Source organism: Harpia harpyja, chromosome 23 (assembly GCF_026419915.1).
Source record: "Harpia harpyja isolate bHarHar1 chromosome 23, bHarHar1 primary haplotype, whole genome shotgun sequence".
Classification (NCBI taxonomy): Eukaryota; Metazoa; Chordata; class Aves; order Accipitriformes; family Accipitridae; genus Harpia; species Harpia harpyja.
This window is the reverse complement of record NC_068962.1, coordinates 16,600,844-17,116,150: the sequence shown is the minus strand read 5'-3', so window position 1 is coordinate 17,116,150 and position 515,307 is coordinate 16,600,844. Positions and strand designations below refer to the sequence as shown.

General features: G+C 41.1%; 5 protein-coding genes across 15 annotated transcripts; 2 read left to right on the top strand and 3 right to left on the bottom strand.

Annotated features, from left to right (window-relative positions):
• Window positions 1-38,181: 38,181 nt before the first annotated feature.
• Window positions 38,182-43,596, bottom strand: LLPH (LLP homolog, long-term synaptic facilitation factor). 2 transcript variants are annotated; one of them, XM_052774410.1, is made up of 3 exons: window positions 43,362-43,596; window positions 42,570-42,753; window positions 38,182-39,142 (listed from the first exon to the last, which is right to left on the bottom strand). In XM_052774410.1, exons 2-3 carry the CDS (start codon window positions 42,748-42,750, stop codon window positions 38,979-38,981), a joined length of 345 nt encoding a protein of 114 aa, XP_052630370.1. In that variant the 5' UTR covers window positions 42,751-42,753; window positions 43,362-43,596; the 3' UTR covers window positions 38,182-38,978. The 2 variants fall into 2 exon arrangements, with proteins under 2 accessions (XP_052630370.1, XP_052630369.1); XM_052774409.1 differs by lacking the exon at window positions 43,362-43,596 and adding an exon at window positions 42,892-43,013.
• Window positions 43,561-51,495, bottom strand: TMBIM4 (transmembrane BAX inhibitor motif containing 4). Its single transcript, XM_052774408.1, has 7 exons — window positions 51,294-51,495; window positions 49,481-49,589; window positions 48,085-48,190; window positions 46,545-46,578; window positions 45,441-45,558; window positions 44,896-44,941; window positions 43,561-44,316 (listed from the first exon to the last, which is right to left on the bottom strand). Exons 1-7 carry the CDS (start codon window positions 51,388-51,390, stop codon window positions 44,110-44,112), a joined length of 717 nt encoding a protein of 238 aa, XP_052630368.1. The 5' UTR covers window positions 51,391-51,495; the 3' UTR covers window positions 43,561-44,109.
• A 42,460-nt stretch (window positions 51,496-93,955) lies between these two features.
• Window positions 93,956-110,025, top strand: HELB (DNA helicase B). Its single transcript, XM_052774407.1, has 13 exons — window positions 93,956-94,170; window positions 95,485-95,859; window positions 98,304-98,530; window positions 99,892-100,764; window positions 101,797-101,968; window positions 102,773-102,914; window positions 103,884-104,014; window positions 105,065-105,149; window positions 106,606-106,665; window positions 107,213-107,417; window positions 108,305-108,430; window positions 108,720-109,163; window positions 109,680-110,025. Exons 1-13 carry the CDS (start codon window positions 93,966-93,968, stop codon window positions 109,779-109,781), a joined length of 3,147 nt encoding a protein of 1,048 aa, XP_052630367.1. The 5' UTR covers window positions 93,956-93,965; the 3' UTR covers window positions 109,782-110,025.
• A 144-nt stretch (window positions 110,026-110,169) lies between these two features.
• On the bottom strand, window positions 110,170-436,779 carry GRIP1 (glutamate receptor interacting protein 1). Of its 10 annotated transcripts, XM_052774405.1 has the most exons (26): window positions 335,967-336,263; window positions 218,992-219,072; window positions 193,315-193,450; window positions 192,226-192,371; window positions 188,700-188,783; window positions 187,756-187,831; window positions 186,225-186,370; window positions 161,800-161,947; window positions 160,026-160,195; window positions 155,805-155,960; window positions 154,947-155,099; window positions 149,655-149,841; window positions 148,723-148,868; window positions 147,032-147,112; window positions 139,313-139,382; window positions 138,907-139,052; window positions 133,247-133,391; window positions 132,055-132,194; window positions 131,692-131,880; window positions 128,081-128,234; window positions 125,603-125,800; window positions 123,099-123,210; window positions 122,909-122,953; window positions 120,200-120,433; window positions 113,033-113,179; window positions 110,170-111,997 (listed from the first exon to the last, which is right to left on the bottom strand). In XM_052774405.1, exons 1-26 carry the CDS (start codon window positions 336,097-336,099, stop codon window positions 111,761-111,763), a joined length of 3,660 nt encoding a protein of 1,219 aa, XP_052630365.1. In that variant the 5' UTR covers window positions 336,100-336,263; the 3' UTR covers window positions 110,170-111,760. The 10 variants fall into 10 exon arrangements, with proteins under 10 accessions (XP_052630365.1, XP_052630357.1, XP_052630366.1 ...); XM_052774397.1 differs by lacking the exon at window positions 122,909-122,953 and having other exon boundaries at window positions 110,171-111,997; window positions 335,967-336,262; XM_052774406.1 differs by lacking the exon at window positions 155,805-155,960 and having other exon boundaries at window positions 110,171-111,997; window positions 154,947-155,102; window positions 335,967-336,262.
• A 45,413-nt stretch (window positions 436,780-482,192) lies between these two features.
• On the top strand, window positions 482,193-512,441 carry CAND1 (cullin associated and neddylation dissociated 1). The gene is made up of 15 exons (XM_052774419.1): window positions 482,193-482,489; window positions 487,206-487,349; window positions 498,016-498,170; window positions 499,991-500,114; window positions 500,532-500,788; window positions 500,869-500,974; window positions 501,484-501,629; window positions 502,698-502,990; window positions 503,681-503,822; window positions 504,443-505,936; window positions 506,712-506,807; window positions 508,555-508,724; window positions 508,822-508,986; window positions 509,214-509,321; window positions 510,402-512,441. The coding sequence occupies exons 1-15, from the start codon at window positions 482,422-482,424 to the stop codon at window positions 510,624-510,626; spliced, it is 3,693 nt and encodes a 1,230-aa protein (XP_052630379.1). The 5' UTR covers window positions 482,193-482,421; the 3' UTR covers window positions 510,627-512,441.
• Window positions 512,442-515,307: the final 2,866 nt, after the last annotated feature.

Here is a 515,307-nt window from a genome sequence, read left to right as displayed (position 1 = left end):
TTGTAAAAAGTGGTTCACTTCTGACATTGATTAAAATTACATTTTACATTAAATTTACATACATTAAAATTACATTTTGCATTATCTTTGCTTTCCCAGATGGTTTAGCAGATTTAAATCCTTAAAGAAGTTAAGCTTCTTGCTAGCAAACATATTGCAACAAGCTTGATCAAATGATAGCTCTGATTCTTCATGCAAGTACCACAGCAAAAATAACATTTCTCCTATATCAGCAATTACAGGCAGAGAAATTGATCCAAATCCCAGAGAAATCACAGAGAGTTTACCCTTGGTTACAGGGGGCTTTGGATTAGGTCCTCATTTTGTATCAAGTCCCAGCCCTGTCCAATGTACGCATCAGAAAAGATGATTATAGCCCATCTCCAGATGAGGTTTCCCATGAAAAGCAGCAATTCAGCCTCCATGATAACAGCAGTGCTGCGTGCTGCTGGAATAACAGGATGCAAAACATCCTCTTGAAAGTGTGCGAGCGCTCCTTCTCTGTTGTGAGCTTGGCTGTGTGTGTTTAAGCTGCTGCTGAGAGCTTCCCTCTAACTTCCATCAAAGGGCACATTGGGTTCTAGTTCAAGGAAATAATCTAAATTGTACCCTTTTTCAGACTAGAAAACCGTAGTTGGTTTTCCTTTGTTTAAATTTAATTACATGATCTGTTGTATTCTGGTCATGAATGGCATTAAAATAATCTATCAGTAATAAGCAAACAAATCAAAAGAGCGCAAGAAAATGAAAAACGGGGCCAAACTGCTAAACTCCAACATGAAATGATAAATAAATCCCTTGTCCTTCGTACCAAGTTTTGCAGATTTCGACAGAAAAGGCATATGGAGATGAGGCTCTGACAGGGAGCTTTGCCCCTCTTCCGACTGGCCTTCACGGTACTGGAAGTTTTTTCTTCCAGCTGCTTGTCAGTATCTGTAGCACAGTGGCTTCCTTAAACTTTCCAAGGGAAGAAGTACTAGACTTGTGCTATTTATCTACCTTTTATTGTGTGTGAAGATAATTTTGAAAGTTCCATAGCTTCTGTGGTTCCCTCCCATTCATGTGATCAATACAAGTTGTATCTAAATCCCAGCAAAGCAGAAGGGGCACTGATGCCCTTCCCAGGTAACAACAGGCCAGATGCTTTGCGGTACCAAATTTCTATTCCCACATTTCCCCGCATGCTCTCACCGTCACGGCTGAGCGTGGCTGCACCCCCCTCCCCCTCCTCATTTCGGTAGTCCGCTGTGAGAGGTCCCAAAAGGGACCTTCAGCTATTCCCAGGACATTGCCTTCACACAACAATTGTTTGCTACCTTCTTCCTCCTCTTCTTCCTCCTTCCTCATCCCCTCTACGCCTGCCCTCTTTTTCCTGCCCCGCTCCCCAAAGCGCTCTTTCTTTGCCCTTTAGCTGCTCCCTTCCTAAATAGCCTTCCCATGACCGTGACAAGGGGAGAAACCAACGTGGCATTTGCCGCCATCGCCACCCGCGCAGGCGCTGCCCGCAGATCCCATCGCAGCCTGCAAGCCCGGGTGCGGTGTCAGTGGGCGCAGTGCCATGACCTGGTGGCATGGGCATGGCTCGGAGACCTCACCAACCGGCGTGGACCCGGCTGCCAAGCCAACCCACCGGCAATAGGGCGCGAGGTTGCCTGTTGGTAAGAAGGCCATGTCATGGTGGTGGGTTCCTGGGTTTCCCAAAATGCATGACCTGAACGAGACTGTGCATATGAAAGAAGCTCAGCTTCAACTCCAGCACTCAGATGGCAATGCAGGTACGGCCACAGGGTGCAGGATGCAACAGAGCATCTCTCTGGGAGAGCTCAGCTCATGTGCTTTGAGAGCGAGCACATCTCTCCGCCCAACCCTACACTTACCAGCATGTCCTCAGGGAGACAGTTTGGCTTTAATATCCCTGTAGAGCACTTGCATGCCAATAGCGTGGCATAAACAACAGTGCTGTTCTCCAGCTGTACAATCCCAGCTCGCGAAATAGCATTAAAATCCCATGCGGAGACAAGGAGCGAGTGCCTTCTCCCACTGACCAGACTCCAGTTGGCCTTGGAGAGTGGGTGGATGCCAAGTCTGTGGGAAGATTAAAAACACAAAGTACCCAGTACCGATATGTTCTTGCCATATACGTAGTGCAGTGGTATGTCACCCGGCCCGGCTGCTCCACGTTATTTATAACTGCCTACGTGGCTGATTCATGTCTCCTGAAAACTTATTGCCACGGCCTTGTTTTGAAAGGAATGCAGTGTCCCACTCCCCCAGCAGCTCCTGCCGGACCTCTCCTTGTCTCATTTATTAATTCATTCCCTGCCAAGAACAGCACGGTGATGTAATAACGAAATGTGCTTTGAAATCAACATGATATAAAGGACTTCTGCAAGGCTTCAGGCCGGCAAAGCACTTAAACACACGCATGACTTTAAGCGTGTGAGCGGTAGTCCCGTTGGTTTCAACAACGCTACACATGTGCTTAAGTGCTTTGCTGGATCGGGGCCCACATTTGACAGACAACTCAGGTTATGCCTTAAACAAAGAACCTCTTTGACACAGGATTTTTCGCAGAAAAACCCGGAGTTACACGTAATCCTTAGAACCGAGCGTAGAGCCGGCGCTGAGCCCACAGGAGCCGATAGCGAGACTCCCATCGGTTTCGGTGAGGTGGGGCTTTTGCTCCGAGACCTGGAGTGGGGGGCATGTTGCAGCTGCTCTGCCCTTCTGACTAAGGAAAAAAAATTACAGCATTAGTTTTTGTCAAAGAATCGCAAATAAAAACCACTGACTTTTATTGGTTGCAGGCCATGTATGTGGTAGCTCTGCAGATTTTAGCTGTGTTATTCTTGCAGGAAAGTCTAAAGAAGTGATTCTCTTGTCTACAAATACAGACCTGTCAAGGTTGAACAGTTATGTTCAATGTCATCATAAGCAAAACTGACGTTTTATTTACTCATTTGTACCACCGGAGTGTCAGCTCAGCAATGATTAAAGCTGTCAGTAGAATCAACAAACAGTGTAAAAACACCGAGCTGCCAGTCCAAGTTTCTGTTTCATTGAACATGTTAGTTTGAGTGAAGCTTTGCCTGAATGTTTTGATGGTTTTGTGGCTTATTTTCACTAATTAATTTGCTTGGCTATTATCCTCTGGAGGCAAACAACATAATTGACAAATAAAATGGCTCTCAGTCAGTCAGTCAGTCAGTCCTCCAGAGGAAATCCTGTGCGACTGGATGTGAACTTCCAGCTGATCTGTAATTTTGACCAGAACCGTTTTTTTATGCTGTTCAGATTTCTGTCAAGGAGTTGAAAGTCACCCATCTAAAGAAGAGATTAATCCGGGTTTAATCTCAGGAAGATAACATGCTTGAAAGAAACGACCTGCAGTGTTTACCTGCAGAGAAAGACGTACATTGCAGAGGCTGTCGGAAGATTTGCCCCCGTCTGTTTATTAAAAAGGAAGAGGAAGGGAAAAGAGGGGAAACAAGGGGAAAAAACCACCCTGGCTTTTCAGACCTCTTCTCAAACCTCAAAGTTTAGCTCAGGTTGGCCTGCAAATTTTATTGCTTTGTTCACACACAAAATTTAGGGCTGGAAGCCCTTAAAAGCAAGGTTCAGAAAAATAATTTGCTCTTGCAGCCAATGAGAGAGAAGATTTTTTCCTCGATTATATGGACATAGAGGGTGATACCACGAAATCCAAGATGCATGAAAAGACAGATATGGGGCAATTGCTCAAAATCGGTTGCCAGTGTGGTGTTCCTAGACAAAGAAATAACATTGCACTCTGGGTACGGTAATAAAATAGCTAGGACTTGCTGTGTGACTAGTTTTAAATCACTTCCATGACAGCTATTGACTTTCCTGATAGAGGAGCCCATCAATAGAACTAAAGCTACACGAGCTTTTTACAGATGAAAAGAAATGTACTCGCTGCAATACATTTCTTGAGAAATTATTCAGGCAAGCATCAAAACAATCAATAAAGCAATCCAATTTGCATGCGGGCAGGCCTGATCCTGCAGGAGAGCACCCGTGCCTGCAGCCACAGCTCCATCGAGCTGCTCCTGGGAGGAAAACAGCGTGCAGGGCTGCGGTGCGGCACCACCGGCATTCGCGCTTCAGTTCCTTCATGCGCTGCCTTGTTGGCAGGACCTGCCCTTTTATCACAACGCTTACATTGGGCCCGGTCAAAAATAGATCATGTAAGTATGTCACTGAATGTCTGATGTTCACAGGCTGGTTTCCACCACGGTAGCAGATAAGATTTCTGTGGCTTCACGTGGTCATGCCGTAACTACCTTATGGCATTCAGAGCCAAAAGTTTATCTAATTCTTCTCAAAAAGTCCAGAAGCCGGGGAGAACTTCATTTCTTTTTAAAAGTCATCTTAATGCTTTTTACCGTATAAAATGCACTTGCAGTCATTACTTGCCATGCTTATAAAGTCTCCCGGAACAAATAAACACTACCTGCAACTCCTAAAACAGAAACCTCTCCTTTTACTTACAGAAATTTACATAAAATTGCCGAAGAAGGTTAAAAGTAAAAAATTATTCCAGGTTTTCCAATTATGCAATGCTGGTTTAATTTTAATTTCTGTCCTGTCTCACTTACTTATATTCTTGGACCACAGAAGTTACAGTAACATTTACAACATGTAAGTGATGTTCTTGTGTTTACAGCTGAGTATGTAAAAGACACCAACGCAGGGTCACCAAAGCTGTTTCCAAAGTAAATTTGGGTAAAGGCTAAGTACAAATTTTTTTTTGTTCAAGTTTCTCTTTTCTATGCAAAGTTTCAACTCTTTTTCTGGGAGAAAAAAAAAAGTTTTCTCCATTTTGTACAGGTAACAAAGATGATTTTTGCTGACCAGCTAAAATCTGATAAGTCAGATAGTAATACATGTTCATGCTGGCTATCTACATGCTAATAAAATGCCAGGGATGAGCAGCCACTGATAACACTTTATTCTCTCATTTAGGGGACACTTCTGTTTGGTTCCAGGAACATCTCTAATTTTAACAAAAAAATGCCTTCTGAAGTCCACTTTCAAAGCATCCTGCTGCAATCTCCCGCCCTCTTCGTTCTGTTTGTGTCACGCTTTCGTGCTGCTGCAGCGCTTCGTGTGCAGCGTGCTCTGCAGGGACGTTGTTCAGCAGCAGTGAAGTCCTCAGCAGATTCCTTTAAGCCTCTAAGTCTTCCCTCTAGAAGAGATGATGAGCATGGGTCTGCGTTCCTCTCAGAAAACAACAGGACCCTATTCATATTCAACAGCCATTTTCCAGCACGTCCCTTTAATATTTGTTGTTGTTATTGCTCTCTAAAAAAAAAAAAAAAGAAAAGAAAAAAAACCTGGAGAAATTATTTAGTCTGGCAAATGCTCTAACAGGGCACGCTTGACTTTACCTTAGGTGACCACCTACTCGGTAGGTATGTAATGAAGCTGAAGTATCAGGGGGACAACATCTGGCAAAGGCTCGTGAATTACAATTTTCTTTTGCAAGTGGAAAACCATATCCTGCACCAAGTCTCAGTGGGGTTTAAATGCTGTCAGAGCATACAAGGTTTGTTTTGATCTGTTATGGAGTAACACACATAGCTTTCAGTTCACACTAATAACATCCCCGTGCCTGGGGTATACACCAATCCAGAGGCTACTAATTAAAGGTTAGAATTAACCAAACACAGTTCCTCTACAAAACATATGAAACTTATTAAAACTTAAAAGTGACGGCTGGTTCTCAATATAAGCAAAGCAAAGAATGCAAGAGTATTGTGGAGGGTTATTTAAGCACATTTTATTTCAGCATATTAAAAATTTCCTGTGTGTGCCAGTTCAGCACATAACATTTTAATGTTTCATGTGAAAACACAGCAAACTTTTAAAGAATCAATTATCGGTCCTGCATATCATAAAATAAATCCCGTTTTCAGTATTACCATAAAGCTTTTTATGTTATTGTGATCTGAAAGAGGTTTTTTTGAAAGTTCACAATTTCAAAAGCAGAGCGGCACAATAGCGTTGCGAGCTACCTTTCCTTTATCTCAGTTACCAGCCGAGCAGTTTGGGACTAACCTCACAAAAAGAGGTACTCGGACAAATGGGTGGGGAGCTGCTATTTCAAGCTTATGGTGCTGTTTCAAGGAGTAAGCGCAACCAGGCACTCCTGTACTAACAGGACTTGATCTACAAGCAGAAAACCCCTTTGAAATAGGGGGAGCGACGTAACCCGCTAACTTTTACCCTCTTTGCTTCCATAAGCCAGCACGAAGGGTATGCTATGAGTGTTATGCAATTTATGTGCCCACTAGATCCTCCTATTTACATTTTAAAAATATACGCTCATTAAACCCTCCAATGTTATCTAGGATCTTTGAAGTAAATGCTTTTGGTGCAGATAGGCTATCTCTGTTGGCAGAGCCTCCTTTCCTCGGAGGCGAGTGTCTTCAACATGTTGCAGCCTGTACCCTCAGCCTGATTATGTCTTCACATGGAGCTTAATGAACTCATTACCCTTAATGCTGTCGTAACAAGATAGCTTGTAAATGTACTTATTTTTAATTAGGTCTATTCAGCTGTGTGAATTGAATTATATAAGACTAATTAATTAATATAATTGAAGACCTCGTAAGGATAGGGCTTCTCAAACTGGCAAAACACACTTTTGTCAAATCCTTCTGTTCCCAGGATTAATTAAGGTAGACCTGGAAATAGCAGCTTCAAAGCTGGTAGGAGAACTTAAAATCTGTTGAGGAATAATAGTTACTGCAAGGGCTTTTTCCTCAACAGTGATTTTTCTCACCACTTCACCTCAGTACAAAGAAAATAAAAGGTAAGACTATAAAATCTGCACTTGTAAGCTGTTTAAAATTGGGTTAGGGTCCTATAGCTTCTAATTAAAAGATAAGAGCTGAAATCACTGAACATAGATGTATGTTATTAAACTGTGCACGTGTTGGTTTACAGCCAACACAAACCTTCCTCCCACAGGCTCCTTTTTTTTTTTTTGGATCAAGCTGAAACATTACAAAGACAACACCACTGCACATTCGTGCAGCTCCAAGCACAACGGGGCTCTACGCTGGGGCCGGGGCTCCCGGCCGCTATGGGAAAACTACTAATCCCCAGTAACAAACGCTCTTAAACACAGTGGTGAGTGTTACACCCCTGTTACCAGAGCTGGCCCCTGAAGCCCACGGCTACGGAGCCCTGAGACAGGGAGATCTTAACCACTGTGTGAGGATAAACAGAGCTTCCTTCTAGCAATTTAGCACAATTTAGGTGGTATTGAATATTTACCATGACATAGGCTGTGAGATTACTAGTCTCTTTTTTACCTAAAGTTAGTTATCCTTGTTATCCTCCTTAAAAACAGGGGGGGTTTAAAGAAAAAAAGCCCTTTTTTGTTTGTTTGTTTGAAAACACAAACCCAATATGAATAGTTGGTGTGTGTTAGTAGGAGAGGAAAGGCGAGAGGTCCATAGCCCCGTCCCTTCCCTCTCCCTCACACTACCAGTTCAGCACAGAGACACCTCGTCACCTGAACTGACACCATCTCATCCTTCGGATCAAGCCTCTGTCTCACCCCGGGTAATAAAATCTGTCAGACAACGGTACGGTCCATGGTCACAAGGGCTGTTGTCCAGAGGTAAACAGGGTCTGCATTGCCAGCCGATTCTCGGAGGACCGCTGATAGGTACCTGCCAGCTGGACCGCAGGCAAACTGTTGTGCGATTGAGGAGCAAGTTTAACCATTTAAAAGAAAGTGGTAACACGAAAAAGCCATTTTGATGTGTGTGTCCTTTAGGCATAAGCAAGGTGTTGAGGTTTTCTACTTCTGGCTTTTGCAAGGACACAGGTAGTATACCTATCATGTACCTATCATCAATTAATATTTATATGTATTATAGCTATTACCTATGACACATTGGTATCACCTATAAGTAGTGGGCTGGAAATGAGTGCAGAGCTTCGATGGAAGAATGAACATACAGTTTCCCAAGTCCATCCCACCTCTGAGACCCATGACTTCTTCAACCAGAAAACAGACACTACTTTAGGTTAGAAATTATCAGGAGCTACCCACAGCCACTGCAGCGTTGGGTACCACAGTGGGCAAAGGCTGGTTCCTGGGTGAACTGCTCCAGCCTGCTCACACCTGACATGTTCTAGCACAATATCACAAAGTATTCGGCGTGGGGCTTCCCTGGGCACCATGTCATAATGGCAGCTTTCAGTGGCTTTTCTGATCAAAGTGCCCCAAAATAACAAGAACACTGTATTGCAGCCCATCAGACTTGTTTTTATGGCATGACATGAGGATGTATCCCATCACATCCTATGGGGCTCGGTAGGAGTGTGCATGGAGATGTTTGAGGGTTCGAGGTTTCCTTTGATACCCTCCATGTGGAGGAAGCTCTTATGGCTAAATAAACTCGCCGAGACTTGGATAGTCTGACACAGTGACAGACTATTCACTAGTGTTCCGTTCTCTATTAAGTTCTGCCATTTTCCCACTTATGATTTATTATTCCTTTTCATATTTAAAACTGTCTTAGTGGGGCTTAGTATAGAATGTAAGGTTTGTTTTCTGTCCTTGGCAAGGAAAAGAGATGTTTATAGCTGTAGTATCAGTTATTATATTGCCACATACTTCAATCCAAGAAATTGATCACTCAGAGATAAACATTGTAATAGGTAAACTGGAGAGCCCAGTCAAGGCCTTTCTAGTAAAGGATCAGTCATCTTTACCTGCAGTGAGTTGCAGGAGGTTCTCTCCATTCGAGCTGTCAGGTACTGGGAAACGAGTAGTGATGTGTATGTTCTTTCTGCACAAAAAAAGAATATTATGCTAAAGCAACTGGCCTCTTCACCTAAAAGAAATACAATTAAAAATTGTTACACAACAACATTCTTAGCCACCATAACACAAAGCACACTACAGGGGAAGGTAACGGTGCCTTGCTCCCTTTCAGTCAACACTGTCTCTCTGCCAAGTATTTCTAAATGTCGCAGGAATGTAGTTCATGTGTTTCACAGATTATGAGCTACTTTTCCCAGTGCCTTGACCACCAGACACAACAGCATCCAAATGCAACACAATGGTAATTCAAACAAGACTGCAGTTCCTATTACATTATAGGTGTAACACTGGAGTGGGAAAAAAGTAGATCTCTGACTCCTGCACCAGTCCAAAAAACGCCCTAATGATTTCTACCATACAGAAGAAAAACCAGAGGAAATAAATCAGTAAGATAAAGAGCAACACAATTAGCAGAGCTGAGCCTCAAATCCCTTTGATGGATATAGCTTATCTTCAGGATGAGCTCTGGATGCCCAGCTGAGCACACAGTCTGTAAGTTGTTTATAATTTTGATTATTTTGCAGATAAGGGTGCCAAAACCTTGTACAAATTGCATCTATAGAAAGGATGCTTCCAGCTGAAGCTGGATCTACAGCATGAGCCTTGTGTTATGTCCTCCAAAAAAGCAAAGAAGGAAGGAAGCAGGCTGCAGACACAGCTTTCCTGAAGACCTGCAGTACTCTGCACCTTCAATGATTCTGGCCACAATCTTGGAAGAGCACATGCACGAAGGCTTACCTTGTTATCACAGATAGTTCCAAAGATGCTCTCTGATCGCTCCCACAATGCAGAAAATAGTCTCATCCAGGATTAGAGACACAAACTTTAAATAGTCAAATTGTACCCCACAGTCACACAACTAACTCATTATCGGAGAGAACATTCTTCGGACAAAAATCCTTAAGACCATTAACATTATTTTCCCTGCCATATCCTTAACCTGATTGTGAACCTTCCGCTCCTAAATATGAATTTCTTGCCTTTCTGTTTTCTGTGAACGGTGCTTCCAACCACACCTTGAACTGCAAATACGTAAAACTGTTTTTGTGAGAAAGCGCTTACCCGAATGTCTCTGGATTTAATGTAAGCTTGCCTGCTTAACCTCTCGGAGGTCAAGATGTTTTGTAATAACTAGATTTCACCACAAAGAGGAGGTCAGGTGGTATGGTGAGGACCTCAGGGTAAAATCTGGAGGAAGCTTGTGTAATGCCCAAGGGACTGGGAGAAAGAGTAGAAAGAAGAGCCCGGGCATTTCTAGGATGAATTCTTAATTTGTCAGCGGGACTCATGTGAGTCTCCGTTTGAAATGGCATTATAATGGCAGCTACCAGGAAGCACTGGAAAATGTTTAAAGAAAGTGAAACGAAAATTATGAAATGGAAAGCGCTCATTTTTCACAGGAAATAGTGACCATTTCAGTCCACCTGAATTGCAGAAGCAACTGATACCATGCAGGAGACGTACCTGCTGACACGCAGGGTTCGGGTACCAGCCCTTGCTTACCCTGACCTGCGTCATGCGCTCCCACCTGCAGCTCACTGCAGTTGCATACCAGAGCAATGTCACTGAAGCCTTCAAGGGCTGCACGGATTTACTCCAAATGAGTCACTGCCCCTAGCTCTTCTTCGGTAACTTTTATTTTTGTTCGTGTCCTCTTCTGGCTGCATTTAACAGATGTTAGGAAGGTCTTTTCCAGCTGATTGTATTTGTCTTGAGAGGTACAACACTGACCATACGCAGCAGAGCCGATGGCACTTTCCACCTGTGGTTACAAACCATGGACGAAGGCGTGAAATTAATCTCCGTTCGAAATCAGCACCTACCCCTCCGGGGTGGCCCAGAGTTCATCCCTGGCTGGGATCTTGGCACACCTCACCGCTCCGCCGTGGAGATAAGGACCTGCTCCCAGGGAGAGTCTTCCTGAAGTGTCCGAGGTGGTGCCGAGCACGCTGTGCAGGGATCTCCTCACCGCGGCTGTCTCTCAAGGAGAAGAACAGGCGTCCCTGTGTCTCCTTTCCCAAAGGACCTTTTGTGCTTGGTGTCCTCAGGCCAGTGCCGGGCTCGGCCGAGTGCATGTGGTGCAGTGGGAATGGTGGAAGAAAGAGGGTGCATCCCAGGCCCTGCTTCCCATGTTGGTTTTGTCTTTAGCTACAGATTGAAATAAATTTTTAAAGAGGCCTGAAAGCAGGGACCAGACCAACAGGTCCCCCCGCCTCCAGTCAAGACCCTTCACTGTAAGATTAGAGAAACAGGCTTTCTTTAGAAGGATCTTCTTCCGTATCCACGAGGTTTGCATATCTCTGTGCAGCTTCAGCAGGTTGCTTTGCTCTAGAATAGCCTGAACCTGGTGGCCAAAGTACTCATCTGGCTACAGAAGCTGAAGTTTCAAGGCCCTTGAACCAAGGAGCACCTGGCGCACACAGCTCCCTCCTTCCTGGGCAAGCCACCAAGCCACTCTGCCAACGGGGACAAACAGCACCAGTGTTTCCAGAGAAACCCACGATTATTACGGTGCTTATGCCTAAAAATGGCTTTCATCTGCTGAATCTCACTTTTGCAGATGTGCCATTTCCCAAGTCCGTGGTCCACAGGTTCCTCGCTGCAGCTCTGGCCTGGGGACCTTCCTCTGTCCCCTGCCTCGTGTGACTGCTGTGGTGTCCACCTCAGGGTCCCCAGGGCTTCCCCTCCACCACATTTTCAGCACGATGCTGAACTGGCAGCGTCTCCGGCCACGGGCTGGAGTTCCCAAACTGGGACCATGCCAGAGAAAATTGGGATCTTGGGTGTTCAGTGGAGCTGGGGAGGAGGGAGAAGGACTTCTTAGCTTGCTGTCACAGATGTAATCTGCACTTCGGGTCCCAGACTCATCCCTTCTGACTTGAGGTGATTAACCGAGGTGCCTAAATTAGGAGCCTGGTCACTTCAGGGTCCCTTGGCAGCCCCTGCAGAGGAAGCGGGAGAAGGCGAGCAGGGGCTCGCGGGTGCTGCTCTCCTCCTGCCGACTGCTGAGGGAGCCACGGGGCTCTGCCTCCGATTTTGGGAGCTGCCACAGCCCCATTTAGGGAGAAGGAGCGTGGCTGTTGGTGCTGGGAACCCCTCTGAGCCTGGCATCGCTGCTCCCAGCCTCCCCCAGCACTTCAGTCCCACAGGCCCTTACCACAGAAATAACCTTTCTTTCTTCAAAAGAGACCCTTCTTGGCATAGCAGATGGCTCAATGTAAGAAAAGTTGGTCAAATCGAATTCCAGCGAGCAAGGGTCTTACCTCTTTGGGGGAGAACGGGACCGTGTTCTCGCCAACGGAAAGGTGCACAAATGGGCTTTTCTGCAACACTCTGCTTCTCTGCAAGAACCCCCAAACTTCCATAACCCAAAACATTCAGATAATTATTCAGGGTTTCCACCAAGGCCCTACAGGGTGGCGGCCCACCACAATTTCATTTTTTTACCCCTACACATTTCCTTCCTGGGAAGCCTCCACCCACCATTAACTTCATCTAAGATAATGCCAAAAGAAACAAAGTTGTCTTTTTTTTTTATATATAAAACATTCAAGCGTCTACCACAGAAACCACCTGATGGCTCAATTTTCACTCTTCCTTAAAAATCCTGTGGATAACTCATGGTAAATACAAAGGCAAAAAAATACTGATTGCTACATACGGCGGATGCAGAACCTGCAGCTTTGCCTTAAACTGGCTGGTTTCTGTCACTACTATTTTCTAAAGAAAACGTCTCAGCACGGAGTAAACAGTTTAAAACAAGGGAGTTTTTGAGGGTGATAGAAATGCTGAGTGGAGGATGAGCCAACTTCACATTCTCTACCAGCTACTGAAAATAAGTGGAGCTTTCTCAGCTCCGGCTTTGTGCGGGAAACGGGTGTAGGTGTCAAATCGAGGGAGGGGAAGTGGTGTAATAGCAGCGAGTGTATTAGTAATATGTACTTAGAAATCATAATAAGGCTGAATCACAAGTTACTCAGCACTTTCCCCATTTATAATCTTGAAAGCTTGTTATGACTAATGCAATAGGCACTGATCTGGCTCAGCATATAACTCTTTAAACAAACACAGACACTGCAGGGCCAAATCACCGCGTGCCAGGGCTTGCACCACCTAATTTGAGATGCCTGTTATGGATACGGGAGTCCAGACCTTGTCCCTGGGTGCTGAGCTCCAGCACGTGGGGGGAGTTAGTGGCCTTTGGAGATGCTCCAGAAAAACCCACACTGAGGAGAAAGAGGGTTTAAGAGGTGTGTGCCACGGCTCCCTCTCCTCTGAGCTCGGAGGCTAACCTCTCTCCTTCAAAAGCAGAGCAAGCCTGCTTTTTTATGCCCTTAATAGCCAGCTGGCAGGGGCAGCTATGTTTCTTTATACAGTAATGCAGTGGCAGGAGTGCTCATCCAGCATGTGGGAGACCCACATTGGATTTCCCTGTCTGCCTGCAGCCACCCAGGCTCCTGCCCCGCTGTGGATGGAGAAGCCATTAGGTAAGATGTATAAAAAGCTGCTGGAGGAGATGCCTGGATTCCTCCATCCCGAGGAGCACAAAGATGTACCAGGTCCTTCTTCCTGGCCAAGTAATTTCTACTTTTGTTACACAACACGGGTTGCCCCAGCAAGGGCAGAGCACATGGAAAACTGATCAGGGGATTAGCCCTGCACGGGGTAACCACAGGAGAGCCAGCACATCGCTCTCCCCATCCTGCTGCCGTTGGGCATTAAAAGAGCTGTTGCTGGGGTAGTGAGCGCCCTGTTTTGTTAGGCACAATATGGCGAGGAGAAATACCTCCTCCACAGGTCCCAGTAGACCTTCGGTCCCAGGCAGACGCCCGCGTGCCCAGGCGTCTCGGAGGAGGAGCCGAGCTACCCCTGCCCGGGGTTTGGAGATGGAAAACAGAAGTGCTTCCAGATTTTCATCCCCTGCAGCATTGGGCAGTGGAGGAGTGGCAGATTCGAAGCTCTCAGCTGTGGAACAGCTTCCCAAATTCTTTCTGATGCCTATTGGAAGTGCTCAGGCTCCTCATGAGCCTGAGCTTTAATGATTTACTGCTGCTTACCTTTCTGTTCGGGAAGAGCAAACTGTTGTGGACAGCTGAGGCTCAAACCTGCTTCTGTTTTGAACTGCAAAGCTGTTCCCACTGTTACACACACACAATTTTTTGAAATTCAAGGAAAGGAAATACACTACCATTAAAAATATAGAAAGTATATTTGATTGCTTTCAGTTGATGCACTTTCTGGAGAAAGGGATTAGTGCTGTACTCTAAACATACTCTTCTCACAGAAAAAAAAGTAGGAATTCTTGTGTTTTGCCACGTGCACATTTAGCGTCTCAGCAGACAAAATCTGAATCTCTTCCCACCTCATTCATTGCTGATACTTCAAACACAGTCTGTATTAGCAGAGCCACTGGCTCTGAAGGTAAGTCCATAAGTAACCATTTGTAGTACATGACTTCAAAGAGGAAGGAAAGATGCTAAAACTGATTTAGGTGTCTAGGAATTTGCATTGTCTCCATCCCTGTAACACCTGAGCACCTCACCGTCAGAAATGTTTTTATTCTCACAACATCCTCGTGTGGTGGGGAAGTGCCATGATCCTCTTTTCTTAACCCAGTTTCCTTAGGAAACTAGGTTTATGCAACCACACTCTCCATCTGCTGTCAGTCTCCTCGCAAACAACTTTTGGCCAATTTCAACCAGATTTAACGGCGTAACCCGTGCCCGGCTGGTCAGAGTCCCCGGCCCCGCTGAGGTGGGTGAGGACCACAGCCCCTCCGCCCCGGGCGCAGGCTGTCCCTCCCGTCCCGCGGCGCCCGCTCAGAGCCGTGGGGACAACTTGGGCAGCAGCTGCCTACGAATCCTGTTTTCTTCTGTAGAAAGTACCTGGGACATGTTGGGAAGGGGTCCCCTCCGCAAGGCTGGTTCCCAGCTCTCGCCAGGAAGGCAGCTGGGATAACGGGGTACGTCCTCTCCGTCTGCACGGCGGGTCAGCGCAGGCTTGCATCGGTGTCCGTAGTAGCAAGAGCCCAACCTTCCTGCCCAGTTTTACTAAAGTAAAGCACCTGAGCGTGGCGTTGCATCCGCATAATGTCAATGCAAAAGGGGTTTGGTGTCAGACCCGGACCTACCGCAGGGCGTACCTGTATCCCAAATAGCATGCGCCCTGGCAGGGAAGATATTTGTAGCAGAATCGGGAACGGAGCCCACTCTTCAGCTTTTCAGATCGGTGCCGTAACTGCAAGCCTGTCCTGTTTCTACCTTTATGCACTGGAAATCAAATAAAAAATCAACAACAGAGAGATTTTCTGTGGGGACATCTTTTGTGTTTTGCTAGTCGTGGATGATATTTAGGTACGGTCGTGTACTTGGTATGTCCAAAAAGAACAGACCACCTGCATAGGCTATTAAAAAAAAAAAAGTCAGACCTTCAAAATGTGCTTTGTTCAGCCCTCATAATTTGCACACTCACAAGGGCAGCCTCTCCACTACCTCTTCCTAATCCTCACAAGTAAAACGGCAGAGAGCATACACACATACAACTATGTGATGGATATTTCTTCTGCCTATTGTATGTTAGAACTCTTCCCATGAAAATGAACAGTCACCACAGTATACGTACATTGAGCAAGTGAGTGAAAGTATTTTGCTTTTTGTCTTTGCAAATGGAGTAAACAAAGTTCAGCAATCTGTGAAAAATTATTATTGAAAATTGGAAAAATTATAATTCTATAATACAATATCCTTATAGTTCTTAACAAGGCTGAAGTTTTCCATTATCTGCTCTGCAAAAGATAAGAAAAGCATAACATCCTTAATGGATTAGAAAGGGTCTTTAGTATTTGTCTGCCTGACTGATGAAGGTTAAGTATTTTTAAAAAGTGTGCTATTCTGACATCAGTCTGACCAAACTACACCTCTGAACTGTACTTAAAAATAAATCCTTTCCTTTTTTTAATCCTACCTAAAATGCAACCAAAATAGACACAACTGATCCACATGGCACTGAAAAACTTGCTTTGTTGCAGTGAATAAGTCTTGCTTAAAGCACATCAGCTCCTCTGCTGCCCTGGTCAACATAAAATATACCCTAGCATATGGGTGTTAAAAAAAAGATCGTTCTGAATCCTCATGAAGCTCCATCTTCATGGTGTGACTATGCATTTTCTGCTAAAGATCATCTGAAGATTAGGTCCCCTCTTTTCTTACTTGAATCCCAACTTACCCTGATAGAAGTGAGAGGAGAATTGGACCCTTTGCAGAAGGAAATTATAGGGCCATAAACTGGGAGAAGACTTAACTGTCTAATTTATATGTACATGGGAAGACACATAATTTCTAAAATCGCTAAGCATTTGCTTAAAAGAAGTGAGTGCTTAAACAGTTTGTGTTTATGGAAAAAAGAACTTCTTACATTTACCCATATCACATACCGTAATTTTCATCTGGTTTAAAGCAATTCACTCATACTTACTTAGAAACTGATTCGCTTTTATTTGGGGGTCTCAGAGAAAGCATCAATTTTTTATTTTATTTTGTATTTTCTTAAGAGCTAAAACGTATTTAAATAGTCAAGAAAGGAAGTGGAGTCTGAACTTGTTAGAACATATTTCCACTTAATGCAAACAAATAATACTTTAAAATATTCCATTTTTTTTCCAGTTGGAACTGACCCATTCTATATTATGTGATGATTCGGTTATAACTCAACAAAACATACTGACAAACTCAGATTTTATTTTGAAATAGAACGGTCTCTACAACACGGTACTTTTAATGGCTTGCTTATAACTTTTTTCCTTCCCTTTCTTTTGCAAATCACTTGAAGTTTCTTAAAATATCTATTTAAAAGCTTCCCTGCACAAAAAGAAAGAGCCCAAAAAGTTTGGATATATCTTTAACATCAGGAAATGCTATGTAGTAAGAACATAATAAGTAATAAAATCAGTGTTGATAGAAAAATAAATATAGCACTTTTGCCTGGGTTAAATGTCAGATGTAAGGAAGTGCTGAACATCCTTACTTCCTACAGAACCACTCATCCTTCCTCTACTGAGGCTGTTTCCAAAAAGGCTGTTATTAAGTCTGGGAAAGGATGTGGCAGCAAAAGATGGTAAAACACTTGAACACATGTGTGTTGTAGACCTTTCTACTACGAGCAACATTTATTTCACAAAGAGAGCAAACGCAATGTCCGATGAAGAAAAGTAACCCACCAGTTTCCATAATTGTAGCGGGTCTTAGGTAATGCTCTATGCAGTGTTTGATTTAAAATGTTAAAATATTAAAAGAAGTTTTCTATAGCATAGTGTTCCTATCAAAGTGAAATGACTCATAAGAATGCTAAATTCAAACCAGATGGGCATACATACTCACTGAAAAAATCAGATATTTAGAGGTCAGCATGGGTCTTCATAAAAATGAAGACCTTGTCTGAGTTACTGAAAAATGAACTTCAGTGATAAAACAGAAAACAAGAGAAAGTATTAGTGATTTTATTTTAATTATACAAGCCACTGTCAATTAGGAGAACTAACATTTACAAAACTTTATATTGCCATTTTAATTTGAAAAAGATGGCTGTGGCAGTCCTTAGACTTCAGACAAACAGCAGCGTGGTATCTCCCGCGCTGGGAGGGAGCGAGGGATGTGGGAGTTCAGAAATGCCACGCTAATATTCTGCAACAATCCCTACGCTTCCCACCGAGGAGTAACCCTGATTACGGATTTGTATGGGACAGAAATCTTTCGCCCCAGCTCAGCGGCATGATGCCAGCCTTCGCTTCCCTTTGAACCAGACCACAGAGGGGGGGAAAACTCTCATTCCTGCTATCATACCAAAAAAGTTCATACCACCCAACATTGCCGCTGCTCTGTTGTTAAACGTGCATGTTGTTTTGTTTTCCTTTCCTCGTTTCATCCATTGCTCTCTACCATTTACAGATTGTCTGGAGCGTGTACTTATTTTAAACTTTTATACCCTACCAGAAGAAAAATATGTGGGCTCAAAATTAATATTGTTTTTGACTTATGGTGAAATTCCAGTAATGTTTAACTTGGATCACTAGACCTGCACATTTTACAGAGAGCAGAAAGGAATACTTTTCGAGCCGAAATGTGTAATGGGAGTTCCCTACTGTTTTGTTGCTGGGATCTTGGACAACAAGAAAAATGATGAGCATATAACTTATTCCTTTTAAAACGTACAGGCTAACTAAGTGGAGAAAATAAGGGTTCTACCCATGCCATAAGCTATAAAGGCATATGTTTGTATCCCTGTTCCCTGATTAATTTGTTAACCGCTACCATTCAACCTCCTAATAAAAAATGATTGTTCAATGTATATTACTGTCAACGATTTTACATTCCAAACCATAATCTCTCGGGGCACAAGTCAGCAAAAGATATGTTGGCTTCCATCATGCAGAAGCCCACACAATGCTGTGGAAACTGATTTTTCTGGGCTTCTGGGGCCTCCCGCGAAAGGGCTGTAATTTTATTTTGCAGAAAAAAATGCCTGTACTTTTGGTCTATGTGTTACTGCCATTAGCAGCATTCTAAGACTAACGGTAAGGGGTGAAACTTGGCCCAGCAGCATCGCTCAGAGCTTTGCTGGTGGGGTCAGAGAAGCGAGCATCGTCTGCAACGTGCAGGGTGATGCTTTGCAGGGCAAGCTCCAGAGCTGTCGTCACACTATCCTGAAGGCTGCATAACGCAAATATTATGCATCTTCCCTTTGGTCGCTCTTTATGATTGATCCTTTGCTTTGCTGTAACTAAAAACACTGCTTGGAGATCAGACCCCTTTACCAGGCATTGCTGCACACATCTAATTAGGGAACTCGCCTTTGAAATGCTTTGGGTCCTAGCAGATCTCTCCAGATCATACACATGACAGTCATGAGTGGGATACCTGCAGTGTTCATTCTTAAAAAATGTTCTAAAATGTTTCACTTCCTAAGACATTGAATACTGTTTGCATTCTCTCACTACAAAATTAAGGGAGACAGTCCTCATCCACCAACACGCACCACTGCTATTACCCATTTATTTCCTAAGGCTTGCTTCATCCTCGTGCTGCTTAGAGTTGAACACTATTAGCCATTTCCTATTAATATTATTACTATGGTTTAGAACAATTATTGTCAAATGCCTTGCCAGCCTCCAGTCCAAAATGTCCTTTTCATGCCCCTCAGGTCCAAACCACTAAAACCTCTCCCTGCCAAAGGGTATAAACTGTCAAAAAGACAACAAAAAAATTCCCCAACTCTGAGCAACCGCGGTGCCAAACAAAACTGTAGGACTCTTGGCATTTCCAAAAAATCGAGCAGTGTGCGTTCATATCACTGTACCCCGTTGCTGACACTTGGTCTAACACGAGAAGTCCACATACATACATAAAAACTACACATGTATGCATACGCATACACACATAATGCACACTTCTGTAACGAGCACTGCTCCTTCAGCATCCTCATGGATAGGCCTAAATATTTCAGCGAAGGCTGGGAGAAAAACACGATGGTCAGGGCCCTAACATTTCTGCTTTCCTGAAACTGCCCAGAGCTTTTGTTAAAAACCACAGGATAACCCAGGGCGGGCATCGATGAAAGTCTCTACACTCTAAAGCTCAGGTGCCTGAAGCCACATGTGATGGTTTGCAAAACCTGGACTTGCCTCTCTCTGAAGGACAAGGAGGCAGGAGTGCAAGTGCAAGGAAGAAGCCGGGTGGGCATGGAAGGGGTAAGGACCCGGTGTAAGGGCCAGGAGAAAAAGGCCACAGCAGTGATGGCTGGGGGAGAAACGCTGAGAACTTCTGGCCAAAGGCAGAACCACGCTCGAGGTGAACCTCAGGGTGAGCCTGCTCGCCAGGTGTGACGGGCAGCTCGCGCAGCACGGTGAGAAGTTTTCAGGGCACACAGTGACCAACAGCTGTGGGAAACTCCGCTGCGTCGTGAAATCCCAAACCAGCCATGGGAAAAGGCTGGAAAAGTGCTCCCTGGTCACCAGGGACTCCTTCCTCCATTTCTGACAGGGCAGCTCCCTGGAGGGCTTTCGGACAAGCGCTGTGAGCTGGAAAGTTAAGGAACATTTTGTACGATTTGGCATACCTGGGCATTGCCAAGGGTATAATGTAATTGTCGTCCTGGATGAGAATCGGAGTACACAAGGCATCTTCTCTGAGGCACCCTGAAAGCCACTGGAGTCAATCAAAGCAAAGCTGACCATAACGACGTTCAAAAGCCTCAGGATGAGGGAAGAGCGTGACAGAGAAGGGGTGGCGAAGCCGGCCCACCACAGCACGCCCTGGCAAGACCGGCAGGAGAGGCCACGCACAGGCCCTGACGGGCCAGAAAACCAAGTCACAACTTCCAAGGAGGTAGACTTTGGTGTCCTCAAAACTCTGGGCAGGTGATGGGAGCAGTTAGAAAGTCGCCAAACTCAGCAGTCAGAAACAGCAAAGGAGTAGAGAGGCGGCTGCGTGCCGGGGGGAGCTGCCGGGGTGCGGCGGGTGAGGGACTCGTCCTTTCTGCTCCCTGAAATGACACAACAAAACAAACGCTGACAAAAGAAAGATGTAACAGCCTGGCAGAAAAAGGAAGGTTGAGGGAGGGAGGAGACGTCAGGAAATCAGTTTGTTTGCAGAAGACTAGCAGGTCAGCTGTGCTGGCAGCATCTTCATAAATATTTCTCTTAATGCTGAAGCAGTTTAGTTTTATAAGCATGGGATCCTCTCATGTGGTTACTGAGCATGAATCAAAGACGTTGTGGCTCAGCACTGCCCTATTTTTTATTGTGCTTTCTTGAACATCCTGGGGTTGCACAGCCCCAGCAAGCACAGCGGGGCTGGAGGCTGGGACCGGTCCCCTCCGCTCGCCCCCGGCGAAGGCGACTCAAGGGTGGGCAGCCCTGGGTCGCAGGAGTCCCCCAGAAAGCGGGATTTGAGGAGGAGCGTGAGGCCCGGCCACCAAGGGGAAGGGGCTGAGGGGGGGGAAAGGGGAAGGAAAAGGTGCTGGGGGGCCACAGAGCCCCGCTGAGCTGCGGCAGCTGGGGCTCAGCACGGGGAGCTGCTGCTGTCCCATCCCTGCCTCCCTGCCCACCCGGCCCGCCGTAGAGGTACAGCCCTCCTGCCTCACACCGCTTGTCCTCCCGGTTCTCCTCACCATCGTCCTCACGTTCCCAAACCTCAGGAGCAGCACTGCAAAAGGGAAGGTAGGCAGAGCCGAAAGCTCGGTGAGGGCAGAGCATCCCCAAAAGACAGCGGGGACAAAGCCTGAGCGAAGAGCGTCGGCTCTGGGACAAGAAGAAAAGAGAGAACATCTGCTCCGTCTGAAATGGAAGGCAAAATAATGAAAGCGGACCATTCATTTTTCTTATGTATCTGGCCGGTTTCACTTTCTAGTTTTCCTGCCACAATTTTTGAGCTATGACTAATTGGAATTTTCCAATCCAAACAAAACAAGCAAACCAAACAAAACAGTCCTGTGGGATTACTGCGACAGGCGAGGAGGAGAGGCAGGCTTGTGAGAAGGAAAGAGCAAGACTGCAAGTGCAACAGTCTTATCTGCTCTTTTGTTAGATGATTTTAAAATAGCTGTGACCCTTTTTTTCTTCTTCTTTCTTTTTTTGGGGTGGCAAATGAGACAAAAAACCTGTTTTGAGCAGGGGCCGTACCTAAGCTTATTTCTCAGTTCTGGTTGATAAAATGCACTAAACAACTGTGGTTCCCCAATTGCTCCAACCAGTGTGCCAGAGCCCTCACCTGCCTCAGGACGTGGCTGGGGAGACATCAGGTTCTCTCTGGAGAGCTCCAGGAGATACAGCCTCCTTCGTGGTGAAACCCCAGCCCTGCTGAAGCCGGTGGTAGGACTCCACTGGATGTCAATCAGCCCAAGGCTTCACCCCGCCAGTCAACTCCTAACATATTTTGTAAAAACAGACTTAGGTAAGGTTCAATAAATGTCTTTGTATGATTTCAGATTGCTTTTTCTCTGTTTTAGGAAAGCGATTTGCTTTCTGAAAAATGCCTGCACAAGTTTCACACCTTTTTGTGTGTGCGTGTGCATCGTCTGTTGTTATTTATAGACTCTACAGACAGAAAAGACTCATTAGGTCACCCAGCACTCCCTTCCAGCCCAGGACTGTTCTCCAGCAAACATTTATTATGGTCTTGTTTAGACGAGTTTCACATGCTTCAAACAACAAGGTTTCTGCCACTTCCCCAGGGAGAGCAGTCAGCAAGTTCATACCACTGACCCACAGGAATCACAGAATGGTTTGGGTCAAAAGGGACCTTAAAGATCATCTAGTTCCAACCCCCTGCCATGGGCAGGGACACCTTCCACTAGACCAGGTTGCTCAAAGCCCCATCCAACCTTGAGCACTGCCAGGGATGCAACTTCTCTGGGCAACCTGTGCCAGTGCCTCACCACCCGCACAGTAAAGAATTTTTTCCTAATATCTAATCTAATCTACCCTCTTTCAGGGTAGGCTGAAAAAGGCAGGCTGCTCTAAGGTCTCCCCGGAGCCTTCTGTTCTCCAGGATGAACAACCCCAACTCTCTCAGCCTGTCTTCATAGGAGAGGTGCTCCAGCCCCCTGATCATCTTTGTGTCCCTCCTCTGGACCTGCTCGAGCAGGTCCATGTCCTTCTTATGCTGAGGGCCCCAGAGCTGAACCCAGTACTGCAGGTGGGGTGTCACAAGAGTGGAGTAGAGGGGCAGAATCACCACCCTTGACCTGCTGGTCACGCTTCTAGGAAGGCTTCTCCTCATTTTCTTCAGCCTATATCTTCCCTCTTCATAGGTTTCTTTCCATTTTACACTCTAATACCTATTTATTGTGAGGTTTTTCCCTCAGTTTTGCTCCCTTGCTCCATGGTGCACAGAGCTTTTAAGACCATGTATGCTGCCAGTGTGGCCCCTAAACCACCCCCTATGTACCCCCCCCCCCATTAATGAGCACCCCTTCCCCCCAGCTGTCCCCATTCTGCTGCTCTCTTCTCCAAGCAATTCTCCAGTTTGTACAATACTTTCTGTTAATCGCTAGCCCGGAGTACAAGAGCGATATTGCAGGTGTGATTGATCGTACAAGGGAAGAATTACTTCCTCCGCTCATCTGTATGCTGCCTCTTGAAACACAAACCCAAACTGCAAAGGGAGCTTTGCTGGCAGAAGGCACAAGAGATCCACATCTCATTTACTGCCAGCTACCTCTACAAAGTGTCTCTTGATGGTCCTGTTTTCTGTACTTCCACAGCCAACTGAATGCACTTCGGAGTATTTCTGTCCCATAGAGTTACTCGGGTTTTTCCAACTCACTGCAGCTTATAACTTTTACATTTTAAAAATAAAAAGCAAGTTGCTTTGTAATTGTTTTCTCTATTCTCTGTAACAAACAGTGAACTGGGAAGCAAATGAGCCTTATATAGGTAAAATACGAGGTATGAGTATAATATATATAATGGCAGGCCCAACGGGGTAACTTCCTCTTTGGAGGAATATTTGGGGTTTGCGCACAGTAAACAAAGCAGGAAGATTCTATTCATAAAGCCATTCCAAGTGTCAGATTATAGAAGTTAGCCTTCTTCTTTTATGTTACGGAAAGTGGTGTCTGCTGTTCTGAGAAAATGAAGTAGAAGTAAGAGTGTCAAGAGTGTAAAGCATTTCTCCATCAAATTAAAATACAGTTACAGACTCAGTGCTGAATAACACCTCAGTTCACATGAAACACGTTGCACATGTGCTCACAAGAAAAACATACAGAAGAAAAACATAAAGAAATAGTTTTCTTTGTCCGTTTCACAATAAAGTGTGCAGAGCTCCGCAGTTCGCTAGTACTATTTGTAAAGGAAAGTAACACAAAGCCAAAGCCGGCAAATTGAAAATACAGGGAAATCAAGACAAAAGCTAGCCCAATAACCACAAATGGAAGGGATCATCTTGTCAATTGAGAAGAAACATGAGGAATATGAATACCAGTTTTTTCCCTAAACCCTGAATGCTGATGGCTACATCGTGCTTTAATTTTCTACCCCTACACATGCCCTGCTCTGCAAACTTCCCGCATACTTTCACTTAATTTCAAAGTGGAGTCCCTCTCTGAAATGACACTGTAAACATTTCATTGTGGGGTCCCATGTTTGACGTCTGTCAGTGATTTTCAAATCAAAACTGCTCAGTTAACAAGTAAAAACCAGATTTCTTTTTGTTTATTTCTCAGCGTTGTAGTCTGCAGTATGAAAAGCAAACTCGGTGCTTTCCAATTCACGTATTACCCACAATAAAGACCGGCGTTTGGGGGGGAACCCACTGATGGAGGAAGAGCTGGATTAGGATCTGGCTGGTTTGCCCTCCTGCTGCGGAGTCGCCAGGGCCGAGAAGGGTAAAACAGTGCCGGGCAGCACGGCCTCCCTGCCGCAAACCTCCGGCAGTCGCTTGCAGTCCCTTTCCATGAGGTTATCATCTCTGGAGCTCTGCTGGCAAAGTGGTGGTTTCAGCACTCGCTAATCCACTTTCATGCAAAATCTACCAGGTTAGCTTAGATGGTTTAAATTGAATTAGCCCTGCTGCTGTTGCCTAAAGTAGATTAGGAGATGCTTATATCATTTCTCCAGCCAGAAGGAGCTAGCAGGGAACAGTCAGAGGAGGGAAGCCTTTTTGGCAGGCACAGAGAGACCTAAAAATCACCACCCTGCAGCCTTAGCCTCTGGCATGCCAGAATGCGGTGCCCACCCGGGTGACCCATCGCCACTTGCCTCCTTATCTGTATAATACCACTGTCCTCCACCTCACCATTTCCAGAGCTGCAGTGAATATTCCAGACTTCAACGACCAGAACAGATTTGGAGAAGGATCAGGATACCAAATCCTGGAGAAAGAAGGACATGTGGACTGTGGCCATCTAGTTAACAGAGCTAAGATGCTGCAGAAGACCCATTGCTCAAATTAGTGATGTTTTCCGTCATAACAATACCACTCTCCAGGCTGCCCAGCTCCCAGCTAATTGGCATCCTGACTTCTCTCCAAGGCAAACAATTATTCCGGGTGGAGAGAGGAAAGGAAGAAGAGGAATCGCAGTGTGGAGGAAAAGGGAGGTACTGGTACAGTGTGCTGGTTTTGGCTGGGATAGAGTTAATTTTCTTCACAGTAGCTGGTATGGGGCTGTGTTTTGGATTTGTGCTGGAAACAGTGTTGGTAATTCAGGGATGTTTTAGTTACTGCTGAGCAGTGCTTGCACAGAGCCAAGGCCTTTTCTGCTTCTCACCCCACCAGCGAGCAGGCTGGGGGGGCACAAGGATTTGGGAGGGGACACAGCCAGGACAGCTGACCCCCACTGACCCAAGGGACATTCCAGACCATAGGACGTCATGCTCAGCATATAAAGCTGGGGGAAGAAGAAGGAAGGGGGGACATTTGGAGTGACGGCGTTTGTCTTCCCAAGTCACCATTAGACATGATGGAGCCCTGCTGTCCTGGAGATGGTTGAACACCTGCCTGCCCGTGGGAAGTGGGGAATGAATTCCTTGGTTTGCTTTGCTTGCGTGGGCGGCTTTTGCTTTACCTATTAAACTGTCTTTAGCTCAGCCTATGAGTTTTCTCACTTTTACCCTTCCAATTCTCTCCCCCGTCCCACCGGCAGGGAGCGAGCGGGCGGCTGGGTGGGGGTTGGCTGCCGGCTGGGGTTAAACCACGACATACGGAAAGAAGGGGCTCAGAAAGCCCTTCTGTGAAGGCATCATACTGAATTTTTGCTAACGGTGTTTGCAAGGCAGAAAGACTCGCGTTAGTCCCAGCTCAGCCACTCAAGCATTTGCTCCCGTGAGCTCAATTTAAACGCATACTTGCATGTCTCACCAAATGAAGTCCCAACCCTGCAAGCACTAGTCACTATACAAAATAAAGTGCATTCCCAAACCCAAACAGGGTCAGGGCTTAGGATGGACTTGGGCTTGTGCTGAAGTACTTTGCTGAACCAGACAATAACGGCACTACGATTCATAGCGTTGGATAATGGGACATTGTGTGATGTGATGCAGAAATTAAAGATGAGAAAGGAATTGAAACACTTACCTCTCTAATAAGGAGTTATGCTACTAGTATTAAGGTAGATGCTTCCACCTAGTGACTTATAGCAGTAGCTTATAGCTTTTCACTTTAGAAGGCTGGACGGCAGCTGCAGCAGAAAACGAAAAATATCATTCATCATCTGTAGTCAAGAAGAGACACAGAAACTTACCTTACAAAGGGGGTCTATACATTCAGGCATCAGCAATACTCAGCGTATCCCTTCCACAGACAATGCTGGCCCAGTGCACGCACTCTGATTCACCTCTGGATAAACGGCCACCCCACTATTTCTGGCTGTGCTACTGTTAATCCTGCCCCCTCCAAGCCAACATATGGCAGAGCAGGAAGGATAACTCCCGGTGAGAGGAGGTGTTTCTGACATCCTAGCAGTAGGGAGGTCACCAGAACGGTGACTCCATCAAAGGTATTGCCAAACTTTTCCTTCAGTTTTAAAATGCGAGAGCTGTAGGTTTTTTGTGTTCTTTAGTAGTGCAAACACACATGTGCTAGGTCTGGCCTGCCAGTGCGTTAGCAGCAGCAGCTTCAGAGCCCGGTACTGTTACCCTTCTCCTCTACACCACCTTCCTCCTCTCAAACTCCTGAGAATTTACACACACCCGCACAAGTGACACATTACTGACTTGAGCCCTTACACCAGCACTCAACAAAAGACATAAACTCCAAAAAAGAGAAGTGCTCCATGTTAAGCTTCAGGATCATGGACTTCAGCGGAGATCCTTAGGCTTTGAGGCTTAATGACTCTTTACAATAAACGGGGAGCAATAAGTGGCTCTGCAAAAGTCAGAGTCTGCTGAACAGGGAGCTGTCTAAAATCAATCTCATCCACTTCAAGATGTGTCCTGAATCTCATCCCTCTCTGGAAGCACCACATCCAGGACTAACAGGAGATGTCTCCTCACCTGGAATCCACAGAGAAGCTCTCTAGAGGGTTGGCTGCTACTTGCATCCTTCCTCCCCAAAAACTTAGTCTTGTCTTTTCAGAGACTGCCAGAGGAGAGAAGCCCCACTAATGCAATAGTTTTGAGGTTAATGCCAGGCACAAATTCTGCTTGCAAGGAGTCAAGCCCTTCCGTCCTGTCACCCTGTGGCTTCAGCTTCCAGGTTGTGGGTTCTACTGGTTGGGAAGGGAGTGTGGGAGGGAAAGAGGAAACTTTGGGAGAGAGACACTGGGTGTGCCTATGGTAAAGGTCTAATCTAAGTAACTCACCCGCAGCTTTCGCCGTAGTTAGTGGACAGAAGTGGGCAGAGGACAACACATTAGTAGATGCAGAAGTAGTCAACAGAAATTAGATTAAATATCCCTTTAAGCTGTCCCTTACTTCCTCCACTGATTGAAAAGGGAGCTAAGGATAACCAGCTCTGATTAAAGCGTCTAACATAAAGAACCTAAAGCTGGAGCAAATGAATGCTGCTCTGATTTCCCAGCTGTGCTTAAGGATGTGCTATCTATCAGTCTGCAAATTGTTTTGGACACGAGCAGAGACACAGTTACTGGCACCAAGTGAGCATCAGAACCCAACAGGAGAAGAATAGAGGAAGCTTTGGGGGCAGCTAGTGGGTCTTTTTGCTTCACAGTTTTGAAGTTAGGGCTCCGGTTTCTGTACGTTTCCTCCTCTGTGTTCCTGGTTTCCACTCAACCTCATTTTTCTTTGGCTCTGGCTTTACTCCCTGTGGTCATTAAGGACTGACCTGCAAGGCAGTGAGCAATCTACCCTGAGCAGATAAGTACCAACCTTATCTTGAAGCCCACGGTTTACCCCTTTGAAGTTAGCAAATATCTGTGTACTCAGCTGACTCGGGACCTAAACCAGCGAATGAGTGGCATTGACAGTAGAACTCAACGACCTCATCTCCCCGGGGCAAGAAATCAAGAGACAGTGACAAAAAAACCACTTGAAAATTGTTTAAAAAAAAGAATAAAAATTAAAGCTCGAAGTTAGCGGTGTGCCCAACAGTATGACAATTTTTAAGAGGAAAACAGATTTAGTCATTTTGGTAGATGGCGTGTAATCTGTACGTTGCATCACTTCTCATGAACTTCTGTAACAAAGTCAATTCCCTTGTTAAAACACTTGGTGCACTCCCATCATTTTAATGTATTCCTATTCTCCTACTGTATAGCTGTAGTCATTGCAATGTTAATGGTTTTGCCAGCATGTTCTCTCTCATTTATGCTTTACTGAGCCGACATATATAGATTAACCTCTCACTAGTTAATGAACTCTGGTAGCTAAGACACTGCTCTAGATCTAGCTGAGGTCGGAAAGGAGGGAAAGCACATTATCATCTGGCAGCTTCTAGCTATTTCATGTAAATGAATTGTTAATTGTACTCCAATAATAAGTGGCAAGGCATCTCAAAACGTAAAAACCCCAAACACATCACCATCAAGCAGAGAGAACGTGGTGAAATTGTACGTCATTAAGATTCTTACTGATAATTTCAGTTACAGCAGGGAGACGTAGGAAACCACCTTCCATAAACTGTGTAGGTAAACAAGGGCTTTGGTCATCACCTCTCCATCACCTTTAAAGGTCATCACCTTTAACGACCCTCTGAGCTACTTACCAGTTGCAAAGCCAAGCAGGACTATGTCGTTCATCCCATCAGAAGCACTTCCAAGTCACTGAGTAAACTCCTGAGGAAAACGTGAAATGCTTCTTCAAAGCTCTTGTTCTCCTATATTTATACCATACTCTGATTTTATCTACAGTCACTGAAATCTCTGTATTTTATTAAAGTGAAATATTTGGATTTGTATCATTTGAACGGTTATGTTAATACTACCTTGTGGGTATGCACACATACATGTATCCATACGTGTATAGGCATACATACGTTAAGTTTTAATTTTTTATGTTATAGTCTATAAAAATATCGTATAATTTATTGAAGTGCAGAAGACCTGTTTTCCCTTCCCTTCTTCTGACAGTTTCTCTCTCCCCCGCATGGTTTATATGAATGATATTTATAATGGAGCTGTTTTGATCTGATAGAGCCTCAGTGAATTTACTGCTGTTTCTGCCCCACTGTAACTGAACCTGACAAGAACCAGAAGAATCCGCAGTTTTATTTTGGGCTTTATAGGTTTTTCCTCACTCCCTTTTCTCATGCCCGGATGGGGTCGGCAGCTGAAGACGACCCGCACATTCTGCAACAGCAGATAGCTGTTAGGCTGCAGGACTTGCAGGATGAGATGAATTGCTCCTTTGATCAAAAACAGGGTCAATTTGCCCTGGCTAATAATTGGTTTGTCAAGAAAAAAAAAAAAGTCTGAACAACGGAATTTTTTCTTTACGAAAGAAATGTAATCTTTCCCTGCATGCAGTTAATAGTTGTAGCATTTACAAATAACATATGCTGCATACAACCATTAGCCTTACTATTTTAAATGTACTGCTGTATTGTCCAAGAATTTATAGGATTTTGAAAATGGATGAGCATTTCCTCTTTGTTGAGACAAGCATATGTTTCTGTTCCTCTTAAGATTTTCTCCCCAACACTGCATATAAAAATGAAATGACTTGCCTAAGTGCTCTGGATGGCTCAGAGGAAAGATAAACGGGATTTAGATTTTGTCCCATTAAGGACGAAAGCTGTTCAGGCACTCGCTTGATAATTAAAATTGTTGCTTTAGGGCAAGCACTTTGTAGCTACAATCAAATATAAAATTACTTTTAATGATTGGTTTTGTGTTTGATTTTTTCCTAAGTGTTTTTACATAATAACACATTTTTGCTGATCTCAAACGCAATTCTATTGCAAAAACAATTGCTACAGAACAAAAAAAATTAACTGAAGGCTTATGTCACATGAGCAATGTGTTCCTTTTCTCAGGTTTTAAGGTAGTCCAAACTCAGCTTCCCTGAAGAGCATGAACGAAACTTCAAGAAACTGCCCTCCCAGTAATTCATACTAGAATCCAATACAAGCTCTTTTTTTAAGAACGTATCCACATTTATTAGCGATCACCAGATGGGATCCCAATGTAACCTCAGGGAAGAAAACTAATGGCTTTCCCATCAAGTCATATTTGGACATGATCCAGTCACTGTTAACATACCCAAATTCATTAGGAGCCACTGAATCCAGAGCCTGTTTAATGCAAAAAGATACTTGGGAAAGATCATTTTGGAAATCATTTGATTTCCTTCCACAGCAAATTCATGTTACATCTAAAAGTGAATGAAAGCTATGGGTCCTCTGTTTCTCATGAAACAATCTCTAAAGATATCAGGGGAGACCAGAAGCTGCATTCGTTGGTTTACATTCTTGTGCTAGGGAGGTTTCTGACAGAAATAAGATCCTAAAATGTAGAGATTGCGAATGAAAGAGAATATTATTATAATAATGTTTACAAAATGGTTTCAAATGTGTTTAGAAGTTTAATTTACGTTTGAAAAAGTTCTGCAAAAACTTTTTAGCACATTTTATTTTCATTTGTTGTTCTTTAATGAAAGCTGGAACTTCAGCTTCTCTATTTTTTTTTTTTTAAGCTTTAACCTTTGTTCCCAGGCAAACCGATAGCAAAATTCCCAGTCACTGAAATCGGCAAGTTTAGATACAACATAAATGTAGTTTATTTGTATAGATTTATGCAAATTAAATCTATATCTAACTTACATCTTTTTCAAGTATGAATCTATTTCTCCAAGTTAAGCAACATTTATTGTCTTGTAACTTAAAAAATATTTTTCAGTTTTAAATATTATTCCATAATTTTTTTCAACTGTATTTCTGTATATTTGGTTTTTAAATTACTGTTTAGACAAAGAAACCTTGTTTTCTGTGTTTTAATTACGGAGTGAATCTTGGGGTTTTTTGAAATGTTTTTTTCTCTTGAATTTTATATTGTTTTATATTATTTTACATTATCTTACTCCTGAAATGCTTAAGTTTATTTTATTTTTCTCAGCTTCAATGATAGTTGCAGGAATGGATGCATTTGTTGTAACAGTGTTTGTTGGTATAAGAACAAAATTTTTTCTATAAATTCCTAAAAATAAAACCACCCTTTTTTTGTGAATGCACAGAAAACAGTTTTTGTAGCTTCAAAACTAATTCTACCCTAATGCAAACAGTTATCCTTTTCGGTGTTTCTGAGGTTACTTCTAAATTTTAAAAAATCCAATTCTTTTTTAACCATGTGAAACTGCTGGTTTAAATTATTGCACATCATTACGTTTGGACAATGAAAACAACACAGGCATTTTTACTTGTCTCTGGTCAACTTCACTTCTGGGTTTCCCTGACACAGGACCTTAGTTGAAATCACCACGTGGAGATTTTAAAATCCAAATAAAACAAGCAAATATAAAACAACCCTCTTTCCACCGAGTTTCTGAAATTTTCATTAAAACATTTCGGTTGACTGAGAAAAGGCTTGTCAAGAACCTTCCTTTTAACAACAAAATACTATATATCAGAAGAGTTCATGGATCCCTTTGTGTCCTTTTCTGGAAAAATGACACGATTAAGGGGAAGAAAAAAAAAAAAAAGAAGAACGAGACTGGGGGAGCATGGGGAACGTTCACATCAAGCAGCCCTTTTGGTGTATTTTTAGAGGATAACTGAAACCAGTAAAGACGTGAAGCGGTTTTGCACATTTAAACGTCACTCCGTACTGGGACAAAATACCTGACAATAACTCCCGCGGTTTTTCTGTCAGCTAGGAAAGCGGTGAACCCAAAAGCGCCAGAAATACCCCCAGCAACCCCCCCCCCCCCCGCTGTCAGCCGCAGCCGGCGGCACCGGCAGCGCCGAGCGCCTGCCCCGGGCGAGGAGCCCCCCCCGCCTGGAAAGCCCCGGGACCGCTCGCCCACGACACGGCCGGCCCGGGCAGCTCCGGGCGGGATCTCACACGGGCCGGGACCTGGGGACACCTTCGACGGCCCCGCCGGCTGCCCCCCGGGGACGGACGGACGGACGGAGACCCCCCCCCCCCCGCTGGTGCCACCTCCCGGGCAGCGGGTCCCCGGGCGGCTCCTGGTGGGATCGCTCCCAGCGCCCTTCCCAAGCATCCCGGGGCGGTGCCCGGCGGGCCGTGCCCGCACCGCCTTTCGGAGGAGGCGGGCTGGAGCCCCGCACCCGCCTCGCCGGCGTCACGGCGGGATTTGAGTCCCTCCTTTAGGAGGCGACGGGATGGCACTGGGCGCTGCAACGGGTAGCCCGGTCCCTCTTACTGGTGAACGCGGGTGACGCTGTTAGGGATGGCGACCGGGGAAACGCATTGCCTGGCACGCTTTTTGCTTCCTCCTCCTCCTCCTCCATCACTGTTACAGGGCAATCGGCACACGCGGAAGCACAGATTCAGTTCCCGCTGCTGGGAGTACTTGTCAAGAGCTTGGTCAGGAGTTAGACAAAATGCTGCTTTTCCATAGTGGGGAGGAGAAAAAAAAAAAAAAAAAAGATTACTTCCTCAAACTCCAATCTCTACAATTAGCAGGGGACAAAATTCTGGAGATGAGCTTTGGTAGCACGCGTTCGGGATGCGCGTTGGCTGTTAGCGTCTCACTGCTTGGCTAAGGAAACAACTGCAAATTTATTTTTTTAAACTTTTATAACAATCTTTCTAAAATGCTGAACGCTTAGAGGGCTTAGCAGATTAGTATTCATTTTACACAGCAAGCAAAATAACAAGAAATCCACACGCAATTTTCTCCAGCAAGGGAGAAAAAGAGAAGGCCTAGTGCTTCACATGCACTTAGTTACCTCTTTAAAAGGGATGGATAAAAACGTAGCTGTCTGTATATAAGCACACCGTACCCTATATTGGAGCAATGGTTCCTAAGGTTATTGCCTCAACAGACCAACCTATAACCTTTCCCATGGATGGTCTTACACCCTGGTCTTGCACTCAAGGAATTAAAGATTTTTTTTCTCTTCAACACAGAAACAGCCAAGGCTACGATGAGCAGTCCAGGCAACTGCTAGTGTATGGAGCACACTTTGGCTGCAGTTGCTCCAGAATAAGCGTGGCGAACCTCGTGTCATTTTCACAAAAACTCAGACAGCCTTAAGAACATTTAGGAGAGAAAAAATAATCAAAGTGTCTGAGGGCACCAGGCTGGGGTTCAGGCGGGTCAGTTCGCAGCTCCACCATCAGCTTCCCACATAACCCGGCGCACTTCGGTCTCCGGCTTCTTTCTTCACGTCCTCTGACAGAACCACCTTCCAGGGGGGTGAAAGAAGTTTAGAAAAAGCGATGTATCGTATCTTACTTACTTATTTCTCACAAGCAATTTAGTTTTAAATACCTTTTACACATATTCTTTATATTAAGTGAACTATCTTGAATTTTGCATTTGGGGTGAGGATATTCAGTAGCAGTAGTGATCGTGATCTAAACCCGAGACTCTGAGCAAGAAGCTGTTGATAGAAACCCCTCCCTCTAATCCTTCATAGAAATCTTTTGTATTCACTTCCGAGAGAAACTGTGGCTCTGATCCGCTCTGCTCTGAGTTCTGTCACATGTCGCAGAAGCAAGATGGACAGCAATTAACTGTAAGGCTTATAGCACCAGCCCGGGAAGCGCAGTCAATAGGCCTAAAAAGTTCTTGTTTCGTACACCGACGCTACAATCCGTCAAAGCCAAAGTCACAGAACGTCTGTTGTCAAAGTAATTTAAAGACTGGAGGTAGCAAGCTGTAGCATGGAATAGCTGTTGCAGCCACACCTTATGAGTTTGTCAGCTTTCAAAAAAGAGACATTATACATGTTTCACATAACAGCAACAGGTATGAGTGGATCAGCTGGACTGAGTTGGATGAGCGGTACTGAGACAACAAATGTGCCTTTGTTTTCTGAAACTGTCCACAAACCCAATTTCTGGTTAAAGGCAAAAGTTTAAAAATGCTGTAAAATCTACATCCAGACTTTAGAAGCCTTGCAAGAAAATTAACTGCAATTGGAGAGAAAAGATGCTAAGTAATAGGTTTATCAAACCAGACTGTAACTCATAACCTTCATAGTCTGCTGAACAGTTGACTAGATTGAAATCAGAGGAAAACAAGTCCCCGACGGTTTGCTCTCAATATACAAGCCCTTCATAAAGCAGTCCTCATGCTACCTTGTGTAGGACCCTTGATACACAACCCTCTGTTACCACACCATGTACTGTTTCTAACATTTCAGACCTTTTATATCAATATATGTGCATCAGAAAAATGAGAGACCTGCGAGAGTGATGTTAAAGTGATTGGGAAGAGGGAGAGGGGGCAGTGCAAAAATCCTCCTCTTCCCATTCTGCCTTCTCTTTTCCTTTGAATACTGTTGCTATCGATAATGGAAAGTTGAAATCAGAACACTGGAGTAGCGTTGGAAGAATAAAAGGACAGTGGGAACGGGGGGCTTGTCACAACTGTGCAGCATTTATTAAACGAAGAAAGTTGTCAGTTCTCTCTCTTTTAGCTCGGTCCCAATGTCTATTTCTCCTGAAGTAGGAAATCAAGAATTGGGCAGTGCAGCTGGAGAAGGGACGGGGGAAAGTTGGAAAAAAAGAGAGCCTCTTCCTGCAGCAGTGAGCTATCAGATGGCTCAGTCCTCCCCTGAAACCTCACCCTTAGATAAGTTAAAATTGACGGCAAAACCCTGGCCTGAAGCGAGCAATTCATAGCTATTGCTCCGGACTCTAATCATCCCCACAACTGCCATAATTCAATTAAGACCATGCCACCCAGAGGAATAGATTGCTTGCACCTCTCAGATTTCTGCAATGCTAAGGCTGTAGCCCTATAATCTCTAATACCAGACAAGTTCACACTACAAATCTGATACAGATCAGACATCCAGCTTCCATCAAATTCACTAGAACCCACGCAACTCTTTAGGCTGCAAGAGGAAAAGGTAGCATAGTAGAAAGACATACAGCATAAAGCCTTTGCACAGATAAAGGAGGGCTCCTTTGGGGTTTGTTTTTTTTTTTAAATTGTGACCATGTATCAGAGGAGCACTTTGCATCATGTGGCCATGACATTCTTCCTCCAGTGCTAGACATCCCCAAGCCAGATTTAGTCTACTCTATAACCACAGTGTCAGCTGCAGATAAAGTCAAAGATACAGCAAACTGAATCTGTAAAAGCTCGCCGCTGACTATATGCACCTGTGGAGCCTATGTTGTCCGAGTGTTACAGCAAAATATAACGGGGACTGTAAGAAAGAACACTGACCTCCATTATTCTTACACCTTCCATCAAGTAACGCTTTCAAACCCACTCTTCAGTGCATTTGCCTGACCTGATCTCCAGAACCTCTCCCCATTTTCAAGACACTGTCCTGCACGGTGGCTGCATTAAGAGCTGCTAGTGCCATAGGAGAGAAGGTGGCACACAAGATCAGCGCTTAAGCAACAGGAGTGTCTCACGCAGCCTGGCCTTCACCGGCTGTTTGTTCCCAGTCTTGCATTGCTTCCTACTGACAACGCTTTTTATACAGTAAGGCTGTAAACCGATCCAGCTGAAGAAAATGGGGGAAAACAGGAATATTTTCAGTGTATCTCTGCTAGATTAGTTCCCCGACTCACTTGACTACGCAATGCAGAAAAGGTGTCCCAGAGCAGGAACGACTTACCAGGAAAGCCCAGGAGCTGCCCTACCACCACCAGTTATTTTAGGCATCTGAAATAACTCACTTTAAAACCAAGCCTGGCATACTGCGTCAAAAAGGGCAGACGTCGTCGTCTTCTCAGGAAACTGCCAACAATCTGCAGGACATTTAGCGATTTGCTAATGCGGTTTCTATACTGTATACACACAGACATTTTATACACATACACATAAATGTTGCAATAAAATGACAGTATTTAATTCTTTCAGTTCTGGCATTTATACTTGTAGTTCAAAACTGCCTACGTTATTTCCCCTACCTTTTGCAGGTCCATGAAATACAGCTACCACAGCACTTTGCAGATAGGTGGCAGAGTTACAGGGGTAGGAAGTTTCAACAAAGCAGTTTCATAATAGCAGCTACACAATTAAAAAAAACCCCAACTCTGACAATGCCATTTCAGTTATACACTTTTAGACTTCTATCAGTTTGTTTAATCAACTGCAACCTTTTCTCCCTCAATCACAACCTAAAAAAATTTTTTAGATAAAGATCAACACATAATGACATAATTAGAATGCTGTTTAAAGGCAGACAGCTTACTTCTTTGAGAATCCCTCTAAGGACTTTTAAAATATATATTTCAGCCCAAACCTAATAGGTTTAAATTCATTTTCTAAAGAAACGCAAATGATTTTTTTTCCATCAACTGATCAAACAGAACGTGTTTCAGATTCAGCAATGTAAATCAAATATTCGATGACAACTAAAAATTTGGTATTCACGTTCAAAAAATGTAGCTGTTCAAAGCAGATCTAAAGCAAACTCCAAATACAAAATTACAATATCCATATATAGCATATGCTCAAACCCTAGAAGGTTAAATTTCCCTGCTGCATCTGCGACTCAACCTCTGAGGTTACATCCGTGCTGCACATTTAGCCAGGTTCCCGCTACATTTAGCCAGGTTCCTGCCTACAAGTGAGCCTTCAGCCTGGATTAGAGATCCCACGCAAGCAGGCTCTCCAAATCCTTCCTGGCCCAAAGAGCTCTGCCTCACTGGAGTGAGCTGCAATGCTGTACACAGAAGTACACTGGCACTAGACTAAGAGCCACCTTCCAGTAAAGACTGGGGTTTATTCCTTTCTTATCCTCTGTTTCAGCTCAAAAACCAAACAGGATGTCTTAAAATATCTGTAGTTTAAGTGAACCTGTTTGACTTTATCCTGGACACCATGAAGGAAATACCTCACACAGCCAGTATTGTTTCAGCTGGTAGGAAGCAACTGCTAAATAAAAGATCAGCGCAGTGCCTGCCGTCTCTCATTTGAGATTCAAATCCTTAATCTGGTCACAAAAGCAGTAGACTAATAAATTTGTGCAACAAAGCTCAGAGCTAGGTCATAAAAGCAGAAATAAGAAAGAGTATTGGGTTGTGCAGATCATTTTCTCTTACAGAGGAAGGAGCAGGGGCAGAATTGGAGCAACTCCAGAGAGAGGAGAGGATAAGGCAAGTACAGTGGTGGCAACCTTGATTAAGATGAGACTCAGAGCATGGCTGCGCACCTAAAGAATGAAAATAAACTGACTCTGAAGCTGTACATTTAAATGGGAGTACGTTGCCGGTTTGATTATCTCTACTCAAGAAAAGCAGCCTCCTTTTCCACCAGCAGCTGCTTGAAAGTAATCTGATTTACAAACAAGCATGTCAGAAATAGCACTGTGCTTACTCTACAGAAAAAAACCCCAAATTGTTAGCACTTAAACCCAAGAAGCTCCCCTCCATGACTCCCCAAGGCAGACATTAAGCAAAATACAGCCTACATCATTAAAACAGTAAAGCAATACAAACTGACTGTTCATTCCATTCCATTTCTGGATAAACATAATTATGAACCTTAAAGAACACTTTCCTCCATATCAATCAATTTTGAAGTGGTACTAATCTGAATGAATTAAGAGAAGCATCTGTTTTTTAGCAGGGGTATTATCAACTTAATGGAATTATTTTTAAAGTACAAAGTTAGAAATGGCATATAACTTGATAAACTTTGATCTATGCATCTTACCAAGTCCCATTAACTGTCAATGTATGTGAAAACAGAAGATGCATCGGTATTTCCTCCAACACCTTTGTAGTTCTTTACCTGAGCAACAGAATACTTTTCCCCTAACAATATTAATAAAAACCCCACTGTATTTTTCCAGAAAAACTAAGTTTTCTACCAGGTTGAGCTCTTCTTAGTGGATTTTAGCACAGTATAAGCTAGCGTAATTACTTTTAAAAGAATAAACCCTACTTCCTATGCCCAAGTTATCACAACAGACACATATCACAATTTGTGGGTAATTACAGAAGGTGGATCCCATCTCAGATGCAGCTGGACAAAGGTTATACTCTGTATCAATGAACGGTACCAACAGGCAACATACTGCAGGACTGGTACTGTAATTATTTCCATCCTTGAAATGAGAGACATTTTAAAAACACAAGCTTTCAGGGCAACTAATTCTTGCATCTGTCATCACATGTTACTGCCGAGTAATATGCAACCAACTGTAGCTAATCACATATAAATGGCATCTGTTATGCAATCGTGCAATATTTTATCCTATGCCCACATTGTAAAGCATGATAGATGAGTACCATTTTAAGAGGAATAAAAGGCTACTGAAAATACATATGGAAAAGTAAATTCTCATTTACTTTACTAAATCTTGGAAAATGTCTTAAATAAAACTATCTTATTTCCAATCTGTGCACTTTCATTCTCTCGTATTAATAATAAAAGAATCAGTTTTACTTTCAGTTATTTAGTTCCTACACTATTTCAGTTACAGACAGCAGTGAAATACCTCTTTGTTCCAACAACTTTCTCTTTGTGAACTGAAGTCAGACTGACGCTTTGCCTTTTTACTTACAGAAGTTTCATGAAGCCTTGGTGTTGATTTCAGTGTATAATCTCTTTTAAGTTACACTTTAAAAGCCTGTTTTCGTTAATTACCAGATGTTAAAAGCCACACAAATCAGCACAGCAAAAGTAATTTTACAGAAGAATTTAAAGGATATGGTGAGTTTACAGAATCCTTTGGTTAAATTTAGTAAAAGATGAGTTACATTGACAAAGACCACAGTACAAAAAACATTTACAGTTTCATTATTTTTAGGATTTCCTTTAGCATTTTCAGCACTCACAATATAAAAAATGACGACCCTCCCCCCTCAAGAAAACAGATAACCACAGACACTTAGTCTATTCAAAGGCACTCAGCTTGTTTTTTGTAATTTTTTTTTTTTTTTTAAAGTTCGGCAGACATCAAATTGATACTGCTTTCATCATTTGCTGGCCTAACAGTCCTTTCAAAAGTTCACACGATGCAACAAATTATACTTGGTGGCCAAACACAAAAATATGATGTACTTATTTGGGATATTTATTTTGTGACTAAAATATTAACCATCTTACAAAATTCTGATTCTACCAGACTAGGCCTTTGGCCAATTTTGATTTTTTTTTTCCCTTAACACGCTGTGCCTTCAGCTTCTTTCTCTGCCTGGAATTCATCCATATTGGGTACTGTCCATGCTGGTCTAGAAGAGTTTTTTTGTTTCGTTTATTATCTATGTCCATTTTGCAGTCATCTGAAAAAGAAAGGTATTTATAGTGAGTAAAATACATGAATCAGCTTCATAGAAGCTATTTTATTACTAGATTCGCAAAAACGATACAAAAATATCCTTACACACAGAAGTATTTGTATGTAGAGAGCTGAAGGCTTTACACACAGAAAGCGCTTTCCAAACCAATACAACTGCAACCCAGGAACTTCAACAGCTGATAGTAAATACACAGAATTTTCCCTAAAGGCCCATGTCTGGGCAAAGCACCTTATTCTTTAGTCTGCCATCTGTTCCAATACTGTGTCTAAAAACATTGTGTGTGGTCTCCATCAAATGCTGCAACCATACAGGAAGCCATAGGCTTACTGAAACATACGCACAATTAAACACTTTTTATGATGTGATGTTTAAGATCTGTTCTAAAAAATTAAATTAAATTGAGTGGAAGATGAAGACAGGTAAAGAGAAGAATAAAGAGAAAAGATGAAATACAATGACTGTACAAAGCATGAGCCACTGATGCTACATTTGCTTCAAAAAGCAAGCACAAGGTCAAGTCTAACATATTTAGAGACAGAAATAGAAGATTAATCTCTAGGATCAGGAAGACTGCCTGTGACATGGGTCACTCCCAAAACCGGCGTCCCCAGCTAGCTAACACCACATGAACCTCATGCCTCGGGGAGACAACAAGGCTACAAGGGGAACACCTTGTTAAGTATAGATTTGAATGGTACTTGCTATTTAATTTCAACCTTGTTTCCAAACCATCCATGTGCACCTCTAAAAGCTTTATCACAAGCTTTTACAGAGAGGAAAAAAGACTTTTTTCTGTTGTGCCTGTCTGCTGTTGAGAGACAAAGTTCATGAGTAAAAAAGCCAACGTGCTGCTTCAATAGTTGAAGCATGCCAATAGTCTACAGCGATCTGCACCACAGAGATGTGCTTAGGGAGCCCTGAAGTTGGGATACAAATACTGGCAGTCAGCAGAGAATCAGCACAGGGGCCTACTGCCTGCTGGCACAACCAAAGGCTGAGCCAGCACGGGACAGGCAGCAAAAAAAGTCCCAGCTCCAGAAGCCTCCTGAGACATCAGAGAAACACAAGATGAGGCCTTCTTAACAGCATTGTTTTCTAAATGCCACAGGAGGAGAGAGGGCCTCCAACACCACCACACAAAAAAAACCCAACACCCCAAGAAAACCAACTCTGCGTAAGCTTCTCCGATTCCTGTCCTATCATATGATTGAGGTTAATCTGTTACATGAATTTTGACTGCAGAAAAGCACAACCACAATAAACGTCAGCTGCACTATTAACTAAACGAAGAAACACTCCTGGACAAAAAATACCAGTTGTTTACACAGCACAATGTTTTTGTCATACTTTGCAATCTCAAGGATGCTGTAGGAATCAGTAACAGGAAGAAATCCACTGAACAGAAGTGGTCCAAGGACATAAAGAAAACCTATCAAAGGGGTTAAAGACAAAGAGAAAAGGACCAAGGGGGAAAAAAAAAAATCTATAAAAGTAGGCAATTGAACCAGACTCAATGGATATGATTACCTTGAAAAATAATGTGCGCGCCCACAAAGTTTTAAAAACAGCTACAAAACCATTTTTGACCAAAGGCTAGCCAGACCTTCCATTATTTTTTTTCTTAACAAAAAAAACTAGGAAGAAAAAAAATTCACAGTGTTCTGTGAAAAATACCTTAAAGTACCACAGGAAAATATCCCTAACAGACCTATATATTTTCTTAGGCTGGAAAATTATTCACCTGTCTATGGAAAGCGCATATTCTGGATGAAGCCTTCAGCTACTTCAGTCCCACATAACATTTTGCAATGTGAACTCCCTTGTGTCCACAAACAGTTAGTGTTGAACAGTCCTCTCAAAGAAGACACCGTTATTTTTGCAAAACTTGTAGTTGTTTTGTGAAATATATATACATACTTAGGTATTTCTGAAGCTGCCATCTCTCTACAAAGGCTGAGTGAAACTGGCCACTTGTAGAAAAGTTGCCAGCAGAGTTGGAAGGGGGTGCAAGAACGACAGATAGCCAGGCATTTCCTTCAGAAACTAGATTTAAGACAATGATGTTTCCTCCAGCTTCAGCATCAATATCAGAAGGCTGCCAATGTCCCAAAACATTCTGGAAATTCAATCCTAACAATCCCATAAAGAACAACTTTTACATCTGGTTTATGGGACAAATCAGAACCACGGATAAAATTACAAATTATACTCCAAGCTTCCCTTAATTGGGCAAGTATTTTTATATTGCATTCCATTTTCAATATAGTTTACAGGCTCTGCTATTCAACTTCACAACACTTCCCTGTCTTTCCTAATTTCTGAAACACTGACAAAACCCGCTGTGCGACTGACAGTGATTACTAGCATTATTCTATAACCCCACTGTGGTGTCTCAAGAGACTTCTGCATGCCACATAAAAAGCTTACATCAGCAATACCGTAACAGCTTAACTGGCATACATTGGAAAAGAAAAAAGGACTATGATTTAGCTTAGACTGCAGTTTTGGAAAGCGAAGGTGTCTTTCTGACTCCTGTCCAATATGTAGCTATTTAAAACCTTTATTTGCATTTTCTGGGTTACTTCCTTTACAGATTACATCCTATTCAAGGAATAGAGAGGAAGATGGCATTATATGTACCCAGGTAACACCACCCAATCCTGTACCATGTGCAGTGCAGCATTAACTAGCACATAAAACCAGGGTCCCTACTGCCCCTACCTTGAGACAGTATGTTTAAAAAGGAAAAAAAAAATCACTGTCTTCTTGATAAAATCTCTATAAAATTACTTTAGATTTAGGTCCAACTTTTATATATTTTGCATCCTCCTTAAACTAGGAGGGAAATTATATCCTATCTCCTGTTTAGCCGCAAATAAAACGCTATGATTGGAAAAACTGCTAAGCGATGAATCCTCGCTCACCTGTCTTCACAAAGAGGTGCCTCTCTACAAGATACTACATACTTTAAGTCAATAAGCTCGTTCCACAAGGGAGCGGATGCAATACAGAAGGTAATGTTGTGAGATGACCAGATTCAGTGATTTAATAGCACCTTTTGGCTTTAAAAGATAAAGATTTGGTTTTCCAAATCACTATTCTCGACCTGGAACAACGCTGCGTCCGATCACGACGGTGAAAGCCTCAGGAACGCTAATAAGGAATACCGCAGGACGTCCCTGCGCCGGGGTGATCGCAACAGGAAAAAAAACCCCGGTACAGTTAAAAAAACACGCTAGAAACGTGACCGGGGGCGGGGGGAGGACAAGAGGGCCGGGCACGCAGGGCAGGGCAGGCCTCAGGCAACCCGGGGCGGGCACCCGGGCCTCCCGCGGGGCCTGGTCGGCCCTGCCGGCCGGGCCCTCCCCGTCCCTCCAGCGCCGCCCAGCGCCGAGCGAGCCCGACTCACCCCCCGGCTGGAGGACCTTCTCGGCGGGCAGCACGGTCGCCACCTCCTTGACCTCCTCCATGACGACGTCCGCCTTGGTTCCCAGGATCTTCTTCAGCCTCTCCAGCTCCTTGGGCGCGTTCTTCTTCCTCTTCTCCGCCCGCATCTTCCTCCTCCACTTGCTCCTCAGGCTCTTCGCCATGTCCTGAGGGGAGGCAAGAGGCAGACGGTGAGGGGGAAGCCGGGGCGGGCGCCCTCAGCTCGGCCGCCGCCCTCACAACGCCCGGGCAGCGCGCGGACGAGGGGGGGGGGGGCTCCCGCCCTCTCCCCCGCCCCAGCTCACCCCAGCCGCGCACGAGGCCCGCCGCCCGCCCTTGCGCTAGGCTGCGTCCGCTCTCCGCGCATGCGCACGCTGACAGGCCAGGCCCCGCCCCGCCCGCAGGTTCTACCGTAACTTTCCGAGCGAGGGCGCAGGCGCGGCGGGCAGGAGCTTGCGCCCTGGGGCTGCAGGGGGGTGTGAAATGACACGGGGGGGGGGGCGGATGGAAAAATAGACACGGATTTCACCACAAGGGGAAAACAAAAAGAGAGCTTTTATTTTGCCCCAGTCCCGCGCTGCCGCTTTGCTAACCTCTCACTGACGGGACGAGCGAGCGGCAACAACTTTCCACTTCGACACCGAACGCGAAGAAAGCAAGCCTTTCCAAAGTCTCTTTTTTTGGTTTGTTTTCTACCCTCTCTGCCCTTCCAGGGTTTCAACAGCTGGGAAAGCAGCCACTGTGGCGGTGCCTCTCCCGGTCAGCAAGCGCTCGCCTGTCCAGCGAGGGTCCGCAGCGTCCGTTCTCGGCGCCCTGGAGTTCTCCAGTCTCAGCTGCAAGAACAGACGAAAGGTTTTCCCGTGTTTATTGACAGACACAATTCACCTTAATATACGCCAGCTGGTAAAACGCCAGAATCCATTTCCGAATGATTTTTCGAAACACTGAAAGATAGGCAATAAATAATACGTAAATAAAGAACACTCCCTTTAATTGTTTTAACGCCCTCCCGGTTTACATAACAATCTGACAGCCCTCCACAAGAACAGAGCATCCCTGTTAGAGACAGCATTCCATTTTGCCAAACAAAAACTAGAAAAAAAATTCAGCTCAGTAAAACATCGCACAATGATCAGCTCAGGCTACCCTTATGCGGTACACACACTTACAATCCCAAAGGAAACATTTCCAGCAGCTACAGAATAGCAGAGAGAGAGGCTCACTCTGGAGCAATCAGAAGTTGGCAAACATTTTAATCATGAATTATGTCAAGTGGAAATTAACTGATTAAAAAAAGTGACTGAAATGATGACAGCATGTTAACTACATAAAATATATATTCTAGAGAAGAACCTTAGCTACATAAAAAAGCCTTTTTTTTTTTTTTCCCCCAAGAAGGGATCAGTATTCATGGAATGAAAAAGTAATAAAGATTCAGTCTCCAGAAGACAGAACTACATAGTCTGCAGATCATTCAAACGCTTAACTTTATATACGCGATAGTCAAACAACACCGCTTTTGACTATTTTTTATTAAATGCCTCCAGTAAACGCAGCAGGTGTAAGAACAGATTGATGATGTCCAAGTAGAGATTGATTGCAGCCAATATATATTCTTCAGGGGATAATTTGTGCATGAGCAAATGCGTGTCATAAATAATAAATCCACAGAACAGAAGAGCTCCAGCAGCAGCAAACACCAACTCCATCGTCTCACTATAGAAAAACAGCTGGAGGCAAATGAAACATGAAAAAAAATTTTGTAAATTTCATTTTCTTTGTAATATTAAAATCTCTCCATAATGATATGCCACACTTAAAACAAGAATACACACTGTCTTTTTACTGTTATGTACAGACAATTACAATATTAGGATGACATTTCAATGTTCTTATTTCATACAGTCCCCAGTCACTCAATCTCCTTAACTGAGTAAAAGTGCCTCCACTTAAGAGAAAGGAAGCTCTCGTCTCCAGAATATTAACAGAAAAATTAGAAAAACAAAATACAATTAAAACCCCAGTCTCCTTCCCATTCTCTCAGTCAAGCAGTTGATCGCAACTGACAAATTTTGTCAATCAACGCAAATACCACTTTTACATTAGCAAGAACACCATCCAACAAAAATCTGAATTGGAAATGAATGGTTAAAAGATCACCAGCATGATCTACAACTGTAATGGATCTGGTTAGGAATTTCCTTTCACTAAGCTATATTGGACCGTCCAAAACCTTTTTCTTATACCAGAAGTTAGTAAAAGATTTATGTTAAAGAATATTTTTTAACCCTGAACACAAGGTATCTTACCCTCAAGAAACCCGAGAAGATTAAAATCCACAAACAAGCGAAGAGGCTGAAAAAAAAAAAAGAAATTAAGCTGTGAGCAACAGTATCTTTTCATTTAGATTTCACTTAAAATCTCTTCCCTTCTTATAAAACCTCTTCACAATATATTTGGTAAGTTAATGTCCATAATTCTTAGATGCCAACTGTTCATTGGTATCAGCAGCAAAACTCAGTTTTATAGCGCTGTCAAAAGTTATGTCCTAACTTTACTTTTTTAAAAATACTTGAAGCAGCTGCCTTCCATCTCAGTGAAAAATCCAGGTAAAGTAGTATTCTAGTGTAATACTACAGTTTTAAGAATAATAATCACAGAAAAGAATTCCTTACTAAGAAAGCAGAACTGCATAAAATTAGTAATTTAATATAAATAACACCCTCGCCATTCCCTTGAAGCAGGTTCTATTGACTTGAATTCCTTATTATACCTGCAAAGCTTGCTTTAAAAAAGGAAGAACTATCTTAACAACAAAAAAAAATTTAAAAAAATCATCAATATGACAACATACCCTGCTCCAAATTTGCTGAAGTCTCTTTTTGACTGCAAGGTATATGCGGTCAGTCCAAGAAATACAGCAGTAGTAAGAATAAAGGCTTGCAACACGATGGACACATCATAGAAACTCACTACAAGCAGAAAAAGTAAACTATCATTTAAAGAACACTACAGTATGTATTTGCTAAGTTATCTTTTGAGGAAACAGAAGTTTAAACTTTCACAGACAGAAAAAAAAAAATCTTAACTGTGAACAATAAAAGCAAATTATGCCTGAACTTGTCTTTGCACATCAAAATCATCATCATAGGACTCACGGACCCTTGCACTAGCTAAGTTTGACAGTTACCTTATAGCTGTAGCTTCTTAAATGGAAATAACAGATCTTCCCCACTCACAATAAAAAACAAAACAAAACAAAGAAAATAAGTATTTTAAGCATAGATATGTGAGATCTTAAGGAAAAAGCTGTCTGAAATTTTCATGATACTGAAACAAGGAAAAAAAATCAGTCCTTGTGAAGTCTCAAAGTTCTGATTAGGGAATAGGAGGGGAAAGAGAAGGGAAATGAATGGAACCTTCTTCTTCCCTCCTTCCTCCTTAATCTTTCTTTTCGCCAAATGCCTTCTTTTTTGCAGGAGATCATAAGCCACAATGAAGAGGTTTCATCTTATGCTGGAAGCTATAGTGCAAGGTCATGCCATGACTTGTCCGCACACCGCCCCATCTCAACCCTGACAGCGAAGTACAGAACTCTCCAAACAAAAATTCTCTTGGAGGAAACTGGGGGGGAAGATAAGGATATTTCACGTGCAGATCAGCTCTGCTGAGAGCTGCCTTATAGGAAAGAACATTGCAAGCTGTACTGGAAGAACATATGGCACAACTCATTTCTCACTTCAGGTTTGTACAGCTTCAGTTCTGGATCAGAATCCAGTTTTCTCCCTTGATTCCCTATTTTTTGCTAAACTCCTATCACTCCCATTAAAATTTTCAAACAAGGCATTTATTATCATTTTAGTCACACCTAGGAATCTCAGATGGCAATTAGTACAACACATCGGATTCCTCTTCCAGTTTCTTTATAGAATCAGATAATAGGATGGCTACCATTTACCTGTAATGGCAACTGTCAGTGCTTCCAGTAGGGTCTACAAGAAGTAAAAACAAAAAATTACAAGGATAAAAGAAAAAAAACCCACAAAACACTTACACAGAGACTTCCCATGCAATGAGTCCCATTCTGCTACATAATTCCAGCATGCGTTACATTAGCTCTCTTCTTAAATCTTTGTATATGAAAACATGTTTAGTTTTCAACAAGAAAATGGCAATCATACTGTCTTACTGTGCTGGAAGTTGTTGTGTTACATAAAAAGAATACAACATAAGCTGAAAATGAATGAGAGAGAGCCTCTATAGAAAATGCCATTTAGGTTTTCTACTCAAAGCACACAGCATTCTTTTCACACTTCTTCCAAATTATTCAAGGGACTATAAAATTAATATCATCTTCATATCTTGTTCAACAGCTAAGTGACTGCACCAACTTCCTTTTCCCACTCATCCTTGTTTTGAAACATCTAACTTAAAATCAAACACGCTATTGATATCTGGGCTGAAGGCCAGTATGGACCCTGAGTTTTTCTAAAAGATAATTTCAAATTAAGTTTCATTACAATAAAACATGAGAAAAGTCTCTATGTCATGAACCAAGAGGTCAGAAATAACAGAACACTTAACCCATATTCTGTTTAAATCAATTTATCACATACAGATTTAAATCCTTCTATTCCTACACAATGTAAAACTGTCATACCACAAACTCCCACACCACATTTGGCCAAACTATTACATCACTCCTTGTTACAGCTGCTCTTGTTGAAAGTTTTTAAACATTTTACTCTCCTGCAAGAGTTCAGAAGTCAGGAAGCATGTAACTGTGTTACCATTTAAATGTCTATTTACTTACACAGCAAAGCTGTCTTCCTGTTGTATCACAAATACAATTTAGGCAACTCCTAAAGCATCAAATTCTAATTGTGCTACTGTGACTTCTTTTCAGAAGACTGATATGCTACATAATCCAAAATATCCAAGAGCAACAGTTAGCCCATACCTACAAATTTGCAGCGTCAGGCAGGAAACTGAAATTTGAGGACAGCTCTGACTGACCTGCTTGCGTTGGAAACATGCTCAGAATTTAGCATCAAGACAACAATAATTAAAGAAATAAACACATACGGCTGGTTGCATTTAGGTCTCTGCTGCAGGTGGTCCACTAAACAAATAAGGTAACAGAAATGCCTCCTCCTTTCCTACCGAGCAGTTCCATAGAAAAATCACTGACACCAACAGAACAATGAGAGCAGATACATATATTTATACACACACACACACAAAAAGCTTGCTCAACCTGATACCAAGTTCTAACACTCTTCCTAAAAAGATGCTGGAAGAAACCCAACGTAGAGGCTATCTAGGAACAATCTGCGTACAGAATCTCCAAAAAAATAACTCAGACCTTCCTAAGTATGTAGGGTATCTTTCAAAGAATACAAGAAAGACAAATTACCCACCACTAGTTTGCTTCAAGGAGTTATCACAATGAAAGACATTCTAGGGACTATTAAAATTGAATTTATATAAATACTTACAAATCCAAAAAGCAGGTATAAGTTAACAGGATGCTGATGTCTGTAGAGGGTCAGTGCCACGATTATAGCCAAAGATCCAAATGCAGATATCAAAAGCAAGGCAGGCCTGTAAAGTTCCATACAAAAAAGTCATCAAAATTAAAGTATCTGGAAGACTACAAAACAGTTTATATAAACCCAAGTTTTTAAGTGATCACCCGGATAAAGATACTACTCTGTATATCCAAAGTAAAAGTAAAGCCAGTTTTACAATAAAACTGCTCTAAAACATACCACCACAGATAATCAGTTTAAAATAGTACAGTCACAAGTTAAGACAGTTTTTTCATACTGAATCTAGACTGCCCAGGAATCCATCACCTGGAGATGAACCCATATGAAAAGGAACATCCAACTGTACTAAACTAACAGTGTTAAAGTATATGTAACATTTTGCCTATTAAGAACTTCACATTCAGGGGACTGTTTTTATACAAGCACCTGAATGCAACAACCATGGGCGCTAACTGCACCAAAGAAAATCAGTACTGACCAGTAAGTACTGCTATAATTAAATCATTCAAGCAGCCCTCCAAGCAAAAACTGGTCCAAAATCAAATACAAAATCACAGCAGTTCTAAGTGAGCAGGATGATTTTAGATTATCAGATTTAAGTAGAAAATTGTAGTTTTACAACCTCTGTTGTATACACTATAGCTTATACAGAAACTTTCACAGTGTTTGATGCTCCTTTTTTTGTTTGGGCTTTGAAGTGAAAGTAAAAGCAAAGTCTGCAAGTGCACTTGGGGGAAAAGAGAAACTGGACTCAGTGCTCTCCTCCCTTCCCCAGTTGTTCTTCTCCCCTGCCTGTTCATCACAGTTTGGATTTTGAGACTTGTTTTTTTTCTCATGAAAATCTGAAAGGCCAAAAGAAGCAAGCCCACAGGAATTTTAGCAGACTAGTTTTCAGGAAAAAAAAGCCAAAAGAAGATGGGGGAGGAAGGGAGAGGAGTAAGACATGATTCAGCTTTTTGGAACAGGTACCTATAAACAACAGCATTCCAAACAGATTCTAAAAGTAGATACTTAGACCATAAACCAAGAAATGTCAATAATTGAGACATTATGCAACTGATGTATACGTTTTCATAGCAAAAATATTAAAATAAGCGCTATTAATAAAGTATTGATTAGAATAAACTTTAATGATAATAATAGAAATAAATTTTAATAATAAATCAAGGACATAAATGTCAGAGAAGAAAAGTTATTTCCTAATCAGGTTACACAATTTCTATTACAGAATCAAAACACGGGGTATAAAAACAATTAGGAATACTGAAGTGTTCCAGAGCAACAAACTACATAAAGTATACTTAACACATGATAAACAGCTCCATTTCATTTTAGTGTTTACCTTTCATGAACGAATGCCTGCACTCCAGTAGAGTACAGAAAAATTGCAGATGTGACTGTGGTCAAAAGAACTTGAATGGAAAGAATGCTGTAGACTTTGCGTAGAAAAGCTAGAATAAGGAAAATAAAAATGAAATCACTTTTGAGTTACACTTACAAAGTTCAACAGTAAATCAGATACAAGTTTTCTATTTGATAAGGAACCATTAGAAACTTTATTCAGTGAAAAAGCACAGAGCAAAGAGGTAAGAAGTCATTTTTCCTTAAAAAGTTGACACAGTATTTCAGCAAAATTTCACTTATTCCCAGGCTTCATTATTTAAACAATAACAATGATGCCAAAAGAAATACAAAAAACATTTGCAAGGAATTTACTTCAGACCATTTTAAAAACTACATACACCTAATCTCACTAAAATTACTAACAGTATACCTTCTGCATCACATTACTGGTATCTAATGGACCTAAATGAAGAAAGATTCACTTGGAAGTTCTGTGGAAGACAGAAACAGCCATAAAAGTTTAAAAAGGAAAAACTTTTACAGTGATACTTATTTGATTGACCTTTTGCCATGTTAAATATCGTTTATCATCATTTGCAACTTGCACTGTACTGAATGGATATCTACAGATACAGACTGCTAGAAAAAAATTTTTAAAAAGCCCCAGAATTAAACTAACAGGCTTCATAATTCTAGAACTATGAAGAGTGGAGTGCATTCAGGACATACTGATATATCACATAGATATTCTCTGTTCTGAATGGAAGGAGACAAAGTCCATTACGCAAAATACTCTGAAATGAAGAATAAGCTTACAGGGAAAATCAATTCAATCTTTAAAGCACAGCCTAAAGAAATTTAAGACAAGTAAAGTTAAATATACTTGTAAACCATAAGGGATTGGGGCCTACTTTCTTGTAAAAAACTGAACAAACCTAGAAGTAGCCTGCTAGCTAGCGTAGCCTTCTCTCCATGTTATTAAATGCATCAGCAATTTTGGTAATGGCAATACCTCTTTCATATTTCCTATGGCACCCTTTATTTTCCAAACAAGATAAAAACTGTATTTTTATAGGAAGCAGTCTCCTGTTTATCAGAAATATGTAATAAAAAATTCACAGCACACATGTGTTTTTATTCCAAGATGTATCCAGTAACACTATAACTACTTCAGCAAGGATTACCGATGAGACACCTTCTACAAGACTACTCAATGCATTTGAGACCTGCGTATTAACAACAGAGCATATTTCATGGCCGCCAACAGGACCTTGTTGCATGCAAACGGTTCAGCGGAACAGACAGTATTTTAACACTTCACAGGAAGAAATTCAAATCCCTCAGCCTCCTGGTTAAACTACTGCAGTTATGGGCACCAATTTCAGCATTTATGCACCTCATGTATCGCGTCTGGGCTTCAAAATGCATCACTCCGGGGAAAACGAAGTCTGAATCTAGATGGGTTTAATGCCTCTGATAAAAAGACCTACCCCCGTATGCTTAAATGACAAAATCTGTCGCCGACCACTGATATGTCCCTTACCCCCGCGGTTTAACCTGCACTAAGTAACGCCCTGGCTCCCCACTCGCGGCCTTTGCCCAGAAGGTTAAAATATCGCGCAGAACTTGAATTTAGCTCAACGCCACCGGCGACGGGGTTAGCAGAGAGGAACCTGTTGGGAGCACTGGGGCCGGACACCCCCTTTGGCGGCCCAGCAAGGGGAGGCCGGGGGGGGGGAAGGCCTCTCCGCAAGGCCTGCGGAGGCCGGGGGAGGCGGCGTGTGGCGGTCTTGCTCATCCCCAGTCCCTACCCATGCGGATATGGACGCTGGCCGAGGCCACGTTGCTGCCATAGTTGAAGTCATCTTCGATGGAGCTCCGCGGGTAGAACTGCTGCTCCGCCGCCATGGCCGCCGCCGCCGCCGCCTCCTCCTCCCCCAGCACCGGCGACAACCGCCCCGCTGCCGGCAGAGACAGTCGCACTCCGCACCGCCGAGCAGGGCCCTCCGTCGAGCGGCCGAGCTCGTCGATCGCGGCCGCCCGCTTCCCCAGGGGGCGCTGTGGGCACGGCCGTGCCCCAGCGCGGGGCGGGGGGGGGGCGGGGCTGTGCGCGGCACCGCCCCGTAACCGGTCCCAGCCGGTCCCAGCCGGTCCCAGCCGGCCCTTCCCGCCCCCGCTGTGCCGGCAGGGTCTGCAGCGGGAGGGAGGCAGGGCTGAGGAGGGCGGCGGTGGCTGTGGTACTGACACCGCCCTGCTCTAGCTTTTGGGTGCGGGTAGGGTTGGGTTCCCCGGGGAAGATCTCTTCGGTGTCCCGCCAGTCGCCCACCCAGGCCTGGCCCACGCGCGGTTGGTGGTGGCTGGAGGAAGCGCCGTGCTTGTGCTTGTCTTAAAACACCATTTCCTCTGCCCATTTTAGGTCTGAAAGGTCTGGAAAGGAAGTTCCAGTGACTGAAAAAACAGCCCCTTTACCGGTTTTCACCTTTGATTCACCTCTAGCTGCTGCGCGGAAGGAGTTCTCCAGCGAGCTGGGGCTGTCCGCAGCTACAGACACGGAGCTGCGTTCAGCAATAACTGATAAAAGAGGCTTTGGGCGCTGACGCTCTCCATCAGCGTATATCCCACTAGGGACGAGACTCGCTTCTATAAACCATTAATGCAAAGTAGAATTTTGTTAAGGCTTTCTCCCAGTTTTGTGTCCTATCCTTCAAAGTAAACTCAGTTTAATTCAGCAGAACACAAAGATGCTCAACATTGCTCAGGCGTCACGTAGCACTTTGTACAGTCAGGCTTTGTACTTGTGGAATTGCTCCCCAAAAGTTACCCAAGATGGTAGCTCGCATTTAGGAATCCACAAAAGCTACGAATTTGGTGGGATACGGGATAGGGAGCGCAATATGTTATTCTTTAACTTGCAAATATTATCTAAAGCATGCCAAGAAACTGAAGTGATAGACACTTTAGAAATGTATATAATAGATTAGACTAAAAGTGCTTTTGAAAATTGGAAAATAGTGGCCTCTGCTGTATTCAGATTCTCGAGGGAGAAGTAAATAAATTATATGATTCTGTAATGAAATAATTTTGAGCACAGTTCTACTGAGTTGACTTAAGATATTACATTTCAGTTGCAGATACAAAAATTATGAACGTGACTTTATATTCTGGGAACTATTTACGGTTTTCCTAATGTCATTTTGCATTTTTAGTTGCTGCAGAGCAGGATCTTTCAGCTTTAATCCTGAATTTGGAGATTTATGCATTGTTTGCATTGCTGAATAGTAACTGTTTTGAAATAATTACACTGTCTGCTTTCTCGCACGTGCCTCTGCAGAAGAACAGCACTGATGTTCTTCCAGAAGAAGCATTTAGGGTTCTGGACAAGCATCCGGTGTTGCCTTCTCCTAATACATGCAGTGCAATTTTCTTTAAAATGCCTCTTAGAGACGGCCTCACTTCCGTGTGAGAAACAGAAAATTTCAGAGCATTGCCGCAGAGTTGACTCCTGCAAATAGTTTGAGCCTAGAGATGATTGAAGGAGAGACATCATAGTAGTCTTCAAATACTTTATAAAAGGCTGTTGCAGTTCTCCGGCTGTGGAGAAAGTATCACATAAGAGGTAGTGTGGCTTAAACTGTGGTGAGGAAGATTCAGGGTGAAAAGTTGAGAACTTTTTAAGAGTAATCAGGGTGTAGCTGTGGAATAGTTAGACGGGGTTTTAGGCACAGGCTGGGAGATAGGGGATTGCAGGAAATGGGCACATGCACTTTTGCACACCCACCTCCTGTGTGGAAGATGTTGGTCTGATGTAAGCCACCAAGAAGCGGTAACGGGCTTATGCAGAAAGGCAAGAGACAAAGCAGCAAATGATTCCATGACGCTACTCACGAGTGCAATCTGCCAGGGTTGCCGCAGATGGGAATGGAAAAATTATTTACATCTGCAATACTGATAAAGCCTGTGATTTTCATGCCAAAAGAGAGCATCATTCTTGTCTTAAGATCTTTTTCTGTTACTTGCAGGCACACACAGAATGCACTGTGCAGTGAGCAGTGCTTGGGAGTGATTGTACTGAACCAAGGTTTAATAACACAGCCTGGCTGAGTGCTTTCAATGTCTTTGCAATTTTCCATTCCTCACTTGGGAAAGTATACCTTATAAAATGCTAAATATGCCTTATAAAAAGCAAAGTATGTTTTACATTGCCTTTCTTTTCTGTATTTGATGTTTCCATAAACATACCTCCATCACACTATTTTTATTTGAAACCGCTGCAGTCCCACAGTGACTTGCTTAGGACTGGCTAGACGCTTCCACTCTGCGTGCGTGCGTGCGTGCAGGGGTGAAAGAGCTTTCTGTTCTCCAGGTTCTGGTTTGGACTCCGGTGTGGGGAAAGGAAGCTCGCTCTCACTAGAGCCCTGGTTAAGGACCACGAACTCCTGTGTGCCTTTTGTCTGCATTATACATAATCGGTGGCTTTGCTGGAAAAAGTCCATCTGGCGCTCGGAGGTACTTGGGAAAGGTACTTGGAGTGTTGCCAGGATTCTGCTTCTTTCCAGAGGTTTGTTTTTAAATCCTTGTGCCAGAGCCCCTTCGTTTGCTGCAGCTTTGAGCAGTGTTCCTGGAGTGACCCCTCTCAGCATCACTTTGATATACATCTGTGTATCTTCATATCATCACGGCCATTGTTGAGGCAGGACTACGTGGTCTCCTCTCCCCAGATTGCAAAGTCCGTGACCTCTGCGTGGCTCCGTACAAATAAATGCACGAGACACGGCTGCTGTAATACTGCTGGAGTGCGGGGTGTGCGGTTCCAGGAGTACACAGTCACACATGGGGCCCCGTGGCTGCCTGCCAGCCTTTCAACAGGGAGGTAACATCCAGGCAACTGGTGTTCGGAACAGCACGGCGCATGCAGTTCAGATGCGAAGCGATGTGGGAAAACAGAGGAGAGAAGTTTGATTATATAGGTGCATCCGCATGGCTGTTAACCATTAATTTATCCCCAGGTGAACTTTGTTCTCTAAATTTCAGAATAGCTGGCTAGTTAAGTTAGAGGGATCACTTTATTGTGTGACCCTGAGGAATCTTAATTTGAAGAAACGTGAGTTACTGTGAAATTATCCTCACCCTCAAAATATGAAGTTTTCCATGAGAAGTGGACACAATCTTGTAACTGCAAAGTTCTTCCAAATTGTATTGCAAAATGTACAGTATGTAGCTGCAAAACTGTCATGATGTTCTTACAGGGCAGGAAAATAACAAAGAAACTGGGGACAGATGTGCCATCTGTTGCTCTAAAATCCCTGATGGTGAATTTTCAAATCCACTGATCAAGGGAAGAGAGTTTATCTTCTTTAGTACTTAGAGTTTCATGAGAAAGGCTCTACCCTTTAGCAAGCAGGTCACCAAGCCAATCTTGCCTTATTCCAGGATGAAGAACTTCTCTCAATGTTCCTTCAGTTTCCTAGAGCCTGCATCTTTGCCTAATGATACTTACATTCTTTTTCCTATTAAATCCCATCTGCATTATATATTTTTTCATTATACCTCACCATATTGTAACTCGATTAGCTCCTTTGTTTTTTTTCCTGTGCATTGTTGATAAGACACACCCGGTTAGTTTTGGGTCTTGGGCTCACTTGAGGTCTCAGTTGCAATAAGAAATGGGCTGTGGCTAGGAATGGAACTGTCTGATGGCACTAGTCCATCAATGTGGGGGGTACGAGCTTACCTGCCAGGGAGCATGGTGTGGAAGTTAACTGCCTGGACCTTTATTTTAAGGATTGCGAACAGCTCTTGAACAGACCTGTTGGTTTGACTGATGCGATTTGGTGAGACATTTTGAATGGGGTCAGGGTGGGTATGTTTCCTTTTGAAAACAGGACTTCAGGATCATTGTATCTCTGCAGTTAATAGAGTAGTGCTGGTAGTTAATAAATTAATTGTAGCATTAAAAGTCTTCTCCCAAGGTGTTTGTCCATTTATGCAAGTCTCATATCTTTCAAGGGTGCAATCTTACTTTGACAAGTTGAGGTATTTTATATTTTAAGGTCAGGATCAAGCTGAAAGCTGTCTTTGCTTATAATCCCACCTTTGTTATTTCAGTAACTGCTAGAGTTTAAAAAAGAGCATTACCATTTTATTCCATGTGTAAGGCTGAATCCTGAGGAAATAATAGAGTGCTACACTGACAGCCCAGTTATAGGTAATTTTTCCTTTTTTATGGAAGAAGGATTTTTTTTCCTTTTTTCTTTTCTCTTTTCTCTTTTCTTTTTTCTTTTCTTTTCTTTTCTTTTCTTTTCTTTTCTTTTCTTTTCTTTTCTTTTCTTTTCTTTTCTTTTCTTTTCTTTTCTTTTCTTTTCTTTTCTTTTCTTTTTGCATGGAGGTAATGTTACAAACTAAACCAATGTAATGGCTGCACTGCCTCATGAAATAGAAGGGGAAGCATTCTTGAATTTGTTTCTCTGAATGAAACATCAAAACATACCCTGGTTTGAGTTTGCTATTACTTTGTTCAGTTTCAATTTAGCAGTAAGAGCTGCTTGAATTTTGGGAGTGCCATATGGAGTCTGTTTATAAAACACTTAACTAGTCTTTCTGTACAAATTCCAGTGTGCTTATATGTCTTCAATGGACAGCCTACATCACCTGTAACGGCTAGTCATTCTGTCATCTAAACCCTGGGTGTACTCATGTAAATTAGTTTATCTAAACATTTGAGCCTATTTTGTCATGAACACTTTAAATTCTGAACCTTTCTTTCTTGGCATTTTGAAAAGTTGAAGTCAAATTTACTTATTTCTGTTTGAATGTCTAGTGCAATCAGATCCTGATAAGAGCTCCTACGTGTAACAACAGTAATAGTCTGTATGCTGTTAAAGGAAAAAAAATCCTGCACTTAAAGTAGCAATGGCTTTGCAGCTGTTGGTCGGGTCTACTCTGTAGAGATTGAAGAGCAGGATTCAGCTCCAGATGAAGACAACTGCATTTAGGTGTCTATAAATAGGTATCTACATGTGTACTAAGTCCCTAAGCAACCATTACAGTCAATGGCAGTAGGGGTGGCATGCAGATGCCTCAACATGAGTGTCTGGTGCCATTTTATGGCCCTCAGGATATCAGTCTCAATTCCATTTGCTCCTCCAGAAAGGCAATGAGCTTCTGTAAATCCTGTTATATCTGCAAAGCCATGCAGATGCCTTGGGTACCCCCAAGGGGCACCGGATGCCAATGCTTAAGCGATGGCACCCTGTGTATATTGGAAGATATATCACGGCTGGGATGGGGACACAGCAAGGGCAGAAAAGGGGGAGGAGGAGCTAGCAAAAAACATGAAGGCATTGGTTATTTCTGTGAAAGAGCAGGCCTGTTGCTGTAGGTTCACCCATAAAACCAAGTCAGCAAACCTCCATTGATGGAGGTGCAGTCCCTGTCTGCTAGGACAGCTTTATCAGTGCAGAAGTACCTACACAGAGTACGGCCCCCTCTGTTCCGGGCACATATTGGTGCTAGGAGAGCTGGGAGGAGAGGAGGGCACAGCTCGCCTTCGGGCACTGCCTGCACCAGGAGTTTGTCTGGAGCGGCTGCGGAAGGCACGAGGCATCCCTGAAGTCACCTCGTCTCTTCACTCCGCTGTCATACACAGGTTGACCCTGATGTGCAGAGGCTACTTGCAACTCCTGCAATGCCCTGAACAGGGTCTGGGGAAAGAAACCTGAGATGTTCAGTGTCTTTCAGCATCTTCAGGCAAAAATACAAAGGGCATCAGGGGGCTTTGGGCCACGAGGTGCTGTTACCCATCGAGCAGCCCTTAGTTTTCCCCCCCTTATTTTCCACAGCTGAATGGCTTTCAAGACACTTGCTGGAGCTTCACAGCATTGAAAAACATGGAGGGAAGGACAAAAGTGGTGTGAGAGGTTTGTTCTGGTGCTGACGGAACAAGACTGTTGGCAGCCTCATGCAGGCTCTTTGGGAAGTGGGTTAGTGGCAAATCCTTTGCTTATTCACAAGGTTAATTATTTAGTTCTGTGAAGCAGGCCAGCATTAAGTGTCAGGATACATGTGCCAGATAGTTACTGCTCGTTTTGCATGAGGCAGAAACAAAGCTTATGGCTCCAGACATGGCAAAGTACTTCCATGTCGCTTCGATGCACCTTTCTGGAACAGCAGTCAGAAAAGAAAAGTAGAGATCCCTAAATACCACACTTGGTCCAGCAAAGGAGAAAGAGTTGAAGACAGGTCTCTCACCTGAGAGTTTCCTAGTGTTAATTAATATTTAAATACCATTTTAAAGAACATTAGTGAGTCTCATGTGATCTTGACATTCTCAGATACTATCAGGAAGAACAGTGGTTTATTAGTCAGCCAGAGGTTTGGATAATCACTATTGAATTTTTAGCTAGATGTTCCTTTTAAAACTTGCTTTTGAGTGATGTGCCTGAGAAATACTATTCTTTGGTGTGTGGTACATTTGTAGAGATTGTGGGCTGCACAATCATCTTTGTTGAATCCAGCATTTTTTCAACACTCTTGTCTGCACCATCCCCATTTGTCCTGTTATTGTTTGGACAATATTGGAAGATATTGTTTGGGCAAACCCTGCCTCCTGTGAAAAACTGCTCAGGTTTTTTTGGAAGTGGAATTAGGGCAACATTTTTCCAATGTTTTTGGGATTGAGATGTATAAACGCCAAGTGTTAATGCTGTGACTTAAAAAGCAGAAGCATCACTTCTGCAGCAACATAGCAGCTCAGCAGTCCCTGTTCATTTGAAAAGAATTACATATTTCACTCCCTGTCCAACAAGGACTGCTATTAGTGGCATTACCTCTACAAAACATGTGTTGTCCAGTTCAGTAAAAAATCCATGGTGCTGCCTTCTCCAGAAGGATGTCTCTACTAAGAGGTGAGTGGGCTAGAGAGCGGATTTACACTCAACAGATCTGTCATCTCTGTGGTGGCTGTCAACCCGCTACCACCTGGGATCAAAATGTCCACGCTGTGGTTAATAACGGCCAACTTTAGGGTACGTGCTGGTTGAGCGGGCCGTAGCATGTAGGTACGTCCTGTCTTGGTCTTGCAAAAAGGTCCTCTGCTAGGACACCAGCTGTGCTTGAGCTCTTTCCCTCCTAAAAGTGAGGCATCTATGTTATGTAAACAAGGGGAAAGTCCATGTTGAGACATACCCTGTATGTCTTTTGCTTTTCGGGAAAGCACAACCATATCAAATTGATAGGCCAAGTACACTAATGTAAGGAAAGATATTTTTGACAGCAGTGTTTGATTCTAAGCCTGTTTCAGACATGGTTGATACTAAACATGCAGAAAAGCAGCCAGAAGTATGTAGTAGTGGTAGTTATGCTAAAAAATTGAGTGATCCTGGTGAATTTCTACTGTAAATCCCTAAACTTGGCCTACTGTCATCTGTGTGAGATCTTACTGACCATTCTGTAAGCATGCATCATGTGGAGCACATCTGCATTGTATTACATTCTAATCTGGCTATTCAATCCTGCTTTCGGTTTTTAGAGATCCTTGCCTGAGAAAAATAGATTTTAAAATTGTTTTAGAAGATGGTTGTCTCTATAGCTTAATGAGTCAGCCATTAAAGTGATTGATTCATTAAATATAATACTTGGTGTTAGACATCTAGTCTAATTAGAAGTCTAGTATCTCTGCTAAAATATTAAACACATTCATTAATACCTGCCAACAAAGTAATTGTAATTGCAAGTGAACCCTTTTAGTGGTGTTTTTTTGATTCCTGGCCAAAAGAAATAGTTGTTCACAACTGTTGTGCAGTTACTTTAAAGCAGTACGTCCGAAGTTAGCAGCCGTGTTTTAGATGCTACCACTTTAACTGAAAATCAGGGGCAGGATTCTGCTTAATCATCTCTGTAACAAGCAGAGAGTGATCTGCCAGCTGGCTTCCGAAGAATCACTTCCAAGGTATTTTCTAAGAACTGGATCTCAGTCTGAAGACCCCTGTGCTCTAGTATATATAGCAGGACTGAAATGTCTGATTTTACACGGCTGTGATGCAAGTCATTCCAGACAAAAATGCCAAAAAAGGCCCCAAACCCAGCACAAGCTCCTCTGGCAAACTAAAAAACAAAACAAAACAAAACAAAACACTTTTTATAAAAAGATTAAATGTCTTCAAAAAAAGTCAGACACAAATAAATGCCCTCTACCATGCCTCTGCGTTCCTTCCTTAAATACTAGCAGACTCTCCGCAAACAAATGACACAGTGTGGACTTTAACTCCCAGGGCTGCCGAGGCAGACTCTGAATTTCCCAGGTCAGTGGAGAGTTTCTGTGCGGAAGGCTTCCTTGCCTAGCACGTGCCCTCCCTGCGTTAGAGCAGGGGGATTGCACCTCCGTGGGTAGGTCTGGGACTGTCTTAGAGTTCAACTGCTGGGGTTTTTTTAAGTGCTTTGCAATACACACGCATACACGGATTATTATGAAGATTCGTGTACTTTTTTGAGGGTGTGGAGTTGGGCCGTATTTGAGATTGCTTGAGCCAGAAGTTCGTCCCAGAAAGGTGGGATTTACAGTCCCACTTAAAAAAGCCTTTGATCGCCAGCATTAAGTAGTCACTTTAGCAGAGTTTGCATGGATTTGGGACTGACTCATGACTTTGCTCTCTCCTAAACTGGTTCCCTTGCTTGATTTATATACAATGATTTGTTTACAACTGCACGTTAGGCTAAGTTAGAAGGAACACGGATGGAAAGTGCAGCAGCTCATCCTGAAGAACTTCAGGAGCAAACATTTCCAAAGATAAATTTTAACAGACAACCATATTTTGGTGTAACTCTGTACTGAATAACTTAATGTGTAGATCATAATCGGTACGAGCTGACCTGCATGGGGGCTGCTGTGTGTGCTCAAGGAGGAGGCGATGGGCACACAGGGGTTGGTGGCAGGGAGAGGGTATTGCCTTTTTGGGTGGCAGCCTGCGTTCCAGCAGCTTAAACAAATTATAAAGTCACAGGTTTAGTTAATGCTTGGCCCAACTATTTCCTTTGTGGATATCGCATTCAAACGTTATTCAGAGCAAAAAATTAGTCTTTCAGTAGTGTTTAGGCTTGGGACAGCATCAGAGAAAATAACTTTTCCTGTGCAGCAGGACCGAAGCTCTGGTACAGGCCAGGTACCAGTGTAAAAGTGTGTGGCTCAAAGTACGTGGCAGGACCAGCTGATTCCCAGCCATGCTGTGGTGCCAACAGTTGGAATATTTCTTTGCCAGTCTCAGAAAAAGATGTTGTGGCTGATATTTCACGTTGGGCTTCTTAGGATTTTTGCCCAGAGATGGAAATGCACACACAAACTCAAAATACTTTGAAAATTGCCGTGTCCACAATCCATGTCCTGTGTGGAGTGGGTGACAGAAGTTAGGTGTTACCTGGATGGTGAATTCTTCCTTAAACTTTCTCCAAAATTATGCTGCTTTTCATGTCCTTATGGAATTTGCACGTTGCTGAGAGGTTGCACTGCTGTGGTTACACTTGGGAAGCACTTAGGAGGCAGCTGAAGGTGTCAGTCCTGTCAGATATTATTTTGGGGGAAGAAATCCCAAGCAGAGCTCCTCCTCCATCTAAAATACACATCTGGAACATTTTCAAATGGATATGATTTTATTGAGGAACTAAGGGGAACAAAAGTTTCTGACCTCATGATGGTTTTCTCTTTCTAACACAAAAAATGGACTACATTTTGCAGTGCTAGAAAATGTTACCTAAACATTCTTTGCATCCTATGTTCCAGGAAGTAGAAGGCATCACATCTAATTTAAGTTTGTGTTAATGGCACTTTAGGGCAATATTAGGGATCATTGTTGTGTCTACTAGGCACTCTAGAAATACAGTACCTGCATAAACCACCCCAAATATTCTGTAGCTTTTTTCAGAGAAATGTGTAGAAGCGGAGCTTCAGGCACGTATGAGTTCTGTTTGGGGACCGGTTGTAGCGGTGGTTATGATGATCTGGCTGCTTGTAGACAAGAGCTTTCCAGAGACCGATTTGCAACATAGGCATTTTTTTAACTCATGTTTTTAATTGGCTGTGCTGTGCTGAATTTTGTAGAGAAATTAATACACTAAGGTAAGCTATGAAATTCTAATGATGCACTGGTAAAAATATATAGAACTCAGTGGTTTCTTTCTCTTTTTCTTTTAGGAAACAAGTAGTGTAGTATGCATCCCTGAATCCAATCATTAAGGTAGAAAATACTTAAATATGCTTTGATTGACAGTTTCTAGGAGCACCGATGTGGGAAAAGATGCTTTTTGTCAGCCCCACATATAATTGTAATTCTCGTTGAAATTCTTTCTGTAAATAGGTTGATGCTGGGAATATAGTTTGAGAAGCTCACATGCTTTCCTGAAATTTATGCTTCCCATGATGGCAATAAATTACAAAGCTCATGTTAAGTGCCTTCGAGTTCTCAGAATACAAAAGTAGATTTTTCCTTCAGACGCTTACTGTCATTCTGCATCTGTGAAGTTTGTTACTTCTACACAGAATAGAAAGCAAATATAAAACAGCTGCATTTTTGTAATTTTATAGATGTTTTAATTCATCAACAATCTAGCAATATATAGATACCATTTATGGTATCATTGATGGTATTTCTAAATACAGACTAACTTTAGCACAGTTTTATTTTGGCTGTGAAAGTGTAGCTTCATCTCTTAGGTTACATCCGCCTAAGCGCTAGATGTGTACCACTGTGTCCGATACCACTATCCTCAAGTAACAAAGGGTAAAGCTTCTACTTTAATTAGTAAAAATTAACACTGGGATTGTGTTTTTCTGTGACAGAAGTGTCTTTTATGTGAAAAGCTCTTGATTAACAAAACTCCAATCAGGTTTCTGGCAATAGAGGAAGTGGGCTTATGTATCAAAATACGTATTGCTTTCAAACGTAAAATGTTTTTAAATTAATAGTTTAAAAATTACATAAATTTTAAATAGCAAAAAAAGAAAAGATTTTACTTTCCTGATAAGTCCATTACCAACTCAGCAACATCACTCTTGTGACACGGATGAAAAAGTAGGCTAATACAAGTCTTTGTGAAATATCATGGATCCACACCCAAAGGACAGAAAATCATCCACCGTACCTCTGGCAACGTAAAAAAATGAACAGCAATAATGCTATTTTGTTTACATTGCTTCATTACTTAGCATTTGGTTCTTTCTAAAAATGCATTACCACTTCATTATTGTTATTTACTTTTGTTGTAAACCTTGTTTTGGTCTTTGGAGAGGTTGAAGAAGCAGAGAGATTGAAGAGCTCCAAAATGCAAAGAATACAAAAGAGCATTAAAGTTTCCCATATGTCTCCAGCTGTGTTCCTGCCTTCAGCATAGGTGTAGATGGTGAGTGCCCAGTGCCTGCCAGCAGTGCTGGTTCTCGATCACGGCATTGCTGCTCTGAACTGTGGTATCTGGAGAGAGTGAAAATCCCCTGCAAAAGAGTCCCACTTTTCTCTCTGTCTTGTAGTCTCAGACACCAGCTTCAATATCCTTGTACCACTCTGTTTTTAATTATTAGTTTTAATTCTGTGGACACAGCAGTGAAAAGAGTGTAATAGTGGTGACAAAAAGGGGAAAAGAACCATGAAGCTGTTATAATTCTATAAATGGTTGATAAATAACGCCCAGCTTTCTATGAAAAACCTTGCACTTCCATATCAACTTCAAACCATCAGAGATACAACAGAAAACTTCAGTGAAAACTTGCTGGTTGGAGAGGAAAAGTTCTCTGAAGTCCACAAAGCAGATACTCAGAATAAAAACTATGCTATTAATTTTTTGAAGCAGGTGTAGGGTAGAAATAATGCCGCTGTATGAAAACAACATTGCTGCCTTACTAAGATCTTGACCAATATTTCCTTATCTTCCCAGCTGAAACAGTCTTAACTTTCGTAGGCAATGTATGTTGCACATGGATAAACGAGGGCTTCCAAAGAATGGGTTGGTGCTGAAGATATTGATGAGATATTCTATTATTTCTGGCAGTGTTTTTGATCCACACTAGCTTTAAGACTATCACCTGTGCCATTTCAAAGATTTCACATGGAAATGTTGGACTGGATCTAACAGCAGGTTATGGCAAAGTAGTCCAAAGTGTTTGAAAAAATACAAATATAAATAACAGAAGTTACTTTAAAATAAGGCTGAATTTTGGGTTAATATTGACAGTTGCATGTTTTAGTAATGTGCACTCCTTCTTGATGTCCAAAACATTCATTTTTTGCACAATTCATTCCATTCAGGATTTGTATGTTTTTTCTAGTTTTCTTTATTTGCCAGTGCTTAAGAGCACAGAAGCCCAGAGACTGACCTTGCGTATAATTCAAAGTATGTTCAGGAGCAGCTTGAACATCTTGGAAACAGTGCATGTTTCAGCTCTACTGTTTCAAACTTCCTGGCCGTGTTGAGGTTTGATTTCAGTATGCTTTAAATAATAATAGTTTTCCTGCAGGTCTGGCTGAAAAGAAACATCATGAGCAGTGCGACATTAAATAATACAGGTTTTCTGAAATTTGGGGTGAGTATCTTTAGTGATAAATATAAATCAGTAAGGGGACTTGAACCTACTCTGTACTGATGGGGGCTGAGATAACTAAGCGGGAATCAGTAGAGATGTGCCCTCATATTCCACCGCGTGTTTGTGCAGTCTTTGGGTGAGGGTAGTGGCCATCCCTTTGAGCTAGCAGGCCAGGCAGGTGGAGCTGTAAGTAATCTGAGTCTTTTAAGGGTTAATTTTATCTATGTTTGTTTTGGTGTAGGTTTTTGAAGGCTGCTGGATGGGTTTAATTTTAAATTAAAAATTTAATTAATTAAAAATTAGAAAATTTTAACTAAATTACTTGAAATTCCACTCCCCGGGATAAAGGTTTAGAATAGAACAAAAGAATAAGGGAAAATTGACTTGCCTTTTGCTGACAAGAATGTTACAAATAACTCATTGGCTAGTGGTATTGAGACATCAGAGGTGATAAAAAGTATTTGCACATGGTTTTATTAAATTTATGTAGATATAGAGATACTGTAATAATTTTGGGGGGTTTTGTTACGTGGTGTTTTGCAGTTTTACAGTGGTGACTGAGAATCCAAGCTCCCTGCCATTGAAGCTGAAGAGGCACAGGCTTTTTGCATGCTTGTTTTCGGGGGGACTTGCTATCAGTCTGATTTCTGTTAAAGATTGTTTATTGAAAATATAATTGCAGAAGAAATGGTACTAATTAGCACATATGTGCTCCCACGAAGTGCAGCTTATTCCCATTCATTATGGACAAGAGTGTGAACTGGATCTCTTACAGCCATCCTGGAAACACTCCCAGTGCAAGAACGCTCCTGGGACCTTGTGCCTATCTGCAAGCGAAGGAAAAGGAAAAGTCATTGGTATCTTCCCTGGCATATGTTTATTCTTACCATTTATTCTGGCAAACACACCACTTCTTGCATGTTCCCCTGTGGCCCAAGTATTGGATGTAAGCGAGGTAAATGACTTTGCATTTTCCCTTTATGATAGAGGAGTTGCATCCCACATTAACAAGTCTTAAGAACATCTGTGCACTGTAACTCACATACTGATTATATGTGTTTCCTGCCTAATATATAGGCAAAACATATGAAGAAACAGTGGAAACTCTTTCATTCAGAAATTGAAGCTTTGCAGTTGTGAGTTGATTTTATGTTTTAGCTTTTCCTTTTCACGTTAACTTCTTGCCAAGCTGCATGTAAACCTCCTTTGTCTAGAAAATGCAACCTTTTCAAGAGTAAAATATTCCAAGCGTTAGCTGAAACCGGTCTTAATAGTGCTATTCTTCTGGCTTCATGCCTATGGAAGTGGTTAATGGTTGGAATTTATGTCACAGAACACATAATAATTTGTTAGAAGAAACTGGATTCAGTCACAGCACAGGCATTTTTCTCTTCCTGTCATTATATTTTCTGAGGACTTACTTATTTCCTGCAATCTCAGCCCATGTGAAGAAGAGAATGATAAAATTTCTGCATAATTTTTCTGAGAATACATTTATACTCCAGATGACCTTTGGAGTAAATTTGAACTATTAGATTTTCCCACATATTTATAGCTTTGGCCGTGCATCTTTGCCAGCAAATCTTACAGGCTTTATCCACCAAACATTTATTTATGGTAAAAAAACAATTTGCGCTTGGAACACTATAGAAAAAGTTCAAAGCCATTACATTCGAAGTTAAGCTTTCCTTTATAGTCTTTTTTTTTCTGTATTGTCATCAGCCAATGTTACATTGAAATTCATAACAGATTTATCTAAGATGACTCTTTACTTCATTTAATGCCTTTCTGTGCTGATATCTATCATCCGTGAAAGTGATTTTCCTGAGACCACACTGGCATATATAAAGTACTGGTCCTAGCGATCAAGGATTCAAAAGCTACCTTATGCCTAGGTTTCTCCATCCAAGCTTGCTTGAACTAGATGGATATTTCTCAGAGAATGAGCTGTTCTGCTTTATATATAGAAAAAATAATGTGGAAATCTTAATCTACAAATAAATACTGGAAATTCCATTTTGTGTCAGACTTTATAAAAATATGTGCTTATACTATAAAAGGTATCCTGTTGTTGACTACATTAAAATATATTCCCAAATAAAAAAATGTTTGCTGGAGAGTACTTTTGGTTTGAGAATTTGGTCTGGATTTGTGTTGGGGCTTTTCTGCTTCCATGTGTGGCTACGCAGTGCTCTGTACATCGTGCCACACCGTGGGACATCAGGGCTCTTACGTTACTCCCACCCTGGACAATATCCACGTAAGCTGGTTCTCAGTAGATATCACCAGATGATGCTCCTGAAGAAACCTGGAGCGTGGAGAAAGGAGGAACACTGGCATGCGGTCGAGCAGAGGCCCCCACGGAGAAATTCCCCGGGGTACCGGGTCCAGCGACAGACCGTGCTGGGCAATACAGCTGTGTTCCTGGTGTGTAGCACGGAGGAAGCGCTGCTCTCCACAGATTTACATTAACTCATGGTTTCCTTGAGCAATGACCGTGAACGTGTGTTAAGGCCCCAATTCACCAGTGCCATTAAGAACTGTTTCTTTTTAAACATACCTTCAAGTCTGGTCTCAAAATATACATTTAAGTGCTTTGCTGAACTGGGGATTAAGTGTAGCACCTGTGTTATTTTATACACTGGGTTTATGCACCGCAGGCATTGGAGAGGGTCAAACAGGAGATCATTTATCCTAATTACTGTGATGTAAGAGGAGCAGCAGGGGGTAGAGAAGCAAAAAATTCTTTAATCCTGCCATGTACAGAACAAAAACATTTTCAGCACCCTTTCAAGACGTATGATGGCGCATAATCTCCCACGTCTCTGTCAATCCTTTTATAACTGCACTGAGAATGGATTTGCCCTGTCAACATTACTTGAGGAACCCTTGTTGCCGATAATTGAAACCTGCAATAGCAATACGTTTTTCCTAACATTAAATGGGCTTCGAAAGCCTCCAGTACAACTCAGTGTAAAACAGTCTTCGTTACTGCTGGTGTTCATACCAACCCAATCTCGTCAGTGTCTGTTTTAAGCATTTGGTTTTTGTAAAGGTAAGAAAAAGAAGGTGTTGAGAGTCTTGGTATTGCAAATACATTTGTACTTCTTCAGCAGTATTGTAATAATTTGTACTGAAAAAGAGTAATATGAACTTAAGCCCCTCTGCAAATGTTGCAAGGTTATTTCTTAATTTTGATGACAAAACTCAGCTGTGTGGCACTGAATGAAGAAAAACAAATTAGACCCTTCAGGTGGAGGGAATGTATAGGAGACTTTATATCAAAGCCCTTCAGTGAATATCCAGCCTATATTCAAAAGCAGAAGGGTAGCAATTATCATATGGTGGGTTTTTTTAAGTTTGCCATTTACTGTTGTGCTTTTTGAAGTGGAATTTTTGTATTACACAGAGCACATATTTAGTTACAGTGCCTCTGTTTTTATCATGACGGTCTCTCACTATCCTGGCAAACTTGTCTGAATATATTAATAGGAATAGCCGAAGTTTTTCAGTATTTGGATACTATCCAGCCCTGCCCCGTTGTATGTGTCAGAATAGCAAGGTATGTCATAGAAATGACATTTTCACACATGCTGTATAGTATGCATACACAGACAGAGCAGCAGGGACCAGCACAGCATGACATGTATTTAGAAAGCAACCGCTCTATGGAGTATAACTGCTTACTTCCATCAAAACTTCTGGGTTTTCAAATCTTTGGGTAATAAATAATTTACTTAGTGTTGCCCAGTTGCCTAGTTTTGTGAAGAGCCCTTACGGGAATAAAAGCCATTAAAGTGACCTAGTTCTGCATCACCGGACCTCCTGTCGGCTCAGCCCGGGGCTGTCAGCCCCTGCTCCAGCCACGGTGTAGGTGACCCCAGCCCCAGCCCCCCACTCGCACACTGATTTTCCAGCTCGGCCTCAGACCTCTCGTGCCACCCCAAAAGCGTCTGGCAGCGGAGCCGGGGGATGCGCCGGCCGCCCCCCAGCCTGCCCCGCTCCCTCGCTGGGTCGGGGGGATGGACCCTGGCCTGCCCACCCCCGTGGGGATCCCCCGTGGGTCCTGGCTCCCTGGCCCCTTGCAGCGACTGTGGGTGCTCAGTCCTTCCCTAAACATCGGGCAGGTGAAACCTTGATCCTCCTCGAATTTGTGTTGAGCTCAGTGACCCCGTGAGCGGGAGTCACGGTGTACCTGCGCAAGAGTCGTCGTAAAACAAGAGGCTGAATTTTGCGGTTTCAACCGTGGTTGGAACTTCATGGCTATTCTCTGTTATATGAATGAAAAAATTGCGCTAGTTCATGATAATCGCTTCTGTCGACTCTGCGTACCGTGAATTCAGAGGGAGGGATTTTACAGGAACTAATACACAAAGATTGGCTTTTTGCATGAGGCCAAGTATTTGGAATTTAAGGTCAAAAAGGAATTTGGTTTTGGAAGTTATGAACAGCTGAAGAGAGAATTTAGAATGGAAGCAACTATTACGTTAGCCACGCACTACTACTAATAAATTCTGAGCGGTGTGGTTAGGCACTAACCCAGTGTATGCTTATTTTAAGCATCTGCTCAGCTTGAAAAAATTTAAGGAATCTCACTGAAAGTGATAGACTTTTTCAGCTTGTTCTTCCATCATGTACATAAATGGGATTGCTTCACTGGAGCTATAATGCACAATAAAATATTAATATAATAAACAGGAAGAATTTGATGCATTAGGAAAATGTAAGCATTGAATTTCCTTTGCCTGATTTTTCATCCTCCCTCCCTTCTTTCTCCTCCTTTTCCCATATGTAAGCTATATATATACATCTCTGTATAATTCCAGTACAAACATACTTTTGGATGACCGTAATCAACCAAAATTATTGGATTTTGCTGTGTCATGTATGAGATCCCATGTGGTACTTCAGATTTGCACTGAAAGTATGGATACAAGTAAGTTCTGGAGATACGTGCCAGAGGAGTTATTAAAGTGGGGCAAACCCTCTGTAAAATTGTGTCTACAGCTGTGGAATGGCAAATATCAACTTTTGTAAACCGATAAACAAATCTTTTTTCTGAATTACCTGATTGTGAGAGGGGATGATCTTAATCTTTTAGCATTATTTGATTTAATGTTAAATATTATGCAATGATTTTACCGTTATAAGGAATTTAAGCAATAAAGAATAAAATCGTTTGCTAAAGAAAGGTAACTATTAAAAAATATTTAATAGTTATAGTTGGTTATTCATGGTTTATCAATATTTTATGATCTCAAAAAATAACGTAACTTTATTTTATACTATTTTAGGATATAATGGAAGTTTTGACAGGCTTTGAAGCAGAGAGAGAGTCCAAAACACTCTGTTGGTGAGAGTCATGGTTCAAAAAGGCATGCTTTGTTCCTAATTTTCTTATTTTTAAGTGTAACTAGGTTATACTTTTTCTCTGGCCAGAAAGACATGATGGTGAACATGGTGGAGAAAAGCAGCTTTGATTCATGCCTTGAAAATAGTTGGTCTAGTATGTCAATGTACATCATGTGCAAAGCTGAGGTCCACAGTGGGAGAAGTTTGTACGAGACAATGACTTTTGTGATTAAAATGGCATTTCACAACGGTAGGAGAAAGCCAAGGACAGGATCAAAGCTGGGCACAAATGACAGCAAGGTCTCTACCAATTAAAATCAGATACCAATAACAGAAGTTGGGAAGATGATCACACGTATATAATGTAATTTTTTGTATTTACTGGTCTTTTCAAAAACCCCATTCATTTTCCCCAACTGCCTCTCTCACATGCTGTATCAGGACTATATGGATTTGGGCACCAGTATTGCTAACGTGCTGTCTGGCACAGACGTCTGTGTGTGGAGTGGGAAGAGCTCCCAGCCATGCTGCAGATACTCCGGAGCGGCGTGTGTGGACCCTGGCCTATGCAAGAACTGTCTTAATATTCTGGTTTTAGAGATTGCCAGCACAGGAATGTGGAATGCCTTCACTTTAGCTGGTTACTTTGCAATCCTTCATTTAAGTTAGGTCAAGGCAGAAGCAGCTAAGAATATTTCTGCATATAAAGTTGAAACGGATCACACAGCTACAAAGACCTGTGAAGACACAACTGGCTTAAGGATCACAGGATCACAAATTCAGGCTGGCAGGGAGCTCCGGAGGTCTCTAGTCCAACCTCCTGCCCAAAGTAGGCTCAGCTGTGAGATCAGACCAGGTTGCTCAGGGCTTTGTCTAGACTGGTTTTGAAAACCTCCAAGGATGGCAACTGCACAACCTCTCTGGGCAACCTTAGCCCTGCCTGCCTCGTCCCTCATGGTGAAAAAAGTCTTCCATATAGCCAGTCTGAACCTCTTCTGTCGGCTTAGGCTCCTTGTCTCTTGTCCCTTCACTGGGCACCGCAGGAAAAAGCCTGCCTCTGTCTCCTTGACAACCTCCTCACAGGACAGCTGCTGTAAGGTCCCCCGAAGTCGTCTCTTTCCCAGGATGGAGAAGCCCTGGTCTCTCAGCCTCTTCTCACGGGGCAAGAGCTCCAGGCTTGACCATCGTGGTGGCCCTCTGCTAAACTTACTGCAGTTCATTGGTACCTCCTTCTTGGATTGGGGGACCCAGGTCTGGGCGCCGTATTCTAGGTACAGGCTAAACCCCATTTGGTTTTAGTTGGATCACTTCTCTGACCTGTCTCAGCCGGAGGCTGCAAAAGCACTGGTGCCAGCCCAAGGCAAGGAGGGGGCCCAGGCCGGTGAGGGCAGACGTGCCCGTGCTGGCAGCAGCGTGCGCTGAGAACAGCTTATCCGGCTCTTGCGCGGTGCTGGAAAAGGCGTCAGCTTGGGGCTGCCCATGAGGACAGTCTCTTCTTCTTGCATTGGCAAGGCTCTTCGGCACTAATGAGCCTCGGGTTCCCTTTTCCATCTGCACCCCAATTCTTGTGTAACCCCTTCCACACAAGGGTTGTATTTCCAGAAGAAAACCTCAGGTGGCAGCAGCATCATAGCTTTTGTAACCGGTCCTGGCCTTCGTGCAATTCTTCCTTGTGCCACCAGTCATTAGACCTTGTTAACGAGAGGCCCTTGTCCTTAACAACATTATTAGCAAATCATCAGCCTATCGAAGAGTGAAAGGGTTTTTTTCCTGGCTGATTCAGTGATGCGCAGATCTCATTTGGAAGTTCTGCATCCGTGTTTTATATATTCATGCAAACGACGCATACTTTTATATATTCATGTAAGATGAATTTGGGTTACTTTGGGTTGGTAATGTGTTTGATCTGAGTTAAACCTCTTAGAGCACTCTCTGAACAATTTTCTATCATCTTCTTTAAGCTAGGTAGTCGTCCACTTTCTGATTTCTTGTGTGTGACCACATGTGACCGAAAAGGAGGGAGGAAGGTATTCAAGGGATCGCTAAAACGGCAGTAGGGAATACAGACGGGAGGAATTTGGGAGTAGAACAAGCAACAAAAAGTTAAAAGGAAACATGGTGAGAGATGTAGGAAATCAGACGGAGAATGCACAATGGAGGGAAAACTCGAGCCTCATTGGAATAATAGTTGTTTCTCACAGCTGCATTTTTGGGGCTCTTGAACACCTGCACTTCACTTGCACTGTTTCAAGATACAGTGTCACAGAGATCAGCTTTGGGATTTCCTGCTATTCTCACTTGCAATGACTGTCTCTCCATCTAATTGGGTTTTTTAGGCACGGGACACTAGAAAATTCTCTCTATACTTTCAGTTTCACTGCCAGTCAGCCACAATCTTTGAAGTCTTTCACATAATTTCCTCTTTCAGGCTCCTGCCATTAAAGTATACCTGTAGAAAACAATAAGCACCAAACCTCTCTGTTCTCTCCTTCCAAAACAGACAAGTGAGCAAAGAACATTCCTCTTGAGCATAACGGTTTTGAAGTCACATTCCTGTGACTGGACAGAAAAACCAGTTTAAGGATCAGCAGAAAAGTTGCAACTGAAAGAGGACTGGCAATGGGCTGTTTCTCCAGCCTGGCCCCAAAAAGACCATGCTTCCTGACACCCACAAGAGCTTGCGACCTTCTTTTACTTGAGTGCAGCATTAGAACAAGATCGTCATGGTCTTACTGGAGTGAAGAATGGACACCAAATGACATCAGCTCCTTCTGCACTGGAAAATAAAGAAAATAGTAAATTTATTCAGTTTTAATGGTACTCTTTGGGTACATCTGCTACATTTGATAGTGATTACAGCAGTGTCTTTGATGCTGCAGTGTCCATCTGTTTATGTCACCTTGGCCTGGTTTAGGCACAGGCGAAGGCGTTATTTGGAGAAGCGCAGGGGTGTAAGGTGGCTGAAGGTCTGAGAAAGGGGCAGTCCCACTCCCTGCTGCTACTTTAACTATGCCTCAGTGCGGCACTAGAAGGGGGAGTAGAGAACTACAGCCCTAGCTGTATCCTCTCTGCCCAGGACGAGGATGAGAAACAGGGGAGTAGTTTGCACCCACATGTACCGTCTCGTGCTGTACGGGATTTGTGATGGGAAGGAACGGATGGTAGACTGCATCCATGGCATTGCTGTTCTAGAGACTGCTGCCGAGTACGGGTAACGCCACTGCTCAGCACTGTTTGCAGAATGCATCCAGGAAGCGGAGAAATTAGGATGGAGCGACGTTGTGTAGTGTTAAGATGCCGGTGGCACCTCAAAGCTGGTGCTTTTTTTCAGTCTGGTGGGTGATCTCAGTATGCTGGTCTCCCACGTCATCATCTGACAAACACGGCGTCTCGGCATGCAGCAGGCGGGTGGGTGAGCGAGGCCAGATGTCTCAGGTGGTGCCCCGAGATGCAAGGGGTGCCGAGGGGGCAAGCCAGCCTAGACACCAGGTTGTGTGCTTTTGCTTACTCTGCAGAATTACAGACACATTCTCACACTCCCTCCAGATCGACGTCATCCCTGAGCAGATCCTCCCTGAGTCCCTGTCGCCCAGATCAGCCAGGCTCTGACCTGGGAGAGGTCCCACAGCAGGGCTACTCAGGCTGTGGCACAGCCGAGCACGGCCACAAAATTGGCTGGGTGTCCTGGACCAGCGCTGCTGAACCTCGGTGCAGAGCGGAGCCGGGGTCTAACTCCCGTGCCATCTGCTGAGCTCATCCTCCTCCAGCAGCCCGGCACTCGCGCCGGAGCCTTCTCGCCTGAACCGCCGCTGGTGGCGTGTAACAAACATTTTCTTTGGGCAAGACGGTAGGCGATTTTGCGTCGCACGTGAAGTAGGTGAGGCTCCAGTTGCTTCAATGCTGGAAAGAATGGGATGAAGAGTAAAAGAACCTCACGGTAGCATAGTGACAGTTTTCTAAAAACTTCAGGGTTATTTCTAAGTAATATACATATAAATAGCCCTTTTAAAATTAGTTATTCACTGGAGATTATTTTATGTCATTTTATAAAGGCACAGCCTAATTAAAATACAATTGCCAGTCTGTTAAATACCTGATTTGCCCATATTTCTTTATGTTTTATTATTATGAGGCACAGTATTTTAAATGGTGAGTTGACTTCAGCACGGGGTTTATATTAATGTATAATTGTTGGTTTTACTTATATTTGTGAGAATTGTGAGATTTCCCTGGACAGCCTAACAGGTATTTTGCATAAACTGATCGTCTGCCATTTTAAGCTTGCATAACTCCTTCCAGTTTCGGAAGAAATAATTGCAAACCTTCTAGGATCACATGCATTCATTACATGTGAATTGGCACTTTTATTTAATTTGTGTCTCTTACAAGGTGGTCTGTGCTGCCGCACGCTGCATCTTGTTCTTGCATATTCTGAGGAAAAGTTTCTCTAGAGCATCGATTAAGTCACTCTAAAATATGAGGCAGCCTACGCAGGCTCGGGGATTTGGAGAGTGGGGAAAGGACTTAACTCCCAATAAGAAAGCTAAACTGGTTAGAAAATAGAAAGGAGAAATATTTGGATGAATCTGGAGTGTACAAAGTGACTAAAATTGGGTTCTCGAAGGGGTTTTTTTCTGTTGCAGTGGGAGGACTACAGAGTCACAAATGGATGTAAAAACAGGAGCCCCAGGAAAATGTTGTTCCCTTGCGATGCGTGATAGGGAAGGCGGGTGAGGAAGCCCAACGTCTCCGGCCTCCTCTGCAGCGGGAAGTTTTAGAGCTGTTTTAGCAATGTGGAAACGGCGTTGGTGCTTAAAATGGAGCAAGCACTGCTATAGACAGGCTCCGGGTGCTTTTACAAGGTGTCACGGAAATCTGTCCAGATCAGGTCCCCACGTCCCAGCAATCAAAATCCACCTGCTCTGCCACTGGGCTCCACCGGCGGGGTGCAGCGCTGGGAACTTCAAATGGAAAAAATCAGAGCAAATTCTTGCTGTCTGCTGCCGAGGGCACGGGCCTTTGAGACACCAAAGGAACTGCCAGGAGCTCGTGTATGACCAGCATATGTTTAAAACAACAGCCACGGTACCAACGCACCTTCAGGCCAGTATGGCCCAAGGAGCCACGTAGACGATTTCAGATACATAATCAGTCTCTCCAACTTCAGCAAGACTTCTCAAATGCTTGATATTTCAAATATGTTTTAAGCGTGGGCCAGTGTCACAAAACTGTGACAGCTTGACATCCCATGCATGACTGATTTGTGACAGAGGTGGCAGAATGGCCAAGTGCTTTAAAAGGTTCTGTTTTTCCATCCCCTCTTCCCTAGAGGAAGGGGAAGCATCTTTCTCCAGAGAGACATGGTTTTATAGTCTGTCTTTTACTAATTACTCAGATGCAGTGATAATCAGTGCACACAAACATACATGCATATTTTTCTTTTTCTATGTCAATGGTTATACTTAATTTTTATACATATACAGAGAAACAGCAAAGTCACAGAAATGCAGCACAGAGGATAAACGAGTCCTACAACAGTCAGGACAGGCTGTGCTCCGGAGCCTGCAATGGGAAGGTGCGCCAGAGCAGAACTTCACGGATTTCAGTGAGATGGTGTCATAACCCGACCACCCTGAGGGGTTGTGTGTTGGTAAAGGTTCAGGCTCTCAGGCAGGTCTGGATCACAACAGTGCCCAGATCCCCCCCCCGGCTGCCTTACTTCTGCCCAACTGTTTGAAGTGGGTACATGTGCAATACCAGACCAATGTCCACAAGACAATGTTTGCAAACAGGAGATAAAAGAAGTACCCATTGAGCTCCAACAGGGAGAGAATTAAACCAATCAAACATTGAAATTGCCAATATATGTATACTTTATTCAGCATCTAAATACTCACTAATGCTTGCTATGTTGGATTTAACAGATCTAACACTATTCAAATAATCATTGATAAAGACAGTTATCGATTCAGTGGTGACAAGAAAAATGATAATACAAATAACACTCACGAGTGCAATTAAGGTGACCGGCAATGTCATACGGTCAAGCGTCCCTGGCTGGGAGGATGTCACCACGTTAGTGAGTTCCTCAACTGGCTCCATCCTAAAGTCAGCTTTTACAGAGTTGCTTTACCTACGTGCAATTACTTGCAGCTGTGATCTGAAAACAAGCCACAAACCGCAGGCCGGCTTTTGTAGAAGTATATCAAGTTCGGTAAAGCAAATCAGTTTCCGTCCTTCAGAGTCAGGTGCCTGCGGAGGCAAGAGGCTCGGGGTTTCCTGTTGGCGATGTTTGCAAAGGAGGGGGGTCGGTCACCTTCGGTCACCACAGATGGCACATACGTTCTTCGCACATGAAGATTTTAAATAGGGTGGGAGAGGATACACTGCAAGGAAAGACATAAGGAACAAAGAAAGACATAAGGAACAAACAAAATAGCGCAAACTTGGTGCAGCACGGAGATCAATGTGTGCTAACACAAGTCTATGTAAAAACACAGTTGAAAGCACAACACATCACATCACATAGGTGCAATTAAAGCTGCCCAGTAACATTGGGTTATAGTTTTGAAGCTGCAGAGGAATATCCTATCCAAAAAATGTGTCATTTAACAGATTTGACAGATATACCAATTCTGTTACCTAAGATGTGAGTCTGGATTTATAATGGAGTAGCATCAAGCTAAAATAATCTTAAATGGATGAAGCTTTCACCAGCTGTAAAAGCAAAGCGAACGCAAGGGCAATACTAACTGTTGGCCAGGACACCGCTGTCCTCGGCACATTATGAATGAAGACTCTCAAAGCCCAGTGCCTCAGTTTACAACCTAAATAACATAAACCAGGTGTTAGAAATCAGTCCGTGACCCACTGAAATTAAGACAAGGTTTGCACTGATTTTGGTGAAGCTGCATATCAGCCAGGGTCCCTCTGCAGTCTAAGAATGATGTTAATAGATCTGAAGACCAGAGGAGGCCACTCTGTTATCTAGTTTTAACTTCTCCATAATGCAAGATTTAGGATTACCTTAAATCCTTTACCTAAAATCCAACCACTGTTGACCTAACGTGTAACTTTTAGACAAGTGTCCATTTCTATTACCTACACTTTTAATGGTAAAGAACTCACTAACTTTCTTAGGAATAGGCCTATTTAACAAAGGTTCCCAGTTTTCATCTTGAGATCCATCAGTAGTTAGTCCATTTAATGCATGACATCATTGGCATCTTTTTAGCTGCTTACTCGAAATGTCATGCTAGGTCATGTCTCATACAGATACCTACATGTATTACATTCATACCACTCCCTTGCCAACAAAATTTATAATCTGTAAAAAAAAGCAAGTTAGAAAGAATTGTGTTTTTTTTTTTCTTAAGTCCACTTTGATTACATCCATAATTATATCTTGCAAATCAAGAGCCAAAAATGGGCTCAGCACTACAGTGACAGAAAGCCAAGCAACCTGCAGATCAGCATTAGTCCTTTGGACTTCAAAGGCCACCTAATAATTACAATATCTCTTGCCAACCACTGATGAAATATAGCAAAATCTACCAAAAGCCCTTTTCAGACCCAAATACCAAAGATCTTTTCTGTCAAATTAAGCTGAGTACAGGAAAAAATTACCAGGCAACCTTTTAACCCTGCCTGTGCAAGGTTGTGATTCAGAAAGCCCTTGGGAAAGTCGGTCACTCTGACTCTCAGAGTGCCAGCAGGGACAATGTGAAGCCCTGGAGGGTTTGCCTAGGACAAATGTTACAGATGATGATATTCGAGAGCAAGGAAAAGGTGAAAAACAACACAAAGGCTGAGATTAGATATTGCATGGGGTCAAAATGAGTCAATAAAAAATGAAGTATATCTTGATAAAACATAAAAGATAATAAAATTTCAAAATTCAGAAGAAGCTTCAAATTAATTGTGTTACATTTGATTCCACATGAGACCATAGAACCAGATTCAGGCAATGAGCTGGCAATTCTGGATATGCTTAAACCACACAATTGAACAGTGCAATGCTTTGTGAACTGTCTGTCAAACTGAGAAATCCAGCATGGTTTCAATCAATGGCAGCTCCAACCTTTTTATCTAGCAGGGGGACTCAATAGAAAGTTCACAGTAGACTTAGGTTTGTGTGTGCCTGAATGTCTGTCTTATAATGCAGTGAAGGTTTAAGAGGACAGTATCATACAAAGTAAAAATATTATAGATTATGTATTATCAAGATAACACTAACAAGATAGAGAAGATTTAATTGCTATATAGAATCACAGAATGGTTTGGGTTGGAAGGGACCTTAAAGATCATCTCGTTCCACCCCCTGCCATGGGCAGGGACACCTTCCACCAGACCAGGTTGCTCAAAGCCCCGTCCAACCTGGCCTTGAACACTGCCAGGGATGGGGCAGCCACAGCTTCTCTGGGCAACCTGTTCCAGTGCCTCACCACCCTCACAGGGAAGAACTTCTTCCTTGCATCTAATCTAAATCTACCCTCTTTCAGTTTAAAACCGTTACCCCTTGTCCTATCACTACATGCCCTTGTAAAAAGTCCCTCCCCATCTTTCCTGTAGGTCCCCTTCAGGTACTGGCAGGCTGCTCTAAGGTCTCCCCGGAGCCTTCTCTTCTCCAGGCTGAACAACCCCCACTCTCTCAGACTGTCTGCATAGGGCAGGAAAATGGTGAAGTGGCGGGATGTCTGAAGATGACAGGGTCTTGGGCTCTGGTTTTTCTTGCATTAGAGAGGGCAGAGGAAGGCAAACAAGGGTGTGTGTGGTAAAAGGGGAGAGAAACACGTGGAGGATGAAGCAGGTGGAAGATGCCTGTTCAGTGAGAGGTTTGGCTTCCTTGGTTGTTTTTTTTTTTTAGCCAAGGATTCTTCTGGCATTGAAACTAGAGTTGACCCAAAGTTTCTGCCAAGGCAATGGCCGAGGGTGGGGAATAGAATGTGAACCACTAGCAATACAGGAGTGAGACTAAGGATTTGACAGCACTTCCAAGATCACAAAACAGACCTCTGTGCCTTATAAGAGTAATGCTATAGGCAGGATTCTGAGCTGGGATGTCAACACTGAACTGAATATTACTGTGGGCAGCGGTGAGGGCTGTAGAAGTCAGGCAGATACTAGGATCTATGGTGCTGTGAGGTGCAGACCTTGCCCATACAACAACATCTTCCCTCCAACAAAGCCCCTCCATGAACACGGTGGTTGGCATCCATCCGTCCTGACAGCCCCAAGGAAGGAGCTGGAGCCAGTTTCTTTCTTGTGGCACCTTACACAGAACAAGACAAACGTGTATGTTTTTATTACTAAGGCACTGGAAGGCAGACATAGCGTTTGCCACATTCCAGGAAGCTGATGGGTATTTAGCTTTGCCCAGTTGAGAAGGATTTCTATGGCTTTGCTCCTTGCCCAGAATGGTGATTGTGCTGGGAGGGATGGAGGGGAATCGTTTCTAGTAACACTGTTCCTGTGTGTATATAAATATTCCCTGGCTGGGGCTGGCTCATCACACAAGATGGCAACCCATGCTTCCCTTCCCCCTGCCCTTCCCTCCCTCCTCACATCTCTACCGGCACAGCAGATTCCAATAATAAACCCATCACTGTGAAAGCCAGGTGTCATCCAAATTCATTTGCTGCAGTGTTTGATCCATCCTCTGCTTCAAGATACAGGTTTCAGAGTATTTTATGAGATGCACTTCACAGCTTTTATCATACAAGATATTCTGCAGCATTTTATGGCTGCATTTTATAAAATTTTATCAAACATTATGTAGAATATTTTAGCAATAAGCCCTTTTTTAGGGGATCAGTTCCAGTACAAGCTTGCATACATATGAAAGTGCACAGAGGAAATGTGAACATCCTCAAAACACTGTTAACACTTAACCTACCAGAAGCTGGGCTATTTATTTTGTGATGGAGCTTGTGCGGTCCACAGGGAAACTAAAATGGGATATAAGGTACAGTGACTGCTTTACTATGGCTATTTAGCTTTACAAAGCAGAGATGCCTCAGTTCATCCACTGTCCTCTGCACTGCGGAGTAGCCCAGGAGGGATCATGGGCTGAATAATGTCACCTTATTCCTCACTGGGCTCCCCTTGGCTTTCCTGAACAAGCAACATCTCTGTTTCCAGGTCTCATCAGCCACTGACACATCCTCCATTTGGCAGACTGACTGTACAGGTGCATCTGCAGCTCTGACTCTTCTCATTGCAATTATTTGTCTTCCCCAGCGCCAGGCAGAGCGCATCACGTGCTGCCAGCCCCCGCACACCTGCAATCCACAGCCACCCCTCCAGCTTTCAGACACCCCCAAAGTACCACAAGAGTTCATTACATCAGAGGTCTGGGCATCAAACAATTCATGTCCCCAACAGTGGGAAGAAATTAAGAAGTGGCACCTGAAAACTGTGGGAATATTTTTTTTTGTCATGGAAATGGAACAAAAATCCCCAGTCGTTATTTGTTAATTTCCTCAGCTTGTATCTAAACCCATGCACAGGTAAGATCCATTTCAGCTTCTCAAGGTCTAGGGAGGGAAGGGCAGGATATCTGAAGACCTCCTTGCAGTCACACAAAACCAAGGCCAGGTGCTGAGGAGCAGGAGCGCTTCTCCAGTCTTTTTGTGATGCTGGTCCTTTCCGAGGTCTGGGTTTCAGGTCTTCGGGTCTGCACTCCCCCGGCTCAGGCAGCTGAGAAAAGCCTTGCCCGAGAAGTGCAGCGGTGCGGGAGTCCCCGCAGACGGACATCTCGGACACAGCACATCTCCGTCTGCCACGGGAGGTCACTTTCTGTACAGCTCTCTGAAAGAGACAGACCAGTCCCATTTAGCAAAGTCACTATGAAATATTCAACTTTGTGTTTAATTTTTTAAGTCTTTTCCCATTTGTTTAATGGAAGCTGAAACGCTGCCACCACTGTCAAGCCCAGGAGCAGTGTTGTCTTGCCAGATCTTTTTGGGTTTACAGAAAATGGCAATATTCATACTTGCATTACAGCAGCAGAAAATAAAATTGAACATGGCATTTACATTTGCAGCATGAAAATTCAGATCACTGAACACAACATGAAAGTTATTTAAGGTCCTAATAATCTATACTTTCACACTGCTGGTGTTGTGTCATGCCAGTTGTTTTGAAGGATGAACTAACTCTCTTTAAACTTCCTGCAAAGGAAAGGAAAAAAATGCTGAAAAATAAAATGAATATACTCCAAAAGAAATCCAAACAAGAAGAAAGCTGAGTAAGAAGAAATATAAGATATCATTTTCCTCCATTAACCAAGATAAAAAACAAACCCCAAAACTTCAGGGCTAGTTTTTGATAATTTATTCCTAAATTGCTTTCTGTCTGTTATTTTTAAAATTTCTGCTTTAGTAACTTTTTTCTCAGGCATCAATAGCTAGTCATTACTTGGTTATGTCAATGAAAACAAGAAAATCCTCAGGTAAAAAATTCTCGTATTGGAAGACAGTAACAAACCAGACCTTCTTCTCTAATAATACTGTAGCAGAGGATCATGAAATATATATAAGAAGCACCTTAAAATAAAAACTGCACTGTATTAAATGTATAGTTTAGGTGGTCATCATGTTTCAAGCAGAGATCTGCTATGCTTACAGAGAATTGAGCAATTGTAAGCTTTGTTCATCTTCACAATCCCTGTAAATTTTGGGAGAAATTGTCTCTGAGCTAGCAGAAGTCTGAGGAAAGCATTTTGAAGAAAACTGTCTCTCATTTATTAATATAACAAAGTGAGTCTGATGGCTTAAATAAAAGAACAACTCTGGCAGCTGCCAAGCTCTTACAACCACTATTTTAAATTAAAGAGGAAGGAAAAACCCTATATATAAGCTCAGTGACAAGCAGGAATCTGTAACACCAAGGATGAGAATGGGGCAGAAGAGGGACGCGCAGATATTGCGAAGGCAGGCAAGCAGGGACATGTCAGTGTTACGGATGAGGTTGAGGAAGTGATACTGTGGTTTTCACAGAAGAACTAAAGCGAATTAGGCCACACAGTCATGCTGGCACATTTAGGCTTCTGTTGTTTACACTGTTCTCTATTTTATATGATTATCTAATCCCAGTTCGGCTTTTTGATTCTGCGCCAGTAGTCCCCGATGTAAAATATAAGTACAGTATACTTCAGGAGCATACCCTGCTAGGTGTGCTGATTAGCTAAGGGTCTTAGGAGAAACAAGAGGGATGGCCATCAAAAATGTCAAAACCTCCAAAATTAACAAGGTAAGTAATTCTGTCCTGAAACTGGGAAGTATTTCAAAGCTATGGGAAGTAAAAAGTGTCGCTCTTATTCAGCAATTCCGAGATGAAAAATACATCTTAATCTTTCAAAAAGATTACATAAAATAATTGCTTTAGACAGCTTTGACGACTCCTCTTGGCACACTTCTACAGTTTCTGGCTTTCCAGACTTTGGTTTTGACTCAGGAGAAACTCAGTCGCAGATGCACAGCTCTGCGAGCTCCTGGCCCCAATCCTGCTCCAGAGACCGGATCACTGAGAGCTCGAGCTGGAGCTAGGCTCCGGCGCCCCGTATTTTGGGCACTGAAACTGAGCCCGGAGGCCTGCCCTTGTTTCACGGCAGGTGCTGCAGCCGGGAATCGCGGCCGAGCCATGCGTGAGGCCAAGAGCCCGAGGAGGTGGCCAGCAAGGAGCACCCAGCAGGGCGCTTCGAGGGCCACGCGTGGTCCAAAACCCTGCCCATCCTGGGAGATGGGCGCACACATCGTCTTGGAGCCTGCGGCTCAGGAGAGAGGCTTGAGGAGCCAATCTGGCGTGAAAGAGCCTTCAGAGATGTCTGCTGAGATCCCAGGACCTCACTGCCCTGGACCAGCCCTCAACATCAGGCTTCAATCTTGCTCCTTTTCTTTTACTTTCCACCTATGAATCTTTGATTTTACTAGGGGATTAGGTATCTAGGAGGGCTGCTGAAGCAGAGCCCCTGGGGAAGCTAGGAGGAAAACCACTCCGGCTCTGGATCCTCATTGGGCTTTAGGCTGTTCAGATCAGGTCCATGTGCAGAGACATGGGAAGCTTTGAAGTAAATAAGCTAGGTACCCAGGGTGTTTCAATAATTCCAGAGTGAGGGAATTACAGAGGGGGTTGGAGTTGTAATTTTGGTTTTATGTGCCTAATCTCTGCCTAAATTCAGGTGCCTTCGAAGATTTTAAATCTGACTCTAATTTGAAATGCGCTGCTACAAGCTCTTTCCTCGCTGTCAGCTGAAAAGCAACGGCTCTGGGAAGTTGTCTGGGGAAAGGTAAATCTTTTCTATCACGCTGAGCTACTGTGGATGCCAAATAGAATGAGGCAGCTTTAAAGGATTTTCCCAAGTCAGCTCAGAAAAAGTGATTATATAGGATTTATGAACCAGCTTCTCATAATTCAATAATGACTCACCATTTCCTGCACTTGCTAGATTGCTTAGCACTGATTTGGATGCTTTGATAGAGCAGCATTGATAAGAAGCTGCGTGATTTAGCTTGAGGTGGTATTTCATTCTCTGAAGATAGTTCACGTCTCTGATATCAGAATGAAGGAAAATAATGCTTGCATAACAGAAGATATAAATATGGTATATTCAAGAAATATTTTTAAACTGCTGTTCTCAGAGCTGTTTCAAATGAATCTGGATTTCTCCCCTAAACTCTGTGACAAGTCAAGAAGAGAGCCAAAATGCCCTGAGCATAGGTAACTGGTCAGAGGGTCTCCATGAGGTAAAAGAATTTAGGAAGGTATCACCTCCAAACTGTTCTGTCTGCTCATCTCATCATGTTTAGCATGACTGCACATCATCTGTGTGATTGCAAAACCAGGCAATTTAGCCTAAACTACTGCTGAAAGCTGCTAAACTAAACTGACTGACTTTGCACAGGTGCAGGTGGGTGCTCGTACAGCTGGGTGTCTGGCTTCACCTGGGTGGAGGCTGGCAGAGCAGGAGAAACAAATGGGCTGTGATAACATCTGGTCCACCTGACCACAGTCTGAAGTCTCAGCTCCAACATTTACTGCCATGGCAACTGGAAAAAAGTGTAGTTCATCAAGAGGTAGAATAGCAATTTAAGCAATATATCAACATATCAAGGTCTTAATGGAAATAATTAAAAAAGGAATCATGATTACTAGGAAAAAAGAAAACCCCTGTTCTGCTCCTGACCGGTACTATGTTGGAGGGTAAACATCCTGAATCCCATTGAGCTGGTCTTGCAACTGCTGAAAAATTCTTTTTCATAAACACCTTCTTCTTTCAGACTTAGTAGCAGTGGAATATGCTGGCACAGCTCAAAATACACACATGAAATTTGAGTTCTGCTGTGAAACGTATTGTGGAAGAATGACCTGGTAAGTTTGCATGCATATTGTTTTTCATTAATTCAATATCAGATTCAATACATGACAAATTCAAAGATTTATTCCAATCAACAGTGTTGAAATCCTAGCTGGGGTCTGAAATTGCTCACTATACCTTAATTTGTAATAATACACAGTCTGAATATAAATGTCTGTCGATATTATTTTAAAGAATTCAGGGGCTCTCCTGTAAGCACTTTTACCTGCGAACAGAACAAGTCAGAACATAGCAAACTCCATTAGTTAGAACCAAAAATACCAGTATGTTACCAAGCAAGTATGCCTCATGGAAACAGCTCTCTTAAAGTAAAAGTAAATATGTGAGAAGAGTTTAAAATTTTAAAATCTATCACATTAATATAAACAAATTTGTGTTATTCTCTGAATAGCTGTTACATGAGCAGACTCATACCCAAGGAGCAGGAAAGTGTAAAATTTTTCCTTTATTTGTTAAAAAGCCTTTGCCAGATGTCATGTCAATATATAATTTTCTGTTTTACATCTTAAAACAAGCTTTTCTGGGACCATATTATTAGTAGTAAATAAGTAATTTTGGATGCAAAGATCTCACTGTGTAGGATATGTGCATCATTACTATTTGGGGCATTATGAACACTGTGTGAGTAGTGCCAATACAGTAAAAGAGAAATCATGATTCACTACTAGCTTCATAAGGTGTGGGATTTACCAGTGGATTCAGTCAGAGTTTTGCCTTTCTCCCTGGAAAGCTGTAGGTGAAAGGAAGCTTGCTTGTAATTACTAATCAAAACTCTAGCCAGGAGCTGGTTCCAAAATGAGCTTAGGTGAGGCAGTGTTGCTTAATAAGAGTGGAAATTTCAAGTGGTTTTTTTCCTTGAAAAACTGCTATGGAATGCCTGCCTGCCTTTGCATTGTTCTAGATTCATTTTCTAATTTTTCCTTCTGCATCCCCAGAAAGAAAGGACCTCTTTTACTTCTCAATGCTCACATCTTCCCCCATTCCTCCATAATTTGGCATCTTCTAAAATTTTTCAGCTTACAGTTCAAGGTAGACCCCAGATTTGCCTGTGTTGCCCCTCATCCCTCCAGCTCTGTGTGCTCTGTCAGGGGTACCCCAGAGCGCCGTGTGACTGGAGATGCTGGGAGGAGACTCCTACACACCATGGCCACAAGTGCAAACTCTTCTATCACTTATGAGAGAAATCTTGGCTAAGTTGCAAATGTTAGCACTCCACGTTAGACTCACCCTTTTACTTTATCTCAGTCTATCTGCCATACATCACATCAAATTTTATGCTTCAGAAGAAATAAAAAGTTCATTGCAAAAACTACACCAACCAAAAACTAGGAAACAGCCCTACAAAAAACAGAGCACACAACTCACTACCTGTTAAGGTCGTTGTGTATCAACAAAAGCAGAGCAAACATGTCAGTAAAGAAAACAGGTTCTGGTTTCAGGGTCACAAAGGAATTGCTACATGTAATCAAGAGTGAAAAATCTTTTAAGTTTTGAAAAATGATCTTATAATTTTATTTCTCAGATATGATAAAGTCCTGGCCTGCAGTGATCGCTAAAGGCCTAACGCATTTCCAAAGGAAAAGGATATTAGCTGCAGCACTATATCAATCCCAAAACACAGCGCATTTCTACCAGTCCATAATGTCTCTGGCATTTTGGTCTGGAAAACTTAATTTTCTCTCTGTGTGAGGACCCCAAAGGGAGCTTTATTCTTTATTTTACTCTCCTATGCTAAAAAAACCCCCCATGGTTCAAGCAATTTGGCTGTCATTGTGCATTCATTTTCCATGAGTATCTTCTGATCCATACTAGATGTGTGACCCAGCAGAGTGTTATGTAAGCATTTTAACTTTTTAAGTTCAGAGCTGCCATATCCTGCTTGTCAGAACTACTTCCATTCTCCAGGTGGTTTATTTAGGATGGAAGCTGGTCACAGAGAAAAGTTCATAGTGTCACTAAATCCCAGTGGATTTAAAATCCTCCTGACCTCTATGCCCACTGCTGCTTGACAGCATCAATCAGCAGGATCTCACCACTCTTCTCAGCTTTTCTATTATTCGCAAGTCCTCTGTATCAGAGTGCCTTTTACACTAAAATAAAAGGCATGGTTTACAGTCTGTTATTATCTATCCAGACCCGGAAGCAGTTGGGATGGATAGGAGGACTGTAAAGTTCTTTCCTGTAATGCTGGGCTCTATTAGTGTCTCTCATCTGCTGCCGCCCCATCCCTTCTCCTCTGTAAATCCTCCTTGGAACCCTTGTTTTTCCAACAGAATACCTATTGGGAATGGCTGTTTGGGGAAAAAAGAGAAGAATGAAAATTAGTGAGAAGTTAATCTTTGTATTCATTAATTTTGTTGTTACAAAAGAAGATGAACAGTTGCATTTAAGCTGTTTTTAGCTGTAATCCTAGCATTTCCATCTGCTTATTATGCTTGTAAGACCACATGAAGAATATTGCATTAAATTCATTACCAGGAAAGTATAGAAAAATTGGAGGAACAGTAACAAAAAAGGCTTAGTGCACAACAGTGATTTATTTATGAAGGAAGATTAATAGCTAAACTCAGGAGCCCAGCTGAAGGGAAATAATTGGAAAGGCTCTCAAAGGACCCTCTGGAAACAGGCTCAAAACTCAGACTGTGAAAGTCCTTACTCATTTTTATTTAGTCCTCGTTAGACCACGACATCAAGAAAAGCTCCAGTTAAAAATTAAACAGGGGGAAAGTGGCTACAAATATTTTCCAGATCTGAGTATCAAGCAAGGCTTTATACAGCTAATGTGAGCAGTGGCCTTTGGTGGCAAACAGCTGGAAAGTAGAACTGTACACAGGTAAATGAATTCTCTTGGGAAGCTTTAGTGGCTACCTCTGAACCAGAAAAGAAAACAGCCAGGATCTGTTCTTTGGTCCTGAAGCTGAGCCGTGAGAAGGGAGAGAACTGCACTCAGGACCTGGGCATCTTCTGGGATGGTGCTTGTTGGCACACACTGAAATGTGCCAGGGTGCCAACAGCTGCATACAGTGTGGACTATGGCACACCTCTGCTTCAGCCCCTGTGCTGGCCCAGGTTAGTTTGCAAATATTGATGTAACTGGGCCCAGAATCACGTCCTGACAGTCACACAGTATCATACTGCTGGCAGTAGGGTGACCTTCTGCTTAAGAAAATAAAAAAAAATACTGTTAAGCACAGAACATAGTAAAGTCTTCAGTCAAATCCTGAGGGAAACATACCGCCTATTTATTCCTGCTATCAGACAAATAATCTTCAAAAGCAAAGATGAGCAAGTATAGATCAGTATTAAAAACATATTTAATAATATCCTTTTGTTTGACAGTCTCAGAATACAGAGAATTTTCCTTTTCTGAGACCCCTTTCTTTTTAATTTTGAGTTTATTAACTAGATCTTTGCTGTTTGGTTCACCAGGAATGTAGAGATTACACCATTACAGAACAACATAGCTCTGTAAGTTATAAACATAAATGAACAGTCTTGGATTCTCTTGCAAAAATGCAGACTTCTGCAATTCATAGACTATTTCTCTTCCAAACCATTAATTATGACAGGATACTGGAGAAAAAAAAAAAGGCAAACCAAAATATTATCACATGGTCATTATAGTTACCCAAATTTTCATTACAAATAGCACTGGAGGATTTCAGGAATTTCATAGGAAGGCTGGTCTTTGATTTTCAGGGTTTTTTTTTGTTGTTGTTTTCCTTAGCCTTTTCATTAATGGAATACATTAGGATAATGTAGTCTTTTTTTTTTTTAATAAGCCACCAAGATATAGACTGTTTTAGAAACAGCACTGCAAAGTATTATCCGCTACAAAACACTGTTAAGGGAGGTTTTATCTGTTCCTGGAGAATTATATAACAGTTCTGGATTTCTCTCCTGAGAAATACAAACCTGTAAGCATGACATGGAGCCTGGTGAATGAATGTAATATATTCAGGCAGAACTCTTTGTATACATACATTTAATTATAAAAATAGTTATATCTTTTTTAAGTCCATAGCAGCAGCCATTCTATCCAGAAAGTTTTTTGTGTTGGGGTTGCTTTTTCCTCCCTCAGACATAGAAAAGAAACTATTAATGCTGGTTTTTTTAATGCTTTGCAACAGTGTTGTTAAGTTAAAGCCACCCTGATCCTACACTATAAGGGGAAATATATGCCAGATGCTGCAAACATTTTGTGCTCTTGGGAAGAAAGAAGAATGAGACCTCTCTTCCTGCTACCAGTTTTTGGGGGAAGTTAGCCTTGCAACACCAAATAAAGTATTTTTGAATTTGCTTTTAAAAATGAATCTTTGAATAGCCTTTGAATAGCAAATAAATGGCCATGAAGAACACTGCCTATAAGAAAGGCAGGTAAGGGCTTGGCAGAGCACATGTAGTATCCATTTTCTTGACAACCTTGAGACTAGAAACATACTGATTTTTAAAAGTAAGCCTAACATTCCTATAATAACAAGTTTCCAAGATCTCATGCAAAAAAAGAAAATTTTCAGCAATGTACCTAATCTCAGCACGCTCACCACAAAAATAACATGCTGATTAACAACTCTTAGGAATACCAGTCCTACTTAATATTCATAGGATCTTGAATCAAGTTTGTCTCTCTTGTGGCTGATCAAGAGATAACGCTATTGTCTGTCAAACATGCTGTACTTAGCATTTTGATGCAGCACAGGCTCATGTCACGTGACATACTGGCAAAGCCCTTTTAGATAGCTTGAGAAAATTTAGGATGGCTGCATTAATACCAAAGAACAAGATAGGTGGCCTTACACTACATACCTCATTAGGTTCTTAAAGTGTTACTAGCCTGGGCACATGAAGAGCGTAAATGTACACAATAAGGGTTTGATTATATCCAATAATAGTTGAGCGTTTGCTATTTGACACAGCAATTCTGCCTTCTATGTTAAATACCATGTGCCTGGAGGGAATGCTGAAACAACTTCTGTCTTATGTTTCTTACAGACAAAAGAATGAGAGGATGCTGAGACACTACACATAGCTATGAAACAAGAACCAGTAGCCAAAGCACAAAAAAAGTAACTGCTGAACTTTTTTTTAAAGGGATTTCATTGTAGAGGGCTACATAAAGGACTATATAGGCTATATAGAGGACTGTAAGCTTTATGACATTACCAAACATGTTTGTTTCTCCTCTACTTTTTAGAAGCCTACTTTTAAGTAGGTTTTTTTGACATCTACTTCAAACCATTTGCTCTGCACACTGCATCAAGGCTTCATCGGTTTTTTTGATAATGAAAACGTTGTGTTGGTTTTTAGATTCTTCTGAAGCCTTTAATAGGGAGCAGTCCTGTGTCAGAACTTTGAATTAAATGCAAAGAACTTGTCTTGCTTCCTAAAGCTCTGACAATGCCAAGCATGTTTTGCAAGCAGAGTTCAACATTACTGCTAATGCTATAGTTTGTATTGGCAGAGCTCCAAGTCAAATCACTCCATCCATCCTGACCAGGGGGATCTATCCTACAACTCTCAACTTTTCAAAAAGCCCGTCTTCTAGACAATGATTAAGGATGCTGCAATATGAAGTTCTTACAACTCTCACCTTTTTTTTTTTTTTTTTTTTTTTTAATGTTTACATATGTCTCAAGCTCTGCTAGTTTGATACTTAGTAAAACCTGTGAGACATATACATATCATTCATGGCATGTTTGACATCTACTGAAATTCATTGTCTGGGGAAAAAAACCATGTCTATGGAATTAGCACCTTCTGCCTTATCTATAGAAATGTCATCCAGCTGTGAAGAGATTTCACGTGAAAAACTCTGGTAAGTAACAGTTTTGATTAATCTGCAGTCAATTTACAGCCCCTTTTCACTAGCCAGCACCCTCCAAAAGCTTCCGTATGTTGGCACCTGTGTATAGGATCCCAAGATCTCCAGAACCACCATCATCTAATGTTAGGTCCTGTTGGTGGTAGCTGACAACTCCTGGGCCTCCTGTCGTCTTCCAGGAAGCTCATTACTAGCAGTAAGGATAGCTCACTGTCGTCTGGGTCCAGCACTTGAATTTAGCATTTCAAAAGGCAGCTAGGCTGGGTTGCTGTTGCCAATCATTTCCCTTCCTCAAAAGTATTGCTGTGGAGATGATTCCTCTATTGCACCCTAAAAGATCAAAGGGAAAAACTGAAACTGTTCCATCTCAAGAGGAATGAGAGTTTAAACCTCTCTCTACTACTCCTGCCTCCTGTTGTGCTAGATACCTCACCTAATTTCACGTTCTGAGGGCTTCCAGTTGATGCTCCTGGATGGCAAACTCGGACTTACTTTTGGAGTTTGGCAGACAGGAATCTCTCGAATCCCAGCAGAGTATCAGGAAGCAATGAATATCCAAATGAATTTGAGACTGGGGGATCCCACCCTGGTCTCAGTCAGATTCAAAGACAAGCTGCTAGTCATCCCTTTAAAGGGGATGTCTGGCATGGGGCAACACTAAGAAATGTAGCAAGTCTTATTTAATTCTGGAGGCTGGCATTAATATAACCCTTCAATGTATAAATTGTACATGCCAGAATGTTCTGAAAATTGTTTTCAGAGTAGGATTTCAAATACCCATTTAAAGGATGGAGATTTATATGTGCATACTTTTTATTAAGTGAAAACTTGCTACTGCATGTCAAGACACAAAGCAGTAAAAGGCAGCGCAAATGATCTCTCCTTGTTCAATGTGACTATTTGCTTTTTAGAGCTTTGCATTTTTTTCCCACTGAATGCAGTGATATTGAGTTCAAATTTATAAACAGATTTTTCCCCACAGATGGAAGAGTAATAACTTCTTTAGTGTCATGTCAGATTATACTCTAAGAGTCATGAATTACCATGGCAGTGATATTATGGTGCATTAGAAGGTAAAATCATAGGGTTGTCAAAGCATGTTTTCCTTTTACTGTACATTCTTGAGTTTTGGGGTGGAATTTGAAGTGAGATGTGATGGAGAAAAAGCCAGTCCCCAAAGCTGATCTAAGATTTCAAAGTATTTTTCAAACTATGATTTAAAACCTTCATGACAGAGTAATTTTTGACTGAATCTCCTGGCCTTGTGTTCATCTGTTTTTTAATGCCGAACAATCTTTTCTTGCACATATGTGTTGTAAATTTCTAAATCTATACAGCTGCTCATTTATTTTTATATTTTTCACTCTTATAATATGACTTTCATGGATGGAATCTTTCTTGTATTAGAGTTAACAATTTTACCATTGACTTCATAAAACTGAAGATTTACTTTAGCTTCTATTCTCTAACTGCATGGGTGGCAGTATTGAGTAAGGGAAGGAAAGAGAACCAAGCAGATGGGAACCTTAAACTTGGCTACACTGTGGAGATGAACAAATCATTTAGTCCCAAATTTTCAAAAGGATCCTCTAATTCTCAGCGCTTGACCACCTAGCTCTAGAAAACCAATCTTACTTTGCCTGAGCAGCAAATAGTCACATTTTTGAAAATCAAGGCTTACCTATTTAAAGCTGGGCACACAGAAAGGCATTCGTAATCAAGATGCATCTAACCCTCAGTATGTGTTCCTCAGTCTTTACAAAATAGAGTATATTTCCTTAACTGAATGACAAAGAGGAATGGAAATTGAAGACACCATACAGGAATTCAGCACGTACAGTAAAGACCGTAGAAAGACAAGGAAATTCCAGAGTCAGGCTTGCGGAATACGGTATTAAATTTGTATTTTCAGAATAGAAGGGGGCACTCAGACATCCTGTTTCACTTACACAAATACACAGTTGAATGTGAAATGTTGTTTCACCACGAAAAAAGTATCTTAAAGCATTGATTCAAATGTATCACCGCATAACACCGTTAAGCACTTCAGTAAGCTAATGCTTTAAATTTTTTAAATTAACATGAATGCCTCTGTCTCCTCTCCTGTCTCCCTTTTATAGGCCATGTGTTTTTCGCCTGCCATGTAACAGAGTTATTTCATTGTCTGTGAATTAAGTGGAGAAAGAATACCATTATTTAAAGTTAACTCACACAAGAACTGAAAACAACTACTTCAAGACTCTATGTTTGGAGGAGACTTGCAGCTGGTTTTAAAAATCGTAAAAGTTGTGTTTACATGTCTCTGTCTTTTTACAGATATTACCTGACACAGTAATGTAGGTATTCCCAGAAATGGAGCAGTGGCAGAGAACCACACCAGGACACAGGGAGAGTCCATGCTCCTGGGTGTGACTGAGCTGAAGGCCCCTCAGTTTTCTAAGGAGGAAGGTGACGAAGAGGGGGCTGTTCTTTGTGGGGTAGTCCTGTGGGTGGAGGGCCTCCTGCATCGTGCATGGGAAGGAGTCATGAAACAATGTGAAAAAGGATGTGGTCTCTTCTACCTTAGACCAAAAGGAAATGTTGTGTATTGCTCTCTTTTATTAGATATCACTTCTTCTAAACATACGTACAAACAACTTCCGCTACTGTTCTGAAGGGTATGCCTATGCTGCTGACAGCTTCTTGGAAGCCGGGCAAACTATCTGCTGCTGTGTCTAGACTGAATATGTTATATTTAGTGTAATATAGGGCATTTCTACACTGTACTTTCGTCTGGAGTGCAAAAACACTCAGTTACTTAATCTCAAATGGAAGAATCCACCAGCCTTTGCACCAGCACCTACTGCTTTTGCCTCTCCTTTAACCTGCGTGCTGGTACTCTGAAGTGGCAGCAAGACATCCATAGTGGCCTCCAGTTTAGTTAGTGTGACATCAGTCCAAAGCAAAACAAAGGAGAAACTGGAAGAAAATAGTTAAAAAATTGAAGAGGGGGCAAATGAAAACACAAGAGTCAGCAAAATGCATTTTCTTTTTTGAAAATAAACCTTATCAAATAAACTTGATTTAATTCTTTGATGAAAACATATACTAGCTGATAGGAGTGAACATGCAGAAATACAAGTATGCGCCATTTTGTAAAAAAACCAGAGCTACATAACAACGTGGCAAATACTAACCTGTTAACTACTGACCAGTGAAAACTAGTTTAAAATAGATCCTAGAAATACTTGTTTTCATCACCAAATAGCAGGCTTTCTGGTGGACTTCAGGAGAGATCAATGCTAACCGTGACACGGCCTGGTATTTTCACCGATGAGCTGCAAGAAAACATGAAACTACCGTTTGATAAAAGTTTCAGAAAAGGCAAAGATCTGCAGCATTGAACAGAATTGAAGACTAAGCAGCTCTGTGAACTGCCTGGTCTACAATACAGGCAAGTACAGGTGGTTTTAAACGAGGACCTCCTGGAAAACGATTTGCCAGTTATACATAGTATTAGATGACTTTGGGGGGCAGCTGGGTGAAATACAACAGGATATATTGGAAATCTTATTTTACGATTTATAGAATCATAGAATCATGTAGGTTGGAAAAGACCTTCAAGATCATTGAGTCCAACCATCAACCGTGCCCACTAAACCATGTTACGGAGTACGCCATCTACATGCTTTTTGAATACCTCCAGGGATGGTGACTCAACCGCTTCCCTGGGCAGCCCATTCCAATGTGTAACAACCCTCTCAGTAAAGAAATTTTCCCTAATATCTAACCTAAATCTCCCTTGCCTCAACTTGAGGCCATTTCCTCTCGTCCTATCTCCAGCCACCTGACAGAAGAGACCAGCACCCACCTCACTACAACCCCCCTTCAGGTAGTTGTAGAGAGGTTTTGATTTGATGGTTTTGTGATCGGGGTCATGTAAAGACACAGAATTATCACCCCGTGTATTAAAAAATGCACCATTTCTGCAGGAGGGTACCGCTGCACGAGTACAAACGATGGCGGGGCGAGAGCCGGGGGTCAGGGCTCAGCCCTGCCCGCCTCCAGCGCCTGCTCCTTCCTCCCCTGAGAGCTCACACCGCCATTACCAATTCCCTGCCCCGCGGTGCAACAGGCGCCAGTTCCGCTCATGACCCCGTACCTCAGCCCAACTCATCTGCCGGGCTCCAGCCGCCCGGCACGGCCTCCTCAGGCCGCCCGGCCGCCGCCGGGAGGAGGAGAAGAGGCCGCGGACACCCGCCCGGCGCCCAGCGGGCGACGCCACCCGAGGACCCGCCGCCCCTGAGGGAGCCGCCTCACCAGCCCGCCGTCCCTCTTCCGCGCCGGGCTGTGGGAGGGGCGGGCGGCGGGCAGGGCGCGGCACCGGCACCGACATGGAGGCGTCCGTCCCGCAGCGGGGGCCGGTGATGGCGTTGCGGGGGGTGCTGCTGCCCCCGCGGCTGGCGCTGCCGCCTCCGCAGCGGGCGGCGGACTCGGATACGGAGGAGGAGGCCGAGGAGGAGCTGTACATGGAGGAGGATACGCTCCTGGAGGATTCCGGGCCGGAGCTGGCGGCCGCGCTGCCCCCGCGTCGAGGCGGTGAGGGCGCGGCGGGAGCGGAGCGGGGCCGGGCGGGCAGCCCCCGGCGTCCTCCCCTGCCCGCCGCCTCCCTCGGAGGCGGGTTTGGGCTGGCAGCGGGGCGCGGGCTGTGCTGGGTGTCGGCGGCGGGCCCGGCCCTGGCGGGCGGCGGGGTGGCGGGGAGGGCGCGCAAACTGCGCGGGCGCTTGTGGAGAGGGAGGCGGCCGTCCCGCCGCCGGCGAGTTGGGTTCTCTGCCGGCCGGCCGGCTCGCCGGGGTCGGGAGGCTCCCGTCCGCCCGCGGGGAATGTTTTCAGGAGGAGATGAAATCGAAACTCCCGCCTTCCCCGCCTGCCGCGTTCCTGGCGAGTGAGGGGAAAACGATGCGCAGCAGGGGATAAGTCTTACGGAGGCGGCGGTAGAAGGGCAGTGTAATTTGCGCTTTTGTGTGGCCGCAGTGTTGCAACAGTAAGAAAACATAAAGTTTTAACAGTCAAGTGAACTAAAACACAAAAAAATGCATTTTTTTTCTTTTGTGAGGTGTAAAAGTGTTGATACTCGGCATTAAAAATCTCTACTTTCTACTCAGAAAAGCAGGTGACGCTGGAGCAACTTCTGCCTAGCAAGAATGTTTTATCCGAAAATTGTTTTAAAAATGGCTAAACTGAGCTAGGTGATAAGGGCAAAATAGGCAAGTTGGATAAATAGAGCCGCTGGTACTCCGGTTTGGTGAGAAGGAGGTCCTGCTAAACGCAGGTGCTCGCTTTCTTCTGGTCGTAGCGTTTAGTCCCCAGTCATGGATTGAGGAACGGTGTATTAATTTTTGTGAGGCGAAGAGGAGGCAAACCAGGTCGTACAAAACGTTAAGAGTTTATTATATTAATTGCTTATAATTTTGGTGGTTTCAGTTGCAGGAAGTATTTGGTATACGAGTGTATCTGAAGAGAACGTAGGCACCGTGATGCAATACTTCATGGCAAAACTGTTTAAAGTTGAATTGCAAACTTGACTTGGCATAAATAGTGTGATATTAAACCGTATGCTAATGTGTTTAATTGGCTTAATATTCATTTGCAAGTTTAATTTTGTAGTTCTGACACTTAGAGAAGCGGTTTTAGTGCCTGTTTCTGAGGTTGGTTTTGCTTTTGTTTTTAAGTACTACTGGAAAGACTGACATCAGGAAGTTTATGAAAAGCCCTGCTTTACTTTTACTGCTGCAACTTATACAAAAGACAGAAATAAGCTTTGAACAAACAAAACTCTTTTAATCAGACCAAACTTTTAATCTTTATGACTATCAGTTAACAATGGTTTTGTTTTTCTTTTTAATGATTCAGTTGTTATACAAGAAGACAACTCTAAAAAGGAGTGTGTAGTAGTTGGGCGTTTTCCATTGGTTGACCCTTGGTGGAGAGTTAATGTTAAAGCTGAAAAAACGGGGTTGATGTACCTTATGCAAGGATATCCATCATACTTTCTGCGGACTGATATAGAAGAAAACAACCGACAAGTTTTTTCGCTCTTTCTTAAGGAATGTGCTGTTCCTGAGGATTTAAGCAAAAAGTTTTTTACTTGGCTTCCTAGGGGGTCTATGCTGAGTTTTAGAAATCTTGAAGAAAAACTAAAACAGTTCCAAGTTTCACACTTACAGACAGGGAAGAATCGAGGAGACACCAGCGCTTATGACATCTTCTACCATGTTTCAAAATCATGTATGTATATCCTGTGCTATTTTGATTGTTTTATAAGCTAATGAGTTCTATCTCAGATACTGTGTTCAAGCCACCATGTCTTCATATGAAGTGTATATTCAAATGAATTTTGAATATGCAAAGCTGCTTCTTTTTTTTTAAATTTGAGGACAGTGGGACAGCTGATCAATTAAAGATAGGCATACAGTTAGAAACACATAAGGACTTTCCTGAATTCTGTAGGCTTACTAAGTAGAATTGTCTGTGCTAGGGATGCAAGGACACTGGTGCTGGCTTCCTATAGTTTATTCAGATATAACAAGGCTTATTAAAAAATGGGTTCAGCACTGCTTAAACGTGGTGGTATGGCTTTTTAGGACAAATACGTGTTCAGAAATAGTATAGCTGCTTCTTTGTAGTGCAGGGGAAGAGCAAATGAGCTCAGCATAGTCCAAATCAGCTGCACTAAACAAGCTAGCTAAGTGTATTCGAATCCTGCCCATCAGCAGATTGGTATGGCTGGGGAGCAGAGTGCGGAAACACTGGCGTGTCCCCACATGGAGATAGTTCAGGATTGCTGAGGATCCTGTTGTGGGCTATGTTGGTGTGACTACGTGAGTGTCAGAGGTTGGATCTGGAGTGTGCTTTTGAAGTAAACATCCCTCTCGTCCTCATTGTGAGGCAGTCTCCAAGAGTGTTGACTGTATTCCTCCTGGATGAAACCCAAAAGTTGTGTCCCAGTTGCACACCTAAGGTACTCTAACTCCTAATGGGCATTCAGTCTGTGGGACCAGTCTACAGCTGGTCTGAAGCAAAACAGTGAAATACAGAAATTCAAGACGTCTGAGATGTGTCTTCAGCACTAGCTCTCTTGTTTTGCTCCGATGACCTGTTTCCATTACACCATGTTCCTGATGTGGACACAGGCAGTCCTGAGTTGGTGCTGTGCAGAGCCACCTGTGGGCTGTGGGGACTCAGTGCTCTGAATGAGAGGAGGTCTTCTAAATTCTGCATAAATCTGTACAGACACTTTGGGTCTACCTACTGTTACGTGCAAGCAAACAAAGTCTTCTGGTACCTGGTTTACTGGGCAGTGTCAGGTCAAAAGGTGGAGGTGACTATTTTGGAGGTCAAATTGTGTCTTAACAGGAGAGTTCAGAGCTTCTGCTAGACTTGAGCTGACTTTACTCCAGATCACATGTATAAGGAGAAGAAAATTTTCACAATTTTATGGACTTTGAGGCTTTTTTGTTTTGTTTTTGTGATGGTAGAAAAGTTCTTAACCCCTGTTGGTGGACTTTAAATCTTTTCATGACCACAGAGGGATGGGAATTGATAGTGGTAGCAACTCAGATCTCGTTCGCTGCGAGGCTTGTCCAGTATGTTCATGAATCTTCAGGTGTGAAGATTGCACAGCGTGCCTAGGTATCCTGGTCACTGTTCTTCTAGTTGGTGGATTTTTCCTAATATCTAACTTAAATTACTTTACTACAAATTAAGTTTTCTTCTTTCTCTGTCGTTGGGCAATAGAAACAACAACCCACCTCCTTGGTGGGTCATGTTGCTACTATTACTATTGACATTTTTTTCTGGTTGTCATTAATTGTTGTGGGCTCGAGCAGTTTGTTCTTCAAGCCTTCATGATATTTTTGTGTGGCAATAGCGTGTGTTGATTCTCCATGTGTAAATTAAGTACTTGCTTTAAAGGGAAAAGGTTTTATCTTTGCCTTTCTGTAGGTAAGACAGTGATGAGAAAAAGTACTTAACTGAGAAAAACTGGTGTTTTATATTTGGAATTACAGAGTTTCCTTAACACTTAATTAAAAATTGCGTCTTCGGTTTTTTTTTTCTGGCCAAGAGGTAAAACTTATAAAAGTCTGACTTTCTTCTGAAATTTGTTTTTTAAAGCAAGGTATAGAGCGAATCAGTTTCATTATCCCCCTTTTGCAGATCCCAAGACTGATACAAACAGGGAAAGTGGTAGGTTAAGTTTGGGGTCATTGAGAAAGCCAGTGGAGAGCACTGTTTTCTTAAGTTCCTCTACTGATCTGATACTACAGATTTAGAAACCTCTCTTCTTATTTTGGATTTTAAATGTTCTTCTGTACATCTGTATGAAAATTATCTTTAGGTAAGAGGCAGGTGTGGTGAGGTCTGAACTGGCTTTCTACAAAATGCTATTGCGTATGCAGTTTAAACCAAGTGCATAATACATATTTTCCAAATGAGTACATTTAGTTGCAGTTTTTATGTCATCTGTTTACATTATTTTTTCCCAAGGCAGTTCAGGGAAAACAGACTTTAAAAGAATTTGAAAAGGATTAAAAAGAATAAGAAACTGAAAGAAATTTGGAATGTTTTGGATGTAGGGGGGGCAGAAGGATAAAAGCCAGAGTCAGTTTAAATTGCCTCTACAAATATCTTTGTATATTGCTTAAAACTTTCTTGGTTTATGGTGCATACAGTTGCAGGGAAGGCGGTATTGGTAGCTCTGACTTTTCCGACGATACTGGAGTTCTTGCCGATTCTTCTGCCACGCCATTTTTCCTGTCTGTTGGATATGGTGTGTTGGCAAAGAAAGACTGAAGAAAACAGTGGTATGGATGGTGAAGAAGTACCTTTTCAAGACAAGATGCTAACAAAATTGGATGAGATACTAAAGAATGAGCCATGGAAACTTGGATTCAGCAGTGTAAGTAATGTTAAGCAGGGTAAAAAAATGTGGTGTTTGTTACGTTTAAGCTTCATTAGAATACAGTGCTGATTCAGTTACACTCAGTTTATTAACTGGGTATTTGTAGGAGGTAAGCTTAGTTCATTTGGAAATGGATTATGTACTGGACTTGGTTTTAGCAAAGGGTTTTTTTTTTCCAGTTGGTCTACAATGAATTAATCTCAGAAGATTGTAAAAGTGGTTTTGTTACAACCATTTGTTTAGTCTTTTCTACAAGGAACAGAAAATTAAATAATTGAGGTAATTGGGCCCAAAGTAAGAAAGCTAATTTAAAACCCTCAGTTGTCCTGTTCAGTTTTATACCAGCAAATGAGATTTTCTGTTCTTAATACATAGAACAGTATCTATGCTTTCATAGTAAGATAGATAAGTTACTCTGTAAGAGGTCATCTGGTCTAGTGGTTCTCCTCTTTTGTAATGGGATTTGTGTTTGCTGCTTACCTTACTGTTTTCCTTTGCTACACTTGCTGTGCGACCGCTGCACCTCACCTTAGCACTCCTGTACCTCAGATGGGAGTTACTGCTTAACAGTTCAGAAATGTGATTAGTTAATCCCTCTGCTTCAGCCCCCCAATGCTTTTACTGACAGATGTTCTGACTTGTCTTTAAGACCTCCAATTTCAGAGATTCAGCAATCTAGCCAATATGTTCCAGTGTTTCACATCCTTTCCTTTAAAAAGCTTTTCCTGATGTCCAATTTGACTGTTCCTTGATGCAATATAGGCTTGTTGCTCTCTTGTTTCTTGTACCAAGGACCTGCGTTCTCACTACAGGTTTTTTATTGCCTGAGAGCTCTCTTCAGCTTTTTCTTTTAAGGCTTAGCAAGTCCAATTCATTTTTCTTTCCCTCAGTAGTTCATCTTTTTTGCACATCTCAGTCTTTCACTATTTTGCAGTGGTCTCTGTAAAGGTTGCGTAGCATGAAGTAGCATGTTCGGAATTGGGTACAGTATTCTGGCTGATGCCTTTTCTATGCTCTGTCTCTACAGTTTTTGTGCCTTTACCTGAAATTGTGCTAATTAGGTGTGCACAAGTTCTCCCTAATACCCAATTTCTGCGCCAGGTTTTTGATTTTTAAAGTTTCTGTTTTATACAGAAGGGTGACTGAGAAGAATTCTCATTCCATCTTACTTTTAAATATCTTGCTTTCATATAGCTTGAAAAGCACTGTAACTTCGTACATTGTGAGAAATATATAAATTTTTGTAGACTCAACCCTCTGAATTGCAATTAGTATTTACTAGGAGGAATGTTACTCAGCAAGAGGCTAACATCTTCTGAAATAAATATATGTTTGCTTTTATTTTGGGGGGGGAGAAGATTACCCGCAGGGAGCTGAACCTTTCTTGCTCTGAGGCAACGTGGGCCACCTTTTGTCAGTGTGAACACCTCCTCTGGAAGATTCCTGACTTGCAGAAGAATGCATTAATTCTGTATAATCAACTCAAGGAACAGTGTAGAAAAATGGGACACACTTACGAAGATCAAGATGAATTAGCTCGTTTTGTATCTAAAGATATGTCCATTGAGCATGTTTGGCAATCTCTTGAATTTTTGAAAGATCACAACATAGTGATTAGGGAGAAAAAACTAGTGTTTCTGCCGCATCTTCACAAATCTGAAAAAAACATTGCAAAGTATATAGGTGACCTTCTGTCAAACCGCTCATGGCAACTGGATGTTGATGTGAGAAGGATACTTAATGTTTCTGAGACATCAAGAGAACTGGTAGATAACAAAACGAATGTTACCCAGGCTCACAAAATGGAACATCTGAAGGAAAATAGTCCGAACAATCATAACTGTGAAAATCCCTTTCCTGAAAAGGAAGTAGGGTCTACATCTGGTACCCAAAGTAAAGCAGAGGTAGACTCACATCAGGTGATTGCTATGGAAAAGATTTGTTCTAATCCTGTCACAATCATAAGTGGAAAAGGAGGCTCTGGGAAGACCACAATAGTTAGCTGCCTTTTTCATCACTTAATGCAGATAGAAAAAGAAGTGGAAGCTGCTTCTAAAGACTTTGAAGAAGACCTGGGTGCATCTGAGGAATGGAATACCTTTGATTGTCATTGGGAGTCAGAGAACATGCACACAAAAAAACATTTAAATGTACTATTTACTGCACCTACAGGGAACGCAGCAAACCTTTTGAGTGAAAAAACTAAGCTTCCTGCATATACACTGCATCAGGTAAGGAATTTTAAATTTTTTCTATATTGCATTCTGAAAGACCTTTTGGCATTGTCCATTCTTGTTTTGAAAAAAAAGCCTGTTATTGAACTTTCCTTATGAAATGTGTAGCTATTAATGATAATGCTTAGGTACAGCTTGTCAGCATTTGGAAGTCAGCATTACATTTTGGGGAATCATAAATCAATCCTTTGAAATACATTATTTGCTGTAACTTTGAGGGTTTTTTTCCTACTTATACACATCTCAAATTTGTGCCTTTCTAGGGCACCTGGTCTTTTTAGCTTCTCAGGTTTTTTTCTTTGTTTGTTTTATGAAGACAAATACTTTCTAGATGGCAGACCTGTTTTCTAGTGTCCTGTTGCCTAGCAATCATACTGATACCTGCACATACATGAAGAGATCAGTAGCCTGGGGTTGAATAATAAGGTAAATTTCATTCACACAGTGTTTTCTTAATCACTGTTAAATATTGCACAATTTTTTTTAGAAGAAAGGAGAAAGCAAACTCTTTGTTAATAAACTTAGGTCAAGTCTCTGTTGTCCTAGGTAGTGAAAGGTGCCAAGAAGATGTTGGAGGTGTGGAATAACCTGTATAAATCAAAATTTGAGTAACGTAAGAACTACTGTGGGCTTAGCTTATCTTTGGGGACTGGATAGTTGCCTGTTCCCCTTCCCCGTGCAATGTTGGGGATTTGTTAACGTCAGCAAGTTGCAGTAGGTGTTCTATTACTGAGCAACCTAATGGCTGACCTTAGATCCTTTAGGGTCCCCGCAGAAAAAAAAAAAAAGGATGCATTTCTCTGCTTTTGTGTAAGTAAGTGTTGATAATCTCAGCTAGATATGTACTCACCAAGGGGGAAAATCAGACTGAAGGGTTGAGTCTTCCGAGTCTGTACAGGTTTGAGTTTAGGATTTCCGGTAATAGCTCTAAATACAACACTAGGAGATACCACACTCTGGCTACCTTTATAAGACAGTTGTTTACAGTTAATTAGTGTCAGAGCTTGATTTATTTCGATTTGTTTCTAGATCATCTTTAGTTTTAAGCGGTGGAAGCAGAGTGGACAAGTAAAGCCGTGGAAGTTTTCTACTGTGACAGTTCTGATTGTGGATGAAGGAAGTTTGGTGTCCATACAGATTTTTAGTTTAGTTTTAAAACTCTTGTGTGAGAATGCTCAGCTTGCCAAACTTATTATTCTAGGTAAGTGAAACAGCAAATTTAGCATTATACAATACTTACTTACACTGCATATTGTGTATTATTATCAGAGCTGCCTCTGGTCTCACTGTCTCTTGAAAACCCCAGAATGTTAAATTGTTCTTTACTTGGATATTTCTGCTTATTCTTGAGGTCAGATGAGATATGCAGTTTTCCATCTCAACTGTCATTATGAAAGTATCAGTATCTGCATTCTCTGTTTAGCAGTGTTTTGTCTGATTCTGAAAGTGTTATGACTTCCACGTGGTAGCTTATTACATCTTGCAACTGGAAAACTTTTCTGACTTCCTTAAATTTAAAGAAGCTGATGTTAGCATATTAATCACATGTTAGAAGGGAAGTTTCATGTCATTCTTAATGCTAGGATCATCTTGTTTTAATTCAGAAAGGAAAGCAAAGACGTGTAAAATCAGAATTTCCTGCTTTCTCAGAGGTTTGCTTTTTGGCGTGCCATTTATGGCATTTGTTTTTAAATATGTAACTTTCAAAATGTGTTTGAATAAGATGTGATCACTGTCAGTGTTCGTCATGCAGAGCGATTTGCACCTGCTAGTAAAGCATTACTGAGTGATGAATATGAAAAATTTAAACTACACTACAGCCTGATTCCCCAAACAATGTTTCTTAGAGTCTTGAAAGTTCTATTTCACATGAATTGTACTGAGGAAGCATGTTACTATGGAGAGGGTTGAGTTTTTACTAATTCTGGTGTGGTTTTTTTCAAGACAGTTTTTAACAGGTGATCTGTAATTGCTTCTCACAAATACTAATTTGCATTCTGTTTAGGTGATACTAGACAGCTACCAAGCATAGCCCCAGGAAACATGTTAGCTGATGTCTTTGAGGGTCTAAAATCAAGAGGCTTTTCTGTGGAACTGCAAACTAATCACAGAGCTGGATCGCAACTAATTGTAGATAATGCATCAAGGTGGGATCTTCTTATATAAGAAGCATTCTTGTAGTAGGTCTGGTCCTTTACCTGCAAGATGGTAGTGCATCCAGATTTGACTCTCTAGTACTGCTTCTGTTACAGTTTCTTATTCAAAATCAGTAACACTGGTTTTAAAAACAAACCAACCAACCCCCAAAACAACAAAACCCCACAAATTTTTCCAGAAGTGTATCTGTTGGACAAAAAAATGTGTGTGCTGGAATATTCCTGAATTTTATGGGGTGTATTTCACTATCAGATACTCTCTGTTGTTTTCAAATGAGTTGTGCATGCACAAATCACTTTATGCCTTCTGAAATGACTTACAATTTCTCTAAAAAGGAAGTTTTAAAGACATTGCTGGTAAGTCTGACAACAGCTAAAACTGGCTGAATTACATTGAGAGTTTAGATTTCAAGGGCCATTAAATCATAGTTTCTTTTTATTTTTGCTGTATTAATACCTAGAACCTCTAAATGTTTCCAGCATTTGCATTATTTTGGTCTGGAAATAATCTTGTTTACTGTCAGTGCATGATTTCTTTTTTTAAACCTCAGACAACAAAATCTAGGTCTGAGTGCCCGAGATGTTTTGATGTTGATTAGGAATTTGAGAATATTCTGAACATTTGCAAGATGTCCAGAACTACTAAGTTCTCACTTAGTAAAAAAGTAATCACTTTTTTTTCAGTAACACTTCTGTGTTACTCCAGTCTGCTCCCATGAAAAGAACTATATAGGTAGTACTAAGTATCTGCTGCAGTGCTGAAGGGTTTAGAGAATAAATTACCAATTTTTTAAATGTGAAATTGTTATGATCAGAAGAAAGAGTTTTTGGTGTATGTAGATTAGATGACCAAAAATGTATAAATGGTGAACTTCAGGCTGATGTAGATGATGATACACTGGAATCCTTTAACTGGAGATTATTTTTCTTTTCCGTTTTCCCTCCATTGCTCTGGTCAAGAATCTCTCAGCGTATGTTTCCTGAATTTGATGATGTGCTGGAAGTTCCTGGTTGGAATGAGGAAATGACAATGCCAAGCCCAGAGAAGAAATTCATTTTTATTACTTTGCCTGCTGGCGGGGGCTGTGACAGTACGTGTGTACAGTCAGTTTGTGATCATGACTTTCCCTTTGGTAAAGCATAGACTATTTGGCTGGAACTAACATTTTGGGAAGACTTTAGTCTTGTTTTGTTTGTGGTGTAAATTTAAATGCTAGACTCATAGTTTACCCTTTGCCTTCTGTAAGTACACACAGCAAGACCCCTAAGTGGAAAGGATATTCTGTAGAGCTCCAGCTCACCAGTTACGTTTTGAAATGGGGGTGATACAGCTTCCATGAGTGTAATCAAATGTGATCACCTTTTTATGTTGTAGCTGGAGCTGTCAAACCTTAAAAGATTGAATTTTTCAGAGGTGAATCATTTGAGTAAACAGCAGCTGTAACAGGATGGTGTGTTGGACAGGAATGTGCTGCCAAATCTAGAATCAAATTAGGAAGACGGAAGCAGAGGGGACACCAGTATTTCTTTAAAATGTTTTCGGGTCAGGGTTAGGGCAGTTGTTTTTTATTGGTTTTTTGGCCTTTATTGAATAAGTGGATTGAGCGGCCTCTACTTTATATGCATCAAAAAGCTTAAGGGGGGATGTGGAAAAAAAAAAAAAAGTGAGTATCATCACCTTATCTTAATATAGCAACTTACTCAGCAAACAGAACACTAAAAACGGATTTTTTCTGTGAAATCTAAATGTATAGGTCTGGCTTAAAAATGTTCTACCTTTACCTCTTTAATGTGCTGTATCAGAACTTTATTTTGCATGAAAGACGCTCTATGCAGCTGTTTAACACAGAGAAATAATTTCTCTCCTTCCATATCGCTCATCTCTGAGATTTTAATAGTGGGATAACTGCATGATTGATACTTTTTTGGGAGAGCATGTACGTGGGTGTTTTGTGATGTGTGTTTTTTTGAGGGGGTGTGGGTGTTTTTGTGTTTTGGTTTTTTGTTGTTGTTTTAAATGAGTTGAAACGTCATTGAAGCAAGAAATAAGTGAAGGCAATTTCATATTGAATTATATTTTTCTTTCTGAAATTGTTTGTTCTGCATATTTAATGCCTTACCTCTTGTGTCTTCCAAAACAGATTTGCAAACTGCTATAAAGGCTTTACTTAAAAAAGGACCAGGATTGGAGGATGCCAAACAATCGCAGTTCATTGCTTTCAGAAGGTAATGGAGCATGCAGGCAGATACTGAAGAAATCCTTGCTAGAAGCCACAATCCAAAAATAGCTGAATGTGTTGAGTTGGAGAGACTAGTGGCAATGTCATAAAATTACTAGAGAGAACAACAGGCTAGGTGTCTTTTCCTGTATCTTCTGGTTGCCCGCCAGTCTCTCCATGGAGAGTTGCTTCGTTGTTCTATAAGCTTAATGTTATTTTCTGCCTTTATGTTCCTGTTCATCTGTCCTGTTTATGTTAAAGAAACAAAGGATGGACATAAGCAGTCAGCTTTTTGTAGTAGATTCTCTGGGAGCTTGTGCTGTGGTGTTTGCTAAAGAAGTGCAGTGTTCTTCAGAAGCGAAAAGCAGGGGCGTGGCTGCAGGAGGAACCTGCAAAATACAAAGAAATGTCCATATTCAAACGTATCGCATCATGGCAGGTGTGAATTCCAGGGTGCGTGATGGAACATATAACCTACTGTCTATGCGTGCTTCTTTCACAGGTGGACATTGACCAAATGACAGAAGATACTTGCATTTTGGCCATGTGACAAGGGCCAGATTTAGTCACATAATCTGATGGGCATTAGTGCTTCTGCTGGGCAGTGGTGAATGGCTACAGTTTGGGTTTTCGGAAGCACAGTACTCATCATTTAAGAAGGGGTGGGGTGTAGGGCTCTAACACACTTTGAAGAAAGATTGGAAAGGTTAGTAATCACTGGTAATGTGAACCACCACAGGAGCGTGAATAGTATGGATGGCCTCACAGAAACACTGAAGGGATAAATGTAATGTCCAGTAGTACCAATAGTCTGTAAACTTACACTTCTGCACAGAAGCGTACTTAAGAAAAAACTCTTCCACTTCTATTTGTGAAGAACCTTTTCTCAGCAATTAAAAACCACCACTATTTACAGGTTACTAGTGTTCAAATAAGTGATTTATAAATTTTAGCTAGTTCACCCGTTTGTTGTGAATGGTGAGTAACTCCAAAATCAATTTCATTTCTTCAATCTGCATTCAGGTGCAATACTGTTATTAATGATTTCCATGTAAGATTCTTCTAGAATATATTTATAGGTACATAATGTGCATTTAAAATTCCAGGTCTTTAAAAAGCGAATAAACCTGACTATTTTTAATACATCCACAGACAGAAAATAATATATCCAGACTTTAGTTTTTCTTTAGTTTCCTTCTTTATCTTAAAAACAAATCTAGCTAATATAGGTATGCATTGCAAACATCCTTGGCTCACTTTCTATGGTATTTAGACAAAACTGTTCCTTTACTGCTCTATCTTCTAACCTCTGAATCAGCTGTTGTTTTTAATTGGTGGTGGATGATCATCATAGCTAAAATGGGCTTTTTCCATTATTTATAAATTAATGCTAATGTGACATTGCATGTAACTATGTTTTGTACATCATGATTTTGTTCATGTTCTTGTTTTGTATGATTTAGGAAAGATTGCGATCTAATAAATGAACTTTGCTGCCAACACTATTCAAATCATGTAACCAGGTAGGCCAGTGTCTTGCAATTTTTACTTTGAACAATCTCATTTTGTTTTTGGAAGTGTTACAGCCAGGCCAACAACCTAAAATAAGATTATAAAACTTTTAATGTTTCTTCTAGGTCTGATTATTTATGTTAGAAACATTTATGTAATAAACTTTCTTTGATGGGTTCTTTAATTTCAACCTGGACTGTGAACAGAGGTAACGAACTGCCTTTCATTTAAATTGTCATTATGTGAATTACAAGATTTTGAGTTACTGCTGAATTATTTAAAATGGACTTGAAAAAAACTGTCAAGGTTGATTATTTTTTGCCACTGTATGATTTCTAAATAGATTCTGAAATATTTTTGGAAGCAGGATTTTGGTGCTACTCCATATTACTGTGTTTTACAAAAGTTCAAGAAACTTCTTTTAAATGTGAGTTGTCTTAACTCTTTTGAACATTACTAAGTTTTTAATCTGGCCCAAGTATAGAGAGGGGATGGAGAAGAAATACTGAGAGATGGTAAATGCATACTTTGTAAAGACACTTCTCCTCTCTGACCTAGAGACCATAAAAACCAACCTTCATTTCAAATTAATGACAAGATTGTCTGCATGCGGAATACATATCTCAAGGATCTCTTGCCAGACTGTGGTTTCGGAGAGGATCCTAATCACCATGAAAGCGAAAATGGAGAAACCACTCTCGCTACAGAGGCTGCTGAGGAGGGCAAACGACTATGCAATGGGGATGTATTTTTCATAACAGGGGTAAGTCCTAAGTCCTTGCTGCAAGAACTTGCACAAATACCCGTGGTAACCGATTCAGTCCTTGTTGAATCCCTGGAACAGAACAATTCACACTTTATAATTTCAGTTCATAAGATAGACTTAGTTCTCCTGCTAAACTATTGTGTGAAAGACAAGGAAGAGGCTGACTCATAATAGAGAATGAAAGAAAAAAATCTCTGGGTGTTTTCGTAAAATGTGCTTCAGTTGGTCTGCTAATGTCCAGTGTAAATACTGAAATATATTATAACTGAAATGCATAATGTTTTAGATATAGGTAGAAATGTAGTCTTGAGTAAAGAACAAAGCTAACGTTACAGCTTGAGTTCTTCTCTGGCAGAAAACTAAGCTGTCCAAAAAAATCCAGCAACACAAAAGCCTGTATTTTTCTGCTGGGTTCAGTGAGTTGAGTTGACTCAGCAGAGGGTCCAGGGAAAGTATCATCAGTATTTGTGCATGGGGAAGGGGGACCCTTCCCCATACAGGGTTGGCGGGAGAGAGCAGGCTTTTCTCCGTTTGTGGCAACAAATCATTAAACAGTCTCACTGGTATTATTTCATTGTACCTTAGGATAATCTAAGTTTTCTGGGGGGGTAAAACTTCCTTTCTCAGCATTTTTCTTACTAAACAGAAGGAGTTAGGGTAGGCCCTGTAGAGTGAAACTATTTTCCTTGAAGGTAGTCAGTGAAAGATGGCAGTCTTTTGGGTTTAGTGTCTTCTGAAACTATTTCACTAGGTTGACATTGTGGCTATTGTAATTTCAGGGAGAGCTAGCATATGCACACACACAGATGTGTAGACATTGATTGAACTCCTGATGCAACCTTCCTTACTGCTGAGTGTTCTTGTGCTATTTCTTTAGGATGTAGACTGATAAACAGCGCTTTTTGACCATCAGCAGCGTGTACGGCTCCACTTTCACTGTGAAGTATAAGGCACTGAAGAATCTGTGTCACATAAAACATGCATGGGCCAGAACTGTTCACACATTTCAGGTAATAATAAAAACAACAAAACAAAAAACAAAACCCACAAACCAAACAAAACTATGAGCTGATAAAACTTTCTCATGGCTTTATCTTGCTAATGCACTGTATTTTCATGTGAAAGAGTAAGAAGTTCTCTTAAAACTAAAATTCCTTGAATGCAGGATAGAAAATACTCTTGAAGGTGTCCCCAACTTCCTTGTTCTTGTAAACTGTCAACCTGTCTTTTTTTTATTTTTTTTTTTAAACTACTTACTGGAGATCTTAATTTGATAAGGTGTTCTTAAACACATTTCAGGGTTCCGAGGCAAAAACCATTGTCTACATGGTTGGCAATCTTGGCCGTCAGCACTGGCAGCACGTGTACACAGCCGTGACCAGAGGATGCTGCCGTGTCTATGTTATAGCTGAAGAGCTGCACCTCAGGAGAGCAGTCGCTAACAGGAATATACCCAGAAAAACTCGCTTAAAGACATTTTTGAGAGCGGCAGTTGCAGAAGCAAGCAACTGTCCCAAACAAACTTCCCCTCCCCTGATGAAGAGCTGGCAAAGTCAACCTGAGACTCGGTCTGTTTCTGTAACTCAAGGTGCTCCTGACCCATCTGCACCTCTGACTGACTTGTTTAAACAGGAAGGGTCAGCAGTTCTCAATAAAGAGCAGACGAGCAAGCTGCAGCAGAGTCCATGTAAAAGACAACAAACTCTTGCAGAGAATTCCGAGGATGCTACAAAAATACCCTCTGTAAGTATCTCCTTACTGAGAAAGTTTAAGCCAAACTTCTGTGCTCTTTGACCACTGCAAGTCACCTGGATACTGTTATGATGTTTTATTATTATTTATTTAGTAATTTTCAAGATGACCAGTAATGGATGCAGTCAAGTTTGGCAGATGTTTTCCCAGAGTAATATATGACTAATAGGGAAAAATAAGTTATAATGTCAACAGCAGTAAATTTTTACATCTTGTTAGTCACTGGAGTGATCTGTTGGCTAGCTTAGCCTATATTAGCTTATTCTTTGTGTACAGAAGTCAGTTTTTAGGAGCTGATTTGCTGTGAAAGATTGAAATTTAATCATTGATTTTTATACAAAGATGCTTTTTTCATTATATTGCATTTCTGAGCTCTGTCTTGGAGAAAGGTTTGGTGGTTTTTTTGGTGCTGGGTTTTTTTGTGGTTTTTTTTTTTTTTTCCTGAAGATGTTACTGTATTTTAGTTCTGGTTCAAACTCTGATAACAATTTTGTTTTGTTTTGACAGGCAATAGTACAAGATTCCCCACTTGGGTCTTCCAGACTTCTGAATCTAACTTTGGAACAACCGACTCCGAGGAAGCTTTTCAAAAGCTTAACAAACCATTAACTGTCCTTGCTGTGAACCTTTCTTGAACCTGTTTCCTTCAAGATTTGGAAGAGGGAACAGAGTATGTAGATGATTTTCAAAGGCTTTCCTGTATTTGCATGTTCTGTGAAGAACAGCTTGTTTTAAAGCAAGCCTTTTATATTTTCAGTGATCTGTTCTTAGTAGGTGATTCCTTGGTGTGTCAGTCATCAAAAATCCTATCATTCTTTTGTTTTGGTGAAGAATGAACTTACAGGTCTTACAGGTTCCAAAAAATCGGGACAGCTTGCTTGCTTTTAACAATTATTAAATTTTTTTTTACACATACAGCAGGAAAAATGGTACCACAAATATAAACGTGGTATTTTTTGCTACAGCTATGCAAAAAATACTAAGTAGAAAAATGCTATCTCATTTTTAATGTCTTTAAATCACTGTTTATTTCAATTTATACAGTTTTCCATACAAATATTTGCAACAGTTTGAATTTCAAAAAACAACATAGACAATAAATATCATGCTATTAAAGTATTAAATTTGTACAAAAATACTTTACAGTTTAATACTTATTTGTTACAAATAAAAATACATATTTAAGTGACTCATGAAGTTGGTTGTTTTCTTTGTTCTTTCCTTCTTTCTTTTTTTTTTTTTTTTTTTAACATGATTCAGTATTGAATGTCATTCTGACCTCCTCTGGCAGTGCTGAAATAGAAATCAGAGATACTTGTGTGTGCAAGGCAGGTGAGCTTGTTCATGTATTGGAAACAGCAACAGGGATACAGTTAAACAGGTTAAAGTGACCAGAAACAACTCTGTAAGGTGATTGCTTAGATATGGAGACTCTACAAATGTACAAATCCAGTATCTTTATATTCACCAATAACAAGAATTACTAATAACAACTTGAATACTGGAATAAACCAAAGCAGCTGCTGGTGAGCATATAAAGCAACTGGCAGTATTTTATTGCTTGGGGGGAGAGGAGAGAATCTGTGTGATGTGTTTGTAAAATATATTTACAATTTTAAATTCTAAAAACGTGTTGCAGGGGGTAATGTTTATCATAAAGAAGGCTGAAAACAGCATATTAAATGGGACTTTTGTCCTTTCAAGAAATTGTTGACCGCCTTACTTAAAAAGCTCACGTGTGACAGTACAAGTTTACAGGTTTTGTGGATCATTAAAGAGCTTTTGTATCAATCATCCACTGACATAGTTTAAAAAAAGCCATTTTCTTTTAAAACCTCTCTAATTTGTCTGATCTCATTTCAGTTTTACTCATCAGTAATCCTCCTTCAGAGGTTTTATCCCACTAAAAAGGTCTCTGTGTAAAAATCCCCACAGGTTGCCAGACACACCATTAAATATTTCATTGCATAGGGAGTAACATACGCTGTAACAGAATTTACCGAGGTGGGGGAGTAACGTTCACCCCATAATGCAGCTTCCTGCAACCATTCTGTTAAAACTTCTACACCATGCACCCTTCTTGCCGGCAGAATAAAGGTCCCTAAAATTACAGATCTAGCCATTTAACAAGACAACCCAGTGCAGCATACTGCTCTTCCTTGTCTGTCAGACAGCTCCTTTCTAATAAAATGTTTTTAAAAACCATGTAACCTGGACCACTGCTGTTACCAGAGGTTAACTCCGTGCTTTTCCCTCAAACAGCAGCTGCTGCTGAAGGGAGAGGAACATTTAAATCATGTTTAAAACATCTCCCCAGTTTCTTACTTGGGGGGGGGGGGAAGGCCCTTATGATTTTTTGTACTGTTGCTAATGCTAGACTGTTCAGAATGGAATGACTTGACTAAATGAAGAATTAAAACTTTTTCAAAAGTAACCAAGAATTAATATAAGCCTTGAGACAGACAGACTGACCTCCTGTGCTTTTCAGTGCTATATAGCATCTGAGCCTCAATCTCAGAGAAATCTTAGAGGGATTTAGCACCATAATTGTCTTTCATTACCGAACGTCCCACTAAAATGATTTTCTGCTATAATGTATTTGTAGGATCCCGCATCTCTGCATTAACACTAGCGTGTCCACTCTTTTGAAGGAAGGCATTGTTCTGATCGCTCCACTCCCCACTCGCTGAAGTCTGTTGTTCTGAGCTTCCTTTCTGAGATGCCAGCGGGTTTCTGCTAATCACCAGTTCCAGCTTATTGCCAGATTCTGCGATGAGGGGCACAACTAGACAGCAGTCAAAGTCTCTGGTGCGAACGTGGTTTACCTGAACGGTTAGAAAATCGATTTTTGTTACCATTTTTGGAAAAAGAAATGAGATCACAAGGGAAACAGATTTATCCTTGAGACTATGGAACCTGATTAAAACGTTCCAGGTAGAGAATCGTCTATACAAGACTGTTTAACCATGGCATCCAGTCTGAAGACGCTGGTTAAGTTTTCTACTCACCCTTTCACAGAATGTAAAGTGGGTATATTTACAGTGGTGGCAGCTGTCACAATGCCCACTCCATAAATGACATTTAACAGCGCATCGTTTTTCTGTCTTTCACGGTGTTCATTAATTTAAATACAACAGGTCATATCTAAAATGTCAATTCAGTTCAGGTCGTCTCTGGTTTTAATTAATATATAAAGTTTTTTAATGGGCTAAGTTGACAGAAATTTAGTTTTTCCCGCATGGTCCAACATGGCACTGTGGGAAGTGTGGCGCTCAGTCAGTATTACATTATTACAACTACGGCAAGCAACAATTTGGATTAAGCAGAGAAACAATTCTCAAGTCTGTATCAAGAACAGCAAAAATTACAAATCTGTCTGGAAATGCTGCGGGAAATTCCAACTTTCCAGTGAGCATTTGTATGTCTCCTTTGCAGTTGTGAAATACCTAACATTCTGAAAGTATTTGTTTCTTCAAATAGGACTTTACAGAAGAACCTAGCCTTAGTGCCACTGCATAAAAGCCCAAGTCACCATGAAGCGTGGCCTTTTCTTACTGAGGCTCTAAGCGATTTACATGGCCTGTGGCACAGAGCAATTATGATCATTTGTCCTTCTTCCCGTCCCCCTAGACACATCCTTTCCCAGCAGAAATGCAGAACAGTACTGCTCATCATTTAAAATACAGTAAGCAATGTAGATAAGGCTGTTCCAAATAAGTGATGAAAACACTTTGTGCGGTTTCCTACGATGACGTCTGTGTAGATACCCAAACACCCTGCAGTGTGGTTACAAATCTTTCTACAAAATAATCAGTGTCACGTCCTGTCACGCTAAGCCTGTGTGGTGCCAGAAGCATTACCTGTAGAAGTCTGTCGTATGGTTTTAAACCTCCCAGATCGCCAGGGCCAGCTGGTCGAATGTTTTTAACATACACTCCTTTTTCCAATAAACCATCTGAGACACTGAACCCAAAGTCTTCTCCATCAGAGTCCTTGTACAAAGTTACCTGTGGAGGTGATGTAACATGATGAGAAGGGGGAAAAAAAAAGTTTGTCCGCATTTCTACATGCATTAGACAGGCTTTCTTCCTGGTTTTGGTGCTTTTTTTTCCACAGTAGAGATCACTTACCTACTATTTGGTACTTACACTATTAAGAGCTGTTCCTATTTTGACCTTATATTCTCAGAAGCCACCTTATTCTTCAGTAACAAACAGCCCTTTTCACTTCTGCTTGTCAGCTGGAAATTTGTGGTATTTATCCCACCTTTCGTGGTGTCATTTTTTTGAGTCTTAGTTTTTTGTTCCCTGTTCTCTGGTTGCCAGGATCTGAGTACAAGATTAGGTTTAGTTTTGCTTCAGGGATGAAGACCTGGCCTCAACCAAGCAATTGGTGTCATGTCTTCCAAAACTTCCAGAGGGCATCAACACCACCAGCACCGTAAGCCCCAGTCAGCCTGGTTTTGGCCAGGCAATGGTCCACCCTGTAAAGCCTAATCTCAAATGTGCTCAGTGTAAGAGTTGTAATGCAACCTTTAAAAAAGTACTAAGGCGGCTCCTTCTGAAAGAGCTTGCAGTGGTCTTACATAGCCAAGAGACTGTTGTTCAAAAGCAGGAAATAAATAGAAGTTAATAAAACTATGAGGAGAAGTTTTTTCAGGTGTTCAGAGAACAAGTCCTCACAGGTAGTTTTGTGAATTCAGTTGTTGGATAGAAAAAGGTTCAGAGACTTCTTTGCAGGTATGTGGCATTCTTAGGTTTTTATTTTTGTGAGGTTCTTATTTTTTCTTGCTTCTTTCTCACATCAGGAGTGCAGACCTATGCAAGTAAATTGTGTGAGTCAATGGTGTGACATCTGACTGATGCTGGCACAAAATGTTTGCAGATACAGTCACACAGTCAAAATTGTGCTTTCACTGCTATACTTTATATCACTTTGGGTTCAAAATACTGGTTTTATCATACCTCGGCTGATAAAATGACAACATTAAGAGTGCACTGTAATTTTATAATGGCTTGGTACTAGTAATGCTCTATGTGCTGCATCCTCGTGCGTGCCAGCCACTGAGTTCCTTTCTGGTGCTTCTGAATTACAGCATCACTCAAATTGAAGGGGACTTTGGAAAGTCTCTGGTCCAACCTCCTGCCCAAGGCAGCCCACGACCAAATACAGATCAGGCTGCTGAGGCCTTGGTCAGTATTTCATAGAAGAATGCCGTGCTGGTTGGTGCTGCCTGCAGAAAGCTTCTGTGATCCTGCCTTAACTGCTGTTGTGAAGAGATAAGGAAGGACAGAGAAGGTTGTCTCAAAACAGGAGCAAAGGATTTGGTGAGATCAACAAAGAGCACAGACAGTTGGTTTGAGGTTTTTTTCCTGCTCTCTGCAGTTTTCTTGACTTTACTTGGCTTTAGTGGCATATCAGCAGTGCTTTAACCAGAATTAAAACAGACTCACTAGTAAGTTTGGTAGCTATCCTGGGCAACAGCTGGGAGGAGTAAGATACAATGCCAGCTGCTGCAGCATTAGCACTGTTTTATCTGCAGACGTGACAGTGCATCGCTGGGCTGCTGTGACAACGTCTGTCTGTCTCATGCCGTGGGAAGCACAAATGCCCCCCCGCCAGTATTTGTCCCTTACTTTACACCCGTTCCTCCTCTTCCCTTGTTTTTTTCCCTCTGTACAGTAGAGCAAAGCAGAAAGCCACACCTAAAGTCCCATTAACTAAGCTGAAGGCTTTCTCCCTGCCAGTGACTGATTCTCATATTTGGGCATGAGCTGCCATTGTAAACTTCCCAGTGGCTGCTGTGTTTAAGCTCCTTGTCTTCTTTTCTCCCATCTTCCCCCAAAATAACTTGCGTCTGAACCCGTCATACTGCCCTCCGTCTCAGTGTGAATTTCAGGAGTCAAAGGGCATTTCAGCTACTGACAAACCTATCTGCAAATTAAAAATAATCCATTTTAGAATGATTTTAATTTATATCAACAGCTGCTGTACCTGCAGGACTCTGGGAAACTTCTAATAATTTGTTATCAACAGAGGCTTTTATGTGCGATATCATAGCATATCTAACATGGCTTTGATCTGAGGTGTGTTTGAAGCTGCTATGAAAGACTGCCATAAGACTACCTACCATTCTAGCAAGACTGAAAAAGTTAATAAAGGAGGGAAATATATTTTATTGACAGATTTGTGTGTATTTCCTGGCAAGAATGAAAAATAATTAGCACAGGACCAAGACACAAATTATCTTCAAATGAGATAACTTTTTCCCCACACCATCACAAAGGATAGGAGTGCTTCATGTTAACTGCTTCTTAAAGAAGCCTTGAAAAGTAAACATAAAAATGTGATACAGTGCCTAAGAGGAGAAGACTGGCTTAAAATACTATGCACTGTTCTAGCACAGATGGCACAATTTTTAAAAGGAACATTCCCTTTCCACTTACTCTTTTTCTTTCCCCCTTCCTCTTCCTTCAGGCACTGGAGTTACGTGGAGCTGGATCCAACCTCAGGTGAACTACAAAGACATACGGAACGGGACTCTCTGAAGTCATCTAGACTGTACGCTTGCCCTAAGGCAGAATCAGCTGCATCTAACCCATTTCTGGGAGACATTTATCTGTCTTGCTTTTTAAAATCTCCAGTGATGGAGACTCCACAGTCTATTAAAGTAATCCCTTCCAGTGCTTCAGATGTTTTCCTTGGGTCTAAACTAAATCGCCCTTGCTGAGAGTTAAGCCTGCTGCAATCCACAGAGAACAAGATCACTTTATTCTCTCCTTCTCTGCAGCAATGTGAAACAAGGCTTGTTTTTCTCTGGACTCTGTTCAGTAGGTTAACATCCTTCTTTAATTTTCAGAACCCAAACTGGACAGTCTATTACAGTCAAGACTTTATCAAAGCCAAGCTAGAGTGGGGAATAATTCTGCATGTACTACAGACGGTGGTCCCATTTGTTTGGTCTAGGACAGTGTTGCTTTTTTCCTATTTTTAGTGAGTGGTCTATTAGCAAACAAAATACACAAAAATTCTGTTCTACAGATCTATAGGAAGTGCCAGTCCACGTTAGCTCACCTTATCTTGTATCTTGTCTGTAATAATGCCCAGGGAATGCACATGCTACTTCATGCCCAGCTTGTGAGTCAAAAAATGGAGCATTGCAAATGCTAAGGGACACGAAAGAAGAGATTTACTGTAGAGGTGAGAAACTGCATTCGCAAGACAGTGGGAAGTACTGCAATAGTGGGGCATGGAGGGAAGCAGAACTTGAGAATGATCATCCAGTCTTTTCTTGTTCCCCTAGTTGTTCAGGTTGGACTTTCCTGATTTATTTGGACTAGACATTCTGGAAGGGAACTGTCACTACCCCGCCATCAGAACTTGTATATAAATGTGTATAAAAATATTTTCTCATTTCCCTGGTTTTTCAGATCTACATAGCATAGAAGATTTTAAAAAAACTGTTTTCCTTATGGCTGTCTTCTCGTGACTTTTGGTTTATTTAACAGGAGCTTGGAAATTAAAGCAACTGATACTTATTCATTTAAGAGATGAGGCTGCAATTTAACTTTGTTGCAGGTTTGACAGCTGTCACATTTTTTAGGTACAAGTCATCTGCAGAGAACTTTCTTTTGTATTATAGGTTATAATTCCGGGGCTACTTCTTTTTAGGGCAGCATATATTCTTCAAAGGGAATCTCAGAGTAAAAACCTTGCTCTCTGAAATACCCAGATTTTTGTTTAATAAACAGGTATAGGCAAAGCCTTACCACATGGTTTTCTCATCTTCACTTGCCAGTAGCCCTGTCTGATGGGTATGAGATTGCAGGCAATTCATGCAATACCTAAATCATGCTGTTCTATCTGCACTTCTGATCACAACTGTTTGGAAGGTTTGATCTCAATAGCAAAATCTCCATTATGGGCAATTTGTTAGACTTTTAAATTTACATCAGGAGCCTAAGGGAAAAAGAAATTTAATTTCTATTTCATAAGCAATTAAATAGTTAGAAATTTTAAACAGGCTTACAAGTTTTGAGCCTGTTTCTATGCCTCTCCTCCCACTCAAATCTATGGAAAATGCTTAATTTAAATTCATACATCTTGCACAGATCAGCTACTGTGGTATTTTAACCGACTGTAATTTTAGGCTAATGACTACTTGCAATAATAATATTGAAAAATTTTCTGATGTCTAGTGCATATTTTTGCTCTCAGAGGAATGTGTGCTCTATGAAACTTTAAAAAAATGGTCCGCTATTTTAGAAAAATATTAATCTATATGCTTACCTAGGTAGATAAAATCAATTAAAGGCATTAATTAAATTTGGGTACAGATATAGCAATATGCTATCCAGCTAAATTAAATGTTACTTATTAAACCATCTAGAACAAATGTTTGAAGAGATTCGTACGACACTTATCTCAATTGTAGCTTCCCCAGGATGAAGACAGTTCAAGTACATGTTTGGTGAATGTAATGCAGTGAAGTAAGAAAGAGCAGTGAAGAATTCAGGTTAACTTGCTGCAAAGTTTGCAGCATTTAACAAAATAATCCTCAGGGCTGTGTTACCTTTCTCACAGGTGCATATCTGAGAAGGACAAGCTACTAATGTCATCTGCTCACCATGCTGTTCCGTTAGACTTACTCATCTGTGTTTGTAGCCCGAGCAGTTTTTGTCCAGTCTTTCTCTTACCCTATACAGATTCTTTGGTAGAATCATATGTTCTTGCTCTCTTACAACCAGATTATGAAAAACCAGTGGAACATTGACCTTAGCTGGCCCATTTTCTGCAATCAAACTTAGGGTCTGAACCCTGATCTATAGGGTACATAGGCCCCGACTCAACAGGCGTGCAGACTCATCGCACTGAGGCAGTGAATAGGCACCCGACCTGTCCTGCTGAAGAAACTGGGAAAGCTCAGCAGCATGCAGTCAAGTACATGCTTGAAAGTCTTGCTGAAGTAAGTCTTAGGCAAGCTATGTCTTAGCTTGTATTTCAGAGACTGTTTATACCATCACAGTTTTCCAAACCAGTTATTTCACTGGTTGTCCCGTTCAGTGGCCCAGCTGATGAAGACATTTGCCCGCAGAGGGCAGAGCACATTTGCCAGTAAGGCCTGTTACGAAAAATATTAAATCAAGGCATTTCTCTCACAGTGAAGTCAAGTCATACCTGTGGCACTGCAGCTCTTCTGGAAAACTACCATTGTACAAGCTGTCCATGAGAAATAGCAACTGAACAGCTTATTAGTGTTAAACTAGAAGTCTAATACAAAAATGAAGGAGGAAAGAGAAAGTAACAGGCACACTGCTCCACAAGAACCACTAAGAAAACTAACAAGTAAGAACTTGCTGAGATGGGCATGAATACAAAAGCAGCCCATGATGCTTGGGTTAACCTGCAGGTGTCGTCATAGGGGTACAAGCCCACTTCGGTGAATCAGACCGTAAGATCCAGTCACTGGTTTCTATTTTTCTTAAACGACTGTAAGGATTTGCAAAATCCTTAGTGCATGTTCAACTTTCAGATTCTTCGAAAGGAAATGACTCTTTTCTGGATGACAGAATTGACAGTATAAGCAAACTCAACATCACTTCAGCAGACAATGCAAAAGTGGGTACGCTATCTGAATAAAAACTGGAAATTACTAAAATGGAAGGTCACAGCAATCTTAAAAAAAACCAGACAACTAAAGAGACAGAAAGCTCAAGGACAGGGTATTGTTTACTGCCCAGGACTCTTAAGAGCTAGCAGCTATCACAGAATACCGACTCATTAATAGAAATCTGACGACTCCTTTCTAGGAAAGGATTTATTTTATCAATCATGAAAGGCTAGTTTTACAATCCATAGGAGAAAACTGTGCCTTTGCTGAATGTGAGCACACCACGAAGTGCCTACTGCCATAGTTTTGTTTTATATCTCGCATTTACTTGCCACTCAGGAAAACTGAGCGCAGTAACTAACTCATTAATCACGTCACGTCAAGCTGGAAATATGAACAGCTTAAAACTATCACAACACATCCTATTGATTGTTTACATTGGCAATGGATTGATTTTCCAGATACAAGATCCACACTCTACTGCCTTCTACAAACATTCATTTAGCCCACACTCACTGAATTAAAACTGTATGAACTACAAACTAAACTCAGTCAAACCTACAGAGACTAGAAACCAAACCAACTCTCCTGAGAATGACAACATGTGACCTCTTAGTGACAATTCTCCACTCTTCTGCCTCCTCTCTGGGAAGATCTCAAACCTTTAAGAGGATGATGGGTACAGGAGATGGGAGGCTCATTCCCATCAATCAGAACAGCGTTATAATGTCCCCCAAAGTTCTGGAAACTGGTTGCTATTATTGCCTCACTGGACTCGAGACTCGCTGGTAGGGTGTTTGCTCTGCCTATCTGAAGATACTTTATCCAGTACTTCCTTGGGGTGCAGAGCCACCTTCGTATCACCAGGTGATTTCAACAGTCTTGAGCAGTGAAAAATTGCATAGACTGAGGATTACTTACCCTTTTTAGAGCAAAGGAATTAAAAGAGAAGCAATAGCTAATTTGAAATAACATTCTCTATTATGTACATTGAGTCTCATGTATTTGATTCAAAATGAGTGTTAATTTGAAAAAGGACCAATGGGAAGCGCAAACCCTCCTGAGCAATTTCCTAAAGAAATGTATTTTCTAGAAACTAAACTTTGCTTTTTTAATGAACACATTTTGCAGAGATGAGTTATTGGTATTGTCAATTCAAATTACCAGTGGAACCTCCTTGCAAAAGAGCAGTCCCTTTTGAGGATTTATTGTAAAACAAAATGGTAGACAAAGATGCATCTTATTGGTTTGTTTCCCCCACAAGGATATATCATTAATGTGTTTGTAAGAACTAATATGCATGGCCCCAAATTACATCTGTGGAGTCATTATAAAAAGTGCTTACTCTATTGCCATATAATTAGATTCACTATGCTGAATATATTATTTCAAAGCTGTCAGAAAAAAAATTACAGACCTTGTGTAACTCCACAGGAGTTGGTGACATGATTTCTTTCATTTCTTGCTTAATTTTTCTCAGAACCATGGACTTTCTCCCCACATCCGATGGCAGTGTGTTGCTACGAGTAGCTTGACTGTAATGTGGCCGTACAGTACTTCTTTCCTGGAAGCTGGCTTGTCTTCCCAGCTGGTTACGAGGTTGTGGGTTTTCATGATTCAAACTCATTGTACTTCCTGACATAATTGTGGCCTAGAGCATTAAGGAACAGGTTAATTTTTAATACAGAATGTGGGTTAAGTAAGTGGTTAATTCATAGCAGTAGGAAAAACATCTCTACTCTTTGCTAAAACACAATCACTCAGGGCACAGCAAAAGGCAAGAGGGTAGATGTTCAATCTGCTTGCAAGTCACTATAAAATAAAGGACCACAACAAAACACAACAACAATAACAGAACCCTATGGCCAAAAGTTTTCAGACAGCACTTCAAACTAAAATACTGAGCACTAGAATGGCTATGCTTGTAAGTTAGTCCCCTGGCAGACTGAAGAGTGTGTAGTATCATGGGTTATTTTAAAAATATTTTACATGTAAATAAAATGACATTTAAGTTGTGGCATAATTGCATTTGTTGGAATTGGAGCTATAGGAATGCATTTACAATTCAGACGGTGCGTGCCAGGTAAAAAAATGTGAGTCACCAGAATATGTTGGCAGCTCTAGAGTCAGCCCTGGCAGAGAGCGTGCCCAGATACCACCCCAGGCCGGGGAAAGCTCAGTGCAGGTAAGCTTGCTGCCTGGAAAGAAACTTTGCATAACACACATATTGCAAGAGTAACTGCCTTAGCTTAGCACTAATACTTCAGAGGTACAAGCCCCTGTCTCACTGCTGTTTTTAATCTCAGTACAAGCTAGCCTTTTATGTTAGATGCAAGAATACAGGGAGGGTGAAATCCTGAAAGAGGATGACGGAGTCATCTTGTCCACTGGATGGAACAGACTGACATGAAAAGCACCCGTGCACAGCGAGGAGCCTCCCCCCTTGTGAAAAGCTTTCTGCTTCGGGGAACAGGAGGCAAACACGCTTCGGCGCAGCCACTCAACAGAGGTGCCACTGCTGGGATAGGGTACGCTGAATTTCCTATTTATTCTCCCCGGTGCTGACGGACAAGTGAAAAGGGAAATTAAAAGGCCATAACCTGAACTCTGACTGGGACAGGATGCAGGCAGCCTGCCTGAAAACGAGAAATTAAAATGAAGGGGGAAAAAATAAGGGGAGAACAGGCAAATAAACGTTCGCTTCTGACTCTGGTGAGCATGTCTGTCACCCTTCTTTCTCCCAGCTCCAGCACTACTTTCACTATGAGATAATATATTGTAGCCTTAACAGTCTCTCTTGTGCTCAGTAATGACTGATATTACTGCCTGATGGAGCAAAAGCATCCAGAGCACTTGGCAAACAACAGTTTTCTTTGCTCTTTGGCTGAAGACCTTGAAATGAAAAACGATAAGGAGTCCTTGACTACGCAATGGCACTTCATAAAATAGAGGCATCGCCATTCTCGGCATCCTGCCACACTGAATGAGTCTTGGTTTCGTTTCAGAGCTGTGGGTTGTGCAACAAGGCGATGCTATAAATGATACAGCATCTACAGTTCTGAATTTCACTTTTGTGAAAGGCTGAGGAAAATTCAACGTGTTGAAGTAACTGAATTCTGGTCAGCATGAACGATCTATTTCCATTTCAGAATTATCCATTTCCATATCCTTTCATTGTGCTCTGAATATTGAAAATTGCAAGAGAAGCCTGCGGTACTGAACCATATCTAACTATGGAATTAAACCAGTATAACGTTTTCTCCTGCATTTCTCTGGTTTGCAATAACAAATACATGAGAATCACATTTTGCTACCCATACATGCAATACAAAAGCCATAAATCTGAGGAAGTAAATTAATCTGAACTGAAAAACTTTCACCCAGTTATGCCATTCACATTCCTCCTGGCTGCTAAAGGACTTTATATAACATAAAAATGAAAATGAGATTCTGCCAGTTTTGCAGCTCCAGGAATTTAAAAGAACATAAAAGAAAATATTTTAGGATCTTTCATTCCATAGCTTTAAGTGGCAGTATAATCTTAATTGTTCTGATTAGACAACTTAGAGAAAAGGTGATTAGAAAAATAAAGACTCAAAGTTACTCTGTCTCTGTTCCCTTCCGCCTCTACCCACCCCGCTCCCCCCAGAATCTAACACAAAGCATGGTTAGATTTGCAATTAACTTCAGGATGAAATGTGAAAATTTGTTACATAGGGAAGAAATTGCTGTATAACGAACATTTCTCACGTTGGCAGCTTTTTTGCAGAGTGGTAAGATTATAGGTAAACATTTTGAAAAGCTGATTTTCTTTTATGTTCATCTTAATCAAATTAAGTTTCAATTTAAAAGACAACCTACAACATGCTAAGAAAAGCTGCATAAAGCGTCTGTCAGAGAATGGGATGCATTGCTGCAGGAAGGTTATGCCCACTTCAGAAGTTCTGCGCCATTTGCTGCCTGTGCAAACAGCACCAATGGTTATGCCCAGCAGAAGCTGCAAGTCAAAAGCTCTGGGGTGAACATGTTTATAGAATTTTGGTTGCATTGTACAAAAGAAAACAGCTCTGGTTAGGGGCGGGGAGGCAGCTGCACAAGCAAAAATATAAAGGTAAAGGGTAGGTACCAAGAGAGTCATGTTTCTCAAACACAGACGCCTGTCAGCCTTGTCCTGTGGAGAGGGGTTAAAGCTTTTAAATGAATTGGTGTGATTAGTGCAACTTAAAAGAAAAAAAGGAGAAAATAAAATGAATGTAAACCAAACCAAAATCATTATATTTCTCTATAATTGGAAAGAAAGGTTAAGATTGTTCTACCTCTAGTTCCCTCAGAATTCCTGACTGGCCACAGGTCTCTAAATCCTCCAGAGCCTGAGACCAGAAATTTTCCTCCTGGTCAGCCTCGGTGTTATCATGGGTACCTGCGAAGCTAGATTTACAATGAGAGGTTAAAAAACACGTGGACTTTTTTCCCCTCGAAAAATATATTTTACACATGTGCCTTGCCACAGATTGCAACTTGAATGACAGAACGTTACGGTAGGTAGGCAGGAGAGTGGGGAAGAGTTGCTGATCAGGAGAGGCTGGATGGACATGCAGAGCACATGACAGACAAGTCTTCTCATAGCCTGGCAGTCGCTAGCAGCTGGCAGGATCTGAGTAGCGAGTTATTCAGTAAGGATTCCAAGAACAATTCAATACACATTTTTACTGGATTGAAACTGGGATGTCCCTATGAAAATTAATGATCAACCAGTAGCTGTATGCAGAGCTGCACCGTGCAACAAGTATTTGCAATAAAACCTTTCAACCTCACAGACTTCTCCCAGGGAATACTAAAAGAGCCCTCATTTTTGCAAACAGCATTTTGCAGAAGAGGGATGGTGGTGTTTTTTACCTGATTCCTTCAGCCTAAGCTGCATTTATCAGTATCAGTTTAAGCCCACCTGACTGCCATCACATAAACTGCTCCAGTCATTTCATACACAAACATAGAGAAACTTTCAGGGATGCAACTGTCTTGCATGGAGACTCGGGTCTCTGGTGTTTCATAAACGCACCGAAACCTTATTACTTGCACTCTGGAGCAAGATGCTGATGACAGTGATGCTTAGGGAAGTTGCCCAGCAAGAAAGGTCTGATAAAAAACGCCAACTCTGGACTGCAGCAACACAGCCCAAAGCAACACCATTCCAGTGTATGTGTGCGTGGGGAGGAAGCAGGAGTTTTCTGCTGTCTTAGCAAGGGGAATCAGCTCAATGAAGGTTCACACAAGCGTCAGAGCTGCTGCACAGGAGGGGGCTGATTATGTGAAAGACACAGGGGAAGGATGAGGAAGGAAAGGATGAGAATTTGCCCTTTTGGTGGCAGCAAGCTGTTACTTTGGAGCAGCTGCCCACAGACTGCAGCTAGTGGTGCTTAACAGCACATAAACAGAGCAAACACTATTATGGAAGCATCTGAGGCCTTGCTTGACAAACAATGTATTACTGAGAATAGCGTGAATGTAACACTGTTAACAGAATAGCTTTTAAATAGGAGAATTGCCCAGCACAACGGACGACAGCTTGAATGCTTTACACACATGATACTCTGCCTCAGAGATGCTTTCTTACAGTTACGATCAGTCAAGCAGACAATGGTCAGCCATTTCAATCTCTTATTGCAATGATTCTCCATCTAGCATCAGTGTCTCTTCTAAGATATTGCAATAGATACAGCAATGGTGAGAATACCTACTCAGATCACAGATGCAATTCCTCCCAGGCAAGATAAGAAAGTATTTAAAACATGATTTTAGAAAGATCCTTGACTTCTTTTCAATAAACCTAAATAGTTGTTTTAATAGCCAACATTGAACATAGACTAATTCATCCATTAAAATACCTTTCTTTATATTCCATACCAATATTATAATATAAAATAGGACTTGAGTTAATGAACAGAATTATTTGAGGCAATCGTCTGTGATGGGAAACACTGGATTTCCTAGGACTGGAGATCCATTTCTGCTCTGACTTCTGTGAAATCTGATATCATGATGCCTATATGTCTGGACATCTTTTTAGCTGAAGCAATTCCTTTTTCTACCCTAACCTTCTCTTTTGCCTCTTCTCTGAGTCTTGTCTCCTGGTGTGTGAAACGCTCAATTTCTGCATCTCCGTTACAGCCATGTGAATAAACTGGTTTGTAGCTGAGCTACTGCACCAGAAAAAAAGACGTACCAAAATAATTTCTCATTTAGATGGCTTTTTTTTCTGAAACCTGAGAGATTGATTTTATGTCATGTGAAATATTGTTTGACCTATAATGAATATATTTGGTTTTCTGATGCTTATTCAAAGAGCCATCAGAAATTTAGATGCATACAAATGCTGGAGAGGTAGTGGGACAGATACGAAAACACAGGTGCCTATTACTCGGTTCTTATTGCCATATGAGAGACAAAATCTTTTTTTTTTTTTTTTTTTTAAATTCAGGAGGTGATAGGATGTTCTAGGATCTGGCAGACTCATTCCTGTACATATTGTTTTAACGTGCAAAGAATTTTCCCTGGAGCAGGAACTATAACAGACTTGTCACACCTGCCAGTGATAGGTAGACACCAAGCTACAGAGCGATTTAAACTCTGGTTTCATTCACTTGCCAACTGAAATTTCATTGTCACTCAACGCATGTTAATGATGTGTTTTCTGCTTTTACCCCGTTTTTCTCCTTTTTCTCATTTCAACTGTTTTTCCTTTCTTCCCTCTTCCCCCGCCCCTCCCACCCCCACCTCAGCCCAGCTGGATCCCACTCCTGTGCACTCGTCGTTCTCCTACCTGGAAGTGTTCCACTCTTCCAGCTGTCCCCCACCTTTCCTTTGCCCACCAGAGGCACCCTTCCACATCTTGCCCTCTTTCTTCATGCTCCTGATGTCTCCCCCTGCTCTTTCTACAGAAGTTTGCTTTAACTGGTTTTCTCGGTTCTCTCCCAATGCCTCAGTCTCCTTCTGTTGCCACATATTCTTGGAAGCTGTGCTACACAAAATAAAGGTAAGAAAAAATTACTTTTTAGTGTTAGAGAAGGTGGTAAGTTGCTTAGGTAGAGGCAGAGAAGAGGCGGTTTTCTGGGGATCCCTGTAACAGACTGGAAGAACAGACATGCCCTTCTCCAATATGCCAGCACTTGGTATAGGAACACCATCAGGTGTGGCATAATCCATTTTACAGATATGGGGTTAAAATAGTCATTATTTTAATTTGTGCCACATATCTCAGGTGTAAGTCACATTGACAGGTAGAACAAGACTCTTTACTGTACATACTTTCTGTCGAATGGTGCTTTAAAATGGTAGCAGAATACATGCTTTTCATTTAGAAGATTCTGTATTTTACAATCCAGCTTCCCGGTTCACTGCTCATCAACTTTTTCAGCTTATTACTTATGTAACTGTGTCCTGGTTTCGGCTGGAATGAAGTTAATTTTCTTCCTAGTAGCTGGTATAGTGCTGTGTTTTGGATTTAGGATGAGAATAATATTGATAACACACTGATGTTTCAGTTGTTGCTGAGCAGTGTTTATACTAAGTCAAGGACTCTTCAGCTTCTCACACTGCCCTGCCAGCGGAGGCTGGGGGTGCACAAGAAGTGGGGAGGGGACACAGCCGGCCCAAACGAGCCAAAGGGATATTCCAGACCATATGATGTCACGCCCAGTATATAAACTGGGGGACACTGTGGCTCGGGGATTGGCTGGGCACTGGTCAGCGAGTGGTGAGTAACTGCATTGTGCATCACTTGTTTTGTATATTCTATTATTATTATGTTCCCATCCTTTTCTGTCCTGTTAAACTGTCTTTATCTCAGCCCACGAGTTTTATTTATTTTTCCGATTCTCTCCCCCATCGCACTGGGGGTGGGAGGGGGAGTGAGCGAGTGGCTGGATGGTGCTTAGATGCCGGCTGGGGTTAAACCACCACAAGCTGCAAAACAGTAGGTGTTCTGGAATCTATGGCTGCATCTCATCTGAGAAACAAAATATGGGCTTTAACTGTGGTAAAGATGCTGCTATGAAATGAAAGGAATTAACTTACCAAGAATGGGACATATGAAGAAAACTACGGTCATTTCCCTTATTAAATATTGTCCACTGACTAGCCTATGAAAACTTCTAGTATGCTTCTGGCCAGCAGGGACCAAAGGAGCTGGATATGGACTAGGAGTTCACACTTGCCCAGATCTTTGCTATCATCTTGCCAGACTTGTCTCCAGACAAAATGCCACTGGGCAACCTGCTGTATCAGAGGATTTGTCATTCAGATTCTGAAAAGCAGCATTGGCATCAAAGCTTTCCCTTGATTTGTATTTCAAAGGTAACAGACTGGATCTTATGGATTTACTTATGCAGTATGTTTATACAAGAACCAGAAAGGTTTTCTTTAGTACTAAACTTGAATTTCTCACAAGAAAGTGTATTTCTGATGAAGGACATGCATGTCTGCAAGCCCTGAGGATGGCTACAAAGAGCACAGAAATCTTTCTGCGATGTCTGTCTTCCCTTGTCTGAGGAAGAACTGTTCTTTGGCAGGAATCACCCAAGTCTCTGCAGTGGTTCCACTGCTGGATCATCCTTAGAATACAGAATAAAAGACTTTTGGGTCTTTCACTGTCTCCAAGCACTGTCAGCTAAGCATTTTTCCCTCAGGAAGTTCTTTTGTCTCCAGAGAAATTCATTGAAAAGGAGATTTATTTCTCAGAAGAAGAGGAATGAATGCATGGCAAACTACCATAGCTTTGGACAAGACATTTCTACCTGGATCACTCTGTTCTCCTACTGAATCACTGCAGATGTCTCAAGCATTTATGGAAGATGACTGTAATTTCTGCTTCTTTGCCCAAACCAAAAAGAGTAATTTTCATGGAAGACAAAAGATTAACATGCCAGTTGTCTTTAGCCACTTTATTTGTAGGTTTATTTCTGTGAAGTAGAAAACAGGAGGTTTTTTTCTGAAGCTTACCCAGGGGAATGCCCTAATTTTTTTGTTTTTTTATTCTTAATAATAAATGCTGTGGTTTTTTTGTCTGAAGTAACTCAAAATAAATATATATGTCTTGGTTTTGGCATCATAATCTTCCATAAATGTCACTAATCTACCCTAACAGGTTTCACAAAGTACAAATACTGTATCTCATATTTATAGGAAGAGCTGTTGCAGCTGCATTGGAAAAACATAATTTCATTCCAGACAGTAACTGTCCATTTTTGAGGCACTGCTGCAGCTGCAAATCAGAAACACAGAAACTCATACGGGAACTTACCTGCTTGCTGGAGGTCGGTCCCATTCGTCATCACTCAGCCCTGTATCGTGAAATGGGTGGTTTCGTGGTTTGCTTGGAGGGGACAAACTAGTCTGTTTGGGACTCCTCCACTCATAGGTATTGAAGTTGTATCCCGAAGCCTGATAGCTGTGTCCTAAAAAGAAAAATTATATATTTACAGCACTGTGTATGTTGTAATGACAGAAAAGCACATTTCTGAAGCTGGGTTCTCTAGAACTTGGCTGTGGACTCATGATTGCTACCTTTTTTTCACAGTAGTAGTCAGATTATTGATGACCTTAATTATACCTGGAATTAGGTATGCTTTAAAGCTTCTCCCGTGAAAGTCCATTGAAAGCAAAATCTTAAATATATTTAACAGTGTTCTCCTACTGTTTATGTCTCAGCTGCTTCTAATGTTTAGTTCTAGACACCTTCACAATTTATCATTTCCAATTTGACACCACATATTGAACACTAGTGAATAAATTATGTTATGGATGCGTTAAATATGTGCCAACGTGGTCATGTGCGACATGCCCAAAATTAAACCTAAGCTATTAAGAAAACTGCACTTCCGACCTCTTGAAAAAAGAGTTTTCAAGGATGCATTAAAAAACCCCACCAACTTGACTTTTCAGATGACTAGCAAGAAAGTTTTTTCTTTCTCCTGGTGACTTTCTCAAATTTGGAAGCAATGCAGCCAAAAATTAGTGACATATTAGTGTCAATTATGCACAATACTACCAGTCTACAGAACGGCTACCTAGATGCAAAAGTTGGCACGGTACAGAGGCTCTCACGTGAGCATTAACTGGAGGAATGCCAGAAGAGGAAGGAGGGCGGCTGTCTCTTTCTCGGCACCGCCGAGGCAAGGACTCATCAACACAGCGGCGGGCCTGCGCTGTCACAGCCCTGCACTGCCCCGCAGAAAGGCCAGCACGGGAACGTCTGTACCCGTGCCCCTTGGTGGAAGGGGGACTGGCACTCAGCAGAGCTACTGCTTTCTGCTAGGGCTCCGCGAGCTGACAAAAGGCCTGTCTCACGATGGGCACACATGCCCGGGACCAATATACGCCCTTGGAAAGCTCACCTTGCAGAAAGTGATTTCTCTGTCAGCCATTTCCAAATATCTCAAGGCTGCCTAAGTGGCATCAGACAGCCTTTATATCTGAAGAGTTTATTTCTGGGTGCTTTTATCATACAAGCAATGTTGGTATTAGTTCAATAGTATTTCTTTAACTGAATTACGTGTAATTTGAATTCCAAGTAGGAACCAGACAGTCTGGCTTCCAAGTGATGTATCAAGAAGAACATGTGGATCGACTTGTCACAGTCTGATGCTGATCTGGTAAGCAAAATCCATTATGGTAGAGCTGCTATCATCTTGACATATTCCTTTTCTAGCTCTACAGCTGGTGTTTTCTGATGTGCATATTGGATTAGGAAGTTCTATTTTGTTGATGACTAATAAATATCACTGCTGTCACCTCTCAAAAGAGGGCAATTTGCTTCCATAAATCAGTCTAGACCTGTCTCCCTCAAATCCCACGTAACTACAGTCGTGTGCGTTTTCCAGCTAATTGGCAGACATTAACATACTCCCAGATTCTAGGAAGGGTTTTGGTTGTGAAAATGTGACTGCTGTGTGGGGAAGGCTCCGGATTAGTAAGGCAGACACATTAGACAAAGGTACAAAATAGGGTATTAATTCAAGGAGAGAAAAGACTGCTCACCAGCATTAAATTAGTAACTAATAGGAAAAAGCATTATCTGGTGCTTCAGAAACATTCCCCAAACTTCTCAATTTGCTTGGCCTGTGCTTATGCCAAGAAAGGTTTGGAGAGAAGCCAAACTCCACTTGACAGGTCAAGACAGAATGAACTTTAATAGAAATCTGGGTCACATTAGTACCACAGCAAGGGATAAGGCACAAATCTGATTACACTCAGGCTGTTTAGCACAAGTGCCATGTATCCAGCCAAGTTTGGGCTGATTTTTTCAAGGCAGTTAGAAAAAAAGTCTGCTTTGAGATACTGGTTTAGTTTTGGTGTGGCATCCGAATCATCAGGACTTTGGAAAGCAGTGTGGGCCTCAGTCCTTTCCACAGCGGAACGATTTGCTCCAAATATCATCAATTCATCCAGGAAATGAGAACTATAATTTTGGCACTTTTTCAGCAATATTTCTCCTTAGAACTTAAAAACATCAGAAGAAAATATAACATGATTTATTTTGATAAACTGACCAAAACAGTTAAAAACAGAAAAGGGGACAAATTCATCCCAACTCTAACTCCAGTGAAATACAAACTATACAGAGGGAATATAGACCGATACATTCAGTACTAAATAAAATGTTATATGTAGCAGTAAATTAAAAGTAAAATGTAGAAAACGGGAGTTATAATTAAATGTGTCGAGACTGTCTTGTTTAAAGTAAGTTGATGCCAAATATATGCAGTAAGGCTAAGAAATACTTAAAAATTAAAGAACAGAAAAAGTGGCCACCAGTAGTGACATCAGCTACTTCTTGATCTCAAGTAGCTCAGCAGGTTTCAAAGGAAACGTTCTGCTTTCCAGAAGAAAGTGCCAGTGTTATCACTGAGCAGGCACATTAGAGAATAGCAATGAAAGTAATCAGCACAGAACTTCAGTCTAGACGGGAAATCTGCTGGGCAGAGCTCAGTTTCAGTTCTCTGTGAGAGTACAAAACAGCTGTCCATGAGCTACTACCCATGCTCCTGGAAAGCAACAGAAAGAAACAGAGAAATAAAATTGAAAGAATGTGTGCAACCAGAGCAAGAAAAAACTATTTGAGGTAAGGATCTACCTGTCCAAATACCTGCCAGGTAGTGGGAATACCTGCTTTACTGTGGAAATAAACATTTTAGAGAGACTTAAATAATACACTGAAGCTGTGCAGAAGTTATTTTTCTTGTTATCTAGAACACTACAAGATGTCCGTATCCCCAACTGCCTAATAAATGTGTCTTACAAATTAAAATGAGATTATCTGAAAATCTTACATAAAACAATAGCCAACCAGAAGTAGAAAATTTAGTGTTAAGGAAAATCATGTCTTTAAATAGAATGATTATTTTTGAGAGCTGAAAGTTAGATGTTAATCCTGCAGGAATGAGGAAGAAGCAAATGATTTACAAATCATAAGCAATGCCTAACGTTCCTGCTTCAGCAGTTTATAATAAATCTGTTGTCAGTCAAAAATTACTGCACATGGACATCAAATTCCTGAAAATCTTCAGTGTGTTCTGTGTCTTGCATTTATCCGTATTTGAAGGATAAACTCATTCAGTTGCGGATGAGCTATGGACCTGGCTATTCAGATGTCAGTAAAGCTAACAAAAGCCTGTTAATATATTGATAAATGCTTCATAACACATCACATTGTCATGAAAAAATGAATCTGAGGCCAGCCAAGTGTAAGAAATCATGCTGCCTGGTGAGGTGTGTGGTCATAATAAGACACCGGCACATTACAAAGCACAGGGTTTAAAGTTGGTACAGATAAAGTTCTCTTTAAGGCAAAGGAAGGTCAACCATGAAGGTGATAATTTCTACTTTAAATGTTGATTGCATTCTTGATAGTACCTTGATTTCCAAAGCTGGTATCAATACCAGAGCCATCCCATGACTCTACTGCGCTGTCAACACTTGGGACTGTAGTGGAATAGATGTCTGAGAGTTTGCCAGATTTCTGTGCAGCAGAGGTTTCATCTTCAGCATCACTCAGTTCACTTATGTGACCCACTGGGACAGAAAATTTCTTGGGACTGGTAGCTGAATAGGATTATAAAACAAAAAAAACAGGGTGGTGGTCATTGCTTTACTGCAGTTCTAAGAATATGCTTTTTACTACTGACACGACGTTTTTCCAGAGATGGCCTAAACGCTTGTTAATCTGTAACAACACATGCATTAAAGACCACTGATGCTGCCCTTGGCCATACTCACCATCTGTCTGCTTCTTGATTTTCAAGGTGACAGTTTCTCCTGCCATCTGTAATAAATGAATGGCTTCACTCAAAGGTTTTCCTTTCAGACTGCTACTGTTTATTGCTAGGATTCTGTCTCCTATGTGAATTGCCCCAGTCCTACAATAAGAGAGAGAAGTAAAACATTGAGAGCATAAAAAACAACAAAGGCATGAAAGTCTCATCTCCCTTTCTTTCTTTCATTTTGCTTTTATAGCTGTGTTACAGAGTAATTCTTTGTTAGTAAGGCTTAAAGCAAGTCACCTTTGTTGTAGTGACAATAGCAGAGCTGAGGCATGGAGATGTGGATTTCTGCGTTACTGTGGTAGTTGAGTTAATCACCTATGGATGATACTCATTGCAGCCCACCTGTTTAAGAGCAATCTCAGACAGCTCAGTATGTTCTGAAATGAGTCAAGTTTCTAGAAGTCTCACAACATAACAGATAATGGCAGTGTGAGCAAATAACCAGCTATTTCACCAACATGGCGTTCAGGATGGATCATACCAAGAGAAGAAAATAAATTCTCTTTGTGTAAATGCACTGTTTGTTCTGGCTGTGCACAGTATCATGTTTTGCTTGCTCTAAGTTCTCTCTGAAACCACTACCAAAGGTACCACAGTCGCAATGACTCTACCTATCTTAGAAATAACAGGTGATAGAAAACCTTAGCATTTTCATTATTCTCTATCCATCAGTTACCGTGAGGAGCATTTCTACTCCTCGGATAATGCTTGCTATGGTGGATGTAAGTGCACATACAGATGCAGTGTGTGTATATAAGTGGCAGATAAGTATACAGTTAAGTTCAGATAAACTTAGACACATGAAGTGCTTTCCTTACCTATTGTACTATACAAGGCTATTGCTTTTAAAAGGCTGCTAAAGTGTTCCTGTGACTGAGCAGTTTGATTGACTAGTCTTATAATAAGGACCACAATCCTCTGCTCTGTCTTGCATAGTATGTGCAAGAACATCCTGTTAAGATATTGCTCATGCTTCTGAACTTGGCAATGATCAAAAAACAACAGCAAAAAGATTATAAACTCAGATTCGGAGAATTATAAAAACACAAATTGCTAAACCATGAAAATTAGCATCTTCATGTAAACAAAATGAAGATTTATCTTTACAAAAAGACTGTTTAAAAATAATTTGCTTTCCAATTTACCTTTCAGCTAATCCTCCTTTTGTAAGGCTGGAAATGATTATGGGATCAAAAGGCTCCTCAGTACCAGAGATTGTAATTCCAAGAGGCCCACCATAGCGCTTGAGCTCAACAGTATAAATAATTGCTCCAGAGCTCTCTTGTTCATCTGCAATAAATGCCAAGGGGATGCAATTGGTTTCTTATGAAAGAGGGAATGAAAAAAATAGCATATTCAGTCTAGTGACTCATAATCAAACAACATTTTCAAAGGATTACATTTCAGATACACTTCTTAATCATATTCTACTGGATTATTTTGAAAACAAAAAACAAAAAACCAAACCCAAACACCCCCTCTCCCCCCAATTTCTCTCTTGTGCAATTTCTTTTTTATTGCCAAAGCCTGATTACAGTGAAGTCAATAGAAAAACTCCCCTCATTCTATTAAGACTACATTTTACTCCATTTAAAATCTTTGTATCTTCTTTCCTATTAAAATATAGCTTCAGGCTATTTTGTTACAGAATCAGAGGATGACTGAGGTTGGAAGGGACCTCTGGATGTCGTCTTGTCCAACCCCCTGCCCAAGCAGGGCCACCAGGATCAGGCTGCCCAGGACCACGTCCAGACGGCTTTTGAATGTCTCCGAGGATGGAGACTCCACAACCTCTCTGGCAACCTGTGCCAGTGCTCGGTCGCCCTCACGGTGAAAAACTGTTTCCTGACGTTCAGAGGGAACCTCCCGTGTTTCAGTTTGTGCCCATGGCCTCTGGTCCTGTCGCTGGGCAGCACTGAAGAGAGCCTGGCTCCGTCTGCTTTACATCCTCCCTTCAGATAGTTATACACCTTGATAAGATCCCCCTGAGCCTTCTCTTCCCCAGGCTGAACAGTCCCAGCTCTCTCAGCCGTTCCTCATACGAGAGATGCTCCAGCCCCTTCATCATCTTTGTGGCCCTTCGCTAGACCCGCTGCAGTACGTGCCTGTCTGGGTCGTACTGGGGAGCCCAGGACTGGACCCAGCACTCCCGGTGTGTCTCCCGGGGCTGAGCAGAGGGGAAGGATCACCTCCCTCGACCGGCTGGCAGCGCTCTGCCTGATGCAGCCCAGGGCGCTGTTTTGGCCACCTTTGCCCCAAGGACACATTATTAGAGAAAAGACAAGTTACTACTATTGTATAAATACTGGTACTCATCTGTTTCTTGAAATGAATAGAAGGTATTTAGAATCAAAGATAATTCAAACGTTTTAAAACCAAACTTCCTTAAAAGAATTGTGGGAAATGTCAAAAGTCATGATAAGATGAACAGCTGTCTTACTAAGAGAACCTGAAATATATCCCATGTTTTTGATGGACAAGTTTTAAGCTTTTGTAACGGAATTAAAAATAGCTTCTGAATTATCAACTAAGTTGAATAATAACTCTATTAGATTTGATTTCATTATATTGCATGAAGTAATTTGCATTATTTTGAAATTTTAAGTCTCACCAAACAATCATCAGAAACGGAGAATAATTCATCACCAGGAAAGCTTAAATACAATGTATTTTCCTTAAACAATACCCAACAGGTGTTGCAGCAATAAGAAAGGCTCCTGTGTTTATACAGTGCATGCTCTTTACATATTATAAAAAAAAAATCCCAGCAGGAGAGCAATCAACTCCAGTATCTTTGAGTTGTGAAGGGATATTTTAAAATCTAAAATGCCAGATTTCTCCTCAGATCAAAATAACAAATTCTCCCTTGCCCATCTTATGATATTGGTATTCAGCCAGGATGTCTGGCCTGGCAGGCAACTTTTCCTAGATCTGTGGGTAATGACATTTCAAACAGCTCAGCGAGTGTGGAAAATGTCTAGGACGCACATTCCATAAATGTTACTAGAACCTGAGACAAGTTAGAAAATTCAAATGTTCCCATTTCTGTTCCTGTAGAGAGAAAAACTTTAAAAGGAAAAAAGATACCTGTTTTGCTAGCAAAGCTTCAAAGAGTTGCTTTCTTCTAATGCTGAACATAGTACTTAAGCAGAGCTAGAGAAACACTAGTATCTTTGGAGCTACTTTGTTTCTTCCCAATTTGCAGAAAATGTGGGACTTTAGCTCCCCAACTCTCTCCTATTTCCCCCTTGCTATCCACATAAAGAAACATGTCTACATAGAGAATCAAGGGAGAGAAGAATTAGTGGTGTTTATTCAGCAAAGAATACTGGGATTTTCATGCCTAGTGTGGGCCTTATACTCCTACATGGGGCACTATCATCAGTGTTTTGGCACAGTCCACATCAACTACACTTTATCCGACATGCTCTTTCCAGAAGCGCCCAACTCCCAAGACCCCACTGGAAGCCTCTGGCCGGCACACAGTGGGCTAGCACGTGAGCTGCCGCTGCACCGCAGAGAAGTGGCAGCTCTTGCTTGCTTGCTTGCTAGAGCATTTATGGAACGACGACAAATCCTCTGGGATCTAACGCTGATAACGTTTACACAGGTGTGGCACTGACACCGTACGAGACTTCAACTGAAGGATGAAAAGTAATCCACCAAGCTAATTGAAAATCTAACAGCCAGTATTTGCTAAGGGTCGACACAATCCTGACGTTTCTTTGCTATCAACAGTGAGTGAGTAAGAAGTTATTAATCATACAGCAGCCCTGCCACATGAGAGTTGGAAGTTTATAGATCTTAGTGAATGACTGGAAAAGGAGACTGGTCCATTATGTCTGTCTTCTGGTTAGCCCTAGTTAAGAAAATTAATGGCAGGCTGCAACAAATGTCAAATTGCTACACTGTTCTCTTTAGCACTCTTTCCAGGCAGCAGAATGTGAGCTATGTGAGAACACGGCATGCATGTGGCCTGAATTCCAATGAAGGCCAGTTTTGCCATGAAAGCAAAGAACTCGGATAGTCAAAAAAAGAGTGGTAGCCATTAGGTTAATCAGGAAATAAAATTGTCCTCAGTTTGGGAAGCTGGCAAAAAAAAAAAAAAGGACGGAAAAACTGCTGAAAGCACACTTCCATCTGGGGAGGAAATACAATCAAACTACCATGGTTTTGGGTCTCATGTTTTTGAGATTTTCCTTCTTTCTTTTCTTGTGTTGCAATTGTGGATAGTTCTAGGAAACCACATTTAATAAAGCAGACCCTCTGTGCTGCAGCACCTCTGCTCTGTCTGCTAGTCTCTTGCTCTTCAGAGTAACATCTGATCAATACAAAAAGGCAAAGAAGAGGATGGTCTGGGGGAGCACTTAACGTACTACCCTGCTGCTGGCCTCACCTGCACGGTTGGCTCTGAGACACATACAACTGTCTGGAGAAGGGAGGAGTTGGAGAGTCAGCAGAGGAAGAAAAAACAGAAGGAAGAAAGCAGAGCTAGAAGCTAGAAATACTTAAAAATGAATATAAAGAGTTTGAAAGACAGTGAGGAAACGAGAACCTAGGGAGGAAGAACCCCTGCTCCCTGCCTTCACCTCCTGAAAAAAGCATGCCACAAGAAATCAGGAAAAGTTTAAATCTTAATCTCATTCTGTGATTTAGAAATTGTTTTGGAGTGCTCCACGCCTACTCATCTATTAGCATCAAGCTTTCCTTTTCTTGGGGAATTTATTAACGATTTTTATCTGTTGAGTTTGAGAAGCACACTTCTTCCCTTTGTGAGAAAACAGACTTTCATAAATAAACTAATGGCAAATAAACAAAAATTTATCTTAACTGAGGTACACTTTTTGCTATGCCTTTGCTACTGTTTTGCCACTGGTTTTTAAAGTATTTTTTCTTTAGCATTTCAGGAGACATTCATTTTAGATTTCAAAGTACCTGAAATCTGCTATAAATACTTTCAATTACACTTTGACACTTAACTGCTACAAGAACCATTTGTATAGAGAATTTTGTTCAGTAGGTCTCTGAGTAGCTGTCCATTTACATTTGAATCTGTTCAGTTACACCAATTGTGTCTGGATAAGACACTGTACTTGTGTGAGAATCTTGATATAGATATATGATGTAACTGTAAAATAAGCAATGTGAATGTATAAAAGAAAACCATGGAATAAGAATCCCACTCAGACTAAAATCTGTACCAGCTACCATGGTGTGCAATACCTAGGAGAGCAAAGATGTTACTTTACATGAGTGGAGACTGAAATCCACATTTCAGTAACAGCAACAGAAAATGTGTACCAACTTCAATGGAAATGGAAGCTGTCCTAGAAAAATATTAAGTCCACAAGATGAGGGGGAGCGGGGAGACGACATGACACACACAGGACAAACCCACAAATGCTTGAAAGTGTGGGAGAAGTTACTACTTCTTCTACATAGCTTTAACTCACGCCCCTCTTCTATGGTCTGTTGGTAATTTCTCTGCAGGGTTATGAATGAGAAGGATTCTTCCAAATGAGGGGAAGAAGGTGAAGGAGGGATCCTAGGTGCCATGAACACTTAGAAGATAGACCCCCTCTTGTGCAGGAGAAAACTCAAACTTCCTTCTACGGGCATTTTTCCTGTCAATCTTCTGCCAAGTGCAGTTGCAGTTTGCTCTTCGTAATATGCCTGCTTTGCTCAGTTTTGCAAAGCAACTGTCAGTCAGGTGTCCTTTTGGATGTACAGCCCACAGCCAGTTTGGCCAGCCTCTGTCCAAGATGGACCAACTATGTGTAGCAAATTCCACCTCACCACTTGCAGGGGCCTAACCACAATATCCTGCTGAGCAGTGGCCATTCACTTTGCTGTATCAAAATTTACTTCTGAAAGCCAATTTGCACAAGGCGCTAAATGCATCTGCCTTTGCTTTGTGCTGATCATAGTGAGAAGATACTTCTGTTTGCTTTCAAAAGCAATTAAAGGAAAAGAGCATTCTAGTGCAATTCGAAATGCCATTTCAACAGTTGCACTTGATTTTAAATAATAAAGTGTGGCAGGCTGTGCCTTTTTGCTGTGAGGTTGTATAGAGCTTACGACAAGTGAATCTACAGTTCATGCTTTTGTGTAATGCTATAATATAAATCCCTGCAGTAATGGTAGTTATAATTGTCTAACTTCCTTTGCCACTAGAATGCATAACAGAACTCGCTTTATTATCTCCAGGCAGAAATTCTGCTCTTACAGAATCCATAATGGGGAAGATCCACGAATATTAGTAGATTTAGGTGTGCAAAATGATGGCAGCTCCATTACTTCCACTGAGCTGATCAGACGTGGCTTCTGCCATCCAGCACAGCATGTAAAGTACTACTTACCTTTAAGCACATGAACAGTCACACTGAAGTCAAGTTTGTAAGTTTACGGATAAAGCATGCACTTCACCACCCTGCTGGAGAACTGAGGCCTATGGATCCATGCTTTGCTAACCATGATTCCAATCTCAAAAGCAGAGAAAATTTCAATACGCAGATAAGAGAAAGATCAACCTTACTTGGCTGCACCTGAGGGGAAATTGCCTTTCCAGAAAACTGAAGACCTCATTTTGCAGTGCAGCTCCTGCAGGCAATATAGCCACTGAGAAAATTCAAAACTTTATATACCCTCAAAATTCTTTTTAGTGTGACATTTTCTGATTAGCATTAGCATAAATCAGCCATGTTTAGAAAAAAAAAATCACTAAAATTTAAATGCAAAATAATAACCCTATGTTCTAAAAATCCTGAAAAACCACAAGAATCTGCAATAGGCTCATTGCTAATACCAGAATTATCTTCATCTTTGCGGATCTTTAACTTTACAAGGTCCTCACAGTGCTGAAGGATCTGGACAGCATCTTCCATTGAGCAATTGTCAAGTCGAATGTTATCTATTGCAAGCAACTTATCACCCAGTTCGAGTGTCCCAGTTCTGTGAACAAGCAAACAAGCTTATATGAAATTCTAGTAACACTAAGGCAAGGTATTTTAGAAGGTATGAACATTATTATAGAAATGAGATGGATTTTTTAAAACAATTATTTCTTAATATGCTGGACTTTTAATTTGTAACTGTTTTTTACCAAAAAAAAAAAAAAAAAGCACGGTCTCTTTCAACTTCCCTCCGTTTAACTTGAGTCTGTCTGGCTACACAACGGAAACAGATTTTTACTGGGAGCTTGATTGTCTTACCTGTGAGCAACACTTCCTTTCTTGATATCAGAAATAACCAGAGGGTCCCCTGGTTTTCTACTGGATGGAGCTGTAATAAAGAATACATACAAGTATCTGTTTTTATTTCTAGATATGCAGATGGGCTAATTCTGTCCATAAATCAACACTTCATACAAATTATTTACCTGTATTATATTCCTTCCCCTAAATTGTATGGACATGAATACAAACAATCATCAGCAGCATATTAGTAAGAATTCTACTCAAAAATTGGAAAATGCCAGAGTTAAGGTGACTGATGCAAAGTGAATTTAACCTGATATGTCTGAATCCTGGGTTAGGTCAGGACTGAACCATGCGAAGATACCACTGTACAGCTGCAGTGATCTATCATAAAACGCTGTGTAGCTACAACACATAAGGAAGACTTTCTGTTACTAGAACCTTTCAGCACAACTACTAATGCTGATCTTTTGCCAGAATATTTCTGTCAGTCATAAATCATGTTTTATTATATCCCTGACCAACAGAGCTGCTGTGGCAAAATATCTAGAGTGGGCTAGCCCACATTCTTTACGTCCACTCCTGTCTCATTCAGTGCTTAAGACAGAGGTATGAAGATAATCCTTCCTGGGTGAGAAGGATGAATCTCCTTCACAATAAATGAGACGCTGTGGATAGTGGCCACACACACCATTGGGCTGATATGCAGTTACCACATCTGCACAGATGTACCTCACATCACATGGCTGCTTGCTTCACTATGACTCGCTGCTTCCTCTGAGGAAAACATGTGCCTCTTTAATGAGTAACCTTGCTCCTCTACATTGCTGCTGGGCCTTAAGCATTGTGGACTTTTCCCCACTTTGTACCGAGGGATACCTACTAGAAGCCCTGCAATTCTAGCAATGGTCAAATTAGTAGAACCCCCACCAGTCCTCTCCACTTCTTGGAGGCATCTGACATAACTTTCAATTTTCTATCTGTCCATCACGGTTAAAAGGATGCTCCACTCTACAGTGCCAGTCATTGCAATTCTCTACTGACTTGTGCAAAAGTATCTGACGAATTTCCCTTGGCCAGGAAATTTGCTTAGCAATTTTGCTTGACTTTTGGTTGCACAGGAAGCAGCTCACTACCCCAGAGGAAGACGACGATGACTACTGACTACCTCCGGAGGACTGTTTCTTGGAGCAGCCTCACTGAATGCATTGTTTTGGAGGGTTCATCCATTTGCTGACAGAAGACTGCACTGAAGGTCTGATATGGTAAGCAGTGGGCGCAGAACTTGAGGGTGACGAACGATACAGGCGCCTGCTCTCTGCCATGAGGAAGCAGCACACCACCTACAGCTGCTCTGGCCAGGAGGCGGTCCACGTGGTGAGCGCAGGCTGACTTTTGGGACCGTTGTGAACAAAGAGCGTGCTAATATTAAAACATTGCCACATGGTATAAGGCTCTTGGTTCTCCTGAAAGCACTAATGGTTTTTGCACGTGTAGGCTCTTCAATCGCCCCAAGCCATTTCTGCTCTGCGTACTGAGGCCTCTGCACTCATTCACAGAAAGTACTTTTCCATTAGGCTCCAACGCCTAACTGATGATCACCCAAAAAGCTACCCATACTGGAGGATCACCTACAAAATCCTGATGTCAGTTACTTTAGCAGCTCATGATTCTTCTCTTTGATGGAAAATGACAGATCTTCACCTACAGCAACCACAAGGTATATTAATAATGACATTTCCAACACAATATTCTAACAGATCTTGTTAACCTTGGCTGCCCCGGATGAGAAAGCCTTTGAATGTCCAAAGGAACTGTTTAAGAACTGCTAAATAGCCATATTTCAAATGCAGTGTCTTGAAAGTCCAGAAGACAGATGTACAAGGACTTTCAAGAATTTTTAGAAACGTGCCTAAAACAGCATGCTTTCAGGAAATGCCTATGTTACAATTTAGAGAACAGCAAATAACTTTTTGCAAGACGTGTAATTTTCATAGCTTGTTTCTCATACTTTCACACCATCGGGCAACTGTATCTTTAAGATAGTTCCATGATTTACTTGAATTCTTTGGGTTTGTTTCACCAATTTGTATCTTATAAAATTTTAAAGTAACACTTTGGCAAACACTTTTTTTTTAAATTCTACGTTTTTACCCTCTGGTTTGCCTTATAAATCTCTGATGTAATATGCCACCCACTGTACAATGTCTGCAGTTTGAGATGAGTACTGCGATAGTTTTTAGGAACCTGCTTTATAAAAATTACCAGTACTAAAGAAAACAGCCCATTATTGTTCCAAAAAGGAGAGAGAAGGAACCAAAATGGGGGACAAAGCACAGCCCAAAGTGCAAAGCTACAGAGTACATGTGGATGCAAAGGGTATGATATTGTCCACAAAGTTATTACAGTTTCAAACTGAGTAAGTGTGAACCAGCGGTATTTTGTCAGTTATCCTGGGCTATTAATTGCGTGTAGTGGATGAAAGCCTTTTTGCAGGCAGCAAACCCAGCTCGGTGTGAAATGAATCCCCCCATGCTGACAAGCCCTTAATAAGCAGTTTCACTACACTTTGTTTTACTTTTGTTCAGTGCTCATGACATACTTACTACAAACTATTCAAGTTGTGTTGCAGAGATAAAATCATTAATTTCCTCCTGAACTTTTGTACCGCACATCACCACAGCCTAAGATTGCCTCCCAAACACTAGCAAACAGATGCTGTCCCCAACAAGAAGATTGAGTACTATTATCCTGATTTTACAGATGGGGAAAGGAAACATAGGAACCTTTAGGTCAAAGTATGACAATTTTCAGTGAGCAATTTGAGATACCCATGCCTTTATTTCTCACAATAGTTTGTAGTATGTAACAGCTCCTATGTCCACAGCACAGCTACCGGCATTTTCAGCAACAGCTGCAGATGCTCAGCATTTCTGCAAGTGTGACCCCAGGATCTCAATGTTTTCCACAGAAAATCAAGCAGCCACCTGTGGAAAATATCTCCCCCCCCCCCATGAAATGACTCATCTCAGCACAACTCCACTGCAGAGAAAAGGAAAAAACCCCTTATTTCTCCAGGGTAGCATTAAACCATCTTGACCATGAGATCACCTCCTTTTTCTTTCTGCAATCCTCCACCTCATTCATTATGCAGCCTCCATCCCCTTTGATACACACCACTGTTTCATCTCTCCCCAGAGAGCAGAGAAGCAAGAATGCCAGTGAGAAATGAGTATTTGACCACTTAATTAAAAAAGATATCCTCATGAATTAACGCAAGTTTGAAGTGACACTGTACAGCTTTAAGTTTCCATTTTCATGTTGCATTTCAGAATTATTTTTGTTTTTAAGAAGCAATTAAAAACAGAGCATCTTACCGCTCACCCATGTCCAGCCTTCTTGTTCAAGTCCCAGCTTCCCCTACCCCTGATCACACCTCAGCCTCAGCCCTCGCTGTCTCCCTGTTATGGCTCTGCGCTCATTTTCTCTCCTTGTCCTATTCTGCTTGTCCACCAAAGATCTCATCTTTCCTCCTCCCCGGTCCAGCTGCTAGTCTATCTAATGCTGAACTTTTGTAGAGACCTTACACAGTCTGTATAATGAAGTACAAGTGGACTGAAGAGTGCATAAAGTTGTACAGATACTAAATTTAGTGTTGCAGCTGGAAGGCTAATCTTTAGCAAGTTGTTTGTTCTCTCTCTTTAAATTACTTTATGAACCTAGGTCTCTGTCCCAGGCCTCTACCCTACTTCTACTAGTAAAGACACACTTCCCCTGCCTATCCCCTGCCACTTGAAAGCAAGTTCAGTGAAGTGTTGTCAGTTTTGTAGATCAGCTGTTCTATTAGTTTTAAAAAACCCTCAGACAACTCTCCTTTCTTATTTCACTGCTAATCCCAAGAAAAAAACCCAATGTGACTTATGCGGATTTTGGGGTGGACTTCCTACCTACCACCCAGCCCAAACTCACTTACTAGGCTCAGCCTGGCTTCAAGGTTTGGAGTTTGATCAAACTCTGAACAAACTGAACAAGCAGAGGAAAATGTTCATGGGATGGAAAAATATCTTTTACACAAAGCCAGTTCACTTATCCACAATGGTGGTTAACAGCTCCTAGACTTTTTAAAAATTATGTGACTATTAAATAGATGAAAGAGCTTTTTAAAATTAGACTGATGTAGCTCTTTCATTTCCTAAGTACTGGTTCACGTGGAGCAGCTGAGAAACCTGCTGATTCTTCAGGCCTTGTCTTGAAAATGATTACTTGGAACATTGCAAAATGAAGTTGAGTTTGCTAGGTGAAATCCCAAAATACACAGAAACATGCTTTAGAAAGTAAATTCTCGTAGTCTATCTGTAGATATTTACAAAGCTTGTTTCTGATGAAATACAAAAGCAATAAAGCAGGCTATAGTATAGCTTCTAGTCAAAATGACTTAGAAAAACTGATGATAGTTTGGGTGAGATTCTGATATTCTTACCAGCTTTGCAGCTTCTTATTCCTTGAGTAGTCCCATTAGCTTCAGAGAGATTATTTATGAAGCAAGGTGCTGCAGTTCATTACCAGTAAGGATATCAGAATCTTACTTAAGAAAGAAAGAAAAGGAGAAAAGAGCTGTTAACTACAATTACCAGGCTGTACTAGTAAGTAATTTTCTCGGACATCGTTCAATGTATTTAAAAAATATTACTCTATGATAAAGTAGCCAGTGGCACAAAAATTTATCTTAAAAAAAAAACCAACCAGCTATATTCCATTACATGGTCTAAAATCAATGTCACTGGCAAATAAATTCAAACAGATTTCAACACTACTAGATCTACTTGAAAGCCATCCTTCTTCTAGGGAATGTTTCTGTTATAAAAGCATAATCACACACACATGGACACTGCTGTGTCATGCTTTATTTGGATGATGTAATTTTAAGAACCGAGACATTCTAATTGCTCCAACCAGGTAACTGGGTGTGAAAATGATGGTACCTGAAGCACAAAATTATATATAGTCACTTATATTTGCCAACTGTGAAATGGGCTCTTTATTGAGTGTAAGTAGCTATTAATAGGAAGATTAGACAGATACTGCAGAGATAAGGGAAGGATGATAGGACGATGGAAGTCCAGCATGTGTGCGAAGGCAGCAACGGGCAAGGCCAGTATACTGTGAGGTAACCGACATGCACCATCCGTACCTCAGTGCTCTGCATTAACATTAACAATGATGCTCATGAAACTTTCTTCTCTATTACTTTCTAGGGGTTTCTGCTATCTAAGGGGATTTTGAAGGGGTTTTTTGTTTTGCTTTTTTTCTTGCATTAACAAATCTGAAACTAAGAGAAGCTTAGCCTCTTCCCCTATTACATGTCATGTTATTCAAAGACCATGAATTAGCTTAACTGTCTTTAGTGTTGTGTGTCACCTCAGATATGCCTTCAGGTACCTGGCCGTAACTCCATGCAGGCACGCTTGGTGTTTATTACCAAGGAAAACAACACAAAGAAAGAGAAATAAATTCGTTTTCCAGGATGTTTGCCTCCTAACAGCTGACTTAAAAGAACTCTTGGACTTAAAAACAGGCATATGTTCAGGTGCCAACCCAAGGTGAGGCTTACATTTCCCTTCTGACAAAAAATGTCTGTCTTGTCTGTCAGGTCAGGTCATTTCCCGACTTTCTCATCCAAATCCCAAGCTAAACTGGGGATATGGAAAGCAAGACAGACATTTTTCTGTAATGTTTTTATAGAGACAGAACTTCTCACTCACCATTAACTCCACCACCTTGAGAAGAGAGAGGATGAAACAGGTCTTTAGCACTTAAACAGATCAAGCCCAAAAGTGAATAAACTTGATCTCCTCTGTCACCCCTGTTTAAGCCTGGTCACACCACCTCCACCGAGTTTCCCTTAGTATTTGTTTTTTAAAAGAAATCATACAGCTTTCTGACAATATCAGTAATAAATGGCCTGCTAATGTGCTAAAGTGCCCTGACAAAAATTTGACAAAATGAATATAAAACGGTTACATTCTTCACATCACACTCTCATTTAGGAGTTAATTAGGTAGAACAGAGCAAAGCACTGAAAAGCAACCATGAAATGGAGCAATTCAACACTTCTACCAAGCAAATTTACAAACTTTCAGTTATTAGTATAAAAACTTTAAAATCAAGTAAATAATTAATCCTAGACACATTTCATATACATTAAATGCTATTAATAAGTGGGATTATTATATATAACAGATCATTTAATTTAAATATTAAAGATACTGCAGTATACTCAGAAGAGCAGAGCTAAGACCAACCAGGCATTGCTCTGATTATAAAAAGCACTAATTTTATAAAGCACTAACTTTTTGAATTAAGTTCCAAGTCAGGAAGGTATGCAAAATTTGGAAGAGGAGTGCTAAATACTAAATCTCAAGAACATTAGCTTTCCTTTCAAAGTTTACTCCCACAGACAGAAAAAAAAGTACAAGATGTCTGAATTCCAAAATGCAGCACAAATCAAACTACTAGGAAGACCGTATTTTTACAATAATCCTACAAACCATTACCAATCCCAAGAATAATCTTTAAATAGAACAGCCTCTCTCCAGGTTTTCTCATTTCTCAACATCTTCATTTGCACAAATACAAGGAGACCTATGATTTTGCTTCAAGCATCACATCACATCTTAGAGAGTCCAACAATTACTCGTTCAAGCGTGCAACGCAAGCAAACAGGCCTGCAGTGTCTCCTATTTATTTCTCAGATGTAATTCTTAGCACTGAGTTTCCTGCTGTACTTTTGATTAACCTTATTCCATTGTGCTGGTAAAAGCTTTGAGAATGTAAGTCAAAGCACAATCTTTCCCCAAGACACATGACTAATTCCAAAGAAAGACTAATAGTCTAAGAAAGGCCACAACCATAAAGGAATGTTAATTCCAATGAGAGCAGATTCTGCACTGTCGTTAAGTACATTAAACACAAGCCCATTAACTGTCATATGGATTGTTCTTCCTTCCATCAAGGGCTGAACTTGGTATGCTGGAGTTTACCTGGTCCAAATTCAGTCCTAACACAGCGTTTACTGTCTGCTCCCCAAATAAGTATAGAAACACTTTGATTTCAAACAACACTAACAAATACTTTTTGAGAACCAGACTAATGCAGGCGCTTGTTATCTTCTTTAGCAATCTCCGAAATCCCTAGCAAAAGGGGATTTTGCTACATGACCTGCACATTTAGGACTGCCCACTAGTTTTACAGATTGAGGATGTATTCTCAGACTCTGGGTTCTGAAGCAGAAAATAACCCCATGTATGTGCATCCTCATGCCTGTGAGAACCCTTGAGTTCAGTGGGGTTCTGTTCAAAAGCCTGTGAGAGACCACGACAGACTTTGCTTTAAACTTCCCAACTATGGAAATACTTTTGCATGGGCCTAATTCTATTGACTTCTTTTTTCTTTTTTTTTTTAAATAATTTTAATGGGATTTAAGTATGTGCTTCACATGAAGGAATAGGTCAAGCTTTAGGCCTGGTAAACTTCTGGCTTCTTTAACTACTGGAAGGGGAGTATAAATCTGTTACAGAACGGTATTTCATCAGAGACAGAGCACTGCTAATCATCCCTTTCTAGAAAAAGAAGAAAGAAGTTTATACCAAAACAAACATGAGTATATCGCTACAGGACCTACTATCTGCAGATAACCCCATAAATGTGGTCTTAAAAATAAGCACTTTCACTTACAACTTATGGTGATGCCAAGTTCCACATTATGCTTCTTTGGTAGTTTTACATGAAATGTTCCACTGCTTGGTATAACTGATTCTATAAAAAAATATTTAAAATGTTAGATCATTTATAAGGCACAGCAATTCCAAGCGCATGGAACTATACGTGTAAGTTGATGAAATCACATCAGCATCAGAAGCCATGGATGAAACACGGGTGCTGAACTGAAGGAAGCAGGGCATACGAAGTATGATTTACACCTCTATTGGTAATTTCACGGTAACTCAATTTTTTTTTAAGGTTTAACTGAATTTATGGAGATTGCATGGGCCAGCAGCTGAGACTGCAGGTTTTTAGCTTATACGCAAGTTCTGTGAGCACACGTGAAAATTTTAGTGCTGGCAGATAACTTTTTAATTAAAAAGACAGGAGATCAAGTCTTAAGGATTTCAGGCCTTTGTTGCTGTAGGTCTAACACATTTGTAACTGTCCGCTAAAGTAACTGCCATGGATTTTACATCTACTGGGAAGAAAAGGAATCAAAACATCACCAATGGAGAAGTGCCTGGCGCTGACTGAGGCAAAACCCACTTGAACACACAGCACTGTATTTGAATCCTGACTTTTGGCATCACTGCTAGCAAAAGTTTGGGCCTTGGCCTGAAAAGGAGCGACTGAAATTACAGCTATGGAAACATATAAACGTACATGTGGCAGAGTGGTCTAACCATAAGCATGAGCCTGCTGTCATGGCACAAATGGGAGGAGCACAGACAAGTCCAGGGACTGAAACGCATGTGACTTCAGCTGTATTTAAATGACTTTCTCATTATTTGGTTTCCTTATTTTTTAATATATCATTTCCTATGTATCTGAATGTACATACTGTATTTGGCGCTTTTTTTTTAACATTATACTAGATGTGTGCATACTAAAAGATTATACAGAATTACTCTAGGAATCTTTAGCTGCTTTTGAGATCATGATTTATAATACCATTAACAATGATCACACTATGCAAAACACAGCACATCCAACATTGTCATGACTTCAAAGGAGCTACTGTCAGCTGAACACAGAAGTCTTAAAAGTTTTTACTATTTACGTAGTGGGATAGTGCACATAATGCGTACTTCGATTCACACAATTTGTGATTTTATAGGTATATCCTGTATGCTTAAACACCACACAGAATAAAGGAAAGCCATTAGTAATAATGAAGACTCACCAGCAACATTAACAGTGATTTTTCTGGCTTTTATTAATTCCATTTCGATTATTTTATCTAGATTGTTGGTTTGAGATACTGTAAGTGAAACTTTTCAGAGTTTTCTGCTTATCCATCCTTTTATAATACTTTTCTGTCTAGTAAAACATTTCATTAGCTGGCCTGTAGAGGATTTGTCTCTGCTCAGCAGAATATTTCTATCTCAGGGCAGAAAAATGTCTGGAAATAACTCAGAGAAGGGACTGTCACCAGATCTTACTACAGGAATTGTCATTTCTATTTGTGTTCTGAAGTATGCTGCAGGGCTACGCGAAATGGGAAAGCTGTACAAGGAGACACATGCTTCAAACAGGTCACTTGAAAACTGAATGGTGCATATGTGAGAAGGAAGTCTCCACCTTGGACACCTAACACTTGCAATGTACTTGGGATTTATTCCTTCGCTTTCTTGCAAGACAGAATAACAGTACATTCATACCTGCAACATCAAATTCTATTTCCAAAGTGACCTTGTTGGTGATAGAGGAGTCTCTGAGCAGTTGATTGGCCTCATCAAATGTGCTGTCTTCCGTCGGGACACCATTTATTGCCACTATTCTGTCTCCTATTTGCAGCACCCCACACCTTGGTACACAATGATACAAAACAACCATCAGATGTGCACGTTACCAGAACCAGCAATATCAAACACAATCAACGTAACCTTGAAGGACAAGTGCAGCATAGCAGCTCAACAGTCTACCCAGGCACAGAGGGGGACAGAAACTGCTGCTGCCCCTTTGCACCAAGACACTACCAAGCAATCCCAGCACGGGTCGTGCTCTCTGGGTGCTGGGACCCAGGAAGAGGGGCACAGTCTTCACGACTCCACCTCACCCATGGACATCACCTCTGCCTCCGACCCTGGGCTACAGGTGTTGCAGCTCTTCAGTGGCAGCTAGTACTTGCCTGTGCAACTACTACTGTCCTCATGCCATGCTTGAAGACATACATAAGCATAAAAATGCAACTGAAATGCTGCAATGAAATCATAAGTAAGTCAAAACTCTGGTATTCCCTAACATTTGGTTCTGTACCAAAACTGAACAGAGCTGGATGTGCCCCATGGCACCCTGAATTATCACTATTTTGACTTCAGCGATGTTTCTGATTTTTTTTTTTTTTCCTTTTGCATGAATATAGCTTCCAGTCTGCAGCTGGAGGACTCTGGATGATAAAAACACTGGTGCTTGTCATTCTTCTTATAGCTGATCAAGCATATGAAATATTGTCAGAACAGACAGTTTATTACTTGCCACACTTCCATTGAGCAAGGCCCTGCAATTTATCACAAATCGAAAGCAACAAGCCCGAAGTACCCCAAGGAATGCTCACCAAAACGCACTTAGCAGTCAACTGAAAGAACCTCACCTTTCCGCCGGACTGTCAGACTCAATATAGGAAATGAGAGGTGGAGAAGACAAGGTCTCGGTAGCAAACACGCTACCCTGGAGCTGTATCCCAAACCCTACTATGGGGTCAGCTGTCAGCACTACTTCTGTGGTTTCTGTGTGGACGACCTGCCCAGCCAAACCAACAGTGCTAGAGGCTAAGGACACTATAAAACAGAGCAGACCAGGAGGAAAGACATTCACACACAGCAGAAATTTCATTGCTCTTTGAGACAATTCATCTGTACAATAAACCTAGTCAACAAAACATCTCTTTTAAAGTCAATTTAGGCTAGAGTTTATAAATTATGTATAAACAGTTATGACATATAAGAGAATAGAAAACATCTGGTTGTATGTTAGAATGCAAAAAGATCGTTCTTGTACTGAGTAAAATAAATGTGTTTGACACCGCCACCCCAAAAATCTCAGAACATCCTTGAATTCTGTTTGCTTTAGGTTTGAGGCGTGGATGAGCGGAATTTTCACAGGAGCTAAGGGAATTGGAGGCGCAAGCCCAGCTGTTATTCAGGCTGATTCCCACGAGCTCTTTTGAACATCTCACAGCAATGCATTGCTGTCAGCAACAAAGCACATGGCCCAGGCTTGCTTGCAAGAAGTAAGGATGCCTTCCTCTTGTACATGTTTACTGCACGTCAGCCATTTGCCAGGCTAACTGGGTAATGTAAGCTGAACAAACCCCTCTGTTTTAGCAACCAGTATATCTCAAGAGACTGTGAGAAAAAAAGTTCTTTGGGGTCTCAAAGGAACTGGGGGACCCTTCTGTGAGAAACACAGGCAGCTACTTCTGTACTCCTGATTTACTTCCTCTCTCTGTTCTCACTCTTGTTCTAAATAGGCTGCATTACAGAACAAATCAAGATAAAAACAACATTGAGATTCAATGCAATTACCTATTAAAGGAGGAGACTGCACCTTTGATTCTTTGATCTCTGCCCAAATGTCTATTGTATCATTGTTTGAATTCCCCCAGTGACAAACTACTGCCTTTCATTATGTCATACAAAGAAAGCTAGAGTTTTTCAATTCCTGTTCAGACCAGTAACGATAATCCTCCAGTGCTGCGGATTCTGAATGTTTTCATGTTATAAATCTATGCCATTACCTCTCCACCTCTAATTTCCTTCAAGACCCATTTCTGCCTGCAGTAGCTACTAAGAATTAGATAAAAGTTCATGGTTTATCTGAGGGCTGTTTAACTGTGGATTTTTTTTTTTTTTCTTAGAGTTGGAAAAAAATTAGTTCTTGTTTTTACATTATAGATAATATTAGCACAGCTGTACAAACATGTCAGAGGTTGTATAAGTATTTCCCACACTTCGGAGTTACAACCACTAGACTTTTGCTCTGAAATAGTTAGTATAAAATCTGATTAATGTGGCACAGTTGCCAATGACAGTTCTGTTGCAAAAGTTTCACTTGCCAAAATCAGCATGAGTTTCCATTTTCACCCAGCAAAGCTCCTTTCAACTCTGAAACCGTCTTTTCTAAATTACTGTGAATTCTCACTCATATCTTGTTTTAATTTTCCTTTGTGAGAATTGTGTATTATTTCAGTTACTCAATAGCTTCCTTCTTACTGTTTCTTTTATCTGCACTCAGTAAGACATGCTCATACCCAAATGCAAATACCAGTAATCTGTTCTTAGAAATGGCCACCAGCTTTAGGATTTACTGCATGTGAGAAATAGGTTTCTCCAGCCCTCAGTGCTGCAAAGGCTAAAATATGACTAAACCAGATAAATTCAGAGTTAATTTAGGGCATCCAAGCTCAGAAAAGTTCAATTTTCCTTTTCTTTAAGGTCACACAACAGTTGCTTGTTAGCTGCGTCTTTGTTTCCCATCACTTATGTGTCCACTCCCCCGTGCAGCAGGCATCTAGCTGACTCTGTAACTTTCTTACTCTTTTTCTAATACCCTACCAGGAACCTAAAGGTCTCATAACATTTATTTCAACTTTTAGGACATCTAAGGTTTTAATTCACATTGGGAAATTAAGTTACTATTTGTGGGATTTAAAACTCACCCTGATAAATATCTTGATGATGTGGACACTTAAAAGTGACAATTAGGAACTCCTCCCACTCCCAAAGAAAACAAAACAGGAACAAAAAAAGCAGAGATGAAAATACCCTTTCCAAATCATGTAACAATAGCTACCTGCTAAGCCTCTATAAAATGCCACAGGTACCCAAACCCATGACTTAGAGCACGCTGGGGTTTGTAACTCAACAACAATTGCAGCAAGAAGCACTGCCATTTTTTTTGCTGCTTGATGGATTAGAAGTTTTACCGGCCAGGAAGCAGCCTTATTGATTTAACAAGGGGCATGGATGTATACGTAGTTTGAGTGAACCCTGGTTGCTACTGCTAGGGGTACATTTTCGCATAATTGTATAGTTTTCATCCAACTCTTAGCAACACTCCTGAGGGCTGGTTTACTATATGCTCTGCAGTTATGTAAATAATAATCTTGAATTTGAACATTATGTACTTGTTACTTTTATTTCTGGAGCCATATGAGAAGCAGAGCAAGATGTATTTAAAGGTACGTATATGGATTATTATGCCTGCAGTCTCCTGCTCTGACGCTTGAGAAACTGCAAAACATTCACTATTCCTCCTGGTAGCAGCTAACTTAGATGTGCTAAGAAAACAGCACCCATGCACATCTAAGACCCTCTCTAATTTCTACCAGATATGCAGCCCTAGTAACTATCATGTAAGTTGGTATAAAATTGTATCTCACTTTCAAGTATTAACATGGACCTATTACAAAATACATCAGGATTTAAACTTTAACCAAATAATAATCTAAGTGTTTCCACAATGAACACCATACTTTAAAACCAAAAAAAGTGGAGGAAGAATAAAAATTGAAACCAAGTGGCATGCATAAAGCACGTGACAGCAGGGCATGCCTTCAATTTTTACAGCCACATGTTTGGAAGGATTTGTGTAACTAATGCAATGATTGTAAAATCATGGCCATGAAAGTCTTGTAACCCCCTGTACCATCGCACTTCACGATCATGAATTTTAGCACGATCACATTGTTATGCACATTTTCCTAAATAATTGGCAATGTAAATTTTATAGCACCCTTCACCAGTACATCTTTTTCTTCCCAAATGACATCCTAAGAGATTTATTAAAAGTTACATTAATAAAACCCACAAATGATCCAACTGGATTAAAGAAAAAAAAAATCCCACTAAAATTAAGAGAGTGTGCTATTCCTTTTCTATGAAAAGGACAGCAGTCGATGCTACCTGGTTCTCATGAGTCTCCCACAAAGGGAGAGAGGCAAGGTTTTCCAAGTCCTGTTGATGGACGGTGGAAGGGTACAGGACCAGTCATTCTCTATCATGGTCACCTGTAGCACATTCAGTCCAGTGCGGGTCTCTTAAGTTGGCTGTTACTGCAGTCACAAGTATGGGTATAAGTCTAGCAACAGGAGTAAGGAACTCTGCATGGGCTGAAAAGCAAGCTCAAGGAAAGGGCAAGCAAGCCGGCTGGCCAGCCAATTCCTCCAAAGCCAGCTCTGATGCAGGGTTGCTGATGCAGTCACTGCTCGCAGCGAGGCACAGACTCGGTGATGGGGCCAGTGCCACATATTTTCTAATGCTCTACATCCAGACCTCACAATGCAAATGCATAATAAACTACCCCACAACAAAGCCTCATCCTAATTCCTCCTAGTTAGAGATTTGTTTAATCACAGCAGCCTGTCATCCCCAGGGCCTTCTGACTTGAGGAATCTTTCAGGTGGGCTGCAGTGCTTTGACTGTCCCACTTAAATCTCATGTCACTGGCCTTGTTTTGAGCCTTTGCAGGATAGCAAATTGCACGGCAAGGCTTTCTGGGAGGAAAAATATCTGCAAAATATAACAACACAAGTAACAGCTGTCTCTAAGATCCATAATAGGATTAGCTTTCAGGATTAACAGTCCTTTGCTGGATGGAACAGCTATAATATAGCACCATCGAAGAACTATTTTTTGCATCCAGCATTATTTTACTATTTAAATCAATTACTATTAGTGTAACATTACTATTGTTTCTCATGTGCACGTGAGGACACGTAAGAGCTGGACCCCTACTGATACCATAGCACGGATGGACACACCATCTCCCCATGACCCAAAAGAATGCATTAGAAGCTAACACGTCAACAGATGAGTTGTGAAAAATGGCTGATCACATTAAAAATAAAAAATGCACTTACAGGCAAACATTATGTAAAAATATTTGCTTTATGAAAGAAGTAAGAACAAGCAAACAACGAAAAAACTGCAAGAAAGCAAAACCTCAGTTCCTCTCTCAATCATTTCCTCACAACTCCATAGTGACTGGCCTTAGTTGGAGGCTGCTGGTTTGCTCCGATTTTGTTATGGCCATGGGAAATCTTTAATACAGGGCAGCAACGCTGTAATGCGCAGCAGCTCGGTTTTTCCAGAGCGGACCTGTGAGCATTATTAGCCAGAGCAGATGATTTACAGAGCAGTTCTCACTTCCCTGCTCTGGAGGAACTGAGCTGCTGAGGATCACACAAAGATGGACAAGCCAAAAGGAGAAGCGGCACTTACATGGAGTCTGTATACAGCCATATTCTCTCCGGCCCAGTGAATACTTAGCAATATGCAAAGTAGAACAGCCTGAAATATATCCACCCTGGCTTGGGAAACTACTAACTCGTGGGAAATCCATGTTTTGAATCCCAGAGAGTGGTCAGAAACAAGGCTGTTTAGTCTTCACTGTTATTTGTTGCTCTTCCTCACAAAACCAACTGTACAGGTTATGGTGTAGATGTAAAGATTAAAACTACCGAGAGGGTACTGTGGCAAGCTCTTCTTCCGTAATGTGATCAGTTGGTTGAGCTTACCAGCAGTCTGGTTTTGACTATTCAGCTATGAATTCTATTTCCTGATGGAAACGGGAACAGTTGAAAAAGAAATTTGAAAATCACTTCAGTAACAGTATGACAAACTCTTCCAGAATTGTCTGAAGAAAACATTGCTTTCTGTATTGAAGATGAGATAATTAAGCTGCATGGCCTCTACTCATCTCATTTCAGCACTGGACAAATATTTTTATGCTGATGTTTCCCTACATCTAACAGAAACTCCAATTGTTCTCTCTTCTGCCTAATATATATATATTAAATAAGGTACTTTGTACCTTTTTTCTGTATCTTCCCCCTCCTCCACCCATTCACTGCACATTTTGAGCAAATGCTGTTACCACCTACAGGAGCTTTTGAAGTCCTTCTTTTTCATCCTCCGCCTCATCATTGTCCCACGCGGGCTGGTGGAGTAGAGGCTGCGAGGTAAGGTCCCCATGTTCAGGGAACTCAGGCTGTATGCACTCATGGAGGTAGGAGAGAAGGATGAAGACACCAAAGCTGCTGTAAGAAATCAAACACTTGGCATACAGCACTCAGTCTTCACGGAAGAGTGCGGCACATGCCTGTAACTCATCAATGAATCAAACAATGTGTATGATGCACAGGAATGGTTTGTGCATTTCCAATAACAAAGACATTAAACCACACAGGTGACCCTAGGTAGAAGTATAGCCAGCATTTCATGAAAATACCTGCTGGAAGCTAACAAAGATACTGTAGATAGAAAAAGTACATTCATAGTATACAACTTATTTTAGGCGAAGCATGTTAAATTAAATTTTTCAACACATATCCATGAACCAATGCAGATCAATATGTCTAGATACACTGATCTTAGAAATGCCTTTTTGTAGCAGGTAATTTCTGACAAAAGATTTGTAAGCAATGCTTTGCATTCAAAAATGATGCTCTATATACACTACTCAAATCTAATGGTTTACTCATACAGCAGAAGAGCTGATTCATTCAGAATTTTCAAGCCTTTTCCTGACTACAAAGGTTGCCTTGTTACAGAAAGGAAAGGTGTAAAATGTCAGAAATAACCTTGATATGGCTATGAAAAAGTGTAGCATCCATAAAACTGAAAAGGTTTTAGTGCCTGAAATGGGAAAAGTATGAGTGAAAGCAGAGGGGAGGGAGGAGGAGGAGGAAGAAGAAAGAGAAGGAGAGAATATGTCAGCAGGAAAAAGCGTGAAACATTACGAAGGCTTTTTTGAGGAGACGCTTTCTGGATTTTCAAGGCTGGCATCCTGCAATGGTCAGGGTGGTAGGTGTTATAATGGTGGTAGGTGAGGAGGCTGCTGTGGTTGTTGGCACACGAGTCCCAGGTAAGTTGCCTGTTGCTTCTTTGAACCTTCACTGCCCGCATGAAGGGATGATGGAAAATTAGAAAACAAAAGGACCAGAGAAGAGGGAGAAGTAACTGAATTGCACAAACAAACAAAAAAAAGAAGTCAAAAAATGAAAATAAATTGAAAATAAAATAAAATGAAACAATAAATAACCTGGTCTTGTCTTCTTACTGGGGGTGCTAACTTGAAGAACAGAAATAGTATTTTTTTCCCAGAATAAATGCTTCTGATTTTTTTTTTTTGTTTTCTTGTATTTGTTTTTAAAAAGATCAGTACTGAATCAATTTCTATTCTCATTCTGGATTTAGGAGCTAAGGTTGCAAACTTCCTTAGAAAATATTAAGGTATTACGTATGACCACTAACTAATAGTTACTAAGTCTCTGCTTGCATTCATCTACATTAAAAAGACCAACCAAATACTATACATAGCACTAAATAGAATGGAGATGTTTACTTGCCAGTCATTTCAATTTACTGCATTGACATTTTAATTTTGCCACCATCTATTGTTGGGATTACGCTATTCTGTGCAGTAAACGATTTCCCTGGGCCAGCAGCAGAAAAACTCTATCCTGAAGCCTGCTTAATAAAGCAAAGAGTTCTTATTGATTAGTTGGATGTGCAATTTAATGGTTTTTTTAAACCTGATCTTCAAAACTTTAAAATGATCCTTTTCTGGATGAAATCTGAGACCATATTTGATTGCTGATTCTACATATGGGGAGTCTGGGATATGCCAAAAGTGAAGGCCGGTATTTACCAAGAGAACAGGAGGTGTTTCAGTTGATGTGTCAAATATTAGAGGAAAATGACTGAGTTCACCCTTCATTAAATACAGTCTATTCATCACTAAATTCAGCGTAGCCGTGTCCTTGCTGAACCGTAGAGGAACACTTCAAGCTGGGAACTAGTCACTGAATTTTTGTCTTAAAACCACCAAGGGATTCACCCGTACTATGAAACATAAGTTACAGTCTTTGGCCCATGAGCTGTATTACCTGTGTCTCTCTGCTACCTGCTATATCTCTAATGGCTGCAGACAGGTATGACCCCATGCTGGACTTCAACAGTAGCCAAATATCTTGACTGTTTAGGCTGGACCCACACCTTGCATTCACACCTTACTCTGTGAGACAAAATAAGGGGGAAACGGGTAGCCACCGCCACAAGCACTGCGCAGTGCCAGAAGAAAAACTATCCTCCTGTTTCACCTCATACTGCATGGGTAATGATCTGCTAATTGAATATATTAACCCTCCTCTGACTCCAGAGCAATGCCTGTCCCTACAGCGAGGAGTACACACCAGGGAAGGGAGAGGAAAAGGCGAGTACGGGGGCCCGCCATGGCCCCCAGCCTTGTGGGGTGGTCAGGACTCCGGAGGCCCCGGCGCTGCCAGGCCTGGCCCTGTGCCCCGGGCCCGCGTCCCTCCCTGAGAGCACCCCTGCTGAATCAAAAGAATTTTTTTTTTTTTTTTTTTTCTTCCCCCCGAACAGATACCAAAGGCGAGGGTGAGGTGCGAAGCCAGCACCAGGACTTGGGTTTCCTCACCCCCTGGCACCGGTGCCAGCGGCCTCAGAGAGTTTGGAAAATCTCACATCAGCCAGGAAAGTCCCAAAAACAGCAGCAGTAGCCCGATATGGCCATATGTATCTTACAGACTTATCATATCTTCTCAGATGAAACCGTCTCTTTGATTACGCACACAGACAGCAAGATTTCTGAACTTTAACTATGGTGTAAAAATTAAAATCTGATAAGTACAATGTGGCCAGGTGGATTTTCATTATTTTCAAGTTGCTGTGAGCCTTGTTTAATTAAAAAGACTGCTTCCAGCAGGAAATTATCTGGTAGTCTTTGATTATTTTTTTTTTAATGTTTTATTTTCACACTGAGAGTAGAGATAAAAATGTCCTACAAAGTGGGAAAGTACACAAATTCAGTTTGCTCAGCTTGTAGAAGGATAATCCCAATTCAACAAAAGTTCTGTAAAAGAAAATCCTATTGTGTGTAACCATAGTAATTTAGTGGTAATTTGAGCTATTCCAACTCAGGGCTGTGTACAGTGAACATAAAACTAATGGGGCAGCAAGAGAAATGAATGTTAGCAGCAAAGTATAAAGGAAAAAAAAGAAGAAAAAAAATCTGATCTTTTATAGTGCTCTGCATTTTATTTTAGGGCTAAAATTTCAATTTGTTTTATATACTGACTTTCCTGCCCATTTTAGATTCCTAACATGTTCCCATAAGACCAATAACTGAGCTCAACAGATACAGCCCTAATGACTCTGCTTATCCCAGATGCATAAAGGGAGCTTTTCAAACTCTACAGCATCTAGGCCATACCACACCTGATGAAAGGTTGTTTCCAAGAGGGTACTTGCTTCCATAAAACACGTTACATCTTGAATTGGTCGTGATATTGGAGTAGCACCATCTGGTGAGGGGCTGGGAAGGGCTGTAAACATCCTAGTTATTCTGCCTTACTTAAGAAAGCAACTTTATTACCTTAGGGAGATTTCTCCCCAAAAGATGCTCTTATGTAGCTTTTGCAGATCCCCTTGATAGGATTTCGTAATGGCCAGTTCTTAACTCTGGCATGGCAAGAGCATTGCTTTTTCTAAGCATCTACACTGGGTCAAGGTGACTAGCACATTAACAGCATTAATTTGTTTCAAATGTTGGTTAAGAAATTGACTGCTTCAAGTAATACAATCATCTACACAAATCTTTGGACCTGGTACTCATCTTCCCCAAAGAAACACTCTTCAAAGGTTCTTTAACCAGCCAGAAATTGATTGTGTGACATCTTTGCTTCAAACACATGAAAGATCTGTTTGCAATGTACTGTCATAACTGAAAAGAATGGAAATATATTGCAAAATTTGGTCTTCATCTCATTCTGCTTTGCAGTATCACTCCCTGCTCCCTCACCCCTTTAACTGGCTTAAGTAGAAAGGGGAAAGAGGTGCAGCTGAATAATGGAAGAACATGGTATTGCAAGGGTTACTTTTTGTTCACCCTGGTCTAGGAGAAACTAGTGTCTCCTCAGCCACTAGTTCAATATTCACCACTCTGACAAACTGACTAGAACATCGCTTATCCAGGGACATCCTGGATCTTAGATGTCCAAGAACATTTACCATCACTGACATTTCTAGGCCTCAGAAATCTTGTTCTGGTCTAAAGGAGGCAGAAACACAGTACCACAGGCTCAGAAAATAGTACCACTGGTTCCTGCTGCAACACAGGTACCTATCCTCTGTGTATTTGATAACCCTTGTTCCTTGTTTGACGTGCATCAACATGCGGTATTTTAGACTGAATTTATGAATGCTGTCAATTAGCCCCTTTCTCAGGACTAGTTAGAAGACAAGACAGGCAGATCCCATCTTCAAATACTAAGACATTTTAGATATATTTGATTTGAAAATGGAAAGCCATTCTCTTCAAGCATGTTGGTATGAAATAAATGTCATGGTGAAAAAGGGCTGGGATCTAGGGAACTGTGTCCAAACTAACCTTTTTCATAAGCACTGACAATGAACCCATGAAGCAATCTCAGAAGTACTTTAAAAAATGATGGCAATAAATAATAATGCCATTAACAGAGAAAATGCGTGGGTTTTTTTGACGTATTTTAGGGGAGAACAAGTGTTATTAATGAAGTGGTCATAACAGACTATCAAGTCAATATGCTGAAAAGAAGTTGGCTGTGGTCCTTCCTCCCCCCTCTAAATTTATGAAGCAATTTAGAGATTCATTTACCGAAGTACCTAGTTGCCCCCCTATGACTGCAACAGTAGAGTCACCAGGTGTCTTTATGTACATCTACAAGTGTGCAGAGCTGTTTCTCTGTAAAACATTTCCCTCTCTATCCATAGGAATCTCGGAAGGTACGTTAAGGCCAAGAAAACACAGAGCTTCTCAGAAACTGCAGAAGCATAACCTGGGGAGCTGAAACAACACTTACAGACGTAACTGCTGCAATAGCTTTCTTGGCCATTCAGCAAGGGCAGGCAAAGTAAAAGACAGAAAAATAAAGGGGTATTTGGTGTTACAGATCTCTTACCGTGCTCTGGGCCTTTCAGTGCTAGCCGTGTCTGGTGGTGAGGAAGGATCTCAAGTTTGACATTATCCGCTGCATTAGCCAAAAACTGCGTTGCTTCTGCAAGCGTACAGTACTCCATGCTGGTGCCGTCAATGGACAGAATATGGTCTCCTACATGTAATGCACCACATCTACATAAAAGGGGAAAAACTCGGTATGATCAGGTATGCTTTTTGCTTGGAAAATGAGTTTTACTGCCTTCAAACTGGTCATAACAACTATGAACGTGTTCTTTTTTTTTCAAGAGAGATTTGTGTTTTGTAGGCATTGTCACTGGTCAGACTTTATATCTATCAGTACAAACCTTAAAAACAATTCAGTTAATACATTATATGCCAAGACATCACTCACAGAACTGGAATGGGGTAGCTGACTATAAAAATATGTGTGAATGGCAGCAGAATAAAATGAGAAGAGCTTAAGGAGACTCAAATAACTTGGTCACATATCCCTCACACAAGCACCCAGTTCATCATTTTTTGAGTTATATTTCAAACATTTATTAGTACAAAAGCTGTAAATGACGATGAAATTATGCAGTAGTCAAACAAATAATGAAACCAGGGCTAGCATGGTGACTTGAGGAGTGGGGTGGGGAGGGGGCTATTTGCTAAATCTCGCTGCACTCAAGAGACTGGCTACTGGATGAGTTGAGAAATGCAAACACAGCAGTCAGCATCCCGACGTACCAGTCAAGTGGACAGCTCCTTTAATTGGTTACCCCCTGCGAAATGGGAAAAAACAGAGGGAGAAAATTAAAGCATCCTGCACCATTGAACTGGAGAACACCCCTGGATCAATGGCCGTCACTCTCAAAGTTTCTACTGTAGGGAAAAGCCCACAGAGGAGCTGTAGACTCACTGCTACAAGTGGGTGCTACCAAAAGCACCATTGTCAAAGAGGAGTTACAAGGTAGGGTGACTGGGGACATGCAGGAGGAATTTGCTGCTGAAACGTAATATTCAAGTAATTTTTAGATAGAGATATGTATATAGAAATATACTGTATATGTATAAACACATACACACACACACGAGCAAGCACTCCAGAAAAGATACCACAGCTCTGTTACAGAGGTTTAGACCACTGGGGAAAAATATCTATCTTTTTTTTTTTTTTAATGGTTTAAATGGTTTTATTTAAAGGTTTAAAAGAAGTGGAAAAATTACAGCAAAATAACTTCGAAATACAGAAGCCAGTCTTTCAATACCTCAGTCGTATTCTAAAATATCCATAAAAAAATCCAGACATAAGGAGTTCCATTTCACTGTGCCACAGATATGAGTGATATATTCTAAAAGAACACTTCAAGGTTGCAAAGCCTCAAAATTTACTTCCCTTGACATCTGTTCCATATTGTGGGCTTACTTTAAGAATTCCAGTGGGTTATTTATTTTTTAAAATACTAATCTCTGCCACAGCATTACATTTAATCGTCAGAGCAGACCTCTACATTCCTGTGTTGCATAGTGCAAGCAGTCAGTCACATATTACATGGGGGCTGGCTTGAATACTACATGAATGAGCTAAAGTAAATGGTGTCCTGGAAGTCTTAAACTTGGCAGTATGGAACAATGATCTGACAAAGTGCTAATTTTAAGATCTGCAACCTCGAGAGCATCTGGTTTAGTCAATTTTGTCAAAAAAAGGAAGACCTTCTTTACAACCAAACCAAACGGAAGTAGAAAGAAAATGGATATATGGACCTGCAGTGTCAGCCCTCTGTCACACTCACCTGTCTGCAATACTCGCAGATTTGATTTTGTCTATGACAATGACCTGTTTGTTGCAGCACATCGAGGTAGTTAGTGCAACCCCAAGAGCAGCACCAGGAGTTTTGGCAACTTCAACTAGCAGTGGCCCAGACGCTGTTGCTACGGAATCTGTTAAAATTAGACAACAAAAGATCAGTATTTTACCAATGTGGTACTTATGCCATTTTCATATTTTCCCACGTAAAATCTCCATGGCTACTCTATTTCTCTAACCAGACAACATGCTACTTAAAAAAATTCTGGAATAGCTTCAGTTTAGGTGTCAAGAATCAGCTCTTAACGTCAAAAATGATAAAAGCAAGAGGAAGTTTGTGAATCTGGGATGTCTGGAAGCTTCTGAGTGTGTAAGAATCAGAGATGGACCAGGTTAGGGAACTGGGATGTGTTAGCAAATCACTCTCTTGAACAACTGAAGCTAAAAATTACCCGGAATTTAAAACAGGCAGGCTGAAGAAACAGAATTAATTAAAAAAGCAGAAAATGATCTGAAAAAAATGAATAGGTTAGAGAAGGATGCTAAATTAATTTTCAGAAAAGAAGGGGAAGATCTGTGGACAACAGCTATAATAATCAAATGAAGGTGGCAAAGCAAGGGTCTACCAGAAATCCCTCACAAAAAGAAAGGACAATTTAGAAGAAAATGGTGAAAGTGCAGGAAGCATGACAGCTAGAAATAGTAGGAGTTAAAGCAAAATGCATGTGAGGAGGTTCAGAAGATTCTTGTAATATCCTGTCACTGGATAAAGTACTGCCTTGCAACAGGGCACAGATAGTAAATGACCAACACTGAAAAACGAAAGCAGAAAAATAGGAGGCAGCAACAGTCATGATTGACGACTGTGGTGAGGAACTATGCCCAAGAGAGACAAGTGCTAGACAGAATAAAGAAAAAAGACAGCAGGCTGCTTCCTAAATGCCAAAACAAAGCAGGCAGTGATAAGGGTGAAGTACATTCTGGAGACTGCCTGAGAACTCCTACTAACCGATACCCATCAATCAACAACCGATCTCAGTGGAGTAAGATACAGTAAGTGAAGGTGTCCTTTAAGGACATAAAAAGACTGAGAAAAAGAAAATGATATCAGAAGCCTTTGGAGGTGCTTACAATCAGAATAAGGAAAAAATGAATAAACAAAGACTTATGCTGGAGCAAAGTTACCAAATGTCCTGCTGGCAACTGGGAGAGATTCATATTCACAGAGTACTGGAGCCTGCTGTAAGAATACTAAGAAAACGTTCAACTGTGACGTCTCTCAGAAGTCCCTGAGACTGAAGCTGTAAAAGAACTGCAGCTGGGCTTCAAAGTATGGAGAAGACAGATATAAGATATTCCATTCAGTCTTAAATCTAGAAAATCAGTCCAAAAATGTAATTCTGACACAGAAGAGAAAGACACAGAAGAGAAAAACTAACAAGCTATATGGTGATACAAGAAATTGAATGAGAACTTGATTAACTAACACTCAGCTAAGGTGCTTTTCCTAGTTAGAGAGTAACGTAGGTAAACTGGATATAGAAATGGAGTGAAAAAAGGTGCTTGGATGAAATAACATACAATACCAGTAAAGCATCAGTTAATTATTATAGAACTCCTTTTCCCCCCCACAACCTCAAATCACTTTTATATTTCTGTTATCTTTTTTCCCGTTAGAAACCTGAGGGTTTGAAGGGGAGAGAGTATTTTTGAAAGTGCCCATTAAATCTGAGTGACTCATTTTTGTGCCCAACTGGGACTGACTTTTTAAAGTCTTAACTTCCACAGGCACTACCAAAACAAGCTGTTCCACAAATCTGAACCAAACTTTAAATTGTGATCCAAAAGAAGAAAGTCCACGCAGTAGCATTTCTGCCTGGAGCATCAGGCACTAAATAGCTTTAAAGCTGGATGAACTGCCCTCAGCAGCTACCCATCCTTCTTTAGTAACAAAAGGAGGAGGTTACCACAATGAAACTCCTGTCTTCGATGCCTTGGTTAAGGGTCTAAGTAAGGCAGGATGCATGCAGTGACTTGCATACAGCCAAATAAGCAGAGCAGAATTTAAGAATGCCGACTCCCATTTCTGTGCTGAGAAACAATTATTTTCTTCTTGAATATTCCAGTGGTTTCTGGAGCTACAAACAAGCTCGCATTTACAAGCATATGGGAAGAAGACTCAAACAACGTTCGTCATCAGTACCGTGACAAAGGTTTGAACTCACATTGATCCAGAAAATGGCAAAGCTCAACTTGTTATTGGCCTATCTCAAGTTCTTTCTGTAACGATTGCCTTGAGGAAAGGAGAGGAAACTAAATGCAAGTATCTGTTGAGAATGAGTAAATCTTTCAAGATGCTGCTCCAGAGTTACTTGAGAAATGCAAGCTTATGCCCTAGTGTTATTTCCCAGGTGCCTGTTGAAATGCACAAGGAAGGCAAACCAAGGCAGATAGGATGAATAAATAAGATAACTACATTAGAGGAACCAGAAGAGAAGAAATGGAGTGTGTCTAACTGTGGAAAATAAACACAAGGAAGAGAAATCAGAAGGCAATAATCAAGCACACATTCCCTGACAGAGAAGGATTAGTTTATCATGTTGAAGTAAAGCATGGGTATGAAAAATGAATCATACAGGTATAAATTATTCATGTGTGAAGATGTTTCAGTCATTAAGATATTTACACTGTGACTGAAGCACTTACACACTATGTTGATTTATTGGCTATGTAATTACATAAGATATACTGATGAATGTTTGCGTGAAAAACGCTCCAGATTTTTGATTTTGTTAATCATTTTCCTCACTTTTGAGCACTGCATCTCAATCAGTACCAGAGGCTTGATTAAAACCTCCCAGAGGAAGCAGCATTGCTTTCCGCATGCTAATACGTTTCTTCAGCTAGATAGCAGCATACCTTTTTTATTTGACAGCTTAAATCACTGGCAACAAGGTTTTTATTCTGAATATACTTTTATGATGTGTAAATATACTACATGACATATAAAAAGTTTTGGATAAAATAAGCAGTGTCACCACCCTCCCTCACCTCAAGAAATAATCACAAATGATTTTTAAATTTGAAAAAATCTATTTTTTTATCCTGATTTCTAAAGGAAATAAAGCCTAAGTGATCACATTACATGCATTCGTTTACACACTTGTAAACGTATGTACCTGTTAATCATTGCCTATCCTCATGGCTTGTCAAATCCAGTTCAACAACTGATGGGTGGTGGAAGACAGAAAACCTCTTCAGGATTCCCACAGTAGGGCAAGCAAAAAAGTGAGCTGCTTGTGTTAGGCAGCAGAGAATCTACATGTGAAACAGTACTTATAAATGCCCTAAAATGGGAAAAGCTTCAGTCATAGCTTGCAATCAATATTGACACTAAATCCATAGGAAACCAAACTTTCTTAGCCTATGATGCTTTTTTTTCCTTTTTTTCCTTCCCAAAGCCTTCTTGTACTTCAGGCTGGGAAGTGCTGCTATACTGCAAGCACGTTCCTGTAGGAACATCGAGCGCTGTTGCTACTATCTGTGCTCTGCAGCTTCTCACTTCTCTAACCAGAAGGTTTTGGGTGCTTTCTTATTTTTTTTTTCAGAAGTCATGGCAACACAAGGCACAAATAATTTTTTGAGCAGCTTGGAAGAGACAGACAAGGAAGAAGGATGTCAAAACAGATTTTGACCTTAAAAAGCCAGCTGAACCAGTTGAAAGAGACAGCTCCACAGGACTGCTATTGATCTTGCCTGGATGCTGCTGTATCTTGTAGCAATGATGTAAGTGACAAACAAGTGGATACCTTACTGTCTCACACTAATTTTTCTCTCACTGAGCTTTTTCCCCATTAGATGTCCACAGGCTAACAATTTTTTCACCTTAAAATAGTATGTAACAGGTTCGTGTAGCCTTCTCTGTTGTTATTGTGATTCTCTGACAGTAAAAAAATAAATAATACAGCAAGTGTGTGCTGGTTCAGATCAGTGAACAAATGCATAGTTCCTCAAAATTGCAGTTCTCCCAAAGCAAAGTTTTAATGCTTTTGTAGCAATGCATTCACAGATCTAAATATGTCTTACTCCTGTCAAACTAGAAGCCAGTATTTCACAGAAATATTTTTTCTTGGCCAAACAAATGTGCTTTTCTGCTCCTCGCATCTTTCTTTGTTCCCTTCATACAAAATCTTTGCAGTCTAGAGATAGCAAGTAGATCAATACCTCTCTCAGGTAGGAGCTTTCTTTTGTCCATTTGGTTCTTGTTCTCTCTCTTTTTCTGTAACCCTAATTTTTATACCCAGTACCTGTGTGCCTCATGCTCAGACTTAGTCAAGAAAACATATTGTTAATTAGAACAAAGGGACACCCAGATTATATTTTCAGAGCAGCAAACCTCATTCAGCTCAGGTCATACGATACCTGGACATCTTTCTATAACCCTCCTAAAAGGAAAAACATCTTCTATACCTAAACCGCAATTTCCAGTACCAATATCCAAAGACTGGACCATAGCTGGGTGGATCAGAGAGATATATTTTAGTGAAGTTAAGGAAGATTGTTGGGGAAATGGAAAAAATCTGAAATCTCTGACACTCTCTCCTTTAACAGCAAAACATTGGAAAATTTACAGCAAATCAGCTTGGAGAAATCAATTTGAATCTCCCCATGACTCCCAAATGCCCTACCCTTTACACTTGCTTTCCTCTGCTCTCTCCATGCTCTTTTTTTAATTCACAAAGATCAGTGATTCTTTTCCAGCACACATTCAGCAAACATACATGCTACAGCTCTGATGTATATGGGATAGTCATTGATTGTTCCCCAAGGAATCTGTTGAGTAAACTCTCATGTAAGGACCCTCACAAGTCCTTATACGCAGAAACGCACGGCCATTTCCTTGATCTTGCTTTCTTTAACAAAATTACAACAGAATGTAGGGGAGGTGTGTGTTTTTATGTATGTGACCCAGCACAAGTTACAGAAAGGGTCCAATGCAAAACACACTATTGCAGCCACTTCTCACTCTAGAAAGGTTGAAGACAACTGACACACCACTTTCAGCACTCAGTGCACAAGTGGAAGGTACTTAGAAACTGCAGTGGTGAGCCTAGTGTGTAAGGCACAGAACAGTATGACAGCAGTCCCAGCTCCTGCGGCTAGATCTGGGCCTTTATTTGCCATACCTCAGTCGCAACAGGGTATTTTACAGAATAACTGATGGTGGGGAAATCGCAGCAGGCATAGTTGTGTCAGTCCGTTCAGAATCAGCATGTTAGGGATTAGCGCCCCTATTTTCTGTAGGAAGTAGCAGAAGTTGAAACATTAAAACAATTTTTTTTTTCCAGAAATGGCTCAAAATTTCAGGTGTCAGACATAACATAGGTTTATCACCAGGAGAGCTTTGAGTATTTGCCATTCCTTTAGAAAGCTAGATTACTGAAATGCAAAAATCAGAGCTGACACATTTCTTACAGGGCACTTAAAATCCATGGCCAGTTGTACAAATCTGAGCCCAGGTAACCAACCCAAAGAACAGGCAGAAGTTCTAACAGACTGGATCAATTTTGTTTCTAAGACCTGTGGCATCAGCAGTGACACTCTCCACACAGACCATTTTGCAAGGGCCTTTACAGCCCTTCTCAGCTGACAATGGAGCAACATAAAATCACTCAGGGATTCTGTATGCATTCACATCCGCTTTTCTTCATTAATCAACAGACTATTCATTACTGTCAAACAGTATCTTAAACTGCACTTAACAAATCTTGTCATCCTCCATGTGGTTTGCTTATTGTATTCTTAAGGACTATTTTTTTTACATGAACACCAAACCAGAAAGAGCATTCTTTGTGTCCATTAAAATGCTCCCTCTATAAGACTGTTACACTTAAAGTTGTCCCAACTCCTCACAGTCCAGTGGCAAGATCGTATCCCTTTGTGGGACAGTGAGACTCCATCCTCTGTTGTACTGTGGCCCCACTATTTCCCTTCTCATGTTTTCCTGAGACTGCCCAAGCAATATGTGGTCGACCTCCTCCAACTGCCTGCCTTTTCCATGGTCTCCAGCAAAACAAGAGCCAAAACCAGAACTGGCTAGTTACTTTCCTGTGCAAGAGAAAGATTTGCTGGGAGTGGGGAAGCTTTTCCCAACTTTTCTCCTTCCTTTGTGCTTCTCTCCACTAACACCTTTCTTCTTACTTCCCCAGGTTTCTAGTTCACCAGATCACAGGTGCAGAGAGATGAAAAAAACCACTTTTGGCACTGTTTTTCAGCCACATTCTAAAATATTCCTTAGGCTATTTTGCTAACATTTTTAATTTCCTTTGAAGGGGCATTTTCATTCATTCATATTTAAGACCAACTAGATGATTAGCTAAGTCTCCCTTACACACACAGAGCTGACTGACAGTTATTTAAATACTAAATTTGTTGGGGTAGGAGGCTGCTTATTTATGTAATACCCTTTTCTTGTACTCCAAAGATAATTTGATCTCAACAAATCCCTAATCTCCATTTTGCAAAGAAGAGAATATTAATTGCATATTTTTTAAGATGATCTAATTAAGAAATTGAGATTGGGATCATGGGTCAATGGTTTCAAGAGGGAAAGCAGCAGCAAGGAAGAGAGGCAGGAATAAGACTTCTGTAGTGTCTAAAGAGCACAGGAACAACATTCAAGATGCCCTACAGCTGGGTAGCACCATTATCACTCATTCAGAGCAATATTATTTGATTGCTCATACTTTTGTGACTCTAAAGGTCATAAGTGAACCACACACAGGGCACTGATGCACAGTACCAGCCTTGATATTCTGTTCTTCTAATATTGCATAATGTTTGCACCCTGGCTTTGTTCATGCTTTATTTAGCAGAGTAACCTTTTTTTCATCTCAGATCTTATGGGAAAACTAAAATCAATGCCAGCTAGCAAGCTCTGATAATGATTTCTGAAAAGCTAAAAGTCATTGACAGTGTTTCTAATTCTCCTGAGAGCTAGAATACAAAAAATATTAAGAAGCTTAATGACACATGAGACTTTACCCCAAAATATATTTTGGAATGGCGTAAGCTGGCATTATATATTGCAAGCAATATTTGGGGAGAGAGGGTGGTAGTTTCTTTAATAATAGAGCAACCACTTAAAAATTAAATATTATTCTTTTTCAAAGGGTCAGTGGCAGTCTCCAAGGCCCAACTTATAACCTACCATAAAACACGTCTGCTCCTAGTGTTCCCTTGATTACGGAGTATCTGTGTGTTTCAGGCAGGCTGTAGAGTGAGCAACAGTTGTTCTAATTTCACCTGCTCAGCTAGAATTAGAGGGGCAAAAACAGTACTAAAAAAATATAAAATAGTGTCTTTTTCCTTATTGCCAGTAACAGCACAGCACTGGAGCTGCTGGGCTACTAAATGAAAGAAAGCTCAAAGAGTCCACAGAAAAACATGAAATTGCTGCTTAAAAAAAAAGCCACCAATGGCATTTCACAACCTCTCACCTTTAGAATAATCAGATTTCAAAAATGAAAAATAGGAATAATTTCAAGAGGATGCCAGCAGAATGAGTGATAGTGAAATCAGAGGGACCTCTCAACCTCAGAATGGAAAATGCAGACATTATTCTCTAAATGAATGTGCTGTCTATCTCCTCCCCTACACACAAGCAATTTCATATTCTTGTCAACTGACTGGCACAGTCTTTCCATTTTCTTCTTCCTGCCTAATTCCTGCAATTCATTTATATGCCTCTAATTCAACCAAGTTCTTAAAATCAAAAGCTTAGGAGGTGCCTTTACCCAATTTCATACTTTGCAACCTTAGCCCCATCATCTTTCTCAGCTAAGAAATGCCTGCTAACCAGCAGAAGAACCACCCCTGCCTTCAAAGTGCTCACACCAGTGTGGGTGGGGATGTACTCAAAATCCGCTTGGGACTTTCTCATGTTTGGACCACAAAAGGCTGCCTAAACTCCTTTCGCTTAAAAGACTTTCCCCAATTCTTGGGACACTCCTTCCTCCCACTAACTCTGGTTCATGCTCAGACATCTTTCCCTTTTACTAGATCCCTTCTCTGCTCAAAAGCTGTATTAAATCCCAATCTCTTAATTTATCTATATCTTTTGTGTGCCCTGTTAATCTAAACCCCAATTTATCTATTGCTCAATTTACAACAGAGACAGGATATGGTGGATGGAGCCTGTACAGAAGGTCCTGGATCTGCCTCTTTGAAGCTAGTGTAAATGCATTTTAAATAAACGCCCAGGCTCTGCAATTTCTTTCCTTTGCTACCTTGAAAATGAATACTACATAGAAAATTCAGGTGGCACTTGAAGAACTACCAAAACCTCAAATCTCCACCCTTGATGGCAGCACATGGTTTCAGAACTTAGGAATCTATAAATAAAATACACCTTTACGGTCAGTTTGGCAACCTGGGCCTCAAACACCACCTTTCTATTGAAGGATGGCTCCTGAAAACCACTCTGAAACACTATATAGCATTAGACTGATTGTGAAATGTTTGCAGAAGGCAGCAGCGATGGAATTCTGCCTACATTTTGTTCCAGGAATGGAGCTCACAAATAATTACTTTTTAAAACCATCTCCCAAAATAACAAAGACCCCCAAACCGGTGCAAATAATATGTGAAGTCCTCTGCTGAGACCCTGCAATACAAAACACTATTTTCTCTATTGCACAAAGCATAGATAAAAATCACAGAACCATCGAATCATAGAATGGTTTGGGTTGGAAAGGACCTTTGAAGATCATCTAGTCCAGCTCTCCTGTCATGGGCAGGGACACCTTCTGCTAGACCAGGTTGCTCAAAGCCCCGTCCAACCTGGCCTTGAACACTGCCAGGGATGGGGCAGCCACAGCTTCTCTGGGCAACCTGATAGATACATACATATGTACTAAAGAACTTCTCATACTTAATTTTTTCTTGCAAGTAGGACAGGAAAGAAAATACACAAGAACTTTGATTTCTTCAAAACACTCAGGCTCTTGCACGATTCTGTACCTGACTAATCACAACAAATAGAACAAATAAGGACAACACAATCTGCATCCCTGCTGGCAAACTGAGACACAGCTGGTGTGTCAAATTTTACATCTGCCAGCCTCGAAAGTAAGCCTGTAAGTACACACTACTATGGATAATATTAAGTGCTGGAGTACCCATTATGTCTATTTGCCATAATAACCCTAAGTTTCCATCTAACGGGAACAGTAATAATTAGAGCGGGACTGGATTCTCTTCAAAAGCCTGCAGAGCATAAAGCCCCTTGCTGCCAGCACTTGACAGATGGGAACAAACACTGTGAACACCCAAACTTTGTGTCGAGCTGACAGCTCCCATCTGCCCAGGGCTCTACCAGGATAACGACCTCTCGGATAATCCCAAAAGCTTCAGGGCAAAGGTGCACCCTGGACCTCTTGGTAAGACAGCTGACATGCACACGAAACAGTTAAGGCAAAGAAAGACGTGTCAGTGCTGTGGTAGTGAGATACCTGAGCTGTCCGTGTCTCCCCGCCACGCGGGTGGGAGCTGAAGCCCTGGGAACAGCAGAGCCACCCGAGCGAGGTGCCGGGCCTGGGACAGCCACTTCTGCTTCTCACCAGGGCGGCTGACCCAAGTGCAGCCCCGCTCCCACGTGGCTGGGCTGCTTGCCGTGCTTGAGGTGCGTGACTAGACCTTGCTCGAGGGTCCTCTGTACTGAGCCACACCGTCTCACGCATTCGCCATTACTTGTTATTTGCATGAGTTAGTGACCTCTGCGCACAAGCTAAGCGCGGTCTCTGCCTTGGAAAGCCGACTTTGGGTGTGCTTCTGCTAACACTGAAACCAACAGACTTGGTTTGGTTGAACAGGTAGGTGGTTTCAGGCTAGTCCAAAAAACTCCTCTGCAAAGCCTATTAGGCGAGTATAAACCAGAAGAAAAGAAAAACTAAACTCTACACAGTTGTCCATAACAGAATTCTGAATGCCTAACAGAATTTCTGATGCTACAAGTTTGTACTATCAGTACCACTTTTTACTGCAAAACCTTTGGTCTCTTTTCAATAATCTGTGCTCTAGCACAGCTGTCTTATAAATAATTAGTACATTGGCACAGCCATAGTATAAAATGCTACCATGCAGAAGGTCGAGGCTGAGATCTGACCTTGATATTTATGCACCAAGGAGCCAGAGTGAGAGTTTTGCAGCTCTCGGGGGTTGCACAGGATATTTTACCATTCAATGCCAACCACTCACGAAATGAAACTTTGGTAGAATGAGTCAGGTAACAAGTTTATTAACTGCCCTCTCTTTCCGCTTTGGTACTGCCTGAGTAGTAGTTCAGCAAAAACATTTCAAAGAAATACAGCAAGTAATTGAGGTAAATTGCCCTCAAATCTAACACAGAAGCCACGGTTCTGGACATAAGCTCTTTGATGCCACATTGCAAAAATAATCCAGGACTGCTTACCTATGTAAGCCTATGTATTTCCAGCTTTTCCCTTCCCAGTGCTTGTTCCAAGCAATACAGAAACAGTACTACTGGGAGTATTCACACATTTAAAGTAAAATTAAGTTTCTATATCCCCTGTTCTCTGCAGTGTACATTTCCAGCAAAACCAATTCCCCACATTTCTTCTCCCCAGATCCCAGCCAAGCAGTAACCTCCAGAAACCCAAGCACCCCATAACTGACAGAGCCCCAGCAATGAGAAGCGCACTCTTTCCATCTCCTGCCTCAGCAGGCAGCCTGCCAGCTTGCTGCCAGGGCCACCCTTGGCAAAGTTCCTATGCGGCTCCTCCTTTGTCGCAGGACAAGCCATTTCCCTCCTGCCAGAGCAGCTCCTGCTGCCAGGCTCGGAGGGACTCCAGGTCCTCTCATGCCCCCGTCTGAGGACTTTTTTCTTTTTGAAGTTGTTCCAGTGCTTATAAGGTACACAGATTTGTATTTCAGTAATTACTGAATTTGTGTAAAGGAGAAACTCTGGAAAAACCTTTTCCAGGTGTGTTTCTTTGTCTTTTTTTTTTTTTTTCTGGACCAGTGAAAATCCATCCAAATTTACCTAAGCTGTAAAGACCTTGAAAAATTAGAGGTCACAGTGCTCAAAAGGCTATTCCATTCAACACTGCTGAGCTGACCATAACAGAAAGACTGGGCTTATGCAAATTGTAAAAACACAAATGAGGAGCTGATTAAAATCAGCAGAACATCAATATAAATAATTATAAAAATACTTGCACATAAAAAAACCTCAGAAGTGTCTGTTTACAAACAGAATGACATTAAAAGGAAAATATTATGGTCACCATGTGGGCACAAAGCACTTCAAACTTAATGAACCCCAGAATGAAAATTGCCTGGATGAACTTATTTTTACCTCCCTTCTTTAATTAAATAATCACATATTCCTCCTTCTTCAAGAGCCTCATGTGGAAAGTAGACAGTGAGTATTTAATGAGTAGCAACACTTTTACCTTTTTTTTCCATGTTCATGCCTTAATTACTAAACAGTGTTCTCAACCTTCTCTGAGCATACGTGGTGGAGGGAGAGCTATTGTATGGTGCAGCCTCTGAACATTCATTACAACACATATTTATTAATGATTTTATCTTATAACCACCCTTTAGAGCAAAAGCATGGCATTTTCCCCACTGTATAGATAAACAAATGAGCATCAAAGAAATGAAGGTCAAAAGCATCTATTACTCTGGAGAGGACTATTTGAGACACCTACACTGGGATTCACTGCACCAAAACGCAGGCATCTGTAGAGCAGACCTGACGTAGCTACACCTGAGCTGGTGGCCTAAACTCCCTCTACAACCATCAGAGAAAACTGGCATTTAAAAAATGTGTTTCACCTGCCCTAGTTTAGGCATCTACAACAAGATGAGATGATCTACTCTTTAGAACATTTCTCTCACTTGACTGCTTTTCAGATGACTTAGTACTACGCAGCAGGTGACTGATGAAGGAAAAACGTATGCAATCATTCCGATTAAAATCTATACCATAACACATATACTCCAAGTCATCTGAGTAAGACTGCATGGTCGTCTAATTCCTGCATTTCCCACCCCTGAAGAGCTGAACTGAAAGGAACTTTGCATAGACAAGAAAAATCTTTCCCCAATATACACAAAATCTTTTGGAAAAGTCATCACAAAATGCTGCTTCTCCTGAGCACACTGAGCTGTACCCTTTCAAAGACTTCCAAATGTGGCTAAGTCTGGGTGGATTTTCACTGGGATAAGCAGAAGAGACTTTCCCAAAAAGGGCTTTCTCTCGCTTAACCAGTACCTACTGAATTGCACATCCGTGTTGAGTTAGTGGTGCAAACGGTGCTTAAACTAGAAGACTTTTATGCTGGCAGAAGACATTTTTGTTGGTATAAACTGGGTGTCCATTTGGTGAGAACTGAGGAGGGGGGCAAAGAAGCACAGCTCTGCTGTTTATTTCCCTATGAGCAAAGCTCTTAAAATGTAGGACAAGAGCTAGATTTTTCTCCTTTGGGTCCTATTTTAAATCCCAGCTGAAATCAATGAGAGTCTTCCTACTGAGTCAGACGGGCTTGGACCAGGCCTTGGCTAACGTCATGAAAGGCACCTGAGAGCTGACCTAAGGACAGATAGTTCTTGTTCTCATCCTAAACGCTTCAGGTGAGAGCACACTGCGGCAGTGCCGTGGCTAGGGATTACATGCAGCTTCATGTGCACGCAAAAACTACTAAATTCTGTGGAGAGAATCACCTAGCAGATCATACTCAACAGTCAAGAGAAAACTATACATTTAGCTAAAAATGCAATTCCAGGGTATTTAATACCTGAATAAAGCATTTATTTTAAAATTAGAAAGTTAGATGTGACTAACAGCTAGTTATAAGTTTGCCTGAGCCAAAAATGGCAGGAAGAATTGCAGGGAGAATTTGTTTTAGATTTTCTTCGCAGCTATGGGTGATGTTGTGCCAAAATCATATTAATGACAGAGGGCAAACCACAGGCTCAGTGTGTCTGCAGTCCAGGTGGGGTTTTTTCTTTTCTTTTCTTTTTTAAATTTTTAATTTAAGCTGCTTGAAGCCTTTAGATTTCAATTAAGAACTCGGGCATGATGACCTGAATCAACAATATCTTTTGTATATACAATAAAGGATAAAGAACAGCCCAACTAGGAGTTTTTAAAGAAAGGGTTGAGGGACTTCCTAAGTAACATAAAACAAGTCCCAAAGCTCTGCCTCAAGGTGTACATATTAGCATCTTTTCATGTATGTAACCTTTGGATTATCTGCCAGAAAAAAGTGAAAGTAACCCTGTAATTCAGAGGCAATATGGGTTATAGATGCTTGTGCGTAATACAACAGGAAACCTTACCCTGGAAAGCCCTCTCTTTCTCATTAGCATCCCCATCGCTGCTCCTCCATTGTCTGCCTCTCTTCTCCCCAGAGCCTCACTGCCTCTGATGCCCTACAGCCAATTTCGTCGATTGGCAAAGCCCTACTCTGCTTCCAATTTCATGCAGGTAACCTCAGGGTCTGGGTCACCGCACGACTTGACTCACTTCCAAGAAAGAGTGCTTTTATACCGGTGTGGGTTCTGCAGGTAAAAATGCAATTTTATCAGCCAGGGAAGAAATGTCTGGAGGCACAGAAGAGGAAGGAAAAAACCTCAGCTTGCCACAGCTTTACCTGTAACCTTGGGAAGCCATCATATCCTTCATTACTCATCTCTTCAGGAGGGCTCAGCACTCTTTTTTTGGCTGCAGTGAGCCATGACTTTTCTGCTCGTGTCAGAATTGCAATTAAAGATGAAACCGGTGAATGGTCTAGATAAGTACTCTTCGTAAAATCACTACCACCCTCTTCTCCTCCTCCAAGAAGAAAACCTGCAGTAAGGTGCTTGCCTTTAGTTTATTTTGAATGCACGTTCAATTATTACAGAAACATCATTTTGTTAGGGTCCTCCAGCACCTACACTGAAATAGCAACACGACCAATCAATAATAGCTGTCAGAATATACTGGCCAATTTCCTTACCAATGAAAATCATGAGACTCACAGAAGGTCAAACACCAATAACGTGAGTCACCAATGAATTGATTAAAAAAAGAAAAATCCAATGATTTTTTGGCTGAACAGAGGCTAACACACAGAGCAATTTTTATCAGTACTGTTTTCCCAAACCAGTCTGGTAAATACTGAGTTTGTAGGCTATGAAATGATCTCTTTAAATGAACAAAGCATGGTAACCACGCATTTAGGAAAAAGATGCAAAGACAGGTTATTAAGGGTATTTAAAATTACTGTAGGGCAATGTGGTTTGAACACAGAGAACATAACATTTCACTCATTGTACAGCTATGCAACACCATCAGAAGTGTAATTCTGTGTTACAAGATCATGTTGTAAGATGTGGCACTGGTGCAATTAACTTTGAGTAACTATGTTGATTTCAAGATAAACTCATTCAGCTTAGATGTTGATTTTTTTTTTTTCCCTACCTACACTTCCAGCTCACAGGCCTCGGTACTGCCTTCTCTGAGCAGTACACATCTTCCATGTGCTGAATACTACATGGTGCAATCTCACAGGATCTGCTTCAGATCTCATTCACACTGGTTTTGCACTAGAACACCATTAATTGAGACAGCTCATATTTAGGCAGAATACCTACAAATATTCATACTTTAAAATCCATCCTTCTTCAGCACAAATGTCCTGTAAAATGATGAATGAACCATGAACTTTAGTGTAAAGGGATCAAAATCTGCCCTACTGCATCCCAATTTAACCTGTTAGTTTCTGGCCAGTACAGCTGTTCCAGGAAATGATCTGAGGGTTTCTCAGGCTTTCTCCTCTTGGCCTAACCTGTCAGGCACGGTCTGGGTGTGTGATACCGATGAAAAAAAGTCAAGAGGATGGAGTAGTTTGGTTCTGGATTTTTTAAACACCTCCCTCAGGGAAAGTCTTGGGAGACATTTAGCGTTTTCCTTTCCCTCAAACGGAGGCAGGAATGGAGCCTTTGCTGCTGTTATTTCCTTAGAGATGGGCCCTTTTAGAAACAGCTTCTGGGGTTACAGCCCAAGTTCTCTCTAATATAAAGAAAATAAAATCTGTCCCTTATTCTCTCAGATGACTGCAATGCCACTAAACCAAGTCCAAGGAAGAATTTTTTTAATTGGTTTCTTTCTGATTACAGAGTTTCTCTTGCACTGAATTGCATGGCACATGCGGAAGATCCTTTAATCTCCCAAGAAGCTTAATTATCATCCTCTTTGTAAAACTTTCACACCTGCACTCTGAATTTAAGTTCTTCAGCTACCTGCTCGATTTTTTTTTCAGAGCAGCACAAATCAGGATACTTCATTATCCTTATTAGTCTGCTGTTGACCAGCACACTAAGTAACAGATAAGCCAACTTACTGAAAGACCTCTTGACTAACTTTCAGCTGACCGGAGGTACGAGCATGTAGTAGAGATGGCAATTCTCTTTCATGCTGCATTTCACGGCACATCTGGATAGCCCTCATGCAAAGTGGAAAAATTTGATCAATCCTTTTTTCTCATCTTTTACTAAGTATATATGAGGGTTATTTGCTCCTTCCCTCTGCTTGCTTGGAGCCTGGATGGTGGACAGGAGAGGTTATTACAGCAATCTCCTCCTTCCATCATTTGTTTTTACATACTTACTAAAAGAAGCACAATAGCCTATTTTATTATGCAGAGGCTGCTTCCATTTGAGGATCCAAATCCTTGAACTAGCATCTAAAAAATTCAGACCACATGCTTTGTGAGGAGATAGGAGGATAGATTAGACAGGCTCTACTTTAATGAATGCCCATCATGAAATACATTAGATATTTCAGACTTTTTTTTTTTAATTGTACACTATTTAGACTAACTGCATATGAGTATGTTTCACCTTCCTGACAAGTCTTTGAAGACAAATTTGTCCATTACTTTCAGTACCCAGTAAGTAAAACAGAATATTTTCATACATGAAGTGAAAATTGGAAGATGATACACCCCCCCCCCCCCCTTTCCTAGTTATTTATGACAATTAAATTGTACTTTTAGTTTTCTGTTACAGGGACATCTCATTTCACCTTTACAGTTTTTCCTCCCATACAAAGCAATGTTTATTAAGCTGCTTTTAATGAGGCCATGGTTTCAAAAGCACTAGAGAGAAATGTTAATTGGACCTGTTAGAGTAATTTGTAACTTATATGGTTCAGCTAAACTCCATTTATTTCTCTTTAGGGATGATCAAGAAGTCTGTAAAGAGAGAAATATCTGTAAGATTTATGAAATCCTTGTAAAACATAACAACTCCTCCCTTCTGTAATCATCTACTAGCAACATGGCTATCAAACTGTGACAACAAATCACAACCAGGCAGAGAAAAGAAAGTAAAAAATTCTATAGGGCAAATATACTTGGGAGTGATAGACTTTTCTCATTAAAACATCTTAATTGCTTACAACTTGGCCACAGTTCAATCATTTGCTGTGATTTTTTTCTTATGATGGTTGCCTCTCTCAGGCTGTATTCTTTTTCTTCCCTTAGTTATTTCAGCTGAAACAGGTCAGCTGTGTCTGAGAACATCATTAGGGAAAACCATACTGTTTTGCCCCCCCCCCCCCAACTCTGTAGGCTTTATATTATATTTATATATTTATATTGAAAATTCATGTTCTCTGTGTGTCTCCATTACCTGACAGATCTGGCACAGAGAATCAAGAGAAGAGCCAGGAGGAGGGGAGAGTAGGAATTTTTGGGCAAGAAGGGGAGGAACTGAGGTGAGAGGGTGATTGATCTGAAAAGAAGCTGTAGTACAAGAAACTTGGGAATGGTTTGCTAAGAGACAGGGACAGGAGAAAGGGCTAAAGGGCAGGCACGAAAACTGCAAAAGGCCTTTACGGAAGGAAATCAGCAGTGAGAGAAACGTGTTGGAAAATTACCTAAGCCTTCCTCGGCAAAAGACAGCAGAAAAAACTGGGCTGTAAGGAGAAGGATTAGCATGTTGGGGTTTTAGGACCTTCTAGAAAAGAAGACTCAAACTAGGTCAGTAAGGAAAGGGAAAATCAAGCAGCTGCTGGGAAAAAAAGACAGTAATGCAGCTAGGACCACGGTAAGAACAAAGAACAGAGGAAAAAAGCGTCACGCTTGCATGAAACAGACAGGAAGGAACAAGGGATCCTGAACCTTTGCAGTTCTCCGCTGTCAGCAAACATCTTTGAAACCCACTGGTCCCACGTGTCTCTCAAGTCTTTTCTGGTCCCCAAGAACCACGTACATGCTGTGCTGGACAGCTAGTCTGACAACCCGGCTAACAGGGAGCAGGCTGATGGGCTTAATGGTTCTCACTCTTTTGAGGAGCTATTTGGGTACAGACATAATGTCAGATAAAAAGATTTTCCCACAGAGAAACCTAGGTAATGGTACATAAAAACATGTCAACACTGTTAAGGATGTAAGCTCACACACATATTGGGAAACGACAAATTGACAGTTGCTTCTGCAACACAGTGATACCACTCATGAGATAGAGAAATACTATTTTCTTACAAGGCCCCATTACACAACTCTTTCACTACTCAACAGTCCTCACGATGAAATGAGTGTCCTGTCCATAAGACAAAGCACTCTAAGTTTTGAGGGAGCTAGCAGTGAATGAGTTGGCTGGGAGGTGTATAAGGCCTAAAGAGGGAACTGCAAGAAAGAGTAGAAGGTCATGTAACATGGAGGAGACACCCAAGTACTGCTTTGAAGTACCAGATTCTCCTTCTGTCACAATTTCTGTAAAGGCTAAAAAGGACATTTAAACTGTATTGGTCACTAACTGGAAGCATTTTCTTGTTTCACTAGCAGCAGTCAGCAGCAATATCACACAAAGTATTGATGAATCAAGAACTGGGTTTTGAATTTGCCAGCCCAAAATGCTGGATTTTTTTTTTTAAACTGTAATGCCTGTTCACCTGAGGTTTCTATGCTATCCATTTATCTCAAGAGGTGTTAAAAAGGTATTTATCTTCCTTTTAAACCAGGTAAATAGCATAGATTAAAGCAGGCAAGCAAGCAGGAACTGATGCCTGCCTGACTGATATCAATCCTCTTATAGGCTCATGATGAGACTCAGTGAAGCCAGAACGTCATATTTAGTAGCAGCATGGGAGATGAAGGGTTAAAAGGAATAACCTCCACTTATTGTAAAAAAGCAGTGCTGAAAGCCAGAAAACCTGATAGCAGAAAATAATCACAAGCCTCAGACTTCTCTGAAGGAAAAAGCATCTTTCGGTGCCAAGGATAAGTCATATAAAACACATATCTTTCGCTAGATGAAATCCTAACAAGCTAGCACCACAGAGAGAGAACTTACCCATTGTATACATCCACACCCGACTGTCAGTTCATATGAATGTCCCTGATGCAAGCATCCAGCACTGACAGCAGAAAGCACAAACAGTGTGTTTGATAAACAAGGAACTTGTACAGTAAGATGAGAGACTAACATGCCATACCATGTAGATTCAAATATCTGCTTAGTTTGCGCAGTGTGAACGTGAATTGTGCATTGGCCTCCATGAGAGAAAAAAAATCCCATGTTTTACCTAGTGACACATCTGCGAGTGGGTATTTCTGAAACTCTTAGAGAGATATGTCTGTGTCACCTTCTGCCTTAAGAAAGAGCCAATACATTTGGAATGACCTTGGGACACTGAGGTTTTCTCCTTGAGATCTGCATATTGCCTGAAGCACTCAAACTGTGGCAGGATTAGGGCCTCAGGAAAAAACCACCAGGAAATTAATAACTTTGCATTCAGACAAGGATCAGGGCAGTGCCTTCGATAAGCCTGTGGTCACATACCGAAGACAGAAAAAAACCCTCAAAATGAATAGCTACATAAAAAGGTTATTATCTCTCCTCTGGGTCTTGTGACTGTATTGCATGCACACCTAGCTGGACAGAGACTGAGCAGACAGTCTCAATCCTGACATTTCCCAACTGGCACGCTCGACTTTTTGACTTCAAACATTGTCTTCTAGCATAATTTGTGTATGTGTTTGTGTAGCAGTATTTAGAGTAATACTTCAACTAATACAGCTATTGTGACCTTTGCTTTGCACATGAATTTTCATTCAATCTGTCTCTGAAGCAACATAAGAAAGGAAGCATTCTTTGAAGGTTTAAGTAACTAATTCATATTTAGAATTTCAAGGGATCTAGGTCTGTTGCTCTGTGACAGCCAGGAGACCTGCAGTTGCAGTCAAATGCTAGAGTACGCTACCTATCTGTTCTGTCAAAGACTTGTAAGAGACAAAGTAAATGTTAATTTTAAGTTTATAAAGAAACAGAAAGAAAAAGGCAGTGTGGAATCATACAGGCTTCCTGACTTTCCTTCAACTTTCAAGGTCTTGCAACATTTATAAGGTTTATGAGGATCTTGAGTCTGTCCTTGGAGTCTCTGGAGCTCGTGTTCCTTGGTCTTGTAAAACTCTATAGCTCTTAAAGGTCTCCACAGCTCAGGATACGCTTGAGTGATACTGCTTTATGAAACTTAAGGGGCAGCCCTTAAGTTTTTTTTTCTCCAGTATTTCTTGTCTTGCACAAATTACTGAAAGTCTACACTGGATCACAGACTACCCCACCTGATGTTTAAACTATGCAAGCTTTCTCTCCCTAGTGCTCTTGTCAGGCAGAAATACTGAAGGGTGAGGCAGATTTCTTCAAACGTACTCTCACAAAATTGGTATGGCCTTTTGTTTTTCTGGGTTTTTTTAAATTGTTTTTTTAATGGATGAACTTAAAAAAGGCAAAAGGCTCAGACAGTGTTGGTTAAACTGCTGTCAGACTTACTAGCAATGAATTTGATTGCATGAATAATTCCCTTTCTAGGAAGTTCTATCAGTGGTAAGTGTTGAGTTCAGAAGATTGAGGGTGTTGCTCTAGCTGAAGGTGACTGGTTCTATGTCAGGGTGACGCTGGTAGCTTGGGACTAAAAAACAAGCTGACCATATCTGTTTTGCAGAGAACAATTACAGGGTACCACATTCCAGCAAATTTATTCTGGCTCAAATAAGTGCCAGAACTGTTAAAGAAGCCAGAGAAACATATGGAATTTGAATGTGCAATATGTTCCTTCATTTCTGAAGACCACAGAGTGGTTTGAACTAAGAAACACCCGGTGAAGAGATGAGAGAGAAAGAGGTTGTGTCTCTCAGGTGTAAACAGATAACAAAAGCTTACTTTTGTGCCAAAGTCTTGGCAATAGCTAATAGTTTTGTTTAACTACAGTATCCTTGATTCAAAGATTACCCCAGCAAGAACATCCAAGATTTAAAAAGCAGACTGCTCAAAAGCTCAGCAGCAGCAATTTATGAACTAGAGTTACATAAAAATGTTATGGGCCAGAATTTAAATTCAAGGTAGTCTTTACCTTTGAACTTTTCCAAATGCTCCCTTTCAGAGTAAATATGGAAGATGACCCAAGCAGATGCAACCCCAATTACAGAGACAACAGAGAGCCTAGTAGCATCATGACAGATTTTGGAAAACCTGAAGGGAAACTACATCTGCTCTACTTCCAAATAAATGTAGTGATAAACTTTTATTTCTTGTTTTGACAGGGGCAGTGTGAATCTCTGTCTGCAGCTTGTTATTAGCATTGCATTCTAATTCTCTTTCTTACTCTGAGGATGCCTGACCTATAGCCTTCAAGCTGTGAGTAGCTTGTTAGGACACTCCACCCAGACCACTGCCAAACAGTGAGAACTTTGGTCTTCCCAACCTAAGTTTATAACTTGGAATTAATATTTGCTGTTTAGTTGCCACAGGAAAAGATTCAGGCTCCAAAATCATTTTGGCAGTGGCAGCAAATCACTGCTAGCCACCACTCTGCCTCTACTCCTTCCCCTCCAAAACATGAGGGGCACAGGTGTAGTCTTATGGCGCAGAGAGCTGCAATATTCAGACCTCTCCCACCACTGGATGAAAAAAAGGTGATCCACATGACCATAAAGGTTGGACACTTCAGGTGTAAGGATTACAAAGAAAAGTGATAAAGCCCACAAAGTTTATGTTACTTCCACACAGTTGTGTGTAGGGCAAGTCACCATACCCATCTCCTCTGCAAACTCTGAAGCGGAGCATTATTAAAGCCTCACAAAATTAAAAAATGCAGCTAGTTTCCTCTAAAACCAAGGAGGAGTACAAGCAACCACATTGCTTCATGATCGGAGGAGGTGTTTTGGAAAACAGACATTTGGAAGACTGCTACCTCCGCAAATTCAAATGTAACTTTTATCAGGTTATAAAGTATTTTCTCAGAAATTATGTTTTCCTATTTTCTTCAGGGATTATCTTGGTATTTCCAAACTCCTACTATTTTAAAGTCTCTTTGAAACTATAGAGCAGTACACTCCACCAACCTGGAAACATTTTCAGCGGCGGGGGGGGTGGGGTGGGGTGGGGTGGAAGGCAAACCAAAACCAAAAACCCAAGAAGCTGAATTGACAAGTTTATTTCCTAGGACCCAGCTGAGCAGGATACTTCAGGATGTATTTAAGCAAGCACAAGTGTAACCCCAGCGTTCAACGGGACTAGTCACATCTCCTGCATTATATACACACTTAATTACCCTGCACAGAACCCCTTGATGCTTTTTTTACTCCAGTTTGTCTAGGTTCCAGAAACAATAAAATGTTCAAGCTTCCCAGGTGACCTCTTGAAGACTTCAGGCGAAGGAACTAAACTTTGAGAAATATAGCACCTTTGAAACAGCTTATGCTTACAGGACTATAAAAAGTCAGTTACACACTACAGGACTGTAGCTGAAAAATAGTTCAGGATTATTTTCTTCACCTAGTGTAACCTTTTCAAATCAAGTTCCAATTTCATGCTATCAGAATACAATTTATGGCTCTTTCCAGTTGTGGCCACATGGAATGATACTTTACAGGATATAACCATCTGTTAACAGAAGAGAAGATATTAAAGCAAGTAACGGTACAATCACATCTCTATGAGTAAGACATTCTACTGAAAGTTTATGCCAGGAGGACCCTATAGAATGCACCAGACTTTTATATAACTTTTGGATTGTTGTCCCCTCTCAGCAGGCTAACCTACTGAACCAGTTTCAAGCATCAGTTACTGATAAGCCACCTTCCCAATGCTCTTCCTCTTGTTTTAGCCTATTTTCATATTCACATCAACCCTGAGGTGGCATTACAAATAGCTTGTCTTGTGGGTAACAAAAGAGTCAAGGAACAGAGCAACATTTCTGTAACTCTTAAATTTCTGTTCATGGCTCATACCCTTCCTTTCATGTTACTCCCAACTTTGACTTCACTGCTCTTGAGCAGAACTAAGTGAAGATTCAAATCAGTGCTATTTTCCTGGGCCAGGAATCGATGGGTTAGGATGGGTGGTTTTCAGCCTTTGCCCCATAATCATAACATAACTGCAAAAAGCAAAGCAAGCTTCCCACCACTTTTCATACCACTGCTGGAAAACTATGCAGGGTGTGCAAACTGGAAAAAATCAAAACCTACTGGGGGCTAGATAAAATCTAACAAAATCATAAGGCATTAAAAGAGAACCTTACTGGATCCCTCCTTATTTCTTCTTGCAGACACTGCAGGACCACAATCCCACACATTTCCCAGTGTTCGATATTCCCTTTTCCTTCCTTCTTTCTGACTACACAAGCTTCAGGTTCTTCTACCTCCTTAAGTTTCCATAGGATAATGCCTTCATTGCCAGGAAGGCAGGAACAATAAACCCAGATTTGTTATAAGAACAAAAGGGAGATAGCTGCGTTTATTCAGAGAAAGAATGACATGAAGAGACTGACTGGTAGGTACTGCCTGTACCGTTACAAGCCTGCAATTTCCAGCTAAGATCTGTATCCTCCTGCACTGTGCTCTATCCAGATAACACTGAAAAGAAGGTTCCTGCCTTGAACAACTTGCAATTTAGAGCACAACAGAACTTCTCATCATGTGGTCTTGTCCTCACACAAACCTGCAAAGATTTCTAAAAGATCCTCAGTGAAATTGAGGCTGATTTCCTCCCTGCAATATACAGGAGAATGGGGATGGGAGTTTTCTCTGAAATAAAAGCCTTGCTGGGAACTTTGTCTGTCTAAAGCCAGGGATTCTTTTTTCTATGAGATCTCGCTCTTAGAGGAAGTGGAGTAGAAAGAATCTGGTTTTAACTGTGATGATAAATAGGGTTTGGTCATCCACCATCTTCCAAAGAGAAGAGGAAATAAATGAAAACACCTAAATTCTAGTTCTCTTCAGGTTACAAGGTCACCTGCCTTTCCATTTTCTACACGGAAAGTTCCTGCCCAGATGCCGAGCTGACTCCACCTTTCTGGATGTGAATCTTGCACGACTGTCCAGCAGGCCTGCCAGACACCATGCAAACCTGTCACTCCATTCTTGATAGTTAAGTAAACAAAGATATATATATATTATATATTTATATATATATATATAAAATAATAATAATAATAATAAAAACCCCAACTGTGACTTTGAGAAAAACAAAGAGGCCTGTTCCAGAATAAACAAATATCTGACATTATTCTTCTAAGTATTAATCTTTTCTAAGGCTTTGAAGTTTGACGGTGCTATTTCACAAATTCCTATGAGGCTGCTTTACTGCTATGCTAGAAATCTGACTGTGGAACTGAGGAGGAAATGAAGAGAAAGATCCCCAAACAGAGAAGAAATATTTTAGTCCGACTGGTGAATATTTCTATTTCTTGCTGCCATGAATTTTCTGTATCTTGCAAAAATGGAGGGGATATGACACCTTCCAAAACAAATGGAAAGAACTCAATCCCAAATCTGTTGTGAAAAGTCATCTGCTCTCCTTGACTTTCCAGAAAACCTCCCATATCTTCAGTGAGCTCAGTCAAAGTTTGTATAAAGCCTAAGCTCATTTTTCAAGCCGTGATTTGCCACCTCTGCATTTCTTAACAAACTTTCTCTTGCCCATACTTTTCTCTGTGGCAGTTTTGTGACTTTTTAATGATGTCTTGGCCACCTAGCAACACTGGCAAAAGGCAAAAGAATTCCTGCAAGACCAAGGAAACCCCTCTTTCATGTGACATAGAAATGCTTACTCTTCATTAACCTTTATTATAAACTAGTCACTGGAAAAGTTACTTTGCTAGAATCCACACTATGGTTTCACTCTGCAAACCATGAAATGTCAGAATGCTAAATTACAGTAAAATACTGCTCACCTCCTTATGAACCCAAGATTAATGACACGGTGCAGAAGGGAATAGCAGTGCTACTAGGAGCGTAACAGGTCACGTTCACTTCTAAAATAGCTCATCAAGAACAGGCAGCAAAACATCACAGACGGTTCCCAGAACTAAAGCCCCACTTCTCAACCTACCCATCACTGAGACATCGTATTCAACCAGCAGAGTCGCCTCCTGTCCGCATTGTTTGAGAATACTCATGGCTTCAGCATGTGTCGTTCCGAGCAGTCGGATCCCATCAACACTCAGCAGCCTGTCTCCGGGTTTGATTGTGCCCTCTCTGAAGGGAGATTAAAGGAATGATCTTTATTAATATAAGATAAATTGATTTGGAGATAATACCATTTTTATGCAAAGCCATTCTCTCACACCCGCTCTGACATCCATCCCTCTTGCCTTAACACTTAACATTTACTTTGATGGTGAGAACGTTCAGAGGGCGCAGTGGAAAGGAAATTGCTTTAATTGGAAAGTCAGCGACTGGAAAACGGCTTAACACATAGCGAAATAGTCAAGTCATGTTAAATTGCAACTAAGTATAGCTTCTCCTTCAACATACGCTTTCCTTCTGCCTTGTCCACACAACTCCTCTTTCATACATACATAAACACCTCTTCCCTTGATATTTTCTTAAAAATAAATACGAGGTGCAAACACATGGGTGCAGAAACAGATTGCAAAATATGAATGTCCATTTACTGATTTTCTTCAAAAATATCCCTTATTTGGATAATTCCATTTTTCTTTTCTTCCTACCTAAAAATAATTTGGCTATAAATGTACACTGTCTCCCAGGCATATCTCACAACGTATTCGTAATCATAATCATAATAGAAAGTACTAACATTGTCAGCTCAAGAACTGGAGAGAAAAAAAGGAAGCAAGGGGGATGAGGGTAGGAAGAAAGGGAGGGACAAAAGACAAACGCTCTCTTGAAACATTTGCTTCTCAATTAATGTTTCCAAGGTCAAAAAATGTCGACATAGGCTACAGAAAATCAGTCTGCTTGAAGGAAATTGCCCTTTAAGTTTCTTTAATGGTTTAAGGACATAAATGCCATTTTTGAAAAATGTAATTCATACATACAAATAAAATGAATATTCTTTCTTTATATAGATACAAGATGGTATTACATACAAATATGTTCATTGGGCCAAAACATAAATCTGTACTCAGAAGCTGTCCAGGTGAAGGTATGTGTGAACTCACATATGCAGCTATGTACAAATGTCTTAAAAGAATAATACACCACCACCCAAACAGATGACAGTATTTTTCTGAAGAGCAAGAGAAAAAGATTGTGGTGTTAGAGTATAAAAAGCATGATTAAGAGCTACACCAGTTGTCCCAAGGCTACACAAAAATGTCCTCTGACCTATCGCAAGCATTTGTTCTAATTATTTTAGGTTGATTTTTGAAAGTGTTTAATGGGTAAGTCTTGAAACATGCAACATACTAAATTAAAGTTCACACACACCACGATGTGCCAAGCCTCTGTGGTTGCCTATTATTGTTATTATTATTACAATTAAATACATAAACCATGAATTTCAAAGGAATGGGTTTGAATATATCTCCTTCACTCCAAATTCTAATTTCTGTCTCAAATAATTCACCTATTTCCATTTCTCTTTCACATGTACTCCAGAGAAAGATGAATTGTACCTGTCAGCAGGCCCTCCAGGTCTAACACATGTTATTACAACAGGACGAGATTTATTTCTGTCATCGTGTGCTCCACCTAGAAAGGGAAAAGTGAGAGAAAGCACACCTTAATTCTATGCTTTCTATGAAAGCTCATTTCCAAAAGAAGAGCCTAAATCTTGCACCATGCGCACTTACAGATGGGCTAAAAAGATCAAAAAAAGGCCAAGCCATTAATATGAAACTCCACTGAATTTTATCTTAAATAAAATCAACCTACTGTATGGTATAGATGATTCTTTATAAAATATTTCTACAGAGTGATTCTTAATAAATGTATATTCTTTTTTTAGAACCTCTACTCTGCAAATGTGATCTCAGTGTGAAAATCTACTGTTCTGCAATGTTTGCTGCACAGAGAAAAAAAAATCCGTATTTCATGTATACTCAGAATAATGAGTGGCCACTAAGGAATTTATATATTAAATTAAAAAAAAAAATGTGTTTTCACTGAAGAAACTAATAATTCGCCATTGGGTTATATTATTTAACAGCTGCATCTTTTCTTCTGTTCTCTCAGTCAGTGATAATACTTTTGTTGTACACTTCAGACTATCAGCACGATTAATCAGATTTCATACCTGATTTATCCAAATACTACATGTGAATCTTTTTTAAGAACTACAATCTTCCTGCTGATTTCAGTGGTAGCAGAATCTGGTTTTATGTGAACTGAACTTTGTCATGTTCTTGGCATAGTTCATTAATTACTGTTCTTCCACAAACAAAAATTAGAGCGGTTAATAAAAGCAGTACATGAATGAATGGAAAAAGTGATACATAAATCACAGAGATTTTTACAAAGTGTAAGCCATAAATTTTGAAATTATTTCTTAGTGCCATAAAAACTTAATGCTTTTTTTGCTGATTTGAAAAATACAGACAGTTCAAATTTAATAACTCACCTCTTATTACAAATCCGAAAGTGTTCCCCTCTTTATGTAAAGTAACTTCCACTGTTCTAAAGATGAGACCTGATCCTTGTACAGCTAAAAGAAAAAAAATAAAAGAAAGATTCCAAAACTTAATTATTATTATTATTTTTCTAATTATACACACAGATTTGCGCCTTTTCCAATTTAAGCTTGCTATTGTGTTTCTGATCATACAATTGGAAATACTCTACTACAGAACAGTCACATTAAAGGCCTGTAATTAAATACAACTCATCCTCTTTTTGAGAGAATTTTGAGCCAGATATTTTGCAGATTGCCAACAGTTTGGAAAAAGAGCCATAGATACATGTAACAGATGAGGAATTTGAGCCTTACTGTTTACATTGTGGTATAATTTTGCTTTTCTTATAGTTACAGAAGAGAGTTAGAGAAGATGGAAATATACAGTGACACACAAAAACGACAAATTAAATTCTTAAAGCTACCTATGGAGTTGGTTGTTCAGCCATGAAAACATTTAGTTGTATTGCTTCAAGTCAAGACAGTCAAGATTTTTAGGTCTAGCTCTAATCTCAGATTACTAGATTAAGATGAAAAAAGTATTTTGTATCATAAGGATTTGTTGTTTCTTTCCTTTTTCAAAATGTAACATGCTCCCTCATCGTTGTTGAGTAAAAAAAAATCTGTGACTTCTAGTCGAGTCAGTATTTTCTCTGTAAGCACGAGAGGAGTGGTGCACAGCTGGGTTAGGAGGCGAGAATCCTAATGCACAGACCAACACATTTGGGTGTGATAATCCACTTTACAGAACTTGAAACCACCACTGTTAAGAGACCAGTGGCCAGTTTAGTATTAGCTTTTACAGGAAAAATTTTGGCAGGGTGCAAGAACTGCCTTTTCCAAGGGAAAAGGGCACTGGGCAAAATCACATGCACGCACGCTTCCCACCTTCCAGTAATATACTGCAAACAGCACAACACGCGTAAAGATTAAGAAAAAACCCTCTATAAAACCCATGTTCTGTGAGCAGCAGAACTAATGAAAACTTACATCCTTTAATGCTCCTGCCTGCAATAACCAGAGTTTCCCCGTCCCCCGTTAGGATACCCGGCGGGGGCAACGGACGCTGGGGAGGCACGTGCTGCCGGCCACCGAGGGCCCCAGGAAGAAGCGGTACCCGCTCCGTGCTGCGAGCGGCCTCTCTGCGGACTGACTCCCCTCTTTGGGGACTCGCTCAAGTGTCTATTTCCATGAAACGTACCGTAATGTGTTTTTTGTTGGAGTCTTTCAATCCCTATTAAAAAAGTTACTACAGGGAACCAGAAGAACCACCCAGTGAAATCACAGAAATCTCGTTTCCTTAGGGAAACAGGGGAAGGATGGCCCTCCAAAGCATTGCTCTGTATTGCAGTAATTCCTGCTACAGCTTGAAGATCAGGACCATGTTACTGAAGTCCATGCGGTTGTTTCCCTTCCAGCTAGAAACATTTTATTGACTGAAAAGCACCAAATTATGGGGAGGAGAAGACAACTCTTGCCTGCATTCCTACCAACAGACAGCAGCCCTGCGTGTAGCTCAAGCTGAACCCACACTTCCTAATCTGCTTGGTGTGGCCTGTACCTCCACTGGGGACAGAAAAAACTGTAGTTCAGGAGCAAGGAATGGCACGCGGCGTCCCTTCACTTGGGCAACCACCGTTCAGGTGGCTGTCCTTCCACCCCAGCCTCAGCCTGGGAGGGGAAAGAAGTCCTTAACCTTCAGCAACAACAAAAGGCAGATGCGAGGCTGGCACGGCTCACGTTCCAGTTTAAAACGTTGAGGTGGCTCGTGCTGAAAATAGCAGCTGGATGCTCCTGCTGTGAACACCGCTAGACAGGGAAGGAAGCACTAGGGAGAGTGGGATTACTAGTGCTCAGCCAGATTTAATCCATCATTATTAAAGTACTGACATTTCCCTACTCTGAAACCATGGCAGTCCTTCCTCTGAGGGGGCAACCATGAGAACAACAGCAGAATTTCATTATGCATGGGGCAGGGAAGGAGGTGCCAGGACTTCACCATGTGTTCTCCTGGAAAACTTCTGTGTATAACGAAGGCACTGTGTCTAGCTTGTTCACTAGAAGTTAATGGGAACAGCTAGACTGCTAATTATCTCCAACTTTATTAGCTATGCTTGTATAAAGAGGTCAGAAATTCCAAGGACTTAAAGAAAAAGCTACTACTGCTACTGTAATTTAGCATGTCAAAATCCTGTTTTAGTGGACAGGAGTGGCACATATGCCAAAAGCGGGTGAAATGGAAGGAAGCCCACTTGATCAAGTGCAGAACAAATAATGCTCATAAAACAATTACATCTCTAACAAAATAATTCTGAACTCAGCTGACTTCATTAACTCAAATACTGTGTTTTTCAACATGAAGTTCCCTTACCACAAGCGAATACTAATCAACAGAGAACATTCAAAACGTATTAAGGTGGTTGTCAGGAGGTCATAAAAACAACCAAATATGTAATTAGACTAACTCTCCAGCTGCTAGAAAGCAGTGGGGAGTTCATCTGCTTCTGAGCACCAAAAAAGTGATGGATTTTTTTGGCTTCTATTGTGAGGAAAGTCTTTATTTAAGGAGACAAGAGCTTCCTAGTTGGCTCTGCAGATTTTTCTGGCCAAACACCAGCAAACCACATCTTCTCCCCTCCAGTGAGCAGCGTGAAGGAGCACAGACTCTTTCAAAGGTGCAACCCCCTTGGTGCCAGACAGCCACCTGCCATTCACTCCTTCACTTTAGGTCCCAACGTTTCCAACTCACCGTTTCTCTAGCTTTCCCTTCATACCTGATAGCCTCAATTCCCACTGATTTCCTCCCACAGACACACAGACATAAGCACAAAAAGAAAGAGCAAAGGAGGGGCAAGGAAAACATTCTGTAGCACTCTGTGACTTCAGCGTCAGCATAAACTTGTATTTTGAAGACAATCCTGCTCAACTGTTTCAGTCACACAATTCTTGCAGGTTTATATATCCCCATGGCCTACCCCACTGGGTCTGCTGCTCTAGAAATGAGATGTTGCCCAAAAGTGATGCCAGAAAAGACCGGAAAAGTCCCAGAGTATGTTGTTTACCTGGGAAAGCGGGAGGGTGCTGCAAGTGGAGAGAAAGAAGTCAAAGGCAGAACTCACAGATATTCATTGGTCTCATCTCAGAAGATCTTACTGTAACAAGAAGGATTCTCTTGCCCTGGAATCTACCTAATCTAATTCCCAGTATTCAAAATTGTAAACAAACAAACAAATAGTGGAGGTTGACAACTCTGTCATTGGTGGGATTTATGCTCCTAAAACACCTGAGCATCTCTGAGAGCGTCCCCTTGTACTGCTAGTTCTTTCATACTGCTTCCACGCTCTGCGATAAGTCAGAGGAAGAAATTATAAGAAAACCACTGCTACCAAAAATGAAGATAACCAACCACGCCCATCTCACTGCTGACAACGTCTGCTATTCTGCATAGGTTTCAGTTTGCTCTGCTATTACTTACAGACTGGAGGCAGCTCATACTCCACTTCTAAAACAACCCTCTCGCCAACGTTCTTGAGCAGGCTGATGATCTCATCGTGGCGAAATTTGGTCAGGTTGATTCCATTCACAGATTTGATGTAGTCCCCTACATCCAGCTGGTCACTCCTAGGAAAATGTACATATTCCTTTTGTTAAAGACAGATCTGCTGGACCAAACTAAATCCTTTCAATTACTATTTAGTGATGGTAAGAAATATTTCTTCCATTCCTCTAGATTAAAACAAGTTGATCTTTCAAACAGAAAGTGGCACTTTAAGAATCTAGTCTAGCTTGTTAAATAATAAAAGAGGAACGTTGTTGCATTATTAATTTCTGAAGTACAAAACCAGCTGTACGATAAAGGAGTTGGATGATTTGATTGGTTTGGGCATAGGATCAGGGAAATCGTCTTCTTCATGTCCCCATCCTTCTCTGTCTCTTTGGGAAGCATCCAAAACTATGTTTTTTGGACAATAGTTGCCTTCTCAGCTAACATCACAGCTACAGGAGATAGGCCACAGCCCAAAAGCCTATGTTCTGCTCAGTTACTTGGAATGATTTAGCTTTACCTTTACTTTTTGACTTGTTTCACTCATGAGCAACAGCTTTTTTGTTTCCACTGTAGTAGGAAGCAAGGTAGCTATGACTTCAGACTCTTTTTAATCTTAAAGCCAGCTGATGAAAAGGTTTTTTTAAAAAATTAAATTATGGTAGTACTATGATTAGTTTTTCCATTTTATTTTTTCCTCTCAGTATTTTATGCTTCTTCTCTCACGTTTTTGTTCAAGGACAGAAAAATAGAGAAATAAAAAGTATATAATTTAGAAGAAACTTAATTAGTCTTACGATGACTTTCAAATACCTCATTGGTATTTCTAGTATTTGTCAAAGTAGCCTTGAGGGAAGAGGGGGACCAGCTGTTGCCATTTCTCTCTAAGCTTCTCTGGTCTGATGGGCTGCCATTATAGATGCATCTAGTCACGTATTTGTTAGTGACCTTTCTGATGCGGTACGTATTTCTGAAGCAATCACATCTTATAATGCATTTTGTGGCTTGAGATGTGGTTACCTAGCAGCGATTCCTCCTTGACGAAGGTTAGATACTCTTGGTTTCCCATCCTTGTCGATTCCACCCGATACTGTAAGCCCCAGGGTGGTGCCTTCTTTTTTCATTAATTCAACTATTGTTGAGCCCTTGAATTCCTCTGTTGAAAGAAAATTATTGGCATTATTAAAATTTAAGTGATAACACAGATGTTGCCTTTCTAAAATGTCATCTACTTCCCAAGAAAATCATTGTCTATGTTAATAAGAAATAACGTGTACATCTGGAGATTCTTTATGTTACAATTCACAAGTTCTGTCTGCAAGGCTCTGCATATAGATAAATCTGAGACATATGTTCTGTAAAATGTTATTAAAAACTACACCAATGGGCTAGTATACTATCCAGAACCAATAAATACAAAGTCTGGCAACACTTACAATTAAAGATAGTTGTTTCACATTTTTTAAAAGCTATCTTTTCTCATTTTCTGCTTTCTCCCTCTGAACCCTATGTTTTATAAAGTACTTCAACTGATTAACAAAATAGAAGGGTAAAAGACACAACAATATAACGGTACTAGAAAATTTTAGATCCAGACTCACTTTGAGGCCACTAGTAGATGTCAGTGTTAATCAAAACAATTGAACATAACAAGAATCCAGATGGAGATTGAACGTATCAGATCTTAACAGTTTTATTCCTTATTCTTACACAAACAAATCCCCACTATAATGCTGTGAAATCTCTACAGAACACGTATAAAGTAAGTGAAGGGCTTTTGTAGTTACAGTTGTATATAAAATTTCCCTCACGTGCTGTCTAGGACACCCTCTCCTGCAGTTTGCCCATTCAGCATTCTTGGAAAATGCCAAGCTAATCTCACAGACCTCAACAAATGCAGGTCACCTGCAACGGAAAGCCTCAGGGTCTCGAAAAGAGATGTCATTACTGCATGTGGCCGGACAAGGCAATCTACATACACACAGTTCCAGCTGGGCTGCAACTGTTTGGAAAGCAATCATACCTCATGTCCAACGTCTCCAGTCAGAGAAGACCTATTAAAACCACCAGCTGTCAAGATATTCTGGAAAAATGCATGAATTCCTAAAGATCCACCCAGAAAATGATGACATCCTGGAAGGATCATCCATCTCTCTGGTCATTTCCATACGACTGAGAACATAACCTAATACATTTTGACCTCAGAATGAAGAACAACTGCTCTGAATGAGAACTGCCAAACGTGAGCGACACAGAGGTAATGGTGGCAGGCAGGGAAAAATATTCAGAAGAGCCTCCAGCCCTGCCGGAGTACCATGCAAACCTTGGTAATGCTTCTAATAGGGTTAACTACTGAATCTTTTGCAGACATAGCATCATCCTATGCAATGTTCCTGCTCCTCTCTAGGTGGCTGACGGGCTCTTCTTTCCATTCTGGCTGATAATGACCTCACTTCAGTTATTCACATTTTTACCATTATATAGCATGACTTAAGTGTTTGGGCAAAAATTCTCCTATGCTTATGAAGCTTCTACTAAGACAAAATTCTGCAGTGTATTTGGTCAGCAGCATGGGTTGTTGAAATAAGTATTTAAAAAGTGGAAGGTATATTTGTAAAAAGAGAAGATTACAAGAGACTATGGGACTGTTCAAAACGTGTCTCTATTCAGTCAGAAGCAGACAGTAGCACAGCCACCTGGTGTGTTCTCCAACTTGGCTGAAACCAAACCATCATTTGGCATCATTTGGAAGCTATTGAGCTTCCACAATGTTTGCTCACATCTGGCCTCTTTGACGCTTCAGAAAGAACAGATGTGATTACCTGCATCTGAGCATGTAGACACGTTGCATAGCTGTAGGAGACACTAGGGACCAGAATGCTGCTTGCAGTTTTATAAGAACCTGCAAGTATTCATAATGATTACAAAAGTTACATCATGGTACTTACTGCAACCAAAAATACTGTATGCTTGCACCCATGATGCAACCTCAGCTGCTTGGCCGGTGTGTCACACTTTTTTATTCAGGGTTTACTCGATTCTTGATTGTGAGATCTGGAGTTAAAAGGAAAATTCCCCTCTCTCCCCACCTCCCAAACTGAATCCTTCCTTTGTACTTCTCAGTAGTACAATCTGGTTCTCAGGACCATCCAAGGTTTTTTCTGCTAACAAATACTTTGCCAGAACACGTATAAAGGACATCAACAATGCACTGCACATGCCTAATCTTTTGCCATAGCATAATACTGCCATGCGTTTTGATTTTTTATATAGGTTCTGAGTTTGCAGTCCAATGCTGGGAAATACTCTGCTGCCTGAAGTGACATGTGGAACAGATGATCCATGCAGTGTTTTAAGCTAGCTAATGATTATACAGTTCTCTGCAACTACTGGCATGGAAAGTAATGACCAGGCTTGTTCCTTCTCACCATCTATTCTGACAAGTTTCTGTATACCTATGCCAACAGAACAGGGACCTCTAAACACTCTTCTTCGGTAGGCAACAGGGAAAGATGCATGAACGCTATAAGGGAGTGGAGGTGCAAAATGCTCATTGCTAACTGACAGATGAGGTCATCTAGCAGTATGCAATAGTTTCATTAGCTTTGCCCCTCTGAAAGATTTTGTAGCTTTTGTTGTACATAATCATAGCAGTGAGAAATTGAACTACCTAAGCTGGTTTTGCTTATAAGAGACTGTTATCCCTGGAAGTGCTCTGAACCAGCCCATTCGATACCCTAGTCTCTCCATTTTTCATTTTTGCTTGCTTAAATCGCACATGATTCCTTTTCTTATAATGCTATACATTACATGTTTACTCATCTGCATTGCTTCAGCATTATTATGACAGACTAACCCCACTGGAGTTATGGAAGTGCCCAATACCAGAACCACCCTGGGACTCCATTTCCAATCCAACAAGCAACCACATCTGTACACGCTATTCCCTAACTAATGCAAGGTCAGTCTCTATTCTCTACTTAACACAAAGCTATGCTACTCTTTCTGGGTTAAAAATCAAACTACTTCATGTATCACCTCACTCATAATTCATTACTTATGCCAACCAGCAAACTCCTAATTAGTTAGAAGTCTCTGGGGTCTGTTCTTTGCTACATGTACTCCCAAGCTGCTAATAACATTAGCATAGCCAGCATCAGAAGGGAAGGCAAAGATGTTATTTCCAGATTTCTTATAATTTATGAATAAACCAAGAATTGAATTTACAAGTCTTTTGCTTAGTGGTAAACTGAATATAGAACATGAGCTTAAGAAACATCTTCTTACTCCATAACAGTTTATGAACTATCAAATATCAGAACACCACTCCTGCAGTACCGCTCTGTGATATGAACCAACTGCATTATTCTAAAATGAAACCGTGTAGAGAAAAGATGGTTCCAAGTCTATAAAAAGCCCAAATCAATACCATTTTACACTTCAGCAGGAGAAATGCACTCGAGAACTTCTTCCCCTCCCACCATTAACAACTCCAGCAGCACTCAGCAAAACGCAGCTCACACTGGCTCCCTGCCTTCCCTCTGCGCAGATCATTAGATCATTTAGATCTCCAGTTCTGTAAGGTGGAGCATACATAGCAGCTAACTCTAAAGAAAACATTACCCTGCTGTTGTTTTCTTAATTCCTTGTCTGGATGCTTCTCTTCAGTTTGCTGCTGCAATACCATAATTGTGTGTGCCTGACTTGCAGCAGGTCAGTTGGTGCAACAAGACTATGATCGGCTCTGCAACCTGGAAGACTACAGGGATATTCAACACAGCACGAGAAAACTTCAAAAGATAAGCAGGTGCTCAAATACAAGACTGGGTAAATCTTACTGTAAGAAGATGAATAAATGGAACAACTTGCAGGTAAGTAAAATCCAAGAAATACCATGTGAAATTAATTTTTCGTCAAGGAAAATAGTATCATGATAAAGCTTCTAGAATTTTATACATGATCAGACTTTTTGTAGTTTCCTACCTTTTGATGTGTGTAAATAACATGTTTTAATGAATAAAAAGCATGGAAAATACATTGACTCATGAGATTGCTGAACCTGGAATATACTCACTTCTTCAAAACCAAAATTAAACACTAGACTACAGAAGAGATTTTTTTCACAGAACAACATGTGAAAGTTGAGAGAATTCTTAATCAAAAGTTTTATCATCTATTTCCTATATTCTACAATTTTATATCTTAATTTACATGTTAAAGTAAGACCGAAAAACATTTGCCCTCATTCCAGATATTGAGTATCTTTTTCATCCTTCTGTGAAAATTTCATTTTAAAATCCAAGAAAATGCCTAAAATCTACATGATCAGGTTAAGTGCTTGTATCCTCCACCTAGTGAATGAGTTTGGTCAGCGCAGCCAGGACAGGGCATAAATGGAACTTAACCTAAAAGTAAAAAAATACTTGCTGTCATTGATCGTTTCCTACCAAAAGACATACATAATCAATAAGTAAGTAATTGGTAAGTCTGTTGAAAATACAGTCAAAGCTGTCCTTGTATGGATTTTCCCTGTATGTCAGCAGAAATTCTGCAGAGGAAACATTTCGCTTTACATTCCAGTAGGCATCTCATGGCTTAATAAGAAATCACGTAAAGTCAATTGTTAAGAAACAGCAGTTTGTTACGCTGGGGACATCACATCTACTCAATGTTTCAAGTCCTGTGAGTAGGTGTATTTCTCTGAGTGCGACAAGAGGGATGTCAAGAGATGATGAACATACTCTTCCTTGTTGCCCTTTTCATGACCGGCTGTCACTAACTCCTAAACCACCTAAATCTGTATTAAAAACAAGCAAACGAAACCACATTGGTGAAGAAAATCTGAAAACTGAAGCTGACCTTAACCTACTTTGTGCCGCCTCCTCCGGCCTTTGGAGGGACAATCCCCAAACCAGTCCTAGTTCAGAACCCAGCAACCCACAGCAGAAGACACAGGGGTACCACGAGGTGCATCAGAGCACATCTGGGAGGCACAGCACACTGCAGTTACCAGCGGACTGTACATTTAAAACAATGCCAATGCAGGCTGCCTTGGGTCAGCGGCCAGGCTAACATGAATGACAGCTTGGATAAATGTTGTAAAGGTGAAACGCTGTGCTATTTTCAGTGAAAGTAAGGGAGATGCGTAAGGCTCTGGCACTTGCAAAAAAACACCTAAAATAGACTCAGTTTATACCAACAGCTATTTTGTTTGTGTACAGGGCATTAGGCAATCCTTTTTTCTTTTTTTTTCAGCTGTAAGAGCATCTACAAGATAACTTTGCCACTGCGGAAATACTATCTAAAACACAAATACCTTCCACCAGTGCTTATAAACTGGAAAAAGTCTTGACTGTTGCCTGGCCTAGGCATGACATAGAAAAGCAAATAATGATATTTTATGATCAACCACAGGCCATGATATACAGGATGTGATCACATAACTCACTGAAAACACCAGGCTTGCAGGACACGGCAGCACAGCTCACATCTGGGTTCATTGGTTTTCCACCTAAAAAGAGCTTAGTTCTTGCACTACTTGGTTTTGGGTATGTTTTTCATATTCTAAGGCACAGAAACAGATACCTTGGCAGCCAACTCGCTCTAAAACAAAACTGAGGCATGCAACAGGGGTGGTCTTCAATTTAGCATCAAACATAAGCATTACATTTGAAACTCTGTTTATAACTAAAAGAACTGAAATTAATATAAATATCCCAAACCTGAAATCGAATAACCACCAACTGAAAGCCAGTAAGAGACAAAAAATGCCTCTTCATTCTTGATGACAAGAACCTCATCAACTTCTTAGCAGAAGAGTATTGGAAGAAACACCTCATATATGACACAGTTATCGACACACACCACAGTAACTTGAGTCATTACACTTCCAGAGTGAAATGTTTAGCAGGACTGTACGAGTACGACCCTTTCTACAAAAATACGCCACTCTTTGTGGGTGTGATAAAGAAAAACCCACAATCAGCTGTTGGAGAACTGCATTTCGTTTTTTACAGTGACTAGAGTTAAACCATTATTACTTTCCAAAGGCTTAACATCTCCATCCCCAGCCTGCAGTGCAGTTCTAACAAACTGTCCCAGTGCTGCTCCGGCAGCGGCACAGCCAGGCTAGCAATGGCACATGTTCAAGAGCCAAAATCCTGCTTGTGTCTGAATCCACCCTTACAGCCAGGAGTGGTAGAAAACATTTGCCACAGAGGCCACAGTCAGAACAACAACAAGCCCTTCCCTCTCTACATTTTCTTGAGATGGCTGGTGACAAAGCTTATGGAGGAATAAAATGAATGCAACTAGTAAGGAGATATATGAAAATATTTTTTTTTTTTTCCATTCCACCTCGTTTTGGACTGTGTGGGAGAGCCCAATGGTGTGGAAAAGCAAAATCACAGCCACCCAGGAAATGTTTAAAACAGCCATGCCATTTTTGGAGGAGTTCTTATTTTTAAGGTATCCTTCTGTCAGTTTTTGCTCATATGCTTCCTGTTTTCTTAATTTGTGTAGATGTCCATAAAGGTGGAATGTAATACAATGCAGAACATCTGTGTAGAAGGAAATTGAAAACATACACCTTTTATAATCCCCTATTATAGGTAAAGAATCAAATTACAAGCTTGAATTCTTGTAAGTATATTGAAGAACAATCAACATATTTTAATTAAAATGCATTTAGAAAGTAAGATGTTTCAAGTTCAAGTGTCAAAACTAATAGAATTACTATTCATAATCCCTGAGCAAATCTTGACAGAGAAATTCAATTAGAGGAAAAATTATTAATAAAATTATAAAACATTAAAACATCTGGCTTCAGCAAATACGAATACTTAATATATCACTGTAAGATGCAGATTTAGAGGAATCACAACCAACAAAACTTTTTTTTTTGCATTATTATCTACAAAAAAGTTATTTTTATCCCTGACATGCCCCCTTGCAACAGGGTTGGAATAAAGATGCAGTGTGAACTACAAACTTGCTCAATGATGTAGTCTAGTTAAAGCACATTTATTCCTTGAGCTAGCTGTGAAGTTCAAGCGTTTTCATTGATGGCTTTCTCTGGGAAAGTATCTACGCTATCCATTGATCACTACCTGCATGCTTGAAGATTTGCAACGATCAACTCTCTTATCTTTGGGTAAGGACCTGTTCCACCTTGAGACACTTGCTAGGTTTCAGTAAGTTCAAGCATTTTTCTGCTTCCACATTATCTGTGGTGGCAGTCAAATTCCTGAACATGTGCGGGGCTCAAAGCAGCTCACTAAACTGTCAAGGTGGAGCTTTCCGAAGCAAGGACATTGGAGTGTAGGACAAAACAAGCACAAAGATGAGCAACTTGATGGTCTCAACCTTCACAACCTCTTTAACAGACATTACAGGGCTTTCCAGAGCTCAAACCGCTTTGCTTCCATACAATGGCATTTTTTTGCTTGGGTGGGGAATGGGTAGTAGAAGATACTTTTGAGCTGAAGCTTATACCCATAGTTATCTCAAATTTGTATCTCCCACATGAAACAAGTGTCTGCTTTTGAAAATTTTGCTTCATCCTATAAGCAACCAAGTCTTAAACTCAAGAATGGCTTGTGCATCAGCAGTGCTACCCTGAACACCTCTGCATGTCTCTATTAATAAACACTATGGATGAAGAAAGGACAGAGCTCCATGACAACATTAGTCTTCTCTGGATTTCTGCCTGAACTGGATGAAGGCTTCAGTAACCCTCCTCCCTTGCTAGTGGAAATTCTGCTGTGCAGAACAGCACCAGAACTTTGACATTGATGTGGTATTTTGCGTTATAAAACTTCTTCCCATAATTCTGATGGATTCACTTCCAACTTCCTCCCAATTTCCTTTATTGAGACATTAGCACCAAGAGAACTCTTGCTAATTAGTGTTTATTTGTACTGAGGTGATACTATTCACAAAAGCATGACCTGACTGTTTCAGTTTCTCTGCTTTCTACAGTTACCAAAATGGATCAGGCAGGATTGATTACAGGATTGATTGCACTTGTGCATTTCAAGGCAGGAAGGAACCCCTGAGAACAATTCTCTCCCTCATCTCCTGAGTGACACAAGCAGAGAAACGTGATACAGTGATATCTGCAGCTACAGATTACCTTTTAGAAAGATATCCAATGTGGCTTTGAAACCATCAGGTGATGGAAAATCTGCTACATGTGCAGGTAATTTATATCTGAATTGGGAGTAGACAAGTCTTCAATCCCACGATCTCATTAAACTACCACCATTACATTCAAGATATCCCTGCAGATACGGAACTGTAACCTCTGATCGAATCACCTCTTAATCTTCTGTCCATTTTAGATTAAGAACTGCCTGAATTGCTTAGGGTTTTGCCATTTAAGACGTTTTGCAGCTTCTTCCAATGTTTCAACATCTTGTGGCTACCAGGTAAGTTTTAGCAAGACTGCCATTAGATCCCATTTCTCCATCTGAGCTGTCATTTATTCTTACTAAACATACTTTGAGCTGCCTGTCATGGTCTACAGTTGCTACATAATTTAACATTTCAGTTATATAAAACATTGGTTTTCCTTTTTATGACGTGGAGCCAAGATTGCTAGTATCATGGCAAAACTGAAGCAGTAAGAAACAGAAAAGAATATAGTAACAGTGCACTCCTTTTTAGATAAACTATTGTGCAGGCATTCAAATAATGGATGGTGAATTTTCAAATATGTATTACGATGACTGAAATTTGGAGGAATGGGCCAGTAGGACTTTTCTTAGTACGTGGATTAAGGAGCAGGTATTTACATTTTTAGGGGTCATACACCTCTTTCTTTGTAGAACATACAAAGTTAAATGATACACACACCCTAGCTTTCTACTTGGTAGTACTGAGGGAGATTCAGCATGACAACAGGGTTTATCAAAGTCTCTGTGTGGAAGATTAGACAATCCTTGGAAAAAATTAGGAATGAACAAGAAAAAAATGGAAAATGAGAGTGAATACTTCCTACAGATTTTACCTTTTGTCTTTTGTGCTCAGCAATCACTGATACCTTTATGGTTTGCTCACTCTCCAACTCCACCAGAAATCCCCACTTCTGGGAGATGGTAGTTCAAAAATAGGCTGAAAGAATGGATAGCTACGAATGTTTTAAAAAGTGATCTGATAATGACTCATTCTTTTTCTATGCTTCAGTTTTATATAAAACTAAAGTTACAAGGATGGCTTAGGGGTGAATTTAATATGCAGCAACACCTGACAAATAGGATGCACTGAATTTTTTTATTAGGTGTTTAGAGTAGAAAAAAAAAAAAAGCCTGTGACAAAAGGACCATTAACTCACTCAACATTTAGGATGAAGAAAAAATATAGTTAAAGCCACAGGAAAAGCAGGGTTAAAGAACTACAAAATAAGCTACGGGCTTATATTAAAATTTGCCAAATCACAGGAACAGTGATGACTTTAGCTGTCAATAAGCATTTAAAATCCACAAGGATTTACTATTTCTGTAAAAAAAGCTTGCCAACAGGAAAAAAAAGAGGAAAAAAAGAAAAGGAGTAATTCAAGTATTTCTCAGCTGCTAACCTGTGCTCTGTAACTCTCTAATCAATCTCTGTACTTATTCCCTAAGGTTTAATGTATGCATAATGAACTAATGGCAAAGAGGAATGAAGACAGATGCATTCATTTGCATGAACTAACTTATTAGATAGTCAAGCTTGCTGAACAAATCACTGCAGCGAAACAGTAAAATGCACAGCTGCAAGAATGTACCTATGTGATTTCTTTTGTCATCTAATGGCCAACATATGCCACAGAATTAGCACAGAAATCGAAATAGCATCATATTAGCACCTAGTAATATTGCACCTATTAGCCTGTAAGACAATAGGAACATTTTACATCTTCGGGTCACTTCAAGAAACTATACGCAGGTCTCAGCGAAAATCTGAATGTGACATCAATGTGAGAGGCTTATATTATCCTGAGGCAGTCTCATTATTGTGTGCCGCAGGAAAAAAAGACCTTCCTCTGTCAAAGTCCAAAATGTGATGCATGTTTCACAGGAAAGTTTTTTGTTTTTTCTTTCAGCATTTCCACTTATCCTCCAGAAACTTTAGGTGAAAAGGAACAAAGATGATTACACCTACCTGCCTCTCCAAAAATATTAAGACATGCTAGCTATACATTCTGGTTCACGTCTACTTCAAACACACATCTTGTTCACTGTGTCTATTGCAACAGCTTTCTCTCCTTTCAGTGACCAGGAGGTTAAGACAGACAGGTAACTGTCTCTATAAATTGAAGAAATAGCTAAAATCCTCAAACAGACTGAAACAGATACGGATTAAGCTAAACTGTACTACCTGGAAGCTTCAATGACATCTTTCGTTTCAATCAAAATGCAACGTACAGAATCTCAACAAGGACGCAAATAGGGGAAGCGGCTAACACAACTCAAAGCACGCCTGTTGAAAATACTTACTTATTTTAAAGTAAGATTGTCTGTGAAAAAGACCTGTCACTTTAATGAAGGAAGACAGAAGGAAACTGCCTGCTTGTGAGCACTTCTTCAGGTTGCTGACTCCATGCAATCAACTCACAAGATGTGACTGTCCCTGTTTCTCTCCTCTGCTGTTAAAGGTTATACTGCCATTTTTTTTTTTAAGGAAATATTTAAATTCTAAATAATTTTAAGTTTACAAAATCACCTAAGGTACCTACCTACCAGGCCTCTCTCAATACAGAGGTCTTGGCACAGAGATATTCTATTATCATTTATAGTACAATTTGCTAACCAGAACTAGAGGGAAAACTAAGAGAAAATTGTATTTTAACATTTGACATGGTTCCAGTTTGGTATAAAATTTCTGAAAGTTACACAAATAAGTGCATTCTGAAACTTTTTTCTTCTCCAGATATACCAACATGTGGTGTTCTTGAAATGAAATAAATGTCTGCTCCCTGTGACCTGTATCTTTTTGCTTCACTGCTGCTTACACTGGGCTGCTCCCAGCTGTATGCCATGTCGCGTGCCCAGAAGCCTGGAAAGGCTGGGGACCCCACGCCAGAGTAGTTCACATGCAGTTCAGTTATCCTTCATCATTGGATTTATGAACCCCAGGTTTAATAAATCAACGCTTTTCAGCTGAAGTCTGCATCACTGGGAAATCTCCATCTAGATCAGGCACTGCGCATCTGGAGTTGCCATTCATTTCACCTAAAAAGACGGGTGCTCAAATCTTCTCTTTCTTTGCCTTACTATACTGTTAAATTGCTTTGAAAAATTGTGATAGGCTTACTCATGTGACTAAAGCAATCACAACCGCATAAATCATACATTGCTTGCCTGTCCCAAGTACGATATCAAATGCATCAACCTAAACCAGTTGGATTCCTTAACTCCCATTTTCAGCCACTTTAATGCAAAAAAGCACCATGATTTAGACTTCAGAAATACAAAAAACTAATCCCCCCACTTTGTTTTTCTATGTCAGATTAACACTTTGACAGTAACAACAAACCATTCCATTTGCTTCCTTTTAACCCATCAGTTCCTGGTGAATAAACTGACCAGAGATCTAATTACAGCCTCAAATTTTGCAGCTATAACTTCTGAAATCTTTGAGGATGTCACTCCAGTCCTTAACTTGTATCAAATACTCAGATTTAACAGCTTGGTTTTTTCCTAACTTACAGCCTATCCTACAGTTTGGGCATACATATAAAGGATACCATACGTCGAACATGCAGACAGGTTTAGCATTTCTGCCATTTTTATAACATCACTTAGCCTTAGCACTGTTAATGGGAGCGTATCATACTGGTCTGAATGTACCTTATGGAGCTAAGATTTACACCAACAAAGAACGCCTGGCACAACAGGATCTGCTTTTACTCATAAGTATGCAACAAACAGTTCATTAAAATGGCTAGAAACATTAGCATCATCTATAAGCACAATTTGGGACTTCCTAAGGAGAGCAGGAGAGGCTGCTGATGGTATCTAGTACTGCACAGAGCTATTTACCTAAACTGGCAAATTCAGACGAATCGCTAACAGTAAATGTTTCTAGACAGGATCTATCTTAATTCCCAGAATTTAGCTTATTCTAAAGGTCACCTCCTCCAAGATTTTTTTGACTGAAAATAGATGGGAAAGGTGATTTCTGCCTGAACAAAACTATCCAATAAACACATTTGCCCTATTTTTTTCTCAGTGTTTGTAAAACATGGTCAACTATTGGAGGGATTTTTCTTCTAAGCTCACTTTGCATAAACGTCTTGCAGGTTCCACCCCCAAAACCCTTTTCTGCTAAGGGCAGATTTACATTAAAAAAAAGTCCCCAACATGACTATGTAATTGTCGATATAATGTCAAACCCTCCCAGCAGAGATGAAGTCATAATGGGGGAAAAAAGAAGCCAAAAAAATGTAGATCAATTTGTCAAGCAAAAGAAGAGAGACAGCACTTCTGTCCTGATGTCACTTTGCCCACCCTGAAGCTTTGCTAATTTAGAAATACTGCAAAACTCATACTTCCAACCAACCCAGCTTCACCAGCAGTATTTTCCAGGAAACACCTAGTTTATACATCTTACAGAATGCCTGTAATAAGAGTCTTTGCTCTGGATTTTCCTTCCCTGCTTGGTTTAGCAGAGTCTGGAGGAGGTGATCCTCAGGCCATAACAGGTCTGCACATTCATCATGTTTTTCCCCAGTGAAGACCCAGAACTTATGATGGAGATAGAGATACCAGCCTAATGTTAACTGCTACCACCTGATAAGAATATTTGGTATGGTTTTGAGTTTATAATGTTTAATTTTGAATCATACATGCATTAGAAAAGTACAAGATGATGCCCTGGTATCTTCTGATCCCCACGTATTAACTACTGGTCAATGATATTTTTATAGGGTAGTGGATGTATTAAAATGTACATTGGATCAGCATATAAAACGTTCTAGACTCTACTCCAACTTTGGACACAGAGAAAATTGGGACTATAAAATGTATCCACAACTTGTCAAAAATACTGAGACACCCAACACCCTTAACTCAGCCCATGAAAAGCACATCTTACCATACATTATAATCATGTCCAGCTATCATTGTAGTTGGCTAGCACTTAAGCTAGACTGACTGACTTAATGTTGTGGGATTAAGTAAGTCGAGCTCCATTATTTTTGTTATGTTCCCGTTGACTATCTGCTCTCTATTGCACCATTACCTTTTGTTAGTGGCTAAGGAATAAAGCTCTTGGATTTTAATGGTCTCATTAGACTTAGGTACAATATGTATCATGAAATTGCAGAAATTCCGTACTAGGCATCTGGTTTTGTAGCTACAAGTTTGTAATGACTTTCCAATACACTTGCTAAATTTTCAATTCCAGAACTAATGACATATCTTTTAGCCAGAACTCAACCTGAAAAGTTTTTGGAAGAGCACACGTTTTTACTCCCATGTGAATATGTTCCACGCAAATTATTTAGAAATTATTATTAATTTTAATTGTACTGCACCATTAGTTATTCTTGATAGATTTGGTCTATTTTGCTGCAGTCTTGGTCTAGTGACAAGATTTCCCTATACGACCTCTATCAGTTTTCACTTCTCACTTTCGTTTACAGAAGCAGTATTTTGGGGATCAATATTCACACTGTGTTACCAGGTACGATGACTCATTGTTTGTCAGTGATATCTAAAATTCAGCCCCAGCATGTCCCCCTTATTTTTCTATAACATTGGGGTTTTACTACCTCAAAGGTCAATGCTCATTTTCTGTATCATTTATCTGACAAGTATTTGGGGTCACAAAGTCATCGAATATGGGAAGAAAGTCTTGGCATGATCTTGTCTCAGAGTTAACTATTAAGCTGGGCTCGTTTTACTTCACTGATAAAATCTATTAGCATTGAAGACTGGCACTTGTTCCTGCTTGCATTAATATTCGCAGTGTCCTCCCACCAATGTTTTCTGTGAATAAGAGCATTGAAATCTCTTGGGTTTGGCCTTATTGCTATTTTACCCTATTAAAAACCTCCTTGTTTTGCTTTCCGTACTCTTTTCAGTTTGTTGGTAAGTGAGACTTTACTGAGGAGCCTTCTTTATGTGTTTATTCACACAACATTAGTGGATTCCCAAGACCATGAAGATACAAAGTGAGAATGGTATCTGAAATTCGGACAAGGACAATAAATAAAAAAGATAAGCATCTGCACTCTACTAGCCTGTATATCACCTACAAAGTTAATAAAGTCTCCCACTCTATTAATGTAAGAGGTATGAATGGATGTTTGCACCTGTATATAAAAAAACAGGTGCCCAGTAAATTAATTATGAAATTAATGTGGACAGAAAAGGATTTGGGAAACCTGACAGGTGATCAAAACTCTCACTGGCCAGAATAATTATGAAAACCATGAATATATAAACAAGACAGTTCTACCCAGCAATACTTAGTACACCTTTGTATTTAGTGGAGTAGTGACCATCACTTGGATGCTTTATCTCATTCTTGTGACACAATTCAACAAGATTACTACTAAGAGAGGGCAGGAGAGTCAGAAAAGAGCTTTCAGAATAGTTAAAGAAATACACCTGGGAGCAAAAGACCCCAGAAGCACAATTTGTTTACTTTAAAAAAGGGAGGATTAAACAATGATTTCATAAGGAAGTACCTATCTATATAGGATGAAGTGAATTTTGATGAAAAACAACTCTTTATCACAAATGAGATGAAGCTGAAACCACACATACTCAAGCTAGAAATAAAAGCAATGAGGCTAATTAACAACAAAAGGCTGCGATGGATTTTGTATCACTGCCAACCTTAAATAGACTGAATGTCCCTTTAAAATATAATTCAAATACAAGTTGAAATGTAAGTAAATTCAGGGAAGCTGTATATTTAGTTTAGATGGTCACCAAGGTCTCTTCTGGCCCAGGAACTCCATGTAAATTCACAATAAATACACTAAAACCTGAAAGAATGAGCTCTTTGTTCTTACCACAAACAAAAAACTAGTTTCTAATGACGCTATAATTAACTTGTGGTCTTACAGCTCCTACACAAACCAGACATGCCTAACCTTTTATTCTACACTGTGAGGCACGAATTCCTATCTCTGTCTGCCCCACATACCAGGGATGCAGTGAGGAAGACACACAAGTACCAAAATCTCTTTCCCTCTTCTGATTCTAAGCAGCATGAAAATGCTATTAAACAAACAAGCAAAGAAACGACCCTTTCTGCATCCACATTAAACACTTCAAACAACTTCACATTAGCAAAAATGGACATATAATTTTGTAACAAAAAAAATATTAAGATTTTGATGTAAAAGTCAAGGTTTACGGTGAAAGCTAGTAGCTTTGACCCACTGATACTGTTGAAAAGAAGAGGCAACTATTATCCAGATCTGGGACAGCATATTTTGCTGTGACAGTGCTGTTATCTTGGTAGATGATCCATTATTTTCTTCCTATCTTCATGTCCTGAATTTATAATCACTGCAGAAACTGAATGGGAGATTTAAAAAAAACAGATGAAAAGCATGTATGAACTCCTTTAAAGAGGTACTGGAAAATACATTAGGAACATCATTAAAAAAAAAATAAAATCAAGTTAATTATCTACAACTTTAAGACAAAAAGACTCCATCAACTCCAAAAAGACCCAAGTAGGCCAATGATAAAAAATTATCCTCAACTTCTTAGATTACCAAATTACTCAGATGTTAAAGGAAGACACTGGGATTTCTTTTGCTAGTCATATGGTTCTGCCTGCAGCATTGTGGGACATGGGACTTCTGAAAGACAGCAACACCCTGCTGGGTCAGACTAACACTCCATCTAGTCCTGCTCCATCTTGGAAAGCAGGAAAAGAAGGTCCTATTTAGGGAGAGAATGAAAGCCTGCCTACTTTGTCCAGTGCAGTCCTGCCACAGTTCCCCAACATCCAGTACTGTCACATTAGAGGGTACAATGCTCCTCAGTCTTTGTAGTATTTACGTATCAATTTCTTGCCAATTAATTTGTTCAATCCCTTCTGAATCCACAGACTCAGTCTGCATCCGCACGTTTACTGCTTACTCTTCCTCTCTAGTGATATTGGATCCAGGAGGATTGTCTCAATTGAATGATGCAGAAATCAGTTTTTCTGTTGAATCCACATTTTTGCTCCAATACCAGACTGATAACAGTATAGATTAGAATGTCTAAATAGTTTTCCACCCATGTGAAAAAGATACTGCCTGAATATTTTTTATACATTTCCTCACTTTCGAACAGACTGGGGAACCTGAGCACCCTCATGGATCTTCTCCTCATGTAATTTCCATTTTTCTGCAGACACTCCCCTTCCTCCCCCACGAAAACCCAGCCGTGCTATCCTGTGGAAATGCGGTGGTCTTCAAGAGGTCAATATTGAGCTTTAGCTTCTCAGTTACCTAAACCAACAAAGAACCTCTGGTAGCTGTAATGGGCTGTTCTACTCCACAAGGGATAATCAAAGTCCCATTTCACGAAAGAGGAGTTTTACAACTTCTTGTGGACAGCAGAGATTACAGGGATTGAGGAGTCTTGTGTTCAGCCAGGAACGGACCACGATCAGTCACACAATCACAGGGTTACAGATCTCCCTGTGCTTGTCACCTCTTGCCGTGACCTTTAACGAGCCTACGGCTTTCCTCCCTCTTTCCAAACTCACCCAGACCGTCCAGCTTCTCTTTCCATACCTCCCAGGCCTACTCCTCACCATCTTTTGCTTCTCCTCGTTTCTCTCTCCTCAGACGGCCTCTACAGCCTGCCCCCTCTTCTAACTGAAGCCTTTAGAGGAGAGTAGATTTTTCAACAGAAACTACCAACACTTTGATTAAAATGAAAGAAAGCAACCATCACAAGGATGCTTTCCCTTGGCGGAGTTCAGAGAGCATCCGAAGCCGTGCAGGAAAAGAACCAGGAGACGGGACCATCAGCCTCGGGAGATGCACTGATTGATGCCTCCCAGCCTATTTTCGGGTGCCATTGAGAAACCCTGCGGTATCACGGTGACAGCGAGGCAGGCGGTGGGGACTGCTGCTTCAAACTAACAAATGGCCAATGGAGTACATGCACACACTGCAAGCACATTTGCTGAATACAGAATGGTTTGCTCAAAATTGCCATCTCCGCCCCAAAATGCATGTGTGCGAGGGCTAAATAGTTGAGACGGGTTTTTTTAATGATGTTATAGATACTACATGGGGTTTCATCCTCATCATACTTCATATAGCTACACTGATTTTGCTGGGAAAAACTGCAACTGGAATAATTTAATACATTTGATTCTGAAGGGCTGAAGTTTGACAAAATTATATGCAACTAAATCCAAATATCCATAAATGAAGGTGTTTGGTACCATCAGCAACAAATCCTGCTATTGGCTGTGCCCATAATCAACTTTTATATAGAAGTGAAAATAGTTTAAAGATATTTAAATTTCAGACCTCATATCAGTTGGATATTTGAAAAAGTGCATGTTCCTCATGTACAGTATTGCCTTGAATGCATTTTCTTCCTCATTTATGGTGAAAGGAATGAAATTAGATTGCTCTCTATTCTAATCCTTTTCAGTACTGAAAAGCACTAGCATGGTAGCAGATCTGTAAAGGAAATGTATAAATAAACCATCAGCAATCTCATTTAGCTAAGAACTCAGTAGACTTTTTTCATTTTCTATGAAAGCTAAACTTCTTTTGGGTTTATCTGTGTATGAAACATGTTTACATGAATGCAATATATGAAATCCTGCCAACAAAGTTATTTTGGTGGAAGGGAGGAAGGATAAGGAAGAAATCTAACTTCTTTCAATTTTAAATATGTGAAAGCAAATTCAGGAATTTCCAGTGTTGATGAGAAGTAAAAGACATGTAGCTCTGCAGATGCTTCACAGACCATTTGATAAACCTCTAGCAGGTTAAACAAACACACAGGGAAATGGTACAGCAACTGCAGCCTCTCATCAGACATGAAAATCAGCAAATGACTTTGCAGATACAATAAACACCTCAAGTACAGAAAAGCTTACTAGCCTGTGATCTGCATCACACAGGTCAAAAAACTTGCTTCTGCTAGGAAATCACCCAAAATAGTTACCATAATAACTGTGACTGCAGAGGTTATTGCTAATGGATTTCTAAATGCTAAAAGTCTCTTCAGTGGCAAGTCTGAGCATTCTGTGCTGATTTTACAAAGTACACAGTAAAAGTAAGTGTCTATGAGACAAATGAAAATTGAGGGGAAAAAAGCGCTTTTGTACACCATACTTCAACTTCCTAACTTGGCCTTTACTGAGAGATATATATTATTTTCAGGTTTTATTTCTGCAATGAATTCTTTTTTCCACAACTATGAAAAAGGTAGGGGATGATTTTGTGACAGGTTTCCTCTGGCAAATCACGCTTTTAATCTGCAAAACTAGTTAGCCAGTGAAGAGTATTTAATATTTTGGTAGGGAATGAAGGATTAGAGCAAGACAGCACAGCATCTGTGATATCAGAGCGCTTATGAAATCTGAGGGAAGCTGAAGTCAAAGGTAAGGCAGGTTTCTTTAGATGAGGCTGGAAAAGGTGATTGAGGTCTGCACAAGTTAAGCAACGCTGCTTGAGAAGGTGGCTGCCCTGTAGCAAATGATGCAAAGGGGACTGCTGAAGTTAGCAGCACTCTGTCAAAAAATAATGGGATCATTTACATATTCTGCGGTTTTACTTGACACAGGAGTCTGAAGGAATTGGACCATGTTAACTGCAAGCATGAGAACAGCTATTTTTGAACAACCGCTGTCTTGCCAATGCCATATTAATCACAGAGGAAAACAAAACTGGCTCTGGAGGTGTGTTTGCACATAGGTAAACATCTACCCACTGGGGATGGATCATCTGTCTGTCACATTTGTCAGTCACTGTGAACCTGGCTCAGATGTTAACAGCTGGGCTACAGCAAGAATAACCTGGGAGCCGTCTTCCCTCCTAAGTGTCACTTAATGAAATTTGTATCCTTGGATCACATCAGAAGTCTTTAATTTTTTTTTTTAATCCATGTGGTTTTTTTCCGATTTCTCCTGTCTCTCTGTATTACTTTCTATATTTCTCCCTTATTTCTGAGATTATCTTGTAAAAGAAAAATAATGCACTTTATCAATTCTTGTATTATACTATGCTGTACAGACCTTTTCCTCATTTAAATTGTAGCACAGCGCACACAAATGTTAAATACAGCTAATACAATTTTATACTGGCAACTCAAGCACATTGTAACTGGATTGTATGTTCTGTCTCTAATCTATACTGGATCCTGGAATTACACATATATTTTAACTCTCAACTATTTTCTTATTTCTTCACAACCTTCGCTTGTTTTCCTGTAGCAATATATTCTTGTTTTCAGGATTAAACAGACATTTCTGTATGCTACAACCCCCCCCAAATCATAGCGAAGAAAGTAGAGTGGTCTTTAAAATTCTTCAGCTTCCAGCTGACCTACATTTGAGTTTGTTAGTTGTGGGCAGTAGACAAACCCCTCAGGAAAGCCACATTTGGTGTAGCCTGAGACAGAATATGAACATTTGCTGCACAGCAGGCTGTGGGTCAGGGAGGGGAAAAAAAGGCATACTTTTGTGTTTTTGTAAACAGCTAAATAGCACCTGTATGTGTTCAGAGCCAAGGATCAGAAGAAAACTGCCTTACTGCTTTCTACTGACATATACATTGTGTACTTAAACATTTCAGAGCCTGAAAATTCCCAGGACATTAATTATTGTTTTTATTACAATAATTTAGTATTTCACGACTTCTCCTAGGAATATTTTGTGTCCTAAGCAATTACCAAGGACACTACATCATACAGTAATTATCTTTTCAGTATCAGCTCTGTAACTATTATCCTTGCAAGGCATTTTAAGGTTCTTTGATTTGCATGTGCTCCCTTCTAGCTCAGTAGTTCAAAATTCAGCCTACCCTAAAATTATGTTTGTTTAACATTTCATTTTTGCAATAAAATTCTTTTACCAAACTCCCCAAAAACAAGGCTGCAAAACTGCTAATAACAGCAATACCAGAGCTTGAGCCACTGCAGAGGATGTGCTCAGGGCTGTACATTCACTCTGTGTTTTCCCTCCAGTTTGATGGCTAGCCCTGTTTTTGAGATCAAACACTGCGCTGAAATAGGAAACCTGTATTATAGCATGCTTCAAAGAATCAGGTAGTGTGGAAAGAAAGTGCAGTATTCATGCATGTACAAAGGAAGTGAAAAATCTGGTCACTTTAATTTCAAACTTCAAAGTCTTGACAATTTTCCTTCAGAGTAAAGTGACCTATTTTAACAACTGACCTGTTAGCACATCCCTGCAACTGCATACAAAACTTACAAACAACAAATAATGAAAAAAATGGTTAGAGAGAAACACAGGCTCTATGTGGTGTAGAAAATGTCAAGGGAATGATTTATAACATCTAGGTTTGGTCCTTCCTGCTCTTCTCCATTAAGGGTTGGCATGCCCTCTCACCATAAATACAGACAATTTGCCTATTCAGAAGATCAGGTGTCACTGTGGAGTAGAAGGTGGCTGGAATGAGATTTGGGAAGGCATAACGGCTCCCGTGGGTCCCAGGGGCCGGCACAGCTGGAGCACAAGGGTTATGCGGGCGGTGAAACAACAGTGGATCAGAGACAACATGATGAGGGACAACAGTTCACGGACCTTTTGCTAGCTGCGTTGAGCAGGGCAGAAGGCAGGCAGCTGTGTTATTCTTCTGTCCCCCAGAAAAGGAAATTTCCTCTGTTTGAGGAAATATTCCCACTATGTCTCCTCGTTATTTGGCACCGGTTCTTTGAACAAGAATTTACTTAGGAGAGAGACAGCTACATGACCGCGATCCTCCTAGCTAAACTAAATCTCTGAATTCACAGATGATTCAAATAGCTGTCCCAGACTACGGTTTGCATTGTAGTTCTTTTGAGCCCTTGACCACTTCAGGCAATAAAACTTCATATTTCTGTAAGTCTCCCATAGTGCAGATGTCTGAGTCAGTAGATTCAAGAAGTATAAAGTATGGATTTTTTTTAATTTAATATCAAATAGATTGGGTACAAATTAGCTTTTTCCCTAAAAAAATAGACTTTCAACCCAACCAAAACTATTTGCAGAATTTAACTGAAACTTACTAATGACTTCAGCCAACAAAAATAAAACACTGAGAAGGTGAAACGTTTCAGCTCTTTAAAAACTGTGGGGTTTTTGACTATTTTAAAAAATTTTTAATAATAGTAACTTTTAAGACTCAATAAAAAGCATGTACAGAATTGGACTAAAACCAAAATTATGTTGCAGATTTTATGAACCATTTTAATCAGCCTCAAATTTATGGCGTCTCTTTTTGTTTCATGGAGATTCCTTTTTTTATGCTTGTGTCAGGTTATTTCGTTCCCCTCTACCCCCTCAATTTTCAGTGAGTGAACTGAAAACAGACAAATAAATAAATGAACAATTTGCACAGCATTACTGTTGACATATTGTTAAAACAGATAAGAGGGCATTGTATTTCAGTCTGGAAAGCGTGGGAGCAGCTATTCAGCCTGTCCATATTCAGGACAGTACTGAGAACATGCTTATCTTTAAGCATATGTTAAAGCCTCCTTGATTTCAAAGTGCCTCTTTAACAGGGACATCGGCTCTTGACATGGCATCAGTACCGTTGGAATATTTGATGCCCTTTTTAAAGCTCTCACAGGAATAAGCAACCACAGGAACGACACCTTTGACTCAAGTGCTGTTGACCGAATGCCTCCCCTCGGCCAGGCACCGCTTCGGACCCTCGGCGAGCCGGGAGGAGACCTCAGCCCAGGAACTCAGTCGGAACTACAGCTGTCTAAACCTAGGGATTCAAGAGGTTAGCTAACAAGTGACTATCAAATACTTTGGTTTTAAATGACAGATGTTTTTAACTGCATCTGTGATTCTGAGGGAAGGGTCTTACCCCTGAATTTTGAAACGCGTTGCTTTCATTCGCATGCCTAAGTACTAGTCCGACAGTGATAGCTTCCCGAATGGGGCACAGCACACACCCTGTTGGCTTCTGTAACCGACTACATGGGCAGAGCAGCAATAAGGTTTCATTATATACTAGTTGACAGCCTAAATTTAAAGGTTCAGAGGAGAAAAAAACTGTTTGTTTCTTACTTTGCAGGCTGCTTGTCATGCTGGCATTAGCTCAAGCCTCACTTGTACATTAAGAAATTCTGACTGTGACACTAAATAATGTTTCAAACAATCATGTATATATAACTATAACCAAACACCTACACATCTGCAAAATTAAGCCCAAGTTTCAAACTGCAATTATATTAATGCATATAATTTGAATGATCTATAATTTCAGCAATTTTGTAAATCCCTTTGAAAGGATCTGTTGCTTGTTGATTTTGCACCATGTGAAGACGTGATAAATATGACATGTAGTCTCATCACATGAATAACGCATTCTGCATCTTAAGCAAGCAAGCTCTGCTCCACAGAGATGCTTAATCCGTTCCCTGCTTCTGGGGATGAAAGGAATTAAACTCAGTGCACTGATCTCACAGTATGTGCTCATTTGACTTTAATTATAAAATGATTATTTCAGTGTTTTTTTCCTTGAAAATAAACCAAGCCTGAGCTCCATGTAACCTCTATAGAATTATATTACTTCTCTGTGCCTTCAGTCTTTGCTCATCAATACTGCACATTCAATACAGTTTCACGTGGAAGGATAAAAACAACCTCTTGGGGTTTACAGTTGGTATAGTAGTTTCGGGTCTCACAGCAACAAAAGCTCCCCTTTTTGACATGTGGCCAAAGGAAAGAGCACTTGGAATCCTTAAAAGTGAATTCAAATGTCATGAGAAGGAACTTTCACCAGGCACAGGGAGATGACACGATCCCACACTGCACTGGAAGATTTACATCACGCATCCTGGATATACATTTTCGCTAGTATTTTTTCCACAGACTGTTCAAATCTGTGCAAAGCTCAGTATAAGATCATTTACCTTGCTAAAACCCAGAAGTTTTCTCTTGGCTGATTCAATGGCCAGAGCATTCCTTGGGAATAAGACATCTGCTGTCCATGTCTCAGGAATGACAGAACATCAAGTGGATTAGACAGCTATACTGTCAAAGGCACTGCCATGCTTCAAGCTTGAAAAAACAGCACTTCAGGAATGTGATGTTTTATCAGGCATACCATCTGGGAGGAATAGAAATTAACGTTTTCCATGCAGTGTATGCTCTCCATGTAAGGATTACTGACACTAACTCCAGCTGACATGTCTCCATCCACATCTACAAGAATTTACCAGGTTCATTGCATCATACCTTCCAATTAAAAAGCTATTTGGAGCTGACCTACATACTGCCAGAATCGCGATCCTGCCCCCCAGCAAAAGCGGCTGTACTACTTCTGGTCTCAAACTGGTTAATGCTACTAGTACACCTCCTACTACCAAGCCAAGCTGGCTAGCTGGGATTCTTCCACATCTGTGTCAAGACAAATCCATAGTATGGATGAACTGCCCACAGACAAGCAAGAATAGATGCTATTTACAAGGTGCTAGCTTACACGTGAAATGTGGGGTCAAATTTTCTCAGTGTCCAAGTGATACGAATGTCTACAGGTTATTTTCAGAAACTTCAGTCAACTACAAAATGTTCAAGTTACTTCTCAAAATAGTACTTAGTTTTACAAAGTTATTTATGTACCTAAACCCACAACATCTGCTGTGCTAGAATATAAATTTGTCAGGGCATGAATAAGTATTAATTTTTTTTTTTTCATATCCAACCAGCTCAATCTCATTTGTCCTTTGGGCCTCCTAAAGGTCTAGAAATGCAACAATGCATTAAGATAAATGTCTTCACTATATAGCTGAAGAACATACATAAGCTTAGATTAGTTTTTTCAGAACACCTGAAATGAAACAGAGTACATCTCATCAAACACTCGTCAGTATTATCTTTCTGAACAAACTGTATGCAGAGCACATGGGAAAGATTTATCTGCAGTGCTCTCAAAAACTCCAGAATATACAGCAAATTTTTAAAAAATTCAAAATAAATGGTCATTAGTCATGAATTCAACACTTGAAATCCTAATCTTATCAAATGCTCTAAAGAAAAATCACACCAATTCAATTTTCATCAAACCTTCTCTTTAAAGAACACAAGTGAAAATCGTTAGGAGTTCTCAAAATGTCATGTGAAACCATGAACTTCAGTCTGTGTTCGGACCTTAGCATAAGTGTTTTACAAATACCCTAACCACACCATATATGGCAATTACTAAGTTCACAGTGAAAAAAATTCAAAAGATTTAAAAAAAAAAAAAAAGTAGATACTTAGTACATTAAATATTAGTGACCTATGAGCTAAAGCAGTACCTGAAAAGGTACCTGTATAGAGGTCTTGATTCACTCTGAAGAACAATGAACCTTGATTTGTATTGACTTGGATAAAAAAAAAACTGGTTGGTGTTTGTACAATTAAAGATTTTCTCATAACAATAACTGCACACAGTGGACACTGTAGTCGTGCCATTTCACAATGGTTACGATCTTCATGATTCTACCATAAAAATAACAATCTGTAAATCACTAGGATGTTTTCAACAGACAAAAATGTTCATTATGAACAACAGTAAATCATCCAGCTCGCGCGCTCTCACACATACAAACATGCACACAAAGCATACATAAAACCTGTACTTTGGCCCTTCAGAAACACTACATCTACTGGGATGAGATCGGAGCCTGGCAGTGGTAAAGGTCTGAGCTCCATCCCCTGTATCCATAGCCTCCCTGGGGGTTGTGGGACTTTGTACAATAACAAGGCCATAGAGTGCAGAGAATATTAACATTAGCCATTAGAAGGTGGGTGACATGACCTTACAGTTTCTGATTTCTATTGCAACACATCTTCCCTTCAAGTCAGAGGTTACTGTGCTTGAGGTGAGAATGGCAACATCAGTTATTCCGCCTGTGCACAACCTTTGTCAGTGTTCATTTGTTTTCATTAAAAGACCTCTAAAATTATACTCGAGGTGAAAATCCCCTTAGACTGCTGCATAGTATATGTAAAACTTGCTTTTCACAGGCATGTTTTGCAGACTTGTTTGAAGTAATTGAGAGACACAGGTTCAAAGATCACTATTTTAACCATTGATCTAGTGGTCCAGCTTTTTGTGATGTGATGACAGAAAAGACAAGGATGGGCATACATTGGCACAAAATCACGTGAAGATGAGAACTCTGATGTAGTGTTGCTCTGCTAGATTTCTGAGCCTGTCCAATCAGCAGTGGAAAATACAAGCCAATCTCCCCGTACCGTCGAAACCAGATATCAAAGAACAGGTTTCACGGGGCCTGAAAATAGGCGAGCCTCTGATGAAAAGGTTGTGATCAATGTCTGAAATGGGCTGCAAAAGATAGAGACACAGGGGTGTTCTTCATAGCAAAAGCTCGAGGTAACCTTACTGCAGGAACTCCTTACAGCTCCCATGGAACCTTCCTTATAAAGTTGCTTGGTAGTAACTGTAATTCATTTGCTTTTTATAACTAGTTGAATTTTGATTAGTATTACCTTGCTGTTCACAAACAAGTTAGGTGTTATAAAAAGCAAAGCAAATCTTACCTGGAATACTCTGTCTCCTCACAGACAGTGCTCCATCAGGTGCCTTTGCCTGGTTTGCAGACTTTGTGTAAGGACTCTCATCTAAACAGAAACAAGCAACACTTCCAGTTACTGTTAAATATAATGTTAAAACCAATATAATTTTTACCCAAATACTGTGTGAACTAGTAATGCAGAGCACAGGAGCTGCTGTGAGCTGGACGAGGATGGGTATTTCTGGATGCTGCCTCAATGCTCAGTGTCATGTTTAGACTCGATGACAAAGGCTCTGAATAGCAGAGCTGAAAAGGATGGGGTAAAACTCAAATTGGACATAATGCTTAGCTGATAACAGGCTTGATACACAAAGGCCTTTTCCGTTTTAACAGAATCATAGAAATTTCCTTTTTCTCATGTTAAAAAGCTTCACGTGTCAAAGACTTGAGTGCGAAAGGTACCATCCCTGTTCAGGAGTGAAAGGCTTCCAGAAGCTTTTGAATATTCCGGCTGTAAAGATGCACTCCTTTTCCTTTGTGATCTGTCAGTGGGTGGTTCCTTTTCTGTCGTAATGATTGATTGGGGAAAAAAACAGAGAGCTGTTGCCAAATAGGCCAGGCACATTTATGCCTGAAGAACGGCACCGTAACAGTCTGTGTCTAAATAGGAGGCTACGTGGAACACCTACTGATCAACCTCAGTGCATAAAAGACCACTAATGGTGGGATGAGCAGATGAGTCATCAATTAAAGGCAGCATTAGGCAGAAAGTGAGTCATTTCTACACCTTTCTTAAGAGCAGAACGACAGTAGGGAAAAAATCAACTACAGCGTAGCTTTTAAAAGGAAAGGCTATACACTCAGGAAAGAAATGTGAATAAAAGAGAAGAAATAACAATATGCATTTTATCATTTCAAACAAAAGAATCAGAAGGAATTAGGCTTCTGTCTTGCTTGTCCTTTAATCAAGTGCTCAAACACTTTAAAGTATTATCAAATCCTTCTATTTGCATATTTTCCTTCAGGTTGCAACAGACTGATGCATTTACAGCATGTGTATGAATACATGCTTAAATACAGATCAATGAGTAAAAGAATCAAAGACTATGTTATCTGGTATAGCATCCTCAGATCAAGTAGAACCATATAAACATTTTCTGGAGCATCAGTTTTTCTTTTCAGCTGACACTCTTGACATTATAAGCCTTGCTTTGCTGATTACACTATTTACGTCTTGCAAAGTCTCAAACTCCTTTAGAAACTTGCATCAAAGACAGCAGTCCATTTTTTATACAAGTGAGATAAGGGTTTGGTCAGCATAATTTAATTTAAAAGCAGGTCTCAGAAAGAAGTGACTAGAAGAGTTGGTTGGCTTTTAAAACCAGAACCTCTGCAATGAACTCTGCTACTGTTAGGTGGATGCAGTAACAAAAAACCTAAATGAATTAAATAAAAAAGAAAAAGGCAAAATATTGTTTTATAGTCATGCACCTTGATGAAAATGCAGCAAGTAATGAAGAGCATATATTGGTAAAATACCTCAACAGCCAATATAATTGTTTTTTCTACAGTAAAATGAACTCCCATTGCTTTAGGACTACATTGTTACAAGGATAAAGATAACAGGTTCGACTATACTGTATGCTAATACAAACTCCAAGAAAATAAAGTCATCAGCTACAGGAAATACAAAAGCATGAAAAAATATAAACATTGATCCAGCTACACAATTTAAGAAAAAGGTAGACATGTAAAGCTTTATTCTTCCATTTGAGGGAAGTGGAAAAGCTACTATTGCATATACAGACGAGACATCCCCTCATTGAAGAAAAAAATTAAAATTAGAGTGAACTAGAGCTTCTGAAGGAAGTAGGATTATCTTTTTTCTTTCAGAGAAGAGGCACTGCTCAGCTCAAACTCAAGACAAGGCTCTCTGAACAGCCTTGCTAACTCATATCAATACCAAAAATATAGAGCTCATCAGTAACATGTGGCTTACAGATCCCATCCATTATTACTTATTTGCAGGTGCTGACCGTGACAGCAGACAGCGAGACACGCATTTTTCTGTTAAAAAGCAGGCAGGAAACATAATACAATTTCTCAGGAACCAATGCATGGTGATGACTTTTGGGCCCTATCTGAATGTGTGCCCTACCTATGAAAAAATCTATCAATTTATAGAACAAAACAGTCCTCTCCTAGTCAGACTAACTACATACGAATTCTCTTCATCAGATCAGAGAGAGGGCAAAAAGGAAAGCGGAATTTCCACAACCAGATCTTTTTCATTGAATCTCTCTCACTGAGCAAATGAGTAAATAAGCTACAGCCTCTTGCTGGAATAGGATTTTCCCAATATTGCACTGCGCTGGGAGTACCCACGATTATCCTGAGTTCAGAATAAAGGACAAGCCTGCAAATCTTTCTGGTTAACAGCACCAATGAGGGCAGAGGAGTTCAAACTACTTACTAGGGAGCCTGAGCCAAAAAACTAGTATTTTCTACATAACAACTAGCAAATACTAAAGGTAATGGCGACTGCATATGTGAGTAAGCTAGTATCGCAATTTAAGCATATTAAAGTTGAAGATTTCCCAGGTATTTCTATAGTTTAGGTACAGTAGGCATCCAATTGTGTTAGATTTCTTAATCTGTCTACAGACTTTCACAGCAAAAAAAAAAAAGAGGCCCCAAAAGTTGCTTCATAAACTTTTGAACCCCTATTAATGCAAAACATGCCCAATTATTATTGGAAAAAACCAATGAGCCATTGTATTATCAGTAGATTGGGAAGCTGTTCCCAGGACAGGAAGGAATTCTCTTTCAATGCCCATCTAACAGTAAAATCACACTGCAACATAACTAGAAATCAGTGTAAAGGATTCCCAGAAGCAAAGGAAAACAAATATAACCAACTGGAGAAAGAATGCTAACAGCCTTATTGAGATGCTTGAGACAGAAAAGTAATATAAAGAGCAGACAGATGCAGAAATATATGCCATCCTAAAGAACGGAGTAACTAGAGAGACAAGGAAGCCCTCATAGCCCTGAAATGTCAGATACCATTCACACTGTCAAAAAGGGAAAAATCTGTTTGTATGTATTAGTGAAGTTGCATGTATGGCCACAAGAATTTATTATCAAATTATAATTTGTTGATGTCCCCATCCGCTCTATAGTTAGCAGGGAGGGTCTTAAAACATGCAAAAATGTCTCACGATAGCACTACTAGAGGGATTTGTCTGAGTGTTTTGTATAACCAGCTTCCTCCTCTAAAGCACAGATAGACTTTGTGGAGATGACACCCAACCCAGCAAGCCAACACCCTGAAAAAGCAAACAGGTATGAAGCATTCCCCCCCGCAACGGGAGACAATAACTCAAAACTAGGTAAAGCTGCGACATATTTAAGAAGCCACACATACAAAGCAGAGGGAGAAAGAGGCTAGATTCAGAAGCCTAAATCTCACCTAGTTACACCCCTAATAGTAATATAATCCAACCATCAGCAGGGCGCAAGCCATCGTCTGTGAAGAATTCACAGGCCAAACTGTGTCGTCTCCGAGCACGGAAACGCCTTCACCTGGAAGACGCAGACACGCAGCTGCAAACCCTGCCGCCCGGTGCACCAGCTCCTGCCGCTTCTGGAGCAACCCGCCGCCCGCGGCCACGCTCCTTACGGCCGGACCGGCGTAGCTCTGCGCATACGCTCTTGGAGCTGCAGCCATTACATCACTGTTCTTTCTTTCCCTTCTTCTAATTTCATCTGGCTAAGAGATTAGACAGCCCATGGTAAGTAATTTCTAGGAAGTCAGTAGGTCACATCGAGGTGACTGCTATGCCGGCAGATCTCTTCGCTCAGTGACTACAGGAAACAAACTCTCTTATGCTTTTATCAGGTGGGGGTCGTTTTCCCCCCCAAATCATACTTGCACATTGTTTGCGGTTGCCAATGTGCAGTAGTGAACAAGATGCCCACTGTGTTAATTCACCTCCTTCCTGGCAGAACGCAGCAATAATCTCAGAGGGAACATCTTGCAGATTACCGAGATTCTTAACCAGCAAAGCAAAATGATCTTCCCGTTTTCTCCTTTTGCTTGTCCTCACAAAAGCAACAGCCCCAAATACGGGTAACAGTAGCTCACGTATCCTTTCAGAGCTCTGCACACAATTCTTCTAATTAAAGACTGCAAGGATAATGATCAAGCGGACAGGCAAGTAGTCCTACTGCTTACAGCTATTACTGTAGGCTTATTGCCTTCAGCTATTGACTGTGAGGCAGACAGCTTTTTGCACTTTCCTGCCTATTTTTAACCTGGTGGCATCTCTATCCTGTAACGGAATGATTCATTCTTTGAGTTAGTGACCATGCTGTGTCCCACTTATATCGTTCTGCATTGCTCTTACTATACAGGGGGGGCACCTCTGCCCAAGGCTAGGGGCTCTATGCACTGTAACAAACCAACAGTAATGTAACTCTACCAAGATTACACACCGGACAACGTGTACAGATACGTATGTATTTAAAATGCTTGGTACTGTGCTAGCAAAATGACCATATGAAATCTTCAGATATTTATTTGCTGTATTCAGTTTAATATCCTTTGAAGGATACCAACTGGGGACGCATAAGAGGGAATAAAATGAAAGCCTAAAGATAAGTCTAGGCATTCAACGGTTTGGGTGGTTTATGGCCGCTGAACCATTTGCGTGTCTCTCGAGGTGGCTGTGAAAGCTATTGACACAAGGACGTTGTTTACAGATGTTGTAAAGGCTAAGAGCGCGCTCTCCTTCAAGTCTTCACGACGGGTTAGAGGATGTTTCCTTCACTGCTCCTGCCGCACGTCCAGGCGGTAACTACTGAACCAGTAAACGTGTCCAAACCCCGTGGAGCACCAGGTGGTCCCAGAAGGCGACTAAACACAACCGCGTCCTGTCAGATATGAAGGGGAAGCCACTGGGAACAGCTACTGAACAGCTCAGCGGCTGCCGCTTTGGCCCTCCTACACGGAGAGGAAACGTGAAGATCCTTCACTGTCGTATCTTTTCTCCCCCCCACAACAGCTCGTCCTCAGCTCTCCGTCACCCCTCGTACCTGCTTCTCTTCTGCAAAGCCTGCGTTCCTCTGGGAGCAGGGGAAATAACGTGGCACCAAATCTGTAAGTGAGGAATTTCAAACGCAGGGGAATTTTTTAATATTGAGGAGCTTGGAAGCTGTATTAAATTTTTTCAACAGTAGATGCAAAAGCATTATGAGGGAGAACAGAGAGTTTCCATCTTTCAGTTTTTCATTCTCATTCTTCAACAGCTTGCTTACGTCTTGTGACAGGATAAGCCGTTCTTTGGCCAAGGGAGAACTGGATTTAAGCCTTTTTAAAGTTTGACCATGTAGCTCCTAAGTAGACTTCAGAACCCAAACAAGTCAAATCTGAGGTGTTCCTCAAATGTTCCCCACTGTGAAGCACCTCCAACTAATGTGCATCCCAAGACTACACAAGGAAGCACATTACATCTTCAGCTGGCTACACCTCCAGCTGTCTCGGTGTACGGGAGGAGTAAGATCAACTGCATGTGTTGCTGCTTACACCATTTGGGATAGCATGCACCTCAGACCAGTACAGAATCACATACCTGTACAGAGGCAGAGGATGACAACAAAACAAGTTGTCAAGAGAATGATGACAGCTAAGAGAAGAGCATCCCCAAGGTTAGTTTCTCAAAAATTCAAAGCACCAGGGTCACAGTTATTACTTCAGGCATTCCTAGATCTGTAATATCCCATTCACAGAAATTTGCCACTCTTTAACTTTATAATGATGAATATTTTTCACTAAAAGCAACAGATTTTTATGAATCCTGCCAGTACAGCACAAAATACCATAGGTTCTCATACTCCCTACATCTGACATTTATCCTGAATTTTATCTTTAAATGGCATAAAGCTCAGCATTATCTAAAAGCATCATTTTTGGCACAGTATCACACCAGTGACAGTTGGTAAATTCTGGGCTACAGCATTCTCGGTTATCCCCGCAGCTTGCAGCTGGAGGCTTTCACAGATAAAAATAAACATGTATCCACTGATGTCTGTGGTTTACAGAAGCTCTGAAGTTGAGGAAGGCTTACACAGAGTCTCAGGACAACTTTTAGTACCATTCCTAATGGCTAGTAAGCAGCAACTTACTTTCTTCTAAACTCAGACCTTTCTGTTAAACATCTTCCATTGCGTAAGAAAGCTGAAATATTTACTGGAGCAGTGACTTGAACCCAGGTCTCGCATTCATAGATGACTACTACTAGTCCTAGCTACAAACTACTCCCAGTACTACAAACTCCCAGCTACACAATCATTCAGTCTCGCTTGGTCGCTCTGATCAATGTTTTAGGTATGTCATACAAAGTAAAACAGATTAAAGCAATCTCCTCTACAATCAGTTCCAAGCCCTGCACCAGATCAGGCAGAAGAGGGAATCTGAACTCAAGATCCCCTGTGTACCCCTGCGAGCAGCCCAGCCACTACGAAGTCATCAGGACCACTCTAGAAAAATGCCCCTGCTCCCACATAAGCTCATCTCCTCAATTTCAGTTCTTTGTTTCTGGTAAAAATGCATAAACATTTTCTCTGAACTGTTACAAATTCTGGAAAATGTAATTTTCAGGTTGACCTACAGCAATAGGAAGGGAAAAAAAATACCGAGAAGAGAGTTGAAGCTTGGTTATCACACTACCCCACAGCTTCCAGCTGAGAGGACTTCTGTTAAAGACAGTGGACAAATCTTTCTCCCTGAACTCAAAGACCAAATAATTCTGAATGAGAACTGACTAAATAACTGAATATTTATGCAATACCCCGACCAATGTAACCAGTAACAGTCACAACCAGTAAATAGATACCAATACAACTTAACTGAACCTATAACAGCTATTACAGTTATAACAGCTGTAAACGAATCACAGCAAGAATACTACTACCCAGATCTTTTTTTTTCTTTTAAATAACTAAAGCTTATAAAGTAAGTGGAAGTTCTAAAACTCTGTTAAGTTTTACAACTGAATTATTGAATACACTTGAATCGATAAACCACATTGAAATTTGCTGGGAAGCAGTGAATAGTGGGAATCTTACTTTGGCTGTTGATGGGAGATTTGGCACAAATGTTTTTAGCCTAGTGTAACTTTTATCCTTAGTAACTATTATTGACAACAATAATGAAAAAATATCTCAGAGGATGTATTTTTCCTGGGAAAGGAGGATGTTTTCAAAAGACTTGCTTTTAAGTAATGCAAAAGTCTAGAGAAAAATTAGCATCCTGGAACATTCATGGTTACCACAATGTCACCACAGCTGTGTCAGAGCGTAATGGACTATAAACAGTTGAAAAAAAAGAGACAAAATTGGCTAAGTTCTTTCAGCAGATGTACATTGTACAGATTTTGAATGTATATGCTTCATGAAACAACAAAATGCCAACAATTTGCTTTCCCCATATGCTAACCCTTTCAGACTTGTTATGGGAACTCCAACCATGAAAGAAAGCACTAATTTCTCCTACTGGTGCAGAAGAATAAAAATTTTCGAGTTCCTTTTAGAGCTATGGCTTCAATCACTTCCAATAAGACTTCATTTTTGAAATGGCAATGCTGCTGTTTGAAGCAATGCTTAGAAATATCTAAAATTTCCTAAGAGCTGCATGTAAAGCAGTCATTAATGAACTAGGCTCCAAGTAGGACAAACATCAATGTAATTAATCGTAATCTTTTCTTATCAAACTCTGTGCTCAGTGCTCTCCAGCAGTCTTTATTAAGAAAATACAGGGTTTCAAATGCTTCCATAAGTAACATTTGTTGGTGTGTGTGACATAGAAGAATTATGAGAATGAAGAGTTAGAATAGCTCCTTTGGTAATTTTCTTTCCCATATTTAGCAGACGTATCCTCTGGTTTTTTTAAGAAACTTAATTTTAACAGTTATAGCACCCAATGAATAATTCTGTTGTCTCTCTAAAGTGAAAATTTATTCAATTTTATTATACTTTATGTAAATTTAATTCTCTTTTTTCTGAATTATATGGTTACTTATTACAGTAGGAGCTCAGTTTTAATCTAGAAGCAAGAAAAGTAGGGTACTGTAATTTTGCATAACTGTGGATCCATTTCCTACGGATATTTACAATACCTCAGCAAGCTTGACCATTTGGAAAATTATCTGAATATCCTCCAAGTTTGCTTGTCCAAAGTTAATTTCCTAAGTCTGTGCTCTAGGCACCTGAATGGAATGCTTGGCTTCCTAAATGGCTAAATACGCTGACCTCCTCCCAAAGCTATTTTGCTCAGGAAAATTCAGAACATTCCAAAATCATCTAAAACACGCAGGATCTGCAGAAAGCTGAAAACATGTCTCGAGAGATATTAGCATATGGTGAAATTCACTTCAGTGGATTATCTAATAAAGAAGTAATCCTATTTAAATAATACCCCAACCACAAACTACTTCAAATCTGATAAATATGGGGGGGTGGGGGGTTGTTTATACAGCATGAAGCATTTGTTAAGGGATTAAACTTGAATGCCATAAACCAGAATCATACTGAATCATAATTTTAGGATTCAAAGTGAGTTTCACTCTGTTGTCTTGAGCTGCTGTTTATTGTTTCTGGAAATAATACAGGCATCACATAAGTGAAATGTGTGAGGCTTAACCAGAGCAGCTAGAAACTGAAGAAGCTGGGTCAGTGAAAAAGCTCAAAGAAACTGAGGATGTAAACTGTTTTCCTCTGTGAGACAGTTTGGGATTTTTCTGTACATACAACTTCTGCAGAAAACCTTATTCTAGAGGATGGGGCTATAAAACTTTTCCTTTAAAAGGAAATTCCTAAGTGACACAGATGTCACTGACAGGAAACATTTCCAGATACTCAAGCTACAGTTTTTGTTCTGAATACCCATGGTTGCACCCTGGTCCATAGGGAGGTTTCGTTGTCCTCCCTGCGTGTGCGGTTAGGAACACCACATGGCTCTGCTGTACTGCTGCACGCTGGCATTGTGTGAAGGGGCCATATGTAAGCTTTGGGGAAAAAAAAATATTGAAAACTGTTTTCTTTCTTAAGTTCTAATAATTAAGAGATTCAATTACATTGTTTAACATTGGTAAATGCTAAATCAGCATCCCTCAAGAATATTTGAGCAGAGGAACACCACTGTCAAGAAGATGATAAAAGTTCCAACAAGGCTCCTGGAGAAGGGAGTTGAGCAGAGGAGTGAGACCTGAGCCAAGGCAGCGTCCCAGGGCCAGAAAACCAGATGGCACTAACACTACACCTCATGGAAGAACACTTTTATGAATAGATACTTACTTTAAAAATACATAAGTGACCTAAATATTACCTTCTATTCTCTACCCTTGGTTCAGCCACCCGTTCCAGATCAGATTTGCTGGGCTGGGAAGACAGCGATAGATTAGTGGAAAAGGGGCCAAGCCATATCCCGTGGCTCCCGGACCATGCCCTCAAGCTAAGCCACCATGCTCCTGACTGCCGTGGCTGCCCACCACCACGCCTCCTTGGGACAAAAGGCAATTGCCTTCCTGGCAGGCAGCATTTCACGTATATTAACAAAAGACAACGTGTGGTATGGTCTGCTATTACATTTGTGGTTAAAATGCAACAGGAGAAATATATACTGGTCATCTGAGCTGTGCATATCCTGCATGGCACCTCCACTGGACCAGCAGATCTTAACTGCAACTTTCTTGCGCAACAACTGTTCCTGCACTTTCTCAGCCCAACCTTGGTGGAGGTTTTCCCTGCAGTCTGACTGCTTGAAAATTAAAAGTAGAAATGATGTTTGAAACTGCTGTTAGATTCTTTTAAAGCTTTCTGATTTTTCCAATTGGGGGAAATAAAATTATATATTCCCCCTTCCTATCCCTATATATATACACAAATAATGATCTTCTATGAGTATTCACGAGGAAGACACCTACCACCTTCTACCTGTGCAGACCGTAATGCAAAGCAGATCAGGAACACCTGCCCAGGCTGATGGCATTACAGTTGACAAGGATTGGGGGAAGAGAGGATGTCAACTAGGAACTTCTCGACCGCATGCCAGGGAAAGCAGAAGCTAGTTGCATGTGTGCTGGGGGAAGGCAATGATAAAGGTTAATAGCTGAGACAGTGAGACTGTCACTCAAATTACATAAAAACTAAGTAAAGTATGTTAAACTGTTTGGAAAACAGGAGTTTGGTTTGCTTCAGGAAACATAAGAATAAGCAAAGACACAACGCTACGTTCAAAGACAAGAAGTTAGGAATGATAATTTTTTCATGAGGTTAGCTATCCAGCCTCCATTCCAGTGCTGTATTAATGCTATTTGCAGTAAATTATATCATGTATTTTTCAGCCTACTTGTGTGTGTAAGTGTCTCTAGTGATGACATCTCCATCACTTGCCTTTGGAGACTGCGCCACAGGATGCATCAGATCTCACAGCTGGAAAATAGTTCCCTCCATCAGTCTACAATTTTCTTCCTTGCTTTAACTGTCATTCTATTACTCCTAATAACATTCTTCCCCTCTTCAGAAGGTCTTATAAAAAAGTCTCTCTCATGTACTGTTCATTCCAGAAATCACACAGATTACTGTGCTTACCGCTTTAGGCTAGGATCCTACCACTACTTCTTACTGGGCATGACTTACCACAAAGACTGGCTGATCTTGTCCCTGAAGCACAGTGTACATGTTGACTGGGATATCCACTTGGTGAAGAATCCATTTGGTTTCTTTAAACCAAAAATTTGCACAAGTGTAACTCTGGTGTGGACAACATTAAGAGTAAAGCATACTTTTGCATCTCAGTAATATGTTGTATAAATTTACAGCATTATAGTTATCCTTTTTAATCCCACCAACAAGCTTTATTTGATTCATAAAATAATTCTAACACTGCCACTAGGAGCTACATAAACATTATACCAGTACCAGTGTATTTATATTGGCACGCCAGTAGGCTTGCCCCACTTATTTATAGTCCAAATGACGCACATTAGTCCAAATTGGCACAGCTCAGGCTTAGTGAAAAACTGATTTTTCAAAATGCATTTCTTTCAGGAGTCAGGCTATAAACCTGGCACCTTTCTCGTGCCCTTGTGAAATACTCTCCCTACTTTCAGCCCCTACCCTGGAAGAGTTTAGTCTCTATGTCCACAAAGACTGTGCCATAACTTTGACTAAATTCAGCTGTCAGCAAAACTTCACTGTTCTTGGAAGCTGTGACAAGTCTGAACACAGTGCAGAGTAAGAGTGTTTTTAAATAAAGTGCTGTGTGCTTTTAGGAGTGGGAACAAAGCACAGGAACAGAAGAGATGTCAAGTTGACAAAACAACATATACATGTTTTTTCTACTTAAAGCTCACATAAAGCCTAGGCCACCTTCTGTGCTCCAGACAGCATCTATCCATGCACCCGGCTCTACGGCAAGCCTTTTAACCTGCCAAATACTCTTTATTTGCTAGTGCCTCCCGAGTCCTGTTTAATCTCAAAGCTTATTTAGGGCAAGCAGTTCATTGTCTGCAGTATTCCTCAAATTCTGTAAAATGGTAATTATTAGAACTGCTTGCCCACATCTTTGCCTACATGCAACTTAGCCCATGTCTGAGTCAGCTTTTTGTAATCCTATGGAAAATACAATAAAGAAACAGATACAGATGGATGTGTGACATACACGAAAAATTATACCCCCATAACCTTCAAGAAGGCAGGCAAATAATTTTTAATCTTTCCATGCGCCAATCCCCCAAGCTTTTTAACCAGGTCTCCTTCTCCTTTAGGAATTCACAGCTGCACATTTATAACATCTTCGGCTCCGAAGCGCCTAGAAACAACGACAGCATCAACCAATCACCTACCACAACTGCAGGAAGAATAAACATGAATTTAATTTTTTCATAGTGTAAAAACTCTACTTAAACTTTTTGTCCTAACACTCCAGTAATGGCGAGGTAATTATTAAATCTTTCTTTGTATTACCAGTGTATTGCCAGCACTTTCAGATCCATCATAACACTCTGTGTGTGTGCGTGCATGCACATGTGCTTAATTTTAATGATCAGTTTATTTGATTCGTAAACTAATTTCAAAACAGACAGCAGAAAGTAATTAAAAGTAACAGGAAATCTCACACATTAAAAATAGCTCGAACCAACCTGACACAGTATCAGATAAAGGACTCTGCAGAAACAAGGCATTAAGGCAGAAGCTCAAACAAACCGTCCAGACTTGCCATGTTCTGAAGGTCAAGCAAGCCCCAGTTTTGGCAGAACAACAGCATGATGAATGCCAGAGTCCAGATCACTCTATCATGGCCAGTCTGTGCCCTGTCCAGGTTTTATAATGAAGGACTGAGGGAAACCAAGCTGATTCTAGGAGCCAGAATAGAATACAGGCAATTAATAAGACACAGTGTATAAGACTTCAGACCCAAGCAAGTGCTAAATATATTAACATCTGCACACTATGCAGCCAATGAAATACATCCGTAATAAGCTCATCAAAAAAGAAAGTTAAGCCAAATAGGCCACACCATTATTTCACAAAGACGCTACACTCTTCGTTATCTGAAGTCTCTAAAAGGAAAGCCTGGTGCAGAATACAGTATACATTAATGTAAACTGCCATTGGGAAGGAAGGGAGAAACATTCAAGATAAGAAATGACAGAAAATGTTAAAACTGCAATTCCTACGCAAGAACAGAGCAAAATGCTTTCAACTACTTGCTGTAGCTTTGAAATCCAGACGACAACAATATCTTATTAACCATGTCAGGAAACATCTGTATAGCCAGCATCAACACCCCTATCAAACAGAAGACACAACTGCAGGCACAGCTGGAATTTTATTGACCAAATCAACAAGAAAACAGAGGACAGGACCTATATCAGTAACTGGGGCAAGATGTCTGATAGATGACAGTAGAGGTTTGATCTTTAAGGTATTTCAAGAAATAACTGGTATTTAAAAAAAATGCCAATGATGCCAAGCTATGATTTCCGTACTGCAGAAAGCAAGCTCTTAGCTGCACAGAAGAGTTGAACATGCTCATTAAGACTGCAAGAACTGCAAAGCAAGCCACTGAGACCTGTAAGAATTGCTGGTTAAGGCAGTGGCTTTTAACCTGATGTCTGTCGAGCCCTGAAAGATCACAGGCTACTGTGCCACATCTCTTGAAAGGTCCCCAAGAAAAAAAAAAAAGGCACCTTTACTCTGTACTGCAATCTAATTATGGAACATATCTATCAAGGTGTGCAACACCACTAAGTATCTAAACAAAGAAGAATGAAGCCATTAAGACTAACAGGCAGTCAGCTGTCCCAGGCTGCCCCAAGAGGCTGAAATAAACAAGTTTCTGCACTCCACAGCCAACATAGTCTGCCTTCCAGGTCTTACAAAGGCTTGAAGATATGCATTGGTTTTGGCTGGCTAGAAATGTAAAAGCTTCTGAAAACATTTCCTAACAGGAGTTAGGACAACCACCACTGACTGCAGAAGAAGTATTGTTAACTCCGTTGATGGACAGTGTGTGTTTGATGTGCTTTCAGCTTCCCTGGTGCATCCTTTGAGAAGAGAGAGTGGGGAGGAGGTGCAGTCCTCTAGAGGAAGGGAGCCTTGCTTCCACTAAAGAATCACTGGTGAATGCGCTGCACGAGCACTGAATAGAAGGAGGACCTCCCAGGGACCCGAGAACCCCTTGCAGAGTTTGCAGTAAACAAATAAATAGAAGCTGTTTGGTCCAAAAGTCTTGCTGGAGGTGTGGGGGGGAGACTGCTTACTATAAGTTAAAGGTCTAGGCAGATTTACTTTAAAAAATAACCTGGGTTCCCATCAGTCACTTTGAAAAATAAACACATTAAAACACACCAAAAGAGGTCTTCCAGCAGAAAGAACTGCCTTTCACTACACATAATACAGGACTCACTTAAATTATTCTTTGTGAGGCTTATAAAACATCTTGCTAACACTTCCCCCTTGTCTCCTATACTCCACAAAAATTCCATTACTATTCCTGTCTTCTTGCCTTTAGAGAATAAATAATAATAAGCTCGTTGTCTACGAGGTTTATGGGTGTTCAAAGTTGTCAGTCACCTGCCATTTCCATGCAAAGCATAAACCCAAGCAGATTTGTCCTTGAAGGAGTTGTAGGGCAGCTGAGCTGGTGGGATTGACCCTAGGCTTTCTGAACCCATACCGTCTCAGAGCTTATCATAAAAATGGTCCTCTTTCTGTCAAAAGAGGCTGGCACTGAACAGCTCTGTGAAAGCAGCTCCCACGCCTCACACTCCTGTGTAAGGTCAGACTAGAGGCAAGGGATGCTTAATAACAGCTGTGCTTTTGCATGTTCCACAGCAGCATTCATTCTGCCTGCTTCCTTGTGTCCACACTCCTTCCCTTCGTAGGGGCATTACATTTTAAAAGCATATACGGAATAGAAGTAATAAAAAAGAAGATGAGTGTGACAGACAACATAACAGAAAATAAATATATGCAACACATAGGATGCTGCATGTCAGATAAGGAAGAGGGAGAGAAGAGGAAAACAAAACTAGATCAGGTTGCAGAAGGAAAAGAAAGGAAGGAACAGTATGGAGAGATGAATAGGAAGAGACTAATCCCACTTCTCAACTGCTTCTCAATCCCCTCCCAAGTTCCTTTAACAAGCTATATTTCCTTTGCTAATTAGACAGTAGAACTGAAGCAGCCTGACTTGAAATCACACAGAAATTAGAAGTCCTCAGCTTTGAGTTTCTACTCCTAATAGCAAAAGGCCAAATTAGAAAACACTGGAGAAGTGGATTTGGCAAGAGACACCAAGACACCACTATCACAGCAGGAATTAATGCTTCGCTGCTTTCCCTTCCTGACCTGTCTCCTCTGCTTCTGGGCTAATGCTCCTCCCTGTGAGAAGCAAATGAATAAGGGAGCTAGCGAGAGCTGTATATATTTTCTATCACCATCACCAGCTCAAAGAACTTGAGTGGGAACTGAAAACAACAGATGAAGTTCAGGAAACAAAACCCTCAATACTTTTTCAACCATGCAGGAATTTTTGGTTCCAATACTTTGTTTAAAATTCCGCTTAGCAGAGGAGCACAGATAACAATGAAAGTGTTACTGCTAGCATTATACGGATGGAATAAAACTATAGAAGTGTCAATGACAACCTAAAGACAAAACAAAGGGAACATAAAGTCTCGGCACATAAATTATTTCTTTAACCACCACTGTTTTGTATGATTTTTCCTTTCTAGCATGATTTTTTTCAGGGACCGGATTAGCCTCAGGATTGCTCCCATCACTTCTAGTGTAAAATAAAAGTCTATTGAGACTTATATGTAAAAAGTTAATTAAAAATTGAATAAAATGACAATAGAGATCAAACAGTGTCTATTCCCCAAGTTCATGCCAAGATCCATATACATGTAACGTTTCATACAAGGTAAATTATCTCATGATGTTTTCAATAAAAATGATGATGAAGAATAAAATGTTCCCATTATCCTTTCCTAATAGATTTATTCAAAGTAAATCACAAGTTAAAACAAGTAAGTTAAACACAACAGGATTACTCAATTCATTGACATTGCCAGGATAGTATCTTCAGTTCAGTCAGATTGGCTATTATACCAATAGTAAAAGCAATATTTTTCTTTAAGCCCCTGCTCTGAAAAGTATGCCAATTTAAGGGATCATTTGTGCCTATTAAAACCCAACCAAAAGGCAGTGGGATTTTAAAGTTAGCAGGATGCTTTAGATTCAAACATGGGTTGGATGCTCTCCTGATTCGGGCTGCTTTCCTGAAATAGGATTACATGCCCCGGTCTTGCAGATATTCAGGCACATGCATGGCTTTTTGCTCTCTAAGTTCATTGTGAAAATCAAGACATGTACTCACCATTAATACGTTTTTCTGTGGGGCTATGTCATATCATGTTTTAAGTAAGCAAAAGTATGCAAAAATCCATCACAAATCATAGCCCGTCATTTCTAAACACATTTCTAAAACCTGGAACCTAATATTAAGTTCCTAAATGCAGCTATGACAAAACAGGCCACTATTGTAGTGTGTTCCCACTGAATACACTGGCAAATTGCAGTGAGCATGGCTGTGTGCAAGTCTGACACACAATTTCTATGTCAGAATCAAAAAATGGATACTGAAAGTCATACATTCATCATTTTAGTCTCTTTTAAAATTAATACGGTAACATTTATTCTCATAAAGCTCATAAAAATAAATACTCCCAACATATAGATTTATGATACAAAACAATACCAATTTCAGAATAACAGCACTTTGATATAGAAAGTCCATAAAAGATCATCCAGCATTTTGGTATAAACACAGAAACTATTTTGAAATTCCCAGATGTGTGGGCTACCATTTCTTTCTTCGAAGATTTTATCTGATGCGTGCTCATACACACTTTAAAATAGACCAAGGTCTATTAAAGTACATCAAAGTCCTGAAAGAGAAGCGGCTGCGATCCATTCATGCATATAGACAGTGAGCTATGGACAAATACCACCATTGTAGTGGCTTTCCACTTAAAAACCCCCTAACTTTATTTCCTTAATTTCCCTTCTCTGCCCTAATTTACTCTAACATATAAAGACTTCCTAACCATTTATGCTTTCTTTGCAATTAATCTCCAGTCTCACATGAATTTTAACCTTTTCGAGTGTACTATGGAAAACAATGAATTTGCGAGCAGATAAATGATAAAGAGTAGTGTGCATTCGTAAAGGTATAGGTGCTGATTTGACTGAGTCCTTTTATGAAATCTCAGCTAAATGAACAGAGAAGAGCCATGGATTATAATTACAGGTCCCCTGGACAATCTTAGTGAATCATCGTTTCTTCATGTTGCTATTTTAGCTTGCCAAAAAAAACCCAATCCTGGTAGTTTTCTAGCTCCCTGTAAGACTTATAATATCCCTAGTCCACTGCAATTTTTTACTCCCCTGCCAATTCAAGTCAGTACACTGAAAATCCTCAGGACACCCCACAGAGTATAATACTTTACACCTAACAGTGACACTGGCAAAGATCAAGGATGGAGAAAGAAATTTTAATTTAGCTGATGGGTTCAGCAGGCAGGTATTTGGCAGATGTGACACATTACCCATATCTGTGCTCCTATTTCTACCACCTCCAGCCTTTTACCGATTAATTTAGGCCGATCGTCCAAACCCATGAAGCACCACAGAGTAAGGCACAGCAGTCAACCCATCCACAAGATAGGATGATTAGCACTTAGAATGCAACTCTGTGAACCTCTATCATTATTTTAATGACACTTTATGTGCTAATTTTAAATATAACAGCTGCTTCTCTCAAGTTCTAGCTACAGGATTTTGCTAAAGATCACCTTTAACATTACAATCTAAATTCAATGAGATCATACATAAACGGAAACATTCATATTAGCTATTCAGTGAACAGTAAGATTTGTGGGTTTGGGGATTTGGCTTTTTTAAAACATTCTATATGAACTGGCTAAAATCAGGAAATAAATTGTGGTATCAATACTGGCATAAAAGCCAAATCAACATGAAACCAAAGCATTTCAATAATAAAGAAGTCTATAGAGCTATGCTCACAGTTCACATTCACATTTTTCCCTAGGAAAGGACTACACAGTTAATTCCAGTTATGAGACACTACACTTAAAAATTAAGCAATAAGTCCCTGGGTAAAATTCATCTTCACTTTAGTGGGCCTCAGAAACACCCCCAAAATAGCATATCATCTGACCTGTCACTAGAGTTTTACAAGACAGTAATTATTCTCTTCTTTTATTTCTTCAACAACATTCTGCAAGGAAAATAGGGTGATTCTGTAAATACATTTTTTAATTTGAGTTTATCAACTGTTTATCAAGTAATTTGAGTTTATCAAGAACTTATCAAGGGAAAGCTACTCTGGAGAAATTAAATCTTACGTGGAGATCTTCGTGAAGTGCAACCTACGATCATTTCTAGCTCTTGCAGGAACAAGTTAATCTAGGTTCAATTCTCCACAGCCTGATGGCCGGCACTGGCCTGGCTCTGCCTGTCACGGAGCATTTCCCCGCTGTCAGACACGGCTGCTAGGAACAGTCAGCGAGAAGGAGAAATGATCCTGCAGGCAACTACATGTGTCCTCCCAGAAGGGCTTCAACAGGAGAGAGATCTTGAACTACACTGAAAGAGAAGACCCCGTGCAGAACAAAGTACAGCTACATAGTGACCCATGTTTCATCTGGACTGCTGCATTTGATGCTATTTGGAGATTATGGGTTTTTTTTAACGTGTGCAGCCACATAAGCCCATGCAAGAGACCAAGCTTATGGCTTACTGGGACTAAAATTGTAACTGCCACCCAGAAGCACTGTTTTTCCCCCACAGCATGCGACATCACCCTCCCCAGCCCCACAGCAGGCACATTTTCTCTTACAGATATCTGAAACATTCACTAAAACAGGCAGAAATTTTCAAGGCTGTGGGAGCGAGTTGAGAATCTGCAAGCAGATTATTTCTGCTGCTAAGAATGTTTTTAGGAAAAACAAATGGTATTTTAAAACTTTCCTGCTAAAGCCACCAGAGATAACTATGTCTCTGACTTCCTCTGGTCTCTTCAAATATGCTTCTCATTAGCCTGCCTTCATCTTTGGCATCTAGCTACCACCTCTTCGCAGGATCGAGAGCATGAAGGAGGGAGGGAGACTGCTCTCGTTCCTCGGGCTGGCTTTTGAATGCAGCTCCCCAGCTAACCATGCTGAGTACAATGCACACTAGACCAACAAAGTCATAAAATCCAATTTTAGTAACTTGCTGTAACGTAACTTTCAACAAGATCATGTTCATAGATCTGCGTTACTAGATCTTTCTTTAATTGGACCAACTATGTCTATTGTAATTCTCTCCTCTTCATCTACCGCAACCTTCCCTGCAAGCACCACACACAAGTCTAGCCTCCACCCAGACCCAGAGAACTGGTGCATATGCCAGTGTGCAAGCTGGCTACAAATTTAGAAATTTGGCCAATAGCAGAGCTCACCTTTGACAGCAAAACTATGTACCATAAACATTTCGGCTATCCACTGATGTGGCCCTGCCAGGAGAGACCATGAACATCATAGTGAGCACTGTACTTTGTGCTGCTCATCGGCCCTGCGGTTCGGGCAGGGGAGGACCTGAGCCAAGGTCCCCTGGATGTGGGACCAGGAGTTTGGTGGGTAGGAAAAGGAGGAAAAACATGATTGCATTGTCTTCAGAGAAGAAGACTTCGCTTCTCAGGTCATCCAAGGCCAGGCCCTGTCCTTGACCTGGGGTAAAGTGCAGAAGGGAAGGTGCTAGGACATGATGTGTGGTTTTGGAGTCAATCTGCTAATTTCTCTATTGGCTTTTTACAAAACTATTAAGTTTAAAGCTTCTACTTGCTTTGACTGTGGGGACCAAATAAATGTTTCCATGGTTAATTGAAAAAGAGGTCTGAGGTTTACCTGGAATAATTACAACAAAAACCCCCAAACGAAAGAAAACCAGAAAGCCTGCAGCTACTCGCACTGTTACAGACAGGCTCTTCCCGCTTTCTTCGGCTTTCTCTCCTCCTTTCTCCCACACAAGGGTCTCCACAACTTAAACCCCAGCCCCCCACCCACAGATTCGGTCTTTCCATGTGCTGTCTAGGGTTTCAAACAGCAGACACAGGTCACCTCCTCGGTCCCCCAGCCACAGGACTTGGGGACGTCCGACTTTGCCCCCAACAAGGAGGTGGCCGCTCTCTAGACTTACTCCTCAACCTGACAGGAGGACTCCCCACACGCACGCCCCCAAAGGCTGTACCGAGCCTTCAGCCTTCACAATTAAAGCAAGGAAGGCCTATTACGGAATACAGCAGGCAAGGAGCGGTATAAAGGGAGCATTGCTTTTTCACAGAGAAAAAAAAAAAATTAAAAAAAAATTCATTCATTCATTCCAATTGCCTTCTCTGAAGCCAAAAGAAATCAAATCGCCACAACGTTCTTCCGAGCTGTAGGCTCCAGCCTATGCTAAAGTCACTGTTTCTGAGCGCAGGGAGGCTGCCGGAGCCAACGCTAACTCCGATCCAAGAGGAAACAGCACGATCGTGAGGAGATACGGCTCGTTTCGCACTAAGGCGGACGGCTCCGCACCCCGTAGCGCGCGCGCCATGCCTCCCACCGCGTGCGGGCCCTCGCAAGCTCAGAGCGCGCCAGGTCCCTGCGCCGTCACGCCGGTGTATTACACAGTCAGCAATTTATGTTTTTATGGTTCCCCCTTCCTCCATTTCTGTTACGCCAGTGTATCAATCCAGGTTACCCTCAGCTCTCAGAGCTGAGGGCCGTGTCTCTGTTAGAGCCCCGCACTAGGCCATCTTTCCCCTTGCCTCCACCCTGCTCCGCCATGCTGCTCCTGCCTATGGCAGGCCAACATACGGAACGGTTCAATGGCACACCTCCTTCAGCCACAAAACGCGAGTTTTCTTGAAATTGAAAATTATGACAGAAACGTATTATTTGCTGGTACTTGCTTGAGAGGAAAGCCTGGCAGACGTAGGATTTTTTTGGTGGGGGACCTCTTTAAGAGAGTAGACAAACCACTCAAAGGCAACAGCACCAGCTGCAGAACTTGTAGCAATCAGGGAATTTTAATAAAAACTTCCTGCAGCTGGAAGTTACCACCCACTCACAACCAACGCAGACCTCCATAGGAGTGCTTACCGCTTTCAGTGCAGAACACGGTGCTACAGAAGCAAACGTGTTTTGTGTAAACCAAATCTTGTGGAGTAACAGCTACGCTCCAGCCTGCCCATTCTGGGTACAGCGAGTACAAAATGCAGTGGTCAGCCACTTCGAGCGGAGATTTGTGCCTTTGACTAGGATAAAATCATCGAAGCTGTTGAGGTCCACAGGGCAAGGGGCAAAGACAGGGAGTATGCAACCTGGCTGCTTCCCACCACCACTGCTCCCGCGGGAAGCCGCAGGCTGCAACGCCTCCGGTGTGATGAGATATGTCACCTCTCATAGATGCCCAGCGGTTTTTCACCCCTTACTTAGACAAATATCTGGCATCTGGATAAAAGCCAGCTGGTGTGGGTCCAACTCAGATAAACTGGAACTGTCGGCCAGCACAGGGATGCACCGGGACGAATATCCAAATGCAACATCTGTTCCCTATTGCACATCCTCCCAAATCATCTTTGATCTTGAAACGTTATTACTCTTCCCTTTGGTCCAGGATTAACCCAGTGAACAGATGTGTGAGCAACCCTCAAAGGCAGAAGGGTTTGGTTGTGTGGGACATTGCCCGTCTTCTTAAGGAAAAAGGCTGATAACCCAGATGCCCTCCAACTCAGCAGAAGGGGAGCCAACCTTCCAAGAAAGAGGTCAGTCAGCACGATATAACCAATACCAAAAAGGAGAATAGCTAGAGAGAACAAATGAATATTCCTCTAGCACAAAAATCAAGATTTGGAAAACAAATTTACTTGAAATTCCTAAAGATGGGAAGAGAAGATAATGTGTCTGCATCAGAACTAGAAACCTGCGTGCTAGACAGATGTCAGAACAAGTATAGGGAAAAATTTAAGCTGGTAATAATAAAAATATTGGGGTGAGAAGAAAAGCATGATTAGATAATTAAAATGAGTAACTAAAACTTTTGTTGGAAAGGAAGTGTGAGAGAGAGCAGGTTAGCGGATGATACACCATCTAGAAATGCTGTTCTTAGTTTATGAGCCACTGATATTGCATTGATAGGGGAGAAAGTGGAAGTAGATGGTGACGCACAGAAACCACAAACTATCAGCTATAGTGAACTGCTATAAGACTTTAAATGATTCAAGAAAAAGTCTGCCATTAGCAGAATCAAAAAACAACAAAATCTCCGTGCAGTATTTTAGGAAAAAGAATCACACCTATCATATGGCTAAATGTAAAAAAAAGAAGGGGTGATTACAGTATTTCTTTTCTATAGTTGAGATAACACTGGATGACATGATATATCATGATAATTATAACAACAGTGTAATTATAATCCAACAATACCTTAGAACGAAGTTAAACAGCGTTAGCAAGATAGGCAGTCCAGTATCAGCAGGTCTGGATGACTTCGATTCAACAGCTAAGCCAAAAAGCTCTCTAGATCATTAATAGCAATTTTCAGTAACATTTTTGTAATAATGTCAGTTTTCCATTACTAAACATTTTTAAAAATTGAGACCAATACTCATCTAGAGGCTGCTCAAATTTAAATAGGATTAATCCCTTAATTTAGGGAAATGGGAGGCTTGTGTTACAGAAGTCATACTACAGGATCACCGCAGATGTTTCTGTTTTAAGTCTTTGACTAGTATATTGAAGATAACCACAGCAAACAGTGATAAACAGCAAGATTACCTGGAATCAGGTGGCCAGTTCCAGGGATACACAGTGTGTATGACCCACGAAAAGAAATTAAGAGGTACACAGAGGTAACCATCGCTGCTGAAGTACAGCGCTGTGAAAGCCACCAATGCACAGCGGTGCCGTGCAGGAATTGCCCGAGGCCGCAGAACAGATGCTGAAGAGCTGAGAAAATTACCTGAAGGTGAGGCAGGAGCCCTGACATGCTGGGCAGCAGGCCAGCTGCGCCGCGGTGTGCCAGAGAGTGGCAGGGAGGCACAGGCAGCCCGCGCTGAGGGACGGGCAGACAGCAAGGGGAGATGGTCAGAGGGAGGAGATGCCTTCAGCCGTGCCGCCGAGGGCACGGCGTTTCGGCCGGCTTGCCTCCAGCGGTGAGCCGCAGTGCTGACCGGCTGCAAGCCGTCTGAGAGCGCCGTCAAGCACCACCGTGGCTCGGCGTCACCAGGACCGCAGCCGCCCTCGGCGAGGCTGGAGATGGCGTCCCTGGCACAGCCCCAGTCCCGAAACCAGCCCAAAGGAGCAGGAGAGGCTCCAGCATCCCTTCCTCAACCCCAGGCCAGCGAGGCACCAAAGGGACACCACCAGCAGCACTTGCGCTTTCAGGCTGGACAGATGAGAGGGGTTGGTCTCCTACGTGGTACCAGACGAGTGGATGAGCTGTGTGTAAACGATGAGATTTGGCCAGAAGGGTGTTGGGGAGTTAACACAGGTTTACTAAATGCCTGCATGAAAGGGATACGCATCTCAGTTTGGGAAAGCATGGACTGCGTGGTCAGCCAGGAACACCCAAATGAACAAAGACGCTAATTAGTAGTAGGTGCACAAAGACTACCACAGATGGAGACTCTGCAAAGCCCCCCCAGAAACCCCTATAAAATTCCAAACTAATTATGGGAGAAAACCCATCCTAAAGCAGTTTGTATTTAAGGACGGGTCTTTTGCAACCATAGAAGTCATTCCTGCACCGTCCTGGAAGGCAGACATGTGATAAAGAAACTGGTGCTTTATTTTGCTATCTGTGCCACGCTTACCTCTGTATAAGCAGATGCAGGGCTATGCCGGCCTGCTGTGGGACACGTATGAGCATGTGTGTAATTCTCGTATAATACATGAATGAATTGCCAGCATCCTTCCCTACAACCAGCTAACAAGGGAGGGAGAGTCAAGATCACATTCAGAGCCCAAGACCAAAGCAGAGAGAGAGGCTGAAAGAAGCAGGTTTCACCTCTGAAAACACGTGGGAAGGGGGCTGTAAGAAGCCACCGCTGGGAACAGGCGGTCTCCCTGGGAAGGAGGGACAAAGCACGGGTGTAGTCACTGGCAAACACAGGCGAACGCTTTCTTGTCCCCTGGGAAGCACAGGGCTATCCATTTCCCTCAGCCTGCCCTGAACACAGAGGGAGGTGAAGGTCTCCTCCTGCAGCCTTCAGGAAAAGGCAGGGCAAGGCAGAAGCTCCATCCTCTCCAGTGCTTGGAAGCAACTAGCAGTTTGCATGAACAGGGTTGCACAACCCGCTGTGTGTGCAGGACCATGTTTATCTGCCGCTACAAAACTGAACAACTGCTGGTACAACTGCTTCAAAGCGCAGCTCTTGGAGAGGCCACAGCACAACGATTCTGTGGTTTTTTCCCCTGAGTTTCTCAGCTGTTTCAATTTCTAGCAGAATTAAGTTGTCTGAAGTTGCCCAACTCCAGGCATGCACAACAAAGATACATGGAAGAGGCATATACAAAAAACATGTGCATTAAAGCTTGATGCATAACTATTTCTGTTTCGGGAAATTTATTTCTCTAGGTGGTAGGAGTTTCCTGATGCTTGTAGGAACATCATGAAATATTTACTACACTTATATTTCTCTTAACTGCAAAAAATAAACAATCCACGTCACCTCCCAGGGATGCACTACCTTGTTGTCATACCTTGAAGTCAATAATGAAAACCTGGAGTTTGAAACATGGGTTTTGCATCCTGGGATGTGAGGTGGCGGATGAAAAGTACAAATGGGCACGAAGACAAATTGCATTGACCGCAAGGTCACTCACTGGCATTCCCCAAACACATACAGCTGGCACGCAGTCATTCAGCGGATACCCAATTGATGTGATGGCACTTTTTTTTTCTTAAATTAAAGATTTTCACGTGTTCTCCATTGCAGAATACTTGACCTGACAAGCACATGCAGGCACAAAAGATTACGTGAGACAACAAGAAACAGAAGACAGGAAAATATATCTGAAGTATACGCAGTAATAGCTTCATTTGCCTGTTCCCTGGGGAGATCTGAACTGTTTTCTGTGCAGAGGCTGTTAAACAGAAAATTATTTATTGGAAAGTTAATACAGCATAGTTAGAAGTACTTCATGCGAGCTGTCTAGGTACACAACAACCTCTACTTACCAAAAGAGAGACTGCATTCCACCTAATGAAACAGCTGGAATAAAACCTGGTAATTTCAGCAGGAGCGGTGAAGAAGTTAAGCAAGCCCAGCCATCCCTGGGCAGGGGAGAGCTCCAGTGAGGGCTGAGGGGGAAGCACCCGCTTCAGCATCTCCGCATCTAAAACCCGCTCAACACCACGATGAAGTTACACTCACAGGCCATTGCATAGACCTGTATAAACCAGCAGTCCCTTTTCTTTCAAAGGCTCTCTGATCAGAAGGGATACAATTAAAACTGATATTCAATGCGATGATTTTAACCTTCAGGATTACTACTCGACCAAATGAATACAGACTGATCTGCAGCACATCAGAGCAATTACTTCAGCTTTCATTCATGATGGACGTGGCCAATTGTCATCTTCCACGAGACTGTAGAGACCAAGAGACTTCTCTGAACCTCACGACTGCAGCCATCCTGGCTCAGCTGCCTGTGATGCAGCAGGAGAAGGGATTGAATACACCATCTCCTAAGGCTGAAATGTGAAAATGTGGACTTTGATGGGTCCACCGATTCTTGGTTTGCAACTCTCTCCAGGAAACTGGAGGAAGCAATGAATCTTCTCTCAGATTTGACTTTTATAGAACGTGTTTCCAAAGCTGCTAACACAAACCAGCTGTTTGGTAAAGCGTAATACTCTGATGCAACTGTCTATTTTATGTGGAGATATTGCACATATTCTGAAACATAAATTACAAGCATTTTGCTGGAAACTTTCAAGTGATTTTTCATACAAACTCTAGATAGAGCTGGGCTGGTGACAGATTTGAATGCGCAAAGTAAACAAAGAAGTTTAAAAAGCAGGGAGAGAGTTTGAATTTAAAGAAAACAGGTATTGCTGCAAAATAATACAATAATAATACATATAATAAATTTCATTTTGGGTCAACCTGAAACATTACCTTCAATCCAAAATGAAATGTTTCCTTTTATTTTCAAGTTATTTAATCCTTAAAAGCATTCTTTCTTTAAGGAAAAAAACCCAGTTTTTTAAAGTAAAAAGCTCAAAAATATTTTGAAAGAAAAGAGTAAAGATCTAACTTCGAAAATGCTGAAACAAGACACTGCAGCATCTGGGGAAATCATCTTTCTTCTTCAGTCAAAACTGTTGGCAATAATCATCCTTGAAAATACAAATACTTCTGATCGCTATCTAACTCTGCTTCTCAGCAAATTTATGACTTGTCAGAAAAGAATTTTCCCAGCTTTATTCATGAAGTCAGAGGTAGTTATCACTTTTTCGGCCAATATAAGAGTGAATTTGTTGCTAATCAAGCCAGTGGGAATTAGGAGAGGTACAAAGCAGTCTGCGAAACTCCCAATTATTCCAGTGAATTGTAAATGATATTAGAGCATCAATTTCACTAGTAGCAACATAATACCTCTCCAAACCTAAATGAAACAAAGAAATCATGCATGACAGGTGAACTATCAGACAAAAAGGAACAAAATATCTTTTTTCACCAAGAAACACAAGGGCCATATCCTGCAACCCCATTACAAATCTGACAGTGCAAGGTCCTAACTGATGCTAACATGGGCAACATGACGGGGTAAGTGATGGTTTAGTTTTGTCATCTGATGTCGGTTTTCAAGCAATCTGACCTCATCCATTTAAATGCCATAGTTGATATTTTCCAACATCTGTAGTTATACCTAGATGGCTAATTTGAAATGACTGCTACTAATATGTGCATCAGAGGCACTGTTTTCCATATGCCGAGTATCAGTGATGTCCAATAAAATGAGCTGCAAGCACTAAACGCTGTGTAAGAATAGGTTGATTAATACTTTCAGAGACGGAGAGATTATTTTATACCCAACAAGAGGGACATTTGCTAACTCTGAAAGGTGCAAAAGTACTACTGTTCCTTAGAAAACGTAATTGCATTTTTGCTGCAAATGAAAACTGATAGCTAAAATTTTTCAACTAAAAGAAAATACACTATCTTTAATAAATATATTTATAAAACATACATATATTTCCTCTTCTTTTCATTGGGTTTGAGATTATTACAGTATTTTGACATTATTCCTATTAGGCATTACAGTCACGGTCGGAAATGTACACACAGTATATGGTTCTGCATTAATAAAGGAAAGCCAGGTGACACATTCACATACTGGATTCTGTGACTCCTATGTTGACCCACCTACAGTGGGGAAAAGCATCCTACTGCTGTTCCAGTAATACTCAGAAGATTGTTCTAATGGTCTTTGACTGTTCCACCTGTTTGTGGATACTAAGAGGTCAAGGAAACAATTTTGCACCCAGGAATGCACGCATTGAAAAGTTCTGATTGTTGGGGTAGGTCATTTAATACAACTTTTTTTTTTCTGATGCAGAACGTTTTGGGTTGTCCTCTCTTGAGACTATTGTACATTAAGAAAATATATCACACTGAAAATTATAACTCTCTAATCGCGACTTAACTGTTCCACACTTGAAGTTAAAGCACAATGAAGTTAAAAAAGCTTCTACAAAGCTAAATTCCCTTTTCCACTGAAATATTTCAAAACCTACCAGAACCATAAAACTACAGCAACATAGATAGTATTTCCAAAGAAACTAGTTGAGAAATTTCATAATTCAGCACAGTACTTAAACATACCAAGTCAGTGAGATTTAAGCAAGCCTATAAACTTTTGTGCATTTAAATGCTATCCCTGAGTTAGAGGGGGAGGTCTAAATTCAGTATATAAATATTAACTGTAATATATTACAGCAAAATTCTTTCAAAAACATTCCATAGAAATACCTCTATGCTTCATTATGCAAATACATACTCAGAAATGCCTTGCAGGGATTCTTAAATTGGCAAGGATACAATTTCCATTATACCTTATCCCAGACAGCTGAATGTTGGCAGCTAAATTTCCAGACAACATTTAAGAAGAAAACAACAACAAACTTCAAACCTTTGAGAGATGCAGTTTGCACCTGCCATGTTCTAAAAAGACAAATGCCAAAAGAAACCACATTTGTTTTTACTGTGCCACAGAATATGAAATATCAGCAGTAAGATTCAAAACAGCCTAAGGGACAGATTCAACGTCAATGTTGGGTACCTACACCGAGACTTCATAATGGCCTTTAGGTCTCCAGATTCCCATGATGTGACCCTAAAAATCCTTGCTCAGCTGCCACCAGTCTCGGAAGGCATGACAGACTCCAGAGAGAGAACAAACCGCAATTTCCATGTCAAATGAGGTCCCATAATACCTGAAAGGGCAGTTTCTGCATCTTGTTTTTGACAAGACAAACCAGCCGGCAGCATTTGATCAGAACTCAGAAATCAGACATCCCTCTGCCTAAATAAGTCTACCATATCTTTGGGTTTACTCACAGATTTTTTTTTTTTTTTTTTTTTTTTTCTGCCTGGAAATTTAACTAAAGCAGTTCTTAAAGGTCTTAAAGAAAAACATTTGTCATTGATGGGACAAACTGCATACTAGAGGAAATGTGACCCACTGTTAGGGCACTGTCTCAGGAGACAGGACACGAATTTAGTTTTATCTGCAATCTCTTTCATGTGGAAGAGTGAAATACTCCCAGAAGCAGAAGCCAAGAAGTCCGTTCCCCAGGAAGGCAAGTTTCTGTAAGCTGCAAGGGTATGATTTCTCTTCTGCTTTCTCTCACCTTTGTCCAATACTTTGTCAGTACAAATGCCACCACTGTGCACCATGAGAAGAAAACCAGCACGTACTATCACAGCCGAGCTTGCAATGGTGTGGCCCGGGGACTTCTTTCGTGATATGGAGGTGGAAAGCATAGGCTTGAATCCTCTACAATTAAAGACTGGAACCTAAGTCCCCACATACTGGTGAAACGGATTATCATACAGGGGCAGACAGAGAGACTTCTATAGAAAAGAGTGACTTCTTCCATTCCCTGTCCCACTGAAGTTTTTTAAGAAAAGCTATGGATACACACCTTCGGAAGAGGAATGCCCAGACTGTGGAGCTGGCGTGGAAAATACCATATTCCTGCACACGCAAGAGAATCCCCCAACTCACCTCACTCTCAGCTACCTACCAGCTAATTCAAGGTAAATGCAAGTAGTGTGACAGTGACAGGTAAGCTCTTACTTACCTCCTTGTCCAGCTCAGGTCTCACCTTGTGACAGTCAGTTCTCCTCGTACACTGCACAGAGCTCATGGGCATCTAACACAAGGTCTGTGTTCTAGTTCAGGGTCAAGCACACTAGAGATGCACCTACTTTCTTGGCATCAAAGTGCAGATCTAGCCCTAAATGACACACGTAACATTTCCAAAAGTAACGTGGGCACTTATGTCTCTAAACCTCAGTGAAAAACCCTGTTAGATTTCACCTGCCAGCTTTCACATGCTTCTTGTTAAAAGAAGTATTTATGGTTTAAGAACTTTTCCCTAGCATTTGTCATATCTGATTGAGTAGTTCCTGTTCAGAAATTTCAGACGTAAAGCTGCTAAACAATAGCAGTTACGTGTCTAAATCTTACACATGCTATGGATTTCTAATATTACATTTATTAGTCCAAATTATTTTATATGAAGGGGAAAGATGCTTCAAGATATTCCTTCAAGTACATACTTAGAGCCATATTTTCAGAACTGGTAGATACCTAAAGACTGTTATAATGAATTTATTAATTAAACATACTATGGAATATGGAAAAAGTTTCATCACTGCCATTTTCTTTAGCACTAGAATTTCCAGAGTGTTGCACTAAAAAAAGACTTACAACCAGAGCACAGGCTCAAAGGTCTATAGCTTTTGCAAATAAGCTTCCTCTCTGGAAGACAACCTTTAGGGAAGTCTCAATCACCAGAAAAATTATGAAGATTCTTATACAGCACTTGAAAAGGCAATAGATAATGACACCATGACACTGTTAAAAAAGAGGAGAAGCCAAGGCTTTTTTTTTTGGCATTCACAGAACTGTCAATCTCAAATAAAAGCAAAAAGAAATCTGATGTGCAACATGTCCTAGCCTCCCAAAGTCCTGCAGAGGAGACAGAAGTGTGAAACTTGAGCTCTTTTGACAAGAAGGTTTTGAAAACCAGAATTCATAAAACTTACAGTAAAAATCCTACTGTTTCAAAAGAAATTTGCTTCAAGAAAATAGGAAAAACTAAAAACACAGAATATTTGCAAGTTAAAGGATGACTTGCAGAAGTCCCTAACTGCAAACTAAACACTTCTGCAAAATCTTCATATATTCTATATGCATGAGAATGTTTTCTACTGCAGGAACCTGAAGACGTAGTAGTGCCTGAGCTATTAGTGCAGTTCAACTGGGTATACATACTTTGATGTGAGAAGGGGATTCATGAAGGCTGACAAATAAGACACTTGCCATACATCAGATGTTGGGTTAGTGCCCAGCACGTGCTTCTGTGACAGCAAGTCAGAGTATAACGGGTGTAGTAAAATAAGTTTTCCAAGATTCCTTCATTGTAGTTTGATTCTCTTGGGACTGATTCTGCTTTTCACAAGTTTCATATCTCTCAGGATGTGCAGGAACACAAAGCAGAATGTATGTGCACGCCGTATGTGTGTTTGTGTGTGTGTATATGTGTATATCCATCCAAATGTCTGGCCTACAAATACATGTTCACTGTCTTAATATCCACATAAATATGGTACACAGGTTTTTAACAAATACAAAAGATGGTCACAGTAGTGTGTAAGCATAATGCTGCAAAACCACCAAAAAGACAAAAGCAGAATGCATAATGAAGTGCTTCTTTTTCCTGGCAGTAATTACATTTGCATGAGAACGACTCCAGCCACTATCATTTATCATTTCTGGCGATGGAAATGTACAGTTGCATGGTTACGTATTCCATCCAATTGAGAGCCCTACTGCAGCATTAGAAACGTTTGTTTTAGCTTATTACAATATCCTTGAGAAGTCTTGAAGAAATATTAAACCATACAGCTACATCTCTTGCAGTACTTCATAATTTACCAAGCACCTAAGATTGACAGGCAATAACGATGCGACTGGCTGCCAGCCTAATCTCCATAATGACCTGCATTTCACAGTTGTTAACACAGTTATCAGAGTCACACTATCGCCATAATTCTGAAGAAACGAAGTGGGAATGACAGTAAAAGGCTTTTTTTTGGGAGAAAGAAAAAAAAAACCAAACAAAACCCCTGAAATTCATCCTTTCATAACAACGTTCTCAATACTCATTTTAATGTGATTTTTTTCTAATGAGTTTTACTATTTATATTAAGATGCGAGCTGCAGCAGTATTTTCGCTGGGGTGCATTTTTTCAAATGCTTATGCAGATGCTTGGAAAAATCAAACCCTGCAAGACTAATTAATATGCACAAAATTCAGGTAAAATTATCCAGATCAAAATAACTTTTGAAAGAACACATGCAAACATACTGGATGGCTCATGCTAATACACAGAATATAATTAAAACACAGACTTATGAAGTAAAACTCATTAAGAACCAGCTATGAAACAGAATGTGATCTTGTTTGAAATCTTTCATCTCAGTCTTTGAAACTTTTCCTCACCCTGAGGAATTTAGCTTCTTTATAAGGCTGGGAATTATTTAACCCCCAATTAGAATCTCACCTGAACACCTTATATACAGCATTTCTCCATCTGTGGCATAGTAAAAATTCCTGTGTTAAAAGCTGTTACCAAGTAAAATGTCACAATTTTATATTTTATGGTTTAATAACTTCCCTCAAAATGAATGCAGTACTTAATCTGTGCCCAAGCACTACTTGTGCATGTACAGAAACAGTGAATATTTGTAATTTTTTTATTAAGTCCTTGCAAACTTGGGAGTCACAGAAGTAGGAGAAGTCTTCCCATGCCAACTCCTATGTCAAGATCCAGGCTAGTAGAAAGACTGATCCACTTAGTACTTCACCTACTATGCTGTTCATTCTGAAGCTAAAGCTGAAGGGGGCATAAAATAAGTTTTTCAAGGTTCTTTCATGGCTCTTGGGACTCATTTTGCCTTTAACAAGTTTTATAGCTCTCAGGATGCTCAGAAACACACAACAGTTCCTTTCATAGAAGCCTGTATCAAACTACAGTGGCACCCAGCTTAATTATTTCTCCTTTACCCTTGGTATCTACACCAAGCAAGGATGGGAGGCCATGAAAAACTCTCACAGGCACCGTGCTTTCTGGGCAGTCTGACTTGCCAGTCACCTTTCAACCAAAATTATTCTATGATTCCCTCTCCACCTCACTACCTGTTTTTAAGGTAACTAAAGAAAGGACACTGTAACCTCCAAATAAAATACAGAAGCATCCATTAACATGACACGCTTCCCATCTTTCAGATTTTATAAAAATATGGTTGATGTTTCCCACTATGTGTAATTTCTTGCAGAATCCAATTTTTCAACACTGAGAAACAAAACTATTTCAGCGAATAACTGGTGATTAATCATGATCAACTGTCACACCTAATTTAACTTTAATTTTGTGACAAGGTTTTCTATACAATCCAAAGTGAAAATACACATTTAATGTGCAGATGAATGAAGTGCAATAGCATACCCAGCATCCATCAATTTTTTTTTCCACTAAGAAAGTAGATTTGCAAGTTTTAAAATACTAAACGATTGCTTCTTTTTATGAAGTTATTTACAAAATCACACAAAATACAGATATATTCTGCGTTATTTTTCAATTGCTTTCATTTATTGCTATTTCTTTGAGTCCTAGCATTTTACAGCACTACATTTCAGTGTTTCAATTTAGAGGATGCATCTTTAGGAAGAATTCATCATATGTGTTCCCCCTCTGTATATAACAGATCAGACCTTATCAACAAGCTGAGCTTACTTCAAAACTTAAAAAAAAAAAAAAAAAGGAAAAAAAAGACCTTTGTACTTTTGCAGAAGGCACTTGCTGCACATTCTGAATATATTTTTTAAACAAAAGACGAATGGACAAACCAAGAGAAGCCATTGTAGCACTACAACAGTGACAGGTACAAAAGAGAGAACTGCACCATAACACTGCTCTGTTAAGCTGATACAGCTGTCTATGTATCCTTTTAGAAATGGTAAAACTACCAAAGTGGTGTAATTTAATGCAGTGTATCTTTCCTATCACCCTAATTTCCAGTTATGTCCCTTTTTGTATCTGCCCTTAAAAAGATTATTGCAGCTATTTGTTAGTTGCACTATTAGTTAGTTGTCACTATTCTTTCAACTCCTGGCTTAAGTACACCACACAATTCACAATGTTAGGATATGGTAGGAACCATGCACTGAGCAGAGTTAGGAGCCAGCAAATAAATGCAATACAGAGTTTAAAGTTTTGGGGTGATGCAAGGACAACTGCATACATCCCCCAGGAAAGTAAAGCTATTATCAATTACTTGATTGCTCAGTAGAACTGTCCACTTACATCACAATTCGACCAAAAGCACTGGAAATCCACACCAGCACTTAATGATGCATTTAGGAAAACAACACCGCATTAATAGTTTGAAATGTGACTTTGGGTCTGTCCTCTGCCTGGGAAAAGATGTAACTTGCAACGCTGTTCTCCTGAATGATACATGCCAACATGGAACTTTGAAATTTCTATAGGTAACATGAATTATTCAGCATATATATGAAAATGACATTATTTTATACTGGGTGACATGTGGATATTGAATGGGTATTCCCGACTGCAGCAAGACTTTAATTCCTGAAACAATTTATCTTCCACAAATAACATATCTAGTGAAAAGCAACTTAAAGGACGTCAAAACCAAATTCAATGGCAAAGGTGTATTTGCACAGAGACAATTCCTAGTGGTTAAACCAAAAAAATCATGAGTCTGGCAATACCAATGTTTTCTCAGTTAATGTCTGTCACTCAAAGTCCCTCCCTGTACAGCTGCTTCTGGAAAGCTCATTTGCTTGCTTATACTTAAAGAAATGTCAGGACCCAGAGTCAAGGTCAGGGGTTATTTACCTTTCCTTGGCTCCCAAAATGGTCAGGCAACATGAGGCTCTGCTTATCCCCAACAGATTCATCCTCACTGTGCTTGTTTCTCGTGATGGTGTAAATCCAGAAAGCCCCACGGGCAGTAGGTGGGAATTAAAGCGCGGAAGCCTCACACTCAAGTCCTGAGGTGAAATAATGGCACCCCGGCTCAAAAGCAAACTACAACAACACACGATAACATTGCTACCCTAACCCTTACGAGGCTCTAAGAAAAAAAAAAAAGATAAGAAGGACAAGCATCAAATTATTTTCGCCACGTCCTGCCCTAAGCTGGGGTTGTATCCATATCTTTATCTAATATCCGAAGACAGAGGATGAGGAGAGACTGGAAACTCACTCAGAGCCCATGGGAACGGCTGAGGATGAAGCGGGGACTTGGCTGGACCACAGCTGTTAATCATGTTTTCCTTGTATTTTGTCCAATACAGAAGGCTTCACAGTTTGCATATGCAAATAGGAGCCACTCCTGCTCCTTAAGTCAAGGTTGTTTTGAGAAGGGAGAAAATGACTACAGAGCAGAAATGAGTATGCGGTGTACACACAAGCTGTTACCTTTTAACTTCTTTAATCCATAACCACAATTGCCTTAAGGGACGAAAATCAACCACTTCTACACTATAAAAATAGTATCTGCTAATTTGAGTTATCTTCTGCACAGCAAACTAGGAGACAAAATGCTGGCCTCTGTAGATGCTGGCATCTACACAAAAATCAAAGAAAATTATTGCTGTTATATTGCTTTAGGGTTTGCAAAATCAGTTACAGGACACATTTTACTTTGAAGACGTTCCCTCAAGTAACAAAGGAGCAGGTAATTTCCAAAAAACCTCTTTCAAAACAAAACAGAGATGATCTGAGACACAGAGCAGAGACAGGGAAACACAACTGCCAAGAGCTAAAAGCTTACAACATCCCAGCAGCTCTCCGTCAAATGACTGACCTGGAGTAGAGTGCAGCAGCGAGTGATGTTCAGCGGGCCTGATGCCACATAACCATGAGGAATTAAAACTATTTCCAGATAAATCAGAATATTCTTATCCATCCTTGGGATGAAATATTGCCACCATCCTCTTAATCATTCCTTGCTCAAAACAAAGAGTTATACTTCTCTACTGTTATAAGAATGAACGTTCACAAAGTCAAACCCCAATGCTTTTCTCACCATTCTCTACTCATAATGTTTTTCATTTTCCTCATAAATAAGAACACCAGTTAAAAACAAGAACAAACCAAAAAATATATTACAGGATGTAACACTGATTAAAACTATTTTTTTCAAGGCATCTGTAAAATCAAGTTTGAAGAGAAAATAACAGTCAACTCGATAGAACATCACAAATACGGCCCATGGATCTGTCCCAAAAAATGAAGTTACCAATTTTCTATAATGAGAGAGTTTCAGTCAAAAAGGTATGACTTCAGCCAAAAAACCTTGTCATAACAGAAGGATGAACTCTGTACAACTTCAATGCATAAAGCAATGACTACCAATTCTCAATGGCAGCCCAAACTACTGCCTTGTAAAAACATTAACAATCCAAAATACAGCTACCTAGAAGTGCTAGAAGATGTTCTGAATAAAAATATATGAAACCGTGTTACTGCTAAGGTTTGAAGACTGACAGTTTAAGAGTCCAGTCAGAAAGGCACTTGATTTGTATAGAGGAAAAAATATATTTATATAAATATAACTATATAAATATATAGATACAAAAAAATATTTTCCCAGCTATGCAGCGGAAGCGTGAATGGCCTGCATTTCGTTTCGCAGCGTCTTCCACTCCTGAGAATACTGTACTATGGTGGTATTAAGATGATTACTTGAGAAAGGGTTAAAGCAAAGCCATCATTTGCCAGAATATAAACCCAGAAATTAAATTACGGCCAACATTTCCCAAACAGTTAACGTTTTAACTAAGTTTCTAAGACAGCTAAGTAATACAACTAGTTGACAGATACCTGCCATATCAGTAAAATAGTGTTTTAATGCAATATAAGCCATTGTTATAAAGAAACTTTCTGACTCTTGACCAATGTAACTATGTATTAGCAACTTGTTAAAATATCCACTAATAATTTATTAAGCCTTAATAAAATACAGCCAGATAGAGCTGTGACCTTTAATACTGTGACATGCTAGAGAACGGAGAGCTGTTAAAAGACCAAGGACTTTTAGTCCTTGGGACAAGGACCTTAGGATAAGGTCTTTAAGTGACCAAGGATCACTTAAAGAATTAAGACCACTGAATGCTATACAAAAGCCAATGCATTTCTCCAGCTAAGGATATGTGATGAATCATCACGCCTACATTATACTGCTCCTGCAGCTTTACAGCTGGAAACGATCTAGGGATCATCCAGAGAAAAGAGTCAGCCGACTACCCTCCCTCAGAACTCCCAGCTATGATCTTTTACCTATCCCGAGTGCAACAGATTTGACAGGAGTTGCAGAAGTGTTCTCCCAACATTAACTACCAGGTGGCTGCTCGATCCCCAGTCTATCTCCATCGCAGATAAAGATACGGCTCTCCAGTCAACCCATTAATGAAGTTCAGCTTCATTTCAGGTGAGAATCACTGACTCAAACTCCCTTCCAAACCTCACCTGGCCCCTCTGTCCTCTGGAAAGGCCACTGCTCCTTCTCCTGTTTCAGTCAGTCCAGACCCAGATCAAGACTTCTTGCAGGAACTGTTTCAGACACATTTGGTCCATGGTTTTCTCCACATTTCTGGACCCGTAACTTTCAGTCAACTTCCCCAGACACGTGTCTCAGGAAAACAGTTTTGCTTAAACTCTTAGCATTTGGTTTCTAGTATCAAACTAGCTCCCCTGACGTAGCTTTCCTTTGGATGATGCAGGAGCTCATTTAGGTTTATTTGTTGTGGTTTTATATGATGCTTGAGCATCTCCTGAAGAGGACCTATACAAAGCTATTACACCCACATCCTTAGCTATTTTTTGCAACGCTGCAAGGACTGTTTCTTTACTGTATTTTCTAGCTATTTCTGGTGCCTCTGCAGTTTAAGGAAAACTTCTTACTCTCTCTGCACCAAGATTATTTCTTCCAGCTGATACTTCATTCTCACAAATGTCTCATGGCTTGTCCTGTCACTCCACCCCAAGTTTCCCACCATGATTATCGGCAAATATTCGCATTTGAATATATACCTGCCAGCTGGTCAAGTCATCACGGAGAAGTTTGAGCTTCCTTTTAGGTAAGAGCTTTCATCCCACCAGACTCTGCTTTCACCCGCCTTACACACAAGCCATCCCACCCGAAGTTTCCACACCCAGCTACGGGTTCCTGAGCTTTGAGTGGGACAGTGCTCCCCGCTTTCCTCCTCAGATCTATTTCTGAGCCTCACCGGCCCAGCTGAGCTTCTCTCTCCTCTTTAACCCCTTCTTTACCACAGCAGCCGTGGCAAAGAATGCTGTGGATATAGAACCATTGAGAGGCACGTGAGACTGAGCTGAATTTAAAGCCCAAATGCAGGAAGACAGCTACTGACCATATAAGTATTGAATTACTTCAGGCCTCATTGTCCTTTTCACATGGACTACTGTTTTTGCTTGAAAAGCAATAATGTTTAAATCATGGGGATTTCTAGCATAGTAAGATGCTATTCTATGGACAATGGATAAGTTTACCAGGGTTCCGATTTCACCTACAGGTCCCTTGCTAATACCACCACAGGGGAAAACTTAAAATCCTGAAACTAACCTAGGACTCCCAACCATGAAAACAAATAGCACCTGCAGTCAGTAGTTACATCTACCTAAGGCATCAAAGCAAGTCTTTGTATCAGATCCTGCATAAATAAAACCATCACAAGGAGAAGAGCCACCCCAGCACGGGCACCACCTATGTTGGGATGCTGAGGGAAGCGGGGACACTCCAGTGGCTTCCCAGGACTCCTGCTCCATCAGTGCAGAGGAGGCTTAGGCAGTGCAGAGAGCTCGCTCCCAAGGCAGTCCAGTGATCCCCATCTCATTGCACCATGCTTCATCGTTTCCTCCCAAAAGCAGTGGTTCAGGTCAGCCAGCAGCCCCGGTACTAGCACGGCCACGCTGCTGATCAAATACGGAGTAGCTCCAGCTATCGTATATATAATACAACCATCGCATATATATCTCTCTCTAGCATTTGAAAAGCTTCGCAACCAGACCCCTGACAGCTTTTCCTTACTAAAAGGATTCAGCACATGATCTCTTTCTTCTTATATCTGGTATCTGGGGCTGGAATGCAGTATGGATTCAGATTTGCAGCATTTGCACCTACAATTCTGGTTCTTCAAACTGTGTTTGAAAAGCTACACAGAACGCTTTCAAAATCAAATCTGAATCAGTAAGATCAGAAACAGAGAAATAGATTTGGATGTGCTCATTGGCACAGACACCACAAAAGGAGCAGCTGAAGAGAAGGAGGCCAAGAACAAAAACCTTAATGTAGTTCACGATTTAAGGAGGGGGTATTAGATGAACAAATGCTTCAGTAATATGCCGAATCCATTAGCAACTCCAAATCAGACAGACAGTCCCCATGGATTCGTGTCACAAAACCTACATTTACAGGAAGACTATTCCCCTTTGCAGGAAAGGCTTACCAAGAATAAAAACCCTTGTAATGAAAACCAGCAGAGAGAATAAATTACCATAAATTCTTTGTATTTCAGCTGCATAGATAATAATGTGGGTATGAACTTCACACTCTCTGCACGAGAACATTCCTGAATATCCTGATGACACCCTGATCGCAAACAAGGATGAAGAAGCTTTAATCCAACCACGTTCTCTCTTTCACTCACACAATCCATGTTTGCTGTTCTTCCTATCTAAGACAAAGTTGATCTTGAAATAGTAGGTCTGATTTTGTTTATCTTAACACCTAATAAAAAACACCATTGACAGTGCATATGTGTCTCCTCCCGCCCCCGTTTTCAGAAGACGAGATTTTGAGACTCTCTTGCACATGACTGATTTTTCCAGATATATAATTTAGATATCCACTTCATAAAATATGTAGCAGATATGTTTTCCAGAATATTATCCTGAAGAAAGAGCATTAGCTATCATTTTCCAAGTCTTTAAGATGTTTATGGAGTGAACACAATTTTATTAATCTTTTGCTACATGCTGTAAAGTTATCTTCTAAACTACTACTATGTTTTACCTATTTTAGATCTATCATCCAAATCAGAAGAACAGTGGTTATTTCTTTACTCTCATAACTTCAGATCTCAAAGAAGAACCAGGAAATTGAGACTGACTATTCAAGTGTCCTGCTACACTCTTCCTACATAAACTATGGATTAATCTATATATTAAAAATTCATCTATGCAGAGAGATCAAATTTCAATCTTTTTGCATACAGATATGCAACAATCCAAATGTGACTGGTTGCAGAGAACATAACTGTTCTAGATTTTAGATTTATCTCACTCTTCTAAGGAAATTAAAATTTAGAATTATTCCTTCCTACATTGTGCAAATCTTTTATTGTAATTATTTGGGATTTGAACTATTGCATTAGCTATAATCTCTGGTTTTAGTAGTACGATAGCCTTTGTATGTATGTGTCCACACACATGTATATATAGACACATGTACATTTACATAAACATGTCCTCCATTTTTTATGATTTTCAGATGCTCTAATATTTTCCACAACAGTGAAATTAAATGCTGAATTTAAGTTTTTCTTGATTTCATTCACAGACTCCTTGAAAGTAGCGCGTGGACTGTGAACAGTCCATGGACCACACATTATTTCCATCTAAACCTTGGCTAAACTATTTTAAGTCAAAATACTTTAACTCAGTTAAACCATGCAGATCTCCAAATCTAGATTTAGTTTCCTAAGTTACCGCGGCTTGGCAAAGCTGACCTTTTTCACCTTGTTCAGCTTATGGAAAGAATCTTCCTGGTGTCACTACCCATTACATCATTAAGTTTTGGTAGAATTATATACAGGTCTTCCATCCGAGTTTGTAAATTGTTCATTATAACTTTGCAAGAGTCACTTGGTGTGATGTCTTCAGCTTTGTAGTCAACATTGACTTACATCTTCCAATCCTAAAGTTTGTTTCTGAACATAATTGTCTATTCTTTTGCTATTCACCATAATTTTTGACATCTTCAAATATTCTTCTGTTTCCATCTGTTAAGGCGTAAGCTCCAGATATCACAGTATTTGATGTCTCAAAGACAAGTGGTGTAGATATACAACACATTAGATAAAAAGATATTTTGTTCTTGGATAAGCAGCACAATGATTTTAGATCACATTACTGTTTTTCTTCTTTCTTCACAACCAATCACAATGAACCTCAAGTGTTAACAGAGTAAAAGCAGCAAAGTTAAATCATACTCTGATTCTCAAACTTGGGCATATAGCGAAATCTCGATGAACAAAATAACTGAAAATACAATTATTGATCAGCTTGAGAAAATGAGTAGAAAACCATATCGATAAAGAAAATCTGAAAATTCCAGCTAACTATGAATCACTAATGCCTGAAAACACAATGTTTCCAACAGGTTATGAAGCTTCATCTCTTTTGGTATGCGTACACAAAAATGTCACTGTGGGACAGAGTAGGGAAATTAAGAGGAATCACCGTAAATACAAGCCAGCTTCGGTCTTTCCAATATCATCCCTCTGCTATTTCCTTTTTATGGTAATATGGCTAGTAGCATTTGCTGTGAAAAGATCAGAGGAAATGTCACTTCATTACTCTATGACTGATTATGATTAAATAGATGGGGGGGGGGAAAGCTCATTACAGTAACTTTTTGGCTCCTGTGTAATTCCTGAGCAATACTTGAAGCAGAGAAACTTCTCACTCAGTGAATGAGTGTGCGAGTGGACACATGGCTGTGCCGAGTGCTACCTTCAGTGGGACAATACACTGGAAACGTTAACTTTGGCCCTAATTTCTTCTTAGGCAGCTATCCATCAGCTTTCATCAGTATCAAGAAAATACAAATTTAAAATTGCAACAACTAAAAATCCACACACAGTCAGAGCAGATTCTTTTATTTGTAATGAGTATTTAGCTATTGGGCTCCAAACTTTCACCAAATACAAAATCACCAAAAGCAAAAAAACCCAAGTGCTAATATATTTTTCCTTTTTACATGCCTGACTTTTTTTTTTGGTTTTGTTTTTTCTTCTTGATGTAACCAACTATAAAATTCTCTGTTTTAAAAGTAAGTGTAGCAGAAAGAAGACGCTGTCAAAGTAACTTCAAAGTTACCTATACACACTTGGTGTCCTACAGATGCACTTAAGACACCTTTTTGGTTTTTTTGCTACCCAGGGCACCACTTGAACCCCTGATAAACTGAACTAATGCCTCAGCATGTTGACCTGGAGTTCTCAAACTGCGATGCATGTACAGACACAATATGCGAAGCACTTCAAAATGGTACATAGCCCTTGTGGCTAATGTCCATTCAAGAAGGTCCAACCTCCCCTACTGTCCAATGGCAGAAATTAGGAAAAAGTTTGGAAGACGGTTCCCTAATCTGTTGGGGAACCATGAGAAAGAAATAGCCTGGATTCACTACCACCTGTATGACCTCCTCTACCCGGCTACTTATTTGCAAAAGTAGAGGCACTTCTTTTGACAGCCAGGAAAAAAAAACCGCCACCAAAACACACAGTAGTGTGGAACAACACAGCAGGTCTGAAATATGCATTGAAAGTCAAACTGACTCGGCTAGAACTGTTAACTACCATTTGACTTAAGGCTAACTTGAGATCTGAAATCCTGAAGACAGCTGCAAAGCTCAGTACTGAGTACACCATATCCCAGCCCAACCACTCCAAGCTCTCAGTCTGGGTAAATTGTGAGGATGTGAATCCCATGAAAAATAAGGGCAGAGTTTATACTGTGATCAGAAAAATTACTCACATTTCTGTAGGGACTAAGTGAAAATTGGATGAAGATTTTCTGTTACGTTGGACAAAGGAGATCTCCACACTGTGCTACGGCCACAGATGCAACAAGAGATGCCAGTCTTACTCCCTGGGGCTAAAGTTACTCCCTCAATGCAGCTGTCAGCCAACACGGAGCAGCTGCTGTTCAATATTAAATAGCATATGTGCCTGAGAAGCGGCTCTCAGATTCGTGTTCGCAGGAACTCCTGCTGCTGGTGGTTTGGTGGCCTTGCCTGAACCATCCTGACAGGGTCCACCACAGCAGCGTAGAAGAGGGAACTGCATTATTCTACAAAGGGAGCTCAAGTGCTTCCTAAGGCGTAGCCTACCTTCCACTTGTTCCTGCCGGCATTTGGAAGGGTGCCTGCTGCCTTGGAAGCTCTGTAACATTGAGTAGAAGTGGCCATCAGGCACATTTATCACTGTGTTACACAGCTCCAGAGTGAAAACGGAGACAAGATGCAACTAGACAATCTTCTGGACTGCTAAATTCCCAAGGAACTCCCTCACCAACGCTGCACTTCTCTGCATTTTTTTTTTTTAAAGTAATAAACCAAAACCTAACACAGAATCCCTTCTTTCTCTGTTCCTTCTCATTCTTTGAGAAAACAGCTATTAATTACAAAAATTATGTTTGTTTCTTTTTAAAGCATGCCATTTCTTTTTATTTTCGAGGAATTTTTTTTTTTGGTTCGGTAAAAAAAGAACTGCTCATACTACATATTTGCTCAGGTTGTCATGCTTTCTCTTAATTACTAACTGCTTTTAGCTCAGGGAACAAGAACTGTAATAACTTATGCTTATGTTCAGGAAAATAAAGTCCTGGTGCTATAACAGTATCAAAATATCTTAGGTTTACAGAAATTTTTGTACATGTACATAAACATGTCACTAAAGGAAAAACACATTCACCCTGTCTCTGGAAAACTTAAAATACTCAGAAGGTGCCCTCCTTTTGACTGCTGGGGAGAAGGCAATGATACATCAACTTAAGCCTCATAACATGGTAGGAAATTTCATCTTTGTTATTCATGACTGGCTTGTGATATAGCTGAGAACAACACACCCACAACATCTTTGCAAAACTGCACCGATCTCTGACAGGTCACAACACACGCTGGATGCCCCAAAAAAGAAATCTAAACGCCAGAAACAATTTCTTCTGCCAGACAGGGCTGTCAAATTCTAGTTCATTAAAAGCATAAATGTTTCCTTGAGAGTATTGTGGATTTAAACTGTATTTTATTGGTGACATTTACGAATGCACTATGGTAATTCAGTCACTTCAATAGCTGGTATTTCTTCACTAAACATCTTCCTCTATTCACCGCTGAGAAGCTAAGGCAGAGTAAGCCTGTTAGATGAGACATTATTCCCAGTAACGCTTTTTTCCTCCACAAAATTATGCCTAGTGTTTGCCTCTTCGCAATCACTCCAATCTGGAGTCATTTTACTGCCCCAATACACTTTCAGGGAAGCCTTCTTTTCTACTAAAACCATCATTCCCAACAGCATTAATAAAACCTACAGATGAGCAGTTCAAGGGATACAATAGAGAGGTTGCAGTGGAGACTCACATAATACTTTCCCTTTCTCTGTAATAACAACTTTCTGGGCTGAAGCTTTCTTTTAACCTTGGCCCAGGGCCAAATATGTTCAAGGTAAAGTCTTAAAAAGTTCCTAAATATTAGAGGAGCGATGGTCTAAAGCAAACCCCCAAAAGAAGAACAGAGACAGAAAGGACAAGCATCTTTAAAATGTCATACACCCACAAGAGTGAGGGAATGACGCTGTGCCTCTGGTAACACTGTGGTAACTCAATTTGATGATGCAGAACATCCCATTCATTTATATTCCTAATAAATTAGAAGATTCTAATACAGAACTTTTAATTACTTCCAAAGTTAACCATCAGATTTTCCCTTGAGGGAAAAAAAATTATAAAAAATGTTATCAACAAGTTTCTTTTTGCTCGCAACTTGCATGAGCTCGGCCCTTCGGGATAGTCTTCACGCAGGGCAGACCTCCCTGCGTGTCCCTGAGCAGCCCTCTCCCCGGGGCCAGCAAAACTCCCGCAGGGAATGCAGGTAGGGCAGCAGAAATGAGACTACCTGTTGTTGATTCACTTCCAGCTGTTTGGAGAAGTGCTGAAGCCTATGCTGACAGAGAGACTCGACCACTTAGGTAGGGGCTGTGCCCACAGCGGGACTTTGGGCGGCAGAAACACGTCGGTACGGCCTCAGCGGCGGAGAATGAAATGCGGATGGGGTACTACTGCCGGGAGTTGTGCTGGGAGGCAGATTAAGCTGCAAAACTGCAGAAATCTGCCTAAAAATGTAGGTATGCTCTTATCCCTGTTCCACAGAGTATCCCAGATTTAGCAGATCCCCCAAATGAGTATTTCTAAAGCACAGGAGAGAGTGAGTCCATCCTTCCCTATTGCCCCCAGGCATGCGAGGAACGAGAGCCCATTTCCACCTGAAGCCTCACCTTGCGATACATTCCTAGAATGTCTAGGTGAGTACTACTAAGTAATTGTAGACTTTAACTTTATATGGGATAAAACCTGGCCATTTTATGAAAATGTTTTAACCACTACTGTTTCGGGTCCCTGTTTCTCCTGACATCGTGTGCGCCTTTCCAGGAGCAGAGGCTGCGCCCTCAGCACGAGCCCTGTCTGCTTCACCTCCAGCTCCTCTCACATCCCCCTCGTTTCTCCTCTTTTCCCCACCGTCCTCTTCCCCGTTTGCTCTGCAGAGCTCCCGGCAGCGCTGCATCTCGCGCTCCGGCGGCTCGTTCCCCCGGCTGCAGCTCAGCTCTCCTTCGCTCGCCACCGGAGCACCCGCAGCCCCCTCAGAGCACCTGGGGCCATGGGCCCCACCAGCTGACTGCAAAGCAAAGCCTTGCAATGCGTACCATCTCTTTTCTCCTACCCCATGCCACCTTTCTCCTTCCCGTGTTTCCTCAGGATTCGCCTCCATTCACGTAATTCTGTGGAATTCAGATACTTCATTCAAAGTAATAAAAACTCCCATGGGCACCAGAGAGGCACCGCCAGAGAGCTAATTTGGTTGCCAAGAAAAATCCAGCGCTCTCATGAGAACACAAGGATGGGACTGTGATTTGGCACACTGGCAAGATTTGCAATGTCTATCCCGCTGTACCTAGCACACGCTCCCGCCTACCACTCTGCTCCAGCCTGCCTCACACCTCCTGTGCCGCTCTGGGACGCTCATCCAGATTGGGTTCCCGACAGAAACGAGATGCTGGAGTATTTTTGAGTCTCTGCCCTCTGACGTCATCTGCTAGAACTATTTGAAACAGCAATGACACTGAAGATAAACTCCTGAAACACTTGCAACGCACTTCTATCCTGCAGCAATGCTGATCGTCGGAAAGATGTTTGTGCAACACCCCATCCATGAGCCAGCCTAGGGTTTAATTATTTACAACTCAAATGTCTTGCCTGCATTCATATTAAAACTGGCACCGCTTATCAATAAACTTTTTTTTTATATAACTTCAATTCATCTTTAATATTTAGAGAGCCTACAAACTGCCACATAATTTTTTTTTTATTTTCCTCAGAATACTTTCAAGAGAAGTACTGCTATCCCTGTCACGCAGTTAGGGACAAGGCACAAAGTCCAAAACACAGGCTGAACTCCTGTGCAAGAAGTTCAGCAGGAACTAGCCAAGAACTTCTAGAACCCACCCAGCTCCTGCAAATCCAAACGTGCTAGGAAAAACACTCCCCACATCTTACATGTGCAACAGATACCAGAGCTGCCATATCAGATAGCAGCTACTAATATCCAATAGATATCAGATAAGTAATGGCCACTTACCATCTCTTTATATGACTGCAGCTTTCTTTTCACACCTTACAGGCGCCTGCATGCAATTATATCAGCTTATCTAAACCAGAGATAATTTCTCTGCAGAACTCTGACCATACACACATTCTCAGACTATGAGGGCTGCAGCAGTGCTCCTCCTCCTTAAGTAGTACGTGCTTGATTTGGAAAGTGTTTTTATGTCTTTCTTTTCTGCCAAAGTTTCACAAGACTGGTTAGTATGCCGCTGTACTTTAGATCATCCTGAATAATTAATAAAGAGTTTGCCAGTTCTTGAATATATTAGCAGTGAAGAAATATTGCTTGAACTTGTGAACTGTGATCAGCTTGCTGCAGAAGAGAAAATCTTTTCTCCTCCCTTCATTACTTCTTACAACAATACCTTCAAAGAATTCCTTTGAACAAAAAGACAATATTGCAAACTACTAATACTCATTCAATATAATAAATCTGCCTCTTTTGTTCTACACATACACGGCGCTGGAAAGCCTAAACAGCAATTACAGAAGGAACATCTTCTTAACAAAAATTAATCTCTCTCCCTCTCCTTCAGCAATCATAACGCAGGCACTTACCACTCCCAAAGCAATCTTAAAACAATCCTGGCTAAAGGCGCTCTTAAGTGCAAATAAAAAAGACAGGCTGGGCGAAAAATCTAGAAGGGAAGAAGTCATGCAGTCTTCTCTGCTCTCTCATAGTCTTTGCCAACTTCAGTAACTGTTCCTAACCAGTGATGCAGAAACAGGAGTAAGGAGCCCGGGGTTGTACCCCAGACTGCCACGGACCGGCTGGGTGACGCAGGGCAGGTCACGGCCACTCTTTGCCTTCCTTTTCTTTTCTGACAAACAGTCTCTCAATAAAATATATTTTGTTGTTTGTGTTGGGTTTTTTTAAATACAAAACAAAACAAAAAATCCAAGTCCCAATGAATGGGATTTTTTTTAATTTATTTTTTTAAAATTATATTTACTTCATTACAAACACTAAGAGCAATGTCAAAACTTCCCTTGCTGACAGACTTGTCTACAGCTCTCCCCTGGGGACTCTCTCCTACCTCCTCGTGAAGTACGTGCTAATGGCTGTCCTTGAGGAAGGGCTGCAGTGCCGGAGCTGGCCCTGAAGTTCCCACATGCTAGCGGGAAAGAAAGTTTCCAGATTTTGCTTCCACTCTTCATTCTTTCACTGCAGTTTGTTTTCTAAGTCAGAAGAAATACAAAAGTCACTTTTAGAAATAAAATGGAAAAAAATTAAGAGATGTGGACAACTTGGATAAACATGGGTTGAGTACGAAAAACCTCAGAGCATATTTCCAAAACCCCAACCAAATACACAAAGCCAGCAAATCCATGCTGACTGTCTATTTATAGAATTTGTCAGCACACTTAAGAGTTTTATGAATATCCAGAACTAATTTTAGAAAGACAGGGAACTAACCTATGTTCAAAAGTCCTTACAGATATTGTTACTTGTGATTTTTACTTCATTCGACGCAAGCTGTCGACTCAGTTCTATTACTGTAAACTTGTATTTTTATAAACAACTTAATGACAAAAAGAGACCGCATGGTTAGAATTACTATTAAAATATTGTACAGGCTGCTAACTTGCTGTCACAACCAGTGCTGATTCTCTGGAACACCGGAAAGTTTGTGATAAGATACTATACAGCCTCATTGTCAAGTCCTTAACACCATTTTAATTTCATCCTTTTTAAAAAAATTTCTCAGTTTCTTCTTGTTGTAGTTGCTTGTGCACAAAGCAAAGTATAACCTACATCCAGCTACGTTCAGAATTCATGCTTTGATGCTTTAGGCCCCTAACCAATTTTTAGATAACTGATCATCTTGTAAACCGGAGCGCACCATCCTGCCTTTTAGGCTTGCTTTATCTCACTGTATTGGAAACATATCGGGAGCATAAAAATCTATGTCTGCAGAAAGGATCTGTATGTGCAGTAGGTGATAAATTATCTTGAAAATACACTATAAAGCTTTGATGGGTGAAAGGCAGACCACTCAGCTCCTTACACTATGCGCTGGGTAACAGCAGTTGACATCTCTATCAAGAGTGCTCTTATTCTGTTTCCATTATAATAATATCCAGAATAACTTTACTGATCTGGGTATGTTAAAAAATGCATTCCTGCCTCTAACAAAGAGGCACATTTCTGTAAGCAACTTTATGCAGTAGACACAGCTTCCTAAAAGACCTGTTCTTGGGGCTAAAAAAGGAAAAAAACGAACATGTCCATACATAAATTAACCACAGCCAAGGCTCTGTAACGCACTGCTTGAAAGGCAATTTTTAAACCATAAAGTGGTTAATTCAGCTGTAAACCTGGCCAGCTTACACATTTCAGCAACTTTTCACTATTGTACTACATGGTTGTACTTAACATAATTATTGTAAATTGTGCAATTTTGATTTAGCATGTATGTATTCAACGTAAGTGATTACCACAGACTCTTTGGTATGCACAGCATACTGCTCAGTGCCCAAGGTCTTACAGAAATAAATTTTGGGGAAAAAAACCTAGTATTTTTCCACCGCACAAAAAAACATTCTACAATACAAACAGCTGTATGAAGAGCAGATTTGTGGTTGTGCTTACAACTTCAAATGCAGCATTTCCTTGTATTCAACCGGTCTGAATAGAAGTTACCATTCTCTCCGAGCCCAGTACTTATAGCGAGATCTATAAAAACGGCTACTACTTCAGATTCTTAATGCAGCATTTGGCTTACCTTGCTCTTTTGGGATAGAAAAAGAGATAAAAAATTAAAAGAATATATAAAAATTAAAAAAACCTCTTCTCAGTACAAAATTTAGTAGCTAATATAGTAGAGGAGATACCTTTTCTCTTTTCAGAACTGCTTAACCACTTTCAACATTGCTTAAAATATATATACATACACACACACACACACACACATATCTCCAAATACATATTGATAAACACAACAAAGGAGGCTGAGCCAGCAGTATTTCAGCTCAAAGGTAAAAAGCATGAGAGATTTAGGCAAGAAAGAAATCAGGTAACTACGGCACAAACTCCCACCCTCGATAAACATTTTAACTGCTATTAAAAAAACCTGTAACTGAAAAATAGCATAGAAACAACACACTGGTGTAGAAAACAGGAGATTTTCTTGGTTCTTAACTAGACAGACTAGATTTAAATTCAAATCATGTTTCAGCATGTATGAGACAACAGTCTCACACAGCATCCTTCTTGCAAATTGCATCATCAAATAAAATACTACTTTTCTTCTATGGTTGCTTTTTAATGGACACAAATACGGAGCTTCACCTAAGCTTGGTAACATGCGATCTCATTATTGAAAACGTGCTGACCTCCAGAATAAAGACATACAAAACTGAAGTGTAATACACATTAAGGGAACTAATCTCATAGTATTTTAAATTTCCTGCATGAATAATTACCATGCACTTCTTGTTTGCCACATACTTTGCCCTAGGAGGGGGTAGTTGATACAGTGGAAGCACGAAGAGGACTTGGTGTACAGCAGCCTCAGCAGATGCAGTGGCCCTTGTACCCAGAGAGGGAAGGCGGCACGGCAGGAGCGCACGGGCCAGGGGCAGTGGTGGAGGAGGACCAGGGGTGCAGGGAGGTCGGACTAGATGATCTCTGAAGGTCCCTTCCAACCTAAACCCTTCTGTGATTCTACAACTGTGCCCGTGTCCTACGATGGGCGCAAGTTTGAGGGTAGAGGACAGAGAAGGAGACCAATGTCCCCACCTGGAGATGGCCCTGGACTTGAGGACGAGAGACATACGGGTTGTCACACTGCAGGGTCTAACTCACGGCTACGGGAAGGAAGAGAAGCAGTGGGTCACTGACCCGGTTTTGGAGAGCGTGCCCACAACTATAACGTATTTTTTGCCTTCAAATTCACTCAGAACACTTGAAGATTCTCCTGCCAGAGATTTTTAAATTATAAACTAAGCGTGCATAGCAATCCAAAGAGACACAGCTCTGCTTTTTTGTTTGGAAAGGTTAAGATGAAGCACAGGAAGAGGGGAGTGCAATTGTTGCAAAACACAATATTGCCTGAACATCTCCCCGTTGGGAAGAAGTGCTTTTGGGGAGTCTCCGGTTGCCCAGGTGAGGCATTTCGTATCTGAAAGAACAAGAAATGAAGTTACAAGCTTACTTTGTCAAGACAGACATGAAAAATGACGTACACATATATAGGAAAGCAGATATTTCCATTTCTTGATGTACAATTAACTGCACATGTATCACTTATTGAAAACACAAGACACTAATCAAGTGTGCAATGTACCTATTTCTTTTCACCATGGCAGGGCCTGAAAGATAGTAAAGAAATGATTTGGGGGAACTGCACAAAGGTACAGGATTAGCACAGCAGAAAAAGACCCCAGCAGAGACAGGCTGGGGGAAAGTACTAAAGCAAGGAAAATTGCTTTTGTAGCAAAGGAATTCAGTGAAAGCGCCAAACGCCAGGACTAGCAAGCTAGAAGGGAAGGGGATCTCCCAGCTGATCTCCCAGCAGCAGGAGATTGCCCGCTGGTGGCAAGAGTCCTCTCCATGCTAACAACGTGAAGGTCCACCCTGTCCTCAGCTAGCCTGGACGTGTTGAGCAGTCCGTAACTGGTGTCTGAGGTGCAAAAGCCAAGGCCATAGAATGCAGAAGAGTTAGCTAAAAGAACAAAGGTTTTACTCAAAATGGTGAAAATTCAGGAACCTGTCACAATTAGGACAGCAGCTCCAGTCTGGCATGCATAAGGCTTACAGGAAAATCTATGAACCTACCTCTAGACTGCCTTTTTTTTTTTTTTTTTTTTTAATTGACTGTTAATAGTAAGACAAACATAAGGCACACTAATGCCAAAAATCAAGCCAGTTCCTATTGGGAGGGAGTGGGAGGAGCGAGGAGTCTCAAAGGAAGTTTAGATTATTTCAAAGGAGCAAAAACCACTAGCCTGAGATCTGCTGAATGATGGAAGCATGGAAGAATTAAGATGGCTATGATGTATAAGAATATTGATTATTCCCAGGGAAAGTGTATTTAAGCAGAGCAACAACTCTCATCAGTGAGAGACTAAATTAGTGCCCAGATCTGTCTTATAAAGACATCAGCAGACAAAAAGGTTCCTCTACTCGAACCAGGAAAAGAGAAAATGCTGACTACCAACCTGATAAATGTGTAACAGAGCTACCAAAATAGAAACATTTTACACATACAAGAAAAACAGGCATTACCCAGCACAGATTTGAAACAGAAGCAAATCGACAGAGGAGGGGATGATTAATAAATACTTGAGTTCATGTGTTTTGAACAACGTCGCCCCATACAGCAATCTAAAGAACAGGAAAATGCATTCTATAAGTTTGATTGTGATATTCTTCTCTTTTCCCATTACTGACCTCATCGTATTACCATCTTACTCTCCCATGCTTCCGCAAAATAAAATACTAATGGGTTTTGAGCTATACAGACTAATAATCGAAGATTTCTTATTTTTCAAGCTAGGCTGATACAGATAGTTTCATTCACATACGGATGTGTTTCCAGCTGCACAGTAATGGCCATTAAATGTTTCACAGCACCCAAGCTAAAAAACAGAAGCTTCTTACTTGCAGACACATAATGCTTCTATAATTTTGGAAGTTTCCACCAAAAAAACGAGCTAAAATCCCAAACCAAACCTTTTCACACAGAAAAGGAAAAATTATCAAACATAACATTTTTTTTTTTTTTTAAATCAAGTTATTTTTAGAAACTAAGATATCTTCGTTTCTGAAGCGGGAAGCTGTCTTATCCAGACAGGTCTTCACATAGCTGCTTTAATAATCACACAGAACTCAGAGTAAGACGCAAGGACTATTTTAAAGTTCTTGAGCGATAAAACCAGAGACTACCAAGATTTACAGTAACATAAAATGCACACTGCTCTAACAGGCAAATTAACTTCACAAGTGTGACATGCGAGCGCAGCCCTGAAAAAACACACACTACTATCCCTACTTCATCACATACAACAGTCTTTGGCATCTAAAGCATAGAGAGAAATAGCTTATGAAAGACATTAAACGACAGAAACTCGTCCTGGATATAGGTCCTGAATATCACTGTCAGTTGTTCCCAGTAAGGCAGAGCATGTACTGACCCAGGAGGGACTCCTCTGAGCGGTTAGCAGAAATACAAAACAATTACACCCCACAATAACTTTAGCACTTCACTTAGAAAAAAATCCTCCTTTTCGCAATAAAAAAGAAAAAGAAAGCAGGAACCTATCTTCCTAGCAGGAGCACAGCATGGGACATGTAAGGATTTTAACTGAAAGAGCCCCCACACCTTTCTGTATTCAGAGTTCTTTGTTGCCTGACAGTAAATTGGAAGGACGGTCATATTTAAAAGTAAAAACATCAGGCTGTGTCTCTGGAAGGCTGCAACGGAGCCCCCGAATGAATAAGAAGGAAAGCACGTTACCTTTAGCAAGTCTCCTCAGGATTTGACATCGGCATTTAAAAGAGACAGCTATCATTCTCGCTGCCTGCCTGCCCTGGCAAAGCGCGCTCAGGGCTCTGCTCGGGTGAATGCAGCAGAAGCCTGTGAATTCCTCCTCCCGCACATACCAGGCATAAGGTAGCCCCGGCGGGGAGTGACAAAGCTTAATTCCTCTTGGCTGATGCAGAGATCAGCTCTGTGTCATCCGGCAAAGCTGTGTCATTCACTACTGCCACACCACCACCTGCACGGGGAGACGAAGGGCTTAAAAAGCCGTATTGCTTTAAAAGCTAGAAAGCATCCAACTGCACACACGGACACAGATATTAGAGGGAGCCGTTCCCCAGTCTCTCGCATTCCCTGACTGTGCAGGGAGTGATGATGGTTGCTGTGCCCAGCAAAGGGCCCCGTGTTTCAGCAGATGCAGCGATTTTTCTCCTCTTTCCTCACATCTTTCCTTTCCCTTACTGTTCCCTCTGGATACATAGGGCAAAAACACCAGGAATCCTACTTCTGGGGGAGAGGGAGCCTATTTCAAATGGAAAATATTCTAATCAAAGCATATTAAAGATTTAATCTGACAGATCTGTAGGGAAGAAGAAAAGAAAAAGCCTGATTTTATCACCAGGAAAGCTTTTGACAATTGTAGACAAGTATATTACAGCCGTTGAAGCACAGACCACAGGGGGAGGGAGAGAGTCGGAGGGAAGTGATGGATTGTTGTGTGTGGGCAGGACCACCAGGCATTTGATCACACCAAAATAAATAAAACGATGCTGCATAGAAAACACACAGTGAATCAGATTTTCTCCCCTCACCAGAGAAGACAGCAGCTTTCAGTGCACCTGAGAATTTACTTCACCAAACGCTGCACCATTTGTAAGATTTTGTAAGATTTTTTCAGCCCACCAGGAGTTTTGCATTCTCTTATGCCTATTCAGACAGAAAATTAACCTGCTTTTACAATTCATTCAGAAAACAATGAAGTGGCACACACCGCTTAAGCAAGAGCTCCATCCCACCTTTATGGAGCCAAAAAATTACTAACAGACAGAACTCCACGCTTATACTAAAAACCAAGCAAACCAACCAAAATAAGCCATATAAAGTTTGTCAAGTCAGATTTATGCATGAAACCCAAGTGCTGCATCAAATACTCTCCTTTAAAACAATAGATCGTCATTTCTTTGTTAAGACTTCTGCTTCACTTGCGTGATATATTTAAAACTGTTTTCAAATACTCTGTCCCATTCACTTGCTTTGGTTACAAAATTGCTCAGATTATCTTCTGCCACCTTTTATCCATCGCTATATTTAACGTTACGGTCCAGCGTTAGGGTGCACATCATCTACCGTCAGCGACAGACAGCCAGGAGGAGGGACGGACAGCTTGCACACTCGGAGCCGTTTCTGCTCCGTGCTGCATCAGCGGCTCCGTGCTTCCCATATTGCTACTCGCTATTACAGTGACTGTTTTTCTTATTTTTGCTTTATTGGTTACAGCAACAGCTGTATTTCCAAGGCCAAGGTGAAACATTCCATCAGCACAACTGCAATTGCCCCGACAGGCCCAGTGAAAATTGATTTTATTTGGTTGTCATTAAAACCAGATAAGGGTAATCAAGTCATCTGTTCACCAACCTTGTTACCGCTTCTTGTAGCGGCCGTTGTACCCAACAGCTGTAAAATCCAACCAGCGGAAAAGCAGACGCACCTGAAGCGGCGGGCCGCTCGGTCCGGCCCTGCGAGCGCGGAGCTCCGGCCAGGGAGGGACGGGGCCTGCACGGAGGGGCGGACCGGGGGAAGAAGGTGGAGGTTTAAGCCAGCGTCGTCTCGCGGTCCGGAAAGAAAATGGAGAACCTGGGACTATCACGGCGGGGAAAGGGGAGAGGAGCTGTGTATTCTCGCCCCCCCGTACAGACAGAACCAAGAGCAGCGTAAGCGGCTCTCTGTCTGCCAATACTGCCAATATGCTTTTTGAGGAGAAAATTTGCCACCCTTCTTTCTTGCCACCTCCTGCTCACGTAACAGGACTTAGAATCATACAGTCGTAGAATCATGTAGGTTGGAAGAGACCTTCAAGATCATCGAGTCCAGCCATCAACCATGCCCAGTAAACCGTGTCCTGAAGTACCCACACCAGTCACACCAACCCGTATCCAATTTCGTTTCCCTCTGCTCCCCTGGAAAGGCTGTCCCAGAGACCATCACCAGGCTACGGCCTCAGCACGCAGCCCCTGCGCATGGATCTTCCACGTCCGAGGAGCCCAAGCGGCCCTGTGTCTGCAGACCAGCACCCAGAATCCTTATTAAATACCAACTTTTCATCTGCCAGACGCCCATCCTTGATGCCGTAAATCTCGTCGTGCCCGGACAGACCCCTTTAAACACCCCCCCTTACCTCGAGGGTAACCAGAAGATACCGCAAGATGATCGTTTAGCCGCCCTAACATTAGTTCTTTGATTCTTCCCAGTCGACACGGACAAGGAAGCCCGCGTAGAGCGTGGGGTCAGCACGGCCCACAGCAGGCGGACGGGTCTCCGCTCCCGCCTCTGTGGAGACGGACCTTGCCAGCATCAGAGCGGGCGAGCCTGCAGTGCTCCTCCGGCCCTTCAACAGAAGGTGGCTTTGGCGAGCAGCTCTCAAATCGAGAGTCCGCTTTTGTCTCCTCTCCTTCAGAGTGCAATTTGGACGTCCTCGAGGACTTCTGCCGTGCAGAGAACGACAAGAGGTTGTACCTACACCACGAGAAAGAACCGCTCGCTACTCGCCTTCGCGATCCGACTCCTCGACTTACCCTGGTTCAGCCCCTGGGCAGAGGAGGCAAAAGACAGCACACTTACGGAGCTAGGAGACTGCGAAAAACAGACTTCAGACACAGGAGAAAAATCAAGCCTTTGTGTAAGGACACGCTGAGCCCCAATGGGATTATGTAAAAATGTATAAACGGTAATAACGATACAGAAACTGTGATATATATGCAAAAGCAGCTGCAGACCTGGTCAGATAAGGCTTTACTAATGGAGAAAAGATGCGGTCCTTGATCTGAAAAGCTTATCTTATTGTTTACTACTTCTTCTAGATTACTGATGCATATGCTAAATAGCCTCTGAAGCACAGCAATAGCCACTTGCAACCAAGTCAATAAGATTATTTTCTTGCTTATGTTTCTTCAGACAATTTTTCTCTCCTTGCCAAAGAAGGTCATGCACAGATTTGAACTCCTCAAAAAGATTTCGTAAGACAAAGATTTTGTATTTCAAGTACAGCACTGAATGTAATGATATATTGTATTTACTGCAGGGTTTTTTTCCTGGTTTTTGGTGGTTCAAGACAAGTAATCCAGTTATTGGAACGGTTTCTAAAATATTCACTCATGATGCTTGTGGCTTTACCACCTTCTTGCAGGACAGCAATCACCAGGATTGCCAGAACTGTTCTTGCCCAAAGTCCTGCTTCTGAAATGAATTTAAGTACACCTCAGGCATTCTTAACTGTTGAGAATGTTGGTTTTTTTTACCAAATTAAGGATTTTGTGATTATTAAATGTCTCAACTTTCCAGAAGTCAGCCATCATTTTCTGAGGTGTCAGTCATTCAGCTCTGCAGATGGACTCAACTGGTTGTTCAGGAGAAAAAATGGGGGAGAAGGTAAAAAAAAAGGGGGGGAGGAGGGGAGCAGAGAAGAGTAGGTAATGTAGTATTAGGAGATCAAAAACCTTCAGACATACTGAAAAGTTATTTATACTCTATATAACACAGGTTAAAGTCTTTACTAATTACATTTCTTCGTTATTATTTAACAGAGCTACAAATTTTATTACTATTTTCTCTGGACTCATCTGTAAAAATCTCTTTTTTCATTTTGATCCTTTTGGACAGCAGCATGAATTTGTATCACTTTTATTGCTGCACTTACTCCTTTCTTCAGGAGTCTGAAAGGTTATTTATAAACTCTAGGATATATATAAGACAAATATTTTCTCAACTGAATTTGTATTCATAAATACTCAGTAGAAAGTCACTAGATGAAAGAAGCTTATGTTTCCATATGGTAAGACAGGCAGTGTAATATACGTATCCTATTTAACACCATCTTCTGGTTAATCTTATCAGATCACATTAGCTGAAATAAATGAATCAAAAAAAGTTAAGATCTACTACACTTCTCTGCAGGATAAAAAAAATTATGTAATGAAATTTCTCTAAATTAAATTGAAGATTATAACCTATATATAGTGTGACATTTAGATACAATCAGGAAACTTCTGTGAAAATAGTGTTCAATGAAGAATACAAATCCTGCAAAATATCAAATTGTGTTTGGGGAAAAGAAGTTTGCCAAAAATGCATTTTTTATCCAGAAAACATAACTCTAATATTCCCACCCTTCCGTTTCATAGGAATATATATACCCGGAAGATACTTCTTGGTCAAACTCCACTCACACGCCGCATCAAACATTTCCTTTCACACGCTGACTGAGCAGCATCTTAAAGCCAGTTACACCCCTCTCCCCTCTTTTACTTTACAGGAGATTTGTCCACATGAGCTGCCATAATCAGTTTTGGATGTCGCAAGCTCCTGTTTTTCTTTATGGGTCAAGTTTGTGTGTCACCACGCTGAAGGGGATGCACCACAGCCTACTCGGTCATAGCGATGTAGACCAAAGACCTAGACCTTTAAAAAAAGCCAACCCATGGGTTATTCCCCAGTACTCAGATTACCAACACAGACAACTTGTCAGCTTTGCATAATTTGGAGGGTCTTGTAAATTTACATTTTTATTAAATCAACTACAGCAGTAATTTCTAGCTATATTAACCACCTTTGCAACACTGTCAGGCAATTTCACGCAGACATTGCAGCAGAAGGCTTTACAAGTCATTAAAGGCTGTAAAAGGTGCTCTGGCTTCAGAAGATTGTCACTGGAGAACATTTCATGGTAGAAGGTGCAGCAAGTTGGAAAGCAAGGATATGTGTGCCCTGAACGTAGTAACAGATGACGAGAATAAATCTGTTAAAGATCTGAGTTGATGCCAAAACACCATAGCTGTGGCACCATACAAATGCGGTAGCTTCATTGCCTAGGAATAGATTAGTAAAAAATAATTCAGGGGCTTTCTGGGTAGAAAAAAAAAAAAAAAAATCTTAACTTACCGGCTCCAAGCAAGGTTAGCCTTTTTGAAGGGACAGGTATTAAACAACTGGTGGTAAAATCAGTCAATATTGCCACATTCTGGGATGGCTTTTTGTTAAAGCGTTTTATAATACAGCAAAGAATCACAATTTAATTGATTTTTTTTTAAGTCTGATTTAATGATGTATTTTATAAAATTTATAATGTAGTATTAAAGGAAATGGAATACATACACCTTTTCTATATGAAAATAACTCTCCAGTACATGCTACCCTCTAGCATAACGTAAGGAACAGCATTCCCTACATTATCCTTCACAGCAATCCCATGCCAGAGCTTCACAAAAATGCTTTATTTTACCAGTCCATATCAATTACTGGCAAAAATTAAACCTGTCCTTTTCAGTGAAACTGCATTGATATACAAAGGTTGAGAGATGTTTCTTACTGGAGAAACTGTCCTCAAAAGACCTTTGAGATATGCAGCACAACTCTGACTTTTTGTTCTTAACCTCATTTCAGCTGCTAGCAACAGAGGCTGTTCAGTTTTCCCAGGCTTTCCTAGCTCCAAATCCTTGTTTAAAAATAATTAGGGCCTTAAGAGAATTATAAAATAGGAAAAATTAGAAACTTTTAGTAGCACAAGTACGTTGCAGTCTCTCAAAGGTAATTTCAAGCACAGCCACAACTAGTTGAGATTTAATTCAGAAAGAAGTTACTTCACAAAACTAATAGCTTGTGAACCATTTCGGATATCACTCCACTTCTGGTACATACATATGTCCGTACCTTTTCTTTGGTTTGGTTTACAACAACAGAAGAGAGTGCTTACTTTCTGGAGTATTACTAATAATTTGTCCGTGTACCTTCTGAACCGGCAATTAGTAAAGAACCTGTAATTTTTCAAAATATAATGAAATAAACCACAAGCAAGGTAGTCGGTCTGCCCTCCCAGCAGAAGCAGCAGTGAAAGGACTAGGCACCACAAAGAGCACTGCACCTTCCAGGATGCCTGGGGATCTCATGGAGAGAAACAACAAGTAACGACCCTGTTCAATGAACACAATCAGCCCAGCGTGGGCTCCTGCCAGCAACATGCATATAATTACAGGCTCTGGGATTTAATGTAATCTCAAAACTAAAGGATGACTCTGTCGTACAAGTAGCTTCCACATGCTGCACTACATGGTTAAAGACTCCTGTAATTACAATTTCTGTAAGGCTTTGTACTTTGTAGAGGCTTTTTCAATTAGTCAAAATGATGACCCTCCTTTTGCTACATCAGTCTTTAACAAAACAAAGCTAAGCATTTCCTCAAAATTACCATATTGGAGGCAGGGACAATCTCTTACACTTAGCAGAAAACAGCTGGTTTTACTCTCATTTACAAACAAAAAAAGATTATGATTCCACTGAAACCACTTGAACAAAAGTGGGATAATTGTACCTCTCTCTAGCTATACTGCTTGTTTCTGTATTTTTATCAACCTATTTAGCAGCCGTGAAACTGGAATATCACACTAGAAAATAAAATGTGTATTTGGAGGGGTGAGTCTAGAATATAACGTAAGGTCATTTAATCTACTACAAGAGATTTTTAGGAATTAACTCACTAAGTTTTTACGTGCAAGTCTTTATATTCAAGATACCATCAAAAAGGACGGCAATGGAAGATTACAGCTCTAGAGATGTAGCACAAAGAAGAGATACCACAAACAGAGTTTCCACCAGCAATACCTCCAAGCCTTTTTGCGAGATGAAGGGAAACACCGATTCACTGATACAGTTGTGCTCCCACCTGCGTGCAGGCTGCAGGAAGACATGGCAGCAGCTGCTTTTCCAAAACAGAGTGGGTTTCTATACTGAAATCAGGTCACACACTGGATGTTTGCCTGTGGGATGAGCAACAGCCAGCCAACTGGCATCGACCGCCGAGACCACATCGACTGTTTCATCCCAGAAGCAGAACTGGTGTGCCTGAAAACCAAAGATGAATGGGAAACCCAGAAAAACTGATCGGATATACAGGATGGAAAAACAAGCAACAGGGGAAAGAAAAAAAAAATTATTCCGGTTTGAACAATGTGTGCTGACTCTCCTGACAACGACGTGTTTGCTGGATAGAGCTGTTAACTGAACTTGCTCGCAGGTTCACGTCTTACTCTAATTCCCAAACTGGGGCAGTGCTGTCCTGTTCCTATGCAGGGACAGCGGACACACAAGGGGGTACCACCCTGGAAGCAGACGGGTAGGTACCGAGCAACCTTTGGATGAAGTCCGACAATTCCCTAACAGGAATGGTGTGATCCTAGTGCTGACGCAGGCTTGTGGTACGAACCTTGCAGTTTCCAGTTTGCTGTCTCTGCAAGAAGAGACGATCGCTACCTTTGGATCTGTTTGTCTGCAACGCGCTCGCACGCTAGGTCTGTGTGTGCAGACCTGGCAAAGGCTTGGAGATCACCCTACAGCACGCTGCATGCCAGGCTTGCCCTGCATACCTTCCAGGAGTTTTTCACTTGGCGATACAAAATTTGACTCGTTTGGAAATTTTGCCATCTCCCGAGGACTGACCGTCAGCCACCACTAAGGAAGAACGAAACGCACAGTGGTCTGTTACCGTAGTCTGGTTTAACACACAGGGAACAGGAAAAACATAGCAGAGTTGGGGTGAGGAAGGAAACGTTCCTGCCAAGCCAGAAGGTCCTTCTATGCCTCCCTGGATCCCTCTGCGGCGTGAACACGCTCTGCTCCCCGACTGTCACCTGGGAGCACCACACCACCTCACCAGCGCTGGTACGGCCGCGGCTGACGACGTTTTACAAGGTTGGTGCCTCGTGTCCTGTGGCCTCCCGAGACCAGCCATGTCGATACCCTACGGACTGCCCTGGACTCCGTTTCTATCGCGTGGCGACCTGTGACTTAATAACCAAGTTATTTCCTCTCGTTTTGCGTTCTGAAGTGAAACTTGTGAGAAAAACATGGCTTTAGCTGGCTTCAAATTTGAAGCCTAGCATCCACACCAGGCCTTCTCTGGCATCTTCTGAAACTATGCACCTATTTGAGAAGGCACATCCCTGAAGTTTCCACGCAAATACGTCAGTGTTCGTAGTCTCGGGAAGAGTGTCGTATCGTTGTACATCAGTGTATCACAGCATATGGCCAGTATCATTGAGGCTTCTGTACAGCCTTTAAATCCCAAGCCTTTGTTTTAGGTGATGATTTTTAAAATGGAATTAATAATTAAGGCATTTTGGATCACCATTTGAACTATAACTGTTTAAAAGGTATTTCAGCCTCTGAGCAACAATCATAAATAAAAAATAAGAACTGAGACCTATCGAGACTTGTGTGCTCTTCCACTGCAGACACCTACATCCCACCGGGGACTGCCACACCGCACAACACAGTACGCTTTGAAATCACCAGCCTAGCTCAAGACTCAGAAATAAAGTGAGTTACTCTGAATTAATTCTGTGTTACTACAACTGGACTCTGCCTGGCAACTAAACGAAGAGCTAGCTTGGGTATCTCCCAGTCCTGCACACTGTAGAAAAACCTCTGTGTGTTACCAAATACTTTTATCATCATAGTTTAGTGAAAAGACGCACAATTAAGCATCCAAATACAAGACGTAAGAACAAGGACCACAGACTACACCTGCAGTACCAGGGAGCGCATCCCAGAATACAATTACTTTAAAAATGACTGAGCAGATCATTCAAGGTAAGTCAATGAACGGCAACTGCAACAACAGGTTTAATGCAATCATTGCTTGTATCAGTGGGGGAAGACTGAGTACAAGTACCAGAAAGATTGCTACCTGCCTTTTGCAGGGAGACCTATACTAGAACCCAATATTCAACTCCAGTATCTACGCTGGGCTTTGCTTGGTTTGGATTTGTTTGTTTTTAAAAGGTTGAAAAACTGGACAGGGTGCAGAGAAGAGTACCAAGAGTGATTTGAGCAATAAAAGTGCCTCATGCAGTGAAAGACTCAGCAAGCATAATACCAGTTTGGACAGTGACCTGATTACACAGTGCCTAAGAGCTGTCTTAGGAAGGACGTGTTGAGTGCTCGACAGCTTCTGCATCACTTGATGGACAAGGGATGCAACAAAAAGCTGCACAGGAAAAACAAATGGTTGGAACTCAAAGCCAGCAAATTCAAACTAATCACCACCTTCTGATGGGAAGATCGACTGACGGATAAAACTATCAAAATGGTTCCCTGAAGAGCTGCTGCCTGCATGCCTTTCTGGAATACGGATTTTTGCAAAACATTAATTATTGGACTTGCTGTAGCAATAACAGGCTGGATGCCACAGTCTGCTTACGCGCGAGATAACCAAACATCTTGCGTGTCTTTTTTTGCCTTAGAAAGTATACAAAGCAAAAGATGAGATTGTGATGGTCTCTTGCTGTCCGTATCTGCTTTAAACTACTGCTTTGAATACAAATAAAACGTTATTAAAAGATAGGACTAGCTATAGAATATGTTTTATCGAATATATAATTAACACTCATGTAAAATCTACCTGATACGTTGGAAAAACTGCCCCATTATGCTGCAAAACTGCTCCAGTCTCAAAGCACCAACACTTAAATTTGCGCACTATCCTCACCCCCACACGTCCCTTCCCTTTTGCTGTAGAAGAAGGGACGGGATCCACAGCAACAGACGGCAAACACGCATGTGCAAAGTAGCACAAAGCACGTTATTTACATCAGAAAAAGAGAACATCTGTAACATGTATGACTCAAAGGGAATTATCACCGCGCTTTGCTCTCAGGAAACAGTTAAAAAAAACAAATGAAGGAAAGGTTCCTAGGCAAGGGGTTGAAGTATTTGTAACATAAGTTTCAAAAGCGAAAGGTTGATAACCTCAAGCTTGTTTTAGTGTCATTCCTCCATGGATCATTAGTGCTTTAGTGGTGTCCCGCTGCTATTCATCACACTTTTAATAGCTCCTCCTAAAATACTCTTCAAAAAAAGGCGAAACTTGGCCAGATAACATTAACGCTTAAAAGTCTGTATATGTATTTATCGTTTTTTTCCTTTTTTAACTTTTTTTTTTTTTTTTTTTAAATCAGAGAAATCCTACAACCTCCTAAGGTAAACATGACATCATATACAATAATGATCAATAACAAACTGGGAGCAGCTAAATACAGAGGCAAAACAATGCATTCAAGAACAGCCCAACAGAAAACAAAAATATGCCAGTCAGCAAAACAAACGTTACTCTTGGAAAATTAAAAGGATAACTGAAAAAGCCAAAGCATCGGCTATCTTCCTATAAAAGACAAATCCTTCCTGTATTATTGTAAACTTACCACTTGTAAATTACCAATTAGTAGTAACAAATCATTGTTTTAATTGTTTTTCTAATACTCCAACGTTCTTATACAAAAACCCTCTCACACATCTCTGTTGCACTGTCAGGTATGAATTAACAGCTTAGCGACAGACATTCAACTTCAAGTGCTGTATTACATTTCCACTAACCAACTAGTAATTTTGCCTGGAACTTGCATGCATTTTTTTAAAAGCACAACCACCACCACCCTGAATTCCCGAGGAGTTCAAAGCTCTCAGGCTGGCTGTAGGGGCTTGAGAAGAGTTACAGCCCCGGCCAGCCCCCAGCGCTGCGCTGCCAGCTGCCGCTTCCCTTCACCACGTCACACAGCCAAAAATCTTCTTTTGGAAGATGTTTCACGTGAATCAATACACCTCCGTGAAAATTTCTTAACGACTCATTCTAATTTTTCCCTTAGTTTTCCACACTTTTCTGCAACTACGCTGACCTTTCAAAATTTCCCTTAGAAGTCATCTCCTCTCGCCATAGGTATCTGGGCTCTTCTAATAATTATCCATTAGTTACAAATATGCTATAGGCATAAATTTTAATCTTTTCTCATACCTCAGGCCTGAAATCCATCTGCTGCTTAATACTGAACCCTTCCTGTTTGCTCCTATGTTTCAACACGGGAAGCACCCGTGATGCAATTTAATTTAATAGTCTTGGTGCAGCCCAACAGACATTTAAGTAGGGAGGCAGTTACTTTCCTGTACCTGTGACATGCCCTTTCTTAGTACAGCATTAGTAACTCCTTTTTTCAAGTATTACTGCTGTTAGTGTATAGCAAACATAACTGCCATTTGTCCACGCGTGCTGGTCCCTCTATGCACCAGGGCTTTCCCAGCTTTCCATTCATAGTATACCATCGTATCTTGGATTATTTCCCCACAGATTCATTAACTTGCCAAGTCATATGATATTCTTCTGCATATTACACATTTCTAGTTGTTTTAAAGACTAGTTAAACACATTTCCACTCATTACTACGTAGGTCTCCTGATCTAATTTCATCTGCTAATTTTATCAACAGTTAATGAGGTTGTTAAGTCACTACTGCCTTTGTTATCCTTGAGTCAACTCCTGGGGGTGTTTCTCAACCAACTCATTTCGAGGTATGTTCCCTTGTTAGATCATGAGCATTTAAAATTCACCAAACGCTTCAAAAGACCCACAAACGTCCTGAAGTATTGCATCAAGCACTAGTATTTCTTCCATTAATTTTGTATTATATTCCAAACTGTGACAGAGTTTATTATTTACAGATCCATACTGCTTATCAACTATGGTCACGTTATCTTCAAAACTTGAAATCCCTCTCCCTCTTTAATGTTTATTCAATATTTATTTCATTACTGAAATTTTATAGAAACCAGCACTAAATTAAAAAGGAGATCGTGGCCAAAGGTACTTATCTCTTTTTTTTTTTTCTCTCCTCTTTTTAAGTGCACGTATTAACATATTCTATGGCACATCGCTAGCTTTCCATTCAAATGTAAGGTGAAACTCTACCTGGACGAGCACAAACACACTGCATCCATAGATACCAGAGATCAGCGTGTTCACAGCTAGAGACAGAAAGTTGGCAATACTGTACGCTTGAATTTCTTTGTGTTTGTTCATGTGTCACAGGCTTTATGAAAACAGGCTCGTACAGCAGTCGTTGTAAAGCACTTACTTTTTTTTCCCCAACATACATTTAGGTTTGCATCATGCCAGCTGCTGCACTTCAGCAATGAAAATAAACTTGGTACCACAAAGAGAAGGCTGTGTACAGATTCCCTCTATGAACTTTCTTCGAAAGAGCTACATAAACTTAATTGATCAAAAGGGAGTCACAAAAGGATGAAATATTTTGCAGAGGCATATGCTAATGGTACTGCACCAACCTCCAAGACCTGCTGCCTTATTGGAAAGGTCCATAAAACTGTTGAGGTGATGGAGATGCTCCCGAGCTGCCGCTTGGAATGCAGAAACTGGCTGGTAACCGTGCCATTTATTTATTTATTTACTTTAAAAATAAGGCAAGGAGGAAGGGGCCCGGGCGTTTTAACAGGAAATTAGAAAGCTAGCTGATATAAATTCACCACCTATCGAAGCTTGAACAGCCTAAGTTCCCCTCCCCCTGCTCCCCATTCCCGATCTCTCGGCTGCATCCGAACGCTCACAGTGCTGCTAATGGATAAAAATGGAAACAAATGTATGCAACAAATCACAGCGGGCTCCTGTGCCAGCTTCCCCCTTCTGATTCATCAGACCCAGATCTTCATACTGCTGCTACGTATTAAAATCAATGTTCTGCCTCTTCATTATTGTCATTATTCGTCTTTCACTTCAGAAGTTTCCTTTCCTTCAGACTGCTGCCTGACCAGCTTGTCAGGACATATCTAAATCAATATTTTGTGCATACGCCCGTGTGTGCCGTGCATCTGGATGCCACCTCATTACCATCTGAATTCCTATCATTTCTGCTGGGGCACAAAATCGTAGGGGTAAAAATCATGTCAAATGACAGAAGATTACAGCCATCTATCTCCACCATTTAAAAATCTGAAGTAACCGCAGATTTTGCCATCAGCTCATTTCATACCTGATAAGAAAACCTAAATAAAGATTGAATGCAGCACTTTCCGTGATGCATGAAAACGCAATGCAGCTCAAGCAGAAGGCATTAAAGATTCATCCTCTACTTGGCCAGAACTGGGGCTTCAAGCTGCTTATGTCAACATCGCCTACCACACCTGGGGCTCACCTTCCAGGTCACGGAGGAAAACCCCCGATGGTGCAGGCTCTTAGTAGGGAATTCAGACATTTGGAGTCAGGTGAGTGGTAAAGTTACTCTTGGGGAGGGAGGAGCCCTACCGAGAGCAAATGCAACCGAGACAGCCCATGTTTACGGAGCAATTGCTGTCGCTGGTTGAGCTCCAGGTCAGAGAAGCTCTGCTGGTACTGCCGTCCGGCAACAGGGATGCTGGCTCCTGCGGTACCGCCAAATGCACACTGCAGGGAATGGGTCAGGCTGCGGGAAGTTAAGATCCACTATCCTAGTAGAGGATAAAGAAACAGAATGTAAAAAAATATATATATAAATAGCAAATCTCTACTTGCTTTCATCTGGATACGAAAAGCCTCCAAAAAAGGAAGCATCCTCCTTAAGTTGGTCATAACGCAGGTACCCACTGCACTCCCTCCCATAACAACATGCCTGTGTCTTAAATTTTTCTTGTAATTAGAAGCACAGCATTCTCCTGAAAGAGGTGTTTCATTTATGCCAATTCATGTCTTACTGACATGAAGACAAGCCTACAGCTATTAATGTCACTTTCACATGAGGCTTCAGTGAGGATGCTAAGTTTTCTCCAAAATAAGCGTAAAAAAAAACCTGCTAAAAATAATAATCCACATTTACACACTTACCCCCACACAGAAGCAGCATATTTTCTACCGACATGCTCATTTCAGGCTGTGCATTTTAAGTCTGTTAATCTATGAAAAGGGCTCTTCACTTGGGGGGTGTCTCCGCGTGGTGCACATGTTACAGCCTTCGGCTTGGGCGCGTGGTGCTGCACTTCCCACTGGCCTCTTCCTGGGAATTTTAAATTGATAGATCTGGGATGTGCTTGCATCTGAGGTGTAGACAAATCATTTCCCTGCCTTTTGCACAAAGACGGAGCAGATACTAGAAGGACTACCTGGAATCTTGGAAATATTGAATTTACTACTTCAAGATCCTATCACCGAAAGCAAAGAGGAAAAGTAAGCAGTTTTCATAAATTTCAAATAACTTTGTTTATATTCATTTTGTCGGTTCTTTCCTAGTCCGCTTTCACTTTCTCTGATAAACACACACTTAAAACTCAACTGCAAAATACAAAACCATTTCAATAAAGTATCTGGATCCCCTATCAACACTGAACTTTTTTTTTTTTTTTTTTAAATAAAGCCTGGAAACAAACCCTATATTGACAGTATCCCTTTAAGGTCTGAGCAGAGGTAAACTCAAGTTCCTCTTTCCACTTGCTTTCATAGGAACTACTGTCCCTAATCTTTGACGTAACACCTGGAAGCCTCTATAAACAAACATTCACTGATATTTTCCCCTAAAGGGTTGAGTTTATGAACTGAAGCTGTAATGCAACAGGCTCCAGCGCTGAGATGATCAGAAGCACAACAGATGTCTCATCCAGAATTTGTAGTTCTGGATCCAGTCCTTGGCAGGATCCAGAGCCCAAATGCCCATGTTCTCTGTTTCAGCTCTTTAAGCCAAAGAGGAGCGGGATGAGGGGTAGGACCATACTGAAATGCCTACCTGGAGTCTGGAGTTCAACCCCATGGAGAACTGCAAACCAAGGGAAGACTACCCACTCACTCTGAGCAGAAACAAAGACAGAAGAGAAAATGGCAGACAGGACTATAGCGGTTCGTTTTCTTATCAGAGCCATTAATATTCAGTTTACTCCACATGAAACATTTATTTCAAGGGACTGAATAGCTCAGAAGATTGACTTTGATTTTGGGAGGCTTTCATTCCTAAGCTGTCAGTTTGGATCCAGCTGAGGGAGGTACTGATGGATGGTTTCTAATATCTAAGAGTTGCTTAGTGGCGTATGACAAATGACGAAGCGGTTGCAGAGTGAGTTATATAGTGAGTCAGCAGTCCTTTCCCAGAAGGTTCAATACTAATTAAGAGGCAACTTGACACCCTTTGTGTAAGGCTGCTTGGAAACTTATGCCCAGATATCAGAAACAAATCACAACCGAACTAAATACTGTAAGCTTCAGCATGGAAATAAACAACAGCCCCACAGTTATATCACAGCGCATCCTTCAATACCCTCATTATGTTTTTATTGGAACAGTACATTTAGTATAGTTATATGATGTCTGACTAACAAAAAGCCACTTTTTGTTCGCTCATAAATTCTGCCAGCATTGAAACGTTCGCCCTTTATTTCAAACAGCACTCTGGTGGACAGGCTCCTTTCCAAGTCCATCATCCAAATCCAATAAGCAGGGCTAAGGACGAGGTCCCGCCGGGAGGCACTGAGCTATGGCTAGTGCGCGGCTCACCTCCTCCTGCCTCCCCGGACAAGACAGGTCAGGCTGGGAGCAAGCCCCGTCTTTGGCCCTGGAAGAAAACTCTGACATTAGCAATGGATTTGAATGATGGCTCGTATCACATCCCTTCCTCTCCATTTAATGTTATGTCGAGACCAACAAGCTCATTTCAGTCACGTTCAAAAACAGATGGAGACTGCCAAAAAAGAAAAAGGCTTTTTTTTCCCCCCTTTTCTTTCCAAGTTGCACTGGTCGCACATTGAGTGATGAGTGGGAATGACAGACACCCAGAACTCGCCCTCAGTCTTTCGTGGAGAATTTTCTCCTCTTTTTAATCCATGCCAGCTCTGCCCCAGCTGCCATGCACTTGCCCGAAGTGCTTCAAGCCCTGCAACATCCTGCCTTGGGGGCACCGGTTTCTGATACTTATTTTTTATCGAACGTAAAAGTCCTATGAAAGAACTCATGTAGAACTTGTGCTGTGCATTTACCAGCACAAAGAAAATTGCATTTCAGGGATGGGACATATCTAATTGCAAGGAAATGAGTCACAGCAAAACGGCAGTAGGAACTACTGTAATAAAAGAGAGCCTCACTTAGAAGTTACAATAACAACGCAAGGAAAGAAACAACATGATGCACGTTATTAGCCTGCTCGAAATCCCAGCATAGAGCGGCGTTAGACGCAGGAAGTCATCTTCTGAAGAAGCTAATGAATCATTTAGCTAACAAGGAAAGGTCATGCCTTTGATCAATGGGATCTAAGCACTATGATTAAGCAGAAGACCCATATCATATACACTTCACAAAAGGCTATTGTGTTTTAGAAAATTGCTCTATTTTGGTTTGGGGTTTTTTTTAATACTATGAAAAGGTGTGTGGGGTTTGTTTGTTGTGGTTTTAATTTTTACAGCCAGCGTTCTTTTTGTTCCATTCTTTGCATAATATTTAAAACATCTCCCTGGCATGGATGACCAAATCTACAATTCTATCTTTTCTTTCTTTCTCCTGCTTGTGAACCATGTGGTGTTTCACTCGTTAGTGGGGAGAACATGTGAGTTAAGTCAATAATGAACCAGCTTAAAAGAAAACAAAAAAGACAGCCACAAAACAATATGAAACTCAGTAAGACCCAATAAGACACTCAAAAAACCAGCTATGTAAAAGTAGCTCTTGTAAATTTTACTATACCAAAAATAAGTCTCCCACTACTTTTTAAACTTGGCCACAAAGAAAGTTTTTTTTCTAAAACTGAAAGCATACTTTTTTGGTCTTTTACACCATGTCTCTACTGGAGAGCTATAAGAGTTCACATCTCAGGAGAAAAAGCTATTCAGTGGATTGTTAAATTTGTCACCCTATAAATCCTCTTCACAGCATTTTTTCCAAGTTGATTTTCAAGGTTAAGAGCTGTTTCCCATACTCCTCTGCTACATTAGACTATTAAACAAGTGTCATAAAAGACGGCTTTGATTTTGTGAGAGATTAAAAAGAAGCTTCCCTTCATACCTTTAGCTATCAGTATGCTCCAGCATATACACTCAACAGCAGAGCACTGGTGAACCTGCTGCAAACAAAAATCCCTGACGATGCGGAAGCTTCCTTGACCCTACACAGGGTGCAAGAAACAAGATTTCAGGGAAGGCAGCTGTATTTTATTTTGTGCATCACAAACAACTTTTGGGGAACATCTATTCATCTGTCGTTTAGACGGGTTTGTGCAGTGCTCTTTTTTCAGCATCTTTTGGACGCTGCTCAAATGAAGCTTTCCTCCTCCATGGTCAAGTCTCGGAGCACACTGGAGGAAAATGCACCTGGACATTCCTGCACCGAGCATTTGTTGGGAAGACAAGAGACTGAAAACCCAAGATTCCTCCACGTTTGGAAAAGGAAACGGAGAAGGCTGGAAAGGTTTCAAATCCTCTCTATGCATGCACCGGCCTTCAAAACCACCTTGGAGGTGGCTCTGTCACTGCCAACACGTCGCTTCTCTCCTGCCGCAGACTGGTCCACCACCTCCCCAGGACAGATTCCTTCCGCTGGCTCGAACGCCTGCGACGAGGTCAAGTCTTACCTCCCCCAGGCCTAGGAGATAGTGTGCCCTGCGACAGCACCGCGGGATTTGAAGTGACACGTGTCCTCAGATGCCAGAGCAGTGACTGGGGGACAAACCCCGTGACCGATACACAAAGCCCCATTAGTTTGAATTATGTAAAGATAAACAGAAACATTTTCCGATAAAACATAATGAAGACTGTTTTCCTTATGCCAAAGCAGCATTTAGGGGTTCTTTTTGAAACGAGAGTTTGTTTCCAAATACCTCAGGAAACCCCAACACCACCACCACCACCCCCCCAAGAAAAAAAACCAACCTGGGAGACAAAGTCACAAATGTGGAACAACTGCAACCTTTCAGCCCCTAAGAGGACCATGCCCCTCTCTTGATCAGAAAGTGGAGCGGAGGCGATGGTATGTCTGAGTTTAAAGCCAGACCTGCCCAGCAGACGGGGAACTACAGTCTCCTGCCACTGTTCAATCTGAGACAGATCTTCCACTTTCGAGGAGCAAAGGATGCTCAATCTAGACGCCAGGAATGAGTAAGACGCGACAGAAGCTCCCGGGTCCCAGGATCTAGTCTTCTGCTTCGGCCAACACACCTCTTAATGCACTGAGCAACCTCTGTCTTAAACCTGCCCTTCCCCTACGGCCAGCTCCGTCTGGGAGGCACAAAGACGGCATCGCTGGGTGCAGCGGCTCTTCCTCTGCCACGGGATGCCCACCTGTAACCAGCCCTTTGTAGCCGCTTCCAGGAGCGCTATCTGCTCCCACACACGCGCCCCAAGCTCTGTTTCAAGTCCTAAATAGCATGAAAAAACTGTCAGAGACCCAGCCTTCCTCCTTGCCTTTCCCCCCTACCAGAGCTCCAGAGCCAGGGGAATAGAGCTGCCTCCATGGTCTACAGACCATCCAACCTGGCGGCAACGGCGAGAACGAGCCTTTTCCCCTCAAAGTCACAACCCATCATTCTGCCTCACCTACTGCAGCACCCAGAGAGGTTCTTTTCAGTGGCAGAACTACAGCATTTAAGGCTTGTAGAACAGTAATAATGGCTGCCTGATAAGTTCACAAATACTACTAGGGAGAAGAAAATTGCTGCAGATGTTAGAAAAGGCAATTTTAATGGCTAGGAGTTTGGTATCGGGGCTCGCTGTGACAATGTTCTTTTAAAGACCAGGAGTGGCACGATTTTTTTTTTAATTGGAGTTTTTTGCGTGGTTTAAAAAAGATTTTCTGTGAACAGAATTGAGTAACAAAGAAAAGACGACCTTATTTTGCTAAATCCTTAGATATTACCAAAATTGCAGCAAAACGGTGAAAACAGTCATCGTGCCTGACGTGTCTGCAACAAGGTGATAATTACTGAAACTCTCTCCCCCTTTTATCCTTTTATTTAGAAGTGAAATGTGGTAACACCGATGCATTTATTCACCTTTTTTTGATCCACAAGCACAAACCCCTACCAGGATTTTCTCAATAGAAAATGCATTTCTGCAGCATACGGAAAAGATGAGTACATATGCACATGTAGCAGAGCGCACACATCTCCGGACCCACACAGGCACCCCAGCACTCCCTGCACACCGAGGACAAGTCCCAGATCTGTGCCCACCCACTCCCTCTACTGGCAAGAGCTGCCACTTTTCCTCTTCCAAAAAACTGCGTTTTGACAGCACACAAAATGACAGTCTTAGTCTTGTTAGGCCACTTTGAAAGGCGGGGGGGGAAGACATAAAAGCAGTAAATTACTCTAAAAGGCAACCCAGAACATGAACACTCCACTACACTGAGCCAAATCTTACCCAGTGCTTGTGACCGGTTGCTTTGCAGTGCACATTTGCAACAAAGATAACTTAGAATCTAAGCAGCTTCCTAGCAAATTCCAGATAAGCCTAGAATAAGTATCCAGTATTCATTTTAATTGTAGTTTGCACAGCAATGTTCATGGAAATGAAACGGGGCTCTGTTTGTTCTTCGCTCCATGCAAACGTTCAGATTTTCTTATTAAAGCCAGCCTTAAAATAAATAATGTAAGGTAAGATTCATGAAATAGTACATTGCGTTTCATTTAAAATATTTATGGAATTCTCTAAACCAGAAAACACTACTTGCATTTTGCCCTGAAACTTGAAAGGCGAGAGGCTGGATATGCATGAGGGAGCCTGAAGGGCTGCAAAGCCACCCCAGCCCCACCATCTACCTGCCTTTACGCTCCCTTGGATGTAAGGGACCAGCCGAACCCAGCTGGGAGAAGTGACCAGCCTGCTTCATTTTTGGCTACATGAATTACAGAGGCAGGCCCATTACTTACCCCGTCTTCACTGTTTAACAAAATAAATTGTTATGACCTGCCTCTCGTTTCAAACCTGTGAGTTGTTGATCTTTTTTTTGTTTTGATTTTTTTGTGGCTGACATCACAACACTTCATGGAAATGTTGTATTACTCTAAAGCACCGCTCACGCTATTTCCATAAATGTGAGCACTCAGCAAACCCCCCGTTGTAGACAGATTTAGAGAAGTTTGGGGAGTGAAGTTGAACAAGCCCACTACCTGCACAAAAGCCTCTTCTACTCTTCCCCATCCCCTCCTGTCCCCTGCGCTCGGCCGCTAGCACCGCGAGGCACAGCACGCAGGGGACAGGAGCCCTGCCAGGGTCTCCAGAGACACGACCGCATCCCATAGTGCCAACAGAACTACGGGGAAAGAGGCACAAAACAGCAGCCAGAAACCAGAAGGGACAGGGACCCTTCATGGGAGATCACTCCAAGCTACTGCCCTTCGAGGAGGAGCCCCACAAACCCCAGCCCCCTCATCACTCCCGGCTGCTTCAAGACACATGCAGGAAAAAAAAGATCGCCCCATACATTTCTTGAGCGAAAATAAATCAAACTTCCACAGTCAAAAGAGCGCAGCCTCTCTACACTTTGAACAAGGTGACTGTTTGCGCACGCGTGGGGATGGAAGCGTGAGGGATGCCTTCTCGCAGAGAGGTGTTCCCACAAGCACGACCATTAAACCACGTTTCCAAAGACACTTCGTCTTGGGGGTCAAGACCTGTAACAGTTCACCAGCTGAAGGCACTGCAAAGTATCTCAAACGGAGCAACGTCTTGCTTTGTCCCAACAGGCTGCGTGTGTTGGCTTGACCGTACAAGGATGGCCAACAACCCCGCCATCCCAAAATGCTTTTCTTTAAAGTTAAGAGAAAATTACAGAGCTCGTTTCCCCTTCTTCAGGAGCACTCTGGACTTGTAAGATACAGTAAGTAACATGCCTAGGTCTCTGCATACTTCTTTTGGGTTTTGAGCATGTAGTGGGGTATTTTATTTTTGAAGGGTGGATGGAAAATGAGCTTTTTTAAGTAAAAACAGACTCTATGTAATCGTAGGAGCCCAGGAGCTGGGCCCATTTAAGAGACTTCTACAAGCCTCTACATATTGGAAGGTAAATTTTGAGGTAGGAACAGATGGTCATTAACATATTAAAGAAACAGATTTTATGGCTATTTTCAGTAAGTTGCTTTAAAGTACTCTCTCAGTGTTTCCCAAAATATCTTTCTAAAAAATTCATTTTCTATGCTGAAGTAATTATATGGTTGACACAACCTGACAAGCCTCTACTCTGATCACAAACACACAACAAACTACTAGTCTCATATTGTTTATATAACATCCCTCACATCTAAACACACAAACATTCATCTGTACACTTGGTGATCTGCACACACAGCAAAAATGGTATCCAGGTGTAAATATTATCAACAACTTCTATTCATAAGCCTGACACTACAACCACCATTTAAATAATCATAAGAAATTTTCCTGGTTTTTTTTTTGCTTGATTAGTACTTTAGTTCCAGAGATACACTTAACTTTTTATTTAAACTCTCTGAACATTGCAGTCTTCTTCACAAAGACCTTTATCGGAAATATCAGAAAAGAACTGGATTTTATACAATGCCTGTTATCCCAGAAGGCTTTATATATAAAATAAAGAGCAGAAGCGCTGGCATGCTGATTATTTAGGCAAACATGGCACACATGCATGATCAGCAACAGCTTCTACAGATACGGACCTGCTTTTCTTGAGAGAAAGGGAGTATTGGCTACAATGCTGAGGTTATTTTCAAATTTCTTTCAGCAAGTACAATGGGCTCCTGAATTTCTACACAGACAGATGCCACACGTGGATAAGGGGAACTCTCATTTATCATAACCAAAAGACGGTTCTCCTCACAGAAAGCATGGCTGTAGTATTTCATTACAGTCTTAGCAATACAGTAACAATCCAAACCATCTCAAAAGCAGGGATTTTAAAACATGATGCAAAGAAACTTTTTAAACGGGAGGGAATTCTTATGATACACCAAGGTAACTGCATGCAAGTTTTGCACTGATACAGGTTAAATGCTGAAGATAGAGGAGCAAAATACATTTCTTAAATTCTGTAGGCAGAGGGCAGCATGCTCCAGCCATCAGCGCTGCCTCAGTGCTGCCTGCCGTTTTAATTAACATCTCACTCTCAGGGAGAGAACATCATCTTTGTGTAATGGTGACTCTGAAACCTGAGGATACTCGGTCATTTAAAAAGGAAGGTGACTACATACATGCTTACGATTTCAAAAATGTGCTTCTTAATACAGATGGCATCTCTGCGTAGCATAAAAGAAATTAAGTTGTGGTCCTAGTAAATGTTAATCTTCTCAAGTCAATAAAAACTCTGCTCCAAAATGTCACTGCAGCTTTGCGGAAGGAACACATAGGAGTGATGAAAACCAAAGTGTGGGAAAAACAGAACATGCATTATAAATGACAACTTGTCTCATCAAGCTCAGCCATCTTTTAAATCCAAGAAATATACTGCCAAAATGATTCAGACATGTGGAACCGAAAGTCTGAAGAATTTAATCTTAAGCAGATCATTTTTTTAATTTACTCTATAAGGCTGTCTGCAAGAGTTCAACATTTACATATAATGATAATGCATATTAGGCGGTAATTACCATGGACTTTAATTATAACTGATAATGCAAATAAATCCTATGCTCCTAATTGAAAGATGTAATTAAGTCCAAGTAGTTCCAGGGGAAGAGAAGAGATGCAAACATTGATTTTAAAATCAGGAGAATGGCACACTATATCAAAATTCCCTTCCTCTTTCTACTCATGTCAAAGAGCATAAGAAATCCATCCTCTCTAATGAAAATGAAATTATTAACCCTGCTTTGCTGTTTACTAATGATACAAAATGGTCTCTCACATAGCTTTATCCAGGATTTGAAAAGTCCACTTGCTCACAAAGAAGTGAAAACATTTTTATTTTGACACATCAGCACTGTGACATGTCCAAGGACTCTGTGAACATCCCCAAGCAAAGAGAGGATTGTTAATGAATAGAGAAAAGCAACCTGGGAACAGAGGGGAGGGAGACTGAAGGTGGAGGTGAGATCATCTGAGATGCAAGAAAAATCCCTAATCTAGGTTTGGTTCAAGGACATAATTTAATAAGTAAAAACTATCCTAAGTTGTATTATTAGATGCCAATAATTAAAAACACACCAGGCGAAAGCTGTCACCTTTCACAGGTATGCAAGGACTAGCCTTGAAGACTACAACCGAGAGTCAAAGTCCAAGAGTAAATTTAAGACACTGATATCAAATATTGGATTGACAACACACCCCACAAACACCTCAAGGCAGTCCCTGGGATGGAGCTAACTTGGCCACAAGGACTTGAAAGAAGTTCACCTATCTTTTCAAATAGTCAGTTATATGCAGCAAGAAACTCTGGCATTAAAAAAAAAAACTTGCGCAAAGGCAGTATGGAGTGAACTTTCAACATTTCAGGCCACGCCATTCCCTGTGGGACTGACTAAAGCTGACAGTCCATCAGCTTGACCTTCCCTGCACAAGCACTCCCTAGGAACTGGAATTTGAAAGTTCAAGCTTTACATTTCATATCGGCTAGTACCGGAACAGCCCCAGCAGGAAAACTTCAGCATCTCTGCCGAGACTCCGCTCAGCGGGGCTTGCGGCCGCGGTCTCTCCCAGGGGATGTGGACAAAGGCAAAGGTGATCACACCAAAGTCACTCACCTTCAAAGCATCCTCTGGAGAAGCAGAGAGCAGCAGACTGGCTGCCTGGTAGAAAATGGAAGAAGGAGATTTCTAAGGGAACAATTTCCACGGAATTCTCACCTTTGAGATCAAAAGACAGCACACCCAAACCAGCAAGACCTTGAGCAGGGCCTCGGCCTGACTTGGCTCCTTCTGCATCAAATAATCGTGAGAAATCCCGTATTCGCTCTGTGCAGCGGATGGCTCTCATCTACATCATCTTTGATTCAGCTATGCCCGAAGTGGAGGGACAGATCCTTCTCAGTTAAATACTTTGGATAAAGACTTAGATTCAGACAATTAGATCATATGAAAATGGGACTACAACTTTGCAGATAATAGTCTGAAGAAATCTGAGTGAAAAAGAAAATTCTGTGCAACGCTACAGTTTTTTTTAGGAAAACACCTGCATCACCATTAGCTATGATAAACTACATTGGTAAACAGGGAGCATCTCAAGGGCAGCTTATGCAGCAGAATATATTTGCCAAATGTCATTTAATATAAGCTTGTATTCTGAAATGGACTATAAAATGACACCACAGGGAATCTGTGTTTATTGTTTCTCCATTTTTGTCTCAAATATGATCATTTTCCTTTGATTTTCATCAGGCTTTCCCCCTTGCCTCCTGCCCCATGCAGTTTGTAGCAGGAGTGCAGGGCACATGAAACGATGCTCAACCCCTCTGCAGTCGGAGGGCTTGCACAGCTCTCCCTGGCTAGGACGGAGTAAACAACGCTGTTAGCACCTAGCACTGGAAAGTATCAGTCCATGTTATATTGGTTTATTAACGTTTGCAGAAAGTTCACTTCAAAAGAAAGCAGTATCTCTAGGTGAAAGCGAGGGGAACGTCCCAGCCTGGCAGGCAGACCTGCTGCGTAAGGAAACTCACCTGCCACCTTCATTTTGTGCGTGGCCAAGTGCCACCTGCATGAAAAGAACAAGAGAAAACCTGCTTGAGAAAACCATCCGCTGATCCCATCTGCCCCTCCTCGCTAACTCTGCCTAGCTCCTGAAACGAACTGCCCTTCGCTACCCCGAAAGCAATCCCAAACGAGTCTCCCCCCCCAGACCACACTCGCTCCTGTGGGACCTCGCTCACATCATTAACAACTGCAGCCTGCCACCAGTCCAAAGGTGAAAAAAAAGAGAACTAAGCTGTGTGCTACTAAAGAAAAGGGGATGCTTAGAGCAAATACAAAGTCTCCCTCGTGCTTTTTCCTCCTCTCTCATGTGCATTGCACACAGTAAGGGACAGCTCCCTGCTTCCATCCTTCCCAGCATCAGATTTCTTACTGCTATGTGATTCCATGTGCATCAGCAGCATTAAGAGGTTTTGAACCAAACCCCAATGCTCTGCCAGGTGAAAGGGATACTGGTTTTTTTTGGAAAGCACAACTGCAGTGACCTGGTTCAGAAACACTTCTTTAGTCCAGCAAACAGATATTTAAAACGCTCACCCTTATGCTCTGTTACAGAACATAACTGTTACTACAGTTTGCAACTAGTTTGTAGCCTTCTCAGGACTACAAAATGTGCCACAGGTATTTTATACACAGCAAGGCGTTGTTTGGAACAGAACGAGAAATTCTGCAAATAGAGCAGATACTGAAGGAGTAGACTTTATATGGAATACTGGGGGAAAATCTGCTTAGATATTATAAGGTACATAGATTCTCATTCTGTCTTTTTAAATCATTAGTCACTCCAGTTCTTTCTTGTTAGATGCATTTATAGCTTTTTCCCCCCCCGTACATTCTTCACTCTATTCATAACTTCTGCAATGCATTATAATACCATATAGAAGTTTCAACATGTGATAAACTATCGTTCCAGTCTCAGAAGGAAAGATCTTCTGAGAGACGAGACCCAACAGAATTAAAAACACCAGGAAGCTGCATAATCCACAGTTAATTAATATCATCAAAGGCTCAACAATTATCAGATGACAGTTTTCCACACATCTCGTAGCAGAACTGAGGTGCACAAAGCTCCTGTGCTTGCAACGCAGCTCTGCAAGGCAGGGACTTGACGTGGGACTGAAAGCACGCGTCAGCTGGACGCTTTCCACCAGCCACTGTCAGTCCCTACAGCAGCAGAGATGACCTGGCAGGCTGACCAGCGATAAAGCTGCCGGTTTGCTGACCTCGCCTTTGTAGCTGTGGCCCAGTGCTCTGGCAGATGATGCCCAAGTCTTCCAGGGCAAACCAGACGCTGGAAAGCAGCGGCGCTGCTGTGCGAGAAAGCGCGTCAGGGGACAACCTAAGAGCATCCCTGGTGGAAAACTGCTCGCTGACCAAGTTGTTCTGAAGAACAGGAGCAAGATGGCAACACCGGGGAATCTGAGTTGGTGTTTTTCCTACGAGAAGGGGGAAAAATACTGAAAGAGGAGTTGGAATGAAATGTGTGTCTGAAGGGAGTGTAACTGGCAAGGCAAAGGCTGGGACCGGCTCCTCTAAGAAGAGGAAAAGGCAGCATGGCATCAACTTGTGTGAGAGCCTGGAAGGCAAACTCTCCCTGACATCCTAATTAGGGGTTGTTTAAATAGTAAGGTTATGTGCAGTGCTATTAATTCTGGTAGGGGAGAAATAGTAGGAGTAGCAGGGTTGAATTAAGAATTTAAATTGTCTTGCTAAGGGAACGGTCAAACCCTAAAGCTCTTCAAAGTTTTTCCATGAATTGTACAGCTCTGAAGTATTTTTCGTTTTGCTCAGCTTCATAGTCTGTAATTTCAGATGGTGCTAATTCTGCTGCTTCTTGGATCTAGTCCAGTGGATCTGGAAATGCTGTATTATGATTTGAGTAGTGGAATATTTGGTGAACTGCTAAGTCCAGAAAAACAGAGAATTCCTAAATACAAGTAAAAAAAATGTAATTCCTTCAGCCCTGTCTCATATCATGTTTTCTAAAACAATCCTCCCTCCTGCTCCTGTATTCAGTTTGCCTACCTCTTTCCCAGTGTGGTACCCAAATACCACAGCCAGCATCCACAACGGCTTCACCTGGGGCATACAGTCTTTATAAAACTCAGCAAGACTCGCGCTCTTTGCAATGGCATCACACACTAAGCTGCTTAATTTGTCATCCACTAAAAACGAACACTGATTCTGCTCTGCAGCACAGCTGTTTAGCTTCTTATTTCCTGTTTTACATTTGTACATTTGATTTTTCCTTCCCAGCTGTGGCTTCCACTGAATACCATCTTACTCATTTCAGACCCTTATCCTCATTTATCCAGAATATTCTGAAGTCTGATCCTGTCCCATCTTCAAAATGTTCAATAACCCCTTTCAGTTGAGTGTCATCCACAATTTTCATAAGTATTTTGAAATTCATTATGCAAATCATAAAAGAAATATTGAAGAGAACAGGGCACGTGACAGAGCCCTGCAGAAAACTGACTCCCACCACTTGGACTATCAAGTCAGTGAAAGCCAAACCTTTGCTGCAGCCTTTCAACCACTGCAGAAGTCACTTTATAGAGACCTCATTCAGACTGCTTCCCATTTACACAGTACAACGTTGTGCTGGTGAAATAATGTCAAAAGCCTTACCAAAGTCAGAATGGACCACATCTAATATTTCTTTCTTAGCCTTTCTGCTAGTTACTCCATCAACGCTGGGAATTGAACTAGCTCGACGTAATTTGTTTTTGACACATCCATTTGGGTATTCCCTCGCTACTCACTAAGTGCTTGCAAATTATTTAATAATTTATTCCGTGTTTTTTTAACACCTGGTCTATAATTATCAGTAACTCTCCTCTTTCCCTGTTAAAGACCACATCCATCTCTGCCCCTCCCTAGTCCTCTCAGACCCCCTCTCTCTCCCTCCATGAGCTCTATAAGAAATACAGCACTAATGAGTCAAAGATTGCTTCAGCTAATTCCTTACTTACTCTGAAGTAAATTCCAACAGACACTCTTGACTTGAAACCACCTACACCTTTAGCCTTGCCCACACTGTTTCCTTCCTAGAAAGCCCTGAGCACTGACCCTGTAAGCTCTTCCCTTCCATTTCTCTTTCCCTTTTCCTCAAGTAAAAAGCTTTTCAGTGACGACAGATTGTGTCTTACCATAAACTTTAGGTTTGTTTTAAAAAAACCCCAACATTACAGCTGGGCACAGCTGCTGGCGCACTCTACCTTGCTCAATTATGAAGGCGTTTTGTGGCGATGCCACAAAGACACCTCAATGGGTAGGAAGGCTGAGAGATGCTCCTTTTCCCCGGAGCTGGCTGGAGCCAGCCATTCCCGAGCAGGAGCAATTCCTCCCTGTGGTGGCAATGCCGCTGCCTTCCCGTGGGGAGCGGGGAGGGGACCAGCAGCCATAAGCTCCGAATCAGCACATCATCCACTTCCCTGACCAGGCACTTCTGCAGATGTCTGTGTGCTTCTGGAAGGGTCCCAAGGGCTGCGTCCCGGCCCTGGCTGCACAAACCCGGCACCCAGACGGCAACAGAAATGACGTTCGCCTTTTAAAAGCAATGTTACAGGTCGAGCACAGCGTTACCTTTGCTATTAAATCATGTGAAAACCAACTTGCGTAGCCTTTCTGCAGATGCTAGTGAGTCAGGAAAAAAATGCGGTGAGTGGAGCTGGATGCAATTAGTGTAAATGACCGAAGAACTGACCCGGCAGCCTTGTACACACAGCCCCCGCGCCGCCAGAAGAAAACCTCGTCCCGCGAGTCCCTTCTAGCGGCAGAAAACCAAATGTCAGTCTAATATTAGCGGCCAGTGATTTTCATAAAAGCCAGTTAAAATAGGCAATTTTGCATTGTTTCAGTTCGTTCATTTAGGAGTATGGGACATAGGAATGCTCAGACTGCTGAACGAGGGAGAAGAGATGCAGCGTCCTCTCAAGTGAGAGAGAATGAGGCTGAAATAATAGAAAAAAACGTATATTCAATTATACATGCCCTGATTCAGCTGAGCTCTAGCACCCAACATATACAAAGCTCTTTTTCATTTGAGCTAAGCAACGATTTTAACTCTCCAGCAGTTGCAGGAAGCTGTTTCACCAAGGCGCGTTTCTGAGGAGGTTAGAGGAGCTGCCGCCTATTGCCTGAACTTGGATTTCTGAGGCAGGAGCAGAGCTAAACATAGAAAAGCTTCACTTACGTAAAATATTCCTATAAGGGGACCACCTGCTATTTACGCCTGGCAAGGAGCAAAAAGCCGTGCTGCAGGTGCAGAGAGACGACACTGATTTGTGACAAACCCTCAACAGCCACTGGAAAGCAGCAGCACAGCAACGTGCGTTTTATCAGCTCTTTGAACAGAAGACAAAGCCAACGATGAGGTGACGACCCGCAATGCCAGCTCAAGAGCAGTTAGCCTGGGAACTGCAACACTTTCACCATTACAGTGAAGTGCACTGGAGGATGCTCACATGAAATAGAAGCCTGCAGTGCTGGTTAAGTCCTCTCAGGCTGGGAGGAAGGGTGGGGAAAAAGAGGAGGAGGAGGGAAGAACAGAACTGATATGAATGGGAAATTATTATTCAACAAGCAAGCATGGTACGCTAAGATCCTAAGACGTAGTGCAGTAAAACCTCTCATTTATTTTGGAGGCGTGTTCTTATTACCACACTGTAGGCTGTATCAGCATTTTCATTTTTATCTATTTCCAGGAGATTATAACCCAACTCTAAAAACGCGTTTGTGGTGAAAACAGGCACACAAGCCTCAGCCTGAAAGCAGCTTTTCATTTCTGTCAAATAATTTGATTTGTCTGAACAAAATAGTAATAATAAAAATGATAAAATTTAGAACTCCTAACCCGTATTCTCTCTGTTCAAGGCCTTATATTTAAGTGTAGTGCGCTACTGTTACACTCATCAGCAACTGATTTAATTTTTTCTTTTCGAAATGAAACATTTCTTGTGTTTTATTACTTTCTTCCTCTGTCTCCCCCCTGCACGCTTCCTTTCTTTTCATACCACACCTCTTCCTGTGCGAATTCAGCAAGCATTTCTCATCTTATTTCTCTCCATCGTGTTCACTTACCTCTGAAATACACTCTCTTTTCTCATCTGTTTTTCTCCCTCAAACCATCCCGTCACACACTGCACAGACCTGCTCCCTAAATCTATCCTGTGCCCCTCTCATTCATCACAATGGCCAAAAACCAGCATGCAGAGGTGAAAATACCCTCTGTGGTATCAACAGCGAGAAGGAAATATCTTCTACTACAGCCACTGAAAAAGAATTGCTCCCCTCCATCTCTCTTGAGACATGGAGAGGATGGAGGAGAAAAGCATCGCACAGGTTGCAGTAGCCCTGCCGCTCTGCCCAGCATGCCTGAGGTACAAGGGCATTCCTCAATTTTCTGCAGAGGTAAGATGGGGAAAGGATGAGTTAACAATTATATCTGATTGGAGACTTCATGATGGAATATATTGGGTTAGAAAACGTTACTCTAGCAGAACTGAAGCACCACACCTTGGATGACTCCTCCAGCCAAGTACAGAGGAGGCTTTCGGAGCCTTTAGATAGCCAACTGACTTGAGTGTTTCTGCTATTTCTTACCTCAGTAAGCCCTTAAGCCCCAGACATCTCCACCTATTCATGGTTTAGACACCACCGCATTCTAAAATACTAAACAAATAGTAATGAAAACGTTGGACCTGTAAGTTGACGTTTCTTGTCTTTGGGGATGTTTCAGTTTTAATTCTCCTTTGGAAAACTTGGCAGTGTTAGGACCTGAGACTTGTAAGTGGAAACACAACTCTGACAGCATCCCCGTAAGAATGACGCAAGAGGTTGGTCAGAGGTCATTTGGGGGAACTCACCCGAAAGTCTATACCTACCTTAAAATAACGAAGCAGCTGAATACTTAAATTTTTAAGCACTAAGGATTGATTATAGAAACAAATATTCTAGTTAAAAAAAAAAAAAAAACACAAACAAAAAACCACAAAAGAAAACACAATTCTTAGGAGTAATGTCCCAGAACAGCTCCACTGTCATACTGCTGACAGTCAGGAGCACAGAGTCTACTTACTTTCTTGCAAGCTTGGTGGGTACACTGTGAGCCAGCCGGGTATCACGTAAACTGAAACTATTGCCACACATCATAAACAAAATCTTGTCCTACTTTAAGACCTTGGAAAAAACAATATTTCTCTTTCAGTCATACATTTGCTGAAATACACAGACTGTGGATATATTTCTATTTCTGAGATAGCCTATATTTACTGTCGTCATTTGGCTCTGAATCTGGCGCATGGGAGCTTTCAGGTGACTCTGGAGATGGTGCAGTGCCACCTGAAATGAAGGGTTCTTACTCACAGCACACACAGAATGCGTGCTTACTTTTCACTTACGATGATTTTACTAATGCACTACCCACCATGCAAAAGATATTGAGCTTCTGAGGTGCAATTCAAATGCCCCTGACTGCTCCAGCCATTGCGGTCTCTAAGGTCTGTCACTTTGTGCCCATTCTGACTCCATGATGCTTGCCCCATCCTTGTCTCTCACCTACGCATCTTTTACATCCTTTCTGCATTTCTCCTCTCTCTCAAGACATACTGCTCCTATACCAACCAGCCTAGATCGTTTCATCCTCCTCTCTCCAATTCCTGAAGCTTGTTTTAATTTTCTCTTATTTCTGTATGTTAAAGGCAAATGAGTAAGACTCCCCAACTGATACAGAGCTGAGCTCCCTTCCTGCATCCATTACAGCTGGGTGACCCTTAGCAAACCACTTAGGGAGAGCTCCAAGACACAATGATATACTACGTCTAGAAAAATCGCACGGCCCACCGCTGACAGCTGCGTTTCTGGTGGGCTCTCAGCCCACACTCCCGTGACGTCCTGACCAGCTAGCGAGGGCAGGTTCTGGTGGAGGACGCCCGACCCGACTCGTACAGCCCGGGGTACCCCCAGCACTGCCAAATCACTTCTCAGGAAAGAGCCGGGATTCGTACGACCGTCAGTCCTGGGAAGCCGTGCTTAAAGGCTGAGTACACCCGGTGAAACTACACTCCTACCACCGTTTTAAATCACTGACGATCGCTAACCATAACGGCTAAGACGCCAAATAATGTTTCAAAAACTATTATGCCGGGAAAGCAGCGAGCGTAGCGCGGAGCGTGTGTAAGCCCCAAAGAGCCTACAGTGCTGGGCAAGACGGGAGGCAGCGAACGGCTACATGGAGACGGGCAGAAAAGGACGAGGAAAGGGTCAGACAACTCCTGTCCAAGCCCGTCCATGGCCCAAACACGCCGGAAAGCTCACCAACGACCAAACCATCCCACCACGGACACTGCCGTACAAGAAGTGAAATACAACGAGGTTTTATATCGCGTTTCTACTTTTTTTCCTAACAAGACGTAGATAAATAATTTAAACATTTGGAGTTAAATAATAAATGCAATTGAAAAACCATTCTAGAGCTCAGGATAGGATACATTTCTATCTGCAAACTTTCCCAGCTTCCTACATCCCTGTAAGAGTGTACCCATTGTTGTCTTCTCATGTTTTCTAAAGAATTGCATATCAGATAGCAAACCTTTTTTAAAAAGGCATTTAAGTTTTTCATACTTCTGTAACTGAGCGTAACTAACCTACCAAATACCCATTTGTTTAAGAGATCTGGTTTGTATGGTTTTTCCCTCGCTGTGGCTTCCCAAAATTAAGATCCAAAAATCAAAGAAGCTTACTTTAGCAAAAAGAGGAGAGAAAAACTCCATTAAAGCTTTATTTACAAAGACCAAGCAGTCTGAAAAACTGAAGCAGAATTTAGACATTTGCAGTTAATACTGAAGAAAACAAACTAGATGGCTTGAAAAAGGAACTAACTTAATTCCACAGTAAAATACAACACAGGGATACACAAGATCTCTAGCAGCACCTGCTATGAAAACCCTAATTTTTGAAGTGTTGAAAACCACCATAATACGCCTAGTTAGTTTCCCCAATTTGATAGTGAAATAAAACCCAGTAAAGTACTAATATCTTTCAAGCTGACAGACAGGACATTAAAAAAATTGCATTTAATAATTTCATCAAGGTGACCAGGGTATCTGGAAAACAGGATGAGTTTTGAATAAAGCAAGTACATTACAAGGGACTGTGAGAGGACAGGGGACAAGAGCCATATTACATGAAGAGTAAACAAGAAGGATTTTTTTTTTTTTTTTGAAAACTGTGAAAAAGGATCAAAAATTCAAAACTGTGAATATGTCTTCTCATAAATCTAAGTAAAGTCACAATGTGTAGGAGTTCAGTAAGTGTTAACTGGGAACATTTTGGAACTATTCATAGAAACTGTAGTCTCAAAATAATGAAAACCACAAACTTGAATTAATTAAAAAAAAATCAGACATACAAATTGAAAAAAATGAGCCAAGTGTATAAGTGCAGATGGGGGGAATGGAGGGACAGAAATCAAATTTTGGTGAATTATTACACTAGACAATGAAAATGTACAATTGTATTAATATTACAGCATGGTCTTGCATATAGAAATTGTATACAAACACATAGTCTACCTTTATGCCATTTGTACTGAAGCAATAGCTGTTCAAACTAAACAAACCCTCTAAAATGGAAGGAAGGGAAAAAAGATGAAAACTTGGGGGGACCTCAAATTTGACTTGGGCTGAATCGACATGGGGAAAGGATTTACCAACTACAGAGATAAAGCAGTCACCATAAAATGTATGCCAACTTTTAGGCCGGTAATAAAGATTACTTGCTATGAATAAAAACAACACAACGGAACCTTTTAATTAGCAAGCATAAGCAACGCTGAAGGAAGGATCTGGAAAAGCTTCTGTTGACTATAGGACCAAGGAAAACCATGAATTGGAGAGAAACTGTAGAAAGCACAGTGAAAACTGAAGAAGTGTACAGGATAAAACGTGCTACATTATTTTCTTAAGTTATTTTCTAAAATGTGGCCATTTCCATATATGTTTGCTTGTCAAGGCAGACTCAGATGCAAGCTATTATCTTATCTGGACACAACGATGTACCATGACAGCTTTTCCAAACAGCATCAGTTATGAACCAGAACGCCTTAGCCAACGGCTGTGGGGTGACCCAAAACCAGAGAATTCATTCAAATATAAAAATATATGTATAAATATATGAATAATTAACACAACAGTAGAAATAATTACAAATACATTTTAGCAGAGTGGAATACCAAGTAGTACAAAAATCAAACTATAATGCCAAGCACAGGCCTGGTGCAATGAGCACGACACTCGTCACAATTACAGAAACAAATGCATTTATTTCAAGTCTGAATTTGGTGTCTACATAACTCAATGAATCACGTTATATTCATTTTTTTTCTTGGAGAAACAAATAACATGAACACTATGTTAAGAGTTATGAGACATTCAAACTTAAAATCAAATGAACTATGATATTTATATCATAGTGAGCATGGAAAACAACAAAGAATAGGGACAGCAAACCATAATTCATATTTGAAATGCCAGGCTAGAAAAGGAACAGTAACAAAACAAAACAGAAAAAACCTGCCAACGTCTTCAATATTATCTGATCTTCATTGTATTTTTGAAGTTTCAGTGAGACCGTCAGTGCAAAATTGCATATAACCAAAAAATCCCAACTTATTATCAATTTTGTAAGCTAAATTTCTGTTGTGCCTCTCTGAAAGCTTTTTTTAATATCTTTAATTGTTATGGATGGTTATTCTTCAGTAAAATGAAGCTTTTAAATACTTTAACATTTGTCTCAACATGTTGCTAAACCTAAAATGATTTTCAGTTGCTTAGATTAAATGACTTTCTACTGTGCTGAAAAACAGCAAATAAAAAATAAAATGCCTTATCACCGTGGGCTTTTTACAATTGCTTCAGGAAAATAAGCTTTGTGTCAAAACCACGTTTAACTTTGCTTTATGCACAGCAGACCTCTACGATGGCTTTTCTAAGCCAGAAGATTGGTTAGCCAAAATAGTTAGTTAGTAGCCGAGAATTTCCTTCTCCATCAACGCCACCTTTCCTTTTAACTACTGCTCCCCATATCATCTTTAGAGACATCCAACCACTAGTGAATTTTGTTCTAAAAATTAATTGTGCAGGAGGATATTGGTGCATTACAAAAACCTACCAGAAGACTGAGGATAGCATTAAATGCAACATCCACACTACATCTTTGTATCTTCTATAAACCCCACAATTTTTACAGGACCATAAGGGAAGCTGTAGAAATTGAGCCAGCTTTTTTTTTTGTCTGCAGCCAGATCAACATATCGAGATGTCTTTCTAATTGAAAGTAATGGGAGGTCTTGAACAGTGTAAAGTTCTGTGTGTAACAAACCACTGGTAAGAAATACAGTGCAGAAACGTTTGGCTGCAAAGAGCCAGCCTACATTCCCTATTTATTAGGTCTGGATCGGTGATGGATCGAAGCCAGCTGCTGAGAGGTGGTCAGACTGGCCACTCTGACCTTCTAGAGAGATCTCAACACCGAGCAGGAGGCAGGTTCACACTCCATATAAACCCTTCCCCACCTCCCCCAAAACAGGCAGCCCTCTTTCCCAAGAACAAAAAAAATCAGAACAAGCAAACGGGAGACTGCTCTCTACACAGCGGGCAGCAGACCTGGGGAACTCATTGCCAAAGGATGCTGTGGTTGCTTAAAGTTTTTCAAGAGGAGTATGGATGAGACCACGAGAGCTATCGAACAGGTTTTTTTAGAAACTACTGTTATTCCACTAAACATGAACTGCTTATGCCTCCAAGAAATCCAATTATTGTTCCAGTAAAGCAAAACACTAATGATAAAAGGTAAGTAAAGGTGGCAATGACTGTAATAAATGTTGTCAAGCAAAGACACCAGTAATTGAGGTTATGCAGTAATGTAAGGAGATACCACTCCTGGCATGACAACACTGAAGTCAATAGGGTTTTGCCGTAATGGATATAGCCTAGTGTGTCTACTCCTAAGCAGTCACAGCACAAAGAGGTGTTTATCACAATTGTAAAACAGATATGTAAATCCAGAACTGCAGACACATTAAAGAGTACTGCATAGTTTAACACATGGATGAACAAGTAATTGGACTTATTTGTTTGCAGATTAAATGCCTGCAAAATAAAAGGCTTTTATTCAGTCTGAGAAAAGAAAAGGAAAAAAATAAAAGAAACTGTTCTCTAACATTTGCACGGTAAGCTGCAAAAAATAAATAACAATGATATTATGCTTTAATTTTCAGTACAGCCATGCCTGAAGGATATTAGGAACCTTACTAGAGAACAACAAAAAGCAGTGTGTCAAAACAAGAAAAAGCATACTGGATTGGACTTTCAGGAGTCACTTAAACTCTGGGAAAACTTACACATCATTTAAATTTTCAGTTTCTTCAGTGAAAAGGAGAATATATCACATCCTAAGTAGGTATACCACATTCTAACTGCAACATCTTCTACTTGACAGGTCATGTGAAAATACTAATGAGTAGACCAAGAGATACCCTATTCTGTGGCTTCCTTTCTTAAAGGAGAGAAAAATATCCTCTAAGACCAAGTATGAACTAGATTCCCCCCACCCCGCTTCGCCCCTACCCACAGACTTCTAGCTATCAACACAAATGGAAAACATTTGGCCCTCAGTAACAGTTCAGAGTCACAGCCTCCGAGCCCTCATTTTTTAAAATCCAGTAAGCAATGGGTAATGTTCCCAGCAACACCCCAAAGAAAGGGAAAAATCCTTATTTTCTCACAAAATAAGTATCCATGACACAAACTCAGTCAGTCTTATGTAAAGATGGAGACTTTATATGGTGGGGAATAAATTCCAAGTACTACGATGGAGGCAAAAAGGGAAAAGGAAGGGTACCAAGCAGGCTAGAAATACACAGAAAAAAACCTAATTATAATCCTTCAGCTTTTAATATTGATACATTTATTTTATATGGCTACTGTGCATATATTGCAGTATCTTCCTCAAATACAGTATTTAATCAAAACAGGAGAAGAATGAAGAACATGAGCAGAGAAGTAGAAATACTCAGGTGAAACCTTCATCCTCCATTTATATTTCACTTTGTGGGTTTTGTTATATTAATATTACAATCAGATGTGTAAGTTTGAATATTATCTATTCATAGAAATTCCCCAAATACTGTCTGACTAGAGACAGAGGAAGATCTCAATACACAAAGTATATAACGTGCAGGAAAAAACAGGAAACCAAGACAACAAGAGAAGAAAACAGTACGCGTATGCCACTGTGCTAGCCAGGATGCGTCTCAGCGCAGTGGACCCAAAGCTCCCTCAGTGGTCTGACAAGACCGATTAGCATCTTGTAATAAGGCAAGAGTATCACAAGACTCTCGAAAAACACCATTTGGATGATTTCAGATGAGTGAGTCATTTTATCAGCTCATACTTTGAAAGTAATGAAGCTATTTTAGTCCAGCTAAAAGTGAATAAATCTTCGTCTGCCCCCAACAATCTTTTGCATTTCTAGAATAAACTGCAAAATGGATTGAAACGTTCCTATCAAAAGCATGAAGCTCCTGTTGCTGCACCCTTTCTGGAGAGATTTAATAAAGTATTTTTCAATTGCCCGACTTGCAAAAGGAACGTTTGCCTGCCTGCCCACCAGTAAGGAAAGCACACCACAGCTTGGCAAGGAGGAAGCAGGAAAGATGAGAGGAGCTGCTTCACCCCACGCTAAACGTTACTTGGTTCCCACTGGATCCCTACTCTATAGTTTTCCTTTGTGTTATGAGGACAACTTCAGAAAGCACGACAACATAATAAAGCAAGGGAAAGACAACCCCGTTATTACCGCTGCAGAAAATAAAACACAGATTAATGTCACTAACGCACATGTCAAAAGAGATAATAATGATGCGTACAAATGAATCTTCTCATCACGAGCAAGGAACATAAGCGCCACCTAAAACTGAATAATAATTACATACAAATCAAAAATGACATTGCCAGCTGCTAAGCACACATTATTCTCTCAGATTACCAAAGGGTTTGTTTTCCACTTTTTCCCTGAAACTTGCTAAGTCTTCCTTTTCTATTCAAGTGACATAAATTATAAAGTAGCGAAGCAGGCGCTTGCATTTCCTGGGAAGACAAATGCTGGTGCCATCGGGTAGCTTGCTGCTTAGAGTTTTAACTACCCATTCTGCCAAGACGAAGGTGCAGATGTGCAGGGGAGGCTGGTAACAAAATGGCTTTTCTGAGTGAAAACACAGAAACCAGTTACAAGTTGAGATAAATACCCAGTTTTCATTTTCTGAAGCATTTACAAACAACGGGCCACAGATTTTTCAAGTCTCTCTCTTACTTCTTAAGATTTGCATTTCTGCATGCTCTAACCACTGATGTTCCACTAAGATTCAAGCGCAGGTCAGTCACACTCACACACACACGAGTCATTCCCTCCCAACCTCAGCCAAGAAGAGTTTGGCATATAAAATCCTGCTTTGGCTGTATTCTTCTGATTGCATTACTTGCCATTTTTATAATCGCTATTTCATCTATTTTCCAAAGACGGAATATAAGATTAAGTACCACAATCACACACTTTTAAACTAATAACTTCTTTTACTCTGATACTATTTACTCGAATTGATACCCTGCAGATATAATTGAAGACAAGCACCAGAGAGCTTCTAAGCAAACTATTTACCAAAGGAATATAATTAAAAAACTAGTATCATGAAGACAAGACCCAACACAATACATAAAAATAAAGCATCAAGAAATGTTAATTTTTACTGATGTTACACTTTATCCAGGAGTTTATCAGCTGCATCCAGTCTGTCAGCTGGACGAGACAAGATTTTATTACTGAATGGACACAGTAAGTTTGCATTAAGCAGTCAAGATACTAGAAAAAGACAGACCACTTTATGACCCGGACTAGAGAATTGCTTTCTCCTGTACATCTTTGCTTAGAAATCGCTACAATCATTTTTGTAGTCTGTAGGTATGGAGGTACATTAATCTTTCTTCTTTACATTTTACTGCATATGACCTATGAATTATTTCCTCTGTCCCATAAAGATTACAACCTTGCTATCTATATTATGACACTATCATAATTTTAAGTACATATGTGCTATTTAACAGAAAGGGTATGTTAAAGAAGAACAAATAATCACCATAAATAAAAACTAAATAATAATTAAGGTAGCAAGTAAGTATGTGAAATTTATTAGACAAGCTGACTGAAAATAACACTTTGGGCTGGATATTAGTATGCCTTCTCTGCTAGCAACACACACAAGCACAAGATACTTTCATTTACTTCACTCACAAGACTGCTGAATTTTATAGTCTTCCAGACAGTACTTAGGATGTAATAATTTCTTTTTTGACAAACACTACTAAAATCACGACAGCATTCTTAGCAGAAATTGGCACAACAGCAAAATGAAAAAGAATCAACTCATTTTCTGCTGAACATTTATTTTCAGTTGGTCTGTAAAACCAAAATCAATTTGCTACTTACAATGATTAATAACTTCCTTGTCCTTGACAAGGCACTCTATAAATTGTTACAGGCACAACAGTACATAGCAGTACTGTTACAGTGTCTACTTACTGTGTATTTGTTAATATTTTATTGGGGCAATCTCTCATTTTATACTTGTGAGACATTTTTCTTATTTTTAGGTGGAATTTCTCATATTTGTTCCCATTGCCCTTTGTCCTGTCACTGGGCACCACCAAGAAGAGCCATCTGCTTTACTCACTCTCATCACACACATGGATGAGATCCCCTTGAGCCTTCTCTTCTCCAGGCTGAACATTTCCAGCTCTCACCCTCCGTACATCGGGTGCTCCAAGCCCATAATCATCTTTGTGGGACTTCTCTCCAGTACGTGCCTGTCTGGGTCGTACTGGGGAGCCCAGGACTGGGCCCAGCACTCCCGGTGTGTCTCCCGGGGCTGAGCAGAGGGGAAGGATCACCTCCCTCGACCGGCTGGCAGCGCTCTGCCTGATGCAGCCCAGGAGGCTGTTTTGGCCGCCTTCGGCCGCCTCCTGCTCAACTTGGTGTCCGCCAGGACCCCCAGGCGCTTTTCTGCCGAGCGGCTTTCCAGCTGGGTGGTCCCCAGCATGTCCTGGTGCCTGGGGTTGTTCCTCCCCAGGGGCAGGACTTTGCACTCCCCCTTGTGGAACTTCATGAGGTCCCTGTCCGCCCATTTCTCCAGCCTGTCCAGGTCCCTCCGAATGGAACACAACCAGCTGGTGTATCCACCACTCCTCCCAGTTTTGTGTCACCAGCAAACGTGCTGAGGGTGCACTCGGTCCCATCACCCAGGTCGTTAAAGACGTTAAACAGTGTTGGTCCCAGTATCAAACCCTGGGGTATACCACTTATGGCTGACCTCCACCTGGACGTGGTGCTGCTGATTACAATCCTCTAAGCTTGACAAGTTCAGCCAATTTTCAATCCAGCTCACAGTCCATTTACCTAGTCCATACTTCAATCGTTTCTCTGTGAGGATGATATGGAGGACAGTGTCAAAAGTCACGGTAAGGAACACCCACTGCTCTCTATTCACCCATTCAGCTGTCATCTCATTGTAGAAAGCTATCAAGGCTGGTCAGGGATGACTTCCCCTCCTTAAATCCATGCAGACTGCTCCCAATCACCTTCTTGTCCATCACATGTCTGGAAATGCTTTCCAGGATTATTTGCTCCATCACCTTTCCACGGACTGAGGTGGGTGGTTCCCCAGATCCTCCTTCTCATGAGCTCCTTGCTCATCCACGCAGGGCTCCTGTCACCCTTCCTTGGTTTCCTGCACATCAGGATGGACCAGGCTTGAGCTTGGAGAAGGTGATCCTTGAAAATCTACCATCCCTCTTCTCTCCAGGACCACATTCCAAGACACTCTTCCAAGCAGTTCTCTGAACACGTCGAACTCTGCTCTCTTGAGGTCCAGGGTTGTGATCCTGCTATTTATCTTGTTCCCTCCTCGCAGGATCCTAAATTCCACCATACTACGGAAACTGCAGCCAAGACTGCCACAGCCTTCACATGCCTGGCCAGCTCTTCCTCATTTGTAAACACAAGGTCCAAGAAAGCACCTCCCCTCATCAGCTTATTGATCACGAGCTAGGAATTTATCATCAGTGCACTCCAGAAACCTCCTGGATTACCTGTGCACTGCTGCGTTGCTCTTCCAGTAGATATCAAGGTGGTTAAAGTCCCCCTGAGGACCAGGTCCTGCAAATGTGAGGCTTCTTCCAGCTGCCTGAAGAAGGCATCATGTACTGCTTCCTCCTGATGGGGCAGTCTGCAGCAGACACCCACAACAATGTCGCCTACACTGGTCTGTGCTCTGCTCCTGACCCACAAGCTTTCAGCCAACTGCTCATCTCTCTGAAGGCAGAGATCCGAGCATCCCCACAGTGCATGAAAAGCAGCAGCCTCTCCTCACCTTCCCAGCCTGTAGTTATTTGTAACTGCGTAAGCAATTTCTCCAGTGATAAATTAATCCCAAATGTGTTTCATCTGGAGTACTTACTAAATTAGCAATTTTTAAGTACCCTTGCGATGCTGGTAGATGCTTCAGTATTCATAATCAAATCATGGCTAATACCTGTAACAGGCTGCAGTAATGCTTCAGCACCACATGAGAACTGGAGAAGGTTAACCAAAGACAGGTGTAGCTTGCCTTCCTTCTCAGAAAAAAAACCAAGGCAGTAAGTGCTAACCAGACATAACATTTTGGAGAACTGGCACATAGTTCTAGCACCTGACCCAACAGGTGTTCCAGTTATTTCCCACTTCTCCTTCTGTGAAAGTCAGAAGAGCAGATTTGAATTTGTGTCACAAATAAGACATTCTGTACACTAAGGCTGATGTTCTCTGTTTTCACTCGTCTTTGTGCAATAACACAAGTGACATCCTATATACAGAATCATACTTCTATTTTGCCATCAGCCTCAGTTTTCAATATTTAATATCCTTTTTGAGTAACACATTCAGATCTTATGGGCAACACACAACAGTGAGACATTGTCTAGGGACAACTGGTCTAGAGGGAATGAGGAAAAAAAAAAAATCTGTTTTGCTCTACATTTCAAACAGACCATTTTTGTTTTAGTGAGCATTTCCATTTCTGATATTGGCTTTTCCAGCTTAACTTCTTTCTGAGCCATGTTCTTGGTGCAGTGTTTGTGAAAAGCTAGTGAGCCACCACTGCGATGCCTGGCAGAGTCCTGACAAGGGCCTCTCTCAACTTGGGACATTTGAGCCAAAAGCTGCAAGAGAACAAGGCAGGAAATACCTGTACACGGACATTTCCCTTTCCTGAGGAAGGCTTTTGGACAGAGACACTTACAAGCAGGTTTGGACCCTTTCTCACCAAAAATATTCAAAATACTCTGACCCTCTCAACTGTTAGGGAAGATAGAAAACAGCACAAATTGCTCATGCTTCTAGGACACACTCTGATATGGTACTGGAAACCCTGTGGATTTCCACGTAATTTGCCACATCCCACCATTTGCCAACCAGCTGTAGACTGCTTTTCTTCAGTATAACCCTCCACTGCCTCCAACGACTAGAAAGAGCATATATGCTGGACAACACCAGAGTAGAAGTCCACATGATGCTCCATCTTTGCAGGCAAGGTTCAGAACACATGAGCAAATGAATATTTTGACTAAAAAGTGTCCTGCTACAGCTGGATAAAAGCTTACATGCTTTCATACTTCAGCTCTCTCAGTCACAATAATAATTTTATGGTGTCTTTGACAGACAATCTTAAGTGTCACATGACAGGAACTATCTCCTGAAGTTTACATATAATCTTACCTTTCTTTGTTGCTTGGATTTAGGTAAGACAGTTCTACTGGGGATACCTTGAGGAATTTTTCTTCACTGGATTCATTTAAAAGCTGAAATTCCACCGGGCTGCAACAGCTTTGTCTTGAAATTTAATGTGCACTGACAGCAAACCTGCAGGAGTTTCTTTTGACAATAGCAGGTTTATTACTTGCACTGCATTTTTGAGCCTCAAACAAGAAGGTGATAGGGAAAGCACAGGCTCACATACTGCATCCTGGAACATACCGCATCCATTAGACTCTTGTTTGGGGATCATCTATTTCAAAATCTCCTGATTTCAAGCCCATACCAGTCCACCATTTGGCTAACCAAATGTTTCATGGCATGAAAACAGCTTGAGTCCCATGTATACCTAGAGTATGAAGGTCATTTCAACAGACTAGATGAGTGCTCTGTTTAAGAAGCTTGCCTATGCTAACAAATTGGGCAAACTTCCACTGGGCAAAGGATACAGCCCTATTTCCAGGCCAACCACCACACTAGGAGGTGCACGCATGATAAGTTTATTTCAAATATATATGTATGGGAAATCCTTTGATATTTGCATCTAGTTCACAATACCATTTGGTCCGATTCTCAGCATCAACTCAAAAAGTCAAAATTTCTTTTGATTTGGAGTCCACCGTTATTTGAGCTTTTTCTCACAACATCTTGTCAAAGCACTGGCTTGCAATACTTCCCAAACATAAAAGTTACAAAGATTTCAGCTGCCAGTTTCCTCACCTTTTCCCCTTACAATCAGCCTCACCATCTTCAATATTAGCAGAGCTGAGTGCGCAGCTCCCTATCCAGACAGCTCCTCTATCTGAAGATAACTGTAGCAATCTCCTTTATGGGCACTGCTGTTAAAACCAACTACTATAGGAAACGACCACTTACTCATTAGGGACAGACTTACTTTTTCTTCAACAAGGACTACTGGGATGTACCTTCTGCGATATCCAGCTATGCTCTGTCTCGAAAGCGGGTGGTCATGGTCACTTAGCTGTTCCTCATAGGTTGGCGACTTAGGGAGGATGTTTGTTACTAATGGGGAAAACACCGAAAAGTAGGTCAAGTACAACAAAAGGTCACCGGAGGGGAACAAGGATGTTCAAGAGGGAATTCAATTCTTCAAAGCATGCAGAAATGGGGGCTTTGGCAGCTGTGGCATCCAAAGACTGCAGTGGGGGGAAAGCAAACAAAAACCAACAAGTAACCCCCCTTGTAGCCACAGAGGAATTTATCTGTGTTAGTCACTACTACCTGCATTTACATTTTACAAGAAATCACACAAGTTCGGTGCTACTATTCCTAATTTAATTAATAAAAGCATGTGCATTTTAACAAGAATTGGTTCTCCAAAACAGACTGCTCTATAAAACAACTCACTAATCAATATGAGCCCAGTGCTACGCTTGCACTGGGATACGTGACCAAGGTAAAATCTTGAGAGCAAAGATAGAGTAACAGTTTCTAAGTTTTATGGGGAGTACTTGGAAAACAATTTTAACTGTCTAGAGGATGGAACAGTAGTTTCATATTTACATACCTACATTGCATGTGTACACCTGTGTGTATACATCCACCTCATGTCCACACCACTTGCTTGGGGGGACAGGTTCCTCCCCCATAAAAGCAGTTTGGGGCAGCAGCACCTACACTTCCAGAAACGCACAGCGCAAAGGAACGACCGCCTCTGGAAGCATCTTTCCCGTTTGGACCATTTCTAAAACTGCTGCTCAACAGGGCCGGAATGAAATCAGGTAAACATTTAGGAAGACCTTTAAGGAGATGAGGAGAGAAAGGATGCCCATCAGTTTCTTAGGCTCAGTAGAAATGGACAGCGGGGTGGGAATTCCCCTTGGTTTGTAGGTTTACTGCACAGTTTGACTTGGCAAATGCAAAACACGACCCGCGGAGCTGGGGCTGGACCCATGTGCTGTGGGGAGGAAGCTCTGTCTAGACCACAGGTTAATACCATGCCCCCTCCTGTAGCTTAATCGACTCTGGCAATTCATCTCCCCTCTCGGTTCCCATACCTGAAATTTGGGAAGCGGGGACGTAGGCGACTGAAAGGAAAAAAATGCTCTGAGGAAATGAAATTAATCCCAGAGGATTTCCTGACAGAAGAGCCTTTCGCGGCACTCTGACATGTTCTCGGGGCAAAACCACCGTCACGGCTGGCAGTCGGAGCTCAAGCGATGCCTCGGCGCTGCTTCACGCTTGAGCGGAACGGGCGGCTGCGCTGGGGGGTCTGGGCAGGCAGCCGGCCCCGCGCGGAGAGGGAAGGGACACGCCGCCTCGTTCCGCTTTTCATAGATTTTATATACGTGGGGGTTGATCGTATCCGGATATCTAAAATGTGTAAGTAAGAAGGAAAAGTAACAAGGGTCAGACTTGACGGGAAACGCAGGGTACAGCTGCATGAGTGAGAGCAAACAGACCCAAGCGCACCCTGCTCTGGTCTGTCTGCTGTAATGGATGGAACTACTTTTTTCATCTATTTTTAACAGTATTTTTAACTCTCTCCTCACTTAACAGCAAAGGTTGACAAAACCAAGGACAACTAATTACCGGTTATAAAATAAAACTATACAAAGTAAACATTGTGAGTGAAAATAAAAGAAAACAATGATCTTCGATATTTTAATCCCCGCTTTACCACGCTGAAAATCTTGTACAAACATGAAATGTGTACAAACATGGATGTTATCCCCAGCTTTCAGCAGAGCAAAATGAAAAGATTTTGAGCGTCTTTACATTATGGGAAATTCTAGCAGAGTAAGACTTTAAAACAAGAAAAAAAAGCCACCGTAATTTCCATTTTAAGTTTGTTAAACAGCCACATCATAACATCTAATTGCATCTTTTTTTAATGTACTTTCTTGCTACACCCAGAGTTGAGACATTTCTCAGTAAAAGAAAAAAAGTGTTTCCCACCGTCACAAAACACTTTCAAAGCCTCAAGTGACAGCACGGTTTCACTGACAAAACAGTACAGTTTTGTAGCACACAACTGCCTCTACTGCACTCTATTAATTCTTGCCCACTGACATTAAAATCACCCTCTGCATTGTTTGTATTTTAATAAACCTCTCCAGAGTCTGCTTTTAATTAGAGATATTTATACACATACCACACTCCTGGTTCATACCCTTTTATTGGATAATTTTATTTAAATTAGTGTTCAAGAAGCACTGAAAATTCCCACTCCATCTAGCAAGATTTCCTCATTACCACCGAAAGCTTTGATTTCTGCAAACCTGCTTAGAGTGCCCATCACTGTGACTCAATGTATCTAAGAGCTGAACTTTAAGACCATAGAGAATACAAGGAAAAGAACTGTTAATTCATTGCACCTGAATACAAATCCCAGTGTTTTGCTTTGGTGTGGAGGCAGGGGGTTTTTTAGCTTTGAGTGTTGTTTCTCCTTACTCCTTGGGCCATAAAATAGTTCTTCATAACGGGCTTACTGTCAAAGCCCTGCCACACACTCAAGTAGCACAATGATGCTGAACCTATGGCTCTCCAGAAGCATACATCCAACCAGGCGCTGCGTCCCAGCTGCCCCCTTCTCCAGGAGCCTCTCGGGCAAAGCCCGGCTGCCTTGCCCACAGTTGTGGTCCACGTCCGTCTACCAGCAGGTGCTGAGCACACGTCGGATGGAAGAGCAGCTACCGGCTCCCTCAGAAGGGGGAAAGGTGGGAGCTCAGTGTCACAGCCAGAACAAAACACTCCTCTGTATTTGAATTATGTCTGATAAAAAATACAAAGTAATCTGTAATTTTATTAGACTTGATTAGTAACTTTGTGAAGCCGTGGAAGATCAACATTACGAACAAAACTCATGGGGAGACAGGAGACATGCAGCTGTGCAGTAAAAGGAATTCTTTCATTACATTAGTATATTGACTAACTGGATTAACCATGATCTTTGCAGAAGTAAATGCAATCACTCTTACCTGCTTCAAAGGCCTCTTAGTCAGGCCGTGCTTCCTCTAAGTCAAATCGACGTTGACTTTGCAAAGGTTTTTGTACACTACTTACATAAGGTTATGGGCAACCACTCACAGGCAGACAATGTTTCTAAAGAAGCATACAGCTTCTGAGAGATCAAAATGTAGCTCAGAAAACAATCACAGTCACCACAGATGCTACTGCCTTATAATTTGCCTTTTTAAGGCCATCATCTTTTTTGATGCTGGACTTGTGATAATTTGGATCATTTAGAACTTCAGTTTCTCTTTTTTCCCCAGTCTTTTCAAGCTGTGCAACACAACTGCCATCTCTGACACGAGAAGCTACGGGAAATAACAAATGAATACAACCTGGCAGCTTACCTTGAGCGACTCAAGTCCTCAAGGAAACAACGCTGTCTGATGAGAGCGTTCGTAGCCCTCTCCAGCCCATTACGACACGGATCCTCTCGACAGAATCCCCCCTGCCCAGAGCATCTTCCCTCAAGCACCGGGTTGAGCCACAAGCTTGCAGGAAGCCCACTACCAAACTTCATGTTCTGGAGCCCTTTCTGACCTGTCTACCCCATGACTATAAGCCAGCTGCATTATACAAACATCTACTAATATAGCTGCTTTATCATAACGCATCAAGTATATGCCTCTCTCAAAAACGGGGTATTATGAAGAAGCTGGAACAAGTGTTCAGTGAATTAATGCTGCTCTGGAGAGCACTGCAAGCCACTCTAGACAGCACACTGCCCCGCACGCAAGTGGATTTTTAGGAACTGAGTGATTTCTTTCTTCCCAGAAAAGCCAGAAGACTTTTCTTAAAATATCTCAAGTGCGCGCGTGTGTACACCCACACACCAAGTATAATTCACTGCAGTACAGGATTAACACCAACAGCACACAGCCACCGAGACCTCTGTTAGTGCAAAAGATTTGCTGCTTCTCCAGGACCACAGTCGTGGAAAGACATGCTACAAGTCGCAATTTCAGATTATTTGTATCACATGTAGCTATTGGAAATTTCTTGCACTACCATGTCTGATGCCTCAAACAATCCATGCACACTTGCGCACATGTGCGTAAATGAGATATTGTATCATTTCAATGCTCTTCCACAGCACAAGCGTACCTTGAACGACCTCATGAACAGTTAAACATGCAACTAATACACAAGAAATACACTGAAACCACCAAACCAAAATCTACCATCCAGCCTCACTATGCCAAACGCAGCTCTCTGCAACCCAGGCATCATCCTTGCAACATCTGCTATTCCATTAGAGTGGCACAGGGAAACCATGGGGGAGTGACAGCAGGAGCTGAAGATCTGGCCCTGTATGTTTGGGTTCAATTCTGAAAAGAAGAAAAGCAATCTCCAAGCAAGATGTGGGTTTGGTTTAACCTCTTTAAAATGCTCCTTATAGCCACTGCTTGTAACAAAGTCCAAGCTGAAGATTTTGCAGCAAGAATGTTCAAAAGGTACCTCACCTTCCAGTGCACCAGCATTACTATTACATTACAGATCTCACTGTGTTAATCATTAAGAGCCTGGTAACTCCTGTTGAGAGAGAGGTATGATAGCAACGCACAGATGTATTCGCTGACATTTAATATAGTCCCTTTGATTAATTATTAAATCTCTGAAATGAACTTGGTGCTTGAAATGGCTTTTCAAAGCATCCAGTATTCCCATTAGCAAATTAACTTTATTCTCAACAGTTGGCATTAGTTGCTTGGAAACAATTACATTATTTAAGACATCTAAACACACTTCATTTAATCCACCAACCCCCAAACTGGTTTCCCCCAAACTGATAGTCATTCCCTGTTCAACAGATTTACATATTTTTGGTATTCCCTATGTAGCCTGACATTAAATTTTCAAAAATAGCATCTTTGCAATCATTGAACCTGTACTTAATTTCACTCAGTACACCCAGCCATTTTCAAAGTCGAAAGTAAGAAGCATGAAGATTGCTCAAAAAGACAATTCAAATTTTACAATTTTTTATATATATAAATACATAAATAAATGTATATCTCTCTCTCACAGACAAAATCTCTACTCAGGCATAAATACGTGCAGATGAATATAAATTATTCAGGCTAGCCAATCAGTCAGTACAGGAAAAGGTAGTGAATCAAAACACCAAACATATCTAAGGTAAAAATACAATAATTGCAAAGTTGTTTCATTTTTTTCCCTTAATTCAGTAGGTGTCTAAAAAAAAAAAGTAATTTCATACAAACAGCCAATATCTAACCACTATTAATTAGACAAGGAAAAACTCACAGCTATGAGAATTTTACGACTGTAAACAAAGAGTAAACATACCTTGCTGACAAGAAGAATTAACTATTTCTGGTTTTCTTCCTCACCATTTTCAGCAAACTTTATTTTTCCTATAAACGTTTTTAAATGCACTCTTCCCTAATTCTCAAGAAAGTACCGGTTAGGTGAGTAAGCGCAGGATCTGATTTGACCCAAAAAGACTAAAAACAGGAGCTGCTGCATCACCGGTGCCCACGGGGCTTTCGGGAAAGGAGACGAGGGAGAAGCGGGGCAAAGCCAGGAAGCCCCACCAGCCCCCACCACCACCTCAACCGCGGCAGCTCGGCGTAACACCGACCCACGGGGATCTTCAGCAGTCGGAAAAGCTAGAAAAAACCCAGGTCTAATTCTTGGACCACCACCGTCCCTCAACAGACCAAGCTAGGATGTGGCTGAGACACCAGAAGGAAGCTCTGGCCTTCTGCTGGACACTGTTCACGTCTGCTATAGCAGCGCTCCGAACCCGTTCTTTAATTTTATACCGTTCATCAGTCCTACCTGAGGGTCTATGTGGGCCAGTTCGTTTAATTTTTGTAGAAACAAATCTCATTCCCTCACATTTTTCGACATCTTGGTTTCAAATTAAATAAAGCGAGGAAGTGAAAACAAGCCGTCGTCTGTCTCTACAATAGTGGCGGCCCCACTGGTGGCTTCCTAAAAACAAGGTTCCCAACACAGAAATGCCGACACATGAATTTTAGGCAGCTTTAGGACTTAGAATACTCGAAAAAGACAGGCTGACATTTGTAAATAATATCATAATTCTGCATCTCTGAATGGCTCCTAGAGTTAAAGGTTATCCAAAAGTCACAAACCTTTTCGCCAGAGCAGACTCACCATCTTGAGACTGACACACACTGTTCTGTACAGAAAATAATACACAGAGGGGGAAAAAGCCCATCTATTTGCATTCATTTGCACGCTTCATAAAATCCTATGTAGACAAAACTGTTCTTAGCCTTCCAAATCATCAGTATGTCAAGATAAACGAAAGCACACATAGAAACCGCAAAATATTTTGTCTTCAGTAGGACTGTATCTGATGTACCCAAGGAGAAGGCAGCCTGAGGCCAGACTTGGTGCTAAGGTACATCTAGAAACACAGTGCTTATGTCTGCTGATGAGCAGAGATGGGCACGGAGTGGGCATGGACACTGTCCTGTCTCTGGCACCTCCTCACCCAGTGCCTCTGCTCCCATTTTCCACCGTAAACAGCAGAAATATATAGACTGTCAATGAAGTAAAAAAAAAAAAAAAAAGCCACAAAAAAAAGTAAAAAAAAACCCCTCAATTTTCTCCTACACTTCAATCATTCTTCAAGAAATGACAGGATAAGACTTGCTTCACTATTTATCAGCAATTAGTAAATATTAGTAAAAGAAATTGCTGGTGCCCCACATGCCAAGTGCTGTCCGTCAGATCATGACCAGCACAGAAGTATCGACCCCAGGGGACAGACAGGCAGCCTGCTGGGGGACAGACCTGGGAGGAAGATGTCCCCAACACACGCAGGATGGAAGAATGTCTTCGTGTCGATTAAATATTTATTTTCTTACTCCCTACGGCAAAAATACAGAGCTGGGGAAATAATTTACAGACAGAAACCCAAAGATGTTTGAAGTGGTCATAACCCTTGAGGATAGAGGAACTTTGCCTGTTAGGGAGTTTGCTCATTTTTCCCCCCCTCAACAATTCAAACAGGGTCGCTGTGTGGAAATGCAGCTTATCTACACTTGAGGAGCAGCATAAGGGGATTTTGTACGTGCTGTTCTTGAAGTAAGTTTCTGCTCAAAAGTAATGATTCCCGCACCATATATATACACAGACACACACATACTTGAGTCGAAATTTCAACATCAAGTGTTTTTTCCCGTAATAATTGCTCTCACAGGAGAAGCTCCGAGGAAGGAGTGCCCATGCCTGCTCCCCGCCGGCCAACACCACCAGGACCTTCACACAGCAAGGGCAGTCGCTCAGTTCTGCATTACACTTAAGTCTAAAACTGCAGGGACCAAAGCTTTGTATGTTTGATCTCTGCACTCCAACCCTAAGCTCCAGACTTAAATGATTTATTCCACAGTGACTGCGCCTCAGAAGTCCACTGTGTTGCAAGTTCTTCAGGTCCTTCTTTTCACACATCTGGAGAAACAACACTGGGCTGCTCTAGCAGAGGGATCAATATAAACACACGGCTAATCTTTTGCTGCTTCCGATCTTTTACACCCTACCAAAAAGCCTCAAGCTGTCACTTCCCCACACATGCACTTCCTACATACACGTGCAAATGTGCTTAGCTCCTGCCCAAAATGCAGTCTACAACTTCAGCACTCCCACCGGCCTCCATACCAAAGGAAGCACACATTTGTTTGCTTGGATTCTGTAGTAGTAATTGGCTTTCATACAGGAAAGAGCAGCAGTCAGGTCTTCTCTAAAGCTCCACCTGAAACCACTTTCCTCCAAGTGAATAAAAATAAAATAAAATAATAAAATCACTGTACTTGACAGGCATTTTAATGCATTTGATATTTACTACAATACATCTATCTACTTCAGGTTTTGCTTCAGTGGAACAGCATTTTGCAGTCAGTGTTAAATAAGCCTCACTTCCCTCGCCGCCCCCCTTTCCTTCCCCACCCCGTCCCCCAGCAGCATTACAGTTTAAGACATTGTCATTATTATTACAGGTTAAATTTTAAATTTGAAGTGAACGCTCATGTATAAAAGATATTGGCAAGAATAATTGGCTTTTTCAAAGAAAAGAAATCAGCAGTAAACTGTATTAATCAATGATTATTGAATTCTCTGCTCCAGGCTAGTGGTTCCTGCCAACAGTGGTCCTTCAGACCCAGGTTTTCCACTTCAGCTTTAATGAACAAGGCTGAAATCATGCATTGAAATGAAATAATGCAGAACTAATCAACTGGCTTTGTTTTTGAAGTATGAAAAATTTCACTTGCGAACCAAAATGAAATAAAACCGCACATGCTTACAAATTATCTCAGAGCAAACAATCCAGGGATGCTGATCTCTCAGTCAAAATATCTTTTTATCTCTGCCAGAAAGTGGAACAGAGTACAGAAACACAACACAAACAACAAACATTTGGAAGAAACTCTTAGAATTACTGTTTTATTCTACCCATACACACCATTTTCTTTAGGGTTCACTGCTACAGACCCTTATATCTAACCTCTGCCAGTGGGACTGCTCACACTAGTGGAGTTACCCGCACGCCCGGCATTTGCAGGACCAAATCTCAGCTGACCTACAGCAAGGCACTGCCAAGACAAGATAAAACCTCACAAAAACCACTGTCAGCTCTACAAATCTGCTTGATAAAATAAACACCAACCAGGAAAAGTGCAATCACTGCAGACAGATTTTTGAGAGCTTTGTTTTCCATGCAGCAGCTATAAATAAACAAACAAATAAATCTCTCCGTGCATTTTAAGATGCACGGAAAAAACACATTAAAACCCAAGACCGCAATCTCTCAATAAGACAGCTGAATTTGCAGATGCAAAGGCTATCTGAACTTCACTTCCTCCGCTTCTTCCCCAGACAGCTTCCTATTCGCATTTTTTTTTGACCTAAGTTTAAGTTAAGGCATCCCCAGTGGCCTCAGGTCAAGCCTAAAGGCAGGCCATACGCATCTCGAGCTCTAGACCACGCTGTCACATCAGCAACAGACCATCCTCCTGGTTTGCTGAGCAGCACATACAATTCAGTTTCAATAAGTAAGCAGAAAGAGCAGCTGGCAGCCACAATACTAGTAACTTGTGCTTTTTAAAAGAAAAACACATACTGTGGACCATGAGCAGGAGTTTTCCGCTTTGTATTAATAAAGACACACACCTATGCATCCATCCTTTCTAGTCCGAATGTGACTAGAAAGCCCTTGCTTGCATGAGGGTTTAAGTGACTGCAGATGGGATGTGTTACCTTCCTTTGCGATATGATTTGATTTTATGACAAAACTGCAAGGAAAATCTTTCTTAGATTGCAAATTCAGGGGGTACTGTCTACCATAACTGTATTTTTCAAATACTTTAAAGGACTTCAGGATATGTGAAGAGAAAGGGCTTCCAGGCTTCTAATTCAGAAAATTCATGAAATTTCCACTTTGAGAAAACAAAAAAACCCAATAAAACAGGGTCACTCAATTGCCCAAGGGTCAATTGAAGAATTAAAGAACTATACACATCAGCGAAGGGGAGGGGAGTTTAAAAAAAGATGCCACAGTACACAGCAGGCTGAATGTAATACCAAAATACCAAAATGTGTGTTCTTTCATAGGTATCATCACCTAACCTCTCCCTCCACGCTATGGTCCTTGTTACTTTATTAGACTGGACTTCAAAAAAGGACAAATTTTCCAGATTCCACAAGCTGAAATTAGGAGCCTACAGGCTGATAAAGCATCCAGTGATCTTCTGGGAAGCCCTGATCATTTCCAGTCACTACAGTAATCAAAAGAAAAACTCAGGACAATTCACTTATTAACCTATTACAGTTTTTTAAATACAGCTGGTTTCTCAGATTCTTTTTAAAGTTTAATTTAGCCATGCATTTAATAAATATAAACTGCTACCAAGAAAATATCAACAGTAATTATAGGAACAATTTTAACTGTTTAGAGAAGCAGTTTAAATGAGCAGAAGTGATCATGAGTGTTTATTAATTACCTTCTGTAGGTTAATCAAAATCAAGTTAAATTTTTCTCCTTATTTGTACATGTCCCTATATCAGTTAGTGGTAGTTTACATATATCTAAGGCCATAAAGCTGCTGCTACTTATCATCCATTAATTAATCATATAAGACATACTCCCCAAGTCATCAAGACTTCAAAGACATTTTATCACAAAGTAAGAGATCACTGACCAAAACTACATTTTCCTTACCTGCAAATTCACTGACAATTTACCAGTGCATAAAATACCAACATATTGAAGCTATGTAAGAATGCATTCCAAGCAATTACTTTCACAGAATTTTAAAAATTGTCTTAATAAAATATTGTGAGAAATATAGAGGGTTTGAGCATTTTCTGTATATCAAAGCTATTTTCATACAATGGAGCAGCGTGTTACCTTGGCCACCTTCTCTACTCACATTGATGTAACCTCCTGAATAATTATGCCACCAGCACCACATTTTTGTAACAGACTTAAACCAACAGCTACTAAACTTCTGTCATTATCTATGAGAAAGAAAACAACCTACTGTGAAGGGACATGTGGCTGTAAAAAGCCCAATTATCTGTACAGCACAAAGGACCACCAACTCCAGGCTGTAACTAGAACGGCCTTCAACAGTTTTGCTCACTCTCTGGAAACAATTTGCATGACACAATCTGCCCTACAAAATCCACAGCCGTTCAGATGCTTTATAAGAGCCCAAGTTCAGAGAAGTAGTGAAAAAAAACCAAAAGAAACTAGAAAGGAGCACTGTTTTCTACCCACCCAAGAACAAAACACAAACACTGAACTGCAGTACACAAATCAAGTCCCAGTTACAAAATGGTAACGTCCAGTGCTTTCTCCATCCCTCGCGATACGCTCAGGAGCAGCGGTATTTTAAAGGGATGGCCACACTCTTTCCAGTAGACAAACCTCTCCCTCCCTGCCCTCCTGTGCCTGAATAAGCCAGCAAAGGTACACGTGATGACCGGGAGAGCAGAGGGATGTTATCAAAACCTACCACATCCCTAAACATTCTTCTGGTTTTGTAATTATGTTTAGAGTATACTGAGAAAAACGTAAACAAATCGTTACTGCCCTAAGCTTGAGAAGACTTCTCTCTTTTTTCCAGGCAGGGTATGGCACAAGCGAACGGCAACAGATTCAGAAGTGCTGGGGGTGCCTGCCTAACTCCTCTGGGAACCTTCTGGGAAGCCCAGGTGAAATATGGGCCAAGTTACAGAGGGAGCACTTCGGAGACTACCAAAGCGTCACTAAATTCCTTGGGATTTCAGCGGGGCCAGCAGGTCCACCGTCTTGCTGCACTCCATTTAATTACTGACGGGCAGTTACAGCCACCAGCCTGAACAGCTTTGGTCTCTCCGTTTCAGAATTCACTCCCGTCTCCTTTTAGCAATGAAAGGGAACATAGCGTTTTCATGACAAGCCACATGAAATTCTACCACCACTCAAAGGAAAATCCGTGTTCCTGCTTTCCGAATTGCAAATGCCACTGGACGTATTTAGATTTACTGACAACTGACCTGAGCACTGCTGCTGGCAGCCCTCTGCCAGGGATCCAGGCTCTCTCCCAACTTTCCTTCACAGGCATCTTCTAATTTCCCCTAAACTAGGCTGTCAGACGCAACATCCCTATCAGACAACGTGGCAAAATCCCTTTTGATTTCCAAGCATTCAGCGCTAATACAGCTGGCACCGCAGCCCGCAGCTCCTGCTGTGACTCATCTCTTGTTGACTACACAACTTAACTGGGGTCCTGCAAATGGGGCGCAGGTAGCAGGGCTTTAAATTATTTTCTACTCTAACCTGCAGAAAGCAAGAGCAAAAAGCTAATATCACTCTGTATTTAAAATATGTATTTGTGTACCACTCATTTTTACTGCATTTATTTGGAACACATTAGGAATCCTTTGGTGTTTTTTTTAAATAGAGATGCTACCAGCTGACAGAATAGCAACAGGGTGTATTGTTGAGCCCCAAGTTTCCCCCTCTGAGAGAGGGACAGTGTTATCAAAACAACATAGACCTGAGCAGCCACAGAGCTTGTTAAATTGCAAACAAATCTGAAACCACCACCTACGGAGTTAATACTTCACATGGTATCTGCGTACTTTTGGTTTCACTTTCTTTTTCGTAGTTTCATTCAAACAGTATTTCCCCCAGAGCTGTCTTTAATCTCTCTTTTCTCCTTTCTGCCTTCCACAGTCCTTCTTTCTTCTATAGCCAAAGTTCCCTCTCATAAAATCACATAATATTTGAGGTGGGAATGGCTCTCTGGAAGTCCTCTGGCCCAAGTCCCCTGCTCAGAGCACAGCCAGCTTTGAAGTCAGATCTCACTTAAATAGGTAGATCAGGGTGCTTGCAGCCTTGTCCAGTTAAGTTTTTGGTATCTCCAAAGAAATTGCTCACTGTCCCATAAATATCTTCCCTTCCACCTCTGTCCTCCTCAACTCCACACCCAAGCAGGTACACACAGGTCTTACAAGCACCAAGCCTACACCTATGAGCCTAATTTTGGCACCTGGAAAACCACCTCTGATGGCCAATCTCCGGCATCAGCTTCATGCCGAAGACGTGGTGTCTGTGTGCCTTGCACAGAGGCTCCAGACTGTAAATGGTGTTCAGCGAGTACAGAACAGGCCGGGCAAACCGAAGAGTTCATTCCTCGCCTTCCCTCTGAGGGGCTGCAGGAGCCGAGCCGCGAGGTCTCCGCAGTGGTGAGATCTCACACCTCCTCCAGCACCCCGCTGCTCCCGTTCAGTTGGGCTCTTCCCTCGGCCACTTTTCCAAGGAGAGTTCTCCTTGAATGTCTCTCATCATCTGTTCAAAGTGCCCAGGGAGAGCCAAAAAATAAACCCGATTCCTCCCTCCTCAGTCCCACAGCTGCCCACGGTGCTCCTAGTGTCAGTACGGGGACTGTACTAAAAAATGCACTTGAAGTGCTACGGGTGTGATCAGACCCTATGGGCACTCACCAAATTTTACTTCTGCCACCAAGGAGATTTTCGTTCATTTACAGCGAGTATTACGTCCGTAACCTGCCATTATGGAATTTCCACTGCATGCTAAAACCCAAGGAACTGCTGCTCCATATTCTCTACTACCTGCACACACACACACACACACACACACAAAAACCATTAACAAAGCAAACCGCAAGCTGCAAGTGCCAGATTTGAGAATTGCTAGCAAGCCTCAATTCGGCCTCCTTTTGCATATGCATTACAACACGATCTTTAATTACCTGATCTCCTACTTTTTGCATGAGGCCTTGTCTCATTTAATGCCCAAAATAAATGATTTCAACTACACAAAAAATTATTCAAGACCTTGCTTTCCCCTCATTGCTCAAAGTGGAATTCCATGCCTTAGTTCCCACGCACTATTCAAGCCCTTCTCTCCGGACAGTTTCTTCCTGAGCTCTTCTACGGTGCTCATCACTGTAGCATTCGAGAGCTTAGCAAACACTAATTTACTTTCATAGCATACTGGAGAGGTACCATTAACCTCATTTCATAGGTGGAGAACTAGAGCACAGAGAGATTATCATCAAAGGTATGCAACAATTTAAAGGTTGCAGCCTGAGATGCCTTATGGCTGGATTTTCAGAACAGTCAGGCTTATATAATTTTTATACATACAGAGCATACTTCCCTTGGCATGCTACAGCAACTCGTGCCAAATATCTGCAAATTCAAGCTCTCAAGTCAGGGAAACCGAGGGATGAGCCCCGACGGGAAGGGTGGTGGGAAGGCCAGGCACAACGCTGTGCCAGGACAACGCTGCACAGCCTCTGCCACACACCGAACCCATCACAAGTGCCACAGCGAAACCAAGCAGATGCTTCTTCGTTAAGGACTCATTAAAGAGAGGCCAAATTAAGGTTCTGTAGGCACCCTTAGTTCTACTGCCTTTTAAATTTGGAGTACGCGTCCTCAGAACTGCGATAGTCTTGCATGCTGATTTGTGTATCATTTTCTGGGTTTCAGAGGGAAACCAGAAAATCCTCTGAACAAAACCAGTAGCATTCAGGTGCCCGGGTCATCAGCAGTCTGGTCATCACAGACTGCTGCACCCAGCCACAGCACTACCCCTGCTCTTTTCTGCTGAAAAACATTACACAAAGCTGCCTAGTAATTTCTGCAAATATGATGACTACCTAATTTGCCTTATACAAATACTATCTATGGTAAACAGGTGTTTATATTCATGCTCATGATTAATTATAGCTGCTGGTGTGCCCTGCTGAAGAAACACAGCAACCATTCAATAAATGTTTATAATCTCATCAGCAAAGGGCTTATATTGTTGTTTCCTACTTTGTTCCGCTAATTGTTTTAAGTTTTCCATTGGAACTGAAAGCCAATATTAAAACTGACACCTCAGTAGTTGCTTATACCTCTCTCTTTAATCTTAGTTCACAACACCTGATGTTTCATTCACTTCACAACATCCAAGGGGAAAAAATAATCGCATCACTACATGTTCATGATGTAAATTGACAAAGTCATGATTAAAACCATGAACTTACACATCATTTCAGGAAGTAGGAAGTCCAGATCTCTCTAAATTTCATCGTTTGAACCTAAATATCATATATTCTAGGTACACTAAAATATAAAGGGTGCCAAATTCTCTAAAACGCTGAAGGTACAACCTCACACCAGCAGCCACTGTAAGAGGAAGAAGGCCTATAACGAATACATTTCTTGAGCAGGGAAAATCAAGATCTTTAATTATTCAGTAAAGAATAGGACTGGAAAGTAAATGAAAGAAAAGTAGCACAGAAATTGTACACTCGTAATTGCTAGCAGGGAGAATTGTTTACACTTCGTGCAAAGAATTATATAACTCAGGTCTCATTTTTTTCAGTGACTTAAAATAAATAAGCTGGTTTCCCTCAAGTAACTCTAAAGCAATGTTTTACCATCCATGCTCTGTGCTGCCCCAGCAGTCTAAGGGCCACTTGCAGAAGAGCCACAAAGGGTCATTTAAAAAAGTAATCCTATCGCTAACAAACTTAAACTGGCTGTTGCACCACTGCTTTAGGAAAAAAATGTAAAATTTCTGTGGAAAACAGACAGAAATACTGAAGAACTATAATCCATTAATAAAAATCTCCAGGGTCCAATAATCATGAAACAGTCATTAAGGAGAAGGAAATAAGAAGCTTTAATAAACCTTAGCTATTTTAAAAAAGATTATTTTCATTGTGTTTTCAAGGTCTGCCACATTCTGTGCTCAAGTTACCAAGCCTTTTTTCTAGGCTGCAACAAATGTATTACCTTTAGTTTCAATGAAAGCCGAGATTTTACTGTACTGACAAGACAAGATCTGTGACGGGAGAAGACACCCTCCTCCCCCCCGCACACACACCCAATTAAACTGCAGACTAGCAACACGCACTCTTTGTAAAATGAAAAGCGGTTGTCCTGCATTCCTCGCCCTTAAGATCAATTAACATCTCTGCAACCCGAGCTACAGATATTCAATGCCCCTGTCACCACATTACTCATAAAACCATTAACTCTTTTACAGCCCCAATCAAATCCACGAGACTGCTGCAAACAAGAACTATTTGTACCAATTTACCAAATGGAGAAAATCTTGACAAGAGTGATGCTGCTACTGGCCGTAGCATTACAAAACCATAGGCATATCACTTCCTTTGGTGTTTTGTCTTAGTGCTATTTCAGTACCAAGTCTCTTCTATCAATATTTAATACAGCTTTAAAGCCACCCAGGGTATGAAATGCAAAGACATTTGTCAGTAAGATTCTGGCATCTGAGGGAGTTTCTGCACCATAACATTGAGTCATGTTGGTGAATAATGCCCAAGTGGAGTTTTTCTGCTGACATCATCCCTAATACTGTATCATATACCCAATATCCATTCTGGACTTGTGCAAAGCATTTGACACTGTCCTGCATGACATCCTTGTCTCTAAATTGGACAGACGTGGATCTGATGGATGGACCACTCGGTGGATAAGGAATTGGCTGGACAGTTGCACTCAAAAAGAGTTGCGGTCAACTGCTCGATGTCCGAGTGGAGAGCAGTGACAAGCGGTGTTCCTCAGAGGTCGGTATTGGGACCAGCACCATTTAACATCTTTGTCGGCGACATGGACAGTGGGATTGAGTGCACCCTCAGCAAGTTTGCCAAGGACACCGAACTGTGTGTGCAGTCGACACGCTGGAGGGAAGGGATGCCGTCCAGAGGGACCTGGACAGGCTTGAGCGGTGGGCCTGTGCGAACCTCATGAAGTTCAACAAGGCCAAGTGCAAGGTCCTGCACACGGGTCGGGGCAATCCCAAGCACAAATACAGGCTGGGCGATGAGTGGGTTGAGAGCAGCCCTGAGGAGAAGGACTTGGGGGTATTAGGGGGTGAAGAACTGAGTATGAGCCAGTGATGCACGCTCACAGCCCGGAAAGCCAACCGTATCCTGGGCTGCATCAAAAGCAGCGTGGCCAGCAGGTCGAGGGAGGGGATCCTGCCCCTCTGCTCCCCTCTCCTGAGACCCCACCTGCAGTACTGGGTTCAGCTCCGGGGTCCCCAGCATAAGAAGGACACGGACCTGTCGGAGCGGGTCCAGAGGAGGGACACAAAGATGATCAGGGGGCTGGAGCACCTCCCCGATGAGGACAGGCTGAAGAGAGTTGGGGTTGTTCAGCCTGGAGAAGAGAAGGCTCTGGGGAGACCTTGCTGTGGCCTTTCAATATATAAAGGGGGCTTATAAGAAAGACAGAGAAAGCCTTTTTATCAGGGCCTGTAGGGGTAGGACAAGTGGTAATGGTTTGAAACTGAAAGAGGGTAGATTTAGATTAGATGCAAGGAAGAAGTTCTTTACTGTGAGGGTGGTGAGGCACTGGCACAGGTTGCCCAGAGAGGTTGTGGCTGCCCCATCCCTGGCAGTGCTCAAGGCCAGGTTGGATGGGGCTTTGAGCAACCTGGTCTAGTGGAAGGTGTCCCTGCCCATGGCAGGGGGTTGGAACTAGATGATCTTTAAGGTCCCTTCTGACCCAAACCATCCTATGATTCTATGATTTCAACTAATTATTCCCAGATTTCAGTCAACAAAGAGGACATTTTCAACTCTGAGTTATATAAAACTTGCAGTTTTTCCATTTTGCCTTATTTGCTAGGCTAGAAGTCAAATACCTTCACTTTCCAATGATGACACGGGGAGAGAGATGGGACAATTAATGGAAAGAAGGGAAAGATCATTACATGCATTTTGGAGGCAAATTCAAAGAGGTTATTGTCCTAAAACTGAGGAACCAGGTGATTCTTACACAAGAATTGTGGAAGTATTAATAAAGGGCATCAAGCAGAAAAACGATAACATGACTTTACCACAGAGACACTATGTCAGACTACTTTGTCTAAAATATCAATGCTCTTGTCAAACAACATATACTAGGCCTTGACAAAGGATAGAAGAAAATTATTTGTGGGACTCTGAGTGACTAAATGGAACATTTTAAGGTCAGGGCTAAAAAAATGGGACTTTTCAGGTTAGTGGGACTTTACTAGCAGAATTCTTTAGACATTGGTTTTTGGGATCATTCTTCAATATTTTCATTGCATCAACACAGAAAATAAAATCTCTATGCCAATGGACTATGCTGCTGACATCATGTTGCGAGGAACAACATAACAAGAACCACCACCAATGAAAACAGAGTACCTTTCAGGAGGAGATGGATTACAGAAACCAGAAGTAACATAAATGAGACAAAATTTAACAGTAAGCGTTCACAGCAATGCCCTCTGGACCCACATGGGCAGATCGTGACAATCACATTTTGTGCAACCTGCGAGGTTCCAAAACCGTTTGGAAAAAACCCAAACCCTTCCACGTGTTTTGCTAAATAAAAGACTTAGTTGTAAAACCAGACTGGGGTGGAGGAAGAAGGGGGTTGTGTTTGTTTTGGTCAGAGGTGACCAAATCAGGCTGGGTCCCAAAACCACCTTCCTGCTCAAGACTAGGCTGAAACTCAAAGGTCTTGGCAAAACACCCTGACTCCAGAGAAAGGACATATGTCATTTTTGGAAGCATTCCAGGCAGCTCTGCTACACAGCATTCCTGACGTTCACTATCAGTCTTGGTAATAATATAACAAGGGGCTTTTTCATGCAAAGCCTCATTAAAAGGAACAAGTTGAATGGCAGTGCCGTAATGCTGTGCAAGATAAATATAATGCTTTTTAAAGCGTTTTATGCAATAAGCACCAACTTGTCTGAGTAGGTTGGGTAGCAATTTCATCACCCACTATGTTCACACTACAAAGTCTCACTGAAATGAGCATGACACCTGCACTACTCATGTCAATATGTGTTTGCGTACCAAAATTATTTTAGTTATTCTAGCGTTACATAGCGTAGAAAGAGACTCTTCAGAAAGACAGGAGAGGTGATGTTGCATGTCAAAACAAGGATATCCATTTAACTGAACCCAAATGGATGAAATGTCCAAGCAAAAAGACATCTGACTCGAGAGCTGGGGTCTCTTTTTTTACCCAGGGAGCTTTAAGCACTACTGCACCTTCCTTTCATCCAGCTGTGTCTCAATATCACAGCTAATGTGGTCTTCCATGACAAAGCTTCAGAGAAGTAAAGACAGTATACCTAACAGCAGGAGCTACAATATCCCAATATCCAGGCACAGCTGGGCTGAGGACAAACTAGAGTCACCTTTTCCCTCTGATTCCCAGAGGCCTATTCTATTTTTAACTTTGTTTTCTTTCTGTTTGATCCTTTGGTTATTCTAATGTAGCTTCTGCATTTTTCCATTAATTCTGCCTCCATATAACACTCTAAGCAATACTACAAAGTGGGGAAGAGAGACTAACAAGCTCATAAAGTGATTGGCTCAGACAATCTTCAAATGCACTGGCTAACTGGATATGTAACTCATAAAGGACGACAGAGGAGGGCTGGATAACAATGCAGTGAGAGGAAACTAAATCTAAAAAAGCTCCAACTCCATTCAGTTGAATGAACAACAGGTCTTTGATTTCACTAGCTCTGATATTCTGAAAATCATACCAATATATACGATCTTATTCTCAAGCACGCATTCTTCTAAGCATACAAATGAAGAAGGAATGGCTAGTAAAAGCTCTGCAATTATTCTAAATTTGCACTGTAAACAGCGTAACACCAGATCATAATTAAATTAAATATGAAACATTTCATTGTCCCCATTACATGAAATTCAATTTCAAGAGAGCATTTATAGTAGCACCAGCAGCAGCTTTTCACATTTTGCACATTGCTTTAAGTAGCTACCACACCTATCGAACCAAAACGGTGACACATACAGTACACGGAAAGACCAGACAAAAGAAGCACTTGAGGAGCAATTGCATTTGATGTGGAATCTCTATAAAGACTCCAAGGCTCGAATCTCCTGGGACACGTTAAACTGCAAGAAGTTGCAAACTCCTTGTGCACCCAACTCTGTAGGACTGTGCACTATTTTGACCATTCGGTCTGAGAATTGTGATCACTGTTGTGCACACCACTTCAAAACCTGACACAGATTCATCCAGTCTGAAATACTTATGACCTCCACAGGCTGAAGTATGTACTATCCTTTTATTTTCTAAGTAGAATAAAGGGAAAAACCTATTAAATATTTGGCTCAATCTTAGTGCCTTACATTAAGTCAAGAGTTAATAATTTATTAATCAGCATTCAAGAAATCCTTATTACATGTGACAGTTTTTGGAGGGGTTTTGCTTTCTTATTTAAAAGACCTTCAAGAACAGTCAGCTAGGGAAATATTTTGACATACTGCTTTGACACGTTCCTTTGATTTGCATATTAAAGCAAGAAAAAGTTACGTGCTTTCACTAACATGTATCATTTTCACATTTTTCAGTGCTAAGTAGATTTAAAATTTTTAGTTCTTGTGTAGAAGATTTTATGTTAGTGTGTTACCCATTACGACTGCATTGCCCCAAAATAGGTCTTTTTCTTATAAGAACTGCATCTTAACAACACAGATAAATTGTAAGATTATCAGCATGGTGAATTTTCTTAAAAATGGAAAGAGATCAAGATTGTATGAAGGAGAAACCCAGTAAACAACCAAACACCCTACATTAGTTTACTTTTGGAGACAGGCAAGCATGGAGCACTGGGAGAAAACCAAGAAGAAAATCTCTTTCTTCCTAATTTTCCACAGGATAGCAGTACTCTGGTGCTGTAAGGCACAAATGCATTCATCGTTTTGTCTTAAAACAAATATAAGGTGCTTATGATTTATTTCAGCAAAGTGGAAACAAAGCCAAATGATGCAAAAAAGATACCGACAGCCCCTCAACATAGTACAGAACAACAACAAAAGTGCATCAAACTTCAGCTGCTCAACGAAAGGCACAGCTTCACTGCAAAGCTCCCAAACCCCCGGCCAGAACAGCAGAAACCTTTTAAAAAGGTCGTTTCTGCGCATGACCAGTTCTACGGCCGACACCTCGCCCTGCCAGCGCTGCCCAACTCCCCGGGCAGGGGCTGAGCGTGGCTTTCCTCCCACCATCCCTGGGAGCACCTCGGGGCACGTCCCCTCCTCCGGGAGAAGCCCAAGGCAGCCCGGCAGCTCCGAAGCCTGACAGGTAGAGGGGACGAACCCGAAGGAGCTGCAGGGGAACAAGGCATACTTTGCACAGACTTCCGAGCAGGCAGTTTATTTTTGTTTGGGGAGAGCTGCTGCTGTCACGTGAGCGTAAAGCAAACAAAACCCACCATGTAATTCTTCACGAGTGGTCCTGGACCTGCAGCGTGGAAGCAGCCCACTTGAGTTACTACCAAAAAGACCAGGTCACAGCAGAGGCTCAGAGGACTGGCTCTCCCTCGGTAATAACCATTAATCTCCAACTTACCAATGAGTGACTACTGTCTTTATAGAGCTTTAAAAATATCCATGCGGCTTTCCAAAAGCACTCTGCAAGGGCTGCCGCCACCCTGTCACTTCTCAACACCAAGTGTTACAACAAAAGGTTTCCAGCAGACTCAATTAACTGCACCTGAAATCTCACCGGGTTTGCAGACAGACCCCGCTTACTTTGAGAGCAGCTGTGCCACTTCAGCTGCTTTGTATTGTTCATCAGCAGTCACAGCCAGATAAAGCCCTATCAGGGACCAACCTTTAAATACTCACGTGAGGCTCAGATTCTAGCAAGGGAGGGATACCATTTGCGTTTTGGGGGTTTAGGGTTTTTAAAAATCTTAAAAGCATAACATTTATCACAACCAAAGGAAAATGAGGTTATGCAAAATACTTACTTCGAAAATGCTCTGAGGCATAATAGTAGACGTCCTCGTAGCCCTCGTGGTAATCCTCCTCTGGCCGGTACTTTTTGCCTTTTCTTCTTCTCGATCTCCTTATCTGCTTGACGAAGCCCAAGAAGCGCTCCATCTCCTTCCTCAGCAGCACCAGCCGGCAGCCCCCTTCGCCCTCTGCTTCACAAAGAGCTGTCCCAGCATGAACCGACCGCAAGCACCGGAGCAAAGCTGCAGCCTCTGACCAGCCGCTCCGGTACCACTAAGAAACCCCTCCCTTATCTCAGCTGTGACTAGGAAGCATATTGTTTTCCCTTTTTTAAAAAAAAAAAAAAAAGGGGGGGGGGGTGGACTTTATCAAATCTACTGACTAGAATATTTCAACATGAAAATAGACAAAGGAAGAAAATATTAAAGCTAAAGGAGAAAGTCAGGATTTCAAGCAGTTATTAAACAGCAGAGGACAAAGTTGAAGAGACCTGCCTGCCAGCAAGGGGAAGCCCAGCACTGAGAGCTCCCTGTCCTGTGTCTCCATCATTTGAAGAGGGGCTGGGAGGCGGGGATCGATGTTAGTCAATGGACTGAACCACATCTCAAGGCAAAACAGGTTTTCATTTGCCAGTTAAACCCTGCCCTCGTATTTACCCGGGCGCAGGCTCGGAAGCCCGTTTGATTTCATTTGGTGTAAGAAGAGGAAACACGCCGATCCATTTCTGGCATCACGTATGCTGGATGAATAAATAGCAAAGTGGTTTAATCCATACACACAGCCCACTCACTGGCAAGTGTGTGCTGAATGTGTTAATTGGAGCAGCAGGGAGAAAGCTCGGCAGCTGTTAAAAAATGACACATATACCCACTGGGCATTAGTGTATTCTAATCACTGCTAGATCTAAACATTAAAAGGCACTCCACAGACAGGTCTCCTATAGAGCCGGCCAGCCTATATGGCAATAGGCAAACAAAGAAAGCGACATCACAAGCATACCGCGCCGATACTCCTTTAAAATCCCAGCAGAGTTTAAGAACTTTAAGGTACGGCAGACTACCCTTCACACAGGATGACAGGAGCAAAAAGCCTGAAAAGGCGCTGGCTCTCTTCTCTCACTGCGTGCCTGAATCCCACACGCATTCCCTAAGATAAGGCTGGAATTTCATCTGTGTTTCTGATGAAGTTTCCCCCCCGCACGAGAACAAAAGCAGTGCGTGCTCGAATCCTATCACATTGACATCCGCCACGGGGGGTTTTTTGTGACTGTGCTCCCGCGAGCCAAGTGAGGTCTCTAGTCCAGCAGGACCTCTCCTGTCTGCTGGCACAAGTCAGGGAACCATCAGTCAAACCACGTGCCGAACACGGTCACCTGCACCCATGCTCGCCCGAGATACCGCTTTGCACCCATGAGCATAAGGAGGTCAGAGAGTCTTCCTGTAAAACAGATTTTACAGGATCATCATCTGGAAAATGAAGAGCACGCAGAGGTGGGATTAATTTCTGGTGATGCAGACATTTCAGTGAGTCATTTTGCAGAGAGCAAACCAGGGCAGTGTTTTTAAAAGCATAAAAAAAGTAAAGCAAAAGCCAAGATTACCATTTATCATTGTTTCAACAGAAGTATGCAGAGATTGATCAGAATTCCGTTGGGATTTTCTGGTTTTGAAACATGTAAGTTATTAGTAGAGGTCAGCTAGACCTGCTATCTGAGGGCCCTAAAACAAACGCACGCTGAAAGCAGGCACTGGAACTCTTTTGGGCTTGTTCCAGCTTCCCAGGTATTTTAAAACAATATTGTCACAAAAACACATCCATTTTATCCATAAAAGCTCAAAAAAACCTGGATGCTCCTACCAAGCTCCCCATAGGAATACAGACTCATCCTCCTTGACCTTACCAGCCCCTGCTTTTCCACTGTGAAAATGCAGCCGCTGTCACTAGCTGATGAATACCCCAAGGGCACCACCAGAATTATTTTTGGTGTTAACTTCTATAAGGAGGTTGTGTTTTATTACAAGTCTGTTTGTATCACACAGCTTTCAACTTTCAAAGGGTAAAGACCTTAGAGAAATATTACAGGCATATTACCAAAAATAAAAAAGCCAATAAAACTTTTTTATATGGATCTTTAAGAAGGGATCACTGTACGTTCTGAAGGTTTCAATTCACGTGTCTTTTCTGTGCTGTGCCATCAAGCAGCAAAAACATTACATTAGTATCATGAAACACAAAAACCAAAGACTTAGCCTACAGCAGAGGCAGCACTCTCTTTTCAGAGAGGGAAATATTGTTTTGATGCTGCATTTGCTCCTGTAGAGCACTCTCCCCGACAGATGTGCAAAAAGTTATTTGTAGGTGTCAGAAACATTCACCTTGAAGACAGAAGTCTTGCAGCCCTCACTGTTCCCTAAAGTTAAATTATAAAGTTCAACTCAACATGATACAGCTACTTTTTAAAAAGGAGAAAATGTAGAACTTTCTGGCTTTTAAACTGTCCTCTAAACAAGAGCTGAAAACTGGAATTGAGCAGACACTTGGCTTTCATCAAGGAAATACGTCCTTCTCCAGCGCCACCGTTGCTAAACACGCTGCTGCTGCAGCAGAAGCTTTTGCTGGAGAAGCAGCTTCCCCGGTCCTCAGCGCACCCCAGGGAGACTTCGGTCCTTTCCGTAACAAGACCAGCACAGAAAATAAGCAGACAAGGGAGCAACCAAATGATCTCAGCGAGCACCGTAAGCACCAGATGTAGTACACCAACTGCCTGACCGTTTTCTAGAAAGAACTGATCTAAATTTGGGTGAATTTTGAGCTTTGGAAAGCATGTCGTTACCTTGCGCAATGCACCTCCCCTGCCCTCCCCGTGCTCATGAGGTGCATCACATTCATATACGGCTAACGTCGTAAAGCAGAAAAAATGCACTAAATGGTATTACTGGTCACTGCTCATAGTAATGGCTCCCACCTACCTTCTACGTAAACCATGAAGGGCTTGAGGGGGAGCACGAGCACTGCTCGGATCAGCACAGGGGCTTCAAGCTCTGCTGCCCTTCACTGTATCCCACCAACTACTACTGTCTACAAAGGACGGGCTCAATCTCCCACACCGAAGGCGCAGAAGCAGGCCCACAGTTTCTAACACACAAGCTGACAGTCTTGCCAGCATGTAAATTATACACCTGTTTCCTTTTGCATGAATACAAACAGCAGAGACCAACAATTGCAGCATTTTTTAATTTTTTTTTTTTAAACCTAGAACAAGCTGAGCTTTTGATAGGATTTTACCTGCCCTAAAATATTCTGATATTCGGGGCAATTTAAAGAGAAGAAAATACCTTAACTGAGGGCAATGTTGTTATGTATTAATAGGAGTCAGAGTATTAAGTGTTTTACTGTACTATAAAGATTTCTGAACAAAACTTATGTTTCATATGCATTACATACTACCTCTGCTGCTTTGCTGAGAACACTGGAGACACTCATTAGCTACTCCTCATGCCATACCTGTAAATATTTTATCATAGTCCTACTTTCAAAGGTATAAGCAGAGAATTCAGTTTCACAAACACGGTTTACTGTAGTTAGAACAAAAGACCCAAACAGTGAACTACTGCTTTCCCTATTGCTCAGGATTCACCCTTCTGCAGCTTCTTGTGGTGAACAACTCATTCCTTCAAGGAAATGAACATGGCTCTTGCAACCTTCTGCTTGAAAAGGAATAGAAAAGCAGAAACATAATAGACACATACTGCAGTTCCAAAAAGGCATATTGATTTTATGGGAGGAGCAGAGAAAGAAACAAACATTGGCTTTCAAATTTTTAAAACGCAAAATATCAGCAATGACAACGAGTTTCATCCCTTAATGACAAAGGGAATAGGATAATTGTGCCGGGAGGGCCTAAAATTAGGTGTCGGTTGATATTCTGAAGCTCTCTCTGAACTAGAATTCAGAGAATCAACTTTCTGGTGTTACAGTGCCACAACAGAAGTTGCAATATAAATATGTCTCAAGCTCTTTGGCTCATCCTTTCTCCAGGAACACACCTACTCCAATCAAAGCAAGTGCTCTATTGCCATTTCCAAGGTGGCTTCCTTAGAAGCAGCAAGGATTGTCATGCTGTCTCCAGCATGATTTGCATAATAAAAATTTTGCCAAGATAATATTTACATTCTCCATTCTGATAACTAATTTTTTTTAAGAAGCAGCTCCATCAAACTGGATCTGTCTCAGGTCAGTGACTTACTGGAAAAGACTTCATGTCAGTAATAAAACAAATATGCCATTAAGACACTGTCCTTTTCAAATAGTTGAGCTGAGGCATAAATGCTTTTGCAGCCATGGATAATTCTCTATAAGACAGATGTCAGCATTTAAGCTTTAACTTGCCTTTGTACCCATACCAGAGATTAGTTCTCTCATCATGTAAAACACCTGCATTTAACATTTTACTTGCACAAAATTAGCTATGCAGTTACCGAGGTAAACTTTCACAGGTGACATACCTATTTTCTACACCACTTTTTCCAGTATTTGGCGAAAGCAGTAGAAAAGACATTTTGGTATCCAAGGATAAGCCGCTAAGGTAGTAAATATTTACCAAGGATTTTGATTTGAGTGGGCTTGCAAACACGATGCTTTGAACCCAGAGCCTGTGTATGAAGCCAGCCTCTCTAACATTTTGTATCATAAATACAGAACGGAACCGGCACCAAATATTAAGTTCTAAGCAGGTATTTTGCATCCTGTTCATGAGCATGTTTCAGTGTTTAAAAGAAAAACATTTCAGATGGAAGAACCCTCCTGCATCTCCCTCTGCTTCTCTGGGCAGCCCCTACAAGCCTTCTGCTGGGGGAAGGAACGCTCCCACCGCGAGGCAACCGTGTACGAGAGCACCCAACGGCAGCCGCAGAGACCTACCCGCTTCAGGTTACTCTCTTGGAAAAAAACCCACAAAATTACAAATGCACAATACAAAAATTAAGATGAATATAAACAGTTCTTGGAGGTTGGCTGAACAGAGAAAACGGGTCTTTTCCCTCCTCCCTCAAGCCCCTAACCATAAAGATATGGCAAACCTCAAAAGGGAAGAACAGACTGTTTCTTCTCTGGCTCTCTTTCAACTGAGGATGTCTTTGATAATCTGCTGTCGTTGTTTCTGGAGACCAGCAATAACAGACAAAGGAACTATTCCCCTTATTCATCTTACAGTATCGTCTTGCCTGACCTTCTAGTTTTTCAAGAGCAGATGTTTGTTTACGTGCAATAAACTGCTCATGTTAAGGCTGCAATTTTCCACTCAAAATTTGCCCTAAATACCTTGGTGTAAAATGGGAGCTTATCAATTTGAAAATTATCAAATGCCTGTAATTTACAATCTACCAAGCACTGTAAGAACATATGGTCCATCTATGCAGAAGCAGTGTCGTGTACAAAGTCAGTATTGCGTGTGAGGAGAAACTAGCAGCCCACCACCCTCGAGGTACCACCCGAAATCCTTCTATCTGAAGCAAGCTTCTGAACACAAGTTCTGTGCTCTTCCTAAAGACACCCCGAGAGACTACTGAAAGCATGGGACATACTAAATATTACACCGCACATCTCTCTCATTTGACAATAGAAAAAAATTGCAGAATAACCAGTGCATTCTCTCTGGAATATTGCTGAGAACTGCATGAGAACTGGATGGTGATAAAATACTGCTCATCCACTACTGTCATTTTTAAGATCTGATACTTTTTACATACTGTTAAATTATCAGTTTGCTCTGATTTTAATGCATTATACTCAGTGTCACAAATCATTCATACGTTCTTGTTATTCACTGCTGACATACAATCATAGACCATTGTTTCCTTCTGCTCCTGAATTAAAGAACACAAGACTTAAGAGCTGGAGTTCAGCTTTTCTGTTACCTAGTTGTAAATTAACTGGCAAATCTTTTTTCTTTTTCTTTTTTTTTTTTTTTCCCCAACTGAACACTCAAATTTTCAAGAGAGACTTGCAACTGCCAGCAAATACCTAGAGGAGTTCTTTGTTGTATTTTATCATATATATATTATTTCATATTAACATTCCCAATGGTTTTGCTTTTTGCAACATTTTCTCACATGTAAGTGTGCACATAACCGTGAATGCCAATGCAGTGAATGAGGATAAAGTAGAACACAAAGGATAGAGGAAGAGCCTACATTCATTTAGAGGGAATTGGGGGGCTGCTTGTGGGTTTAATACAGGAATGCTGCCTCTCATATGTGGAGAATGCTGAGAAATCTTTGTAGCACTGTTCTGAAAGGGTCACTTGTCAAGTTGAATTTCATGCAGAATGTACGCTTCGGGGAAAAGAAGCTTTTTTTTTTTTTTTTTTTTTCCCTTCAATTCAGCTGAAGCAGTTTGCATACATTCTATTTTTCTTCTTCTCTTTCTAGCCTATTCGGCTTTAAGTGACTAATTAGAATACACGAATATGCAGAAACAAATGTTAACCTGACCACCACCAAGGAAATACAGCTTAGGTAAAATTAAGTACAAAAAAAGTTTGAGTTTGCTTAATATTTTGTGACACCAATAATCATTCTACAAGAAAAGCTAACCAGAGTACTACTCTAACCATATTTAAAACCCCTCAAGGGCTGAAGCAGTAGACTGATATTTTAAAATACTAAAACTAGAACATAATTCTTGGAGAAATCTGAATTAAAGGTGTTTTCATCTTTCTAAAGAAACGTAGCAAATGGCTAGAGGGAACACTACCAAGATTTTGTACAATGTGTCTGTTTTATGCACAAAGTATATCTCAAATCAACTATGAAATACATATGGAGAAGTGGTTTGGAATATGGATATGGTTTTTACTCCTCACTGAGTAAAAAACATTCTATTTCCCTAATTTTCAAGTCTTCAAAAACTGCACATTTCAATTCTAACCATAATTAAAATGTACATAAAGCACTGCAAAGAAAGAATAATTAATTAAATTACAGCTCACTAGGACAAAAATACCTAGCAAATACACTAAATGAAGTTCTTCCACAAAAGCATCAAAATACTTTCTTAGGCTGCATACTACAGGAGCTATAGGGTGCCATCAAACAAGGTTGAGGTAGGTGGGATTTCCCAGTTAATTGACAGTGGAAGACCTGAATGGGATGTGTGAGATTTAAGGTAGGCTACAAGAGAATCCATCGCTGAACATCTCTTTCCATGTAAAAGTTTATGCAAGAGAGTTTTTACTATGTGACATTAAATGGATTTAGTTTCTTTTACTCATGAGATTAGCAAAAGGGGTTGTGGAAAAGCCTCCTGCTCATCCTCCCATAGATGCATCCTATCCTACTCGCCGAGGCTCTGCCCCGCCATCCGTGGCCACAGCCTCATTGAGCAGGAGCTCTAAGTCCACACACACACATATTCCCACAGATTATCCCACCCTACTTCCATGGGCGTAAAGAGGTTTCATCTTAAACAAAGGACCAGCATGACACAGAACACTAGAAAGAAGCAACCTCCACGTGCCGCCTCCTATAAATCCTCCTCTCTGCCCATCTTCTGTCTGATATCAATTCTCTGTAGCAGAGATACCATACAAAAGATTTAGATTTACAAACTCTTTAGGGCAGAGGAATGGCTGTACTCCCCAGCAGCATCATGATGGGTGTTCTACCTCTTCTCTTACTAATACTTAATAGCCGTTTGGGAGCAGTGAAACCTTGTTATGTTTCATTATTGAAAACATCAACCAGTCATGTATTGTGCATTTCTCTGAGCAAAGAATTATTGCAACAAGAAACTTCTGTAATTTGCTTAATAAATTGAAGGAGCAGTTAGAAATAGTAAAGGATGGGCAACAGGAAAGAAATCTGACAGGGAAGAGTAGGGAACTGGAGCAATGAAAAAGCCCCTCTGGGAAAAAACACAGGCATCCAGAAAGTGATTTGTATCCTGAGCCCCGTATGTTTTATCAGGGTCAAGACACGGCGGATAAATCGAAAGATTTTATTGCAGATGAGCTCTGATAAGAAGAAAATTCTGCTCAACAGTCAAGAAAAGACAACTACAGACAAATTCGCCATTATGATCATGTGAATTTACAATTAAAGACTATGGAAATATATATGCAAATTAAACCATCCATCTGGAGTCCACTGCCCTAGAGGCACAGGCCAACATGATGGCAATGAAGAATCCAGTTGTTCAGATGGATTAACCCTTCTCCTTCTCTCTAAGTACCCTCCACACCCAGTTGTTCCCTTTTTCTTTTTAAATCCTGCGTTTTAAGTAACTCCTGTCGCCCTTGCACAATCTGAAACTGCAAAGCGTAGCAAGTAAGAACAACACAGACCTGAAAAGCAAAAGGACAGCTTCACATGTAACCTCACATTAATGAGGCCCGAGTATTGCATGTCTGCAGAACTGAAGGATCACAGGCTCCATCCACAACCTCTCAGTACAATAGCAAGGCCCATTGAACATTAGTGTGGTACTTCATCTCCCTCATGCCAAACAGCAGTTTGGGAAACGAGAGCTGCTGACACCTCTTTACGGATGAGGTTTGACATCCCTTCTGTCGCCATCCCAAGGGCACAGAGCAGGTTCTGCAGTTCAGATTGTAATTTGTTTCCTAGTGCAAGTCCACCTTCTTCCATCCGGAAAAAAAAGAGAAAATCTGCTTTATGCTGTTGCTAAGAGGTTAAAGAAAATATAGACAAAGCAAATACATAGACTTCAAAATTGTCTGCCCTGTTTTCCTCCATGAGAGCAGTGTGTCTGGTTTTGAATGTTAAGAGGCAAACCACAGGGGAAAAAATGCATTACATCCTGGGCTTGTGAAACTCATCCACTTCTGCTATGAGTTTTGACACTTTCTGCTGAAAATTCAGTCTTACAATAACAGCTTTGCCATATAAAATTGTGGGACTAAATATAAAGTGATCATTTGTTCAGTGTTGCACCCTTCACCGGGTAATGATACAGGCTAGAACAAATACTTTTATTTTTGTTTGTAAAAGACTACGAGAACATTGACCTTAGCAGACATTCCAGAAGCGATAGGATTATTGAGGTTTCTTCTCTTTGAAAGTTGATAGTTCCCAAACAAAAGATTACTTCAAACTTACATTCTGTGGCACTAGCAGAGACAAAATAGCCTAATTTTTCAAACTCCCCTTTGATGGTGCTTTGTACTTCAGGATTTACTTCATTCCTCTCTTGTGGCCCTCCTCGTGATTGTTAAATACAAATGCTTGTCAAGGTGTTCTCAGGAAGACATCCCTAATGTATCCACTTTAACACACATTTTTGTCCCCACTCTCTTCCCCGTTCTCTTCAACCAGATCCATATTTTCAGATGTTTTTTCTTTCTTGGGCTATGGGTTATGTTGCAGGAATCTGCTACTCCAACTACTGGAGTTTTTGCTCCCTGTGATGTATTTGGACACCTGAGTAAAAAATGCGCCTATCAAGAAACACGTAGCATTCCTCTGTTAATTATGAAAGCCACAGAAGATGAATACACTGCTCAAAGAGAAAGGTCCGTATTTCCTAATGCATACATGAAGTGGTAGAGCTCATATTTAATCACCTCAAGATTCAAGAGAACAAGATACTTGAAGACTTCAGTTTTTGCCAACAGCAACAAAATGATAAAAGAAAAAATTAAGGAAATTTTACAGCAGACCAGCTAAATTATTATCAGTGTACAAAACTGACGCAGGTAACTTCACTATCCTAAAGAGTTTTGTAACTAATTGCAGATATCCCAGCTGAGAAGCATTTTCACTGTTTTAGATGCTCAGTATCAATCTATAGACAACAGTTCTAAAAGATGAAAATTCAGGCAGGATGTGCATTTTACAAACTGACTTGTTAATTAGTGGTATTTTGATTACTCAACCATTAAAATTTTGCTCAGAAGCACTAAAACAATTCTGCAGACACACTCATGCATTCTCCCTGGTTTCATACCATATTGTGCAGAGTATCACATGGTACTGACTTGACATTTAAGATTCTCTAATAAACTATTCTGGAATTTCAAATTCTTCTTTCTCCTTAAAAAACAACTTAGGTCTGAGTTTAACCCCTTAAAAAAAGGTGTTTCAGGTATTTACCATCCTACTCTCTACTCTTGGAATTGGCTTGCCTGTAAATTATTCCATGCACTACCTATTTCAGGTGGAGATGACAGCCTTTTTGTACTTCCGTAATATAGGATCTCAATCTGCAAATCTTCTAAGAGCTTAACCTCACACCCTGTCCCACTGATCTGAACACGATGCCCAGTGGTAGCGAGCACTACGATAATCAGCAGTTGCTGCATCAGACACTCAGAGCTGCACTGGAATTGTGACGTCCTAACTTCAGGTGCAGTTGTGCCACAAGTTTTGTTTTACTTAAGAAAAACATAACTGAAATGAAAATAATCTCACGCTGATTTAAAGACAAAAAAAAGAAAAATAGTCAACTTTTTTGTTGGACCTAAAGATCACATCCTGGAAGCTGAGGGTGATAGCTTGACATTTCACTTTCCAAGAAGTCTAAACAACCACAATAAATTTACAAATGTAGACATGCCGCACTGTTGAATTTCATTTCACGCTCAGTAAGCAAATATTACCAAACTGTAAGCACTGTCATCCTTTGTCTTTTTAGTTAGAAATCTTGTAGCCAATAAAGGTTTGACCTTGAAATATTTCACAGATGGATGAAGTCACTTAATTTGCTAGTCACTTTGTTACAGATCCTGCAGAACTGCAAAGTTAGGTCACATTTACTCTAATTTCACTTCACAATAACTTTACAAACTGCATCATCAGTAAGACTCACCAAAAGTGCATTAATGAACCATGTGTCTGAACTGTCATGAAAAATTCAGTTTTGAAATTAAAAGTGCTGAGATAATACAGAAGCTGAAGATAATTTTCTTTATATTCAGTACTCCTAGAATTACTTTTAGTGCGGAAACATAAAAAGTAAACCCGTACACAATTTTGTGGAGATTCTAATACAGTGACAAAACTACTAGAAGTTTTCTTTTTATGAAGCCAGTGGAAATATATAGCCTTGTGTGAATGGATGACTAACTGTTACCGTACGCAGACATAAAATTCTGTTCATCAGTTTTTTTAACATGGGCTGAGTCTACACCAATGTGTATTTTAAAGGGAAAATTAAAGGAAAAATTCCAACGCTGTTTACTCAAGGGATAGCTATTATTTTCTGATATTCCTACTGCATTTGATATACTACACCAGAGTCGCTATACAAAAGAAATAACCAAATATATACAATTGCTACCTTTTTAATGATTTAGTTAGCTAAAAAAATCCTGTTCAGTTACAAGACATCAGAACTCATTACCACTTCAAATCTCAGTGGATACACTAAATCACATTTTTTTCAAAGAATAAAAATTCATTTCATTCTAATTGCCAAGTAAGAAGACTAATTGAATAAGAATTGCAAAACTCTGAAAAGGACTTAGGATCTCTAATGAGTTGTAAACTACTGCAAACAAACAAATAAGCATTTTTCATCTTCCAAGAAAAAAGGAAACAAAAAGAAAACAAAAGTTAATTTGAAGTACTGCTTGGTTGCTTCTAAGCATGTTCTTTTTTGTCCCAAATTATTCCCTTCTGAAAGATCCACCATCTCCATCCCACCAACACATGTCCCAGTAACTGATTCCCCGCAAGGTATACAGCTACTCTGGAATCAGAAGGACTCCTCAGAAAATAAAATCAAGCTCCCTCCTGCCCATGCCTAGAAACAGCCTCTCTCACACTTTCTTTCCCTCCTGCCTCTATTCTCACGTAGAGAAGCCCGTTTGAACAGAATAAAACCGCTGCCCAGCACGCTGACTCATACTGCCTTTTATTCCCACAGCCATGGCTTCCATCTAAGCTGTCCACGGTTTGATTTATACATAAAATGCAAAATACTTGGACCAGATTCTCTCTTGGTCAGTATGTTTAAATTTTTTTATTTTGGTTACTGTTACCTTTAAAATGAGTTCTTGGAACACTAACCATCTACTGAGGCCAATGGGAAAAACTTCCACCAACTTTCAAGAAGTTTTTTGTCAGATCCTGAGTTCAAGCTTTAGGGGTTGCTTTACAGCAACCTAAAGGAAATCACGGGCATGGAAAGGCAGGTGCGAAGACCTCTTCTTTTGCTGCTTATGTCCTTGATGCCATCAACCGTTACTCACCAGCACAGAGTCCAAAAGCCGAGACCTGGCAGGTAATGGCAAAAACAAAGCCTGCAAGAGTTGGGGGAGAAAAAACACTTTCAGATCTGGCCTTAAAAAATGATGGCTCTTTAATATCCGTGTTACAGAACTGACCACTATTACGGTACCATTTTTTGGAACGAGAATATAGGAATGGAAGAATTTCTGTTGCTAATTTTGGAAAAAGACTAACCATTTGGTTTAGGAAGACTAGTCTATACTCCCTAATAGTATGCACGCTAGTTGGGCTAAAATCAAGTCCTATACTAATGCATGCGTTAATGATTTATGAGCATTTCTGACTTTTATTTTACCTAGTGTATTTAATAACCTCTTGAGGGAAAGAAAAAATTATCAGTCACATTTAAGTTTACCAAATGAGGATTTAGATTTGATTTAATAAGATGGGTCCTGCCTGCCAATGCAGCCAGTCTTCCCAGGATCCCTTCTGATACCACTTCCAAGAGGTGAAAGGGACAACGTGACACTGAATATTAACTTGGTAGCATTGTTTCCGAAAACTACGTTGTTGAAGGCATTGTGTGCCTACTAATATTTGGTAAGCTGCTTTAACACCAGCTCCTGGACTAAAGTAAATGAGAATTTCAACTTGTAGTTCAAGTACAACTTTAAAGTATACAAGACTTAGGAGAAAAGCTTGAAAATGTAATTTAAAGACATTCTTCAAGTCAAAAGGCAAAATCTGAATAAAGCCAGACCGTTCCCTACCAACTCTTTGCACTTACCCTCCCCGCTATTTTTCCCACTTCTACAATATTTTGAAGTCCTATATTGGCAATACTGTTCAGTTCATCGAGTAACCATCTTGAGTTCAGAGTCCTTCAATCTTTGTGCAATGAGAAGGTAACCTATAGACTGGGCTACCATTCCAAATAATCCGTATTTCTAAACAGAGGGAGGGGGGAAAAAACACAAGAAAACCAAAATCCACACCCATTCACAAAATAGAAGGTGAAAAAACATTCCATTATTTCTGTGCCAAATCAGCTGAGGACTGAGATACTAGAGTTAGACTATGCTTTTCGCACTGGGCAGAGCACCGCTGACTTCGAGCCAAGCATCACAGCGACTCACGGAGTCACAAGGTACCAGCACCTTGAAACCATGAAATGATGCATACAGCTTAACCACTGCCTCATCCTACCAGCTACTTTCTGTTTCTCATTCATCCACCCCCTTTTGCGCCAAGACGGGCAGTCTGAGCTCAAGGGGCCAAATATCACAGTATCACCAACATCAGGAGTCATACACAGACTGACAATTTTTCACCAAGGGAAAACATTTTCAAGTGTTTTTTACACTCTCAGCAAGTTAGTAGGTAGTGAATGTTCCAGCAGATGAAGTCACAGTATTCGAAACAATATTAAATTGTTGCAGGGGGTTGTCTAGAAACAGGGTTATGCTAATGCCTGTGCACGTTTGCTTAAAAATTTACGCAGAATAATGTTTAAATCATGTTAATGGCCTGACTGCAAGTGAAGAAATGTAATATTCAAGCCACATGCAGGCCTTCTTCCAAATTCATGTGTATTTAACAGGCACATCAACATCTGTTAAGCACAAAGAGAATTATTTTTAATTTATTATTATTTTAATTTATTTTAATTTATTAATTAATTTTAATTTATTATTATTTTGCCCAGTCACAATTATGGTTAATATGACTCAGACTCTTCCATTAGTTTAAAACTGGACCTAAAACTAAGGACCAGTAATTTGTGGCCGTTAAGAAAGTCCATGGCACCTTCATGTAAGATAAGTGACTACTGCTGACATCCTGGACAAAATCTCAGCAACTGCTGGTAATTCCACTACATTTGCATGAGGTAGATTTTCCTCACTATTGCAACTAGAGAAGCTATGGCTTGGCTTGTGACAATTCAACAGTCTCAAAGCCATTAGTAGTCATCTTTGAGAACTCATGGAGATGCAAGACAACTAGAAAAGGTCAACTTCAGTCTTAAAAAAAAAAAAAAAAAGCAGAGACAGGGAGGGAGGGAGAGGAAGATCTTTATACAGTTGAAATTAAACTTTCATTCAAGGAAATATTGGAATTAAAAAATGAAACAGAACAGTTTGAAGGCAGCTGGAAAAAAAAAAAAAAGCAGCCAACCTGGATTTCTCATGATTAAATCATGTCAAATCAGCAGCAAGACACTAGACCATGTAGACAAAGAGAATACAATAGATGTGAGAATATTTAGTTAGCACATATGACAAGTACGTAATATATGTCACTCTCTTAAAGAAAGCTTGCCTATCTCAGGGTGAATGCAAAACTGATTGGAAAGCTATACTGAGTCCAAACAGAAAAGCAAATAAATTGGAACTTTTTGGATCCACTGCTATTCAATATTTTACTTTCTATACAGTATGCATATTCAATCTTTTACATGCAATTTCAATACTTCTTTATCTAGGTCATGAATAAATCCCAACACATCACCAATCTTGGACCAACTGCAAGCACTCTGGATGAGCAGATTAGAATATAAAATAAACAGATTGAAGTAATCATCTGAAAGAAGCAAGATGCCTTTCAACAGAGAGAAATGCAAGATACTCCAATAAGCAGGAATATTCAACTATATAAATTGAAGATGAAGAACAAGTGATTAGATAGATACTACCACAATCATTCATTAGTTGAACCCCAGTCCATAACAGTCACTATTTGCAAACTAGGCAAACATACAGATATATTTAATAGGATTATAGCAGACAAAGTTATTTCTCTGCTCTCTTCTACACTGGTAAGATCTCAGCTGGATGTTTCTGTCCACAGTTAAGATGTTACGGTTCCAAAAAAAAAAAAAAAAAAAAGTGTGCATGGATTACAGATCTGTGAAATTCAATCTGAAAAAGCAACAAAAAGAAAACAGAGAAGACTGAGGTGGAAACAGAATAAACAGTACAGAAATGTCAAAGACTATGAAGAAGAAAGAACACCTATTTTCCATTCTCTACAGAGATGTCTGGAAGATTCAGGTGGAACATAAGGTAAAACATTCAGCAGATAAGGCAGTGAAGCATGGGATGGTCTGCCAGAAACCCCAAGAAACTCAACTAAAGCAAATGCCAAGTCCTGCAGCTGAGATGGAGTAATCCCACCCAAGAGCCCAGGCACCAACTGGAAAGGAAAGCAGCTTTACGGAAAAGGACTGGGGGGTCCTGGTGGAGAACATGCTGAACATCAGCCTGCAGTGCATCCTTGCAGAAATGAAGACCAACTCCATACTGGGCTGAATCAGTAAAAGCACAGGCAGCAGATAAAGTGAAGTGATCATTCTCCACAATTCAGGACTTGTGAGAATGCACCTGCAGTGTCTGGTCCCACCTGGAGCCTCCCAGTAGAGAAAAAGGTAGACGTAGTGAAGCCAGTCCGGTGGAGGGATGGAACACACAATGTATGGAGAGAGGCTGAGGGGCTTGAGTTTGTTTAGTTTCTAATCCTTAGAAAAAAGATTAAGGGAGAGTCTAAGTGCTGTTTTCAAGATTATGGAGAAGAGGGAGCCAGGCTCTTCTCAGAGGTTCACCGCGAAAGGACTAAAGGCAACAGACACAAGTTGCAGAAGTTGCAGAAAGGGAAAATCCAATTATTCCAATTAGACAGAAGGGGGGCAGGGGGGAGACACGGATTCATAGTAAGGGGGGTAAAACATTGGAGCATATTGCTCAGAGAAGACTTACCATCCTTACAGTTATGCAAAATTCAGCTGAATAGGGACCCTGAGCAACCTGATGCAACTTCGAAGGTGGCCCTGCCTTCAACAGCCGGCTGGACCAGACGACCTCCAGAAGTTCCTTGCTACCTAAATTATTCTGTAATTCTTTGCGATACAGTGTCTGTGAGGAATGACAAAGATAGTGCCTTGGGCTAGGAGACCGACTGTACAATCTCCAGAGGTTCATTCCAGCTTTTTTCTTCTGCAATCCTGACGACTAAAAGGCACTAATAAATCTTCAGACAGAATATGTGTTTTCTCCTCTTTGCATGAATAGTGCCTCATCTATTTTAGCTAACAGGTTATAACCATAAATAAATATACAATATTAAATACTTAGAAATTTAATACTGATAAACGGAGAAATTAATTTTGGATACCAGACTGCATGAAAAGCAAGGGGGGGGGGGGGGGGGAAGTGACAGTGGAGAAAGTTACCATAGTCAGCATATAAAATAACGTTTTCAAATACTTCCTTATCCCTTCTGCAATTCCCAGAGAGGCTCACAGGCACTTTGCTGACAGCCAAAGCTGGAAACTCTGCCGAGTACTGGGCTGACAGTGTGTAGTGACAGAGGAATACACAGTGCACAATCATTGCAAGCAACTTTAAAATCCCTTTTTAACTTTCAAGGCCTTCGCAGCACAAAAGACAATGGGAGACTGGTTATATCGCATAGGGAATTTATCTGTGGATCTTCCAAAAAGATTCAAGGAGGGAACAAAAACCCTCCAGCTGATCACCTATAAGCTTTCTAAAACTAATTTCACTCTGGAAGTACGATCATGCTGTCCTATTTTCTGTATCTCACAGAGTCTAGTGGCCACTGGTGATGTATGCTGTCCACGGAGGAGAACTAAACCTTAAGCTGACACCTTCTAATAAAAGAACGGAAGATATTATAAAGTCAGAAAATTCTGTAACATCCTCTCTCATATCTGGATATTGTTTTGAATGTTCAGAGGCAAAATAAAAATGTTTCTTTAAACTTAAGACCAACACTGATTTCCTTTAAGGTGCAGATGTAATGCTTTGTCCTCACTATAAGCAAGCTGTTGATAAATGTGTCATGAAAAAAAAAAAAAAAAGAGCAAGCTTGGAACTGCTTACATTAATCCAGTAGTGGCAGGAGAGACCACAGGAATACCAATTACCTCATGTGACTGATTTTGTCAGCTTAAAAGAATAAATATCACTCACATGATCAAGGTCCGTAGTTTTTGTCATATTTTGTGTAAGGAAAAAACCATGACTACCAGCTGAAATATTGGCCAGCAGACTTTTTTTTCCATAACTCTTTTAAAAGGCAGTATTGTCCTTCCTTGAACTAAACCTGTAAAAGTCTTTCAACATTACAGTTCAATTTATACTGAATACTCCAGCATAGTTCCCAAACTCTTTGAAGAAAGCTCTTTAGATGCACCTCATAGGCAGGCAAAAAAAAAAAAAAAAAAAAAAATCTTATTTTCATATATTCAGAAAACAATAGAATACTCAGTTTCTGAGAAGGCTGAAATCTCAACCTGCATATAAATATCTATTATATATATACATATCTATATCTCTCTCCTTTTACAGTAATTTTCGCTATTTTGGGTGATTCAGCTACACAAAATATGCATATATACGTATTACCTGCAGAGAATAAAGGCAGAAACTGGTATGATCTTTAAACTTGGAAGTGTGTATGTATAACTTGAATGGAATTAACAATTCTGCCACAATTTAAAATTAAGCAAATATATATGCCTATATACTCCAGAACCTATATACATATCTCTAAAGACATGCACAGAGAGACCTTTGATTGAAATATGAAATATAGATTTTAAAAGCTTAAGATTTAGTAAGATTTTGATAGTTCCATACTTATTTGAGATTAACTTTTCTTACTTCTACCATGGTAAAAATTTGCTTTTTAAAAACATCTTGTTACCTAGGAAACAAGAACAAATGCATGTGCAATATGAACAAAAATTCAAAAGCCTTGGATGAAACCACATATACTAAAAGTGAGTCATTTTTCTCTCACTTCCATACATCAGAGTCAAAAATTTCATCATTACCATAAACAATGTATTCATGACCTCAGTATATAATTCAATGGTAAAAAAAAAAAAGAAGTGTTAACGCTCCTAAATAATAGGAAAAACAAGTATTTTATTATTTTATACTTATTATACTTTTTTCAGCAATCATTACTGGAAGTTTTACTCTTCAAAACCAATCATAGAATCATAGAATCATAGAATCATGTAGGTTGGAAAAGACCTTCAAGATCATCGAGTCCAACCATTAACCATGCCCACTAAACCATGCCCTGGAGTACCCCGTCCACTCGCTTTTTGAATACCTCCAGGGATGGTGACTCAACCACTTTCCTGGGCAGCCCATTCCAATGTGTGACAACCCTCTCAGTAAAAAAATTTTTCCTAATATCTAACCTAAATCTCCCTTGCCTCAACTTGAGGCCATTTCCTCTTGTCCTATCTCCAGCCACCTGACAGAAGAGACCAGCACCCACCTCACTACAACCCCCTTTCAGGTAGTTGTAGAGAGCGATAAGGTCTCCCCTCAGCCTCCTCTTTTCTAGACTGAACAGCCCCAGATCCCTCAGCCGCTCCTCATAAGATTTGTGCTCCAGGCCCCTCACCAACTCGGTTGCCCTTCTCTGGACACGCTCCAGCCCCTCCATGTCTTTCCTGCAGTGAGGGGCCCAAAACTGAACACAGGACTCGAGGTGCGGCCTCACCAGTGCCCAGTACAGGGGAACAACCACCTCCCTGCTCCTGCTGGCCACACTGTTCCTGATACAGGCCAGGATGCCGTTGGCCTTCTTGGCCACCTGGGCACACTGCTGGCTCATATCCAGCCGGCTGTCAGCCAGCACCCCCAGGTCTTTCTCTGCCGGGCAGCTTTCCAGCCACTCTTCCCCAAGCCTGTAGCGCTGCGTGGGGTTGCCGTGACCGAAGTGCAGGACCCGGCACTTGGCCTCGTTGAACCTCATACGATTGGCCTCAGCCCATCGATCCAGCCTGTCCAGATCTCTCTGTAGAGCCTCCCTACCCTCAAGCAGATCGACCCTGCCTCCCAACTTGGTGTCGTCTGCAGACTTGCTGAGGGTGCGCTCAATCCCCTCATCCAAATCATCGATAAAGATATTAAACAGAACTGGCCCCAACACCGAGCCCTGGGGAACACCACTCGTGACCCGCCGCCAACTGGATTTCACCCCATTCACCACGACCCTCTGGGCTCGGCCATCCAGCCAGTTTTTCACCCAGTGAATAGTGCACTTATCCAGGCCACGAGACGCCAGCTTCTCCAGGAGTATGCCATGAGAGACAGTGTCAAAGGCCTCGCTGAAGTCTAGGAAAATAACATCGACAGCCTTTCCCTCATCCACTAGGCGGGTCACCTGGTCATAGAAGGAGATCAGGTTGGTCAAGCAGGACCTGCCTTTCGTAAACCCATGCTGACTGGGCCTGATCCCCTTCTTATCCTGGAGCTGCCGTGTGAGTGCTCTCAAGACAAACCGTTCCATAATCTTCCCCGGTACCGAGGTCAGGCTGACAGGCCTGTAGTTCCCCGGATCCTCCCTCCGACCCTTCTTATAAATGGGAGTCACATTGGCAAGCCTCCAGTCCTCTGGGACCTCCCCTGTTGACCAGGAACGCTGATAGATGATAGAGGGTGGCTTGGCAAGGACCTCTGCCAGTTCCCTCAGTACTCTTGGATGGATCCCATCGGGTCCCATAGATTTGTGAGTGTCCAGATGGCGTAGCAGGTCCCTAACTAATTCCTCCTGGATTAAGGGGGGTATGTTATGCTCTTCATCCTTACCTTCCAGCTCATGAGGTGGAGTACCCTGAGGATGACTGGACTCACTATTAAAGACTGAGGCAAAGAAGGCATTAAGTACCTCAGCCTTTTCCTCATCACTGGTTGCTACGTTCCCTTCTGTATCCATTAAAGTGGATCTGTATCCATTAAACCAAGTGGCATCCCGTTACAAAAATTTTCAACTAACAGTACAAGAGAACAACATAACCCTCAGAAGTTCACAGAAAGCTAAATAAATTATTCCTAACATGACAAATAGAGAGAAGTGCCAAGACGTTTGGCAGAGGCTCTCTCTAGCATGAATGGTTTCCTACAAGAAAAGGAACTTCCGCTTCAACTTACAAGGGAAACCTACTATTTACAGGTGTAAATTCCAGAGGTGTTTTTCTTCGTACTATAGATCTCCTGTGAAAAGCAGAAATTGTCACAACATTTTTGTGCACTCTCTGAACATGACATTTAGTTATTGACTGAACAACGCACACAGTCAGACAGCAGTCTTTGTCAATAATAATACTTCTCACATAAATGCTGTTTGGTTGGGATTTGGGGTTTATTTTTTTTAGATTTTACACATTAATAAACTATCGTGCCTCTGACAAAAAGAAAACCTCATTTTTTATACCATTCATTTTAATGAAATCAGTTTGCTTTCCAGAGTATGGCAAATGGGTAGTACCAATGACTTGCTTAATTTTTAAAGTATTTTCCTTAGCAAACAGGAAACTCAAGATAATTGCTGCTGGAAAAATTGGTGTAACCTGTTCCCATAAAATACAGTACTTGAGACATGCAAGAGAGAATTCTGATGCACTGACTTAGGAAAGGGATTGAGTTAATACCACTTCTCTTCTGAACACTGCATTTAACACACTTCAATTACATATCTTCATTAATTTATGAGTTCTCATGTCTGGGCTTAACTTGTTACTAGACCAGGAGAGGTATGAAAACAGTAGTGGGCTTATATTAACAGTGTAAAACTTAGGTGGATTACTTATACCTAGAAAATTTCAAGAAACTGCCTAGACTACTAACTAGATATTCTAAGTGCAAAACCAGAAGTGTCATCAGACAGAGGTGCTTTGTGGCAAGCTCTGCATTGCAGAGGTAGGAAACAGATCAGAGGGTTTGTTGTTGTTCTCATTTCTCAGACATAAGAATCTTGATCCATCAGTTTTTATATTATGCAGTGCTATTCTAGTAACTTCAAACGCTTGCAACTTCAAAATCATTGAATAGTATTTTTTAAACAATGTAGAAAGTATTGAATTCTTTTGCATGGAAAATAATAAAATGGTCTGAATAACATCAAAATACAGGCTTACCCATTTGGTGTATTCAAAAGGCAAGAAAAACTTAAAAGCTACCCAAGAGGCTAGAAAAATAAAGCATTAAAAGTTAACCCTACTAGTTACAAACACACTCAAATATAAACAGTAACCACATGCATTGGAAGACATGGTTTTGTCATGTTTACAAACAATTATTTGAATTGTCATAGCCTCCAGTTGTCTTTCTAGTCACCATTCCAATAAATTTGTTTAACATTTCATACATGAAATCTGTCTGTGCTTGCTCGTGCTGTTCATCCCCCTTCTCCTTTGCTTCACTATACGTGACCTCTTGCAGTCTTGCCTTTTTTCTTTCTCCCTTTCAATTCTCCCGACATTCTCAGCCATCCTTATCTTTTCCTTATCCTCCAACAATCCTTCTTCCCTTCCAAACTCAGTTTTACTCTTGTAGTTGCCCATACTGTTTCCAATGACCATTCAACCCACTGCTTTTCTTTCCCACTCAGAGGTTAAATGTGCCAGCAGAAACACAGTAGGAACCGGGAAGAGCTGCAACCTCGTGTTGCCTCTGTGCAAGAAAGAAGCCAAAGGCTCTTCCAGCCAAACGGCATTTCAGCCACCTCCTTCAGCACCTGCCCTTCCTCCCTGCTCCCTTCACCCCCAGCTCCCTCATCTCTTTCTTTGTCGTGCCGCTGCCTCCCTATACTCCCCACTGCCTCTGATTTCTGCTTTCTACCATGCCCCATATATGCATTTTCCCCTAGCCCCAATACTCAGAGTTTTTATATATATATATATATATATATATACACACACACCCCCCTCTGTGTATTGACATACATCTTTATAAAAAGATAAAGCCTCTGCCTTTCCTTATTACCTTATTTCTGCATGTGTTTTTTTCTCAAGGAGAGTCATGGTAGATCACACTAAAGCAGCACAAACTAAGCTTACTTTTCTTATGAGCTAGTAAAATTTACACAGCCAGACTCTAATTCCTGGGTAAATATTCCAGATATTGCAACAACTGTACTCATTAGAAGAGAACATTGCTTCTGAAATAGTAATTACAGCTGTTCCGAGCCCAAGAAAACCGTGTCTCCAGCTCAAAGTCTTCTGATTCCTTTAGTGCCAAGGCTAGCAAACTTTCAAAGCAGGGTGACAGGCAGCTGTGCTTTTGTTTTTCAAGTTAAAGGTTAAGCATGCTGATGAAAACGCACCAGGAACTGGGAGATGCTGCCGAGCATCCCACCACGCCAGGGCACAAGGCAGCAGCTCCTGACTCCTGCCGAGCCAGGCTCCCTGGCTCCAGAGATGCTTCTGCCGGTGCCAAGGTCAGGGCAGGCAGCCCCAGCTCTCCCCCCGCGCTCCCCCCACCACCTCTGCACCGCTCCCTTGGCTGAGCTGGGAGAGCCGACCAGGACGTCGCACCGACAACCGGGTCAGGGATCAGATCCAGGTTAAAAATAAGCTTTCCTGGGAGAGTTTAGCACCCATGCTATAGGCAGCTGTCCCCTCCTCTTGTGTGCCTTATAGAAACTCCGAAACGGTAGCACAGCTGTAGCTTTAATGTGGCCATCTGCCACTTGAAAAGACATTCTCCACCATTAGACTACTTATTTTGGTAGGAACACTGAAACCTACAATATTAATTTTCTCTTCCTTTTCTCCGTTGCCGCTGCAGCTGATGTATGTAATTCAACGTACTCTTTGCAAAAAGGGCCCGAAATTCTCCATTTCCACATCCTCTTGAGTAGGCTTTTTTCTTCCTAAAGCCCTATAAAGGCTGCCCGATGCAGATCTCTCAAGTTGTTTTCACTGTCGTCTTTGAAGCAGATTCTTTTCTTCCCCAGCTCTTGCTCCGTAATCACAACTCCAGGTAAAACGAGGAGGATGTTCACGCGAGCGACGGCAGCGTCACCACGAGTGATGCTCGCCGCCGTGAGCAAACAGGGCAGGCTGCTGCCCCGTGCTGAGCCCCGCCACGGGTGGCAAGGCAGCACCCATCTGTGCCAGAGAGGCCCAGCTGAGGACTGGGATTTTACCACAAGGAAAAAACGGCCGTTGCTAAACCTGTCTGAGCTTCCCCAGCGGAGGATGGACTATTCAACAATAATTTTCAGGCATCTGTCACTTTTGGACACACCTCGGAGCGATGCAGGAGTGCTTAACTTTCCAACTTGATGCATTGCTGAGACAGGTACTTGGAACAGTTTTTTAATTATTTGGCTTTGACAAGGATCTGAGTGACGAACACCTAAAATGAATTTGAAAGCTGGGAACTCTTATCACTGAGCCTTTCTCTCTGTTTCCTACCTGTTTATATTTTTGTCCTGCTTTTCATGTCTAATATACCCCAGGAGAACATTTCTATCCCCTGCTATCTCAGGAAAAGGGTGATGACGCTCCGCTGAGCTGCTACTGCGCCTGTTAATCAGCTCCAGGACTTTCCAGAGGATGGTGGAGGATGGAGACGCTGGGGTGGTGGGAAGCTGGGGACTGGCATGCCTGTGATGACGCTGTCTGCAGGAACACAGTGCTGCGCTACTGGCACTGGAAAAAAAAGTTCTGCGCTTCCATCTTGCACAGATTTTTCCTGTGCTTTGAGCTTTGCTGCTGAACACCCTCCCAGACCAGACCTCTTTAACAGTGTAACACACAAGGTAGAAGGGAACACAGGCAGAGGTCAGTGAAAGACCTTACTTCTTTCAACTTAAAACTTTCAGTCAAAAACCATATTCTGTGAGTAAAGCTGTGTGACAAAACAGTCTAAATAGATGGCAACCAAGTAAATAATGAGATACAGTATTTTTACTAATAGGAATTTGAATATTTTACACATCGCTGAAAAGATTGCAATTTTTTTAAAAAATCATAAAATTGGAATGTGAGAGGTCCGAGTTTGGGAGTAAGATTCTTGGCCAAGTATTCCCCAAGCCAGAGAGCTCCCTTTCAGGGAGCCTAGGTCCTGCAAGCATTTCTTCAAGTGACAACAATAATGATGAGAAACACTAACCCACGACTTGTTTTGGGCTGGATAACAAAATGATCCTCACTCACAAAAACATTAAAGCAAGGTGTGAATAAAGCTAAAAATACCATCTGAGCAGAGCAACAATATCAGAGAAACTATAACATGAATTCATGAAGGAGCTTCAGTGTCTGCCTTGGAGACACTTGCTCACTTGCCAAGTCTGTCAGAAAGAATTAACTTGTCAGCGAAAAAAGGGTATAGTATATGAAAAAATATTTGTTTGAAAGTTATACTGCTATTTTTCATCTTTCCACAGACTATTTCAAGCTTTCAGGCATGATTTGCTGGTTTTTGTCTTGTTAACTGTAATTCCATCGCACAGGCACATCCATCCTGTCCTTGATTCTTATATAACACCACCCCCAAAAGAGAAGAGATTAAAAAAAAAGGGATACTTTGCAACTTTCTTGATGGCTAAGAATAGACAAAGGATTATTTTAAAAGCACCTTGAATTTTGGGACAGAAGTTTCAGGTTAAGGATCTGTTAAGAATAAAGAAGTCTGTCTGAAGCAATAGCTGAAGATGTGATGACCTGAAGAACAGAATTACTGTCCAGATTTCAGAGCCAGGGGCCATCATGATGGCCCCCAGCCAGCAAGGCCACATACAACCCCAAGTATCAAGTCAGAATATTTGATTAGGAGAGATTCAGGGAATAATTTAAAAAAAAGAATGTACAGATGCAAAACAATGTCCTAGGCTAAGTGTTTGGAGTTGGTTTGCACTGAATGAATTGGCTGATGGAAGTTACTTGGACAGCTTTTCAATCAGCATGTGAGTGGTGTCCTGTGTACCAGGACTAGATAAAAGAGAATGGCAGCATACGCTTGTAGATTCAGGCAACCACATAAAAAAGCCAATTTTAACTCTTTTGACCTCAAAAACGGGCACTGACAGAGAAAGAAAAGGAAAAAAGGAGCATATGGCTCACTGCAGAAATGCCTTTAGCAAAACCAGCTATTAAACTAACTTGTGAAAGTGTGTTAAACTGTAATGCAATGGAGACAGAAGGTTCACCCTCAGAAGTCAAACAGTCATCTTACCAAGAATTAAGATGCAAATCAGTCAGAACTTACATGAAATAGGTTTGCATGCAACTTCCAGTAGGAAAGACTTGTCAAGGCTGGCCCCAGCCAAACCCCTGTACGTGTACCAGCAACAAGAGACTTCTGTGATGGAACATGCAAACCCAGGTTAGTTATCAACAGGTTGAAACATCTTCTGCTGGAGTAGAAGGAATTTTTAAACAGAAATTTTACTCTTACTGGTTGACAATCTTGTCATGGACCTGTCCAGGAATACTTTGATTAATCTAACACAGAAGTAACTAGCCTCCTGCAGCCAGCAGCAACCAAGTCTGAAAAATGCACAGCTCCCCACTCGTCTCCCCTGCCCAGCACAATGAACGTGCCCTGACACCTTACACATCGGTACCCCCGTAAATATCAGCATAACTGATCAAGCAGAAATCATCAGGCAATGAAACTTTTACTCTAGCTTTTGAATTTCTCCTTCTCAGAATATTAATTATGAAACCGAAGAAGGAAAACACCTTTATAAATCTCATCAGAACTACTGAGGGAATAAAGCCAGGGCAACAGGAGAACATTCACTGGTGTGGGTTCACGCAGACCTCCTGCCCACAGGGGATATGTCTTCTCGTGCGAAGGTCTCGCGGCTGGGACGCCCGCCGGAGGCAGGGAAGGAGCCGGCACGGTCCTGCTCCACCGCCACTGCCTGCCAGCTAGAAGGAGACCACGTCTCTGTCGCTTTGAGAGGTGTCCCACAGGCAGTCAGCTTAGTAGGGTCTCAGGTTCCCCTCCTCCAAAGGCTTGAAGGATTGTGAGCTATAATATTCAACATTAAATTTAGAAACAGCAAGCCAAATTCCTTCAACGGCGCCTTAAATGTAAGTATTTAATATTTGCTTAATGGGGTACCAAAGGATCTCCTCATTCTCCGCCAGCCAAGAGGTCTGCTCAGCCCACACCTGGAATTAATCACCCTCTTGGAGAGGAGCAGAAGATCTCCAGGAGATCAGACAATCTGTCCCCTCCTGACACAGAAAAAGCTGACAGTCACTAAAAGGTGCTTTCCTAAATTATTGTCAAAATAAACACAGGGTCTAAATTAAAACATCCTCCCACTCTATCAGAAGTCAGATGAGGTGGACACAAAATCAGCAGTGTCTATTTCAGACATGTATTTGATCCAGAGGTTACTGATTGTATCCTCTGATTGTTGGGGACACTCACTCCCAAAAGTAAAAAAAATACAAATTCCAATCACAGTTTCTCTCACAGAGCTAAAGCTTCTAACCATCATCCCATTTAGGTAGAACCCATGAACGTATTAGTTAAAAAAACCACACTGGTGGTTCATTTTTAGTGAACTAGTCTCTGCACTGAAAAATAAATACAGAATTAACATTAAAAATACTAATCAGTGACATCAGAACCAACTATTAGATTGTTGTACTCTGCAGAACACTACCTTAGATACTGATACTTAGATACAGCCCACCTTTTTTGAAAAGAGAGTGCAAAACAGGAAAATCAGAGCTGACCAAAAAAATCAGAAAGGGTATCCAATAAAATTTTAATATTAACATTTGAAATCAAGACTGCACATCAATATTTTTTCCCAATAATAACATTTTTAATTCTGTGAGATTTAGGTGATATTTACAAATAACAACTTTATTTAGCAGGAGTAACTTCAGTTACTTAATGTCTTCTATGTAGACTCACGGAAGGGAACAACTCCCCCACTGGGCTTAACCTTGTCTGCTCTGAACCGTGACCACTCTGCCTTCCTCCACTGACCACACGGAGAAACGCGGTGCCTTGGGTTCATCAGTCTTTACCTCCTTCTCCAGACAAAGTCTTTTCCTTCAGTTTACTTCAATACTGAAGAGTAGTACCCACACGGCATGGCCACAGACAGATCGGGAGTTGCAGTCTGGATGCTTCACATCCCATCTTTCCTTTGACAGCATCTCCCATGATACAGCCAGCATCATGGGACTGGCTTGATACTACACTGAACACAAACCTGCACATTGCAAGGGAGGTATATTCAAGCCAAGAGATGAGCCCAGCCGTAAAGATTCAGGTCACAGTCTCTGAGAAGTCCCACCAGACAGTGCATCAGTCCAGGCAGATCCTGTTCAAATTCACCAGGCCCCAAAATAAACATTTCAATATTGATAACAGATTTTCTGGTACAGATTAGCTCAATCTAAGGCCCTCCCTGTACAACGAACAGAAAACCTCGCGGAGAAAGAATGACAAAAATATTAAAAATACATGTACTGGGAGACACTTTCAAGTTTTGTAGAAAATCTAATTTTTCTGATCTGAAAATACAAAACGACAAAGTTCTGATAAATCCTTTGACTTTAGATACGGTACAAAGAAAATCTAGGAGAACTGTTCAAGGAACAGGGGGAAAAAAAAGGACAAGATACACCTAACAGCATAAAAGAATCTGCTCTAGCAAGAAAATAGGAGCTTTGTCGCTTAATATTATTGTCTTGAAAGATGATACCTAAACCACCTAACAATCGCATAGCCCCCTAACATGTTTTTAATAATGTCACCCTCATTCTTTCACAGATCTCAAGGATGCAAGTGGTGATGATGACCTCCAGAACCAAATGGAAAAAATTTGCAGCTGAAACTGATCCAAGAAACTTGTGGTTAAAACCAAAAAAGGTGACTTATGAGTAGAAATCTAGTTTTTAAAAGACTGAATAAGTGGGAACATGCTATATTTCTACAGATTTACTAAAATGGGAAATTACAGCATGACCAGTTGCACCTAACTTCCAAATGTTCAGTTATAATTCATTAAACATAAATTAACTGGAACGTCTGATGTTACTCCCTTTTGGTATAAACACAACAGCTTTAAACTTCACTGGTACACGTGCAAACACACGCTTTCCTGTAAATATGCAGAAAAAAATCCAATGATGCATCAAAATAGCACCATCACAGTTGAAGAAAAGGTTTCTCCACTGCTGGGTTAACACCTCACTTCTGTCACCCGGACAGTTGCTCCCTGAGCCTGCTCTGGTTTGGCAACGGCCGTCTCCTAGTCTGCTGGCTTCGGTGGTGGTCTTACTAGGTATGCCTCAAGTGTTTCGTTTGCCAGTTTGGGAGATGCTACGGGGGATCACAAGAATTTTCAAGGTAACAAGAGGCCAACAGAAATGCAAGGAACAAGTCAGAGATGAAGTCAAACCCAGGGTCAGAACCCAGCAGAGGTCTTCAGGAATGCAGAAAAGGTGCCAAACGGGGCTGGGATGGCACGCATGGACCTGTAAGCAGCACAGACTAGGATTAAAATTACAGCCTCACCTGCATCGCATTAATTGCATTGTGTCGTGCCCTAACTTTGCTTATGTATAAGCAGAACCATCATGTGACAAATATTTTCTTCCTACTGCTTTCACCCTGTCCACCCCCCGAGACGTAGCCGTGCCCTCTGGTGTCTCCCCTGACCGGTAAAATGCACCGCGTGTGACAAACCTGACACAATTATCGGTAGCTGATTGCCAAGTCCCGTTTTGTCAGGGCTGGGAAATCGGGAGGCCGGGACAGAAAGCAGGCGGCCAAGGCAGGGGGTTCTGCGAGCCATTTTTTTCATTAGCTTCTCCGTAACAGGAATCGTTATTCAGAGCGTTTCTGGTGGGCTGCCACCGCCTCGCGTACCGGCATTCAGCAGTTCATGCCATCTTTGCCTCCGGTTTGTGCTTGCCCAAAAGCCCTCGGTCAGGACCGCACAAAGGATATCCAAGTGCGGCATCAAGGAAAGTCACAACATCTGGCCCAAATAAAATAAAAGGAAGTCCTGTCACTGCAAAAGCCCTTTGCAAGCAGACTGGAGCTTGTGCCTGGCTGGTCCCCAGTGTCCTTCTGGACTCAGGCACCTTCTTCACTCGTATCATCATCAGCAGAGCAAGAAGAAAAATAAAATGGGGAAAGTAGAGAGGGAAGGGGAAGAACATGTCCACGTCCAGAGGCCAGCTGCCACCCGGGAAGAAGAATGCACATCTGCTCAGGGACTGGGGGGAGCTGCCTGTGCAGGGAGGAAAGAAGGTGCATTTGGGGAGAACATGGGAACTGGCCAAAGTATGTTAAAGGCTGCAAACGACATGAGGGCAGAAGCCACCCCAATGCTTACAGGAGAAGGAAGACGAAAGCAGCTCCCACGCGTTGTACCAGTGTGGGAAGTTGTGCCACGCGGCACGACCGTGGGCAGGCACACTGGATACCATCCGCGTGAAGGAGATAGAGCGCACTGAGGCACAGGCCCTCCGGGAGAGCCCTGGGGAAGGGGAAAGCCTTCTGCACAGCAGCAGAAACTTGTCCTCCAAGTAAGAGCTGCAGGAAGAAACCAAACGCTGGGAGAGACAGGCTGAAAGCCTGTGTGAAAGGACCTCATGCCTTCAAATTAGCACCTAACCTTTCATTTGCTCATCCCAAATTATCACCCTCGTGCTGAGGCAGCACGACATTAGGTTACCAGTTTGTCAAAAAGCTGATTTTAGGTGTATGTTCGGTCTCTGCAGAACTCCTCAAACAGGGAGCCCCTCAGAGGTGGATCACGTGCCCCCTGAAGCGTCGCTTTTCTTTGTTTAATGAGGGGACACAAAGACTACTTATAAGAAAAGGCATAGTGGTTTCGGAAGTTGACAAATTACTGCTGCAGGTGGTGATGTTATGAATTTTTAAAGGAATGCAGTTACATCACTTTCATTGCCCACTGCATGGCATAAAGGCAAAATGCACACAAACATACCTTTCTCTTTACAGGTTCAGCCCTGTCGTTTTTTCACTTCTCTTCCCTCACACAGAATTCAAGTGAGGAATCAAAGGGCTTTTTCTCTATCCCTGTGGCAATAATACCACAGCTGACTTCTTGCCCACCACCTTAAATACCTATTGAAAGGTTAGCTACAGTCATAAAACAAGTACCCAGAGCAAAGCAAACAAGAATATTTAAGAAACAGTTTTTACGCTTTATGAGCCATTATTTGAGCAAATGGCAACTGTCCAGTACTGAGATAAAAATTAGTGCAGAAATAAGATCCCATCTTATGAAAGCAAACCATAAAAAGAATCTTACTCCAACCAGGAAACTCCTCCATTAGCTAGGTATCACACTAATGAGTAGTAATGTCTCCCGCTACAAACCTAACTCTCAATGGCAGTATCTGTAGTCAGTTTGTTCTTTCGGCAAGCAGGAATTGGTAAGAATCAGTAATAAGTGGTTAAGATGTGTTATTACAATGAAGAGAAAGTAGGTTTGATTTTGCAGAGGAGATGGGTGATAACCCCCTCGTAGCAGCCTGGAAATCGGACGGCTGTGTGCATACTGTACACGTGGGGCCTTTGGAAGTGGTGCTCAGGCCAGCCTGTGAGAGTACAAACTTCACCTCATACAGCAAACGTAAATTCAGTGCACCTTGCACCGCTCCTGTGGTAGACCCGTGCCAGTGGTGCAGGCACCTGCATCCGAGATGCTAGTTCGAGGGCTTCTGGAGGCACCTCAAAAAACCAGGAAATTTGTTATTTGAACACCACTGAATCCTGTGAACACAAGGAAATGGAATGGTCGCATAAAGGCTTATAAATCACATTTATTTCTGGATAGCCCGACCTCTGGTAATGAGCAGGGACTCAAAGTTCTTAGCTTGCCTGCAGAGGTACTCAACACCTTTAGCCTGTCTGCTGAGTCTAATGGAGGAGGAAGTAGAGAGTCTGCTTGCAGGTCTCATTTTGCAAAAAGAGACCCCTCGTTAGCACAGCTACGACGACAGACAGACATGCACCAGGACCCCAGCTGGCGTCTGATCACGTACCTGCTCTACCCTGATTCCAAACCCTCTTCTCCTCCAGCCCAGCCCCTGGGACAGACAAGAATCCCGCACCCGAACTCAGCAGCACACGTCCCTGGGTTACAAAGCCGTGAGCACAGGGAGCAAGGAGGTCACAGGCCCACCGATCACAGCTCAGAGCATATGGTGGATGCATATCATTGCAGACATATCAAGTCCTACAGTAATGATGGAATCAAATGGTGGAACTCCAAAAATACGCACTGTACAGGAAATCGAAGTGAATTATCTTAATGATTTTGCCTAGAGACATAAACAGCTGCTGCAAACTAGCATCAACTGAAGCAAAATTGAGGTGTTTATTCTCAAAAGCTCCTTATTTCACATCCACTTACAATGAAAGACTGATTATGTCCATTCCAGAAAGAACTGTATAATTTGAAATACATTTTTAAAGTACACCTTTGACAAAAGCACCCACAAACCTTTACGGAAAACTTGGGTCCACTAGGCTAAGCAAACTTTATGGCGTGGTCCTTAGGTCTATAATGCATCAAAAGGAAATGCTAAACAGCATGGCTTTCGGGGACTTAGATTTGGGTCTTGGCATTCTCGCCGCAAGCTATTTATAGGTTCAGGCAACATTTGCTTTATATTGTATTCTCTTTTGGAAATACTTTTTCATACCCTCATTTTACTTTGCTTTCACCACCAACCGCAGAACTGACACAAGTACAAAGTCTGATTAATAAAATTATTATCTTATGGCACAATGATCTTTCAAAATAGTACTTTAATATCTCCTGGTCTCGAGATGAAAAGCATTCAGAGGATGTGACTTATTGTTCTTAATTTAACCTTTGTTCATCAGCTAGATTTTTTTCTTCTGATCTTAAGAAATTGTTTCTAAATTTAGAATCAATGTCTACTCCTGAAATAATGAGCAAAAATTCACCTGACAGCTACAACTTACTAATAAAGTATAAAAGAACATCAAAGGCCTACTTATTAAAGACCATGCTCTGGGGCTGGCAAGTTTTGCCCCCATTCTAAATAATGAACAGATTATAAAATATATATTTTTAAGTCTTATTAAACTCTGAGTTTTGTCGCGTGTTGTCTCCCCTTTCCTGCACAATTCTTTTTGGAATTCCGAATTATTTCACTCAAGGAGAAACAAAATGAAAACATGTTTTCCTGAAGAAATGAATCACCCAGAAACCCTTTTGAAAGAGAAGTAGATTTTGATAACCAATGTCTTTGACAGTCCCCTAGATGACGAATTTCTTCAACTACAAGAATGCCCAAAGGAAAATTCTACATTTGTAAAGCACAGATGGTTGGGACTAGGCATGGCACTTTGAAAAACATAAAAGCAATTAATTTTCTAATTACATTTCCAAAATAATCCTTTTTATAATTTTGGGGCTCATTAGAAATACATTCTCTTTTCTCTCTGGTTGTGTTTTCCAGGTAGAGAATTACCCAGACTACAAAATCACCTCCCCACTTCCCACATTCACCATACCACAGGGATGGTAGACAGCACAGTAAAAGGATTTCTGGCTGTTCCCATTATCTCAGAAGGTAAGCGGATACACCAAGAAGAGGCAACAGCAAGACTAAAATTACTAGGAGTAGTAGGATCCAGGAAAATTAAGTCACAGAATGGGATGCCATTCCAACTTAGGCTTAGCCTCACAACCATGGTGATTATCTTCACTTCAGGTAGGACCAATTTAGATACAATCTGTATTTACTTCTTTTCAACCTCACGGTAAGCAGGGGTAGAGGAGAAAAAAGGATCATTCTAGCTATGAATTGTTCTAAGTCTTTGTTCTGAGGAAGTCAGTCTCCAGAGGCATTCCTTATTAATGGATTCCTATGACCGACACTTTCTTTGTCGTGAAAGAGAAGCAGTAAAACGTACGGGTTATGGATTCAGATGTAGAACATTCCTGCTTTCCCAGTTCAGGGTACCTATTACTTATCAAGTTATTATTTCATGACAAAACAAATGCTTTAAAGCCTTCCTCGTTTTTTGGATATTGTTGATTTACGGGTAAGGAAATGATTTGTTGCATACATAGAAAATAATCAGTTAAATGAATAGAGACCCATTAGGTCCTTAGACCTAGTCTGAATGCAGGGTACTCTTCAACGTACTGAAAAGTCTTTTGCCCTCTGTAATAAACCATGAATCGTTCAAGGAGCTCCAACAACCAACAATGCAACGGCTCTGCCTCGGAGGATCCGAGCACCGCAGCCCAGCAGCTGGGCAAAGCCCTCGATGCAAGGACGGAATCGGAGACCCTCACTTCAGCAAGAGCCCACCTTACTCACTCGGCGTGGGCGACGCAGCCAGGTACTCCGTGTGCCCACCACACCTTGATCGGGACCACGGACGAGCACCAAGCCAGCCCAAAAGGGATGATCGGAATTCAGAAGGCTCAACTGGAAACTTCACCAGCTGAACTGCAGCGGAGCTTGGCGGTTGCCCCATTAAACGTCCAGGCAGGGACAAGCCTTTTGTCAGGCAGACACAAGAGTTCATCCAGGATCTCTTCTACATGATGTAAATCCTCCGCAGGCTGGTGAACAGGGAAACCAAATCCGTAAGCATCTGCCTTGGACAGAAGTTTGTGTCCTGCTTGGCAAATTTTACCACCTAAATTATTTATTTATTTATTTTTCAGAGCTCCATTCCTTTAGTTAATAACAATAACAGATGGACAGGAAGGTTTTTCTGTTTGGGTTTTTTTGTTTTGTTGGGGGTTTGGGAGCTAATTTTTTTTTTTTTTTTTTTTTTTGCTATGGGCCATATAGGGTGTAACACAGAAGTGCTTTTAGTCAAGAAAAGCAGCACTACCCACACTACGCACTCAGAACTGCCAGCATAGTGACCCTTTAAAGATACTTCATACATTAGCTCTTGGAAAAAAGGTTTACCCCAGGGACATATACGCATCTTTGAGAAGCTGTAGATTTTTGAGCATCTGCAGGGACAGCTGGCATGATGGTTACAGCAGCTGTCGCATTTGAATTATGAAATTGTGCATTGCCCAAGGAAAGGATCAATGTCATGCAAATCTCACAAACCTGAATTCAAGTCACAAAGAAAAAGAAGGTGGGAGAGACAACTGTTCTGATGTTGTGAACCAGACTTGTTTGAATCACTCCATAATTTCAAATAATACATTACATACTATGTGCTATAATATATACTGTATCTCTAAGGCTTCCATCTGAACAGTCATTTTATTTTGAAGTGTCTACTAAAATTTTATTAAAATCTTTGGGGGGAAAAAAACCAACATTGGGGAACCAAGAAGGCTATGAGTTTTTAAATCAAGCTTCACTGAAACATTTGGTTGGTTGTTTTATTTTTTAACTCAGACCAAGCAGGAGATGATGTCAGTCCTCCAGCATGGTTTTCCTGCTTCAGAAAATTATGCCTTGGTTCACAGCCGATTAGTTATGTGACTGACCTGATTTATTATGTTATCACTGCTACTTCAAAAGAGGACCAGCCCTGAACAAAGAAACCAAAGTTACATCAGTATAAATGACGTGTCTCTATTCAATGGTTAACAGAAATAATTACACTTACTGTTTTTTAACTTGCTATTCAATATTTACTGCTTTGTGTGAAAAAAAGAACTCAATGAAATTCAGGTAATTAATAAAATAACAGCTGAGGTTGTCTGCTCACACGTTGCACGCAGGAGCAGAGGGCTTGTAGAAAGCCTTCTCCCTGAGACTCAACTTCGCTTTTGAGAGATTCCCACAAACCCAGGGAGCCCTTGGGACCTGCAAGAGGTCACAACCAGCTGCTCTAAACCCTTTAACACCCCACAGCTGGGTCTGGCCCCTTTTACAGCACAATTACATCAGACTTTTGAGGAATTACAAAAATCACACCCTTTAGTTCCTCAGGAAAACACGCTGGGAGGTTTAAAATAAAACAGCTGAACAAGTGACAGTTGACAGGTACTTTTTTTTCCCCCCCTCCATTTTTATTCTCTTTTTCTTTTCCCCAAGTAATTTCCTTAGACCAAAGATCTCATGCAGAAATAAGTTCTCCATGTCAGGAAGGTATCAGCTTCCCCAGCTCAGGAAGTGCAGAACTTGCTGAGGGTAGGGTTTCTGGATACCAATTCATCAGTGGAAATGCACATATTTAAAAAAAAAAAATGCTGAAAAATCTTTTATATTATTTGGTTACATAAACATGCACTAAAGATCCTGTATTTAAATAATCTAGGACATTCAAAGACAAAAATCGATACTACTTTACATCCCATGAATCAATTTCAATACTAATAGAGGACAGAAACCTCATCCTATAATTTACAACATGACCAGAAACTCATCACAGGACAAAGATTTGTTTTTCCTCGATCAGAACTTCCCTGGATTCAAATGGGTAAAAAAAGTCAATTAAGTATCTTGTATCTGGATCATTTAATGATTTTTCCTTAAGTTTTCTCCCCTGCCCATCTTTTTAAGACATGAAAAAGAATTGAAACAGATGTTTCTTCAAAATTATTTACTCATTGCAAAATCCTTAGTGCTACAATCAAAAGCCATACTACAAGGTAGAAATGAATACAAACCCCATCTGATTTCAGTTTGCAATGGTTTGCTTAATCATCAATAAAATGTAAAGTTTAGATGAATATATATTAATTTTTTTATTTTAAAAAATTACTTAATTCTTTATTTTAAACCAGAAGTAATTGCAAGTGAAGACTATTCACTATTAAAATACTGCAGACCATCAGTGCTAGCAGTACATTCCCTTCTCTAGAGAACTATGTCCACTTTGTAAAAGGGAATCACCTTCAGCTACCGCAACAAATCCAGTGTGGACAAGAATGCTGAGCTAGCAGAATGTCATTTAACTATTGCCATGATGAATTGGCAAGCAGCAGAAATCAGAGGCATATATTCAGAAGAGCCCCCAATAATCAATGCAATGAACAGCAAACCAGTAAAGCATTTTAGTGTCCTTTCTCAGGATCACGCAGCTGATGAATTTACTAATAGATTTACGCATAAGAAGTTACCCATGTATATCGCTGTCAGTTTTTAATGGAGAGTTCTCAGAAGTGCTTCGTGATTAACATCACACACCACTTTAGTTAAACAAGAAAGGCCATTAAACTCACTGTAAATTCAGCCTGATTTAATCTCTTTAACAGCACGCTAACGTGAACACAAGAAAACACTCTTAAGCAATACTTGCCATGCTTAGAGGACCTTATCTGCACCATTCCATGGTTATTGACAACAAACAGTTAATTCCTTGCATTCATCACATTCTTGGTCATACTCCCACTTCAAATTTCTGATTCTGATAACAGCAAGGCAGCAAAGCAGCTAGATCTTTAAGTATCTTTTTTAACTCCTATATACTTAAATGTACAAGAATCAAACACCTTTCACTGACCTAAAAGTTCTGCTTATAAAGCTAAATAAGGATGCAATGAAACATGAAAATTTAAGAACTGATACTTTAAAGAGAATTTAAGAACTACAGCCACCTAGGACATTATGAAGCATCCTGAGGATTACAGTCCTCCACAGCAGATTATTCCTGTATCAGAGGTACAACCACAAGGCACATTCCTGACCAACCAAAAGGACGTGAACTGGTAAATTTACCAGCGTTCAGACCGGCTGACTGTTTCTGCTTGGGGTCCATCAGTTCTGAAAAGGACAACGACTCCTTCTCTTTTATTTCAGTTTTACTCCCTAAGCCCCAGATCTGTTCATGACTTGACCGCAAGACCCCTCAAGAAGCAGAAGAACCAGGCTGCAGCTGAACCACGCCACCAGCAAGCTTCACAAGAAGGAGGTCGTCGGCTGTAGCTCAAAGTTTGCAGAGATGCCATCTACCTTCAGAAGAGACACTCGGAAGGCATCAAATGGAAATAATCCTCAGGTCTCCAAACCTTTTAATTTCTGCTTTTTGTACGGGGCGCACATAACATTGACCCAACTTTTCCAATTTTGAGGCATGAATGACAAAGAAAACTTGCACCCACTAAGCCTGTCAGATCTTTCACAAGTCACGTAGCACTACAGATCACAAAATGCCGTCAGCTCAACTCACTACAAGAGGCAGTCAAGGCTACACTTAGTTGAAGGGGCAAATTCCAGTGAGGTGACAATCACAGTGATGCTGAGTAATTGCTCAGGACCCCCAGTGAAAAGCTATCCAGGTTTATCAAGCCTCTTCAATATGTACATGTAAGTGGGGAAAAACCAAAAAGACTGTTTGAGGGTTGCCATTCCTTGCCTATCATCATTACATGTATCGCTCCCCTCTGAATGGAGCCATGAGGTCAGTCTGTGTTCCTACACGGGCCGGGGGGGTGGGAAGAAGAGGACTGAAGGGCAGACGACAGCACCTTCACAGAACACTCTCTTTCCTCGTACCTGAATTTGTTTTTCATTTGTTGATAAAATTCACAGTTTTGGCACATTTCCTAGCGCCTCAGTTGCCCCTACATCTCCAAGTGGCCCTCCAGCAAACTTCTTACGGTGTTCATCTAGTAACCTAAAAATGTTTTGCATTTTTCTTCTGGAGCAGACTCCGACTGACTACCAGATGGAAGTACTTCCATGCACAGCACACACTGCTTCTGGAAACCACTGCCAACACATACGGAGACGTCTTGTTTGTTTGACAGTATTATCAGCAGAAATGACTTCGAAGTCTTTACAGGCTTCTTACTCCTTTCTGGATGAAGCTCAAGATATTGAGGTTTTCACATGATTTGAGACATCCATAACGAGAAGACATTTCTCTTTCACAGGCTGTTATGACAGTTCTTAGACCCAAAGCAATTAGATTGAGGGCGGGATTCTCAGCAGATAATGGTATTACTATTTTCCCCTTACTGGTCTGGCACAGCCCATTCCATTCTCTGAAAATTTGCCACGCCTCAGCTTATTCCTTTCTCTGTATGATTTTTCATTCACTGAATATATTTTTTTTCTTAAAATACTCACTAAAAATGTTTTTAGTAAGTCAGTCACAAATACTGTGAAAACTATGGTCTAGCACTATCAGGTCTCTCACCCCAAGGCCAGGAAGCAGTTTATATCCTGGTTAAGTTGGACAAATTGTTGTGGGGTGTTTCAACAACTAATACTAATACATAGATTAATATACCATCGGGTGTGGCAGTTGCACCCACGCTGATGGAAAGACCACTGAGCCATAATATTTGCTAACTCTGGTGACTATATATAAAAACATCCGCTGACTCTGGTCTCTGGTGAAATATAAAAACATCTGCCAGTTCAGGCAAATACCTGCTGACTTTGGTCTGGCTCGGGTAACCACCACATCTGCTGATTTTGGTCACAACAGGGTTGCACAAGTGGCTCCTTACACCTACACTTCGGTTGGAAGCTAAGACCCTCGGACTGTAATCGAGACCACAGATCACATTCGACTAGGGCATAAACGGGGTCCTGCCGGAGGGCAGGGGTCGAGGCGGTCGGTCCCCCTCGGAGCAGCGGGTCCGCAGTCGGGGACCCCCGCCTCGGGTCGGGGGGACGCCGCCCGAGGTAACTCCTCCAGGTTGGGAGCCCTCATCTCGACTGGCGAGTGAAACGCGGTTTGGGTTAGTTCCTTTTTAAAACTTAGCTCAGCCGTGTAGTATTTGATTCCCCTTGGCATCTGGAACCTGTAGTTTACTAATGTTGACAGAGTATTAAATTATTTTTCATTGGAATAAATTTCCTTTGAGCTTGTAACCTACCTAAGCCAATTTTGTGAGCCTCCGCAACATCAGGCTACCTGGGGATGTTACAAAGCGATCTTTGTCGTTGTTTTTACCAGTTGAAGGGAAAGAAGAAATAAAATTCAGAACTGCATGTTAAAGGTAGTTCTAGCACAATTTTTAACATTTATGGTAAGTTCTCCACACTCTGTCCTGGCAATTCCTACCCAGCTGAAGAAGCTCCTGGGGAAATTCCCTTGTTTAAAATTTCTCCGCACTTTGATATGCTGTGGTGCAGTGGAAGAAAGCTGTGTGTGTTGCCTGACTTTAGCTTCACTGTGTTTCAGTAACACCTAAGCTCTTGGGCAGTTAGCAGTAGAGCCTCACTGAAAGCTGAAAGGATCATTGGAAGCAGCACCAAACATCACTACTAAAGAACGGCCGAAGCTTTACTTGACATGTATGCTACACAAGTTCACACAATTCTGCTTTAAAACACTTTGGCCTTCTAATCTTCTATCACTATTTACAAGAAAATATGAATTCCATACATAGGTACAAACTCTAAATGAACACATTTTTCCTACCCAAACCTCTCATTCTATGGTTACAGCATAGTGCCATCTGCTGTACATTTCTTTGTGTACAATTCTTCCAACCACCAAAATGACAAAGAAAACCTCATGATGGTTATTTAAAATCTTTGAGCATAAGCAGTCCTACAATACGCAATTTTGTCACTAGCATTTTATACAAAAATAAGATTGAGCACTACATATTCTACTCTGCACGTATACAAAAGGCTACACAGATGTATGCTAACATGTGGGTGGCTGCTGCATAAAGAAATCAAATGAGACCACAGGGAACTACTGCTTTCATTTCTCTCAGAAAAAAGCCGACTTTTATGGTCACAGCTGGGGTTTACATGAATCTTCTTCAATTAAATATTAATATGCATTTTTAACTGCATTCCCTCATTATCAACAAATGATGCCACAGACTGTAAGAAAGCTGCCAATTTTCAGAGTTCACTTTGCTCCAGCTTACAATGTCCATCATAAACACCTGTTTTGTTTTTTTTTTTTTAAATATATTTTAGGGTAAAACAGGAAGGAAAAAAAAAGCGTGTCCTTGGAGACAGCCAATGAAATGTTCACAGTGAATCTTTGGGATAATATATCTCAGCATAGTTACTTCATCAGAGTCTGCATTGAAATGAATAATATAGTGAGATGCACTTGCTTTATCTGTAGATATTCCTACTTCACCCTCCCTTATCAAATTAATTACTCTCAAGGTCTCCCTTCCTTTTCCAATGAGAATTTTATCTTTCCTTGGAGACCCCCAACAGACCTGCCTTTCAAGTGGCTAAAAACTTCACTTTGGCCTAGAGAACAGATGTATTGCTTCTGCCTTTGCCACTAGAGAGACTACAGGGATGGCTAGCAAGAGCTGCTAATACAGGAAAAAAAAAGAAAAAAAAAAACCCCTCTCAGTAGCACCTGTATAAGCACACATTAAAAATATCTGCGGTCTCCCAGTACTTCTAAACCTCTCTCCCCGTGACTTACTGCTGTGCAAGAGCCAAGGAAACGCAGCCAGGTTTTTAACACAGTGCCTCGCTGCAGCCTCGGGCAGCTCCCTGCAGTCACGGGGAGGGATGCACCCGCAGCACCCGCGGCACGAACGGGCACCCGGGGGCGTGCGGCAGCCTCCAGGCACAAAGTTCTGCTGCCATGCTGCTATAATAGCACTGAGATTTTTTTGGAAATACTGGTCCAGCTTCTCTTCCTCCAATATGTTCTTATTCGTGCAACTGAGTACTGTTGTTTTGTATTTTAAATTAGACATATGAACCCATTCTCAGGAGCATTTGGTCTCCTGAAAACTAATTCCTAAAAACATAACATCTTTCATTAAGCCAATAGAGAATTCAATCTACTGCTTTATGCATTTTCAGTTTCTTTATTACACAAACCGAAACGTGATGCATACACAGACACTTCATAGAGGTTATCCCAGGAGGCTGTGTCTCAGTATTTCAAATACTACTTAGAATTTAATCACAAGCAAATTTCTTATCAGATCAGGTGACCCCCCAAGTTTTCATTTTTACCATCACAAAAATGCTGGAGAACATCATGCTCAGAAACTGGAAGATAAACTTCAAATAGCAATGAAATTAATTTTACATTGTGATTTTTCAAATGTTTGGAGTTGGTAGCATTGCAGATGGTTAATAACACTGCAGCTGAACTCTCTTGACTATCGCAATAATAGCAAGTGCATCTAGTCTCAGTTTTGGATGGAGAAGGAAGCTGGATTTCTCAGTTCTACACAGCAATAGCAGCAGGCATGGAAAAAAAAAAAAAAAAAAGATTTTGAGGTGATGAAAGATGCTGCTGTCATATTAAATGTATCTGATTTGCCCGCTGTGATATTTCATCGATTACAAAATGAACATGCAGAGAGAAAACTATAGAAGGGTACAAATATTTCTCTGGTGTCACACCAGCCCTGCCAACCGTGAAATGTATGCTGCTAAATTACTGATGCTGCTTGCAAATTAATGTTCTCTACAGAGAGAATTTTAGAGCAGCAAAACATTTCAAATAGCTAATTTGCGAGTTAAACAAGGAAAATAGATAAACCTAAATTATTCTGATGAAAAAATATCACAGTTAAGTCTTGATGGACACTGTCTCAGCAAGAAGCAAAGGTTCCGTGCCTCTTTCCAGCCAGCATCCACTGAAGTTACACAGACAAATGCCAATCACACCAGGACACTCAATACCTGTTTTGAAGATAGCCAGAAACTACTAACACTCCAGAAAACACAGGGTACTTCCTTTGCTCCAAAAAAACATAAATGAAAATGATAAAGAATAAAGACACACTTACAAAGCTGTGCCCTGGTATCCCCTTTGGGCCTCGGAAGCATAATTTGAAAATTAAACTGATTTTTGTAAAATACATGTATAAATTGATACATTGCAGTGATTTGAGAAGACAACTTTTCAAGTAAATCTGTTGAGGAAGTATTACCGTTTCTATCCAGAAGACAAAGTTTCTGTTAATTAAAGCCCTGTTTTGATTAAAATAATAATAATCACGATGTCCTATTTCTATCATTCTTATTTGTGTAATACAGCTACAGATATATTACCCACAGGTGACGACCCTCCAGGCTCTGATTTCCCCCAACCTTTCTCCAAAGCCACTGGCTGCCGCAGAGCCCGGGAGCACGAGACACGGATCCCCTGTACACAACATTTTGCTCAGCTGACTGTTACTCTGAGCTACCCGTACTTTCAGCAAAAGTCAGCTTATAAGAGTTTCAAAGGTGAAGGTAATAAATACGGATTCCTTAACAGCACAGTTCAGGTATGTTCTGTATTAGCCATGTTTTTACTTCTTCTCTGTGCCCACTCATTTTTGCAGGAAAACAGAACCGAGTGTAGTTGGTTTTGTAAGACTATTTGAACACTAGTAGGGCTTGAGCATGAGCAAGTCATCCAGACTCCCAAGCTCTTGAAAAAAAGCAGCTTACTTCAATCAATAACTTGACATGCCAAAATCTCTCTAAAACTATGAAAATCACACTTATATTGTGTGACAGCTGCAAACCCTGTAATACAGATTCACCTAAAGTAACGCATTCATTCAGCAATCTGAATTGTCCTCCTTCGTGGCCTGTACATAATAATTAACCATCGGTGTCAATAAATAACATTACTTCTTGAATTCAACCAACAGAGGAATCTGCTGATGAATGCTGTTGGTAGTATATTCAGAAAGTTCATTTCTCAGATCCTTGGCACAGCAGGTTAATCCCACACCTCCATCATTCATCCAGTGAACAGACTAATAATAAATGCAAAACTCTCAAGCAGTTTCAGATGGCACCTTACGTGATAACTGTTTCCACTCAGGCATGACTGCAAAACATCCCCTAAAACTCTTCAGCTTCCACAACATAACAACAGCTGAATTACGATTTTTCTGAGGTTCTCATGTGAAACTTCACTAGTCCTTTTGGGGTGGGGGGAAAGATAATCACAGGATCCGCTTTTTATTCTGTACTTTGTTTTTCCCCTTTTTTCCCCATATGATGTTTCTCCCTACTGAAATTAAGGGAGTCAGCACGATGCGGCCAACTAATTCTGTTCAGATCATTAGCAACTGCAGCAGGAAACACACATTAAAAGTTGAGTTAAAGAACAGAAATCAGTGTCTCTGTATTGTGCAGAAAAAACTTTGGGGGACAACACAGCACTTTCAGAGAAATTGTCTTGGTGTTAGCTGAGCTGCTGCTTTGATTCTTTATTCTTAACAACCTCTCACTTGAGGATGTTCTAAACCAGTCAAAGAAGGAGATTTCTAATTCATCACTGTATGCAACATTATTTGCTGAAAATTGTTAGCTTGAAAGAGGACTCCTAAGGAAAACAAATAAATTACAAATCCCCATGATCGAACCTAAAGAAATCAAGTCTCTGTTAACACACCGGAGGCTTGTTTTTGAGGTTAGCATTTTTAATTTGGTTTGGGGTTTTTTGTTGTGGGTTTTGTCTGTTTGGTTTTTGTTCGGTTTGTTGGGTTTTTTTAAAGAGAAAAGCGTCAACTCCCCAGTACAATTTCAGCCCACCAAGTTGATTATTTCTTTTACCGATGTACTTGAATGACAGCTTCTGATTCAACAGCTCCTTGTTTTCAGGCCAAAATCAGTATGAATTTGGGGGGAATTATTCAGTCACATTCACAAAATGTAATTATAACAAGAGTCACTTTTCAGAGTAGCACAGGGAAACACAGCTGACATGAATTTGGCAATCATGGTCTGTCTTTCAGGCTTAGCCTTCAGAAACAAACCCTCTTGAGAAGTTGGTGCTGCAGACAGCCCTGGGGATCAAGGCTGCCCATCCAGTCTCCAAGGCAAGAATATAAACCTGCAAAGGATAGTTGCGATGCAGCCCCAGGGCCTGCCAGGGGTCTGGGACTGAATTATGGGCCACCTCAGCTCCATAGTGTTCCCACATAAAACTAATTTGCTTAGGCTTTCATTAAGAAGGAGTAAAATTCAGTCTTAACACCTATTCCCAGGAAAACCTTCTCAATATTGGTGAAAACTGTTTTGTCTCCAAAATGCAAAGTTTTTTCTTTTCCATAAAACTTACTAAAACCGAGTCTATGGGAAAACGGACTTATCTAAATCAGGCCTATCAGTAATTCAGCGGCAATAACATACTGCATGCCAAGCAGTAATCTGGGTTTATTAACATGTGTTTTTATTACAGGGGTGCCCAGGTTTAAATTTTACCGATGAGTGAAAGAGAAAACAGTCATTTGTATCTGTAAGTAAGCAAAGTGCAACTTTAACATTTGAAATGGACACCACAGACTGTTTTTAGCTTTCATTTTGACTGTCAGAGAACTTTCACAAGTGGTATTTAAATGCACTTTATTTACTCCAGTTCACTTTCAAAAAGCTATTGTTTTTAATATAAAGGTATGTTTTAAGACAACACCTATATCAATGAGAAGTAACATCGTATCTTTTTTCTTAAGAAAACTTCCTTTTACATAGAAATGGAAGAATTTTAAGCCTAATGAAATACCAGGTTCGTATACTAAAGAAATCACTCAGTCACTCTGAACAGAGCACCCAAAAGCAAAAGCAAAGCTGCAATTTTATACAATAAGTACAAAAGTATTCCTGACTGATAGCTTATAGTTATAAAAAGAGTAAGTCATTGTCTAGATGTATATTAACACTACATATAGCCATGACCTGCAGGCTTCATAACTATTTCTTCATTCTGTTAGACTGCAACCAGGAGTCCCCAGCCTGCCAGGGTAACAACAGTGCCATGGATTTGTACCTTCCTATCTCTTAACCGGATGAACTGCTTCTGATATGTATTTTGTATAGACAGACCAGAGCTGATCCAAAACCAAAAATTCTTTCAGTAGACAGAAGACGACATGTCTTTTAGTTTTCATTTGGGCAACAGGCTGAAAACCTTCCTGCCTTGTAATCAAATCATTTTGCCAAAGGTGTCTACTTTTTCTAATTAAGAAGCATTTCATTAAGTATTTTGATCAGGCTCAAAAATGACCGTTGTAACCTGTAACAGCATCAAAAATATGGGTTTACGTTTGGAAGACTGTTGGTATTTTTCTTGCTCAGTCTCCAAAACACTAAGATCTAAAGCTGAAAGTGAACTTCTTCCATTGTAAACCTCATAAAAATATCCCCAAGCAAAATATATGCACATACATAATCCTATCATACCTGTTTGAGTTTGGTTTTTGCTGATGGTTTTACATAATCAGACAATCAGGAGGCTGCCAGTTTCTATTTTCAATCTTGTCAGACACCAGTGTGGAAAAAAAGGCATTTGAATTACTGATAACCCACTCCTGTCTTCCAACTAAGACAAGCTAAATCCTAGTTCCCCAAAGACCCTTCTTGTTTTTCCCAGTAAAGTTACTAGAAAACATCATCTCTTTGAAATGTGATGGCAGCCTACCCTCTGCTACTGAGGGCAACAGAAACTGGAATGCATGGAATAACTTACGTAAGGTTGATACAGAATGATGCAAGGTGTGCTGCAAGAGCACGTCTTCATCCTTAACAAAGCATTGTAACAGGACTTTGTGAAAAGAGGGGACAGCTTTAGGAAGCAGAGAGAAGAACGAAGCAGCAGTGCGGCACAGGGGACCCTGCGACTCCGGGGTGAAGATAACTTTGTCCTCCACCCATCCCAGCACGGGGAACCAAGAGCTGGTTGTTCATTAAAAAAAATTAAATTGTTTCACCTGTTTTGCCCTCTGCATGGTCAGCTGTTATCTCCTATATTTAGCAATGGGAATGTTTTTACTCTGATTAGTAGAGCAACACTCTTTTTGAGCCAAAACCTGATGGATGTTGTTGTGACACATTATCCACACAACTGACTTAGCTGTAAGACTAAATTCCACTTTAATTACTAGAACTAGTGCAATTTCACTGAAGACAGTTAAGCTTCATCACTATTGCCCAAATGCAGAGTTTAGTTTGCAATTACAATGTATCATCCAGAACTGATTAGTCCGGCTTTCACATTGCACTTTGTCTTTGCCAGGAGCCTCCTAAATCACCTAACTGGCTGTGGAAGTTACTCCCAATAAGCTGACAATGTTTCTAAAGCTGTGAGCCTCAAAGGACCCAAGAGCTTAGTCTATTATTTGTTTTTTTAACCTAGGAGACCAGGGGAAAATAAAAAAAATAATTTTTAAAAAAGTTCCTTCGCATATAATGGTGAAAGGGTGAAGAAAGAGACTATCAAACCACCAAAGTCGCCCTGATTACGGACATCCATTTCACATTAATATTCTCAGACGGGCTGAGAATTGCACAGAGCCAAGCAGCCAACAGGCTGAATGTCCAACCAAATTATACTTGGACAGTGACTGTTTCTATTCCCCACAGATTATGGAGAAAGGGTTGGCCCATATTATTTTTCATGAGTATGTACGGTTCACTCTCTGCTTTTCCATCAGTGCTGAAGACGATACTAGTGTCTGTCTGTTTGACTCCCGTTCTGCATGGAGGCCCATCATCCATATAGGTTCTGATTTCTTGTCACGTCGTGGAAACATCACAATTAGACGTTTCCTAACACTCTTCCTGGGGATGCTTATCAGTGGATGCAAGTATAGCAGACATTAAAATAGGAGAAAACCTTCCAAAGGAAGCAGTGTGTCAGAGTTTTCTGGTATTTTTTTGTGCAAGATGAAAATGAAAAATTGTGACAATTTTAATATAAGCATTAATATGTACACATAGCACATGCATTAGTCCATTCAGCGGTTAGCTTTGATAACTGATGGGTTGGTTCTGCAAAAATGTTAGAACCAATTGGCGAGCACCTTCACATCCTGGTTCACCAGACAGACCATAGTTACTTCTAGAGAACATTGCTTCACCCTCCAGAGCGAGGTTTCAGCAAGGCATTCATTAGACAGGACTCTCTCAAGCCTGGTTAAAAACCTAATGAAAGAAATGGGACTACTCCCATTTAATGACAGAGGAGTGGATCCACAGACGGTGGAGATCTAAAACTTTTAAGAGCCTGGCTCCAAGAGGAGCAAATCCGCAGCCTTGCATGGCATGCCCAGGCTCCCTAAGCAGCACCCAAGCTGAGTTCGGAGCCCTGGCAAGTGCCAGGCGAGCTGGGTACCCTGCCCACGCTCAGGACAGCCAGGCATCTGAAGCTGCTCCCATCCCTGGGGTTAGGGTCTCTCCGCTGCCTTCAGTCTGACATCCACACGCACCTGGGATTCAGGACTCCACATCCTTCCTGACTTCTTTTGGTTTGTTTTTTTTTAAAATACATTGTGAATTTTTAAATACATTTTAAATACATTAAATACACTCAATGGTGTAAGGGCTAGAGCACTTTCTAAGACACAGGTCGATCCCCGAGTCAGCAGAGCAGCGTTCCAGAAAGGGGCCGTGACCACCAAGAAAGGAAGGAAGGAAAGGAAGGAAGGAGGGAAGACGGGAGCGAAAGCAAACAGGCAAGAGGCCAGTCACACTTTCAGATCCACTTTGAAGAACACAGGATTTATGGAGCCACAAAGAGACAACACAAAGCAATTTGTAGCTTAGCGATAGGAGCACTCTGCTGAAAGAGGGGATACCCAAGACAATTCCCAATACTATTTACACAATTCACCCAACTGCCACTTAAATAAATGAAGCCCTGGAGACCAGAAGTGGAGACTTCTCTTCTCCAGCCGAATTCTCTAAAACACTGGATTAGAGGAGTTATGCTCTTCCACACATATGTTTTTTCTGGCTCTATGAATCTTGAGTAAGTTTTTCCTGCACAGCTTCACTACCGGCAGAGAAGAACGACCCTGCTACAATCGAGCATCTCGCCTTAGGGTAAAATCTCTTTTGTGAGTCCCTTGAGTTGACAAAGGCACTGAATCACATTTCCTTCTTTCAGAACAAACACTCCAATCACTATGCTATACAAATAACTTATATCATCTAATCTATACAAAACTAAGGCCCTACCACCACCTAAGTTTTCAGTGGAAAGGGCTGCAGCTGTCATGTTTCGTGCTGACAGCGTGAGACACCGAGAGAACAAACCCACCACCTCAAGGCCCTCAAGAGGCCAGCACAGAGCCAGCCAGCATGCCACTCAGCTCGGTCACACAGATACTGGAAAGATTTTGATTAAAGTCTCTGTAATCAAAGCAGGTGACAAATCAGATTAATTTCTGCAGCATTTTCACTGAATTTCACAAGCTTTCATATAAAGAAATAAGACAAACATCAAGCAGCCCATTGCCACTCGCATCCCTTTCCATTTCAGCATTTAACTTTCTACCTCAGAATTACCAGATTTACAAGCCTGAAATAAAACATAAAATATATGTTAGAAATGATGATCATTAAAGAGTTGCAGAAAACATCAATTATGATAAATAAGTCATCCCCTTACCATTAGAATTTCAGAAACCTGTAATTTTTGCTGATGTTTTTGAAAGACTCTCAATCACGATCACCTATTTGCTGTCATGCATAAAATACCAACTGCAAACTAGAAGTTAAGCACAAGCCAGATGTCTGACATACATCAATTTTACAGTTTGTTTCACAAATCATTTGACTAAATTTACGTGCTTAAGAAAAAATCCTTATTAACTTATTACAAAAGCAACATCTGTCCTGCCTTTTATTCTTATACTGACACCAGGACTGGTGTCCACAATTTTTAAGTAAATAGGTGTCACTGCCCTTTTATACCTAGAAAGACACAGCTTACCTTAAGAACTGGTCTCGGCACTGGACTTTTTCCATTGGCTGCAGTAAAATAACCACATTATCCCTCCCCCTCCTCAACACCCAGGGAGGCCATGTTTCATTTACTGTATGTTTTATGATAAAAAAATCCAGCCACCAACAACACAACACTAACAACTATCCGGTTATCCTCACAAACCCCAAAACAGTGTCTTAGACTCTGCATAACCTCATTGCTCCAGCTTTGTTGCCACCAGCACTATTTCTTGACTTCAGTTAAATCATGTTTTCCACCTCAGAACAAAGATGCTGGTCAACTTGCCAGCTAATAGAAACTAATGTAGCCGTTTCACCCATTTAAAAATAGTAAATAAATCTGGCTCAAGAAGCCATTGTTTGGTTTGTTTTCTTCTCCTGTAATGCTCCATTTTATCCCACCACGCAGCACACGTGCAGCTCCCAGCCAGCTCCAAGACAACCTTCCCATGGGTAAAGACAGGCTGCAGGCAGCGGAGAGCTGGCCAGGGAGAGATGGGAAATGGGGAGGGAAACAGGAAAGGATCTGGGAGGTACAAAGGACATCACATGAGTTAACTCTAAAACAAGCTTCTCTAATGCTTCATGTTATCCAAGGATGACTGGCTGGCATTAAAAAAATAAAAATACAGCTGTAATGGGTTGATCCCATCTGCCCAAGAAGATAAAGTCTTGCTCAAAAAAAAAATACCAATCTAAATCCTTTAGCTCTTTGTGTTTCATAGCTGAGCATAGAAATCACTTTTAAGAAGTGCAGAGCATCTCCGAAGAACCTCAGGCTCTTGCTCCTCTCTGCCTTCAGACCTCTCCCTTCCCCACAGCCTCGGCTGGCCGAAGCCCCACGGACCAGAGCGCGCTCTCCTGCCCGCTTCCTCACCCGCGCTTCCTGCCGCCAGAGGAAACTTCCGAGAAACGTTTTACATCCACTCCTGCACAGCGCGACTGGAATACGTGGCCAAAAAGACATCATGTATTTTTAAAGTATCCACCGTAAGAGCGCCTATAAGCAGGGGTCCCACAGCTCAGTGCCCTGTTAAAACAATAATAGTTACTATGAAATATAACGTATATGGAATATATGAATACATGAAATACGAGTCAGATTTGTTTAAGCTACCAAAAAATGCCAGAAATACGCAGATTTATCAAGTTGAAGTGTTCTGATTTAAGATTTCCTAAAAGATCTATCAACAAATACTACCTGTCAGGAGTGACCTTCACACTGGTCGCAGCCTTACCACCAGCAACTGAGCTAATGCGGCATAATGACATCCTAGCAGACCCTCTACCGGTTGTATAAGGAGGGAACCAGCACGGATATTGTACTTGACAACCATACGGTGGCTGTCTTAGAAGGAGGTGCTCAGAAATCTGCTAGGAGGCATCCCTGAACCAGGGCCAGAGCACGCAGCCTTCAAGCAGCGTGGCAGACCACCCCGGGAAACTTGAACTGAAACCCCAGGCACAGCTGCTCTCAGCATCCTCCTCCTCCTAAAACAGAAGCGTGCAAAGGTGCTTAAAGCCATCAGAATTTAATTTCCTAATAGGTAGTCCAGAACTTATCCTTGGTCCTGCAGAACAGACACTAAAACAAAACTTCTTTTAAAAATTTATGCACCTCTGCCTTCCTAGTTTAACAGGTGTTTTGATAGTTACAGTTGCTTTTGGTCCATTTGAAGTGGAAGGTAGCAAGCCAAAGAGGACAGCGATTCCAGTCAAAGGTTCTAAGATGCATTTTTTCTTTAAAGAGAGAAAAAAGAAAACAACATCTAAAGTTTCCAGGTTTGTTTTAAATAAGGACTTATTTTCATCACTATCAATAGGAAATTACGCTTTGTTGTACTACCTCAAGTCATGGTTACTACCAGAAAATAACTGCATGTCACTGTTTTAATATGCTAGAAGCAATGTTTTGGAAGAGAAACTTCAGATTTTTTTCTTAAAAAAAAAAGAAAAAAGTAAGTATTATGGATTCAGGTCAAATATCAACTGGGGGCGGGGCAAAACCATACCTACAATAGCACCTCTTCTCATAAAATAATCTTACCCAGAGCTGAAGTGACCTTTGCAAAGACAGAGATAACTACATCTGCTACTGATTTACCTTAAGCAAATGGATCACTTAATAAATGAAACTTTTCTGAAGGATTGGGAGTGAGAGGGAGAAAAACTCTTACAGCCTTCTTATAAAATATGCATTCAGTTGATAATCATAGATGAATCTCCTACGTGTATAATATGAGTTGCTTTGAGGACAACAGACTCGTTTTGGAACCAAGACAGCCATAGTTCATGCTACATCACAAAAACAACAGGATGTAATTACCACAGTGTACTATATAAGCATATTAACCAATTGCATGCTGTTTCGATGTTTGGAAAGTTAAGCTGTTTAAAGAAATGAATGAACATTGCTCCCTATGGTACACGAGAGTTTTCTTAGTATGAGAAGAAAAGCTGGAGTGGTTTTTTCTTTCTACTTCAGCAGAACAGTTTAATTTTTACTGCTTTAATTTTTTTCTACCTTTTTTTTTATTAATATAAACATGCTAGCAGTTGGAGATCATTCATAAATTCACAGTTTTATATTATTTTAATTTTTTTGTTTTAAGTCATGGTTCCCTTAAAAACTCCTCCCATGTAAAAGAGCCACATACCAACGACACTTTCACACTAATTAGGGGATTGTGTCAAATTTACTTAGCCTGGTACACAACTTCAATTACTACCAGCCCCACCCCCCGCAAATAATTGTTCTTGAGTCATGATGAGACCTGAGTTTTCCTTGTTTGGTGTCTTTGGAAAATGCTTTTGTTTTCTCTTTTGAGGTGGCTCCGAGTGTAAAAAATTAAATTAATTAATTAAAAAAAAACCCAGACAATTATTTATTGGGTCAGTTTATTCTTTTGACTCAACATAACCCTCCCTGAAGTCACATAGATTGAACTGAATTTTAAGGAACAAAGGATCTTGTGAAGCACTTTCACAAATCTACAACATTCTTTTAACAGAAATATTTCTGTTAATCTGGTTGGTACAAAGCTGTGATATCCCCAACGTCTCTATATGTCATCAATCAGAAACACCTTTGATTCTGTATGCATGTCATCTATGAAACAAGAATTCTAGTGCCAAGTTGAAAGCATCACCCTACTAAAATTATGTTTTTCTGCCTTATCTATTACGAGGGTGCACTGACACTGAAGTTATTTCATTAGAAATAATTTTTACGGGTGCACTGGGAGGAGAAGAAAGGAATGGTGCTGCTGCTGGGGAGAGAGTTGACAGTAGCACATGCCGGGAGAAAAGATCAAGGATGATTGATTGAGATCTTGGGAATTCATTTGGGCTCCCCAAACCCGTATTATGATCACTGCCCTTTTAGCGAGACCACTCAAACACAAGGCACGAAACATGTCACACATTGAAATGAGCGCAGCAGGCATTTGAGGGACAAAAACAGAATAAGGTTGTTACTTGTTTCATGCCCAAATTCTATCCAGTCACCACTGACATATTCAGTAGTGTATTTCAATAAAGGAGTTATGAAATTAGCAGTAAAAGAACATTGTTTTCAAACAAACATCAACAAATAGCATCTTTTCATTAATCGATAAAAAATATGCCTTCTGCTAAAGACATTTTAAAATGTACACAACTTCACAGCTGGGTCTTAAAAACCCGTTAACCTTTGCAGTCCTGCAGTATGATACAGCCAGTTTCAGAGCTAGCTGCTGATACATTATTGGTTTTGACAAAGTCATGAAAGCTTAGATTAAGCTTCTATTAAAACTTACAGTTTATGACAGATTTGTCAGGTTTAATCTATTTCTGGTTCAGTTGTATCAAATTATCCCAATTTGAGACTTTATGATATGATTTCTACCAAGGGAGAACATATTATTTTGTAACAAATGATATAAACTACTGTAGTTCAGTTCAGAGAAAAAGTCATCTAAAGGAATTTACTATTAGAGGCAAATATGCATATTTCATTCACTCAGAATGCCATTCTTCACTTTAAAAATAAATTTCCATACGCTTTACATACATTTTATATATTGTCATGAAGTCCAGCACATTCATTTTCTTCTGTATTTGTCAGCGTATGATACAGACTTCCTTAGGTTAGAGATCTGGTTTCCCATCAATTCTTATGTTTCACTTGCACTGCCACTAATGAGAATTATGCACAAACAAAATACAAAAGACCCTTCATAAGAAATTGCCAAGAAGAAAACAAAACAGCAAAACCAAAATGGTGTAAACCAGGGCTGGATGAGACCCACAACACTTTCTCATACCCTCTGTCTTAAGGATGCCCGTCTTGTTCTCAGCGCAGATCTCTTGGTCAAACGCCTCACCTCACCAGACACGTAAGAGACTTCCTCAATTATTTCAGGAAAAGATGGGAGGGAGAATAACACAGATAAACAAAACCTTTGTATTCAAATATACAAATAAGGCTAGAAGGATTTTCTGTAGCTGGTATTAGCTTTGAAAAACTGAAGATATAAAAAGACACCAGCCAGGTCTGGCTTGCTTTCGGTTGTTGGGTTTTTTTGAGCCCAGCACTGCTAACCTGCACCACCGACAGCAGGAGCCCTTCTGCTCCTCTGTGGAAGACCTGTGCTGGCCTGACACCTTCTGTCAGCAGCCCTGGGGGTGTCAGCTCCCCTCCCTATATTTTGGGGAGCCTCAAGAGACAGAGGGGCAGCTCCTGGGCTGAGCCATTCAGATGCCCCCAGAGGAAGGGCCAGCAGCGTTCAGAGTTTTTCCCCCCTGCAAACTCTGAAGAGGGCTCTCTAGTGCCTGCCTACCCAAGGCAATGCGAATTTAAATGCGTATTTACCTCTTGCATGTACCTGTGCTTCAGTAAATGATTATATGCAAGGCTCACTACTTCTGAAACTCTGAGTTTCCCAAATTGTTAAGTGCTCTTCTACCTTCTTACTATTAACTGTTTACTTAACACACACTACCTCTGATCACGGTCATGAATTCAACCTACACAAAGAAAGCAAAAAAGTTAGATATGAAAAATGAGGCAATTGCACTCACATTATTACAAGTAAAAAAAAAAAAATCCCACCTTAAGTAAGGTTTGTCAGCATAGCATTCAAACCTGACTAATTCCAGCACTTGCTCTCTCAGTGGAGCTAAATATTTGCTACTATACTATAAAGAATAATGAACTGTGGTAAGGCCATCTGATGATTTCTGACCATTAAGACAGAAAACTGAATGCAGTCTTCAGTAATGCAAGACTTAACAGGCCAGCACAGACCTGCCTCCATAATACTGGAACATGCGGATTTTTCTGTAAATTTTAGGTGATAATGGGGACAGTGAAACTGAAAACAATGTACGGCACTGCAGGAGAAAGACAAGACTAATGAAGTTGGGCACACTTACTATATGTGAAAATTTAACATTACACAGCAAGAGAGTGCCACTGAGTTTAAAAAGGATCCAAGCACACATGAGAGGAAAAAAGGCAAGGTTTTGAGACAAAGACTAGCAAAAGCCCATTAAAACAGGGAACTGTGGAAAACATTAACTGGAGTACAAATATTTAGCCCTTTACAACTTCCCACTCCTTACATTTATATATACACATCTGACAAGGCAGCACAGTTTACATTAAAAAAAAAAAGTGTTTACGTGTTGACTAGACTTTAAGAGGAAAAAAAAAAAAAAAAAAAACAGAGGGAGAAACTGTAAGCTTAGGCAAATACCTGGAAGATTATCTGATGTCTGTAAGAAGTTCCTAGGCATCCATCAATGCACAGATGCTGACAATAATTACAGCTTCCCTTGCAGATTCAGAAGGCATAGCTACCTCTCCCACACGTCTGGTTTTCCCCACACTTTTAAAGTTGCACTTGCAAACATGAAAATACTATCTTGGTGAGAGTGAAAGAAAATTTTGGGTTTATTTATTTATTTAAAGAAAGCTGCTGAGCTGCAGTTCAGCAATGCAACTGCTAGGAGGAAGCTCACGTTCCCCAAGGGCAGCCGATGCACAGCCGCAGTGACCAGCGTGCCCATGGCAGAGCATCAGCCACGCCACAAGAAACGCCTGACTCCACATGTGAGTCTGTACGAGCGACAGCAAAGCACAACAGAAGAGCAGGGAAGATGTGTCGTCCCAGGATGTTGTAAAATAAGCCATGACTTTGTGAAATATATGCTACTCTGTTTTCATCCATTTGAAGTTTAGGGGAACACAGGGTTTCTTTGAATTCGAAATAATTTTGAACACATCCTAAAGTTCTGCCTAATGGAAAATTAGGCTGAACAACAGAAAATTAAGTTTTGCTTAAAATGAAACAAAAATGCTGAACAAAATGTTATGTGTCTGTCTACTACAAAACACCAAATGGTGTCATTGCGTTCTCATGCTTGAGCAGAGACACAGCCTTAAATACCTTAATAAACTTAGACTCCATCGCATTGCAGTAGCTAATCAAGTTTTAGGCTCCTTTTCATTTCTGTCAGCTTTATTGCTTAAAGGGAACATCCAGAGGAAAGCTATTATATGAAAATCCTGAATATTTTCTTTCATTGTTGTCTATGCTATTTGTTACCTTTGATTTATGGCAATATCCCTAACTCCTAGATCTGAAACCAAATCAGCAAAACACTAACAATATTACCTTCTTTCTTTTTTCCCAGAGAGAACATCAAACAGGATATTAAAACACATTTCCAAATATGTAATTACCACATATTTAATATATGACATGCAGAAATAGTACTAATAAAAAAACATCAAAGCAGAATTGAATGATAATTTATACCATCCTGCGGTCTCTGCCCTCATTCTCGCCCGCCCCTCTTCTCTGGGCAAATGTTACCTGGTGAGAAAACAAGCGTTGCTCTCTACTTTCAGCATATTGCAAACCACCATTAGATCATCTGAATGCAATACAGAGGAGGTCCATGTCTCCTTGAAATTATGTCAGTTAGTACAAGCTTTCTAAAAGTGGTTCTGCTACTAGACCAGACCAAACGCTGAGATCCATGGACTGTATCTCCAGCCCAAGTGACCTGAAAGGCAACACAGGGATGGCCTTTTGGCTCATTACTAGCTGTCCTTAAACTGCTTCAAAATTTCCCAAACCTAAACCAATTGCTTTATCAAATGAAGTTATGGTTTTACCAAAACAATCAGAATTGGATTTTTGAGGTACAGGAGTCTACAAAAAAGAAGTTTAAATACATAGAAGCATAAAAGACTGGTTTTAAATGTTCATATGGTCAAATAATTTCAAAATCACGCATGGTCTAGTTTAAGACCACAGCCAGAGGAAACCATGAAAATAGGAGTTCTGCGGGTGAACAACTCCTCAAAGCACTTGGCTTAATTTTCTCAGCCAACTTTGGCAATTCCGCAAGCATTAAGTCTGGGCACTAAACACCCTCCAGGAGAGGTGCAGGAGCCCACACACACTTTCCAGGGACCAACATGTGCTCTACAAAAAGCCAAAGCGCGTACGGCCCCAGCGAGAGGTTGCAGAATTCCACCCGTGGTCGAGGGGGCAGCGAAACACGCAGCTCCATGTGGTCTCGAAGTCCAACCAAATGATAAACCACGGCTTTCTGCAACCCAAAGGGAAAATAAAGTTTGAAGCAGGTCAAACCTCTCTGAAATGCCTTAACTTAACAAGTATATGAATTAGGTGACTACTGAGATACTAGGCACAAACAGAAGCGTCATCCAAAGTGATTGCTAAGAAACACTAAACAAATAAAATCAAAACCCTACCAAACGCACGCCACACCTCAATACATTGCCTCTGATAAGATTATGAAGAAAGTTATTCCTCCGTGAAGCTGTAAGAGGAGAAAACAAATGCTCAAGGGACAGATACGGACAGAGAGAAAACAAGAGTCGGGCAGTAGCTTTACACCCTTTCCTTTTGCCGTCTCGAACTTTTGCAACTGAGAGCTCACCTGCTCACGCAAGCAAAGCGGGCACGAGCTGACCAGGCTCTGCCCGCCGGGCTCCGAGCGGCCGGCCCCGCGCAGGATGCACGGCAATAGCGGTCCTGGGGGCTGCAGCTCACGGCAGCCCCGGGGACAGAAGGCAGAGTAGGCTTTGCCTGGGGAGATGTCAGGAGGTCGCGATTTCGGACCGGTGCGGGCAGACCCGCTCAGCGGCAAAGGAGCCTCCTCCCCTCTGGAACCGGGATAAGCACGCTGTCGTGGCACCGACACGAGCAGCTTAACTGCTGCAGAGCCAACCGCTTTAAAAAGCCAGGAATAGTTCCCAAGTGACATAGGACATTGTCCTTAGGCAAACTAGGAGCCATTTTCTCATGTCCCCATTCAAGCACTGTCCTTTCGGTAAGCAGCCTGGCTGTTTCTGATGTTCAAAAAGTCATGGCCTAAATATCTGCATGCAGCTGCCACAGCATCAACCGTTCCAGCTCTGCCTCTCAAATGCTGTTGCCCCGAACAAGTATTGACAGACTTCGCTCACAACGAAATGATGCACACCCAAAAACGTTAGTGCAGCTAGCTAACGTAGCTAGTACACCTTAAGTTTACACCATACACCTACATGCACCAATACTCTTACAGGTCAATGAATGCTGAGCCTGATACCCCAATACTGCTACGGTGACTTTATCCAACCAGAAGACAGGAGCACTTTGAGCTTAAAATGTTTTTTCTTTATATTTGTTCTCTGTAGTTCATAAACACATTATTTTGTTCCACTTCAACTATAGTTTGGATTTGGCTGTTAGCGTAAGCTTCCAGAAGCTGACTTCATGTCTCAAGAGATGAAAACTGCTTTAGCCTCAAGGAAGAAAGCAATAACAAGTGAGGTTGACTTGCCCAATGGGCATATAAGGTCAAAATAAAGTGTCATATACGAACTGCAGTCTCCATCCAAAAAGCAAGGCTTCACATGGCAGCCTGTCCACACTATCAGAGCGCCCACAGACCATAAACATCTCAGGGCATGAATACTCCAAAATATTCTGGTGCTACAGCTACAAAAAACAATCTAGTATGAATAAACTAGGGCATGACTTGCAACCTGTGATATATATCACCACAACTACACCAGGAAGTACGGTAAAGTTACCCTGCACTTACCACATTGGGCAAATCTATTCATACAGGCAATTACCATCAAATAGCCCATGTACCATAAAACTACAGGTAGCGTCCACCAAGGGAAGTTATTTGCGTAGCCATAACTTTAACTGAAAAGAGCGAATTAGCATGGGCTTGGAAATGAAAACATGGGCTTGGAAATGAAATCATGGGCAAAAGCTGTCAACGAGCAAAGTGACTGATACAAATCTGTAAGCTGCAACTCTTACTCTACATGCAGATACCACAAGGGTTGGGTTTGTTGGTTGGTTTGGGGGGTTTGGGGGAGGTATGGGTCTATGTCCTAGCATATAGGTAAGAAGATAGCTGTATGGAAACTAAGCAATTTATATTTGTAAAGTAACTTGACCCCAAATACCAAAGTAGAAGGAATAATTCTTGTGATTACTGAACTGGGCAAATCAGGACACTGAGGATATTGTAGAGGATAAATACACATGAAAGCAATTTTTTTTTTGTCAGTCTGTTTTCACAAAACAACTTCCACTAGGGAAACATTTTCATTGTGGCTGACTTCTTTTAGCTGATGAAAGGAAGGTTATGTCATTTTCTATCAGAGTATCAGACAGAGTACAGAAATGTTACAGGAAGACTTTCTCTCCCTCTGAACCTGAGTTGCACACATCTTCAGGGTTTCCACTCCAGTCCGCTTCTGAAGCTTTCCAAAGTTCTGCTGATCGCATTTGATGTCTGCATCCAGTTAAGATTTCCACCTAATGATGAAGTATAGAGAAAACTCTCAAACACACTAGCTACAGGGATATGCTACAAATTAGCAATATCCTCTTACTGACAGGATAGGTGATGTTTGGCTGGATGCAGATTTTTTTTCAATACATCATCCCTTAAAGATTACCTAATTTTCTACCCTCGTATAGTAGGGCATTCCCACTGGTAGTCATGTAACAGGCTATTCTAGACCAGCAATGAAACCACCAAAAAGGATGAAGTCATACCTGCTTAGAAGGTAAAACTTTCATGTTAGGGACAATTTTTCATTACACCTATGAATTAGGATCTCCAAGTACTGTAACTTTTTCCTGTCACTGTGGCATAAGTTGAATTACTCAATTTAAGAACTCCATGTAAAAAACTTTTTAAGATTATCCATATGGTTCCCTGAGGAAATTCAGCTTATTTTATCACCTTATCTGCCCACTCACCCTTCAAGTTTGTTGGCGAATTCTAGCTAAATTTTAAGAGGGATAAAAACCCTTCAAAATAATTATGGTCCTACAAATGTAATGAAAATCAGCTGCTGGGAAGCATCACTAACTAATGATGTCTCCGCAGAGCAAAGGAGGAACTGCAGCACCGCTCGTTAAGCACTGCTTGGCAGTGGCCGACTGCCAGGCAGTGTCACCAGGTGCTGCCTGCTGTACAAGGGACTGGTTTTAAGGATAAGGCTGGAGAAGAGGAATTTTTGCTCTGCTCTGGACAGGATGTTGACAAGGAGGAACACAGGGGCCAGCATACAATTAATGAAGTCAGGCTTCGTTAGTTCTGATGCTCAAGAGACCCAATTGTTATACCTTATGATTGCTATTTACCTCTTGTCCATTTGCTTTTTCACTAAGGAGCCCATTAGCCATGGCTAGAGAGCATCACTGCAAGAGGCGGTCAGTAAGTCCTATCATACAGATTTTGACAGGTTTAAAGTCTCATCCTGTGCTGAATAATAGGGTGGTGAGACCGAGACAAGGTTTTTTCCCAGTGTTTCCAGCAGCTGGCAGAACAGAACGCACTGGAAATCCCCCAGAAGAAAAACCATTATTTGTTTGACAGTGTTAAGATGTACATGTGTGAAAGATGTGAAGGAGAGAGAGATGAATCTTGGGCAGTGGAGAAAAGAGGGAAGTACACATAACACAGAAGAGCCACATTAAATTTGTGGGCCAAGCTTCTGGATGGTCATGGAAATTTGATTATGAGCTCTAAGAAACCTCATGCATAGAAAAAATGGAATAAAAGCTGAAAAGACACTTAAACAGTAAACCTGTATATTCCTTTTGCTGGAAATAGTACATTTTTGCACAAAGTAAAGAATACGTACGTTCAGAAACAGCTTCAATGTGTCTACCAGAGCTTTACCTACCAGGTAAAAATAAAGTCCAAGGACTCATATCCTTGAAGCTTTTCAAAATAATACAAAAGCGTCAAGGTCCATGGCTGGTCCTGGAGGGGGGTCTATGGCACATGGACTATTTGTCCTACAGTACTGGGGAAGCAACAGTGAGAAGCTTTGTGCTCAGGCTGGCACAAGGAAAGAAAAAGAATTATTCAGTTTAATCCAAATCAGAAGAACTTTTCCAGCCAGGGTTGCAGCCCAATTCTCATCATCTTACCCAGATTTGCCAAGAGCCTTTCCCACCTATTTTAGAAGATTTCATTACTCTGAAACTCCCAGGATCCACTCGTGGCGGTCAGCAATTACTCGGATGACAGCAGGAACGGCAGACGGCACCCACCGCCAGCACGGCTCCAGCAGCCCTGCCCAGAGGTTCCCCGGTGCCAGCTCCCACCTCCGCCGACAGCATCAGCCCAGCGCCCGGCTCCGTCCGCCCAGACGCTCCTTCCAACGCTCGTGACCCCCCTGCACCTCCGTTTTGAAACCGTATTTGCAGTCTTACATTGAAACAGCAATGCCGTTAGCCTTCTCCAGTGGCATCTGTCAGCACAACGCATCCCTAAACAGCACCTCATGGAAGCAAATATACGTTTTTACGAGTAGAATGTTTCGGTCATCGTCTGTCTCATAGCCCACTGCAAGGACAAAGAGCACGACCATCTCAGAGACCGATTTCAGGAATCCAGCCAGTCTCCAGATAAGCTGAGAGCGAAAGAAAAACCCACAGGCTGCTTTCCACCAGTGCCCTCGTGTTGGCCGTGAATAGAGCACAAAAGAGACCACCCGCTCCTCTGCCGGGGCACTCTGAGCCCAGGGTGCTCCAACAAGTCCATGCTGCAAGACACTCCACGGAACGGAAGGCTGCCTTGCTCTTTTGTTATTTTATTTTGTTTTCATTAATGAAGCATTTTAACAACAGGGTGATGACGGCTCATCACAGAGTTTTTGAAAAAGGTCATGGATGGATGAGAAGAAAATGGATGCCTGTAAAATTTAAATTAAAAAAAAAAAAAAATCTGAATTTGCTGAGGGATTTCTTCCTTTGATTTAATACAATATCTAAACAGATGAAGGAAAAGTCTCATTTTTAAAGGTGTATTTTTGCCACTCTCCAAGGACTAGCTGCCTCAAAGCATACACTGCTTTGGGCTTCAAGACAATAAAAGAGGTCAAACGTGTTGTTTTTACAAATGCCATACGCACTTCAGTTTGTTTATTTTTATTCTTGCCAGCTCCAAGAAGTTATGCCAAAAGGAAAATGCTGTCAAGAAGGAAGTAAAGAAAGATAAGGTACAGGCCAAACAGCAGAAAGGATCTGTAAGGAAACAAAGGCATCCCAGCACCTGGAGAACTGTCCCCAGCTCTGCATGCACCAGCAAAATTCATTCCTCCGAGATACAAACCGAGGATGAAAGGAATCGGTCAAAAAGCTGCCAGACTTAGTAGTAGAAATAGAGCTACTTATCAGAAGCCAAGAACTGGAGAAAGTAAAAAAAAAAAAAAAAAAAAAAAAAAAAAAAGTTAAAAAGGAGGACGAAATGACAGCAAGCACCTTCTGAGAGCCAAAACTGGTAGTACTGCTGAGGTCTGCAGAAAATCCAAAAGTTTTGAAGAAAATATGGCAGTGTAGATTCAACTATACAAGTCTTTTTTTCTCATCCTATTATTTCTTTACTGTGCACGCTGTGAGCTCTGGATGCAGAAATATTTATTTATTTAGGAGAAACGGTACAGGTTTACCTAAATCACATGCTCCCACAGGAAAAAAGAATATAAGTACCAAAGCCTGCTGAGTCAGCCAGAGTAATGGCACTATAAAACAAGCACGAGGCTTCTCATATCTGCTAGAACCCCACAAATCTACCAAAAGGGTGTCGAAAACAACCAGGGTTTGCCCTGGAGGGGTTGATATGGGACCAGTGGAGAGGGATGGCAGCCTCTCCTTCCCGCCGAGCCCAGGCCAGAGTAGCAGGAGCTGTAATTTACTCTCCTCTAGTGACGATTTCTGAGGTTTTGGTAACAGTCCCCACAAAATCAGCACTGCACTTCAACCTAATTGCAAACTCGGGACTAAAGAACTCCATGAGCTGTTGAAATTGAACCGTAAAATCGCTGCTAGAAAGAGCACCTCCAGAAAAAATGCTTTTCTTTCCTTTTTAAGCCAAGGCTTGTGATCAAATGCACATTCGATCAGTATCACATTTGCCAAATAAAGAAAAAAAAAATGTACACACAGTAGTACTGCAACTGGGAAAGACACAGGGAGGTACTTTTAATAAATATTGTTCATTAAAACAAAAAACCAAAACACACACAAAAAGAGAGGGCATATCCAGATCAGTAACAGGACACAGGTTTAACCAAATAAACTTGCAAAATACTCACTTCATTTTCATTCTTTTCATTTTTCTCTACTGGAGTTTCAAATAAACAGAAGCATACATAGCCTTATTTTCTAAAGAGGCAAATTTTACCACAGGAAACTTCAAGAACACCAGTAGGTGGCACTTGGAAAAGAAAGAAAAAACCCAAACCTGAAACACTAACTTATTCACAAAATGAAACTACATCTCAAAATTTTTATTCTAATAAGACATACAAAAAAATCTTCTATTTTTAAAACACAGCTTTAAATGAGATCATAGCCTTTTAGGAAAAATAAGGCTCTATTTTAGTACTTATTACAAAAGGATGGGATGTAGTTATTAATTCCAATTTTAAATAATACTTGATTTAGCTAGTTTATGTAAACAGATATCCAAAGGCAAATACTCCATCCCAAAGACGAAAAATACAGAACAAGAAAGAGTGAAATACACACAAGGGATCACACTCGATCACCTACAAAAGACAAAGGAGAAAGTGTATGGTAGTGCCACTAAGAGGAGGCTGGGATGGGAGTGAAGAAGCTACTCTTGCAGGTTCCCCCCCCGAGGAATGAAAGGGGGCTTTTTCGCAGGTTTTACATACAGCGGGGGCCATGGACACCACCGGCAGCTTCTCCTCGAGGAAGAAAGGTCTTGAATTCTGCCCGTCTTTTAGCAACATACACATCCCTGCAAATCTTTCAGGAGTTTCCATAAATGGAAATGATAGTATTTTTAAGAGACTGAGCCATTTTCCAGTCTATCGGTCTTTCAGCAAAAACTCCTAACTGAATCTTGGCTGGGGGGGGAAGCTGGTTTTAATATGTGAAAAACTGGAGATGAAACATCTATACAGTAAACACATTGCATTTTAGCTTTCCAGTACTCTGCAAAAACCAGAAGCTACTTTGCAAGTAAATCAAACATGAAGTCAAAAGAGAGAGGGTCTGTTACGAATACTGAAATACCACATTACATTAAATTTAAACCAGGTTTATTATTTCTAAGTGAACTATTAAGCAACAGTAACATTTAGAAAGCTGTTTTCACCAGTGCATTCAAGAGGAGCAGCAGTGTAAGTTTCCAGGTAACTACCTCTCTCTCAAAGAATTCTCAGTCATTTAATCAATAACTCAGTAAATAGCAAATTAAATCCATCAGCTACGGTTTGATGAGGCAGCATTGATTCAAAAGTTTAAGAAAGCTGATTATTTCCCACTTTCAATTAAAAAGAGTGTCACCATATACATAGATCACATGACAAATGTGCTGGAAAACAGTCCTGTAATTAAGCAGAAGACTAATTATTTATAAAAACCATTTGCTCATTTACTAGATACAATCCAAACTTCACAGTCCATGAAGCATGACAGTATTCATTTGTATATGCAGGCAATAAAATCTCAGCTCCTGCCTGAATTCCAACTGACATAGGGTCACCTCAAAATTAAAAAAAAAAAAGAATACGTAAACAGATAATTCAAATGCATAGACAATAATGCAAGATTTGTCATTCAAAGCAAAATATAGGGGTGACAAAGAAATCGGAAGCCAGTCAAAGCAACATTACTGTGTTAACTTAAACAAAAAAACATCAACTCATTCTTTGGCCATGACTAAATCTGGACTTGAAGGTTTGACATACTTCCTCTTGGAAGTATGGGCCTCAGCCACATCCTTACACTTGACTCTGCCTTCAAAGTGAAATAACTTGCGGGATTAGACTGTGATAAAGTATATTGTCAATGCATTACATAAGGCAAAAACCAAATCGCTGATGGACACCGCACTCAGCAATTACACATACCATGCCCTCTTCCTTCTCCGTACCTCCTACGCTGGCCGGTCGCAGGGGACCTGCTCCTGCGTGCCATGCCGAAGAGCCAAGGTTTTCCTCCCCCTGGCACTGCCGCATCCCTGCCGGAGAATCCGGCTGCCTCCACCCGGGGAGGGGGTTCGCAGCGCAGGAGCGGGACGGAAGGCCATGGAAATGAACAGGACGGGACAGGGATTACAAATGCGACGGGCTTGGGGGAGTGGAAGCAGGGTGGCTGCAGTGCTCTTTTTTCCCCTCTGGGATTCGGGATGAAGAAGAGAGCGAGAGGACGGGGAATGGATGCGAAGGAGTATGATCGGACGGGAGTGACTGATAGGAAACGGAGAGAGGGAGAAACAAAGAGTGCTGTTACAGGGGCTTCCTGGGGTGCCGGGAGCCAACTCCTCCTTCCAGGGACGTTCAGACTTGCCCCTAACTTCACAGCAGAAATTTCATTTTTCCTTAAGAAGTGACAGGATTGCACACCTGTGAGCGGTGCTTCGAGCCAGAGCTCAGGAAAAGTTGTATGAATTGTTCCACATCCCTCGGAGGACGCCCGGTGCTGCAGACCATAATTCAGAGAATTAATGGCCCTTTTAGTCTTTCTGCTCCAAAAGAAAGGCACTGAGCTGCAACGGGTCTGTAAGGCTTGCAGCGTGTGCTCACCAGCACAACCACATCAGAGGTTGGCCGAAGAAAATGGAGGCCACAGCCTTTGGCTACAAAGATACTAAACAAGATTGCCACGCTCGGTCCTGGGCTTTCTCATTCCAAAATACGCTGAATTTGAATTCCAAAATATACTGAATCTGCTGAATTCTTCAAAACTCCAAAGACTTATGGGTACTCCCTTTCAAAATTAAATTTATCATTAAATCTCTGTAGCTGTACAGACACCCTTCAAATAGTAAAACTTTGCTTGGTTTTCAAACTTTAGAATTATGAATCTCCTGTCCAACTTATAATTTTAAACCAGAAAGCTCTTTATGTCACTAATCACAGGAGTCTTTCACTTCCAGGAAGCGGTTCTGTCAAATTCAGGTCCCCCTAAAAGTTTTGCATCGTATGAACTCATGGTTGCAACATTTTAGAGATCAGCTTTTACTGTAGGAAGAAGTACCGCCTGACCACCAACTGAGAACAGTATCTCTCCTTGGCTTGCCAGCTTTTCTGGCAAAACTGAGAAACTATGCTTACGCAGCAGACCTTTGCAAATACTGACTCTGCTGCAGCCGTGCACCACAGGACAGGGGTCTTCCTCCATGACAGCTCAGGAAAATCACAGGGGAAGGAAAAGAAGGAAGAGATTTCCCTCTTCAGGAAAAAGGATTATTGTGGGGGGAAAAAAAAAAAAAAATTGGTAAAAATATTTCAAAGATTTCACCACTTTTTCCTAGTAAAGACAAATTAACACTTAACTAAAACACTGACCCACTGCATGCAGAATGCAGCAGAGTCTCCATTCAGTTTTTAACTCCCGTCGGCAGAGTCACAGCAGACGGTTTTGGGCTGGAAAAATGGCTGTTTGCTGGTCCTGCAGTGTTGCCATGACTGCAAGAGGAGAAAAGCTGCAGGGAACCAGGGAGGGAATTCCCTCTTCAGTCCAAGAGCACACTGCAGCCTCAAATCCCTCCTCCTGTCCCGCACCGTATCCGCTTCACAGCATTACTGACCATGGAGGCAGCTTGGGAACAGAGGCAGGGATGCTGGGATGCTCCAGCTGCACCCAACTGACACACTCCCATGGTCACAACTGGCGCGCCAGGGACGGAGCTACTACAGCATTAAATTAACATCTGCCTTGGACATCTCAAAGTGAAAAATATCATACAATTGTTACAGGGCACTTTTTTTTTGTAAATGGAAGTAGTACAGAAGTTTTCAGGATCTAATGTCATATAAAAGTACTGATTTCAAATTATGAATCGTTCTATCTGACAGCACAGTAAGTGCCATAAAATGAGATTTAGTACTCGCGATAAAATGTTCGGGTTTTATATAGATACACATAAGGCAAGGAAAAATACCTCAAGGGAAATCTGCACCAAATTGTAAACCACAAGAGGGACATGGAGATTAAAATTCTGAGGCATTGTGTATTAAACGAGCAGTATACTATTCAAAAAAAAAAAAAAAATCAATTGAAGCAAATTCAGTACTTCTACAATTATTATAGCACAATAACTGTCATTTTGAAGGATGAAGGTTGGTTATTTCAAAAGGTTTCTACACAGCATTTCTCTGCCTACTTGAAATGTGGTATTTTTAAACTGCAGTATCGGCCAGCCAAATAAATGTATCAGACACCTTCGAGCAATGCACTTAAATGAGAGAATATTCATAAAGGATTTAGAAAAACATCTCAATTCACTGACCTAAATATTACAAAGCAAATCACCAGACTGTCTTCTACATGCAACCGTGTTGGAAAATTTCAATTACTTCTTATCTTATAATTAAACTACTGGCTTAATACTTTGCATTTCTATGGTACCTTTCACCCAGGGAGCTTAACGTGCTTTACAAACATTATCAGCTTTTACAGTTAGCTGGCTTTTGTGATGAGACACTGTATTCCAGACTTCCAGTTTGAGGTTTTATGTTAATTACATACAAGTAAAAAGGGATCTCAAGTCACACCAGGTAATGTAAAGTTCACCCAAATAAACTGAGTTACTGTGAATTCATTAATGAGAAAGCGAGCGCAGAAAAGCCAGCAGGAGGAACACGCCACAAAACTTATCTTCTTCAGATGTTTTGCTGCATCATTGCTGCCATTTTTAAAACAGTATTTCTTAATAGTAAAGACACAACAGGATTTTAAACCCTTTTAACAAATCTGTACTAAATAAAGCGGGAAAAATTAACATCTATTAGTTAGTATGTTCACATATACCATTCCTTCACATTGTAAGATATGAAGAAAGGAATGGCATTTCAATGCTACACAGCCGATACTCCTTTTTGGCAGGGCATGTTGACTCAGCTGTTTAAGGTTTCATGGCTCCAATAGCATTGTTAAAACCCAAGTGCTCCAAGATGTAAATCATCCTGACTTTTCCCGAAGTAGCTTAAAATGTTAGAAACCTTGCCAGCTCAGGAGGAACCAAGCACCACACAAAAGTCTTTAAAACAACCTGCAGCAATAAGTACCACAACTTCCACTACTGGTGCTCAGCCCATGAAGGACAGCAGATAAGCACAGAATTCAAAGTTCAGCATGTTGCACTATTAACAAAATAAAATATTTAAACAAACACTTTAAAGTAATGAATAATATATAGGTACAACTCACTGCTGCAGAATGAATCATCCTTACAGGACAGAATAAAATATTTTATAAAATTACAGATTCAGAAAAAACACGAGAACGAATGCTGAAGCATTGAGGTACCAAGTATAGACTTTTCAAAGATGGTATGACCTCAATGTCCATATGAGGTACACAGTTCATCTCACCTGAGTCCTGATCGGAGGGGAAAACAAGGGAAAAAAAATTCCTTAACAGTCCAGTAGGCCACATATTCTACAGACACCACATACTTTTACTGAAAAATTACTTGAGCAATGGTTTACAGAGCTTTCAATATTTTATTGGGACCATTTATTTTCTCTTTCCATCTGCAAAGCACAGCACTACATTCTACTATATGTTCAACACTACAAGATTCTCAAGGAAAGAAAAATTACAGCTAATACCATTTTAAAACATCTAAGAATATCCTAAAACAGATTTTCTGAATATAAAAGCTGCAGTATTTTAAATCCAAGACTTAGACTCTTTTGAGTATAGCCAAACACGGCATCCCAGTAGAAAACAAAGATTATCTCCCTTTCCTAAGATATAAAATGATAATCTCTTGCCATTTAAGATCACAAGATACTAGACCTGCAAAAAAAAAAAAAAAAAAAAAAAGAAAGCCTATCCAAGAAAAAAAAAAAATCCTAGCAGAGGAATTGATTTTGGAAAAAAATTTCACAAGCAGTGGGGGAGAACATTTCACTTCCAGATTGATATTACAAAGATACTATGAAAGGATGAAGACATCACGAGGCTGAATAACGAGCAGGGCATATGAGGCATTCAAAGCTGCATGACAAAGAAGTATACAATAAGTCCACCACTCACCGTGTGACTCTTCAAGTCAAATATACAGATGTCTCTCTGCCTCTCTCTCCTCCCCTCCTATCTCCATCTCTCTGCCATTAAATGGCATCACGGCACTCCCCTATAGCCTAGAAAGCATGTACACAATGCTATTGGAGGGATGCGGGTGATATTTTTTGGACGCATCCACAGTACTGAAGGTACCGTTCCCCAAAGGTGATCAAATCCCCAGCACACCCCTGCATCATCCACTCCCTCCATTTACAAGACCTTAACAAAGACTTGATACTTCCTCATATCAACGAAACATTTCACTTTTCATAATCCATGTATTTGGAGAATTAGTCTGTTTTAACAATGCTGAGGTCACTATTGTGGTTTTGAACGACAGCAGGTAACAACAATTAGATATTTAGGGTCTGCCTGAAACCTTGTGTGTCCACAAAGCCTCTTCTAATAATCTACAAATCCGTTACATGGCCCAATTGTCATGCCTGTATGTTGAGTTAATTCGAGGGGAACTGTGCTGGAAAACACAGATATGAAGGCAGGTAAGAGCAGTGCTGGCTTCCAGCAGCTCCTACCAAGCAGCCCCACCTGGCGTAAGGAAACAGAAAAAGGACAGTAGATTTGACAGGGAAAAAAGAAAAAGGACAAAAAGAAAAAGGACAAGCGTAACAGCAAACCCCAGCCTTCTCACTTTGACATGCTTTGTCCCTATGGCTAAAGACTACACAATGCTTTAAAAAAACCAAAGCAAATCAAAGCAAGCTGCTCTGCATCACCGTACTCGCTCTCGACGACAAGCTCTTGGGGAGGACAGCGGGCGCGCACATGCCGAGCGCCGCGGGGCTGCCGGCCGGGCAGAGCCCAGGCAAGGAGCCTGTCGCCCACCTCCTCCGGTGGGCAAGGACGCGCTCAAAGCAAGAGAAGGGCCAGCCGCCTAGCAGAGTTTTAAATGGCAAAGTCTGTCTGCTATTTCGTATCTGCTGACTTCTATTTCGTATGTTACTATAACTGAAGGCCAGGCAATTTTTTTTATTTTTTCCCTGTGGTTGGGTCAAACGTATCATCAAACAGCTTCAAGTAGTTTACATTAAATCCGTTAAATTGCACTGCTGCAAATGACGAGGTTATATGTGGCCTGAAGCGAGCATTTTAAAAAAAAAAAAAAAAAAAAAATTCTCTTTCAGGTCGAGTGGAAATATATGACTCGTTAAGCCAGGGTAAAATCAGTTATGGCCTGGAGATGAATCTTCCCTTCTGTCTGAATAAAACTGACATTTGTGTTCCACACTACAGATTCAACAAAAAGAAGTTAATTAATTTAGGACAGCAATTCTTTTAATGCTTTTGGCAACATCCTAAACCAGTGAATATGAGTTTAAGTACGTACAATGTTCCAAAATCTTAGAAGAGAGTGGCAGCTGAACAATTCAGGACACTTTAAAAATAATGCAAAGAGCTGGGTCTTGGTCTATACTGCGTTCAGATTGCTATACTTCCACTCCTTTGCCAAATGCCATTTGCATCTAGATATTTCTTTTCCAGCTAAGTGATTCATATTGTTGCTTGCTTCCTTAAATTCTTACTGCTGCAAGGATCAGTTCAATTTTATAACTGATGTTCATTTGTTATTTGTGAATTATACCAATAGCTTGCAGTATGTTTAGAAACACAAATCACCATGCGCATTTTATATGCACACATATAAAGAGAGAGAGAGAATATATTAGAGAGACAATATTGTGTCATAACATTTACCAGTCACTTGCCAGAATCAATTCCTGATGAGATGAGTGGACTAATTTCCCCAGAGACAGATCATACCGAGTCCTGCGTGGCTGCAGTCTTACTGCCCTGAGAATAAAGCACAGCTCCTCTACCAAGCCTGGAGATGTGAAACAACACCTCAAGCTCTAAGCTTGCCTCTAACAATTGTTCATGTTTGGGAAACATGTTTAGTACTGCTGCAACTAATTCTGTGCAAAATATTTCTCAAATGAGATACATGAAATGTAGTATTTCATTGCCTTTTACATTCCAGTAACATCTTCAACTTTCAGGTAAAGGGCATTCTAATTTTATTTTATTTTTTCAATAATGGAGTCATATGAAAGTCTGGCCTTACAATTAAGTCATGTTCTACCATGCCAAATACTTGGGCTTAATCGTCTCCCCTCCGATGGGCTCCCAGTCTGAAGTTGCATAGTGTGAAGTCACCTTTAGCTTCAGCCATCTATCTTTAAAAGGGAAGAATAGAGCTTTTTCTTGCCTACTCTTGACCTGTTCTGTGTAACCAGTTTGTAAGCACAGGCTCTTGCGTGTACAGCACGCTGCTTGGCACAGAGGGAGCTCGGTCTTGTACAAAGCTTCCAAGCAGTAACACATGCCATCCCAGCACATGTTTGTCACTAAATATACAAGGAGACAGACGATCAGGACCCTTCAGCCCTGCATTCCCAGGCTCCACACTACCTACAAAAACAGCTGCCAGGTGACAAAAGGTGACAAAAGCTGCCCAGGCCCACGACATCACTGATGAGGAGAGCCTGTAAGAAATCTACTCCCAGCTCTGCAAAACATTTTGACTCACAAAATCCCATTTGATTCAAAAATCCTCCTTTATCTTTATTCACAACGACAAATTTCCAAGCTTCCATGTTCTAGAAGAGAGCTCCAAGGGAACTGCAGGCAAGAACTTGACATTTGAAAGACACAAAGCTGAGGCAAACAAGTTTGATCCAGAAGAAGAAAATCCAATGCTCCACGATGGCAGAAAAATGTTCTTGCTTACGAAACCAAAACATAGCAATTCTGAGGGACGGGGCACAGACGTAAAGACTGGTGACCAGGGATGCAGATGCCGTTGTGTCTGTACACCCCCGCTTCCATACACAGCGCAGCAGACAGAGCACCACGGCGTACTCTTCCTTCTCGGCTTGACCCACGCTCCAACTTCAGTAACCGAACTAGGGGGGCTACAAAGTTGATGTTGGCAAAACAAAATGACAGGTACTCAGTCACCCTAGCAGAACCAGTATGTTAAGTTTAATCAGCAATTATTTCCAGAGCCCCAGGCAGAATTTTATAGGATCCCTATACCAGAACATGTTAATGCCCCAGCTCGATTCTGGCAGAGAGCAAGAATTTCCCACCCCATCTCCAATGACAAAAACTCCAGACAGGAACCGATCGCTAGTAGCCTGGGGTTAGGAAAAAAGAAAAAATTTCCTATATGAATGTTTATTTGTCCAAAGTACATTAACCCAGCGAAGCCTTTGGTGCCAGCCGCTGCAGCAGTGCGTCAGCCCAGGAGGTGATTCACTGCCCTGCTGCTCTCCCCACAGCAGAGTTTGCAGGACTTCAGAAAGGGCTGGCCAGAAGCCACAGATACGCTACAGAAATACAAAAGCCTTGACAAAGAATATTCTTAAAACCTGAAGAAAATCAAGTGGAATGACTACAGATATGGATCCAATATGGAACGATCAAGAAAGGCATATTTTATTACACCTTCAATTGAAAAGAACAGTTCTGCAAAAATAATTCAGGAAGAAGATCAGAACTGGCTACGCTCATAAAGGAGGAAATGATAATGCAAAACACTTAAAATTATTTTATATTTGCTTTTCTCAAGGCAGATGCTTGTAGAAACTGTCAGGAAGGAAAAAATTTGTGAAAACTACTATGGTTAAGGTAAATCGAGAAGAACACATCAATTATTTGTTTACATGGCTATGAAGCTTACTGTAACAGTTTTCTAAAAAAGAAAGCAATGCCTTTTCACAATTAGCATACTATGCCTGTGGGTTTTGTCCCCAAGTAAAACAAGGGCCAGTATTAAAAGAAAAAATAATACACACACACACACACACATATATATAACCAACACTCAAAACAAAGTTTATCAAATAGGGAGCCTCAGACTTGTCCAAAAACCAGAGCGGAGCATTGTATAATACTGACTTGAGGTGCATTTTTGCAAATAGAAAAGAACACAGATGGAACTAGATACTCAGATCTGCTGGATCCTGGAAGGAAGTCTTTAAGCCAGGAAAAGTGAGGGAAGCACTGAATTTATAAGGAGAAGTCAGAAAAGCTAAAAATATTTCGTCTGCTTAACAGAGGCGCATAGGAACCTCCTTACATTGAAGGATGACAGGACTAATTCAGAAAATTGCAAGCGTTGGGAAAATTATTATGAATGACAGAATAAAACTGTTGAGTACATAAATTCTGACAAAAAAGGTACTACAGTATGAAACAATTTCCAAAAGAAAATGACAGAAGCATCATTGCCAGTGACAAGCCTAATACTATACCAGACAAAAATCCTGAAAATAAAGACAACTGTGTTTGCTAAATAGAAACAGTACCTAATTTACTCTTGTATAGATAAATAATTTTAAAAAATAAGAAAAGATGGGTGATGATCAGCTGTCAGAGCAAAGTCATCACTAGTTTTGCAGATCTGTGTTAAGACCTATGCTACTCAATATATTCTTAATAAACCTAGGAAAAAAGGTGAATAGTGAGGTGGAAGGTTTGTTGACAATATTTAAATTAGCCAGGAAAGTAAAAATATTATTAGAAAAAAAAAAAAGTTTAAAAATTACATTTATGAAAGGTCACGCACATGGAAAAATATAAATTTTGGTGTCACAGTGAAATAATGGGCTCTGATCTGACCACTACCGCTTGGGAGTATAATTTTGGGATTATAATGGTATTGCACCTACACAAGTAATACACCTCCAGACTACTCCCGGGGCCATCAGCCCATCAAAAGCCCATCTCCACAAACCTGGAGGGGCAGAGGCACAGTGGCAGGCAGGACCCCAAACCAAGGGCTCCTGCTGAGAACACCCCATCCGTCCCAGCAGAACCTCAGCCCCAGCATCCAGGCGTGGAGCCTGGCAAGAGGAGTCGCAGGGAGCAGCTCTCCTCATCGCCTTTCCGACCAAGGAGGGTTGCTGCCTCGGGGTGTGGGAGACACGACGGGATGAAGGGGAAGGGCATTTTGGGATTGCATTGACTTTATGAGCATGCAAGCGCTAGCGAAGACACGGGGGGTGTTTGCTGTGGGACCAAGGGGCTCGTCTGTCCAGGTGCCAGCAACTGGGGAGACTGGGATCCTGGGGCAGCTACTGGGCAGACCGAGCGTCCGAGCCCATCTGCTGGAAGGATCCTCCTCGTACATACGTATACACGTATTCTCACTCACAGAGCTCCCTCCTGCTCAGGCAGACCTGTCTGCGTCCGAGTGCTCTGTCTGTCTGCGTTATCTGTGCTGGCCACACACACCCCTGGTCCATCCATCCCCACGCCTGCTGGGGATGCTCTTCAGCCTCACCACCGGTTGGACCTGGGGGCTTGGAGCAGCAGCTGCCTCCCCTCTCTCAGGCTGTTGGACCCGGCATGACATATTTTCCTCCAACACAAAATACATGTTTTCAGGCAACCATCAGCTAAATGCTTAGCAGCCAAAACAAACCAGCAGGTTATTAGGAGTTATGCAGAGGAAAGAACAAAATAGAGAGAACAAGCTTAACACTGCCGATAAACCCACTGTGGCCCTGCACCTTGAATGCTGCCTACAGTTCTGCTCCTCTCCCCGCACAATCAACGGTTAAATGGCTCAAACCCCACTGCCTGGAAAGGGGACGAAGGAGCCAAGATATAAGAGTAGCTGATAAAACTCACAGGTAGCACACCCAGGACGGGGAGGGATCAGTTGTACCTCTTGTAACCCAAGAGCTAGGGAGCAAAGGGTAGCATGTTCACAACAAACAAATGGAAGTCACCTTCACACAACTTGGATCTAAGTCCTGGGACTCTGCCACAACATACTGCGGACACTAAAACCCTATAGCCCAACAGATTTATGGAAGAGAAATGCAGTAAAGGCTAATAACCACACAGAGATCACCCCTTTCTCAGGAGAATATCCTGAGTCACATACCACTGAAGGGTGGGACAGGAGGGGGCTCATTACCTTGTTGCTGTAATCTTCTCGAGCCTGTCACTTCTGACCACTGTCAGAAACGATATGGGGTTAGACAGACCTCAGGTCTGACTCAATATGAGTAATTCCTACATTCTGTTCTTATTTTGATTTTTAAAATGTTTAAAAGCAGTAATAACACAGAGGACAGCTCCACACAGTGCTGATACTTTTCTTAGATTTGTTTGAAGCTTCTTCCCTTTTTTCAGTCTGCAGTTCCTTTTTTCACCTGGGTCATTTCACAGACCAAGGTTAGAGAGAGGACCAACACAAGAACTGCCACAACAAGGAAAACCAACATCCTCCTCTGGGGAAATGGAAAAAGGCAGCTGGAGAAATGAGAAACAGGAAAACGATGCCACTTTAGATAGATCTGCTATTGACAGAACAGCAGCCTGGAGCCAAGCACCCCTTGCCTTGCTATACATGCATAGCTGATAAGAGCTAAAAAAGGTTAAGGCACAGATGCGCAGGAATCCTCCTGCACTCCCATTCACATCGCAGAGGGTCCGGCTCCTATAGCCCTTTAGCAGCAATCACAGATATAATAGCTTAGATTTTTCCAGTGATGGGCTTGCAACCTCAGTGCTGCCTGTAGTCCTTGCAGTACAGCTTCGACTGGACGACAAGATAAAAGTTATAAACTCTATAAACATCTGAATGAACACCAGCAGACTCTTGACAGTGAAACCAAAAATCACAATCCACTAATTCCACCAAACCATCTGCCTCACCAGAGACCTACCTCCTGTGTGACAGAGGAGGTCCAGTCCGGACCTCCTCACCCCCACACTTTGGGAGATAGACCTTTTTTCCACAAAACGTATCCACCTTAGACAAGCACAATGACACAAACTGTATCTGCTCCGACAAATATTTAAAATCCCAATCACGCACCACAATGTCACTAGCAAAGCAGAGAAGGGAGAGATGGGATTTCACTCAACTAATTTTAAACAGTTCTCAGTTTAGATAAAAAGCGCAGTACAAACTTAAAACAATTATCTAAAATGTTACAATTACACAGAGCCACCTCAGGCAAAGCTTTCGGAAGCAGCAGAGACAATTCTCCCATACTGGAGACAGCAACCCAGTCTTCATGACAGCACTTTGTTACTGTTATTTAAAAGGACAGAGTCTAGACCAAAGACACAGAATCAGCAACTCCAAACTCAAGTTCAATGAAGTCAGACAATTCAAATGCCTGCAAGTAAATAAGCAATAGAGAAAAGGGGGTGGGGAAAAAAAAAAAAAAGTAAAAGTACTTGAAACGGCAAACATGCACTCACAAAACTCACTGCCAATAACGGTAGTATTTCAAAGTGCAAATCTACAAGACAATGCCTACTGATTGACAGCAGCTTTCAATGAACAGACATTGAGTCTGGTCAAGCAAGAGCCCTAGTGCATGGGAAGACAATAAGCATACATAATAAGAGACCTCAATAAATGTAATCCATTCCCACTTCCAAAAATTAAAGGCTAAACAGCATTAAGATATATTTAAAATACAAAAGAGAAACAAGGATACTCCTCATAGAACTTTAAAAAGAAATAAATAAATCAGATTCAGTCAAAGAAAAGAGGAACAAAATGCTCTGCCTAAACCCTGACTGAAGAAAAGCCCTCTGACACAAACTGAAGCTCACCACGCTTAGGGTCAGATGGACAACTGGGAGAAATTAATTTCCAGAACAGGCCTAGGTCTTCCAGAGCTTCACAGAAGTGGGATTCTTGACATGCACAAACCTTGAGTCTACCCTAGGGACAAACCATTTTCCCAAGTTCTCCAATGCAAACACAGGGAAACAGAATTACTATGCACCATTAGCAGAGACACAGAAACCCAAGATGGGGTAATTTTTAAGTCTCCTGCAATGACAGACAGGACTTTCAGCAGGATGAAGGAGCACATACCGATCTCAACAGCGTTGCACCGGGTTTGGGCACTCTCTGCACTACCCTGGTCTAAACTTCCACTTTGTTCTCAGATTGTTAATAACAGTAGGTCACCCGTGACAGCTCAAACAGAAGATGAAAGAGGAGCAGAATTCTTCTGCAGGTGGTTGCAGGCAACAATATTTACTTCATCCAAACTAGCAGTGAAGATACTCATTGCTTTACAACATCCATGAGGGGAAGAAGTGGGAAACATAAGATCGTGTAGTACCTCAAAGCAGAGCACAGGGAGCCCTGGAAATACAGTTAGTTAGCACTGAGACTCAGCTGATAAACCTCACTGAAAGCCTCAGCACAGTGTCATTCCTTTAAGATGCAGCATGTTCACATTATCCTAAAATGCAAATACAGCTTGCTGACACTGAATTTCCAATTGAATTTTGTTTCCAGCTAAAAACCAAAAAAATGCAACTGGGAAGCAGGGGGGGGTTGCCAATAATTTCTATATGCACATACACATCTGTGTTGTGCATGTGTGTCTATATAGTCAAAATCCCTTTTTATTTTGTAGTTCTGGCATAAAAACTTCATCCAGCTGTATTCTTGACAATTCACTTACTAGCAGAATTGGGGGATTACTTAAAAATAAATAAATAATTAAATAAATAACGTGCACACACAAAATGACCAAGTATTGACCAGAAGTGTGAAATCTACCCATGGTGTTAAAACATTAAAACATTTCATTTGCAGTCTCTAGCATTAAGTGTGATGACAGAGAAAGCTAGGAGTTAAGGAACCATTCTACCCTTGAGATTAGGTTAGTCCCCATAAGTGGTAAGCAGTTGATTTCAGAATATGTAAGAATAAATCTAACCAATGTGTAGCACTAACTAGTGTTTTAAGAAGATCTTACTCTCAGCTGGGGCTCCTGATGAATCCTATGTGCGAAGCAGGAGAACAGCATCACTTCTTGCAGATACCTCCCAAACCTCCTCTTCCCAAGCAAGATACATACTGCTCTCTCAAACCACACAGAAAGAATGCAACAGCAACTATGTGGCTTACATGGCCACAACTAAAACCAATTCAGCATACCCAACCAGTATACAGACTAAAACACAAAGGAACCGTCTATTAATTAGATATGTTTCTGCCTCTCATTTCCACAAAATATTCTGTATGAACTTTTGCCACATGGTAGCAGTTGAAGCCAGTCAAAAAAAAAGCATGACTGGAAATAAACCCAGCCTAGTACAATTGTGTCTAAAAGCCTGATGTGTGTATCTTTCTTTTTAAGTCACATAGAGATTTTCTTTAATTGCTTAAAATGGAAGCAACCACAAGAGCAACTTTATTAGTCTTTCCTTTACTGCAAGGGAAAAACTACAAAAGGCAGGGAAGAATTAGTCAAATATTATTGTAGAGTGTTGCCTTTAATATTACGATGGAAATTACAAAAACTAAAGTTGATTAAAAACATGAATTTTATTAAAGCTGGTTTTCCTTCAGGAAAAGAGAAGAATCAAAATTCGAACTTCTGAAGCAGATCCTAGCAGAAGCTGAGACTAACAGGTGAATGCAAGCCCAACAGAAGCATGGGTAAGAGGATTTGGAAGAGAATGACATAAGAAAGCCTGCCCAAAGGAGAGCTTTAAATGTTAGAAACGGAATCTGTCATTTAGCCACTACAAAATAAAACCTAATAGAGCCAAGTAACATGCTCTGTAAACTCTGCACAAGCTAAACAGTTGGCTGCCAGTCCAAGAACACAGCAATCCAGTTGCTGTCTATAAATGCAAACCCAACCCCAGCTGACTATGCAGCATGTCTAGTCTCCAGCTACCAGCAGTAAGCACGGATGACAGCCAAAGCTAAAGCCAGCAGCCAGCCCTCATATAAAAATACCCGTGTATGGTCTAAATTAGCTGTATTCCTGAGCAGTGCCCTCCCCTGGGATTGTAACTGTGCTCAGTATCAGCAGGTGGAAGAAAGCACTTAAAATACTCAGAGAAAATTTAAGACAGACAAGGCTTATGGTGCTTGTTATATAAGCAAATAATACATGCTAAAATTGCTTAAAAATCATTAGGAAATTAAGACAATCTGTGCTGAGCCCTTAACCCACTATACCTGTTAATTTAAAATGTTATTAAATGCAGTGCACGTCTGATGTCAGGCAGCCCATGTTTTTCAAAGTGCTTGATTTTCTAAATATTTATAACTACGCTTTTCAGAAATGCTAAACCAGGTTTTTACAGCAGCATGGTCTTTTTATATTCTTATTTTTGTTCATCTAATAATTTGATAAAATTACAGTTTTTCAAAAATCAGGTAGGAGTTGTACAAGTACCTTTTTTCCTTTTGCATGTCCTCCAATTTCTGAATGCTAGTTTTGAAAGAAATCTATTCACCAGTGTGTTGCACAAAATAAGCAATAACCAAGAAAAACAAATGTGCCACCTCATACACTTCATACAGAGTTTAGAACCTAAAACATTATTTTAACGAACAAGTTTTTCTGAAGAATCTTATGGACTGTGTATTTTTTCCTCCATGAGGTCAGACTGCCTAACCGCCCATCATCAGAGTAGTGCCTGTAAAGAGCACCCTTGAAAGTTTTGCTTTGCAATATTATAAAACACCTTCAAATAATAGGTAAGATGAAAAAGACTACAGAAAAACAAAAAGGATGTTTTCATTACCCCAAGCTTCATCCATTACCAAGCTCTTTGTTTCAACTTCCCAGCAGACCCTTAAGTTTCTAGAGAACCTGAAGGACCATTTTCAAATAAAGCACTATTTGAAACAAATGCATAAGGTCAAGGTATACTAGCTTTGAACATAACTCATACTAAGTAATGTCAAGCACACTACTAGGACCTACGCAACCCGCATTCTGCAAGTTCCATCAATGCTGCTGTAAAAAGAAATACCCTATTTGCTCATTTATTTTCTGAGAAATGACACACCAACTCTATCTCAGCGCTGCCTCTGGGAACCAGGACTGATGTCATGAGCATCAGCTCCTTAGGTAGCAGAAGCCAATCCGCTCTTAGCCAGAGACTAAAACCTTTCCAATTGTAACATTTATATATGTATTTATTCTAGTTGGTATTAGTGCCAATGATTAAAACTGACTCTGCCTTTATGTGCCTCTTGCTTTGCTGGATGTTAGCTAGTGAGCTGAATTTCTCATGATATCATATTCAGACTTGAATGACAAATTCTTTTATTTTTTAATAGACATTCTGAGGGAAATTGAACGCTTTATGTGACATTAAATTTCTTTTCAGGCAGCCTTTTCTTTCGAAAATTTTAGATATTCCCCTTTCAGCTCAGAAACCTGAAGCCCAGCAGAGAGGGCTCTGTACTAGACATCGGGTAGACTTTCCAGAGAGCTCAGAAACCCTACACAGCAACGACTGACAGATCAGACAGACCTCTCACAGATCTTAGTTTGCACACATCCATTAAAGCTCTAATATTTTTGCAGAGTCCATTCATTTTGTCGATGCTTTTAGGAAGCCCATCCACAGACCCACCATCCACAGACAAATCTGTCAAGGGAGCCCAAGCCTGGAACGGGCCACCCATTCCCGTCGGCCCGGGACTACAGGGACAAAGAAAATGCCTAATGCAGCGGCAGATAACAGATTAGGAGCTAAAAGGGACACGAGGGAACCTGTTCCGTCCATGAGATGAACAGTGCTGTAACAAAACCCAAACACACAGATTGGAGCAACATGCCCAAGAGCGTTGCAGGAGCAGAACCTCAGAAAACTGGGGACCAACAGGCAAACAAATTAGGTGAGAAAGAGGAAAGAAAAAAAACTAGAGAGGTAGGTAGGAGCTACAGCAAGAAGGCAGGAGATGAAGAGCATGCACTTGTCACGCAGAATGGGAACCACTGGAAGGGGAGCCAGTATAAACCGCGAACTTCTAAAAGGAGAGGACCAAAGGCTACAGGAGGCAGCATTCCAGAGTCAGTAGCCACGTGCTGGTCCTCCTGCCACCCTGCCCCACAGCCTTCGAGGTAACACTCCATTTCCCCCCAAGAAATCCCTGCACACCAGTTTCAAGCAAGACTGACCCCGTCGTCTCCAGTCTCCATCTCTTTTTCCCCCAAGACCTGAAACCAGCTACCTGCAGGGACTCCCCGCAGCCTGCCAGACCCTGAATGCAGCCGCAACTGAGGCCAAGGGGAGAAGTGAATGGAACTTTTACCTAAGACTGCCGTCTGGTAAGGGGAGTGGAAGAGCGTCTCGGCAACGGCCACAAAAATTAGCAGATAATTTTGATTTTAAGCTGTTGGTTCTATGGTTTGCCACCAATACAGTGGGGATGATCAGAGTTTCACCTAACCTCATAAAACATTAAGTAGTCAGATAACATGGTGATGAGGGCCACAGAATCCATTAGAATTCTGAATTTGAAGAAGGATATTTGAACAATGAGGCACTGGCCACATCCTGAACAATGAGAAGAAAAAAAGACATTAACTAACCGGTCAGGAAGTAATCACTATTCATCTTTGCACTGAATACCAGGGCAGGGGAGGGGGGAGAGCTATATACAATAATATATACCCCACACATATACAGTAATTAAGGAATGTTTGTAACACATGCACTCAGTGCAGTCTGACTACTGCCTTTTTCTAAGGCAAGTTTGACTTTACCCCCTTTGTAAAATTTTGCATGCACAATAAATAGAACACAATGGTCTGAATTCACCCCTTGTTTCTAAATAGCAGCTAAATTAAAAAACAATTTAGAGAAGAAAAGAGACCAAAATTGAAACACGAAAGACATCTTCCTCCCAGAGACCTGTGATAAAGGCAGATTCTACCTTTATCACAGTGATGAGGACAGAAAGTACCACTGAAGCAGCAGGACAGCAGGTCTAGGACTTAACACAATCAGTTGTACCAGGAGCAGCAGAACCAGAGAAGTTTGCTTCCCCACTGATGAAGTCTCCTCCTCAAATCTCACACTCTCCTCTCTGTCCCTTTCCCCACTACTGACACTTTTCTACCATTAACAAACTCGAAGCTCATTTCCACGTCCCTTTTAACATCCCCACAGGGCAAGGTGGTGCGTGCTGTGCCCACTTCAGAGCTACGTACATGAAAACTGCTAACCCACAAATGCCAGGTGTCAGCCCATCAAATAAAACATGTTATTTGAATAACTACCTTAAAAATGTATTAATTTGTACCTCTCTCTTCTACTCAGCCTTCAAGACATATGAAATCTGCTGGAACTTCTCTATATGAGATTTCCACCTCTCTCCCAAAAGCACGGTTAAATATTAGGTTGAAAGTTTTAAAAATTTAACTCCCGGTTAAGCCAACACCAAGATTCAATCCCCTGTGGCGATGCAAGTTCGCTGCTACTTGTTGGAACCAAGCCATAAAACCCTGTCCTGCTCTGCGGCACACCACCTTGACACGTCCCAGAGCACTCATGAAAACGCACCCTCCAAGAGCACATACGTTTACAAAGCACCGATTTGTGAAACCCACTTGAACAAAACCCGTACTGCTGAGACACTCTGGCTGTGGTCTTCAGGCTCAGAGCCCTGAAAAACCTACGCAGAATCCAATGATGCCTGGAGCATGGCTGATACCACATGATTTCTCCCGAGAACTTCTACATATTTATCTATTTATTTCCCAGAACAAATTTCCCCGTGCGTGCAGTTGGTATAACAGTTTCTTCTGTGAGCAAAGCCTCTGCTCCACATACTTTGGGGAAATGAATATGAAATGGATTTTTCTTCCTCAAACCTGTAAGGTTTCACACATTGCCTGTTTTATTCAGAAGTTCCGATTTTACTTTAATTACATCCTCCCAAAGCAGAGTGGAGAGTAATGCCAGGTTCCTTTGTGGGTCCTAAGGGGAAATATTTACTAAAAGGGCTCTTTATCAGCTCCTGCTCATTTTGGATGTCAAGAATTTTAATTACATTTTTGGCCTTTATCAGAAAGTATTTTTTTGCATTCGATAACTCTTTCTCCTTGAAAGGATAAAAGCAAGAATACCTGGATTTGTTCATGCCAGTTTTCTCTCTTAATATTATTGAATTCCTTCTATTCCTTACCATGTAGGGAAAAAAAGTATAGACAGTAGAATTTGTACCAGTTGACCTCATTCTCTACGATACCCCTTCAATACAGTGAAAATCAGCTTCTAGCCACTCTGCAGGAACTCCTTTCTCCTGCAACTCTTTCATTATTAGTACTACCTATTATTACAGTTGCTACTTACAACATAGGATTTCTGTAGGTATCTGTTTCTTTGCCAGATCTTAACCGGACTGAAATCTGTGCTAATTAATTGCCTCTGGGTAATCGTTGCTCCTACCGTTCTTGTTTCAACCAAATGGGTCAGAGAGTTGGAAGGATTTTATCATACTTGAAATAAGTGAATATACCTGACGTCTTATTTTCCAAAATAGGCAATGCCTTTTCTTCAGAACATCCTCCCATTTACATGCTTTAGTGTAAGGCCTTCAAATTTGCATTGCAAATGTGTCATGGAAAATTACCCAAATTTAGCTACAGTACAAAACCAATCACAAAACAAGGTATTTAGACATGTTCATTAGAAAGAATTTAGCACATTAATTTCTCAGATTTCTGATGCACGCCCGTAAGAAAGTATTAGCCCTGATTTCATGAAGCATGCTGTATTCCAAGGCTACAAGGACAAAACTGGACTATTCCTGTAACGATTACTGCCAAAAGCTTTACACTCAGATACAGAACGTAGGCGTTAGAAAATACACAATACAGTGATCATTATGACCACCAACAGCAGCTTGACTGCAAACATGAAGAATATAGGAGAACAACTGTCAGACCAGGGTAAGGAAAAATTTATTAGCCAGGTATGGATGGAAATGGAGCAAAAGGCTACAAAGAAAACTTGTAAGACTTGGGATCATGAGACTAGGGGGTCTAAAACGATTCTAAGAGCAGGCAGGGTGTTAGACATGGAAAGCAGCCTGTAACTCACTGCGGAAGGAGAACTGGACTGCAAGTCAGAGACACTGACTTTCTTGAGCAAGAAAGCTTGAGGTTTAACTATTGTATTGGCATCACGGGAAGTTGAGAACAGGGATACCTAATATTTGGGTAAAACAAGAGAACTTTGATAAATTCAGAACTGGACAGCAATAAACATTTTAATGAGGCTTGGACAGCAGCTGGGACCCAACTGCTGACTGTGCCTGCCCACGTACTCAGACACAATCCTGCTGAGCGTGTGGGAGCATGTGTGTGCCTACAGCATTTTATAACTGTTTCAAGGACCATTCCGTAACGATTTATGGACCAGCAGTGATTCATGAACCACTGGCTGAATAACACTAGACAAAATTACCTTTTCCGTCCCTTTTTGGCATTTCTCCTCTTGATTCTATGTAGATGCAGCAGTTTGCCCGTACGCTTAGTTATTGTTGTGCTGGTGGGGAAAAAAGCTGTAAGTTCTGCCCCAATAATAACAAGCATACGTCTTATTGAGCTTGTCTTTGCCATCATTACAGTGCAACTTATTTATAATGCACATCTAAAGAGGTAACTCAGTAACAAGAAAAACCTGAAGAAACAAGGATAAAAGGTGGTAGAAAATGGGAAAAAGAAAGATTAAGAGTGACAGAGAAAGAAAAAAGAAGGAGAATAGGCGAGATGGAAGAGGGGGAGCAGTTCAGAGAGCCTTTCCTATTAGGAAGCAGGAAGGAGAAAGTAGAGGAAATGCCCTGGGATGACAAATCGCATGCACGGAATCCCCAGTGGAAAAAAGCTTTCTGACATCTCAAGTAAACCAACAGTTGAAATTGTTCAGGAAGCTTTGTAGCTATTGCTGGGAATTCCTCCAGTTGCTAGGTGCAAACTACAATGATCAGTGCCCATTAAGCTGCTGAAACAGAGGAGCTCACATCCCAGTACTGCCAGGCACGTTCCTTCACGCTACAAGCCAGACCAGAAAGCAAGCCAGCTGTGGAGTAAAATCAAAATACACACAAGCTACTATACTGATTTATTATTCATTTTCCATCAATAATTACTCACAAAAATTTTTAAACTCCTAATGCCGTGGGTGCCACAGTACTCCCACCCTGCTGCTCCGAAGCAAAAATCAAACATTTAGCCCAAGCAATAAGAAAAAATCTTAAGTGACCAAAATAAATTCGAGTCTTCATCTTGAAGATAAGAAGTTACAAGGTTCACACACAAGAACGCATATGCAACTCAGTAGTGGAAAAAGAGATGATCAGCCTTATCAGTGGTTTAACTGAACTCAAAGAAATGTTCATGGACAAGATCTGACTTTCCTTAACTCCATGACCAGTTCTCATCAGCTTATATGAATCGGGAAGGACTAGGAATGTGCTTAAAACTAGGAAAAAGTGATCTTCTAAAACAAGAAAAATACAGAAAAACATTGAAGACCAACACGGAAGAGGGATGATTGATGAGATTAAAACATTTACTGACCACACAAGAATTACTGAAGGATAACGAAAAGAAGAGCAGACTATGAGCCATATCAGCGTCCCTGGGGAAAATTAACAGAAGGGTAACATAAGAGCAGAGGACCGATGGACAATCCAGTGAGGAGCTCTCCTCAAAGTGGCTCCAAAAGCCAAGAGGAGGATGCATTTGTGAACAGTGGGAGGGAGAACTTCAAGGTTACAGTAAAGGTACGTCTGGATCTGGACCTCGGTCTTGGGCTCCAGTCTTCCAACTTCAGAACAGACACTGACCAACTACCCAGGCATGAAGGGGAGACAAGCAAGGTGCAGCCTAAGAACAGCAGCAGGGCTCTACAACAAAGAACATGAAGAGCAGTGACAAGGACAGATACAGGTGAGGGCATACCCCAGTGGGTAACTTCTGTGTACCCGTTCTCAAGGAAACCAGAACATTCATCAGAATTATCAAGCAATAACGTAAAGACTTTCTTCACACAATGCAAAATTAGACTGAATTTCATTTCCATATAATAATACTTAGACAACAGATTACAGGATTAAATCAGGCATTTGTAGAGATGACAAGCACACTTGCATTGTAATAGTAACCAGTAAAATGTAAACAGAAGCTTCAAATGTAATACAAATTCTCAAACTTCAGGACAACAATAAATTTCTAACCAATATCCCCAAGAGGAAGGTTACCCTGCATTTCACTGCTACAGCTTATTGCATTGAAGCAGGATATACCAGACATGGTCACAGACAAAGTAGATGAGAAGGACCTCTGCCCCAATGAACTTGGAAAACAGAGTGTTCCTCTTTGAACATTATTTTCTCACTCCTTTTCTTTCTGTTAAAACAAAAATCAAACAACAACAACAAAAAAAGATGCATTGCAACAGCTGAAGATTGTTAAAGGAAACAAACAATGAAATGTTATGAAGCCATTCAAAAAAGACTAGTAACGTGTGAAGGCATCAAGGTTAACATAACAAATGGAAATACAAAATATTAGATAAACTAGGGCCTTAGTCACGGTTACTTCGGATACTGGAAAAACAATTTTTTTTGTTGTTTTTCCTTTTAAGAAATACCTCATTTTAACATAGCTAGAAATAATAAAATATAAAACCACATTTTGATTATGTTTATTAAATACTTCACCACAAAGGAAATGAAAATATTTGCAGAATGACATGAGACATAATTAAAGAAGTTTCAAACAACTTCACCCCATGATTTTTTGCTTATTCCTAAGTTTAAATATCCTAATTTGACTTTCAGTGAATAAAAATTAGAAATGCTGTTTCAAAACAAATCATGTTCTGAATCTCAAATTATGCTTAGACAGTCTATACTATATGTAAAGAAGCAGATGAAGGAACCACTAGGCCTTTCAGTTGTTCTTTTTGCTAATCAAAGTGGCATTTTGTTAGTATTTGCTTGAATGGGCAAATATTAGCTCACATCTTTGAACACTATAGCACAATGCCTATTTACTGTATATCATTTTGCAATTACTACTTTTTTTTCATTTTTTGTTTAACAAAACATCTTACGAAGAGACATTAATCAACCTGGAGTTCTCACCACTGCCAATTTAATAAGGCTTCCATGGCAATAGATTCTACCTGTTTGCCTATCCGTGTTTTTCACTGAGCCTGTACTTTGCCTTGAAGATCCAAATTCTTCCCATAACTTCCCTAACTCAGTGCAACCTTGAAATTCCACAAAAAGGATCAATTATATAAAACTGCATTCCAAACTCAGTTTTAGAAAGAAGCAGAACATGATGCTGGTAGTTGAATGCAGAAGCTAATGTAAAAACTATTTACTTCTCTTTACCAAATGATGCCCATAGCTTAAGGAAAGCTGAAGGGTGGCCACGTGGAAGGTGAGCAGTACCCACTCAGGTCAGACAGAAAACCAACGGCAAACGCTCTGTGCTACACAGTGTTGGGGAAGCAGCCAAGGTATTTTAAGTCCATCACCATCAAAAAGACAACCCTAGAAGCTCAGTACAGCATGAGGCTTCGGAAAAATCCAGCAGTAAAACCTAAAGGTGTCTGAGACCAACCTCAGAAACTATCTCCAGTGTAGTACAAATTACAGGCACATCAGGAGGAAGGGTGAAGATTACGAGCTAAACTGGTCTCTTACAGATGAATGTAGAATCATAGAATCATTTAGGTTGGAAAAGACCCATAAGATCATCGAGTCCAACCATTAACCTAACACTGCCAAGTCCAACTTAGTACTATTCTTCTGTACACGCTTGTGTACCTTGCCGTTCACATCTTAGTATTAGCTGAGTAGATTTTTTACTAGATTAAATGTAAATTCTTGATTTTACATGCAAAGGAAAAAATTGTCTCCTCTCTTCTGTGCAACCGGGCTCATAGATCATCAGCCCCCAAACTCTGCAATAGCAGATCATAAACTTGCTCTTAGAAGATCAAATAAGCAAAAGTGCTTTTATTCTTGTCTACCTTTTATGCAGTACCTCAGTTCAAGGAAAAAGATGACATTTTCATTATGAAAATAATGCATCTCTCCCCTGATTGGACACTTATGTTCAAAAGGCATTCCTTGAGGACTTTTTTTTTTTTCAGTGAAACCTTCAATAAACACAGAGATGCACCAGTAGACCAGGAAACTAGCACACACAAATACATATTTGTATGGTTTAATGATTTACACACCAATGTTCCTTACCACTGCAATACTGAAGTCTGTTTAGAGACAAATACATGAGTATTTTCTGTTAACAGAGAATGACTGGAAAGCTATAGAGCACTAGAAGAGATTTATAGTAGTGTCATATTGCAGAATAATATTGCTTTTATTCAGCTGGTTTTTATTATTCCGCTTACTCCATGTACGGCAACATAAGAAATGGAGTTTCCATTTGACATTGCCTTGCTGCTTCTAAGGATGAGCAAAAGGAGTTGCAATCCTTCCTACGTATTCTATTCACACAAGTGCAGCATCTCCTCCCAGAAGAAAAGTGCCTCCTTCTTCTAGTTGTATTTTCTAACCAACTATTAAAGAGAAATCTTGTACAATTCCTGCACATGGGAAAGACTACAGACCACAGAGTTCCACTGACTGAAGAACCAGACATGAGAGAGTTCAAACTGCAAAGCAGACATACACTGTGATCTTGCAAGAACCACACCTCTGTCCCAATTTTTTTCCACAAAATAATACCTACCTCACTGTAAAGAAGGAAGGCTAAGGTTTATAAACCACTGCTGAAGATGAAATACGCTAATGAACTTGGAGTTCTCTCTTCTGCTGGACAAAGCAGAAAACAGTAAGATTTGTCTGGGAGTGTTTTATGACTTCCTTTGAAAATTTTAATATTTCTATTATTACTTAGGTTTCAGTAACACCCGCCAGGTGGCAAAGCATTTTCAGAGCACAGACAATACATCAGAAGTTCACAAAAACAGAGAGACACTGGAATACAAAATCAAAGTAGTAAAGATTATCCAGAAGTATATGTATTTTAAACTGCCTGGGAACGAAGGCACAAAGCAGAAAAAAGAGCATTGCTGCTATTTTTCCTCCAAACACCTTTAATGCCAATTCATAGTAACAGCCCCATAGCATTTGAATCCCTCTTTCTCAACAGGTGATCCTCTCATTTCATCCCACACAGTACTCCAGTTTCCAAAAGAATGAAGCCAAAACTACAGCTGTCCCAAATGACAACAGCACAGATAACCTACTGATACCCTCCTTTGAACAAATTCAACAGAGAATTCTCATTGACTTCAACCAAGATGCTACCCTATTTTGTACAGTGATAACTTCTGCTTCTATGGCTATCATATTTAAATATGCAGTGGGGAAAAAGCTTGTGGGTTTTAGGACGTACATGACAGATAAATTTGGAAAAAAAAAAACTCTCAATGTCTTCACTCTGACAAAGATTTTTGCTCCTGCTATGATATCCAACAGCATTTTTGTGGCAATGAATCAAGCAACTCTGAAAACGCACTGGGACCTCAGACCTGTTCGGGTAAATGGTATGCGTCACTTCTGGTGATAAAACTGCTGGCTCCGAGTACACATTTTTTTTTGCACATTACTTTCATTCGCGATGCGACATTTTTCAATGAGCAGAAATGAAAAGATGTTTTTCCACCAGGAAAAAAAAAAAATAATATAAAGCATCTTGCAGTTAAACACATTTAACTTCTCTTCCAACAAAGAATATGAGGAATAAGCAAAGGAATACCACCAAAGAAAAATACATTTTACATGTTCTCTGGGAAAAAAGGCTTTTAATAAAAAGAGAGGGAGATATTTTAAATCCCTTTTACTGGCTTTCTCCTTCCTCCACAAAACAGATATTAGCACGTATCACAAGAATGATCTTTAATTAAAGAAAATAAACAGTTTCTTTTTGGAGTTATCCTTTGATCCACTTAAACATATAACTTATAAGCCTAAATTTAAGCACATTGACTTCAAAGGGATTATTCCTTCCCAAGTATCCGTACATTTCAGCAGCAAAGATTTCAGTGGCCTTGACTTAGAGATCCTTTTAAGATCAGCATCAAATGAACTGGGACCACGTGCACTATCCATTCATACAGTTAGAGCCTAACAGTTTACTGAGTGTCATGACCTGATCCAGAAAAACGTGTATATTTTTAAATACTCTGCTGGATTAGGGACTCTGTACAGGACAGTTTGCTGGTTCAAGCCTTTCACGTGCAAATTTTGCTGATAAACACATCTCTGACATATTATCAATTCATGACAAGTTTTTGTTTTTCTTTTAATCTTTAGTGTGCTATCGATTAAGGTAGAATGATTAATATTTGATTATCAACTGGAATCTGCATGCAAATAAGATAATTTATGTGTTTGAACTTGAACACCCAGATTCATTACAATAGGCTAAAAAATTTCTGTTTAAAGAATACTGTCACAAACCATGACTTCAGAACAGTTCCTGGAACAGCCCTTCACTTGAGCTCACCATGTATTTTACTTTACTACTACAGCATGCCACAAAAGGTTCGTTTTTAAACATCACGAAAATGCTTACCTTTAACCTTGCAAACCCTTAAGTATGTGTAACTACAACCCTGAGTATCCTAATTGTGTAGGAATAATGTACAACTCAGTACAAACTCCCCAGAAAATTACAACGCATTCACATAACTGCATAAAAGCCAGAATTTTCCAATTAGGACATTTAGAAGTTCCACATAAACATACTGAATTTTCATTTTAATAATTGAAAGCAAAACCGTACAAATTACAAAAAGACACTTTATGTAATTATTACAGGCAGTTAGCACTAAGCAAGTAATAAGCAACACTTGAAACAAGTCAATTAAAAGCTACTTTTCAATACTTTTCTTCAGAGTATCAGCCTAAACACCAACAAGTTTTTCAGTTTCAATAAACAGGCCCATCATGCTATTTTTTCTTTTTATGCCGACTTCTTTCTTTGCGGCTAAAGAAAGAAATTAAATACGCCTAGCTACAAAAAAAAAAAAAAAAAAAAAGAAAAAAATGCTGCCAACCCTGGTAAGATCAGAAAAAAGCAAGGAGTGATGGAAGAGGAAAGAAATGTCAAAACTAGCCTGACGTATATTATAAGCTGGAAAAGTATTAAGACAAGTTTTTCAGATGACCTGGAACTCCATAACTCAACTACAAGGATGTTTCCTATATTTAAGCCACCTACCCGAGGAGGACATCATAAAAATTCTCAGAGGTTGTGTTTTTTAAAATTACTTCAATTACTTTACAAAAAAGAAACATATGTATAGGAATATAGCTTCAGGCACTACTTACCTACTACCCTGATCTTCGACGAAAGCAGAAAATAGGATATAGAGCCAGCAGCTGAAACTACTTCTTTTTCTTTGGTTTGAAAAATTTATATTTAATGACAGAGGGCAAGTCATCTGAAAATTAAGGCTCTTTTATTAAAGTGTTCTGAAAAGCAAGCATCAGTTCACGCTAAATATTTAAACAAATAGCAGTGAACACATCTAAAATGTGTCTAAGCGGAATGACAAACGAATAAAATATATGGTATTCCTCATTTTTTTAAGGTTTTTTTTTAAACAAACACAGGTACCCACGCATGCCTGAATGTGTGGACGTACGAAAGCAACACCTTAGGCAGACAGGAAACTTCAAAAACTTTAGGATTAGTACCTTCAAGACAGACACAGGAAATAAGAGACCGTAAGAAAAGCCCGAGTTAGTGCACCATTTTTGTCAGCATTAGTAGCGACAGGAAAGCTTGGGAATACTAAGGCCTTATAATAATCAAATCATGATAACATGAAACTTCAGTTACAAGATGCATTTGTTCAACACGCACATGTGAACACACAAAAGCACCAGCCGTGTTTCAGCACTTTGTGCGTGAGGTGTGAGGGGGATGTTGGGGGGGGGGGGTTGCTACTAATAATGTTCCTGAATTAAGTTATTGACTCAGAAGAGCTACAGGTATAAAGCTACTGCATTATCCTTATACATTACCCATTTCATTCTTTCTCTCCCCTCTCCATACAGCCACCCACAGCCCAGCTGAAAGCATTTAATCAACTGCTTCACTTTTGACATGCAAATCCTGCAAGTTTATCTGGCTCCTGCACATTTTGCAAACAGTCCTAGTAAGAGGTGAAGTTAAAAGCACTACAAATTATAATTTCAAAATACATTTCTGTAAGAGAGGAGACACATTTCCTCAGTCCTGCCAAATCATGATGTACATAGAACCTTTTACAACACAGTCTACTTAAAGCCTACATCTGCTACACTGTTTGTTTGGTTTGGGAAAGGTTTGTCTTACCAAAAAAAAAAAAAAAAAACAAAACGTCAAGTGATTTACGGGTATATTCCTCATAAAATTGGAAGTTTTATCAAATAAATCAGGTATTTTGAAAAGGCTCAGGCTTAAATCTTCTCACTGCATTCAAAAACATTGCGGTATTTACAAAACCACCAGGAAACCTAAAAACACAGAAGAATAAAACTGGCAGATATATGTGAAGGAGGCAACGTATTTTGGGGCAATAGTTTTCTCTGATATTTCAGAAGAGACCTTGGACTAAGAAACGGCCTCCTCTAACAGCTACAGGGGCTCAGTAAATTTGCTGGCACAAGTGAATTAACCTCCAGAATCCGGCAGAGTTGCCTCCACTCCCCAGAGTATTTTCTGTGACTACTGCTCTACCTTCTGCCCAGCTGTTGTGTAAATAATCCATTCCTAACACAGAAACAACCCAAATACTTCACTGAAAATGCCACTAAAATTAAATTTTTGTCAGAGTAGTAAAACAGTCTGTTTATTCCACAACAGCCTCATCTCGGGCTCGGGTCCCAACCCTGCCATGAGGAGCGTTGGGTACAAGTGAGGACAAAATTCTGCCAGTTACCAATGCTTTAAAGAGATTTTGAGAATGCAGAGCATAGCAGGCAGCTTGATGCAACTCACTTGTTGGAACTATCCTGGCTTTGCTCGGACACCAAAAAAACCTTCTCGGGTGAGAGGTGGCACCTGTGAGCATCAGCTCCTGGCTGACCGTTCCCGACCAGGAGCTGGCAATGGTGGTCAAAGGCAGAAGCAGCAGGGGAAGCTCCGCTTTGCCTTGCCATCGCAGCATCAAAGACACGGTGTCTGGTCTGCTGAGATGATAATCCAAATAGAAAAGAGTGATATAATTCAAATAGTCCGCAGGTGTGTTAATCCTATGTTAATAACAGCTTTCAGTAAGGCCTCCCGTCAGCAAACACCATTGCTCCGCAGCGCTGGCAGTCACTGCCCCGAGGACCCGAGGTACCTCCTGCCCATGCAGAACACACAGACCCCACAGACATTTCTCACCGCTCTTAAAGGATTTGGCACAATGTTAGCCATTACTACACCCTCCCCCCCCCCCCCCAAAAGTACCAGTTATTGTTCTTCATTTGTTTGCCTGAAAAAATGGTTCTCGTGAATACTGTCCCGCTGCAGAAGCAGCTAAACTGACTGCGGAACACCTGGTCTCCATCACAGGCAACTGTAGAAATGCTGGCATCACTTCTCTATCTTGCTAATTGATATCCATAGAAACAGAAAGCTTGAAACATGAGGAATCGTCTCAGATCTGGCTCAGTTAAACCGGTCCAGTCACCGGTATGTTCTTCTTCATTTTGTTTGTCAAATATAAATGCGTTGGGTTTAATTCACTTTATATTGTGGGATAAACCAATCACGTCTCACTGTACATTCATCTGCCATGAAACTGCTTCAGGAAGAACATGCTGCACTACACAGTGTGGCTCACTAAACAAAAATAAGCATTTTATGTAGTGCCTGCCTTCTTAGGAAAGATAGTTACTGGGAGGACACATTCTGGCAATACTTTACAATGTTCAAAATACTGTCTGTTAATAAGGAAACGTTCATGTTCAGTTACACAATATTCAATTAGCACCCCACAAAATGCTGGCATTAAAAATTCAGTCTCATCCCACTGGTAAAAAAAAAAAAAAAAAAAGATGAGTAAGTTTCGTTGACAGTTATTTTTAAACTCCCATCATTATATTTCTATCTTTAGCTATTTTCAGGGAATAAAGAAATTATGTTGGGGGGGGGGGGGGAGAAACAGTTAAACGTTAGTGAGACAACTGAGGAACTCCCTAAAGGTCTGTGAGATCCCAGTATGTAAAGAGGACAGTAAAACTATTAAAATATTCTCTGCAGCTTTCCCTGCACAGTAGCAGAATCTTCTCAGCAGCGATTTTCACTGATAATGAGAAATTATATAAGGCACAAAAAAGATCGAGACTGTGTCAGTCACGCCTGTCTTTCTCAATTCCTGTGGTAATTTCCAAAGAGAGAAGATACCAAAATTCCACGTGAAACATGTGTCAGTATCAAAGTTGTCAGCCCCTGCTTACATGTTTTTTCCTTCGCGTGTGCTCTTTAAAATATTTCAATAGTAAGCAAAGAACACTGCTTCTAACTTGCGATGCAGAATCAGTGAAAAGCAGAATTAGCATTAATAATGACTTTTTTAAAAAAACATTAGATCATCGGCCTCATTCAGAACTGTAAAACCTGGCCACCCCGTACCACGGGACATGCCAGAACGGTTTGTGTTGCCCAGCCACCCGGCACAGCCCGCGCCAGCGGGGAGAGGGAGGAAAGAAGAATCAGTCGGGTGACACAGTCATCAAGATTACCTGCATCCAACATACACGTTACTATTTCACCCTGAATTTTACAGGGTGTCATGCTCATTTCGGCAGACCAAAACGCTGAGCAGGTGACCACCCTGTCCCCAACCACACAGGATGCCGACACATCTCGTTAGTCTGGTTTTGCGTAAGTCAGGACGGACGGTGCTCTCACATTTCAATGTGCATAAATTCAAACGGCTTAGGAAAAACATTCAAACAACACAGAATTTCACAGCCACAATCATAAGACCCTTACAGACGCTTGCTGACTCAGCGCATCCTTTTTCGTAAGCACCAGCGTGATTGAATAGGGCTCAGACACGAGCGAGGTGTACCGTCAAGCCTTGCCTACTGCAGCCACTTGAGCACAACACGGTCTGGACAGCTCTGCACGGAGAACCTTGAGCACCGGCAGCTCAGCTAATTTTGAATCATACAAAAAACAACCCATAGCAGGGATATGGGTATGCGTTGAGATTCAAGAAAAGTTGCCTACATCTAAATTACTGAAGGACCTAACAGTGAAGCTTCTGTGTTTCAGGTTACGTCTGTCTCTAACGTCTCAGTGCACAGGAAACTCTGATCAAGAACTTGTGTTTAGCGCTTGTACCCTTCACAGCTCCCAGATACCCACAAAAGCAACTGTGCCCGTCAGTGGCAAATATTGTTAGTGCTTCAAATTCTACACGTTGCTGTTTTTTCAGGGAAGCTAGAGTGTTTGCTGCCATACCAGTAAGTCATCACTCATTCCTGGCAAATCTAACTCCATTTTTGACGCACATTAGCAAAAGCTGGTTTGCCTCTGCAAAAAACAGACATTGTTTCTTTGCATTCAGTATCTCACATTTGCCTTCTCTATGGGGAAAAAAACCTTGGTTATGACCCAGACACAGCAGACGATCATTTCCCAGCAATCAGCAAAGACTGTATCTTCATGAAGATTCTGTAACATTTATCAAATTCTTTTAATACTGCAGGTCATAAAAAGCTGTTAACTTGGCTGTGCAGATCACAAGAGATGTAGATGCTTTTTGCTCATTCTCAGTTCCTTTCATGCTAAAAGGGCACTAGGGAGCCATTGTTGCCTCCTTTCCATCCCTGTGTTGGAGCCCTCCTGGACTCAGCTGGTTTGAAGAGAAAGAATGAAAAAACTGACACAGCACCCGTGTCCTTTGCACACTGATGAAAGCCAGCTCTAGACTGTCATCTTATCCCACCTGGCAAACGGTCTTCACCAGCGTTCAGTTTAGCAAATGGAGAAAGACCAACTGTCCAAGATGCAGTCCAGTCAGACTGAGGTGAAAAGAGGCAGAAGCCCCAACAAGGACAAAATACATACCACATTAATAAAATAAAAAAGTTTTAAAAAAAGTAAAAATAAAAGTAATTAGTACTTTGTTATTAATGTATCTTTTATTATTAGTGTTTTCCAATTTGAGATTTAGTTACATTTTCAGATGCTACTGGAGGACTGGAAGGCAGCTAGGTAAGCCAGCCTCTTATGCTGGCTCAGTGGCCAAGATACGGTGACTTTTCCTTCCAGTTTTCTCCCTACCACTGTTATTCATGACTTCTTCACCTTAAACATAAGCAACTACAGCATGCTTTGCAGAGCATAACTGACCAAACGTCCCAGTTGTTCACTCACTAGGTATCTGTCTGGACTCCACGCTAAGTCTGGGCAATGCCTTCACTGGGGTGGAGATGATCTTCCAAGCACCTCTCCAAACGTTCGCCCACAACACCCAGTCCTGATTCTTCGGGCTGCCGCTGTAAGCACATCCCCTCCTCACAAAAGGCTTTCTGCCATCCGGTTTATACTTTAACTTTTCAGGAGACACGTGACGCAAGTGAGAAAACAGATACAGACAGACAGAAAGCCTTTGCACAAGGTTTCCAATCCTAGCTCTCCAGCTCTTACTTTCTTCAGTTTCCAAGGACCCACTTAAGCTCAGGAAGGAGAAGATTCCTTCTGCCTTATTAGGCCAGAGCTTAGAATACAATGAACAGTCACCCCCAGCCTTCTGTGTTGAAAATATAAGCTAATTTTTAACATGCACCTGGAAAGAGTATGAAGCATATCCTCTGTTAAAGTGGCCTCATTTGATCAGATGTAAAATGCTAACCCACAATAACACGATTAAGTTCAGTAACAGGCCCATACCTCTCCCTTATCTGAGAAACTGATTTTCATCCAGCTTAAGATAAGCAGACAAGCTCACACAGCAGTAACCTCGGGGATAGATGCTTGTTGTCAGAACATCTTCCATGAGAACACGCTAGTTTTGTATTTGAGGCAGGATTCACAAACTACTTGCGTATTTTTTTATCCTTGAGTCCTGGGTTTTAAAACATTTACTAATGTTTCCTTTAAAATGCTTCCTAAAGCTCACCTAATTTCTCTGACTGTCAAGAACTGTGAAGGTGGACAGAAGAGCAGAAAATAAAAACACAGTCTTTCCTTCCTCCTCAATATAACTGGGCTACCCTGTTAAACACAGAGGCAGAACAACCGTGGAAGGCATAATAGTTTAAAAAAAAAAAAAAAATCAAGACCAAAGTATACTTAGATGCATTCTTAAAATTAATAACCATGTACATTAAGGGATCTCAAGTAGTCCCATAGTGAACATACAAGATATACAAATACTATTTCCTGTACTCCTGTCAAACTTGATCAGCTATAAAGTTGAAACAGGAGTTCCATAAAACGCCTTCATTTAACTTGATTGGAAGGGATATTGAACAAAATTAATTCCAGGAACATTTTTCTTCCCAAGGTATTTGCTCAGATGTCACCTCAAAAAGTGTTTTAGGTGGTTTATAACAAGATTTGATTTAGCGTCTTAGGCAGAAAAATGGGGAGGGGGGAAGTGTGCCCTGAATTTTAATGACACTGTCTTACAGTGGGAATCCTTCCCGTGTCAGTTTTGAAATGACAGGGTTTACTGCGTCAGGCGTACATTACCGTTCTTTTACTCAACATAGAGCACAACTCCTGTCCTCTAAAGGAGAGGACTCCTTGTGATAATCGTGGCGGTGGAAGCCAGAAGCGGCACAAGCCGCTGCAGAGTACTGCTCGACTATGGAGCAGGTAGTAGAAACCCAGTAACTGTGCTGCAGCATGCACAAAAAAGCAGCTATCCACTTCATATTTTAAATACGGTTTTAGCCTCTAAGAACTGGCACAATGTGATTTTTTAGTTGACGTAAGTATTCCACATAATTTCCGCAGTAAAGACATCTGAAAATACTTGTTGAAATACCACTGATTGCCACCCCTTGGAAGAGAATCTTCTCCGCAACAAAGCATTGTCACAAATGCTAAACCCTAGGTGCACACGCGTGCTCCGATGCTTGAAACATTAACCCAGGTTATTCTCCTTCACTCAGGGTATCAATTATTGCCAAGGTGAGCCAACAGCGTTGACCACAACTCTGCTACTTCATATCAGTAAGACCAGCCAATTTCCATTAGCAAAATTCTGGTTTTGTCGAGTTTTTGGATAACCTCCATTTCAGCACATGACTTGTAGAAACGACAAAGACGGGCTGAGCTAAGGACTTTTTGAGGTAGGCATTCAACACGGAAGGGAGGCTCTGAAGCAAGGAAGGGGCAAACAAGGATACTGATCCACTAAAATAACCCTGCTTGGAGCCAACCCAGTGTGTCTGCACAAGGATACGACTGCAATATCCCGACAGCTCCTCACAGCAAAACAACAAAGCTCCACAGACAGTTTTTTGAGTTGAGTCCTTGCACCAGAAACATGCTGCTGCGGCAGCACCACCACCCAGCTCCTGATGCACTAGATGAACTGAGCACCAGGGGAGATACAACAGAGTTGGAAATGATCCCCAAAGCAATGCTGCATTGGTTTGGATGGAGACAGGAGTATCAGTACCCAGTGAACCTTGTACACTGCCTCAGGGGATACAGCGAGATTTCCATGCAGCCCCCACATCCACTCTAACACATCCACCCACCTCTCAGCGCCCGCAACTTCTCTCCTTTCCACAGCTGAGGACAGAGGAGCCTGATCAGCTCCATAAAGGTGCGTGCGTAGGATGCAGAGCTCCCCGGGAGAGGCTAAAATGAAGCCTGTGAGGTTTAAGGGGAAAAAGCCTGGGGAAAGATGGTCTGTACAAACCACTTGTGGCTCACCATAGGGAAATCTTCGCCTTCCCAGTTTTCCCAGCACCTCCAGCGACCCCTTCTTTTCCAGTTCAAACCTGCTGCTACAACTAGACTTGAAATTGAAAGCTGCACAGTAACTGCTTACTATGACAGAGAAGGGGTGTACAGACCGTGGATACCATAAACTGAGGCTGAAGGGGAAAGCCGGCGGGAAGCCACAGACAAACAGGGACTATTTAGCTACTCACTTGTTTTCTGAGGTTTTGTTTCTTTTGTGGTTGTTGGGTGGTTGATTTTTTTTTTCCCCATTTTTATAGTCTGCTTTGGGAGTATCCACCACCAAGAAACTTCAGCACCAAATTAACCGAGCAGTTTCGTGTTGTAATGCAGCAAAATCACTACTAGTCAGTCCTGCTGGTGTTCATGGGGTTGAATAAAGACTAGCTCCTCTCACTAGAAGAAAACACTAGTTTAAGCAATCAGATTACAGGTACATAAAATCAAAGAAAATACACACACATGAAATGTTTCTTATTCTTATATTCTATATAAGTATTATTACCCAATATACACATGCATTTGGGATGGATGGATAAATGGATATTTTATATCCTATATACGAGTGTGCTTGTATATGTGACAAACACAATTTATGTTACTAAATATTTCACATCCAATATTACTCCATATCTAAATCACAGAAAATTACCGGCTACAACGTTAGTTTAAAATAACAGCATATACATTCATGAAAGTCTTCTGATAGCACAAGGTACGTAAAATGTTCTGCGGAGTAACTGAATGGAAATATTTTCTAGAAACAGCAGAGGGGGATGTTAGCACAACTGGCTTTGAACCAGAATTTAACTGTATCTGTAATTGCCTTTTAACTCAATGCCGTACTAAACTCCTACGTTAGCTAAAGACGCACCTTCGTTTCATTACTGCACTGGCCATTTTTCTGGCTAGTTTGAAAGCTTTATTTCATCTATTCTTCATACTCAAGGACTGTTAAATTCAACACTGATTAACTCCTTTGACCATTTAATATTTTTCTGAGTCTAAAGCAGAAAAGTTCCAGTAACTGGAATCCTGCTAAATTACTAGCTAGACTTCAGCAATACACAACGCAACATACTTTAGAAGGTAATCATTTACTTTAGGCACAGAAGAGCTTTTTTATTTACGTAGTGAAAATAAAGGAAAGCATCAGCGATAAGACTATTGGCATATAAATCTATCCAGCTTCATAATGAAAATGAAAGACATTAAATAGAAAATAGGAATAAACAAGAACTGTTAACAAATCAGTATTCTAACTGGCACTAAACCCATCAGAGCAAAACCATTACCACTGTTTACTTAGAATAAAGACAAGCCCGCACGCTATACAGCTCGCGACACAACCTTTATGCAGAACGAAATGAGAAAATCTTTCCAGTTTCTGACATAGCCAGATGACACCCCTTCTAAAGTTTCCTCATCTGTAAAAGCATCTGATACATTTTGACAGCTGTCGTCCATCCTATTTCTGCGATTCCGCAGCTACGCAGACCCCTGACATGAAGAAGTATGACCACAGATTTTAGTAATGATGGTATTTACTACGAGGAAAGACTAAAAATCTAGCTTTTCACAGCTGGAATACCTGCTCCCATTTCGGCGACTATTTTTATGATGTCATATGTCTGCGATGAACTTCCCATTAGGGATAGGATTTACTAGTCAGAAGCACGGCAGCAGTTCCGCCACAGACTTCCACAACACGAGCAACCAAAACCTCCTCCTTCTTAACGCTCGGTGAATTTTTGGCCCCGGCAGCACGGCTACCTCTCCAACGCGGCGGCAACCGAAACCCGACGTCCTGCGGCAGGACTCCGGACGCTCCCACGGAATTAACGACCTGTCCATCAGAGACGGGCATACCTGGAAGGTCCCGAGTGCGAACGGCGTACTGGCCTTTTTCCCTTTGACTCACAGACTGAGGACAGAGCAGTGACATGACAACCTCCCCCCGCGGAAGCCCGCTTTGAGGAAACGGCAGAAGTTACCTTTTCATCAGAACGAACAGACCGTTTATTTGGCAAAGTGACCAGAAGCTGTCCGCCTTCCAGAAGCCAGGACCGACCCCCACGCCGGGCTGCAGGGACCCCGAGGCCGCTCCGAGGCCGACGGCGGGGGCAGCTCCTCGCCCGCCCGCCATGGCAGCGGCTTCGCGGCTCCCCCGTGACGGTGACCCCCACACACACCCCCCCCCCCACCTCCCCCCCGTCCGGGGAGGGACGGGACGGGACAGGTCCAGCCTCGCCCCACGCGTGGCGGCCCGGGGGCAGAGCCCCCACGCAGGGAAGTTTCGCGAAGTCACTTCGCAGCCCCCCCCCCCCCCAACACACACACACTCCGCCTCACGCCCCCCCCACCCCCCCCGGTTTTAGGAGCCCGGCCCGGGGGAGCGCGGGCGGGCGGCGGCACCGCGGAGAAAAGTTAGTTGCGGAGGTGGCGGGGCCCGGCCCGATGTGTGGGTGTGGGGGGGGGGGGGTGGGGGGGGGGTGGAGGGGGGGTCCGTGTGTGCCCCCACACACACCCGCCCCGGGTGCCGGGCTCCTGCCGCCGCCCCCCGCGCCCCCCGCTCCTGCCGCGGCGGCGGAGCAAGATGGAAGGCGCCGGTCCGCCCGTCCCCCCGCGGGGCGGCTGCCGCCGTGCCCCGGGGATGCGGGAACACACGGGACACACGACACCCGGCAGCACCCCCCCCCCCCTCCTCCCGCCCTCCTTCTTCCCTGGAGGCGCCGGCTGCCGCCCCCGGTGCTCCGCGCTCACCTCGCTCCGGCTCGGCTTGCAGGCAGATGGGGATGTTCTTCTTCCAACCCGGCATGGCTCCGCGCTCCCCGCTCAGCGCTGCTGCGGCGGGAGGCGGCTCATGGCAGGGCGAGGAAGAAGGAGGAGGAGGAGGAGGAGGAGGCGGCGGCGGCGACCCGCGCTCGGGGGGAAGTCGGCGGCTCCGGCGGGCAGCGGCTGAGGGGCGGCGGCCGCGCGGGAGGAGGGAGGGCGGGAGGGAGGGAAGACGGGGAAGGCAGGGGGAGGGGAGGCGGCGGAGCTCCGCCAGCCCGGGGGACGGGAGAGAGGGAGGGAGGGCGCGGGGCGGGCTCGCCCCGGTTCAGCCGGGGACAGGAGAGGGGCGGGCGGGGGGATTGCGGGAGGGGGAGGCTCGGGGAGGGGGGGGCGCCCGGCCCCGGTGCCGCCCCCGCCCCGCTCCGCCAGCGGCAGGTGGGACCGGCCGAACCGCCGGCTGCACAATGGAGGGGGCGGCGGGGCCAGGTGGGGCGGGGCGGGGGCCGCGGCAGCGGGCGCAGGCCGCGGGCGGGTGGGTTGTGGGGACGGCCGGGACTGACCGTGACACGGCCGCGGGCGGGTGGGTTGTGGGGACGGCCGGGACTGACCGTGACACGGCCGCGGGCGGGTGGGTTGTGGGGACGGCCGGGACTGGCCGTGACACGGCCGCGGGTGGCGGTCCCCTTCACTTGAGGAAGGGTCTGAGCTTTGGCCCCCGACCCGAGCGCGGGGCCCGGCGGCTCCGGCTTCGCGGGTGCCGCGTTGGGACGGGCTCGTCCCCTTCCCGGTTCCCGAGCGGCCAGTTCGGTTCCGAAAGCTGGGAAATAAAAAAGAGTTACCAGAAAAGGACAGGCACCGACCGACAGCCCCTTGATCAAATAACCCCGAATTTGCACCGTAAAGCGTCCGGGGCCCGGTTGTGCCCGGTCGGGTTTCTGTCCTCCTTACAGCCGGTCCTTTTTGACCGAAAGACCTCGAATCTCGCCCCTGAAATTGTTTCTGACACGGCCGTGTCCTAAGAGGAGACTAACGCTGCGGTGATTAAATTATTTTTTATTTTTTACAGAAAAAAAAACCCAAACCCCACTATAAAAATCCAAAGTGGCAGGTTTGGATGTTATTTTAAAATAATGGTAGTAATATAAGTGAAGTTGGGGGTTTTTTCCGAGGCACTTCTGGGGGTGGACTGCTGTATGAGCTTCATCCTGCCTACCAGTTACGCTGAGATCATTTTTGTATTGTCCATCCTTTCCTCGTATTTATAGAAACTATGCGATTTCACATGGTCAAACAACTACGCCTGAACCCTTCATTCAGATGAAGATTTGAAGGGTTTTCTGGATTTAATTTCTGCTGTAAACATAATGACAGTTTCCTGACGCAGCATTTCTCTGCGTTGACTCTGTGCCAGCGCATCAAGCAGAACGTGTGCCTCCATACTCACGAAAACCCCTTGATTAAAATCCCATTGACGAGGGCCACAGCTACCGGCTCTTCCTTGATCGTGCTCGGGCCGTGGTCCCGTCACCGGTCACGCTGCAGTCGCGCGTGGCAGGGTCACCACCGAGCAGTACCGGTGAAGCAAATGAGGAGCGGGCAGATCCTGCGTTTCTGCTGAATTAAGAGTATGCAATAAAAAGCTGCTTTTGCCGGCGACTCTCTTGCTGCCTGCGAGAGGACGGGTGATACCTCGTCTAGAACAAAACCCAACAGCACGACGTTAACAAACCAAAAACATTTTACCAAGTTAGAAGTGTCAGGCTGGGCTTATGTCAGGTTTGGATCATGTGACCACTGATATTTTTGTTTCATTATCGGGGGCACTACATTTGGATTTCCTGCATCTTCGAACCACGGTCCTGTGTCCTTTCTTCAAGAAGAGACGTATTTATGCTAATATTCTCCTTCCTTTCATAGTCCCTTTACTTAAACAATGTTGGGGGGTTCTGATTGGTATTTCTAAAGAAAAACCTGAGTCTGCATGTGAATTTCTAAGCATTATAAAATAAGGGTCCCAGCCAGATTCTTTTCTCGAAGGGCAAAGCTTCCAGAAGATGCCTTTGGGGCATGCAGGCAGAGCAACTGCACCGCCCGAGGCAGGTTTAGAGGAAAGGGAGAGGGACGAGACTGTGCGGCTGCTCAGCCCAGCAGGCACCCACACAAGGAGCCCGTGCTGGAAACTGTCCCAGGACTTGCTGGAGAACACACAGCCAGGGAACAGGTTTCAAGGCACTGAAGTGGTTTAGAAGCCATAGAACTACTTGTAAAAAATTGCTTTGGCACTTACTCTCCTAACCTCTGCCATTTCTTAAAAGAAACCTGGGCTTTCAAGTGCTATGGAATGAAATAAAACGTCAGATGACTGTGTGTCATCCATGTCCTAAATCCTACCTACTACCTCTGATGTCCAGCTTTTACTCCTAGGCTTTCCATTGTGAGTGAAAAAAAAATACAAACATTGAGCCTTAACATTGTAGTTCTGATCCTCCAGCCAATTTTTTTACCAGCATTGGAGTTCTGCAAAATTGCAGGTCAGGGGAATAAAGCAGTAGATTGCCCTACTCTTCAGTCCACAATAAGCCATTTTCTAGCTATTTTTTTTTATAGTGCCATCACTTTGAATGTGAGTAAAGATTCCTTACGACTGAACATGGGATTTTTCAGGGTCCTGCAGGAGTCATAAAATCCCAGCTGCTGGTTTGGATTTGCTCCAGAAATGTGTTTCAAAATGAGGGACAAGTCCTAATTTTTCTAAGTATCGCTGGCTTCTCAGGAATAAATATGCCGCATATTAAATAGCTGACAATATTTGCATCATTGAGTGGAATATGTATGCTTCTCTCTGTCTTATGCAAGACTTTACAAATAAATCCTTTTAAGCAATGACACTCTGTAATTCCCCATTTCTGTGCTACAGGAAAAGCTTGCATGGGTGCCTGGCTCAAGTTAATCTAATTGCATTCTCCTACTCACATGAGCTGTTTTACACTGAACAACTGCTTCTGTGTATCCCAATGCTAGCAATGGAAGAGAGCGGTCACCTGATTTCGATGGGCATTTTATGGTGACTATATCGCACCGGCAGCATATAAACTTCCTGCCAGTTCTTTTCTGTCTACAGCTTTTCCCCCCAGAGAATGTTAAATGAATTGAATCTTGATTTTCAAGGAAGCGCCCTTTCTTCTGACTCGATGCTGCAGCATGGAGGTCATCTGAAGCATGTATAATAACACCCTAGAATTAACCAAAAGCAAAATAAGTATAACATTCCCAAGGAAAGGTTTTATTCTGTGAGTGTTCTAAAGAAGAGATACATTTTTTTATTTCCTGTTCTTATTTATTCCCCAAAAGCTAGGTAGGAGAAATATGCAGAAGGTGGGGCTGAGGGTTCAGCTCTGGAGGACTGGAATGTTTCTCAGTAACAGCAGATTTGTGCCAACAATTACCTCTAACTTAAAAGAGATGCCTCAGCTTTTAGGTCTTTAAACTTCACTTTTTTTGCTCAGTGACTGACACTCACTATCCATGTTTGCATACACGTGTGTGATTTAAAAGAGCTTTACAAGGTGGCAAAGAGAATATCCCCTGCAAATAAAAATCCAAAATGACCTAAAATGACTTTGATAGTAGCAAGATATTACAACTGCTACAGGTTTCTGGTCATTCAAGCCCTGGAAACTTCCATATCGTTCTGAATAGATGGAAAATGCTTGAGCCTACCACATTGCACTTGGTGGCTCTGTAGTATGTGCCCGTGCCTGTCTGGGGGGAAGGAAGGGTAGGTTCTGATCCTTTTAGATGGACCGGTCACCAATGCATGCCTGAGACTGAGGTATTCCTGCTAAGGGTTACATAAATGTGTATGAGTCACATTAAAATGTGACATGATTTCATTAAAAAAGTGATACCAATCTTGCCAGAACTGAGCACTGGGCAGACCAGAGATGCACTCTGTACAGCGTTATCTTCCCTGCACTCTGCTCTTTTATTTTCTCTTTCTTTATTTTCCTTTTATTAAAAAGGTGCCTTATCTTGAGAGCTATTTGTCACATTGCTGAACATCAGGTCAAAAAGTTCATAGATGAGACATAAGGAGCATACCAACAATTTACTTTTTTTAGGTGCATTTTAACACTTTTCTTAACAAACGTTAACAAAAAATAGCAGGACGTCCTGCCGTAGAGCGGTAACCATTTGTTGTCAGCCTCACTGGGGAGTATCCACCTCAGGACAGTGCAGAAGACATGGTCCTTTTCCCTTGCTCTGTTTGTGGCCCCATGAATCTCTCACGTTGGCACAGCAGCGGACGTCAGCAGGAGAGGAGGACGTCTGAGCCCACCTGTGGAAATGGGCCCTTCAGGAAGTTAAGACTCAGGTTACCTTGTCTGTCAGTCCCGAAATAGATTTAGGAATCAGTTAAAACACGAGCACAATTAGTTTTGGCAAGTTGGCAGCAATTCTGTGTATGCTCAGTATCAGAAATTTAGGTACCTAAGGAATTGTAGATAAGTACTTTGGTAGCTACAGCCTTCCAAATAACCAAAAGGGAAGGTGGGAGTTTCAGGGATTGTGTATGTGGGTTTAGGAACCTACATTCTACCCATTGCCCATGTTATAGTGTCTGTCTGCCTTTGGATTTAGCTGTCTAATGTTTTGAGGAGGCAGGAAGATTTTCTTTATTTCCCTTAGAAGACAACATTTTTGAGGTTCGATTGCGGATCCTTGAACTACAGCAAACAAGCAGAAGAACAAACAGTCAGCAGAAGATGATCTGTAGACTCCTGGTCATGCCAGCATCCTTGTGCCAAACAGACGTACAAAGCCCACCGGACGGCAGATTGCCTGGGGCTACCTGCTTGCCTCTTCCTATGTCTGTATCCTACCCCAAAACAGAGAGACACCGTTTCCCAGTATGCTGAGGCTTTTCACTCTGGACTAATACAGGTACCCAAGTCTGAAATTTTGTTTTTCATATGCTGCTAAAATAAAATACTCCAATTAGTGCTTATAACTGTTTTCTTTGCACAAAAATGAGTTTTGTAAATCAGCTGCAAAGGGCTGCACAATTACCAATGTAATGAAAAAACCAAATTACGCAAATATTAAATAGTCTGACTTATTGCAGCCTTTTTGTGCTGATATTGAAGTATAAATAAAATGAGAGCATTAACTAGAAAAAGACTTAAAAAACTGGAATTACTTAAAACTTTCATCTTTGCAAAAGATGTCTCGATAAGTAAGCAGCTAAAACGGATATACAGGAAAACATTCAACAGTATCTGAAAATACCTAACAATTTTCGATATAACTTAAGCCCCTAACCAATATATCTACATTGCCAATGTGCCCAAATTACTGACAGTACTAAAACTCCATGAATGACCCTCACATACTGACACCTGCAGGCATTCCCATCTCTGGTGGTGGTCCACCACCCTCACAGTAATAAAGATTATTCTTATGCTTAAACTGAATTTCCTGTATTTCAATTTGTGCCCATAGCCTCTTGGCCTTTGACTGGATACCACTGAGAAGAGCCTGGCCCTGTCTTTTTTACTCACCTCTCCCATCAGGTATTTACACACATGGATGAGATCCCCTTCTCCAGGCTGAGATCTCCATGAGATCTCTTCTCCAGGCTGAACATCTCCAGCTCTCACCCTCCGTACATCGGGTGCTCCAAGCCCATAATCATCTTTGTGGGACTTCTCTCCAGTACGTGCCTGTCTGGGTCGTACTGGGGAGCCCAGGACTGGGCCCAGCACTCCCGGTGTGTCTCCCGGGGCTGAGCAGAGGGGAAGGATCACCTCCCTCGACCGGCTGGCAGCGCTCTGCCTGATGCAGCCCAGGAGGCTGTTTTGGCCGCCTTCGGCCGCCTCCTGCTCAACTTGGTGTCCGCCAGGACCCCCAGGCGCTTTTCTGCCGAGCGGCTTTCCAGCTGGGTGGTCCCCAGCATGTCCTGGTGCCTGGGGTTGTTCCTCCCCAGGGGCAGGACTTTGCACTCCCCCTTGTGGAACTTCATGAGGTCCCTGTCCGCCCATTTCTCCAGCCTGTCCAGGTCCCTCCGAATGGAACACAACCAGCTGGTGTATCCACCACTCCTCCCAGTTTTGTGTCACCAGCAAACGTGCTGAGGGTGCACTCGGTCCCATCACCCAGGTCGTTAAAGACGTTAAACAGTGTTGGTCCCAGTATCGACCCCCGAGGTACACCACTAGTGATGGCCTCCAGCTGGACGTGGTGCCACTGATCACAACCTTCTGTACAGCCTCACTCAGGTGCCCCAAACTGGGTGATACCCATCACTCAGTGCTCTGCCGCCTGCCTGGAGGAAGGCTCCAGAATTCTACTTGATTTCTGCAGTCAGCATAGGAAAGACTTTCATTTTAAGGCACGGTTCTCAACACAGAGTCAAGCTGAGTTTTACAGGGAGGAGATAAAGCCTGCAGCAGAAAAGGAATGCAGCTTTGGGAACAACCCAGGGAGTTAAAGTTCAGGATCAGCCTGCAGAAAAGAATGGGCTGTGAGGCATCCCAAGATGAGGATGGCTTAGGGAAAAGACTGAAGAAGACCTGGACCTGCCAGATCCAGGTAACTGCCATTGATTGTGTTTATTGATGCAGGAATTTCAGGGAATGATTTGTGGTTTCATTGTGACCAATTTGATTGTTATGGTCAAGGATACCGCATGTAGTGAAATGGGATTTTGCTTCAGTTTTGGGGACAGGTCACTTAATTCCTCTTTCTCCCTTGGTCTTCCGTGATCCAAGGCAGATTCCATGGAGGGACAGGGAAAATGAGGGAGAGAGACTAACTGACAATCTTTCCTTAAAAAGGTAAGGATTACAGGTAACCTGAGGTAAACTTCACAAAGCTATTTTTCCTGGGGTGCTGGTTCTGCATGTTCTCTCTCAGCGTGCTGCCTGGATGGGGGCAGAGGGGTTTAGAGGGTGCCAGTTGTGCTTTCAGCTCTCCTGTGCTCCTTGTTCAGCAGCCTGTCAGGGTTTGCTCTGGTGTCTCCAGAAGAGAGAGTACAAGAGAACAGCCCATGCAAAACAAACTCAGTTTGGCCCCTGAAATTCCCAAGGTGGATATGCTTACTTCATGTGCCTTTCCTGCATATTTCATTTTGATGCTTGTCTGCATTGAATTCTGATAAATGTATTTACTTACTTTTCCTGGCAAGTGACCTGCAGCCATGAATACTATTAATGACACTCGGCACACTTTGGGAAGCCCATTATCGGAAAGCCAGCTGCTATTTCAGGCACATTAGTTACACCCATTATCCACACACAAGCCACATGATTGATTGTCTCATGCATCCTCGCTAGCCCAGAAATAACGACTTGCCAGTACTGAACCGGTCATGAACTTACAGCAATTAGGGGTAACCAGCCCTGCGGGGCAACTGTGTCTACCGCAGGGCATAAGTGTCCCATTCCTGGAGGCTTAGGGCAAGCTCATGAAATGTATCCACCTCCTGGGATGGAAGATCTGGAGCCACTGCTTGTCACCTCAGATCTCCACACTGATACGGTCCTACCACTCCTGAATGCACCTTACACCCAAAGAGCTAATCTGTGCACGATGCAGCGTCTCCCAGAACATCTGCCTGTTGTTGTATGAGCTCTTGGCAAGCATAGAGGGCAGCTGGAATCAACAGCAGCGAGATGGAGGGAAGGAAAATGGCTCGGTAGTGCCTCAAGGAAGGCTAGAGCTGAGTTAAAGCCACTGATGCTTTACAGGGACAGAAAAGAGGAACTCAGTTTTACACAATAATCTAAGAAATATTTCCTAAAAGGGATGCAAGTTTTGAGACACTACACGCCCCAGCGTCCCTAACACCAAACCTTTGCAACTGAGGCGCGGGGAAGAGCCCTCAAAAGCTATGAGCAGGCTCTGCACTAGGGGTGTGAAAGACCTGATGTCGTGCCAGCAGAAGCAGGTGAGCTGGAACATGACAGCACACGACACTGTAGATGTGCTCCCCGTGCCTTCTGAGAATGGGACTCCAGCTGCCTGGATGCATTTACAGTTTTTGAGTTTTACCCCAAATCTTAAATAAAAGGTTTTTATTTTCTACCTACTTTAACAAACAGCTGTAAAGCTGATGCTCAGCTGGGGTGCCTGTCAGAAAAATGTTGGTCACACTTTTTCACTTTTTGAAATGTAGATTAAATTTAGTCTTTTAAGGAAATTCAGTATCATTAATGCAAATTTATGTGAATTATACTATTATCTGCACCTCCTACAATATACAGAACATTGAGCTGATCAGAGGGAAGCTTTTCTTAAGGTATTTGAGATAATGTAATGATCTTACAGAATGTGTTTGTAACCCTTGCACCAGACAAGGAAGAAAACCTGCAATTACACTTCACAGCAGCAAAGACTGTTAGGTAAATTGTTTAAATCATTCAGAGAACATTAAGATTAGAGAGGTATAATAAGATAAGTATTTTATCATGAGTTTTCGACAAAGAATACATACTATTTAGTATTAATTACTACTATTACCCAATGCTAAGAGCCCTGATCCAGAAGAGGATGTACGACAAACTGTAACTTTAATGATACGGTTAGTTCCACCAACGGAGCAAAAAGGGCTTTCCTGGATCAGGCCATCCAGCAGGTTTTGTGTAAAGCAATACTCAGTGACATTTCGACTCTCACCTTAAAACAAAAAGAGGAAGGTGTGGTATAGAATAAACTGATACGATATATCCGTATCTATGTCTATTATGTTTGTGTCTCCTTTAGACTATGGTAAGGTGTAGTTTCTTGATAATAAGCACAATCCATTTATAAATCTTCTTGTTCTTAAACTAGATACTAGCACATGTCTTGCCTTAACCATCCTGCATAAAGCAGTACCACTTCAGAGCTAAAACTAGCAGCATGTTTCAACTTTATTGTAAAGTCTCAATACTACTAGGTAGTACTGCTGGTTTTTTTCAGACTTAGTGCAAAAAAAGGTCACAAAAATATTGATTTCCTTTATAAAATGAATTAATTGCACCATTTTAATAGTACATCGTCCCGTTCACTTATAAATATATGCAAGTTGAATAAAGATTTTTAAGAATCAGCTGGTAATCAGAATTTGAGTAGAGGAGTTTATTTTTTAATAAAAACCATGAAGATCCCGTGTTTTGCTTATATAGGCAAAAGACTTGCATGCACTATTTTCCTTAAATTTGGTTATCTGTAATTCACTTGCTGATTAGACCACTCCAACAAGGAATGTTGGATTTCTACGGCAGAATTAAGTCTGTCTTTAGTTTGAGCAAAGTAAGTAATCATCCAATTGCACTTGGGAAGTACCTATTTTTGAATCCACTGCATTTTACTTCCAGCACTCTTCAAATATAGTAGTAATAATAATAGTAGTAACAATTAATTGCAGTACATTTGTTAAGGGCTACACTGAAGGATCTTAAATGTAATTTCCTTTAGCCCTGGCTTGGACAATAAAATGTTCAACTGTTAATATCAAGAATTTGTACACTCGATTATTCAATCAGGTTTGCACCCATGCAAACCTATTAAAGTTAACTGGACAGAAAAAAATGGACCCTTGATTACCCGTTACCCATTTATGATATGATTATTTTTAGCTTACTTTTTGATTTTTAAATATGTACTGGGAATGCTAATTTTGCTGCTTCGCCTCTTGTTGCCATCCCCCTGCTAAAACGCTTACAACACACGTTGTACTTACTGTACATTTGCTTTTGTTTTGAACATTATGAACTCTTCATAATTAATATGATCAATTGTTATCGCAAACATCTTTTTTAGCAATCAATATAGTAATTTACATTGCATAGGAAATCCAAACCAGTTCACAAACTATTGGTATAACCGTTTATGGTCACTAAAAGTTAAAAATAGTAAATTTTACATTTAAAGGGAATAAACTGAAACGCCGTCATTTTTTTGAAATGAAGGATGGGAAAACAAATTCAGAACTAAAAGTAGCTGTTACCATGACACAGTCTAAATGTTTAGGGGAAAAAATACCACCAACATTAAAATAGCAGTGTGTTTTTGAGAAACTTGAACTGTTGGGGAACTACTTGATCGTTTCTCAATGGCAACCAAGTCCTGGAAAGAGCCGGGTGGTCTCAGTTCCCTTGGAGAAAGAGCAGGAGGAGGATACCCAGCCTGCTGCTGAATAGAGCCTTCCATGCTGGAAACCTTATTAAGGGTTGGTCTAGAAAATGAAGAAATGCAGGATAATTATAATTGAGTAACATACACCTGTCAGAGAAAATGGCACCTCTGTGGCAGCCAATGCAAACATGTCGCTTTGTACCTTCTCTGATATAATATAATAAGCAGATTGATATCAAATAATATTTTAATAAAACTCACTAGGTAGTAATTTTCACTGTGATGATACAAATTGAGTGTAGCATGATATTATGCTACTTAGGAAAGAGCTTTTTCTTTTCCAGCCTATTCATTGCTTTCTCTCCTACAAGGCTCCTGTACAAAAATACCAGAAACTCTCTCAAAGCCTTTGTAACAACAAAGACTGACTCAAAAAAAACCCCCAAACCCACCAAACCCTTTGATGCCCATTTGTGACCCATAGAACAGATTACAGACACCAAAACAGTGTGATGGCAATGTCTCAACAACAAAGAAGTTGAAACTGCACAAACAAGGGGCTCTGCAGTTTTATAATGCGATAAAGTGTCTCATTAAATAAAGTCTAATAGAACCAGCTCAGAAATTGCAGCTAACCCTTTGTGTAAATCATCAAATTAGCTATTAAAAGCAATTTAAATGCAGTGTTTCTGTCTACTCCAGTGGCTTGTAATGGATGTTTACATTGGATGTTTTCTGGGGGAAAATACCCCAGTTCAGATTTACCAAAACAATAGCCTCTGAGGCCTCTGAAAGAAATCCAATGTTACACTTCACCATACAAGGCTTCCGAGGGAGGGAATCATCTAGGGCAGCATTTCTGCCAGCCCTTCACCCACCACTGGCTTCCTTCTCACCCTCTGTCCGAAGGGCCATGCCTCAAGCAGGCAGGTCCCAGCAGGCATGGTCCAGGCTGGGGCACGGCGCTGCCGCTCCTGACCCATCTCCCGGGGCTGCTGGAGCCTCTACCTGGTAGGGTCCTTGCTTTCACACCCAACTGTTAGCTAAAACTGGCCTGACAAGGTCTGTAACATCTTCCAAGACACCTCCCAACGCACATGGGTAGTGGATGCCATTTACTTGCACGGCAGTCTTTTGACTCAAATTAGGTTGAGTAGTATTGCAGGTAATACTATCAGGGTGTGCTTGCTACGGCACAAATACAGGTAACTCAGACCTGTGCTTGTGCTCATGTAAGCACTCACGTAAGCCGTGCCACTGCCACACTCGTAGCTTTAGAAAAGGAAATTCAGAGGGGCAGGGAGAAGCAGCCACCAGGCAGAGGATCCTGCTCTGTTCACGTGTCACCTTCTTCTTCCTCCCAGCCCAGTGAGACTCTGAGATGCTTCTTCAGGGTCTCAAAAGAGAAGATCTAGAGCGCTCTCACACTCCTGAGAGAAAAAAAGAGGGAATCCGTGAAAGTGATTGTTAACAGAGTGAGATAACAGTAATGCTGCTGCTGTAGGCGGTCAGCACTTCCCTGCGACTGCCGGCTGCGTCCAGCCCCCACTGAACTGGGCAGCTGCTGGGGATACCAAACCTAGCCCAGGTCTGCGAGGGAAGCGGCTGCCCCTTGCAGTAGCAGCTAGCACCAGGGCCATATGACAGTGATTTGTAGCATAGATTTGTTTCATGCAGAATCAAAACCTACAGAAAAGCATGCACGGCGCATCAGGGAATTACTGTTTCCATTGCCTCTCCCCAGCGGACCTCTGTCAATGATATTTGGACATCAATTTTCAGATACGAGCATCTCAGTCCAACTCCTGCACACCAGCTACTGTACCCAGACATTTATGGAGCATTTATGGTCAGTGAGTAAATAATCACTGTCTGTATTTAAATATAGAAGGTTTCCAATGGATATTGCTGCCCATGTTTAAAAACAGAGCACACAAGCTCACTATAAATTTTCGGAGGCTTTGACAAGCTGAAGTTCTTGGATTTGCTTTACCCTGACTGAAACAATGAATCTTTAAGGTGCTGCTGTAAAAGCACTGGTTGCAATCACTAATTCACACAGGAACTGTAACTGCATGAAAGGAAAAACGTGAAGAGTCTACCATGATAAAGCAAGTTCAGTATGGCAAGGGTTCAGACCTTACCCCATCTTTTTCTTTGCTCCATGCATCGTATTTTCTTTGTGGTAGTTTATACCAGTTGGGAATTCTGGTTTTGAATAAAAAGCAGCTGGCAAAAAGTAATCGCCTGTTTAGTATATGTGTAATTCTGATTGCTCTCATGCCACAAACACACTGCTGGGCTTGTTTCAAGATGTGATGGATGGCATTTGTTTTACTTTGCTCACAGCAATGGCATCTCCTTTCAACGTGGTACGGCTGGGTGGCAAGGAAGGCTTCTGCTCACCATACCCTGCCAGCAGCACACTGGTTTCGGTGTGTGCCGCTCTCTTCGCAGGGAGATGAGTTTTCCCTTTCCTAAAGGCAACGAAGTACTCGCAGGAGGGGAGGCTTCAAGGGTGCATGGGTACGGAGGACGTGGGGCAGCCAGCGAGGACTGAGCTTGCAGTCCTGCCAAAACTTTGTGGGCTCAGGAAGCAGGTCCCTGGGGGATCCAGGCCTTAGAGGTTACTGAAGGAAAGCCTTATTCTAGGGTCCAGAGGAGGTTTTATGGGATTTCTTACAGCCCAGGAGGTCTCTGCTGGACTGCGAGCTGGCCTGAAGGAAAAATCTCACCTTGCAAAAATGCACTTGGCAAGCAAAACGGGGAAACTGTTTACAAACCCCTGCACCAACATTTTCTCTTAGCCAACAGCTTGCTATTTGAAAAAAAGTTTGCAGATGCAGTTTCTGTTCAAACAAAATGCTACATTTAAAAGCTGAAAGCCATTTTGGTGCATTTGGATGGTCTCTTTCAAGGCAAGATGAAGATGGATTCACCTAGGACTTCTGGCCACTTTGGAGTCCTATTATAAATAGCAAAGGAAACACAGATGCCCAGAAATTCTGTAGAAAGTGGTCTAACAATTGAAATACATAACAAAAGAAAATAAATTAGAAAATACTATCTATATGTAAGACATCTTGGAAAGCTGCTGTTGCTGGAATTTTAGTTCTGGAGGTTTGATTGCCATACTCTAGTACAGTTTCTTTCAGGCTATTTTGTTCTTATTTGTCAAACTTGCAAATCTCGTCTGGTCTCTGAGAAAGAAAAAACCAAGAAGGTTGTATTAAAGTTCTAATGAATGATGAATTATAAGCCCAAAGTGGTTACAATTTGTTTGTGGATAGGTACATAATGTCATTGAACAGCTGGAAGCCAATAAGAATGATAATTTTCCTAAGTCAGTGCATGAATATACAGGATGTTTCTTCATAGATGGCTGAAATACGAAGAGTACATAATCACACTGGGGAAAATAAATTTTACTTGCATGCTCTACATGAACTGTTGTCACGCTTTTCTCCATGCCAGAAAATTTAAGGAAAACAGAGCAAATAAAGAACATTCACTGGGAAATTATTTTGTATTTTCCAAAATGGCAACAAATGTGTTCCTCCTGCATTGCTTGAACAATAGGAAACATCCACTAGAAAATCTTGAAAATGAATACTCACAGTGCATTTCATGTCTTTCAAAACAAGCACTTTCTATATATTAGGCCTATTCTACAAATATGATTTAAATATATGAAAGATATATAAATGAATACATCCCCTGTAACTGTATGCACACATGAATTTTCCATGTTCTTTAAAATATATTGAGCTTTTCCTTAATGAACAATAGGCTGCATGCCAGGAATGCCGAGTTCAGATGTTTTAGAGCCTGCTATATTCATGTGTGAGCTTGTCCTGCAACACTTGAATATATAAAGTACTTTTATAGAGAAAATTGAGGCAATTCCATGTGCAAAGCAAATGTAACATCTTTTATCAGGAAAGACAAAGGCATGTGGTTGAATAAGAATCGCCTCTCAATAATTATGGAAAATAACTTTGAAAAGTAAGTGAAAAGGGGCTATTGCAGAGTGCTAAAGAGTTCAAGAATATTCAGGAGCATAATGTTCTACTTCTGCCCTTCCTCTTCTTCTCCTCCTTCCTTCTTCCACCCCTCTTTCCAGGGATGCACTTCCCCACCTCTGTCCTCTTCAGCCTCGCCTGCCCCAGGGACCGGGGTCCTTCTTGTCGCAAACAGCCCTCGGCTGCCTGGGTGCTGGCAAAAGGCACCTCATGAGCTGAGAAGGGGCAGGTGAAGGTGAAGGCAAAGAAAGGTTTTATTCAACATGACTGGGTGAAGTGGGCAGCAAGCGCACAGGTGTTCACCATGCCCAGGAGGTGGGTTTTGCTTCCTAATCGCCAGAAGAAAACGAAGGCCCCCAAAAATCTTCCCTGTAGCCCTCTGTGGCTGTAGAACACAAGCAGTGTGATCTGTTGTAAATTTCTGTACATCAAAGCAGTATTAGCACTGGAGCTCTGCATATTTTTTCCTTTGGAAAGAATTTGACTAGGCTCAGTATGGCCCGGATTTGTCAAAGCGTGACCTCTGTTCCTTGCTCTTGTGCAGGTATTTACACTGATGGAAATTAAACACAATGTAAATTAAATACCATGCTTCTGAATTAAAGTTTGCAGGTAGGGAATTACGCAATAGAGATTACAAAGAAAAAAGAGTTTATAAAGAAAAGAAGTGTTGAATCTTTATTTTCTTTTACAACAGGAAGGTTAACTGCTGTTTAATTATTCTTAAAACGTACATTGTTCTATGAAAGGTTCACTTCCAGACAGCTTGATTGGCAGTTCTTTACTTCTCCATACTGAGACTATGGGAATGCTTTTGGATTAACAACTCCATCAAGGCATCTGACTACTGTCTTCATTACTGATTTTAGTACTCAGAACAGAAGAAAAATATGGTTGAAAATGTTTAAAATATGACAAAGAGTGCTTAATAAATACCTCCTAAAAATTTTACATTAACATGCGTACCACATAATATTTTGAAAGTGGAATCTGACTTGTTTTAAAGTTGTTCATGGTTTCTTTTTGTTTCCCAGTTACAATTTATGATTCCAGAGACAACGCTAACTTTGTAAGTAAGGCATGCCCTTAATTCACGTACACAGTCAGTGGACAGTTCTCTGAATAGCAAAGTATGAATTTGCCTCTGAGGTTGCTTCTTTCAGAAGCTGTATCACATCTGATACAGGCAACATGATTTGCCACTCCTAAGGCAGAAAAGGAATGCTCAGAATATACCAATCTCTCTTGGCTAAGAGCCACACTTTCAATTTATCAGGCATTCTTTTCACTAATGGGTTAACCCTTATAGACAGTTAATGTTCACTTTGCTTCTGCTGGAATACATTTAAGATAAAATATTTATACCACTCCATTGGAATGAGCATTAAAAAGGCAAGATTGTTCAAAATAACGGTCTAAAAGAGGACTAAAAATGAGAACCCAAAATAGGCTAATAAGATCCTTCTCCAAAATGCAGATATCCAAGGGAAAAAACCTGAGGATTTTTTTTATATCTGACATTGATACAGAGGAAGATTTGGTACCACTGGTCAGCAACAAGCTAGAACATGTTGACAAGTACAAAGTGACTCATGAGAGTCTGCATGGATTTAAAAGGGTAGATCATGGTTAGCAAAATGGATTTCATAAGAAGGAGACACAGAAGAAATTAATGACTGAATGCAGACAGTTTGGCTCTCACTGTCTTCCTCCTGATCTCATATATATATATATATATATATATATGCATAAAGTTTAAAAGATGAAGTGACTTTTAGCCTGAGTAATTTTGCTGGTAAAGGTATTCAGAAGAATGCTTAACATTTTCATATGTAATCAGTGCAAGGAACAGGACAGACTCTCAGGGTACGGGGCTGCGCTCTCCTGCAAACAGGGAATGCTCGATGGCAAGTGATGCCAAAGTCTGAAGATAGATCCCAAATACTCAGAATGGCCACCTCGCCATGATCCCCTGGCTTTAAAAGATCATCAGACCGAAATGTCTGTACGGTCTCCATTACCAACCCGGGTGTGAAGTCAGCTGATAGGGATTGCACAAGTGCCCAGAGCTGTTTCTTCAATGAACTTTGAGCAAGAACAGGAGTTTCTCTTGTAATGTAAAACTGGCAAAAGTCTTCAACTGGAGTAAAATGGCTCTCCACTGCCTATACTCCTACCCTGGCCATGTGATGGGTACCACTTCCAATGATGGGGCATCCACAACTTCTCTGGGCAACCTGTTCCAGTGTCTCACCGCCACAAATCAGTCTCAATAAATAATTGAGACTTAATGTGCCTTCCCTTCCCATTCAGCCCCAAGCCTGTAGCATAAATGCAACTGGAAAAGGGGCTGGTCTTACCCTGGGCAAAGCTGGACCCTTCCTCACAACTTTGCGTCTGTAGAAAGATGCAAAGCCTGCTCCCACACATGGCTCATCATTGCAGATCACTGCTCCTGCAGTTTAGGGACTCATACCACCGCGCAGGCTCTGCCGGCAGCTCTTCTCTTCAAGGACTCCTAAGCCCCATAATCAGGATATCCCAGTGCTACACTACAGTGCAAGTAAATAGCAGGGACAGCTGATTGGTTTCAGTTTCTAGCATTTTTGATTTCTGCTATTAATTTACAAATGTGCATATGAAACTGAAGGAAATAAAGTTTTTTCAGCAAGTCGTGTCACTGTAAAATGCAGTGCTGTGCTGCTGCACAAATCATAGAATCACAGAATGGTTTGGGTTGGAAGGGACCTTAAAGATCATCTAGTTCCAACCCCCCTGCCATGGGCAGGGACACCTTCCACTAGACCAGGTTGCTCAAAGCCCCATCCAACCTGGCCTTGAGCACTTCCAGGGATGGGGCAGCCACAACTTCTCTGGGCAACCTGTTCCAGTGCTTCACCACCACAAATCAGGGTCTCAACATATAATTTAGGCTTAATGTGCCTCACACTGTTAATGGTTTCCAATTTACCGTGTGTCTCCAAAACCAGAAAGCTGTTTTGACCTTTTCTCCCTTGAGTTTTTGTTAGTTCAAAAGAGAAAAGCCAGTAAAAGACCTCCCAAAGACAAAACAAGGACTACATAGCAGATGGATAGGCAGACAAAACAGATAGATGGATAGCTATACGTGGCTCAGGGAAGGTCCACTCTTTCCAAACTCTTAGTGACTTCTGCAAAATACACATATCAATCTTCTAACTGAATAGATGCGATAATGTGATTAATATAAAATCTATACATTTAATTACAAATAAACCTACACAATAGCCAGAGCAATAGCTGCACTAAGTGGAAACACTGGAAAAAGTTCTTCTAAGCCACTTTAGCAACATCATCAAAACAAAAGCATTAACCTAAACAGTAGCCATATGTCAACCAGCACTCCTCTGTCTCCTTCAAAACCAGAAACCTGAAAGAATAAGCAAGAGTAGGGGTTTCATAGCCTTCTTTTCAATGCTGATTAGCTTTTGGATGATATTGTCATCTAACTGGAAAGATAAGAACTGAATAGTGGGAGAGAGAATAGTGGAAATGCAGTAGTGTGTTTAATATAAGGTAAAATAATTGAGTTGATAGCAATTATTGTGTAAGCCTCAAGCTGTGATCTAATCAGCTATCACAACCTAAGCAGGATTGGGCTGCATTGGTACTTAAGAGGGAAATACCATATGCTATTGGAAACACAGCTGATGATTCAATAGGTGTAAGTCTCTCTTCTGCCTCACTTAGAGAAACAGATCACAGTGAGGGTTTAGAAGGATCTTGTATATATTTACTACCAATTAGCATAACAGAGTCTTAATTTCAGAGAGGATGTTTATATGCTTCTTGTCTATTACACTGCTGCAGTTTCATAGGAATATGGTATTTTTCACAACTCATCTTAAACTTTCTATAGCATTTCTCAGATATTAAATAGCAGCTGTATTTTATGTCAGCAGTGGTTCCGACTTTAGGGCTGGGCAAAGTGATTCTCACATAATGAGAGAGCTTTACACACTTAACACACTTAAATATTACTATTTAAAATTGATGACACTCCTGTGAGACAGCAGCAAGGTTTTACCCAGAGTTTATGCAATCAGGATTAAAATCTCCTAAGCAGACACTGAACAGCTGGGCCATGCATCAATAAATTACACGTAAAATCTGTATTCTCTTGGCTGGCAAATGAGCTGCATGGGAATGAGTTTCACCCTCAGATTGTAACATCCTTTGGGAACCAGTTCAATAAAGTTCTTATGTTAATATATAATTTTAATACTATTAGAACAATATGAATGACCAGTTAGTGAACTAAGTATAATTAGAGATACCCAGACATCACGGAAGAACATTTTGTGGGAACATAGACTACAAGTCTTAGGTCTTCTGTTAAGCATAATGCGTTGTTACACTGCAGAAGAGGTAATAATTCATTTTACATACTCAAGATAATGTGCTGGAGGGGGAATAAATGGACCACATCAGTTAAGTCTGCCACACAATGTAAGGAATTTTAAAAACCACATGTCTTTGTCAAGAGATAAAGCCCTCCTGGAAATAGCGCTAAATCAGTTAACAATAGAAGAAGAAATCTGGATGTAGCAAAGAAATTTTACTTTAAACACTAATGAAATATATTGTACAGTTAAGAATGAATGTGATTTCATCATTCTTTTTTGTATCCAGACATTAGAGTGGTGGCAAACATCCATGTCTAAGAATGACTTAAACAACCAGAGAATATGGTAAAGTTTGTAGTTTGGCACTAGAGCAATGAAGTCTGTCTTGAATATATGTATTATTAAATAGAGTCTGACTCAGATGAGCTGAAGAAAAGAGGGATGGGTCACATTTGAAATTCCTCTATCTGTTTATGCTTACATGTGAAGGCCAAATTTCTGCCGTGTAATGAAGCACCTGAGTTACAGCCAGCCTGAGCCAGCAGATCGCCAAGCTGTAGCCTGGCACTACACAGAGGCAGCAGTTGAAGGCTCAGGGCAGTTCCAATGTGTTTGCAGAGCGTATTAGCTCAGGGCAGTGCCCTGCCAAAGCAGCTACACATTTCCAGATCTGAACAGCTTCTCTGTGTTCCCACACAATAGAGTCTTGTATTTCCTCATCAGGTTAACTCCAGAAAAGCCAGTCTGGATGTCTATGAGTGCTGGTGTCAATATGGCCAGAAATCTTAGTCTTGTCATAAGATGAGCCTTGCTGCTGTTTCGTACCAATTTCTCTGACAGTGAGTTGTGTGAAAGAGAAATGTAAATATATCGTCAAATGTTATTCAAGGTATTAAACATGTACTTTCCAATGCTTTCCAATATTTTAAATATATTGGGTGACAGAGTTTATTTTTATATTTATGGTTTTCCTAACCATCAGCCAAGTTAGGTAGTATTGTGCCTGCTCTCTAGGTAACTTTCAGTGAAGAACAATGGTCCAGTCTTTGGATCCTGCAACGTATACTTGGTGCAGGGTTTGAGGAGTGATACAGAAAAACTAACTTATCAGTCCCACTAAATATTTAGGACCAACTTGCCTTAGGGATGGCTCTAAATTGCCTTAGCCAGTGCCCTGTCTGTGTACATTTGCCCATGCCCTATGTATACTCAGCTGCCTTAAGGCCTGACTGGATTCAAACGCATGCGCTCAGGGTGCTCTAAATCCGCACATTTCACAACCAAACTCCTTGACTGCATATTTCTAGTCTTCCTGTTGAATGCAGTGTCTTATTCTGACACCTACTCCAGGAGCTCTCCAGAACCCGCTGGTGCAATCCTGGTGTGGTACAAACTGGTAGAAGTGGGGCCCCAGTGATGAGTCTCACGGAGAAATTCAGCTCAGATTATGAAAGCTAAAGGTAGACGCCTACGTGTAAGCGTCCACAGGTGAGCCATGTGTCTAAGCTGATGTGGTAGTCAATGGAGTCAGGGACCTGTGAGAGGGAAATTCAACTCCTTTCGGAGCAGAGGGCTCGGAAGCTGCTACATACAAGTGGCTGGTGGCAAGACGCACTAGCACATCCCTCCTGGCCTTCCACTGCTGCTCTGGGAGAACACAGGTCTCCTGTAGGTCCTGCCTCATGTCCACCATCATGGTGCGGATGCCTCAGTTACACCTCAGATAGCACCAGGTACTTCAGCGTGGGCAACTGATGAGCCTCCCCGCGCAGGCCAGCTGAAATGCTCTCTGGGCTCCTGCATTGACCAGATCTCCGCTGCCTATAACAAGCACTTCAAACCCACGTGTCGACATGAATGTATAGACACATACATTTAAGTTTCTTAACTCTGAAGTGAATAATATCCTTGGTGGTTTCTGAACAAAAAGGATTTAGTGCACAAATCCTGAATCACTTATTTATGAAACACTTGAAGCCCCCAGTACAGGAAAGGTGCTTGGTGCTTCTGAACTAAACGAATGTGGCAACTATTTCCCCAACAGATAACTGCAGGGGTTAGCTGCTAAGATGTTGTAAATCCAGAAGACACTGGCGAATAAACACTTATTTTTGTTTCTCTCTCTTCGCCCAGAAGATGTGGTGCAACCAGGACCTTAAAATAGAGTTGGAGCTGGAAAGGATTTGGGGCAGCTGGAGAAACTGTCGGTGATGTGACGGCTGTCCAAGCAAATGCCTCAGAGCTGAAATTCATGTAACTAAAGGCTACAATAAGTGAAAGAGATTCACAGAAAGTACAGGCATTGTCAGCATGCTTCTTCCTCTTCCCTGTCCTTTGAAGCCAGCCAATATTGTGGAAAGCAGCCAGAGCAGAAAAGGAAGCAGTCTGTATTTATAAGCCCAATAAGCAAGCATAAGACTTTGGTACTAATTTAAGAGAGCGATGGGGAAAAAATGTGCCAAACCCAGTTCTCAACCACTTCACAGCATCATTTTTTTTAGAAACTGGAAGATTCATCTTTCTGCTTGGTGTGTACATAAAGATATCAGCAAAATGCAGAGCTTTACAGGCATGAGGATATCATGGCCACTATCATCCTTTTCTCACATTATTGGAAAGCAGGTATTTTGTCCAGATAATACATTCACAGGCTATATTGCTTTTTCTCACATCAGTCTCTAAAGCAGATAAGAGAGTTCCTTTCCATTTGGTACAAAGAATTCCACAAAAGTCTAAAATTGATAAGAGTGGATTTTTTTTTTTCCTTTCCAGTAGTAAAGTTCATAATATAAACTACCACTCTTGTGTAGATTTGGGTGAAGTTTTGCTGCAACATAATCACACCAGAAGACTGGATGTAAGAAAGGGAATTTTTTTATTATAATTTTTCCATTCAAGAAGTAGTACATCTCCTTTATCTAAATACTGCCATTTTATGGTTTCCTTTAAACTAATAGGAATTTCTTAATAAAAATGCATATAAGAAAACTGGCCATCTAGGTAAACAAAACCAAATATGCCTGAGAGAGATTGGCAAGAGTATTAATTTTGGTAACTTTGAGATGCGATGCAGAAAAGCTGCAGGCAACAATTTCGTCTTTGACAGATTTAATATCACGTAACAGTCATTCAGATTAGAAGTCACGGAGAACAAGGATGCAATATCTACTAAGGAAAAAGCTCAGAGGTTTTTAAAGTGGTCGGTAGTTCAAGAACCTTTATTTATCCAGAAATTCAGACTGTATAAACACATCTTTGATTTCCTGAAATTGATTCCTGTATGAAAAGGCAAGCTGTTTTTGCATAATGCCACACTTTCAGAAGGCAGGAGAAGTGGAAATGACAGAAGGTGATTACATCTAATTAAACTTTATTAGGATGCACATAGCCAGTGGATTGAATGCTGTATTTGTTTATGTTCTTTAATTTTCAGTGAAGAAATTTAAAAATAATTATTGTCTTTTACCACTAAAAATTCTCTTTATCCTTACAAAATCAAAAGAACTCACTCATTTTTCAATTATTACAATTAATTAAAATGCTTCAGAAAGTTGCATTTTTTATTTATTTTCTTTACAAGGACAATATTTTTGTTTTCAAAAGGGACTGGGGTCCACAATGATCCATACGATTTGTGATGTTTTGTAACAAAATGTGAAAAGTTAAGCAAAGGGTGGTGTTGTCTGGACTTCTTGGTCATTCGCAAACTTTTTGAAGAAGGGAAAGAATAATGTGTAAACTAGGCAAGTGTGGAAACAAATATTCTCCAAAAGTCCTGTCATGTAGTATACTTAATGAATTTAAGGCACAGTTTCAATAGCATTTTCAGTAATTGATGGTACACTCTATATTAAGGGACAATAATGGTATATTAAGATGGAAGCCATTTTTCATTTGATTACCATTCAGTTCTGACGAGTTGCAGGGAAATTTGAAATTGTCTCACGTCCTTACTCTTAAGAGACAAGCTATAATCTTATCCAAGGATATATTTTATATTTAGCTCCCTTTTGCTTTTTTTTTTTTGGCTTTGCCTTTATATTCTTCCAAAAGTAATTTTCCTATTGTCTTCTTACTAATGAGGAATTAATTAGTCCAGATGAAATCAAATTACTTTTAAAAGGAAAAAGCCAAAATGTGATTCTCAGGTAGATCAGTTCTACTGCACATTTCTATTATCAGTCCAGAGTGTTTCACTTGTTAGTCATTTGTAGGCAATATCTCATGCAAAATCATTTACCAGTAAAACACACTGACTTAGTGGGTCACTGGTATGAAACACACTAGGGTCAGCTCATGGCTCCTGTGCACTTCACATACCTATTTACACAACAGCAGAGTGAGTATAAATGCTGTCATTCTGATATGCAGTTATTTTTCATGCATATTAATGGCTGATAAAAATCAAGCTTCAGAGCTTAAACTACCTACCAAAAGAGATGTCTAGTGTTGCTGATCCTTTCCCTGGTTATCTTAGGGTGAGAAATTCAGCTTCCATCACTTGATCGATCCACCATGGAAAATCTGACTGAGTCAAGATTCACCTTATCAAGTAAATGATCAGACAGCAAATTGAGCCAACAGCTTCATCACTCATTCTGCAAGCTTAAGAGATTGCATTTGAGAATAGGCTTTGTGTATTGCATCTGTAAGTAATATATAAACTAAGACCCTGGAGGAAAAGAGTTGTTCAAGATCTCTGGGAAAGCCACCTTCAGAGATAAACACTTTCAGATATCAAACAACCAATAAGAACAGAGGGTAAAAAAAGTATGAAATCTGTTCAAGGAGAAACAAAATATAGTACTCCTGTAATCACCTTTTGTAGTAAAAGGTGACAGGAGACCTTCCTTGTTTCTCTAAGATTATAATCTCACAGAGAAAAAAAAGAAGGGGACTCCTGCAAACAAATCATAACTTATTAAGGAAAAAATATCACATCGTTAGCAGAAGTTCATTAAATATCCATTGTCAGTTTGGGGTCTTTATATTTCCATACCTTTGTGTGCTGACAAAAGATGGATAGCCTAGAGCACAGGTAGTGGTATATACAGATCCTTCACCTTGAACTCTCTCTGTTTTCAACGCCAACCATTAGTCACTAGTGGCCAGGGGCTGCTAGCCCCTGAAGACCACCCCATGACCTGTACGGGATGAGTTGGGTGCTCTCAGCCCAGCATCCATACAAAAACTGCTAGTACCACGTGTTTGATGCTAGTCACAAACCCCAGCAGCATTTTTGGCTATGAAGCCAAGAATTTGCCATAGTATGACAAAGTATTTTCTGCCTGCTTTCAGATTCGTTTTGAGACAAGGCAGCATATGGAAGCTTACTTGGTTGCAGCAGCCTCTGCCTGCTTTGTGAATCCCTGCCAACTGACTGGGATTGCATGTCTATCACCAGCTCTAAAATTCACATAACGCCAAATGTATATTGTGCATTTCGCCTACTCCAGAGCTGGAGCCTCCAACTTTCAGAAGAACAAATACCAGGCTTCCTTTTCCATGCAGAGTAAACAGCCATTTTTTTCTTACATAGCCTTCAAATGCCATGACTGTATCTCACTCTTGCATTTCATTAAGACATCATCTTTGATGTACTACTAACACACCAATTCAATGAAATGTTAAGATGAAATGACCTCGTGTTGGCTAGCAGAAGCCAGGCACAGTGCAGAAGTAGGAATTGGAAGTGCTCAGACTATTTGCAGTGGCTCCTTCTGGAGATGTGAAGCATTAGTTACGTATCTCAAAATAAAAGACTCTCTGTTCAACCTCAGTTATCATGACACAGCCCCTGAAGATACCGTTTAAAGCAAGGACAAATATCAAAGAAGTGGCAAAATGAGCATCTCTGAAAAGAAACATATAGCCTCAGTCTTTTATATTACCTTAAATGAAATAATTTGAGCTTTCTAGCCTGTATATCTTTTTTTTATTAATTCATAAGGTCATTCTGAATTTCCCTTCATTGCTTTTCAGAAATACCTTAATGATGAGCAACAGGAGTCCTCTGTACTTGTTACCAGTTATTATTACCTGTCCTATAGGAGTGCCTAGAGATCCTGCATGAGATCAAGAACTACTGTGGCAAAAGGTGCTGTATACAAGAGCAGTAAATTATAATTCCTATGGCAAATATCTGCAATCAGGGATAGACAGGGGTGGCACAAAAGAAATAACCTTGTTAGCTCCATTCAATTGTACTAGTATTTCCAACTGAAATATACACATATTGCTTTTCTCTTTTTCTGTATTAATTTCTGTGTCGTAAAGAAGAAAAAATACAGTATTGTGTTCCTTCCCTGTTCCTTGTATATTGCATTTTCACTCCAGGTATTCACTTATCTCTGACTCAGGAATAAATACTTCTTCAGGCCAGGTTTAGGGATAATGATTGCATGCTAAGTGTAATCATTAGAAAAAGAGATACGTCATTATGTGCATAAAGGCCTTCTTGAACTGAGACCTTATGAGTTAATGGTCTGACTGGCAGAAGCGCTGAATACAGGAATACTGCTTAAGGTCTGTTGTGTAAGGCAAAGGTTTACAGAGAGCAGGGACTTGCCAGACACTGCGATTCCTGATAGCACGCTGCAGAGGGGTAAGAGTCCTCATACGTAAAGACTTCTGACAGTGTGGACATTTTCCTGGCTTCAGAGAGAGAAAAGGCCATGTAATTAATAGAGAAAAATATAGCAATACCTAATCAGCCAGCGCTACCACAATGCTTCAGATTTTGTGGCTGACATGGCAAGTTCCTCCCCTGCATCCTCAGGCCTGAGTGCCCTCTGGTAGCACGCTGACCTGGCAGGAGCGGCTATTCAGATGTGTTGCTAAACCACCACTGCTCTCATTTCTTATAAAAATAGGAGAAAAAAGGAAAATACACTAGAATATAGTATGTAAACAAAAATCTTTCAGGGGAAGGGAGGGGAGACAGGGCTGCAGTGGTTGGCAGGCGCACCCCAGTGCCCGACTGCTCCTCTCATCTCGCCCATCTGCACCAGACACTGCCACGATCCCAGTTTGAGAGAATAAATAAGCACTGGTCTCTGGCTTCTCTGAACATGACTGAAAACTTCTGTACAGCTAAAACTGTGTGTGCTTGAGGAAGATATTTGGTGTAGGGTCTGAGCTTTAAAGCAGTTAGAAAATCTATGTTAAATCTCAGCACAGGAATTTTTTTCTTTTTGGCCTGCAGGCATTTCTAATAGTAGAACATCACTTTCCTGCCAAGACAAATTCCACCTCTTGCTTTTATTTTCCCATGCCGCTTCCTGCGCCAATCAGCCTTTCAATTCTCCTGCAAATCCTGCTAGAAATGCACATCTTCAGCTTCTCTTTTCATCACTGATTTCTTCTCTAGCACCATATCCTACCGTACGTAGATTGTAACCTTCACTTTAAATGTTCACCTTGGTCTCCTGTTGATAAAGACAGTACACACTGCTAAATAATGGGTGCTGCTAAATAACGAGAGAGAAACATTTCCCCAAAGTATTGGTGTTTCTGCGCATTGATACCATGCGGCTCATTATGTGGACGAGCTAACAGATTATCCCTTTGCACATTATACTACATTATATTGTACTTCCCTTTTTCTCCTTATTTTATAATGAATAAGTACAGTGGAGGTTCAAATGCATGTTTGAGCAGGGTAATTCACAAAAGGAGAGAGGCAACTGTATCCATAAAGGATCTGGTTGTGGCCCCTTTAATTCTGTGACCATAAATGCTTCTTGCAATCAGCTAGGAGGCTTCAGTGAAGAGCAGCTCACAGATATTTTTCCACCAGGACTGAGTACACCACCAGTATCATGTTTCAATAGAACAGCTGGTGCTTAAAAGGCTGGTAATTACAATTTTATTCAAAAAATCAGAACTGGTGGAGCTAAGAAGATCATTGATTCAGATGGATGACCTTGAAAGGCAGATTGCAATGAACTTGTTGAACTTTTGAAAAAGTAAAAAAATTAAATAAAAATAGATCTCTTTACAACATTTCTGGTACTTTCTGGTAACAAGCTACAATCTTCAATTTCCCCCCAAATACTGTCATTATGAAAATTGACTGAAAAAAAAAAACCCTCTGAAAAGCCTCGTTATTTTACTATTCCTTCCAAGGGTAGGGATGACGTTCTAAAAACTGCGCTTCCCTGTAATTAAAAGCCCTGCAAAATTTTAGGTTTGAAACAGTAGCTCATGCTGATGGCGCATTTTACAGAAATAAGAACACAAAAAGAGCTATAATGGTTTGGGAGATGGACAGCCGGTCCCTCTAGCCCAGTAACCCATCTTTGACAGTGGCCATAAGCTGCTGCCCAAGGAAGACTGTCAGCTTATAGCAAACCTATAGTAATATTTCCTCTTAATATTTCCCCGCCTCCAAGTGTTTGGGGTTCAGACCATGCATTTCGCTTTGGTGATCCTGTCCAACTTCTGAAACCTGCATTGACCTACAGTGTCTGCAGCATCCTGCAGCGGAGTTGTACAGCTTAGCAATGTGTTGTGTGAAACACAGGGCCACTGGGTATTTCAGGCTGGCAGGGACCTCCGGAGGTCTGTAGTCCAACCTCCTGCTCAAAGCAGGGTCAGCTACAAGGTCAGACCAGGTTGCTCAGGGCTTTATCCAGTTGGGTGTTGAAAACCTCCATTGGCAGAGACTACACAACCTCCTTGTTCCAACATTTCATTAGTCTCATGAGGAAAATATTTTCCTTTATACCCAGTCAGATCTGCCACTTCAGCTCTGTATCACTTCATGGCCATTGTCCTTTGTTCTTCTGCCATGCGCTACCAGGAAGAGCCTGGCTCCAGCTTCTCAGTAACCTAACCTTTAGGCACCGGTACTGGTTGGTAGGTACTAGTTAGTTAGTACTGCTTAGTAGGTACTGCTGTTAGGTTCCCCCAGAGCCATTCCCTTCGCAGGCTGAAGACACCCTGGTCCCTCAGTATCTCCTTTAAGGGCAAGTGCCCCAGCTCTGACCATCATGGTGGCCCTCCACTGAACTCACTCCAGTTTATCGCTGTCTTTCTTGTACTGTAGGGCCCAAAACTGGACGCAGCATTCCAGCTGTGCTCTAATGAGCGCTGAGTGAAGGGGGATAATCTCTTGGCCGTGGCGCTCCTACTGATGTAGCTGAGCATGCTCTTGGCCTTCTCCACTACGCGTGGCATGTGGCTGACTCACGCTTTAGCCTGCTGTCAGCCAGGAGCCCCAGCCTTTTCCCGCAGAGCTCCTCCCCAGCCGTCAGTCCCCCCAGACCCATCCAGCTGTTAACCCAGGGCCCTCCGCATCCATAATTTGCACAGCAGCATCAGGTCACTCTGTTTCCTTCTCTGTTCCACATAACTCCTTGAGCTGTGTTGGCTTGTTTGGAGTATTTATCTAATAGTGGCCTAAAACCACATATATTATAGCTCCTAGATCTAACTTCTGAGTTAGAAACTCCCAGTGTTTCATTTGTGAAATTAAGACTGTTTTTCCCCATGTACCCGGACTTATTGAATTTTATAGGTTATTTTAATGTCCAGTTACTGAATTTTGTAATAATAGTCACACAAGAAATAAATCAAAAAACATTCGCAAAGTGCGTATTGGATTCATGCTGTTTATATTTCTGGAGATAAAACAGATAAACCTCTTTGTACAGCTTTTTGATATTCTGCAGTAACCGTAGTCCCCAGTTCTGAGTACATTTACAGAGAAGACACACTGCTTTTTATCATAGTGATCAGCTTCATGATGTTGCTGAAATCACCTGGTGTTGCCTCTGTAATGTACTTACTCATCTCTTACCTTCTGCTTGGATTGCAGATACATATGCTGCTAATATAGATGGCATGAAGCTTTTCCATGTTTAGGCATTTAAGTATTTGCAGACTACCAAGATGTCACTTGTCATATATTCGCTTAACATGCAGCACCCTGAAGGGCTGCCAAAATATGTACAAACATCATAAAAAAGAAATCCAGAGGAAACATTATTTCAGTTAAGGCAATTTTTCATGTTCATGCTCCAAATAATTTAAAAGGGGAAAATGAAAGTTGAAACTAAAAAAGAAATGAAACCAGAGGAGTCAGTCATGTATCATAAAGTCTAACTACTGCGAAATAGCCAATGGCCTACTGCTCATCCCATCACATTGGGTGGTTATAACCTCTTAAAACCATGCCCCATGTCAGATAACAACAGTCCAGAAATAAACTTCTGTCTTGCATCCATTTTTCAGAAGGAAGGAATAAATATTACAAGGGACAAAGGGGCATGCTCTCAGCATAAACTCAGGCATCTTTGTTGATTTTGATGGAGATGCAACTCTTTGCTGCAGCTGACGGTCTTGCCCTAAATGATCTGATTTGGAAGGCTATATTAGTGGTGTCATGGCATTTTAGTTTCGGCCCTTGGTGTGCATGCTGACACTGTTACATGGGTCTCGAGACACTGAGTTTTCTGCAGTCTTCCTGCTGTATACCATTTCCAGATGTCCCATCTCCAGTGATGCCCAGTGGCTTGACTAGCAGCATGTGATGATGCTCTACATGATGAGTAATTACTGAGCTCTGCTGCAATCCCACCTCCTGTCCCCTATTTAAATGCATATGCACTACCCAGGCAAATTGTGGCAAATTGGTGCAATTAGCCTGTGCATCAAGAAAACACTGTTCTAACTGGAAGTATCAACGAATGGTCCTTGTCAGGCTTTACTGATACCTGAGTTATACCTGTATGTATTACGTGAATGCAAACACATACACATACCTACATATATACATACATCCATGCGTTTTAACAGCTTGTATAACTTTTCTTCGAAGCTGTTGGTGCTGGAAGGCTAGACAATCATTCCATGCTGGCCATCAAGCCACTACACGGTTATCATGCTAATCAAAGCCCGCTTTGAAATGTTGTTTAGTTTCATTACCATCACAAAGGAGCAGCTAAAGGACATCTAAGGCAGGCTGGGGGCGGGGGGGAGTGAATGCTCTGAGACATTATAATCTATTTGAACACCCATGTTTACTGGAAACAGGAGGGGAAATTGTTTAGCATAAACTGGTATCAACCACTGAACGGTTTCTGTTCCCTGTTACTAATGCGCAGGCAGCCGAGCAGGGAAGAACGAACAGACATCTCCCCACTAAAGGGGGAAAGGACCAGTAGCCCCCACACATACCAGATGGACACCTGCAATCTATCATAAAGACTAATTTTTTTTGCCAGACTAGGACAGAGAAGTCATAACATCTCAATGCCCAAATGATCCTCTGTTATTTTGAGAGGTTTCATGCCTTTTTTGTATACACAGATTGCATTGGTTTTTGGGGGTAGGGATCTCTTCCAGAAAGAACCCTCCATTCAGTAGAGCAGGAGTCTCTATTATAATATAAATGAGTAATATTGCCTGGCTAACTATGCTTTTTAGCCTCTGTTTAGGTGTAAATGTTTTAACTGTTTTATTGCATTGTTGTCCCTTATTTTTTTATTAAAGAAACACACCCTTTCTCTTTAAAACAAACTTGTCTGAATGGTTTACTGTACTTATCTGTTTTGACTTCGGGTTAGCAAATTAAAAGTGAACATTGATTTCAGAGGAATTAAATCAAGTGTACGCAGTTATTATTCAGCAATAGATCATAGGTGTGGAGGCTGCTTCTTCTGGTGCTGTAAAACTGCTGGTAAGAACAATGTAGGCAATGATCTACAGGACTTTGATGCAAGAAGTATAGCCATACAAAAGTTTTCCCAGGCTCTCTGATCTTGGCTTGAAAGCTCATGGAACCACAGTTGTGTATATTCATGATAGATGCTGGAGGATGTTTTTCATTACACTTAAACTGTAAAGCAAACAAGAGTTTCCTGTTATGTCAGTTAGATTGAAAAAGTACTTACACATGCAAATAAATCTAAAAAAATACCACAGCCTCAAAAGTGATCCTCTCTGCTTTCCTATTAAAAACACCAGTGTACTTGTTCATAATGAATCAAAATGCATGCTGAGGGTTGGATGTTTAAAATAAAAAGTGGACATGTTTTCTTCTGCTGAGTTCTGAAATATTCCAAACCATACCTGCCAGGCCATAGTCCTATCAGATCTCATAAGCTAAATGAGTTTTGATTAGGTCAATACTTGGTTGGAAAGACATAGCAGGTGCATCAGAAAGGAAACCTTCATCAGTAGATAGCAGACTCCCTTTTGTATAAGCCTTAAACCAGTATTTGAAAGGGCACTATGCCACTGCAAGTCTTCAGGTTGACATAGACAGCTAAGATCTACGTGGCTTTTTAGAGGAGCAAGGGCATTAAAATTGTCACGACTATATTCTGCTACCTGCCCATCTTAAAGGGATCTATGAACTTGGGTCCTTATCTCCGTCTTTTCTTTCCTAGTATTACTGTACAAACTGGCACCAAATTTCTTTGAGATGACTAGATTTCAATCATAAATGTACTAAGTTTTCTATGCAGTTTTTGGTGGAATGGCTGACCGTAAAAAGTGACAATTGATAGCAAGGTTTACACAGAAGTGATCTTGCCTAACTGCAATGTAAACAAGGCAAAAAAGCAACAGACTGAAGTATCCAATATTAAAAAGAAATCAAGCCTCAAAGCCTGGGAGGTGTCTTCTCTTCCAGGTATTCTCCTTCTTTTTGGTTATCCAGCACTATTTTCAAATCTTTTCTCTGATGCATATCACAAGAGGCAAAGAAAGTTGATAATTATTCTTATAAAACTGGTAGTGCCTGTGCGTATTCTTGTCCATACATAAATGGACTGAAACATTTCAAGCCCAAAGGGCTGTCCAAAAAGTGAGACATTCTGGTTCCTGCTGAGTCCATGATCAGAGAGGTGTTCAAATACTTGCCCTGAACTTCTCATTCAGGGTGAGCTCTTTGTATTAATCATCAAATCTTTTCCTTCTTTCAGATATGAACTGATTGATGATGGTTCTGCATTTGCTGGCCTAGTGACTATGCTCCAAATGGCAATATTATTTTTGGAACACTGAAACTATGTTTCTGCTTACAGATAATTAAAGTTTCTACTAAAACAAGTATAGGAAACAAGCATAGAAAACCTCCATAGATCTCAGTCACCACTGGGTTTCTCTGACTAAGAAATATCATCTATGTGAACTCATGACACTTGGGCTATTTTCTAGTAAGTACAGGAGGCAGCACGTTGACAGGTCACTCAACACAGTGATGAGCGGTGAAATTAGGTTTTCATTTTAGAAAACACCTGATATGCTGCATGCCATTTAGGTAACTGTCTACTGTACAGGTACCATTTTATGTTTAATACCAAGACAGGCTGGAGAAACAGACACCACCTCAGCTGGAAGCTCCAAACAACATCACTGACATGAAGTTTCACTCGGTGCAGCTTTGCACCGATTTATAGGGTCCCATCACTCTCCCAACCAAGAAGTCCAACGGGCTGGAAACAAGTTGCCATCACTTTCAGTCATCTCTGAATGGTAAACAGTTCAAATTATAAATTCTTTGCCACTGAATTGTCTGCTGCTAATTGCTCTTTTGCATGTCATTATCAATGAGGATTTATTAAGTATGGAAATACTATTACATGCCAAAAAGTAAAAATAAAATGAGAAAAAGCAGACTTAAAGAATGTCTGGCAGACAAGCTCTTTAATTAATCCTGGAACACCATATTGGCTGATGTCTCTCTCAGTGAACATCTCTGGCAGAGAGATGGGTTTTTATAATACTTCAAGCAAAACAAGTAATACATTTGCTTCTACAGCTAGAAAGGTTTTGGCCTTTGCCTCCAGGTTATGAATTTGAAAAGAACATTGATATAGGTGAGAACAGGACTAAACACATCAAGGGAAACATAGAAAGTTTTAACATATCTTAAGAATAGTAACTTCTAATAAAGCACCAATTCAAATGAGAGATAGGCGAAACCTAGAAGGGGTTTGAACTGTCAGTAGGCTTTTAGGAGTAGCTCTAGCTTTCGCCTTCTTTACATGATCTGTCTCTTAAACAACTACATGGTTTATGCTGCAGGTAAAACATGGGAAACTTGGATGAAGAAAATGAATTATCCTATCAAGGATTTTCCTCTTGTTTCTGATTATGAAAAAAAAATGAAGATGGACAAATAAATTCACAGTGATACTTTCTGCCTACTGTCAAATGGCAATGGAAGTTGAAATATCCTTGAAACATCCCACCTGTGGTCACAGTCATTAGATAATATTGATCAGAATATAATCAGACTCAGCAGATAAGACGACTGTACACAGACATGGTAAGGGTCCCAAATCTAGATCCCATGTAGTCAATAGCTAAACTACTGTTTGCCACTGTGAGAGAAAAATCGCAGTTCATGTATTCCCCTAAGCTATCAAAGAAAATGAAGTGGAAGGAAGATTTGGTATTTTCACTACATTTCTTTAAAGGGAAAACATAGAGATTTAGGGTTGTTAAGCAGGTTAATGACCTGTTGCACAAGACTAAAGAATAAATTATTACTGAGAGAGAATGAGCAGAATGCAAATCTGAAATGTATTTTCTTGAGTGGAAAAAAAATAGATTTCTTGCTTTAATTTCCTTAGTTGCTGTCTTTTCAGCTGTCATTTAGTGGTTCTATGTGGACCTGGAAATGCCATCCTAATGTACATGAGGAATATTGAAACAGAATTGACCAAGTTTGGCTAAGCATAAGGCTGGTACTAAAAGCTGTAGGTGGGAAGCGTTATAAGCTTTCTTTTGCTATTCCTGGCCCAGTTCCTCAATGTAAATCTGTTGCCCAAAGGGGAACAACTTACAGAACTAGTAAGAATTTTGTTCTTCCTGCCTGCTCCCCTCCATATTATTTCTTTGAGGATTAGGAGGGTGACAATTAATAGTGAGACATTTTGTATGTGATATAATACCTGTTTACCAGGACCTCTGAGACCAATTCACTGAGAGCAGATGTGGCAACAGAATTCAGTCACTGTTGTACTCGCTTATTTTGGATTTGAATTGCTACCCTAGATGCAAAAGAGGCCATGCCCAATCGTGAGCACACTGAGCCTTCTAGATCTTCATACTTGGTTGTATTATTAGCAGCAGAAAGAGACATCACGCTTCAGTACCTTTGCATTTGGCCAAATGAACTCTGAAGACATTCTGGTATACTCTATGTTAGCAAGATTTTTTTGACATAGTTCTGTAGGCATAGGTTTGCTTACTACCATTAGAGAGAATGGTCTCAGTCTGGGAGCTGTTGTTGTAACTCGTGTATGAAATTAAAGTGAAACTTCCAGACTTCTCCCTTTTTGTGGGTTCATTATGAATTCCTCTGAAATATCATTACTGAAGCTCTAAAATGAAGATAACACCACCAGGATGGATTCAACGTCTATTTTCCCTGAAAGATTTCTGCATTCCATTTGTGACTGATTTTGTGATAAGGTAACCCTCTGGAGGGCATAGCTTTAGTTTTCAGATCATTTTTTTGCTTTCTAAACTAGAACAGGAAAGGAATAAACCCTGGCTGATTGGATCGCCTTAGCAGCATGTTTCTTCAGGACTTCTGCATCAGAACAAATTAGATCATTCTGCACTGATGTGATATATAATTCCCGTATCTTCTGTGCCATCAGCTCCTTGGGTTTGGTTTGAAGGGATAAGAATTAAGCTGCAGCATTTGAGTGAAATTGTTTTTATTATTGGAATCACAAGATTTTTTTACGGGCAAGAGAAAAACTACAGCAACTGGCACCCAGTGTGACTCAACCTTACATATTGGGAACCTTAATTGTGTCAGCATCAATTGGACATGAAGCACATCCATTGCTTTGAGTCTTTATTTTTATGTAGCCCTACTAGCAAAAAGAAACTATTTCCTGTTTGCAATTCAGTGCACACTGGTTTTATTATTTCCTTTAACTATTCCCCATGTTTAAATCACTGCTTATTCAATAATCTTCCAGCATTTCCTTTCTAAGTGTGTCTTGGTGCATCAGTTGAGCACAGCTAAGTTAAAGACTAGATCTGCTGCTTGAAAATATTCATTGATGGCAAGTAATGAAAAAGTAATGACAGCTGAAACAATAACTGTCTCTAAAAATCTGATTTCAGCTGTTGTTAGACTTGTTGATCTTTAGTGAAAAAAGAAATATGAACTTTAATGGAATATCACTCTCACTGCATCTTCCATCATCGTATTATAGGTTATGATTGCTACATTTTTCTCCTTCTACTGTAAAAGATGACTCTTTGGAACAAGAAGGGCTGATTGCTTCATTAGTTCTTGATATCAGTCAGCACTTAGGGCAACATTCATTTCTTCTGCACTTCATTTGCATCCCTTAATCACTGGAAATACCCTGGAAAATCTTATACTATTTGATGACCTAACCAGAGAATATTTTTTTGCTGAAGCCCTATTTTGTTCCCATTCTTAGAAGTGCAGTCTTATTCCTTAGGCATTTATATTGAGCATAAATTATGATGGCTCTTAAGATGAGACATGTGAATTATGGTAAATACATTTTAAACCTCTTGCATTAGATTTTCATAAGAACTATTGGTAAACAAAACAAATATGCATGAGAGAGATAGCAAGTTTGATGGATTTCAGTTGGAAGTAACTGTCTGTATACCAAGACTGTGAGGTCTAACAACATATGAAGTCGAATTACTAGCTTCCATTTTGAATCATCACCTGATTCTGTTTTCACAGAAATGTTACTCCCTGATGGGAAAAAGGATGAAAAGCTGGGGCTTACTTGATCCTATATGCCACCAACTGTATGTGCCAAAAGAGACAGCTTGAGTAAACGATCTTGTCAAAACAGAAAGTATCAGTAAGGAGGCAACACTGAAGGACTGAGCAATTCATATCAGTTTGTTAAAAGCAGTGGTGTATATTCAGCCATTACTCCTTTGCTCTGATTAGTCAGCTTTTTCATATTAAAAAACTGTGACTGTAGATAATTCTATAGTTTACTAATGTTGAATGTTACTGAGCTTATGTCCATAAAGGAATTATTCTAGAATAAGACCTGTACAAATTTAAAGAACTATAGCTGTCATCAAATAACTTTCTTAGAAGAATATTATTTTACATTAAGAGTACCCACATTATAAGCTTTCTGCAAATATTCTAAATGACGTATGCTGGGGAACACCTCCATGTATAAACCTTATTTTACAGAAGTAGCTGCTGTTCTTACTTTCCTGTTGCTCGTATTCTATATTCTGCACACATGAAGAAGGATGCTGAATTGGTGCTTGACATAAAGATTACTTTAACAACAATGCCATTAAAAGGGGTGAGGGTGGCAGGGAGTAAAGTACTTACCAGAAATGACAGTGAAAGAATACAGTATTTAACAATGAGAATCTATAACTTCTTGGGGTACCTAAGTGGTTTTTGGGTGAATATAGAATTACTTATGTGACTGAAGTATTAATAATACAGATATATTACTGTAGAGAAATCTAGGAAAAAAATATGCCCTCTTTTTTTCCTGCTATAAAACTTAAAGCCTCAGTGCTTTCACTGGCTCCAAAAAATTATTTTATGATGAAGATCCACAGTAAAGCTCAAAAGGAAGAGAAAGAATTCCTAATTCGGTAGCCCTAGCTGCACAAATAAACAAAAAATGTCATTTGATAACATATGTGACCCCAAGTGGCAGTTTCTTTTCAACAGATGTAATTTAATCTTTGAGCAGCAGGTGCAAAAATTATCTCGAGGCAGAAGCTACAAACAGAGCAATTTTATTGGAGACATTTTACTTGGTGGGAAATGTAGGAATAATTGTGACATGCAGCTCTTTTTTCTTCTGTCTTCCAACAGCAGATCATACATGATCCAATGCTTTATCTTGAAAGATTTTTTTTTTTTTTTCCTATCCCCCGCCCCCAGATTAGAACATGGTTCAGCATAATATTTGCTCCTTTGGTCAGTGTTTAGCAATTGATGCAAAAATGGATTTTCATTCCAGTTGTTTCTAATCACTCAAAGGAACACATTTGTTCTGAATTACCTATCTGGACATCCAGGTGGTTGCTAATAAAAGAGAATCAAATGGATTTAATGCTGCATTCGATGAGTTCCCACGGTTCTGGAAATGTATTCACTATCCCAAGCTCCGCTTGGTTTTGCAAATGTGTCAGTTAGGGTTTTATCCTGCCAGATGCTGAAAATGGCATTTAAGTTGTACAGTGCTAACTTGAGCTAAGAACTTTGATGAACTGGGCCTTCATTAAGGAAACTGAAAAACGCTTTTTTTTTTTCTGACCTCTGAAGCATGTAAAATAAATACACTAATTAAAGAAAGATCTGAGCCTCAGACCTTATATAGCAAGCAGTGATACAGATTTTCTTCCTGCTTGATACAGCTGCAATACACAATAACATCTTTCTCCAGCAAAGTATGTAAGCGCACGCTTAACATGAAGCCGTAAGAATACTCTGATTGGTTTAAAATTAGGCAATGTGCTTAAGTGCTTTGTTGTATTTCAGCCAGTCTTGAATCAACCAAGATGGCTCACACAGCCCAACCATGTTCCAGCATTCACTGCTCTTCCAGAAGTCTGAAATACCATGGACCACTGCCAACCTCCTTTGACTGCCCTGCAGGTACTGCACTACTGATGAGTCACCTCAAGGAAATGTAATTTTGGAGTTGGCCTCTTGAAACAAAAACTCTTTGCATCAGTTTGTAGACAAATAGTTCTGAACAGAAAAAAATTACTTCCATTGGTATTCCTGCCCTTCTAGTAATGTCCTGGTCCTGAACGTTGACTAAAATGGGATATTTCCATTGCAATAAAATAGCTGTATTTACAAGCTGACCCTGAAGCATGTACAAACTATTTCTCCAAGATGGTATCTCAGTTTCTCAGCTAGATGCCTCAGACTATACACTGCTAAGGGATAATGAAAATTCTCTTTCAGCCTCAGTTGCTGACGCTGTGCAAATTTAACATAATACAAATCTCACGCTGTTCTTGGCCCTCGCTGGGTTCCCGGAATGACCCTGTTAACATTACATAGAAAAGCAGAGCAGACAAAAAAGCAATGAATGGAAGCAACACAAGAAAAGGGCCTGAGAGCAGTGAGCCTCTGGTTTATTCACAACAGCAAAGATGGAATGGAGAGCATCCTGTATCTCAAAAGCACAACAAACTTGGCCACACACAAGGCTGGCCGGTTACAGTAGGTGCTTCTCCACCTGTTTTTCTGCTCCTTGGCAGCACAGGTTTCAAGGGAGAGCTGAGGGACACTAGTTCCTGCTCTCACCGTGGTTCTGTCTGGGCAGCACACTTTGATGACCTCCCGATGGAGGGTAAGGCTGCACAACTGCATCTTCCTTCTGTCCATGCCCATCGCAGCTGCAGACAGTGCCACTATTCACAGCAGGACAAAGTGACTGCAAAATGCCATCAGATCAGCTTTTTCACACCGAGTACACACCAGCATAAATGACAACATCAGGTACAAGAAAACAAAGAAACAAGCTTATTTCTTTCTATTGCTAGAGAAAGCACTACCTCCAGAAACACTGTAGGAATGGACTTTGAGGACATTCTTACAAATCATTGAGAGACAAAATCATCTTTATCTTGTGATATGTGAGCAGACAATTGTCTCTCTGTATCTTATCCTTCTAAATGACATTGCTTCTACAATATATTTGTTCCAGGCTCTCTGAAGCACTGGCTAGCAACGCAAAAATCTTACAAAAAAGACTAATTTTGGCCTCTACAAGATGATGACAGAACAAAGCCCCGATCTGGTACCATTATAGCTGAATACAGAGATAAAATTACGCCCTTAAACTGGCAGTACCACAAAAGTGGTAAAAAAATTAAAAATCATATAGGTCACCTTGACTGTGACAGGCAGGAGATGTTTCTAATGTAAGTAATAGGACTCAACATTTCAATGCATGAAAGGACCAAGAAGTTTTGGAGAACTGTTTTTGTTTCGGAAATGACATTCCTCTGTTATCAGACTGTAGCAGCGTGGGTTGACGTTTGTGATAGAAGTTATTAAAAAATGCCATTTCTCTCAGTGAGAGCTACTGGCATCATTAACCCCCCCGAGAGATAACAAAACAACAGGAGGCATTTCTTAAGATTGTTTTGAAATTTAAACATATTCTTTTTGATATATGTTTTTCTTACTGGCATGTAATGATTTTGAAAGTATTATAACTAATTGCAGATGTTTTCTTTTAAGAGCCTCTTCCCGCTTGAATAATGCACATGAGATATATGAGATTCTTGGCTGGTATTCTTGCTTCTTTTGATACTTTGTTTTGTATTTGCCATTCATATACATAAATTCACAAATTAGCCACCAATACTTGGCAGTGCTACTCAATTTTATACATATTCATTATGAAGAGAAGAGAAATTGTACATACCCAGAGGGTTTAAGAATTCTGATGGTGGCTCTGACAAGTTCAAACATACACTGTCTCATGTATCTCCTAAACTTAGACTATACCCTACTATTATAATTCATGGCTACTAATCCCAGTATGATATGAATAGCCTAATAATATGTACTTAAACTGTCACACTTATGACTCTGTGTTAACTAATTTTAGCAGACAAACATGTAGTTAATGAATTATATCACACAGCAAAATGATGTTGAAAGACACTAGGCCCCAAGGTTCAATAGGTTACGGTGAGAATATTAGCAATTAAAATTACTTCTTGTTTCTGTTCAAATGGTTGTTAACACCAACAAAGCCCTTCAGTGCAGAGCTGAAGAGACCAGTTGTCTCTTCTTTGGTACCACTACCTGTGTGCAGGACAGCCAGAAAACGGAAAGACCCCGGAGACCCCAGCCCCTTCAGCAGCCCTGCCTCCAGGATAAAGTGGAAATGGCCATGGCACAAATGAGCTAGGCTGAGTTAACTAAGTTTGGGTAAAACTCTAATGAGGACAAGGAGGTATGTAGCTTTCTCTCACATTAGCAGATTCATATGTTCTGGGGGTTGGATCTTGATTTCCATCCTTTTAAAAGTTTCAATTCAAAGCACCCAAAGATTTTTAAGGGAGAAGTGGTAGTTCTATCAGTGCAACCAGCAAAAGCAATCTTACAGCAGTTTTCCAGTCTGTTACCATGCTATGCCCTTGTTCTCTTTGCAAAAATAAGCACCAAAAGGAAACGACACAGACAAGCTTTAATCAGTACTTGAACTTAGTACTCCTCTGACAATATTTTGTGGATAATAACCACTTACTATGTGTTAAATATACTTCAGTTCACGAAAAAAAATCAAAGAACTTTTAAATTGATCAAAACCAGACCTTCTCAGTCCCAGAAGAGCCTCTAATAAAGACCAGTAAGTGTGTGTTCCTGCGCAGGAGGACCTGAACGGTACAGGTATTTATTACATGTCAGGTCTGAGAACTGCAGTCAACTACATAGGGATGCCTGGAGAAGTCTCTCCTGCAGAGTGTATGGAAGTCAGGGGATGTTTTTAGATTCTTCTGCTGTGAGAATGTGGATGACAGTGTGTACTGAGTCATTACTATTAATTTATGTCTCAAATAGCAAATTTAAAAGAAAAGAATACATCATATATTAAAAGCCGTTCAGCTCCAGCATGCGAGTTAAATACAGCCCTTCAGTAAAACGTCCAGAGAGTATAAAAAAGATCAAAACATGAGTCAGTTTGTGGCAGCCAACAGAGACACATCTTGACAGGCAGCAGACTATGTTCGTTGTTCAGGTGATGGTAGGCTGACAACGGGCATCATCTGCTCCAAGAGGAGACTCACTGAGTCACTTTACCTTGGACGATCCCGTGGATGAGTCAGTTTTGCTCCAAGAAAGCAGACTCTGCAAAGTTATAGTCTATTCCATAGATTCGTTCATTCCAATTTCGTTTCAGCCCTCTCTGTTCACCTTGATTCATGGAAGAATAATTACATTTGTATTTTTTCATCTTTGCTGTCACTGACAGTCTCATAAATGAGGGAGGGAGATAGCACATTCTATTGGCCTGAAATGAAGCACTCTTAAGCAAGAAGTAACAAAACAACAGTAGTGCTTTAAAATGTTATGAAATGAAACATTAGCCCTTATGTCCGCTTTGACAAATATTGACTCATATTGTAATTAGCCAATGTACTAACATTGAAATTTCTAAATTATCGGTATGGTCAAGGCTTTCCTGTCATGTGGGATCCAGAATAAACAAAATCCATAGCACAGCTGTCTCTGGTTCTAATAAGCCTAAATAGTCCAAACACTTAAAGTAATCTGTATTTTTACGACTTCTGAAACACAAAGAGTATTGTTCAATATCAGAAGTTCCAATTAAACAAGGGCTTTTAAGTTTACTGGAGACAAGCGTCTCTAGTACAAGTAATGCTGAGATCATTATATGAAGAAAGCTGGGTGTGCTGACATAAAGGGAAACATAATTGGCTCTGAGGGAATTACAAATTTAGAGTTGTGATAAGGAATGAAAATGCAAATGGTCAAGCAAAAAGAAAAACAACCTGGACTGATTTTCAGAAGAGGTCTTAAGGAAGAAAAAAATCTTTTGTTCTGTAAACCGAGTTCATCTGGCATGAAAATAATACAACGAAAAAAATCTTTGAATCTAAATTTCTGGCTCATATTTCAAATCAGATTTAATTTGAAAGATTAATTTTTTTATTTTTGGGTGGCTGTGGTATGTATTTGAAAAGTTTTGACCACAGACACTGCGAAAAGCCGTGCAGTGTTTAGCAACCATCAGGGAGACTTCTTTCAGCATTGTTGTGTTTGGGTTTTTTTTCTCTTTTCATTAAAAGACTGTTTGTCTTTTTTTTTTTTGTCAAGATACTATGTTTCCTGAAACTTAATCTTATGATGAGGGTGCTACTGGAGCTCTGTTCTTTTAGAGAGTCAATTTCAGCCCATTTGACAGTTGCTTCAGTCCATTACTTAACCAGATGCATATTTTATTTTCAGCACTGTTTTCCTGATCTTTGTCTTTTTAAAGCTGATGGAATCAGACACCCAAACACTTTGCTTTGCTTTACTTTACAGAAGCAGATTATCTGGGTTAGGAAGGAAAGGCCAGGCAGTTCACAGCTGTAGATATTATTTATTCTTCTTGGTAAATGTGTAGAAATCTCTCCTAAATGAAACCAACAGTATCTTCTATTGTCCAGAAATGAAACAGTCTTATGTGAGAATCAGCACAGTAGCACCAACTGCTTTTGGAAAGATGCTTTGGGATTCTTACTTGCATGTGAAGAAATTTTCAGCTTTAGGAAGAAAGAAAAACTTAACTAAAACTTTGGCTTCTGAGGTGAATGGCAGCTGATGATTTATTTAGTTCCAAATGTGCCCTACTTTGGAAATTGCTATCATTTGCTATGGAATGTCATCTAACTTTAAAAATAAGGAAAACAGAAAATAAAGAGAAAAAATACCCCCACCCTTAAGAGAGCACTGTTATGATTAAGATTCCAAAGCCACGTTTTTATTTCTACAGTTAACTCATCTTCATCTCTTGGAGCGTATTATTTTATACAAGGCAATACAGTGATAACCTTAATGCCTTGAAACACAGATTTACCCATGTGACTGTTCTAGTGTAGGTTATGCTGCTTTTTCAATTTGTTTGCTTTAAGTTAAAGATTGCCATACCATTCCTTTTTGTTTCTTTCATATTTAAATCTAGATCACTTCTTTGACGCCATCAGTGGTTTGTTAATATAATCAGCCAATAAAGTTGTAAAGACTTTCTTTCCAGGCATCTTTTTAAAAATTCAAAGTTCAGATGTACAAAGTCAGTCACGTATCTAAGTGATAAACCATGACTGTAAGGTTCTCTGGCTCAAATTATCTGCTTGCAGCAGTGAGCAGCTTTTGACTTAGAGCAGAAATTTTCCTTTTATTTCCCCAAAACCAGCTGTAAAAAATGATAACCAGCTTTAAACTTGTCATCCTAAAGGACTCCCTTGAAGCTGAGTAAAGCTGTGTGGTATAGCTCTTTCCATGCTGACAGATGAAGATGCAGCACATTCCTGATGTCCTCTGCCGATCAGCGGGCTTGCAACTCCCGTGTGAAGTGAAAGGGCAAATTGGTGAGGGTTCAAATTCTAGTACTGTGACTGCATCTCTAAACTAACTCTGCTCTTCTCTCATCTTCAGCATTTGGGGAATATATTTGCAAGTGTAAAGCAAGATAAATCCTTTCAGGTTCCAGCATTTAATTAAGCTTTCAGCTATCTTTGTGAATGAACCAAGAGCATCTAATATGCGTGTCTACAGGGAACAGATCAGGAGTACCACTCCATCTGTGAAGCTGTTTGCTATCAGCTGGAAAAAATCTCTTCTCAATTAGCCTCTCTCTGTGTCTTAACTTCCTCCGGAACATTGCATCTACTATAGCTGAATCCCAATTGTAATAAATGTACTTGAATAAAAAAATACTTTGACTTCCTCCATGATGGCCTGAGTTTCTGCTAGTAATAGGAAATCAGGTTTAAGCAGTGGCAGGGTAAGCTGGCTGAGGTATAGAAACCAGCATGGGAAGGATGATTTTAATTGATTTTAAAATAACTTAAAAAGTGTTCAAGCTTGTATAACAGACCAGAGCAGAATTGTTCTGTAATTGTTCTGATTTTTTTTTTCCTCTCATACACTCTCTTATTATAAGTAAATGTATGTAGGATTCCCAAAGTGGGAAGTAGCTTGGTTTAGTGTCTAATTGGAAATGGTAAGTATTTAAAAAGTTAAATCCCAACTTGAATGGATCTGCTTACAGGGACCACTGGCAATGCTTTACGCCACAACAGCAATCAACATGAAGACCTTACCTACCATAGAGAATTTTCTCTCGTCTGGTTGGTCTAACGTGCTTATCCAGTAGAATGCATTACGGTCACCACATGGGCAGAACATTTTTGGAACAGATGATCTTTTACCACGCCATAACAACCCGATCCCCATTTAGTACCAAAGTCTTGAATGTAAATAAAGACCGGGTTAGAACAGTCTTTTCCTGCAGTATGTGAGAACTGATAATGTGACACTGACATCTCAGAAACAAATTGTTCCTGGGAACTGTAAGATGCTCAAAAGTCACAGTCACCAAAATGGTTTAGAATAGCACTAACATTCACATGGCAAAATACGAAGCAATGTTCCAAATGTCAAACATTTGTGCTTCAACTTGTTATGTCTCAGTACTTGAAAGAGGAGCTACACAGTTTTTCTGTGTGTGGTATAATATCATCACAACTCAGACCTCATAAACCATTTTCAGCTGTCACAACCAAGTCAAGGCTGAGTCTACCTTCATCTGTATTGTTCCAGCTGGCTTCCTTGAATATCCAAAACAAGTGTCCAAGCAAAATGAAGTAAAGAATTTCCCTCTCTAAAGCTAACCTCTAAATTAAGTATTCCCAAATCAAAGGAGTGAACGGCCTATTTGAAAATCAGTCAGCACTGGGCCAGCTCTCCGACTGCTCCCCTCACTGCAGTTCCTCTACTCATACTGACATTCCCCCATTTCTCCTCGGGACACCCACCCCCCTCCCGACTACTCCCATCTTCCTTACTCCATCCCCACATCACACCCCACTGCAATGCCACTAAACCACCACCACGCTGCCCACCTCTTTCTTACCCCCTCCATCATTTTGCGGCACAGTGCTAACTTACCACTGGGGAATGAGACCAGTACGTATTAAGCTCTCTCTCCAACACTGCTGCCGGACAATTAACAGCATGAGTATCTTCCAAAATAGCTGCTTGTACACTGTGGCTGGGTGACAGGCCATGGTGGCGACAGACAATTTCTCTCTATCAACTGAGTAAAGAGCACATGCTTTCCATCAGCTTCTGTGCAAAGCTGCCTGCAAGCTGCATGTAATAAATGTCTATTTTAAAGAAAATTTCTTTTTAGTTCAAGTCTTTTTTTTTTAATATGCATAAAGGGATCAAAAAGCACTTCTTCAGGAGTTTTGCAGTACATGCACGTAACTGAGAAGGATTAAGGCTATTTAACGGTCTTGTATTTTAGTATGAACCTTAAGGAAGATGTAACATGTGGAAATATTTCCCCACTTCTTCCACTGCTCCGTATCATCTACCCATGCACAGACAGATCACGGCTTAGGCCCGAAAAAGTAGTGAGATTGACATGAACAGCAATGAGGTACGCAAAAAAAAATTATAATTCTCTGAAAGGTTCCCTTTGGCTTCCAAGACCTCTGAAAGCACTCACACCACATTTTCAAGCTGCTTTCTGCAAACCACGACCGATGGAAGCATGCCTTTATTTACCAAGAAAATTAATTTTCACGTCGCCACTTTTGGCTTCCATCAGACATTTTTCAGAGTGCGCTCAGCTGTGACGGGAGCCATTGCACTCGTACGAGAGGGCCTGGAACAGCAGCCGCAGCCTCTGTACCACCAGGGTATGTCCTGGTTTTGTAACAAGGTGAAAAAGCACCGTATCTGGTGCCCGGCGCAGGGCACTGACGGGCACTCAGAGGGCTGGTGAACCCTTCCGATGCGGACAGCGCCCGGGTGGGGGGAGAAGTTTATGTACAACCGCGTTTCAGCCGCCTCTCCCTCAGGGGGAGGCCGTTAGCAGCCCTGAGGGGAGGGCCCGCCTCCCCCTGCCCCGCGCTCCGGCCCGGCACCAAAACGAGGCTCCGCATCCCAGCGGGCAACGCGCCGCGGAGGCCCTGCCGTTCCCCCTAAACTACACGTCCCGACGCGCACCGCCAATAGCCCCCGGTGCGACGCGGGCGCGATGCACGCTGGGAAACGTAGTCCTCCTCAGCCTCGCCACCTCCTCCCGCCACTCTCCAACGGCGGCCTAAACTTCCCGCCCAGGCTCTGCGCCACGTACGCTCCGGCGTCACACGGCCCGCGGGCACCTCCCGCCCGTTGGCGGCGCCAATCAGAAGCGCCGACAGCGCGAAAAGGCGGGGGGGGAGGGGGAAGAGGAGGGAAGCGCTCTCTCGACCTTTGACCCGGCGCCGAGCGCGAGCGGCTGCCCGCCCGCCTCCCCGCCCCTCCCGCCGTGTCAGCCGCAGCCGCAGGAGGCGGCGGACCGCCCGCCCGCCCGCCCTCGCCCCCGCCGAGCGCCGGCCCCGGCAACGGGCGAAGTGGAGCCGGCGAGGCCGGGAAGACGCCGCCGCCGCCGCCGCCTCCTTCTCCTCCTTCTTCTCTCCATCTCCTCTTCCTCCTCCTCCCCCCCCCCCCTCCACCCCGGCCGGGTCCGTCAACATGGCGAGCGCCTCGTATCACATCTCCAACCTGCTGGAGAAAATGACGTCCAGCGACAAGGACTTCAGGTAAAAGCCGCCGCCGCCGCACCGCCCGCACCCCCCAGCCACCCCCTCCGACCTCCCTCCGCCGCCCGGCCCCCGCCGCGGCCGCAGGCCCCCGCTCCGCCCTGCCCCCACGGCCGCCTCCGCGCCGGCCCCGGGCCCTGGCGCCGCGGCTGTCAGGGCGGCGGCAGGTGCCCGGCGGCGGGGAGGCCTGCGGGGCCCGGTACCGCGGGCCCGGGCTGTGCCCGCCTCGGTGCCTCTCGGGGTGGGAGAGGGTCGTTCCTTCCCCTCCCCGGGCCGCCCCTGCGGCGCTGGGCGCCCATCTGACGCTACCGCGGGGAGAAGGTTCTCGGGAGGGGAGCGCCTCTCCTCGCTGCCCGTGGACGACGGGGCACGGCAGGGCCCGAAAAGCCGAGGCCTCCGCGCGTCGTGGGCAGAGATCCCAGGCGGCCGTGGGGCGGGGGGGGGGGGGGAGCGGAGCCGTCGTCGGGTTTGCTGAGTCGCCTGGGGATAGGCGAGGGAGGGGGTCAGCATTTGAATTTCTGTCCTCGCAGATGCTCCAAAGCCGGACGGACGAAGCCCTGAGCGACCTGCTGTCGCTGACCCTGCTCTGAGCAGTGGAGGTTGGGCGAGACGACCTCCCCGGCTCCCTTCCGGACCTCAAAAAATACGGATCGTGCGATTCTGCGAATAGGAGCAGGGAGGGCCACGCAGCACAGCCGGCTTGCACATCCTAAGCTCGCATGCTTCCTGGGTGCTGCCTCTTGTAGACAGAGGGGTTTTGTGCCCCTCGCGTGATTTGGTACTGCCTCTAAAAGTCTGTGCATCCAGAGAGAGAAGTCCGGTTAAGTCTTACGGGGTCAGGACTGGCATCTGTAATCTTGAGCCTAGGATCTGTTGCAAGAGCACTACTTCTTATTGGATCATTTGCTTGCTTTGTAGTAAATTAATAGCAGATCAAATGCAAACATTTGAGTATCAGAAAATGAAATGGTGTGAGCAAGCTATTAAAAACCAGCAGAAATAATAGCATTTACACAGTAGTTCTAGCGAAGCATCAGGTTAAAAATAATTGTATTTCTTTGTATTGTGTGCAACCCAAAATTCACGTTTGAAGCCTTTATTTGTCAGAGAGGGTGCGTGAATACAGACAGGGAAAAGGCATAAAGTACGCTTGGGTTTTGTTGCTTTGCTGCAGCATTACAATGCTTAGTTTATAGTTAAAGAACACATTGACACCCAAACAAGTCTCTTGCTAATATATAAGAATCAAAAGGAAAACAGAGGTGATGATCAAATAACCGTAGAGTTGGATTTTGAATCATCTGGTTTGCTTTTGGCAAACTGTTGTAGCACTGGACACAGATGTGGTAAAGTTATGTTTTTTTCACGTCGATTTCTTTCAGATTTTAGTAGCATGATATTACCTGGAGAATTCAGGCTAGAAATTTTGGAAGTAGAAAAAAAAATATTGATTAGTCTAAAAAGAGACAGTCCAGAATTACCCGATTTATTTAAACTGTACTAAAAATAGATTCAAACATTTTTTTCATCTAAATGTTACTGAAGGTGGTTTTTACTTTTATCGCACTCATTTGTTTCTGTGATTAAGTGAGCTTTCCATTTTGTGCTTATGGGCAGGATGACTTACAAAAATTTCTACTGGAATTAGTGACTAAATACTGATTTTGATGAGGTTAAAACTTTCTGCATAAAAGGGATAGGTCACACCTGTCAAATGCAGTAGTAGCAAGCACTTTTTTCCCAGCTACATGTAGTTAAAACTTGTTTTGTAGTTGCTTTAGGAGAGCACACTTTAGAAATTACCTGTTCTAGGAGCTTTAAACAACTTTGGAATTCTCAAATATTAAAAAAAAATTCTTAGCGTAGATTAAAATCTGAATTTACAAACAAAAAAATGAGTGATGATAGACCTTTACAAATGGGCTGTTAGGCAATAACACATTTGTTGTGGTTTAACCCCAGCTGGCAACCAAGCACCACGCAGCTGCTCACTCACTTCCCCCCCACCCAGTGGGATGGGGGAGAGAATCAGAGGGAAAAAAGTAAAACTCGTGGGTTGAGATAAGAACAGTTTAATAGAACAGAAGGGAAGAAAATAATAATGGTAATAATAACTGTAAGAAAATGACAACAATAATAATAAAAAATTGGAATATACAAAACAAGTGATGCACAATGCAGTTGCTCACCACTCGCTGACCAATGCCTAGTTAGTCCCCAAGCAGCAATCCCCACCAGCCGAGCCCCCCCAGTTTATATACTGGACATGACATCACATGGTATGGAATACCCCTGTGGCCAGTTAGGGTCAGCTGTCCTGGCTGTGTCCCCTCCCAACTTCTTGTGCCCCTCCAGCTTTCTTGCTGGCTGGGCATGAGAAGCTGAAGAATGCTTGACTTAGTCTAAACACTACTTAGCAGCAACTGAAAACATCAGTGTGTTATCAACATTCTTCTCATACTGAATCCAAGACATAACACTATACCAGCTACTAGAAAGAAAATTAACTCCATCCCAGCCGAAACCAGGACAACATTTTATGAAACTGTGTATAATGTGTTTGCATAATGAATAAAATAGTATTTAGTAGTAGTAATTGTAAGTGCATTTATTCTTAGATCATGTATATTCGAAGAGGGACAGCGTAGTTAACTTGTTAATATCTGGGAGCTGAGTATAAACCACAGTTCAAGTAACTACTTTACTGTGAAATTTAATCCTCCGTTTTTTGGATAAACTGACTTGTCCGATGCAAATGTTTTTGGCATTTATTGTCCAGAAGCTTGGACTTAAATTCTAAAATGGGCAGTAATGTAAGGTGGCAGTTCACTGTGTTGCTGTGGGAGAAGTAGTGTCCTTCCTCACTGGAGGAGGAGAATGACTGCTCTGAGTACAAGGTATGAGGAGCTGCTGAGATGCTGCTGCTTTGTACCGGGTAAAGTTTGATGTGCCTGAGGAGGAAGCAGTTGTGACTAAAGGCCATATCTAAACTACTCAAAACCATGTTTCTAAATACCAGCTACCTTAAAGTAAAGTTGCCAGGGCTCCCCACACTACCATGGGGTTTGGGGTGGGTTTGTTTTTTTTTTTTTAATGGAGGAGTCTGTCAGGAGGACTCCTCAGTTGTAGTTGAGTGCAGAAGCTGCTGATGCACTGACGGTGTGCAATCTCTGCTTAGTTTAGTAGGTGATGAGTGCATGTGAACTCATAAGGCTAGGAAATGGGAGCTATTGAGCAAGGAGGTGAGGGGAGGCTATTAAGAAGGTTTAAGAAAAGGAGGTAAATATAGGAGTAACATGGGGACAATTTTTGAACGTACTAGTACTGCATGACTTTGTGTATATCCTTATTACTATCCTATCTGTCCATTACCTTTACTTACCAAGTGGCTTTTTTCCTTGCTGTGCTTAAAAGCTGATGCCGTTCACATTCATCATCTGTTGATGTGCACATCTGGTCCCTGTCAGATTACAGGCTTGCTTCAGGGGGACTGTTGGGAGTGAATGAAAAATGGGTGAGGTCTTATCTTAGAAACACCTTGAGACTATTAGACTGGAATTACTGTGTTAAAAGACAGGACAAGTTGAGGTCCATTATGTGAGGGCAGGCATCTGGCTTTTGTGATGCATATTAAGACTATGCAGAGTCTTGGCTTTCATTTTCAATAAAAAAGTATCTAGCATGTCAGGCTGTAGAGATAACCTTCCAAGTATGACCTGAGCTCAAGTGATGTCTGCCTGAAGCTGATGTGCCTGGAGTCCAAATGTCAACCTTAACTTTTAATTACAAACCATTTTTGTCTGGGGCTTTGAGTGGGAGTTGGGATTGAGTTCTGAAGCCCATGGGATTTGTAATTAAGTAATACATCTGTATTACCTTTTCTGAGAAGAGAGGGCACTTACAAAAGAAGAACAGACTGGAAAACAAACTTCAGAAGGAAATGAAACAAAAGGCATAAAAGCAATATTTTTGTAAAGTCATTTCTCAGTGTGTTCTTACATTGGAGGATATGACTGTTTCCGAATAGGAAATTAATTGATATGAAAGGTGATTTTATTTGCTTGATCTCTCCAGAATTAATCTTGGTCTTTAATGTGGCACCCTGGATTGAGGGCTGGATAAATATGATTGGCTGTTTTCTGGACTATAAACAAACTAGTCTGTACAGGGCAAGAAAATGAAAAACATGTAAAATGTAGCTTCACCTTTATTTCTCCCTTCATTAATGTTTGGCTTTTGTGAACTTTATGGGAGGATGTCTGAAAAACTCTGTATTTTTCTTCTTGCTTAAAAGTTGCTTTAAAATAAACTCAGAGCAGAGGTTAATTTTTTTAACAAACTTAAAAAAAAGCACTTTTTTTTTTACAACATCAGCATAGCTAATGAAAGGATTACTTAAAATCTGGGAAAGTCAGTTTTTCTTTGTGGGGATAATTTGGAATACAATGTAAACAGTGGAAGTAAAATATGTAGCTGTTGTCATCAGGGAAGGATGATGATCTAACTAAAAGTTATTGTCACTTTTAAATACAATTTTTCTCCTTTTTATTCTAGAACTAAAATAAATGCTAGTTGCATCACAAAACAGGCAACAGTAATCCAATGCTAAACGTGATTTATTTGATAACAAATGGTGGAAACTGAGAATCTTGAATCCTGAGCACGGTGAATAACCCGTATCCTTTTAGCAATAATTATTTGGCTATCTTTTGTCAGGTTTATGGCTACTAATGACTTGATGACAGAACTACAGAAAGATTCCATCAAGCTGGATGATGACAGTGAAAGAAAGGTGGTGAAGATGATTTTGAAACTACTGGAAGATAAAAATGGTGAGGTGCAAAACTTAGCTGTCAAATGGTAGGTATTCTTGTTCTATGGTGTAAAGAATTGTTTAATGACTGAACAACGTAAAGCATTTTTAAGAAACTTAAAGGACCACTGCTATGCAAAATAATTGTGAAATTGATGTCCACAAAGGAACCTTTGTACTTGTAGGCTACCTGCCTTAATTGTAGTTTCTTACAGAACTGTCTTTTGTTGACATTACGGATTAACATTTGGGGTTTCAGGTGACAAATAGTGCATGCAGTCCTTGCTGAAAGCATATGAATGACGTGCTTGTTCTTTGGTGATAATTCTTGAATGCTGAATAGATTTAAAAAGATTATAATTCATTGGTAGTTGCCGTGTTGATATTTGACTGTGAGAAGGTAGATGATGTGTAGGGGAAGAACTGCAGTATTGGAATAGTTTTCAAGCAGAGATGAAAACATAAAAAGGTAAATATATGGTCTTAGTTACCAAATACAGAACTTGGGTCTTCACTAACATTCAGAATACTGTGTTAATGGTTTTACATGCTTACAGGAACTGTAAATGTTTTATGGGGTCAGGGTACAGTTACTTGCATTTCAGAGACTTCTGTTGCTTCAGTGCCCTCTCTTCCTCACTTTATTTAACTTTACAAGTAGTGTGGCTTTTCCAGAGCACCCTTTGAAGAGGTGCTACATTTATTATGACTTACTTCTTGTTCTTGGCCCTTCTGACTTTGTGCCCTTTAAGGAGGGTCTCCCTGTTAAGCTTCTAGTGTTCCTGAGAGTATTTCTTGTTCGTGAGGTCAGTTTTGTTTTTTTTTTTTTTAATATTACATCTGTGCTACTTATGTTTCATGAGGCATGGATTGAAGTAAACTTGCTACGCAAGAGCTTGGGACAGCTTTGAAGAGAAGTTTCACACTGTGACTAGCTGAATTAGTTTGCTTCAGCATGTTATTCTTTACAGTTTGCCCTATCAGACTAGCAAAGCAGAAGATTAAAGCCTGTGTGTACATCTGCTTATGTACTTAGAAGCAGTGCTTGCTTCAGCTTCTGAAATATTTTAAATGATAGTAACCAAAACCTTGCACAGAGAAACTAGTGTAGGAATAGCAAGTAGTCAAAGTTTAATATTAGCAGTGTAGTAATATAATTATCACTACTTTTTCACTACTCTCATCAGGGTTGCAGTGGTGTTAAAATGTGTCTTCCCCCACCTTTTTTTTAACAAACAACACAAAATACTATGCTTCTTTTTAATTCAGACTTCTGAAATGTCAAAGTTCCTTGTGGTACAGCTTAAGTACTATGGCTTTGAAACAGATTGCTTACACTTAATCAGAAGAGTAGATTATTATGAAATCTGACTGAGTCTTAGAATTGTCTTTGTGTGAAATAGCATTTTGTGGAAAAGTTATGTTGCAGCATACATGCAGTACTCCTCTTTAATGTACATCCTAAAGTTATCCTGAAGTTTAGATTAATGCATATAGACATAGCTTACATATCGCAATCTTTAATGGCAATGTTAGAATTTTGGACCTAAAGTGCAAGTAATGTTTATTAAAACATGAAAGAAAGATTGCAAAGGGAAGAGAATGAGAAAATAGATGGCTGCATGTGTATGTGTGCGTATGCCCGCATCCTGTTCTTATTAACCATTCTTGTATTTTTAAAGTTTATTTTGACATACTGATAAAATTCTTGGATTTAATTAAAATGACAGGATCTGTTTAAAGTTTGGAGTCTTTTTGACAAATCCCAATAATGTTAAAGAACAGTGATAAATTTACTGTAGTGGGACAAGAAACATGATGGAGAAGTTTACAGGTAAATTGTGAACATTCCTCTAGAACATGTACATTCTTGAACATATCAAGTTCTTTTTGGCATCCCAATCACTTGCAGATATGCTTTGAGGACAAAAAAACCCTACACTAAAAGAATCTTCTCTTCTTAAGGCAGCTTATACTCATGGTATTGTTCCATGACAGTTTTAAGCCAGTCTAAGCTAATGCTGCTGCTGCTCTGCTGTTCTCACCCTCCTTGTCCCTTTTCTTGCACCGTTGCTTATCTGATTTTGTTGTAGAGTGGTTTGGGGACTTGGTTTTCTTCTGGCTTAGTGCTCCTCCTGCAATCAGATGAGCGCTGGTAGAAACAGTAGTGGGGGTGAAGGATGGGAGAGGTTGAACACTATTAAGCTGTTCTGAGCTTAAGACAGTTCAAGCTCATCTAAAGTCTTCCATCTCTACTACAACACTGGGCGTCAGCCTGATTCGCTGGGAAGTTAAATTCAGCCAGCCTATTTTTCTTGACTTTTTGGTTTTTAAATATTTTGTGTTGTCGTTCTTTACTTGTGTATTTCTGTTATGGATTTGCTGGCACTTTCAGCTGAGGAAAGCATAAACTGTGTTTAGATCACTATTAATTTAAATGCTCTGATGAACTTTAGAAACTATCAGCAGGAGCTTTCATCACACTGGTGCTTGATGACCCATTTAAGTATAGATTTCCTCTCTCATAGAAAAAGGATTTAAGAGAACTGTATGTACCTTTCAGTCTGTATTTGAGACAGATTTTTCCTTGAGGAAGGGGGGATGGGAGCTTCCTCTACAGGTAGATCAATGGAAACACTGTGAATGGCAAAGGTATTGATCACTCCTTGAGCAGGTAAGAATGTCTTGCGGGAGGATCACTCTTTCAAGGTTTGACTCTTGAGGTCACTGAACAGAGCAGATTTAAAACAACTCGGGGCAGCCTTAAAGCAGCATTTATTTTTAGGCAAGTGTAGCAACAAGTAAGCAGTGTTCGTGGTTTTGCCTTACCTGCTGCTTGCTTTCACGTTTGGATAGAAAGGGCTCTATTGGTTAAAATGCCGATGAACTTGTTTCTTATTATCTCTTCAAAGCACACTAGTGATTTTGTTCTTGATCCTTTCAGTTATATTACACTGGTTTTGGACAGGATAAAACATGTTGGGTTTTGGTTAGCAGAAGTCAGGCTGAGAGTTCATGGATATTTGGGTAGCTACCTTGCAGGAAGATTGTGCAGTTCATTTCTGAATAAAAACGAAAATTAATGAGCTGCCTTAGTACTCTCGGAGTAAAAGCTCTAAGCTTTGACTCTACAGAAGGGAAAGGAGTGTATTTGTCAAGCTTCTGTTACTGCAGGCAGCAGATGCAAACTAGGTCAGTAACTGCAGGTTGCTCACCTTGTTTTTCTTAAGAGCATGTAAAATTTTAAATGTATTCTTGTTCTCTGCATTTTTCCTGGAGGAGTTGTTTTTTGCTTCACCTGATAGTCATAGGCTGTTTTACAGTCAGCCAATGTAGAAAATGCTATTGGACATTCTTACGGCATATTCTTAGTTTAAGGTTCTTAGTGTAGTCCAGCATGGTACCCTGTGCACCTTATGGCAGTAGTAGTTATACTGCCTTGTAGATCTATCCAAGATTATGTGCATCTGGATTAGAAAAGCAGTATGGTTTGTCTAAGCGTAGGTGTTGTGTTGGATGGACTGTTTGTTCTTCATTGCTGATAATGTTTTGTTAACCCAAATTGCACATTGTTTCATATGTTCAGTGTTGCAGTTTAAAGATGAACTGCTTCTCATTTTGAACAGTTATCTATGGTTTGATATTCTGCCACTTAAACTTATAAATTTTTATTGTTTCACACTGTGAAATGTTTCCTGAAACCTGTAAAAACCCAAATGCATATATATATATATATATATATGTATATTTGGAAAAAAAAAAAGAAGATGGGATTAAAGTAAGTACTTTCAGCAATTCCTCCCTTGTGACACTGTAGTTTCTCAGCATTTATCACAGTGAGTTCTGTGGGCAGTAGTTCAATATAGGGAACCCTGCTTGATGCTGTGAGTGTGAGTCATTAGTGTGAGCAGGATGATGCACATATTGGCTGTTGTGTGGCTGATCCGGTTCAGCAGCTTTAAAGAGTTTTGGATGCTGTGGTAATACACTGCTGCACATCATGCTATACTGGTGATTTGAATCTTTTTTTTTTTTTTCCCATTTGTGAATTTTAACTTTTTCCTGTAAGTAAATGTGCTTATTTGATAGCTGTTAAAATATGCCAGTTTGAGACTATAATTGATTATGAGTTGGTGTCCCCCTTCCTAATAAGGAGCTACACTATGAGCACCTTTATTTTCAAATGTATGTAACTTAAAGGAGACAGTGTGTTATAGTCGCTGTTTATTTCCATAGGCAGCTGAATGAGCTTTTGACTTTAAGAGAAACTGGACACAATTTATTGGCTAGTGAACGGGAAAATATCAAAGAGCACTTAATATCTGAAACTGTCTTCAAATGTGTAAAATACATGCTTAAGTGCAAAAGCTTTGCATTCAGAACTGATTTAAGAAAAGAAGGTTATAGTTTATTTTTGACTTCTGATAAGCTTAGTAAGGTCTGTAACGGATAAGTACTGATTTTAAAGGCCAGAAAAGTTTGAGGCAGTCTTTTTAAAAATTTACTTCATAATTGGTATGTCAGCTTTATTGAACCAATAGGCTGAATAAATAGGATGGAGACACTAATTCAGGTAAAATCTGGTTTAACACTTTCTAGAAACTGTAATTTCAAGTGTTTATTTGAATGACTTTGTCATTTTGGTGGTTTGGTCATCTTTAAAACAGCAAAAAAGTATTTCCTGTACTTAATTGAGATGAATCTACCAGCTTTCACTGTGATTATTTTAGTTACTCATAGGTTACAGTTGAAAAATAAACATATTTAAATTAGAAGAATTTAGTAGTTGTTCAATAGTTCAGGTTTAAAAAAAATCCTTACCATCATTTCACATGTTTTCACTTATGGAACAGCTGTTTTCTGGTGGAGGTCTGCTTCTGGTCTGTTAAAGTAGATGTATAAAAGGATGGTGTCAGCTGCAGATCTCTAGGGGGTGGAAGATGTATTTTCATAGAGCTGCACAAATCATTGCAAACTGCAAAAAGCTGAAGATGTGACCTTTCTAGCAGTGAAAGGAGGGATGACGCCACCTGGAATCTCACCAACCAGATAGCAAACTCTCTTGCTACTGATCAAAAGCAAACTTTCAGGATTGCTACTCTGAAGGTTTGCCATATTTTTGAAAGGATACTCTTATTGAGTTTTATATGAATACACTTCTGTAATTGTACATGTGCTTGTTCCTGCTTCCTAGTGCTTCTGTTTACAGTACTTCTGTCGAACCATGCAGTGTTACAGATGTGAAATGGTTTCTACAGATTCTGCATTTGCACCTTCGTAAACCATAGTCTTTTGACTGAAATGCACAGGGAATTTCTCTGGACTACTGTGGACAGTCACCATACCTTGGAATTGTGATTGTTTCTGTTCTAGGTGATTTGTGCTTGCTTCACTTGCAAAACAATTTGCTACGCAGCAAGGGTAGAGGAGTGCAACAATGCTGTGAGTAGCCGCTGACTGACAGTGGTGTGTATTTGAAGAGAAACTATGGTGTGTATTTGAAGAGAAACTAGTGATGTGTCAATGAAACACTGTGAAGGGAAAGCTTGGCTGAAGAGCAAAATCCAGTTGTGGAGAAAGCTGTGAGTTTTCTGAGCAACTGGAGAAAATGTTTCAACTTTTAGGAATGCAGTCAGGGATGGCTCGATGTATTTGAGTCTGGGAGATAATGCTTGGTAATAATCTGTGTGTTGGCAAATGCTTGTGTATAGATTTATCGGGAATTTATCTGTTGGAGGAAAAAGGTCTTTACCAGTATCAGGGTCCAGAAATTATTTTAATAAGACTGCAGTATTAATTTAACATGATTGAAGCAGTAAAATGACCAGATTAGATTGTGGATATGGTCCTTTAAACCCCTACTCTCAGGGGTTTAGTAGCTGTGGAGATGGTTTGATGGAATCTAAAGATTCCAGTACAGTGCCCTTTTCCTAAATTAAAGGGCAGTGTCGGGTTAGGGCCTGAGGTTTGGCTGCTTTTAACAAAGGGTGCTCTGTCAGATGTTCATTTCTGCAGGAGTAAGTGTACCTGCTGAAGCAAGTGAGAAACTATTCCATAACATCTTCATTTCAGTGCGCTTAAAGGGCTTCTTTTTATGCCTTTCATCAGATACCAGTCAGTATCTCAAGTAACGGTTCTCTTGAGATTATCTGTATGTTGTATCTTCTAGAAATGTTGCACAAAAGTTGTTTTTCTGAATTTATTATTAAGATATCTGCGTATGTCTGTAAAATACTCTGCAAAATGAGTAAATTGCAATCTTCCTGAATTTGTGGCATTGGGGTGATCATAATGCATCAATTTCAGATGTCTGTGGCCAATTAGTTCTAATGTCAAATTAGTTTGAAGTTTTGTGTGTTAACAAAACTCGAGTTAGTTGTATGTGATATTTCAGTGCATGGGTTTGGTAAATATGTTTTGCCTTTGCCGCTTTGGGTTTTTTTCTGTTTTGTTTTGGTTGGTTGGTTTTTGGGTTGGTTTTTTTTTTTTTTGATTCCCAAATTGCCAGTATTTTCAGCACGTTTTACCACACAAGCAGGGTGATGGTGGGTAAGGAGAGAAGGAAACCAAGCAGGTTACAGTTTGTGAAGGAAGGCATGGAAAGCGGTAGGTGTGATTGTCTTGGGAATTGCGAATTCCTGGGTGTTAATCTAAGTGCTGTGCCTCGAGTACAGGCACTGTTCTGAGTTCATGGGGGTAAGGCATTATGAGCATGGCCATTGAAAGAGAAGCTCCTAAGTTTGCCTAACATGGTGACAGACCACTAGTGCCAAAACTTTGCACCTTACTCTGGTTACTGTCTTATTGTAAGTCACACTTAGTGCTTGAATGTAAGGGCTTGCTTTATATAATAGGTGAATCTCCTTTATCTATGTCCTTTTTCTGTCTGCACTTCTTGCTTGCTGCCTTTTGCTTCTGTTGGGCATTTTTTATGATAATTAGCTCTTGCTGCTGTGAATTCTTGGACCTGGGAGAGAAGGGTAGCAGCAGTGGGGTACATAAAACAGGTTTTGGGATGGAAGATGTATTTTGGTTTTGGCCTACCATATAGAGCTGTGTCCGCTAGCTGTCCAAGGGTGAAGGCCATAGATCTCCGCCCTTTGAGTTGAGCTGGAATTACTGGCTTGCAGTCTTCTGAATCTGAGCCTAGTCCTCCAGTCTAGTTCCCTCCAACAGTTGCATGTAACAGTTTAGTTTGAGATGTTGGAACACTGTTTTTGGTTTGGTTTTTTTTTTTCAGGAGTGGGGAAAATGGGTGACCAGATCAGGTGGAACAATGTTTTTTGAGGGTCTACAGTTGTCCTGTGGTGTGAGCTATATGGTGGAGAGGGATGGCTTTGGAATGACTGAGAGGACTTCTAAGGCAGGAAGCGTGAAAGGTGTGGGGAACTCTGAGTGTGTTTGGAGCCTTTATACCAGGGGGAGTGGAAAACTTGGTGCTCTGAGGCTGAAGAGAGGACTGAGTTTCAGAGGAACTTGGAACATGGGGGTTTGGTTTACCCTGTAGGTGCTTCTAAATTATGTTTGACCAGACTGTTCCTCTTGTTCTTCCATGCACACTCAAAAGGACAATTGCTCTGACCAGAAGTGGGGATTGCTAAAGTGACTTGTTCAAAACGAACAAATTCATTGTCAAGTTTGACTATACATTGAGGAGTTAATTCAATATGGTCCAATGTGCCAAGTCACATTAAAAAAAATGGTGAGATAGTACAAAGCGTGTATAGGTCAACAAGTAATATTAATACGAGGTAACACTTCCTTCTTAACAGCACTTTGGAATTAAGCTACACATCCTTAGATCTCCACTGCTAAAGCAATGTAGGAAGTTGTCTTTTTTTTTTCCCTCAGCAGTACCAGCAAGATAGTAAACATGTGGGGTTGTCTTGTTGTCATTTGTGGCAAATGTAGTACTGAGCTCCTAAACTAACTTCAGTGCCTTTATGCTGAATGCCATAGCCTTAAGCCTTTCCTTCTGAGTAGTGATCTGTGACCTGTGTGTTCCCTTGCAGCTGCCTGGCTGACAGTTTTATTAGCTAGTAGTGAACCCAGGGTCCAGCTGTGTTCCTGGAGAGTTAGACTTAAACTCCAGAGCCATTTCCAGTCAAACAAGAAAAACCGTTTCGCTTGTCATCTTGTACATTGTGTGCTTGTCTCTCAATACATATAAATGAAGAAAGGAACTCTCCTGTAGACTGTAAAGACTCAAGAGTGATTTTTCTGTCTTAAAACACTTGTGGGTTTCCATATTACAATAATGTGGGAATTAGATTATTTAAGTACTAAGTGTAAAGTAAGTTTTTGCCTGGGTGGCATAACTTAATTTGGATTTTGGACTATCTACTTTCAGATTAATAGTCTTCATTGAGAGCTTAGTATCTTGCTAGCTTGGACAGAATTTCTGCTTGCCTATAGATGATTTCTGCCCTCCCCCTCTAGTTTTGTGCAGTTGACTTAATGCCTGTGCTTTTTTAAGGTGAAACTTGCTCTTAATTCAGAATAATTTAAAAAATCTTACAAAAGAAAACAAAAACATTTTTTTCCCCATTGTAATCACTAAGGTCTGAAAGGAATTACTGTGCATCCAGATAGTTTCTTTCCAGTAATCTGGTACAGTTAGAATATGATGTATTGAATTTATTAATTTTACTAGAACTGCATACTGATATTTGTTAATCGGGGTTTAGCTCTGTACCGTGATCTGGCAACTCCATTATTACTTTGTACAATCAAATGTATGAAGTTGGAAGTTCTCTTTCCACCTTTTTCCTTGTGTCTTGAGCTTGTTTTGTTTTTGTAAAGTGCTTTGAAAGGCTAGTTTTGGGGAGGGGGGAAAAATATTTACCCTTGTATATCAAACTAACTTGTGGCTGAACTGTTTTAAAATTTTGATATTTGCTATTTGTTTCAAATCAATGAAAATTCAAGTCCAAATTAATATATTGCAACTTTTCAAATATTACTATTTTTTCTCTAAGCATGGGAAAACAGTCTATCTTTGGACAGCATACTCCTTTGCACTTGACAAGGAGTTAAACTAGGCATGTACTTGCTGTTGAAAGTTTTTTTTTATTGTTAATTATGTTAATCTATTTTACAAATAATTTCATCATCTGCTTGTAAAAATTCTGCATACTTCTGATGTTTTAGTAAGGTTGTGACCATGTGGTCCTAAATCATTGCAGTCTCAAAAGTCTGACATACAGTGAATAGTGGCATATATTTGAAAATTTAAACTTTTCTTTCTTGATCTTGGTCTTGTTTTGATAACCTACAGAAAATGTGGGAATTGTGAACTAGAAGCATAGCCCACCAGCAGAATTAGGAGAAACACAGATGTATCTCCAGAAAACTACTGCCGTCTCCATTCTGGCCTCAAGCCATTCCTTTTTCTCCTGTGTGACTGTTGCACACAGCAACTTGTCCTCCTGCCCTCGCTTCTGTTGGTGTCAGCACAGAACCTAAGCTTAGTAAAACTTTAGCTTCATGTCACATTCCACCCCTAGTGTTGATGTCTTACTAGTAAGCATGCTTTCTTGATTGAATAATAATATTATGGATGTCACCACAGAGAATTAAAGAGAGAATAGCTGGCAAGATCAACATATGGAGGACAGAAGCTTACAAAACAAGGGAGCTATGTCTTTCAGAGTAGTTACTGTATGCGTAGTTGACCGTACTGTTTTTTGATGGAACGTGGTGGGAATGCTTATAGCACAACTTGTAACGCTTTTTTTCAGAATTTGATGTGTGTGTTGTTAATGCAGTATGTTTGAGGGAGTTGAATTAGTTTAAAATATTTGGTAATTTAAAGTCTTTCAAAATTAATTTCCCATTTCTGAGATGCTTTGTCTGAAGGCAGGTGTTTTAAAAATAGGGAGAAACTAGATAGGCATATTTGGAGTGAGAAGTGGGAGGGGTAGTAGGAGAAAGAGTAAGTTCTTGGAGTTCTTATGGAGGTTTTCCACAGGTGAATGGAAGGAAGTAGAGGCAATATAAGGCTCTGTTTTTGCATAAGTGCCCTTTTGGAACAGAACATTAACAATGGAGAGATGCTGAAATTTGGTGATAAGGTGAGGAAGATGGTGAAGATGCTATATTTCTTAGCAATGAACTAGCCATTACTAGGACATCTGTGGTTTTAGTATTTTGGACAAATGGGAGCATTTGACAAAGGAATACGAGATTGTTATGATCCTCAGAGCAGTTGGAATGACTGAAAACTCACAATTCAGAGGAAAGAGAGGAAATGTTATGATGTGCTGTGTGTACAGTGGGGCTTGGAGTCTGTGTGAAGGAGGGCATGCCATGTCGTTTTTTATTTTACGGTTTGCGTTCTATTAAGAAAGGCACTCTATGGTATAGAATGAGTCTGAGTGTGTATCGGATGGAACCCAAGCATTGTGTGGAATAAAGATGCAGTAATTAAGAAGGTTGCTTACTTGTCTGTGAACTAAGCAGGCACTAATGGTCAAGCACATAAACTGACGGCTCTGTCTAGGTAACTTTTGTTGTAAATCAAACATGTACTAAACCAGATTTATGGAGACAGGTTACCAACCCAACTAGTTGAAGGGTTTAGAATTTTAAAATTCTGCCTTATATTGCTACCAAAACCAACCTTAACTTTGTGACTTGAATGCAAAATACTGAAATAAAATGAGGGGTTTTATTTAAGGCTGCAGATTTAATACTTTTCTTCTGTTTGTACAGCCTTGGCCCTTTGGTGAGTAAAGTGAAGGAGTATCAAGTGGAGACCATTGTAGATACCCTCTGTACAAACATGCTTTCGGATAAAGAACAGTTACGTGACATTTCAAGCATTGGCCTTAAAACTGTGATTGGAGAACTCCCCCCAGCTTCCAGTGGTAAGGCATTTTGTACTCAAGACTATCTAGTTTTATTGTTTCATTACTAATTAAAAAAATGCAAAAGCTGGATCCTTTAGTGAAGAGGATTCAGTTCATTTAACATTGGAACTAATTTCTGTCAGGAAAAATGTATGGCACAAATATCCTTTTAGTTTCTTCTCTGACTGTATTTCCAGATTTTACTAGTTTGAAAACTTTTTTTACTAAAGAATTGCATTAATGTGAAAAACAAACTTAGAGTGTATGAACTTCAGTATAACAAATTGAGTGTAAAAGCTCCTATTTTAATAATTGCCTGGTGGAACATTTCTAGGCTGTAGTAATAGCTAAATTTCATCTCGCTTTTTGATTGATAGTATACTTTAAAATTGATTATAACTTGGGTATCTTTCTTTAATGATCCAATTTATTGTCTCAGTTTCTGGTAAGTGTTTTGGGAAGTACCTTGTGTTTTTAACAATCCCCTGTTAAATTACTGAAATACTTACCTGCAGTTTTAAATGAAGGCAGTCTTTCCTCCAAGAGAGATAGCAATGATGAACAGCTCATCAGTTAATGGCATTACTTTTTATTCAAGTGCTTTGCAGATATCATTGTGTAAGATATGAATGAGAATAGAGAAGTGATTAAAAAGGCTTTGGAAATGCAGTTTTTAGAGACTGAGGTTTCTTTAAAAAAAAAAAAAAACAAAACTCTGACTTTAACATCCTTTATTGAAAGTCCAAATATAAGTCTTGCGTTTGTCAAGTAGTAGTGAGATGCATAAACTTCAGATAAATAACTAATTTTAAGTAAATCAGTTTAAGCTTTTATTCTTTTGTTTGCCTACACAAAGCAAAAGGAGATTTTGGGGTGGAGGTAAAGCTCAAACATAAATGTAGCAAAATCTTTCAATATAATTAGTATTCCTAATACAAAAGGAACCTAGGTGTTATTTCTTGCTCTCAACTCCAACATAGATTGTTGTCTTTTTTCTTAACCTCTATGGTAATGCATTTGACTGTCCAATTGTTATGTTTACTTTTAGTCATAGAGTTAAGAATAAGCCATAAATATATATAAACCAGATTTAATATAGGTTGGAATGGTATTAATTTCACATCGAAATTCCCAAAGTGTGATTAAAAAAACTTCATGCAAATGAAGATGAGCACTAGCCATTGGGTAGCTGTTACCATGACATTAGTTTCTTCTCTTCTCATAGTTACTCCGAACAATGTTAGACAGTTGGGGGAAGGGGGAACTGTGGAGTTGTGATAAAGACATTTTTACTTTAATTTTAAAATACTTTGGGTATACATTTTTTTTTTCCCCCCCCTTTCTCAAATGTTTCAGCAGTATTTCAGGTACATATTATTTAAGTAGCTTCTTGTGCAAAATCATTTTATTTTGCTTTTTTTGTTATACAGCTGTTCTTTAGAGGTGGCCGTATCTACTTCTGTGCTTCCTCTTTCCTTTTAGTTTATTTCTTTATTTTTACCTATGGCCTTTTCATGTATTGCTCTAGACTTGTCTTGGCCTTCACTTTCCATTGCTTGCCCTGCCAAAAGCAGTGTCCTTTCTGTTGTATATACCTTATGGGACAATTAAGAGGGCCCCCTCCTCAGTATTTTTCTACATAGATAGTCTTTCAGCTCTAATGTAGAGCATACATTACATTAGCAAACAAACTGGCTGTTCAAGCTTGTTTTGTTGGGTTGGAAAAGCTTCTTTGTGTTGAGATCAGGTTGCTTTCCGTAGTCACAAACATGATCTCTTGTGTGAAAAACTGTATTTTATTTAATTATGAAAATGCTGAGGTTTTGTTGTGCTTTCAGGTTCTGCATTAGCGGCTAATGTTTGTAAAAAGATCACAGGGCGTCTCACTAGTGCTATAGCCAAGCAGGAAGATGTGTCTGTTCAACTGGAGGCACTGGATATCATGGCTGATATGCTGAGCAGGTAAACATCCCTCTTCCAAAATGCTGGTGAATGCTGATAAATACTCCTTAAAGCTTGAACTTTAATTTTCCAAATGTTAAATTTAAATTACTTTATGTGAAATACTATGGTAAGGTATTAAGTATAGGTGAAACTTCATGTAGAAAAAAAGTGAATGTACTGAAGATAAGTTGATTGATAGATAGGTTATTATTTAATCTTCTGAGAACTGTAGTTTTAAGCTTATTTTAATGTTTATTGCTTTGAGTGTGTATTTTAAATGGATTTCTTTTTTTTAGATGTTCCAAAAGCTTACATTTAAAGACTTAATTAGAAACTTTGTGATGTTTTGGTAATATTTAAAGGAATTGTTGTACAGTATATGAACAAAGTTATCTAGATTCAATTGGTTTGAGTTTGTGTTTTGTCTGTTTTAAGGCAAGGAGGACTGCTTGTTAACTTCCATCCTTCAATTCTGACCTGTCTGCTCCCCCAGCTGACTAGCCCCAGACTTGCTGTGAGGAAAAGAACCATCATTGCTCTTGGTCACCTGGTTATGAGTTGTGGCAATATGGTTTTTGTTGACCTCATTGAACATCTGTTGACAGAGCTGTCTAAAAATGATTCCATGTCAACAACTAGGACCTATATACAGTGTATTGCTGCTATCAGTAGGCAAGCAGGTCATAGAATAGGTAAGAAAAATATATAAATTATCTGTAACTTAAAAGTTTTTAGATGAGTGATTACTTTGCTAATTTTTTTCTCTTACCAGGTGAATATCTCGAGAAAATAATTCCTTTGGTTGTAAAGTTTTGTAATGTAGATGATGATGAACTACGGGAGTATTGCATTCAAGCCTTTGAATCCTTTGTTAGGAGGTAAGTTATTCTTGAGTACCTATTTCAGGCCTTCTTAAGATCTAATAGTGAGCCATTTGGTCGTAAGCTGTCAAGAGACAGTCTCCTTGGGACAAAGTATTTTTGCAAGCTTTGAGCTGGAACTGTTCCTATAACTATCTTGTAACTTAATTGTTAAGCATTGTGTTATGTGTGTAGTTTAGAAACTTTCTACTGTGCCATTACCACTTATGCAAACAGGAGGTGGGAAGTATTCTAGTAATACTTGTTGTCCAATGGTGGTGACAAAAAAAATTGATATCCGAAGGCATGTCTTGGTCCTCTGCAACCTTCCAGTCTAGCAGATCCAGTCACATAGTAGCATTGCCCTTTCTGAAATTCCTGTCTGAATTTCTGTAATTCAGATGGATGCACTGATGATACTTGGTTTGGCTAATGTCTCCAAAGTACAGTATGTGGCATAAAGTCTTTTAGAAATATTTTAATTCTTCAAAGTAATTTGACATTGATCATATTTTTGTATTACACAGATGTCCTAAAGAAGTTTATCCTCATGTATCTACTATTATAAACATTTGTCTTAAATATCTTACCTATGATCCTAATTACAATTATGATGATGAAGATGAAGATGAAAATGCTATGGATGCTGATGGTGGTGATGATGATGATCAAGGTACATTCTCTTTTTGGTTTGGGGGAGAGGAAGAGCTTGTGGACCTGCGCTCATCTGAGAAAATTGATATGGGTGGTATTGCTACCAAGTACCAGCATTTTAATAACTTGTATACTTCTGTATTCAATTTTCGTACTGTTTTTAAACATACTTTATGAACTGATTTCTTGGAATAAAAGCATAGGATGTTGTTGCTGGAGATAAGTAATTCCAAGGGTGAACATAAAGTACAAGACAAATATTTTAAAATAATACTTGAAAAGTGGAAAAAGGCAGAAGCATGTAGGATAATACAACTAAAGTGAGAAGAACATCAGTTAATGAATTGAAAATACGTATTCTGCATGGGAAAGGCTTCTCGCTACTTTCCACTGTAATATTTTGTTACCTAATGCGTAAAAGTAGAATAGATTGAAAATTGCAAAATACTCATAGGATAAAAAATGTTTTAGACTGAAAGAGATAAGGTGTTTATTGTTAATATGGTGGCAATACCTTGCCATATGTAAGCTTTATGAAAACTTGGACACTCAAGTAATCTGAACCCAGAGCATAACATTCTCATTACTGTAAGAATGAATGAGCTGCATAGTTGTTGCTTTAGTGCTTAAAAAGTCAATTTGTATTGCTTATTGTATATTTTTTGTGGTCATTTTTGGGGGCAGAATATGGTTTTGATTTACTCCTAGAAAGAAACAAACAGTAATTTGTTGAATCTTGATCAGCTGGTAATTGTTGTTGCATTGTCGCTTATGTCACGAATAAAGAGGAATAGGCTTTAAATCAGTAGTCAGGCTGTAAGCATGATGGGAACCGCCTTGTCCTGTTTGCAGTTTAGATTAATACATGTGTAAGACTATTGTGAAAAAATAGTCAGAGAAAATAATTAGCTTTATGATTTAGGCAGTTCAGAAGGCTTTTTATGTATGGTTTTTAACATACTTCTGAACATATTTCTTCGGTGTGCCTTACGCAAAGAACCCAAGTGTGTTCTTATTAATTGTTTAAAATAAAACTTGATGCTTTGATTGTCTAGACTTGAACATATGCATAATTTATTTTTTCAAGGGAGCGATGATGAATATAGTGATGATGATGACATGAGCTGGAAAGTGAGGCGCGCAGCTGCTAAATGTCTGGATGCAGTGGTTAGCACACGACATGAAATGCTTCCAGAATTCTACAAAACTGTATCTCCTGCTTTAATAGCCAGATTCAAAGAACGTGAAGAGAATGTTAAAGCAGATGTTTTTCATGCATATCTTTCTCTTTTAAAACAAACTCGACCTGTGCAAAGTTGGCTTTGTGATCCTGATGCAATGGAACAAGGAGAGACACCTTTGACAATGCTTCAGAGTCAGGTTATTTGTCAAGATTTTTGTTACCTTTGAGAAGACTCACTGAAGTTGTGCCCTGTTCATAAGGATAGTTCTTGAAATGTGCCATATCATACTTTCTTCATACACAGATTACAGTTTATTACTGTAGTACTAACACAGAGAGCAAGCCAGGTAAACTGGCCTGGAAAAGTACAGCAGTCTTGGAAACTGAAATTACCAACTCATACAATTGTGCTTATCTGATTTAAGTTGTTTACCATCACCTGTAAAAGTTGAATGTCCTATGTAGTTTAGCCAGATTACCAAAGCAAAATAACTATTTTGTGCATTCCGTAATGCAGATGTCAGCTCTAATGATGAAGATAAAACTTGATTTGCTACAACATATTTTATTTGCAGAATAAGAAGGATAGTGCTGAAAAACTTTTTCTAAGTGAATTATTTGGGTGACTTCTCAATTGTTGCTCTCTACAGTTTTATTAATGCAAATCTAGTTTTGCTTTGTTTCAGCTCACCTTTTAAAGTTAAACTACTGTTTTTGGGGGGATAGCAATTGTTTTGAATCTTCATTTCCTAGTGTTTATATAACTTCTCTGTTGTGTAGAGAAATCAGAGGGGTAGGACGCACATCTTTATTTATATCCCCCCAGTGATCAAAGATGAAAGAAATGTCAGCTATTGAATTAACTAACAGATGTGTGATGATTACAGGTCCCCAACATAGTTAAAGCCTTGCACAAACAGATGAAGGAGAAAAGTGTGAAAACTCGTCAGTGTTGCTTTAACATGCTGACTGAGCTAGTAAATGTATTACCTGGAGCTCTAACACAACATGTACCTGTACTTGTACCAGGTATGAGAAACATATTATTAATTTAAAGATCTTTTAGTAAATTGGATGTGAAATTTTGAAGTCTTACAATTGTGACTGTGCTTTTTGCAAAAGCTTTGAAGTGTTGCTTCTATTTAAAGAAGTTGGTAAAATCTGTGGATCCATATAAATATTTTAGTGATGTATTTGCATTAATCTTGAAAACAAGGGTTGGCTCTAAGATTGAGATTTTTTTTTTCTTCTATATAAAAGAGTTAATTTGCTTCTTAATTGCAAGATCAAACTGCCTTACTTCTCATCTCAACAGAGTGAAATATTGTCCATATTTTAGCTTTTGGGTCCTAAAGTGTTAAATTTTGAAGTAACAAGGAAAAGTAAGTTTGGAAAAGTTAAAGGTTCAGAATCCCTTTATAATTAAGAAAATACATCACAAACCATCAAATGGCCCATGTCCTCTGTGTGGAGGAAGCTTGAAAACTAATTGATTGAATAAAATGGTGAAAGGGGCTTGGAAGCATTCAAGAAAGGCTGGGAGCAGGAAAACATAAATTCAGTATACCTGCCTTAGTTGAGAAGTTTTGAGGTGTTCTAACAGAATATAAATACCTAACCTAAAAATACATTTTTCTTTTTTCTTCCAGGAATAATTTTTTCACTGAATGACAAATCAAGTTCTTCTAATCTGAAGATAGATGCTTTGTCCTGTTTGTATGTGATCCTCTGCAATCATTCTCCCCAAGTCTTTCATCCTCATGTTCAAGCATTGGTACCTCCAGTTGTAGCTTGTGTTGGAGATCCATTTTACAAGATAACATCAGAGGCGCTTTTGGTTACCCAACAACTTGTGAAGGTCATTCGTCCTTTAGACCAGCCTTCTTCCTTTGATGCTACTCCTTACATCAAAGATTTGTTTACTTGTACAATCAAGAGATTAAAGGCTGCTGACATTGATCAGGAGGTGAAAGAAAGGGCAATATCTTGCATGGGTCAAATCATTTGTAGCCTTGGTGACAGCCTAGGCACTGACCTGCCTAGTACACTTCAGATCTTCCTAGAGAGACTGAAGAATGAGATCACTCGGTTAACTACAGTGAAGGCCATGACATTGATTGCTGGTTCTCCTCTGAAGATAGATTTGAGACCAATCCTTGGGGAAGGAGTTCCTATTCTTGCTTCTTTTTTGAGGAAGAACCAGCGAGCTTTGAAACTGGGCACTCTTTCTGCTCTAGATATTTTAATTAAGAATTACAGTGACAGCTTGACAGCTGCCATGATTGATGCTGTCCTGGATGAGCTTCCACCTCTGATTAGTGAAAGTGATATGCATGTATCACAGATGGCCATCAGTTTTCTGACAACACTGGCTAAAGTATATCCTTCCTCCCTGTCAAAGATTAGTGGGTCCATTCTCAATGAACTTATTGGGCTGGTGAGATCACCTCTGCTTCAGGGTGGAGCACTTAGTGCCATGCTAGAATTTTTCCAAGCTTTGGTTGTGACTGGTACAAATAACTTAGGCTATATGGATTTACTGCGCATGTTAACGGGTCCAGTGTACTCGCAGAGCACAGCACTTACTCACAAGCAGTCTTACTATTCCATTGCCAAATGTGTTGCTGCCCTTACTCGAGCCTGCCCTAAGGAAGGACCGGCTGTTGTAGGTCAGTTCATTCAAGATGTCAAGAACTCAAGGTCCACAGATTCCATTCGGCTTTTGGCTTTGCTTTCTCTTGGGGAAGTTGGGCATCACATTGACTTAAGTGGACAAATTGAGCTGAAGTCTGTAATATTAGAAGCATTCTCTTCTCCTAGTGAGGAAGTCAAATCAGCGGCATCTTACGCATTAGGCAGTATTAGTGTTGGCAATCTTCCTGAGTATCTGCCATTTGTCTTACAAGAAATAACCAGTCAACCTAAGAGGCAATACCTTCTTCTTCATTCCTTGAAAGAAATAATTAGCTCTGCATCAGTGATTGGTCTCAAACCATATGTTGAGAACATCTGGGCCTTACTCCTGAAACACTGCGAATGTGCAGAAGAGGGTACAAGGAATGTTGTTGCTGAATGCTTGGGCAAGCTTACGTTAATAGACCCAGAGACTCTGCTTCCACGACTCAAGGGATACTTGGCATCAGGTGAGTAGTAGTAACTCATGTACGTATGGCCTTATGCTATCTATTAATAGATTGATCTAGTTTAGCAAATTATTTGCTTAAATTTTGTGATATTCTTGGAAGTTTTGCTCGCCCCCCCCCCCCATGTGAAGCTTAGATAGTTCCATTTTTACTAGAAGTTTTTAGTCATACATAACACAAATTACTTTTATGTTCTGCTTTCAGACTGTGATATTTCAATTAATGTTGTGATGTTTAACAAAGAGCTATAAACTTAAAGGGAAGGAGCATGGATGACAAAGGGACAAATTGACAAACCAATTGCAACATGTTGACCTTTTGATGTAAATTACAATATTCTTAATTTTCAGATAAGAATTCTGAAATTTTTAAGGATTAGGAAGGATCATTATGCATAATTCATGCATCAGTTTCATATAATGAACTGTATTCACATGTTTTCTTCATGTGGTTCTGCTTTAAAGAGGAGAGTTATTTGTAGGCCTATGTGTGATCATAAAAAAAATAAATCTGTTCTAATAGGCTTATTACTTGAATTTTCTGTAGCAGATAAGATTAAATGCTTATTACAAATGTTATAATATTTTTCCCCATTTAAAATGTTTTCTCCATAGATTTACTTGAGTTACATATTGCATTGCTAGTAATAAATAACACTTCTTGTTTAGTGTTCTTAAGAGTATTAGAAGTTTAAAAAGAATGGCACTGAGTATGATTTAGATTCTGTAGTTGTACTGTTTTAATGCTACATAGTTCCACTTTTGTTTCATATTAGGGTCCTCATATGCTCGAAGTTCAGTGGTTACTGCTGTTAAGTTCACTATTTCTGATCATCCACAACCCATAGACCCACTCTTGAAGAACTGCATAGGTAAGTTGTTTACTTTTACTGACAGCTTCTATGTTTTCTGGTAATAGAATTGCATTTAAAATTTGTTCTTTGTGTTTTCAGAAGAAAATATTTTACAGGTACTAGAATTAGCTGCTAATGATAACTGTTGGAACAGTTATAAAATGTTTACATAATAGCCAGTTATTTCTGTTAATCCTAGTTTGTTTGAATTCTGAGCAGTAAAAGTTGTATGATTTAAAATTACATGTATTGAAGCTGTGATGGGCAGTACAAAAATCTAGGGCTTTTAGGAAGGTGGGACCCAAAAGCTGATTTCCTTTCCGATGCTCTTGCCAAATTATACCAGTTTGATGTAGTAAGGAATTGTCTTTACCCAGAAGTCTTGGAAATATTTGACATTCAGTCACTTAAAATATGTATGCACATGTGAATTTTGAGTATTACCAGATGGTGAATTGTAAATTTAGGTCCTTAGGATTCTATAATGCTTGTGGTCTGAAAGCATTTGGAAGCATGTATATTTCTACAGGGATAAGGTAATTGGAGCTTTCAGTGTAACATCAGTATGATAAAGAGCTTTGCAATGCTGCGGCTTTTTGATCTTTTCTCATTTGTATGACAAAGTATTGTGGATTTGTTTAATATGCTATGGTGAATGTTTTATAGTGGATTAATTACAGGTGTAAAGATCTGTAAAAAATGATGTGTACTGCTAAACCTAAGAGGGGGAAAAAGATTAATCTTTAAAAACATACAGTTTTGTGGAGAGCAAGGTTTTTATTTATGGGGAAATGGAGTCGGTTCCTATGTGTTATTTTCATCACTAAGCTTAATTTTTTTTTTTTTTTTATAATATATTTAAGAATTGATTATGCTTGTGGGTTTTTCCCCCTGCTGTCCCTGTCACTGAAGCTGCCCTGCCCCTTTGGTTTCTGGAAATATTTATTGATTATTCAGTCAAAAAACTATTGGCATCTAGTATTTAAAAAATTGCAGCCATCTTTAGTTTTGTTACCAGTTTCTTTTGTGTGTATAGAAGTCACTTTGATGTTTAAACCTTGTTGTTCTTCTCCTTTTAAAAATTTTACTCCTCATGGAAGTTGCTAGTAAAACTTCACAAACAATGAGGAAAAATATGATATATTGCTGCAGGCATTTATTTTAACAAGGCTGTGTTATAGAACTATAGAAATTCAAATTTGAAAATGCACAAGGGTGGGGTGGGATTGGAGAGGTGTTGCTACGTTAATATATACTGAGTAGGCTTATTTTGTGCTAATTCAGGAATTCTCAGCATAGGCCAATTTAGGGATTAAAAATCAATATGTTGATAGTTTCCTTAAGAGGTGTTCTCTAATTCTTCAACTGCAGAATTGAAGTTAGTTTTCTAATGCATATTCTGAGAGACTTTTAATGGAGAAAAGGAAAGGTTAAATATAATTTTCATTAATTTACATGTTATACCTTTAGAAAAAAGTTGAAATATAATTAAATGGCCATTTTTTTTTGATGGCAGTTTTTCTACTTCTGTTTAATTATATATGAAATACTATATATCAATTATATTAATACTTTTCATATGATTATAATTAATAGATTTATTTGTGTAATCATGCTAAAATACCAGGTATTTGTCTCTGTTAGATGAAAATAACTCCTGCACTAAATACATCCTTTTGAAAGGTTAAAACTAAGCAAAGATATTTTTAAAGTAGCACATGAAAAAGATCCTCATAGGTTGATTTATTTCTGTACATGATTGCAGGTGATTTTCTGAAAACGTTGGAGGACCCAGATCTCAATGTCAGGAGAGTAGCCCTAGTGACATTTAACTCAGCTGCACACAATAAACCATCATTAATAAGGGACCTCTTAGATACTGTGCTTCCTCATCTTTACAATGAAACAAAAGTCAGAAAGGAATTAATCAGAGAGGTATGTTAACTAAGAAAACAGTGCTAAATATATGCAAGTAGATTCTTTGTTTTCCTAAATATATTACTTCATAACTTTGTTCTTTATTTGCTGACAGGTGGAAATGGGACCATTTAAGCATACAGTTGATGATGGGTTGGACATAAGGAAAGCAGCTTTTGAGTGCATGTATACTCTTTTGGATAGCTGTTTGGATAGACTAGATATATTTGAATTCTTAAACCATGTTGAAGATGGCCTGAAGGATCACTATGATATTAAGGTTAGCTGTCATTTTTCTCTGTGTAAGCAGTGACTTCGTCAAAATATTTTAAATAGTGAATAGACTGAAATGGTAAAAATATTGCTTCATATGCTTAAGTACTTCAGTATATTTGCCATTTTCATTAAAGTGTTGCTGTTAAAAAGCTTACACAGCATTGTAGGAAATACATCTCCATATATGTGCTGAGCATAACTAATTGTTGAATTGTTTCTTTCTCAACCTAGATGCTAACCTTTTTAATGTTGGTGAGACTGTCTACCCTTTGTCCAAGCGCAGTGCTGCAGAGGTTGGATAGGCTTGTTGAACCTTTGCGTGCTACGTGTACAACTAAGGTATTTAAATTTAAACTTAGTTCAGTTAATTATTTTGTGTTGTCTTATAGAAATATAAATTAACTCGCCTATGAAGAATACTTCTGTACTGCTGCGTTTCCTGAGTTATAGTCGATAAGCTGCAATAGGCAGAATAATATAAATATATGGGCCTTTATACATGTATTAAATTTGTTACAAATGGAGGGGTAGACTTGTTAGCTTCTTTTTAAAAATCCTCTGACTCTTTGATACCATTTCTTTTGTTTCTTAAAAATTTAGCTGTCACTTGGGCAACTTGTCTCAATTCATAGTGATACTGGAATACTGAGTTTTTCTGACTTCTAATGATTACGTTGTTTCAGACAAACATTTGGGTGGTGAAGGATGGAGGCAGTGTAAAATAGTCCTATTTTTGTTGGTTTTTGTTGTTTTTTTTTCCCCTTCATCACTTATATTACAAGATTCTTGGGTCTTGGCGTAGTCTCCTTCCATTCCTGCTCTTGTGTTGATCCACCTGCGTGCTCTACAGTCATCTAATGCCTGATTTACCTTGCTTTTCCATTACTGTAGTCTGTTATATTTCACATCAAGATATTTGACTGCTTTTATTGATAATGTTTGTATCACTGAAACATCTTTGAGAATTACAATAGAAGGTTAAGCAGTTATTCTAATGGAGGTCAACTTTTTTAAAAAAGTTCTATTCTCTAGAAGCTGGGAGTACTGTGATAGTAGCAGTTTAATGTCGTTTACTGACCTTACCAGCTAGAGGTTGGCTGCTATAATTGTTTTGATTTGGTAATTGACTTGGTAGCTTACAACCTTTTTCTGCTTACCTCGCAGTATTCAAGTTTTGGTCTATTTGTAAACTGCTGGTAAAAAGTCTGCTAAAAAGTAGATGTTTGGGGATTTTTTTTTTTGTTTGTTTGTTTGGTCGGGGGTTTGTTAAGAGCTTGGGCCATTTTGTAAGCTGTGCAAAATGGTAGTCTGGAAGGAAATAAGTCTTTGTAAGATACTTCTTTTTTTTTTTTTTTTTTAAGGTGGGTGTAGAGGGAGGGTTAAGCAAAAGTTTCAAACGTACTTTCATTTTTTCCCTAGGTAAAGGCAAACTCGGTGAAACAGGAGTTTGAAAAGCAAGATGAACTGAAACGTTCTGCTATGAGGGCAGTAGCAGCGCTTCTAACCATTCCAGAAGCAGAGAAGAGTCCATTAATGAGTGAATTTCAGTCACAGATAAGCTCTAACCCTGAGCTGGCAGCCATCTTTGAAAGTATCCAAAAAGATTCATCATCCACTAACTTGGAATCAATGGACACTACTTAGATGTTTGTCCAAAATGGGGACCATTATGTTGAACCATATGATGCACTGAATTGACAGGTTATGAGTAAGAAACAGAAAAAGTATCTAATCTACACATTGTTCCACTTTATTTACCTTTATGGAGACAGTTGGCTTTTCCCATTGTTGCTTTTCTAGCATTTATTCCAGAAATGTATTTCCATAATCCAGAGTTTGTTAACCACTCTCGTTTTAGTGGATTTGGCCACATTTGGGAATCAAAAAGTTGACGCATGGTGTATGGAAATAGGTTCCAACATCCATTTGCCCTGTAATGTTTAGGATTAAAATGTCAAAATTTTGTGACCATGATTTTTTTTTTTCTTTTATTCACTCTTTCTACTTGTAAACAAAAAAGGGGGGGAGGTGGGAATCAAGCATCCAGGTGCACCATGTTTTTGTATAACTTTTTATTCTTTTTTGTTTCAGCTTCATAAATTGGTTTGGCTGGCAGATGAATTCTGTGTAAGATTTATTATATTAAAGAGAGGATTTGGGCACAGTTCAAAAAAAGCAGACATAAATGTCATTTTTAAAGGTGTGGGGATTAGAAAACAAATACCCCTGTTGTGCACACTAATTTTGCATGAGCAAGTTTACAAATATATATTGTCTGTAAAACAGCATGTGCAGTTTATTCGTAATGCAAGTTAAAGTAAGTTCTACTGTATCAGTGCAGTTTTCAGGTATTTTGACATACAGACCATTCTTACAGAAAGGGATGAACAAAGGTTGGTTGTCTTAACCTGGCTTTTTTAAATGCCGGTGGTATGACCCTGCAGATGTTCTTACAGTAAATATGACAATTCCTGCAGTTTTCATGGTTTTTCATTCCCAAAGGCTGGATCCCCTGGAATTAAGGTGGACAAACCGAAGATCGGAGGGAAATAGGATGAGATGGAGGTAAAATGAGCAGAGAACAGCAATAGCTGCTCAGTGGCTCCTAAGCTCTGGATTCAACTTTGTTTTTGTTATAAAAGTATGAAAGGAAGTTTCTTCAGTGGCTGCTACCTCCTATTCTTCATCCAACAGCTTTTGTTAAGGCACTAATATACGGTGTTACCTAGACAAGTATTGCCAGACCATCATTTTGTGCCTGTCGGAATGTTTTCTGGCACATGGAACCACCAGTAGATTGCAGTGCTGCAAGTGTCATACAGTATTCTGGTGAGATAGGAAACAGGGAATGGTCATCAGACTGGAGCAAGATAGAAAGCAAACAGATACAAGAAAAAAATCTGCCATGGATATGCTGAAGTAACCTAGAAGTGGACCAGAAGGTGATAGCTGGCAGTCCCGCAATGAACTGGATTTGGGAATTTAATAGCAAAAGATGGGGAACCACTGCCTCAAATTGAGACTTGTCATTACTTGGTTAATGCAATTGCTTAGTTGTCTTTTTTTTAGTCAGATCTGAGTTTGATTTTTCTCTAGTTAACTGGTATTTTTTAGCTAGTTTGATATTTTGGGAACCTGTTACATGGATACCTGGCATAAGCTGCTACATGAGTAAACAAACATACATTTTTATGACCTCAGAGACAGTTTCCCGTGAGCACTGGTGTTTTGGGGGCAAATTCTTCACCTTATGCGCTTGCAGCTTGGGAAAAGCAGGGGAGATATTGGTGCATTTTACTTTAATAAAAGGACCTGAATGAAGAAATCTATGAACTCATTCAGTAGTAACAATTTTAATGCTGTAGAAATTTTTGAAATTGTAGCTTTCTCTGTCTCCAAACTCCTCATACTAATGTAACAATTGTCTTCTAGAAGTAGAAATAAATGAGATTAAACGTACCAACATATCTAAATGTCATGAAAAACAATGGGATGACTCGAGAGAGAAACCATATGGTAGAAAAAGCACTGTGAATTAGGTGCGTTTTATGTTGCTGTATAACTCATCTACTTCAATTACAGCAATATACAGGCCTCCTAATTAAGAATCCGTTGTGCTAATTAATTGTCAAACTAATCTTAGAACTTTCGCATTAAGTTTTCAGAGTGTGTTAAAATGTTTTATAGACGTAAAGCTAGGTGTGAGAATGGTATGATAAACATGAAATGTGAGGCTAAAATATGTAAATGGAGTAGGTGACAATGGTAAGTAAACAGAATACTTGTATTTGTAGTTGGGAGACTTGTGTGTGTTTATGTACTACCATAAAGCCTAACGTGATGGATGCGAATAATCTTCACTTTGTTTTACAGTACATTACAGTGGAGCAAGCTTAAGGACAGACGAGAAGGTTGATCTATATTACATAGTGAGTGCTTTCTTGCAAGAGAGTAATTTTCACTTTGACCACCGATGAAGCAGGTGGGAACGTAAGAATTAAGTCTTCCCTGTAAGTTACAGAAATTCTAAGAGTATGGTTCTCTCCAAGTAGCAGCTGGTTATTTCAGTGACGCAGGAAGACAGACTCAAAGTTTGTAACTGCACCATAATTACTGAAATTATTTATTAGTTTTATAAAATCTAACCAGGTTAGATGTTCAAATTCTACTGACTCACTGGATTGCTTGATTGGAAGTTAGGGGGGTTTTTTTTGTTTTCCCCACTGTATATCCAAGTATTTGGGTAAATCTGGTGTATTTATGCTTGTTTAGGTTCAGGGATTTCTGTTAAGGATAATGTCAGGAATACCTGTAGCTGTTCTTTAAATGCTAAATTTTTGAAACTAAAATATGAAATTACTCTCACTAAAACAAAACCAGAATTGTGAAAGGCTGCTCTTAAAGATTTTTGGTATAATTAGAACTTCCTCTAGTGTTTTTCATCATTTTGCACACAGGCAATTGAGACCAATTAATAAGCTTGCACATAATATAGAAATGGTTGGCCACTCCTTGCATTGTGGAGTCTTGCCTTTAAATATTTTTGTATCTCAAAAATACTTAATGCTCTGATTTTCCATGAAAAAATCTTGCCATCCTTGCAAGGGAGGTCTTTTCTAAAATTATAATTTGAAAAGTACAAGTACCTTAAGAATGCTGCACTTCAGTTATGTAAATTTATTTTTTTAATATAATATTCCTTCAAAATGTTACATCTAATATAGCAGTTGACAAAATAAAAAGACCTGAACTACTTCCAGATTGTATTTTTACGAGGTGAACAAAGCAGTACATGTGCATGTAAGCAGCATTGCTTCTCTCAAATGAAGGATTATTTTAACATTTCATCAATTCAAATCAGAAAAATGAATTAAAAGTTCATATCTGCTACTATTGTATTTGGTTTAACAGATATACTCAGCAGCGATGCTAGGAACAAGTTCACCGTGCTCTAGTGGACTAGTTAGTAGTGATTTAGCAACTGTTCTCATATTTACTGGTACTTCCCCTTCCTTGCCTCCCCTTGAGATGACTTTAAAAGCAAAGTAACATGTGGCCTTGGAAGTGGGTGGGGTTTTTTGGTTTTGTTGTGTTAATCCTGATCATTTTGACTGAAATGACACCTGTTTCTGCCAAATACCAAATGGTTAACCCTTCAGCCTCTGGGTTTTATTTCCCTGTTGCTCTAAACTTCGGATAAAAAGTACTTTTTTTGTTGCTACTGTTCTTAAAATTAATTTCAGAGAAATGAAAAGTACTAGTCAGCTTATTACTTTTTTTTGTCCTTGTTTCCTCCTTGCTGTGAGATGGGAAGGTTTGCTTGCTGCACTACTGAACATGAACAGGCAGGCGTTGTGACAGCGAGCGTTGCCCCCCGCTTTGGAAGAGCTCTTCAGTATAGACTTATAGCTCTTACACTAAAACTGACCTTTTTCATTGGTATCCATTTATAATTTTTCATTGTATCTGAGTTTGGGGGAGGAGAAGGAAATCAGAGTTCTTGAGAATAATGAAGTTAATCTTCCATGACCAGTGTTGGTGAAGTGGGGAAATTTTCTGCAAGAGGTGCTTTTGTGAGGATCAGGCAATTTTGTCTTGGTAGGGAGTTAGACTTCTTTAGATTCGTTTCCACCCCATGAGGCTTTAATGTTTCCACATAATCTTTGATGAGGAGAAAACTGCCTTCAGAAAGGTCATCCATCCCCCAAAACAAACAAAAGGGTTTCTGTTGATTTTAGTCTTTATATTGTGGTTTAGAAGATAACCTTGAACCAGAGAAGAAATGAGCGTGTTTCTGAGAACCACGCTGACACTGGCTGGAAGACAGATGTTACCTGAAATGTAGCACTAAGAAAACATGAAAATATTCTCTAAGATTTCATTTTCTCTAAGTAATTCTCCTTTCATTTGTGTTCTGCCTTTGGTCATACTTTTGAATAATGGAAAATACAGAAGGAAAAAAAAATTAATTGGCAAGCTGTGAACTTCTGTGATCCCAGAACTTAAGGGGCAATATCTATTCCCTGCTGCTTCCTTTTTAAAAAAAAAATATATCCAACCAGAGGTATTTTGACAAAAGTACATAGTAATTCCTAAAAGATTTTTATTCTGAAGGAGTTAAAAGTGGGTTTTTTTATTATATTTTCATTATTTTTTTTTCTTTTACTCTGGAGAAATTCTTTCCCTTCATACATGGATTTCTCCCACCTGACAATTATGAGGCAGTTCAGTATGGCTGCTGCAGACTTTAGGAAGTAAGCTGTGTCACTTGGCTCAGTGCAGTAAAGATATTCCTGTAGTAGAAAAAGTTTGCAATTCACTCTTT

Coding starts and splice junctions, on each gene's coding strand:
- LLPH (XM_052774410.1), bottom strand. CDS start 42,750: ATGGCGAAGAGCCTGAGGAGCAAGTGGAGGAGGAAGATGCGGGCGGAG. Junction 39,143..42,569: donor GAAGGTCCTCCAGCCGGGGG/GTGAGTCGGGCT, acceptor TTTCTTTTTCAG/ATGACTGCAAAATGGACATA.
- GRIP1 (XM_052774405.1), bottom strand. CDS start 336,099: ATGGAGCGCTTCTTGGGCTTCGTCAAGCAGATAAGGAGATCGAGAAGA. Junction 186,371..187,755: donor CCTGGAGGGCCTGCTGACAG/GTACAATTCATC, acceptor ATCTCCCTTCAG/AGAGGGCACAATCAAACCCG. Junction 161,948..186,224: donor ATACGATGTCTCAGTGATGG/GTAGGTTGAGAA, acceptor TAATTTTAACAG/ATTCCGTAGCAACAGCGTCT.
- TMBIM4 (XM_052774408.1), bottom strand. CDS start 51,390: ATGGCGGCGGAGCAGCAGTTCTACCCGCGGAGCTCCATCGAAGATGAC. Junction 49,590..51,293: donor CAGCGTCCATATCCGCATGG/GTAGGGACTGGG, acceptor TCCTTATTCTAG/CTTTTCTACGCAAAGTCTAC. Junction 44,942..45,440: donor TTCAGCAAATTTGGAGCAGG/GTATGTTGTCAT, acceptor TTTTTTTTTCAG/CCTCTTCGCTTGTTTGTGGA.
- CAND1 (XM_052774419.1), top strand. CDS start 482,422: ATGGCGAGCGCCTCGTATCACATCTCCAACCTGCTGGAGAAAATGACG. Junction 487,350..498,015: donor CAAAACTTAGCTGTCAAATG/GTAGGTATTCTT, acceptor CTGTTTGTACAG/CCTTGGCCCTTTGGTGAGTA. Junction 500,115..500,531: donor ATGGCTGATATGCTGAGCAG/GTAAACATCCCT, acceptor GTCTGTTTTAAG/GCAAGGAGGACTGCTTGTTA.
- HELB (XM_052774407.1), top strand. CDS start 93,966: ATGGAGGCGTCCGTCCCGCAGCGGGGGCCGGTGATGGCGTTGCGGGGG. Junction 98,531..99,891: donor GGAAACTTGGATTCAGCAGT/GTAAGTAATGTT, acceptor GGGGGGGAGAAG/ATTACCCGCAGGGAGCTGAA. Junction 108,431..108,719: donor GAACTGTTCACACATTTCAG/GTAATAATAAAA, acceptor AACACATTTCAG/GGTTCCGAGGCAAAAACCAT.